The 576716-nt window shown below is 38.1% G+C and overlaps 1 protein-coding gene and 1 long non-coding RNA gene across 2 annotated transcripts; both read right to left on the bottom strand.

Moving 5' to 3' along the window:
• Positions 1–42079: 42079 nt before the first annotated feature.
• On the bottom strand, positions 42080–45071 carry LOC135732599 (uncharacterized). The gene is made up of 5 exons (XR_010526781.2): positions 43978–45071; positions 43557–43654; positions 43331–43416; positions 43136–43250; positions 42080–42998 (listed from the first exon to the last, which is right to left on the bottom strand). It is a non-coding gene; the product is annotated as an uncharacterized lncRNA (long non-coding RNA).
• Positions 45072–285259: 240188 nt separating this feature from the next.
• On the bottom strand, positions 285260–568424 carry LOC135732597 (transmembrane protein 132C). The gene is made up of 9 exons (XM_065250807.1): positions 567791–568424; positions 481339–482227; positions 418354–418494; positions 357111–357294; positions 324125–324268; positions 303286–303491; positions 296437–296710; positions 291984–292175; positions 285260–287819 (listed from the first exon to the last, which is right to left on the bottom strand). Exons 1-9 carry the CDS (start codon positions 567888–567890, stop codon positions 286635–286637), a joined length of 3315 nt encoding a protein of 1104 aa, XP_065106879.1. The 5' UTR covers positions 567891–568424; the 3' UTR covers positions 285260–286634.
• Between the last annotated feature and the right edge of the window lie 8292 nt (positions 568425–576716).

Raw genomic sequence — 576716 nt, 5'->3', positions numbered from 1 at the left:
ATATTTTGCCACTCGCCAATTTTGCCACTATCATATTTTGCCACAAATATGCACATATTTTGCCATTCTCAAATTTTGCTACTTGGATTTTTTGCTACTCGCATATTTTGCTACTTTTGCCACTCGCATATTTTGCCATTCACAAATTTTCCGCCACTCGCCAATTTTGCAACTCGCATATTTTGCTAAAAATATGCACATATTTTGCTCATATTTTGTCATTTGCAAATTTTGCCACTTGCATATTTTGCCACTCGCATATTTTTACATTCGCAAATTTCCCCTACTCACAAATTTTGCCACTCGCAAATTTTGCTACTCGCATATTTTTCCATTTGCATATTTTGCCACTCGCATATTTTGCTTCACGCATATTTTGCCATTCGCAAATTTTCCCCCACTCGCAAATTTTGCCACTCGCAAATTTTTCTACTCACATATTTTGCCAATTTTGCCACTCCCATATTTTTCCACTCGCAAATTTCCCCCACTCGCCTATTTTGCCAGTCGCAAATTTTGCCATTCTCAAATTTTGCCAATCACAAATTTTGCCGAGTGGTGACCAAATTCGAGTGTCGACCGAATTCGAGTGGTGAACGAGTATCGATATAGACCCAAAAATGGTTCTGAGGTTGTTTCTTGGTCATTCTTTGATCAATTGAAATGAAACGTGGTACCCTTCATGTTGACCATGAACTAGGGGTCCAGGACAAATTTGAGGACAGTGCCACCATGGGTCATGAGATATGATAAAAGGCTACTTTTGCCCATAACTACTAATGATCTTGGTGTCTATGGATTCCTTGGCTCATGCCGAATCTGTCTATGTTTTATGCCGGGTTTGACCAAACCGCCTGTCCGCCATTTTGAAATGTGTCATAAATTGCTATACGTTTTGAAGTATTGGACATATTGGTGCAAAAATCAGTAGGGAGCTTCAACATGATGTCCTGAAGGTACCTGGGAAGTCTGAGTACAGTGCCACCTAGGGGTTATAACTGCTTATAACTTCTGAATACTTTGTCTGATATTCATTTTCTTTGTGAAATTGTATTCAACTTGTTTGTCATTTTTCAACATTCTGTTTATGAGCTCTGTTCATGCATTACAAATTTTCTCTATTTTATGCCAGGTTCTGCTCTTATAGGGGTGGTTTCGCGGACAGGGATTAGCTGTAGCCAGGACTAGGCCTTAGTTTAATTAGGAAATATAACTAGTTTTAACAAACATGCCTTAGTAAAAACATTACTTGTGTGCATTTTGAGGCAAAACAAAGGGCACTGATGTATTTTAAAATAAATGTATGAGCTGTCCAAACTGAAAACAAGTTGTCATTAAAGTTATCTGATTTTCAAATACATTGCAACTCTGTTATTTCTGCTCTGTCATTTCTGCACCTTCTGTGATTGGCATATGTCGATTCTGAGGTCTCAGGTTCGATTCCCGTGTAAGGAGCGTTTTTCTGGGTTTGCTTTCCATCTGGTACAACTTTAGATGACTGTGCAGTGTTCTGTAATTTGGAGTTAATTCCTGCAGTTATACCTTTAACAACTCAAACAGATATCTGTGTACAAGTGGCATGCTGTATTCAAATGGCTAAAGCTTTGAAGGTTTTCTAGTAATTCACTGTGTAGCAAGTGTTTAACTATAGGAATTGTGCAATGTTTAAAAAGTTGAAATTCAAATGTCAAAAATGGCCATAAGGGGCTTGGCCCCGGAATCGCTGCATGCAGCTATATTAATCAATATCCATTCCTATGGGGGGGGGGGGGGGGTCATGTAACAACAACAAAAAAACTGTCACTACATTATTTCTATCATCAGATGATCTTGAAATATAAAAACTACATTCTGAGAGCTTTCCAGTGAAATATAGTTTGTCATGTTTCAAACAGGGTATTAGTGCTATACATATGTAAAAACAAATTGGGTCCACCTTTGTCCGTGTGACATTTTAGAAATTGACTCTCACTACATAATAATTTTCCTAAAATGGCAATGCAATATGAAAACTATCCTCTTAGAACTTTCCAATGATATGTAGTTTGTCATGATTGATTAGGTTTGGAACAGGGTATTAGTGTTACAAATATATAATAACAAAGTGGGCCCACCTGTGGACCTGCAACATTTTAGATCAGGGCTATTCAAATCTTACCCTGGAGGGCCGGAGCACTGCATAGTTTAGCTCCAACCCTAATCAAACTTAACCACCTGTGATTGTCTAGTGATCATGAAGACCTTGATTATCTTGCTCAGGTGTGTTTGATTAGGGTTGGAGCTAAACTATGCAGTGCTCCGGCCCTCCAGGGTAAGATTTGAATAGCCCTGTTTTAGATAATGGCTCTCACTATGTCATATCTTTACCAAAATGGTGATGTTAAATGAAAACTAATGATATATAGTTTGTCATGATTGAATAAGAATCCCCAGAGTACATACGTAAAGTTCTAGCTCAAAAAAAATAAAAAAATAAAAATACTTTATTATAGCATGTTTAATTTTTGCCACTTTGTAGGTGCAAGCAAAAATTTGTCTTTTTGGGTGTGTCTTCTAAAATGCAAATGAGTTGATGAAATGCAAACACTGATCTCCATGATGGTGGTTATTATTATTATTATTATTATTATAAGATATACTTTTGATCAGAAAGGGAGCCAATTTTCGATGACCTATTTTTTACATGCTTGCAGAGAATGTTTTACCTAAACTAAGTTGCTTGGTTGATCTTTTGTCACGTTTTCTAGGCTGATGAAAGTACAGAGGACACAATTATAGCACTTAAACATGGAAAAAGTTTTCATGATATTTCCCCTTTAGATAAATTACATTTATGTATATATTAAATTTAATGAATGGTAGCATTCATTCACAGCAGTTTTTGTGACCCTGTTATAACTCCCAACTTTGTGACTGTCATTTGGATACAAAGCCAGTATTTGACAACACTCAAAGCTTTTTTTCTTTTTGGACATTGACACCTCTCAGTACTGTAACATGCTTTGAAACTTTGAAATGCAGACAAATACTTTACGAACTGGAATCAGATTTATTTGCTTCTATGGAGTTGGATAAATTATGAATGGGCAGGTGACATTTGGCCGTGTTGCCGGTAGCAGACACAGACAGTGGAGGTCAACGAGTGGTCCATCTGTCAGAGAGGAAGCCTCACGGGAGATCTCACCACAGAGGGGCTGTCGAGGGCTCAGTCTCTTACCATCTCAACTTGTCGACAGCTTTGATGGATATGACAGCTGTGCACTGTAGTGAAGCAAGAAAGGATTTAACCTAAATCTATTTCAACGCTCACAGTGAAATGAGTTTTAAATGTCATTTTTCAGACTCTTACTACAAAAGCATTTACCCTGAACTGAGAAACAGAAAACAGAACAATGGAATAATAGAAGCAGAACCATTAAAATCTATAGTGGCGTACTGATCTGAGAACTGTTTGGAGTTTCTTTCAAAGTTAAGAAACATAATGGGCTTTTCAAACTTTTCAAACTAAAATTGTTTAATTAAAGTCCCATTAGGGAAGTCGTGCCACTAGGTGGCCATGTTTGCAGCGCCTCTGGGCAGTTATTTCAGTCATGCAAGACTAAAGTCCTATAAACTTGAATAGGAAAAGACAGATATCTCCAAAATCATGTGCTAAAATCATAATTAAACAACATATTTCTGACCAACAACTAAACATAATATAAACTGTACCATAATTTTTGTTTCTTAAGCTTAAATTGTGCTAATAACAAATTGTTCCAGGTTGGTAAGCACCTCCCGTGAGTCTGTATAGAGCTCCTCCCCCAGAGAACAAAACTAAAAGGCGGGACTTCTGCTTCCTCCTACCTCAGTCATGAGATCGTTTTCCGACATCCCTTCATCACTCCAACTCCCAACTCTTATTCAGTCCTTCCAGAAAAACGATGAAATTGCGAGAACTTGCAAAAATTGCGGTAACTTTCAAAAACTGCTGAAATTTGCAAAAACTGTGAAAACAGCTTTTGAGGATGTTCACGTCACATAATCCCCTCACTTCATAACGTTCCCATGGCAACAGGTGACATGGCTGCTCTTGTGTGAAGTAAATGCAACATTTTTCAACTTTCTGCTAAGATATATGTGATTTTTGCTAAAAAATGCAAATGCGGGGATTATGAAATCATGCAAGCCCTGCATATTTTGTGCACGGAAATCTGCAATTTATGCTGTGAAAGTGCGGCGTATTTGAAAAAATGCGGCCCCAACATAAATATGTAGACTTTGGCTGATTATGCTTTGAATCATGCTATCGCATAATTGCATTTTTCTGGAGCTTATCTGGTTTTATCCTACTTTAGGGATGGGGGAGTTCTCCGGGTTCAGGCTATACCTTGGATTCGGAGTTCGGGCTCCACTCAGGAGCCTCCCCAGGACAGCACCAAAATATGTTTATTTTCGCTATCAAATTAGATTCAATGGCGAACTTGTGAATTTAGGCTTTAGTAAGTGTAGGAGCCATTTTGTTGATGTCCACTAGGTGGCACTTGGTGACCTATATAATTAAGCACAAGTCTAATGACTGTCAGTTGTGTAGTTGGGGAGGAAGCATACGGTTTTTTACCGTGACAACTGGTAGCGTGCGGGGAGATAAGTGACTTTGTTTGTCTTTGATGATATGGCGTTTTTGAAGATATGGATTATACATTGCTGTTCATGAAGAATGTTTTGGATGAAGCAATAAAGAGCTGTCTTTAATCTTATTCCCGACTGCATGGACCTTTTAATCACGCGTCAAAAGCCTTCTACATTCCCCAACGTTACAGCTTATTGGAAGCCGTAACATTAAGTAAAAAACCTGCTTTTCATGATTTGTGATCACGAAGACGCCACTTCATTGAAACGGAGCCTGGAACATTTTCAATGCTACGGATTTATTGCAAACAAGTCAGCTGTTCGTGGATACGTGATTGTGTGCAACATTATGGATAAAGTTGGCTGTTCCCTTTGGATTCAAGCCACATCGGGTAGATCGCTACAACAGAGGGACAGTCGATTTGCGTTGGATTAAAAGGTACCTAAATTGTTGCAACATAATGACAATGTACATGGTCTGCACACAAAATATATGCGTAATTCCAATGCATTGGTAGCAAATTGACTTTTCATATTTCTTGTTATGAACGTTTTGTGTACTTTGTTACGATGGATGAACAGTGTTCGAACGCGGTGGAATCTGCTTTAACAAACAAGTGTTCTAATGAAAACGAGCCAGGAAGATGCACAAGGTTTAAATGCATATTCATTATTTCTACGTGCATGTTGCAACATTATTGATGATGTCTCATATATGCAAGAGCTAAACATGCCAAGCAACATGAGAACTGTGGTTATGAAACTACCTTTCAAATTGAGAGAACGATGGAGAGAAAGAGCATGTGAAATAATGGAATTGAAGAACTGCAGGGCCAAATTCTCTGATATTGTAGAGTTTACTGAACGTCAGGTAAAAATGGTGTCTGATCCTATATTTGGATGCATTCAGGATAAACATCAGTCTGTAGTGAAGACACCTGCTACTAAGACACCAAGGGGAAACAGCTTTGCTGCAAATGTTGTTGCTCAAATTCCAACAAAAAATGTACAGCAACAGGGAAATCAATTTGTACCTAAGACGAATGCTAAGAGAACTTGCTTGTTCTGTCTGGGAAATCATGTCCTTGAAAGGTGTTATGCTTTAAAGAAGAAGTCACAACGAGAAAGGATTGAATTCTTGAAAGCAAAAGGCATTTGTTTTGGTTGTTTGATGTTAGGACACGTAAGTAAAGAATGTAAAACCCGCCTTGTTTGTGAAGTGTGTGAGCAAATGCATCCTACAGTTTTACACATACATCAAAATGCACCAGCTGTAAATCCATCTAAAGAAGATGCTGAAAGGAGAAGCAACCAAGTTTCTGCTCAAACTTGTGGACAAACAGGGGCCGGTAACGATAAATGCTTAATGCCAATCGTCCCAGTTCAAGTGAAATCAGTCAAAGGTGACAAATTGATACAAACGTATGCATTCTTGGACCCAGGGAGTTCAGCCACATTCTGTTCTGAGAAGCTGATGAATGACCTGAACATCAGAGGAAAAAAGGTTAAAATTTTTCTGCGCACTATGGGTCAAGAGCAATCTGTGTCTTGTAATGCTGTGACAAACTTGGAGATAAGTGGTATAGGCAGTAATAATTTCTTTGCCCTTCCTGAAGTATACACACAAAGGGACATGCCTGTCAATTCTGACAATATTGTTACTCAAAAGGAGTTATCCAATTGGCCATATCTGGACAGAGTGAAAATTCCACACATTGAAGCTGATGTTGATTTACTGATTGGAGCTAATGCATCTCAAGTAATGGAACCTTGGGAAATAATTAATAGCCATGGTAATGGACCATATGCTTTTAGAACCCTAGTAGGATGGGTAGTCAGTGGACTTTCTGAAAGGAGTAATGACTGTGGGGATGAAATTGGTTCACCTTCTGTTACAGTCAACAGGATTTCAATCGGAAAGCTTGAGCACTTGCTTCACAATCAGTATAACCAGGACTTCAGTGAAAATCTTGTGGATAAGAATGAGATGTCTAGAGAAGATCTACAGTTTATGAAAATAATGAAGGACTCTGTCAAATTACAGCATGGTCACTATAGTTTGAAGCTACCATTTCGTAATGATGTCAAGTTACCTGACAATTTGTGTGTTGCCAAACAGCGCTGTAGTGGTTTGAAGAGGAAGTTGGAAAGGAATGAAAAACTTCATGAAGAATACACAAAGTTCATTGCTGATGTTCTGGAGAAAGGTTATGCAGAAATGGTGCCACCAGACCAGTTGAAGCGTGATGATGGAAAAGTCTGGTATGTTCCTCACCATGGAGTATTCCATTCAAAGAAAGGAACCCTAAGAGTGGTATTTGATTGTGGGGCAACATTCAAAGGAACATCATTGAACAATCAACTATTGCAAGGTCCCAACTTTACAAATTCACTTCTAGGAGTTTTGCTACGATTTAGACAGGAGCCCATAGCCTTGATGGCTGACATTCAAGCTATGTTTCACCAGGTCAGGGTGGCAGAAGAGGATGTAGATTTCCTTCGATTTCTGTGGTGGTCTGACGGAAACCTGAATCAAGAACTCACTACTTGCAGGATGATAGTTCATCCATTTGGAGCTGTGTCTTCTCCAAGCTGTGCTTGTTTTGCATTAAGGCGAACTGCTGAAGATAATCAATCATTTTTTCCATCTCAAGTAGTTGAAACAGTCTTTGATTGTTTCTATGTGGATGATTGTTTAAAGAGCATCTCTTCTGAGGGTGAAGCTATTGTTTTGATAAAGGATCTTATTGCCTTATGTCAGAAGGGTGGTTTCTGCCTGACTAAATGGATCAGTAATGATCGTAAAGTGTTGCAATCTATTCCAGAAGAACACCGAAGCAAAGACATTCGGTGCTTGGATCTTGACCGAGACAAATTACCAGTGGAAAGAACTTTGGGTCTTCAGTGGGATGCAGAAAATGATACATTTCAATTCAGGATGCAGTTGAAATCCCAACAATGTACAAGAAGGGGAATCTTGTCAGTTGTGAGCTCAGTATATGATCCTATGGGATTTATCGCTCCTTTAACATTGCCTGCCAAACTACTTCTACAGGAGATGTGTAGGCAGAGGTTGAGTTGGGATGAACAAATACCTCCGGGACTTCAGAGTCAGTGGACCCATTGGATTTCTGAATTGAACAAGATGGCACACTTTCAAGTAAATCGATGTTTCAAGCCTCCAGATTTTGGAGAGATAACTGATGCCTGCTTACATCATTTTTCAGATGCCTGTGAGAAGGGATATGGCACAGTTACTTACCTCAAAATGAAGAACAGAGATAAAGTGCATGTGTCATTTCTTCTTGGTAAAGCCAGGGTAGCACCCCTCAAGCAAGTGACCATTCCCCGTCTGGAATTAACAGCTGCTGTGCTTGCTGTTAAGGTAGATGAAATGTTGAAGAAGGAGTTAAAGATTCAGTTAGACAACTCTGTCTTTTGGACCGATAGCATGACTGTGCTAAAGTACATCAAGAATGAGGATAAACGTTTTAAGACTTTTGTTGCTAATAGAGTGTCATATGTAAGAGAGAGAACACTGCTTCAGCAATGGAGATATGTTTCCACAAAGGAAAATCCTGCAGATGATGCTTCCCGTGGAATGCAGATCAACACCTTTATACACAGCAAAAGATGGATTGAGGGTCCCAGTTTCCTTTGGAGAACAGACGACTATCAGATGTCTCCAATAGAGGAAAGCATAATTCCATCAGATGATCCAGAAGTCAAACAAGATATTAAGGTAAATGCTGTCATCCTGCAGGACAAACAAAATGCCACTAGCCAGTTCATCTCTTATTTTTCAGATTGGAAGAGACTTAAAGTTGCAATTGCTTGGATTCTTAAGTTGAAGAAGCTATTAAGGAAGTTATGTCTCAAAAGGAAGGAGTTATTGACTACAAATGGCACTGCACTTGGCACTTCTAAATCCTCCATGGATGCACAAATGAACATGTTCAAAACAACTCTGGATAAACAGTCATTGTCATTGGAAAATCTCTTAGAAGCTGAAATGGCTATTGTTTGTTTTAGTCAACAACAAAAATTCCAAGAAGAGATTGAAGCATTAAAATGTGGATCAAGTGGAGTCAGAAAAGGGAGCAGTCTATATAGGTTAGACCCTGTCCTGGATAATGACATCCTACGAGTTGGAGGGAGACTCCGTAAGGCAGCTATGCCTGTTCAAACTAAACATCCCATCATACTACACAAAGATCAGCACATTTCACGTCTTCTACTTCGTCATATTCATGAACAACTAGGTCATTGTGGGAGAAATCATATGCTGTCTAAACTGAGACAAAACTACTGGATTACAAATGCTAATGCGGCTGCTAGAAAGGTAATTTCTAAATGTGTAGTCTGCAAGCGTTTCAGAGGAATGGCAAGTGAGCAAAAGATGGCTGATCTTCCCCTTGAACGAATAACTCCTGATCATCCACCATTCACAAATGTTGGAGTAGATTATTTTGGCCCCATCGAAGTCAAAAGAGGTCGTACTAATGTAAAACGCTATGGAGTCATCTTTACATGTATGGCAAGTAGAGCAGTGCACCTCGAGGTGGCTTATTCACTAGACACTGATGGATGTATAAATGCTTTAAGGAGATTCATTTCTCGAAGAGGTCAAGTTGTACACATCAGATCAGACAATGGGACTAATTTTATTGGTGCCAACAGAGAACTAAAGGAAGCTATCTCTGCATGGAATATTCACCGAATTGAAAGGGAATTACTTCAAGCAGGAGTTCAGTGGAATTTTAATCCACCATCAGGTTCCCATTTTGGAGGCGCATGGGAGCGCATTATTCGTATGGTCAGGAATATTCTATGTTCTGTACTTCGCCAGCAGACTTTGGATGATGAATCCTTCCATACTATTCTGTGTGAAGTGGAATCTATTTTAAATGACCGTCCTATTACAAAGTTATCTGACGACCCCAACGATCTTGAAGCTTTAACTCCGAACCATCTTCTACTCATGAAAGGCAAGCCTGCTTTACCACCTGGTCTGTTTGAAAAGGCAGACATGTACGTAAAAAGAAGATGGAAGCAGGTACAATATATAGCTGATCTTTTTTGGAAAAGATGGCTGCGTGAGTATCTACCTCTTCTACAAGGGCGTCAAAAGTGGACAAAGGAAAGACCAAGTCTTAAGCCTGGGGACATTGTACTTTTACTGGACCAAGCTGCCCCACGTGGTTCATGGCCACTTGGCAGAGTACTGGAAACTTTTCCAGACGAAAAGGGACTTGTGCGTACAGTTAAGATTAAAACCAAGAGCAGTGTTCTAGAAAGGCCTATAAGAAAACTGTGTCTTCTTTTAGATTCTAATGACTGATTTGAATGGTGTGTAGCCATATACTGTTTTTGTAAAAGGTCATGAATTTGAAAGTAATTCATAATTAAAATGTCTCCTTTATGTGAGTTTGTAATTATTATGTTATGCTTCCATAATTAATTAAGGGGCCGGTGTGTAGGAGCCATTTTGTTGATGTCCACTAGGTGGCACTTGGTGACCTATATAATTAAGCACAAGTCTAATGACTGACAGGTGTGTAGTTGGGGAGGAAGCATACGGTTTTTTACCGTGACAACTGGTAGCGTGCGGGGAGATAAGTGACTTTGTTTGTCTTTGATGATATGGCGTTTTTGAAGATATGGATTATACATTGCTGTTCATGAAGAATGTTTTGGATGAAGCAATAAAGAGCTGTCTTTAATCTTATTCCCGACTGCATGGACCTTTTAATCACGCGTCAAAAGCCTTCTACATTCCCCAACGTTACAGCTTATTGGAAGCCGTAACAGTAAGTAAGCAATTTCTCTGAGATTTAATTGCACAGAATTTATGATGAACTAAGTATTTGGAAAAAAAAAACATAAAACTGGGGCCCCCCTGGCACCATTTCATGCCACACAAGGGGGCCCTACCCCTAGTTTGAAGACCACTGGGTTAAATGCAGTTGTCACATTTTGATTATAGGTTAATTATCATACTGGCCACCATTTTCAATTTTTTAAAAGCAGGCCCAGATTGGCTAATCGGGAGCACCGGGAGAATTCCCAGTTACCATGTTGTGACATTTGAGAATTTCCGGTGGAAATTCTTTTTTTTGGCCTCGAGGGCTGGTGATGTCGTGCTACCAGGTTGAAGGTTGCTGTCCCTAGGCTGCCCAGCTGTTGTCCCAGCATCCCCACTCGCCTAATTTGTGGGTGGGAGATGTCCCCACCGCTTTATGCCCAAGTTGGTTGTGTCCTGTTGTGCAAGCTTGAAAATATTATGACACCCCATTCTATTTGAGACGTGGCTGATTATTTGAATTGGCTACTTGTAGAGCAGGAAAATTAGGATGGAAGTTTGAATGATAGCTATTTTGGGAAGAGGTGTTATGTAGGTTTTCTCTCTAATAATTTACCCTTTAAATTATTGCACGCACATTTTAAATAAACTTGAGCACGACTTGATGCGAATGGCCTCTAACTCTGGGATAGTTTTACCTGCCTCTGTTATAGAGGACAACAGAGCCACATGATGGCAGTCAATCTTTACCTTTCAATGTGGATTTGTATGCCCTCTATATTTTCCGTGCCTCGAGAGAGCTGTAAGAACAGGACAATCCTATTGCTCTCAAGGTTGAAGCTTGGACAGAAGCAACCTCTGTGTGTCAGGTCTGGCTTTAATACAATATAAATCCTGGTGCTGAAAAGGCTTAGAGTAAAATATATTAACAGTGTCCCTCAGACTGCCACACACAACGACACTGTGGCCTCTGGCCTCGTCGTCCTTCTTAATGTGAAGAGCTGTCGCTTTCTAGAGATGCTACAGAGGATTATAAATAATACAGTAATACTGTAAACATGTTTATTATTCATTATGAATATAATGCTGACCTACAAGTTACATTACAAGTGCCACTAATCCTATTAGTATTGCCAAATATATGCATTAGGCTATGGTTCTCTGGTCTGGTCTTACTTATCTACGTGTTATTAAAGTGGCATCTGCAAACAAATAATGCTTAGACCAGATAGATCTCAAATAAATAAAAGATTGTGTCCACACATGATTAAATTCAACACAATTCATAATTTAGGATTGGTTAAAATTTCCAAATATTGGAGTAGCTGTATATTTATTACATTTACAATTTGTTTCTCATTACTGTTATATAAATCTAGTTGTCTTGTGTTGTAGTCAAAACCACCTAAACCAAAACCAAGACCACAGTTTATCAAGACCAAGATTTAAAGGGGTTAAGACCAAGACTTTGAGTGGTTAAGATCAAGACTCTTGATGGGTTAATACCAAGACAAGACTAAAACTCTGAGGGGTTGAGACCAAGACTCTGAGGGGTTGAGACCAAGACTCTGAGGGTTTGAGACGAAGACAAGACCAAGACTCTGAGGGTTTGAGACCAAGACTTTGAGGGGTTGAGACCAAGACCAAGACTTTAAGGGGTTAAGACAAAGACTTTGAGGGGTAAAGACAAAGACTCTGAGGGGTTGAGACCAAGAAAAGACAAAGCCTTTGAGGGGTTGAGACCAAGACTCGGGGGGGTTGAGACCAAGAAAAGACAAAGCCTTTGAGGGGTTGAGACCAAGACTCTGGGGGGTTGAGATTCAGACTCTGAGGGGTTGAGACCAAGACTCTGAGGGTTTGAGACGAAGATAAGACCAAGACTCTGAGGGGTTGAGACCAAGAGCAAGACTTTGAGGGGTTGAGAGCAAGACCAAGACTTTAAGGGGTTAAGACCAAGACTTTGAGGGGTAAAGACCAAGACTCTGAGGGGTTGAGACCAAGAAAAGACAAAGCCTTTGAGGGGTTGAGACCAAGACTCTGAGGGGTTTAGACCCAGACTCTGAGGGGTTGAGACCAAGACTCTGAGGGGTTGAGACCAAGACTCTGAGGGGTTGAGACCAAGACTCTGAGGGGTTGAGACCAAGACTCTGAGGGGTTGAGACCAAGACTCTGAGGGGTTGAGACAAAGACTTTGAGGGGTTAAGACCAAGACTCTGAGGGGTGGACACCAAGACTCTGAGGGGTTGAGACGAAGACAAGACCAAGACTCTGAGAAGTTCAGACCAAGACTTTAAGGGATTGAGACCTAGACCAAGACTTTGAGGGGTAAAGACCAAGGCTCTGAGTGGTTAAGACCAAGACAAGACCAAGACTTTGAGGGGTTGAGACCAAGACACTGAGGGGTTGAGAGCAAGACTTTAAGGGTTTGAGACCAAGACCAAGACTTTGAGGGGTTAAAACTAAGACTCTGAGGTGTTGAGATCAAGACAAGATCAAGACTTTAAGGGGGTTAAGAACATGACACGACCAAGACTCTGAGGGGTTGAGACCAAAACCAAGACTTTGAGGGGTTGAGACCAAGACTTTGAGGGGTTGAGACCAAGACCAAGACTTTGAGAGGTTGAGACCAAGACCAAGACTTTGAGGGGTTAAGATCAAGACAAGAAAAAGGCTTTGAGGGGTTGAGCAAATACAAGACCAAGACTCTGAGGGGTTGAGACCAAGACAAGACCAAGACTTTGACTTCATCTTATTCAGTACCTACTGTAACAGTTTGCGATTTTGAATGCCAGGTAAGTCCACCTACATTCTGCAGAATGTCATTATTGTTAAATCACAACACTGTTATAATAATCGCCAGGGTCGGTAAACTCCTGACATGCTACCTGTCTAATTTAGGCATCAAAGTGTGACCATACCAATTGTATGTGTCCAAATAAATCACTTGAAATAGTACAACTGCCAAGCTAATACACAGTCCCACTTTCATCAACCCTATACTGATCTCACAACAGTCTCCTCAATAATTTTGTATTTGTCCATAACCATATGCATGATGAAGTCACAGCGGCTGCTAGAATTTTATACTTTTCCCCTTTCACATGCTGATTGTAATTATATGGTTTATCATTTTTGCAATCATAAATAATACCTGAATAACACTTTACTGAAAGAAAGAGCATGTGACTGCTGGTTTGGGAGGAAATCAACTGTTGTTTACCAGCTGTCCACCTCAGACAGAGTTTTTCTGTTAGATTCACATTTAAGTATTTGGTAGACACTTTAATCCAAAGTGACTATTGCAATACATTTTTTATCTGTATGGGTGTTCCCTGGGATCAAACCTATAATCTTTTGCGTTGCTAACCGAATACTCTACCACAGAGCTATACAGGAACAGGCAGATTCTGTATATTCTGTACTAATATGAAATCTTTTAGGTGCAAAGTTGTACTTTTTTTAAAGGTACCACCCCAGTGACAGCTAGATAACTTTTTTGACTATTTTTTCTGACAGTGTGCATTGCAGAAAATATGTCGGGGAGTCTTACCAGTTTGTGTGCAATAACGCAGAATGTGGGCGGTTCATAACCTGAAGCATCTACATTGCACCCTAGTTTCCTGTTGTGGGGAAACTGTTATCCGGAATTTAAAGGGCTGTCAGCACATATCCAAAATGTCTATATCTGTAATCTGGATTTATAAAAGTGCGTATGGGCACCTGTCCAAAACTTCAGTCTCACAGCATGGCGGTTGATAAGCTCTTGGATCTGAGGGACAGACAGGGGGAAGGTGGGAGGATGCATTTTGACAAAGTAACTAGCAGTCAATCAAAAGACTGTTGGACAATTAATCCAAACACAGTCATCTGCCTGTAAGAGGAGCCAGACTGATCACATCCAAAAACAAATGGCATTCTCAAGACGAATCAAACAAACAAATGTTATTAAATTCTTACTTTAACAGATTTGTATATCTAACCCACATATGAGTTCAGACATTGAAAAACTTGGAAGCACAAATCTCACTCATAGACACAACAAACTCCTTAGGCCCATCTGGAGACTGTCTCAAAGCAAAGAAGAAAAAAGAAAGAAATACTTAGGGTGTTTTGGATTGAGTCTGTGGAGAAATCTTTATAAAACCAAGTAAGTCAGTCTTGTTTATTAAGTATTATATACACTGTAAAAAATGCAGTATTTTTGTCAAATCAAAATATATTTTTTAAGGAAAACACCACAGTTTTTCAGTTGTTTACTATGTTCTTACCACAACTTGATGAATTACTACATACCTATCTTTTTTCAATGCATACACTTAATCTTCGTACAGCGCATCGTAGATGTGTTAGCATTTAGCCTAGCCCCATTCATTCCTTAGGATCCAAACGATAGTTTCATGTGTGCACGCTATAGTTTCAAGTGCGCACGCAAAACTAAACTTTTTTTTCATGTCCCCTTATGGGCTCCATACTAGAGTACCAGATAGTGGAAAATGTTTTGACTTTATAACACAAAAGCGTTTGTAGATATGATTCTTATGAATTTTTATGAAAACTATTTATTCAAGCAAAAAAGGCATTTATTTTCAAAGCAACCCAGTACTGGGTAAGAGGAATTTAGCAATTATGTGTGTTTGGTAATAAAAATGACAACAAGCAGCAACCATAGCTAACCAGAAGAGAAGTCTATTACACTGCAACCAGGGGCGTAACTATCGGTAAGCAGGGTAAGCGTTGCTTATGGGCCCGGACCAATCAGGGGCCCGCCCGATCTGGAGGAATTTGATTGACAATCGGCGGGCCCTATCACATATTCGTTGCTATCCACTGTTCCCAGGCTTTCTCACGGGTTTTAAACGGGGCCGTCCGGGGCTAAGCCCCGGCACGTAGGCTGAAGGTCTCGCTCTGCTCTTGTCAGTGTACGAGCTGCGCTTGTGCGCGTGCACTCGCTGCGCTGGTGCGTGTGTACTAAAGTGATCGAAGGGAATAATGCGTTTCCATTCATTATAGGGCATACTCTCACCAACGCAAGTTTAACGATTTGCGCGAACAGATTACATACAAAGTCAATGCAAAGACGCAACCAGGTGTGTTCTCACAGGGCGATGCAAATGACGCGAATTGGGCGGCGCAATTGCTGCGAAAACAGTCGCTTTCCCCTTTAATCGCGTCTTCGCGCAAGTTATGCAACTCAAGCGAAAAAACTCAACTGCAAGAACGCGCTCTCACACAGGATCATTTGACATTGTACAGGAGAGAGAGAGCGAGCGAGAGAGGTAAGAATGGTGCCCACGTCGAGAAAACTTAATAGAAGACTAGAAACGTGAAAAGAATTAAAGTATTTGTCACTCATTTAATTACAGTATGTTAACTGGATAACACTAGATATAACTCATGGTATAGGCATAGTTTAATAAAATAATGTATTTTGATTACACAAATCAAACCTAACTATATGATTGTTTTAGCTGCTGACCAGCATAGGGAATCTCTATGGCTAATTTATAAGACATGTAAGAGTCGTTTTGGGTATCTTATAGAATTATTCAAGGAGGTTAATTCTTTTAACTTCCTTTAAAGTTTGATCAATTGTGCATAATGACATGTGGAACAAATAGATATAGGGTGTCAAACTCATAGATTTGCATCATTTAAAATTCAGATGCTCTTTTTAAAATATTTGGGGTCAACCTCTGGCACAGCTTTATAGCTGAAACTTATCAAATCCTATCAGAGGTCCAGAATGTCACTGAAACACACCAGTGGCTTTGCTGTCATCAGTATTAAACATGTTACCCATCGAAGTACCCCTCCCCGCAGAGCCCCCCCACATAACAAATCCCAATTTAACCCCTGAATGTAAGTGAGCATCTTTTTTATGTATTTAGACCTAGGTGTATGTGTGTGTGTAGTCATAGCAGTGAGTAACAAAATGTTATAGTGTGCTGTCACCAGCAGTGTTGTTTGGTGCGCTGTCACCGATGTTATGTTTTTGTTGTGGTGTGCGTAGGCTATTTCTGATTTTGTCAGTCATCTCATGTCTCTATGATCCTGTCCTGTCCCATTCATTGTAGCCTGCTTGTGGACATTGCGTCATCACGTGCTGTAGTAAAGGGCCCGCCTTGATAATCCTGCTTAGGGGCCCGGTGTTGGATCGTTACGCTACTGACTGCAACCTTCAGTATGGTGTCATAACAGGAAAAGACTGACAGTAAAATCCAAATACATTTGAAAATCCTTCGTATTCATATTGATTTTTAGTGGGAAATAATACAGTGGGGATGATGCAAGAAACCAAACGATCTGATGTGTTCAGATGGAAGAGGCTGATCATTTCAGTCTCTACCAATTTAATTATTTGCGTTTATTTTGCAACTTTATATTCTTCAGATTCACAACAGTGAAATATATCCATGCAACACAATCTTATAAAGATTGAAAATTGAAAAGTCAAAAACTGTCCACCTCAAGTAATGTTAAGGGCCATTCACACTAACCATAACCATAACGTTAAAGTCGCCATGCAACTATTGTCTTATTTTCCTCATGGTGACGTATATCCAAGTGAAACGGCTTCTGGGCGGGATTTGTATTTGTTCAACAGAATTTATTGGTTTGATGGAAGTTGGCTCATGTTGCAAATTGCTAATCGCTGAAATCTTTTCTCGACCCCACCCACCTGGCATACCATATGACCAGAAGTAAAGAGAGATCGTTTCGAGGAGGGGAGGACAATTGCGTTTTTGATTAAAGATTATAAGAGCACATGATTTTTTTAAAAATTATGAAACTCACAGATATATCATTTGTAAAAAAACACAATATTCCAAAATAATTAGAGTTTTTTTTTTATTTAATTGTGACTTTAACATTAATAACAATCAAATTTAACTGTCACAACACAGGAACAAAAATGATAACCTTATCTTAATTCTTTTGCATACCATAGTACTTAAAAATGGTCTACCTTTAAATGTGGGGTGTGTGATTTAAAAAAAAAGATTGCGTACGTGTGGGGTGGGTCTATCAAATGTAGGTCCAGATTCTATTGGGGTAGGGGCATGTTTGTTTAGGTGATTTAAAATGTCAACATTGGCTTTCAGAGATCACACACCCTGCCTTTAATGGGATTACTAATATTGCTTCATTTAATAAAAACTTTTGCAACTTTTAACATGTCAATATGCTGTTCTTGTTGCATTTGCAGTATCTATAACCAGCAGATGTTTTCAGCACGCTGTGTTCGTGTATCTATAAATAGTGAAGTTGTGTAATATATCATCTTATCTCTTGGTTTAGTCAATTTAGTAGAGTAGTCAATTTCACTGCAACTGCAACAGCACTGTATACCTGAGGTGATATTATGTTATGGATCTCTGCAATGTGCTTTTCCACAGTGCCATCTGCCATTTCAAATAGCCTATACAAGCACTTTTAAAAAAAATAGATTTGATTGGCTGTCAATTGTTTATTGTTCATTGGCAAAACATCACTTGTATGTTTATCATCATAGATGTGGTGTGAACTTTGTTATTGTCTATAAATCAAAAAGATTTATAAAACTATTTAAAAAAAAGATTTGATGACATCAGCAATGACTTCAGATGCTCCTGGCTCTTGTAGATTGTGACACCACTTTGAATGCTTGTTTTTGAGCAACATTTATGGAGCTATGGAGGAAAATTTTCTTAGTGAAAATTCTTTACATGATATTACTAAATGGCCTCAGAAGACTTGGAATATATTGTGCAAATTTGATTTGGTTTGTTTTATGGTGATTTTGTTTGATTATTGGACAGTGTCAGTGGCAGTATCAAAATATGCATAATGACATATGTCATTAAAGTTTGATTATATCTCCCACAAATGTAACAGTTTGGTATTTCATGATAAAATAAGAGCCACATTTCTAATTTTTACAGTATTCTTTTTTGAGAGCTCAAAGTGGGCACGATTACCCTGTTTCACCCACATCCCATGAGTCAGGCGTACTATTTTTATCACCTTTTGGCTGCACATACCTTAAACTAGTTAATCTGTCATTTTATTCCTAATCAGACATGCGATACCTTCACCAGCCCGAGCACACACCATCTCTAACATATTTGCCTGTCCCGTCCCTCCTCCATTCCCATCATGCACAATTCCCTGCTCTCCTGCTATTTGCATTCTGGAATGTTGAGAAATCATTCACACACTCACATGGACTGAATCATAATTAAATCCATCAGTCTCTGCTCCGTTGAATGTTAAGTGTGTTCGGCGTGAGGAACATGGAAAACGCAAAAACACGGTTCGGGTACATCGTTTTTGTTGATCCCGAATCAAACTGCTACAGCATCTGTGGGATAAGGTCAAGACCTTCAGCAGTGAAAGAGATTTATAGTGCCGGCATTATAAAAAGACAAAAAACTACTGTTTATGTTGTGATGCAATGGAAAGCAGTTCACAGTAAATCACTGACTCTGCCATAGGCTCCCTTAGATGTGTCTTCTTATATAAAAAGACTTTTACCGGAGGCACCTTCATAATAAGTTCAACCCCGTGAAGTAGAGCTTTGATACGGATTGCTTTAAAGGCGGTGAAAGTGGAAAGAAGGAAGTGCAACAAGGTTTTATATGTTTTTTCTTGCTCTTCAGGAGCCATAAGCCCATTGTATTCACAATGCATTACAGGATAAGTCAAGCTGACTTTAAGTGGGATTTACAAACATGGGCGTAGATTTAGGGTGGGACGCTAGGGACATGTCCCTACCAATATTCAGGGAAGACTGAATTGTCCCTAGCAATAATTTCGACCAAGCAATTAATCTGTATTTATATATAACCACTGATGTCCGTCTTATTCTTGTGTTTTGTATTTTTTACTTATTATATTTTTCTTCATGAATCATTTAAATGAGATTAGAAATCTTTTGCAATCCCATTCTGTAAAAATAGCGCTCTATGTGGTACACAAACGGTTAACAGCTTTCGTTCTCTGCAATGCCCGCCTCCGTAACTCACATCGCTAATATGATTGGATTTGCATTTCTTTAGTCCCGCCTCTCTAAATCACATTGCTAATATGATTGGATTAGCATTTCTTGAGTCCCGCCTCTCTAACGCACATCACTTTATGCTGGGCTTGTATTTACTTGCTACGTGTGATAGGATGGTTTCACTTTGTACAACGCGCCAAAGTTCACTCAAGACGCGCGTGATTATTCGGGCGACAGGTAAGTGAGGAAGAAAGTATTATTATACCCACTGTAACTGTTTCATGCACAAAAAAAGTGGTGTCACATAATGATTTAAGGACAGTGTTTTCACCAATACACGACAATCCCATGTTAACCTGAGGAGTTGTAAACTTGTGTCAACCTTTTATAAATGGGGTGGCAAGGTTATTTAGGGTGTCCCTAATCCATGAAAGAAAATAACCCCAACATGGTAAAAACATGAATTCATGTCATGATTGCTGAATATTTTACATTACTGCACTGTGGTCATTACTTGCACAGATGTAGACATAATGCAAGGTTGCATTTTATACTTAAACTATTTCTTTCACACTGATTAACTGTCTGTAAATGAAAAGAAGATTGAACTACAGAAACGTTAATAAACGTTGTTCAGGAAACAGCATGATAGACATACCTACTTCAACACTGGGTTTTTTCTGGCAAAATTAAATTAAGAATTTAATATTAATTGCATATTCTTCAATGTTATAAAGTAAATATGGATTCATATATGTTACAATGTGATTTTATTTTTTTTTACAAAGACTTAAACAGTTACTGTTTATTAGGCTCTAGTTTTTGCAATGCGACCATTTTATTTATGTCCCCACCAATGCCAGAATCAAACCTACGCCCTTGTTTACAAACATAGCAAACTAAAAAGAAGTGTGTGTGTGTTGTTCAGTTTAAGACCAGGTTGTGGGAACTTAAATACAGAGATAGTAAATCCTGATATCAACCTGCATATATTACCATTTTCATCTGCCCTTTTTTCGATCGCGCTCTTATGCTAATTTGCTCCATTTAGTAAATCTGTCCCTTAATATCTTGGGTCATTTTGATTATCAAGTAAATGAGTTTTGCTTTTAGATTTTTTTTATTTAAGCCAGAAATCATTTTTTGAAGTGCATAAGCCAGTTGAAGGTTCTCACCATGATATAAAAGAAAAAAATAAACATACATAAAAATACAGCTTCTCATGTTTGCACATCTTGAAATTTAAACAGTAGACAAGGTGAACCATACCATTGCACTGGTATGTACCTCCTTCAAGAGCGCTAGAATAAACTTCATCAGCCAATATACTGAGCAAACTCACAATCCCTGGCATTATAACCGTCTTCCAAAATTTGTCCCAACCTGCCATATAGGAAAGAAAGAGAGAGAGAGAGTGAGATAGAAAGCAATCGAGAAAGAGGTAAGAACAGAAGAAAGAGGAATTGTGAGTGTGTCAGAGTATTCAAATGCAATCATTTTAAATTATACCCTCTGCTGGGCCGCTGCGGCTTTCTGATGAACGCTCAGACTGCACGACCGACAACAAACAAACAGACCCGTGCACATCCGCACGAGTAATCAGAGTGTGAGGAAAATGTCGTGTACTACACCATATTCATTTTGCTCTGCCTTGTCTGTTAAAAAAACACTGGCTGCAGGGCGCTGATCTGACAGCAGTCAGACTGGATCAGATCTTTTATACATCACATACAGACGGCAAGAAGAAACCACACTAGCTCTTTATTTCTTCCCAAGGTTCATATTTAATCTCAGAAATCGTCTGTTTTAGTGGAAGAATAATTTGAACCCTGCAGTTTTGTTTCGATTACCTCTGATGCAAGAAGGTATGAGGTTGTGCTAAACTGTGGATATAGTCAAAGTCCCTTAAGGGAAGTCGAGCCACTTGGCATCCATGTTTGTGAAAGTCTTTATGCAGTTATTTCAGTCATGCAAGACTAAAGTCCTATATTTACTTGAATGGAAATAGAATGATATATCTAATATCTTATGCTACTATCACAAAGAAACAAAATATCAACTGTTCCATAACTTTAGTTTTTTAAGATCAAATTACCCTTATAAACAATTTGAACTGAGGGTGCTTACTGCGTATCCGCACAGGTTGACAAGTGCCTGAAAAATTTCTGCATAGATCCCCCTCAGTCTTTATCGATTAATGATTGGGTCCTTTAAAGAGCATCTATTTCATTGCTAAAAACAACGTTATTTTGTGTATTTGGCATAATAGAATGCGTTTGTGTAGTTTATGGTTAAAAATCACATTCTTTTCCACATACCGTACATTTTTGTAGCTCCAGATTTTACTCTCTTCCTGAAACGCACGGATTTGAAAAGCTCTGTGTCTCTGATTGGCCAGCTAATCTGTACGCTGTGATTGGCCTGAATACCTCTGACGTCAGTCGGAAATGTGACGCTCCTTACCATGTTTGAAAGATTTGGTTGCTAATAGCAGTGTTGTTTTTGGCAGCCCTTTTAGTTGTAGTCTTAGTCTTTTGGACGAAAATGCTTTTATTTTTTATTCACATTTAAGTCACTTATAAAATTGTTAGTTTTAGTCAAGTTTTAGTCGACGAAAACACAAAAACGTTTTAGTCAAGTTTTAGTCAATGAAAATGCAAAAAGGTTTTAGTCAAGTTTAAGTGTGGTCTATTTAATACTATTAAAATTTGCATTAAGATTGTCCCTGAGGTCTTGCCATTGTTTTAGTCGGTGTGCTCGAAAGCGTCTCGTCATGTTTTCATCACCTTAGAGACATTTTTAGCTAGTCATCGTCGCGTTAGCGTCATAAAAAATAGGTGTGTCAACGAAATCATTTCGTTATCGTCATTGTTGATGAAAACAACACTGGCTAAAAGGAGTTAACTTACAGGCTGTGAGTCCGAAGCGGGAGGAATTATGATAATGTCGGTCTTGTCTACATCACCAATCCCAGAGAGTAAACTGTTGCCTACAATCCGTGTTGTAGTCCAAGAAAATAGATTTTTCGTTGGAGACGATAACTCGCGTCATCGTTTACTTTGTGGTATGTACCTTTTGAATATCGTTATCCCTATTCATAGTAATAGCAGGGGCCAATCTTGTTAAATCTATATTCTATTATCTCTCTATATAGAACACAGATTTACCGTCTGTTGGTGTGATAGATAGATAGATAGATAGATAGATAGATAGATAGATAGATAGATAGATAGATAGATAGATAGATAGATAGATAGATAGATAGATAGATAGATAGATAGATAGATACGTCTGGTTTGTCTCTCTATATCACTCTCTGGTAAAGGGACAAGGTGACCTAACTCAATCAGGGCTGTTAGCTTGCTAATCTGAGAGGGGGGATTCTCCACCGTATGGACCCCTGTTACTCCTCTCTCATTACACAATACCCACAGGAGATCTTCAGCTGTCACTTTCACACCTAGCAATGAAAACATCCCATCTTTGGCATTCTAATCCCTGATTTGATGCCAGTGCCTTGAAATTACACCACAATGTGTTAAAGGGGATTTTTTAGACCACTGACCTGAAAACGGCAATAGAGGTTTGTCTCGTCTCGCTCAGTCAATGCCCTTGAGAAGAATGTTTATATAGTAATGCTTATTTGTACTTAAAACGGTACATCAATACTGCATCCTTTTTTCAAACTTAAGTCATGTTTAAAGCTAGGAACAAACCAAGCTGACGATCTGCCATCGGGCACGTTTTGAGCATAGGCAGAGAATGGATGTGCTATTTGACCGTCGGGTGTTGACCGTCAACTTGGCGTGAACCCAGACGCAGCCAACACACAGCCAGTTTGGGCTGACGTCTGCTTTCATTGGTGCAGCTTTGTTGGTGTTGGTGTGGTGTGTCCCCCCTATGCGTGTTCAACAATTTGCGCAAGTAGATTACATACAAAGTCAATGCAAAGACGCGATCAGACGCGAAAACACACTTATTCGCCTCAAACGTGTCTTCGCCCAAGTTGAAAATATTCAACGCGAAAAAGGCGCATGACCTGAAGTTAAATCCTGCGAGTGATCTAGTGCGAGTAATGCTACGTACACACCAAACGCGGGGCATCGTGTTACTCACTCTAGATTACTCTGGGGGGATTTAACTTTGTGTCATGCAAATTTTTCGCTTGAGTTGAATGTTTTCAACTAGGGCGAAGACGGGTTTAAGGCGAATAACGCTTGTTTTCGCAGCAAACGAGCCGCCCATATCGCATCATTTGCATCGCCCTGCACGAGGACCAATCTGATTGCATGTTTGCATTGACTTTGTATGTTATCTACTCGAACAAATCGTTGAACTCGCGATTGTTGTGTGTATGCCCCATAACGTGATGCCCGTAGCATAAGGGTAAGTTAACACAACAACAACGTACTAAAAATGAAAAGTTTTTCCATTGCATTTTTGCATACAGATGACAAACTTGTCAAGATGATCCCTGTTCACACGGATCTGGGTAAACGACTAAAATGCTATGCATTTCAGCCCAGTATTTGGTGATGTCACACAATACCGGAACCCATAATTTGCATAAGGATGATGTCGCTGTTTTCACCAACTAGCATAATGGTTCAAAAAGTTAGCATTTTCAGGCCCCCAAAAGGTTGATGTTGTGTTAATGAATGGCCAAAATAAACAAAATGTCTGTTTTAAGTTGAAAATTGTGTCATGTAAAAGAAGAGTAAAAGAGTAAAACCCACACCATAGCGTACAAAAAAGTCTACATTGCCATGCACAGTATAAGCATGATATATCTTGTTTCGGTGAGTACTTGATAACACCTTAAGCACTAATTTTAGTTGTGATTGACAGTCCAAACACGTGACGTTACACACTAACAAATTATTTAAGATGATGAGACTGTATACTAGAATAGTGTGGGCCATATGTCACAATAAGGCCAAAGTTGTGCACAAGCAGTTTGGGTTTATGGGTAAGAGCATATGTTAGAGAAGCAGCATGATAATTTATCTCATCCTGATGCATTGTTAAGCTGTAGTGTTTGCCTCGTATAAATAATTACTGGCTTGTTTAAAATCCATTGCCACATGATGAATAATGTATGAGAGGGGTGGGAAAGGGCGGATACCAGTAAAGAAGATCAATTGATTGACAGTGGGAGACACAGTGACCAGTGTGACCTCTCGGTCTGATGGATTTATCTGTCTTTTTTCTCTTCATCCTTAAACAATCCTGTCAACTTTTTAACTTGAGGCATCACTTAATAGCTGGAGAAACAACAAAACTACTTCTAAAGGTGTTCAAATACTTTTTATATTCCAGCTTTTTATGCTGTAAGACAACTATTGAGCTGCTTTAAAGGATATACTGTATCACTGCTTTAAGTAATATGAAACAAAATGACTTTAGACCCCGCATGAATATACACTCTAGGCAACAGGATGTGACATCAGTTGGGCTGCCAACCAATAATCAACAAAAGACAGATATATTATTATTTCCCCCAAAAATTTGAAGTGCTGGTCCTTGCACACTTTGTGGGACTGTTGGAAAAAATGGTCCCTAACTGTCACAGAGGCAGTTCTCTTAAAAAAGTACACTTTGGTTCTCAAAAAGGACATAGAAATTTTCGCCATTTTGATAGGGTTTTGATCGTGTTATTTTATTCAGGCAGCAGACGCTGCAGACGCAACCTCACAGTTGCCATCAGCATCTGAGCGCGGTCACAAGGTCCTTCCTTCTGCATTTTTGAAGAATTAAAATGTCGTCAGAACATTTCAAAACCTCAGTACGGTAATGTGTAGTTCACTTCTGTAGAAAATCAGTGTTCGAATTGGGGGGGGGGGACTGGGGTGGTCCCGGACTTCTTATAAGCATTGAGAGACCTCCTACATGTATATAGCACAAAAATATAAATTAGGGGGGTTCCCTATTTTTTATTAAAATACATGAATTTAAAATTCTCATGATGTGCTGTCACAAAGCAATTCTGTCTGTATTTGTCCCAATTTCGCAATAAACTTATCCAAAAGATTTTTGTCTGAAATAAATGTAAACTCTCAAGTGCGTCTCAAAAATATTGAGAGATTGTTAGATTTAGTATTGGGTTATGGGTTTAAAAAAATTCTAATTCTAATTTGAGGGCAAATATTTTTTTGGGGGGGTTTGAGTTAAGGGTAAAAGGTAAAATGTTGTGCAAAAATGCCATCCAATTTTATATAAACACATTTTTTAAAAATCATTATCAAACATTAAAATCAATCAATGCATATGAATTTTTTTAAAAACCTTATATATTTAAAATTACATTAATTTTATACACTGAAAAAAATTATTCATTCAATTTACTAATTTTTCTTTAAGGTAAGAGGTCACAATCAATTTATTTAAACTACATTTAAACCAAAAAAAAAAAAAAAAAAAAATTAGAAATACAAAACAAAACTTTTGTATAAATGTAGCTTTAAAAAATTGATTGCAACCACTTATCTTAAAATATTGAGTAAATTGAATGAATATTTTTTTCAGTCTAGCATATTGCAGTTGTTGCGTATGCACACATTTAATTAAACAGAATAAAAATAAAAAAATACCATTTCAGTTGTAAATATGATGCCAATATGTCATTATTCTTATGGAATTAATTGATATTAGTATTTGATATAAAAGTTAGTCATCACATTTATTTTGGTGTTTTTACATTAAGGCAGAGGGGCTCAGACTGATAGAAATGTAAGTGGGAGTACTATGGAAAAGCTCTATTATATTTCTGTAATGTGCACACTGTGCCCTCTTAAAAAATATTGGTGCATGACACCCCTGAGAAGATGAATTGGGATGCAGCAAATGTGTTAGGTCATCACGTTACCGATGCCAGTAGACAATGGACAAACGTCACAACAGTTATTATGTATCACAAATGTCAGCTTTTATTTTTGAAGTGGAAACTTTAGCTCGCACTCTCCAGAGATCCTTGTGATCATTCAGCACGGATGAAGGCCACAGTACCACAGATCGAAAGCATCACATTACAGTATAAAGTGTCCTCTATACACTCAACAACATCAACAAACTCAACAAAACAAAACAACAGGAGAGAGGCTAACAATGGACTGTAAAAACAGAGAATTGAACACGAGAACCGAACATTGCAGTATAGCCAGTTTTAACATTTCTCTTCTTCCATCTTTTACCACAAACTTCACTCTGCAAAGTTGTCAACTTCAGGCCTACTTGTCACCCGATACGCCCTAAACTCTTGAGCCCTTAAGACATGCTGGATTTAACATGCACTGCTTTCAGCATTTGTTTATTGCTTATTTGTTAACTCTCCGCATGAGCGGTTGTCTCTCCACACCCCGAAAGACAAATGAAAAGCACCAGGTGTGGTAAAAATTCCTTCTCTGCTTTTTGACCTCCTTTATCCATCTCTGTCGCTCTCTCCCATCCCTACACTTGAACTTCGTTCATGCTCGGAGAAGCGACTGTAACCTCTGGTGAAACACATAAGCTAGGAGAGGTAAATCATTCAGACTGCATCTGGGCTCAGACTCAGCCTGCGTTGTTTTCGCTCGGGTCTGGCCTGAAAACTAATAGCAATGTTTTAAAACCATAAAGCCGCAAACCGCTTTCCGATTACATTCTCTGATTGCTCCGCTGCTTTATTTTCTGAGCCGTGTACATTCAAAGTTTTCTTTTTAGATTGAGATGATTGTTTACCTGTGTGTGACTGATGGATGTATTACACGTGCTGCAAGTCAAAATTTCAATAAAAACTTTGTTAGTGTACAAATACCTAAGCGAAGAATTACGCTTCTCTGAGATTACATTTTATTCGTATACCGCCGCACAAGGTTCCTCTGTATTTTTATGCTAATACAACATGCCTGAAGCAGATTTAGTTTGTTGAAGGCTTTCTGATTTCATAAAAAATCTTTGGTCAGAATAAAGAAGTGCAGTCGATAGCATCCCATCAGCCTCTGTGCAAGCAGACAGAACCATAATATTGTATTATTATTCAAATGTCTTTGTGGCAGGGATGTCAGAACCATTTCAATGTTAAAAATACAAAACAGGATGATGGCAAGTTATTCTTTCACAGATCAACACATTGTGAATGGGTTCAATATATAAGGAATAAAATCACTTTCTGTTTACGTAAAATATTTTGCAGGGGTTTTCACTTTCACTTCAGCAACAAAGTGACCAAAAGTCAAGGATTGAAGAGTTGTTGATTTTAACTCATTCCCCGCTAGACTTTTTTTGAAAAGTTGCCTGCCAGCTTTTTTGTGATACGTGTGACATACATATTTATAAAAAGAACAGACCCAAACAAACAATAAACAAACAAACAAACAAAACAGGAAAAACGTTTCATCCATATCTTTATTTTTTTCTCTGTTTATATACTCTTAAATATGATATTTTTCTTTAAAAATATATTTTTTTGCATTTTTGTAAAGGAATTTTGTTAGAGATCATATTCAGATAACGATTATTAAAACATACACGGAGTGTAAAATTAATAAATAATTTTTTGCTTCAGTTTTTTTTAATTGGGTAAGTGTGCCAACTAGTGGATAATTGCGGTATTATAGATTACCATAAAAACTCATCAGGAACACGTTTTTTCATGCAAATGTTTTCTCTTAATTGACGAGATAACTCGTCAGTGGCGGGGGAATTAGTTAAAAGATACAGTGTAAGTGAAAATACGATGGAGATTGAATCTGTGGGGAATAAAAACAATACAAATTCATAACAAATACCATTTCAAAGGTGCATTGTGTAACTTTTAGAAAAATCTCTTAACATAAATGTAATATAATATACATAACTATATTATCAGTGGTGTATAAAGACCTTACCAAACGAACTGTACTGTTTTTATTATCTTAGAAAGAGCCGTTTTTGTCTACACCAATGGTCACCTTACACGTAAGTCGCCATTTTGGGCCTCCATGTTTCTACAGTAGCCCTAAATGGACAAACTGCTCTACAGAGCGTATTTTGTCACTATGTTGTCTCAGACGATGACCTTTTTGTCCTGTGGTGGCGGCCATAGCCTCTCTATGCATTTCAAAAAGGAGGGGTGAGCTGTGGACTGAACTATTGGTCGCAGTTCACAATCTCACCACTAGATTTCGCAAAAAATCTACACAGTGGACCTTTAATGCAGGGTTCACACCAGACGCGGTAGAGGCGGCAAGCGCGAGTGATTTACATGTTAAGTCAATGCAAAGATGCGATTAGGCATCCTGCAGCACGGTAAGCGCTGCGCGAATGGCGCGTTCCGTGCGGAAGGCGTGCCGCGGATGGCCAGTTCCGCGCGAATTGAGCGTTGCCACGGGAAAGGTGCGAGTTGAAAAATCTAAACTTCTGCGGATTTCCGCTTCGCGTTAACCAATCAGGACCTTGCTGTAGTAGTGACGTGATTACAGGAAGTGGGCGGAGTCTCAGTGGAGTCGCAGAAGCCCCTCCCATGACGCAAATTTCCACATCTCGAATGACTAGAATTTCATTCGCGAATGAAGCGAGTGAACTCAAATGTTCAAGCGTTCAACTACGCGTGAATAGCGCGTTTTTGCCGCCTCTATTGCGGTTGGTGGGAATGCACCATAAGACATCAGCTGTTTGCCTTAAATTCTTGTAAACAGGAACCTTATTGTGACATATTTCCGAGTGACACGGTATATAACATGAGGAAAATAACGGGCGTGGCGTGTGTCTTCCACTGTGAATTGTTTGGATATAGAAAAGTAGGCGTTCATTCACTAGCAGATTGCCAGTTGGATGGGGGAGAAGTTAACATGTGCTCCGCCCATGCAGTCAAGCTGACGTCATCAGAGAAGGATCGCCACAAGAGGGAGAAATTAAAGTTTCAGATTTCGATGAAGTTTATGAGGGCACATGAATAAATAAAAGCCACATGAATAAATTGTTTATAATGAACATTGCAATATTCCATAAAAAAATAAGAAATTTCTGTTTTGATTTCATCAGGACAGAAAAGTCCTATATGCAGTGTTATTCCAGTAGCATTTAATGGTGTCTTATTGGTTCCCATCCTCCAGAAGAACCCAACACATTACCAATAGAGACACACACAGTTCATTATAGATCCTATTAAAACCAATACAATTCATATTATAACCATTAAATTCATTAGAATTGCTGTTATTGGTTTTTACTGTTTTTTTATTGGGCGGATGTTTCAACAGGGAAGCAGAAATGTCTAGTTGGTGGTCCAGATTTAAAATGTGATCAGTATGAAATAAACACTGTTATAATGACAACCAGGACAAAAAACGTTAACTTAATAGGACATAAGCAAGATTTCTCTGTCAAGCATTAGACTCCTTGTCAAACACCTTGCTACGAGCGAGTTATCTACTGTACCCGAGCAAGCTTTGCTGTTTGCCATTAAGAAATGGACAGATGAACAGGTGACAACAGCAGTGCTCGTATCTCTGGCAGCTCAATACTCAAAGTAAATTACCCAGAGTGCATTGCACATGTGAACATGAGAGTGGCCTCTTACAGTTCCGCTGTTTGCTAATAGCAGAATAAAAGCTTTCCCGGGTCTCAAGGACAGCGGAGACGGGCATTCGTATTCGCACGCTCCAACTCACAGCTGTGCTGCGACACCAAACGAAAAATCAATGAAACAAGTTTTCTGTAATTGAATGTGAGATTCTCCTCTGGCTCAGATGCTCCAGAGGAAATATGAGTGTAATCAACGTAAGTGCCGTCATACAAAACCATTTAGGTGTCAATTTAAGGCACAGTGCCAACGAGCTCTGCGTTGGGCAGGAGATCTGACCCCCCGAGGTCGGATGGTCCCCTGACTTAAAGGTACAATTTGTAAGATATTTGCAGTAAAATATCAAAAAACCACTAGTCCGATGTTATATATTTGTTCCAGCTGATTACTAACAATATCTATAATGTTTTCAACTACTTGTAAATTATGAGAAAATAGCTGCCCTAAACAGTGACACGGGGCAATGCAGTCGCCTGAAAATTACGTTAATATCTATGTAACCCTTTGTTACCGCCTTTACTGACATAAAAACCACATGACAACAGTGTCGTGGACAGGTAATAGCGTCTGTCGGGCCACTCGCTTTTTATGGTAAGTTTGTTCAACACTTAAAAATGTCATCAAACACAACATTTATAAAACTTGATTACTTTACCTCATGTGTAACATGATTTTTCATTCCCGTCTGATTGATGGACATCAGCGTTTGAGTTAAAGACAACAAATCCCATCAGTCCACGCTGCTTCAGAGCATCATTAATCTACGTCATTGTTATTGATTTGATCTGGCGCCCTCTAGCGGCGCGGATTATACAAATTGCATCTTTAAGTTCCCTGTGAGTTGAACTGAAAACATCCTGGAATTTTACAAAATAAAATAAAGAATTACAGCAACATTTTAGCATACAGTACTCTGATCTGTAGCGACATTGATTTGTTGGTGCTATAAAAATATTCTTTACCAATTAAAATGTAACTGTTGTAGAAATAATTTAGCCAAATATGATAGACTTTGGCAACTCCTACCATTAAAGTTTGTAGTGATCAATGCTGTCTGTTAGCATATTAACATAATAAATGTATTGATGTTTCTTTAGCTCCATGGGTGGAGTATTGTGATAGCAGAGCAAAAGACACATACTCATATAAAATGTATACTTTGAATGCACTGTAAGTCACTCTGAATTAAGGTATCTGCCATTTAAAATGTAAAATTTGACACTTTACAGCACGAAGAATGTGCTATATAATTTCATCTTTTGTTGAACCTTTCCTGTAATCCTAAAGTCAGTAGAAAATGACATATTGGTGTTACCTGATATTGATCGAGTTACACTGCTGTTACCTGCTCTTAAAAGTAAAGGTGCTAAGATAAGTTCTGTATGGTGCTAAGGTGCCAAGGCATTTTGTTTTCCAAAATGAATTTTTATTGGTAACACTTTAAACTCTTTCCCCGCCAGCACTTTTCATGATTTTCACAAAAGTTTCATGCATCCCAGAAAATGCTCTTCTTTAAATATATAAACATACAAAATATTAAATGAAAGAACAGACCCTCTGCTTTCAAACAACAACACAAAAACTTTCATCCTAGTTCTGTTTTTATCACCTCTCAAATAGGATTCTTCAAAAACACCTAATTTTGAGCAAGATAATTGCATTTTTGTGAAGGACTTTTGATAGATATCAAATGCAGAGCGATCCTCAAAACTTAGACAGACATACAGCTGTTTGCCTATTGGGCAATACTACCGGGTTTTATACGTTGTGGTACAGCAAGGTCCTGTTTGGTTAACGCGGTGCGAAATTCTGTCGAAGTTCAGATTTTTCAACTTGCGCGTTTCCCGCAGCAACACTCAATTCGATTACATGCGGATTATTATTGTCGTGTCAAATTGACATATTTTTGTGTTCTATTTTGTCTGGAAACACTTCCAAGACGCTTGCGTGTGGCGTGAAAAATAGACGTCGGTCCTACTCCTAGCATGCACGCTGAGATGTGCTTGTCATGCAGGCGGTGTACACGGTCAAACCTGCTAACATGGGAGCCTACATAAAAACGGACACGTCACGCAGATGCCATGTGACAGATACGCAACAAACACGCCACACATTCAGTGTGAAACGGCCCTTAACATGTAAATCACCTGTGCTTGCCGCCTCTACCGCGGCTGGTGTAAACGCAGCATCACGCTATAACCTATAAGTAACACTGTTTACATTTTTTGTAGACATTACAGTATTACTGGCAGCTGTTTGCCAGTAACTTATTTCAATTTATGTTATTTACTGGCAACAGTTTGTTCAAAGTTAAAAGAAAATTAAACATTAACAAGAGTCTTTATCTTTAAAGAATAAAACTAAAATAACAGCATCATGCAAAGCATTCTGGGAACAAAAATCTGAAGTGATAAGCACTTGTAACAATAACACTGTAAAGTGTAACCATTTTTTTTTCTTTTTGTTGTCTGTAGTACATTTATCCAGTACAAAAAGCTTTTGTGAACTGAAAGGTTCTGTGAATGTTAAAAGTTATTTATGGGAACATACAGGCTGACCTTCTACCTTTTTTAAGGGTATCCACAATAACACATTTAATTAGATCCAATGTTGTTTGCTTATTGGTGTGGATTTATAAAATATAAACAAGAAGGTATTAGGAGAGATTATCTTTATATAGCACAAAACGAATAATGATGTGAAAGAAAACAATCAATAACTCAGTCAAAGACTTTTATAAGTATTTTGCAAGCATGTTTCAGAGCTGTGTGGGTATTTGTTTTTGTGGTTACACAACAGAGCATGAAAGGTCACAGTGGGAAATGAGCAAAAACTGCAAAGGAGATTAGAGCGAAATCAGATGCGCTTCACTGGAGCCTGTGTTTGTTCTGCACTGATGTGTGACTGTTAAAGGTTTGTTTCAACACAAGAATAATCCTGTGATAAAATGTGAGGTCCCGGCAAAAATAAATACAGCCACTGCCCCGAGCCAAACATTTGGATTTAATGAGAACAGTCTTTCAGCAAAATAAAACCGAAACAAACGTGTGTCTATTAAACGAGGAGCCCGTAAAATAACTAATTTTGAAGCGCCAATACATGACTACGACACTAGAGGGCGCACCATAGCCACAAAACTACAGTTACGGTGGTTATTATTATCAAAAGAATTTACTTGGTGCTGTCCACAGCAAGGCTTTCAGTCGAAAAGTTCTTTAGCATAAATTTGTCCAAAGCTTTACACATTCACAAAAGTGTTTTTTAAAACATTTTCATCTCGACTTTTTTATGTTCTGTTCACACAAACTCAAACCAATCGATGTACCAAAAAAGAGACCTCATATCAACCCACATGAAAAATACTTTAGTATACTTTAGTATTTACTATAGTAAGGTAATGTTGAAACCTAGGAAAATATTTCTGAGAAAAGGTAAAACTTCGTAGACATTTAATTAACCGACATGAAATATAAAGCAAAAATGCACTTTGCCAATATAAAAAAATCAAAGTTTGTATAAAAATGTGTGCAAGTCAATGTTAATGTTAAGCAGTGACTATTGTATCTATTGATCACTTTATATTGTAGACATAAGCACAAAATTGAAGGCAAACTGTACCGTAAAGGAAAGTTTATATCATTGCAAATAACACAGATAGATACATACATGTTGCAGTCATGTTTAGGGTCACATATTGATTAACAAAGCAGTCAAAATGTAAATATGCATCCCAAATTGCGACCACGGTTGTAAAAAACGGATCATAATAGTCCCTAGCTGTCACTGAGGCGGTACCCTTTTAAACAGAGCTCTTTAACCTTTTCAGGGCATACGAGCCCTTAATGGATAGAGACGAGGAGCAAGGACACCCAGTATATGTATTAAATTAAGACTGGATTTATGATGGTTACATTATAAAGTAACTAAAAAAATCATTTTTGGTATACACAATCACATATTGCTAACATACTATGTAACAATTTACATTTGCTGAATAGACTTTTGATTCAAAATTTTATTTTCATATGTACCTTGATACAAATTCTTGCTTATCTCATGAGAACAGAAGAGCAACATACATTAAATTACAATAAAAAGTAAAGAAAAAAGTAAAATGAGGCAATAGAAAGTATAAAAATGAAGGAAGTTTTGCAATAAAATGTAAGAAGTACAATAAAAAGTAGAAATACTCAATGTTATAAAACAATTTATAACATTAGAGAACCCATAACCTGTATTCAGTAATGTGTGAACCTTCATTTTAACCAAGTTTACATTTATTTTATTAGCATATGATGTATTTTTGTTTGATGCCTTATTTCATTTTTTTTACAAAACAATTATTTTGAATATAAACAATATTTGGAGGACCCGCAGTAATATTACCAGGGACCCCCTGTTGAACACCTATTCATTTAAAAATTACACCTTTGCAAAAAGAGTTCATAAGAGGTACATAGTGGTACCAAAGAATGCATATAAGTACCTCAAAGGTATATACTGGTACCAAACGTACACTTAAAGGACCTTTTTAAAAGGTACTGCCCCGTGACAGCTTGGGACTTTTTTCTGATAGTGTATAGGTACTATTCACTGCAAAAAATCACTTTCTTAATTACTATATTTTTGTTTTGTTTTCAGTAGAAATATCTAAAAATTCTTAAATTAGGATGCATTTTCTTGATGAGCAAGATGATCTAAAAATATCTAATTTTTTGACAAAAAATCAAATGTAAGTAAATTTGTGCTTAAAACAAGCAGATAAAGCTGCTAATGGGCTAAGATTTTTTTTCTTTTACATTTAGTTTAAGAACAATTTTTCTCCCCATTGGCAGATATTTTTGCTCATTTCAAGTACAAATTGACTTAAATTGTATATTTTTTGGCTGAGACTAGATTTTTTTTCTTGGGTCATTTGGCTTATCAAGAAAATACATTTTGATTTAAGGATTTTTAGTTATTTCTACTTAAAATAAGACAAAAATACTAACTAAGAAGTCTTTTTTTTTGCAGTGCAGTGTGTGTCATTTTGTAGTATAATAAAAAAGAAAAAAGAAAAAAAAGAAACTGCACTAAATACTTGGATGATGCACACATTCAACCAAATAAATGAAATGTGGACATTTCATGCACTCATCAGAGAGGAGGGGATATCAGATGCCATTAAAGCACACTATTTAAAATTGGCTCACCACTTCCCCCTGTGGTTAAAAAGTGCAATTGCCTGTTATAAGTGTTGTTGTATAGACCAATTTAGAGTAGACGTCACAGTTACGTCAACTGCAAGCTGCGCGCGCAATGCGGTTGCAGAAAAACAGTGGAAATGAATTAGACACGAGTGAAAAGAGCAAGATAACTCACTGGAAAATCTCCGGTTGTGCTGTTAAGTGTCAGAATAAGAATGCCAAAAAAGATGGCTTTCATTTTTATAGAATACCATCGTCAAAGACATCATTTGAAGATAAACGTAGGTGTTTATGATTACAATAAGCCCTTAAACGGACAGAATGGAGCAAGGAAATCATCTGGAAATCTTTTAATAATTAGAATAGAAAATAAGTAGAGAAGATGTCCGGTGTTCTGTCGAAGTCTGTTCCCTCCATGTGTTTCTTATAGCGCTTTTATCATGTTACAATTATAATTTATTAAGGAAGAAATAATAAAAAACAGGAAAATTATGAAATATTTAATAAACGCTATTATATATAATACATGATAGTATTGCTCTTATATGTACTTTAGCGATTCAGACTGTAAAAATATTTGATTTAGCAAAAAAGAACAATACATATACATTACATACATGCATATCAGTAGCCAAACCATTTAAACTTTTTATCTATCTAAAAAAATAAACGTAATGTGATTAAAACGCTATAAGAAACATTGCACTAAAGGGAAACATAAAGGAATCAGACTTCGACAGAACACCGGATCCATAAAAATCACGGTTTAATGCTAAAACACTTCACAACCCTACTGCGGAGCAGTCACTTTCTGCAACCAGTTTGGCTCCACCCACAAAAAACATCATCTCTGTTTGCAAACACGAAATTGGTCTATAGCCTCAGCGTGGGCAGGGCAATACACGTGAATTTGTTGACAGAATCGGTGAATGCAGAAATCAATTTGGAAACCAAGTCAACCGACCAGTGAAAGTAGCTGCTGGGCTGCTCGGGTTGCAGTAAAATTTGTCCAGTTAAAAGTCGTTCTTCTACTAAAATAATTTTAGAGACATTATTTTAAAGTCGAAAAACTACAAGGTGTTGCTTTAAAGGAAAGTTCACCTGCAGAGACAATGACACTTCAAGGGATAGTTCACCCAAACTAAGATAATTCTGTCATCATTTACTCACCCTCATTTTGTTACAAACTTGTATATATTTCTTTGTTCTGATAAACACAAAAGAAGATATTTTGAGGAATACGGGTAACCAGAACAGTCAGAAGCCTACCGAGCCCCTAAGCCTAAGGTAACATTGGAGTAAAAAAATCTAAAGTTTAGTTACGCGTGGTCACGTGAAACTATCGCCCACCCATATGAAACTTTCACGTGCTCGCGCGAAAGCTTCATGTGAGCACGCAAAACTAAACTTTAAAAAAATTCTGCACATGAAGGTTTCGCGTGAGAAAATGAAAGTTTCACGTGAGCACATAAAACTAAACTTTATTTAATTTTTGCTCCGTGTCCCCTTAGGGGCTCCATAGAAGCCCCATTGAATTCCATAATACTTTTTTTTCCTACTATTGCTTGGTCAGTGACAAATGAGACTCTTGCCAAATAGTTTTAATCAGGTTTATTTCAATGCACATATTGTATTTATGTTGATTTTATGCAATAAAAAAATTACATTTGCACCATTTTTATAAAAGTTAAGACTGAATGGACCTAAAAATGTCAAATGGTGTAACCGGCAATTGTGGTAAAGAATGAGAAATATGAAATATTTTACCCACCTTGATGGGATGTAAGCGTAATCATAAAAAATAATAATTTTAAAATATAATTTTATTAGTAATTTCTAAATATAAAGTTTAATGCGTTTTTGTAATATTTATCCTGACATATGCTGGAAAAAAATATGTAAAAAATCATATTACACTAAACTGGATGATTATATTTTATTCCACATTTTTTATGAAAATAAACTTTCACCACATTGACATTTTTGCAGTTTTCCACCAAATGTTCTTTCAAAATGAAATAAAACCAAAAATTTTAGACTTGGTCCTCAAAATAGAGAATGTTTGCAAGTAATCTGCAAATGTAATAATTTTTACCCTTTTACATTTAACCATACGTACAAAAAATATTAACGTCACATTATTGACATGCTGCCAATGGGGCTTCTGATCGGTGACATTAAAGGACAAGTTCGGTATTTTACACTTAAAGCCCTGTTTTCAGATTGTTTATGATGAAATAGAACGGTTTTGACTGAATGTGGCTGGCCCCAGAATTTTCGGCTGTTTCATCACCTCCCACCTCTATAATGGCTATATAGGTGCACTGGAACAATCCTTCCTAAAATGCATTAAACTTTCGTTTACAAAGACGTGAAACTCACCGAGTGGTCAGGGGTGTTCACTGATATGCTCACACAAAAATCGCTGCAAAAGATGCTTTCCAACAGGTGTTTTAGCATTCGTTGTAAACTTGTGGACCTATTTTTCCAAACGCCTCACACCCGTATATTTTTCCGTTGAGAGCTTGAATAATAAACACTCCAGCCCAGTTGGTGCCGATAATCCGTCTTTGCCAATTGCAGGAATACAAACAAAGTTCCCGGCGCGGAGTAACCTCACAGGACATCTAATACAAGTCAATGGAGTTGGACAAAAACTACGATAAAACCTGCTGGAATGCATCTTTTGCAGCGATTTTTGTGTGAGCATATCAGTGAACACCCCTGACCACTCGGTGAGTTTCACGTCTTTGTAAACGAAAGTTTAATGCATTTTAGGAAGGATTGTTCCAGTGCACCTATAGAGCCTAGAGGTGGGAGGTGATACAAGAAACACCCGAAAATTCTCAGAGCAGCCGCATATGTCGAAATTTCAGTCAAAACCGTTCTATTTCATCATAAACAATCTGAAAACAGGGCTTTAAGTCTAAAATACCGAACTTGTCCTTTAAAAGAACAATGTACAAATAGATTTTCACATGTACTATGCGCTTGACTTCATTGGCCCTTGTCTGGGAAAGTGATTATACTCAGTGGCGCCTCGTGACTGCTCATCCAAGGGGCGCTTATTTAAGTGTTCGGAGTTTCGTGTGTTGCTTGCGTTTTCAAAATATGTGTTTGTTGCATCATGTGAACTTCGCATCGAGCACCTCAAAAAGAAGTCGTCACCGGCCACCACTGATTTTACTTCAGATTAGTAAAAAACATTCAGCATTCCATTTAGGAGCATAGTTATTTCATTTGGGACAACTATGGCTATAATTTAATTTTCATTCAAGTCATAGCTAAAATGTATTACAGTACATACTGACATTGCAAATGTACACAAGACTTCAAGTTCAACAAAGAAGATTTTTGGAACTTTTATCTTTATGAGTGTGGGTGTCATCTGTAGATCAACTTACCAGCAGTGGAAAAATCTAAACTCATTTCAGTTTGCCCTGTCTGTATGATTTCAGAGAAAGAGTCTTGGAACTGGATAGAAAATATGAGCTACTTTCACAGTCATCACTTGTACATTTGCAGTAATTGTGTGGGAAAACGTTCAGGAAAGTGAATTGGGTGTCTGCCTTGTTCTAATTTAGACTTTAAATTGTTCTGTAGGGTTTGTGATTTGGCTGGTGTTATTTTTGGTGGACCACCAGAATTCAAGATAAAAACGGAGCGATAAAGCCTTCAGAGGTTTGTTAATATCCACCACATTAAACTTATGCTTTTCATCATGCGATTTCACGAGCGAGATTATACCGAATGCAGTCATAAAGGCGTTTAATCTATTAGCCCCCTGCTGCTTTGTCATCTCGCAGCTAGAAACGGGCCAAACGTTTTCCATTACACATTCTAACTGAGTGTTTGATGCTAATAATTTGTTTAAGGACCATTCAGGAAAATGTTTGATAAATGGTTATGCTAAAATGAGTCTCTGGCACCTTTACAGCTGGTATTAACATCTATCTTGGCTGATCTGATCAGATGGGGTCAGTGTTAAATTAAATCACTAAAACCGCATATGGAAGCAGGGAAAAATGCATGCGACCAAGTTGTTGTTATGGCATCAATGTTACCTTTCCTGATGGGTCCTGGGCAGAGGTGGAAAGTAACGAATTACGTTTACCCGCGTTAGTGTAATTGAGTCATTTTTTGTATTCTTCTACTTTTTGAAGTAGTTTTTAAAATCTGTTTTACTGAAATCTGTTTTGTGTTGTACTTCATTACAACCTAAATCATATACGTTACTGAGTCAAATATATACCGGTATATAAAAAAATAATGCAAGGTGATAAAGGAGTGCCACGGATACTGATTGATTGATGGCCGGGCTAAACTCAATTCTTATGCAAGATACTCCTTTATGAAAGAAGTGACTACTTTGACTAAAACTGCAAGAAAGGTAATAGCTTTATTATGCATTGTAGCTCAAAAACTCAACATCAAACCGACACTATCCTGCCCCCTTAGATCACTATTAATGTTGAATGCGATTTTAATGTTAAAATGTGCTATTTAAAAATCACATTTGCCTAGTGTATTGTCTTCCTAGAGTGAATAATAAGCTAAGATAATAAAATTTTACCACAACTTCTCATCTTGCACCACTTGCACCAGCACAACCTCACGTAATGTGTCATCACGTCAAAAGGTCACGGATGACGTATGCGAAACTACCGCCCCAAATATTTGCAATTTATTTAAATACATTCTATGATTTAGATTACCATGTTTCAGTGCCAAGATAAAAGATATATATTTTGGTCCACCTACCTTTCATTAGTGTCCAGAGTTAAGTGGAGGCACACCGACTGGTTGAATGTAACACACATTTTTAAAACGTTGCTGTGAACTAAAAACACCTCCAGGTTGTAAGCTCAAAATATCAAACGCTTCTGGTGGTTATTTTTACGTATTTATTTAGTGAAAACATACTACAACCATGCAACGAGGATTGGATATTGCATGAGACGCATTGTAAAAATCCCGCGCGGGCAGAAACAGATTTTATGCCTTTCGACGCGCGTGCCCGTGAATATATATATATATTTATATATATATATATATATATATATATATTCCAGGTCTGTCGATGGCATACCAGTTCCATATCACTATGCCAAGTTGAACGAAAATAACGAATTTATTTAATTTCAACAAATAAGGCATAAATACAGTATTTTTGTGGTAGCAAAAGAAATAATTTAAAAAGAGGGAATGAAATAATAAAAAAGAAAAAAATACAGTAAATGAATACAGTAAATACTGTAAACACAATGATTGCCTGCTCGTTTAGTCTTGTTTTTGTTTTATTCCTGATCATATAAAACTAAGTAAGGAATAATTGACGACATGCCATTGAATTATTTGAAAATAAGGAACACCAGGTAATGCAGCGCATGACCCGAAGCGGAGTGCCGTTACACCGCGGGTGTGTGCATTATTTTCAAATAATTCAAAGGACTGGAGTCAATTATTCCGCTTATACCACGGTTACCACAAACATTGTTCTGGTGTCTTTTTTTAAGACATTTGACAGACTAGGTGTGTGGTTTACAGAAAAATAATCAACACCCATGGAACATTTCTCAGCCAATCAGAATGCAGCATTCAACAGCCCATAGTATAAAACAAATTAATACATAAATACTGAAGAAAAAAATGTATAAATATTGATAGGCCAACTTGTTTACATTGTTCTCTGTTGCCAATTATTCCTTACATAATAAGCCCTTAGAAAGCTCTTTGTTTGCATTAGAAAGAGTCCATACACAGTTTGTCTAAAACAGTGCAAAATTGACTCAACAGGCCGTTTTGTGGTTCATAAATGACTTGCTCTCTTCACAGTTTGATTAATTTTCGAATAAAAAGCTGAAAGGGTGTTGAATGTGCTTTGTTTGAAATCGAGCTTTGTGCTAATTTGTCTTGGGTCGTAAGGCTGTGACATAGACTAGGATCTCAGCTGACACAGATTTTACATGAAGGGGGCACAGTGTGAACACTCCATACTGTAATCGTAATTGTTAACGTCCATTAATAGAATACATAAAAAAATACTATTTTTTATTCTGATTAGTGATAAGTTGCTGTAACTTGAAAAATAAAGTTGAATTTGCTTAACTCAAATTATTTTTATAAGTCACAGCAACTTCACTACCTTGTAAAAAGTGAAAGTTGGATTAACTTAAAAAAAAAACATTTTTTTTTGTTTTTTAGGTATTAGTACACTCTAAAAATGGCTGGGTTATTTTGACACATGTTGGGTAAATATTGGACAAAACACATGCTGGGTTAAAAATGACCCAATGTTGCGTGGTTGTTATGCAATCCTTGATCAAGTTTCTTTATTACCTCTGTTGGGAGAACATTTTGAATTAGTTTTTTTACAGTGCAGTCTACGTCACAATCTTATGAACTACGCTAATAAAGACAAATGATCACACAGCCTTATTTCAAACAAGGCACATTCAACACTCTCTCACCTTTTTATGAGAAAATTAATCAAACTGTGAAGAGAGCAAGTCATTCATTAACCTCAAAACTACCTGTTTAATGAGGGACGTCAACTTCGGGAAAGTGTCATCAACCACACATCAGGTTGTCATCACCTGGCCAACATTTTAACAAGCTCTACGATTATCCTAATATAACCAGATCACCAAACCTCACACATCTGATCACCCATAAATTCACCTCATACATTTTTATGGCATCTCTCCTTCTCTCTCTCTCTCTCGCTCTCTTTCTCTCTCCTACTTTAGTAATGGGCTACATCAATCCTGTGCTCTTTTCTTGCCCTCGAATAGAAATGTAAATCTCTGTCTGCCTATTAATTTCTGTTAACCCAGTAGGCGTTGGGCTCATTAATCGTGACCAGGGGCAGGGCAGCACCTCCATAACAGGGACTGATGAAACACCCAGTGTGTGCTGAGATGGGGGGTCCAGATAACTGAATGCTACACAGCAAAATCACTGGTGTTAAAATAACACCCAGGGTGTCAAATTTAACACTTGAAAAGTGTGTATATGTGTCCACACTACACTGTGTTAATTTAGTCAAAAGTGTAGTGTTAATTTAACAACACTCATTATATGTTAATTTAACACTCAATATTGTTAAATTTTACACTTTGTTCAACACTATTCATTGTTGTTTCCACACTACACTGGTGTTGGCACAGAAATACAGTGTTAAAAATTAACACTACTAATTTAAGGTCAACACCAGTGTAATGTGAATTCAACAATGTTAAGTGTTAAAATACTGATTAATAGCCACTTTTGTTGCTAATGGGTTGTTTCTATAAAAGACAAATGACAAGAAATATTGCAAAACCTCTTTTTATTAAAGTACATCACATTTAATATTTACATTGATACACACAACACTTTGCATTTAATACTGCTTATTTAAATACCTCAGCTACAATTAGAATACAGAATACAGTATGGAATAATGAAAGTTATCTTATACCACAGCGCAGTGACATGAAAACCACTTATTATAAGGTCTTTAATATATCAAATGAGAGTTTAAAAAAAATTAGCCACCCTACTCAAAACTTGAACATTAAAATACACTGCAATTACCTTACTGGCAGGCAGAAATGCTTATCCTTCACAATACTAAAGATTTTTCCATAACAAAACAGACATTTCAATTCAAAAGACGTTTCATTTTTCTTAAATACGTTCCAACCTGGTATTTAGTTCTGTAGTTGTTTTACTCATGATGTAGTGGAAGGCTGCATCAGTGGTCTTCATCATGGAGGGAATGGCGTTTTGGTCCAGAATGATGCAAAAATTCTGGATGCAACTTCTGTTCCCAACGCAGTGCAGGCAGGGCTGTGCTGATTCATCCCCCTCAAAGCATGGATTGATGCTCATCACCTAAGTGTTTTAAAAGAGTGTATTTGATGAATGTATTTGATGTGTATTTATGAACTTGTATGCATTTACATGGGGTGAACAATGCAAGCAAACTAACTGCTGAATAAATAACTAGAACAAAATACTAAAAAACTTACATAGCACAATCAGTAGCTTCAGTTGCACATTGACCCTCTTTCTTCTTTCTTCCTTTCACAAATGAAGGCAAGAGGTGAATGAGCCAGAGAAGAGCTGCCACATAACTGTCCCGTCCTTGCAAAACAGAATTTAAACACCATGAGTATACAGTTAAACTTTAAAACCGTAAAAGTAGCAAACCCATGTACACTTACCATATTTAAACTCCTGTTGACCAGACAGAGGGTCATCCATATTGTTGTATGTTGGCTATTTTGCAATACATCACCTCAGCATATTTCTGCAGATTTTCAAAGACAAAAAGAGTCAAGAAAATACCAAAAAGGGTGCAGTTTTAACCGTTATTTGAATCAAAATCATCTCAGTATAATAAATCATGTTAGAGACAGTGTACAGTACAAATGTACTGTGTGTACTCACATAACTAGTTGGTAAGCTCTTATCCTCCAAACTGGGTTAAGGAATAACAGTTCCAGAATTCATGGGTATGCCGTATTCAAATATAGTCTGGTAGGGTCCTATCATAAAAAATGACAATAAAGACTCTGTAAACTCAACATTCTTTTTATATTAAAAACAGCACTCAAGGCAATATGAATCTTCATTTATACATTTTCAAAATAGTAATCAATTTGATTGCTATTTAATATGACATCAATAGCAAAACGATGTATGAGAAGATAATATATTTTTATTAAAGTTTGCAGCAGGTCATGTGAGTTTCTTTCCAGATAAATAATAATAATAATAATATGTACAAAACTACATATACTAAAAAGATTGGTTAACTGTTCAGTTATGTCAAATAAAATGATTTATATGTATAAATATATAAACTTACCTTCTGTAATGAATTTATATAAGTATTAGCAGTTGTTTCTCATTGGAAGTCATCCATGTCAGGTCTTCTTTAATAAACTGCCCTAAAAACAGCATCTCTTCTGAATGATTTGAAGCACTTAGTGTGTACTTTCACCAAACTAGCATCTATAATGACAGAAAAACAAATGTTCGCCATACACGTTTTACACTTTCGTATGTATTTGCCATTTGCATCTGTCTGACATCTAGCGCCACGAAAACCTTACAACACACAATGCATCCAATCTGTGCATACAAATGATGATATATTGTGAGGTTTTGGTCAAATTAATTGTTGGTTTGGCGATATTTCCCCTGTTTGCATACATCTTAGAAAAACACATGACGTTGCGGTTGCGGTTTTCTCCGTGTTTTTTAGTAATTTGAATAATTAACCGATATCCGTGCACTCACGTGCATGTAAACGACCTCGTTAACTCACGGTATCTAGCCTATATGATTACCTCATAAAGAGCATCATATGGTGAATAAACGAGCTTTCATTTAACTTAATTTCATACCTTCAATTTGTAGTGCATGTCGCGTTTTATCATGGTTCAATTCTTTCGTTCATATCTCCTCTTAATATTATCCTTCTTGGTTTTAAACTTTTAGCTAGCAGTTTAACTTTATACTAAACTAACAAGGGAACAACGTAACACAAGGTAGCTCTGATTAAACTGAACCAAATAACGAACAAAGGGGAAATAAAATGGGAAAAATATCTTATTTAGGTTTTTTGGCATATGGCTGCGTAGAGTCAGACAGAGAAATAACAGTTTAATTTAGCTAAACCATGTGAATATTATGAGACTGATTTACCTGATCTCTTCAGTCCTCCTGTGAAAGAAAATGGCGGTAAAATCCCTGACAGGATATGTTTAGTGGAGGCGTGGCTTGATTTACACCGCTCAGAGTGAAATCTGATAACACCCTTGTTTAACACTGACACTGTTGTGAATATAACACTGGCCTAGCAATGGCAGTGTTATTTTATTACCAGATAGTGTTAAAACAGCATCAACACTGTGTATTTAACACCATCCCTGAAAATTTAACACTGGTGATTTTGCTGTGTACACATGTACAGATGACAGGGTGGTTCAACATTAAGAACCACTGTCAACAGTTTTAGCAGCGGGAGAAACGACGTGGAGCTTTTAAAGTTTCAAGAAGCATGGAGAACAAGGCTTAAAAATGTTGCTTATATTTAAGTCAAATATCAGTAGTTGTGATATATATTAACTTAAAGTTAATGACAGGGTACTACACAAATCCTTCCTACACCAGTAGTTCCTAAACTGGGAAATGCAAGTTTAAAAAAGAAAGACTACACTTTAAGAAAAAAGTAAAAACTGTACCTATTCTGTCACTGGGGTGGTACCCTCAAAGGTTCCTTTGTGTAACTTTATGTGTATACAGCAGTAGTTGTAGTGGACCGGCATTCGTCAAACTTTTATGACCCCCTCCCCCACCCGGTGACAGTTGCTGTCTGACAGGTCGTTTTTATGACCCCTTGACAGATGGCATTTTATGACCCCTTGACAGATGGTGTTTTATGACCCCATGACAGATGGTGTTTTGACAGGTTGTGTTTTATGACCCTTAACAGATGGTTTTATGACAGTTTGTGTTTTATGACTCCTTAACAGATGGTGTTTTGACAGTTTGTGTTTTTATGACCCTTTGACAGGGGGGCGGGACCATCAATCAAAATCTGTACAAGTTGTCAACTTTAGACAGAAAGTATTTAATGGTTTTATTGCCGGTCATTTAGAGTGATTGTTTTTCCTGAGTGTGTTTTATGTCAAGCGTATGGTGTCATGTTTAATGACGGCTCGTGTTTCGACATTTTGCTGTTTATTGACATTTGATGTCAGATCTCAACCATCCTCCCTCCTTTGCTCGCCCCGTGCGCTTCTCAATACAGACTTTCACACCGCGGGTGTGTTGTTGAATCTAAAGTTTTGCAACAGCATAAGTTTATTTAAAGGCAATCACTAATCATATATATATATATATATATATATATTAGATGTACCTGGCTATGCTTAAAGCCGATGTTTTCTATCGAGCTATAGTTTCTGATCAGACACAAAGTCTGAACTAAATAAAATTTTAAACGGTTCACGAAGTCCGGGAATCTTTTCATGACCTGGTCTACAGTTTAACGCGTATTAAAGATCCGGCGGTGTCTGACAAAGCGCCGGGTGAGCGTTCATATCTGCCATTTTAAAATAATGTTAATAAATGTAATTCTGTCCACTATGGCAAAATAGGCTTTTATTTTAGATTTAGGGGAATCTTTAACCAAGTCTCTGATTAAGACATGTGTATACGTGCACAGATGGTGACAGAGAAACTTATATATGTCGTTAATAAACTTTTAAATGTTTTTAAGACGTATTCACCCCATTTTGTAGTTTTATTTTTAATTAAAGGCTTCTTAAAACATGTGTGAATATGTGTATATTATACAAAGAGTCTTATATTGTCTGCTCTGACAAAAATAAAGTATTTTTTAGATTTAGGGGAATTGACTGCGTGTGTCTTATAAATACAAATTGATAATACGTTTGTTTTGTAAAGAGACTTCTTTAAAGTCACGCAAGAATAAAATATTTTAGTTGTAACTGGTTAAACTTAAATCTGTTATTATCTATTTAACTATAAGCTGTATTTTTCTGATAAGACACAAAGTTTTTGATGATGAACTTATGACCGTGTGTGATAGATATTTCACAGCAGGGTCGGTTTGTAATCTAGGTAGAGTCTTTTAAAACTCTAATGGTAAAATGTAATATGGACACTCTGTCAAAAATAAAGCATTTGTTTGTAACAAATTATTTAATGAAATATTCAGCAGTGGTATAGCGATGAACAGTGCCAAAACCACCGGGGACACCAATAACACATTCTTTAGACTAAAGGTTATTTATTTTAAACTAAATAAAAGTTTAATCTTTTCAGACATAGTATTCTGATCACAACATTAGATCGCGCTCCGGCGTTTACAAACATACGCGGATGAGTGTTCATATACACCGTTAAGAAACTTTTTTTAAACGATTAAAAACACTTTCATATCATTTTCTGAGTTTGTTTTAAATTAATGACATCTTAAAATCAACTGTGAATATGTGTTTATTACACAATAAATTGTAATTCTGTCCGCTCCGGTATAATAGGGGTTTTATTTTAGATTTGGGACTTTCTTTAACCAAGTCTCTGATTAAAACATGTGAATGCGTGCACCAAAGTTGTCAGATAACGTAGACTGATGCGCACATATATCTGGTGTTAAGAGCCTTTTAAACGTTTTAAGACATTTCACACCCTATTTTGAGTTTAATTCATTAATGTCATCTAATATCGAAGTGTGTACATGTCTATTTACGATAAATGTAACACGGTAAACATTGTCAAAATAAAAGGGTTCTTGAACATGTTATTCCAGTGGGTGTTTCTTGTTTTGCGAGTGTTCGACATATTTATTGATGTGGAAAAAGTTTGTTGTTTGGACGAACAGTTTCAGTCTCTCTCTCTCTCTCTCTCTCTCTCTCTCTCTCTCTCTCTCTCTCTCTCTCTCTCTCTCTCTCTCTCTCTCTCTCTCTCTCTCTCTCTCTCTCTCTCTCTCTCTCTCTCACCAGTCCGCTATCAACCAGCAGACAACCCCCCAGATGTCTGGACAGAGGGAGTGTTGGTAAAATAAAAGAAACTCAGCCCCCATTGACAAAAAGTAATAGGTTTATTTAGATTTCAGGCTTCATTACTCAGATACAGATTAAAGCATGTTATTTCTTATTCGTAATTTAAAGAAACTTAGAAGTTTTAAGACATTTCATCACACATCCTATGATGACATAAACCCTTGTGTTAGCCCTTAGAGGACAACAAAACGGGTGCAAATATTATTTATCAACGTTTGATGTTGTTATAAACCAGGTTGTCACATACGTGACAACAATCATTGCTTTAAAGACAAAACATTTAACAAATTTGACATTTTGTTAAACATGGTTGTGTGCGTCCATAAACAACAACAGTTAGGACATGGTTCTACATAATATTAAAATCACGGGCTTACGTTAAATAGGTAAAACTTAATTTTTACTAAATAAAATAAAAATAAACTATTTGAACATATTATCTGATATTAGGTTAGGTTTAAGATCGTAACATCGTAAAACCCCCAGCGGATATTGTGTGTGCGTGTGTGTGTGTGTGTGTGTGTGTGTGTGTGTGTGTGTGTGTGTGTGTAATGGCTGTTATCACGTGGTGCGGACCAAACGACCAACGCTGCGGGGGTTGTGAAGCGAAGAATGTTCTGTATAGATGAGAAGTTTTTCCTTCTGAACACAGAATCTTTACCAAAAACGTAACCCCGGATTAACACATCACAGAACAATTTGAACAACCGTGTCGGATTCGTACACACCAGAGGTCTGTTTTATGTTTTGCAGAAACTGTGGAAACTTTTGATGCTCAAACGCAATGCGGCGGAAACAGTGGACACGAGCCTTTTGTTGCTGAGAAGGCGATTGAACTCAGAAACAAACAAGCAAGCAAAGTTGTCTACGAAACTACAGATTCTTGAAAAAGATGGCACAAAGATCATTCGAACGACTACGCAATGGCCAGATGGGGGTATGTGTACGGGACCGACCTTTTTAAAGATATGCTTAAAAAGAACTACAAGCGCGAGATGTCCAATCTACTATGTACTGTGATATACAAAGAGGCCAATGTGTGCATGCCTCCAAACTATTGCGAAGCTAACGCCGAGTGTGTAACCAGACTCAAGGAAAAACAGATGTTGTGAAAAGTATAAATGATACGCTGAATAGCATGGTGCAGACGGTGGTACAGGCCCAAGAGGAACCCAGTGTGATTATTAGAAAGGCCCTAGAGATATTTTATGAATGTGACGAGGTCGAGTTTTACGTTGTCAATATCATAATAATGATAGCATTTGTAATTGATGTATGCATTGATATGCTTGTAAAGAAACGAGAAATTAATGTGTGGGAAATCATAGAAAATGCCGTAGATTTCATGTTTTGAAAAGGGTCTTGGTTCATGCATGCACGTTCTATGGTATCTAGACAATATCATAACGTTTAATAATGATGATGCCTAAAAACCAATCGTGTGAGCCAGTGGCATATCTTACGCAAGTTTTTACAGTTGTTTTTTAGTTTTACCAAAAGTTTTAATCTGATTTTATTTTTTACTCAACATTATGATGGCAAGCCATGTCCGTCAACAAATGTATACTTTAACAAAAACTACGTTCTAGTAGTTTCAATGTATGGTAACTGTTGTTTTTTCATCATTGATTTTGTATACTGCTTATGTTTTTGTATGTTTTGCTGTACCGGTTTCATAAAAACAAAATATACAAGGATTTATGGTCTTAATGTCTGTGTTGTTACCATTAGAACATTTAGACATCTTGTTCAGACAACGTGTGACATTGCTCATTCTTCATATGTTTTTGCAACACCACACAGAGAAACGTGAAAGATTAATAGAAATTACATGTGACTACATCACATGTCTTTCAGAGGCGTAAAATAAAGTCACCAATGTTAGTATGGGATGCTAAAACAGCACAGGCACAAGCTGATCCTAATTTTGATACCTGCCGTCTGTCACATAGTCAAAGCTCATATACTTCATGTCTCTACGAATCCTGACAGAGTTTTAGTTTCATATACACAACACATCAAATGTAAACCACGGTAAACTAAATACATTTGACAGCAAAGAACTCTAATTTTCTGACAACCCCAAAAAAGATGACGGGGTCATCATCAAACATCGCTCACTTTTAAGGTACCGAAAGGTTTTTGTTTATTTTAGTATAACTCGACACTGAAATTTTTGTTAAGCACACAGAAATGCACAGATTTTACGTTTTCAGTATACATGTGTACATCACATTGTGATCTCAGTCTCAACTAGATCGATGATCTATCAATATTAGCCACAAATGTTAGCTCTGATTTCACAAAACATCCATTTACATTCCAAACCTTTTGGATTCAACGCCTTAAAGTCATCAATTTTATTTCGTTCACATCAAACGCACCAAAAATTTTGAATGTGCAAACTGTTGTACTTCGTTTTAAACATGTTTGTGCGTTTTCGGTCTAGATTTTTATAGAAAACTTCAGAACATGACACCGTTTTAACATTTACAAAATGATGAAATATTTTACTTTTAAATGGCTCCCATGAGTATGTGTTGCTGTGACAAATACTTTTGATTGTTTGGAAATTATATGAATGCAGAGAAACAACGCAAAAGTTTTGAACTTTAACATAATTTTATATGGGTCCTGATTTTTAAAAACAGTAAGCTGTAATGTTTCTTACACACAAATCTAAACACATCACAAGTCTGAATGTTTATTAGTATGCAAAGGGTTGTTGGCGTATTTTTAGACACAAGCTGTTTATTTTCATCTTTAAACAAATGTGTATGACAAAAGTTGTCCTGCCTGAACTGACACTAAGGATCGATGCCGAAATGTTAAATCTAAGTATTTGCAAAACAACATTCACCGCCATATAGATGTTTTCAATCTAATGGTACCGGTTTTAAATGTGACCAGACTATTTCAAACATTACCAAGTTGTAGTTGGTTGCGTTTTACTTTACAAGGTTTTAACACACATTACTGTTTGTCACGGTGTGTTTCATCGCATTGCTGTTGTATGCAACAGACTCTCAAGTTTTATGTTAAAAGGATTACTAAAAATAAAAACCTAAGCATTCTGTATTATGTTGGTGCTGATGATTTTACAAGTTTACAGTTTCAAACATTTTTTGCTATATTCGCTGTGAAAGATTTAGTAAATAAATCTAAAACATAAACAGTGTTGAAGAGTTACCGCAATCTTCTAGCAACAATTTTCAAGAGATTACCAACATGTATGATGTACTAACTGTCAGGGGATCTGTGATATTATTTTCTGAAGTAATTAGCTATCTAATGGCTACTGCACAATAACTTAAGCGATAAAGAGTTTGACAAATGTTACATAAACTATAGAAACGAAACAAGATAAATTACAAAGTCACTGGCATGAGGTTTACACTTAAATAAATCACGCAGATGTTTAAAGTGCAGTTGTTACGCCCAGAGAGGAATGTCCCTAACTCCAGGACTCCTATCTCCACCTATCCGTTACAGTCATTAAATCGGCGCCAGTATGATTCATTCAAACACAATTGCCTAACAAGTTTCAAGAAACTATGGACTCCTACTGCTACACCAACACATTCGCGCTACCCCCACCCCAGAGCAATTATGAGAGAACCTACAGTTGGACCTGTGCACTCAATAAGTCCACCACAGTATCTGATGGCGGACCATCAACCTACAACAACAACACAACCCTTTGTAAGGCTCAAGTAATGTCTGATGATGTTCCAATGGACCTGTGTCCCCAAGAAGGATACGACAATGCCTGATGAATCAATACACATTGCGTGTATCGATTCCACAGACTGTTTGGTTTCAAGATCATGAAACAGGCTTCGTGATACATCTGTTACAAACTTGATGACAAAAAGCTAATGGCGATCTATAGAATATTTAGAGACTATTACCTGTGTGGTTTGTGTGTATTTACAATATCAAATAATAATCAAATTGCTGTTTGTGAAATGAACCGGTCGTGAAAAACGTTGTGATATTTCTACACTACAATGATAACATATGATGTATTTCTTTTACTTGATAAGAAATAAAACACATGTACCACTTTAAACATCTGCGTGATTTATTTAAGTGTAAACCTTATGCCAGTGACTTTGTAATTTATCTTGTTTCGTTTCTATAGTTTATGTAACATTTGTCAAACTCTTTATCGCTTAAGTTATTGTGCAGTAGCCATTAGATAGCTAATTACTTCAGAAAATAATATCACAGATCCCCTGACAGTTAGTACATCATACATGTTGGTAATCTCTTGAAAATTGTTGCTAGAAGATTGCGGTAACTCTTCAACACTGTTTATGTTTTAGATTTATTTACTAAATCTTTCACAGCGAATATAGCAAAAAATGTTTGAAACTGTAAACTTGTAAAATCATCAGCACCAACATAATACAGAATGCTTAGGTTTTTATTTTTAGTAATCCTTTTAACATAAAACTTGAGAGTCTGTTGCATACAACAGCAATGCGATGAAACACACCGTGACAAACAGTAATGTGTGTTAAAACCTTGTAAAGTAAAACGCAACCAACTACAACTTGGTAATGTTTGAAATAGTCTGGTCACATTTAAAACCGGTACCATTAGATTGAAAACATCTATATGGCGGTGAATGTTGTTTTGCAAATACTTAGATTTAACATTTCGGCATCGATCCTTAGTGTCAGTTCAGGCAGGACAACTTTTGTCATACACATTTGTTTAAAGATGAAAATAAACAGCTTGTGTCTAAAAATACGCCAACAACCCTTTGCATACTAATAAACATTCAGACTTGTGATGTGTTTAGATTTGTGTGTAAGAAACATTACAGCTTACTGTTTTTAAAAATCAGGACCCATATAAAATTATGTTAAAGTTCAAAACTTTTGCGTTGTTTCTCTGCATTCATATAATTTCCAAACAATCAAAAGTATTTGTCACAGCAACACATACTCATGGGAGCCATTTAAAAGTAAAATATTTCATCATTTTGTAAATGTTAAAACGGTGTCATGTTCTGAAGTTTTCTATAAAAATCTAGACCGAAAACGCACAAACATGTTTAAAACGAAGTACAACAGTTTGCACATTCAAAATTTTTGGTGCGTTTGATGTGAACGAAATAAAATTGATGACTTTAAGGCGTTGAATCCAAAAGGTTTGGAATGTAAATGGATGTTTTGTGAAATCAGAGCTAACATTTGTGGCTAATATTGATAGATCATCGATCTAGTTGAGACTGAGATCACAATGTGATGTACACATGTATACTGAAAACGTAAAATCTGTGCATTTCTGTGTGCTTAACAAAAATTTCAGTGTCGAGTTATACTAAAATAAACAAAAACCTTTCGGTACCTTAAAAGTGAGCGATGTTTGATGATGACCCCGTCATCTTTTTTGGGGTTGTCAGAAAATTAGAGTTCTTTGCTGTCAAATGTATTTAGTTTACCGTGGTTTACATTTGATGTGTTGTGTATATGAAACTAAAACTCTGTCAGGATTCGTAGAGACATGAAGTATATGAGCTTTGACTATGTGACAGACGGCAGGTATCAAAATTAGGATCAGCTTGTGCCTGTGCTGTTTTAGCATCCCATACTAACATTGGTGACTTTATTTTACGCCTCTGAAAGACATGTGATGTAGTCACATGTAATTTCTATTAATCTTTCACGTTTCTCTGTGTGGTGTTGCAAAAACATATGAAGAATGAGCAATGTCACACGTTGTCTGAACAAGATGTCTAAATGTTCTAATGGTAACAACACAGACATTAAGACCATAAATCCTTGTATATTTTGTTTTTATGAAACCGGTACAGCAAAACATACAAAAACATAAGCAGTATACAAAATCAATGATGAAAAAACAACAGTTACCATACATTGAAACTACTAGAACGTAGTTTTTGTTAAAGTATACATTTGTTGACGGACATGGCTTGCCATCATAATGTTGAGTAAAAAATAAAATCAGATTAAAACTTTTGGTAAAACTAAAAAACAACTGTAAAAACTTGCGTAAGATATGCCACTGGCTCACACGATTGGTTTTTAGGCATCATCATTATTAAACGTTATGATATTGTCTAGATACCATAGAACGTGCATGCATGAACCAAGACCCTTTTCAAAACATGAAATCTACGGCATTTTCTATGATTTCCCACACATTAATTTCTCGTTTCTTTACAAGCATATCAATGCATACATCAATTACAAATGCTATCATTATTATGATATTGACAACGTAAAACTCGACCTCGTCACATTCATAAAATATCTCTAGGGCCTTTCTAATAATCACACTGGGTTCCTCTTGGGCCTGTACCACCGTCTGCACCATGCTATTCAGCGTATCATTTATACTTTTCACAACATCTGTTTTTCCTTGAGTCTGGTTACACACTCGGCGTTAGCTTCGCAATAGTTTGGAGGCATGCACACATTGGCCTCTTTGTATATCACAGTACATAGTAGATTGGACATCTCGCGCTTGTAGTTCTTTTTAAGCATATCTTTAAAAAGGTCGGTCCCGTACACATACCCCCATCTGGCCATTGCGTAGTCGTTCGAATGATCTTTGTGCCATCTTTTTCAAGAATCTGTAGTTTCGTAGACAACTTTGCTTGCTTGTTTGTTTCTGAGTTCAATCGCCTTCTCAGCAACAAAAGGCTCGTGTCCACTGTTTCCGCCGCATTGCGTTTGATAGTTTGTTTGCGAATTCGGACACCTTTGCAGCATCAAAAGTTTCCACAGTTTCTGCAAAACATAAAACAGACCTCTGGTGTGTACGAATCCGACACGGTTGTTCAAATTGTTCTGTGATGTGTTAATCCGGGGTTACGTTTTTGGTAAAGATTCTGTGTTCAGAAGGAAAAACTTCTCATCTATACAGAACATTCTTCGCTTCACAACCCCCGCAGCGTTGGTCGTTTGGTCCGCACCACGTGATAACAGCCATTACACACACACACACACACACACACACACACACACACACACACACACACACGCACACACAATATCCGCTGGGGGTTTTACGATGTTACGATCTTAAACCTAACCTAATATCAGATAATATGTTCAAATAGTTTATTTTTATTTTATTTAGTAAAAATTAAGTTTTACCTATTTAACGTAAGCCCGTGATTTTAATATTATGTAGAACCATGTCCTAACTGTTGTTGTTTATGGACGCACACAACCATGTTTAACAAAATGTCAAATTTGTTAAATGTTTTGTCTTTAAAGCAATGATTGTTGTCACGTATGTGACAACCTGGTTTATAACAACATCAAACGTTGATAAATAATATTTGCACCCGTTTTGTTGTCCTCTAAGGGCTAACACAAGGGTTTATGTCATCATAGGATGTGTGATGAAATGTCTTAAAACTTCTAAGTTTCTTTAAATTACGAATAAGAAATAACATGCTTTAATCTGTATCTGAGTAATGAAGCCTGAAATCTAAATAAACCTATTACTTTTTGTCAATGGGGGCTGAGTTTCTTTTATTTTACCAACACTCCCTCTGTCCAGACATCTGGGGGGTTGTCTGCTGGTTGATAGCGGACTGGTGAGAGAGAGAGAGAGAGAGAGAGAGAGAGAGAGAGAGAGAGAGAGAGAGAGAGAGAGAGAGAGAGAGAGAGAGAGAGAGAGAGAGAGAGAGAGAGAGAGAGAGAGAGAGAGAGACTGAAACTGTTCGTCCAAACAACAAACTTTTTCCACATCAATAAATATGTCGAACACTCGCAAAACAAGAAACACCCACTGGAATAACATGTTCAAGAACCCTTTTATTTTGACAATGTTTACCGTGTTACATTTATCGTAAATAGACATGTACACACTTCGATATTAGATGACATTAATGAATTAAACTCAAAATAGGGTGTGAAATGTCTTAAAACGTTTAAAAGGCTCTTAACACCAGATATATGTGCGCATCAGTCTACGTTATCTGACAACTTTGGTGCACGCATTCACATGTTTTAATCAGAGACTTGGTTAAAGAAAGTCCCAAATCTAAAATAAAACCCCTATTATACCGGAGCGGACAGAATTACAATTTATTGTGTAATAAACACATATTCACAGTTGATTTTAAGATGTCATTAATTTAAAACAAACTCAGAAAATGATATGAAAGTGTTTTTAATCGTTTAAAAAAAGTTTCTTAACGGTGTATATGAACACTCATCCGCGTATGTTTGTAAACGCCGGAGCGCGATCTAATGTTGTGATCAGAATACTATGTCTGAAAAGATTAAACTTTTATTTAGTTTAAAATAAATAACCTTTAGTCTAAAGAATGTGTTATTGGTGTCCCCGGTGGTTTTGGCACTGTTCATCGCTATACCACTGCTGAATATTTCATTAAATAATTTGTTACAAACAAATGCTTTATTTTTGACAGAGTGTCCATATTACATTTTACCATTAGAGTTTTAAAAGACTCTACCTAGATTACAAACCGACCCTGCTGTGAAATATCTATCACACACGGTCATAAGTTCATCATCAAAAACTTTGTGTCTTATCAGAAAAATACAGCTTATAGTTAAATAGATAATAACAGATTTAAGTTTAACCAGTTACAACTAAAATATTTTATTCTTGCGTGACTTTAAAGAAGTCTCTTTACAAAACAAACGTATTATCAATTTGTATTTATAAGACACACGCAGTCAATTCCCCTAAATCTAAAAAATACTTTATTTTTGTCAGAGCAGACAATATAAGACTCTTTGTATAATATACACATATTCACACATGTTTTAAGAAGCCTTTAATTAAAAATAAAACTACAAAATGGGGTGAATACGTCTTAAAAACATTTAAAAGTTTATTAACGACATATATAAGTTTCTCTGTCACCATCTGTGCACGTATACACATGTCTTAATCAGAGACTTGGTTAAAGATTCCCCTAAATCTAAAATAAAAGCCTATTTTGCCATAGTGGACAGAATTACATTTATTAACATTATTTTAAAATGGCAGATATGAACGCTCACCCGGCGCTTTGTCAGACACCGCCGGATCTTTAATACGCGTTAAACTGTAGACCAGGTCATGAAAAGATTCCCGGACTTCGTGAACCGTTTAAAATTTTATTTAGTTCAGACTTTGTGTCTGATCAGAAACTATAGCTCGATAGAAAACATCGGCTTTAAGCATAGCCAGGTACATCTAATATATATATATATATATATATATATGATTAGTGATTGCCTTTAAATAAACTTATGCTGTTGCAAAACTTTAGATTCAACAACACACCCGCGGTGTGAAAGTCTGTATTGAGAAGCGCACGGGGCGAGCAAAGGAGGGAGGATGGTTGAGATCTGACATCAAATGTCAATAAACAGCAAAATGTCGAAACACGAGCCGTCATTAAACATGACACCATACGCTTGACATAAAACACACTCAGGAAAAACAATCACTCTAAATGACCGGCAATAAAACCATTAAATACTTTCTGTCTAAAGTTGACAACTTGTACAGATTTTGATTGATGGTCCCGCCCCCCTGTCAAAGGGTCATAAAAACACAAACTGTCAAAACACCATCTGTTAAGGAGTCATAAAACACAAACTGTCATAAAACCATCTGTTAAGGGTCATAAAACACAACCTGTCAAAACACCATCTGTCATGGGGTCATAAAACACCATCTGTCAAGGGGTCATAAAATGCCATCTGTCAAGGGGTCATAAAAACGACCTGTCAGACAGCAACTGTCACCGGGTGGGGGAGGGGGTCATAAAAGTTTGACGAATGCCGGTCCACTACAACTACTTACAGCACATGAAATGTTGTACATTTTTGGATACAATATTATTCCGTTAGGATCTATTGTGTACCAGTAAACATTAGGGGTACAAAACATTTAACTGTAGCTTTAAAAGTACACAATAGGTCCCCAAGGACCTAATGTACCCCAAAATGTAAAACATTGTAAAGGTATAAAATGGACCTTGTGAAATGAAAACACTGGCTTACTGCTCAGAAACACATTAGTGGGAAAAAAGAAATAAAATAAATCCTGGTTGCCTTAAACATTTAAAGTTGCATTGTGGAACTTTTAAAAGAATCTCTTGACAGAAATGCAACATAATATACATAACTAACTTTTTTAGGGGTGTATAAAGACCTTACATAATGAACTGTATTGTTTTTATTACCGTATGGCGCTTTTCAATTGCATAGTGCCCCACGTTTTGGTTTGTGTTAGATCATGAGTTTCTGTACAAACTCCCTTGGAGTAAATTGACAAGTGTTCCTGATTCTCAAGCTGTGAATGTTTTTCATCACCAAAGGGGAGTTTGGGAACTTATAGCAGAGCACCAATGACAGCATGTTAGCTCGAGACAGCACAAGGTAGCATGCAAGCTAATCCTTTAAAGCGATGACACTGGTAGTGACGATTCTCTCTGACCAAGGAGTGATTTACAGTGTTTTGGCGTCACGTTTTGATATCAGCTTGGTATCGGGTACTACATAATCGGGTACTTCATACTGCACCCAGTGGAAAATCCCCCAAAAGTAGAATAAGACATTTTTATAATACACTGCGGGTCCCCTTACATGGAAATCGCCATTGCACGCCATCATGTTTTTACAGTAGCTGTAAATGAATAAATTCTCTATAGAGTGGGTTTTGTCACTACGTTGTCTCAGGCTATGTCCACATGAAGCCGGTGCATTCCCTATCCGATCATTTTTTTTCCTTGCTCTAAAAAAATAATCCGTAAACACAAAACCACTGAAACCGACTGAAAGCGGTGTAGTATGTATGCAGGACCAGTATGGGGCGCTGTAATTCTGCCACAGATATACACTATACACGGAGAAGAAGACTTTGAGCATGCGCATAACCAACGTATGGTGTTGTCCATTATCGCTTGTTGGTCACCACAATTGCATAGAAGCAATAGATTTTGCTGTAATAAAGCTAGTAGGCTTTAGTAGCTTCTGTAGCACGAACACAATCACGTAGTCCACCGTTATTGTTGTTGGTGTTACGTGTGACGCTTCCGACACGTGATGTGATGACGTTTTCGCTTCACAAAATATACGGATTGGCTGTACAGACGAAACCGCAAGGGTGTCGGTTTCAGATTTATCCACTTTAGGACCCGGTTTCAAAAAATAGCGGATTCAGTCTCCCAAAACGCCGGATCCGTGTGCATGAAACGCCAATACGATAACAAATATATACGTATACAGTAATATGCGTCTCCGTGTGGACAGCCCCTCAGACAATGACATGTTTATCCTGTGGCGGCTACTATAGCTTCTCTATACGCTTTGAAAGAAAGGGGTGAGCTGTGGTCTGAGCTGCTGGTTGCAATTCACGCTTTGCAGTTTTACTGCTAGATGGCGCTAAATATCTACCACAACAACATTAACTTGGATTTACAAGTCATTTAAACTTACTATTTTTATCCTGATTACTAGTGATACGTTGCTGTAACTTGAAAAATAAAGTTGAATTTGCTTACCTCAAATTAATTTTATAAGTCACAGCAACTTCACTACCTTGTAAAAACTAAAAGTTGGATTAATCTAAAAAAAAAATGTTTTTGTTTTTTAGGTATTACTCTAAAAATGGCTGGGTTGTTTTGACCCATTTTGGGTAAATATTGGACAAAACACATGCTGGGTTAAAAATGACCCAATGTTGCGTGGTTGTTATGCAACCATGGGTTATAATAATAACCTAGCAGTTGGGTTAAAACAACCCAGTATTGAGTCAATTTTAACACAGCGGTGTGTTCAGTCCAATAGTTACCCATTATGGGTCAAAAATGACACAGCCATTTTTAGAGTGTAATTGAAGTATTTTTAATTTGTAATTGAAGAAAATTGTCCTTAAAATCAACCATTAAAACCATACTCGTATTATTATTATTAATATGTGATATGATAAAGATGTATTAATGTATCTTGATTTTTGATGGTTTTATAAATAAAACATATAAAACATCTGTTATATAAAACAAATATTTACGTATGTAGGCCTACTGTATGTTCATCTTATTTTCTTATGAACCAAGTCCTGTTTACTTTGTGTGGTTTTCTTCATGCTTTTCAAGGATGAGGGAATGTGAAGCAACCTGTCCATAATGGCATCAGCCAGCATCTACAAAGTAATATATTAATTGTGCCAAAATACTGCAGAATTTGGAAGAACAACTTTAGACAGCAACAACAAAGGTAGTGTTTTCCCCCCTTTTTAAAGCTGATATACTTACTTATTTACTATTTTAACTATTTACTGCAGTTATATAGTAGCATTTAGTTGCTTTCATTTTACCGTCTGTCTGTAACCCTGTTCTAACAGACCATCAACCCTTTTTTGAAGCTTGTTCTCCTCCAAAAACGACTACGAATCCATACAGTAGATTATTTCATAATTGTACAAACAGAATATTACAATTTACAGTTTTCAAAGCTAAGCCCCCTTTAGCTGGTGTAAAAAACGACAGTAGCTGTTTCTCATTTCGATGGCTGTATCCGCATATGTTGACAGCAGTTTTTATTTAGATCTTATTTCAAATGTTACATTTCAAAGAAAGAATTAAACAGTAATTATATCAAATGAGACACATCAAGTGCCGGGAAATGACAAATGACCAATACTGTCATGGAGGATTATATTCAATTTCTGGTTGTGAACCACTAAATTATAAATAACATAAAATAAGCTTTTTTTGGTTCTCCGAGCTGCCTCTCCAAGCTAAAAACATCCGCTTTCAAAGAAAGCACATTGAAAGTTAAAGATACGTTTGGAGAGAAAATGCCTGTTCAGCTGGAATTTAATGGAAGATTAATTAATTGGGTCTTTGCTGTTAATTGATGTAACGGACGTGTGGCCGCTTTCCAAAACTACAGTACACGCATCTCATCACAATCATCAGAGAAAGGAGGAAAGTAATCACCATAGTGTCTAAACCAATGAGATACTTCCTGCATATATTTCTCCTTTCCTGTCAGTCCTATCAGAACAGAGCCAGTAGTTTTTCTTTCTAAAAATCTGAAAGCAAAGTGACATTCTGCTCAACCTGCCAAGCTATTAATGCTTGTTTTATACAATTCGGGCACATTTTTTAAATTTTTATTTAATTTTTAATGTGCCTGGAAACCATGAGCCCAGCTGGAGAACTTAATTATATTGCTCCATGTAGCCTTTCCACGACAATTATGGGACAATAATAATTGGGCAAAGGTTTAATGCACCATTTACATATCAGTGTCATTCATTGGTGAGGAAAAACTTTTAATGCTCGACTTGTCAAATGCCTTTTTACATTCATTATTCTCAGTACCAACAAGTCCATATTTAAAAATAAACTTCATTTTTATTTCATGTTACTATTGTAAGTTTGTCGTTGTATGAATATCAACACAGTTGCTATTACAGGTACTGTAGATATGTAGAAAGAGACACATGGGTTGATAATTAATTATTCCCCCCCAAAATGCATAATCTGTAAAATATTTCTAGATAATTGGATTTTTGTAAAGGACTTTTGTTAGAGATCACACTGTAAAAATAAACGAGGCTAAATAGCACTAAAAGTGATTCTTGGCTCGTAATCATAGAGGAACCATTTTAAGTGCCATATAGCACCAGTGTAGCACCTGTGTAGAAACATAGTGCTATGTAGAACCATATGTGGTGTTATAGTGGTGCAAAATGACCCCCATATTGTTCTTCATAGGTGCTATATAGCACTTAAAATGGTTCCTCTATGATTACGAGCCAAGAACCACTTTTCTATAGAGCACTGTTTGTTTTTAGAGTGCAGATTTAGAACATAGTTCTGTCTCATAAAATGTGTCATCAAAGCCGACCAATCATGTGGTGACCCTTTCCTTACGCATTTAAGGGACATTTTTTTTAAAAAAAGCTCATTTTTCAGCTCCTCTAGAGTTAAACGTGAGATTTTTACAGTTTTAGAATCCATTCAGCTGATCTCCGGGGTATGGCAGTACCACTTTTAGCATAGCTTAGCACAAACTATTGAATCTGATTAGACCATTAGCATTGCACAAAAAAATAACCAAAGAGTTTCAATATTTTTCCTATTTAAAACTTGACTCTTCTGTAGTTGCATCGTGTACTAAGACAGACAGAAAATTTAAAGTTGTGATTTTCTAGGCCGATATGGCTAGGAACTATACTCTCATTCCGGCGTAATAATCAAGGACATTGCTTCTGTAACATGGCTGCAGGAGGCGCAATGATATTACACAGTGCCCGAAAATAGTCCCCTTGGTAAATTTCAATAGCAGGGGACTGAGCAAAATTAGCACATTTTCCCCACAAAAAAATGGAGTGTCCCTTTAAGGTTTGTTATCTTTAGGTTCAGTGATAAAATGCGAACCTAAAGTATGAATGCTAAGTTCACAAGGACTTAATAATTTTTTTTTTTATTGGGGTCCGGACCAAAAGAACCAAACTACAAGTATGAACATGCCCTTCATTTTCTTAAAAAGGGTACAAGAACATAAAAATGTGTTGGTTTTTCATAAAGTACACTTTTGTACCTGAAATGGTGCATATTGTACCTCAAGATGTACCTAAAGTAGTACATATTACATCCTTTTTAAAAGGAACCATCTCCGTGTACCTTTATTTCTGAGAGTGCACAAAATAATTAATGTTAATTAATATAATATAATATATATAATTTTCTTAATTCACACAGGAGCAAATAGTAAATGTTTTACATGCATCAATCATTTACTTTATAAATTTATGAAACAAGTATCTCAGCATTATTGTGCAGTTATAGAAAGTGCAGTAAACTCTCACAGACCTTTTTCTCTTCGTATGCATTGAGTCGTCTTCGCTTCTTTAGACGCAGAACAATGGCAAGTGCGTAACTCTGGATGGCAAGTCTTATCTCTTCCGCGTCAGAACTCCATTTCAGCTCACTACGCTGAATATTCGGACCAACTCATTACCATTCAGAGCACTGAAATAATGGAAATGCTTAATTGCAAAGATGCCATCGGTTTAATTGAATTACCAGCCAACAAAGCAATAATACAATTCCTAATGACACACAGAGGAAGGCTGTGCAGATAAGTCTTAACTTTGTAGATGAGGACAGGAGAGAGATGTCTGACATGGACCATTTTGTCAGCTTTACAAAGTCATTTGTATAGAGCCCTTCTCATCTCGTCTATAGACTTACAAAGCAGAAAATCCTCAGAAATGATTCGGCCAAGAGCCCCGGGTCATCCTTTATTGAGGGTCAAGTGAAATGTATCCTCTATTCCAGGTAAATTAATGTGAATATGAAGTAATACAGAGGTCTGTTCTGACTGACTGATATTGTATTACAGTATTAGCTGGTTGTCCTACAGTAAACTGTTTCTCAGTATGCCTCAAAACTTGTAGTTCTGTCAAAACCAACTTTCAGTCTCACAAACTTTGCTCTGCAGAAAAAATGGAAAGACATTTTTGTGGCCTTGATTGTTGATTGCCCACGGAGCTGCAGATTGGTTGTTTTGAAGGATGAGTAGCATTTTCTTAGCCTGATCAATTTGTCCTGTCAACCATTATATAAAAGCAGCTTTCTACAGTATATGTTTAGTGACAATTTCTCTTGCCAGTATATAGTATGGGGGAAACACCCAGCAAGCAATTTTGGTAAAAACAAGGCAAAATTTGGGCTGTCAGTAAAAGTCTAATAGAAGTAAAGCCCTAGAACAGACGATGCGTTGTTTAGAATATAAGAAATGAAAGCAAACACCTTTAACACTTGTTGACTTTGCGTACTTTTCCAAGTTAAACAGCATGTTACCAAATTCAAGGTTATTTAGGGTAGAAGTGTGTTACTCATAGCTGAACTATATTGGGTCTATAGTTATCCGTCTTGGTTTTTGCTTGACAGGCAGTCATTGTCGTCTGTTGTTGTAACTTTGATAAAGTTGGTGACTTTTTGTTTTTCAATAGCTTTTAAAAGCACATGCTAAATAAATGCAATGGTGCGTCGTGTACGAAAAACAGGTGGCGTATTATTTTTGAGCACAGTGTATAAATTATCCAGGGATTTTCAGGGGTGTTTACTTTACTTTTTAAGATATTTCTGCAGAAAATGTTGGCAGCTGTTTAGGTTTATCTTTCATTCAACTCCTCTTGTCTTTTGCTACCAACTTAACAAACAAAGCCTACTTTTAAAAACTCATTTTTTGTTTTTGTATTAAAATCATCCTACATAATGTAAAAAACATTGTGTGAAAAATAACCTCTATATCTTTAATATTGACTTAAATACAAAATACAAGTGGAAAATTATTTGGGTAACACTTCATAATATGGGTCCATGAATAATGATGAACTAATACCTAAATTAATCTTTAATTAAATGTGAACTAATGCTGAGTTAAGGCATGTACTAAACATATTGAAGAGTCATTATTAACTAAAACATGACTCATGACTCATGACTCAACATACAAATTTATTGTTAAAGGCGGGGTGCATGATCTCTGAAAACCAATGTTGACATTTGAAATCACCTAAGAAACACCCCCCTACCCCAATGAAATCTGGACCTTCTTTTGATAGACCTGCCCCACACAAACGCTACCCAGGCAACAATGTCGGTTAGCAGACATGCCCCTTACTGCTGATTACCTACAAGTGTGTTTTGAAACTCGGCCCGACTCCCTTTACCAAAGTATCTTTAAAAAATCATGCACCCCACCATGCCAGTTCCCCTAGAGTTAAACATTTGATTTTTACCGTTTTGGAACCATTCATCTGATCTCCGGGTCTGGTGCTACCACTTTCAGCATAGCTTAGCACAATTCATTGAATCTAATGGTCTATTCAGATTTAATGGATTATGCTTAGCAATGTTAAGAGTGGTACCACCAGACCCAGCGATCGGCTGAATGCTTCCAAAACTGTAAAAATCAAATGTTTAACTCTAGGGGAGCTGGAAAAGGAGCATATTTTCAAAAAAGTGGAGTGTCCCTTTAACTAACAAAAACAAACAAACAAAAAAAAACATGTCATGTTGTACTTATTGATGACTCTTCATTAGTCTATGTTTAGTACCTGCCTTAACTCAGCATTCAAGTTTAAGGAAAAATACATTTATGTGTTAGTTCATTATGAATCATGGACCCTTATTATAAAGTGTAAACAATATAGCAAGATCCTGTCTGACAATAGTCTTAATTTTAAATTGCTCAGGCACACGAAAATGTTTTAAACCTCCGATAAACTTTGACTTCCTGTAAAATGAATGAGATCCCCCTATAACTCCTTCATAATTCATAACCTGTTTGAGAACACGAAACTTTATAACTTCTTTCTAAAAACGAATGTAATGTTGGCAACCGTGTTTTGTTTTTGATTAAATTGAAATAATCAATACAGTGAAATAGGAAAAACAACGAGAGTGATTTACCTTTGCATTTTACATTCAAATTTATTTTCTCTGAAGACACTTTTTTTTAACAAAGCAAACATAGCAAGTATACATTTACCTAGAACATTCATTGATTTCGAGGTTCTGCCATTGCTCATTGTCTAAAATTCAACAAGCAGAATTACATTTGTCATTATCTGGCCTGTTAGAGTTCCCTGGAGAAGCAACCATGAAATTCTGTATCGCCTCGCTATTTAGAAACAAGCAAAGCAGCATTGTTTGTAAAATATTGCTTACTGGTTTGGCAAGTAACTGTAGATACTCTACAGTTTGACAATGGAGGTTAAAGAAAACCTGTAATGAAGACACTTGGGTATGCCGTTTCTGGTTTATGTTCAAGAACCAGGCCAAGTTTTGAGTTTTAATTATCAGATCCTGTGCAGGGTCTGAAGAAAGATATTTCACTAGAGTTCCTCCAGTTTTTTCATCCTGTACCACAATATCTCTCTCCCTGGGGACAGTGCAATGGCATGAGGGTTTGGTGACCTGCTACAAAGCTGCTGTGCTACTCTGCTCATCTGAGGCCAATAAGAAGTGATTAATTATTATGTAGTATGATTTTAATCAACAGCTATTACATGTGCCATTGAATTGTATGTAAGCAATAAGGTATGAGGGGCTGTACAGTTCAAGCCTTGAGCAGTGGGGGCTGGTAACTTCTTTTCCTAGAACGCATGATATGAAGCTCATCAAAACATGTATGTAGCCCGTCATTTAAAAATATGTGTTTGATGCGTCATGTAAACTTATATTCATTACGTGTGATGTAAAAATACGAGCCTGCTACAGACGTGTCTAAAGGGTTTATGATAAAAGAGATGCTCGCGTTTGCCAGACACTCCCTTAATCTAAGAGTTTAGGGTTAAGTTAGTGTCTTGAGAGTATTTTGTGAACACGAGTGTCTCTTTTATCTCATTTGTCATCTATTTACTCTGTTTTTGTTTGAAAGACTAAGGGCCCTATTTTTAACGATCTGAAGTGCGAAGTGACTTTGTGGGCGGATCTTGGGCGCTGTTGCTATTTTCCCGGTGAGAGAAATAACTCTTGCGCCAGGCGCAAATCAGTAAGGGATTGGTCTGAAGTAGGTTCATTATTCATAGGTGTGGTTTGGGCGTAACGTTAAATAAACCAATCAGAACGTCATCCAACCTTCCCTTTAAACGCAAGTGCGCAAGTTCCATGGCGGGTTGCTATTATTATGCCAGATTTACCAGGCGCACGCCAGGAGCGGTTCACAGCCGAAGAGACCGACGTTCTTGTAAGAGCAGTCAAAGACAGAGAAGTTGTTTTGTATGGGGATGGGAGAAACCCGCCCAAATCAGCGTAGGTTAAACAGGCGTGGGAGGAAATAGCCACAATTGTCTCATCAGCTGGCATCCTCAGGACGTTTCGCCGCAAGCGCTACAATGATGTCAGGAGACGGGGGAATCCCAAGCTTGCCAGCATAAATCGGGCACGCCGTGTAACGGGAGGTGGATCTGCCTCTACACAGACGCCAGCAGAGGACATCGCTGCGTCCACCCTCACCGCTGAAAGGATTTGGGGGCTTTGAGATCGGACCCAAGAAACGCAAGCAGTCCAACCCCAAAGTACACTTACAAATCCAGTTCACATACATTAAGGTTTCTTATGAAAACATTTTAATGATTATTTACATGAAATAAACGTAATACAGCCACACAACAAACTTATGAAAATATTTTAATCGTTATTTGCATGATAATAATTTAACGCAGCCACACAAAATAAATAAAAATCACTACAATGCTCACTACAATGATTTCCCTTATCTCATGTGTTAATTTTTTTTATTTTAACAATTTATGATTTGCAAAAATAACTGTTGCATCTGTGTAGATTAGATGAGCAAAGTGTATGCGTGTTGTGCACGCTATACATTATGGTCAATCATGCGCCCTTAAATGAACAACGCGCAACGCGCCACTGACTTTAGACTAGTTTTTTCTGGTCAGTGGCGCAATTGTTTTTTGAAACTGGAAAATAGCATCAGGGATGGTTTGCGCCGGAACACGCCTCCTTTTTTGCGCTGAACCGCCCAAGGAGCGCAAGTTAATTCCCTAGTTTGCCGACGTGCGTCTGTGGAGGGAAAAACCCGCTGTGTGCCGGTGCAAAATACGAATGATACATGCGTCACTGACAAAGTCAATTGCGCTGGGTGCAAGATAGGTCCCTATATAATTTACTTCCATGGGGATGAACTACACCTGTGGTTACTCTGCAGGACACCTGTGTACACCTGCGGTAATCTGGGATACAATCATTGTAAAAAAATATGCAGCACGAAGTTAAAACTTGGTTTTGCCTACCCAGTCTCATGTAGATGCGTATAAATAGCACGAAGTGTGAAAATCGTGAAATACATATGCCAAATTCCAATTTGGCGTACATATGATACGCCAGTCCGCCCCATTCACTTAAACGGTGCATCTTTTTTTGTCGTTTTATTTATTGGTTTCTCAATTTTTTAAACCATTTTCGGTTGGGTTTAGGGTTAGATTTGAGATTTGCTTAAGGAGGTTATTTAATATACAGGTATATGTTTTTGTCTATTTTTAAGCCATGTTCGCTTTGAGTGTTAGAGTTGGGGTTTGGGTTAGGATGTCATTTTTATGTAACAAACAGTTGTTCTAACCCTAAACCCAAGCGATAATGGTAAAAAAAGCAAAAAAAAAAAAAAAAAGAGAATATTTGTGCCGTTTTTGTGAATGGGGAGGACTGGCATATCATATGCACATATTGCACAATTTTCATACTTCTTGCTATTTATATGCAACTTCGTGAGACTGGGTTCAGTTTTGCAAGTCAGTTTAACCTACTTTATTAAGTTTTGGCTTAAAAAAGTTGACATAACTTATAAATTGAAGTTGAAATTGTTTTAACTTCTAGTTAAAGTAACATAAAAATATGTGTCGATTTGACAGACAGTGATGCTGAACAACACAAAAACCCTGTGGTTTATTTGTGTTTAAAACAACCGTAGCTTAACTGTAAGTACAACATTGCGATAACAGCGTAAGGTTCATGGGTTTGAACCACAGACATAATAATCTAACGTACCTTGAATGCACTGTAAGTCACTTTGGAAAAAAGAATCTGCGAAAATTGCATTAATGTAAATAAAACTGCGAAAATGCTTCGAAGACAAATGTCTGACATCGATAGCATGTGTTCCTGTAGCTTATCTTGTAGCATGCAAGTCCCAGGGAGCATGCAAGCTGATTTAAAAATATATATCTTGAATAAGGTAAGCTGCTATAAATTGGTTAAAATTGTTTTGGATGGATGTGTTATTTATTTTGATATTGGGTGATAAATGCAAGGACAAAGTGTGACTCACATCTAGTTTTTGAGTGCACCATATAAGGTATACATCTTCTAGATAATATGTCATAGTGCACAGGCAAACATCACAGATAGAGGGTCACGGACCGGTGGGCCTAACCTTTATGGAGGACATTTCTTTTGCATTTGATAGAGCACAGCATCGTTTTCACATACACACGCTCAAACATGTACACAACAACACACTGCGATTAACACAACCAGACGCCATAGGAAGCCAACAGAAAACCACTTGTCGTTCTCCACATGCCACAGGCACTGAGACTGCCTATCAATCAATGAACGGTTTTCCCTTTCTCACCCTCTTCTCCCCGATCCGCCCATCCTCTCCGGTCCAGTGTGTGCAGGGGAAGACGGCAGAGACAAATAGGGTCGTATTTAGGGAAACAGAATATCAATAAACAGCAAAGGAGAAACGCATCTACATCTCGCCACAGAGAAAAGCCACAGGTCTTAAACAACAGAACTGAAAAATGAGCCACCAAGAGACCAGGAGACCGATTAATCAAACACTTGTCTGTCTGACATACACACACAGACACACACACAAAATAATACCGCAGTGGATGCCGCGCAATAAAGTAGGAACATAAAACTTGGTCCTTGTAAAGTCAATTTTCATAAAACTGCTTCAAAGTGAAATGAGAAAAACTCAGATGAGTCAAACGTTTGTGTATGATAGAAATAATGGTCGTGGGCCTGGCACTGGGGAGCACGGATGTTAAACGCTCGCAACAGTCATGCTTTTTAAGTGCCACGGCATAAAAGCAGTGAACGCTCCCAATCTGCATTGCTAATTCACTGTGTGTTTACGTAACACGCCTTGGCATTCGTGCTCTCTCATCCCCCGTGTCTCAATGTGAAATCAGAACAGGTATGAATTATAATGAGCGTTGTTTACTAACCTGTCAACGGAGTCGATTGCAGAGGGCCATTTGATCTTACACCATTGATTTTATTCCGATCTGTTTCATTACTTTGTATCCAACCCTACCTCCATGTTACAGCTTGCTTTTTTAAGTTGGACTGATGTTTTCGGTAACTTCAGTGTTAAGATATATTCCCAAAAACTAATTCTGGTGATATCATTCATGAGCAGTAATCGAACAGGGTTATTTTAGTAAATAACATTTATTAAAGGGATACTTCACCAAATAATTTTATGATGTCATTTTGTCTTTTCTTCTGTGGAAAACCCTAGAGAAGTTTTAAAAATTTTTGAAGAACGTTCACGCTCTCTTTTTCATACAGTGAAAGCGGAAAGGCACAAAAATAAAATCATAATAGTAGTCCACATGAAACATGCACTTTAAGTCTTTCAAGGAAGTCATTACTAAGGAAAAACTAGCTGTGCTCAAATTGATTCTTGGTGTAAAATAAATGTTTTGTGACATAAATTGTCAATAACATCAATAATGGCAAGTAGAAAAGGAAACATTAAGAAAAAAACATGCGAGGTTAACTCAAATTCACTACCATTTTGGGTTGTTTGTGGACAAAAAAAGACACTAAATTAAACGGCTGTAAAAGTGTATTGGATTAATATTTCTTTCAGTTTTTTTGCATAAATCTGTTAATCAACCTCAGTAATGATCAAATCTACCAAATGTTTAAAAAAAAAAGTCATGATTTTAACTCTTTAATTGCCAAGTGATGTCACTGATTTGGGAAAAACCAAGCGTGCCAAAACGTCTCGACCGCCCCCCAGTGACTGGTCCCTGTATTGGTAATAAACCCCGTCTCCCCATGTTATTCAATGGGACTTGAGACCAACTAAACTATTTAATTACACTTCAATTATTTTTTTTCCTAAGCTGGTTTCTGTCATTTACTGTAGTTTTTATCACGCTGATGTAAATTCAAATGTTTGTTTTTAAAATAAGTTTGTTTTTAGTTAGTAATTTAATGATATAAAAACAGTGGTGTCACGTCATGATGAAGCTGTGTTATCGTGTGATTCTGCAAGACCGAGGGCAGGGTCTTGATTTTGCGGCTTTACTTCCTGCTCACTACTGCGCAGGACTGGTCCCGAAATCGCTACTGCGCAGACTCAAGACCCAAGATGTCATATTGGGACACTGCCGGCTTCACTTTTCACCAATGGAAGAGAGCAAACAGGCGTCGTCCATCTTTTTAACAGTCTATGGAAAAAACACACAAAATGACAGATTTTCAATATGAAAAGGGATTGTGGACTGGATTTATTTTAAATCTTTTTCACAGTCTTGGGCATGTCAAAGATTAGTAAAAAGATTGGCTTTGATGCATTTTTAGTTTTTTGAGCAGCATCAGATTTTATTCTGCCTCATGTGTTGTTCGTTTTGCCCCATTGACTTCCATTATAATGACATTTTTTGATTGCAAAGCCATGACATCATATAATCATGTATTCTTGATTATTGGTGTTTTTTCCTTTTCCAAAGACGTCATTTTTACTGTTGATCACCATGTGGCATCATTAACCCTTTAGTATTTTTCCCATGGTATATTGTTGAGTTTTTGAAAAATATGTGAATTTTCTCAAAATATGTGTCAAAAAATTATTCAATTAAGACAAAAAAAGTCCCCAAAAACCAATAAGGTTTAAGAAAATTTCTCATTGGATTGTACTGTAAAGAAATGTCTGGACGTATTTTCCTACTCTGACTAAAATGCTGTCTCAGTCAAATCCAGGAAGGATTTGGATTTTCTGACATTTCGTGTGGGTTTCCGCTAATGGTTTAGCACAGCTAAAGTGATTTTAAGTCTTTAAGGTCTTGAAGGGGTTGGCAGTCTTACATTATAGTTTCAACAGACATGACATATCTTTGTTTGATGGCTTTACCTGACAAGTCCTGCTGCTTATAGACGGGTTCAGCAGTAACAACATAAACAAACGTAACTTCAACAAAGAATCAATAACAACAGAGTCTTTTAGAATATTTTTTTTCTGAGTACAAGCTAAATAAATACCAAGTACATTATAGTACAAATTATAGCTAAAGCATATCAAAAACTACACTGAGCTAACGTTGCTGTGTAAAATATGTACTAATGTATACAATATTAACTACAGATCGGCTGCCTAATCTCCCTTCACACAATCCATTATTCCCTTCTTTCTTCGTTTTTAGGAAACCAAAACATTGGTTATTTTCAACAAGGTTTTTGTTCCAGAGTTTAGTTTAGCCAGTAGCCAGAGAATTAAACAAACAGAGACCGAAAGTTAAGTTCCCTCCAGATGGGTAACTGCGACAACGCATGAGCGTCCGATGAAACTGCCTTTAGGCAGAGTTTTATTGTCATGGACTTTTCTATGCATTTTTTTCTATAAATAGTTTTTCGTGTTCGTGGCACGACTTTCTTTTTCGTGTCATTTTATGTATTTTTTTCTCATTGTTTTTCTATTTTTAAATAATAGTCGCTTGGGGGTTACATTTGGGGTTTGAGTTAGGATGCAAATACTTAGTCATTCAAATAATATACAATGATCCTCTCAAAAAAGGTCAACTGTATGGTTCAGTATTGTATGTTATAAATGCTGATCTATAAATTACTGGAGAAAACAAAACCAAAGTTAAAGTAAACTTTGTTTATCTGTACAACCATTATGATGAGCTCACTAAAATCCAAAACATGCAGTAGTCTAGACCAGGTAGATAAGGTACCGCCCCAGTGACAGCTAAGGACCATTTTTCTGACAGTGATTGTTTGTTGTTAATGTTGGAAGAATGTGGGAAGTTTGTAAAGTAAGGTATTTTTAACCATATAATAAAAACCACAAGCTGCCAACATTTCTATAGATTTCATGCCACCATTTGTATCTACTTAAAAAACCTGATTTGCTGCTTGTTTAGTTTTTTTAATTAAATGTGCAGATTTCTTAAACATTTTGTCACAACTTAATTTTAGGGCATGCAATTTATTTAAATTTGTAAAACTAATTTGTAAAAGTCTATTTAAACTAATTTATCTTCTTTGGGACTACATGAATAATTACTATTGGCATAATGTATCATTGCTGCAATAAGGTTGGGGATTTCTTTGTATTAGGAGAATAAATGTTGAAATGAAGTTTGTAATGTGTTTTTCAGTAAGATAAAATGACACAAGAAAACTTGTTCAAGTGTAATTTATGTTGGGATTTAAATGAGATGGTATGCCTATAATGTGATAAATTAAATATTAGTAAAACAACTTCTATGTTCCTCCAAAACCTGGTATCATATAAGACAATAAATGCTATATTCAACATAACTGATAACTTATTATTAACAGCAATAGATTTTGTTGGGTTAGACTGATGTTTAATATTGTGTTGTTTCAACTCATGGTTGGCTCTAACCCAACAGCTTGTTTAGATTAACCTAGAAAATCCTATTAATTTAACCCAGAGGTTGGGTTCCCAATCCTGATCTCACAAGAATCTGTACGTATTTTACAAGTTGGCTAATTTTTATGAATTTGCACAAAGTGAATCGTACAAAAACATTCAGTGTAATAAAACAACTATAACAAAACACGACCCCTAACCCTGCCCCAACATCACAGGGGGAAAGCAAATCGTACAAGAATGTACGAATGTGGTCGTACTAACTACTACGAACTATAGCCAGTAGCCACCCTTGAAAAATACATAAAAAATTACCATGAGATAGCGTCGGTTTGTCCATATGTAACCCAACCATGGATCAAAACAAACAACAGGCCCCGATTAACACAGTGAAGTGCCCCAGGGTGACCAAATTTCAAGTGCCCCGACCACAAAAATTGGCCAGCAGAAAATTTAGGGCACACATTAAATCAGCCTGCAATGCAATTTTTAAATTTTCCCAAAATAACTACATTACTAAAAAAACTAAATAGACTTAACTCTATGTAGTTGCTGCACATGTCATCATTCACAATTGATGAAACTTTCAGAATAGGAAGTTATGAACCAAGGAATCATACAACCCCCTTAACTAATTCTAGGCATAAGATACATACAGTATACATATACAATAAGTTATATCCAGATAGTATACTGTAATGAGTGGCAGGGCAAAATACATACTTGTATCCTTAACACGTTTCTCATCTTTTATCCAGTTTTCCTTAACTGAGGACTGATGTAGACCTTTATTCTCATCTATAATGTTGTTGGTGTTAATGCAGGCTAGAAGTTCTCCCGTTCTCTTTATCTCTCAACTTTGCAATGTTTAATTTTAAATCTGCGCTGGCGCATCTCCTCACGGTTCTGAGTGAGATGTGTTGACTTTACCCGGGCTGTGTAGACCCATCGGTACAATCAACTGAGCGCATGGTGACATAAAACGATACGCGTCATGCAAATGAGCGGTTAAAACCCGATGGCACATTCCGTAGTTTGTCACGGGTGCCTGCACATGCGCGAGTACTTTCCCGCAGCCTGGAGCCCTTGGTGCCCCCCTATCGCCTGGTGCCCCAGCGCACTCGCCCAATCCCGTCTATGGATAATCCGACCCTGACAAACAAGTATTTTTTTGTTTAGCCACACAAGGTATTTAAGTTTACAGTTATATATTGTTAAAGGCGGGGTGATTGACATTTGAAATCACCTAAACAAACACGCCCCTACCCCAATAAAATATGGACTTTCTTTTGATAGACCCGCCCCACACATACGCCACTCAGGCAATAATGACGTTTATTAGAAACACCCCTTACTGCTGTGTGTTTTGGTAGTCAGCCCGACTCCCTTTTCCAAAGCGTTTTCAAAAATTATGCACCCTGCCTTAAATATCACCATGTGTATAACAACTGTACACAATTGAATTAAGTTCAGCCAAATAATCTTTGTGTGGATAATCTGCTTTCAGATATTACTTTTTAATTTCTAATGGGATAAGTACTTTAGTGTATTATACCATTATCTAGAGTATCATCATAGCCTTTACCAACAAATAAAACTCATTTAGTATAACTTCCTTTTTGTTTCAACAGTACCTTTTGGCAGAAATGATGAAATATGTTGCTGAATGTGGTCCATTATGTTTGAAGATCTCCATTTTACACCCGAATTCCTCCAGTCGAACTCATTAATATCGTAATAGGGTGCTGAGTTCAGTTAATACCCTAAACTGGCTCGTTAGACTTACTTCATTATAATGATATGAATTTAAATGAATGATCTCAGCTCAGCATTATCCGTAAAGCTTGTCAGAAGTCTGTGTTCCAGATGAACAGGATACCAGGCGTAGTGTTAATCACTGGAAGTAGCTCATTGCCACAAAACTGTGCTGTGCATTTAACATGAGCTCAACGTAATGCAACATCATTGGTTTTTGTTCGTGAAAGAAATGATGGATCATTCAGAGACAGCTTAACATGCATTTCATTAAAACTTCACCCATTGTTCTTAATCTCATGCCACACATGCAAATTTAATTAGAAAAGAGCATCCTAGGAATTCATTCTTGGGAATCTCAGCATCTTTATTGTGTTGGTTAAATGCGCAGCCGGGGACTTTTCAAACTGGATGCTTGTGGTTTTGGCTTTGATGTCTTAATACCTCGACCCCTCCCAAAATGACACACATGAAGCAGGCTCTAACAGTGGGACATGTTATAATCAGAACGCTATCACTCGAGATGGGAAATTTAATAAGCAACTACAATAAAAAATCCTGAGGGATGATGTAAAGAAGCAAAACACTACACTCTAAAAATGGCTGGGTTATTTTTGACCCATGGGTAAATATTGAACACGTGCTGAGTAAAAAATTTACCCAATGCTGGGTTATTTTAACCCAACTGCTGGGTTATTATACCCCATGGTTGCATAACAATAACCCAACATTGGGTCATTTTTGACCCAGCATGAGGTAATTTTTAACCCAGCACGTGTTCTGTCGAATATTTACCCATTATGGGTCAAAAATAACCCAGCCATTTTTAGAGTGTAAAAAATAGAAAGGTGCCTAAAAACATACAAAATAATAAACCTATGGCATGAAGCATAAAAGCATGTGTATTCATGGTGTTTGAACCCATGACCATTGCGCTAATGCAATGCTTGCCCAGTTGAGCTACAGGAACACTGAATGCACTAGAACTTGCCTTGGAGCAAGCTGACAAAAGTAAAAGTTTAAAGACAACATGTGACCTTTTAGTCTAGAAATACTGTACGATTTTACAGCGACAGATACAAACCTATACTGTGTAAAAAAGTGAGATTTTCTTCTCACTATGTCTTAATTGTTGTCTAATTGCTGTTTAGTCACCTAATTAAGTTCCTCATCAATCAAATTTCACACTCATTACTTACAGTGGATCTTCAGTTCTGCTCAAGAAATTCAAGCTTTGAAAATCTGAGAAGGGTACAACTGCACCCGAGAAGTTCCAAAACGGGGTAGGAGCTTCACAAGTGGCCGTGGCCGGTTCTCATTGACAAACGGGTAGGACAGACCCATTTAAAGGCCGTGAATCTCCAGTCTACAGTTATATCTTTGGGAAAAAAATTATTTTATATTGCGAAGATAACACGATAATGCTGAATAATTCACCTTTATGTTTAGTGATGGCAGCTGATTTACATCAACAAAGACATTCAAATGAAACAGGTAATTAAACAAGTAACAGTTGATTAAAGAGGTGAATAAATATGAATTAAGGGAAAGAATGATGTCAAGACAGTGAGATTTAAATGATCAAATGAAAACTCAGTTTAATAACACTATGTGGAGTAGAGGTCTTCACGGGTCCACTTCTGTAGATCCAAAACCAGAGGTCTGACCCAAGACTTGAGGGGGTTCGCATCTTAAGTTTTACATGTGCCTTGGACATGGGTAAGGTATAATAATAGTGGCATCGGGTCTCAGGTAATTTAAAATGAATGTGTTTTTGGTAAATGGATCCTAGACATGACCCCGAACTATCTTGCGTGTGTGCATCGATGTGGAGTAGAGGTCTTTACGGCTCTACTTAATGTAGGATCCAAAACCCGAGGTACAACCCGAGACCCGAGCGGGTTCGGGTCTAAAAGTTTCACGTGTGCCTCAGACACGGGTCAAGTATAATAATAGTGGCATCGGGTTTCAGGTAATTTAAAATGAATGTGTTTTTGGCGAATGGCCCCAAGATGACCCCAAACTATCTTGCGTGTGTGCATCGATGTGGAGTTGAGGTCTTCATGGGTCCACTTACTATAGATCCAAAAACCAGAGGTTCAATCCGAGCAGGTTCGGGTCTAAAAGTTTCACGTGTGCCTTGGACACTGGTCAGGTATAATAATAGTGACATCGGGTCTCAGGTAATTTAAAATGAATGTGTTTTTGGCGAACGGCTCCAAGATGACCCCAAACTATCTTGTGTGTGTGCATCAATGTGGAGTTGAGGTCTTTACGGCTCTACTTAATGTAGATCGAAAACCTGAGGTCCGACCTGAGACCCGAATGGGTTTGGGTTTAAAAGTTTAACGTGTGCCTTGGACACGGTTCAGGTATAATAATAGTGGCATCGGGTCTCAGGTAATTTAAAATGAATGTGTTTTTGGCGAACGGCCCCAAGATAACCCCAAACTATCTTGCGTGTGTGCATCGATGTGGAGTAGAGGTCTTTACGGCTCTACTTAATGTGGATCCAAAACCCGAGGTCCAACCCGAGAGGGTTCGGGTCTAAAAGTTTCACGTGTGCCTCAGACACGGGTCAGGTATAATAATAGTGGCATCGGGTCTCAGGTAATTTAAAATGAATGTGTTTTTGGTAAATGGACCCTAGAGATGACCCCGAACTATCTTGCATGTGTGCATCGATGTGGAGTAGAGGTCTTCACGGGTCCACTTGTAGATCCAAAATACTGAGGTCAGACCTTGGACCCAAGCGGCTTCGGGTCTAAAAGATTCACGTGTGCCTCAGACACAGGTCAGTTATAATAATAGTGGCATCTAGTCTCGGGTAATTTAAAATGAATGTGTTTTTGGTGATTGGACCCAAGACGACCCCAAACTATCATTCGTGTCTGCTTCGATGTGGAATAGAGGTGTTTACGGGTCCACTTATTGTAGATCTAAAAACACGAGGTTCGACCGGAGACATAAGTGGGTTTGGGTCTAAAAGTTTCACGTGTGCCTCAGACTAGGGCTGCACGATTCAAGCTAAAATGTGAATCCCGATTTTTTCCATGGGAATTGAGATCCCGATTCTCTCACCCGATTCTCTTTATTTTAACAAAAACATTTATTATGCACTTAACTAAAAAATGTGCTACAGGACTTTCAGTTATAATAACGTTTCTTAAAAGTCTCTTTTTCTTATTTTAGACCCCTTAAAATTTAGAATAATTTAAAATTTGTTAGCTGTTAAATTGCACCTGTGCTTTTTGTACTATCAAACTGGCCAACCTTAAAACTTTAAAAACACTAACGTTAAACCTTTAAAAGACTAAAAGATCAACATTTTGAGGCATCAGAGAGAAACGCAGACATGTAACAATGTTCCCCTCGTGCGAAAAACCCTTTCTAATGGGGAACGCAAAGAGGCCGTTTCTCAATGTGAAGGCTGCAGCCTCTCTGGAGGTCGCATTTCTAAACTGCGCATCATAAAGACTGTCTAATTTCAGAATATTAACAATTAACGTTATAAAGATGACTAATATTTTTAGTTAATAATAAATTGTTGAAGTATGTTAATGACTTGTGAATGTAATGCTCCGTTGACTCAAATGAACCAGGCTTGATGACGTATACAGCCTGCATGCGACCTCCTGAGGTTGCAGCCTTCCGATTTAGAAACGTCCGGAGCCTGAGGTAAATAATTTCCTTGCCTTTTTTCGAAACCAATGTTGTTGCATCTTCACTTTCTCCGTCGCCACCAGGATTTTCCACAGTGACACTCGTTTATCCTCTCTTTTTTGTGAAAATTGCCGCTCCAGATCCACCAAGTAAACAACTGTGTTTAGGTCTGCCGCCTTGTTATACGTCACGCGAGTGACAGCGGAACGCCGCAAATGAGATGAGAGAGAGGAGAGAAACGATCGGGTCTGATTGGTGAATGAATAGGGTTTGGTTTTACCCTGTATGAGTGTGTGTTAGCAAGTTTGACTGATATTCTTGGGTTGTTGTAATGTAAATACGTGAACACTTGAACGCAGAAACTGAATACAGGGAAATACTGTAAATGCAAGTGAATCGCCGTCATTTAAAATGAAGATCGCCTATATGTATGAATCGAGATCGTGATTCTTTTTCGATTAATCGTGCAGCCCTACCTCAGACACATTTCAGGTGTAATAGTGACATCGGGTCTCGGGTAATTTAAAATGAATGTGTTTTTGGCGAATGGACCCCAGACGACCCAAACTATCTTGCGTGTGTGGATCGATGTGGAGTAGAGGTCTTCATGGGTCCACTTACTATAGATCCAAAAACCAGAGGTTCAACCCGAGCGGGTTTGGGTCTAAAAGTTTCACGTGTGCCTTGGACACGGGTCAGGTATAATAATAGTGGCATCGGGTCTCAGGTAATTTAAAATGAATGTGTTTTTGGCGAACGGCCCCAAGATGACCCCAAACTATCTTGCGTGTGTGCATCAATGTGGAGTAGAGGTCTTTACGGCTCTACTTAATGTAGATCCAAAACCCGAGGTCCAACCCGAGACCCGAGCTGGTTAGGGTCTAAAAGTTTCACGTGTGCCTCAGACACGGGTCAGGTATAATAATAGTGGCATCGGGTCTTAGGTAATTTAAAATTAATGTGTTTTTGGCCAACAGCCCCAAGATAACCCCAAACTATCTTGCGTGTGTGCATCGATATGGAGTTGAGGTCTTTACGGCTCTACTTAATGTAATGGAGGTCCGACCCGAGACCCAAGTGGGTTAGGGTCTAAAAGTTTCACGTGTGCCTCAGACACGGGTCAGGTTTAATAATCAGGGTAGGTGCTAATAAGCTTAAGCTTCTACCTACCCCTTTTGAGCATCATTTTATTTTTCTCCTTTTTTTTCTTCTTTTTATTTTCCTTACTTGTATTGTAATGAAATTTGTTATTATGTTGATTTTTATGTAATTAGATGCTCAAATAAAAAAATGATGAATGAAAATGAATAATAGTGGCATCGGGTCTTGGGTAATTTAAAATGAATGTGTTTTTGGCAAACGGACCCGAGACACCCCCAAACGTTTCCCCCCTCTGTTTTCCAAGAGCGATTGCGACAAAGCGTGGCTGGCGGTAGGTTAATTTTCGTTGAGTCAATTTTGAATGCACATTTTAGCGATTACCTTGGTGTCATCGTCAGATAACAAAGGAAAATAAATAGAGCCATGTGGCCAGGACACCGGAGTGTTGCGAGGACACCGTTGTTTCTTTCTGTCTGACTGGTGCGTGCGGGGATGCAGACTGCACACACATCATTGTTGTTTACATTCGGGTTCAAAAAAATTGCCGCTGGTTCGGTTTAGACTCTGGTCAAATTTTCTAAGGTTTGTTTCGGGTCGGGTTTACTTTATAAAAAAATTTATGCACATCGGGTTTGGGTAAAAAGTGATTCAGGTCATTTCGAGTCGGGTACATTTCTTTGGACCCGAGAAGACTTCTAAACAATCAGATTTCCTGGAAAACTCGTAACTTCTGGTAAACTCAGCTAAGAATAAATAACAACAAAGTCGTTTTACAATAGTTTATTTATATAACAAGCAAAATAAACAACACGTAGATTACCTAGGAAACCAGAACATTTGTTATTTTCAACGAAGAAGAGTTCAGTTTAGCAACTAGTCAGAGCATTAAAAGAAACAGAAACCGACAAAGTTCCGACCAGACAAGTAATTGCGTCACCGCACGTGCATCCAATGAAACCGTCTATACCTGAGTGAAACAGCTCCTGAAAAGGTGGGGGTGGGAAATGATTTCCTCCAACTAGAACAAACTGGATCATTGTAAGTTGGGTCATATTGCTAATTGCTGCAATCTTTTGGTACCATTTGTTGTGACAGGAAGTAACGAGAGATTGTTTCGAGGAGGGGAGGAGATCTGCGTTTTTTGATGAAAGATTATAGGGGCACATGAATTTTTAAAAATAATGAAGCTCACAGATAATTCATTTATAACAAAATATACTTTTAAAGGTTTTTTAAAAATAAAGGTTTTCTAATACCAATTTTATGACGACTTAAAGTAAAATTACTTCAAACGGTCATTTCTGCAAACCTGACAGCTTAAATTATTAATCATCATTACTAACTTACAATTCATAAGCTTATATTGTTGTTAGGAGATGATTTTCAACATTGATGTTTTATGTACTTATTCAATATATGCTTTTTGTTTAGTTTAAACCAAGAATTATGGATTATGGCTTTAACACAGAAAACCCATTTAAGTATAAAACGTTTGTATTTACAGAATGAACCAACATGAAGCGTGTCTCGCTGTGCAGATATATAGTTTAATGTTTTCAACCTTCCCTTCAAACACATTTAACTGTGTTCTCAAACAACAATCTTTTCTTTCTCTCTATCCCATATGTGACAACTCTCTGTCTCATTTGATTGGTCGGGCATCCTTCCCACTGGTGGACCAGCGAATAAATCTGCTTCCGCTCCAGTCCTTTATGGAGATGGAGTGTCCTTGGTTAGAGTTTGCGGCCCATCTTTTATCTTTTACACAGGGTTATTTGTTAAAGACTATGCCCTCTCATTCCCTCCATCTCTCTGGATGTCTTACAAGACCAGAGGCTGGTTTTCTATTAGACACAGCATGAATTATGAAATGCTGGCGGTCGGGAGGCGACAGACAGTGAGTCATAATGCGCGTACAGCACGAGTGGGGTCGCTCTGTAGCTGTTTTATTATGTCAAGCATGGCTGAAGGCAACCCCAGATCGTGGAAAAAGCTTCTTACAAAATAAGAGTATCAGATCACGCACCACGACCTTAATTCAGTCAAACTAGTGCATGTTCGGAGAAAATATGATTTTACAGAGAATGCAATCATTTCTGCACTCCCTCTCGAGTTAATTGCCACTAACACGATACAGACATTTTCTTGTAGCCCGACCTGGTACAAAAGTGTTATCAAAAAAGACACTTAAAATGTAACATACTGTGAAGTGTGACAAATATATTTTTGACTGAAAATTGTATAGTATATAACAGGATCTATTTTTGTAAGAAAATTGTAAATCTACAAAGGAATTCATAAAAAGCAGTGGAGTGAGGAAGTGGAGTAATTACAGATGAAAAACTTTCTCTTATTTGTCTAGTTGAGTGTTTTGAAGCAAAAAGCCACTTGAGGTTGTTGACTTCGGCAAGAGTAAGGGCTTGTGTTGTTGTTGGTACCAGCAGACTGATTAACCTTCTTCAATGCTTAAGAAACCTAAAAATAAAAACACTGAGTAGACTACTTATCGTGTTTAGTATCTTTTTTTTGACTTTGAAAGAGCCATTCCCCTTACAAATTTTAAACCAGGTACTGGTAGCTTTGGCACTGTGTGCAGGTGCCAAGTCCTGTTGGAAAATGAAATCTGCAGCTCCATGAAGTAGTCTAAAACTTCCTGGTATACGGCTGCTTTGGATTTCTTTTCCTTGGTTGTTCTCCTAGTTCAGTATGTTAACCAAGGAATCTGATGTTTGTTAGTGAATGTTTTCTCTGCCATCACACTGCGTTCAATCCAATACATCTCCGCGAGGGGGAGGGTGGATCTGTGGCATGTGCAGGAACTGTGATTGACAGGCAGATTTTACACAGCCCTGTGCTGATTGGACCAGATGAACTGGCCTGCACTGATTGGACCAGATGAACCGGAAGCGGTGGATTTTTGCCAAACCAATAACAGGCTCTAGGTGGAGGTAGAAGCGCTACTTTTTTCTTAAACAGTCTAATTTATGTTGTTCTATCGGAGCACTGTGTCGGTTTCAATGAATATAATCAAAAAAATCTTGCCTACTGCAGCTTTAAAAATAAAGGTGTTACCTGATGCCATAGAAGAACCATTTTCATCATGGCTCTATGGTTCCATGAAGAACCTTTAACAGCCAAAGAAACTTTCTGTTTAATGAACAGGAAGTCACGATCAACTTTACTTCCGTGTTGTGACGTATTTCTGAGTGAAACTGAATAACACACGAGGAAAATAGTGGGTTTGGCTTGTGTTTTCCCACTGTGCTTTGATTGAATACAGAAGAGTAGGCCTTTTATTCAGAAATGGAACTGGCAGCAGACTGACAGTTGAGGGGGTGGAGTTTACGAATGCTCAAGTTTATGACGGCATATGAATTTTTAAAAATATAATAATTTAGAAGGATAAATTGTGAATAAAAAACACTGCAATATTACATGCATATAAGAATTGTCTTTTTTGTAGTGGAAAATATTCTTTAAACTATAAAAAGGTAGGAATGAAATGATTTTTTAAAGAGCCATTTTCTCAGTTATCTCGTCAATTAAGAGAAAACATTTGCATAAAAAAAGTGTTCCTCTGTTAATCTGAAATACAGCGATTATCCCACTTACCAATTTATGAAAAAACTGAAGCCAAAATGTTATTTACTAATTTTAAACTCTTTGTATGTTTTGATAGTCATTTTGAATCTGATCTCTAACAAAATTCCTTCACAAAAATACAATTATTCCAGCTTTTTGCTAAAATGTTTTTTAAGAAAAATAACCCATATTTCCCATATTTTTTAAGCCATATAGGATGAAAAGTTTTTTTCTTGTTTTCTTTGTTTGAAAGAAGAGGGTCTGTTCTTTCATTTGATATATTTGTATGTTTATTAGGGGTGGCACGGTCCATGAAAAAAATCCGAACCGTTCGGTTCGCTTGTCTCGGTTCGGAGCGCGTGTGTACCGCACGGTTCAACGGTCCATGGCATGCGCAATGTAGTCTCATGCCCTGTATGTGACCTCAGATAGCGTGTTTCCCTTTCGCGCGAAAGAAGAGGTGACTGGTTTGGAGTATAAGTACTGCGGGTTATGTTACGTGTAGAAATGGCAAGTGGGAGAGAAAAGGAAGTCTGCCCGCAGTTGGAGGATGCGCCAGCGTCGTAGAAGTTTGGTGTGTGAAAACATTTTTATTTCATGTTACCTATGATGACAGCGGAAATAAAACAATAGATAGAACTGCAGTCTATGGGTTGAATATGCTCCAACAGCCACAGGAGATCGCCTTCTTAACTTCTTAACATAACAACAAGAACCGTACTGAACCGTGAACCGTGACCATAGAACCGTGATACGAACCGAGGGTTTTGTGAACCGTGCCACCCCTAATGTTTATATATATTTTTATTTTTTAATGGGCACACCATGGAACTTTTTGGCCACTAGGGGGTACTAGACATGTATTTTTCACATCTAGCGCCCCCAGAGGCCACAAGTGCCACAGCACTGTCGCAAAGGAAAAGAAGACAACTCTTTAGGTCACAAAGTGTGCCTTCCAGCATGTCATATGTCATATAATATAATCATTTTTATGGGTTTTATTATTTTCAAATGCCAAAAGATTGCGTAGCTCACGTTTACAAGCCAGCCAAGCGACGGTGGTCACTTGGTTAAAGTTTATATAAAAAAAATATTGCTTAAAGGGGAATCGAACCTGGCTCGCCCATAGGTCCATGACGCCACCACGGCGCCACAATGTCACGTGATGCCTCTCTCCAACTCTCCAAGTTGCCTCCAGTAAAATTCACAAAAAAAATTGTGTTCGGGCACCAGACAGGACTTATATAAGCAAGCAATATAACATTACTTACTAGTACAAAAGCATGAGGGCCAAGTCAGCATCGGTCAGAAACCTGTCCTCCTTCTTTAGTTCACGCCAGCGAGCGAACGCTGGCCCAATATAATTGATCCTCGTCCTTCTTTTTATTCTGTCACTCTCACGTTTTCTCTTTCTGGTCTCTTCCGACAAAACCTTGGGTTTCTTTTTCTTAGTTGCTGCTTCGGCCATGACAAAAACATCAGGAAAATAAATCACGTCCGAATTTGAGGAAGCGACATATGCCGTAAAACAGATTTTTGTAGTTTTTGTTTTGTGTTCGGGTTACTACCCGAAACCCCAAGTTTAAAAGTAAGAGTAAAAGCAATACAGACCCTGTCAGGCTATGGTAGACATTAGGGCTGTCACTTTTCGTTCGAAAATCGATTGCACAATCGATCGGACCAACCAAAAAAAGTTTCAACAACGAAAATAGGCAATCGATTTTAACCAAATATGTACACTATTAATTTTAAAAGAATTAAATAGTTAAAAATATAGATGTAACAAAACTCACAAACAAGCAGAAAAAGAAAATAAAGAATTCCGAAAGTGCAGTAGGTGTGCGAAAGCTAGACAGAAAATACCCAGCAATTTTACGCACCTATAGTTTCACGCTTTCAATCGCTGCATCTAGTGTTTTGCAAAGAAAATGGAGGACAACGTCAATAAACCTGTGCAACACGAGAGAGCGTCGAAATTGTGACGTTACAGGAGATGAAGGAGTTATGACAAGGAGCCACCCTTGCGAGCTGACAGTGACCCGCTTTTGTGATGGAAGATTGGCAGTACGAAATACGCAGCTGGCAACGAAGTACCCGAGTTTCCCTGGGACATCAGTGCGGTCGGAGTGCGTCTTCTCAACAGATGGACATATAGTGAATGAAAAGCGCTCTGCTCTTGACCCCTAAAAGGTTGAACGACTTGTTTTCCTGACCAATAATTTGTAATGGCCCTATTCTTTTTGCGCATTTCATTATGCCTGCCTAGTGCCGCCTAAGTGTCGGTTACGTTTAATAAAAAAATACACAGCATGTTCTCAACTTCAAGTAAGTCTATTTAAAGTTTCATTTTCGAACAGTTGTTTGAAATGGATCGAATCATTATTTAAAATAATTTTTGAATTGCCTAAATCATAAAAGCAGCCGGTTGAAGCCCGCAGTAATGTTTTTAATTTATGGCAGCAGTCCACTCTGCATATTTTTTTAGAGAATGTTGCACTACTGTTGCTGTTTTTTATTCTGCACGAAACTTAATGACAATGAATAAGAAATATTGCTGACTTGTGCGTTTCAGGCGCTCTCTTTACATTTGTCTGTTATTTGGCGTTGAAAATGGAAACGTCTTTTTTAGACATGGAAAATCGATTTTACAATCGATTCAATGAACACTTATATATTAAAAATCGAAAATGATTTTTTTCACAAAAGTGACAGCCCTAGTAGACATGTCATTCAACCTATTTTAAGTCGACGTACCATCACAAGGGTCTTGAAAATATATTATGAAGGTTGAAAAACTACAAAGTGTCACTTTAAGAAAATGTAGAAAAATCACAAAAAATGCTGGTGGGCAATTTTTCAAAAAATGGCTGGCGGGGAATGAGTTAATAATCTATAAATAAGAGTATGTATAGAAGAAAGTGTAGAGAGTGAGGACGTTGGTAGCAAAAAACACAAAAGTCATGTCCTGAACAGGTCACAACGACAATCTGTCCTGTGTGAAAAACTGCAAGTCAGATAAGGTGAAATAAAAAAAGTGTATAGGCTGTGAAAGGATGATGATGAGAGAGAGAGAGAGAGAGAGAGAGAGAGAGAGAGAGAGAGAGAGAGAGAGAGAGAGAGAGAGAGAGAGAGAGAGAGAGAGAGAGAGAGAGACTAAGGCAAATAAAGGGATGTTTCGTTCTCCATGGCTCTTTTATATTCTCTCTCTCTCTCTCTCTCTGGAGTATTGACCTGAAGAGCTGAGCGAGCGATGCTATTGGACAGAGAGAGAAAGCACATTATTCACCACTGAGCATCCTCGTGCAAAGAATCATCACTTCACACTCCTTCCTCCCAATTAGCAGTAGAGATATAGGTCAATAGATGCCTGCATGCCTTTAGAGATAAATGAACAGAAAACAAGCGGCTATGGGCGAAAGCCGAACAGATGTTTCTATAGCAGAGGATGAGCAAAAACAAGCTCCAAACACAGAAAAAGCCTTTTTTATAAGTATTGAGAAAATATCATATTTTTTATCTATTTACCTTTCCTGTAGTCTCATTGTAAAGCATAAACTGAAGTTTTTAAACGTTCACCGTGTGTTGCCTCTGGCTCTGCAAAACGTTAAGATTGAGGTGGGATTTACCCTGAGCTCAAGGTAAACGTCCTGGGGTCTAATCCAGGTTACCTCAGCCTTGTGTAAAATCTGTCTGGAAGGCCAAATGGATTCACACCCAGGGGCCAAAGCCAAGCTCCCTATCCAGACAAATCTCGCCTCTACCTCATTATTGTTTGCAGTTCACTAGCTGGAACACTTAAAAATAGGGTGATACAAATTCTAAATCGAGAGAAAGGGAGAGCCAAGAGGGAGATAGCCCGCAGAGACAAGCAGCAATATAGCCCTGTCAGCATGGCTGAAATGATAAAGTGCTCACTGAGATAAGAAGATGGAGGGAAGGGAGAAAAAATCAAAAGTGAGAGAGAAGGAATGAGAATAAAAGAAAGCGAGATGTACGGAGAATCTCTTCATTACCGTCACCAGCTTATCAAGGTGGGAGTTGTAACTCAGGACCATTATCCCCGACAGGGTATGGCAGCCAGGCGATATGGAGAGTCCAGAGGGCAATTCTCCAAACCGGAGGAGCGTAAAGATGTGAGAATCAGTTTTAGAGCAGGGTCAGTATTCATTGTGTTTTAAAAGCGTGTAGTTACCGGCTGTATTAAGAGTCAAGTGCTGCGGTCAGAAACGCAGATGGACTGAAAGATGTTTTTTAAAAGAGTTTGCCCTGACTAAATGGCATAAAAGTATAATATGTTTGAATAGGAAAACCAAATAAAAGACCAGTGGAGACCAGTCCAATTGAAGATCTTTAAGTTTCCACTTCTGAGCATCGTGAACAGGGCCGACAGCATTGTGAATGTGCATGTCTTTGGTGAATCAGAGATGTAATTAAGATTGGCATTTGTTTGGCTGAATAGAAGCGTGCCATTGCCAGGAGCACAGAAAACAGGCCTTCTTTAATTAGGACAAGCCTCCGTGATGTAGCACCTTCTGTGTTTGTGTGTGTGTGTGTGTGTGTGTTAGTAGACGGAGTGCTTTGCAGAATAATGGCGCTGTGATTTTTTATTTTTACCAGCATGCGTATATGCGCGTTGCGTCTCTCCTGTGCTCACCGCACCTGATCCAAAATGACAAAAGCGCCCGGTGGTTTCTTAATTAACATTGTGACCTTTTTGCATGCTTTTATTTAGCCTTGGTGATTAATATACAGACAGAGAAAGAGAACGGAAGAGAGAGACACGGATTAGGGCCTGATTTAAAATAGGAAGGAAATAATTAGGTGTAACTGTGAGAAGGCGAAATAATGAAACATGAATCTAAAGCTGCTATGAGGAAAACATGCAACGGTACGTCAGCAAGTTTTCAGCCCCGCTGTGTGAAACCAGGCTTCAAGCTCCTATTCGTTTATTAGAGAAGATATCACAAACTATTAAAACTTTAGTAACCTCACTGGGATGGTACCTTTTAAAAAGGTCCTAATATGGACCATTTAGGTACAGAGATGTACCTTTGATGTACCAGTGTAAGGGTTTCCACACCTCAGTTAACTTCAAATTCAAGGACATTTCAAGGACTTTCCAGGTCCAATACCCTCAAATTCAAGGACTTAATGTGGGGACACATTTCAAGTGAGAGCAAGGTTACCTTTAAAGATACACTGTCACAGTTCCCTTTCGAGGGAACTCGCGCTGCGTCACTGCGGTGACACTTTGGGAACGCCTTCAAGGGTAAGTGTGTCTGAATATGTATATCAAATTGAACCAATATTAAGGCTTAACGACAAAGACAGGGTAACACGGGAGCCAGGAGGTATATCGCTATCTAAAATATTGCCAAAGATGGCATTACAGGGACGCAGGCAGTATGGCAAGGGAGACGCAGCGTCTTGTTCCTTTCTCATGGAACAACAGTTACATACGTAACTCGAGACGTTTTCATGTGTCAAACACAACTATGCAAAAAACATTTTGGTATAAATCAACATTCGCATACAGAAGATATAAGCATTTAAAGCGAACAGTTTAGCACGTGTGCTTAACTCTTTCCCCGCCATTGACAAGATATCTCGTCAATTAAGAGAAAACGCTTCCCCGCCAATGACGAGATTTTCCGTCTTTCCGCAATACCGCTATTATCCAACAGCTGGCGCTCTTCCACAACTTTTTAAACCCGGAAGTATTGCCCTATGGCAAGCGGCTGCATGTCCGTGTCTGTTTTAAAGATCGCTCTGAATGGGATCTCCATGAAAAGTCCGTCACAAAAATTGAATTATCTCTGCTTTTTGCTCAAAATGTGGTGTTCTGCAGAAACCTACCCATATTCAAAAGCTGATTACAAAAGAACCACTAAAGGTAGGATGAAACGGTTTTTTTTGTTTGAAAGCAGAGATCTGTTCTTTCATTTGGTATATTGTATGTTTATATATTTAAAGAAGAAAATTTTCTGGAAGGCATTAAACTTTGGTGAAAATCATGAAAAACGCAGGCGCTGGCTGGCAACTTTTTTAAAAAATGCTGGCGGTGAAAGAGTTAAAAAGTCTATAAATTTTATGATATTACACTACACAGGAAATAATATGGATTGTTTTCAAGAAAACTTCTTGCATAAAATAGATTCAAGCACTTTCAATGACCTGTATCTATGCATGTATATTTTCCAAAACTTCCCAGGGCCTTGAATTTTTTTACCCAAATTCACTCTCTTTCAAGGATTTCAAGGACCCGTGGGAACCCTGCAATATGTACCAATATGTACCCCACAGGTACCAGGTGTACTTTTCTAAAGGGGACATTCACAAGACTTTTTTTAAGATGTCAAATAAGTCTTTAGTGTCCCCAGAGTGCAGGGGCGGCGTTTGCGTATGGCAGGGTATGGCAGTTGCCATACCCTAGCAGTCAGACAAAACACCAGAAATCAACAGGTTAATGAAGCTCATTAAAAATAATATTAAATATTTTCAGTTGAACATATCTGAACATTGGTACATCACGTATATGGATAATTTACGCGTGTGCTCGACTTCATGCTATAATACAGGAACCGACATGTGGATGACATCAACGTGCCGCGAGAGCGGTTTGAAAGCAAACTCTTCCCATGATTTCTCACCTCACCCTCGCGGTACTTTGATGTCATCAGCCTGTCATTCTTGCAGCGCAGCTTGAATTGTGCAGGAGGTTTCATGATTACCGCTGTTGTTATAATCTTTATTTTCGCAAGTAAATTTATTTTCGTTTTTTGTTTTAACATTCAAACCGACTCACGGTTCTCCCCCACACTCGCGCAATCCATATTGCATACATTATTCCAGACGTAATATGATTTGTTCTCTGTGGATAAATAAACATGTTCTTACACTGGGAAATTGTAGCCCAGTCGAAGTGTATTAATTATTTGCGCGCGTTTTTGAATATGGCGACTTGTGGAATAAAAACTGCACGACGACAAAAGGTAAGACTTGTTTTTGCATTTAGCCCTGTTTTACTAAGAGTTTTATTTAGTGTTTTAGTCTTTGGTTAGCTGGCTGGGTTAACTACGTGTGCTCTATCACATCATTAAAAGTCTTTATTGTGTTTTTATAAGTGTTTATTGGCGGCTGTCATGACAAGATTTGTGAAGGGATGTTACAGTATGTTTTGATATTATCTTGTTTAAGTTTATCTGTTGCTGGAGTTGCACTTAGTTAATGACAACATTTGAAAAGCATTTTAAACAACCATGATTTCTATTTTGGTTTTTCATTTGTATTGCAAATACTTCCGTATTGTTGTCAGTAGTGTACATCCGTGCAAATATAATATGATTTTATACAGGTTGGTGGAGTATGTACACATATGGATATAATGGTTTCATAGATTCGTTATTTAAATGGCCTTCTTGTACGAAGAATTTTTGCCATACCCTAGGTTTTCTTGAAACGCCGCCACTGCCAGAGTGCCTAGGTGAAGTTTTGCTCAAAACACCATATAGATAATATATTATAGCATGCTTAAATTGCCACTTTGTATGTGTGAGGTGTGACATTTTTAGGTGTGTCCTTTAAAATACAAATGAGCAGATCTCTGCACTAAATGGCAGTGCTGTGGTTGGATAGTGCAGATTAAGATGATATTATCCCCTTCTGACATCACAGGGGAAGCCACATTTCAAAGACCTATTTTTTCACATGCTTGAAGAGAATGATTTACCAAAACTAAGTTACTGGGTTGATCTTTTTTACATTTTCTAGGTTGATAGAAGCATTGGGGACCCAAATATAGCACTTAAACATGAAAAAAGTCAGATTTTCGTGATATGTCCCCTTTAAAGGGTACTACCCCAGTAACAGCTTTTGTAACTTTATTTCTAAGAGTGTACATGAAATTGACGATAGCAAAGAATATATTGTAAAATACCTAAACATGTTTGTAGTTAAAGCGAATTATGTCTTGTAGACATTCATACACATTATGACCCTTGCCTTTAATGTCTTATGATAAAAGTTTGAAAATGATGAAGGAAATCATCCGACTTTAACCTATGCCATCTGAACAAGCACCACTAAGCAATGTGTCGCACATGCGCTACTGTAGTCTCCAACAGAAAGCTACATTTTAAACCCGTCAAGGGAGACGGAAGTTTCTATATTACAGCCAAGCAAGATGCTACATGCATTTTAAAAAAACATCACCCCTACTGACACAATCATGTGAACCAGTGAACAGAAAAATAAAACAAGATATCCATCTTACAGAGGAGTGATAACTACTGAATATGTGTGCACAGATCATTCGCACTGTGGGCCCAAAAAGGGGTATTACAACACATGGAATGGAAAAAGCCACATAGTACGAATGCATCAATGTCATTGCATTAGATACAAGTAAACAACCAAAATGTAACCATGTAGCATCTGCAGGCATATAATGCTTTTATAGGCCTGATCCTTACACCGAGCTATCATTATGTTATAGTCATATTCACATCCGTTTTTTTCTTTATATTTATTTAAATAAATGCATTTTTAACAGTGGCTGAAGTATCCAAAAGACGATTGACCAGCACGTTTTCCTTTGATTCTTGCGTTTAGAGCTTTGCGCTGTCTAGTAATAGAAATTCTTCTAGGAAAACTCTCCAAGGGAGATGACTGGAAGCAGCTTGGCATTTTGCCACACACAAATGCAAAACTGCCTTGGTATACACACCCCAGCAATTACACGGCACAGAACGCAGTTCAGTTTGTCGGTTAGATTTTCTAGCTCTCACATTAGAAGTGTCCTCTAATTATCTGCCATTTTTGCATCACCAGAGATAAGACAAGAAAAGTGGAGTTGATGTTTCCACAGAGACTGTTAGAAAGGCGAAGAGAGAAATAAAGAAGGACAGTAAAGCAAAGAAAGAAAACAGAGAGGAAATAAAGAGTGAGAGCAACATGGGCGATACGGTCTATTCTTCCTGGCAGCAGTCAAAACACTGCGTTTACTGTCTGTTGCAGAGATATGACAGTCTGCACATGCCTGAAGCTGTCTCACTTAGACCTCCTGCAACCACTATAATAACATTTCTGCTTACTCACATTTTCTTCTGTTTCTCGATCCAGACCCCCCAGATGAAAGCTGTGCCCGAGTTACCATGACCTGCAAGTGTGTCCCTGAAGGAGTCTTTTAAAGAAGACGAAAGAAAGTAAGACATGAAGATATTCTAGTGAGTCTGAAAAATACAAGATTTAGAGAATAAAATGTAATACCATCATTCATGATTCTTGCGTGTAAAAGATTACAAATAAGGTCTATTTAACATCTCAAAATTATTTGCATAAAAAAATGCATGAACTATCACCAAATGCAAATATAAAATACTTTAGAATACTTTAGTAAACTATATTAAATTGTATTATACTGTAGTGTTTTATAGTAATTACTAGATTTGTGCGATATGAGTGGCATCATTTGTTTTGGTAATGGTGTGGGGGGGGATTGTAGGGGTAAAGGGCCTAGATTCAAGAGTCACGGTTTGCTAGTATCTATTATCTACAATGTCTAGTCAATTACTATTCAATCTTGTTTGAAAGAAAAGGACTTGCGAAGGCCATGTAATTCATCTTTATTGAATATGCTTAATAAATGTGGCATGATTCACGGTGTATAGTTCCATTGTGAAATCGTTTCATTTTTTTTTAAAGTGACAGGCCCTGAAATTCAGCAGCGAGTCTGTCATTTAAAGTCTGATTTAGATTTCAGCCTGCAGACATCTCGGACGGGTCTGTGTCCTACTGTGGAAAGCAACATGCGGGTGGACATTAGGGTGGCTTCAGCCGTTGTCTCTGTGTATTTTGTCTATTGTGCTTTATTCACATTGAAGCGTTTAATATTGAAAAAATGTTGCCCAAATTTTTTTTTTTTTTAATTCAAACATATTGATGGGGTGAGAGCATGAACTTTTAAAAGTTGAAACATGAGGACCACCCTAGTGGAAATCTATGGTAATTAACCAATATGCAAGGCTGTGCTATACATGGATATCAGCTGACGTCCAGGGGCGCCGTAAAGGGGGGAAAAGTTAGGACGATTCTAAGGGCCCATGAACTTTTGAGGGCCCCAGCCAAGGACTGTGCCGCACACGCAACCCCCTTAAGCTGAGCCCTCTTCGCTCCGCCCCGTCTTTACTCTGCGTTTTAGCGCCGTCTTCAATCCACGGTCTCACAGTGCGCGTGAACTTCAGAAGAGAACAAGGTGTGTGTATTTACTGCTATTTCCTATGATATCTGCATATGTGCACTTCCTTACTATAAATGCAGTTTACACAATGTGACGCTGGAGCAATACAATGCAGTTTTCTTTCCACTGTAAAGTCTTCGCTCTGTTCACCCCAGTTTAAAAAAACACAAGGGGATTTACGTTCCCTGTTTTGTGTTATGATTCTAACGCGAAGTCAGCCCTTATAAGCTGTTTAAATTAACGTAGCCCGTATAAGCTAATTAACATAAACTAGAAATGTGATCGGTTACACACTGTTTTGTTTTGTAACGCAATATGCAAAGAAAGGATTTTTATGCAGTCTTAAATCGAGTTGGTTGTGATAAAACTGAAATGCAACTAAGGCTAAACTAGTCAAATTATGTATATTAAAGCTTCTCAACTTGCAACAGGGTTAAGAAATCAATGGAAATCTATGTCGTAATCTGCTATAGTTGTCATTCATTTCATTTTAGAGCCCCGTTGATTAAAAAACAGTCTCATTTAATAACAGTATAGCTGTTTTCTTAAATAATAACTCAACCCTAAACCAACTTTTTTTAGTTAATGATCTGTAAGAATGGGGTTTTATTAGTGCTGTTCATTGATTTTAGTAAGTTTTTTGACATTTGGATATAGTGTTTCAATACTGGTGTAAAAACGTCTGAGTGCTGCCATCTTCAGGTTGAACGGTGGCTACTGCAGTTGAATTTTCTTATTGAATGTTGGGTCCAAAAAATGCCTCGTAATGTAAGCAGATTCAAGCTCAGCACGTCGCTTTGGTCAAGCATTGTTGACCCAGTCTTATTTCAGGCAGAATGTACATAGAAAAGATGCATTGTTGTTGTTCGTCATTTTTAAATGTTACAATGTCTCGTGTGTAACAGCTCAAGTATACAGTATGTCACTGAGACTGTCTCTGAAAATCAGACTAAAGCCTCAAATCTTATTGTGAGATAAAAAGCATCACAGTTTAATTTCAAGCATTAATTTCACTATGATTTCAATCGCTGATATGACATTACTCAGTCAATATTAAAGATATCAAGTTTATATTTTCACAAATGTTCTTTACATTATATAGGATGATTTTATGTGGAAAACAGTAAATCACAAAGAAATACTTCAGCTGGGTTTTCACAGGCATGGTCACATTTATCTTTAATCTTTAAGAATGTTGCATTTTCTCTGAATATTTGATTTAATGTACTGTATTTTTCAATTAAATTTGCATTGCACAATAAATTATCTTAGCTGCAGACATTTTAGGTATCTATAAATACTGATAACTGTGGTCAAAACAATAGCAAAATAAATAGTTCTGTATTATTAAATTACAGACAAAGATTTTGAATAGCTACAGTAGGTTGGATTGTATGTTTGGTACGAAATGGGTATGGGGGGGCCTGACCCCCTATTTTTTCATAGGGCCCAAAATTGCTAGCGGCGCCCCTGCTGACGTCACTCACTTGTCTTCCGCCATTTTAAGGACTTTAAGTGGTCGCAAAAGAACTAGAAGCTGCCTTCAATATGCTGTGAGCATCAAAATCGCTATTTTAACAACACTAAGAAGGCTCAACACAACATGATATTTTGCTCGAAGTATCGCCTATGTCTCTACACGTGAACTCGAGCATTGAGAACATTCATTGTGAACAGAGAGTTAACTAAAAAGAAGGTTTTGAACAACTGACTTTGGATGATTTGGCGTCCGCTCGCCGCCTTCTTCCCAGTCAAGATGTATCGATCTCCAATTGCGACGTAAGGAGGGAGGATTGTAAAGATTGATATCTCCTAAAGCACAATTCCATAAAAATGCACGGATAAGTCGTTGTTTTGTCGCAAGTGAAAAACAATATTGACCTTCTAGTTGAAAAAGGAGCCTCATATGAGATTCATTCATTCCCTTTCGGAAATCGATTATTTACGTCTGGCAGAGATGACAAGCGGACACCATAACAGCCAAAGTCAGTTGTACAAAACCTTTCTTTTTAGTAAACTCTGTGTACACAAACAATGTTCTCAATGCTCGCGTTCATGTGTAGAGATCCAGGTGATACTTCGAGCAAAGTTTCATGTTGTGTCGCGCCTTCTTATGTTGTAAAATAGTGGTAGTTCGGTAGCAGCGGATAGCGGCTGGAAGAACGCATCAGGGATCGAGAAGGCATCACACCCTAACCAAGATATATTTTTTTAAAGTAGCGTTTATTTTCATGACACTCGAGATCCGACATGTTGTCTTTCGTAGCCCTTTACTGTATCCGTAAGAATCATAGACAGTAAAAGATAAGAGATCCGTAAATCGTAGCAAGGTAGCCAATGCTTGTCAATAGCCTACTGGTACTTGGTAGGTCCTTAAGATGGCGGCATGATGTAAAAGGTCACGTGACTGAAATCCATCTATATTGTTAATAATGTCAAAAAGTTCACATGCATGGTCTCCAGTGCCTCATTGCTTGAATGGAATGGAAACCCCATAATGAATGTACAGTATGCATACATTTCTATTAAATAATATTTTTAAGCATTAAGCACTGATTATTTTTCAGTAATATTCATTGCTGGACAATACTGTAGTCCCTTACATGTGCACTAACAGCCAAAAGTACTGGTTCTTCAAGGGTAACTAATGAAATACTCGTTTTATAACTATACATGTTGACATGTGTCCCCTCCTTTAATGAAATCTGTGATGTACAGAAAGTCTGATCTGCTTTCATTAACCAGGCCGATAGGGGTGCACACTCACGATGTTATCATACCTGCAGGAACCCTGAACATGTTCCCTCGTGTAACTTCACCTGTCACGTACACGGTCCATCAAACACATTCATCTCACATTCTCATTAACGCGACCCTGTTCTGTTCTCTGTTCCCGTGTTAGGAAGATTCTGGGATACAAAGAAGTGTCTCATTTGTGATATCAGATCAAGTGATGACTTTGTCTATGTTAATCTAATATTACTTGCTTTAACATCTACACTCCCCTGAACAGCTATATTTGTGCAAGCAGCTTGCTTATTTTGGTTTTGCAGGAAAGTGGAGAGAGAGAGAGCAAGAGAGAGCAAGAGAGCGCGAGAGAGAGAGAGCAAGAGAGAGCAAGAGAGAGCAAGAGAGAGCGAGAGCGAGAGAGAGAGAGAGAGAGAGAGAGAGAGAGAGAGAGAGAGAGAGAGAGAGAGAGAGAGAGAGAGAGAGAGAGAGAGAGAGAGAGAGAGAGAGAGAGAGAGAGAGAGAGAAAATAGAGTGGATAGAGTCTTTATCTTGATCTGTGTACTCTAATAAAGCTCAGATTGAGCTGTCAACATCCTGTTTACAAAGACATTAAGCCAAATGCTTCTTTTCCCCTTTACACTACTGCATCTGAATGGCTTTTTATGCATCATGGCCTTTTTTTTCCACAATACCTCACTTCTCATTGTGATATTCGGGTATGTGTTTGCACAGCAAATTTGTAAATTTTACAGTCTAATCAAATTCTTACATTTACATTTAGTCATTTAGCAGACGCTTTTGTCCAAAGCGACTTGAGGTAAACAATATAGCAATTATGGCAACACAAGAACAGCAATACATAAGTGCACTGGAAATAGTCTCATCAAGTCCAACACAATATACATAGCCAAGGGTATGTTAGTAATTTGTTTTTATATAGATAAAGAGGAGAAGGGTAACTAAAGAAAAATAGTAAATCTGTAATTAGGAAGTGAGGTAAATTCTTGTTTCTATAATTATCTTATATTATGTGTATTATTAACACACCTAAAAATACCGATTTGTTTCAAACCATGGTTAATTTTACTTAGAAAATGTACCTAACCATGATTTAAAACAATCCAGTATTTTTTTGGAAATTTTGCAAACCAGATGTGTTCAACTTAAAAAGGTAAGTTACCTGGTGGCCATTAAATTTCATTAAATAATAATAAAAAAATTAGTTGACACAGCAATTTTTAGTAACTTTTTTTAGTTAACTAATATTTTTAAGTTGTATAAAATTTTAAGTGAACCTCATAACAACCAGGTACATTTTTTACTTTTATGGTGTAGTAAAATTAAAAAACCTATGTGAAAGTTAAAACATAGTTAAAACTAAATATACTTTTTATTATCCGTGTGAACTTGCTTTAAAAAAAAACCTAGATGAGCATTTATTTTTGTGTATTGTGTGTGGACAAGTGACCTTACCATAAATCACTGCGTCAGCTCTGACTTTATTATCTATAATCTGAAAAAAAAAACAATATTCAGATTCAGAAACAAATATAATAATCATCTTACTCAACCTTCAACTACATTAACTTTGTGATCTCATATCTAAAACAACAATTCTTCAGTTTTACTGCTAACTTAAAGACACAGATCAGCCAAAAATTCAAGTAGTCACCCTTATGTGATACACTGTCAGAATTAATGGTCAAAAAATGGTCCCTAGCTGTCACTTGGGCAGTACCCTTTCATAAAGTACACATTTGCACTTAAAAAGTTCATAACAGGTATATTGGTACAAATTGGTACAAAAAGTGCATATTAGTACCTCAAAGGTATCAATTTTTGAACTATCTGATTCTGTATTATATTTACATTATTTTTTTTTTAAAGGGTAGTGCCTCAGAAACAGCTAGTGACCTTTGCCAGTGTACAATAAAAAAGTAAATGGTGACTGCAGAAGAGAGTCAGGAACAACACGAGTACTAAATGATGAAATTTTGTTTGGGGTGTGTATTTTCCCTTTAAAACCAAATTTTTCTTCTCGTTCTGTGATTTCAAATACTTTTTCTCATCTTTAATCCCCCACAGCAGCAGACTAATCTGCATAGCTCAACATCAATGTAATGAGTGTTGATGTACTACACCATGTTCTACATTGTATGTTTGACCGTGATTAAACCGTGTCTGGCCCGCCGGGCAGTCAACCCTTTCCCAGCATTCTCTACCCAGCCACTTCAATTTAAAGAAGTGTCCTTGCCTTTCAATAAAATATAAATGACACACTCGAAAATGCAAAAGGAACCAATTTCACCGAGCTGGTCGTACCGAGGATTCAGTTTGCTTTTTATCTGAGACCAGATTAGACACTTGACCCTGACGCACCCGACAAGATTAAGTTACTCCAGCTGGACTGAAGACCCTCAGGGTAAAAGAACACACACATAGAAATGTGCGAAGAGATAGACTGAGTGTGAGAAATAAATAAATAAATACAGAAAGAAAGAAAGAAAGAAAGAAAGAAAGAAAGAAAGAAAGAAAGAAAGAAAGAAAGAAAGAAAGGAGAAAGAAAGAAAGAAAGACAATTAACTTGATATATGTTATTGTTGGCTGCTTATACAAAATGCTAAATGCCTCCTCATTTGTCTCTTTCACAAGTCGCTTTTCTATGAAAGTGTCTACTAAATGAATAAATGTAAATGTAAACTAAGGGTTGACAAAAGACCCAATTATTTGCAGCTAAAACCCCATTCACACAGACCTTTGGTCTCAGAAAATACCCGTAAAATTGCCAGACAAGCGTCTGTGTGAACACATACTCCTCCCGTTAATCTTCTGGGATTGTTGCCGGAAAGAGGACCTAGTCAGATACACGGATAACCCTCTGTGTGAACAAAAAGCCGAACGAATGCCATAATGGGCGTGTCGTAGTGAAGATGCGCGCGTCATCACAACAAAAGTTATGGTTCAGCTCCTTAAAACGAGAGATAACATGCATATAAACATTCACCACGAGAAATGTTGCAAACTAGATTGAGACAGTTATCAGGAAATGATAAATGAGACGCATAAACAATGACGCACATGCCGCAGTGAGGATGCGCGTGACATGGCAACATAAGGTTGGTTCAACTCTTTAAAATGAGGGATTTACAACATTCACCACGAGAAATGTCAGCAAACTGGACTGAAGCAGATATCAGGTAAGTAAGCTCGTCACTTACGGCGTTGAAACGGAGATCATTCAGCAGCATAAAAGAATATCGCATCACGTGCTCATTTGAGCTATAATAAACGAAAATACCCGCGCATCATCCCAACAAGATATATCGTTCAGCTCCTCAAAATGCGGGTTTTAAATGCATATAAACAATCATGATGAGAAATGTCTGAAACTGTATTAAAGCAGAGATCAGGGAGCTCGTCAAATATCCACTCAGAAGCTGAGATCATTCACCAGCATTAGAACTGTGCATTCACGCGCTCCTTTATAGTCTTATCATAAACAAAAATGCATGCGAGTGGTTTCTGGAGAGAGAAATAATAAATAATATCCAAACTTCAGACGCTGCGTAGAAGAGAGGGCGGGACTTTCAACAGGTCAAGCGCGTTTCCGGGACCATCAGATGCCGGGTAATCATGGCAGTGTAAATGAATAAAAAATCAAACGGTCCCGGAAAATTCCAGGATGCCTTACCCGTGTATTTTACGGAATGGCTGTGTGAAAAGGGCTTAAGTTACATAACTACTTTTCCATTTATGCTAATTGTACCACTGAAATCTAGTTGTGTTATATGTGCAACTGTTTGGCCAATCAGATGCTTTTCTTTAGAGACATAAATGCAACAGAATAAAAACCCTAGGACTTCACAATATTAACATTAGATTTTTTTTTACTAAAAAAACACCCACACAGTTCTTATAGAATGAGATGTTGAAAGAACCACCACAAAGCTATGACTAAAGAAGTCTGTTTGCATGTGCGTATATATGGGCAATGAATAATTATTAGAAGTGGAAAATAAACAGAAAAACACTTTTTTGAAAGCTGAGTATTTTTTTTTACAAAAGCAGCACTTTGATCATTGTGTTGTTAGTGCTTAAGGCAAGAAGAATATATTGTAGACAACTTCTCAAAGAGAATTTTATGCTTAAAACCTCTTTCTAGATGTTGCATTTTTCATCCACTTTAAAGCACAGCCACTTAAAAAGTCTCTTAAAATAGAAAGAACTCAATTAACTATAGTCAACTCAACTATTAGTTGACTAATCAACCATCCTGGCCCGCATCTTGAGCCTCATTTATAAAGCGTGCGTACGCACAGATCTGATCGTATGTGTGCGTATGCAAAAATCCATATTTATAAAACTGTCTTTGACGAGTGCTTATAGAGACAGAGCGCCGATATGCAAATTTGAAAACCACGCCCACCGGGGGGGAAAACAATCCAACCGTCTCCATTGACTTTGTATTGCGAGAGGCTGCCTCCTTGTCATTTCTGGCTTATAACAAAAAACAGAATAATGCCTAAAAGCTGCTGTGTGACAATATGTACAGCTAACAAGCCAAAGAACCCAGAAATAAGTTTTTATAAGCTGTCGAGCCGTAAAACCCAGCTTTTAAGGAGAATAAAGTGGATCGCCGACTACGTTTCCCCCTAGTGGATGCAGTTCTACTAATAGAAGTACTATGAAAAGTTGCCTGTTTCCACTTTTGTTTCTTTAAACGCTCGTTTTATGAGGTCGACAGCTTAAAAAAAACTTATTTCTGGGTTTTTTGGCTTTTTAGCTGTACACCTTGTCACACAGCAGCTTTTATGTATTATTCTGTTTTTAATTTTAATCTGTAAATAAGTTTTTATACGCTGTCGACCCCAAAAACGAGCGTTTTAAAGACACAAAACTGGAAACAGGCAACTTTTCATAGTAATACTATTAGTAGAACTGCGTCCAATAGGGGGAAACGTAGTCGGCGATCCACTTTATTCTCCTTAAAGACAGGGTTTTACGGCTCGACAGCTTATAAAAACTTATTTCTGGGTTCTTTGGCTTGTTAGCTGTACATATTGTCACACAGCAGCTTTTAGGCATTATTCTGTTTTTTGTTATAAGCCAGAAATGACAAGGAGGCAGCCTCTCGCAATACAAAGTCAATGGAGACGGTTGGATTGTTTTCCCCCCCGGTGGGCGTGGTTTTCAGGTTATGACGCGCGGCGCTCTGTCTCTATAGCGCCACGTCAGGGTCCAAGCAGACCTACGCACTTTTGCTTGTCCAACTGCTGCAGGTTTTTGGAAAATAAGCAATTCTTGCTGCTCGAAAAGGGTTTAAACATTGACAGACGCTCTTTTTTATGTCTATGACATTATTAAGCGTTTAAAGGCGGAGATCTGAAACTGCTCAGCTGCGCACAAGTTCAAGACCATTTGCGATTTATAAATTTCACATCTGAAAGAAAGGGGTACGTGCGTTTTCTGTGCGTACGCTCGTTTTATGAATCACATGTACGCATTTTTGATAAATGATCGTAAGATCAAATGTAGGATGGTTTCTACACAGCATTTTATAAATGACGACCATTTTAAGATGATGACGAAACCCAAAGAACTTTCCTGTTTTCTGTTTTTTTGTAAAAGATCACACTAGCTGGTCTGTGTAACACTTAAGTGCATTTTTTAAATGTCGACAAAAACTATTGCGAAATGACTGCGTTTTCATTAACTAACGTTGTGTAACTAAAACGTAATTTTGTTTCATGGTAATTTTGGTCGTTTCAAAAACCATGGTGACGGGTGTGTTCGTTTTCATATGACATGCAGATGACACCAAAATATTGCAAGAGGGACTTGACATACTGAGCAGTCAACTCCCAAATCGCTCTTGCTGTATTTTAATGTCATGCGCTTGTGAAGCCACATTAAAGGGGACAGAGAATGAAAATACGTTTTTACATTGTCTTAGTTGAATCACGGTAGTCTACCCGCATTCACGAACATGTGAAAAGTGCTAGACATTCTGAACATCTTCGTTTCATAGAGATTCCTCCTTTAGAAATGTCAGCCAGAAAGTGGCCCAATCTGAACAACGGATACATGTTACGTAAAATCCATCTCATGCCCTGTTCCAAATGGCACACTCCGGACTTGTGGTCCTCCTCAGAGTCCACACTTTGATGACATCATGTAGTGCATACTTTAGGGACCCTTGATGCAAGTCCACGTGGGTGCACTGGAGACGTATTTTGGGACAGACTCAAGCGTCACACCGGAAATAGGTAGAGAAGTTGCCCGTCAGTGTGAACTCCTCCCTTTCGTCGTCTGATTGGTCTGATAGCTCTTTCGCAAGGACTTCTGTGTTGGTAACGTGCATGAAGCCTGCTGCAGCGCGCATCAAGGGGGCAAAGGAGGCGCTGATGAGCACAAAAAAAACTGTTTTCATAGCAGTTTTGTGATATATATTCTTTCTCAAATTGCCTGAAAAACCACCCCACCCGAGCCTAAAAACGTATTTGTGAAATATGGGAGTTTATGCTAAATTGCTGTATTTCCATTGGGCGCATTTTCGATTGACTAAATAAATTTGTGCAATTTGAAGGGTAATAAAAACGCAGCTGATGTTTCTGTTATTGGCGAACTGAAGATGAGATCAAAATTCCCAATTAAAAATTCCCAAGCACTTAACTGCATGCCAACATCCAGACCTGACATTCATTTCTACTTCCTGTTCCTGACAGATCCATCCGTAAGTTCTGTGTTGATTGGCCATTATGGCCCATTAAACATCAGACAGGCCGGCTTCTTAAAGTCTCATCCAGGACTGTCTCCCATAACACTGCCTAGTGTCATCTTAGGGATCATCACCTCTCAGTACGCTTCACTTGAGAGAGCAGCATTTTGTGAATGCCCTTTTCCCTTCTGCGAGTGGATCATGTTCTCTGTAATTAAATGGGCTTGCGGTTCTGTGTCTGAGTCCATACTGCTCTATTCAGAGTTCTGCCCTGGGGCTTCAACACTCAAATTAACCTTTCACTATTATAATCACCTTGGAGACTCTCTCTTTCTCCCTCTTTTTCTATTTCACCATCTGAACTGAAATATTGAAGCAGCTCAAAGCAGTAGGATTGTACACAGCCCCGACAAATGAAATGAGAAGGATTTTCTCCAGCTTGAAATGACGTAAGCGAATGCAAGCATGGATTTCTAACATTGAAATTGAAATAAAAACTGCTTCGTCTGTGTCCTGCATTTGCATAAATGTAATTTACCACAGCTGAAACTGACAGCGCAAACAACATTTTTGGTTTTGAAATGCATTTATACATAAAAATATTTAAATTATAATATAAAAATATAACTTTTTGCAGCTTTAAAAGTATAATAAAGGAAACACTTTACAAAAAGTTGTATTTAAGGTCCCATATTGTCAAATCTAAAACTTCATGGCTTTTTTCATGATAACTGAGGTCTAGAGGCTATGTAACTATATAAGTTTTAAAACTGTAATTTCACAGTCAAAATCACACAGCCTGCTTGAAGTAGCAGTGGTATTCCTGTTTGACTTCTGTAAAAACGGAATACCACTCACCACTTTCAGCCACCACCCCAAGCACTGTCACTATCCACCACCCCACTAAATCATTGCACAGGCTTCCGTAAAACATTAATATACGAGATCAATGGATATAGTTCATATGGATATTCCACAACAATCAGTTCAACCGTAGCCATCTGTTCTAAACATTTCACAAGTTACTTCTTCGCCAATGTGGCACAGTTCTGTGTCGGTTTCTCCAAAAATCTACTCGTCAAAGATCGCTTAGGTTACTCACGTAACCCCGGTTCCCTGAAATAACGGGAACGAAGCATTGCGTCAGTTTGCTGACGCTATGGGGGAAACTCCTGTTTACTCCGTGATTGAAGCCTATTGGTTAACGTCTGTAGAAAATACAGACCAATGACGTTTGAGCCCGCGCGGGGGCGTGGCACACGTCCCTATATAAGCCGGTGAAATACGTCAAGAGCTCATTATTATTCGACTGAAGCGCGCAGCCGAATAACACTCGCTGCGTAGACGTTTGTAGCACGGCCAGCGACGCAATGCTTCGTTCCCGTTATTTCAGGGAACCGGGGTTACGTGAGTAACCTAAGCGTTCCCTTTCAATACGGTTCACTTCGCATTGCGTCAGTTTGCTGACGCTATGGGGGAACGTAATCCCATCCCGCCGTGCATACACAACGGACTGAGGTGCCCTTACCGGAGAGACACTGCATGTGGCCCTAACCCAGCATATACATAGCTCTAGCGAGCGCAAGTGTAAGCACCATATATGAGACAGTAATACGCATACAGTGAAGTTTCTAAACGCACCATGATGCATATACAATAGAGCACAAGACGGCGGGTTCTCTGAGCGCGCCGCGAGCTGTGCATGAATTATTAATAGGTAGCCATGACGGTGAGCTAACAACGCACCGTGAAGGCATACAGAAACGCAGTCGCGTGAATCATTAAGCCGATAAGACCTGTGCTTGTAAGGCAGGGACATCCAGGCTATAAAATCTGACAAACGTAGACGGCGAGGACCAGCCGGCCGCGTTACAAATGTCAACGATAGAAATCCCCGTAGACCAAGCCCAAGATGAAGCCATACCCCTCGTGGAGTGAGCTTTTAAACCAACTGGACAATGTTCATTCAGGGAGGCGTAAGCCAAAGCAATGGCTTCGACGATCCATTTAGATAGCCTCTGTTTAGTGAGCGGCATACCTAAGGAATGTTGCGCGAAGCTTACGAACAGCTGATCTGACTTGCGGTATGAGGCAGAACGGTCCGTGTATATTCTTAACGCTCTGACGGGGCAGAGCGTGTTCGGGGTTTGTTCGCGAGAAGTGAAACCACCTGAACTCTAAATGGCGTGGTCAAAACTTTAGGAATGTATCCCGCTCTCGGTCTAAGGATCACTTTGCTATCGTTAGGACCGAATTCCAGACACGACGGGTCAATTGAAAACGCGTGTAAATCGCCCACTCGTTTAACCGATGCCAACGCCAGGAGGAGAGCGGTTTTAAACGAGAGAGCGCGCAGGTCAGCCTGTTCGAGGGGCTCGAAAGGGGGACCGCGCAGCGCTTTCAGGACCGTGGACAGATCCCAAGACGGGACCGTGTTAGGTCGCGGTGGGTTTAGTCTGCGAGCGCCTCTGAGGAATTTAATGATGAGATCATGTTTTCCCACGGTGCGACCGGCGATAAGGGCGTGATTCGCCGTTATCGCCGCCACATACACTTTAAGCGTCGAGGTCGCGCGACCGCTGTCCAGCATTTCCTGCAGAAAGGAGAGAATATGCTCCACTTCACAGGTGTTTGGGTTTAAGTCTTTCGTCGTGCACCAGTCAGAAAAAATAGACCACTTTTGAGCGTAAAGGCGCCTGGTAGATGGGGCCCTAGCTTCAGTTAGAGTATTTAACACTCGTCCTGAAAGGCGTGATGGTTGCCGTTCAGAGACCAAACGTGTAGATTCCATAGCTCCGGCTGTGGATGCCATATCGTCCCTCTCGCCTGAGATAGGAGGTCTTTCCTCAGCGGTACTGGCCATGGTGCTGATGTTTTCAGCTGCCATAGGTCGGGGAGCCACGGTTGATTGTGCCAAAACGGGGCGACCAGAATTATCGCGCATTTCGTCTCTCTTATCCTCTGAAGGACCTGTGGTAACAGAGCCACCGGAGGAAAAGCATACAGAAGACACGCCGGCCATGCTTGCGACAGGGCATCGTGATGTCTCGAGAAGAAGATCGGGCAATGCGCGTTCTCGTCTGATGCAAACAGATCGATCTCCGCCCGGCCGAAGACGGTCCATATTCTCTCGACCGTCTGAGGATGCAGTCTCCATTCTCCCGGCGGCGGACCGTTGCGCGAGAGAATGTCTGCACCCGTATTGGCTACACCCGGTACGTGAGTCGCCTTTAACGAACGTACGTTCGCGTGAGCCCATAATAAAAGCCGTTTCGCCAGCCTGGATAGGGAGCGAGATCTCAGCCCTCCTTGGTGGTTTATGAACGAAACCACCGTCATACTGTCCGACCGCACTAGAACGTGTTGATGTTGGAGTTTCGGTCGAAAGTGTCGTAGCGCCAAGATAACCGCCCACATCTCGAGGTGGTTGATATGTAGCTGAGACAACTGGTTGTTCCACGCACCGAAGGCGAGCTCGCCGTCGCAGTGAGCGCCCCAACCCGTCGCAGACGCATCCGTAGTCACCACTTTCCTCCTGCTCACGGAGCCGAGCTCCGTGCCCGAGAGGAAAAGGTGAGGGGATGTCCATATCGAAAGCGCTTTCACGCAGCTGTACGTGATTTTGATTAATAAGCGGCCCGACAACCAAGCACGGGGCGGAACTTTCGCTTTCAACCAAAACTGAAGCGGCCTCATGAACAGCATTCCCAACGGTATTAGTGGGGATGCTGCTGCCATCAGACCCAGCATTTTTTGGAATCGTTTGAGAGGGAGATGTGAACCCGCTTTGAACGATGCCGCCTCGCGTCTGACCGTGAGCGCGCGTTCCTGTGTAAGCCATGCCCGCATCTTTAATGAGTCGAGCGTCGTGCCTAAGAACGCGATTCGCTGCGTGGGGGTGAGCAAACTCTTCTGGAGGTTGATTTTGAACCCCAAATTCTCCAAATGCTGGAGTACAACGGTCTTGTGCGCAGTAATTTCCCTCTCTGACTGTGCTAGAATAAGCCAATCGTCGAGGTAATTCAATATGCGGATGCCGCTCTGTCTGAGAGGGGCGAGAGCCGCATCCGCACATTTGGTAAATGTGCGTGGTGCCAGAGATAATCCGAAGGGCAGGACTTTGTACTGGTATGCTGTCCCGTCGAACGCGAATCTTAGGAACGGCCTGTGACGTGGCGCTATCGGAATGTGAAAGTAAGCGTCTTTCAGATCCACTGATATGAACCAATCGCCCGGTCGAATTAACGCCATGATTCGTCTGGCTGTAAGCATTTTGAACGGCCGTTTGGCAAGAGCGCGATTCAAAACGCGTAGATCCAATATCGGTCTGAGGCCGCCGTCTTTCTTTGGAACGAGAAAATAACGACTGTAAAAGCCTGATTCGCTTTGATCCGCCGGGACCGTCTCTATCGCGTCTTTTAGTAATAAAGAACGCACCTCTTCCCTGAGGATCTGTACACGATCGTCTGGGACAGTGGTGTAGAGAACGCCGCGAAACCGGGGTGGTCTCCGGGCGAATTGAAGTGAATAACCGTGTTGGATTACGTTTAGAATCCAGCCCGGCATACCGGGGGTGGATTGCCAAACGTGAAATTTGACGGCGAGCGTCGATATGCTTATGGACGTTAAGCCGTGTGTGTGTGTTTGTGTGTACAGAGGAGGAAATTTGCTCTTTTTGTGAAAAGGTAAAAATTTTTGTTTCGCTGTTACAGCGAGGGTGTGTCCAGCGCCCGAGGGGACTGAAACACGCAGAACTTTCGAGGGCGGGCCGGCCGAAGCGGGACCAGAGCCTCTTTTCCTCCTCAGACTCTCTTCAGGGAGGCGGCGCCGGCGTCGGGTCCAGCGTAATCCGAGGACGGGGACCGCGGCGTCGAGGCGGGCCAGCCGGTCGTGCAGGACGCTGGCGCTTGACCTCCGGTTCAGCTCTCTGCTGGGGCTGAGCTGGTGCTGGCTTAGGGCGTTGAGCTGGCGGCGGTTTTGGGCGGCCGGTCTCAGACGCTGAGGCAGATCGTTTTGGTAGAAAATGCCGCATAGCCTGCGACGATTTCTGTGCCTCAGTGAAGCGCTGGGTGAACCCCTCCACAGCGGAGCCGAAGAGCCCCGACGGTGACACGGGCGAGTCAAGAAGGGCAACCCGATCCGTGTCCTTTATCTCCGTCAAGTTCAGCCACAGATGTCTCTCCAGAACAACCAGGCTGGCCATGGCTCTTCCTACAGCCTGAGTGGCGACTTTAGTGGCGCGAAGGGCCAGATCAGTCGCGCTGCGCAGGTTCTGAAAGGTCGACGGGTCCGGACCTGCCTCGTCCATGTCACGGAGGAGTTTTGCCTGGTATACCTGCAGCACCGCCATCGTATGGAGAGCGGATGCAGCGTGGCCGTCGGCGGCGTAGGATTTCGACGCCAGGGTCGATGTCAGGCGACAGGGCTTTGATGGGTGGTTCAACTTCGCCCTCCATCCGCCGGCTGAAGACGGGCAGAGATGGGCGGCGACAGTTTCCTCGAGCGGCGGCATCTTGGAGTAGCCGTGTTCGTCGGCGCCGTCCACTACGGAGAGGACGTGGGAGACGGCGCTCTGAGCTCGGGTGGAGTGGGGAGCACGCCAAGATTTGGTGAGCTCCTGGTGAACCTCAGGGAAAAACGGCGCCTGCCGTTGGCGGGACGATTGACGGCGCCCGGGCTGCAGAAACCATTCGTCCAACCGGCTGAGTTGAGGCTCTGACGGCGGCGACCACTTAATGTTGAGCTCCGCCGTAGCTTGCGTCAAGATGCGGATGAGCTCAGAGTCGTGAGGACGCGACTCGGTAGGTTCATCAGCGGCGGCTGCGTGGGCGTCGTCATCCGAAGCCGCCCAATCCTCTAACTCCTCAGAGGATGACATCACTTCCAAGTTGTCACCGGACCCAAAGGAAACCATGCCGCTAGCACTCGGCAGGGGGCGTAGGTCCTCATGGGCGAAGGTGACAGGGTGACGGCGGGGAGACAGAGCACGCGGGGGATGAGCCGGCGTGGACTCGGTCTCAGGGCGTCTTCCAGCTTCACGGCTCCGCTGCTGTTTAGGCGGGAGAGCACGGGAAGCCTTCCGTTTAAAGATCTCGAGGCGGGAGCGCAGCACCGCGATAGGAAGGAGCTCGCAGTGGGCGCAGCCCGCCTCAGCGAGTACGGCCTCGGCGTGGGCAGGACCCAGACAGATGACGCACTCCTTGTGGAAATCCTCCACAGGCAAAGGGGCTCGGCAGGAGCCGCAATGCCGAAGCGACATTATCTCAACGCGCTTCTGCTCTTTTAGATAACTCTTTTTAGTCTCACCGGAAAGCGGCAGGGGAACACGCTGGTGTGTTGTAGTCCGCTGCAGTGCTTGGATCGACGGCGAGTAAGGGCTTCTTCTTCGGAGCAGCGAGAAGGTTCGCGCTGAAGGAGAAAAGTAATGAGCTCTTGACGTATTTCACCGGCTTATATAGGGACGTGTGCCACGCCCCCGCGCGGGCTCAAACGTCATTGGTCTGTATTTTCTACAGACGTTAACCAATAGGCTTCAATCACGGAGTAAACAGGAGTTTCCCCCATAGCGTCAGCAAACTGAACCGTATTGAAAGGGAACTTGCAGTCCCTAAGTTACTTTGTTGGGCCCGACCTCAAATCGACAACCCACAGGCTTGGGAGGGTTCCTTAAAAAATGTATTCCGTTACATTTACAAATTACTTCATAAAAACGTAACGTAATTTAGTAACTTAATTCAAGTAAATGCATGATGTAACAATGATCAAAATTTTTAAACATTTCACATTTTTGTTAATGTTAGTTAATGTCAATACAATTGTCCATGTTAGTTTATTGTGCATTAACTCATGTTAACAGTCCTAATAAAAATAGATGTAAAAGTATTGCTCAATGTTTGTTCAAGTTAGCTAAAGCATTAACTAATGTTAACAAATACAAAATAAATCTTCTATTGACTTTTTATGGCGGATATCCATCTATTCTTCATTGTGTAATCTCCTTTATACCACGCGCCTGTTGAATGCTTTATTCTGATTGGCTGAGAAATGTTCCATGGGTGTTGATTATTTTTTTGTAAATCACACGCCTAACCTATCAAATGTCTTAAAAATAGGCACCGGAGCAACGTTTGTGGTAACCGTGGTATAAGCGGAATAATAGACTCCAGTCCTTTGAATTATAAAAAAAAATTATGCAAACCCGTGGTGTAACGGCGCGACGCGGGTGTGCATTATTTTCTTATAATTCAATGACCTGTTGTCAATTATTCCTTACTTAAACAGCAACAGTCACACAACACAGGCTGTTAGGGATCCCCTATCAATGTGATGTCATATTGATTACGCCCCAACCATAACCACTCACAGACTCCGCCTCATGAGCACGTAGTTCAACCTTCTGCCAGCGACACATGTTTTGATGTAGTCCAAAGCTACAAGTAGAGGTTAACTTTGCATACAGAGAGGGGAACAGAACTTTCTTGGCATTTAAAGAAACACACACACACACAAACAGCAAATTTTTCATAGCGACCACAAATGGCCATGTTCAACATCTTATAATGAAAGATCTGTGGTGTATTTTGAGCTGAAATTTTACAGACACATTCTTGGTATACCAGAGTCTATTTTATATTGCTGAAAACAGCTAGGTTAGTGGCCCTTTAACTTATTAACCTTAACTTATTATCTTGAACTAAAGGAATGTAAATCATACAAGGAGCTCAGACGCAAAAGCCACTAAATGCCATCTCTGTCAAGAATAAGATAATGATATAAACCGAATGTTTTCAGCACGTTTTACATGTTTATCAAATACTTTCACTTTAAATTTGCTTCATCCCGGCCTCAGATCATTCAGAAAAAAAATGCTATATTGGCAGAGTCTGATTAAAAAAATGCTAATTTACAAGAAAACATGTCAGATGCACTTAAGAGGGTTTTGCATTTGAGCTCTTCATATGTTGTCATGAATCATTGATCACATCGTTTATTACAGTGCATGAATCTCTCAGTAATGGCTTTAGAAGTAATATTAAACCTACAGAAGACCTACTGGACTGAAAAAGTGTCCATTGCAGTACTTCAGCAAATTTCTCTGTACCTTTTCCCTGTTTCTCATCTACAGATCCTGACAAATGTAATAAATACAGACCACCCTTGAGGGGTAATGTAATACATCCAAACTCACGGAGGCGTTGCGAGCGATCCGCTCAAGAAGATTCAGCCTGAAACTTTGACCCCTTCATCTTTAAGTTCCAAGATTGAGAGGGGAGTGAGAGAAGAGCCAAAATGACACAAGCCCCTATGAATACAAACACTGCAGGTGAAAGTTCAGAAGCAGCGGAGAAGAGATAGCACACAGCATGCAACCTGCATGGCACGAAGATCCCGCAGTCATCCAGAGGTAAACATTCTGCTGCCACATATCCTAAGATAGGCTGAAATTGATGTCAGGTCTCGTGGTACTGCTGAACCAACAAAATAGAATGGGATTTTTCATGGTAGAAAAAAAAACAAGCATGTTGTTTTAAGTTACCTCCCTAGATATAGTGCAATGATATATTTAACAGTGTGAATATTTTAAGCCTAGTAGTTTTGTGATTTATGATTCCATTTTACAGCTTCCGCAAACTACAAGATAATCAGGTTGCATTTAGGCCGATTTCCCCCCTTATCCTAAGTAATGTCCAGATTGTCTTGGCGGCTGTACCAATTATTTTATCAGATTTTTTTGACCTGAGGCCTGAAGCAAATTTTTAGTGAAATTATTTAATGAACGTAATACGTGGTGAGAGCATTCAGTTAATATCTTTATCTCATTTTTGATGCAGGTGGCGTATGTATCTGAGCTCCTTATATGATAGTGCCATTTCTTCATCTCTGTTTTTCCTCTATGTTTGTTTACTGGGAAGCATGACCGTAGCCAGGGTTTGAAAATTAGTGAGGTCCAGGGGTGTTAACCCTTGTGTGTTGTTGGGGACATTTTTGTTTTTTTTCACACGCACTCTCTCCCGCTCTCTCTTATGCTGTTAATCTGCATATAACTCAATGTACAAACCAGAAATTAAGCTCTGTGTTTTTTGCACAGGCCTACTAAAGGGTTAATTGTGCCATATGGTGATCAACAGTAAAAATGACAAGTTTTACCTCTTTGCAAAAAGAAAAACCACCAACAGTCTAGAATGGATGATAATGTCTCATAGCTCTGCAATTATAAAGCAATGTTATAATGGGAGTCAATGGGGCAAAAACGGCCATAAACCATAAATTAAAACTAAAAGTGCACCAAAGCCAATGTTTTTACTAACCTTTGATTTGCACAAAGGTGAAAAAATCCAGTCCACAATTACTTTTTATAGCGATCATCAAGTCATTCTGTATATTTCCCCAAATCAGTGACATCACTTATAACCTGGCAATTAAAGAGTTAAAATCATGGATTTTTGTAAACTGGTAGTTTTGATCAGAACTGAGGATGATTAAAAGATTCATGCAAAAAAAATTGAAAAAAAATCCTCTTATATATTTTTACAGCCGTTTAATTTAGTGGCATTTTATATAAGGCTACACTTAGATATATAAATTGCTCACAGGACCACCACTGCACGCTCGCCAACCAGGTTAACTAACACACCTGTACACCATTTGAGAGCCTTTTTTATAGCCCTAGCTCCTCCCACAGCTGAACCACAGTTAACAAACATTTGTAGTCTGGAGCAGCATATAAACATTAAACACAAAATACACACATCCCAAGCCATAATATAAAATATAATTCAACCATAAATATATACAAAAATAACCAAATAAATATATAATAATGATAAAACATTTCCGTGATTCACCTTTAAAACATAAAATGGAGTAGTCGGCTTTCAGCTGCTTTGCGCATGCGTCAGATTACACCGGCACTATTTAGCCAGGCCGCTGGGTTGCGCTCGAGTTTGGCCGGCCGATGGAGAGACACCGAATACCTACTGGACAGAAGCCAACAAACACAAGACAAACCGTGTGTCTCAATTCGTTCCCTAGCTCCCGAGGTCGTGAATCAGTATATCGTGTACACAGGTTCGGGCACTGGTAAGGACCCTAGCTCACTTCACATTGGGACAATGTTCACTTATTTTTCTGTCACGTGGCTGCTTAAGCGCGTTGTGATTATTCACAGCTGTTACTCATCAACAACCGGCAAAACCAACATCTCTCTGACTTAATTTTAAAAAACACATTGTGGAAAATGCTGTCATTATTCTCTTACATATCTGTGCATAAAATTGGAGGCATATAATTACATTTTAAATGTAATAAATATATTTACAATTTTAAATAAATATTATTATTTTAAATATTGAGTAGATTGTGGTCCCTTACTGTGTAGCAATGTGTGTTTATATTTACAACTAAAACAAACGTTTGTCTTTATAAAAGTTCTGTTACATTTCATAAAGTTTATTGAGTTGGATCACGTGATGTTCGGGTGGCGAGCGTCAGAAAAGGTCACGTGATTTCCGGTTAGGGAACATAGGGAACATCGATGCTCACTGGTTTTTGCGTTGCATTGTGGGAATTTTTAGGGAACGAACGTTCCAGTGCACTGAACGGATTTTGCGATTGAGACAGCCCTTAAAATGGCCGACTCCCTGATCAGTGCCCTGACTACTGAACAAGGGAGCTGATTGAGACACACGGAAAGTAAGTTTAAACAACACGTAAAACCCAACGAGACAAGCAAAAGGAAAATACAAAAGTAAACCCAAGGGTGTATGTGGTGTAGTGATGGGAGAAACGAAGTTTTTCGAAGTTTAACCAATTGCTTCGAAAATTGATTCAATTTTTCAAAGCGTTCCAAACTGCATACACGCTGGCGACACCTGCTGGTTAAAAAAGTGTAAAAGCAGCAAGAACTTTCCAAACATTTGACATTTTTTTTTACAAAATAATAGTAAGATTGTTCTAAAAATATTTAAAAGAAAAATAAATAATTAAATTTATTTAAGACATAAGTGTATTTTGTTTTATTTATGGCAAATACATCAGTAAAACGAACTCCCTTTTTAATAATGTACATTTTTTCATTAAATTTGTCTATAAACAAAAAGTAGACAAAATGGTAGGGTTATTAGTCAGAATGATTAATGTTTTATGAACTTTTATAATAAAACTGACCAGAGTTCACATACGCTGGTCATTTCTGATCAACTCCCCCCTAGTGGTGAATCGTTGGATTTTTTTTTTTGTTTTTTTTTTTTTATCTGATTTATTTATTTATTTTTATTGTACTAATTCATCTTTCTGTTATTGTGTTATTGTATTTTATTTGTGAAACTTTACATATATAATTTGTTAATTTTTCATTCCTGTAGAGGTTTATGTGTATTCTGTATGTTTTGTGTATTGTTAAATGTTTTAAAGCATTAATAAAAAAAAAAAAAAAAAAAAAAAAACGTCAAAAAAAAAAAAAAAAAATTGTTGGATTTTCGAAACGTTTCGAAACAGTTATGACGTAATGAAGCCTCGTTTGCTAAAATCATGTGACATTGGCCTACCAATGATTCAAAACAAAAGATTCATAAATGTTTCGAAGCCTCATAAAGCGTGCTTCGAAATCGCCCATCACTAAAGTGGTGGTTTTTGCCTATGGGTAACGCGGATTATTGTCTGGGGATGGATACTGGCCCTGTCCCAAATGGCGCACTTCATGTGGACTTTCGGTCTTGTGGCCTTAAATTGCGCGTTCTCGCTTAGTCTACGAGTCCGTAGGGTGTCCCATCTGTCATTTTTACGCTTTGAAGTGTGCTCATCAGCGCCTCCTTTGCCCCCTTGATGCGGTCTTCAGCGAAGCCCGCACTGCAGCAGGCTTCGCGCACTTTGCCAACCCAGAAGTCCTTGCGAAAGGGCAATCAGACCAATCAGGCGACGGAAGGGAGGAGTTCACACTGACGGGCAACCTCTCTTCCTATTTCCGGGGTGATGCTCGAGTCTGTCCCAAAATACGACTCCGGTGCACCCACGTGGACTCACATCAAGGGTCCCTAAAGTCTGGACTACGTGATGTCATCAAAGTGTGGACTCTGAGGAGGACCACAAGTCCGGAGTGTGCCATTTGGGACAGGGCCAATGACGTGGATGTGTGTGCGTGTTTGCCGTGTGCATTTGCACTGCCTCAGCGGGGTAAAATTGGGGGATATTACGTCACAATATTTAATTATTGTATACTTTTCAGGTGGATTGAAGTTTTACTCGAGTAGAACTATATACTTTTCATTAGTATATTTGTAGTGCATAACTTTTACATTCCCTTTCAATACGGTTCACTTCGCATTGCGTCAGTTAGCTGACGCTATGGGGGAAACTCCTGTTTACTCCGTGACTGAAGCCTATTGGTTAACGTCTGTACAAAGTACAGACCAATGACGTTTGAACCCGCGCGCGGGAAGAACGCGTCCTTATATAAGCGCGGTTCAATCGTCAGGAGCTCATTATTTTCTCCTTCAGCGCGAACCTCTCGCTGCTCCGAAGAAAAAGAAGAAGCCTTACCTCGCCGTTGACAAAAGCCCTGCAGCGGAGTCCAGGCCTAGCGTCTTCCCCTGCCGTTTTCCGGCTGAGAACCGAAGATAGCAGAGTCCAGGTCTAGCGTCTTCCCCTGCCGCTTTCCGGCCGAGAACCGAAGATAGCCTTCGCCTGCCGTGGTTCGAGCCCTGTGCAGCGGACACACGCCTGACGAGGTCTCCCCTGCGGCCGCCCGGTAAGATCAATATTTTTAATATAAAGCTATAAGCTAAAAGAGCAGGCGCTGTTGTAATAGCGTCCAGCACAGCGGCTCGGTGAGCCTCTCTGCTATGAATTTCCTCCGAGCGCGTTACCGGTCTGGCACCTCCCACGCCGGGACCGCGCTTATGCTTTGGTTGTCTTATCCATGTTTCGTGCTCCCCCTGCTGTTCCTCTCTCGCCGGGATGAACACACGGCGAGCCATGAGACTAGATGGATGCATAGACAAGCACACACGGACTAACCCCCCCTGTGTTCTGTCACACCGCAACCGTTCATGCTTACAGAGTCCCTTCGCTCCTCTCACATTCAGTGGCGAGATCTCTGGCACATATATTAATCCCCCGAGTGCATCGGGTGATACCGTCACGACGCATGGCTGTTCTGTCTGTGTTGCTGCTCCCCTCTGCCGTTCCTCTCTTGTTGAGATGAACAAGCGGGGAACCGTAGACCTGGATAGATGCATACGACAAGCAAACACGGGCGGTCTGCCCCTGTCTCTGTCATAGCACAGCCACTCGTGCTCCACGCTCGCGGAGTCCCTCGCTCCTTTCCCCACAGTGGTGAGGTCTCTTAACGGCTTAGCTAGCACGCGGTATTACGGCTCGCTGCCTCTAAATGCAGCTGTCCAGTGTTCAACGATTACAGAGCTTCATGCCCCTCCCCTCCTGGAGCGGCGCGATCTCATTCGTCTGCTCGATAGGGCCGATTCGCCGCTATTGGAGCACCAAGAACACTCATTATAAGAGAGCTTCATGCCCCTCCCCTCCTGGAGCGGCACGATCTCATTCGTCTGCTCGATTAGGCGGACACGCCTCTATTGGAGCGCTAAAACACTTATTATAGAGCTTTACTGGCCTGAGCCGATCTCACTTCAGATAGCTCATTTTTCGTCTGCCTGGTAATTTCTCTCTGGTTTAGACGGAATCAGAGGCAGAACGAATTTGTTTATAATATACTGAGGCCCGAATACCTCCCTTTATTCAGTCCCGTCCTATATCAGTGCGCTGAATATTGGTACATTCTTATATATATATTCCCGGTTTTTCTGCCCTTTTAATAAACGGCAAAACCGCGGGCCTCGCGGCAGACTTCCTCTCTGCGATGGGTTCAGTCTGACATTAAACTACCTAGACATACTACCCTGCTCCGTGAGCCGTTCGGTCACCGTCACTACTGAGGCTTGTGCACCTGAACGGCTGAGCTCTGGTCTCCGCAGCATAGCTGCATTAACAGAGAACGAAACTGTCTGGGAAAAAGGGGTTATGTCGCGCCTCGGCTGGACTGCCCTGAAATGTTTTCTGTGTTCTGTTTATCCAAACATACTGTGTAATACTGTCGGCTATGCGACCTCACTATAGTGGCGAACGGTATTTAATTCCTCTAAAAAGAGTAATTTCCGTGCTTACTATACTGTGTATTGACACCCACGGTTGTACGGTGTCTCTAAACACTTTATCGCCTTACTGACAAGCAATCAGTAATACGCACACACGGCCCGCTGTCCATAATTCTATCGACGCTAGCCGAAAAAACCCCGGTTTGGCCATATACTGTGTATTGACACCCCACGACTGTACGGTGTCTCTAACACCTTTCTGCCAAATTCGCTCGCAGCCCACCTCAGTTTCTCCGCTACGATGCTGATGGCGCAAACGAGCACGGTCTTACGGCTGTTATTCTCTCTTCCTAGAGGAAGGAAAGCCTCAGACTTTTGCATGGCTCCAAGCGTTTGAATCGCGCCCTCTCCGGACGGCCACTCAAAGGCTTACAGCCAAGCGGTTTATGACGTTTTTCGGCCATATAGCTGATTTATATTAGCGGATCCGAAGACGCTCACACCTCCGCTCCAATACTCGGAGATATTAAGGGTAATATCAACCTCAAGTGAGCTTGCTACCTGCCACAATAAGTTTCAAAGCTTAAAGCGCGCGCACAGTCAGACGCGCGCGGCATCTCGTTTAAGACGGGCGCACGTACCCCTCTAACGAGCCTCAGAAAGCTGAATATCGTGGCATTGTTCATAAGTCCACTTCAGTTTGACTAAGCAAAGGTCCCGCCCCGAGCTGACGGCCGGGAAGCTTGCTTAAGTTACACACTGCTGCATGAAGTGCTGTCATTACGAGCTAGCCCAGCATTTGCTGTGGGTTGAACACGCTTTACGACGGCAATCAGCCTTCGGCGCGTGGAACGCCGTTTGTCTCATATAAATCACCTTGTACTGTGAATACGGTACATTAAGAGGATGATTTAGCACTGCAGCACTCTCGACCGTGTTATTGTGATAATGCGGTCGGGCAATCTACGGTGGTTTCATTATTTACCGAACCAGACTGAGATCTCGCCCCCTGAACAAGCTGACGAGTCATCTCCTTTATAAACTCATTGCATCGCTTTATAAGCTATGTTCAATCAGAGTGATACGCATCTCATGCTTAAACTACCAATATTAACCCATTACGATGGGCGTGCGGAGATGGCATCCGTGGGACACGACCTACATTACGTGCCTTATGACACAATGACACAAGCTGCTAGGACCCCTTTCACGAGGCGTCCTTATGCAAAGTCTGATCCATTCTGTCTAGTGACATTTGAAAGTCAATACCCCCCGCGAATCGTGGGTGGAACACTTTTCTCCTCACTACAGAGGCACGGCGGCTCTCTCCCCTACCTATATCTATGTGGCCGTGATAACAGCGAACCACGCTTTTAAGACCGACCATTCATTTAATTCACAAGCCTGTCATCTCTCAGATGCGGACGGCGGCGGTAACAGCGAACCATGCTTTTACGGCTGGCCATTCACTTTATTCATAAGCCTGCCATTTCTCGGATGCGGACGGTGCCCGAGGCACAGCGCTCTGGAACTGTCCAAGGTCCTGGATGACACATACGTCTGACGTACATCAGACGATCAGCTGTTCATCTGCGTCACAGATCACTCACTAGAGAGCACCTGTCAATACAGGCTATTTATGGATCGTTGACGTTATCACCTCCCGTGACAATTATGCTCACTTGTCTTAGAGCATGGGCATGGTCTTAGAGGTTTCTCATTTGACAATTGTGACACGGCCGGCTGGTCCCCGCCGTCCACGTTGTCAGTTTACAGCTTCGACATCCCTGCTTCGCACTACTGAGGTTTGTTGCATTAAAGGTGCACCCATTAGCTCACCTGTATGCACGATATGGTTTTTAATTATATGCGTCCACCGTGCGCTTAGAGAAGCTCACATGTACACGCTATAACATTTTGGTATACAATAAGATGCGCTTGGGAAAGCTCACCTGTATACACAGCTGTGTTATGATTTGTGACACATACATTGTTGTTCATCTGTGTACGTTCACGGTGCGTTGGCTGCCCACCGTTACGTTCATCAATCATATTTGTACACATTCACGGCGCGTTCTGTGCACTGATTTATCTATACGCATTCACGGTGCACTGAAGAGTTCACCCGTGTGCGCACAATTTATTATCAGAACACATGACGGCGCGCTCGAGAATCTTGCCGGCCTGTGCATTATAACACTCTGATTCATCTATATGCATTCACGATGTATTCAAGTGTTCACCTGTGCCCGTGCAATTTATAGTCAATACACATTTACGGCGCGCTTGGAAAGCTCACCGATCTGTGCACTATAATACTACCTACATGCATCCCGATGCGCTCGAGGGTGCACCTGGGTTCACACTATTGTGGTATCTGTATAATCCCACGCTACGAACCGTTCTGCCGCATATTATAGTCAGATCGGCCGTTCGTGAGCTTCGCAGATCACTCACTACGTATGTCTGTTGCTAACAGTGGTTATTTAGATGGATCGTTGAAACCATCGCACTGGCTCACGCCCCTCTATGAGCTATGTCCTATATAGAGCCCACTCTCTGCGAGTTTGGCTTCTTCATGAACTTGGTCTACAGGGGTATCTATATCTATATTTGATATCTGCTACGCGGCCGGCTGGTCTTCGCCGTCTACGTTGTCAGATTGTACAGCTTAGACGTCCCTGCCCTACGAGCGCAGGTTCTCTCGGCTCAATCATGCACGCTCATGCGTTTTATGTGTACACCACGGTGCGCTCAGCGAGCTCACCAACGTGACTCTGAATTTACTTATCTCGCACAGCCGCGGCGCGCTCGGTACCTCGCCGTCTTGTGCTATGTTATGTGCCCCCGGTGCGTTTAAAACCCCACCGTGTGCGCGTCAACAATTATATGGTGCTTACACATTTGCTTTTTAAGCTGTGAATATGCCGGGTATAGGGCCACACGCAGTGTCTCTCCGGTCAGGCACTTCAGTACGTTGTGTATGCACGGCGTGATGGGATTACGTTCCCCCATAGCGTCAGCTAACTGACGCAATGCGAAGTGAACCGTATTGAAAGGGAACGCTTAGGTTACTCACGTAACCCCGGTTCCCTGAAATAACGGGAACGAAGCATTGCGTCTCTTGCCGTGCTACAAACGTCTACGCAGCGAGTGTTATTCGGCTGCGCGCTTCAGTCGAATATAATGAGCTCCTGACGATTGAACCGCGCTTATATAAGGACGCGTTCTTCCCGCGCGCGGGTTCAAACGTCATTGGTCTGTACTTTGTACAGACGTTAACCAATAGGCTTCAGTCACGGAGTAAACAGGAGTTTCCCCCATAGCGTCAGCTAACTGACGCAATGCTTCGTTCCCGTTATTTCAGGGAACCGGGGTTACGTGAGTAACCTAAGCGAAATCTTTTTTGCCATATTAACACTTTGGATACACACTTTGTCTATTTTTGGGGATGGACATTGTTATGTCTCCTATATATTAGATCACAATTGGTTAATACTGCAGTTTGGATAATTTATTTATTTTCATGCAACAGTGCTTATTACATCATTATATTTATCATTTTAAAAAACAATATTAAGCTATATAAACTTTGTTTAGTGCTCTTATGAATGTTTTCAGCATGATTTTCTTAAAAGCTTACATGGTATTTGGCATATTTAAATTTTTCTAAATCTTTACTTGTGTTATTTTCTATTGATTTTCATTGTTGAAAGCATTTCTTACATGATTATTGCGCGTGTCTTACCGAAAGTAGTAAATAACCTGCCCACGCTGAATGATGTGCCATTTGATTATTGTTTAGGTGCCGTCCAACCCGTGTTGGCAGATATTAGTATGAAAACCAATAAAATAGGCCATAAGGAAAAAAATAAGTTTAGACTTTGTCTTTTAGAAATAAATTGCTAACACTAACCTGCACATTCTCCCTTTATAAATTTCCCAACGTGTCACATTAATTGCTAAAACACTACATCTAAAGAGGATTTTTCACAATTGGATCTGGCAACACTTCGAATGCTGCACTACAGCCGCCAGCGTCTCACTGCTGCTTGAGTCATTTTCCGTCATTTTACACTAAACTATATAAACTCTTCAAACATATTTATATAGGCGGATACCAATGTAAGCCGTTTTTAACTACCAATTAGTCATTCAGAAAACTTCAAGTTTTATATTTAATAAGAAAAAAAAAACGCTACACCCATGCTTGGAGGTCACGTTTGACTGCAAAGACTTGTTTGTGAGGGATTGTTTGTGAAGGAAATCTGTTGGTGTTGGTCAGCTGCCATGATCTCATTTAACACATAAGGAACAAACTTGTTAAATCATCGATTTTTGTGATCCCTCGCATTTTGAAAATCTAAGATTTAAAAAAACTTTAAGTGTGGCCCAGCCTTTAGCAGTCACACAAGTCTGGTCTAAGCTGAAAGCTGAAATACTTGTGAAGATATAATTTAAATCCAATGAGAGGCAATAAAGCATGATAGGATCAAAATAACAATTCCATCAAAATCCTACTATTCTATGTTAAGTCTTTTTTATGTTTTCCAAGCAGAGATTAAAATTAATATTTAATCTTAAACATCAAAATTACAATTTATGTTACTGCCAAAGATGTTTAATATCAGTGCGTGTGCAATGCTCATAACATGCAGCTTCTTTCTTTAGTATTCATCCTCCATCTGTTTTTTCATCACCATGTCTTTGATTTTTCAGGTGAATGCTTTATGTTCATTTTCAAACGGTGCCTTTGATTTAAATCGACACAAGGGCATGTATATAATGAAAGAGCTTTCATTTTTGTGTCAACCTTTTCCTTTAAACTTTCTGTGTACACACTACTTTTAAATTCCAAGTAAAACTCGGATGAACTTTTTTGCCTAATGATAGGGCTAAGTTTATTCCCAAACTCTTTATCTTTCTCGCCATGCTGTCACTTTTAAACTCTAAGTCTCCTGCAAACATCTTTTCCTTGCCTCCGATGATACATGACACTGGACTGCTGCACATTAGCCATGGATCAGCTGGCTGGGTGCAAATGAAATTGAAGCCACTAACTAGCTTATAACAACCGTGTAGACGAAGGACCTATTAATCAAAGACGTGGTCTGTAGTTGGATGTTTACTAAGAGCTCCATGCAGATTATGCCTTTGCTAAACACATGCATCACTTTTAGCATTAATGAAAATGCAGAAAATACATTAAAACTGCAGTATAGAGGAGCTTAGGGAATTAATAAGTTATTTCTTGTTCTGATAAACAGATATTCTAAGTTTTGATTGGACGGCAAGAGAGTTTAGTGCCACCTTGCAAAAAACAAAACAAAAAACTTATTAAACACTTCACAGCAAAATAAGCGAATAAATAAAATGATCTGCAAAACTAATTATCGAAAAATAACAACAATACTCTACAATGTTAAAAAAAAAATTTAACTGACTTTTTATGGATGTTTGTTACGCGAACACAACAGAATCAGTGGGGTTTTAACAGTGCAATTCAATAATCATGACCTATGTAAGATTTTTTGAGAAGCTCTTTTGAAGTCGTCAAGACCAAAACACAAAGCATCAGGAAAGGCACACACTGCATTTCCAGAGACATACCATCAAACTCTTTAGAAACTAAATCTTTACACATCTATATCTCTACAAAGAGAGGTTTTCATTTCCAGGGTTTTGTAAAGGAGACTATATTAAGAATAAATAAATTAGGCCTTACTAAAAGGTTATCCATCTTAAAAGCATATCCAGTCATTTTTGTATTGTGTAGATAAACGCTGTGCTCTGTTGTGCCTTCTGCTGGAACAGAAAAAAATGATACGTTTGAAAGTAAAAATGTTATTTTTATTCTGCCTGCATTATGGTCTTTTGCATGTAATTTGTAGAAATATCCAGCTGGAACTGTTTCTTGTGAAAATATTCAATGTCACTTAAAGAATAAGTCTGCCCACTCGTATCCCTTCATCAGTATCAAAATTAATAAGAGTATTGATTGATTACCGTAAATAATTTACACCATGTTACTGCAAGACTTGTTGGACTGATAATTATAAGCCAGTGCTTCAGAAAATGTCAACAAGCAGGGCCAAAACATTGATGTGTTTACTTTATTAATAAGGATTTGTGCATATTTAAAAGCACAGTCAAAGTCGGCTTTATTTTCAATTCCTCTATTCAGGAAACACAGAGGACATTATGTTTCCCTCAGACCCATGGTGTGAGACACAACATAACAAGACAAGACAAGCAGTGGCGTGTTTACCATTTTGGGGGCCCTAAGCAAAGTCCAAGAACCGGGGCCCCCCATGCCCCAGCATTGCCCAAGGTTTTTTATTTGAATTGCACAACCATAATATTCAGTATATATGATACATGATTCTGACTGATCTAACAAACTGAACTAACAAACACAAGCAAACAACAATGTAAGTTGGTTATTGCTTGAATTTATGGATTGGAATCACATAACTCTCATGTTTATATTGCAAAAACAAACTTACTGTGAGATACAACAAGCATATATGAGATTTTAATGACAATGATGAGATACAGAATATGATTTATGTATTTTCGATGTGATTAAAACCCCTGCGTGTCTTTATCACGTTTATACCTCTAGGAACGTGAAACAAAAGATGCATGTCACTGATCAAACCAAACCACCAATCACAGGTGTGAAGCCCAAAGTCTTTAAAGTAAACTTGACCATTGATTGAATGTTGTGCAGTTACGAGAGCATAGAGAGAGTCGAGCAAGCGCTCATTCCAGCACTTGTGTGGCTGGATTTGTGCACGCTAAGCAGAGGTGCGCTTTCCCGTAGAGTTTTGCTCATGAAGTAGCCTATATGTGCCCTCGCAAGGATGTGCGCAAATATTTTACTGCGTACATACTCGCAAATCTCGCTTGCGCGTGCTTTATCCGTACCTTAGATTTGGGTCTGAATAAACATAACATACTTTCGCACACCTTGTGGCTAGTAGGGGCCCCCAAGCCCGCGGGGCCCCATGCAATTGCGTGGTTTGCGTGGTGGGTAAACACGCCACTGAAGACAAGTATTGAAGTATTAGAAGCTAAAAAAAAAATAAGAATAAAATAATAAAAGTGCAAAGAATATAAATATATAGTTATAACATGAAAATACAATGTGCAATTTTAGACATTTAAGTCACATGGGATTATGGAATATTTACATTATAGTGATGGATCCATAGGCACATTACTATAAAACAATGGCAAGAGGACACTTTTATCTGAATGTCTTATGTACATTATTAATTATTAACTGAATTACTGTATACAGCAAATGATTTGCTTTAATTCAGTATCCCTATATTTATAATCTGCAAATGTAAGTAAGAATAGTGCAACTCTCCTCTAAACATAAGCAAGTACATAGACTATGTTGTGAACTCACATAAACATAGTGTGTGTTTGATTTTACATTACATCTCACACCTGAATTATAATTTAATGAAAGTGTCATACAGTATTGTGGTTTAATCTCTGCGCCGTTCCAGACAGGCTAACTATTGCGGCATAAGTATATTACCCAGATGAGTTTTGTGAATGCTTTTTTCCGGACAAGCTTACTATTGCGGGATAAGTACATTTACTTGACAAATTGTGTAAATGCTTTGTTAAAGAAAATTGTCTTTAGTTTAGACTTAAATTGATGGACTGTGTCAGTTTCTCGAACATTTTTGGTAAATCATTCCAGAGCTTAGGGGCCAAGTACGAAAAGGATAGACCACCTCTAGACATTTTTGATATTCAAGGAATAGTTAAGTGACCATAATTTTGTGACCGTAGTGAGATGGGGACGAGACGCCTATGCCGAGTCAAGACCGAGTCTTTGAAGGGTCGAGACAGAGTCCGTTGGTTTTCAAATAGAGTGGAGTCCGAGTCAAGACGGAGTCTGAGGAAGCAAGTCCGAGTCGAGACAGAGTAATTTAGGAGTAGAGACCGAGTTGAGACCAAGACCATAAAAACATGTCAGTTTTCATATTCATGATTTAATATCACTCCAGTTAATAATCAACTGTTAGGCCTACAGACTAAGCTAGATTGGAAATTGTTTAGAGGAGCAGTCTTCGCCGTGGTACTCTGCATGGATGAATCTGATCATCATATCAGAGCGGATCTGTCATTATACATTATACACATTATACAATTACTACTAAATACTACTAATTACTACTGCATCTAAGTTACAGACTGCAGCTTTAAAGGAGGTTTGTTTATTGTCTTTTTCCCATCTAGTTTTACCTCCTGTAGGAGGTGGTCATGAATTCACCCAGTAGCTAATTTCTAATTGGTTATATTAATGGCCCCATTTTAAAACACCCTCTGGTCGTACTCTTTGAAATATTATAACACGTCCAACACTTTCCCATTTTTAAACACCTCTCATACTGTAAGTAGAATTATTAAGGTCTTTGTTTCTTTTTAAGACCTGTATTAAAATGCACATTAAAGTTACAGTACAGAAAGTTTATTAGGCTGGATCTTTAGGCTGGACCGAGTTAATATATTGTATCTCTCAGCACTAATTTTATTGTCCAAATCTACTGTCCTCAAAGGGGATGCTTTAAAGTCTTCCTTTTAATATCATATTTCAAATGCCTTACAATAAGCCTAAGTTTTTAAGCACAGTTTGAGATATTGCTGAGATATTTTCATCATATCTGAGATCACTGGGGTTTTTCTTGGGATACAAATCTGGCATGCAAGATGCTTACATTTACATTAATTCATTTGGCACTTTTATCCAAAATGACTTCTAGTGCATTCAAGATATACAATTTTATATGTGAATCGAACCCACAACCTTTTGTCCTGCATGCTCATGCAAAGCTCTAACACTTCAGCTACAGGAGACGTAACCAGAAGTCTCCAACTGCGCCCAATATGATCTTATCATTGTCTAGTTAAACGATTGAAATCTAAAAGCGATCTCCCTTGCGATTTTTCATTCCTATGGGAAGACACAAACCATGAGAAACAGTGAATACTTCTGATTCAAGTTCCATTTTTCAATTTAGTTCAAGCAAGAACATTCAAAGCTGTCTCGAAATTGGCCTGACATTGGCAATGCTGGCAAACCATCAGCTAAACACTGGCTCTGATCCATACTTTTAACAAGCGTCCCACTAGCAGAAAGCACTGTGTATCTCTGGCATTAAGGTGACATTCTATATGGAGATTAATGCAGCCTGACAGGAATATTGATCAGACTGTGCACATTTCACACCAGAGGTTTCTGTGTTCTGCAGACGACTGCTACGGGACCTTTATCTGTCTAATCATTCTTTAAGCTTCTCTAAGTGCAATATGTCTTGAAGCCATTATGATTTGTTTACCATTCTCTTTATTTTAATTGAGCAATTTTACCTTTGTATTTTCAATTTCAACGAACATGTTTCAATGAACATGTATTTTTAATTGTTATAAAATAGCCTTTATTTCAATGTTATTCTTAAATTGGCTTTTTAAACTACAGGTAGGATCCTGCACAATAATTTTTGGATTCTTATGACAATTCTAAACTATTTTACGAGGTGGCTAGTTTGTATGAATTCCTACTATACAGTCCTTCCTTTTGTGATTGTTGCGGGAAAAATCCTTGATCTTGTGGCACGTTTTCTTAAAAAGTGCAATGGAATATGTGGGATATTTATGCAATTTTATGCGATGAAATTGCGGGAACTTGCAAAAAGTGCGGGGACATGCAAAAACTGTTTGCAGCTTTTGCAGCTTTTCAATTGTTCACGTCACTTGATAACGTTCCCATGACAACAGGAGACATGGCTGCGCTTGTGTGAGGTAAATGCAATTTTTTTTAACTTCACTTAACTGATGTGATTTTTGCTACGAAAATGCGGGGATTATGAAATCATACGCGGAAATCTGCAATTTTTGCTGGGAAAGTGCGGACGTTGGCTGATTATGCGTAAAACCATGCGATTGCATAATCTCGTGTTTCTGGAGGGAATTAATCAGAGGTGGAAAAAGTAATAAAATCTTGTACTCAAGTAAAAGTAAAGTTACTTTTATAATATTTTACTTAAGTAAAAGTAAAGTTACTGGTCTAAAAATCTACTCAAGTAAAAGTAAAAAGTAAATCATTTTAACTTTACTCAGAGTAAAAGTTACTTTTTTTAAAGCGGGGAGAGGTGGAGGATTCTAGTATAGTTCAAAAACGACAAGGGAATATAAATCTCAAACTAGTTGTTTTTAATTGTAGGAACATCTTTACAATTAAAGTGCAATAACAAAAAGTTAATAAAATAAAAAGCTTTTTTAAACTAAGAAACATTTATGGAATTGTTTAATGATTTTTACATTTGAGTTATGCACTTTTGGAGGTGGTCAGCAGCTAGTAAATACAATCACTATAGTAAGGTTGTAATTGATGTATTGCTGGTAACATACATTATTTTATTAAACTATATATAGTTTAAACGAGCTTATAATGAGATGAGTGCCATGGCTATATACTTTTGACACGTTTATTGTCTTCTAGCTTCCCTGACCTGGGTACCTGATGTCAGACCTTTATTCTTCTCTCTCTATATATCTGTTTCTCTCTCTCTCTCTCTCTCTCTCTCTATCTCTATCTCTGCAATGTCTAATGACCTGCGCATTCTGAAGTTGTGTTTGACTTGACGCGAAGCTGTTAGACCTCGGAAGATAATGCGCATGGTATTAAAAATGCGTCGTGCAAATGAGCGGTATAAACCCGATCGTTTCGTACTCAAGAGCATGAATCCTACCTTTCATATGAAGGAAACACTCGCTTCGCGTCAGTGGCAAGTGGTCGCTTAAATATGGCCATGGCCAGGGGTTTCTTTCATAAGATTTGAACTGAGGCAGGTCTGCATTTGCACGCGCCTGTCTCGTCCGTCTCCATGGTTCTTTTTGCGCGTTCCTCCGCCCATCAATCATCCGTTGCGCGTCTTTATCACCTTGCTTTTTCAAATATTTTTTACTCAGTAACGGATATGATTTAAAATGTAGCGAAGTACAATACTTTAAACAAAACATACTTAAGTAAAAGTAAAAGTACAGATTTTAAAAACTACTCAAAAAAGTAAAAGTACACAATAAACTACTCAATTACAGTAACGTGAGTAAATGTAATTCGTTACTTTCCACCTCTGGAATTAATCTATCATTTGTTGAACACTGTAAAAGATTTGCAGCATTTTTGTCAAATCAACATATATTTTTATGTTACTTTAACTTTAAAATTAAGTTAAACAATCTCAACTTGATTTTATAAGTTATGTCAACTTTTTACAAGACAAAACTTAAAATAGTTTGTTGAATTGACTTGCAAAAGTTGTTTTAACTTCATACTGCAGTATTTACAGTATGTGTAACATAACATTACATTATGTGGTAGATAATACCAAATAGTACTAAAATTTATAAAGTACTGTGCAAAAGTCTTAGGCCACCACCACCAGACTTGTTTTAGAAGTTTTAATGTCCATCCATATTTATTTTTCAATCAATTTTATTTAAGATACAAACAGAAAATATGTACAAAAAAATGTAAAATTAAATTTTTAGGAGTAAATGTCTTCTTTAGGCATAGTCTGTGTTTAGACGTCTCTTGGCTTAAAAGACTATTTATTTAGTTTTAAGAGATCTTGCAGTTTTCTGCTATTGTGCAAATGGAATGTGAGTTTACATTAAATACTTGACATACATCAGTTTACATCTTTAATACTATATACACATTTCCTGTATTTTCTGGATGAATTCTAGGATGAGACTGAGAAACAATTATATATGATCACTATAACATTGCAAAAACAACAAATCTAATTTGGCATGGTGGCCAAAGACTTTTGCACAGTATTGTATATTTTAGTACTATTTAGTACTATCTTCCACGTAACATTATTCCTTTTTTCTAATAAAAACTTACAGTGCATTCCTCTACCCTATATGTAGGAACACTACATGGGTAGGTGAGGCGATGTTGGGTAAAGTAAAAAAACAAACAAAACAAAAAAATGAAAATGCTAAAGTGTACTGTATGCACATGAGCAAACCTCCATTAACATGAAAAGGTCTATAATCACTTTCTTCATTATGTAGACCTCTGTGGTGCAGAGTTTATTTCTAATCTTTGCTCAAATCCACACATTTAAAGTCATTTGATAATCCAATACACATTGTGCACACACACACACATCTTGCATCAAGAGAGTGGGTGGCTGGCATCCTGCTGTTTTGAGGTTACACAGCGGTGCTAAAATTGCCCCCCTCCTGTGGCCGTCTCCCTCTCTCCGTAATGGAGCTCCCTGCAGTGGTAGACCCCAAGAGATCCCAGCCTCCTCTTTCAGCCTGACACCCTATCCATTCCCCTCCACCCTCTCATCACCCGCAGCCAAACTACACCGCACCACAACGCAATAAAACAAGATGAAAGCCTGGCGTGGAAAGTCAATACGAATCTTTCAATAGCTCGTCTCTCTCCGGGGACCGAGAGGGAATGGGATCATAAATACAAGCCTCTCTCTATTTCTATTTCTCTCTCTCTCTCTCTTCTTTAGGAAGATCCTGGGAGTGTATTGATCAGACCGTGGCTCTAAGAGGCTTTAATTGGCCATCTCTTATTAGTGAGAGTAAAAGGTAAGGACGAGAGAGAAAAAAAGAAATAGCTAGAGAGGCAGTGTCCGTTTTACTCCAAATAATTCCTCATCAGCTTATTTGGTGCAGGGAGCAAGTCAAGATCAAGTGTAAATGGACTCCAAGATGCCTATGAGAGAGATAGCAATCTGACCACTAAAACCTAAATGCCTTTGGTGGTTTGAACCACATCTTTACAAACCAAAGGTCTTACACTACATCAAACCTCTGAATGAATAGATAGTTTAACACAAATTCATTTCACAGCAGCATTGTTTACCTTTTGCATTTTTGTAAGAAGACCAAGAGTCCAGAATGTTGGGCTGAAACATTCAGAAGATGGACACTGAAGTACTGTATGCTAGTCTATATTTTAAAGGTTCAACCCTAACAGCAAAAAATAAAATTCTCTGGCCAAAAATATATTTTAAATACATTTTGTATAAAGTAATGCTTAATTAAATATATTTTTACATTTGGAAATTAGAATCAAGGGCAAGCAAATACATTTCTAATTTTACATCGCATATAACAAAAATGTATTTTTTGCCAAAATATATTTTAAAGCAACACTATGTAGTTTCCATGTAAAAATGACTTACAGCTCCCCCATGTGGTTGAAAAGCGCAACAGTGCCTGGTATCAGACACTCTTCTGCAGGCAGGGGGAGGGGCGGGGCTGTGTTTCCTACCCTCCACCGCCACTTTCAGAGTGGGCTTGTAGCAGCTAGGAGGCTGCTCAGGTTGCAGCAACAGTACAATTTGTCCAGTTACAAGTTGTTCTATCACTGAAATAATTTTAGAGACATTATTTAAAGGTTAAAAAACTACATAGTGTTGCTTTAAATATATGCTAAATAAAAATAAGTTTTATAAAGTATATTTTTAAAGTTGAAAATATATTTAATTTTAATCTTAATCTTTATGTTTACAGGTTTGTAACATAAACAAAGTTTTTCTTTCAATGTGACATGAATATTTTCCTTGGATTGAAATAAATGAGGGGCTAATTATATTTTTGAAAGCTTTTTAAATTTACACAAAAAAATATTTTTGTAAACAATCCAAAATATATTTTAGCAAATATATTTTTGGCCATTTTTTGTATATTTTAAAATATATAAAAAATTATATTATAAAATATATTTTTGGCCGTATGGGAAAAGAGAAAGCACAGCTACATTTATTCATTCCAGAGAAATTCAGGAGCTGTTCACACGACAACGATTTCAACCGTAAATGGGAATGTCTCTATGTGGTTTGGCCGTACATTTATACGACGATAATGTTTTCGGGTCCTGAAAATGTAAAGTGCAAGTTTTTGATAACAATGCTTTGACGCTATAGGTGACGCTATGCGCATGTGTTAATTCATATACTAGTATTTAGCCCATCATGTGTGTGGCTCGTCATGTCAAAATATGTGTTTACACATGTAAACTTGTGTGCATCAGGCATGATGTCAAAATACAAGTCTGCTGCAGGTTTATGATAAAAGAGATGCTTCAACCAAAAGCACACAAAATGAAGCACACACTCAAAAGCTTGAAGCACAATCTAACTTTTGAATATATTACCCAATTTCATCAATAGCAACAACAACTATTAAATAAATATTCTGCTTAATTCCTAATTGTCATGCAGACAGATAAGTCAGGGCTCCTGCAATTAAAATCAGAAATGAAACTGCAGGGTGAATTTAGACTAGAAACAAAAAACAATCATGAAATAAACCATCTATCGCATCCGAGAAAGTCAGAGGTATGCACATCAAAAGCATTATAAGCATTACAGTAAAGACTGCAGGATTCGGTAATCTGAGGGACAATTACAAGAAATGTAATTTAGATACACTAGCCTCCAGGCCAGTGGATTTTCTTCATGCTGACAGCAGTAAAAGCTTTGAAGTACAGGTGAAGTGCAGTTATAATTACTGTCCTCTCTTCACTCTCCACCTTTTCATCTCTCCACCGTTCTTCCTGCCACAATGCTACTGTACATTTTAAATGTGAACATGGTAATGCACTTGTTCTCCCAAAACAAGTCTTTTGAATCAGTCAAACGTTCCTCTTTTACAGCTTCGGGCTGCTGAACAAAGTAGGGTGCACCAGTCTAAATTTCCGTGGCTTGTTGTAGCCCCTGTGGTCATGTTGTCACAGCTTCTCATTCGGTAGAAGAAAGACGACTGATAAGTCATGGCATGGTCTGCGCCTTTAGGCCCAAAGGAATGTTTAATAAAGCAATGTATACTGTTCAATAGTGCTTTCATTCGTAAAGGTCGGGGTACCGTTGGTGACATCACAATACTGTAAAATGATCAGTAACAAACAACTTCAACTCTATTTGTGGTAGCATCAATATAGATGGCTTGTACTGTAAATAAGATGATGTTTGTCATGTTAAAGGAGTCATTGCCTTTAGACTCTTAAATGATGTCTGTAAATAAGTAAGATCTGTAAAGTTGGAGATATTTTTTGTAAATAAGCTAATTTTTCAGCTCCCCTGGAGTTAAACATTTGATTTTTACAGTTTTAGAATCCATTCAGCCGATCTCCAGGTCTGGCGCTTGCACTTTTAGCATAGCTTAGCACAATCCATTAAATCTGATTAGACCATTAGCATCGCACTCAAAAATGACCAAAGACTTTTGATATTTTTGCTATTTAAAACTTGATTCTTCTGTAGTTATATTGTGTACTAAGACCGACAGAAAATTAAAAGTTGCGATTTTCTAGGCCGATATGACTAGGAACTACACTTTATTCTGGCATAATAATCAAGGACTTTGCAGTTGTACCATGACTGCAGCAAGCAATGATATTACGCAGCGCCTGAAAGTAGTCCCCTTGGTAACTTTCAATAGCAGGGGACTATGTTTGGGCACTGCATAATATCATTGCACCTCCTGCAGCCATGGTACGGAAGCAAAGTCCTTGATGATTACGCCCGAATGAGAGTATAGTTCCTAGCCATATCTGCATAGTAAATCACAACTTTTAATTTTCCATCGGTAAACGATGTAATCACAGAAAATATTGAAAATCTTTGGTTATTTTTGAGCACAATGCCAATGGTCTAATCAGATTTAATAGATTATGCTAAGCTATGCTAAAAGTGGTACCGCCAGACCCGGATATCGGCTGAATGGACTCAAAAACGGTAAAAAATCAAATGTTTAACTCTACGGGAGCTGGGAAATGAGCACATTTTGGATAAAGTAGCATAAGCATAAGCGGAGTGTCCCTTTGAGGTTTCAAACCCAAAGAGATCTTCTTTTAAAAGTGAAGCCTCGTCCACAGCTTCCTAAAACGGCCTGCAGTTGGACGTCATACTGCAGGAAACATTTGCATAACATTGGCCTAATGCATACAGAAAGATAGAGGGTGTAACTTTCATTCGCATTGTACTGTAGTATTGTTGTTGCTCATGCCATGTTGTGGAGACAATGTGTTTTTCCTTGCGAAAGGCAAACTACATTGTTTGGCCTTCCAATAGAGGAAACAATAAGAAATCAATGGTTAAGTTTTATTTACAACACTGTTCCAGAACAGTGCTGCACATGTACTTCTTTCCTGAACATGGGAGAATAAACTGGATGTGCAAAAAAGTGGAGTACACTCTGGCTCTTCTTTTAATTAATTATAATTGGGTCCCAAGCTGTCACTTGGACAGTACCCCTTCTGATTCATAAATCACCTATAAGTCGCCTATGTTTTCAGATTAAAAAAATTTCATACTGATTATTTAAATGTTGGCTTTGAGCAGTGTAGAGTAGTGCTTGTTGTTTTTCATTCCTTCGATCACAAATTCAGACATGGTTTTATGCTTTAGTATCCTTACCTTACAGATCTTTTAAGTTCTGCTGAAGTCGCGCTGGCAAAGTTGAGCTTAGTCATCTGTGTTTTCAGGGTCAGATTCAGGTTCGCCTCAAGGCAGTAAGACGATATTAACTCCTGGGTTCACTATTGCTTTTGGAGCTGATCTTTCAAACATGGTAAGAAGAGCGTCGGATTTCCGTTTATGCACAGGTACAGTATTCGACCAATCACAACACACTTGATATAGCTGGCCAATCGGATCATAATACACTTTCTCAGAACGATGAGCTTTATACAAATCAATGGGTTTCAGAAAGGCGGGGCATAGAGGAGCAACAATAATGTACGGTATGTGGGAAATAATCAGTTTTTAACCATAAACCACGTGAATACATTGATTACACTAAATAGACAAAGTAATGTGCTTTTTAGCAACTGAATATTGGTCCTTTAAACGTATATTTAAATTTATTGTATAGCAACAAATGAAAATTAGTTTCAAAATTAGTCCCAAACTGTCACTGGACAGTACCCTTTAAAAAATAATCCCATATGTACCATTTAGGTACAGATATGTATACATCTGGTACCAATACGTACCTCTGAGGTACAAATGTGCACTCTTTTGCACCAATTTGTATATTTTAGGTACTAAAATAAACTCTTTAGGTGCAAAGATGTACTTTTTGAAAGGGTAGCACCCCAGTGACCATTTTTGACAATTTTTCAAATCCAGATTTTTCAGGGGGGTGGGTGGTCTACAGTTTTTTTTAAGTACAATAAGAGTCTTGAAAGTAAATTTAGTATAATACAGATGTAGTGTGTATTTTTTTGCAAAAAAGACTTTCCAAAAGCTCATGTGTCAATTAAAAGTCACATTTAAAACCTGTTAAATTGTCAATTTTGAGACAACTCTCAGTATTCATTGAAATTGATTGATCAATGTTTTCATGGACATTTATGTTGCTAATATTGAACTTCTTATATTTTTCTTCAAACAATGACAAATAATGCAAATCCTTTAATGACCCAATAAACTCTGAATGATGTCTTTGAAAGCCCACATGACTTTCTTTGCATCCCTCTCTGCCCTATTTAACAAGTCTGAGCTGAAGATGCTGAAGCCATTGACTGATAATATTTGGCACCGTCTCTTTAAATGCAATCTGACAGATAAATGATCCTTCACTGCCCAAATCATCCAAGCCAGCGGTGACTACCTCTGCAGTTGGACAATAACCCTCTATTTATCGCCTAAATGGTTTTGGCATTGACAAAACACATTACGCCGATTAAATGCCCGCTCCGCTCTTCAAATAGACTGGAGCCTTGCTGTCAATCAAAGATGGGCATTGTGCGATGACAGCATCAACAGATCATTACGCACCAAACTCAACGACCATAACGCCACTAAATCAAAGCTGCTGCCCTCAACCCACTGTGATATACAAGCTGCATCATATTTTAATACTATGACACAGTATGGCAGAAATCATTTTAATCCAGTGCTTAGCACGGTATAAGCGGTAGGCCGTTAACATGGCAGGTTACAAGCCTCTTGGCTGTTTGTACCTATTGATCGGTGGGTCCCAGTTAACTGTAATGGTCTTCGTACTATTGGGAACTCTGGAATGTTTGACATGGAGAGAAAGCCTTTGGTGGGAAAGACTGTACATGTGAATGTAATTGAAACATGGATTTATTGGTTCCTTTATCACAACAAACACAAGTCTAAAACTACTGCTGTCGTTGTCACCAGTAAATCATCTTTTATACCGTTTATGCTGGTCTAGGAATGCAGTAAATCACCATAACAAAACAGTCAATCACCTACTTAATAATTTTATTCTAATCTAAACTGTTTATATTCAACTTTGGAGAACAAATATAGATTATATATCGATATATTGCCATAATATTACAATACTGATTGTGGAAAAATGTCCTCTTACCTTTAATAGCATGCCAGTCAGCACAAATGAAAAAGCCTGTTTTTAAAAAGCTTCTTATGGACTTAAAAACTCGTTTTGCAGTTGTTTGCACTACTGCTGCAGGTTTACCGTTGAACATTTATTACTATTACAGGAGCCTGATCGAATTGCATCGTAATCAAAAAAAAAAAAAACGCCAGGACATCTATCAAAACAGGTACAAATAAAATGTCCTGTTGTGTAAGGTCACCAAAAAAAAATTAGCCAAATAAATGATTGTCCCAGGTTTGGCCCTGGCTATTTGTTTCTTGCGGATGATGAAAGCGACAGCATATTTGGGGAGACAGAGGAGGATGTTGGGTAGAAGAGGGCCGTGGTTTGTTCAGGTGCCCAGGGGACGAGGGCAATTTCTCATCAGAGACTAAGACCCTGAGACCCATTCGCTCTCAGCGATGAGAGTTGAGTGAGATGAAGAGGAGGATCGAGAGCTGGTTAATGCCACTCTATGCTGGCAAACAGCCAGGCTTTGCTCAGCAAAAGCAGTCAGAGAAACAAGAGACTTTAGGAGGATGAAGAAAATGCAACTACTGGCTGGTTATTGATTGCCTTATTTGTGATAGGATCAATTCATTTTTGAAGTAAGAGAATTTCAACAGTGCCACTTTGATTTATTCAGCACACTTAAAGTGTTTTTTTGGATAAATGACTTTTATCTGTGATTATAAACAAAGACTTAACACAACTGGAAAACACTAGGCATGATCAGTCGTTACTGTATGATCAAATTACATTCACAATCTGTGCGAAAAATCACTAGATGTGTCCCCAGCTTAACCCTCATAAGCCCCGATTTTCCTGTTTACATTAAAGGTGCAGTGTGTAAATTTGTGCGGCATCTAGTGGTGAGGTTGCGAATTGCAACCAATGGCTCAGTCCACCCCTCACCCCTCACCTTTTGAAACGCATAGAGAAGCTACGGTAGCTGCCACCAGACAAGCATGTCATCTTCGTAGTCAGCTTAGTGAAAAAAGTTTGTCTGTTTAGGGCTTTTGTAGAAAGATGGTGGCACAAAATGGCAACTTCCATGTAAGGGGACCATCAGTATGTAGATAAAAATGTCTCATTCTAAGGTAATAAAAACAAAGAAAGGTCTTTAAACACCTCTGATAATATAGTTTTGTATTTTATTATGCATTTCTGTTAGGAGATCCTTCTAAAAACTACATACTGCACCTTTAATGGTCCTTGGGGTCTAAATGACCCCATAAATTGATAGTGACAACAAAAAATATATAAATTTTTAATGATACAAATCTTTTTTTTTTTTTACTTCCCATCTATGCATTAATGATGTGTTTTGGGAGATATGAAGTACTTTTGTACCTGTTTACCTCTAAGTTCCTCAACCATTACATTATTAGCTTGCATGTAAAATTTATAAAAAACATTACATATTACGATCCAAATTTGATTTAAATTGTTTTTAGATGTTGATCTAGAATGTTATGTTGAATTCGGCCATCTGCTGTTTGAAAAGAATTACATTAAAAAATTACAGTTTAGGATATAAATCATTTTGACCAGAAGAGGGCTTTTTGAGACCCATTCATTTTACTGGATGTGGCCAACTGCTCAACATCACTACTTTAGTGATATATTTTGTGAATTTATGTATATATAAATATATGAAAGGACATTAAAAATAAATATGATTTCAAATAGTATAATTTTTGTAGTTTTTGATGCATTTTGAAATGTCTGTTTTACAAGATGCCATAGAAATTTGAAGTGTGTGTGCGCGAGCGTGTGTGCGCACGTGTGCTTTGTGTGTGACTTTGTCTTTATGTGTGTGTAAGTGTTACTGTTTGTGTGTTTGTGTGATTATGTCTTTTCTGTATTGCAGTTGTGCTCTATTACGTTTCTTTGTTGAAATTTTCAGATTTATTCTGGATGCATTGAATTTTTTGACAAATAATAATAAAAATGATTTTTTTTTGCATTTCCTATTCATTTTCAATTGGGGTCCTTTTGACGCATAAGGGCCTCTTTTGTAAAAAAAAGTACACATCTTCAAAACGGCCGAATCAAGCCCAGTTTTTTTTTATATAAAAAATATTTATTATTACTTTACATGGATTTTAATAAGTATGTGACTTATTATTTCACATTGATTTTAATCATTGACATGGTCTTGTCAATATTAAACCGTGAGCATACGAGCAAAAAATCAAGGTGATATTTTCATTTTGTATTATGTAGGTCGATTGAAAGAGTAAATCAAAAAATTATGACCTAAACTGTGTTTTTAAGACAAGTTCACATTCAATATATTTCAACGCTTCCATCCTGTACCCCTGATATTTTTGGACCAATGCATGAGATGGAGGGACAGTGTGTTTCTTTCAAGCCATTTCTCATCTTATTTGTATGCGGTACACAGAATCCATTCACTTCTCTATCCACTATGAACACAGAAATCATCCTCTCTCCTTCACAGATTGAGAAAAAAACAAATGTGAAGTGCAGTGTGGCGTAAGCGGGGACACGCCATTTAAAGATGCCTGATGCAAGTCTATGAAGCGGATGGGAATAACTGAATGTTTTCCCCTATAACAACAATGCTCGTAGAGGTCACTTTACATTTTGAGACACAAAGTTCAGCCATTTATTTTGTCCCTGTAATACTGTGTGCTTGTATGCTCACGTGCATGTGACCGAGTCTGTGCATGTGTCTTATTGGGCATCCATGCAGATGACCGGTTTCAAGCATGCATATAAAGGTCTCGAACTACAAGGAAAAACTGAGGTTTCAGAAAAAATAATTTTTTAAAATTTAAAAGTTACGGAAACTAATTTAGACAATTTAAGATTGTGCACTATATCAAGGTCATTGAATAAATGTGACCCTGTTTATGAAATTCTAGCTAAAAATCTATCTATGGGAAGAAGCAACAAAAATTTTTAATAGAGTATAATACTGAAATTTATCATGTCAAATAATATGGCTAATGCACTTTTAGAAAAAAAGGTAGGAAAGTTGTCACTGTTACGATACTTTTTAAAAAGGTCATAATGCGTTTTGGTACAATGTAGACTTTTGACTAATTTGGGTAAAAACGCATTTTCTATACCAAGAAAGTGACAAGATGAAAACCACTATTTTCTGTTACAAACTTTAGAATCTTTAGATTATAATAACATTAAAAATTCAAATCCATAATTTGATTTTCAAAGATTTATTATAAAAGCTGATTATTTATTCCGCAAAATACAATAAATCCATGATACATTTTTTTTTCAAAATGCTATAAATTAAATCATTATAAAAGTTATTTTTAAGTAACAAAGTAAGTTGATCGACATATGACAGCCTATGAACTTGGTTAATACTAATACCATATACTACAAGCACAGTTCAACAGGTCATCTTGTTAGCACTATAAATTAATTACAACAACAAAAAAAGAAATTATGAACAATAACATGAACAACATCACATTAGATCACAGAATGTCCAAAATGACATTTCCCTTACATTCAACTTCCAAATATGCATTTATCTTTGCCCTGTTATATTCATTTAGTTGACTAGTGGTATACACTGGTTAAAAAATAAACATTAATGGCATTAATCAAAACACTTACTTTAATAACGCTTTCATTGCTGTTGTCATACTTGGGACATTGCCGCTTTGACTTTTTTGTAAAATGTTTTGGTCCTGTTCAATTTTCGTTGACTTTGCGTAAAATAATGTAAAGTTTTTCATAAGATCCCCTGGGGTCAATGTGTTAGCATGACAGAAGCTTGATGCTGTCGTGTGAGAACAAGCAACAGACAACATTTTTCCTTCGCCCGAGTGCCTCTCACATAAATTATTAGATTTTGATGGCTTACGTTTCTTCCCTGCCAGAGAAAACCACCACAGGTTTATCAATGCCATAAAAATTATTATTTTGTTTTTGTTTGTGTGTTAATTACAAAGTACAAAGTAGATGAGGAAAATTAGGATTCCATGTGTGAATGCGTGTAATGGTGCGCTCTGATTGGTTGAGCAGACGTATTGCATTTTGCAGAGAAGGAAAAATTGTTGCGGTTTGGGAAAAAGGTGACAGAATAACCAGGCGGATATTGGATTTTGCCTAAAATGAAGAATTTACTTTTTAATACTGACCTGATACAATATTGATTTTGGCGGTAACTCATTTTAATTTAAATGGCGATTATCGCGTTTTGGAACGAAACTCTTCAGATATGTACCTTGGAGGTATATGCACCTTTTATTTACAAAAGTATACTTTTCAAAAGGTTTCAACTTGACACCAGTGACACTTTTGTACCATTTTGTACATTTATTTTTCTAAGTCTAAGTTTTATATGTTATAGTATTATGCACAAAGTAATGGAAGTTGGCTACCTAAAAATGTATTTCAATAGTTGACATGACCTTAGTCAGACAATATTACATTTGTATAAAAGATATCCAGGTTATATTTACATTGTGTATAATGATTTTATGTAAAAAAAATTGTAAATCACTAAACAATATTTTTAGCTGACATTTCACAGACTGGGCAAAATTTGTCAACAGATTTACACAAACATGAACCAAACAAATACAAAAAAAGAGAAATGCTAAAATGCAAAACAGAAGCAGTTACATAAATGATCTCAGACTTTGAAGTCCCACTGTCATCTGTCTGCAGGTTTGTCTGTTCTGATATATATGAAGGTATAATAACGCTATAGAGGTCACTGGTGACAGATGTTTGAGCAGGTGTCTGGTCTGAGATTCATCTACTGGATCTCTTCCAGTAAACCCCCAACAGATCTGCCGTTAATTACCCATAACCCCCTGCAACAGCCAGGGCTCATGGGCCGCTATTAATATCACATCTGTTGGAAATGCCTGACTTTAAAGCTTTTCTATTAGGGAAACGTATGAACTTGATTCTGTAATATGCACAAAAACGATCAATTATGTTAAAAATCCATCCATATGGGTTTTTGCATGAGACACACATTTTATAGGACATTAATTTAAAGGTTAAGCCTATAAACATTTCATTCCCATTTGTGTCATATTCTCAAATAAAAAATTAACATACTGTAAAATCGGTTTGCATCGCATCAAAACTGTGCAAGTACAATTCTTACCAAACATACGCAAAGTGTGTCATGCAAATTGATAGGCACAAATCCTCGGCATATCTCCATTTATTCTTGATTTCCCTTCTTTAAGAAGTCTAAATCTGCCTTGATGTGAAAAACAAAGACACATAGGAAAAAAACTTGAGAGGGAGGAGACACAGCAGGTGGCCCTAGAACTAACAGAGATCTGCTTTTCCCACAAGATGCTGGAAGAAAGTTGCTTTCGTACTTTTATTTGACAATGACACAAACTTTAGCTTTGATTAAAAGCCTCGTCTTATCCAACACAGACTTCTACAGACATACGCCAATGCATTGATTCGCACGTCACCACACAGTTTGTACTGGGTCAATGCGCCCTAGTAAAATATAATCGCAGAAATTACCAAAAATGCCACAGTATGAATTCTGCCTAAGCGTCTTTTGTTATGTAAGGTAAGGGTGCTTTTAAAATGTTCAGGACACAAGTCAACAGCATTATTGCCGTGGTTATATACCAGCAGCAACACGCTGGGTACATGTGATGTTTGTATCAAAGTATAAGACGCAAAAGCTTCATTTCCTGTGATTGAAAGTAGTAAGACTGATGCAGTATTGCTAATATGTTATGCGCCCCTTTATATTGCAGGACATTACATTTTTATTTAGCAGAAGCTTTTATATAAAGTGACTTACAAACGTGGGAGCATTCATTATTTTGCCTTAGTAGATTACAATAACACAGTTTCTATCGACTTACTGGGTCAATGAAAGGTGGATTTTTGTTTGGAAAAATATTTTGCCATTACAGTAAACAGATTTTTAAAGACTAAACTTGTGAAATCCAGTTACATTCATGTATTGAAATGAATATGAAAATGCTCCACAAGACCACACGTGAATGATTTGATAATGTATACCAATAACAAAACCCAAATATAACCCCGCCCCTAAACCCAATGTCACAGGGGAAAAGCAAATCGTATACAAAAATTGATGAATACGGTCCTATAAATTTGCTAATACGAATTAACCATCTCTTAAAATACGTACAAATTGCCATGATATAGCGTTGCAATCCCTTAGAAAAATGGTACGAATAAAGAGTAATTTTTTACAGTTATTTTTGGGGGCATTTTTGCCTTTTTTGGCAGACAACAGCGAGAGGACAGGAAAGTACAGGGAATGCTGAGACCGAGGGTATGCTGGGAGCCTGGGATTGAACTTGGACCGAAAGCCAAGTTCACCATTGGATCTGGTACACTTTTTTACTTGATATTGCAGACTGGAACACAAGACATTTGGCAGATGCTTTTTTCCCTACAAGGCATCCAAGCGCTAAATTTTTTATAAACGTGTGTTTCCTGGGATTTAAAAGCATAACCTTTGTAATGCTAAGTCCCTTTAAATAAAAGCGTCTGCCAAATGCATAAATGTAAATAAATGCGTACAAAACCAATTCGGTATATTCTTGTTAATTTTAGCTTGTTTGTGTTGAACTTACGTTAATAGCAATACGCAAAGTTAAAGGAATAGTCTACTCATTTTCAATATTAAACTATGTTATTTAGGGATGCACCGATAGGATTTTTTGGGCTTATACCGATACCGATTTAAACAGACAACTTCTGGCCGATACCGATGCCGATACCGATGTTAAACACTTGTATACAATACTATACAGTTGGTCTATTAGCTAGTTTATTTCTGCCCCGAATTATTTTTACTGAACATGGATTTTATCTAATTAACATTCAACTGACCAACATAATAAGAGAGGCACAAATTAAGCTAAAACAAATATAATAAGATAGCATGACAACCTTCAAAGGTGGTTTTTGCTATTCAGCATTTATTTTATTAACAACATTAAATAATTTTTTACATATAATGGATTTCTTTATGCAGTTAATTAATAAACAATCGGTATCGGCCTTTCTCGTGCTATTGCCGATATGCCGATGGTTTCAAATTCATCAAAAATCGGCCGATAAATATCGGCGGCCGATACATCGGTGCATCACTAATGTTATTACCTTAACTAAGAATTTTTGATACATCCCTCTATCATCTTAGTGCGTGCACGTAAGAGCTGGGGCGCGCTGCGACACTTCGATAGCATTTAGCTTAGCCCCATTCATTCAATGGTACCACTCAGAGATAAAGTTAGAAGTGACCAAACACATCAACGTTTTTCCTATTTAAGACGAGTAGTTATACGAGCAAGTATGGTGGCACAAAATAAAACGTAGCGCTTTTCTAAACAGATTTAAAAGGGTAACTATATTGTATGGCGGAATAGGACTTTTGGGAGTACTATGACTCGGCGCAGTAACACAGTAAAACAAGGGGAGCGGATTTTTCAGGCGAGTCGAAGTACTCCCAAAAGTGCTATTCCACCATAAAATATAGTTCCTCTTTTAAATCTGCTTAGAAAAGCTCTACTCGTCTTAAATAGAAAAAACGTTGATGTGTTTGGTCACTTCTAACTTTATCTCTGAGTGGTACCATTGAATGAATGGGGCTAAGCTAAATGCTATCGAAGTGTCGCAGCGCGATAGAGGGATGTATCAACTCTTTTTAGTTAAGGTAATAACATAGTTTAATATGGAAAATGGATAGACTTTTCCTTTTAATCACATCCCAAAGCATTGGTCTGCAGTATATTGCTCTGGTACTATGTTTCAGATTCAGCCAGCACACCCCAGTGAGATCCATACTCCCCATGAAAGGCAAACATGTCACGGGTTACCGTGTAATGCAACGGCCGCACAGCAGTATCGAGTGCCATCTGAAGTGATTGCTCCATCATGTCGACCAATGTCAAACACATTTTCTCTGTGATCGTCGGCTCAGGCTGCAGCGTACCTGACGGTATTGAATGCGGGAAAGTTCCTCCCAACCCCCCCTCCCCAAAAGTCGACTCAGATCTACTGTCTGGCGCTGTTTATCAATACGTGTGCTCTTTTATCACTCTGAGAAAGATTGAAGAAGATTGCCTGAGAGTTTCTTTCAGGAAGAATGTGTGTGTATGAAGGCGTTTGTATTGGCGTCTGGATATATTAGGTGCTACAGGAGAAATCTATATTGTTGAGTCTGAGTCTCCTATGGGAACAGATAGATAAGAAGTAGCTCTGTAGTTTATCGAGCTTTTGAAAGTGCATTTATAAAATTGTTTTGGCCTGTTCTAGACACTGCGTGCATGTGTTTTTCTTTAATATTCTTGGATTTGTACTCATTTGTAAATATTTATAGTTTTGCATATAAAATATGTGTGACTATAGAGATATTTCGGAATAAAATTTTCATTTTCCTAGTGTTTTAAGACTTTTACATTGGTTTTATGAGTGGATAATAGCATAGTTTTTAGGGTGTGCGAATACTTTAAGGCTGCAATGAGTCAGGGAATTCATACATGTGCCGTACTGTACTGTATGTGCAATGGTGTACTGTTAACCAGTTTTCATATCACTGTTCCTTCACATACAGTATCTGAGGTTATGGCTCTGTAGTCAATTTCTGAGTGCCCTAAAATTGCTTCTGTAGAAGAGTCATCAAAATCCGGCCTTGAAATTGCCTTGTGGAAATGTTTACAGTATGCTAAAATGCTGTGAACATCCACAGTCTGTGAATAAACAGACCAGAAACATATGTTCATCCCCATCTTTCATACAGAAAAGAAGACTGAAGTAATACTTAGTTTAGTTTTTTGTATACTTAATGACAATTGAACTCCAATTTTAATTTTAATAAATAAGACACAAATAGACTATTTGTATCAAAAGATGCGACCTAAAGCTAGAAATATAGTTCAGTTTTAAGGCGGTTTCATCGGACCCACGTGCGGTCACACGATTGCACATCTGGTCAGAACTTTACTTCCAGTTTCTGTTTGTTTATTGGTCTGACTAGTTGCTAAACTGAACTCTTAAACAAATACCTCGTCGAAAATAACAAATGTTTTGGTTTCCTAGGTAATCTACGTCCTAGGTAAAAGGAATAGTCTACCCTTTTGCCATATTAAACTATGTTAGCTAAATGCTAACACGTTCACAACACGCTGTACAGTGCACGTATTGAAAAAAGATAGGTATGTATTAATTTGTCTAGGTTGAGGTAATAACATAGTTTAATATGGCAAAAGGGTAGACTATTCCTTTAACTCCCTACCAGGGCTGGACTGGGACAAATTTTTGTATATATATTTCCCTTTCATCCCTTTTTTTGTGACCCTGCTGCCCCAATCAGGATTTCTTGTCTAATGGTCACACCTCAGTTTTGCAATTTCTATAGCATGGTGTCTTTCTTATGGACATTAAATAATGCATTTTTCCGTTTTCTGTTAAACCTTTTTTGGGCCATTTTCCCTGAAAAAAAATGTGCCTAATAATTTTGCACATATGAATATAAGGTGTTTTTTTCCTCCAGCCATCATTTGCAATAGTATATTACTTATAAATGCTTATTTACAAAATCAATGGTAGTTATTAAGATTAATTTGGTTTGGAAAAGGTGTTTGAAAAAAAAACTGTGATCAACATTTTTACGTAGCTATCTAATAAATATGCCCACACTGTATTTATTGCAGTGTTATCACCATCATTTTGCAAATCTTTGGTCTTTCACTTGTGTTGTTGACTGAGTTTTATCAAGGGGATATCTAACCAAAGTGTTTTTAAAGCAGTTCTGCTTACCACAGGTACACTCGCTTCTTCATCGCACACTGACGCATGCTCACAAACATTTCTTTAAGATGTAATTCGGTTAGCCAAATGTCAAATAAAAAAGAACCAATGGGCTGCTAATTAGGTGTCTCATGGGCCCGTCTGTCTGGAAAAAACCTCTTTCGCTAACTTTTTTGAAAAATGCATTACACCGCCATCGCGCCTTGCAGTGCCATCAATAAATTACGCAAAAACAAAAACAAAAAGTGAAAGAAATTGTCATCGATGCACGATGTACGAGTGTCATGGGCTGGTCAGACAAAAATAGTATGAGATGTATCGGCATAAAAAGTACATCGGCCCACCAACAAATTGCCCGGTCTGCCAGATGGCCAGTCCGCCCCTGCTCCCTACAAATAAAGGGCACAAAACACACTTTAATTTAGAAGTTTTTTTCTTTCTTTTCAAAGCTGTAAACTTGAGCCATTCATCCTGAATTTATTTTTGCCATTTCTCATGTATTTTCCAATACATTGCATAACCTTTGAGACTCTTGGCACCTCTTTGCATTCATCCACAATTTAAAAGCAAACATATTTATGGTTAAATAAAATTGCCTTCCTAAATAATACAATTTGGGGTAACACTTTACTTAAAGGGGTGTTTATAAGACTCACATGACACCTTCATAATCATGACATGATACGTGTTATGAACATGAAGGGAGATTTTATGCACATTTATGACAACTGTCATTAAAGGAACAGTATGTAAGAAATGTATATCAATTAATCATAAAATGACCCTGATATGTCACTAGACATTAAGAAATCATTTTCATTTCAAATACTTATATCACTGACAACAGTGGTCTGGCCAGGATATTGTCATTTAAAATTGGAGTTGCAGCCCTCAACTGATGTTTATGTTGTCATGTTGTGTATTGGCCACCAGTTGGGTGATTGCAGTACCAGTTTTAGCCACAAGTTTTGTTATTGCAATACCAGTTTTGGCCACAAGCCTACATACTGTTCCTTTAAGTGTCATTTAATTGTCATTTTTTAATCCAAAGATGACATTGTTTGAAATTTATCCAACTTGACATAAACAAATACATTATAACTTGTTATAAATCTGTCATAAACATGACACAGCAGAATAATTATTAAACCTAAGAAACTACCTAGCTTTATGGGTTAACATTACATTAAACTGTTGTTACTATAGTTACTGTAATACTATCACTTATGACAATTTTAAATACCTTAACAAAATGCAACAGACACATCGAAAGATTATACTTAACTTTATGTATGTGCACAATACATAAAAAACTGACAACTATACCAGAATTGGTTCTTCCTTACACAAAGGGTTCTGAATTTTCTGACATATAAGAAAAAATATTAATTTACATTTAATGTAACTAACTGTTCTTCCAGAGATATGGATCCAATGGCTTAACCCATTATTGTTATTTTAGGTGTTTTGGTCTCCAAATGCAATAAAATATAATTTTAATTATTATTATTTTTTTTGTTAAACACATGGAGGAAACTTAAAAAATAACATTATGAACTGAAGAATATTCATGACGCATAAAACTATTTCACAGAGTATTAACACTTAATGACATTTTAATGACAAATTATATTTGTATCACTGTAGTTGAGGTCAAGAAAAATATTCATGTCGCTGTTATAAAACTATTTAACAGAGTATTAAGACTTAATGACATTATAATGACAAATTCAATTTGTATCACTGGTAAAAAAAAGTGGTCAGTTATGTTGTCTTGGTAATGTCAAGTTGTCACGACAAGTTATGATGTATTGGTTTATGTCAAGTTGTCATAACAAAGACATCTAAAACAATAGCATCTTTGCATTTAAAATGACAAATAAATTACACTTAAAGACTATGAAGTTGTTATAAACGTGCATAAAATCTCCTTCATGTTCATGGCACATGTCATGTCATAATTATGAAGGTGTCATGTCAGTCTTATTAACACCCCTTCAAATCAAGTGTTACCAATATGGTGCCAGTTTAAGCCAAATGCACAAAGCAAGATTGTTTTTCTATCAAAGATTTCCTTTTTTTGTAAATGTTAAAAAAACACAGCCTTACAAACCTTGAATGGTGCTAACAACAGCAAGATCGTGTGCTGAACTACAAAGGTGGCACCGATTAAGAAAATGTATATACCTGTACTGCCCTGCAGTTCCTTAAAGCAACTTGCATATGCATCAAAATGATTGTTTATTACGGTTTTAAAGTTGCATTTGTCTGGCCAAAGACGACGTGAAAGAGTTACAGTCTAAAGTCCTGTGGCTAAACCTAATAAAAAACATGGTGGTGTTTCTCAGACTCGCTGTGTGGTCATTAACTTCATTGACAGGAGGCAGGATGACACAGTACAGGGTCCTTAGCCAGCTAACAAGTCCCCCTCACTGCTCCCAGATGGTGCTCTATTGTTTAAAGGAGCCTGGTGTCCTCGTTAGACTCAGAGAGCCAATGTAAAGCCTAGCTGAGTCACACCAGCTGTCCACTCGAGAGACGTCTCACAGCAGGACAGGTAGAGAGGACACCTGACCGTTAGGCTGTTTCATTACGGTTAAGAATTCATCAGGCTACTGCATCGAATTTGACACGCATGTCATTTTGACTCGGTCATTGAAGCATTATACAACTCGCTTTGTTTTACAGATTTTATACTGTATACTTTGTTCATTAAAGACACTTTTGACTTTTATGACATCCATATCACAGATGTCAACAGTCTGTCTCTACAGGAACAAGCTGGACTGTCCATTTTGCTCTAAATGAAGAATGCATTATATATTGCATAAAACTGAAACATGAACTATTACTAGGGATGCACCGATAGGATTTTTTTGGGCTTATACCGATACCGATTTAAACAGACAACTTCTGGCCGATACCGATGTTAAACACTTGTATCCAATACTATACAGTTGGTCTATTAGCTAGTTTATTTCTGCCCCAAATTATTTTTACTGAACATGGATTTTATCTAATTAACATTCAACTGGCCAACCTAATAAGAGAGGCACAAATTAAGCTAAAACAAATATAAGAAGACAGCATGACAACCTTCAAAGGTGGTTTTTGCTATTCAGCATTTATTTTATTAACAACATTAACTAATTTTTTTACATATAATGGATTTCTTTATGCAGTTAATTAATTAACAATCGGTATCGGCCTTTCTCGTGCTATTGCCGATATGCCGATGGTTTCAAATTCATCAAAAATCGGCCGATAAATATCGGCGGCCGATACATCGGTGCATCACTAACTATTACATTTATTTACATTATATTAAACTTCGTGAAGTTAATCGTGCAAACACGTACAATTCTCATGAAATAACAACAACGAAATCAAACCCCTAACCCCGCCCATAACCCCAACTTCATAGGGGTCAAAGCAAATCGTACCAAAACTTACGAACGTGGTCCTATGAATTAATTCAAATTAGCCAGCTCGTATGAATTCTCGTGAAATAGCATTAGATTAATATATGGCACAAAATACTATTTACTTTTTGCATAAATCCAGTATGAATATATTTATAAAAGTTAATATATTGTTTTCATTTCACTTTACAGTACTGAGAATAATTTTGCAGTATTATTAAACTACACTATGTGCAATATTGGAAGGGTATGGCTATAGTCTAAATAAAGTTTAATAATCGCATGCATTTCGTGAGCAAAAACTAAATCCCACTGGCTCAGGGACACAGATGCAAATTGTATTTTCAGCTATTGTTTTTGTATCCCCATTTTTCTCCGAGGTAAAGCTTTGGAGTCAGCAGAATTTTCTCCCAACAGTAGGTAGACAGAGATATAGAGAGAAATAAACAAAGAGAGTGAGACAATTATCTGTCTGGCCTTGGTCTGGGTTGACCCCACCTTGTAATGTATTCATAACAAAGATACCTGCTGCACATTCTGCCTATAGCAATATGCTTACCTTGCAACATTTTAGATTTCCTATACATAATTGATGTAAATACCACCGGGGGACCCCATCGAAAATGAATCGTGCACAGTGATTTTGCACAAGCTTTCAGTTGCCGTTGTGTTGTTTAAGCATCCTGTTCACAATTACAGTTATGCAAAATGGAGCAAAAACTTTGCATTGAACTATTCTAGATCTTGATCGTAAAGTTGTGATTGATGCAGCAAACAATATGACGTCTCTGGCTTAGACAGTATGGCATCATTTAGAGTCTGCAATCCATTTGAATACATGCATATATGAAACATCATTTACATTACATTTATGCATTTGGCAGATGCTTCCCTCCAAAGAGACTTAAAGTTATTTGAAGATACAGTATACATTTTCTTAGCAGTATGTGCGACTGCACTCATGGCCTTTTTTATTGCTAAAGCAATCCTCTACCAACTGAGCTACAGGAACACTGTACAGGAACATAATACAAAAGTACTTAACTTGTAAGCGATATTTAGTCATGCAATGTCTGTCGAAAGCAAACCTTTGCCCTGAATCTCAGATTCAAACATTAAAGCACATTATAATACAGTGACAAATAGCTCTAGGATTCCTGTTTCATAAAAAAATCTGAATATGAACTTCTGCATGCATTTAATACGGGCCATTTGGTTTTGTGTCCCAACCGTCAAGAGTTATTGTGCTTCCCTCAGGTCTAAAGCAACAGTAGCCAATTCAAAAGAAATGCCTATTCATCTAAAACATAGTTCAAGCAGCATAACATTATTTTTACTGTCACTCTGAATTAAGCGGCCAATCAACAACAACTTTCCCATTTCCCAAGAATTTGATGAATTGCCACATTTGGTCCAAATTCGGTCTGTTCCATGATGCCAAACAGAAACATAGAATCTCTTTCATTGTGTTTTGATCAAGTGGGCTCTTAAATCAAAGCGCAATCAGACAGCATTGATTTTTTTAGCCTTTGTGTTTTTACAAGGCAAAAATTAGCTGAGCTTACAATTAATGTAGGAGATCTGCAATCTCTCTTTCCCCACCATCTCGCTAAACAACAACAAAAAAGATTTTTAAAAGACATTTATTACAGATTTTAATCCAGGGTAATTGCCAAGACCTTTATCTCTTGCTCCCTTAAACACCCATCAGCCTCTTTCCTTGGTAGCATCAGAGGTCTGCACAGACCCCGATTATGGAAATAATTATATATGTAAAAAATGTGTTGGACGTTACTGCGAATATGGGCATGGAGCGCTTTGTCCACCTTTGCTTTTCAGTAGAGAAAAAGGTCATGCCGTGACGTACTGGTTTTCTATTGGTCACATGTTTCCACGTGATGCAAATTTGCAGGTCAGAGTTCAACCGGACTTAAACTTTGGCATGCCGTGAAATGCAAAATATCTTAGCACAGGCTTGAGTTTCTGGTTTGATGGATTTACATGCGTATGAATGGAAGTCAACTGAAAAGTGTAGTGGGACTGCCCCTACAGACCCGATATAGGGACCTTTTTAAACGATCTAAGCGCATTGTCTAAAGCGCACAGCGCAATGTCTGAATGGACGTGTTCGAATCCACTTTTGCTAATTTAACGACGGGAAAAATGGTTTGTGCGCCAAGCGCATGGTCGAAAAGGGTTAGTCCTATTTTTTTAATGAGTAATGGGAGTATTGATGACCTAAACTAGGCAAGTGTTTATACAATCGTCACTTATTTAAGTAGATTTTTAATGCACTTGTGAAACTGTGATATCAGTTCTTGCCATTCTGTTTTAATAACGTAAAAATGGATTGGTGGCTAAACCAAAGAGGAGTCAAAAGAAAAGATCAAGCGTCAACTGAAAGCAGCTAAAATCCACATATCTATTAGTTTTGTTATGTACTAGTTTTTGTTTCATGTGTAAAATTCCTGTAATTTCAGTGATTTTGGACATTAAGGGGAAAAAAAATGTTCAGCATTTTATTGTTACCATAGTTAAAACCATAGACTTCATATTCCCACCACCTCAGTTTTAAATTAATGGCTCTTTGGAATGACATTAAGTGGAACCTAGGCTGTTACAGTATGTTTAATTGCAGTTTTTTTCACATGTGCAGTTTGTTGTTCATATTAAGCTGCAACTCATTTCACATTTACTTTTTCAAATGAAATAAAATTCATATCATTTCTGAACATGGCATTGCATTTGTGTTTAAAAAATTTGTTTTTGACTTAAAACAGTTGCATATTAAACTTAAATTTAGCTTATCCTTCCTATTTTGTTGTTTTTTGGGGGCGTGTTAGAGTGAGATTTTGTTAGGTGGTCCTCAGAAAAAAATTGGAAGATAAAGTGGTCCTTGGGCTGAAAAAGTTTGAGAAACACTGCTCTACACGATACAGCAAAACTGCTCTGAATGCCAAATTCCCCAGAAACCAGTTGTCTATGCATTTGATAACAATGTCATTGTTTACAGTTTATTTTCTTTGTCTGCTTCTATAGAGTTAAAAGTAAAAACTTTTAGCCAGTAACACATCACCATCAGTAAAGGCAACAAGTATTTCATTGTTTTGTGACCCTGAATGCCTTTTAGGTTCACCTTATGTCTCCGAGAGGTCCAGCCTTCCATCGAAACCCTAGTACTCAGCTGTGCAGTAATGAATGCATTAATATTCTGTTCAATATTTATGTAGCCGCTATCTCCGACCTCAAAATCAGATCTATATGGAGAGGAGCAGGCAACAGGATTCCTTTTGGGATATAAATAAATCAATTTTGCTAATGAATAGCTGGACGACGTGTTCATGTTTTTCTCTGCTGTTCAGCAAATGGTAGGCAGAGTCTTTAGATAATGGCTCAGAAAACATGTAAGAGCAGGCTTCCATCTCTGACCGCTGGAGGACAGATACTGTACATTACTCTCAATTATAATTGATCACCCTTTTTTATGTCTGGAACAAGTACACCATGGTAAACATGTGCATACCAGATACTTTGAACATTATGAGCCTTCAAAGCTTTTAAAATCATTACTGAAGACTCAGTATGCATACATTTTGCTGAGTAGTGAACAGTCAACAGAACACAGGGGCGTCGGACTGGGGGTAAAACCAGTACTGATTACTAGGGCCCCAAAAAAGAGAGGGCCCTTGAAAAGTCTGGAATATATTATGGGGGTGGGGCATGGGGGCCCATCAGGACTGCCTATGCATAGGGCCCGAAATCTTGTGCAACGCCCCTGACAGTACAATACATGTTTGTGTTCTTAATACCAAAATATTTATATTAAAACTTAACACTGCAGTTCAACTTTTGCCCTTATTTTTAACAAGTTAATTTAATTTAAATGTATTAACAGTGATTCTTGGGAATTTGGAGGAAACAGGATTAAATTTTGAAAAAAAAAGTTAATTAAATTACAAAATCTGAAGGTATATCATTATAGACCAAGGTCTTGGCTGTTCATAAATTTACTGGTGCAACCTCCCCTGTTCGTATTTTTTTCATAAAATAGGCGTTTTTCCAGTTATTACTCATACAACATTTACTTTAACCCTAAATAGAAAAAGTAATGATTTTTTATTTAATAAACAAATGTTGTATTAATAGAAACTATTAATTTAATAACCCAACAGCACTGAAGAAACATATTGTAAGCATATTCATTTAAAACAAATAAAACTCCGTCTGACGGTGGTGACATTGGCCTCTCATTATTCCAAAATGTATACCACTCAAGTCAATGGCTTCTTTCTTAAACTTTATGTAAATATTTGGTCCAAAAAATAACAATCCTGAGCACTGTGATGAACAAATATCAAATCATAACTTCCTAAAATACATAAAACCTGACAGAAAATACAGAAAACCTTACGGTGGTGACATCTGACGGTGGTGACAAAAACCTAATATAGATTAAAAAAATAGATGAGTTGTTCACATTAGCCATCTTGTTTCCTCTCTGTTGCTAGCTACTTCAGACCTCTTCTTAAAAATTATGCATTTATTTCATAATCTAATCTAATATTTTTTTTTTACAAAGATGATGGTGTTGACATGTAATGGTTGTCACAGTAGCTGTGTCCCAAAATATGAAGAAGTTTAAGAGAAAATAGCAAACATAGAGGAGCTTGAGTGATCTTGAAGCATGCAGTAGAGCTGAAGGTTTGAAAATGGGGTCCTCAGGAATGCAGTTGACCCTGTAGTTGTCTGATTTTATTGCTTTTTATAAATATCTGATGGTGGTGACGAATATGTGGGACACATTTTGAGCAATCACAAAATAATAGTAAATATTGTTCAAAACTCACTGTTTGTAGTTTTTAATACATATTACAAATGTACTCTTTCATGTGGTAAATATATTATTCAATTCAATTATTATTTTGGCTTTTTTTAATCAAGTTGAAATGATTATTTCTTAACCGAGGACAGCTGATTTTGTTGGCAATGGGCCAGCATATAATCATTAAATTAATAAAAATAAAAATAATAAACCTATAAAAGAACCTTACATATGTGCAAAGGACCCCTGATTATTCTTCATGAAAATGTTATTAATTTCCAACAGAATTAGCACTTTTCTTAGTGGGACATGTTTTTGCCAAAGTTTCAAGAATCAGTGTTAAGTTACTTTAGGTGTATTGAAATTTCCAATTAAATTGAACGCAACATCATAATTTCAACTATTATTATAAGCTTATTATAAGCACATTCTCCAAATCCTCGATTCGATTACATTTTCAATTCTAAGGTCATGGTTCGATTCTCGATTTTTACTTTTTTTTTTTTTAAAGCACAAAACAATGCTATGCCATTTTTAGACTAGACTTTTATGAAATATAACATCTGACCTTGAACCTGGAGATAAATATGGTACACGCACATACCTGAGAAATTAAACTTCCTGTCAGATCAACATTCCTGTCAGTACTTTGCACCTTAAAAATGCGCTTTTATTACCGTAAGACAAGATTGTGAGAATATACCCCAAAAGGTCTTGTACATACATTTAGCTCATATAATATTGTAGCACAGTTTTTGCTGAATGCAGTGTTATGAGACACTTGCCATTAATATGCTTAAAGCAACTGAAAAAAGACCAAATGTAAGAGCATGTCAGACCCTCTGCCAGTGTCCCAAAATGGTCCGACCCCAGAGGGCTAAATGCTGTTTTCATAACTCTTAAGCAACTGAAACAAGTTGTTGTGAAACTTAAACAGATCTCAGTTCAGAGAAACGACCGGTCCTGTCCCGCTTTTAGGCGGGAGGTGCATGCACCGTAAAACATTTCTGTAGAAATTACAGTATTACTTGGAATTACTGGCAAATAGCTTCCAGTAACTTACTGTAGATTAACATTTATGTTATTTACTGGCAACAGTTTGTTCAAAGTTAAATGAACATAAAAAATGTTCAGTCTTTATCTTCTACAGTAAGTTACTGGCAACCAGCTGCATAATTACAGCTAATTTTTTACAGTGTGTTTTTTCCCATGTAAAGAGCAGCTCACGTGATGTCTCCTGCATCTGCCATGCTGTCTTTTTAACTGGCTGTAGTTAGCGTTAGAGAAGGTTGACTCGCAGCACTCAACGCGTGTTTTTTCCCACTTGGCAAGCCGACTGGACGTGACATAGGGGCGTAGCAGCATCGACGATTCCATTTTTTAGTTCGAAGTTCAAGGTTGTGACTTAATTTCGATCAATTTCGATTTAAAATCTAAATCGTGACACCCTTAGTTTGTTTATATATACAAAATAATTACACACAGTACACACACATATATTTTGCAAAAATAAACGTTTATTTTGTATGTGATTTATCGCAATTAATCTTTGGACAGTCCTACTAGGCCTGAATAAGACAGTTAAACAAATATAATGAATAAGAAACAAGCTCGGCTCTGAACAAGAGGGACATATATTCTTTCTCTTACTTTTAAACAGTCAATCTGTTATCTGTTATCTTTTCTCATTTATTATGTCCACTACAGTATCCTGCATTTCACTGTAAACGCCAATCAATAAGCAACCGATCCACCTTCGCTTTGAGAGGCCATTTGTCAGCCTGAGTTGTCTTTCACCAGCTCAAGTAATCACATTTCTCATCCTTTTTGTGTTTTTCTCATTTGTTTTTTCCTCAGCAGGGCTGAAGTGGTTGTGAAGTGGGCATGTTTCAGCCGCAGTTAACGTCAAGCTTAGTCTGCAGTCCTACGCAAACAGATCGCAGGACTCCTGCAGGTATATCTACCACCATATCACTTACAGTACACATCCTCTATACAGATTCAGCACTTTCCTTCCTCTAAGGCTCAATCTAGACTCATTATCTTAGATGCTTGAGCTAAACAGAAGTTGGTAGTTTTAACATCCAGGATAGGGTATGTTTACGGCAGTAGGGACCTGTCTGTGGGAATATCATTTACGATCGCTCTCTCTCGATATCTGCTGATTCCCTCAACCAGACTGCTGGTGTGAGTCACGGTGGTGCTATGTTACAATATGATGCATAGCACCTTTCCTTCTTAATCAAACTCCAGCTGTGTAGCAGTCATAATAAACATAGTGCGGGGCAGTAAAAACATCCAAAGTGAGGTCTCCAGAGTGCCAGATTGAGAGCAAAGCTTTGATCAGTAACTGGGTTACTGTTTTGCTTCATATTCGGGTAATCTTGTTCTGTATTTGATGTAATTCTATATTGCACTCGACCCCCGTGATGCTGATACTTTTCCGCTCCCTTTCAGAGCTCCGTGATTCCTGTATTTTGCAGTAATTCTAGTGCACACAGGCAGATAATGGTTAAATAACTATTTAAACAGTATTTTAACTTTTGGTAGTTATACATTCAAAAAAAAAAAAAAAAAATGCTGGGTTATTTTCAACCAAGTGTTGGGTAAAAAGGGACGAGCTTATTAATGTTGGGTTGTACAGTAATGTAACCTATGCTGGGTTGTTTTAACCCATTGGTAGGTAAAATATTAAAAATTTCTGGGTAATTTAACCCAATGGCTGGACTTTTTGACCCAGCGCTGGTTGAAAACAACCCAGCATTTTTAGAGTTAATAATCAAATTTTACCAAATGTGCTTGGGTAAGCAAGTGACATGATAAAATCCACATTCAAATACATGAAATTTTCATTTAAGACCAGTTGTAAGCTGGTCTTAGCTGGTTTTTCAGCCTGGTTTGTTTACTGGTTTTGAGTACCTGTCTGTTATGGCTGAGAGACCGGCAAACCAGATGGTTTTGTTTTTTACTGCAGGGAGTAAAATAAAATAAATAAATAAAATTAAATTATAGTTGTATGTGAGCCAAATATATTTTGGTTTGAAATCACCCTACTGAAAAATGACATCAAACCAGCATGGACCAGCATGGTTAAACCAGCATTATGCTGGTCTATGCTGGTTTAGCTGGTGGTCACCAGCAACCAGCACCAAAACACAATATATGCTGGTCTTGCTGGTATGCTGTTTTTTCAGCAGGGCAACATGTATGAATCAGGTTACACCGATAAAAGTACATTCAATTAAAATCTTTATAAACTAACAGCAAATACCTCTTTGCACACAAAATGTGTAAAACCATACAATGTCCTTACATCCATAAATTGGCTTCAATGCGATTCGAAACTGGTTTATTTACTGATAAAATGTGTTTAATTCTTGGCAATTGTTGAGTGCCATTTGTTTCAAACCAAACAGTCGTCCAAGACAAAAGGAAACTTTTGTTGTGGTACCTACGAACCATCTGTCAGCCACAAAAACATTTATTTTCAAAGGATAAGACAATATTTTAATTACTCTCAAGGGTCCATTTCAAAGACAAGTAGGTTTAAACCAAAACCTGGTGTAAAACAGAGAGCAGGTGGTGAGAATGAGTCTTAGTCTTGGATTGTAGAGCTAGTGAAACTGTATTTATAGATGTGCAGTTAAGGCAGCCAAGCATTTATAATAATATTTTTAGAGATATGTCTGTGGACCTTGTTAAAACAATGCAAAATGACAACAATGAAATGTGTGAGCATTTATATAAATATAAAAGATTATGGGAATGTTTCCCAGAAAGTCTGGGATTTATTATGTAATAAAAGGGAATAATAAATAAATATACATATTAGTGCTTTTGGGGTTTGCATGTTAAATAGTTTAACTACATTGAAAGTCTTATCTGTATGTGGATCATATACATTTTATATTCTCACTAAATGGTGTCAGTAAATCTACTGTAAGGCACAACTTGCATATTCATACTGAAATATATTCAAAACCAATGTGACATCTCTCTTAGTTGCTTTCAGAGACCTTCAAGACATCATTAGACCATCAGTAGGCTTCTGTGGAAATCAGTTGAAAGGCTGCAATCGTTAACATTTAAGAAATTAAACTTCTTTGCAAGCAGTCAGGCATCAAAAGATCATTTAGTTGCAGCTTTCAGTCTTTGTGAATTGCTGGTTAATTTGCATTTATTTCACATACAAACTGAATATAATTACTCACTGCTAACACCATTTCAAAGGTTTCATTTTTTCCAGAAACCAATTTTTTTTAATGTCAATAAGGAATGATATTAAATACTCTGAACCTCCAAAAAAAAAATCAACCACTAAACACGGATTACTCACGAGTGAATGAGCAAGTGAAGTGTTTCATTAAATGTGTTTCTAAACATTTGTTCTTTTCTCTCCAAGGAACACACCGTTTTTTTCTTTGGTAACCTGTGGCTTAGTAGGGCAGTCAAGGTTGTCAAGGAAAACTTTACAAAAAAGCACATTACATAAAGGTTATCATGCTGTTAAAGTGCCAAAAATACTTTGAAAATACATAATGATGAGAATAATGTGGTTCTGTGATTACTACCGTGACTTTAACCCCAGCTTTTAAAGTCTTGTTAAAGAGCACCTATTTCATCGCTACAGTAAAAAACAACGTTATGTGTATTTAGTATAATACGAATTGCGTTGTTCATGGTTCAAAAAACACATTGTTTTTCACATACCGTACATTTTTGCAGCTCCAGATTTCCCTCTCTTCCTGAAACATACTGATTTATGTAAAAACTCATCGATTTGAAAAGCGCTGTGTCCCTGATTGGCCAGCCAATACCTGAAATGTGACGCTCCTTACCATGTTTGAAAGATTCTGTCCCAATGCAATGCTAACAGGAAGTCCGAAGCGGGAGGAATTATGATAATGTCGGTCTTTACTAAATCACCAATCCCAGGAAATAAACTCTTGCCTACAATCAGTGTGTTTGTTGTAGTCCAAAAAAAGAGATTTACGTTGGAGACATTAACTTGCGTCATCGTTTACTTTGAGTTTTGTACCCTAAGCATATCGGTAACATGTACTAATACACACTTACACACCAAAGGAAATATAAAATTGTGAATCAAATAATTGGCGCCCATTAAGAAATTTGTGTGTAATGAAACTGTGCTGCCTTAATGGGTAAACGGGAAGTATACAGTTCATAAAGGTTAAATATAAGAGGAAAGCACAAGGCAAACACTGCTTAGCACAAGCTGCGTCCCTAATGGTGCACTTCATGTGGACTATTGGTCTTGTGGACCTTAAAATGGCCGCCAGCCTTAGTTCACAAGCACTTGTCATTTTTTGTTTCACAAGGGTGCTCATTGCCCCCCATCTTTTCAATAGATTTGTGCCCTTGATGTGCACTTTTCCTGAGTCAGCACTTTTGCAAGCTTTACAGCAGACTTTTTCCTACTGCATATATCAAAATGTTACATCACTGCAGACTTGTAGTACAATTGGAGTGTTTAGGGTGCCAGTTGGGACAGGGCCACGAAATACAAAATGAAGCCATCACCTGTGCCATGTAACTGATCATTGTGGAAACGCGAGATAATGATGTCATGACCAACTGATGACACCACAAAAATGTGCATAATCCGAAGACCATCACAAGACACGTGCATAAGAAATAATAATGATAGTAAAATGTTATGCTGTTAAGCCCTCCAAAACAAGTCAGACAGTGCTAAAAGATCTACTTTAATGTAATGAAATATTTGCAATCTACTGCCAAAGCGTGCTTAATTTAGTTACTAGTTTTGTTTTATTAAACTGAAATGAGTAACTTCACTTTCTGTTCTGGAAGTTCACCATTCCAACTAAGCATGAACAAAAGGGAATTAGATAAGGGCGAAGGAATGAAAATGTAAGGACTTGCAGATATGAGAACATCAAAGGATTCACCACCCTTGTTCTTACCTTGTTTTTCTTTTTTTCTCTCTCCTCACCGTCACACGTTGGTATCCACAGGCCACAAAAAAAAACAATGAGGCTGCAATAATTGTTACTAAAAAGACCAGAGAATATTCAAATAAAACCATCTCTCAGACTCTTTATCTCCACTGTTGCCATAACGCAGCGAGGCTTCACTCCATAAAGAACCCAGAACGACAGCCCTGTACCGACCTCAATGGGAGAAAGTTACAACATCCCAAAATTTCACTTCATGTTCAGCATCATCAATTAAATCAAATCTCTTTCATTCATATGTGTTTGGCATATCCAAGTAAGGAAATTATCAGTGTTGGACTGAAGTCAGGTCAAAAACTGGAGTCTGCATCAAAGGGCGAAAGCATCGATTGGGTGTACTAACAGATGTTAAGGGTTTATTAGATGGATTCTGCTTGCCTACCAAATCAAATCTCTTCACTAAAAGCAACAGACAAAGTGGAAACTAACCAGTTTGGCCTAGTAGTTAAACATCTGGGCTGGTAAGTTTGACAAAAGCAAGGTACGATCTTCAAATTAATAACTGAGCCAAGGGGTTCAAGTTGGATTTTGGAGGGTGGAGAATTCAAATTTTTGGGGATACTGGTGCACAAGTTAAACCAAGTAGATAAGTACACTTTAAAAAACGCTGGAACGAACACAACCCAGGATAGTAATTTAACCTTTGCTAAGGTTGTTTTGGTCTGTGTTGGCTCGTGACTGCTTTTCTGAGGGGCACAAATTCAAAATATGTGTTTGTGTGTTGCCCACGTTTTCAAAATATGTGTTTGTTGCATCATATGAACCATGTGCATCACGTTTTATCAAAATAAGTACCTGCTGCACACGCGTCAAAACAGTTTATGATAAAAGAGACGCTCACGTTCACAAAATACACGTAAGACACTCCCTTACCAGTAAACTCTGATTATGCGTGAGATTATACGAGTATCTGGCAAACGCAAGCGTATCTTTAATAATAAACCCTTTAGACGCATCTGCAGCAGGCACTTATTTTGACAAGACACGCGATGCACATAGGATCCCCGACACGCAGAACACATATTTTGAAATTACGAACCACACACACGACGGGCTAAATACATGTTGTGATGAACTTTGCATCATGTGCCCTCGAAAAAGTCGTCACCGGCCACTAATGGTTTCAGTGCTGGGTTATTTGAACCCATTGTTGGGTCAAAAATAAAAATGTTCTGGGTTGATTTAACCCACTGTCTGGGTTTGCCCCTTTTTGACCCAACACTGGATTGAAAATAATGTGTCTATGTGCACTAGATGACAATGCAACTTCAAATGAATAATATCACATCTTCCAGGGTCCAACTTTGTCCCACGAATTAAATTTGTGTCACCATTTACTCTCTTGCGGTTCCAAATCCATACATGTGTGATATTCTATTTCCAAAAGAAAATATTAGGCATACTGTTATAAGGTCTCACAGCATCAGTAACCAATCACTTTCATTGTATGGGAAAAGATGCAGTCCCTAACATATCGTCTTTTGTGTTCCATTGAAAAAAGAAAATGACACAGAAGTAACACATTCAAACATTTTTTGAAGAACTTAATCTGAATTCATTTTAAAGTTCACTTAAAGGCCTGATTTCAAAGGACTTAGCCTTAGTTAAATAAGACTCTTGTAAACATGCCTTAGAAAAAGATGTTACTTTTGTGTATCTTGAGACAAATCAATAGTCCCTTTCACACATACAGTCTTTACTGGTAATTTACTGGTAAATTGCAGTTAACATGTCATGTGTGAACAGAACATTTCCGGTAAATCAGTGTTCCCAATTTACCAGTAAGACAGGTTGTAAGATTACCAGTAATTTACCGGTAAGCGCTATGTGTGAGCGAAAAATATAGGATTACCGGCATTTAGAACGGATGACGTCAGACCGCGCTGACAGATCGGGCCAATCTGAATGTTTCTAAACAGATGACGCGTTTACCACCGCACTGTTTACGTTAGTTTCCACACTCATGCTGCTTTAAAGTCGAGCACAACTGAAGTTAACATCCACATTTCTTCAAAGTTGTTTAAAACAGCTTACCATATATTTGCCAAATTGCCGACGTCCTTAGCACACCCTCGGTGAAGCCTAATGTGCAAACTAGGGCTGTCCTTGACTAAGGATTTACATATTCGAATCAGAATTGTCGAATCTTTTCATAGTCGACCGATAGTCGAATCGTGTGTGCGTGCATGGGTTGGGAGGGGGTCAGACCAGGTACAAATTGATAACTTTTATTTTCTTTCACAAGCAGCACACATAAACAACTTTCTGATAAAGTGACCAAAAACTGTCTTTCAAGTGATAAACGAAGACAAAACTGACGATGCATTTATATATTTTTAAGGTAAAATGTAAGGCAACATTTGTTTAATTATTCCTCATGACATTTTAAAGCGACGATCTACAGAACATCACACAAAAACATTTTGATAACTAAACCTAAAAATATAACAAAGGTGATCCTGCCTTGAAACCTCGGCTAATTCAGTGTTTTTATTTTATTTGGAGATTAAGCGCGTCAAAGCAGTCATGACCAAAAAAAAAAGACAAATGACAAATAATTTGTGATTGTTACTGCAAATTATAAAAAGTAAGCTTTATATACAATTCATAAAAACACTGAAATTAATTATTTTATAGACACTACGCGTTATTATTTAGCATCATCTCCATTCACTTTAGATACAGAAACAACTGATGATATTATTTATTTCAGAAATCTCTTTTCTATCATTTGAAAGTGAACACCATAATATTAAATCACAAGAAAGACAGTCGTGTCAGACATAGGTTCGGTGCAGATATTTTCCGTTTCATCACGGAAATTTAAAGAAATGGCTTTAACTTTTGACAAGATAACCACTATGTTTTAAATACATTTTTAAAACTTATACCCGTCGAAAACATGCATTTTTTAATGTTTAGTTTGATGAACTTCTAAACATGAGACGCAGAGAACCTAGCACGTTCGGCTAAATTGCATGCGCAAACATGGCCAGCACAATAGTGCAAAATCTATACAATGAAAAGCAATCCAAAATGTACAGACTTAAATTAGATCAGAATTTACGTTTATAATAAATAATTTTTTTTAATAAAATAAGGTCAGAAGTAACAAAGTGCAGAACAAATGTGCAAAATGCCTCAAGTGCACGAAAACAAAACACAAGCCAAATAGATACACCAGATAACCCAGAGTGATTTATAAATAAAATAAAATAAAATAAAATGAAGAAATTATTAAAAGAATGAAATTATAGCCAGAATTTCCAGCTTTTTCTTTTAAATGTAGAAACAAAGAGGCAATGGTTTATTAACATAGGAACCTCTTATGGACGTGTAGCTCGGTCACAGGGGTTGCTGGATTTATTAACGCATTTTAAAAATATTTATTGAAAGCTGATAATTCACAAATTATTTGCAGAATTATAATAATATGCTGTATATTAATATATTGGGAGAAAGCTGTTATATGTGAAATCAGAGTTGTGCACAGTGCACCCATATACGGCCAAAATTAAAGGATCCTCATTTCATAACACATCTGCGACGATTCGACTGTGAGATTGGTAGTCGAATCAGGCTTCTCCTATCGATGCATCGAATCTTCGACTATTCGGGGTCACCCCTAGTGCAAACACAGGTTCCGTTTGACGCCGCCTAACGCAATGTTGTTTGGTCACGAGCAACTTCGCGACCGTTTGCCACAGATGTGAAAACAACAAAATACGGACCGACGATATTAAGTCATAACCCGCCATTGTGTACAAATATGACACGGAGCTCGCGGCCGCGCGCCACAGGTAACTTCCGCTTTCTCTCCGAGTTTACCGGTATTTTGATACTAATGTGTGAATGATGTCTTACTGGTAAAAAGACGGAACGTCACTGCATGTGTGAACAGCACATTTTTGTATTTACTGGTAAATTCATTCTGGTAAATTCATGGTAATTTACTAGAATTACTGTGTGAAAGAGGCTAATGACACTGGCATATTTTAAGATCTGTCAGTGCAAATTATTATCAGCTGAGACATGTGTTTTAGTCTTGGACTATAGCCTTAAGCCTTGTCTGTGAAAACAGGGGAAAGATCGCTAAAGTGGGCTTTTGACAGCAGTGGCGGCTGGTGACTTCTTTTGTTGAGGGCGCTTGATGCGAAGTTCATCACAAAGTGAATGTAGCCCGTCATGTGTGTGGTTCTTTTTCTTAAAAATGTGTGTTCAGTCAAAAGATCCTGTGTCTTGTCAAAATAAGTGCCTGCTGCAGATGTGTCTAAAGGGTTTATGATAAAAGAGACGCTTGCGTTTGTTAGTTACTTGCATAATCTCATGCGTAATCAAAATTCATTGTTAAGGGAGTGTCTTGCGTGTATTTTGTGAACGTGAGCGTCTCTTTTATCATAAACGGTTTTGACGCGTGTGCAGCAGGCACTTATTTTGACAAAACACATGATGCACACAGGATCTCTTGATGCGCAGAACACATATTTTGAATTAACCCCCCTCGGATGAGCAGTCACAAGCTGCCACTGAGCTACAGATTGGATGGATTGATGAACCAATTGGAATTTTTTTCAGGGTTGACTAAAAGGTGTAGGAATGCACTTCCCCATCATTATACTGCAATAATAAGGCATTAGGGAAGTTTCACTGAACTGCTCAACAGGGACTCTAAGACAATTAAGTCACTACAGAATGATTTCAAAGCTCATTTGAAACAATGTGTATTGTTAAAAACACTTTACAGATAATGTAAGCAGTATACAAATTCAGTCATTCTAATCTCGAGCAGGGCACTTAACCCTACAGTAGGCTGCTCCAAGGGAAAGTTCCTTTTTTTTAAAAGCATCTTAGTTTAAATCATTTTTTCTGTCTATTTTGAGTCTTATTTGAGAAGGCAACAAATGCACTACTGAAATACATTTGTATTGAATCTAATTTAAAATGAATGTGAAAGTAAACGGATCACACATATCAGCTCTTTGATTTATTTGGCCACTGTGATACTGTCAGTAACTACAGTAAACACCCCAGGTATCACTCAATTCTTCTCACTTGATAGCGATGAGGTGTTGGTGATTTCTAGGGGTGTCCTCGACTAAGGATTTACATATTCGAGTCAGAATTGTCGAATCTTTCCATAGTCGACCAATAGTCGAATCATCTATGTTTGTGTGCATGGGTTGGGAGGGGGCCAGACCAGGTACAAATTGGTAACTTTTATTTTCTTTCACAAGCAGCACACATAAACAACTTTCTGATAAAGTGACCAAAACTGTCTTTCAAGTAATAAACGAAGACAAAACTGACGATGCATTTATATTTTTTAAGGTAAAATGTAAGGCAACATTTGTTTAATTATTCCTCATAACATTTTAAAGCCACGATCTACAGAACATCACACAAAAATACATTTTGATAACTAAACCTAAAAAAATAACAAAGGTGATCCTGCCTTGGAAACTCTGGCTACAATTCAGTGTTTTTATTTAATTTGGAGATAGCGCGTCAAAGCAGTCATGACCAAAAAAACCCGACAAATGAGAAATGACAAATAATTAATGATTGTGACTGTAAATGATAAAAACTAATCTTTATATACAATTCATTAAACGTTAATTTATAACAAGAAAAACACTGAAATTAATGATTTTATAGACACTATGCGTTATTATTTAGCACAGAAATACCTGCTTGCTTGCTTTGACTTTGATCATCTCTGATGATTCACTTTAGATACAGAAAGACCGGATGATATTATTTATTTCAGGAATCTCTTTGCTATCATTTGAAAGTGAACACCGCCCGACCATAATATTAAATCACAAGAAAGACATTCGTGTCAGGCAGAAATAGGTTCGGTGCAGATACTAGTTTCCGTTTCATCACCGAAATAAAAAAACGGCTTACCTGTTTTGTAGTTTAACTTTTGAAAAGATAACACCTCTGTTTTAAATACATTTTAAAAACTTATACTCGTCGAAAAATCCGTTTTTTAATGTTTAGTTTGATGAACTCCTAAATATGAGACGCAGAGCACCTTACCCGTTCGGCTAAATTACATGCGCAAGCATATCCAGCACGCAATAGCGCAACATCCATACAACAAAAAGCTATCCAAAATTTACATACTTAAATTAGATCAGAATTTACGTTTATAATAAATACAATTTTTTTAATAAAATAAGGTCAGAAGTAACAAAGTGCAGAACAAATATGCAAAATTCCTCAAGTGCACGGAAACAAAACACAAGCCAAATTGTTAAATCAGATAACCCAAAGTGATTTATAAATAAAATAAAATATAGAAATTATTAAAAGAACGAAAGGCATAATATAATTTGCCAGCTTTGTCTTTTAAATGTAGAAACAAAGAGGAAATGGTTTATTAACATAGAAACCTCTTATGTACGTGTAGCCCGGTCACAGGGGTTGTTGGATTTATAAACGCATTTTAAAAATATTTATTGAAAGCTGCTACTTCACATATTATTTGCAGCATTATCATAATATGCAGTATATTAATATATTGTGAGAAAGCTGTTATATGTGAAATCAGATAATGTGTGCACCCACGGCCAAAATTGAATGATCCTCATTTCATAACACATCTGCGACGATTCGACTGTGAGATTGGTAGTCGAATCAGGCTTCTCCTATCGATGCATCGAATCTTCGACTATTCGGGGTCACCCCTAGTGATTTCCCAACATGAGCGAAGAGCGCAGACCCGGTGCCAAACACAAATTCACGGACGGGCATTTCATTTTTTCAGGGGGGGGGCACAAATGAGAACCTCGCTGCAATGCATCATATCATTAATTATGAATTAAATGGACAAAAAAGCGAGGAAGAACTAACATACCTCTCCATTAACGCAATACAACGGAGTCGTCGTAAAGATTGGACCTAGACAACTAAACAAATAAAAACACGTCGCATGGCTCGACATCAACGCTTGTCCGCTTAATATCAGAGACGAGTGGATTTTTCCAAGTGAAAGAGAATTTTACTTGCTCGACCGGACAAGTAGCCTAGTCTGATTAAAAACGCCAATAACAATCACCAAAACATGATAATGATTCTGCATCCTTTAGTCTCAATGGTGACCGAAAGTGCATAATGTAATAACGCTAAGTTAAACAAATAAGCGCAGCAAACACAAAGTCAAGTGAGTTAACAGTGTGTTAACAAAGTGTGTTAAACATACTGCGGTAAAAATTTGGAGTTTTTAATAACCTGATACTAGTTAAGCAGCATCACATCACGGTTGAAAATGTGTCAGATTTCATGACAGTTCACTAAACAAGTAATTAATATTAAGCCACTTACATTTTAGACGCAATGTTGACTGTTTTTGTTGTTTCAGCAGCGAAAATAGTTTAAAGAGAACAGCAGAACCATAACGTGTCAGTCTCACTGCAGCACTCAATTATGTCTTAACGTAAGCGGTGGCGCGCTTAGCAAACAACCAAACATTTCCATGCTCACTATCGACAAACCAATCAAATACATTTAAAATATATCTTTTTTTTTTTAAATCAGACCAAACACATTTTTATTTTTATTCAGGAGTTATATATATACAAAAATAACTTTTAATAACAGTAGCTGATAAAAAAAGGTGTAAACAAGCAAGGGATTGTTGGTGGGACATGGAGCTGGTGAACTTGTGAAGGGAGACCGCAGGCTCGTCCAGGGCGGGCACTAGCGACTCACAGGGCGGGCCCGGCCCCCTAAAGCCCGCCCATGGCGCCGGGACTGGAAGAAACATACGGATTTTCAAATGTTGTTGGATTCGTTTTTGCTCCAGTTTTTTATAAATTAGTTACTATCGCCATCTAGTGGATAATAGCGGAATTACAGATTACCGTAAAAACTTAGCAGTAAAATGTTTTCTCTTAATTGACGATATAACTTGTCAATGGCGGGAAAAGAGTTAAGTTAAAAATGCACTAAAACACCTTTCTTTGAGGTCGCTTCAGCTACTGCATATGTGCAAAGGTTGGCAATCGTCTCATGTGACTCTGTTTATAGCCCCTCCCCCAAAGAATTGCCAGTCTTTATCGATTAATGATTGGTTCTTTTAACTGAGAGGCGGGACTTCCGTCACCACAGCGACCCTATTGAGTGTTTTTTGGCACCCTTTTCATAGTAATAGCAGTGCTCAATCTTGTTATAGCCAACATCTTTTCCCAAGTCCCCTAAAACAATTTCACAAATAATATTTCAGAGAGGAAACACAAAAGCCATTTTAAAGATAAAGATGATAAAAAATTGTCAAATTCATTCAAAATTTTGAAACGTTGTTTACGTTAAAGCTGTGCTAGCCGAGTACGATTACCTGATTACAGGTAGTCTAAAATAGAAAATGGTAGATTTGCAGATGCATGGCAAATATTGTTTATTGGACACCTCTGGGTAGGAGAATGACATTTTAAGACCAGATGCGTCCTTGTGTTTCCTCCTATAGTATGTCACTCTCCCTGCCAACGGACACAAATCTCAGTCTAACGTTTGATATAAACGCACTCTGGCATTTCCAAGGCTTTCGGCTGAGTGTTCACAAGAGTAAACTACAGAGGGATGAAACGAGACTTAATGAGATTTCGAGTGTTCGGATCGCGCTAACCCTCTTGCCATCTGCTTCCTCTGATGCAGGCCTGCCGAAGCAGTTCGGCAGTGCTGGACAAATAGAATGCTAATACTCTTTTAATGAGTTGTGCCATGTGAACACACATGCTGACTGTAAACAATTGTAATCGGAGTGTGGGGTGTGTGAAGCTAAGGGCTTTGCGAGTCTGAAAATGTGGGCCTACAAACGCGAGCATAAAAAGGTATCAAATCATCGATTTGCATACATTAACTTCTCGTGAACTCTCATAGCATATTCACGTAATGCATTTAAATTTCAATTACCGGGTTCAGCTCTGGGTTTATATATTTTCTGTCTCAGATTGCTCGCCTACGGCCCACCCACAGAAACTTTACTGACCGTCTGATGAATACTGCACAAAAAGAAAATAACATGATGGAGCTGAGCTGCGTGGATGGTGCTTCAGACATATAGCTCAACAATGTTTTGGGTGACGTGAGTTTGTGTCATGCTCTGTCAAAAAATGGTCAAAAAAGGTCCTCCTAATATGTACAAAATGTATAAGGTACAAATATACTGTATGTACTTTTTAAAGGGTAACACCCACTGATCTATATAAAGGACTGGATTGCGCATGACGTCACACTTTTGAAGCCACCACGCCCCCATGTTGGTATACCCAAACGTTCTATTAAATCAATGGACGTTATCAGATTTTAATGAGAAAACATCACTTTACTAGTCTTCGTTTTTATATCTGAAGTTACCCTGTACATTATTACAACACAAACGTCCTAAGCATGTACATAGTTATTTACTGAAAGTTGTACATTTTGCTTTTTAATCGGTTATTATACATTCATCGTCATTACAGTATCATCAGCGGCCGACCGCAGCATATTTAATATGCATGAAAAACGTGCTCAATCTGAAATTTAAATAAATAATCATGCTTTGTACCATGATATGTGCATGCAATAATTTGTGGTTTTGTAATTATGTTATCTAAACTTACAAGTTACCTAAACTTATTTAGAGAAATAACGCGTAGCTGAATGTCAAAAAAACTTTATTTATACCCGTGTCATTAAAGGTCGAATACGTAGAATTTTTACCACTAGATCGCGCCAAAACACAATAAGATCAATAACGTTGTTTGATGACGCTCTGAAACAGCGTGGAATTATGGGATTTGTAGTCTTTAACTCGACCGCTGATGGCCACCAATCAGACGCGAACGAGAAATCACGTTGACGGATAAGGTAATCAAGTCTTATAAATGTTGCGTTTGATGACATCGTTTATTTCATGATGTAAGTTTATATGTGATGTTCAAAACGAAATTGTTAGTCATAGATATTACAGTATTAGTCCAAATTCGATGGTTAACACAGCACAGAATTAAGTTTTCAACTTACAATCTACAATGATTTTTCACATAATGTATTGACAGTACAAATCTTATATTGAAGTGTCTTAAAATGACCATTTTTGCTGTACAATACCTCTTGATGTGCATATCGTCCGCGGGAAGACGCGCTGATTACAATCTATACACTAATGTTGTGATCAATATAATGGCATACGTTTTTTGAAGGGTTACGAATCAAAACTCACCCATCGCGTAAAACACAAGCAGGATCAGAATCTTTGTCTAGTTAAATGTTGTCGCGAAGCTCTCTCATCCAGATAATGCAACACCAAATTGATCCTCATTCTTTCTCTCGTTTTGTTCCAAACTCTTCTTAGGTAGTTTGGTTGGCCCGTACGCTTTTGGGACCTTTGCTGACACAACCAGCGGCAGACGGTAAAAAGTAATCCATAAGTCCATAAGCTAGCGCGTAGCCCGACAGGCGCTACGCATAGTTCCGCATTTGTCCACGACACTGGCTGCGTCCAAAAGACTTGTTGCCTCGCTGCCTCATGAGGCCATGACTTCGGAGACATGAAGGCAGCGAAGGCATGAAGGCAGCGTATTTGAAATATAAACAGAGAGCGCCTTTGTGATAACTAATCACATATTTGAAAACTACAATACTAATTTCTCACTAAATTATCCTCCTGAGTGCCTCAGACCCTATTTTAAAAACTAATTTCTCGCTAGAAATGCAATTAAAATGTGTAAAAAGTAAAAATATACGTTTATTTACACTAAATTTGTGCTCCAGTCACTTCCTTGGCCGCCATTTTATTTTTTTGAACTCGACCACTGTTGTCATGTGGTTTTTACGTCAGTAAAGGCGGTGACAAAGGGTCACGTGGATATTAACGTCATTGATAGGAGACTGCACTGCCCCGTGTCAATGTTTTGAATGGCAATTTTCTCACGATTTACAAGTAGTTGAAAACATTACAGATATTGATAGTAATCAGCTGGACAAAATATATAACACTGGCGCAGTGGTTTTTGGACATTTTACTGCAAATATTTTACAAATTGCACCTTTAACAGAATGCAGCAGACACACTCACCTTAACTGTTTTTTATAAATCCATTATTCTGCCTGAATAAAACATAAACATTGCAAATAACACCAGAATTAACAATTAATTTACGTACACATATCCTAAAAATAACCTCGTGTGACTGATACGCTGTAAAGCGGGTGACATTAGATCATGATTTTGAAAGTCAATGACGCTCTCTGCCGGTTGGGTATACCAAGATGGCCGCCTGAACTCTGCGCTGGCTTCATCTCACGCTGTTATGTTAAGTGTCTATGCGCAATCCAGTCATTCATATAGATCAGTGGTACTACCCCAGTGACAGCTAAGACCGTTTTGGACAAATTTTTCTGAGTGTGGCTTTTTGTTCTTTTCCAGTCCTACTGCCATCCTTGCAAAAATAATGAGAAGAAAGGAAAGAGCTTTCTCAAAATTGCAAGCTTCAATATGATTGGCTGACAACCTGATTGCACCTTTCTGGTAGTCAGGTTGCAAAAGGTCATAATACATTTTCTGGGAAGTAAAGTCATATTTTTTGGTCTGCAACACTCCTAGCAAGGATAGTGAGGCACTTAACTAATTCTCGCCAGCCTTTTTTTTAAATGCCTTCCAGGAAACTTTTCTTCTAAAAAATATAAACATACAAATATATCAAATCAAACAAACAGACAGGGAAAAAGTTTCATCCTATCTATACTTTTTCTTTGCTTATAAATTCTTAAATATGGATATTTTTTTAATAAATAAATTCTTAAATATAATTTTTTTTAGCAAAAAGCTGAAATAATTGCATTTTTGTAAAGGATTCAGATTCAGAACGATTATGAAAACATACACAGAGTTTAAAATTAGTACGTAATGTTTTGGCTTCAGTTTTTTTATAAATTGGGTAAGTAATTTGATAATAATTTTTTATGTTTTCTTTTAATTGACGAGATAACTTGGAAAGAGGAAAGAGATAAAGGAATATGTTAACCTAAAATTATAATTCTATCATCTATCACCCTAGTGTTCAGTGGAAGACCAAAGGGCAAACGTTTATTTTTTTCGCGCAATTACAATGCAAGTGGTTCACAAATGTTTTCATTGGTTGGCTTGACACAATTTTTGCGGTTATAAGTTTAAAGCTGTGATTAAAAGTCTGCAACAAAAAAAAAACATAAAGCACTATGTTTGCAAAAAGGTGTGAGGTTTACAGCATTAAATCTTGGCCACAAAAGATATCCAAGAACGAAGACACCTTGAAGCAGTTACACTAAATACAGTTTTTGAACAAACACACACATGCTTTTTATGTGACAACATATTCTCAAGAGATCTTGCAATCAGCACTTTCCCACTAACCACATGCTCACCATTTTGCAACAAAAGGTTGATTTTACTGAATAAAAATAAGTCCAATTCCATCTTATTTAGTGCTACCAATTATGCACATATTAACACAATCATTGTTAATCTTTCATCATATCAGGACCTTAATAAAGGATTGGGGTCTTCAGGACCCCTTTTCTACCCTGACCACAATTCATCACATTACACAAAAATTAGCAGACCCCTCTGCTAATTTCTTCAACTCTGACCAGTCTCCATGAGCCGTTTGTGCATTTGAGACAACCAGTTGCAGAGTTTGACGTGAAGCAAACCTGGCAGTAAATGATTTCTCCCCCTCAAGTAATTCAGATTCATCCAATCACCAGATGACATATTGATAAGGACTAAAAATCTCCAAATCCATCCAGTTTCATTCTGACACCAGCTGCTGGGAAGGCCTATGCGATACGGAGTTATTGGATATGGAAATTAATAAGGACTAGTTGGCCATAACAGATCAGAAATTTACCATCTGACCAATTAAAGGCGAATCAGTTTGACACACTCTACCTCCTTATTAACAGAAGAGGAAATCACATTAGTGGCAAATCTGTAGAAAGCGATTCGGCACAGCTGTAGTCTGTAAAAGAAAAAAAAGAAATATGGTAAATTTGGTATAAGGCTTTAATGGAAGAGGAGAAAATGACAAGAGAGGTGGTCAGGAGGGAGTTGGGTGTGTTGGTTTTGGGGAACTGTGGGTGTGCAGGATAGGGTGAGGATTGGAGATCCTGGTTTAATGCATTTGTTTGTGGGAGGTGTCTTAACATGGTGAGAAGTGAAAATCAGGTATGGGATGTTTTGATAAGTTGACAAATGTATTACAGATTTTCCCCAAAGCTAACTTCTCTTTATTGACTGCCTTATGTTGTTTTTAGGCCATGATATAAGGGGGAATGTGATATAAAAATTTGAAATATAATTTTAATTAGGGCTGTCAAAAGATTAATCATGATTAATCGCATACAAAATAAAAGTTTATGTTTGCATAATATATTTGTGTGTGTATTGTGTGTAATTATTATGAGTATATAAACACACACTTGAATAAAAAAAAATGTAATTAAATTTTTTTATGTTATTATATATTTATGTATATACGTTTAAAATATATAAATATAAAAATCATAATATATATATATATATATATATATATATATAATTAATATTTTATATATTTTAATATATATATTAAAATATATAAAATATTAATATATATGTATATATTATATATTAAAATATGTTTCTTAAATACATACATGCATGTGTGTGCATTTATATACACAAAATAATTACACACAGTGCACACATATATTATGCAAAACAAACTTTTATTTTGTATGCAAATAATCTTTTGGCAGCCCTTATTTTAATGTTTTGTTTTACTGTTGTGGCAAAAGCTCAATGCTTGTAAATGGAAGGTTGATCCTTGCAAAGAGTCTGAGGCACTTAAAGGAATAGTTTACCCAAAAAACACATTTCTGTCAACAGTAACTCATCCTCATGTTGTTCCAAACCCAGATAACTTTTTCCTGGATAACACAAAATAAAATATAAATATATATATATAAAAAAAAAAATTTCCCCATGCAATTACACAAACTGCACTACTTTTTTCACTTTTGGAGCATTCCCTAAAATAAGTCACTCTGGATACCAGCCCTGCGTTCCAGTTCGTTTTTTTATGACCTTCCCTCGCTGACTTCCCTCAGTCTCGTTCACTCGGATGTACGTCATTGCTTACGTTGTACGAGTGCCCACTACTGCTGAAACACTTGAAGTAGGTTCAAATGGAACGCCCTAAGCCCTTGATCACATGGAAAGTGGAGACCGCTCCCTCCATGTGCAAAGCACGAGTTGCTGAAGTGACATCACAATCGTGATGCATTGTGGAATACTGAAGTGTACATATGAAGTAGACTCGCTCCCTCGGTCAAAATCGAGGGAGCGAGTCTCTGTCCATACAAACTTCCCTCGTCCACTTGACAAAGTGGAACGCACTTCAAAATGGCGACAGGGATTCCCCCGAGGGTAGTTTAGGGAAGTTCGCGAGTGCGTGTCTAAAACTGGAGTGGAACGCACCCCATGTCTTTATAGATGGTTTCATCGGACGCTGTTAGGCACCTGAACCAAAGTGAACTTCTTGAAAATAATCTACTCTAACAGTGCTTCTCAAACTTTTTCAACATGCACCCAGCCCCCCGGCACCGGCCCCCAGTTTGATACCACTGCTCTAGAAGGACGCTGTTGTTATTCATTCTTTGCAGAGCGTCTACCGGAAGTGAGATTTGGGGCACAAAATACGTTTTTTATGCTACTGCTGAAACCGTCTATATGTTTTTGATATGATGAAAAGCCTCCCTCGTCTTCGTGTTTTTGATATTGTTGCATAATTTTAACACTGTTTCTATTTAAGCAAATTGTTTTTCTCTTCATTTCCATGTGTGTATGTGTGTTTGCGCATACGTGTTACAGCTGGACCCATACTGCTTCAGGACCATTATCCAGAGAAAATGAAACACCTCGAGATCGCCTGAGACCACGAAGACTGTGAGTGAGAGAGAGAACACGGGGGAGAGAGAAAGACATTTTTTCCACTGAAATATAAAGAAAACCCAAACAGAAAAACTGGCTTATATCAAAACCAAAAGAGACTTCTGAACACAGTAAGCCTATAGTTCTAGTGTCATGCCTCGTTCAGACCACCACAAACACCAAAAAGAACAACCTTATATGTCGCACCTTATTATGACATAAAGTGAAGTATTAAAGGATTAGTGTCCTCTAGCGGCAGTAGTTTATACAACCTGTTGTTAGATTTTAAGGTTTTGCCTTAGATTAGACAAATTTTATTTAATGAATTTGTAAATGTAGAAACGGTTTCATAAAAATGTATTGTTTTAAAGATATTTTGGAGCATCTAAACCCAACCCTCACCCTAAACCCAACCACTTCTCAACCATATAAAACAGAACACGCAAGTAAAAGCACAGTCAGGTTTTTATTGCATAAAACAGTAGTATTACAAACCATTCGCGTTGCAAACCTTGCGAACTGAAGCCATACAATTACTTTATATGAGGAACTCTGTGATCAAAAATCACAGTCAGATCTCATTCAAACATAAACCAGCATGACGTAGTCGGTCACAAGAGCCAATAGCTCTTCACATTCTTAGCTAACATAATGATGAAATCGGTCATGAGACACATGAGAGCCAATGCCTTTATACAATCATAGATGACGTATCATCGCTTCTTCTGGCGGACGTTTTTGAATCAGTTTACACCGGATCTGATATTTACACTGGATTGTCATCACTTTTGCATCTTTTATTTAAATAAAAATTGATCGTTTGACCTCGGCACACTTGGAATATTATAAGTACTTTTTTTTTTAAAGTTGTGACTGTTTTGTATGCTGTGTTTATATCATATAATAAATAAATGGGTGTTATTTGCCCTAAATGCCTGAATAGTGTAATATGTAATAAAATACAATTAATCCTGGTGGTTTAAATTGAAAATCTTATCCCAGTTCATGTCATCATAGTAAAATAATACCCCAAAATATCATTCTATACCTTAAAGGTATTGTGGAGGATTTTCTTTTTCCGGGTGGATCATCAAGACTATTGGTCCTCCGAGCTGTCAATCAGGAGTGGTGCGCAATTGCATTTTTTTAAAAAGCTGAGAAGGCGGTTCTTTTCTAAAATTCAAGAAAATCCTCCGCTACACCTTTAATATATTAAGTTTACCTGCTGCTGGTAGAGGCGCTAATTTAGTAAACGCATCTATTGGTTGTATTTGGTGAAATGGACACAACGACCAAAGCAATCGTATGGGTTGGAGAATAGGTTGTTCTCGCTGTGTGTTGCCCGTCTCCTTCGACAAGACGTCTCTAAATCTGGTTGTCATAAACAAATGATTACCGTCCACTCCAGTAACTGACGAGAGAATGATGCTTTGCTCCCATTGGTAGTCCCTTCTGAAAATCTCTCAACATGTGCATGAAGCTAAACGTTTCTTAACTTTCTCACGCGACTGGACACACCTATCCAGTTGGCAACTATCACTTTCGCTCGTGTCGCCGGAAGTTGCCAAGCTTCCCTTAAAATCAATGAGATTGTGCCGCTCTGCTACTGCTAGTCGCTGGAGCATCACACCGAACATTTATGGGCCACTATTGCGTACTACACAAACTGACAAGGTCCATACAATTTCTGCAAAACAGTGTGCAGGGGTTTGTAATTTGTCTACCAAGTATCATCATGTTTAAAAGGTACCAGGCTACTGAATATATCTGAGGTAGATTGCTGATTTGCCTACAGTAAGTTTGCCAGCTACTGGCATAAAATCTATTAAAGATATACAGAATTTTGCTTAATGCACTCAGTAGCACACAAACAGAGTCCCTTCAAGCAAAACTGTAAATTCCTCTTTGATTGTTTGGTTATCGGCTGTGGAAGTTTATTCTGCAGTGTTACCGCGCCCGCTCACGGAGACTGTTTAACTATTATATGAATGAATTGTTTTATTGCTGTTCTGCCCATCGATTTCACTTTTTCTAGCCCCTAAAGGGAGTGTAAAATGAACAAACTGGGGCTGGTCAGACATTCTTCCTATGGTAAGTGAAATAGCAACGAAATGGGCCAGACTTTATGCTAAATACAAATCAGACTAGCTCTAGTAATTCACACTGTAATCCTTGAATATTCAGAATCAGATTATAGTTTTAAAACTATACCTGTTTGTTTACCGTCTCACTTTGTTGACATGGGCACACTTTGTAAATGCCATTCAGAGATAAAACCACTTCAGATGTCAATGCCAATAGATAAGCAAATAGCACACCTATCTAATGCACTTATCAACTATGCGTATTTAATCTACATCAAACCTGCATTAAATGCCAAATATTGCATTATACACATGAGGACATGAAAGGATGTCAGATCATTGTGATTTAACCTTTAAAGTGTACAGTATGAATGTTCATAAATGCATTTGAGGATCTATAGTTATTTATCAAAGACTATTCTGCTATCGTCATGCAATTACAGACCAGTCTGTCCAGAAAGGGGACATTTCACAAGGTTTTTGTAAGATGTCAAATAAATCTTTGGTGTCCCCAGAGTACATAACATGTGAAGATTTAGCTTAAAAAAAACACAGATAATTTACTATATCATGTTAAAATTGCCACTTTGCAGGTTTGAGCAAAATTGTGCCGTTTCGGGTGTGTCCTTTAAAATGCAAATGAGCTGATCTCTGCACTAAATGGTAGTGTTGTGGTTGGATAGTGCAGATTAGGGGGCGGTATTATCTCCTTCTGAGATCAATTTCAATGACCTATTTTTCACTTGCTTGCATAGAATGGTTTACCAATACTAAGTTACTGGGTTGACCTTTTATATTTTATAGGTTGATAGAAGCACTGGGGACCCAATTATAGCACTTAAACATGGACAAAGTCAGATTTTTCATGATATCTCCTCTTTAACATGCAACAAACTTACAAGCATTGCAAACCGCTAAAGCTGAAATGAAGATGAGTGTAAAGCCAAACTGTATTATACTGTATATTTACAACCATATTAATAACAAAGATTTCATATACCCGGCCTGCAAAATAAACAGATTGATTGAGACCAACGAGACGCCTGAATCGCAGGAAGCCTTTTATCATTTTAAAGCGGACTAATAAATGAATATTCCAGCGTTTCTCGAGCAGACGTTTCATCTGATGCCATTTGAATGCCATTTCCTGGCAGCTCTGATGACTTTGGCAGGCCAGACAGATGCGCGCATGTGGGCGCTCGGGTCCCCACCGGATGCGTTTATCAGATTCTCACAAAGGCCTCTGGGGCAGGCTGCCACGCTGCCGATGCTGACATGTGGATGCGTACTCGCTAAGTGAGATGGATGGGATCGGCACACGCTCAAACAAAAATCTCACTCTCTCGCGCACACCCGCGCACATGGACGCGCACCTCCCAAACTGTCACACACACTTCACCATGTCATCTATCTCGTGCTTATCCGGCCTCGACACACACGCGTAGAGACGCTGTTGGCCTTGTGTCCTGGTCAGAAAATTTCAAATGACTTCGGCTTTTTTTCCATTTTTGTTCTGTGATTCTTTTATTTTTTCAATGTCCGTGCAGGCAGGCCTGTCACTTAACCTTTATTTCTCTATATATATTTCTTTTATAAGAATTATAAAGAGAAAGTGGAAATGCCATATTTCTACTATGAGAAACCTGTATTTCTACTCTTTAACTTCATTAGATATTAACTTCGTCTCAGATGTTTCTTTCTTGAAATAGAAATAAATCCTGTCATCTCATTTGATAATCTCATTGCTATCTAGGAGAAACCTTTGAAATATTGACGTCTCAGTTGTGATCTCTCTCTCTCTCTCTCTCTCTCTCTCTCTCTCTCTCTCTCTGACACAAAGACAGACAGTTATAAACGATTGCAGTACGGCACTGGGTCAGATAAAACAGAAATTTTTCTGTAATGCAAGAAAAGGCAATTTATTGTAAAGCAGCACCTGTAGGTCAAAACTAATTTTTCAGGTCTTTGTAAAGGTGCAGCTGATGGCTCAGGTATGTCAGGTTTTCCAAGGATGACATTTTTCTGAACACTATTGTGTGCATCAGTATGTCAGGGATCTGTAAGTCTCCGATAACATTATTCCACATATGAAGTCAATGCTATAAAGTATATATATAAAATATAAGTAGTGCTTACTCGTGCAAAACTCACTGCCATGATGCCTGAGTGTTCTGGGTGGTTGCCAGATCATCTGTTGGCGGCTGCTACAGTATGTAGATGGTTGCTTGAAAGTCAAAAGATGTCGACTATAAACCATGGCAAATAATTGAATAAAAACAGAAAATGAGCAAAGAAATGTAAATGTATTTGTTTGCAATCTTTCTCATGGTTTTGAATTGCTTAGTTTCTGTTGGTTAAAACAAGCGCTTAACTTAACAATTCGATGTGGAGAAGTCATCATTATTAATGATGTTGTTACAACACTGTAGCCAGAAGTAATAGACTCATACATTTTCTACTAATTTAGGAGGTTTTGGAAGGAGAAAAATGATTTTAACAAAGAAAGACTCATTACATAAATCGTGAACTTAATGAACCGCTACTAGATTCAATTGAAAAGAGGACTTTCTGGGAATTGTATGGAAAAATATTTGAAGGAAATCTATTAACCGTGTGATAATCAGAGGAAATCACTGAGTGAGAGATTTGTGCACTAGAGGCAAAGATAAATGATGATATTTACATATGGCTTGTATGGTATGTTAATGCTAAGCTCTAATTTAGATTTTAATTACATTTGATGACTCGCGTTATTAACTTTATTATAGTAAAATACTACCCACGCACGAATAGAAACAGTATTGTAAGAAATGTAATATCTTTGCAATTGAATCCTATGGTGATCAAGACAACATAGTTCAAAGGTGGATTCTCATCGCAATTTCTAATAGCATAAAGTTGCTTGCTGATATATTACTATACTGTATATGGTGCTTTAATATAATTTCTAAAGCTTCAGTGCTAGAAGTAAATTCTTGCATCGCTAATGAAAAAAGGTCATAGGGTTCTGCTTTAAATGTAAATGTTGAAAATGCCTGGGTTTATTTTAGACATACAATATTTAGCTATTCAACATTCAACATATATTATAGGCCTATATTAAAATACAAAATACAAAAATGTGCTTAACATGGCACTGCAACAATAACTCATTGCTGATTTAATATAAAATGTTATTGAGGACTGAAAAAATGCTGGGTTACTGAAACTGGGTTGTGTTCTGTACAATTGGGTTGTGTTCTTAAAAATAACCCAGCATTTTTTTTTTGTAAATAAACATGAATTGTTCATTACTCTCCTACTTTATACGTTAAGTTGTCAGGTCAGATATAAACATGTATATAGCAAGTATAAACACATAAGTATCTTCTTTAAGCAAGTTAAAATCTGTCACAAAATGTATAGATTGCAGCTTGAAAATAATGAAAATATTGTGTACTAAAACTATTATTCTCCTTCAAAGAGAAATAAACTTTCCCAGCAAACCATCCCGGCAACAATGTTACCGTTTTAAATAGATTTGGTGTCTGCATTATTTTTTGCACACCACTGTGGAATTCAATTTTAGCAGTAACGTTCCCATGGCAGTTGTTCTCCGTACAAGTCTGTGTGGTGTCCTTTCACAGGATCCCAATTATGTTTATATTTTAGCTTAGCTATATACTGCGTGTCTAGAATCACAGTGTGTTGACCAGCTAATGCCAAGTTTATTTATACTTAAGGCCCAGAATAGATGAGTTTAGCTAAGCAGTTAATAAAACCATTAAGACAAAATCTGATACACCAGCCTGGTCTCACTGTTAATACGTAGTATTTACACGTAACTTTAGAAAACAATAAACATATTTTTTAATGCTAAAACGTACAATGAAGACGTATTTACAACATTAAACGTAGCATTTTTACGTTTTTACAGCTAAAAAAAACTTAAAGGGCCCTATTTTAACGATCTAAGCGCATTGTCTAAAGCGCAAAGTGCAACGTCTAAACGGGCCTGTTCGAATCCACTTTTGCAAGTTTAATGACGGGAAAAATGGTTTGTGAGCCGAGCGCATGGTTGAAAAGGGTAGGTCCTTTTTTTTAATGAGTAATGGGAGTATTTCGGGCGTAACGTGCAATAAACCAATGAGAGTCTCAGCTCTCATCCCCTTTAAAAGCCAGTTGCGCTGGAGCTATGTCTAATCCCTATTTAGATGACGGACTTTGTTAACTGAAAAACTAAGTGGAGGAAGAAGATCCCCAGTTTAAGATTAATGTTAAATAATTGTGTTGTTTTTCACTTGTATTTAAATTTTTATGTTTTTATTAAAACCTTTAAAACCCGTTTTCTTTTAGTCGTGAAAGTAAAAAAGCAGGCTTTTAATTGCTTTAAATGTATGGCTATTCAATATCATCAAAAAATAATTTACAAGTATGTAAGAAAAAGTTTGTATTATAAAAATACTTTATTTGTAACAAACAGGAGATTAAGAATTTACAAACGGCTCTCCGCACGTTTCAGCACTTGGACAGGGTCCGTTTTTTTAAGCATTATAAAAATGTTTCTCATCTCACTATATCCACAGGTACAGAGTCATCATATACAATCCGCGAGGTACAGTAGCATTAAAAAAAAAAACATTTAAAAACAGATGCATTTGTCTAAACCAAAGCATTTATGTACTTACCAGGCTGCAGGTGAAGCAGTTCTTTGTGCCATTTAATGTCTCATAATTAGTCCTCATTTATGTCCAAGACTCAATAATAATCTTTTACATTCAATCCTTTAATCTTTCATATTTAAAAACGTTTTTGTACTGGTGCAAATTTATGTATGTGATAAGCAAACCCGCGTTGTCGTTCCATTTATAGGCGCATATTACTAACGCGCTCTTTAAATAACAAAAAACACTATTGCGCCATTGACTGTAGACTTTAGACCAGGTTTTTGTTGGTCAATGGCATAGTCTATTTTAGTTGTCTCAAAATAGCAACGTGCCAACAATGCGCCTGAACACACCTCGTTTTTACATCAGAACGCCCATGGGCGCAAAAATGGGCGCAAATGCATTTGCTATTTAAACAACGTGGTGCTTAACGTGAAAATGATCATTGCGCAGGGTGGAAACTAGCAAAAGACACTTGCGTCGGGCTTTGCACTGCATTGCGCCGGGTGTAACATCCCAAAACATTTACGTATCTTTCACTCCATAAAGATTGCTGTATAATTTCCCTTTAACCATTTTAGCAATATGTTACCACCTTAACCCTACCCCAAACCTTACCCTAAACCCAAACCCTTTTTATCAAATGTTTAAATACGTAATTTATTCTTTTTATATTATGCAACATAACGGACAAATTATGTTTAGGAACATTGTAGTAACAATATAGCATTCAAAAGATATTTTAAGCCACCACAGTCCTAGGCAAAACAGTTTATTAAAATCATTTACCGTTACTGTTACAAAAAGCATACCAGTAGGTTGCTAACTCCGCTGTCGCGGCTGACTTTTTGGTTCCGCTCAACGAAACTCAAGATTTCCTCAGGCGGCGCGCGGTGTTGTGTAAAATAATTATTCTGTTGTTTTTTTGTTGGTGAAATTACTGCGTTTTTATTGTAAACACCAACGGAAGAACCATAGGTACTTTCTCGTTTTCAGTCACCACCTTTCATGTTTAACTACTGGCCATGCGAGCTTTCCAAAGTCTGTTGTTTGTAAAATCGTCATTGTTTTTGCTTAAGTTGAGAAAATACATTTTTGAAATTGTAAGAGACATTTAGATTAATTGCTAAACTACATGTAAACTAAATTTTAATACATTTAAACGACGACCACGGGAGTTTTACCACCCCCAAAATCTGCTTGAATGGACAAAGAATGTGATAGCATGTAGTAGATGTCTGTATAGAGTCTGTGTGAAATTTAATGTTAATGTAAAACAATAAAATAGTTAAATAGTTTTTAATCTAAAACTTGTAAAGGAGATACGAAAACCCACAGACAAGTGTAATTACGACAACTTATTTATTGCAAATATTAAAATCAGTAGCAAAAGTAGTTAAAATGACGATGTGCTGCAGCCGCGGTCCTCTCTGGAGTATATGAAGTAAAGAGAAGTATTAAAGTTATAAATCCAAGAGAACATTGATCCAGCTTCCCTCTGTCACGGCGCAGTTTTTTTTTTTATTTCAAACGTACACCAACGGAAAGACCCAAATATGTCACATGGCACACAAAGAGCCAATGAGCTTTTGCTATCACTGCCGTAAAGCAATGTGTTGTAAAGCTTTTTAAAGCGCGATATTTGAATTTATAATGAACGCACGATCTGACTTTACGGTTGCTAATGAGAACTCGTATCAAGATCGCTGGATAATGGGCTGAATTTGGATATTTTCCTCGCAATGGTATGAATTTTAAATATGTGGATTACATCAAATGAATAAAAGTAGCATATTTTGTGAATTTATGTTGGAATTTGGTGTAATTATTGCTTAATAGTAATAATAACAACGTATTGCATAGAAGACAGCATAGGAGAAAAGACGTTTTTGTGTGTCATGGCAAACAAACTTAATATAAAAAAATTGTTAAATAAATACAGATATGTTATTAATTTTAAAGTTGTAAAATGTTCAATTTTGTAAAATTCTCTGAATATCATAATCATTTTATTAGGTAAATGGGTTAACTATCTTGAATAAATAAGTTAGAAAATATGACTGATAACATGTCATTAATATAATATTTATGAATAGGAATAACTTGCGTACAAATAACGTGTAAATAATTTACGTATTAGTCCTGTCAAAACGTCGATATTATACATTTCAGTGTGTTTTAAAATGTAAGTAAATGTATGTATTGTACAACCACACTGAAACGTAAAAATACACACGTATTTTCATAAGATCACGTTGGATACACCCTAGTTTAAGCAGTTTGTGTTTTAGGTGGAAATTACCAGAATTAAACCAATTAAAAAGAAATGAATTAATGATTACATGTGACCTAAATGATCAAAGCAAATGGCATGTTGCCTTTTTCTACACTTATATTAAACCCAGTGTTGGGTCGAAAAGAGATGAACCCAGCCAGTTGGGTTGAAATTTAACCTATGCATGATTATTTTATCCCAAAAACTGGGTTATTTTAAGCATTTAGTTTAATTTATCCAGCAGCTGGGTTGAAAATAACCCAGCATTTAGTTTATGTTATACAGTACATAGATGTACACTATTCATTTTGTACAAGACCTAGGTTCAATCAAATTGTTAAACTTTACAGTACAATGATATGTCCCCAGACCCAGTTTACGTTGAACGTGCCTCTCGAGTTGAAAGACAACAGGCACAAACAGCTTAAATTTCTCACAGAGCTATGAGATGTAGTTTTCTCAATTCCACCAATTTCACTACGAAATAAACCGTTTACTGCACGTACAAAACTGTATCACCTTTCTGTACAGCCTTGGATACGAGTTGGAAAGAAGCTGAGGGAAGCTTCATCCTTCAACGTGGCCCAATAAAGCCTGTATACCACGGCCATAAAATAACCTATTTCCAAGGCATCAGCTATAAAAAAGAGGTCATAACAAATCCATCCATCAAATTCACAGTCAGTCATGAATCTCATGAATTTGCTGAAGTATAAAATATTTATTCATGTCAGCTTAATAACTTTACATATTTTACCTAAAGATGAAACACCATATTGATAGACCCTAAACAGTGTTTTACAGTACATTCTCTATCTCAATCGTATAATGTTGTGATGTTAAACTCTACATATATTGCCACTCACCCGCTATTTCCGGTTTTATGAAAGAATATACAGTACTGTGCAAAAGTCTTAGGCCACCATCACCAGCTTTGTTGTTTTAGCAAAGTTTTAATGTCCATCCATATTTACTTTTCACTCTTTTTTAAGATACAAACAGAAAATATAAGAAATATATACACAAAATTAAAAACAAAACAAAACACAAAATTAAAAATCTTCTTCGGGCATCAGTCAGTATTTAGTGTGACCTCTCTTGGCACGAAACACATCTTGAGTCATTCGATTCGAATTAGAAATTAGGATTTAATTTCATTTAGGTTTAAGAGATCCTGCTATTGCTCAAGTGGAAGGGGAGTTTAGCCTAAATACTTAACACTTCAGCTTATACTTTTATATATGATCACTATACAATTGCAAAAACAACAAATCTAATGGTAGCATGGTGGCCTTAGACTTTTGCACATTACTATATATTTCTGTTCAGTCTCTCTAATATGTAAAACTGAGCCATAGAGTCTTCATTAATACATTTATGTTGTATTTACCTGATGAATTCAAGCATCACTTTGAATTTGTACCAGTGGCATCTGAGCCCCTTTTGAACTGTGCGTCATGACAGTTGAAAGGAAACACGTTATCAAAGGACTTCTGGATCCAGCGAACGGTATTTAGCGGTGCAGAGTGACAGTAAATCCCGACAGATGGCTCTAATTATTTATTGCTCCGAGCTCAAGCCGAGATCCATAATTGATAAAAAGATCCTACCGTTGGTCCAAACCTTTCTGTCAAAGGGGAAAAACATAAGCATACACACATCTAGGCCATTCTATCTAACATAGTCTTGGATAAAAATATGCTGCACGGCCCCGGTTGATATTTGGGCTCATAACTATACGATTCCACATGGAGATTTTAAATGAATACTAAACTTTTGTGGCACCCCAGATGCATTTAAAATGCCTGAGCAGGGGGTTTAACTTGGAAAAATAGGAAAAATTACAAATAAAATGTTCTTGAGATCCTGGTAGTTTCTCCTTGATAGCTATAAGAATAACGTGGATGAATGAATGAATGCACGCTGATATCCTGTTTACCAGAAGTAATTTTTTATTTTGATTATTTAGATGGGTGAGCCTTACTTTAAAAATGGTGAATGGGAGAAAGGTTTCTTTATTACAGTATTCGAATCATCTTTGTCGCCTTGTCTTGTCGTTAAAGTAAAGTACATATTGTGTTTTAAATAACTTTTTAGCAACTAATACATATTTTAGGTGGCTAATTCATATTAATTTGTATGACTATATTCGTAAATTTTTGTACGATTTGCTTTTCACCCAGACTGATCTCACAGAAAGTCATGTTATATTCACGCAAAATTTGATTAATTTATTCATATCCATGGCATGAAATTCAGCTTATTTCGGACAAATTTCTATAAATAGTTTTTCGTGTCCATTGCACAACTTTCTGTCATTGTATGTATTGTTTTCTCATTGTTTTTTCCTATTTTCTTACCATTGTTGCTTGAGGTTTTTAGACATCCTAACCATAACCCCAACGCCATGCGATACTAAAAGCAGAAGAAAAACATGTAGTAACCAATACATAAAAGTACATCCTAACCCAAACCCCAAATCTAACCGCATCGCCAAGTGACAATGATTTAAAAATAAAAAAATTAGAAAACAATACATAAAATTACACGAAAAAGAAAGTCGTGCCACGAAAAACTATTTATAGAAATTGTGCGGGTGACAGGACATTCGTGCTCAATGCACGAAAAAGCGGAATTTCGTGCCATGGACACGAATAAATTACATTTCGCATAACTATAACACGATTTTCCGTGAGATCATGTTGTTTTCACCCATGTGACGTTGGGGTTAGGGGTGGGGTTTTGTTATTGTATTATTTTAATGATAATCAAATCTTAAAAATAAAGGTACTTTTTTGGTTCCTCAAAGAACCATTTAATCGAAGGTTCTTGAAAAAAATATTCTTTTCTTTTATTAGTATGTCTAGGAATTTGGAATTAACCTTTAACCATTTGTATTGCTTAGTGTCTTTTCATTTGTCAAAAATTTTTTCTATTAAATTTTTCTAATCACCTGGGCTGTGCCTTGCATGTTATAGTTTAATTTATAGATTTATAGACGGTTTCTTTGGACGCAAGTACGTTGCCGCTGTTACGGGTCTGGTCGGAACTTTACTTCCAGTTTCTGTTTGTTCAACACAATCTCACGGAAAGTCGTGTTATAGCCACAAAATATTTGATTAATTTATTCGTGTTCATAGACACGATTTTCCGCTTTTTTCGTGCCATTGAGCACGAATGGTTTTTTTTCCGTGTCAGTCAATTTCTATAATATTGTAGTTTTGTGGCACGACTTTCTTTTACGTGTAATTTTATGTATAGTTTTCCTCATTGTTTTTCCTATTTTTAAATAAATTAATAAATATCTATTTTTTAAATAAATATTTTTAAATCACTTGGGGTTGGGGTTAGATTTGGGGTTCGGATTAAGATTTAATTTCATGTATTGGTTTCTACATGTTTTTCTTCCGATTTTAAAACTATTTTAGCTTGAGGTTGGGGTTAGAGTTGGGGTTTGGGTTAGGATGTCTGAAATGTAACAAAAATCATTCTAACCCCAACCCCAAGCGACAATTGTAAAAAAATAGGAAAAAAACTATGAAAAAACAATACATAAAATGACACGAAAAAGAAAGTCGTGCCACGAACACGAAAAACTATTTATAGAAATTTGTGCGAGTGACACAAAAAAGACATTCGTGCTCAAGGCATGAAAAAAGCGGAAAGTCATGACCATGAACACGAATAAAAACCGTCTGTATTCTTGCTGAAAGTAAACAATTGTTTAAAGCAAGTAACATCTAAGTCAAAGTTGATGAAATAACGAGGAACTCCATTTTCTCCTGAGAGCTATGAACGAGTAACCTCAAAGCAATAAAACGTTTCTCTTGTGAACGGTAAAGTAATGCAATGCAGTTCCACGGCTTCCGGCTTCATTGCCCTCATAGTGAATTTGCAGGAAATTTTTCTGAGCTCTTAAGGATTAATGAGGTTATCTTTAAGGTCAGTCTTGGATCTGGCAGCAGGAGTGTGCAGTGATAGTCCAGGCAACGGGCTGTCAGCTTAGTGCCGTCAGTGTTCGTCTGATAGCATCGTTAGCTTCCCCACCTGCTGCTCGGATGCAGGAACGCACTGGCAACAGGTTGTTACCGCAAAGAGCTGGGCTTTAAATCGGCACAGGGTGAACCAAAGCAGAATGGTAATTTGTTAGGGTTTGCCTGTGGAGCACAGAGGCCTGGAATACCCTGCACAAAAAGGGCAAGGCAAATAAAGTCATTTGAATTTATAGCGGTGATATCTTTGATAAATTTCAGGGTTCAGAGTCTTGGCTTAAGGAGTCAGAGCATGAAAGCAGAGGCTTTGGCCTTTGATTTCAGTTTAAAGCAGTGTAGCTTTTTCATCGCTGAGAGGTATGACTCCAACGATCCAGTTGTGAGCAACGGGTGCACTAAAACAGTGAGATCTGGTTTTAATTGCATTTTGATGATGACTTATGAACATGGGCGGACCCAGGTGTCCCAGTAGGAGAAGCCTGAATGACCGGGCAACAGCAATTTGTTTGGATGCGGTTAGATTTGAGGATCAGATCTTAGAGGTCAAGTCAATGAAGAAAATTTGATTTTCCTATTAAACCACAGTGGCATTACACGTATTGACTGACTAATGATACACACAAATCACTCTTATTATTTATTCATTCTGTTTACAAAGAACATCAACATAACTTGTTGAGCAAATGTATGATCAATTACAATTTTGTTATAAAACATAAATGATATATAAAGAAACTTATAATAATATACATTATTCATTAAGTTTTAAAAACAGAATAATGGAGTCAGCTAATTTGCATAGCCACAATTCAGTATGTAGGGGAGAGTGGGGCACAACCTAATGCTTTTGTTTTGATCGAGTTTGATTAATTATATTTTTACACAAGCAACACACACATCTCTGCTACAAATGAAAATTTGAAGTTTATTTCTAGTACTTACCCTTCTTGGACAATTACACCAAACATGACAGAAGTGCAAACGTTACAACTACCCCATAGGTGGGGTTAATTGTAACAGGCAGGGGGTTAGTTGTAACACTTGCTAAAAATTAAGTTTGCAGGCAAATATTTCAATACTATTTTGTCTATATACTTAAAGTGGATATTGTTTATATATCTGTCTATAATAGACAGGTATCCACACTGTATTCATTCATCGCGCCCTTTTCTAACAATAGTTCAATTATAAATGGATACAAATGTCCAAATATGTGAGGAAAAGCAGCACAATTATGACAAAAAATTTGTTTATATGTGACCCAGTCTGTAATCATACTACAGATTCAAAATCAAATTCTGAGATAATGAGCATCAAAGTCTGATTTTAGCATCAAAGTCTGATTCAATTCATTATGATTTCAATCTTTGACGTGACCGTTATTCAATCAATATTAAATATATGAACAAAAATACATTTGACACACGATTTTTGATAAGACAGGCACATTTATTTTGTTGGCAGCCAGCAATCATTCGTGTGTAGCCTATTTAAAATATCGGCAAGAATTACGCTAACGCTAGCGGTTTTCATATCGTAGTGCTGAGGGGTTAGTTGTATCACAGCGTTACAATTAACCCCGCTGGGTCAAAATATTTTTAAGCCCACCAAAAAAGTTGCTAAGAGCTGCAGACATATTTCAAAATGATGCTATGTTTTAGTCAACAAGACACTGATTAATATGACATAGCGTTGGATTTGGTATCTTACACACCCAACTTAGAAACCGAAAAAAACATATGATGAAAAAATTTACTTACATGACACCAAAACACTTGTTCATCAATAACTCTCTGGAAAACCATTATACATTTCCAATAATTTGCGGGAGATCGTCTTTTGCCAGTGTGAAAAAAATACCAGAAAAATGTTCAACAATGTAAACATTCCGTGTTACAACTAACCCCGTGTTAGTTTTTGCCCCGCGCAACCCTACAGTATGTTTTGCTCATATAAACTCTTTAAAACCGTGTAAAACATAACGTTTAACAAAATTGTGCTCGTAAATTAGATTTACTTCATTTTTCCTGTGCATAAACTTGCAGAATGGCACTCGCAGAAGCAAAATTAATGACGTGAGCATGTTCAAAAAGACGTCTGTTTCGTTTCATCTCCTAACAGCGTCAAGCAGGTGCGCATGAACCCACAAGCCCTCGGCAATTTCTCAACCAAATCTAATTTACTTCTTTTTCCTCCCTTTCTCGCTCTTACAAACATGAAAGAGTACCTGAGCTTGCAAGGTGCTTCTGGAAAGGCCAGGATGTTAATTAAGTCTCTATCGGAAACTTTTGTTAATTTTAATAGTTTTAGGAATGCGGCCGGCGAGGAAGCGGCGGCAGGTGTAATTTCACGGATTAGCTGCAGTGTAAAGGCTGCCTCTCTCCGACCCTGTGGCGTTCCCCACTCAGCTTTGAAGATAACTTTACCCATTATCACAACAATGGCACACGGATGCGACGTAATTCATGCAGAGCCAGCGAACATGAGGATACCACCACTTACACTTCTGGGGAATTCAGAAAGAGAGAGAGAATGATTATTTTTTTTGCGGCAGACCTCTGAAGCATAGACACACAACCCTATGTACTTTTGCTTCCCGGGTGGTGCAGACCATCCGCATGTGCATCACTCGGATACGCTTTATTGGTCAGCCTTCCTCTCAGCATCTCACTTGCTCGTGCACAGTAATGACAGGCCTTTCAGATTGCAGGAAACGGTTTTCCTTTGAAGTGGAATTGGAGCCTGTGGAACTGTCTGGAGTCTTGATTAATATGAGAAGAAGCTAAGAGATTGGTGGAGAAGATGACCCTCTATATTGGGAGTCCTGTTTGGTGAATAAAAATTGAGGAGGAAAGAGGAGCAGTTTTTTAGAACCTCGTGGAAATAAGAAAAACAATGTATGGTCAAATTACTATAAGGTAAAATATCCATACCACAGAACGCAACAGGGTGACCAAAGGGCCTTGATGAAAAACATCAGGACAAGTGGGATTCATCTGTTTATCACAAGTGCTGTCACATGTCTGATTTGTAGTTTTTGCTGTTGTGTGTTGTTGAATGCAAACACACATTAAAAGTGTTCCGGTTGTGCAGTTGGTACAGCATTGTGATAGGATGGGAAATGTTGTGGGTTTGATTCCCACAAAAAAATGTCTACCCCTGAATTCCTCCAAGATATTTAAGAATCTTCTATAAACATGCCTTAGAGAAGAACAGTGGCGGCCGGTGACTTCTTTTTTTCGAGGGCGCTCAATGCGAAGTTCGTCACAACATGTATGTAGCCCGTCATGTGTGTGGTTTGTCATTTCAAAATATGTGTTCTGCGCGTCGAGTGATCCTATGTGCATCACATGTCTTGTCAAAATAAGTGCTTGCTGCATACGCGTCGAAAGGGTATATGATTAAAAAAGATGCTCGCGTTTGCCAGATACTTGCATAATCTCATGCTCATTTTGCATCTCTTATAATAAACGTTTTTGACGCATGTGCAGCAGGCACATTTTTTGACAAAACACGTGATGCACATGGTTCACATGACGCAACAAACACATATTTTGAAAACACAAGCGATACTCCGAACACATACAACCCCAAATCAGAAAAAGTTGAAACACTGCAGAAATTGTGAGTAAAAAAGGAATGGATTAATTAACTAATCTCATAAACTTATATTTTATTTACAATTGAATATAAATAACATATCAAATGTTGAAATGTTGAAAGTGAGATATTTTGAAATGTCATGCCAAATATTGGCTCATTTTGGATTTCATGAGAGCTACACATTCCAAAAAAGTTGGGACAGGTAGCAATAAGAGGCCAGAAAATTTAAATGTACATATAAGGAACAGCTTAAGGACTAATTTGCAACTTATTAGATCAATTGGCAACATGATTGGGTATAAAAAAGCCTGTCAGAGTGGCAGTGTCTCTAAGAAGTCAAGATGGGCAGAGAATCACCAATTTCCCCAATGCTGCGGCGAAAAATAGTTTTCTGAGTTTCTCAGAGAAAAATTGCAAAGAGTTTGAAGTTATCATCATCTACAGTGCATAATATCATCCAAAGATTCAGAGAATCTGGAACAATCTCTGTGCGTAAGGGTTAAGGCTGGAAAACCATATCTGATGCCCGTGATCTTCGGGCCCTTAGACGGCACTGCATCACATACAGGAATGCTACTGTAATGGAAATCATAACATGGGCTCTGGAATACTTCCAGAAAACATTGTCGGTGAACACAATCCACCGTGTCATTCGCCGTTGCCAGCTAAAACTCTATAGGTCAAATAAGAAGCCATATCTAAACATTTTCTCTGGACCAAGGCTCATTTAAAATGGACTTTGGCAAAGTGGAAAGCTGTTCTGTGGTCAGACGAATCAAAATTTGAAGTTCTTTTTGGAAAACGGGGACGCCATTTCATCCGGACTAAAGAGGACAATGACAACCCAAGTTGTTATTAGCGCTCATTTCAGAAACCTGCATCTCTGATGGTTTGGGGTTGCATGAGTGTGTGTGGCATGGTCAGCTTATACATCTGGAAAGGTACCATCAATGCTGAAAGGTTCATCCAAGTTTTAGAGCAACATATGCCCTCATTCAGACGTCGTCTCTTTCAGGGAAGACCTTGCATTTTCCAACATGACAATGCCAGACCATATACTGCATCAATTATAACGTCAAGACTGCGTAGAAGAAGGATCGGAGTACTGAAGTGGCAGCCTGCAGTCCAGATCTTTCACCCACAGAAAATATAGAAGACCTAAGACAGTTGAGCAACTAGAAGCCTGTTTTAGACAAGAATGGGACAACATTCCCATTCCTAAACATTGGTCCTCCTCCAGCTGTTCCTTATATGTACATTTAACTTTTCCGGCCTCTTATTGCTACCTGTCCCAACTTTTTTTGGAATGTGTAGCTCTCATGAAATCCGAAATGAGCCAATATTTAGCATGACATTTCAAAATGTTTCACTTTCTACATTTGATATGTTATCTATATTCTATTGTGAATAAATTATAAGTTTATAAGATTAGTAAATTATTCCATTCCTTTTTTACTCACAATTTCTACAGTGTCCCAACTTTTTCTGATTTGGGGTTGTATTTTGAATTTGCGCCCTTCGGAAGAGCAGTCACGAGCCGCCACTGGAAAAGGACAAATCAATGGCACTGGCATATTTAAAAGGTGCCAAAGAATGGATTGAAATAATCTGTCTGTTAAATTGTTCTCTTATATCTACATAGAAGGTTTGTGGCTTTATTAAGTGCAAAAATGACCCAGAGACGGTTTTACATATACACTTACAACCCTCAGATTAGCCTTTAGAATGAAATGGTCTATTATTACCTTATTTGAAAGGGTCATGAATAATAATGTTCAGCTCTGCTCTGATTGGCTGTTTCTCATTGCAGCTCTTTTTGGTAGTTCTGTGTGTGTGTGTAAACAGACCTTATGTTTGAACCTGTATCAGATGAAGATGTCTCTAAAACCTGGGGATAATCTTTTACACTAAACTACATTTTTCCAAATGCAGGGTACAATGCACATGCAACAAAGCACATTGCCAGAAAAGGTACAACATTTCTCACTGGGGCTGTACCTTTTCAAAAAGTACACTTTTGTACCTAAAGGGTGCATATTGGTACCTCATAGGTGCATATGTGTACCAAAATGTTATATATAAGGACATTTTAAAAGGTACCGTCCCAGTGACAACTTTTGTATACCTTTATTGCTGAGAGAGCCGACCTATTTAATTGCTTTAGGCATGTAAGTAAAATCTCTCTTCCCCTCGCCTATATACAATATAGTATGTATATATAACCATAAGCATGTATGGCTTTGTGTGTGTGTTATTTTGATCAAAGGAGGCAGTGGGTGAGATTCTGAAATATTTATGCTTTCCTTTTACAAAGGTGAAGATGATATAAGGGAAAAGAGGAAGAAGACGATGTGTTAGAAAGACGGAAACAGGTAGACGGTCCAATTAGCGTTAAGCGCTGTCACCTTATCACAGATACAATAGTGCAACACACACACACACACACACACACACACACACACACACACACACACACACACACACACACACACACACACACACACACACACACACACACGCACACAAACACACACACACACACACACACGCACACACACAATGTAAACAAGTAAAAACAGAGCTGTGTACTGCTATGTGTGTCTACACAGATACACACCCACGTCTTTCACGTCAACCTACCCTGAACGCTGAAGCAAAGTAAGACACACAAATTAAATGTTATAGTACAGGGAGATGCAGTTTACTCTAGTCACTATACAAACATTTCAGAGAAACAAAAGAAAGTTGATTAGTGTGTCATGCATATGGTACAAAATTACACTTTAAAAAATTGCTGGATTATTTTTAAATGCCCGACTTTACAGCAGAAAAAAATTACAGTCTGATACAAAAAGTGGTTTAGGTCGATATAGCTAATTTAGCCTTTTGTGACAACTGTGAGGCGGTACATTTTGCTGTAAGTCACCCGTTTTAATTATATTAAGCCTTAAATTAAGGGTGTGGCCACTTGAGTGACAGGTGGGTTTCAACAACCAGGCACCTCAGCTCCACCCACATTCTGCCTCTTTGCCATTTTTGGTAATCTACACTTTAAAATCTGCTGTGTTATTTTTAACCCAATGCTAAGAAAATATTGGACAGAGCACATTTTGGGTTAACAAATGAACCTATGCTGGATTGTTTCAATGCAATGCTTTTATTTGTAACCCAACATGTGTTCTGTCCAATATTTACCCAGTATTGGGTTAAAAATATCCCAACAGAATTTAAAGTGCAGGAGTACCAAGACAGCTCGGTCCACTTTAAGCTTCAAAAATGTATCTCTGAAACCTATGGGTGACGTCACGGACACTACGTCCATTTCTTATACAGTCTATGGTTTATCATTATAAAGAGAGTTCACCAAAATGAAAAATGTTGTCAACTTTATGTCTGGAGTTACTTTCTTCTGTAGATTTAGACATTTTGAGAATATTGACAATCCTACATCAAAAAATACATCAAACTTTTTCTGTTTTTTGCTTCAGATTTTGTTTCCCAGAATGTTTTGCTTGATGCTGTTTTTTTAGTTTTACCCTGTTAAGACAAAGACTTGTAAATGTTTAATATTCATTTAACTTTAAACAAAATGTTGCCAGTAATAACATAAATTTAAATCTACGGTAAATTACCGGCAACCCAGCTGCAAATTTCTACGGATTTTTTTTTACAGTGAACAGGCGTTGGAACAATATGAGGGTGAATAAATGATGACAGAGTTTTTATTTTTGTCATGACTTTTGACACTGGTGATGTTCAAAACTTTGCTAAACATCTAAACAGAAATAAGAATCCATACTTTATTGTGCATTGATGTTGGGCCATCCAAGAAATTGCTTTAAAGATGACTACGTTGAATGGATGGCAGTCACCATAACCTACTATCAAGAAAAAAAAAATATATATAGCCTATGTCAGGACAAATAAATAAATTTTGCTTTGTAAGATTAAAGGTGCTCTAAGCGAATTGAAGCGTTTTAGACCATAAAACATTTTTTGTTACATACCGGAAACATCTCCTCACTATCTGCTTGCTGCCTGTCCGCTGATCAAACTGTAAAAAAACGCGATCTCTGTAGACAGCCCAGGCTTCACAAACGGCAATATCAACAAATGGCCAAACCTAGCATCACAAAACTAAACAAAGTATTCCAGCCAATAAACGACAAGAAGGATTTGGGGGTGGGGGTTGGGCTCGTTCATGAAAGCACGGAAGGGAGGGGGAGGGGGAGGAGTTAGCTACGCTCTGTCTGTTTGAAAACAGTTCAAACATCAACAGGAAGTGACGTCGCACATTATTCGCTTAGAGTGCCTTTAAGAAACATTTCAGGTTCAATTGAAGTTAAACTCAATGCACAATATTATTGCATTACACACAAACATTATTTTTATTCAAATCTTCTATATTAAAATGAGTTTACAGAATGGTGTTTATAAATGAATTGATAGCCACAAGAGAACATTATATGCATGAACATGATTTTGATGTGAAAAAATCCCTTATTAATTTGTGTGAACTTGTATCCAATAGTATAACTTTGTTTCCATAAAGACATAACACTGGTGGTTATGATAGATATAACTTTTTCAATATTTTTCTTCATCCGATTTTTTTAGGACCAAACCGCAGACTATATCTGATGTTTTTCTGCTTATAATGCATTCATTATAGCATTCACATGTGTGTTGTAAACTTGCGTTGGTTTACCATCTATGAAACTGTTGCAATGGATATTTTGTCACTAATGTGCTACATGAGCACAGTTAACAGTAAAGTAAAAAGAAAAAACTACAGAAAGCACATGCAATGTGTGCTGGTGCTGTCACTGCAAGTGTCACAGAGAGATTGCTGGTGGGAACGTGTCATATTTAGGACTTTTCAAGAGGACAGCTGAATTTTGCTGTCGCAACACCTGACATAATCCAATCCAAGACCATTCAGATTTAGATACAATAGCCAAAATCGAATTTGAGGGGTTACTTGGATTGTGCTTACAAATCAGATGTCATGTGGTTTCTGTTAAACTCATTTACCGCAGCAATTTTTTTGAAAAGCTCTCGCAAGCATTTTTTGTTTCACAAAATGTCTTCTAAAAATATATAAACATACAAACATATCAAATGAAAGAACAGACCCTCTGCTTTCAAACAAACAAATAAAAAAGGAAAAAAATGTTTCATCCTTTTAATATTTTTTCTCTGCTTATAAGCTCTTAAATTGTATATTTTAGCAAAAAGCTGAAATAATTGCATTTTTGTGAAGGAATTTTGTTAGAGATCAGATTCAGAAAAATTATCAAAACATACATACTGTAGAGTTTAAAATGAGTAAATAAAGTTTTAGCTTCAGTTTTTCTTAAATTGGGTAAGTGCGCCATCTGAATTATCCCCAGTGGATAATCGCGGTATTGCAGATTAACATGAAAATTCTTCAGACACAATTTTCATGCAAATGTTTTCTCTTAATTGAGATAACTCGTCAATGGCGGGGAAAGAGTTAAACTGAATTAAATAGATTAAAAGTGAACTAACAAAAAATCAGCATGAACATGGCATAAGCGTGTTCCCCTGCCGATCATATTATCGTACGAGTCACAGAGATTTTGACAATGATCACCTGGGTGTGATGAATGGGATGCACCTCTGTGATCTGCTGTATCCTATGGAGAATATGCATAAGGGTGGAGGACATGCTACCAATGCCAGAATCAATGACCTGCCCATTTATCAAACTGTGTTTCAATGGAGGTGAAAAAGACTCTTCTATCAGCTGGGGAATGCGAATTCACCAAGGCAACTTTTATAAAAGTGTGTAGTTCCAACTCTCTCACTGTTTAAAGATAAATGCTTCTACAAATTTGCAAGAAATTTGCGACTCATATTTGAGTTCTGCTCCTGCCATGAAAGATGCAGATACGAGGGCGTAAAACTTCTTTTTCGCTCACCGCGGCCACGTTTTTCTTCTGAAGCTGATAAACGTGAAAGGCACAATGGGGGAGAAGAACGCTGAGCGGGGGCACGGCTAGAGAAAAAACAACCTTATCTTTTTCCTTTCTTCCGTTCATGCGCTTCCGAGGACGCGGCTCTCACCTTAAAGTAGACAAAAGAGGGCAGGGCTGTTATCGTCATGGAAACAGGTGCCTTCTACCAAATGGAGTAACGGATACCTACCTGTACCTCTACAAAACATGCACACAAGCTTACTTCTTCACGGCGAATCTGATAAGAACAATGAAGGACTCACATGTATGCGAGTAAGATATGGAAATATAGGTCAGGATAATCTGTATATACATGTTGTACCCGGTGATTTGACAGAACAAAACATCCTTGTATAGTGGTAGATTGTTATCGCGTTCTGCATAAATCTTTGTGCTTACATGTGGAGCAAAACACGGGTTTTCTGGTTACAATGGAAGTGGAAGGTGACCGAGTCAATCATCATCCAATCCCTAACCAGAAAACCTCAAGGGAACCAAAAGTAAATAACTCCACCTGACTTTTGTCATATATTTTACTTTCTTGTTGTGGATATCACTGTTGTTCCACATTATTTTAAAGTAAACCTAAAACAGTTCAGTCGCAAAGGATGTGCACCGAAAGAGAGGCACAGGTCAAGACTTTAATCAAATAATGGATTATATTTGAGTTTGTTTTTCACCAAAGCCTCTTGCATGCCTTTAGGACACCTAAAATATACAGAGAGAAAGATGACTCGGGGCTACGTTCATTCAGCAAAACATGTTTGGCTAAGCCCCAGGATATAAACTCAATTACACCAAATCAAATTATTGAAAGCTGAAAGAAAACCACAGTTAAGACATTGGACCAAAAATACAGCGAAAGAACAAATTGCACCGCTATCCAGCCAACACAGAATGCAAAACAATGGAGTACTGTAAACTGTTGAACTATCTCCAACAAAATAATGGAGCACTGACAGACCAAACTGGTTATGAAAAGAGAACAAACACAATAATAATGCACTACACACAAAACAAAGTATGCTAATGCAACAATTAAAACAATTTATTTCAAATTATATTTCTATTTCTGTTCAATAAATTGTTTTAGTCTGTCGCAAATACAGTCTGCATTCGATCTCAGTGCCGAGCCGCCACGCTCTCCAGTACCAGTATCGTAACCGGTCACTGTAAAATCCTTATCGGTCAAACACTATTACCAAGACCTTGCTTTGCCGTTCGCTTCAATTTAGTGTCAGACATAAGACAGATCAAGACCTCACAAGTTGGCTTCGGGGCTTTCTTTTTGAGACCTTCATCTTGTCTGGCATAGACCTGAAAGTGTTCAACTGACAAATCATTTTCTGCAAATTCTCAGTATAGGAAATTTGCTTCCCCTTCAAAACTTCTTCCATCTAAATGTAAATGCTGAAATCATCATAATAGCATTTCAGAAGCATCTTGCAACCTTCTCTCGACTGAAAAGCGAAAGTTGCAGTTTGTATAAAGAGGGAAAACCGAGTGTTTATGAATGTGACGGGTGTGTGGTGAGGTGACAGATTTGTTAAACGCACGCTGTATGGGGGCCTTTGTGAAGCAATAACATTTCACACAATTAACGTAATTGCGTTAATTCGCAATATCATTACAGAGTTTTCATGCACAAACCGTATTCATTTTTTGGAGGTGATAATGAATGCACACTTGTGCAAACGATTATGCATACACAAACACAAACATTATGCACACCCGCACACACAAACACACACATTATGCACAATGGCACACAGAGGATATCTGTAGTAATCTTATTCAAAGTCATAATGACATCAGGTATTTGGGTGATTCTCGCCAAATTAGACTTGCGAGGTGTCATGAAACATTTTGATAATAAAAGTAAATGCTATCAAAATAAGAAGCATACAGTTACAAACATCTTTTCATGTACTATTTTGCAGATGATTTCAAATGACATCATAAAAAACTATTTTGTTGATTTTTCCAAATTTAAGGGGAAAATTTTCATTACCGCAACGTGTCCATGACTGGATTTGGGTTCTTTGACATGGACATTTATAATTAAAAAATGCATGTTATAATATAAACATTTACAGTAAAGAACATGTGGTATTTGGTGATCATTGGTAAATGTAGAGACAATAATAAGGAATATAAATGTGTCCAAGACCAATTTTCTCATCCTCCGCAACAAATTTCAATCATTGTTTAATCCCTCAAGGAGCTAACATTTTAAAAAAAATTGTTTGAAGGGACATAATTGACTGTGACACACAAGATGGCTACCAGGTAAGCAGTTCTTATTTTTTCTCTCCAGATAAAAGTTAAAATTTTGTTTGTCATAGTACCTAGACAACTTTTTAGTTCTCATTACCGAAACATGAGTTAGTAAATGTATATATTTAATGTAATATCATGTTGCGGTAATGATACTTTTCTAAATCTAAAAAATGTATATAATTCTATAGGAAATACTTTTTAAATCCTCTAAACATGATTATAGTAAGTTCATAAGAAGAAATCTTATATGTGCAAAAAAAATGGCTTCAAGGGCTTTTTGAAAATTCTGATACTGGACAACTTATAAATCTGGATATCGTGAGAATCACCTATTTGGGCTAAATACTGTACATGTCCATCACAGATGAAAAATCACAGATGAGACCTCTTTAAAATTACAGATATTTCTTCTAGATTTCATTGAGATAAAATGAAGAGTAAATGGAAATATTTGCTTAAGTTTTCAAAATATTTTTCACCTGAAAAAGACAAACTGAGCTCAGATTTGCCAAGTCTGAAAACAAAGTTGATATTATTGAAGATTTCAATATTAACTTAGGGGCGCACTCACACTATCTCGCCGCGGCCGGGTTGCAGAGGTGGGCCGGAGCGCGGTTCACTTGGGCTCAGGCGCGGAAGGCTGTGGTGTGAGCGCAATCGCGCCTGAGCGCGATTCAAAAGGTGAAGACGTCAGTTGCGTGACCACTCACGTTCATCTGCCTCCGTAAAAACCTTTTGATGCGAGCAGCGGGGTTACGTGAATGTCCGAGCTGCACACGTGACAGATCAACTAAGCAATATGATGACATGTGAGAGGGCTGTCTTTAATCGCGCACCAAATGACTCCGAATAAAAAACACAGACTTATCATTACGGTGGGTTCCAGTGTTAAAGGAATAGTCTACTCATTTTCAATATTAAAATATGTTATTACCTTAACTAAGAACTGTTGAATCATCCCTCTATCATCTGTGTGTGTGCACGTAAGCGCTGGAGCGTGCTGCGACGCTACGATAGCATTTAGCTTAGCCCCATTCATTCAATGCTGCCATTTAGAGATAAAGTTAGAAGTGACCAAACACATCAACGTTTTTCCTATTTAAGACGAGTAGTTATACGAGCAAGTTTGGTGGTACAAAATAAAACGTAGCGCTTTTCTAAGCGGATTTAAAAGAGGAACTATATTTTATGGCGTAATAGCACTTTTGGGAGTACTTCGACTGGCCTGAAAAGTCCGCTCCCCTTCTCACTCTCATAATGGGAGAGGGAGGGTGTTACTGCGCCAAGTCGAAGTACTCCCAAAAGTGCTATTACACCATAAAATATAGTTACTCTTTTAAATCCGCTTAGAAAAGCGCTGTTTTATTTTGTACCACCAAACTTGCTCATATAACTTCTCGTCTTAAATAGGAAAAATGTTGATGTGTTTGGTCACTTCTAACTTTATCTCTGAGTGGTACCATTGAATGAATGGGGCTAAGCTAAATGCTATCGTAGCGTCGCAGCGTGCTCCAGCGCTTACGTGCACACACACAGATGATAGAGGGATGATTCAACAGTTCTTAGTTAAGGTAATAACATATTTTAATATTGAAAATGAGTAGACTATTCCTTTAAGAGAGAGCTTTACTTCCTGCTTTTTTTTTCAAAACAATCGCATCTTAATGACGAAAGCGCGCCCGGACTCGGATCGATAAAAAGTACAATGTGAGTGCGTGCATCATTAAACATCTCTCATCAAATTTATCCAAATAATTCAGATTATTTCACAATCTATATACATTTTACAGCTACATACTCTTAAAATATTTCAACAATGGTCTTATTTTTTTCTATTTTTATTTCTCATAAGCGATTTTTGGAAAAACATCTAAAACGTCAATTAAGAGAAAAAAGTGTTCCTGATCAGTTTTTATGGTAATCTGTAATACCGTGATTATCCACTAGATGCAGTTCTTAACCACTTTATAAAAAACTGAAGCACAAAATAATTTATTAATTTTATGCTCCGTGTATGTTTTGATAATCTTTCTGAATCTGATCTCTCACAACATTTCTTTACAAAAATACAATAATTTTTAGCTTTTTGCTCAATATTTTTATTTTTAAAGAAAAATACCCATATTTAAGAGTTTATAAACAGAGAAAAAAATAAAGATAGGAAGAAACTTTTTAACCATTTTGCTTATTTGTTTATTGTTTGTTTGAAAGCAGTGGTTCTTTCATTTTATATATTTGTATGTTTATATATTTTTAGAAGGAAAGTTTCTTGAATGGCATTTTGTGAAACTTTCGTGAAAATCAAAAAATGTTGAGGGGCAACTTTTCAAAAAAAGGCTGGCGGGAAATGAGTTAAAGGGGTGATAAACCAGCTGTTTTTAAAGGTTTGATTGTGTTTATGGGGTGCACTGTGTTCGTGCTTCATTTAAAAAAAACTAAGTAACTGCCAAGCAGAGCCAAACAGCTTGTTGTTTACATCCTTGCTACAACATAAAATGCAGCCCAACATGGCCTTTCCTTTGTTGTGTGTCCCCTAGGGGGAAAGATTGTGTAAATTGTGGGATTCGTAATGTCACAAACCCAAGTAGAAGATCAGTTGTAGGCATTCCAACCATTTGCTATAGTTTTTTTAGAAGCGATTTCTGTTAAACAAATATCTCCCGTTGCATTGAACTTTGAGCATTGTAACTTTGAAGATGTTGTTTATGCTCAAACAGCAAAGTGACCCGCGGCCAAGATGGAGATGACTGGCTCTGCCAACTATTGGCTTCAAAAAGCTCTTCACAACCCATGGGTGACATCACGGACACTACGTCTATATTTTTTAGTCTAGGATATTCCTGGCAGGCCATCTTTTGTCCCTTATTTCAGAATGAAAAAGTTGCCAACACTAACTGAAGTTAAAAAAGTGAAATCATAATAAATGAAACACAACTGAGAACTCTAATACATCTCTTGAGCTATGAAAGAGTAACATCTAATAAGCAATAACATTTTTCCTCTGGGTGGTGAAGTCAAATTCGACCACTTATCCAGCTTCTATGCACCAATACACATTGGTCAGCTCATACCAATAAATGTACATTCACAGTTTCTTGACAATCTCCACCCAGAAAGCCAAGTAATTAGAAAAACAAAGCATTCATAAAAAAGACAGCTGGAATTGGTTCTGTGCTGAGCTCCATAAAACTTTGCCTTTTATTGACAATCCAGATTCTCTTTGTTCAGCAAAGTCTGTTTCGCCTAGAACAAACCTGTTTTAAAGATATGGTGTTCAAAACAAACCCAATGCCAGAAACTTCAGGAGGTACAGAAAGGTTCTTCTACTTAAAAGACTTTGCACTTTGCACTTCTGCTAAACACCTGAAGTTATACTTTTTTAACAACACATAGAAACACCCCGATCCATCATGCTCATTTAAAATGTATCAATCCTATATCACGAATTTATGTACCTAAAGTCACATAAATTTGTGAGTCTTAAGCGTGACACTGACACGGTTTTCCGCCTTTTTTCGCGAACATGTTACGCATCTCTGTTTAAAGTACGTGTCACTGTCACTTATTTGATACTGAACTGTTTTGTCCTATTTTCAAACCATTGACCCTTCGGTTTAGGGTTAGATTTGGATTAGGATGTCACTTTAAGTATTGGTTTATATCTTTTTTCATAATTTATTTTTATATTTTATGATTTTTAAACCATTGTTGCCTGACATTAGGGTTAGAGTTGGGTTTGGGTTATGCTGAGTTCAGACTGCCCTGATTTTGAGAGAGCAACATACAGGACAGCTGGAAGTTCGGGGAGGAGTCTCTCCAAACATTTCCTCCTTCATAATCTTTATTTCTTCTTCTTTCTGCTGCAAATGAGCGCACATGCAATTTGTATGGTACGCTTCTTGCATGCTAGCATTTTTAATAATAATTCCAGTCTCACGTGAGAACTCCGGTCTTGCACGTGTGACCTCGCGTTGTTTCCTTCGCGTCAATTCTAGCGTGCGTTTGATTGTGAGGCATAGTTTGCGAACTGGGACAAAGTTGTCGGCGATCGATTCTTCCTACGGTAAAGTCATGCAGTGGGAAACCCCTGGTCGCTAGGGTGACCATACGTGGCATTCTTCCCGGACGCATCCCGTCCAGGATTTCGGTGCGTCTTCCGGAAGTCGTATTTGTTGACCGCATACGCCATTCAGTTAAAAACATAAGATATACGATCGTAGTTTCATTCTTATCTTAAAATGTAACGGTTGCTTTTCTGTAATAATAATAATAATCCTCTATGACGTATGCGGTCGACAAATACGACTTCCGGAAGACGAACTCAAAATCCTGGACGGGATGCGTCCGGGAAGAATGGCACGTATGGTCACCCTACTGGTCGCCAATCCATGATGCAGTCTGAAACAGCAGCGACTGAACGCTACCCCAGATAGTCACGCAGTGTGAAAACATCTGTGACCCGATTAGTTTGAAAATCATGCAGTCTGAACTTGGCATAAGGATGTCATTATGTAAATCTAAACCGAAGCAACAATGATAAGAAAATAGGAAAAAACAGTTGAGTAACAAATACATGACAGTGACATGTAAACAGATATGCGTGACATATTCACGCAAAAAGACGGAAAACTGTGTCAGTGTCACGCTTAAAGTTCACAAATTTACGTGACTTTAGGTACGTAATTTCGTAATACTGGGTTGAATGTATACATGAAATGAGTGAACAATTAATTTAATAGAAATGTTCATTTCTGGATGAAATATTTCTGTGAAAAAATACTGACCACATCACAATACAGTACGTGTATCTGTGCAAACCCACCTAAAATCATTGTTTTGTGATTTATTGTTTTCTACATGCAATCATCCTACATCCTAAAGAACATTCTCTGAAGGCCATATCAAAAAATGTCATTCAAAATAATGATGCTCTCAACATTAGATTATAAAACATTTATTTTCATAATGCAATTTTAAAAATAATATTGATGGGAATTTTCAGTCACGTCTGATACATCAACCTGGCCACTGCTGACACGGGTCACTGTATCGTGACACATCTTACGTCATAATCCCACAATGAATAAGCAGTCTCCATCAAATTCACCTCACACAGAATCAATACCTCGCAAAGATTTACTTGTGTAAGGTGTTGCGTCTTAACAAGGCTTCGAGAAAGGTAAAAAAGGTCAGAACGCTAACAAAGGCACGTGATCAGTTGCCAATACTGCAAGACTTTCTGTACTGTAAATGGGTCTCAATTAATGCACAGTGAGCCTGATACATCTTACATCACTTACTCACTCGCTGGCAGAAGGCCTATCTCATTCCCTACCGTTTATGCTGAAACATAGACGCTCTGATGAATGACCTCCTCGCGCGGTCCGCCAAATTGTACTAAAATCCCTTTTTAGATGGCAGGCAAGGGGAGGAAAAGCAAGGCTGAGCTCCCTCCACCTCCCTTTCCCCTTTGCCAAATCTAAAAATCAATAAACTGTTTCTTTCTCCACACGACTCGCTGAATCCATAAAAAAGAGTGAGTGACTCTTGTATAAAATGACTAGGAAAATTCAGATGCCCTCTTCTTCACTTATACAGCCTGTTCAACACGGAGAAACAGAGGAGGGTTTGGAAGTGATCGTGTGGTGGACGGTGTGCAGATTTTCAGATCCAATTTAGATGATGCACTTTAGATATACAGCTCAGTCAGGACACTCACCGGACTACCAGCGTGTGGTGGGGAAATTTTTTACCCTGCTGGTCAGGTCTACACAACATAGTGTACCAACACACACACACACACACATACATGTGCTGTATATACATTGAGGTTTGCTACTGTATTTCTGCTCTAACCAATTTACTTTTTTCATTAACTTTCTGAGGGGGAGCAGAAGAGATCTGCAAAGTCAGATCAATATGATTATGATGAAAGGATGAAACTGGAGGGAAGGAAATATGAAGAGCGGAAAAAGAGAAGCGGAGACGGTGCTTTTGATGCGAGTGAGTATAATCTTTCAAAAGTCACTGCCCCTTTATGGATATTTGTGCGATCAAACCCTAAGAGTATTAGGACAAGACCTACATTATCATTGTAAGCCGCATGTAGGATTTTTTCCCACTCCGCTAAGACATTGTTTTAGACAGATATATTTTGCTGTAGTCAATAACTCACAAGTGTGGTCTATCAATACCAGGTGAAATTTGAACACATTTTGGATAACGACTTCAGTATAATTTCATTTTAAACATAAGTAGTGCATTGCTACTTTTGACCCTGTCAGCTGGGACGAAAGTAACACACAGGTGGGTCAAAAGTAACACAACAAAACAAGAAACAAGTGTTACTTTTGTCCCGTCAGGAACTCCTGACATCTAAACCCGATTTACTTTTATTTTGAAAAACTCTGAAAAGTCAACTTCAGGATGTGTTATGCTGGGTACACACCAAAAGATTTTTTACATCTTATAAGATTTTCAAAATGTGATAGATCACAAACATGAGGATAAAAAATCCTAGATTTAACCGTTTTGCTATAGTGTGTGGTGTGCCATAATTTGTCAAAGACAGCACACCACATACAAACAGATTTTCAACCAGAGTCTCGACTGTGAACACAGGAAATCTCACAAAATCTTGCGAGACTTCAGAATAAGCATGGCAGACGAAATGCAGGAAAAAATTTCAGTGATAGATTTTGGAATGATTTTCACAGAAAATTCAAGGGAAACAAAGAAAGGGTTTGTGTGAAGTCATGGAGACAGCGGGAACATGGTCCGTACAAGTTCACTTTGCATCAACTTCACTTTGTACTGCTACCATCTTCCATCAGCTCGCTTTCGGATTGGACATTGTTTAGTTTCACATGATAATCTCAAGAGCGTGCAGGCGTTTGTCCTTGTGGTTCTCCCCACACATCAATATTTCTTTTTGTAAATATTAAACATGTTTGATATTTACGATTCGCAATCGGGCGGCTCCGACATTCATCCGATCAGGTTCGGACACTCTTAACACACCTCACACCAAGGGAAAATCTTTAAAGATAATCTGTAGGTCCAAAATCAGCCTGATTATCTTTTGGTGTGTACCAAGCATTAGAGCACTAAATAACCTGTAGATTGATCAGTACTTTAACACATGAAATGAGAAACAAAATGCGTTATAAGAAAAAAATGACTGCTTTAGGAATTTACTTATCATGGTTGAAAACAGCTTTCCGTACCTAGACGCACAAAATGGTAAGGAAATAATGGAATTTTTGTCAGCTCTGTCAAGGGATGCGTGCTAAAGATTAGTGATGGGGACGAGACCGCCTATGCCGAGTCTGAGTCAAGACCGAGTCTTTGAAGGGTCGAGACCGAGTCAAGACCCAGTCCGTTGGTTTTCAAATAGAGTCGAGTCCCAGTCAAGACCGAGTCTTGAGGAAGTCCGAGTCGAGACAGAGTCCTTTAGGAGTCGAGACCAATTAATGATTTAATATCACCCCAGTTTATAATCAACAGTCAGGCTTACAGACTAAGCTAGATTGGGAATTGTTTAGAGGAGCAGTCTTAACGTCTTAATAACTATACTTTTACTATCATTAAAAAAATCCCTACTACATGCATCATCTTCTGCCTATGTCTCTAGAGATAAATAAACGGCTCTGATGGCAGTACACTGTAAAAAAATTCCGTAGAAATTGCAGCTGGGTTGCCGGTAATTTACCGTAGATTTACATTTATGTTATTTACTGGCAAGAGTTTGTTCAAAGTTAAATGAACATTAAACATTTACAAGTCTTTGTCTTTACAGAGTAAAACTAAAAAAACCGCATCAAGCAAAACATTCTGGGAAACAAAATCTGAAGCAAAAAACAGAAAAAGGTTGATGATGATTTCTGGTTCCCAGAATGCTTTGCATGAGGCTGTAATTGTATAGTTTTATTCTGTAAAGATAAAGACTTGTTAATATTTAAAATGTATTTAACTTTGAACAAACTCTTGCCAGAAAATTACATAAATGTAAATCTACGGTAAATTACCGGCAACCCAGCTGCAATAACATTGTAATTTCTACGGAATTTTTTTACAGTGTATCTTTGCACTGCACCATGGGGTGTCATTTTCAAATAATGCCCGTCAACTTTGCATTTTATTATTATTGTTATGTGTTTGAACATATAAAAATGTGCTGGTCTCTCGACTGAAATTACGAGTCCTCCTCCTCTCACTGTGGCCAGAGACCGAGTCAAGGCCAAGTCTTTGAAAGAACAAGTCCGAGACGAGTCCGAGAAAGCAAAAATCGGTCTCAAGACCGGTCTCGAGTCCGAGACCAGACTCGAGTACTACATCACTACTAAAGATGTCATAGTTTGAAATGCAAATGTTATCAGGGCTCGGAGAAAATCACTTTGTTACTTTCATCATGCTTTACTTTCGTCTTGGTTCTCCCCTAATATATTTGCTATAGTCTTCCATATACCTGAAGTTTACCCTGCTGTAGTTTACATTCGTATTCCGAATCTGGAAATGTGAACAGGGTCTATTGTTCTTCACACAGAGGAACATTGACCTTTCCGAAGCTGGACAAGAGATATACCAGATGCTACCAACAGATAATTAACCTGCTACATCTGAGGGACCCATATTTCATACCATACCATACAGTCTTCCATTAGTAACTCTTTCTATCCTATTTGAAGCATATGTTTAAGTGAAAGTATTTTAAATTAATTTATTGACTAGTTCTTGTGTGACTCACAACTATTTGTCATTTGCGTGTTTTGTCACAAGTACTTTATATAGGAATTAATGCAAAGTTAATTTTCATTTTGTGTAAAAGTTTACATTTGTGTTTTACATTTCAGGTTCAGTTTTACATTTGTGTTGTGAACAGTTGGTTTCAGTGATGAAATAAGAACAAGGTTTTCCGGTGCTTAATTGACCGATTTCCCCAAGGCAATGCATTTTTACTATTTGCAGCTGTGCACTTTATTATTGGCATGTAGGCTACCTGAAACTTTTGCTAAAATGGTCAGCAGACAGATAGAGGGAAATGTGTGATACTGCACATATATTCTGTAGCCAATTATACTTAGTAGAAAATGATTGTACTTCTTGTAAAGAGCAATGAAATATTCTGATAATAAACTGCAGCTCCACCATTTTTATTAAAACAATTTGATCTTTAGCTCATAGGCTTTTAATTTTCCTCTTTGGATCTTTGACTAACAAATTAACCAGAAGTAGAGCGGTTATCTTTTCTTACACACAGAGGTGAGGTCGCATCTCTTCCTGTGTTTTAGAAGAAAATATTCATTTTCGTTTCTTGTGATGTTTGGTGGCGGTTTGTAGACAGCCTCTCACTGCCACATATAGAGTGGGAGGGTAAAGGTAAAACTTCTACAGTACTATTCGGAAGGCATTAGTTTTACATAGAGAGGTAAAGCAATTTTTATTAGAGCTTCTAAATGATTTTAGTCCCGTCCGAATGCTACATGTCAGTATTCATTACGGACAACGCCTGTAAAGATTATGGGAATTTTACTTTCTGTAAAAAGGTTCGGAGAAATTACATCAGATAATACTAATCCAGTGCGAATAGACCAGCTGTAAATAAACACATACATTTCATCATTTCCTGTAATTTTGCATGGTTTTCTTTCAAATATAGAAGTAGCTGAAACGACTTTCATGACATTGTTTTAGCACAATTTGGGCTTAAGAAACAAAAGTTATGCTACAGTCAAGGTCAGGTTTAATTGTTGGTTGGAAATATGTTGCTAAATTGTGATTATAGCACGGGATTTTAGACAAATCTGTCTTTCCTTATTCAAGTACAGTAGACAGGACTATAGTCTTGCATGACTGAAATAGCTGCCCTAATGCATTGCAAAAATGGCCGCTTAGTGATTTGACGTCCCTAAAGATACTTTAGTTTATTTTAATGAAATACCTCTGTTTAAAACGTAAAACTGCAGGTAAATGTATGTACTTATTTATTTTTAACCAAAAAGTGGTGGATTGGATTTTTGTTCAGCTTTAATTTTACTCGTACCATATTTTACGGACTGTAAGTCGCTCCGGATTGTAAGTGGCATAAGTCAAAAATGCGTTTTGAAGAGGAAAAAAACATATATAAGCAGAGGCGCGGGAAGATATTTTCGGTAGGGGGTGCGGGGTGCGGGGTTATAGAATAGAGTTATAGAATTCTAATGTTGTTCACAAGCTCTGTATTCTGCAGACCACTCTACCTATGTCTTCTTTTAAAAAAATCACTCGCCCCTCCCATCCATAAAGTAGCCTACAGCTGAGCTGACGGGGCATACAAACTATATAGCCTATTGCAACATAGTAGAGATTCTCTGCCCAGGACGTTATTTTCCGCTACTATCCTCGGGCCGGGCCGATATAAGCATATTTTGAATCATTACTTTATTAGCCCAATTGGGGAGAAAGCTATGCCATAATCAGAAATATTATGACTATATTTAGGCCAAAGTAACAAATGTCTCCAAAAAGTTACACAAAGTACAAATTACAAAATGATTGTAAAAGTTACAAAATGCAACGCGAGTCAGGTGCGGAGTCTCCTCTGGCACGCATCACGCACCGGGCATGCTGTGCGGTATCGTGGAGCTTAAGTGCAACATGGAGTTTGAAGATGTAAAGAAAAAAGAAAAACAGGAGAATTAACTTTGACCAAGTTTGGAGGAAAGTCGGAGGTATGGAACCAGTTTATGTACACATATGTATTCTCACTGGTCCCAGTAGTACGCCTTTTTGTTGTCCTTTGGTTAAGTTTTTAATATTTCTAAACTCTAACATAATAACTTTATTGACATTACTCGAGTTAAGGCGATTATAAAGGTCCTTTCAATTCACGGGTTTCATTTAATTCTATTTTACACGTAAATGTAATATTTGTGTCTTTACATTTTGTTTCACTTTGCCATGCCTCCTGCGGTGTAAAAATAAGATATTTTTCGACTTTGAAATTCCAAAATCATGTCCTAAATTGTCGGAATATATTCCAAATGGATTCATTTGAATTTATAGACGTTTAACATTAAAATCGATGCATGGGAATAATTTATATAATTTTTTTGAAATACCTTTTAAATGTCGCATGCATGTTCCTTATTGTACATATATAATTTAGTTCCTTTTACGTCGTTTTAATAATTTAATTCAACCGTTTATACTTTCATTCAATAAAGCACATGTTCTGTAACATTTACAAGTGCGTTAAACACCGCAAAACAATTTGGCTATATTTTTAAATATTTTTAAAAAGATGACGAACTAGAAAATCGTTTACTGAACCTAGCTTAGCTTGGACGCATTTTTCCATCGGAATATGTTTAAAATATCAAAATGGGCCAACATATTTTGATTAAAATATATTCTAAAACCATGCTAAATTATTTTAAGAGTAGTAGACCTTCTAATATGGGCCAACCACACTCCACAGTTCATTCTTGTTCGTTTTATATGTGTTTCATTGTTGCATGCACTTTTTACGCATGCAAACTAAAATGCTATTTATATAGTGCGACCATTGTAAATCAATGCGAATCATTGTAAAAATGTATTAGCAATACATACCTTAATAACTAGTCCTCGGGAATTTTGCGTTGTGTGATTGAAAAAAATCCAAAATTCTCTTTTGAGACATTGCGAAGCTGATAGATAAACTCATTCGGCGTTCAGTATGTCACTGTGAGTGTGCGTGCTTGTGTGTTATGCTTATGCCTATTACAGCATATCGGCTGAATGCAATCACGTCGTCAAGACAGAATCTGATAGAATCTGGCTAATACACACTGAAATAAATGTAATCATTTTAAAATTACTAAAATTATCCCTCTCTTCATCACACACCCAACATGGCATACAAAATGTCTTTGTACAGAAACAAACCAAAATCAAGAGATATTTATGAGATATAATTTTACTGTCATCGCAGTTTTAAATCTCTGCCACCAGGGGGTGCTGCAGCACCCCCAGCACCCCCACTTCCTGCGCTCCTGTATATAAGTCGCACTGGACTATACGTTGTGTTTATTTAGAAAATGATTTCACAAAATCCAAGCTGAAGAACAGACATTTAATCTGAAAAGGCAATTTATTGCACTAAACAATAGCACAGAACAGCAGGCTGAATAGGTGTCTGTACATGTTAAAGTAACATAAACAGTTATTTACACAATAGCATACAAAACATACCTGGGAGGGTTAAATTAACACGACAAGCCAAATCAAGTTCAAAAAAGTACCCAAAGTCATTCCGCATCACTAAATGCATTGAATTACATAAATACAGGAGCAGCATAGAGCGGACTCTCACGGCTGTAAATGGTAATGGTTTGGTTTCATATGAAATAATTTCGATGTATACTTCGCACCTGACTAGAAGTTCCAGGACCAGTCAAACTATGAAAAAAGTGCAACTTATAGTCCGGAAAATACAATAACATATTTGACTGTTTTTACTTATCTGTACCCTCCTAAGAATTTCACTCACGACTAGGGATGCTCCGATCGATCCGCCGTAGATCGGTATCGATCAATCATCGCTTTAAATGACTCGATCGGTACTTGCATAATTTGCCGATCTCATGAACCAATGTTTCAATTTACTTTTGTCATCATAGGGCTCCTGAATGTGGCAGCAATTTGAGACCACTTTCAGAGATATGTGTATTTTCTATGAGGATGCGCTCCGGTCCTAACAGGCAGCTAGACGCGTCTTTACATCCCCATCAAACAGTGTATACAACACATATCTATCGCAGACATTGCATCTTCGTGCAAAAAGTTTATTATTTGCATGCGTTTTGGTTTAAACTTTAATTTTACTCGCAGCTGCTCTTGTCTGCGTACACCTGACGCATGCACACAGAGGGCCTGTCATTTAGCACAGAGCAAATATCTTTCTCTAATCTTAAAGCTACGGTAATCTAATTCATCTGTCAATAATAAAGAGAAAAGCACTCTCTGCTTTTGACTGAAGAACTGCTGTACTTTATAAAAACAGTGTATATTTAATTCAAACAGCGAAAATTGTGAAGTGTTTAATTTTCATTACTTTTAACTGGCATAAGCCTTTTTAAAGGCATATTCAATTACGAGATCATATTCAATCATGATATCGGCAATTCATTTTACCTAATTACTGCAACTAATATAACAAAGGCACATCTGTGGTATAACTTTATATACTAAAAGGTTAAAAGATACAGTCATATCTGTAGAGCTAAAATATCAGCTTGAATAATCAGTATCAGGCATTGGTATCGGCGGATTGGTACTCGGCATCGGCTGCAAAAATCCTGATTGGAGCATACCATTCGGCTGGTGATGATGTGACAATAAACATAATTTGATTTATATTGTTTATATTGTTTAGATCATGCAACAAACAAGCTTAATGATTAGTTTTTTTCTATTATTACTTGAATAAAAACAGTATACACATTTAACCCAAAATGCATACTCTTTTTTTTTTACTTATTCTGACAATGTCATCCTATCACGCATTATGTTAACCTGTTCGTCAAAACAATTTGCCTGTATGTGGATACAGCAGCACTCCAGTGACTGTATTTGACAGTCAACACACCTCTCTCTCTCTCTCTCTCTCTCTCTCTCTCTCTCTCTCTCTCTCTCTCTCTCTCTCTCTCTCTCTCTCTCTCTCTCTCTCTCTCTCTCTCTCTCTCTCTCTCTCTCTCTCTCTGATATGAGTTTCATTACAGTGGCTGTCACACTCAGCAGGAGACTAACTCGTAGTCTTAAAAATGAAAGCTCTTGATATGCTCATTTAAACAGCAAAGTTAAGCACACTAAAAATTCATTTGAAAGAAAATACAAAAAGAATAAAAGTATTTAAGGACCCTTAGGAAAAAAACAGCAGGGTTTGTCAAGTTGGTTTAATGTTTTGCATTTAGTTAAAGGAGCATTTCACCCGTAGAAACATTCATCTTTATTGAAAGTGTGTTATATTTGTAGGTGAAATTTAACATACATTTAGAATTTGGTGCCTATTTGACAGAGAAAATGTGTTTGTAGTCTCACTCCCTCAACAAAGATATTGGACTTCCTTCTTTCAATGATGCAAAATGATGATTTTTACATCATTGAAAGAAGGAAGTGCAACACTGAAATCTGTATTTCTCCTGTCTCAGCGGCAACTGAGAAAATTATGCATGACCATTCAAAAACATGTCTGGGGTTCTAACAAAGCTTAATGCAAATGAATGAAGTGTCCCTTTAAGCAGCAATATTTCTTAAAGGGCCATGCAACCTGAAGAAGACTACTTAAAGGATAATTCTGATATGATCAAACAAATGCTAGATAGATATAATAAAAGCTGAGAGTGGCTGATATGCAAAGCGAACAACCACAGTTTGTTTTATTACGCAACATGGGGTTTTGGTTAACCTAAAATTATAGCACAATAACAGAGCAGCATTAAAAATGTAATTCAAGGGATGCTACTGCTATACCTTTCACCAAAAATTTGTATGCGCTGTGCAAAAGTACATTACCTTTAAAATGTATGCATTTGCCGATGTTTTTATCCAGTGTGCATTAAAAGTACACATTTTATTAGTGTGTGTGTGTGTGTTACCTGGGTTTAAACCCACAACCGTTTGTGCTGCTTTATCATAAACAAAACTTTAAACATCTTTCAAAAATTTGATTTCACGTTCCTGGCGAATGCTTATAAATCCATTGATTATTTCATCTTCAAAAGTTAGATTCGATCTTATCACACACTTTTCAGTTTTATGTGCATTTATGCATCAGTCATCCACTGAATGGACTGTTTGCAGTCGGTGGGTGTGCTGTTGAGTACAGACTAGGTTGGTGAGGACTTTAAAATGTCAAAATATATGCATTGCTGGCATCGATCTTAAGTACACACACACACGCACGCACGAACATACTTTTTCCCCTTTTCAGCTCTACTGATTCCTCTGACAGTATGCATAACTACCCGAATTCATTGCATTTCTTGACGAATGTGCCATTAAAACGCTTACGGTTGGAGCGTGGAGGAAGAGAAAAAGTGACAGAGCTCCCCAGCATCTCCGTAGCGATAAGAGGCTTTCTAAAATTCTAATGGGGCCATTACTGCCACGACCACTCCACCCGCTGTCTGGTGCTATAACATAGGCGGTTCAGCGAATCAGCGTTTAATTACAGCCGCGACACCACTGTCTCCTGTCACACAACAGGGATGCTGGGAATATAGGTAAAGACGAGCCTTAAATTGGATTTTTGTGAATCTTGAGGGCAATCAGTGACAAGAACTTGGGGATAAGCAATAAAACTGTTTGGAAAACAAGGGATTTAAATTCGAGAGACCTGCTATTGAGAGCGAGGCGACCAGAGAGAGAACGGAGAAGAAGTATTCAGTTTGTCACTTTGTGTTATTCTAATGATGTCGGTAGGTGGGGGTTCATGATAAAGCGCTTCCCTGACTCCGGAAAAACAAACACAAACAATCTGTGTATCTATTTGTCCCAGGCTATTATGGGAACGCATTGCAGCACAGCGCTTGAACATGCACCGCTTGAACAAACTCAGAGATACGCCAGCTTCTAAGCTCGGAGGAAATAACTGGACGGGAAACGCTTGACTGTCGATGAACAGAACTTACAGTCCTGCCAAGAGTCAATCGTCGTTAAATGCATTCAGTGCTGTATTGTACCGCGGGGTCACACAGCTATAAGGGAAGATATGATGCATACTTGCCTAAGTTGTATAGCGTTTTCTGAATCTCATGATTGTAAAATAGTAATGCAGTAAAAGTAAAGCGAGCAGTTTCTAGACGACTTCCAAAGCCACTTTTCCCATAAGAACTTGTAGGGAGTTGCAAGGTTTTTAGCAAAACTCAATAATAATAATCAAATAAACACTTCTGAAATTTCAGGCAGAGAATGTCACATAATGCTCGGCAAGAATGTGAATGAGGTTAAAATGCTATTTAAAAAACAAAAAATGTACATAATAAATATTTGGTATTAATATTGTATGTTGTTTATTGTATATTCCCACAAAATGTAAATCTTCCACATGAATAATATCACACAAAACATCTATTGTGCCAGAATGGATGCATTTAGACTGAGTAGGCCAGTCTCATATTTCTCTTCACTGGGCAAAATATCAGTTTCTTTCACATGCTATATTGGTTTACGGTGCCTATTTTTAGTTTTTGCTTTGAGTCCAGATAGTTTAGAAACAACACTAAGAGGTATTGTCACCTTCGTCTGCTCAAAGCTGAGAGTTTTAGCTCTAGTATTAAAGGGGTCATTTTACAAGACGTTTTAAAGATGTAAAATAAATATTTGATGTCTCCAGATGTGAAATTCTAGCTCAAAATACATATAGATAATTTATTATATTGTGTTCAACTTTCCACTTTGTAGGTGTGAACAAAAATGTGCTGTTTTGGGGTGTGTCCTTTAAAATGCAAATGAGTTGATCTCTGCACAAAATGGCAGAGTCGTGGTTGAATAGTCCAGATTAAGGTGCGTTATTATCCCCTTCTGACATCACAGGGGGAGCCAAATTTCAATGACCTATTTTTTCACATGCTTGCAGAGAATGGTTTACCAAAACTAAGTTACTAGGTTGATCTTTTTCACATTCTCTAGGTTAATAGAAGCACTGGGGACCCAATTATAGCACTTAAACATGAAAAAAGTCAGATTTTCATGATATGTAACCTATGCATGCATACAGGCCTATAAAACATACATTTAAAAAGGTTAAGATGAAAAATGCATGCTTGTTGCTATACAATCTCCTTAAAAATATATCAAATAAAAATCCAAAGATAAAGTGAAAACATGATCGCTTGAAAGAAAGTCTTTTTAGAATTACAAGTTAATTACACAAAGCACAAACAATAAGCATAAGTGGAGTGCAGTAGATGCCAGCATGAAGCCATTTTTGATTACTTGATTTTAAATACAGACTTTGACATATAACAAACGTGTAGTTAATGCTATTTCAAAATCTTTAATTATTCAACTTGGTCCTGTAGGTGCCTTAAATTATATGAGACTATAATTAGCACATAAAATTACAATTACAAACCTAAAACCATTAACATGAATATTAGTATTCATATAAGAAGTGAAGTGGAAATTATGAGTGATGACTAAATCATTTACATGTACGTATTTAGAAAATGCTATTGCAAAGTAACTTCACAATGCATGTTCTTTTTAAATGTTACCTAGATTAAGTTCCCTACCTATCTAGCAATGTGTGTTCATGATCACGTTGATATAATATTTCAGTGATTCTTGGGAATTTGGATAAAACAGGTTTAAATTTTGGAAAAAAAAAGTTAGTTAAATTACAAAATCTGAAGGTATATCATTATAGACCAAGGTCTTGGCTGTCCAGCAATTTACTGGTGCAACCTCCCCGTTCGTATTTTTTCATAAAATAGGCGTTTTCCCAGTTATTACTCATACAACATTTACTTTAACCCTAAATAGAAAAAGTAATTATTTTTTTATTTATTAAACATATTTTTGTATTAATAGAGACTATTAATTTAATAACTCAACAGCATTGAAGAAACATATTGTAAGCATATTCATTTAAAACAAATAAAACTCCGTCTGACGGTGGTGACATTGGCCTCTCATTATTCCAAAATGTACACCACTTAAGTCAATGGCTTCTTACTTAAACTTTATGTAAATATTTGGTCCAAAAAATAACAATCCTGAGCACTGTGATGAACAAATATCAAATCATAAATTCCTAAAATACATAAACCTGAAAGAAAAGACAAAAAACCTGACGGTGGTGACAAAAACCTTATATAGATAAAAAAATTGATGAGTTGTTCACATTAGCCATCTTGTTTCCCCTCTGTTGCTAGCATAGACAGTAAATGAAATGGACACAGCGACCCCGTTGGATTCAACGGAGACAAGTGAAGCCAATTAGAAGCTCACACTTCCGGGGGGTCGAGCGTACTGCGCAGACTCAAACTGAGCTTGGTGACGTGAGCAACCTGTCCAGTTTTTTATTAAACTACCCACTATAGCTTAACAAACTTCCCACTGGAAGGGTTTCAGGACAAGCACGGCGGATACAACTCAAGCCATTTTGATTTTTTATTTCACATACACTCATGTGACAATCACTTATTGCTAGGAGCTAGGAGCTAGGTTGTAAACCTAAAACAAAACACAAAACAAAAACCACAATAAACTAATGCAATTACACAATCATTAGATATTAACTTTTTAACGTTAATTATTAGTAATGCCAATTTACAGACACTCACCGGCAAGCGTACCAGTCCTGACTAAAACCAAAACGAAACTGAAACTAACGGTGCGCCTGCGCATTAACTAATTATGCAAATACAGGTACATAATTATCACACATACCTGTAACCTAGTAAAGTTATATATTAAATATAACATAAATGTTCCCACATTCAAATTAGAATAGTAAAAATACTTATTTCTTAAAATGCACAAGAACATAAAATAACATCTTCCACTTATAATATACAGTAAAAATACAAACAGTAGTAACACCTGGTGGAAAGCTCTACACCTCCCACTTGGTCTACTGATTTTAAATCCAAGTAGGCCACCATAACTAAACAATTCACTTTTAGATATGAATTTCTTTCATAAACATGCAAATAACTTTGTATACTTAAACATGAACATATTGAGGTAGTTTTAATGTCCAAGACAACACACACTGACCTCCTTTACCGAAACACACTACCAGCCTCAGGGAGGATAGCAGTGGGGAAAGTCTTGATCCTTTACCGAAACACACCATGGTGGGGATCCTTTACCGAAACACACCATGGTGGGGATCCTCTACTGTTCCTCAGATGGAAGTAGAACCACCAACCTCCTAACATCCCTGTGGAGAATGGTGGAGGGATAGTTATCCTCATCTCGGTTCTTCTTGGACTGCCCGCTCGAAATCGGACAACTCCGACATGTTGACACTCTCACATCTCGTACTACACCCCTCGCATCAGGACACACCTCCACGACTCGACCCAGCCTGAACTGACCCCTCAGTGCGTTCTGATCAGCTAACCATACCAGATCACCCACTGCAACATTTCTAGCAGGCGCGTGCCACTTCTGGCTGATGTAGAGGTTCGGACCTGCCAGCTGGCTCCACCGCTTCCAGAATTTATCTACCTCAATCTGGATCGTTCTCAGACGCACAACGGGGTAAGTCGGATATTCAAACCCTCGGGAGTCCCCATTGGGTCCTGCACGACCTAGCAGAAGTGAGTTGGGAGTGATTACTTCCACGGTCTCATCTTGTACCTGAGCTCTGGCGCCAATAGGTCTCTCATTTGACAGATTAGCAGCCAGGTACAGAAGGGTCTGAAACTCCAGTGCTGTCAGATTACACTCCTTGCCAACACTACTTAACGCCCTCTTGAGTACACGAACTGCTGCTTCCGCTGCCCCATTCCGATGGGGAGAATCCGCTGGATGAAACACCCACGTCCAGTCGGTTCCTTTAACGGCAGCTTTCTTCTGGACCTGATCTTTATCAATACTACTCAGGAACTCGTAAAGCTCCTGTAATACTGGTCTGGCACCCACAAAATTGGTCCCTTGGTCTGACCAGAGTTTTCTTGGGTGACCCCTGAGAGCTGTGAAGCGCTGGTATGTTTTCAGGAATCCTTCCGTAGACAGATCTTCTACAATGTCCGCATGTACTGCTCTTGAAGCCATACAGCTGAACACCACACCCCAGACCTTCATCCCCACTCTTCGTCTAACATTATCTTTAACAACATAGGGACCGAAAAGGTCCAACGTTGTAAACTCGAACGGTGCGGCTGGTTTAGTCCGCTCAAGGGGAAGTTCACCCATCACCTGCTTACACATTCTCGCTTTGATCTTTCGACAATGCATACACGAATCAACGACATTCTTGGCAATCCTTGTACCTCTCACCACCCATGCTTTAGATCTCACCCGGAGGTATGTGCCAGCAACCCCTTCATGGTTAGCTTCATGGGCCTCTCTTGTGAGAAGAGTGCTGATCCACGCCTTGTAAGGAACTAAAGGTACACCAATCTCTTCCTGGGTCAAATCTTGGACTCTACCATGACACCTCAGGAGCCCCGAAGCATCATCTCTGCTGACAACGAGCCTGTTTAACGTCGTCATAGGAAATGTAATTCCATCCTGAGCAGCTAAGCACAGGTCTTGGAAAGCAGCTTCGCATTCCTTTACTGTCAATACCGCCTCCCACTTTGCTGGCTTGGAGGTCCTGCCTACACGAGCCAACCACTTCTTCACAGCTCTGCGAACATAGCCAACTATTCCACAAAGTTTAGTGAGAGAACTGCACCTTGTAGGATCCACTTGGTCTATGAGCGCGGCTCCCCACAAAAACTTCTCTTCCTTAATATCATTCAAGGTCGATATCATCCCCTTTTCCAAGGACACTGAAGCCCTGCTAACTCCATCCGTGACTTTTGGACCTTCACCACCAGGACTGCCAGGATTCATCAATTTCTTGGCTTGAATTCTGGTAAGGACGGCTGAAAAGGCCTTTCTCTGGAGTCTACTCACTACCTCTCTAGCATCAGCTGCCACTTCTGAGGCGGACTTTATGGGCCAATCCTCAACTGGACTAGACAAAAACTCAGGACCTTTCTGCCACACAGAATCCTCACCCAGCAGTTCAGGAGAGCACCCTCTCGTGACTAGATCCGCGACATTGACTTCGCCTGGTATCCACCACCAGTCAGTTACAGCTCCAGCCTTCTGAATCTCCCCGATTCGGTTCGCAAAGAATGTCTGGAAACCGTAGCTCTCCCTCTGAATGGCTCCAAGCACCGTCTGACTGTCAATGAAATGGTACCACTTCTCCACGTCCAAACGTCCATGCTTCAACACATATCCTTTCAGACGTGTGGCAAAGACAGCTCCACATACCTCGGCCTTGACAGCATCACCTTTCTGGTTGAGAGGAGTTAACTTAGCCTTAGACTCTACCAGCCGAGTGACAACACCATCTGATGTCTCCCATCGCAAGTACAGTACTGCACCATAGGACTCACAGCTCCCATCAGAAAACGTGATTCCCCAGGGTCTTCCCATCCAACCAGAAGGCGTAAGGCTTCTGTAGAACTTAATGCTACTCAGACGAGCATACTCTTTGAACAGCTCAATTGCCTTCCCTCTGAGCTCATCAGATAGAGGTTCATCCCAGGTATCCTTAGTAAGCTTGCCAGCTTCCTGGAAGGCTCTCCTCACAAGGATTACCCCTTTCTGTTTCACAGGGGTTACTAAACCGATCGGGTCATACAGACCAGCAATTTGGCTCAGTAGAACACGACGAGTTAGTGGGTTTGGTGTTTTTACCTCTACTTCTCCCTCTGTGAGGTCAATCTCAGTTCTCATCTTCTTCTTCCTACTGGAGAAGTTGATAGAGACCATCACAAAGAGTCTGTCCTCTTGCACAAGGTAACCAACCCCCAAGGCTTTGTTATCTTCCTCCCTTAACTGGTTGGGCAACGTCAAAGTTACTGGCTTGGACTCCGTCCCTTCTCTCCTCCCACTTTGACCAGACCGGATCCAAGGCTTTAGAAAGAAACCTCCTGCTTTCAGTATCCTTTCCACTCCCTCTTGAATATTGTCTAGATGGTGGGGGTCATTGTGGGATGTGAGAAGATCATCGACGTAGGAGTCTTCCTCGATCACCCTTCTTTCCTCCTTCATCTCAGAGAATTGGGGTAACTTTGCAGTCTCCCGCATGGCAACCTGCGCGATACACCCCGCAGGTTTGTCCCCCATGTTCACCCTCACGACAGCATAATCCTCAATCTCATTCTCAGGTGAGTCTCTCCATAAGAATCGATGCACATGGACTTCCTGTTCCTCCAACCAGACCGAATTATACATCTTGGTGATGTCTCCGATGGCCGCATGTTCTCCCTCCCGAAACCTGAGAAGCACCGCTCCAATGGGATTTAAGACGTCTGGACCTTTGAGTAGAATGCTATTCATACTAACCCCTCCAAACTCCTGGCTACTATTCCAGACGAGTCGTACTGGCGTAGTCACTGAATGAGGGTTTGGGGCGGTTAGGTGACTCACCCACCACACAGCACCTTTCCAGCTGTCCATAACATCCTTAGTGAGTTTAACAGCAGCTCCCCTCTCTACCATCTCATGGACTTGCTTCATGTAAGCTTCTTTCCACAGAGGGTCTTTCATGAGCCGCCTCTCAGTTCTCAGGAATGTTGCTTCCACAGCTTTACGGTTGTTAGGAAGAGAAACTGGGTTTTCCTTCCAGGGATACTTCGCATCCCAGTGGGGCTGGTCGCTGTGAGCATCTCTCTCTCTGTAGGTTAGACCTGCCTTTATTATCTCCAGCTCTTTCTCATCAGCCAGGGACATCTCCTTTCCACCCGGCGAGCACTTTCCACAGCGACATCCTCCACAGATAGGATTACAAGCAGCGCCGATGCTGTCCCACTTTAGCCATTCAAGGACTTCTTTACTGCACGCTGCTGTCGTTCGAGCTTCCACTCTGTTCTCTTTCTCCAAATAACATCCTGGCCTTCCCACAAAGTGTTCCTCAACTTTGACGGCTACAGTCCTCATTGAATGAGCAAAGTGTGTCTTCGATCGCCATGCAGCCACCTCCACGTCTTCAAAGAGGTCTGGATGTACACCACTCACGATCTTGCCCAGAGGACCATCCCACAATACTAGATCGCCGACCCTTTGCAGTCTTTGCGGAGCTAATCGACCTTCACGAGTACTGATTAATAGATCGACCCTTTTGGGGCGGGCCAGTTCTCCCGGCTCCACTTCAGGGAAGAACTGCTCTAGCCGCTCTGATTTCACCACACGATCCACTTTGGCGATGTCTTCCATCCCATAGCAAATCATCTCGTGAAGTTTCAGGGTTCCTCGAGAGGTCCATACTTTTATTTTCACAAGATACCTCTTTGTATCAACTTTCACCTTCATTGTTCCGACACCATACACGACAAGGGAAACTGGTTCACCGTTCAGTCCGAGCCTTTCCGCAGCTTGGTGTGTAATGTAATTCGTGTCAGAAGCGAGATCGACCAAAGCTCCAAGGCTGTCTCCTCTTTTTGTGGTGACGGGTACGAGCATCATAAGGACTGGATGTTCTTTCAAGCCACTCTGTTCTATAAGACTGTTACCAGGACACACTGTCGACGTTGTCTTGTTAGTACAGGCTCTGCGGACAGCCTCCAACTGGTGGGGAGTCAATCCTAACTCTGCGAACACAGCCTCTTGCTCCTCTGTCGGACCTCGAGCTCCTCTCTTTTCCTCTGCTTTATTTTCTCTTCTAGCAGTGTCCTTCTTTGTCGATGCCTTAGGGCAAAGGAAATAGTGGTGGTCCGCTAGAGTGTCACCTTTCTTACACTCTTCCTTTCGACAGAGAAACTTCGAAGTGCAGTCACTCTCAACTCCATGAACATCCAAGCACTTTGTACATGCTTTTACCTTTTTCACTTGAGCTTTCTTCTCTGACAGATTGGCTTTTCTGAAAGTTTTACAACGAAACAGTTTACCCCCGTGATCTCCATCACCACACACAGCACAGGGTAACTGCTTGGAGTCTCTCTTGACTTCACTTGCTGTAGTCTTAGTGAACGACTTCTTCTCTTTCCATCTGTCACCTGGTTTCTCTCTGTGGCTTGATCTCTCAGGAGCATTAGCAGGCCATGGTTTGCTGGGCAGCAACTGCTCCAACCTCACGAGCAATGATTTTTGGTCTTCCAGGAACATTAAGAGCCTGTCAAAGCGGTTTCCAGGATGGACATCGTTCGCAGGATTTCCCACACACATGAGCCACTCTCTTTTCATAACATCAGGGAGTTTGCTCTCCAAAGACCGAATCACCAGTTGATTCCGTACAGCGTCTTCGCACCCCAGGTCTGAGAGGTCCATTACTGCCCTCTCCACTGCTAGGATCAACTCTAATGTTTCTCGTGGTTGATAGTTCTTAACAGCAGGTCGTGATTGAAGCTCCAACACGATCTCTTCGGCCGTTTGTGCCTTGTCACCATAAAGGTTCTCCAATTCCCTGAAGATATCGTTCGCATCTCTGCAGCGAAACAGCCTGAGTTCATTTTTCACAGACTCACTTATACTTTCCAGTAAGTGAAGTTTCTTGCATTCCCTTGACCCTGTAGGTTCCGCTTGCGCCTGGATACTTTCCCATTCAGCCTTCCAACGCCAATAACCTCTCCTGTCCCCGGAGAACTTAGGTAAGCTTATGGGTGTGAGCTTTATTCTCGGTCGGGCCCACTGAGAGCTGTTATCCCCACCAGCGTAAGAACCAGGGCTGCTGTATGGTATGTTCCTGCTTTGTTCCATGCTGAGATCGACAGGCGGAGTAGCACGATCGTTCAACAATTGTGGAGTGCTGGCAAGAGTTGGGGGTAGGGCGAAACTAACACCAAGTCCACTATCAGACCTTCTTGACTGCAGAATAGGCAGGGGGGCTTTGTGTGTGGTAGCTGTGTCATACCTGCTCTCAGATTGACTAGTGACTGTATAACCTTGGGTAGCACAGGTAGAGATGCTTGCTATGTCCGTGGACATGAATGAAGGAGGGCTTGTAACATATACAGTTCCCTGCCCTTCAGCGGGCAGATTCACAACAGCAGGATTACTGTTCACAGGTGGAGTAGTAATAGCAAGGGTTGCTGGTTGAGTAAAGGTGATGCTATCTGCAGTTCTAAGGCCGTCGGTATCTGCTACGACATGCCCATCGACCGTGTTATCCCCTTCCTCATTTTCATCCTCTGCCTCCTCACTGCTGTCACCGTCACCATCGCCTTTTAGTTTTGTACTGTCCCTCTTCATAACCTCATCCTCATGGCTGTATGTCCACCCATCCATAAGTTGCTCTTTATCCTCTCTCAATGATAAAAAGAGCATCCATTTTTCTCTTCCATGTGGACGATAATCTCTCCAAGTGTACACAGCCTCCCTGAGTTCATGGAGTTTCCTATCCAGCTTGCCACTTTCGACCCTTTGCTGCATCCATGGCACTTTACTTGTGCCAAGCGCCTCAGCTCGATTAAAAGCAGATTTAAACTGTGTTACAAGAGCGTCTATGTCTGGCTCTGCATACTTAGACCACAGCATTTCCATAATCTTGCTCTCCATTTTAAGGAATTTTTGCTCAAAGGCGTCTCTTTTCTCCAGAGCATCCTGCAACTCCTTATCTTCACATGTAGCATCTATTTGGCTTTGTGCATCAATATACTCATTACTGACATCAAGGAGTTTGTCATAATCATCCTTCAATTTCGTTAACTCACTTGACAACTCAATTTCACGTAAACGTCCAGCACTAACTTCAAGGCGGTTTATTCTTGTTGTAAAGATACGTTGTGCATTTGAGCGTTTCTGCTTTAAAGTCTCCAAATATGGTTTGTCATCTGCCATGTCTGCCTCTTTTCCCGGTGATCAGATTCACTAAAATCACTTTTAAGTAAATGAATCGTTCAAATGAATCGTTTAGAGGAATCGACTCAAATGACTTGTTCAGAAAGCATCGCTACAAAAGATTCGACTCCGCTGTTACGGCTGATATCCGCGCTGATTTCGGTTATTATTATGCACACAGTCTTACTCACGGTTGTAGAAGTTATTCACCTCTTTAACGGCCCCGTTAGCTCTTAGCATCGGCTCCTCCGTTGCAGTGGTTTGTTAATGACCGCTTTTACCTCAGAACACGGGTCTCCGTTCCCGCGTCGGACGTCAACGATGGCTTTATCCCGCTCGGTGTCCGTGAATATATTCAGCACGGCTCCGACGGCGGTTTACAACTGTCCAGTTTTTTATTAAACTACCCACTATAGCTTAACAAACTTCCCACTGGAAGGGTTTCAGGACAAGCACGGCGGATACAACTCAAGCCATTTTGATTTTTTATTTCACATACACTCATGTGACAATCACTTATTGCTAGGAGCTAGGAGCTAGGTTGTAAACCTAAAACAAAACACAAAACAAAAACCACAATAAACTAATGCAATTACACAATCATTAGATATTAACTTTTTAACGTTAATTATTAGTAATGCCAATTTACAGACACTCACCGGCAAGCGTACCAGTCCTGACTAAAACCAAAACGAAACTGAAACTAACGGTGCGCCTGCGCATTAACTAATTATGCAAATACAGGTACATAATTATCACACATACCTGTAACCTAGTAAAGTTATATATTAAATATAACATAAATGTTCCCACATTCAAATTAGAATAGTAAAAATACTTATTTCTTAAAATGCACAAGAACATAAAATAACATCTTCCACTTATAATATACAGTAAAAATACAAACAGTAGTAACACCTGGTGGAAAGCTCTACACAACCTGTGTGACAATTGTAAGTCTTCTAATAGTTGTGCCAAGAGAAATCTGAATCACCCACCGAATCTTGCAGAAACGGCGAGCGTGAACAGGAGTACATTTTGTATTAAGTATACTTAGTATTCTGATTAATTACTTTGTCATTTTGCATAGTATTTATTTATTTTAAAGTTTAACGCCAGTACGCCATATTCTACATGCGCTTCTCCTCCAGTCCATACGGTAATTTCTCTACTGTGCGACAGAGAGTCGCGTGGTTATGACGCAATCGTTAGCATAGTTTTACTAAAACTGCTTCTACTGGGCCATAACGTAAGATAGAAGGTAATGGAGCCTTTTATACATTTTCGTGTTTCTTAAGAAATAATTGATGCACAAATTGAGTCTTTAAACGCCTCAGATGTAAAGTTATTCACTGTCAAAGTGACGCCAAAATGAATGGGAGTCAATGGAATGCTAAGAGCAGGTGGGGGTCCGCTAGCTAATGGCGGTGCCCAGGGCTGCTTCAATAAAATATGAAACCCTGCCGCCCTGGTTGCTAGCTACTTCAGACCTCTTCTTAAAAATGAGACATTTATTTCATAATCTAATCTAATATTGTTTTTTACAAAGATGACGGTGTTGACATGTTATGGTTGTCACGGTAGCAGTGTTCCAAAATATGAACAAGTTTAAGAGGAAATAGCAAACATACAGGAGCTTGAGTGATCTTGAAGCATGCAGTAAAGCTGAAGGTTTGAAAATGGGGTCCTCAGGAATGCAGTTGACCCTGTAGTTGTCTGATTTTATTGCTTTTTATAAATATCTGACGGTGGTGACGAATATGTGGGACACATTTTGAGCAATCACAAAATAATAGTAAATATTGTTCAAAACTCACGGTTTGTAGTTTTTAATACATATTACAATGTACCCTTTCATGTGGTAAATATATTATTCAATTCAATTATTACTTTTGGCTTTTTTAATCAAGATGAAATGATTATCTCTTAACCAAGGACAGCTGATTTTGTAGGCAATGGGCCAGTATATAATCATTAAATTAATAAAAAATAAAAAATAAACCTATAAAAGAACCTTACATATGTGCAAAGGACCCCCTGATTATAACATTGATGCCATTTCATGCCATTAATGTTTATTTTTAATCAGTGTATACCACTAGTCAATTAAATCAATATAACATGGTTATGATGATACATAGCATAGATTTATAGCATTTTGAAAAAAAACTTGTCATGGATTTATTGCATTTTGCAGAAAAACATTATACGTTTTTATAATAAATCTTTGAAAATCAAATTATAATTTGTTATGTTATTATAACCTAAAGGTGTTATGTGAACATAACAGAAAATAGTGGTTTTCATCTTGTCACTTTCTTGGTATAGAAAACACATTCACTTGCATAGAAGGAAAAAAAATACTATGGAAGTGACTGGGGCTCACGTTCGGTTTGTTTACAAACATTCATCAAAATAGGTTTCTTCGTGTTCATCAGAACAAAGAAATTTATACAGGTTTGTAACAACATAAGCGTGAGTAAATGGTACCCGAATTTAGATTTTTGGGGGAACTATCCCTTTAAGACTCACCCACAGTACAGTAAGTGAGAACAGACAGCAGGAAAGAAGTCAAACAAATACTACAGAGAATGCAAACACGTTTTGTCATCATGAATATGCTAATTAGTGTATGACGTCATCTGACATAATTTCAAAAGGTTTTAAAGCTACTTTCCATTATAAATAGGTGGCAACACTGGATTCTGTTTTTGCCTCACACCAAGCTAATGGTAAGTGGCACGCTGCACTAATGCTAATCTAGTAACCAGTGCAGAGATGTGAATAATTCGGTCTTAATGAGAATATAACACAGTGTCCTCTGGCAGGTTGATTCGTTTATCCATTACTTTAAGACTTAGTTACTTCCCCCAGCAGCTGTTTGGACTTGAAACGATGGCTGGAATTTCTCTCCACCCACAGACATTATCTCCTCCACCTGTCTCCACAGCTCAAATTAACATGCTGCCTCCTTTGGGACATTCATGAAAACACGCCTGTATGTCTGTTTAAATGAGTGTGTGTTTTTCGGTAACGTTCAGGGTATTTCAAAATAGGATGACACACGGCAAAATAACCAGCTGGTATATATACAGCAAGGGTACAACCAGACCCATATAAACAGCAGCAGTGTACATTTAACACTGTGATTATGCTATGGATATTGCATGAGACTACAAGGAGATTTGGTGATGGAGATGTTAGTACCATTTCACATACTGTAATGTAGATATACATGTATTATATTTGCAACTACTGTAAAATAGTCAACAAAAGAGTATACTTTTTTTCACTGCATTATATTTTCTGCTTTGGTTGTGAGAAAATGGTCAGATTAGATACCAAAAACATAATGTAAGTACAATAAAAAAAAATACTGGACTGTTTTTTACCCATGGTTGTGTCCAATCCAATAGTTTAAACATAAATTAACCTGTGTTGTTTTAACGCAAAATGCTGTGTTATTTTAACCCATATTTAAGGTAATTAAAATCAGTGGCTGGGTTTGTCAAAATTTAACCTTTCAGAAAAATTGGAAGAAAAGGTCCCATGCTTTTATTATGGCATTACCCTTTAAAAGGTCCTTATATGTACCATTTAGTTACAGGTATACATTTGGGAGCAATACAGGTACTAATGCTGGGTGCACACCAGTGTTTCCCATACATAGGCTCTACTTGGGCGCTGCGCCCAGGTAAATTGCAACCCGCCCAGGTAAAAAAAATCACTTTACGAATTTCCGTATTTTCTGAACTCGACTGGATGACCCGTGTTTTTGAGAGAGAGAGAGAGAGAGAGAGCGCGCGCGCGAAAGCGAGAGCGCGAGAGAGAGGTGGGGGTCGGGTGACCGTGAAGATGATGCATGCGTCATAAACTCATCATCCAGCGCGGCAACTGGATCAACTGCAGCAGCACATACGGAGCAGCCAGGGAACACACTGCGACCAAAATGGTCGCATATGCTTATGTGCATATGTGTTTATAGCATCTAAGTTGGCTTCATTTTGCGTGCAAGCACGTTGTGTCTCTCCGGTTGAGTGTCCGTTCACGTGCTCTCTGTTTCTCAATGAATTGGGCGCGACGCGAAGCAACCTCAGTGTCACATAGTATCCTTTCATGTTTCTGAACTTGAGCAGAGTTTTACCATTAGAGGTCTTTCTTCACTGAGGACGCGGGACCCGTACGGTTCCGTGTTTATATTTTAAATGGTCAGATGGGTCCGGGTCGGTCCTAGTTCATTACTTCGGGTCCCAAGTCTGATTAATATTGTGTGTAAAACCCGAGTCGATCGGAGAACGGCCGTGAGCGCTACCGCGCTAAAGCTCGAGTGCTGTTTTAGCGTGCCTCCGGTTTCTATGGCGATAGCAACTGGCTCTTGTCACGACCACGCGCCGCTTCATTTTCTTTATCCCATTTTTTTATAATCATACTATTAATAGACAATATCTTTACTAAAATCTAAACAGTTTGCAAAGAGATTGTAGCAAAAAGCAGTGCTAATACTGAATGAGCAAAGCTCTAGCTGACTCAGGATATAAAAAACGCAAAGCTGTAATATAAAGTCTGTCATCGGGACAGCAAGTAGACTTTTAAATCTGAAATAATTAGTGGATTAAGCTTTTTTTAATCGGCAAAAGAGAAATAGAAAGCAGAAGCAGTAAAAGTGAAAATCTAATAGAAATTATTACCATTATAACATCAGTCACATTTATAATCTATAGACCTGCACTGTCTATATAGGCTATAGTATACATAGTATTGTATATAATTGAGTTTGATAAAAGGGGTCATCAAATTGCTTCATATATCAGTGCAAAAACATAAAGTGTTTTCGTGGTGCTTTGACATACAGTGTCAGCTTTGTTTATGGCAAAAAAAAGTTTGGGGTGGTTAGATTAATGAACTATAATGTGAAATTAATATGAATGTTTTATAAATCAAAGTATTGTGTTGTGTCACACATTATTAGTTCTTTGTTACATGTATAGTAGACCATTTTTTGTCGGTGGATAATAATGATTGCCCTTTTCACCAGCTACCACCACAAGTAAATTTCAGATCTGTGGGAAACACTGTGCACACCATTTTGAACATCTTATAAGATGTAAAAAAATACCCATAATATGAATGCTTTAGGTGCAGAGTTATAGTTTTTGAAAGGATACTGACACAGTGACAGCTAGGGACAATTTTTGACCATCTTCTTGACACTGTGGGTTAAAAACAACCCAGCACTTTTAGAATGGACTGAAATATCATGCTTTTATTATTTTTTATATGGTACATGGTAATACCATGTTTTTGGATGTTTTTTATCTTTACATTTTGATTATCAAATAGGGGAAGACCAGGTAACACATTTTTCTTCAACACCTAAAACAACCTTTTTTTAGCTACATGTCTGAAACTTTTAGACAAAGTACCCACATTTGTCTACTACAAATGGCAACAATTTAAATTTCTCCAACTATATTAGAGACTTTTTGAGATGATGACAAATACAAGGTGGTCCTTTGTTACAACCTACCCCACTACTGGGGTAGGTTGTAACACATACTGGGGTAAGTTGTAACAGGTAGACAAAATGCACCAAATCAACAGTTTTATTTTAAATGAATAGCTTCAGTGATAAAATGTGTGTGAATATGGGGAGTGTACGTGGATATTGTGTGTGTTTGTGCATGTTACAACCTACCCCATCATTGTCACCCATTGTTTAGCTAGCTGTAATAGCAGGAGGTTGATACACCATTCTTTACTAGATCAACTGAAGTTTGACCTGATATAACTCATACAACATTACCTACAACAGTAGATGTACTAACAAAATATTATCGTGTTATTTTTTTCATTTCTAAACTCAGAATTAGATTTTCTGCTGTAGCTTTTGGAGAGATGGCAACACAGATGGCAACACCTCCATGTAGGATCATTAAGAAAGTCTGAAAAAACTGAAACTGTCACATGACTCCTATCTTACCCATGATTTGTGGAATTGGTAGTGTTATAACTCTCCCCATGTTACAACTATACCCGGTCTCCCTATTATATATGTATATAGGTCCTACTCATCCCCTCCCACCATGAGTGAGAATTATACCAATGATCAGACTGGCATCAGTATTCAGTGTCATAGATTATTTATTAAAATCAGAAAACAAATTTGAAATATGCGGGGGAGTTTTTTAAATATAATGAATATTGGAATTTCCGTACTGTTGATCACATTTCATACTTCTTTAATATCTCTGTACTTCCTCCTGACTTACTGCATCTTCATAATAAATTCTGGTCTCTGCAGGATGTTGAAGTTTCAGACGGTTTGTTAACTTGTCTTTCCCCATCGGACTCTGTGATTAAAGGAGCATTTGACTGAGAAAACAACAATTTCAGGAATACAATTCAAGTCTACTGTGACAAATGAAAATCCCAGGGAACTTTCCGACAGGCCTAATCAAAGATTTAAGTTCAACACGATGATTTTGATCAATCTAGATAGCAGTTAAAGCATTCACATAAAAGATTTGTTTTTGCAGAGCCTTGGTGCACAAAAAAATATACAATATTGACAAAAGCAGAAGCTCGCCACAGTTAAGGAAAATATCCTAATGTATAATTATCTAATAAAATGTATATTTCTGTCAGAAGAGTGAACAAATGTAGGACTCAAGAAAACTTGTTTATGCTGGTTATTCCCATAAGTATTTTAAATAATTTCCTGGCTTTAAATTGCATTGAGATGGTGAAAGAGTTAGTTGAGATTTGTGTAGAAGAGAGGATCAAATAAATGCCCAGTGAGAGTTTCAAAAAAAAAAACAATGGATTGAAATTGGATTTGTGTAAATTACAAAAAAAACCTGTACATTATGTCTGCATTTAGAAATGAATAGGCATGTGGGGCAAATTATTTTAAAATAAATCTTTGGTGTCCCCAGGGTACATATGTGAAGTTATAGATCAAAATACCATATAGATAATTTATTATAACATGTTAAAATTGACACTTTGTAGGTGCGAATAAAAATGTGGCATTTTGGGTGTGTCCTTTAAAATGCAAATGAGCTGATGAAATTCAAACACTGATGGTGGTTTGTTGCAATTGAAAATCAATTGTGCTGAGAAATTATTTTCTCTCGCTTTCTCTCTGCACTAAATGGCTGTGCGGTGGTTGGATAGTGCGGATTAAGGGTCGGTATTATTATAATAAGATCTCCTTATGACATCATAAGGAGAGCCAAATTTCAATGACCTATTTTTTCACATGCTTGCACAGAATGGTTTACCAAAACTAAGTTGCTGGGTTGATCTTTTTCACATGTTCTAGGTTGACAGAAGAACTTGGAGCCCAATTATAGCACTTAAACATGGAAAGAGTCAGATTTTTATGCCATGGCCCCTTTAAAGTTTTTCTGCATTTTTGCAAGTCACTGTACAGTAAGTCGTCATTATTTTCAGTGCAAAATGCCTCATTTCTACAGTATGTAAATTAGCCTTAATATACAATTTTAAAAATAAAGGTATTAAAACTGTGGTAGTCTACAGCAGTTTCATTTACAATGGTCGTTTTAACACTGACACTATCTATCACAAAACAAGAGGTTTTATCAGTAAGTTGACAAAGACTTCTAGGTTGAGTGATGGAAAACAGATTGAGTAGCCCATGTAGTTCCTACTAAATATATGTGAATGTGTTTGTGTACTTCAACACCCGTATACATCTGTCCGCTTCAATCAGTGCCAAAATATTTTATTCCCAGTGACAGATCGACCACAGTTTTTCTTATTTATTAAAAGACCACGACAACATACACATACAGCGTATGTCTGTCCACAGCTGCTGCATACCCTCAAAACCCAACAGGCTTTGAAACATGCATGCTAAGCTATTATTTCAGATTTACATTCCCAACCAATTTCTAACGCTCGTCTCTTACCAAGAGTACACCCATGGGAAACATTGAACATAACGTTTCTACCAGAAATGTCAACATGCCTTTCTGAAACATAATAGGCAGTAGCAACATCCATCTCTTTGACCTCAACACCATGCTCGAGAGCAGTTAGACTTGTTCAAATCTGACAATGGAAGTCTGAACAAGAGCTGATGGGAATCTGCAGTAAACCCAAAATAGAGAACAGACTGAGGTGAGATAAATCAATAAAGCGAAAAGAAGACTCATCTCCAGAGCATCAGGAAAAAAAACATCCTTCTTGCCTTTCTTTAAACATCCAAACACATTCAGCACCTTCAACTACACAGTCTGTGACATCTATGTGCCCTCTCTGACCTGGGCCGTGGCACACAGAGCCATAATCATCCAAACTGGCAGAAATGACCGGCATGAGACGATTGGGCCATTGCCCTGCAAACTGGCAAAAGGGGACACTAAAGCTTTGCCCATTTCAGTGATCAAAGACTTACTACACACTGCTTCTATGCTGTAAGCCAAGACTAATATCTCTAGACAACTCCATCTTCTTCCAGCATCTGTTTTTTGTCATCACCATAGCCAATTTAAATCCCTGCAAAAGGCACATTAAATCTCAACTGAACTTAAAAAATAAAAAATAAGTATGTCTTTGTGACATTTGTTCATAGGTCTACTCATAATATTGCAGACATATCCTGAACTACAAAAGCGAAAAAATTATTTTTTATTAAGAAAACTGTAAGATTACTGTATAACAGAAAGAACAACAGCCAGAAATTACAAACTTTTGTGTCTAAAATGGTAAAGCACAATTATAACAAAACCATATGAACGCATTTTTGCATCCATTTTTTTTTTTTTAAGTATTACATAGCCTGGCTAACACCAGACCAGTCTCACAGAGAATGAGACGTGGTCTGGGAAACATATGCTAATTTTCTCGTATTTGAGGTGTGGTTTACGAATGCCCAGAGCCGTTTATTGGGAGCTATGAATTTCTATCAAATGTGTCTGTACTTAGCTCATAACCAATCCTTTCAAAGTCCTGTCTGGCACCATATATAACTTACTAAGTATAAGAGAATTATATCATGTGACACTGTGGTGTCGCAGTAGCGTCATGGACATGCGATCCGGGTTCGATTCCACTTTAAGGTAATTATTTTAATATAGACTTTAACCAAGCGACCACCGTTACAACTGGCTTAAAAACGTGAGCTACGCGATCTTTTGGCGTTTAAAATAAAATAAAACCCATGAAATTATATTCATATGACATGCTGGTAGGCACACTTTGTGACCTAAAGAGTTGTCTTCTTTTCCTTTGCAACACTGCTGCGGCGCTTGTGGCCTCTAGGGGCACTAGACGTGAAAAATAGATGTCTAGCACCCCTTAGTGGCCAAAAAGTTCTGCGGTGTGCCTTTAAGTTTCCTACCAAAAATAAGAGTTAAGGAAAGTGCTGAATCGATCACACTCATTTGTAGAGGTGACCCAAGCAAACCTTTCACGCTCTTCAAGACACGTACTTTCAAGACAAAACGAGAAGGTGCGTGCCAGCGCAAAGTTTTTCTGAAACCATGACAGTGTCAGAGCCTTGATTCAGATAGAGAGAGATGGAGAATCAAAGCCTTTTTAAACAAAGCCTCCTGCTGGCAGATTTTAAAGTGATAAACTTCTGTTCCGCTCTGTTCTACAGGGAACAACACAAAGAGTTACGACAGATGGAGCTCCAGAGGGGTCATTCAGAGGCGAAACACAGCGGAGAGGAGATTGGGCCGAAGGGGGCAGAATTATTAGGAACGAAGATTGACACACATTGATTATTATTTGCCTGCTACACTGAATGTTATTGATATAAGCCTTAATAAGTCTGATGTTTGTGGAATACTCACAGTTTGAAACTTATCATAGCATCATACTGTGGGAGCCTGCTGCTTGTGGATTACATGTCTTTATGTTAAGTGCAAATATACTTGATTAATAGATTTTAGTAAGTTTAGTGTAAGCTTAGATTTAGTTGAATCAAAATTTCAGCAGGCTTTATTGTGTTAATTATTTTATGTTATTTTTAAGTAACCATTCCATCTTTTGTCTGTTACTGAAATAGTAATTGTAATTTGCACTCAGTGGCAATATGATAATACATTTTGATATAACAGCAAGCTACCTGCATAATAAAACGCTGAGTTTAATGGCACAGCACTTTAAAATTATGTCACTATCAGGAATGGAAAGTCATTAATATTCTGCATCCTTTCATACAAATGAAACACTAGTGAAACCAGCAACGTAAGGTTTACTTTAAACTGAAAAATGCAGAAGCTGAAAACACCATAGAGAATATGTCAACCCTGGTTTGGGTCAGAAAGGGACGAATCTTAAAGGCGTTCTAAAGGGGATCGCACACCGGCCGCGCAGCTCAGCGTCGCGCAGCGCCGTGTCGCGACGCGCCTAGCAGAACTCGGAGGTATTGTAAACCGGAAGTGCACATTAAATAGCGTGAGCTTCGTCAGATAGCGTCTACTTCAAAATGCAAAATATACGTTAGCAGCCAATGTTAATCCTTAATGATTTGGGGCAAATATGATGTTTTTTAATGTTAAGCTACAGTATGTGAGTGGCGCTGTGTGGCGCGACAGGGATTTGAACAACTTCCTGAGTCACAGCTGGGCGGCGTGGACAGGCGCCACCTGGCGGCGCGGTGTGCGTACACTCATAGAAAACAATGTGTTCAGTTGGTTTAGAACGGCGCTGCGCGGCGCTGAGCTGCGCGGCCGGTGTGCGATCCCCTTAAGCGAATCGGTGTGTTGATTTTTGAAATGTGTTTTCAAATAAACTGAGCGTAGTTAACTCCTCCCCCTCCCTTCCGTGCTTTCATGAACGCGCCCAAACCCAACCCCCAAATCCTTCTTGGCGTTTATTGGCTGGAACACTTTGTTTTGTTTTGTGGTGCAGGTTTGGCCACTGTGTTTATATTGAAGTTTGTAGAGTCCGGGCTGTCTACAGAGATCGCATTTTTTTACAGTTTGATCAGCGGACAGGCAGCAAGCAGATAGTGAGGAGATGTGTGCTGTATGTAACAAAAAAATGTTATGGTCTAAAACACGTGAATTGGCTTAGAGAGCCTTTAACTATTTGGGTTGTAATTTAACCTATGCTGGGTTGTTTCAGCCCAAATTTTGGGATATTTTAACCTACACTGTATAAAAGTTGGTTCAACTTAAAAAAGAAAGTAACCTGGTTGCCTTAAAATTTGAGTTACTTAAAAATATTAGTTAACTGAAACAATTTGTAATTTTTTTTATGTTAAATTACCCTCAACATTTTAAGGTAACCAGCTAACTTACTTTTTTAAGTTGAACCAACAAATCTTTATTTAAATACTTTTGGATACTGGGTTGTTTAAGTATATGCACTTGCTACTAAGATATAGCACACTTTATATTCAATATATATATAAAAAAATTGTCTATTACAGTACTACAGTTCAATTTTAATTAAAATTCATGAAAGGGCATCTGAATTCAATTCAAAGCACATCTCTGCTTGCCTAGATCTAACTTGGCTCCCTGCAAAATATAAATCAATCTTGTTAGTGCCACTGATAGACAAGACATTAAACTGCCTATATTAAACGTTTCTGCTATTCTCTGAAAGTTCACCCAAAAATTCCCTCACTCTCATGTTGTTACAAACCCATATACATTTCTTTGTTCTGATAAACACAAAGGAAAATATTCTCAGAAATGTTTGTAACAAAACCGAAAAAATAATACTATGGAAGTTAATGGGGTACACAAACGGTTTGATGACAAACATTTCCCAAATATCTTCCTTTGTGTTGATCAGAACAAAGACATTTATATAGGTTGGTAACAATATGAGAGTGAGTAAATGAGGACACAATTTTCATTTTTGGGTGAACTATCCCTTTAAGTCAAAACACATTTACCCACCTGTTTAGTTGTTAACGCAGACAGATAGATACTGTAAATGTATTTTATTATGCTTTACATTGCATGAATAGTTGAAAGGTTGCTATTTAATTTCTGATGCGCTGTAATAATTTAATTGTGTTTAATTTAATATGCTCATCATGACTACTACAGTATATGCTTATTAGCTTCACTAACAAAGTACTGCAAGAAGAGATTTCCATTAAAGTAACATAATAACAAACTAAATGAAGATGAATACTGTTCATGCGAGTTTGTTTTGGTAAGAACTCACATGCACTCAGGTTGCAGAGCGAGCGGGGAGCACGGAGAGCTTCGAAAATGAAATTTTATGCGATGGCCCTCTGTGGTAGGCGGGCCAGGAGAAATTGACTGCATAGCAACAGTACAGCAGGGACCCTTCTGCTCAAAGCTGCTCTGTAGACCCGATTACGTGAGAGAGGAAGCCAAATATACATTTTTAGCTTAGTCAAGCAATGAAGTGGCATGAAATGCTGAGATGATGAATGTTACTGCTCACTTTTTGCTCCCCCACATTGAAGATCACCCCAGAGTACCGAAAAAGCACGGGTAATTAAGACTACGCAAGGTGACTTGAAGGAAAACGTGTTGGATTTATGTCTCCGTATAAGTACAAATGTGGCATTTCTCGGAACGCGCTGACTTTTCGTGGGTTAAACCCAAAGCTCTAATGAAGACGTTCTATGCTGATATGTAACCAAGTCCCCTAATCTGCTTTCATTGGGGGTTTCTGAATTATGCATTTAGTTTAGACAGGCTGAGCGCGACGTCTCCGAACGCTTAGTTTCAAATCCCCATATTAACAAATTAAAACTAAAGGATGGAGAAATCTTCTGCGTGCCTCACTTTCATTAGGTTTGTTTCACACATACCCAGGCTTTCCCGTGTCCCCTTCGGCTTTTATTTTCACTCTTTATTTCTGTTGGTTCAGTCACAGAAGAGGTGCACAAATGGTGGCGTGCCGCTACGATGTTGCGCTTTCCTTGGCAGCGGAGCTTAGTGTTGACAGCAGCATAATAGTGAAGAGAGCCGGGGTGCCGGAGAAAGCTGGAGTCCCATTTTCTGCTTGTTAAAGAGCAGCTCGGTTGATCACAGGCCTGTTTCATTTACTTTAAGAAAGCAGATTAGGGTCTGTATTTAAATTTAGTGAATTATCACGCATTGTAACTCACTATGGAAAATACTTAAATTTGACTGGCTGTAAAGTATAGCGTGATGCTCCCCAGCAAACCTCAGTGTACCTCCACATATGCCTTATTTATTTTCATGAAACACAGCAGGCCACCTTCACATTCGCCAAGTATATTGATTGAAAGAGAGAAGATTGAAATACTGGATTTACACATTTGAATGTCCATTCGTATCATAGCATGACATGCCTTTAAAGCTGTGTTGAATCCTACTGCTATCAAATGCATATTTTAGCAAGAATTATAAGCTTTGAATCTGTTGGTACGTGTTATGTAATAAACACATTTTTTGATATTTATTTAAAATCATGGCCATGGTCCAACATTTAATTATAGATATGTAGTTCAGTGGCCTATTTAATTTGTTTTCTAAATTAAAATACAAACTATTAGCATGTGTTATATGTTTCATAAAACTGCATATAAAACACAGACATGCACAAGAAAATGTCAAATTACAGTATATCACCTGTCAGTTTGAACCTTGACAGGTTAAAAGGTTTTTTTTGTGTTTTTTTTTGCAGTTGTTGGATCTGATTGGACAATAATTTTATAATGCATGATGATTTTGAGCAAATAATGCAAGCAAATGCAAGTCACAATTTTTTGCAGTGGCGGCCGGTGACTTCTGTTATCGAAGGCGATTGATGCGAAGTTTGTCACAACATTTATGTAGCCCATCATGTGTGTGGTTCCTTTTTTCAAAATATGATTTTGGCGCGTCGAGTGAACCTACGTGTTGTCAAAATAAGCGCCTGCTGCAGACGCGTCTTAACTCTTTCACCGCCAGCGTTTTTTAAAAAGAGTTGCCAGCCAGCGCCAGCGTTTTTCATGATTTTCCCCAAAGTTTAATGCCTTCCAGAAAATGTTCTTCTTTCAATATATAAACATACAATATACCAAATGAAAGAACAGACCCTCTGCTTTCAAAAAAAAAAAAAAATACTTTCATCCTACCTTCAGTGGTTCTTTTATAATCAGCTTTTGAATATGGGTAGATAATTCCATTTTTGTGACAAACTCATAGAAATCCCATTCAAAGCGATCTTTAAAACAGACACGGACATGCAGCGGCTTGCCATAGGGCAATACTTCCGGGTTTAAAAAGTTGCAGAAGGGCACCACCTGGTGGATAATAGCGGTATTGCGGAAAGACGGAAAATCTCATCATTGGCAGGGAAGCATTTTCTCTTGATTGACGAGATATCTCTTCAATGGCGGCTAAAGAGGTAAGGGTTTATGATAAAAGAGCGCTCCTGTTTGCCAGATACTCGTATAATCTCATGCGTAATCAAAGTTTACTGTTAAGGAAGTGTCTTGCGTGTATTTTGTGAATGTGAGCATCTCTTTTATCATAAATGGTTTTGACGCGTGTGCAGCGCGCAGGCACTTATTTTGACAAAACACGTGATGCACATGGTTCACACGATGCAACAAACACATACATTGAAAACGGAAGCAACACATGACACTCCGAAACACTTATTTTGAATTTGCGCCCCTCGGATGAGCAGTCACGAGCCGCCACAGATTTTTTTGTGTACAGAGGTCAAAAGATTGATTTGTATGAGGAAAAGAACCAAAAGCGATCACAATCTGCTGTAATATGTGGTTTACGAGGACATGGATGGTGTATAATGTTTATTATGCTATACTGAACACTTAAAGAGACACAAGGCAGCATTTTTATGTTAATAAATCATCTGCGTAAGTCGGTATATGGTAAAATGACTCATTACCGGACGAATGAAGACTCTCTCGCCAGCCCCTACCGTCTGTAGGAAGAATACCCCACTTGCAAGTTCGCTGTATCCGACCAGGTGTCCTTTAGTCTCTGAAAGTCTCAGATATCGCGAGAAGCAGGATCACTTTACGGCAAACAACACAGAGGCAGGCGAGCTAAACATGGCTAGCGATTGTTGCAAATGGCAGAGCCGGGGAAGAAGCAACAAAAACCCTTGAGGGAAGATTCCAAGAAAAGAAAAAGAGCTTCAGACCTAATATATATATTATCCAGACGCGGATTTTAGGTGCGTCTTCCAGAAGTCATATTTGTCGACTGCATACGTCATAGAGGATTATTATTATTATTATTATTACAGAAAAGCAACAGTTACATTTTAAGGTAAGAATGAAACTACGATTGCATGTCTTATGTTTTTAACTGAATGGCTTTAACTGTTATTTATTTATAATTATATTATTCTCATGCCCACTCTCCCAATAAAAAACAAAACACGAAAGCAGTAGTTTGCCTCGTTCATATCGGTTGTTCACTGTAAAAATACTATTATGCATGACAACACAACAAAAATAAAAAATCAGTTGTAAAGGAAATATTACCTAACTTAGATGTACATAACTGAATTGGAAAAAAGCTGATAAACTGTTACTGGTTACAAGGGGGAGGGACAACAGTTCATTTTTACGACAGTGTGTTTGAAAGCATTTACTTCCACACACCAGGGGGAGCTCGTAGAGCAGTGGTTCTCAAACTGGGGTCCGGGGCCGCGAGCTGGTGCCAGGGGGCCCCAGTTATATGACATTTTATAAAATACATTAATTTATCATGAATTCTGTGTAATCAAACCTTAAAAAATAAGGCTACTAACCAACAGCACTACTTTGTATAATTTAATATGTTTTGTTTAATTAAAATGTTACCTTTTAGAACAAATTTGTCGTAAATTTTCTTTGGGGGGGCCGCGAAGGAATGACTGTACAATAGATGGGCCGCACACTGAAAAAGTTTGAGAACCACTGTCGTAGAGAATTAATACTCAGAGTTTCCCTTTAAAAACCAACTAAATTGTACTTTTTCAGAGATTAAAGACTGCCAATAGGTTGAGTGTTGAATTAATTCATTCAAATCGCTCCTGCAAACATTGATACCAGAAAAGCAAATCTCGAATAACAGTCATGAGCCAAAATAACCAAAGCGCTCAGCCAAAATTAGAGACCAGATCAAACAACCTTCAATGAACCATTCAAACAACCTTGAGTGTTCTCTACACAGAAAATAACCCCATTTTTTTGAAAGACAAAAGCCATCTAATGGTCCATGACCCAGTAATGTCAGCTTTACTCAAGGTTTTAGTTCGTAAGGCCATTTTTTCAAACTAATGTGACTGTACAGCTAAATCTATATCTAATACACTATACAGTACATACTACTGTATGATGCATACTTAAATATGCAATATGTTATGAATGCCCAGAAACATTATATTAAAAATCTGCTTTCTTAAACATAATATGCAAACCTTTTGAAATTCCACTAATATTTCTGACATTGTTGTGGTTGCAATCTGGATGTAGTCACTGCAAATAAATGGCAAGTGTGCAACTAATTCAAAGATTTCAATTACTATTTTTGTTTTAATAAACATCAAAAACAAAATGTGTATGAAGCAAGAGGTCTTTGGACAAAATTGTCTTATATGTTGTGCCTTTTTGGCCAACGATTTATAATACCTAAAATATGAATGTAGGGAGGCGGAGAAAAATTTTGTAACCATTGCTGCTTTTTAATATCCAAATATTTTTTTTAAATTTAAAAATCTATAATTCTGAAATATTGTTGGCTATTGCTACAAATATACCCATACGACTTAATGGTTTTGTGGTCCAGTGTCACAAACAGGTTGGTTTTCCGGGATATTAGGTTGGTACAATACATCAGACATATACTGAGATTGGATTACAGTATTTATGATATTATCATGTGCAGTATTACATATCTATATTTCATTTTTTAAATATCATGCTTATTGTCAATACCAGCATACTGCGACACCTGTAGTTGCACAATAGCTTACGCTAATGGTTCATTTAGTTAATGCCGCAATCAATATCTGTTGTCAAATGTATTGACTCTGACTGCACATGCTTTAATCTTGCTTTAAAATGTAAATGTTGATATTTTAGCAGATCCCCATTCCTAATCCTCTTACAGTCCCTATGATCAGTCAATAATAAATGATCATTCATTTAAAGGCACAAGCATCAGATCTTTAAGGGTAGTCAAATGAAACAATCGATTGAAAGGCTTGATTTGTTAAGGAAACTCATTGTGGTTCTGATAGTGGAAAGAGAGATTGAAAGTAACAGAGATAAAGCTTGTGTATTTTTAAGTTTAATTGGCTACAACACAGGTAACAAGCACTAACAGCACAGTGCAGTGTCTGTGTGCTCATCAACACTGTTTAAGCGTCAGCTGTGTGTCAGTCAGAGACAATGCAACGTGAAAAATATAAGTCAAATAGAAAGAAAGAGAGAAAGCGAGTGATTGATTGTGAGAGCTTGTTAGTCAGGTCAATCCAGCCGTTCACTTGTTTACCTAAGCAACAACTCTCAGAATAGACAAGAAAATAAACACAGATAACAATGAACACTCAAAAAAAATGAACTTTCACTTTTGACAATTTTACTTAATCCTTTCATGATGAGATTACTTAAAAAAAAATCAATGAAACAATGTAAACTTCATTTAATTTATTCAACAAAACTAAAAATTCTTTGTTTAGCCAACATAACATTGTTGCATAAAATTAACAGATTAATAAAACCAATATGGACTGGCATCTTATTGGCTGATGATGTTGCAGTGTATTATGGGTAATTTTTGTTCCGGTACCCTCTTCATGATGTGTAGTACCATTAAATAGGTACGTGAGAAATAAGTGGCTAAGTGTGATTCCATGAACTTCTGATAGATTTTTAGAACAAAAACAAACAAATTGATTATTTAAACTCTAACATTTCATTTTAAATATGTTTGTGATGTATTTGATAAGCTGTAATTAAAAAGTCTATTTGATTGATCGATTCAATCAATTGGCCATTGAGAGGACTTGGAGAATTCCTGGTGGGCCGGTCTGTTTTTTTTTACCATGAGGGCCAGTGTTGTCATGCCAGGGTTGAAGGTTGCTGTCCCTATGGCTGCCAGCACTCACAATATTATCCAGCCCCACTCGAGTAATTTGCAGGTGGGAGATGTCCCCACCGCTTTATGTCCAAGCTGATTGTGTCCCGACTCTGAGTCCAAACCACTTACTGGAAGAATTGTTGCATTAGGGTCCATTAACAGTTTTCTTCTGCTTTTCAAAGCGCTCGCCTGTAAACACGAGTTTTGTTTCAAACGTGCCTATTTTTGAGTGCGCTCGCTTTGAGTCTTAAAATACACTTGAGCACACTTTGATACAAACGGCCTTTAAGAGGAAAAGGATCTACAAATCATCATAGCTGTAACAATGAACTGTCTATGAATATCTAGTTATTATTCATCGTCTGTTGCAATAGTAACAAAAATATATTTGATGCAAAACTCATCAGTTTATTGGAAAAAAATAAAAGTTTTATATAAATATGATTTTTATTTTCTCAAGTAAAAGTAAATTTCAAAAGATAATTCAAAATAAATGGTAATGTGCATCAGACCTTTGGCAGCTTAACTCTTTCCTCGCCATTGATGAGTAATCTCGTCAATTAAGAAAAAACACTTCCCTGGCAATGACGAGAATTTCCGGCATTCCGCAGTACCGCTATTATCGCTCTTACCCATCTTATAAAATCCGGAAGCATATAGGGTAAACAGATCCATTTATATTTTTTGAGGATTTTTTTAGACTTTTGAAAATATGTTTTGAGGATCGCTCTGAATCTGATCTCTATCAAAAGTCCTTAATAAAAACGCAATTATCTCAGCTTTTAGCTCAAAAATTGGTATTACAAACCTACAAATAAAGAGAACAAATAAAGGTAGAATAAAAAGTTTTTTTGTGAGGGTCTGTTTTTTCACTTGATAAATTGTATTTTTATATATTTAAATATTTTCTGGAAGGCATTCAACTTCTGTGAAAATCATAAAAAATGCTGGTGCCGGCTGGCAACTTAAAAAAAAAAAATGCTGGCAGGAAAAGAGGTAAAAATATTTTTTACATTTTTGCACCCTCAGGCCTACTCCACACGTACACGGGTATTTTAATAAATGCTTTTTTGAAAACAATCTCCATGTCCACACTAACATACAAAAATCCGGTATAAACACTGTCAATAGCATGCCAAATTAACAGATGGCGATATATCACAACGAATACATCCCGGAAGTAACACCTCACAAGAAAGAACTCCATGTATGTTTGAAAGATCGCTCTGCATCTGATCTCATTCAAAAGTCCTTTGCAAAAATGGAATTATTTCAGCTTTTTGCTCAAAATTTTGTGTTTTTAAAGAAACCTACCCATATCTGAGAGGTGATAAAAACAGAACTAATAAAGGTAGGATGAAACTTGAAAGCAGATGGTCTGTTCTTTCATTTTATATATTGTATGTTTATATATTTAAAGAAGAACATTTTCTGGAAGGCATTAAACTTTTGTGAAAATCACGAAAAATGCTGGCGCTGGCTGGCAACTTTAAAAAAAAAACCCGCTATACGAAATTAGTCTTAACAGCACATTGACTGTGATATTTATTTCATTTATTGTATGGAGAAGCAAAAATAACAAATAAAACATGTTTTAATACCAGCTGTGAAGAAGAGATCACAGCTGGCTAACAGATAACAGCTGTAGGATCTTGCAGCATCTGCAAAATAAATAAAGTGATTTCAAAGCTGGTAAATGCATGAAGAGTTTATATTACTCTCAATTCCCTGTGCCAAGACAAATATAATACTGATGTGGAAACAAAAATCAATACTGCCTCTGTTTCAACGGTTTAAAATCAGATAACAAAATGGTGACTTGTATATGAGCAAAACATCTTTGTGTTTGCATGTGTGGGAGTTCCTCTAGTATTATATATTCATAAAGATCTCTGTCCTTATTTTAAGAGTTTGAGATCTAAGACGGCTCACCTCCAAAGAGGAAGTCTTTGATTAGAGGCATATCATCACAGGTGACGCTGTGAACCAGCTGCTGTCGTCTCAGCTGACACGCTGTCAGAGAACAGCAACACACAGATTCTAATGAACCACAGGCCTACCTGCTTCAAATATACCACATATCGTATGACTTCTGTGTTTCAAGAGGACCAATAATATCTCTAAAAAACTCAAATTCATGCAGATCTGTTAGTGTTAAGATTGTATATATACACAACGTGATGAGAATGTGTGTGTATTTTTACACGCACATTTACTTTTTACGTTTTAAAGCAGACATATCATGCTTTTAAATCTGTCCTTTTTACATATAAATCATCTATTTGTGGTCTATATAAAGCGAAACTGCAATGCTTGGGTCTGAATTCCTCATTATTATAGCCCCACAGGCCCCCTTTCTACCCCTTTTCTGATGTGCATCTGAGAGCAACTCGTTTTGGTACTGTCTTTTTAAATGCACGTCATACCCTGCCCCCTCTCCAGGTGACACTCGGTTAAACTCCACCCCGTTATGCCATTTTTGTAGTTTTATAGCAGAGATACGAACCTGCAGAACAACGTTTTCATATGGAGGTATCGCAATGGTGTGTTAATGCCGGCTGTCTTATTTCCGAATATTAACAATTATAAAGTTGACTATTATTCTTAGTTAATTGTAAGTTGTTGTAATATGCTAAAACTTAATCCCGGGTTGATGACCACATGCGACATCCACAGGCTGCAGCCTTCGGATTGAGAAACAGCACTGCTAAACCATGACAACCGTGTACTTTACTGTTTTTAAAGTTATTTACAGCTTACCGATGTGCTCTGCTTGTCGTCTCCAAAGATAGAAGTAATTGACCCCTCAATCAGACGAAGTCTATCGGCAAATCCTACTTTATACTGGTGGAGGTTGGTGAAATAGTTATCCTTGAAGTGCTTCGGGCACACAAAAATGACTTTACCCACAGATGTGTGTACATTTCTTACTCTCTCGTAACTTCTGCATCCTTGAGCTTGGACTACAATATCGCAGCGAGAAATTGAAAATGGCAGATTGCTCGTAGTGTTGGGCTGGAAGTCGATGTCCTTATTTAGCAGTTCCGCTGCAAATACTGTGACGTAATTGTTCAAAAAACGTAATAGATAATAGAAAAATCAGAACCTGTTGGAAAATAAGACCAAAACAGAATATAAAGATATCAACAAAGCACCTGAAGAGACTAATTTCAACTTTTATGTACTTCTAAATTTAGCAATTTTAGATTTAGCATGATATGTCTGCTTTAAAACACACTGAAACGTATAGGACTAATATGTTAATTTCAGCCCAGTCTCACGAAATTTCGTTATTTAGTCACGTATTTTTTTGATTCTTTTTTCGTGCTATTATCACGAAATTTCGTGTTTTTTGTGATCGTATAACGAATTCCTGTTTTCGTGTGATTATCACGTATTGGTTACTAAACTGTGAAGCAACAATGGTTTAAAAATAGGAAAAAGCAGTTGAGTAACCAATACGTGATAATCACACGAAAACAGGAATTCGTTATAAGATCACGAAAAAACACGAAATTTCGTGATAATAGCACGAAAATAGAATAAAAAAATACGTGACTATATCACAAAACTTTGTGAGACTGGGTAGGTTAATTTACGTATTAACAGCTTTAGGGGCCAGTCACACCAATAGCGTTTATGGCAGTTGCAGGCGCCTTTTTTGAATGATATTCTATGGGCAGGGCGCGTTTGCGCGCTGTTTATGCGCGCCGAGCGCCTTGCGGTTTTTTGCCGCCTGCCGCGCACGCGTTTTTGAAGGAGCGCTGAGAGCGGAGAAGCGCCCGACGTCATTCGTGTCTTTCCATTGTCCAATCGAATGAGGGGAGAGGCGGGCCTTACGTTGTGGGGAGGGAAGTTTACAGTTGCTTTGAAGAACCGGACTCCACTCGCTCACTCTCTCCTGCGTGTTTGTGAACCTCTCATCCTCAAACAAGGTCAGAGCAAGCGTCCTCTTTTTAAAGTTTCTGCTGATATGACAGTTAACAGCAAAAGAGCGCTCACGCTTCAATATTTGATTGACAAGACAGCTGACTCGGTGGTTGCTTAGCAATATGAAAAGCCGCGTCGCACTGCTCTTTTTTTAAAAAAGGCAGTGCGTCGCGCCTTGCGTTTGCAAGCGTTTAAAGCGCTTTTGGTGTGACTGAAGCCTTACAGTGGCATTTATAACTTATATTAATTACATGTTTTCATTTATATTTTCTGACTTATTTATTTATGACAGTATCATTAACCTAATAAAATGTTTATTTATATCAAATATAAAACAAGACTACACTTTAAACCTTAATACAGTGCAAAAAAAATGACTTTCTTACTTAGTATTTTTTCCAGTAGAAATATATAAATTTTTTTAAATCAAGATGTATTTTCTTGATGAGGAAAATGACCTAAGAAAAAAAGTCTAGTTTTTACACAACCAATATATAATTTAAGCAAATTTGCACTTTAAACAAGCAAATATATCTGGTGTGAGGAAAAAATTCTTGAAATAAGTTAACTTTTTTCTTAAACAATCAATTAAAAATTTTTTTGCCCATTTTAAACACAAATTCACATTTTTTTGTGTGTAAAAGCTAGAATAATTTTAATCTTAAGTCATTTTGCTTATCAAGAAAATACATCTTTATTTAAGAATTTTTAGATATTTCTTTTGAAAACAAGACAAAAAAATAAGTAAGAAAGTCATTTTTTGCCGTGTAACATCTCTAATCATTTAACCATTTTAAAATATTTAGTTTGTTTACAATGACACACAAAAACACATTTTCTCCTATGCTGTCTGCTCCTATGCAATAACAATTACACAAAAATGCAACATAAATGAACAAAAGATGTTAATTTTATTCATTCTTCATCTTTAAAACGTATACCATTGCGAGGTACAGATCCAAATTCAGACCTTTATGCAGTGTTCTTGATCCAAGTTCTCATCAGTGACCGATCAGCGACCACTGCTTTACGGCACTGATATCAAGCGGTCATTGGCTCTTGCGTGCTACATCACAGATTTGGGACATTTCCATCAGTCAATGTACTGTATTTAAATATATATATATATAGGGTTTGGGTTTAGGGTAAGGGTGGTAATATTATCGATTAAAATGGTTAAAGGTAAATTATAGCAATCTTTATAGTATAAAAGATTTGTAAATGTTTATATTTTGTAGCTGTAAAAACGTAATAATGCTTTGATTTAATGTTGCAAATACATTTACATAGATGCTGAAGCGTACAATTTAAACATACAAAAAAGTATGTTTCCTGTTTTTGAAAGTTACAGTATGTGTTAATACTACGTGAGACCACCCTGATATAATTATGCATGGGCGTAGATTTAGGGTGGGACGCTAGGGACATGTCCCTAGCAATATTCAGGGAAGACTGAATTGTCCCTAGCAATAATTTCGACCAAACAATTAATCTGTATTTATATATAACCACTAATGTCCTTCTTATTCTTGTGTTTTCTATTTTTTACTTATTATATTTTTTTTCAGGAATCATTTAAATGAGACTAGAAATCTTTTGCAATCCCGTTCTGTAAAAATGACGCTCTATGTGGTACACAAACGGTTAACAACTTTCGTTCTCTGCAATGCCCGCCTCCGTAACTCACATCGCTAATATGATTGGCTTTGCATTTCTTGAGTCCCGCCTCTCTAATCTTATTGCTGCTAATATGATTGGATTAGCATTTCTTGAGTCCCGCCTCTCTAATTCACATCCCTTTATGGGCTTGTCTTTACTCGCTACGTGTGATAGGATGGTTTCACTTTGTACAACGCGCCAAAGTTCACTCAAGACGCGCGTGATTATTCGGGCTACAGGTAAGTGAGGAAGAAAGTATTATTATACCCACTGTAACTGTTTCATTCACAAAATACGGAACAAGTTGTGTCACATAATGATTCAAGGAAAGTATTTTCACCAATACACGACAATCCCATGTTAACCTGAGGAGTTGCAAACTTTTGTCAACCTTTTATAAATGGGGTAGCAAGGTTATTTAGGGGGTCCCTAATCCCTGAAACATCCCCAACATGGTAAAAACATGAATTCATGTCATGATTGCTGAATACTTTCATTACTGCACTGTGGTCATTACTTGCACAGATGTAGACATAATGTAAGGTTGCATTTTAAACTTAAAATTATTTTTTTTCACACTGATTAACTGTCTGTTAATGAAAAGAAGATTTAATGTGAACTACAGAAACGTTAATAAACGTTGTTCAGGAAACAGCATGATATACATACCATCTTCAACACTGGGACTTTTTTGGCAAATTTAAATTAAGAATTAAATATTAATTGCATATTCTTCAATGTTATAAAGTAAATATGGTTATATCTTACAATGTGATTTTCTTTTTTTTTTTTGACAAAGACTTAAACAGTTACTGTTTATTAGGCTCTAGGACATAACGAATTGTTTATTATAAATTTGGGATGGCCGGGGGTGGCGAGTCAGATGTTACTGAGTAAAGTGCATACTGAGTTGTCTGTTGTTTGTGTCAAGTAAACGGTGATAAACAGTTTTTGCAATGCAACCATTTTATTTATGTCCCCACCAATGCCAGAATCAAACCTACGCCCTTGTAATTATGACTATGAATGCCATACATATATATATATATATATATAAACACATGATCTCGCGGAAAGTCGTGTTATAGTCACGAAAAATTTGATACATTTATTTGTGTCCATAGCATGAAATTCAGCTTTTTTTCGTGCCTTGAGCACAATTGTCTTTTTCGTGTCACCCTCACGAAATAAATAGTTTTACGTGTCCGTTGCACGACTTTCTTTTTCGTGTCATTTTATGTATTGTTTTCTCATGTTTTTCTTCTGCTTTTAAAACTATTCTCATTAGGAGTTGGGGTTTGGGTTAGGATGTCTAAAAATTTAACAGAAAGTGATTCTAACCCTAACCCCAAGCGACAATGCTAGGAAAATAGGAAAAAACTATGAGAAAACAATACATAAAATGACACAAAAAATATTTTTTTTATAGAAAAAAACTATTTTTTTATTTGTTCGAGTAACACTAAAAAGAAATTCGTGCTCAAGGCACGGAAAAAACTGAATTTCGTGCCATGGACCCAAATAAATTAATCACATTTTTTGTGACTATGACACGACTTTCTGTGAGATCAATCTGGAAAAATCATACTCTTGGCATTTTATCAAGCAGCTTCTTGAGGTCTCACCTTGAAACCTTTTGAAACAACCTGATCTCATGGGTATTCTTATGTATTTTTCAAATTGGCTAATTCGTATGAATTCTTATGAAGTGAATTATTAAATGTACAATTATTAGAAAATGTACAATGATTAGAAAAAACAAAAAAACAATAATGTTAGCCCACCCCTAACCCTGCCCCTAAATGCAAGTCACGGGGCAAAAAGTAAATCATACAAAAATGTACAAATTTGCTAATTCATACAAGTTCGCTCCATAAAATACAAACAGATTAAAAGAATTTCCACCTATTTTGGAATTTTATTGACTGGTTTACCTTCTTAATTTGATCCAAGTCATCATTTCAAACTTATTTTTTTAAAGGAATAAATCTGTATGAATTTCTTTTTTCTGATGAACACAAAAGAAGATATTTTGAGAAATGATGGTAAACACACAGCAGTAAGTGACCATTGACTTCCATAGTAGGAAAAAAATATTTTGGAAGTATTGTAATAAATGATTAAGAAAATATTTTGTTAAATGATGGGAAGCACACAGTTGACGGTACCCATTAAATTCCATCATATTTTTTTATTCCTACTATTGAAGTCTATGGTCACTTACTGCTGTGTGTTTGTTTCCCATCATTTCTCAAATCTTTTGTGTTCATCAGAAAAAAGAAATTCATTTAGAACATGATGGTGAGTAAGTGATGACTGAATTTTCATTTTAAAGTGAACTATCCCTTTAACACTTTAGTTTTTACTAATAGAAGAAAGTGTCTTGGGACGATAGTATTTTTGAGCATCTACAAATATCATTTTATACATTTAAATATACAAAGATTTAAGATAATGAGAAACACTCCAGGCAAGCTTAAACGTTTGACAGCTTAAATGGTTGTGTATGCAGTTGTGTAAAAATTGATAATATATCATACACTACAAGTTATTGTCCAATCAAATGCACAAATGCAATGTAAAAAATGGGGACGAGCCCTACCATAAAATCCTCTAAACTGTGTCAAAGCACTGCCTTGAAAATCAAATCTTGAAGATATTAAAATTTTTGGGACATCTCAGTGTAGACAATATTGTGGGCGGACTGTAGGAAAGGCTTCGCATAAACTTTCAAAGATATAGAGTTACACTTTCTCCGGCGGTTAGACAATGTTTTGACACTATTCCTAATGAGAGCGGTTACGTTGTGAAATTTCAAAGAGGACTTCTCCTATCCTCTGGCAAACCCAAACTCTCAAGCTCCCTGGTTTCTTTCTGATCATGGGCCACCAACACTCCGTCAGATCAGCCGGGAAATTGCAGCAATTCACCCGGAATGAAAACAGGATCAAACAGAAAAATAGGCTCAGCCGGAGAGAGACAGCGGAGACCTCGAGCATATATAGTCAACCTTTTTCACGTCTCATCACAAAGCAAAAATAATAGTGATGAAAAGAGTTGTGACAAATCTGAAATTATAACATCATGCTATATAGGTCATGACTGGCAACGGCTAAGCTCTTTTTTTACCTCAAATGTTTTGAATTTAAATCCAGAGTTTTCAGTTTCACAATCCAAATGTGGCTCCAAGCATCCCTACCGAGCAGCAAAACCTTGTGCTGTATGGGGGAAGCTAATTATCTTTTCTAACGTACAACCGGAGATACTGGCGACACCGTTCCCGAGTACAGGTTTCACGTCTAACCTGGCGTAAAATCATGGGTGACAGAAAATGCAAATTAAGGAAAATATGTTTTATAATTAATAACGGAGGAATAATTGGCACTGTTATGAAATTCGAGGCCAGCAAGTGAAGCATGATGACTTCTGATTACCCCAGACATCATATATCACATTTCCTCAGCACTCCACTAATAAACTGATTAAGTTTAGTTGGCCCAGCTGTCCCTGATAGACTATAAACACGCCGCACGATCACAGGGAGATTATTTACTACCAGCCCAGCAGAAATACCTTAGTCCTAAGAGAGGATATTACACACGCCGGCTCCAGAGTAACAGAGATGCGCTGAGATTAACAATCATAAAATAATAATAAGAAACGCCACAAAGTCTCTCATTATGCTCGGCTTGCAGATTGTGCTAATGGCTCCGTGAGGGATGGCGGCACCCCTGCTGCAAACAGCTAAGCATGCAGGCATTTTAAACAGGGCACTTATGCAGAGGAAATCACAGTAAAGAATTGTGTACATGCAAATGCAAGTAATGTGTAACTTACACTATTAAAAATAAAGGTGAAACACAATGCCATAGAAGACTGTCTGTAGGTTCACAAAAGGTTCTCTGTAATGGAATAGTATACGACGAGCAGTTCAAACCATAACAAACAAAGCATAGAGTTTTATCAGATTTTAAGACTTTACCGCATAAACTTTATTCACACACGTGAGGAATATCTTCATTTATGTCTGGACATTGAGGAAGAGAAGCGTTTATCTTTAACGTTACCTAAGAAGAACAATGGAAGACGCAATGGAGGAGGATATATTTCTGAAGTAGGTAACTTATTTATCCTCATTTATATTTGCTATCACGTAATATGCTTATGGCTTGTGCAGTTCAACCTACATAAGCGACCTCAGCAGACTGCACGCTTCGGATTGAAAAACTTTTGCATTGTTTACAAACAAGGACGCGTGAAGTCATGGTCGCCATATGCAATGTGTTTTTAAAGATTACACGCGCTTACAGAAACTAGAGCCTGACCCATATATCGGCAGGCCGATATTAGACATTTTCCAAACTATCAGTATCGGCATTCATAATGGCCGATAAATGAATATTTAATATTAAAAAAAACGGATGAAACAGCCTTCATTAGATTTCCTCACTTTTGGTGTTTTTGACAGAGCGCTCTGAACCAGTAGCTGCTGGTGGGGTCCAGATTTAGGCGTCTAGCCACTGCCTGAGTCAAGTGATTAGCAATTTATATTTTGCTGTTGTTGTTATTTATCAAAACTTAACAGAATTTGTCTCCAGTCATATTCAAAGTTATATTTATGAACCAAGTCTTTTAAAACTGGTAACCGATTTGGTTGTTGTTGGTTTTGTGTTTTTGTTCAAAGGCCTTTACGTTTCACATCTTAAGTTTGTATTTTTATACATTTTATTTATTATTTATTAGAACTTTAATATATTTTGATGTTCCTCTGTTCTGTTGTGACAATAAAAGAAACAAGTTTCTTTTAAGATGCATTATCATATTATTTTAGTAATAACTACAAATAACTAATATTAGGGAAATCTGTTAGTGTTTTGTTGCGCGTTTCTGGGAAAAAAAATCGGCCGATGTATCGGAATATCGGATTTTAAAAGCAACAAACATTTGTATCGTGTCGGCCTTTAAAATCCTTTATCGGTCGGGCTCTAACAGAAACGCATTAAAAACAGAAACTAGACGATCAGTCGATGGGCATTTGAAACAGCTTTTTATAAAACTAATCACTGCAGATGTTTATCTGAGATGTTATGAATTTAGTTTATGTACATGATACTTTATCTGAATGTAAGGGCTATCAGTGATATTTACCCATCAGTTATGCATGTAAGGGTATTTCTGTTGACAATTTATGCTAAACAGCTGTTTATAACTCTCTTACAGGTCTGCATTCCTCTCATCAGTACAAAACTATGAAGTGGAAAAACATATTCACACTTTTTGGACATACGTATGGGTTTTGTGGACTTATATCAGTGACTTAAAAATTTAGCTTTTTTAAAAACCACGCATAAACATTTTTCTCTCAAAAATACAAACATGTACATACATGTAGCTCATACAATATTGTAGCCCAGTTTGTGCTGAACGCAGTGTTATGAGACACTTGCCATTATTATATTTTAAAGCAACTGAAAAAATACCAAATGTAAGAGCATGTCACAACCTTTGCCAGTGTCCTAAAATGGTCGGACCCCAGAGGGTTAAAGGGTACATATTTAGATTTTTTTTTTACAGTATTCAGTACTTGATTATGTGCCATACTTGATCGATGTAAAACTACATTAAGAAACTATGTTAAACATTTATCAAATGTATTTATTATAAACTACCTTAAGCAGATGTATATACAGCACTTATGTAGGTTTTTAATGCAGTTTACAATTTTGAATACAGCAGCTGCTTGGGTTTTGGGCACAGCTTGTGTATAATCTTAGTGACTCTGTCCAAATCTGTATTAATTAGGTGTTCCATCCGGTTTATCACCTCTTCTATTTTTAGAGATTTTAAAGTGAATGTGATGGAAAAGCATCAAAGCAGACACTTTCAGGCTTGCCACAGGTGATAATGAACGTCTTAACGAATTAGTAAAGCTGTTCTCACCTTTAGCTGTTCTCAATCCACCAACCCCACTTTACACCACATCCCCCCAAAATCACATACCTGTGCCAACCTGGCCTGTCAAAGTACCTCTCCCATTATAAATGGCGGATAATCAGATAATTGATGGCCATTTTGACATCATTAAACAACATTGATATAATAGTCTCAGTGAGCCCACGGCACACGCGTCCAGCCCGTGACCTTCCCTGCTCATATCGCTCACACATCGTTGACTCGGCCCTCTTTCACCATACGGCTTGTAAAGATTAAGTGTTTTCTGCCTCTCTGCTAGATGATTTCTAAAACATTAAGATAGATGGAGGTTGAGGATGAGGTTGGGCTGTTTATCAAGGCACGACATACCTGGAGATCTGCAGTGAAGGGATACCACCCATGCACAGCTTCATACCAAGGCTTCTGTTTTTATCATTTATAAACTGATTTATTGTGAAATATATTGTGCTAAAGGTCTTTTAAGCTACACACCTATTAATCAATGGAAATGCATCCCGCCCGTTTTATTTCAACTCTTTCCTCATTTTATAAATGTGAGGAGCGATATCTTTTCTTTTGGTGGAACATTGATCAATTGATTTCTTTGGGAAACCCGCTTGGTTGGTAGATGACAGCAGGGAAAGATAACAGATGTCTTTTTTTTCCACAGAGAATCGCACCAACCCAGAGGGAAGAAGTAGGTGTATCTGCTTGTTTCAAGTAGACGTCATTTTTTGTCTGTTATGCCCACTGCTTTTAGCCTTAAAAGCTTTAAAGACAATCAAGCTAACATTTCATATGATCAACTAGGGATCACAATAATGACGTAATGATCACACTATGTGGTTCTAAACCCATATGACTTTGTTTCTTGTTACCAGGGCTGGAAATGGCAGAAATTCACTGGAGGGACTCTACACTCAAAAAAAAAAATAATAATAATTGCTTGTTGGTTTAACTTAAAAAAATTTGTACACCTATTTGTATTGATTTATCTGAACATAAGCCAGCAGATTATACTTACAAGTAAAAATTTTAGTTCACTCAACTTAATTTGTTAAAATTCATGTTGAAAATTCAATTTATTTAAAACCAATTAACTTTACTAGGACAATCTTTAAAAATACAAATTTATTTGTTTTATACATTATTTTACTGTATAGGGAAGAGCAGGGCACAAACTTACACTTTTTGATTTTGGCTCAATCATTCAAAACATACACTGAAAAAAATATTTGAATTTAATATTTTTTTAAGGTAAGTGGTTGCAATCAATTTATTTAAGCTTCATTTAAACAAAAAATATTAGTAAAGTAAAATAAAAAATTTTTGTTTAAATGTAGTTTAAATAAATTGATTGCAACCACTTACCTTAAGCAAATTGATTAAATTCATTTTTTTCAGTGTATTTGAGTTTGATTAATTATATTTATACACAAACAACACACACATCTCTGCTACAAATGAACATTTGAAGTTTGTTTCATGTACTTACTATTCTTGGAAAATTACACCAAACGTGACAGAAGTGCAAACGTTACAACTTACCCCATAGGTGGAAGACGACTGGTTAGTTGTAACACTTGCTAAAAATTTAGTTCGCAGGCAAATATTTCAATACTATTATATACTTGAAGTGGATATTGTTTATATATATATAATAGGCCGATATCTACACTGTTCATCCCTCATCTAACCGTAGTTCAATTATAAATGGATACAAATGTCTAAATAAGACAACGCAGCACAATTATGACAAAAAAATTTTTTTATATTTGTGACCCAGTCTGTAAAAACCACACTAAAGTCTCAAAATCAAATTCTGAGATAATGAGCATCAAAGTCTGATTTTAGCCATTCATTTCATTATGATTTTAACCTTTGACGTGACCTTATTCAATCAATATTAAAGATATGAACAAAAATTAATTTGACACACGATTTTTGATAAGATAGGCACATTTATTTTGTTGACAGCCAGCAATCATTATTGTGTAGCCTATTGAAAACAAACGGCAAGAATTATGCTAAAGTTAGCGGTTTTCATATCGTAAGTACTGGGTCAAAATATTTTCAAGCTTCCCAAAAAAGTTGCTAAGAGCTGCTGTTTTAGTCAACAAGACACTGATTAATATGACATAGCATTGGATTTGGTATCTTACACACCCAACTCAGAAACCGAAAAAAATATGACAAAATTTACTTGCATGCCACCAAAACACTCGTACATCAATAACTCTTTGGAAAAACATTGTACCTATACATAAATTTGTGTGAGATGGTCTTTTGGCAGCGTGAAAACAATACTGGAAAAACAACTCGCTCTTCCCTGTGCAACATTGTAAACGGTCCGTGTTACAACTAACCCCGCTTTAGTTTTTCCCCCGTGCACCCCTATGAAATGAATAGTGCTGACAGCAAACCATGAGTAAGTTTACTGTATGCGTATTTGTACATGATTACTCAATGAGTAAAGCTGCATACATGCCAGAATGATATGAACATGCTCGTCCCGAACCTAAGTAATATAACTATATTAACCCCCAAAATCTTACATACATAACAGAAACCTTCTGAATTTCAACATTACAGAGCAACAAACAATTACATGTCCTCATAACTTTCATATTGCTTAAACACAGTTTAGAACTGAATTTTAACATTTGTGGCCAGATTTACTAACAGCTTGCACCAGCGCAAACCATTATTTTGGTGTTAAATAACGGCTGTCTGGATTTACTACAGACACGCAGTGGATCATTTGCACTGAAAAGGTGTGGTCTAGTTCTTTTTGTGACTGATCTTATTGCATATGCATTTCTAGAAGGAAAGTATGGGGAGGAGAGTAATTTTTGGGAGGAGATTATTTAAAGATTCACGCAGCACGATTTACTAATGTTTGCACGTGTGTTATGACTGGTATTTGCGCCATTATTTAACGCCAAAAAAAGCATGTCTTAAATTGCTTTGCGCCTCAAATGGCTGCAATTATTGCTAAAAATGAGGCATTGCAGAGAGCACGTGATTGTTTTAACATGTAACAGTTTATTTGGAATGCCAGAGGAACATATTATTCAAAAATATTGTTTGCCAAGCCATGTTATTTTTTATTTGCTGAAGGAAATAAAATAGGAGTAAATAGGAGAAGTCACACAATACCAGACATTTCAAAAGTTCTTGTAAACCTTTATTTTTTTTGTCCTACAATTCTTTTCAGTGTACTATGGCTTCGTTTGCTGGGATTACACACCCTGAAATTTCCCGCTGTGCTGTCCGTGGTGCTGAACTCAAGATCAAGATCATCTCTGCTTATTTGCGACCCTAAACTAATTTGCGCTGCACTTAGTGGATTGCGTTGGTCATTACGGAAATCAGATGTTGCGCCTCTGTTATTTAGGCCCAATTCTACCCCTTACCCTTTGTTTTGCGCGTTCACACGAAGGGGTAGGGGTGTCTCAATTCTCTTTTGGCTATGGGGGAAGGGGCCAGATAACCCTTTAAATTAAGATTTCTTTGGTACCACACTTCAGACAAAGAGGTATAATACATTTCCAATATCCAATAAAAAGTATTTTAATAAAAAATAATCACTTGTTTTATGTTGCCTTTAATCTTGTGTTCATGTATATGGTTATGTTCTCCGAAAAAGATGGGGAAAAATCGCAAAATGGAAAAAGTTTGCTAATGTTATTGACTTTGTGATAGTTCCACAACATATTTTTTAATTTTTTATTGCAATGTTATATTTTATTGTATTTTTACATTGACGCATCTATGTACAATGATGTTTAATCGGATAGTTTGGCCAAAAATGATATTAAACCCATGATTTACTCACCCCCAAGCTGTCCGAGTTGCATATGTCCATTGTTTTTCAGACAAACACATTTTCGGATATTTTAGAAAATGTTTTAAATCTTTCAGTTGATTAAATGTAATGTTACGGGGTCCACCCATAGTCCACGACCTTCAAGTCCAAAAAAAGTGCGTCCATCCTTCGCAAAATAAATCCAACCGGCTCCAGGATGATAAACAAAGGTCTTCTGAGGGTAATCCACGCGGTGTTGTTGTAGAAATATCCACATTTAAAACTTTACTAACGAAAATAAATACCTTCCGGTAGCGCCGCCATCTTAGACTCCTCTGTATTCAGGAGAGAGTATTAGCGTAGTGTACGCACTTTTATTAGTGACGTATGACAAATTCGGAGGGCGGGGGCACAGAGCAGCAGCAGAGTAGCCTCCGTAGGCTGCGTAAGCTCTCAACCTGAATGCGGACGCGACTAAGATGGCGGCGCTACCGGAAGGTAGTTAATTACGTTAATAAAGTTTTAAATATGGATATTTCTACAACAACACCGCACAGATTACCCTCAGAAGACCTTTGTTTATCATCCTGGAGCCGTTTGGATTTATTTTGTGAAGGATGGATGCACTTTTTTTGGACTTGAAGGTCGTGGACCCCGTAACATTACATTTAATCAACTGAAAGATCTAAAACATTTTCTAAAATATCCGAAAATGTGTTTGTCTGAAAAACGATGGACATATGCAACTCGGACAGCTTGGGGGTGAGTAAATCATGGGTTTAATATAATTTTTGGCTGAACTATCCCTTTAATAGGGCATTCACACCAGCCGCGGTAGGGGCGGACATAATGCGCTAACCGCACGTAGTTGGACACTTGAACATCTGAGTTTACAGATTTTCAACTTGCACGTCAACTTGCACATTGTCTCAACACAAACTGAATAAGTAAACTCTTCCTAATTAAGTAAACTGAGCAAGCCGTTAATGTTCTTAACTGAGTTGAGTATTTTCAAAAAGAAAAGATTAAGTTAAAAGTTACCTATTTATATGAGTATTATGCATTGCAATTGTATTTGGACAAAAAAAATCAAGTTTTAATTTTGGGGTATAAACTATTCATCAAAGTCTTCATATATTTTTGGGCCTACTGATCACAAATTCCTTTTGGGGTTAGGCTAAATCCACCACAACAACCTTATTTTCATTTACTGTTTGTTTAGAAGACAATGTCTTGCCGGTGATGCATTACACCGACTATCTATGTCTAGTTTTTACAATACAAGACAGCAGCACAATCCAGAAAAAGGCATTTTGTGTGCCAAAGTACAGAGAAAGTGCATTAGAAATAGATGAAGACAGAAAAAGAGATTAATAGACAAGATGGTGATTTTGATTATCCGCTGTAAATCTGCACAGTTCATATAAGAAGGAAAAAAGGCAGAAAAGCACAAGCGGGTGAGATTTAATAAGGAAAAGATACAGGAAGTGCACAAGGGGAAAGAGATGAAGCAGATAATGGATGAACGCCAAAAAATATGAGAGAGATGGAGCGAAGGGCAGAGGCTGGTGGGGGTGCGGGATCTCTCTTGTGCGTCTGGCAGGCCAATAAACATATCATACTTCTATAAGGTGGAGCAGAAGATGGAGTGAAGAGAGAGCCGGGCTAATCTTTAAATCCTCCAACAGCCTGTCTAACACTGACTCTCCAAGGTCACATTATTAATGAACAAACAGAGAGATATCGCAGCAGAGAGTGTGGGAAAACCACAAGACTTCACATAAACATTTATGCACATGGAATATTCAGCATTAGGCTTTAATCAAGATTCCCAGGATCTCCTTCCTTTAACCTTGAATTAACAAGCTGGATAGACTCTGAGGACGTAATGCAACATGCAACAATAATGGGTGGGTGTGCAATCAGTTAAGGAGATGAATACCATTACTGTACACTAGCTGTCACAGGGGCAGCACTCTTTAAAAAGGTCCCAATATACCATTTAGGCATTAAGTACCAATACGTAGCTCTGTGTTGCAAACGTGTACCTTTTGAAAGGGTACCGCCCTAGTGACAGATACAGTAGAGACCATGTTTTTACCCTTTTCCCACAGTCTTCAGTGATGTTATTTGGGAAATCATATAATGTAAAGTATATTTCATAAACAAATTTACAGGTTACTTTCCTTTTTAATCATACTGGAGATTTCTTCCTAAAAACTAGAGGCCAAATTTACTAACAGCTCGCGCCAGTGCAAATCATCAATTTGGCATTCAAAAATGTCTGTTGGGATTTACTAAATATGCGCAGTGGATATTTAACGCTGAAAAGGTGTGGTCTAGTTATTTTTGCGACTGACCTTATTGAATATGCATGTATGCAAAATTTAGTGGAGGAGAATATTTAAAGACGTTTCAAAACTTTTTATAAACCCACATTTTTTGTCAGTGGCTTTTCAGCATGGCTTTGTGGGATCTCACACCCCAAATTTTACGCTGCAAAGTCCGTGGTGCTGAACTCAAGCACAAATCCCCCGCACCTCATCAGCTCTGCTTATTTGCGACCCTGAACTAATTTGCGCTGCTTTTTGTAGATTGTGTTGCGCCTGCATTATTTAATTTGTGCCTTTTCAGTAAATAACCCACAAATACTTTTACTCTCATTGGCACTTTTTTGGAATTGCGCTATTGTGCTAATTTACCTAGTTTAGTAAATCTGTCCCTATACCAGCAATGGGGAAAAAGAGGAAAAGTAAACTCATATTTTTCTGCTATAGAGTTTAAAAATAGCCTCTTTTACACACAGTAATTTCATTAAATTATCATTAAATTACCAGAATTGTTTTACCACTACAAGCTAGAGATGCACCAATATAAAATTCTTCCACCAATGCCGATAATTCAGACTGATATCATCCGATACAGATAGTTTGGTGGTTTTATTAACTTGCATTAACTAAATTCTAAAGATTACATTTTCTGAATTTCATTCATTCATATAATGACCATTAATACTGAACATTAGTGATGTTTCTTTATATTTTCTATACACAGAGCTCAAATTCATTGTATTTTCCTGTTCTCTTTTGATTGACAGAATTTATCTGCCATGACTTTCGGCTGTTTTTAAACCATCAGCCGGTAATCGAAATTTATTTTATGCATGTCAGTAGTTCAGTTTTTAATTAAGAGCAGCTTTTCTAATAATTAACTTTTCTCCAACTAGCTGTACAGTATGACAAAAGCTTTTGTGTTGCATTGTGCGATGTTAACAAAAACAACAACAACTATTATTATTATTATTATTATTATTATTATTATTATTATTATTATTATGACAGTAATAGTAGTAATAATAAGCTAAGCAAATAAGTAAATAATAATAATAGCTAGGGCTGTAACGATTAATCGTGCAAATGCGCATTTTCTCAATGAATTAATTTTAATGAATTACGGTGAAATCTCGGCACATCCCAAAGCCAGGGGGCCCTCTCGTGCAGAAACTCCCTTTGTGCCACAGAAGAAGTAGCATTACAAACGCTATTCCAGGAAATGTCTACAGGAATACTTGTATCGCTGTTCTTCAAATTGTTTCAGGTATTTTCGTGATAATAAAGAATATTTTGAATGATTTTGTTTAACGAGTGTTGCTTTTAAAATGCACATTATAATCGACTCCAACTCATAATGATTTTAGATTAATAAGGACTTCCTACTGACCAAATGCCGTAGTACACACACAAGCTGTGCATGAAACACAGAATCGTAGCCTTGCGATTCAGAATCGATTTCAAACAGGCATTTTTATGGGACACACGATAAATCGTTACAGCCTTAATAATAGCTAATAATAGTGATCATAACAATAACAATAATAATAATAATAATAATAATAAATAATTATATAAAATAATATAAAGTATTTAACTTTGGATGTATTATATAGTTTGTTAATTAATATTTTTGGTATTTATTTTAAAAGCCTTATTTTTCCGCTCATTTTAAACTGCTTTTACCTCATTTTAAATTGCTTTTATCAACCGTTGCCAATAATTGGCCATAATGTGCTGTTCACACAAGCCAGTAAGATATAATTCAGACATCAGTACCAAAATACCGGTAAACTCTGAAAGTTTCCCCTAAACTGCTGCATGGTGAGGCTGAGTCTTGTATGTATTGTATATACTGTACCACTTTACCTTTACATTTTAACCTAAAATACTGATGTTCCTTAAAAAAAGCTCATGGACATTATGATTCAACTTTATACTGTACACTAACATTTTTATTTCTCTTGAACATTTAAGGAAAATCATCTAAGGTAATGTTTAGATACTTGCGTTAAACAATTGAGAACTTAAACATTTAGTCTCTTGAGCTATGAAAGAGCAATCTCTGAGCAATTAAATCTTCCTCGATAAAACCTCCTGTATTAAGCTGGCCTGTCAGCAAAGTTAGTTTTGGGTGAGAGTGTGGGTGTATTTAGAAGTTGTAATGAGCTTTACTAAAGGGACACATTATAAAGAAGAATATTACAGGGTGGATTTTCCTGAGGGATTTAGTTCTATTCTAGATCATGACATTTAGTTCAAGGTGGGTGGGTTTCTTGAGGTGTCGGGTCACTTTCTGTCTTAAGAGTCTCGTGTAGAGAAGTGTAAGCCTGGGGCTCAAGAAGCAAAAGAGGAAACAGTAGAGATCCCATTATAAAGGCCTTCCTGCTCCAGGAAAATGACTAAATATTAATCAAACATTGATTAAAGTGTTAAATCCTACTCTCATTATTCACATGATATACCAGGTCTCTCATTCTCCAAGTTTTTTATAGTCTGTATTCATGGTGTGAAATGGTAAAAGAAAATAAACCCACAAAGGTCACAAAAACTTTCTTACTGCAAAAAAAAAAATAGGAAGATTGATGGATGGATATATGGATAGGTATATGGAAGAGATATGGGACACTATTGACTTTGACGGATGAAAGTTTTAGTGGTGAAATGAATTTTTACTGTGGCAGTGAATGCAGCCTGCAGGCTTATTCTGAACTAACAACATTTGCAATGGTCAATTTTCTGTAAAAAGTACATTGGTGCAGAAACGAAACTGCTAGAAAGGCATTTAATGTTTTTATCATTTGTGCTTTTAAATCCTCACCATCACTTTTCTCATTTTCAAAAGTGTTATGGGGTGAATTTGCTCTACAGAAATTGGACATTTTCTCCACAGTTTAAAATGAGAGGAAAAAATAAGGCTTTAAAATAATTACCAAATATATTGATTGACAAACAATATAATACATCCAAAGTTGAATACTTTATATTATCTTATAAATAAGTTATATTATTATAATTATTATTACAATAGCTTTTATTGCTTTAATAGCTTTAAATTTATTATTATTATTATTATTATTATATTATTATTATTATTATTATTATTATTATTATTATTACAATAGCTGTTATTCTTTTTATATTAAAAACTTTATATTATCTTATAAATAAGTAATAGTATGACTTAATATTATCATTATTAGTATTACAATAGATATTATTATTATTATTATTATTATTATTGTTATCATCATCATCATCATCATCATCATCATTATCATTATTACAATAGCTGTTATTATTGTTATATTATTATCATTATTGTTATAATAATGATAATGATAAAGATAATGATAATGATAATAATATAATAATAATAATAAACATAATAACATCCAAAGTTAAAAACTTTATATTAAATTAGTAATAGTAGGACTTATTATTATCATTATTAGTATTACAATAGCTATTATTATTATTATTATTATCATCATCATCATCATCAGTATTACAATAGCTGTTATTATTATTATATTATTATCATTATTGTTATAATAATATAATAATAATAATAACATAATAACATCCAAAGTTAAAAACTTTATATTATCTTATAAATAAGTAATAGTAGGACTTAATATTATCATTATTAGTATTACAATAGCTATTATTATTATTATTATTATTATCATCATCAGTATTACAGTAGCTGTTATTATTATACTATTATCATTATTGTTATAATAATAATAATAATAATAATAATAATAATAATAACATAATAACATCCAAAGTTAAAAACTTTATATTATCTTATAAATAAGTAATAGTAGGACTTAATATTATCATTATTAGTATTACAATAGCTATTATTATTATTATCATCATCATCATCATCAGTATTACAATAGCTGTTATTATTATATTATTATCATTATTGTTATAATAATAATAATAATAATAATAATAACATCCAAAGTTAAAAACTTTATATTATCTTATAAATAATTAATAATAATTACTATTATTATTATCATTAATATTATAATTGCTAACATCATCATCATCGCACAATGCAAAACGAAAGCTTTTGTCATACTGCTCCTAATAAAAAAACTGAACTACTGACATGCATTGCTATTTTAGTTACTTCGCAACCTTCATGTAAAGTATTTACACTTGATACAAATAACATTCTGTTAGACAAACACATGCAGATTTAGCACATGGCATTATTCTAACAAAAATCACCCACCCCTATAGATTGTCCCACTGGTGCCTTATACATTTTACTATATTGTTTTATTGTATTATTATTATATTGTATATGGTTTTCATTTCATTTCATCTTTGCAACAGCCCAAGAACACATCTGTACATTCACGGGCTTCACTGCGTTTTAAAATCGAATATCTGTCTTTGTTTTTCAAAGGACTTCCAAAAGGATAAAACTCTTAACAAAGGTTTTATTTCCCCCACTTTTATATAGCTTTATCTATCCTGCCTTAATTAGTTTAAGCAAAAAAGCTTTCCGCTGAAGCTATTATGGAGCAGTAAAGAAGCCATTTACGAGTTTATCAATAAGTCATGTTTAGGTTTCCCTATTAAAGAAGAGAAGAAAAGAAAAATGCAAAACAAAAGGCCAGTGAACGTAAGACAGAGAGTTTCTGCTGAGGTAACCCATTCACAAAGTTAATTCAATCACACAGTATAAGCTAACGGTCCTTTATTTCATCAAATCTGCTTCGAATTTGACTCAGTGCTGCTGAACACACACTTGTCCTTCAGGATATGATATCTATTCAATCCCAGACTTAAAATCCAAACATTTCCTATGACAAGTCAATGTGTTTGAGATAAAATGGGTCTGGGAAGCAGCAGTGCTTTGCATGAGAAACCGTTTTAAAGTGTTGGTTTTCCCCAAACACTACAAAAACAAAAAATAAAAAGCTTCACTCGCATGAGCATTCAGCAAGGCATGGAAAAGTCATTTCCACACTGACTGCGCAGCCTGGGAGGATGGGGCCTGTTAATCTGTTTCAGATCCTTTACAGGGCAACATCTTAGATGTAGTGTTTTTCCTCGCTTACTCTCCCTAGCACTGCGAGTAATCTGTGCTTGAAACAAGCTATACATCACACAGATGGGAAGGCAAGGGAGAAAAACTGTGGAAAGAGCGGCAGGCAGAACTAACGGTTTCTTATTTCATTGGGGATGGATATCAACAAACTACCCAGTGTTTTTTGCATACTTTTTGCATATTTTTGGAGAAATAAAGGTACAAAAGTTGTCACTGGGACAGTACCCTTTAAAAAAGGTACACCTTTGTACCCAAAGAGTCCATACAGTATTAGTACTTCAAAGGTACGTATTGGCAGTTCAAAGATACTTGTACCTTAATAGTAGATATTAGGACCTTTTTTTAACCCTGGAGAACCCAATAACCCTTTTATTAGCAGCAATTAACATTGGCCAAATTTGACCCATGGGTTCTCCAAGGGTACTGCCCCAGTGACAGCTTTGTACCTTTATTTTTGACAGTGTACACTATACCCAGTGGTTTGTGCCATTTCATTGGGATCATTTAAAAAAAAATGTGTTTAGACCATATTAAGACAAAAGGAGAAAATTTGCAAAGCTTTTATGGCACCATCTATCCAACTCATCACCTTTGCTTTGCCAGCACAATGCACTGCCTCTAAAAACATGTAGGTGGTATTATGGTGTCCTGCCCCCCCCCCCATGTGGGACACAATCTATCTTTCTTGCTCTGTATCATTATGTATGTGTGATAACAGTATTTGTGCTATTAATAATGGCAATGTGACATTTCGTGTCATAACCCCGTTGAGAATTTATAAGTAAAGCAACTGTTTTCAGTTCACTATAGACTTCCTTGATTTCAAATGCACTATATGCATGCTAGATCTAAAGTATCACTGAAGTAACTCAAATTGGCTTTAAAGCTCTCCTCTGAATTGGGAAAACATATAAGGAAAGGTGGTTAAGTTAAAAGTAAATTGTTACAGCTACTAGTTAACTGTTAGTACATTGTAAAAATTCTCTCAGCTGCATTCAATTTTTATGTCAAAATTACTGTGCAAGTCATTTTAAAGGAATATTCCATTTTCTTAAAAGAAAAATCCAGATAATTTACTCACCACAATGTCATCCAAAATGTTGATGTCTTTCTTTGTTCAGTCGAGATGAAATTATGTTTTTTGAGGAAAACATTGCAGGATTTTTCTCATTTTAATGGACTTTAATAGACACCAACAATTAACACTTAATTCAACACTTAACATTTTTTTTCAACGGAGTTTCAAAGGACTAAAAACTATCCCAAACGAGGCAAAAGGGTCTTATCTAGCAAAACGATTGTCATTTTTGACAAGAAAAATAACAAATATACACTTTTAAAGCACAACTTTTCGTTTAGGTCCGGTCCAGCGCGACCTAACGTAAATGCGTAGTTACAAATATAAAACTCACGTTTGCTGACTATTTTAAACAATAAACTGACACAAAGACATTAATTAGTATCAGTTGACATACAACAACGTAGGAACGCTCCTCTTTCACCACATTTGTAAACACTGGGGCGGAGTTTCGCGATCGTCCTCTGTGACCTCTTGACGTGATGACGTATTGCGTCGGGTCACGCTTGCGCATGACGACCGGATTTAAACGAGAAGTTGTGCTTTAAAAGTGGATATTTGTTATTTTTATTGTCAAAAATGAAAATCGTTTTGCTAGATAAGACCCTTATGCCTCGTTTGGGATCGTTTAGAGACCTTTGAAACTCCGTTGAAAAAAAATGTTAAGTGTTGAGTTAAGTGTTAAGTGGTGGTGTCCATTAAAGTCCATTAAAATGAGAAAAATCCTGCAATGTTTTCCTCAAAAAACATAATTTCTTCTCGACTGATCAAAGAAAGACATCAACATTTTGGATGACATGGTGGTGAGTAAATTATCTGGATTTTTCTTTTAAGAAAATGGAATATTCCTTTAACGTACTGTTTAAATTTGTGTCTACACTTAAACGTATTAGATTAAGCCAGTGGTTCTCAAATCCTACCTTGTGTAGGGTGCATCCCTTTTGCAGCATCTCCAAAGAAAAGTCATGACATAAAACAACTTAAACCTAGTCTCTGAATTAAACAAAACATATTAAATTATACAATGTAGTGCTGTTGGTAGCCTTGTAAGTAGCCTTATTTTTCTAAAGTTTTATTATACAAATTTTATAATAAATTCTTGTATTTTATAAAATGTCATAAAACTGGGGCCCCCTTTGCATCATCTCAAGGGCTCATTATAGTTGTGCGTATAGGTCCTACAGCGTAGCGGTTTTCATTTATATTTTTGCATCGTTGTCCGCGTCAATGTGTAAACACAAATGCAGACCGCTGATAGGCAGTATCCAAACGTGTTACTACGATCCGCGTGGTAAAAAATTTGGTGAGGTGCACGTCAGGCTACGGATAACTGCAGGACTACAAATTGGACTTTCAGCTTGTGGATCAAGCTTAGCAATTTTAAATTACTTTCATGAGATTCTGTAACTAATAAAAATATTATTTTTAAACAGTTTTTCTGGAGTCTGTGACATGACATGCATTGTATTTGCAATCATGCACTATGTGTATTTTATCAACAGCTTCTTAAGTTTGCTTATTAACCGCAACTTCTCTCGAGAGAAACCACACGCGGTCATTTATTTTATGATTTGATCATAGACTAGCTACTAGCACATGACATTGCTATTCTATTCAGCTGGCAATTGATCTCAGCTTTAGCGTGAATGTCAGCATTTAAAACCTCTTGTCAAAGAAACTTTACGCACGTCCTTACTATGACAGACCCCTTATGGCATTGTTTCTGCCTTTTGTTCACATGTTAATATGTAAATGCAATATTAACTATTTCCCTTTTAAGGGAACTATTCCAGTTACAGGATGTGTTTGCGTTTACACAAAAGGCACGCTTGCAATTTTATGAAACTTTTCTGGGATCGACGTGCTGTGTAAATGAGGTTACGCAGTTACAGTCTTTAATAGCATGTCCTAACCAGGTGCAAGTTTTCTAGCGTCAGGTATTTTGCTCGCCCACGATGAATGCAAAAATGCACCATAACAGCTTCTCAGAGCAGTTTTGTTGTTCAATATACAGCTAAGTGGTTTGGAGTTTTGACTAATGGGATATTAGTGTGGATGGGGCTATTTGCTGCAAAGGAAAGATTGTCTTTGCTTGTTGGAGCTGATTAGGAAACATTTACACACAAAAAAACACAATATTGGTTGACACGTCATAATGTTTGCAGTGCTGCCACAAATAAAGTGTTCACAAAATAGTAAACTTAGAATAACTAACACATATTTACTAATGTTAAATTAACAAGAGTATAAACACTAAATCAAATGTGCTGAACTACTGCCAAACACTTAGGCTTTCTTTAGGTTTGTTTTAAATACATATAGGACTGGTTTCCCAGACAGGGATTAGCTTAAACCAGGACTAGGCCTTAGTTTAATAAGGACATATAATTTGTTTTAACAAACATGTCTTACTATTACTTGTGTGCATTTTGAGGCAAAACAAAGGTCACTGATGTATTTTGAGATATGTCAGTGCAAGTTGTTTTCAGTTTGGACAGCTCTTACTCTACATTTATTTTGGGCTAGGACTTTCTAATACCTGTTTGGGAAACCGCCCTATATAGTTTTAAGTCGTTCCCTTACTGTTTGAGACCTCTCTCAATTTATTTCATTAAAATACATAAATACATTCAGAAAAGCCTTATTTCCAATAAACAAATTATTTTAAGCATAAAATTCCGATTCTCAAATCCTGAAGGGCACACCATCCAAAAGATAACGTTTAAATCCTGTTATACAAAAAACATCAACCTTTGCTCCACTAAAATCAAATATACACCTTTATGTTATAGACTACCATTGAAGCACAACTCAAATCTATGGGTCATGCATCACTATAATATTACAGAGAAAGAGAGTGTGTGTGAGTGAGTGAAAGTGAGAGAGAAATATATAAGAAATCGCCAACAACTGGTTTCGATTAATGCACATAACATTAAGAAGCATCTAAATGGGCTGGAGTTTAATCTTCTCTAAATCAAACTCAGCATGCGACACATCAACGCTGGATTATTAGCACAGTGCCCGAGAAGGGTGTGGATATATTAGCATCCTAATAACTCAATCATAATGTCTCTGAATAGGACTAAGTGCTACTGGAGGAGAGAGAAACATTTACTGGACCTTTACATTCATAAACTGATAACTCACATGTCTCAGCCTCTCTTATTTCTACCCTCATCATGAGTTCTGGCTCTGCTTCCCAAGCCGTGGGTCTATATATAAATACACCTTTAGGGCAGAAGGAAAGATTGGCAATGAACAGGTTTGATAAAATTTTAAAAAAGCCAAACATCAGACACTGTAAAACTTGACACATTCAGAGTACTCAAACTTGTGTTGAAACCGATTACATCAAAATGTTTAAGTAAACCAACAATTTTAAATCACAAATTTGAAGACTATAAATTACAATTAATCCAGACTTAAAAGTTTACGTTTAATTTCGTTTCATTTTTAAGTACACTGCAATAAAATCTTTTTCTTACTTAGTATTTTTGTCTCGTTTTCAGTAGAAATATCTACAAATCTTAAATCAAGATGTATTTTCTTGATGAGCAAAATGACCTTAGAAAATAAGTGTAATGTTTAGACAAAAAATATACAATTTAAGTACATTTGTGCTTAAAACAAGCTAAAACGTTTCTGCCAATGGGGTGAGAAATTTTTGCTTTAAGTGTTTAAGAATAAGGAAAACTTATTTTTTTATTTTTTTTTACCACCCCATTAGCAGATATTTTTGCTTGTTTTATGTTTATGTTTACTTAAATTGTATGTTTTTTTGTCTATAAACTAGACTTATTTTGCTGATCAAGATAAAGCTTCTTAATTTAATTTAATACTAAGTAAGAAAGTCATTTTTTGCAGTGTAAAAAAGTGTTATTTTTGTCCCGACAGGAACTCCTGACATTCAAACCTGGTTTTCTTTCCTATGAAAAAACTCTAGGAAGTCAAACTTCATGTGAGTACTAACCTGTAGATTGATCAGTATTGTAACACATGAAATGAGAAACACAACATGTTATTAGAAAAAAGTACCGCTTTAGAAATTGACTTTCATGGTTGAAAACAGCTTTCCGGACCTACATGCGGGAAACGATGATGAAAAAAATTATATTTTCAGCTCTTTCAAGGGTTCCCTTTCAATACGGTTCACTTCGCATTGCGTCAGTTTGCTGACGCTATGGGGGAAACTCCTGTTTACTCCGTGATTGAAGCCTATTGGTTAACGTCTGTAGAAAATACAGACCAATGACGTTTGAGCCCGCGCGGGGGCGTGGCACACGTCCCTATATAAGCCGGTGAAATACGTCAAGAGCTCATTACTTTTCTCCTTCAGCGCGAACCTTCTCGCTGCTCCGAAGAAGAAGCCCTTACTCGCCGTCGATCCAAGCACTGCAGCGGACTACAACACACCAGCGTGTTCCCCTGCCGCTTTCCGGTGAGACTAAAAAGAGTTATCTAAAAGAGCAGAAGCGCGTTGAGATAATGTCGCTTCGGCATTGCGGCTCCTGCCGAGCCCCTTTGCCTGTGGAGGATTTCCACAAGGAGTGCGTCATCTGTCTGGGTCCTGCCCACGCCGAGGCCGTACTCGCTGAGGCGGGCTGCGCCCACTGCGAGCTCCTTCCTATCGCGGTGCTGCGCTCCCGCCTCGAGATCTTTAAACGGAAGGCTTCCCGTGCTCTCCCGCCTAAACAGCAGCGGAGCCGTGAAGCTGGAAGACGCCCTGAGACCGAGTCCACGCCGGCTCATCCCCCGCGTGCTCTGTCTCCCCGCCGTCACCCTGTCACCTTCGCCCATGAGGACCTACGCCCCCTGCCGAGTGCTAGCGGCATGGTTTCCTTTGGGTCCGGTGACAACTTGGAAGTGATGTCATCCTCTGAGGAGTTAGAGGATTGGGCGGCTTCGGATGACGACGCCCACGCAGCCGCCGCTGATGAACCTACCGAGTCGCGTCCTCACGACTCTGAGCTCATCCGCATCTTGACGCAAGCTACGGCGGAGCTCAACATTAAGTGGTCGCCGCCGTCAGAGCCTCAACTCAGCCGGTTGGACGAATGGTTTCTGCAGCCCGGGCGCCGTCAATCGTCCCGCCAACGGCAGGCGCCGTTTTTCCCTGAGGTTCACCAGGAGCTCACCAAATCTTGGCATGCTCCCCACTCCACCCGAGCTCAGAGCGCCGTCTCCCACGTCCTCTCCGTAGTGGACGGCGCCGACGAACACGGCTACTCCAAGATGCCGCCGCTCGAGGAAACTGTCGCCGCCCATCTCTGCCCGTCTTCAGCCGGCGGATGGAGGGCGAAGTTGAACCACCCTGGCACCGAAATCCTACGCCGCCGACGGCCACGCTGCATCCGCTCTCCATACGATGGCGGTGCTGCAGGTATACCAGGCAAAACTCCTCCGTGACATGGACGAGGCAGGTCCGGACCCGTCGACCTTTCAGAACCTGCGCAGCGCGACTGATCTGGCCCTTCGCGCCACTAAAGTCGCCACTCAGGCTGTAGGAAGAGCCATGGCCAGCCTGGTTGTTCTGGAGAGACATCTGTGGCTGAACTTGACGGAGATAAAGGACACGGATCGGGTTGCCCTTCTCGACTCGCCCGTGTCACCGTCGGGGCTCTTCGGCTCCGCTGTGGAGGGGTTCACCCAGCGCTTCACTGAGGCACAGAAATCGTCGCAGGCTATGCGGCATTTTCTACCAAAACGATCTGCCTCGGCGTCTGAGACCGGCCGCCCAAAACCGCCGCCAGCTCAACGCCCTAAGCCAGCACCAGCTCAGCCCCAGCAGAGAGCTGAACCGGAGGTCAAGCGCCAGCGTCCTGCACGACCGGCTGGCCCGCCTCGACGGCGGATGGAGGGCGAAGTTGAACCACCCATCAAAGCCCTGTCGCCTGACATCGACCCTGGCGTCGAAATCCTACGCCGCCGACGGCCACGCTGCATCCGCTCTCCATACGATGGCGGTGCTGCAGGTATACCAGGCAAAACTCCTCCGTGACATGGACGAGGCAGGTCCGGACCCGTCGACCTTTCAGAACCTGCGCAGCGCGACTGATCTGGCCCTTCGCGCCACTAAAGTCGCCACTCAGGCTGTAGGAAGAGCCATGGCCAGCCTGGTTGTTCTGGAGAGACATCTGTGGCTGAACTTGACGGAGATAAAGGACACGGATCGGGTTGCCCTTCTCGACTCGCCCGTGTCACCGTCGGGGCTCTTCGGCTCCGCTGTGGAGGGGTTCACCCAGCGCTTCACTGAGGCACAGAAATCGTCGCAGGCTATGCGGCATTTTCTACCAAAACGATCTGCCTCAGCGTCTGAGACCGGCCGCCCAAAACCGCCGCCAGCTCAACGCCCTAAGCCAGCACCAGCTCACCCCCAGCAGAGAGCTGAACCGGAGGTCAAGCGCCAGCGTCCTGCACGACCGGCTGGCCCGCCTCGACGCCGCGGTCCCCGTCCTCGGATTACGCTGGACCCGACGCCGGCGCCGCCTCCCTGAAGAGAGTCTGAGGAGGAAAAGAGGCTCTGGTCCCGCTTCGGCCGGCCCGCCCTCGAAAGTTCTGCGTGTTTCAGTCCCCTCGGGCGCTGGACACACCCTCGCTGTAACAGCGAAACAAAAATTTTTACCTTTTCACAAAAAGAGCAAATTTCCTCCTCTGTACACACAAACACACACACACGGCTTAACGTCCATAAGCATATCGACGCTCGCCGTCAAATTTCACGTTTGGCAATCCACCCCCGGTATGCCGGGCTGGATTCTAAACGTAATCCAACACGGTTATTCACTTCAATTCGCCCGGAGACCACCCCGGTTTCGCGGCGTTCTCTACACCACTGTCCCAGACGATCGTGTACAGATCCTCAGGGAAGAGGTGCGTTCTTTATTAATAAAAGACGCGATAGAGACGGTCCCGGCGGATCAAAGCGAATCAGGCTTTTACAGTAGTTATTTTCTCGTTCCAAAGAAAGACGGCGGCCTCAGACCGATATTGGATCTACGCGTTTTGAATCGCGCTCTTGCCAAACGGCCGTTCAAAATGCTTACAGCCAGACGAATCATGGCGTTAATTCGACCGGGCGATTGGTTCATATCAGTGGATCTGAAAGACGCTTACTTTCACATTCCGATAGCGCCACGTCACAGGCCGTTCCTAAGATTCGCGTTCGACGGGACAGCATACCAGTACAAAGTCCTGCCCTTCGGATTATCTCTGGCACCACGCACATTTACCAAATGTGCGGATGCGGCTCTCGCCCCTCTCAGACAGAGCGGCATCCGCATATTGAATTACCTCGACGATTGGCTTATTCTAGCACAGTCAGAGAGGGAAATTACTGCGCACAAGACCGTTGTACTCCAGCATTTGGAGAATTTGGGGTTCAAAATCAACCTCCAGAAGAGTTTGCTCACCCCCACGCAGCGAATCGCGTTCTTAGGCACGACGCTCGACTCATTAAAGATGCGGGCATGGCTTACACAGGAACGCGCGCTCACGGTCAGACGCGAGGCGGCATCGTTCAAAGCGGGTTCACATTTCCCTCTCAAACGATTCCAAAAAATGCTGGGTCTGATGGCAGCAGCATCCCCACTAATACCGTTGGGAATGCTGTTCATGAGGCCGCTTCAGTTTTGGTTGAAAGCGAAAGTTCCGCCCCGTGCTTGGTTGTCGGGCCGCTTATTAATCAAAATCACGTACAGCTGCGTGAAAGCGCTTTCGATATGGACATCCCCTCACCTTTTCCTCTCGGGCACGGAGCTCGGCTCCGTGAGCAGGAGGAAAGTGGTGACTACGGATGCGTCTGCGACGGGTTGGGGCGCTCACTGCGACGGCGAGCTCGCCTTCGGTGCGTGGAACAACCAGTTGTCTCAGCTACATATCAACCACCTCGAGATGTGGGCGGTTATCTTGGCGCTACGACACTTTCGACCGAAACTCCAACATCAACACGTTCTAGTGCGGTCGGACAGTATGACGGTGGTTTCGTTCATAAACCACCAAGGAGGGCTGAGATCTCGCTCCCTATCCAGGCTGGCGAAACGGCTTTTATTATGGGCTCACGCGAACGTACGTTCGTTAAAGGCGACTCACGTACCGGGTGTAGCCAATACGGGTGCAGACATTCTCTCGCGCAACGGTCCGCCGCCGGGAGAATGGAGACTGCATCCTCAGACGGTCGAGAGAATATGGACCGTCTTCGGCCGGGCGGAGATCGATCTGTTTGCATCAGACGAGAACGCGCATTGCCCGATCTTCTTCTCGAGACATCACGATGCCCTGTCGCAAGCATGGCCGGCGTGTCTTCTGTATGCTTTTCCTCCGGTGGCTCTGTTACCACAGGTCCTTCAGAGGATAAGAGAGACGAAATGCGCGATAATTCTGGTCGCCCCGTTTTGGCACAATCAACCGTGGCTCCCCGACCTATGGCAGCTGAAAACATCAGCACCATGGCCAGTACCGCTGAGGAAAGACCTCCTATCTCAGGCGAGAGGGACGATATGGCATCCACAGCCGGAGCTATGGAATCTACACGTTTGGTCTCTGAACGGCAACCATCACGCCTTTCAGGACGAGTGTTAAATACTCTAACTGAAGCTAGGGCCCCATCTACCAGGCGCCTTTACGCTCAAAAGTGGTCTATTTTTTCTGACTGGTGCACGACGAAAGACTTAAACCCAAACACCTGTGAAGTGGAGCATATTCTCTCCTTTCTGCAGGAAATGCTGGACAGCGGTCGCGCGCCCTCGACGCTTAAAGTGTATGTGGCGGCGATAACGGCGAATCACGCCCTTATCGCCGGTCGCACCGTGGGAAAACATGATCTCATCATTAAATTCCTCAGAGGCGCTCGCAGACTAAACCCACCGCGACCTAACACGGTCCCGTCTTGGGATCTGTCCACGGTCCTGAAAGCGCTGCGCGGTCCCCCTTTCGAGCCCCTCGAACAGGCTGACCTGTGCGCTCTCTCGTTTAAAACCGCTCTCCTCCTGGCGTTGGCATCGGTTAAACGAGTGGGCGATTTACACGCGTTTTCAATTGACCCGTCGTGTCTGGAATTCGGTCCTAACGATAGCAAAGTGATCCTTAGACCGAGAGCGGGATACATTCCTAAAGTTTTGACTTTCATGGTTGAAAACAGCTTTCCGGACCTACATGCGGGAAACGATGATGAAAAAAATTATATTTTCAGCTCTTTCAAGGGTTTTGTGCAAAGATGTTGTCATGGTTTGGACTGCAAATGCAGGGTTCTGAGAAAATCGCTTTTTTACTTTCGCCCCGCCTCAATTCTCCCCTGAATTTGCAGTGCAAGACTCTTTCTTAGGTTACCTGGCAAATTTTGTCGAATCCCATAAACCTCATCACAACCACCAAAAAGTTTGCAATTATGTGCAGTGTTTGTTTAAGGCTGTGGTATTGCTTGCATTACTTACAGTAAAGAGTAACTAAACCCTAAACCAACTTTTTTTAGTTAATGATCTGTAAAAATGATGCTTTGTTAGTGCTGTTCATTGATTTTAGTAAGTTTTTTGACATTTGGATATAAAGTGTTTCAATACTGGTGTAAAAACGTCTAAGTGCTGCCCTCTTCAGGTTGAACGGTGGCTTCTGCAGTTGAATTTTCCTATTGGATGTTGGGTCCAAAAAATGACTCGTGACGTAAGCAGGTTCAAGCTCACCACGCTCTTGTTACGATCTCACCACACACTTGGTACGAGCTTAGTTCGTCCCCTCTATCTCCGTTGGGATCTGCCCACTTTTCTTGCATTTTTCAAATATTGCCAGTGGGTGGAGTCAGGCTCTGACCAGGGGTTAAGTTACGCTTTAAAATGTTTCTCATCTCACCATATCCACAGGTACAGTGTCATCATGTACAATAAATCCGTAAGATAGCATTTAAAAACATTTAAAAGATGCATTTGTTTAAAGCAAAGCATTTATTTACTTACCAGGCTGCAGGTGAAGCAGCTCTTTGTGCCTTCTAACGTCTCATAATCGGTCCTCATTTATGTCCAAGAGACTCAATAATAATCTTTTACATTCAATCCTTTAATCTTTCATATTTAAAAGCATTTTTGTGCTGCTACACATTCATGTATGTGATAAGCAAACCCTCGTTCTCGTCCCGTTTGTAGGCACATATTACTAATGCGCTCTTTAAATAACAAAAAACATATTGCGCCATTGACTTTAGACCAGGTTTTTGTTGGTCAATGGCGTAGTCTATTTTAGTTGCCTCAAAATAGCAACACGCCAACAATGTGCCTGAGTTTTTAGACTAGAACGCCCATGGGCGCAAAAGGGGGCGCAAATGCATTTGACATTTAAACAACGTGGCGCTAAACGTGAAAATTATAATTGCGCAGGGTGGAAACTAGCAAAAGACTCTTGCGTCGCGCATTGCGCCGGGTGTAAGATAGAGCCCCAAATCAGTAACTGGAAAAGACAGGAGTAGGGCTGCAACGACTAATCGAATAGTGTTCAACGAATGTCAATGTCCCCCCGGTTATAAAGTCAGGCACATCTGCCCCAAATATTTACATTTATGCATCTGGCAGACGTTTTTATCCAAAGTGACTTACAGTGAATTACAAGGCATACATTTTTATCAGCATGTGTGTTCCTTGGGTTTGAACCCATTACCTTTTCCCCTGTTTGGTTGCGTTTAACACTCTTTTCATTATCGATTATTATTGAGTATCTGATAATAATAAGAGGCACAGTCTACTAAACAAAACATAATTTAACATTTCCTTTACAATCCACCCATCCTCATGTTGCCTGTAATCTTAGTTGTTCTCTCTTTGTGATTTTATTATCTTTGTAACAAAAAAACACACTTTCATTGTTAATCTAACCTCACTTCCTAAAACACTTAACCCTTACAAGTTACCCATGCAGGCGCAGTTCTGTCGGGCTTGTGAAGAACAAAATGGGAATTTAATTGAGCTCTTTTCCGAACCACTGTCAGTGTTAATACACCATTGCAGACAAACTCTCATCTCATACTCGATTGTTGTACCGATTGAATTAGCAAGGCTGCTCTCCACTTAATGTCACATTAGATCTCCACACACACACACCGTACACACTTGAGTCACTGTCTATATTAGAAAAGGGACTGAGCGAACAGAGCTCTCAGCGTTTAGCCCACAGTGGAGGTAATGGAGCGTGAGGAACGGTGAGACAGATAGAAAGAGAGAGAGAGAGCATGAGCCGGTGCACTTTATGATGTGAAAGTAAGTGGACCCGAAATCTCAGTTTTATAGTCTGCTCTTTCGTTCGTTTAAACACAATGAGCGAAATATGACCCACGTCTGCGGTGAGTTATGAATTTGAAAAGGGTCATTTACCAGGGCTAGATTCATACAGGGCCGGATTCATACTTTGAGTTTTGTCAAGCAAACAAAACATTGAAAATGATTTACTACAAATGTATCCTGAACGTTAAATGAAACGTCATACTCAAGGACAAACATCTGACTCATTCCTAATGTTAGGTTTCAAAAAAGGTCAAAGGTTTTTCAAACACATTTCATGGTTCAATAAACACTCTTTGGGGATGCAGAACTGGATATCATTTACACTTTAATCCAAAGTGAGTATTTAAGCTATACATACTTGTGCATGCGTTCCTAGAAAAAAAGCTGGCAAAAATTGACTCATAATACGTTTCCCGAAGGTAAAGGGTTTTGTCAGATTTAACTAAATTTTCTAGACCACACATACACAAAAAATAAACTGTCGACCACAAAGGTCTATTTTATGGGCCTTAAATCAAACACATTTAAGAAAAAAATGTGAAGGCCTTGCCCTAGGCATTTTCATTTCTCTCATGAAGATGCATTGCTTTAATATTCTGTGAAAAACCATATAGGCAGGAAAGCCAGTGCAAGCACTCACAGGAGGTATGGTACAGTACCTTAACTTTGAACAGCTAGGTGCTCACACATACACATTCGCGATAAAGCAACGCTCGCACTGACACAACTTAAAGCACCCCAGTCACAGCATCCCATAATGAACGTGAAATGAAAACGAAAATGTCATCTAAAGACACAGGCCACTTCCCATTGGCTTCCCCAAACACAGCCATTTTTCTTCTTAATGTAGCATGTCGAATTTGTAAGGCGACGTTGTGAAAATGAAAGGTTGCATGTCTCACTTGGTTGGCAATATGTATTTGATACCAGCAGTAAATCAATGCCCTGTGCAGAAACACATGTTAATGGAAGACACTAAATTGAAATAAAATTTCTTTAGGGAGGAAGAAAAAATACAGAGTGGATGAGAGTGCAAGAAAACTCGACCATCTGTTTTATGCCACTGGAAAATGAGACGATTTAAAAGAAAAAAGAAGTGCGAAAAGGTCAATTTCCATTTTAGATCTTGTAAAGGTTATTAAATAACAGGATAGTCCAACAGTTTAATAAGGATGATACATTATATTGTATATTAATACATTAACAAGTGCAAAATTAATTTTACTACTCTTTAATACATCATTAAAGGGGTCATATTATGAATTTTTTTTTAAGATGTCAAATAAGTCTTTGATGTCCCCAGAGTGCGTATGTTAAGTTTTAACTCAAAATACCCCACAGATCATTTATTATAGCATGTTAAAATTGTCACTTTGTAGGCCTGCATGAGCAAAAATGTTTTTGGGTGTGTCCTATAAAATTCAAACGAGCTAATAACATGCAAACACTGATCACAATAAAGGTGGTTTGTTGAAATTGAAACTCAATTGTGCTGTCAATTATCTTCTATCTGTCTCTTTCTCTCTGCACTAAATGGCAGTGCCGTGGTTGGACAGTGCAGATTACAGGGCGGTATTATTGTAATTGGACTTGCTACCTATGTCACAAAACAGGTGAAATCTGTACGACATAATTTTTCACATGTTTGTAGAGAATGGTTTACGAAAACTAAGTTACTGGGTTGATCTTTTTCACTTTTTCTAGGTTGATAGAAGCACTGACAACCCAGTTATAGCAGACATGGAAAAAGTCAGATTTTAACGCTATGACCCCTTTAAATATTTGATTGGACTTCACAGTTGTACTGTAAACATTAGTTATTCAGAAACCACTCAGTTTGTTTGCTAACTGCCTTATGCATATTGCACGCAAAAAGGAGAAAATGTCTTGGAATAGTTAAAGCTACTTTGGCTGACTTAGGGACAGATTTACCAACAGCTTGTACCAGGGCAAACTCCCATATAAAAACTACTGTCAGGAATTAATAAAAATTAGTGCTGAAATGATGTAGACACAATTATTTTTGTGACTGACATTATTGCATATGCATTTGTTGGAGTTTTCCTTTCAGACGTAAAATTTATGGGGTAGAGTATTCTTAATGAAACATGCATTGCAATTTACTAAACTTTGTCCTCACCAATTTACTGGTATTTGTGCCATTATTTACCACCCCAAAAAAGCATGTTTTCTGCCTTTTCTGTCTTTTTTAACGCCTTGACAGTTATATGCAGAAATGTCCACTCTTATCGGCGCGTTTTTGGAATTGTGTTCTCATGCTAATTTGCCATGTTAAGTTAATAGCCCTAATGTCCATATTCAATTATATAATCTATGGTTGTTGTTTGACTTTAACCATGCTCCTAAAAATATGTAAAACACCACGAAGTGTGATTGATTGCTTTACGTGGCAGACTAATGGTGTACAGTACTTGGCAAAATTAGTTCTTGCCAACTTTAAGGCATAAAATGTTGGTTGCGCAAGACAGTAGTTACCTATTATTTATTATATTAAGCATTTATATTAACAATATAATGTACATTTGCTAAAACATTTCGATATGCTGTATGTGTTTACATTATTGAATGAGTTGTAAAAAGATAACTTTACAAGCAGACATTGATTAATAAATGACTTACAAACTTTTATACTTTTACAAAAAAATTATGTAAATATTCAACATCAACATCATACGGAGCCCCTAATGGGACATGGAGCAAAAATTAAATAAAGTTTAGTTTCATGTGCTCACACGAAACCTTCATGTGCAGAATTTTTTTTTTTTAAGTTTAGTTTCGCGTGCTCGCGTGAAGCTATCGCGCGAAAACGTGAAACTATCGCGTGCTCACCCGAAACTATCGCGCACACGTGAAAGCGAAAGTTTCACGTGCGCGCGCGATAGTTTCACGCAAGCACGCGAAACTAAACTTAAAAAAAAATTCTGCACATGAAAGTTTCACGTGAGCACATGAAAGTTTCACGTGAGCACATGAAACTAAACTATAGATTTTTTTTACTCCAATGTCACCTTAGGGGCTCGGTAACATCAACATTATTAAATACATTATAATAATAGCCTAGTATTTGATTATAGTGTACGTGTAGTATAAGTTGGTATTGAATTTTTGTCGTGCATTTAGTATGAACGTTTTTGTTGAATGATGATTTGTTCATAAAACCTCCTGCGTACACTTGGTTATTTTTACTTCATGGCTGTGTAAATATTGAACAGAACAAATGTTGAGTTATACTGTAAATAAACCTATGTTGGATTGTTGTTACCCAACCATGGGTTGGAATAACCTAGCATAGGTTTATTTATAACCCAACATGAGTTCTGTCCAATAAATATTTACCTAGCATTGGGATAAAAACAACCCAACATTTTTTAGAGTGTACCTAAAAACTGTAGATTTAATATTTTTTTGCCTCCGTATTTTACAAACAATTTTAATTTTACATGCCTGGTAATAGCAGAAAAGAAATACTTTTTGTTTTGTACCACAAAATAATTTCATATTCCTTGAAAGCCCCCTTGACTATAACTAAATGAATGACATCTATTTGCTAAAACAATGATAATGCAGCCCCTTACCTTTTCTCATCACCCAAGAAAGAGCCATGTAATGTCAGTACAATCTTTGCTGAGAGGGGAAAAATGGCTCCATATTATAAAAAAATGACTTTGAAGTCCAAGTGGAAAATAGTGAGGTTCATTACAGAGCATTTTTGTGCCATCTTTTGTTGAAACACTCCAAATGGAATGTGTACATTTCAGTGTCTCACACAGACTTTACCTGTTTGTACTCTGGGTTGATGTACTGTAATACAGGGGCTAATAGTGTGTCTGCTGTGCACCATCCAGTACTTTAGTCATTGCCATACATCAAAGCTGCCCTACATGCACTGAAACATAAAAGACATGGAAATTACAGTATATAAACACAAAAATATGTGAAATTGGCTCCTGATTTTTCCTGGAAACTAATTTTATATGAATGACATAAAAGACAACACTAACTAAATTACATAATAAATACACTTATAGCTCAAACAAAAACGAAAGGACAAAAGAGTTACAGAAGCTTCATTGAAACAAACTAAGGGAAACAACAACTTAATGACATGTACAGAATGAAGGTATTAATACCAGTGACAATAACAAATGTCAGTTCTTGAGTTAAGTCATTCGTTCGGTCTTTAAACCTATATTTGTGCCGTTTTAAATTGACCTTGTTTGGGGAAGCCAATGGGAAGTGTCCTGTGTCTTTAGATGACATTTTCATTTCACATTCATTTTGGGATGCTCTAACTCGTATGCTTTGTGTTGAGTCAGTGTGAACGTTGCTTTAAAGGCAGGTTGCGTGATCTCTGAAAGCCAATGTTGACATTTGAAATCACGCCCCTTTACCAACAGAATCTGGACCTTCATTTGATAAACTCCCCATACATATGCAACCCAGGCAACGATGTCAATAGTACACACGACCCTAACTTCTGATTGGCTACAAGTGTGTTTTGGTCAGGGCTGGACTAGTAATCTGGCATACTGGGCAAATGCCCGGTGGGCCGACGCACTTGGGGGCCGGTGGATAGCCTATAATATGATTTTTTTAAATTGGCCAACGACTGGCCCAAAAAGCAGCGACAGCGGCCCATTGGTTCATTTTCCATACTGACACTGGGCTGGCCCAATCATCTCTTAACAGGCTCCGCCCCTCCCCTTCTGTTTCTTGTGTCAGATGCAGTCCACGAGGAGGAGTATCATTCACATGACATATCATACATCTCAAACTATTTTGTCTGACCAGCCCATAACACTCGTACATCGCGCAACGTAGGCCGTTGCTTTCTTTGTTTGTTTCTGTTTTCACGTAACTCATTAATGGCGCTAAAAGGCGCGGTGGCTATGTACTGCATTTTCCCAAAAAGTTAGAGTAAGATTTTTTTTTCCGGACAGACCATCCCAGGAGACACCTAATCCGCAGCCCACTGGTTCTTTTTTATTTGACATTTGGCTAGCCCAAATTAATCACAACTTTTCAGGCTTATTTATGAAGCATGCAACGTCAGTGTGCGTCTGAGAAGCGAGTTGACGTGCGGTAAGCAGAACTGCTTTTAAAACACTGTTGTTAGATATCCTCGCAGTCAAAAACACAAGTGATAAACCAATGGCTGCTTGCAAAATGACAGTGATTACACTGCAATGAAATACAGTGTGTGCAGAATTATTAGGAAGCTACATCAAACTTTTGATCACAGTTTTTATCAAACATATTAACTAATTCCAAACCAAATTAATCTTAATAACTACCATTAATTATGTAAATAAAGCATTTATAAGTAAGACATTATTGTAAATGATGACTGGCTGGAGAAAAAAGCACCTTAACGAAGATGGGCAGAATTATTTGTTTTTATAATAAAAAATGGACAAACAAAATAGTTTAACAAACATGCTGGAAATTCATTATATGATGTCCATAAGAAAGATGCCATGCATGGAAATTGCAAAATTGAGGTTTGACTATTAGACAAGAAATCCTGATTCGGGCAGCAAGCTCATTATATAGGGTGAACAGGAAAAATATACACAAAATTGAATGTTAGTTATTAAAATTACTGTTGTTTAAATTGGTAAAAGGTGTTCAGAAAAAAAGTGATGAAAATATTCAGCACACACTGTAATGAGACTTGTGGATCTGCCGTGAGACTGCGACTTCATTGTAACTTTATCAGGTCTCAGTGTTATCATAAGTTATCATAAGCTTTTTACCCCGCTTACATTTTTGTAATGTCACGTGTCAGCTCTTATACTTTTCTACTTAATCATTGTATGGAGTTGGTAGTCAAGATTGCACAAAGATTTGTGATCCTATGTAGTGGGCCGGCCTGGGCAAAAATGCCAGGGCCAATTTTTTGTCCCAGTCCAGCCCTGGTTTTGGTAGTTCGCCAGAAGTGTTTTCAAAAACAAGTGTTTTCAGCCTTTAACCAAGCTGTATATTTCTATAAAAATACAGATTTGTATACATGGACACTCAGCAGATTTATCAGTATATTCATACAAAATATATTTTTAGGAAAACAGAGATTCATATAGAGTGACTTATTCCTTATAAAATGCGGTTCAAAAAGGATTTAAAAATAGATTAAAGGGGTCATGGCATGAAAAAATGTTTAAGTGCTAAAATTGGGTTCCCAGTGCTTCTATCAACCTAGAAAATGTGAAAAACATCAACCCAGTAACTTAGTTTTGGTAAACCATTCTCTGCAAGCACGTAAAAAATAGTTCATTGAAATTTGGTGCTACTTGTGATGTCATAAGGAGATCTTATTATAATAATACCGCCCCTTAATCTGCACTTTCCAACCACGGCACTGCCATTTAGTGCAGAAAGAGAGAGAGAAAATAATTCACAGCACAATTGAGTTTTAATTGCAACAAACCACCATTATTGCGATCAGTGTTTGCATTTCATCAGCTCATTTGCATTTTAAAGCACACACCCAAAACACCAAATTTTTGCTCGCACCTACAATGTGTCAATTTTAACATGTTATAATAAATTATTCATATGGTATTTTGAGCTAAAACTTCACATTGGGAACTCTAGGGACACCAAAGATTTATTTTACATCTTAAAAAAGTCTTGTGACATGGCCCCTTTAACTTAAAACATTTCGGAAGTACATAAACTGTCAGAAAAATTGTCACTGGGGTGGCACCCTTTCAAAAAATAAACCTTTGCACATATTAGTTCCTCAGAGGTACATATTGGTTCCAAATCTATACATATCTGTACCTAAATGGTACACATCGGGACCTTTTTAAAGGATATTGCCCCAGTGACAGCTAGGAACCATTTATTTACCATTTTTCTGACAGCGTATAAAATAAGAGTTCATATTTTTCAATCACCAGACACTGACACTGAATTGAAGGCCTCACGTGTATGGTGAATCATCTTAAAGAAACACTTTATTGTTACAGACCAGTTTATTATCATCTGGTTGAGGTGTCAGCGATGGCCTTGACATATGAGCTTAACATCTCTCTCTCTCTCTTTCATGTTCTATTATATGGTTACTTGACAAGCAACGTAATAAGAAAAAGCAGTCACTTTGCTGTACTGAGAATCAAGCACAGAACAGAATAAAACCTTACACTGTAAAGGTCAAACCGATCCCATGAAAAACACGATTTCATATCATGTTGTATTGAGATCAGGTGAATAAGTGTATTTAAAAAAAGTAATAGATTCAAAACACCTCCAAGTCAAACTCCTTTAGTGCCTTTACCGCAACTGCTAAAATCCAGACGCATGTCAGTGCAGCCTTCGTAGCGCATAATTTTTATCCAACCGATGGACTCACACGTTGCTTTTGACACATCAGAGCGATTCTGAGCACCTTTAGTGTAGCTTTGAGTATTCAAACACCTTTGAAATGAACAGGAATAATAAATCAAAGGAAAAGAGTAAATCTCATATAAATGTAAAATGTGCAAGCCCTGACAAAACCCATGACATGGCTTAATATATCAAAGTGTATCGTTTTTATTCTCCCAGGGGAAATCAAACCTTAACACAGAATGTGAAACACTAAATTCGTCCCACGACTCGTAACGCGTCGAAAGTGAAAATGTACTCGCGTAGGCGTCTTGTAGTGTCCACAAGAAATTTTGAATCATTTTATTTACATCCTATCTCATGTTACACTTACAAATAAATATTGCATTCTTACAATCTACATTTCATCTTTTCTATCACGTCTCGTCTGTGAGCATATATTCACCTGAGCATTCAAAGAGAAGGTCTTATTTGTGTCCTCCTCTACAACTCTTCGATAATATAAACAACAAGGATTCAGAAGATGGGGTCGATGAAGCAGAAATTGAAAGTTGCTTTAAAACCTAGGACATGTAAAAAACACAGGGAAGTGTAAAAAGAGGTAAATGATACATTTCGTCTCAATAAAAAGAGAAACATTCATACAATTACCATGAGTAATAGACCATTTCTAATCTGTATATTAATCTATCACAGCAATCATATGGTTTTATAACAAACACAAATCATTATGTGGGCTTCCATGTCTGTATGATTCATCGTCGCAATCTATGCCGGGGCCAGACTGATTCAAAATAAAATAAGTCTGGGTCAGGCGCTGTACGTACTGTTCGGACGGGCTCAGCCCTGGCCACTTCATGAACAGATTTCTGACATGTATTGTGCAAATGAACAACCTCCAAATGGAGCTTAAAAGAAGTCTTTCCACATTCACTTCAAACGCAAAGTATTTTCGGTTCTTATGTTGCTTTTCATCATTGTTGTGTTGGGTGGTTTCCTTCCTAAGGAGAAATGGGGCTTATTGAGGTTTTGATTGACGATACAGCTGGCATCCCAGCTTCGGGATTTCCATGTGGCCAACCCGGAGGACAGGCGGTACAAAATGAGTGTTCAAAAACAAACTTACACCTGGGTCTGGAGCGGGCCGAGTCTGCGGTGGCCTGTTCTGGTCTACTTACATACTAATCGGATCTGAAAAAAGCCAGGAATTCTCTTAAAAAATAAGATTGGTCCATATGTGAACTTTTTATCTAAATAAACCAGATAATAAATTACATTAGTGATAACTTTTGTGGACTGTAAGTTTCTGTACATCTGTCAGATTGGTTTCCTATCTCTCTGGTCTTGTTTATACTTGTTCATTCAGGGTGTCTGTAACTGGCGTTCTAGCCAGTTGGCAGCTGCTTTCTTTGCGCCACCTGGACTGCTTGTCAGAGCCAGTAGGAACGTGCCAGTCTGTTTTCACCCATTTCCCCTTTTTGTGAAATTCCTACTTAGCTCCAGATTCCCGGTGAATATTATTCCTTCAGACGTACTTTTATTTATTTAAAAACTTTAAATTCTCTATTAGCAATCTCTTACTTACTCCCATCTCTGACTCTCATACTCATTTCTCCTATCCTCCCTCAGTGCAAAGGCATTTCTGGTGAGTTTTTGTGTGTCCATCCTCTTTCTCCCTTTCTCTTTTCTCTTATCCCACCTTTCACAGATTGTCTTGCAGTCTCTCCATGTAGCTTCTGAGCTCGGCAGACTGTCCCAAATCCATATCTTGACAGACCCACTTAATGTCATCTTCATGCCCAATAAGTATGGAGTTGGTGTATGGCCCCCCTTCATCGGGTAGCACGGTGGCAAAAGAGGTAAACTTGACTCTCTTCCGCTTGGCCGCGCTGGGCGAGTTGTTGAGAGGTTCTACCTTACCAGCGGGATCGTTTCCAGAACAAGGCCGTGAATCGGAGTGCACGTGGGGTATGCCGCGCCCGTGCAAGGAGCTGCTTTTCTGAACGCCGCTCCCATTGAGCAGGTACTTACTTTCCTCGCACCCCTCGTTGCGATCTATCGCGGTTGTGCATTCGTCGCTGTGTGGCAAAGGGCCGTGGTCACCATGGTGATCCATTAGGTCTGCTTCGTTGCCAAGCCACACCCAATCGTGGGCGTGGTTCATGTTGCCCTGTTCCAGAACAGGAAGCTGTTTGTGACGGTAACGGAAAGCGAAACTCACACAGTTGATAAGGAAGACTAGGATAGCGAGACAAAAGACTCCCAGCAGGGCGTACATGCCGATCTCTAGGTCGGACAAACCTCTTGGACTCTGGGTCAAGTCACTTTCAGCCCCGCTGGGTAGGTCCACCTGTCCAGGGTAACTGGTGTAGTCCACAGGGTTGTTGGTCTGTCCCCCGCTCTGTTTATTGCCTCCGGAGCGACTGTTCAGCGTAGTCCTTGCTGTGGTGCTAAGTTTCTTTAGGGAACCCTCCTCTCTGTCCACCGCTGTGTTTGTGTTTTTCCATCCGTCTCCTCCGCTAGCTTTATCCGCTTCTACAACCTTATGTCTCTGTTCATTTGTGCTGTTCTCCTCTTCCGTTCCACTCCTCTGCTCCAGATCATTCTGACCGAACTTCACCTGTACACTTCCTATTCCCATTGCCAAAATGCTCTTCCTCTTCGACTTCTGGCAGGTTTCAGAGATCATCATCTCGACCCGCAACAGCGCCCCCTGGCCCTCGCCCTCCGCCACTACAACTGGCCAGCGCTGGACATTCTCCTGATAGGCGGACACCACCGTCTCATCCAAAGATGTGATTGTTAGGGTAAAATCTTTGGGGTCGTAGATATCGAGAGGGGTTACTGAGCCATCGCTGTACTGGATCCATGCACTGATGACAGCTTCCTGTTAAATAGACCAGATAGGTAAATGCAGGTATAGGTAGATACATTCTCATTTATATACAGTATATACTGCATATCTGTCCTTGATGAATCCTACATGTGAATATCAAAGCAGAGACGTCCTGTGATTTCATTTGAACTGACGTCAAAGCACACGTCAAGGTTTTTCTTGATAAATGTATACAATACTTCCCAAATGCCTATGATGACCCAAGTTTTATTATCAAAAGAGTCTCGTTTTAGTCATTCACTATTTTAGAGTTAATGCATGTCTAAGAAAAACTCTTGAAAAGCATTATCTATAAAGAATGGGGCTGCTAAACCCAGCATGCCTTTATTGTATGCATTTAAGTAATACTGTTTCACGTATGCACTTACATTTTTAATCATCTTAGTAAATTAACTACATGGAAACAGAACTCAACAGTGTAATCAAGGGTGCCACAGATATCCTGAAGGGTGAAGCCAAAACATTTTGATGCCCCCTGGCTGCAGTATAGGTCATAAACCCCCGCCAAACGTAAAAATTAAATTACACTTCAAAATAAAATGGTTTCTGTTTCTTTAGTTTTTATATTATGCTGATGTACTTTCAAGTGTTTGTTTTTCTAATAAGTTTGGTTTAAGTTAGTTATTAGATGGTATTTAAAAGGGGAAATGGGCCTTGATATAGCGACTCCACCTTAGGATCATTACTACGCAGACTCCAAACGACTTCATTGGTGCAAGATGTCAGCATACATTTTTTTTTTTTAGATATTTTGGCTTCATTTTTTAAAATGGAAGTCTATGGAGATGCGTCATCCAAATTTTTTGATGGTCTATGTGTGTAATGACTTAGAAAATAATTGCTTAAAAAGAACAGTTCACCCAAAAATATGAAAAATACTGCCATCAATTTTGCTTCCAGAAACTTTCCAAATGTAGGTGTTTGTTGTATGGTAAGGAGTAGTATGAAAATAATTTAAAAGAAAGTTATATGATTTGGGACGTCACCTCAGAAGCATGTTATAAGAAATGTTGTCATCGTTCACGTGACATTCTAACCGTCTAAACATAAAAACTCTTCTAAACCTTAAAAGGATGACTTATGGAGGCTTTTGCGATAACTATTGCTTTAAAGCGGTTCCAACAAATCACAGAGCACCATTCCACACGTTGTAAACAATACTGGCGGTGCTTTGAATACAATCCAGTTTTCCTCATCTACTTTGTACTTCGTGATCAACAAACAAACAAAACCAAAATAGTAATTTTAATGCCACTGATAAACCTGTGGTGTTTTCTTTGTGGCGTGGAAGAAACGTAAGCCATCAAATTCAAATAATTTACATGAGAGGCACCCGGGCGAAGGAAAAATGTTGGCTATTGCTTGTTTTCACACGACAGCATCAAGCTTCTGTCATGCTAACACATTGACCTCAGGGGATATTATGAAAAACTTTCCATTATTTTACTACAAGTCAATGAAAATCGAGCAGGACCAAAACATTTTACAGCTAATCGATTTGTCAAAAAATTTCAGCGATGACGTCCCAAGGATGACAGCAGTAATGACAGTGTTCTTAATATGACAAGAGTTTTGATTAATGACAATTATGTTTTTTTTTTCAATCAGTGTATACCACTAGTCAACTAAATGAATATAACATGGCAAAGATGAATGCACATTTATATATTGATTCAATAGATTTATAGCAACTTGAAAAAAACAAAAAAATTATCAGTATTTATAATAAACATTTAAAAATCAAAATATGGATTTTAATTTTTAATGTTATTATAACCTAAAGATGCTGTGTGAAAGTTTGTGACAAAAAATTGTGGTTTTCATCTTGTCACTTTCTTAGTATAAAAAACACGTTTTTACCCAAATTAGTCCAAATGGATTCATTGCATTTTGGAACCAAACTCTTCATATATACATACAGCAGCACTTGCATAATTAAAGAGTTAAATTAGGTATCTTTTAGGGCTGGGATAAACGATTATTTTTTTAACGATTAATCTAGCGATTATTTTTTCGATGCATCGATTAATCTAACGATTCATTTTGTCAGTCCGATTCGACTTCGATTCGATTCGATTCTCGATTATCTCCCCATTAATTAACTAATAGCAAGTTATACATGTTGATTTACATATCTGAATGTAAACATTTCAATATATCTTTATTGCTCTTAAAATTTCAAAATAAAAAAAGACTATACAAATGCAAAATAATGCATTCTTAGACAGAGGTAGCATTCAATAAAGCATTTGCAGTGCATACTGTGCAGTTAAGTAACCGTATAAAAATCTCAAGTTCAAATTACTTTATTTTACATGCATTTATGAGCAAAACCTCTTCAATGTGCCTTTTGATGGTCTGTGTAATTTTTATAACTAGATTTGTTTAATCCACATTGTTTTCATGCTGTTCTAGTCCATTTAATGACAGATATAAACTTAAAGGTGCAGTGTGTAATTTTTAGAAGGATCTCTTGACAGAAATGCAAAATAATATATAAAACTATATTATTAGGGGTGTATAAAGACCTTTCATAATGAAACGTTAGGTGTTTATTGCCTTAGAACGAGACCTTTTTATCTACATACAAAGAGGGTCCCCTTACATGGAAGTCGCCATTTTGTGCCGCCATTTTTCTACAGAAGCCCTTAATGGACAATTTTTTTTACTAAGTTTTCTCCGACGATGACATGTTTGTACGGTGACAGCTAACGTAGCTTCTCTATGTGTTTCAAAAGCAAGGGGTGAGCAGTAGACTACGCCGTTGGTTGCAATTTCGCAGCCTCACCACTAGATGCCGCTAAAATTTACACACTGCACCTTTAAGATAGACTTAAGATAGACTTATTATAGACTTAAGAAGCACATATATTATTAAATCTCTTTCTCTTAAGTTTGTTAAGATAGATGAGGACTCATTTACTGCTGGACAGAGAGTGAATGAAAGCGCAGTCTTCTGGCAACAGTGACATATTTCATTGCTTTCTGTTAAATTGCTCAAATGACTGTTTAAAACACACTTGGCATCACATTCATGATTTTATGGTAAAATGACACTTTTTCGCGTAAATCCACGAGCATTTAAACCATAAACAAAGCACTTTCACTTTAATTGAGCGTGAGAAGCGCAGCAGAACCACGCAGAAACGATTGCAGCACTGTTGCTACAGAGCCGCCCAAGTATTTGCAGCTGGCTCCGACCTCCGTTTATATCCGTTTCGAGCCGCGAGCTCGCGCTGCTCATGCGGCAGGGTGCATGCTTGTTTTACATGGGCGCTGAAAAAACCATGCGCCGCACGGCCGCAGGCACTGCTCACCCTTGCTGTGTGAAACTGGCGTGGACTGAAGCCACTCGCGTTGCTACTACTGCGCCGCCTTTTTGGGTCTGACGAATCGACGCGCATATTTTGCGTCTACGTATTTTTTGCGTCGACGTCGTCGATTACGTCGACGCGTTGTCCCAGCCCTAGTATCTTTTGCATTTGGCAGATGATTTAATTTAAAGTGACTTACAGTGCATACATTTTATTAGCTAAACATTTATATATTTCATGGTTATACATTTTATTACTATGTGTGAATCAAAACCAGGCTCTCTTCGTTGCTAATTAAAGCACATACATTGCACAGAATGGATTGTAGAGGGAGTTGTGTTGAATCATGATTTCAAATTCTGAAAAAAAAATTGCAGATCAACTACAGATCACTCAGTGTGGATATATGGCGAATGTTTTTCTTAATATCCGTAATTGCCAACAACTCTAAATGAGACTCTTGCAGTGTTTTCCCACCCACTCTCATTCACTCATAGTTAACCTTGGGCCCTGTGCGTGGGAAAATGTTGGCAGAAGGCAAGGCAAGTGTTTCGATTTTTAGCAGTGCTGCTATTTTTGATCCTTTAATCAGATGATTCCAAACAGCACTGTAGGGAGATGAAGAATATTAGAGATATTTACATCTCAGCTATAACAACACCTGCCAAAATGAACCTCTAGCGAGGGGCCGTGGGCTAATGGAGAACACAAAAACCAGAGCTTAAGGAACGTCTTTGCATACCATACTGGATTATTTCTCCAATTCCTGTTGATATTAAAGGTATTTTTCACATGCTTATTCTTGCCACTGTGAATGTGAATGAATTAATCTGATGCTCACCTGTTTTGGTGTGTGCAGCAGGTCTTGAGCGGTGGTTGTGATGTAGATGGCTCTGTTGTTGGTGGAACTGGGCTGCAAAGATAGACTCAGTGAGCCCACCAGCTGAACTCCCAGATCAGTGATAGTCACTTTATCATCCAGCACTGTGATCGTCTTTTCAGCCAGAATAGAGTCAGACAGAGGGGATATCACCTGGGAAATACAGAGAAATGCCCTCAGGATGCACAGTGATCTAATCTTCACATACCTTCGATACTGACTTATAGAGTTTGAATTTTTCACTGAAGACATGATGATGACAAATTTTCCATTATGCTGACTTTACATATCTAATACATCTAAACATTACACATCATAGGTATCTGTCCGTCTCTGTCTGTATGTCTGTCTATCCACCTGTCCACCCATCTGTCTATCTGTCCATCTATCCACCTGTTCACCTGTCCGCCCGCCCGTCTGTCTGCCTATTTATTTATAAATCCACCTGTTTACCAGTCCCCTCCTCTGTCTGTTTGTCTGTCTGTCTGTCTGTCTATCTATCCACCTGTTTACCAGTCCCCTCCTCTGTCTGTCTGTCTGTCTGTCTATCTATCTATCTATCCACCTGTTTACCAGTCCCCTCCTCTGTCTGTTTGTCTGTCTGTCTGTCTGTCTGTCTGTCCACCTGTTTACCAGTCCCCTCCTCTGTCTGTCTGTCTGTCTGTCTGTCTGTCCACCTGTTTACCATTCCACCCTTCTGTCTGTCCGTCCGTCCACCAGTCCATCCACCATCCGTCTATCAACCCATCTGTCTGCTAATCCACCAGTGTACCAGTCAACCCGTCTGTCTATCTATCATCCACCTACTTACAAGTCCACTGGTCTGTCTGTCTGTCTGTCTATCCACCCGTTTCCCATTCCATTCTTTTCTCTGTCTGTCTGTCCACCAGTCACTCCGCCCGTCCATCCATCCACCCATCTGTCTGCTAATCCACCCGTTTACCACGCAACCCGTCTGTCTGTCTACCTATCCACTTGTTTACAAGTCCACCTGTCTGTCTATCTATCCACCTGTTCACCAGTCCACCCGTCTGTCTGTCTGTCTGTTTATCTATCTATCCACGTGTTTACCAGTGAACCCATTTGTCTGTCTGTCTATCTATCCACCTGTTTACCAGTCCACCCATCTCTCTGCTAAATCCACCTGTTTACCAGACAACCAATCTGTCTGTCTATCTATCTATCCACCTGTTTACCAGTCCCCTCCTCTGTCTGTCTGTCTGTCTGTCTGTCTGTCTGTCTGTCTGTCTGTCTGTCTGTCTGTCTATCTATCTATCTATCTATCCACCTGTTTACCAGTCCCCTCCTTTGTCTGTTTGTCTGTCTATCTGTCTATCTATCCACCTGTTTACCAGTCCCTCCTCTGTCTGTCTGTCTGTCTGTCTGTCCACCTGTTTACCATTCCACCCTTCTGTCTGTCCATCCGTCCACCAGTCCATCCACCGTCCGTCTATCAACCCATCTGTCTGCTAATCCACCAGTGTACCAGTCAACCCGTCTGTCTATCTATCATCCACCTACTTACAAGTCCACCGGTCTGTCTGTCTGTCTGTCTATCCACCCGTTTCCCATTCCATTCTTTTCTCTGTCTGTCTGTCCACCAGTCACTCCGCCCGTCCATCCATCCACCCATCTGTCTGCTAATCCACCCGTTTACCACGCAACCCGTCTGTCTGTCTACCTATCCACTTGTTTACAAGTCCACCTGTCTGTCTATCTATCCACCTGTTCACCAGTCCACCCGTCTGTCTGTCTGTCTGTCTATCTATCTATCCACGTGTTTACCAGTGAACCCATTTGTCTGTCTGTCTGTCTATCCACCTGTTTACCAGTCCACCCATCTGTCTGTCTATCTATCCACCCGTTTCCCATTCCACCCTTCTGTCTGTCCACCAGTCCGTCCGCCCGTCTGTCTGTCCACCCACCAATCTGTCTGCTAATCCACCTGTTTACAAGTCCACCCGATTGTCTTTCCACCTGTTCACCATTCCATCCTTCTGTCTTTCAGTCTGTCTGTCCACCGGTTCGTCCGTCTGTCCACCCATCTCTCTGCTAAATCCACCTGTTTACCAGTCAACCAATATGTCTGTCTATCTATCTATCCACCTGTTCTACCCCGTCTGTCTGTCTATCTATCCACCTGTTTACCAGTCCACCCATCTGTCTGTCTATCTATCCACCCGTTTCCCATTCCACCCTTCTGTCTGTCCACCAGTCCGTCCGCCCGTCTGTCTGTCCACCCACCAATCTGTCTGCTAATCCACCTGTTTACAAGTCCACCCGATTGTCTGTCCACCTGTTCACCATTCCATCCTTCTGTCTTTCAGTCTGTCTGTCCACCGGTCCGTCCGTCTGTCCACCCATCTCTCTGCTAAATCCACCTGTTTACCAGTCAACCAATATGTCTGTCTATCTATCTATCCACCTGTTCTACCCCGTCTGTCTGTCTATCTATCCACCTGTTACCAGTCCACCCGTCTGTCTGTCTGTACCTCCATCTGTCTGTCTGTCTGTCCACCTACCTGTTCACCTTTCCACCTATCTGTCTGTCTGTCCGTCCATCCGTCCATCTGTTTACAAGTCCACCCGCCTGTTTGTCTGTCCACCTGTCTGTTTGTCTGTCTATCTATCCACCTGTTTCGCCCGTCTGTGTGTGTCTGTCTGTCTATCTGTCCACCCACTCGTCTGTCTATCTCTCCACCTGTTCACAAGTCCACCCGTCTATCTATCTGTCCGTCCATCCATCTGTTTACAAGTCCACCTGTCTGTCTGTCCGTCCACCTGTCTGTCTGTCTATCTATCCACCTGTTTCACCCCGCCTGTCTGTCTGTCTATCCACCTGTTTACCAGTCCACCTGCCTGTCTGTCTATCCATCCGTCCACCCGTCCGTCCATCTGTCTATCCACCTGTCTAGCCATCTGTCTGCCTGTCTATCTTTCCACCTGTTCACGAGTCCACCCGCCTATCTATTTATCTGTCTGTCCATTCATCTGTTTACAAGTCCACCCGTCTGTTTGTCTGTCCACCCGTCTGTCTGTCTGTCTGTCTATCCACCTGTCTGTATGTCTGTCTGTCTATCTATCCACCTGTTTCATCCGGTCTGTCTGTCTGTCAATCCACCTGTTTACCAGTCCACCCGTCTGTATGTCTATTCATCTGTCCGTCTGTCTGTCTATCCACCTGTCCAGCATCTGTCTGCCTGTCTATCTTTCCACCTGTTCACGAGTCCACCTGTCTATCTATCTATCTGTCTGTCTATTTATCTGTCTAACTGTCTAACAGTCCATCCATCAAGCAATCCATCCATTCATCCAATATGTATTATGTAACATTTAATTATTTAAAAATCTTCTCATTTCATCTTTCCATTATATAATAGCCTCCAAAAAAACGCCTAGGAAAGGAGATCCAAGCTGACACATTGCAACATTGCTTGGCTATGACAGACAGACAGCATGACAGGCGTACAGAGAGCTCTCGGAATCCACATGTCATCGTCATCATAACTCCTGTTACCATGGACAAAAACTGTTGACTGACACCATGAGGATTCCCGTGCTGAGGGAAATAAAGCAAGAAACTAAAATGACAGGAAATCAAAGGGGTGGTGATAGCAAATACGACATGGGGAAAACACAACCTCTCTTCCAAGATGATTCATTAATAATAGTTCAGTCCGACTAATAATCACATGTATGGTCTTACATAAACACCACACATTTATAGCAAGATGAAACATATCAGGTTGAAATAAAGACTAACAGATACTGTACGTGAGCACATATGTATCCTAAAGGAAATATACATAAACACACAGGGGTCAACAAAACACTTCACACAGAGCTGAGCATTTATCACCTCAGAGATTTCAACACCTGTAGGCAAACAAGCTTGTTATCACTCACACACAATGGCACTGGAAAGATTTCCGCTGTGTTTAACAAGGGAGGTGTTACTATCTCACAGGTTCTTTATTTATTTGTCAAAGGTGTGTCGTCTAAATAAAGTGTGCTCACTTTATTTACAAACTGAACTGCTCTCCTATCAGAGTCTGTTATATCGACACTGAAATCTCTTCAGGGTAAAATATCAGTCTATACAAATCGTGCACCATATTTCAAGGTAGATGTGTGTGAAAACTGACTGAAATGTAAGATTTTAATCTAAAAACTAACAGCTCACTGGAGAGGATGTTGACAAGTAAATAACACTAAATGTTGGTCTCTTCTTCACATTATGCTATCACGTGGCTTTAGTAGTGCATACTGTATAGTCAAAAAATATATATATTTGTGACAAAAAAACAGACTAACTTCATTTTTAGTGATATACTGATTTCTACATAAATCATCCTACATAATGTAAAGCACATTCAGACAGATGCACGGACGAAGAGATAAAGATCAATAATACCTGTATAGTAGTGATGCCCAGGTCTCGTCCCATCAGTACCCTCCCATCAATCAGTCGAGCAATACGTGTGTCCTCCACTTTCAGGAAGTCAAGAACCATCTCTGTGATATCAGCTGACCAATCAGAACCCAGCATGTGCACGAGCTCCCCACCAGGGTCAGCTGGTTCTGCTACAAAGTGTGTGAGAACTCGCACCAAAGCATACTGATACTGCAGGGCACAGCCTTTGCCCTTCCTCTCATCATCCTCATCATCCTCGCTGTCACGCGTCGGCCTGGCAAGGCGGGCAACAAGAAAAGAAGGCAAAAAAGTAATAAGCAACTCTAAGTGAACTTGACTGACTCCAATTTACTATAATTGTCTCTTTGGCATCATCTTTTGTGTAGCATAGGTAGAGCTCAGTTGCTTCGATCAGGATTTTTGGAGCCGATACTGAGTACCGATTTGTTATCTTCGTAATCGGCTGATCCCAATGCAGATACCGATTTTCAAGCTGGTATGCAAAATCTTTGATGATTGTAACTGTTAACATTTTTTCTAGATAAAATAATACCACGGATATTGCCTTTGTTATATTACTTGCAGTAATTAGGTAGCCTATATCATGAGTTTTCAAACTTTTTGTGTGTGTGGACCACTATTTGTAATCAAGAATTTTCGCGGACCATTATAATAAAATATGTCTATACAAAGTCCTGAATTTATCTGCACCTCTAAATAGGCTTACTAGCACTAAAACTATAACTGGTCATCACATCAGTACAACATATTCTTAAAACATATTCTTAAAAAAATATATTTTTCTTAAAAAATATATTATTTTATATTTTATTTTGCCTTTACATGTACCACCTGCAGTACCCTCACTGACCACTAGTGGTCTGCGGACCACAGTTTGAAAATGGCCGGCCTATATCATTGTTTTAACAGGGAAAAAAATTTATAAGCACAACAAATATTTCTTATGCAAAGAGAAATGTAATATGGCTTTAAAAAGGCTATTGTCTGTTAAAAGTAATGAAAATAAAACACTTTACAGTCTTTGAATTAAATATACACGCATTTGTATGAAGTAGTTTGTAGCTTTTAAATAGAAGAAAAAAATATTTATGTAAAGAGATATTTTTAAAAAGTGCACATTTCTTCTTAAGTGGAATAAAGCTACTTTTTCCCCTTATGTACAACCCAGAGTCGTATAATAACAGAGTTACGAAACGCTTTGATCTCGCCGCCGCGCGGTCACGTGATTCATGTAACGTTCTACAGTTCCAAACCAAGCAGGGCTGTCAATCTGTTTGCATAGGTTTTCAGCTATTTTAGGTAAATATTAGCTTGTAATGGGAATTGATCACTATACTTACTATGTTTATAACGTTTTTTTACTAGGGAGTGATGGAAATACAGTAAATCAGTTAATAAAGATAAACAGTTAATTGTGACCCAAAGATAACTGTGGTTGTCAGGAAACGGGGAACACAAAACACGAACCCAGATGCGGACGTAACAAAAAAGGAATTTATTACAAAAACAGGGGGAAAAACAGGAAAACAAAACCCACGAGGGGGCAAAACAAGACAAGGGCAACAGCACTACATGAAACTGACACTAAACTAACAATACTAACATTAAACTTTTCCAACACAAAACAGATCAAGACTTAAATATACATAACTTACTGGAACCGACAGGGCAAAAAACAAGCATGGGACAAGGCATGAAAACAAGACGAACGTGCCCTAGACAACAAACACAAGGACTCTTAAATAGGGAGAAAGTAAATTACATACAGCTGAAAATAATCACGAGTAAGGGATCGGGGAAAAAGTGACGAGACCCGGGAAATGCGTGGTCGAAATAAACCAATACTACAACCACACACTTCCCACATAGAACATATGTACTGTCAGAACCCTGCCATGCTAAACTAGACTAAAATACCAACAGGATCCGGCAGGATTCTGACAGTACGCCCCCCTCCAAAAGGCGGCTACTAGACGCCTTCGAAGGGGGAACACTAAACACGGGACAAGACGGACTGCATACATGACATGAACCATGAAAACATAACAAATAACATTAGGGGCAAACAAGACATAACAATGACTGGATTGGGATGGGACAATAAAAATAATAAACAAGGGAGGGGGGGGTGGGGGAACACAAAAGTTCATAGGGGGTGGTCCAGGGTGGGAGGGTGGGGAAAGAGTCTGGGTGGACTTCGGGAGAGTCCCGGGATGACCATGGCCAAAAATGGCAAAGTCTGGCTGGGGTGGCGCTGACTGCGCCCACGGCTGGGGTTGCGCTGGCTGCGCACACGGCTGGGGTTGCGCTGGCTGCGCACAAGGCTGCGCACAAGGCTGGGGTTGCGCTGGCGGCGCACATGGCTGGGGCTGCGCTGGCGGCGCACATGGCTGGGGCTGCGCTGGCGTCTGCGTCGAAGCCTCTGGGCGCTCTGGACGCTCTGGCGGCTGCGTCGACGGCTCTGGGCGCTCTAGACGCTCTGGCGGCTGCGTCGACGGCTCTGGGCGCTCTAGACGCTCTGGCGGCTGCGTCGACGGCTCTGGGCGCTCTGGACGCTCTGGCGGCTGCGTCGACGGCTCTGGGCGCTCTAGACGCTCTGGCGGCTGCGTCGACGGCTCTAGGCGCTCTGGACGCTCTGGCGGCTGCGTCGACGGCTCTAGGCGCTCTGGACGCTCTGGCGGCTGCGTCGACGGCTCTGGGCGCTCTGGACGCTCTGGCGGCTGCGTCGATGGCTCTAGGCGCTCTGGACGCTCTGGCGGCTGCGTCGACGGCTCTGGGCGCTCTGGACGCTCTGGCGGCTGCGTCGACGGCTCTGGGCGCTCAAGACGCTCTGGCGGCTGGGAAAGATCCCCCTTCCTCCTGTTCTTCTTCCTCCGGTTCCTGAGTACGGGAAGTGTAGCAGGAAGAACAGGGGTAGGTGTGGGTAAGACAGGTGTGTGTGAGCCCCTCGGAGTCGGAGAGGCGGGGACCGAACTCCCCAGTCTAATTGATCCCGTGATGAAACCCCTCGGAACCGATGGCGGTGGACCGGCTGCCGGCTCCTCCTCCCGGGGTCTTTGCTGTGGTTCGAGACGGTCCACCATCTCCCAAAATGGTAAGGAGATGAGACCCGCTCGTTCCGAAATAGGAGGAGGGTTATCGAGGCCGGCCAGGAGGTATCGGTTGACCATCCGATCCGGAAAGCACGCCCTTCTGTCCAGGACCTTCTGGGCATAGCTATGCAGGCCGAGTCCCTTTTGTGGTGGAAAAAACCCAAACCCGGAACGTGACTCTGCGGTAAGGGCATTCCACCAAATTGGATCCTCGGCCATAGTCCGCTGGGTTCTTTATTGGCACGTTCGTTCTGTCAGGAAACGGGGAACACAAAACACGAACCCAGATGCGGACGTAACAAAAAAGGAATTTATTACAAAAACAGGGGGAAAAACAGGAAAACAAAACCCACGAGGGGGCAAAACAAGACAAGGGCAACAGCACTACACGAAACTGACACTAAACTAACAATACTAACATTAAACTTTTCCAACACAAAACAGATCAAGACTTAAATATACATAACTTACTGGAACCGACAGGGCAAAAAACAAGCATGGGACAAGGCATGAAAACAAGACGAACGTGCCCTAGACAACAAACACAAGGACTCTTAAATAGGGAGAAAGTAAATTACATACAGCTGAAAATAATCACGAGTAAGGGATCGGGGAAAAAGTGACGAGACCCGGGAAATGCGTGGTCGAAATAAACCAATACTACAACCACACACTTCCCACATAGAACATATGTACTGTCAGAACCCTGCCATGCTAAACTAGACTAAAATACCAACAGGATCCGGCAGGATTCTGACAGTGGTTATCTATAGACGGTTTCATCGGACGCACGTGATTCACGTCTGGATCCGAACTTTACTTCCGGTTTTGTTTTTTTAATGGTCTGACTATTTGCTAAACTGATCTCTTGAACAAATGCCTCATCTAAAATAAAAAAAAATTTGGTTTCCTAGGTAATCAATGTGTTTTTTTTTTTGCTTGTTATATAAATAAACTACGTTTAAAGTACTTTGTTGTTATTTATTATTAGCGGAGTTTACCGGAAGTTACGTGCGGACCGCGACAGCCGCTTGTTTATGTTGTTATTGCTGAAACCGTCTATACCAACTACAGCAACACAGTTTATCTTTTATTTTTGTAGCAAAATATGGCTATATAAATGGCTATCAATCTGCTAAAAACATAGTTCCTACACTTTTACTATATTAAAATATATTTATAGTACACATTAAATGTTAATATGATTATACATGATTTTCGAGGATACATCACTCGTATTACTTACCAAACACAATGAAACACATATATCAGCATTGTGAAGCAATGTGACTTTCTTATAAGGCATATAGCTTGTCGCTGTTGCCCCCTAGTGTTACTCGTAATATATAAAAAAGATAAGTATAAAGTAGATGGCCACCAGTAATAACATTTTAAACCATTAAATCTATATTATTCACACATTATACACAACTCATAAAAAAATTTACTAGTTATTATTAACGATAATCATTACCTACAGCAGAGTTCATAAAATATCACTGTTGACTATATTAATGAAATGTCCGAAAATGTAAAGAGAAACGGTAATTTCATCGATTTACCAGCAGGTGCCATTGAAATGAATGGGCTTCAGTGCTGCGTTTGGAACTATGCGTCACTACCGGTCACTACATGAAACGCTGTTACTTCCGCATTCCATTCTTACAACGGACGTCTATGTGAGTGTCGTAACTCTATTATTATACGACTCTGGTACAACCTATTGGAAAGAGTCATTAGTTGGTTAAGTAAAATAACAAAATTATAGCTTTTAAGTATTTATGTAAAGATATATATTAAAATAAAAAGTGCACAACCTTCTTAAGCGGAAGTAATAAAGTAAAATAACAAATAATAATTATATAATAACGAACGAAGAATTAAAATACCTCCCCGCCCAACCCTATCGTATACGTTGTTTGATGGGGATGAAAAGACGCATCGCGCTGTTAGGACCGGAGCACGTCCTATAGAAAATAAACATATCTCTGTAAAGGCAAAGAAAGATATCCGCACATGAGCAATGGGTTTTAAAAATGCTGGCATTGCGTAAAAATGGTCTCTAATTGCAGCCCCATTCAGGAGCCCTATGATGACAAAAGTAAACACAAAGATCGGCTCATGAGATCGGCAAATTTACCGATTGATGGCCGATCGATCAGGGCATCCCTAATGCATACATTAAAAAAATTAAAATAAAAAGCTTGTAACGCATTGAATGTCACATAAATGATGTATCTTTAGGTTAACAATCCATTTCACTTTTTTACTACCCACGCAGTATTTTAACACTAGCAACAGAAATAGTTACAGATCTTTTTTTACTGCTCAGCCTTTAAGGCATACGATGCAAACTGTTTGTTTATTTCAATTAACTTTCTCTTTTTTTCTTCTTTACTTTCTTTTTTCTTGTTCACTCTTTTATTTCTCCATCTGAGGCTGTGATTACCTTCACATTTCCTGTTCACCTGCGGAAAGCACTGCGTGTGGTGTAAGTGTGTGTGTGTTTCCTGGTGGTAACAGTGGTTTTGTTGTTAGAGACAGAGATAGAAATTGGCCGAATTGAAAAATGGGCCCAGCAGAAAGACTGAAGGCCAACAAACAGAATTGGCTGGTGAAAAAAAGAGACACATATCCACACACACAAACAAACATCAAACATGACAGACTATTCTCTTAAACATAAAGAAAGTGATGCCATAGAAGAACCATTTTAGTTCCCCAAAGAACCTTTAAATTTGAGGTCATTTGCTATGAGGATAAACACGATTTTTGTATTTTGTATGGTAAATTAATAAGCTGTTTAGTAGATCCTGTAAATAAACATTTAAAGGGATAGTTTAACCAAAAATAAAAAATATGTCATAATTTACTCATTCTCATGTATACATTTCTTTGTTCTGATGAACACGAAGATAGATATTTTGATAAATGTTTGTAACCAAACCGTTCATGAGCCCTATTCACTTCCATAGTAGGAAAATGAATACTATGGAAGTGAATAGGGCTCACAAACAATTTGGTTACCTACATTCCTTAAAAAAATATCTTCCATTGTGTTCACCAGAAAAAAATGACTTTATACAGGTTTGTAACAGCATGAGACTGTAAACGATGACAGAATTGTCATTTTTGGGTAAACTGTCCATTTAAAGGGACACTCCACTTTTTAAAAAATATGCTCATTTTCCAACTCCCCTAAAGTTAAACATTTGATTTTTACCTTTTTGGACTCCATTCAGCCGATCTCTGGGTCTGACGGTACCACTTTTAGCATAGCTTAGCATAATTCATTGAATCTGATTAGACCATTAGGATTGTGCTAAAAAATAACCAAAGATATTTTTTCTATTTAAAACTTGACTCTTCTGTAGTTACATTGTGTACTAAGACTGACAGAAAATTAAAAGTTGTGATTTTCTAGGCAGATCTCTTGAGTTATTTTTTTGCACGATGCTAATGGTCTAATCAGATTCAATGGATTGTGCTAAGCTATGCTAAAAGTGGTTGCGCCAGACCCTTTAAGGGGCTGTTTACACTTGGTCTAAAGATGCGTTTTCATCGATGGAAAGTGGATGAGAGAAACACATCATGTTTTGAATACCATTTACACCTGGCATTAGCTTCGTCCACGATTCGATCGATGAAAAAGCTAGTTAATGCCAAGTGTAAACAGCCTCAAATAATCACTGGGTAAGACAGATACAAATGCACAAGCAAATGCACAAACACACACCTCCTATTGGTGATTATTGGTACCCTCCATCCTTTCACTTGGCTGAGTTCTGCATCTGAAACATCAATCTGGAGCGGTAACCGTGGTACCCAGACAGTGAGCTCTAATTGGCTGGTCAAATAGAGGTAGGTAAAGTTCACTTGAAGCGAGACACGCCCCCTCATTTCTTTTCCATTCAACAACACTTCATCACAGCCAAGAGACACCTGCAGAAAAGGAAGAGAAACCCAAAATAACAAAAGTAATGTCAGATGGAACCGCAGTGATTGTTTTGTTGGGTTTGTAATGGTTGTGGTGGTAATAATGTTTTTTTCTTTACATTTCCCTGCACTGACTTCAACTTCAAATAAGTGCACCTTTTTACATAATTATAGAGTGGGATAACAGACTTGGAGATGCCTTTTTTTCTTTCTATAAACAATTCGCTTGTTTGTCATTCTTAGGTTTGTCCTCTCCTTCTCTCTATGTAGTTATTAATGGTGCTCTGTATTTACTGAATGCGTTTTTGACACCGTGATGGGTTGCATCCGTGTGACATTGTCGCTTGAAACGGACGGCTATCATTTTGCCAGCAGCAAATCACGCACACAAGAGAGATCAGGCAGCGTGAAGCAGTCACATCCTGCTATTAAAGCTCAGGGTCACTGCGGGGCTACGCTCAAGTTTGAAATGAATGTGTGCGTGCGTGTGTTCACGGATCGTATGTGGTTCAAACTGTGAAGCCTTCATGGTTTGTTGTGTTGGTTTTGTCAGGGCTGTCATTTTATGAACATGTCTCCTCTCGCACTTCCTATTAACAGCCAGCTACACACTACAGCTGAATACAGTTGTCACTCCTCTTTTAATCCCATTCTGTACACACAGAGTTTGGTTATTCATTGGAGTGACAAGTGCATTCCCACCCGATTTGTTGCATGGTGTGCACAGAATGTAACCTAACGAAGAGTTGGTAATGCAGTGATGTAACTCTTTTCGACAGTGACACTTGTCTGAGCTGCAGTGTCTGAAAAACAAAGACATTTTGCAATATCAACTCAAGGGCCATTCACATTATAACGATAATGATATAATAAAACATATAGTTTTAAATATCTTTTTATATCACAGATAATAGTGGAGTTCTCACCAGAACTATAACGATAAAGATACAATGAACGATATCGTTGGGATCATTTTCTGAGCAATTTTTCCCACCTGATGAACAATAAACCATTGACAGCCAATCTATTTGAACTTTAAGTGCACGTGCACTTAAAATGACAGTGGAGAAGCTCATTGCTGAGGTCTATAACATAAAATTATCTCAGGTATCCAGCGCTGATGTAGTTGCTGTGAAATTCACTACATAATCCTTTTTTCCTACCACACTGACTACGCCAAAAAGTACGATATTTGATTACACAAACTACCACAAAATGCAGGGTGTTGAGGACATCTGTTGGTTACCTGCTGTGTAAATGCAACAAGAACATACATATTCAGTCACATGTAAAATATTGCAAAAGTTTTTATTACAAGAAATATGCAATATTAGTTAATGCCATCAAAGGCAAGTGATTTGCGCAAGTGGGAGAATTACAGAGAGAATTAGCATAAAAGTTATCGTTATCGTCCGGTGGTGTGGATGCTAATGTAGTTATCGTTATAGTTAAAGGTTTAGTCCATTTTCTTAAAAAAATCCAGATAATTTACTCTCCACCATGTCAACCAGAATGTTGATGTCTTTCTTTGTTCAGTGGAGAGGCAATTATGTTTTTCTGAGGAAAACATTCCAGGATTTTTCTCATTTTAATGGACCCCAACACTTAACCGTTTTAATGCAGTTTAAAATTGCAGTTTCAAAGGACTCTTAACGATCCCAAACGAGGCATAAGGGTCTCATTTTTGGCAAAAGAAATAAAAATATGCACTTTTAAACCACAAATTCTCGTCTTCCTCCAGTCGTGTGACAAGCAGCACGACCTCATGTTAAGAGGTTACGGATGAAGTATGCGAAACTACGCTCCAGTGTTTACAAGTCTGGAGAAAGAGGACCGTTCCGACGTTGTTGTATGTGGAATGATAATAATTAATGTCTTTGTGTCAGTTTATTGTTTAAAATGGTATGCAAATGTGCGTATCAAATGCAACACGTGACCTTTCCACGTCATTACGCAATTACGCGAGGTCACGCTTGCGCGTCACACAGCCGGATGAAGAAGAGAAGTTGTGGTTTAAAAGTGCCTATTTTTTATTTTTCTTGCCAAAAATGACTAGATAAGATAAGATAAGATGCTAGATAAGACCCTTATGCCTTGTTTGGGATCATTTAGAGTTCTTTGAAACTGCAATTTTAAACTGCATTAAAACTGTTAAGTGTTGGGGTCCATTGAAGTTCATTAAAATGAGAAAAATCCTGGAATGTTTTTCTCAAAAAACAATTTCTTTTCAACTGAACAAAGAAAGACATAAACATTTTGCATGACATGGTTGTGAGTAAATTATCTGGATTTTTTTTAAGAAAAATTGACTAATCCTTTAATATTATAGTTATATCATAATAATGTGAATGGCCCTTTACAGTCAGGGTTGCCAAGTCTGCAGTTTTCAGCAGAATTGGGCTACTTTAACATGTTTACGGGTTGATGTGACTCCAATAATGTGATATTCAGCCTCTGTAATGCATATTTTAGCAGATAACCCAAGCCAAAAATGCAGATTTTACACATTGAATGCGTTTAGTCTAGTTTTGAGTAGCAATAATGCTTGTTTTGCGGTGAACCTGGCAACCCTGCTTACAGTTTTAAAGAGTAATGGGGCGGCTTCCCGGACAGGGATTAGACTAGTCATATACTAAAATAAATGTAAGAGCTGTCCAAACTGAAAACAACTTGCATTGACATATCTTAAAATAAATAATTTTGCCTTAAAATGCACATAAGTAATGTTTTTATTAAGGCATGTTTTTTAAAACTAGTTATATTTTCTAATTAAACTAAGGCCTAGTCTTGGCTTAAGCTAATCCCTGTCCGGGAAACCAGCCCAAAATGTCTTATCAGTATGTGTTCCCTGGGATCGAACCCATGACCTTTGAGTTGCCAATGCAATGCTCGACACTTGTACAATTGTGAACAGTATTTTGATGTACTTTCAGTTCTTTAATACATTGACATGTATTGTTTAGCAGACGCTTTTATCCAAATTAAAGAGCTTACTGTATAAAATTTTGTGTGCTACACTGAAATATGTTCATCATTTAGAAGAAAATGCAGCGAGATCCAGCAGCAGTTATACAATAGGGATTTCACAAAAGACGGATCTAATTGCCTAAACAATTAAACAAAGACTGTTTTAAATGCAAATCTAAATAAAATGCAATGTGAATCATTTATTTCTAGCAATCGGGGTGGTAATATGACACAAAGAAGTAAAATTTCATTGAAGTCAATGTCCTCGGTGTTACACAGATACTATCAAGGACCCTCAGAACAGAATATAATGGAACTCATGCTGCGGATGCACTGATACGTAATGTACAGGATATAATGTCCTGCCACAGCAACACACATGGTGATGGTTGATAAAAGGCACCCTTCTGCAAGCCCTGCAAGCCCTCAAGTCTTTATGTGTGCGTGTTTGACTCTGAGATAGCAATTACGCACAATTCCCTTCAAGGATGACACGCTCAATTTCTCTACCTTTGCCTCCATATCTCTGCTCTGGCAATTTGCACCTTTTTCCACATATCTTTCTGATCATCACCAGTGTTGTTCTAAGAGCCTCCACCCCCGTCATCCTCTACGACAGAAATGACTGTCAGCACTGAGAACCGCAAAGCTAATGGAACAGGAAAATAGCAGCCAAAGTGGCATGTGGCCACATCAGAAATATAACATGAGCAAAATATATTATTACTGTATCTGGTCTGGTGTGTCATAACTTTCTGAGCTTGATAGTTTTATAGCATTGGTTAACCAGAATACGTAACTCGGTTCACACTTCAAGAATAAAAAGAGGGCTTCAGACAGCAACAAAGAATGCTAAAGCTGCAATCTGTAACTATTTTAGTTACGAATAAAAAAAAAACATAAGCATATATCTCCTTACCCCGATTCACAACGGTAAGCTTATAATAATGATTTATAAGCTGTCAGGTGTGATTTCGTGGGAAAGGTCAGTGTGATGGCAATTACTTCAACCCATTTAAATATAAGTAACCTGCAATTTAATGTTTCAAACAGAGATGGCGATATAGAGACAAAAGTTAAAGCTTGGGAAAGATGAAATTTAAAGTCCCCCTCTAGTCGATAATTTATCACTTAAAACTAATCTTTGAGCAAAGGTAAAAACAACAAGAGGACTTTAAAGTTCAGTGGGGCAGTACCCTTTAAAAGTGTCCCAATATGTACCACTCATGGTCAAGACAATCTGGTCAAGACAATCTCCTGAACTCCAAACTGAATGTCAGAATGGGAAAGAAAGGTGATTTAAGCAATTTTGAGCATGGCATGGTTGTTGGTGCGAGACGAGCTGGTCTGAGTATTTCACAATCTGCTCAGTTACTGGGATTTTCACGCACAATCATTTCTAGGGTTTACAAAGAATGGTGTGAAAAGGGAAAAACATCCAGAATGCGGCAGTCCTGTGGGCGAAAATGCCTTTGTTGATGCTAGAAGTCAGAGGAGTTTGGGCCGACTGATTCAAGCTGATAGAAGAGCAACTTTGACTGAAATAACCACTGGTTACAATTGAGGTATGCAGCAAAGCATTTGTGAAGCCACAACACGCACAACCTTGAGGCGGATGGGCTACAACAGCAGAAGACCCCACCAAGTACCACTCATCTCCACTACAAATAGGAAAAAGAGGCTACAATTTGCACAAGCTCACCAAAATTGGACCTCTGAAGACTGGAAAAATGTTGCCTGGTCTGATGAGTCTAAATTTTTGTTGAGACATTCAGATGGTAGAGTCAGAATTTGGCGTAAACAGAATGAGAACATGGATCCAACATGCCTTGATACCACTGTGCAGGCTGCTGGTGGTGGTGTAATGGTGTGGGGGATGTTTTCTTGGCAGACTTTAGGCCCCTTAGTGCCAATTGGGCATCGTTTAAATGCCACGGCCTACCTGAGCATTGTTTCTGACCATATCCATCCCTTTTTGACCACTATGTACCCATCCTCTGATGGCTACTTCCAGCAGGATAATGCACCATGTCACAAAGTTCGAATTATTTCAAATTGGTTTCTTGAACATGACAATGAGTTAACTGTCTCAACCCAATAGAGCGGGATGTGGTGGAACGGGAGCTTCGTGCCCTGGATGTGCATCCCACAAATCTCCATCAACTACAAGATCCTATCCTATCAATATGGGCCAACATTTCTAAAGAATGCTTTCAGCACCTTATTGAATCAATGCCATGTAGAATTAAGGCAGTTCTGAAGGCGAAAGGGGGTCAAACACACTATTAGTAGGGTGTTCCTAATAATCCTTTAGGTGAGTGTATGGCTATAATATGTTCTTCTAAGGCATTGTTTTCCAATCCTGGTCCTCAAGTACCCCGTTCCAGAAAGTTATAGATGTTTCCTTATCTAACACACCTGATTTTACTCAACAGCTTGTTAGGGAGACATGTTATCTATTCTGGAAGGAGACTGATTAGTGGTGTTTTAAATGAGGAGACATCTAAAACTTTCTGGAAGGGGGTACTCGAGGAGCAGGATTGGGAAACACTGTTTTAAGGAAAATATATATGCAATTTTTAGTACAAGTATGCACTTCCAGTGTACTAATATGAACCCTTTAGGTGCAAAGGGGTACTTTTTAAAAGGGTACCACCCCAGTGACAGCTAGGAATCATTTTTTGACCATTGTTCTGACAGGGTACTCCGTGTAAAGGAAAACTGCTTTAATTGTCACAACAGAAACAGAATACAAATCACAAGCCATATAAAGGAACAAAGTGCGTGCAAGAAAAAAAGACCAATTGAAATTCAGTATGCAAATTAAATCAAAAAGTTAAGAAAATCAATTGCAATTTACAAAGCAATTTGCCTAAATTTCTTTTAAAGCATACAATAATCAAAACAGAAAGCTCCCCTAAGACTTTGCAATGGCACAATAAATACAACATTTATATAAACTGACTATCTTTGCACAAGATGCGATGCCGATTTATGACTCTGGCCTCTGGTTCACTCTTGTATAGCCTACATTTCACGTTATCCAGTGTGCTGTTTCGCAGCTGATGGTAGGCAATATTATTTTGTGACTTCGACAGAGATCAGTATAAACACTTCCCTTCATCAAACCCAAAGAGCTGAGCCATGGAGTTGATGACACTGAAAAATCGATTTAATCTCTGTCTCTATTTTAAAGAGACAGTAAGAGGATACTGGGCAATGAGATAGAGAAAGAGAGATGAAGGCCAGGCTTTCTTTGCAAAAAAGCACAAAAGAAAATTTTGTCTCAACAAGAAAGGCCAAACAACCCCACAAAAAACTATGCATGCAAGGTCAGGTTGTGTTTGGCACCATATGGACCTTTAAGACAAATAGAGTATAGAGAAACCTCTTCAGAAACTGTGGACCTAAAGAGGATTCACATAAATATTCTTTCAACAACAACAGATTGAATGCACATTTATAAAGAAAAATTAATACATAAATGCTTGTGTCCATATAAAAAAATTGGCTAAATGGATCTAAGCAATTTTCTTTATTTTACTTTTTCTTATGAGCTTAGCAGAATCTCGTCACATGGTGAGTTTACCGGAAGTTCTTAAAACTTAAAAAAATCTTAATTCCAATAATGTTAACACAATTTAAAGTTTAATTATGTAATAGAAGTTGTTTACTTAATACTTGTTAAAATTCTTATACTGTATACTGAGATTCAACATTTATTACATTATTTTGTAAAAATGCTTTAACATATGAAACTGTATATAAAAATATAATTCTTATAAAAACGTGCTGTGCAGGTATAATGTATCCGGTGGTAACAGTATGTTACACAGTCAGAAAAAAATGTCAAAATATGTACCCCAGTAGTCCCAGGGGCAGTACCCATTCAAAAAGTACAGCTTTGGACCTAAAGAGTTCATAAATGTATACATATCTGTACCTTACATATTAGGAACTTTTTAAACAGATTGTTGTCTCTGTGTATTTTCTAATCTCCATTTATATCCATCCTGGTCTTTGCGTTCTGTGTCTACATGTACTCTTCACTCACCTCTGGAGTGATAAATCACAGATTATTTGGCTGACAATGCAAAACACTGGCAGGTGCCGCAATCCACCAATCCCATCACCCGCCTAGATCGCAAATTATGTGGAAGGATTGGCACTTGCCTCACTGCCACGATCATGACAGATAGCGAAAGCGAAAGAAAGAGATAGAAACAGACTCAGTGGACACAAGTCCACTATAGGGACGGGCAGACACAGTAAAACATGCCTGCAGTTTCTAACAAAATGCACAAATTGGGACAATTTTCTACCAAAAAATAAACAGCATAAACATGACATTTAAAAGTCTATCAAACAAAAAGAAACTGATCTTTCTGTTAGGAGAACACAAGGACAGCAGTTTTTGCACTATTTGTAGCAGCCCGGCTGCAAATGCATTGGCAATACAAATGTAGTTTTTGTCATGCCAATAAAGCATATTAACCGTAAATTAAGACTGAGAGAGAGAACAAAACTGTGGGCATCAGCTGGAAAACGTAGAATCAATTTGCTGTACAGGCAACAACAGATTTGGTCCACTGGTTGCCGGGCAATGGTCAGATAGAAGAAGAGATTTTTAAAACTGCCTGATAATATTACAAAAGCATCATCTTTTACAGCATGATGATGGAGATTTCTTAAGAAGTCTCATCTGATAAAGCTGGCACTATTTGTTACGGTTTTGATATAGTTATGTCTGCTGTTGTGTATAAAGTGCTTTTTCATTACAACAATTTAATTACATAATTTTCATAAAAAAGTATAAAGATATATAAAGAGTTCGGATGCAAAACCCTCTAAGTGCATCTGACATGTTTTCTTGTAACTTAGCATTTTTTATCAGGCTTGTATGTTCAGTTTCATTAATTTCACTTAAAAGGCAGGGTACATGATCTCTGAAAGCCAATGTTCACCTTTAAAATCACTTAATCAAACACGCCCCCACTCCATTAGAATCTGGACCTTCTTTTGATAGACTTGCCCCACACATACTGTATGCAACCCAGGCAACAATGTCGGTTAGTAGACACACCCCTTACTGCTGTTTGGCTACAAGTGTGTTTTGGTACTCTGCCCGACTCTCTTTTCCAAAGCGTTTTTCAAAAATTGTGCAGCCCGCCTTTAACTCTTTCCCCGCCAGCGTTTTTTAAAAAAAAGTTGCCAGCCAGCACCAGCGTTTTTCATGATTTTCACAAAAGTTTAATGTCTTCCAGAAAATGTTCTTCTTCAAGTATATAAACATACAATATACCAAATGAAAGAACAGACCCTCTGCTTTCAAAAAAAAAAAAAAAAAACGTTTCATCCTACCTTCAGTAGTTCTTTTGTAATCAGCTTTTGAATATGGGTAGGTTTCTGCAAAAACACCACATTTTGAGCAAAAAGCAGAGATAATTCCATTTTTGTGACGGACTTTTCATAGAGATCCCATTCAGAGTGATCTTTAAAACAGACACGGAATGCAGCAGCTTGCCATAGGACAATACTTCCGGGTTTAAAAAGTTGCGGAAGGGGATAATAGCGGTATTGCGGAAAGACGGAAAAACTCGTCATTGGCGGGGAAGCGTTTTCTCTTGATTGACCAGATATCTCGTCAATGGCGGGGAAAGAGTTAATGCCAATAAAATATTATCAGTCAGTAATTGAAATGTCTTATTTTCACAAATGAGAAAGGTGTCAAAACCCTTTAATTGCATCCAAGTGATTGCCGTATTCTTATATGCCTAAACATAAAAACACCAGGTTCCGAAACAAAGGCTCAGGTCTAAAAAAGATGATACGTGTACAATGTCGACATGCCATTTAACGGATTCTGCCAACAACGCTGTATTTTTGAATGGAATTAAGCCGATTTAAAGTGAAAATATTTTATGTATTTGATGTGTGAAAGAATGGGCCTAAATCCCTCCTGAGCAATGCAGACGACTGGTCTATCCATACATGAGGCGTCTAGAAGCTGTAATCACTAACAAAGGCTTTCCTACAAAGTATTCAATAAAGTGTGTCCAATACTTATTCCCTGTATCATTCACTTTATTTATTATGACTCAACTTGTATACTTAAATGTTCTGATTTGGCTTGATACTTCATCTGGTGGAAATTTTGTGTCAATATCCCATTTTAAAAATCTACTTACTGATAAAAATGCTGATGTGTCAAATACTTATTTTCCCCGCTGTATAAAACATGCTGAGAACATTCAATCAATATCATCACATTTTTGACAAAAGTGGCATTAAGCAGCTTTTCCATCTGAGCTCTTCATCTATTATTATGACATTTGTGATAGTTTAATAATAACCAACCTCTATGGTGAATGTTTGTACTTTTTCATCCAAAGGCAAACATGAATTTAAATTTAAAGTATTACTATTGCAACAGTCAATAAATTCAGATTCCAGGCTCTAAATATGACACCGCCTGAGGTTAGAAACTCTCATGGGCCTTGAGGCGGTGTTACACGTACATTATCAGTTTAAAATTTCATCTGTCAATCTTTCCTTTTATGTGATTTCTTGAAATGCACAGAGTAAGGTTTCTGATATTACACCCACATGGTATAAACCCCTCTCTCTCTCTCTCTCTTCCTATTCTCCAAGTACTTAGCTTAGCAAAATGTGATTTGTTGTGATTGATCATTGAGCTCATTATTGCCTGTCACTGTGCATTCATAACACGAGACTTGAAAGCCCAGGAAATGATCAAGAAGAAACACAGGAGAAAGATTAATGATCAAAGTAACAGAGAAGGGAATTAGAGTTCAAAAGTGTGGTTTTAACCTCAAGTCTTTTAAATCAATCCAAGTATCCATTCATTTACACCCTTCTCTGAAAATGGTTTCAGCTACCTCCAAATATCCCCAAATGCTTTCTTCTTACCCTAAAAACTGCTGTTATCAGACCATGAAATACTTGCAGTCTCACAACCAAAGACATGTCGCATGGCAGATGCATCTATCCGGTGTGATTTAGGATACACTAAAAGCAAAGGTGATCGAACCGTGATAGGAGATCTTAAAAGCTCTCTGGTTCATGGTTCACAACCTGGCATCAAACTAGCAATCATTTTGTTACTAACCCAGATCCCTAAAGGAATAGTTCACAAAAGAATAAAGATTCAGTCGTGTTGTGCTATTATTTATTCTGCAGTACATGAAAAGAGATGTTTACCACAATTACTGCTATTTTGAAACGAAAGTGAATACACCATAAAAGTAAACATTTCATGCACTATATAACATGGACAAAATATTACAGTCAGTATTTTGATGAGAATCTTCCCCTAAGCTTTAAAAGTCTACAAGGAGAGGGCCGGTTTATCCTAGAACGGGAAGTCTTTACAAACTTTAAATTGATATGCAGGATATTTACATATTATTTGCATAGGAATATAAGTCATGTGCGTCCTCAATATGTCTGATATTATTATTAGTGGTCTAAACCATCAACATATCCTCTTAGGAAGATGAACTAAAAACAAAACCCTTCATTGAGACAACTGTCAAAAGACACACATACACCCTAAGGTCTTTAGAAAATGGGGCAATTTGGTTCAGATTTCCAGCCAATTCCATATTCAAACATTCACAAGCTTGCAGAAAGTTTAGTAAACGCTGACAGCCAACTTTGGACAATTGTCTTCTCAGATATCCCATCATCTCAGCTACAATCTGGCACGGTTTCCTATAAACACCTTAAAGCGACGCTTCCATCTGTGTAAGCGTGTGTATCTGGTAACATTACACAGTATGCCATCATATCGTTTGGAGTGAAACTATCATCGTATATTTGATTAGAAAATACTGCTATTACAGCATAACACCAGCAGCTATGTCAGGCCCATTTTCTGTGGCTTCTGTCTAAGTATTGTTTATCTACACACACACACAGATGGAAGCTTTGTTGGATGGTGTTTATGGGAAATACATGTTGTTGAATAATTCAAGAGACAGGGCCCTTTTAACACGACAGAAAGTTTCCATATGTTTGTCAGTCTATTGCATGTCAGATAACTCACAGAGTGAGGGAATCTGACAGCATTCTGCCAGGGTGATAATATAACACAAAACCGTAAACACTGCAAGCTTTGTCACTTTATTGCTGATGGACAAAACTGCACAACCTAAACCCACAAAAACCTGACCAAACCCTCCTGTCGTGCGTTAAAATTCTATTGGCTTTCATGGAGCCCTTTGTAAAATATATTTAACAGCCCCTGTTGGAGAGATGAAAGTTTGGGGAGGAAGGTTAACCACCTGATCTCTCATGTGGGTTAGTAGAAAGAAGAAGGTCAGGTCAAAGGCCGAGCTGTACCAGTACCAGGGCAGGACAGAGCCCTTTTGGGATTTATTAGTTGTGAATTACGAGTCTACTGGAAAGTCACAGTGGCATTATGGGTGTATAGTTGGAGCCCCTGTACTTCCTAAGAGAATGAAGAAGCTATCTATTTGGCTTTAAAAGGGCTTCAAGGTAATTGATTAGAGGCTGTGATGTTTATGGGGTCATTAGCAGTTTATGTCCATATTATATTGAACATCTTCTGATGAATTACAACATCCTGCCAAAATTACTTGACTGAAACCAAAGTGATGCTTAGAACAGTTTTAGGGATTCTGAAACAGCCATGCACAGTCAGCCCCGCCGCTCCCATAACGCGCATCACGCGCTGTGCGTAGGGCATCACTTGCTGAGGGGGCACCAAAGATAATAGCCTAATGAAAAAAAAATTATAATGCTGAATTATTTCATTAGTCTATAGAAATATTATTAGGCCCTTTATATCCATGTATATGTTACAAAAAAGGGGAACGAGATAATTTAATGTCTAGAAAGTATGCCCCAGCCTTTGATGGTCCGTGCCGGTTGATCGCGAGGGCGCCTGACGAAGTTTGACAGAGGCCGTTTCTCAATCCGAAGGCTGCAGCCTCCAGAGGTCGCATTTACAGGCTGCATACGTCATCAAAACGTTCTTATTTCGTAATATTAACGATTATAAAGTGAACTATTATTCTTAGTTAATCGTAAATTGTTGTAATATGCTTATGACTTGCTAATGTAATGTTCAGTTAACTGAAATAAACCAGGCTTGATGACGTATGCAGCGTGCATATGCGACCTTGCGCAGGCTGCAGCCTTCGGATTGAGAAACGGCCAGTCAGTAGGCAACTTTTGGAAAGGGTCCCGAAAAGACAGCAGGAGTCAGGATCGGAAAAAAAGAAAAAGGAAGAAACTGCGGGATGATGCCCGTGCATCAATTGCAGGTAAGTCCATCATGTTTAATCACTCTTAAATAAGGGAAATGCGCATGGGCTGCAGCTGCTGCTAATCGTAATGCGCCTCGAACTTGCTGTGCTGATATTAATGTTTAGCAAACTATGTTGTTATAATTTATAACTTCAGTGCAAGCTAAATTGAGAAACATTAGCCTACTGTAAAACATTACCTATGCATATGCATTTTACAAATAACTGACGCAGCTGTTACTTTCTTTACTACGTTTCTTTAGATATTGAGCAGCAGTTTATTTTGTGGTTTATTTTGACGTGACGGTGGTTAAAAATTTCTCAGTAAAAGTTAACGTTAGCAGTCAGTGCACATGTTACAATTCATCACTTTAAATATATATAAATATAAAACGTCATGATATGAAGCAAACATTACTGTGGCACTTAGTTCTCTGAATCTTTGTTTTATTTAAGAATATTGAGTATTCTTGTTTACTTATTGATGTTTATTTAATGTAATTTATTTAAAGTGACATTGTACTTGGGAAAACCATGTCTGGATTATTTTGATAATTTAAGTTTGGTAATTTTTTCTGTTTTGCTATTCTATAAAAGTTTGCACTTTCAAATGTGTAGTGTGTGTTGGCTAAAGCTGTGAAGATTTTACTTTCTGCTATTAAGTTATATGTTTGGCAATAAAAAATTAAACTGGCAAAAACAAACGTTGTATTTCTCAGGGTCGGGGTGGGGGGCATTATAAAGGAATTATGCTTAGGGCACCAAAATGGCTAGCAGCGGCACTGTGCACAGTGGAAAACAAAAAGTTAACATCAGCAGTACAAAAGCAGTCACTGGGAAAGTATCCATTAAAACAGTGGTTCCCAAACTTTTTCAGCGTGCGGCCCCCCTTGTGTACAGTGCATTTTTTCGAACGAAAATTTATGACAAAAACAGTTTTAAAATGTAATATTTTAATTAAACAAAACATATAAAATTATACCTAGTAGTGCTGTTGGGTAGTTGGCTTATTTTATTTAGGTTTAATTACACAGAATTCATGATAAATTAATGTATTTTATAAAATGTCATAAAACTGGGGCCCCCCTTGCACCATCTCGCGGACCCCCAGTTTGAAAACCACTGCATTAAAACAGGGGTTCTAAAAGTGGGGTGCAAGGACCCCTGGTGGTCCTCAGTGCATAGCTGGAGGTCTGGGAAATAATTTGTTATAAATAATACAATTGTGTTGTATTATTAAAAACCGTGTCAGTCTTGTTACTGTTAATTTTATGAAAGCCTTTAAGATCCTTTAAGAAAGTATAACCGTTGATCCCAAATGTAATTTTTAATGGGCACCTATTTTCATTGCTAAAAAACCTTATTTTGTGTATTTGGTATAATAGTTCGTGTGGTTTATGGTTAAAAAAACACATTATTTTTCACATACCGTACATTTTTGTCAACCTGATCTCACACATTTCCGTGGTATAGTCATGGAATATTTTGCTCATTTATCCGTGTAATTGTCATGGATCTCCGAAATGTTCTGTGTCCGTACCACGGACCTTCTTTTCCATGTCAGTTTCACATATTGGTTACTCAATTGTTTTTCCTATTTTAAAATCAATTTCGCTTTGGTTTGGGGTTTGGTTAGGATTCACTTTAACTATTGGTTTATAAAAAAAAAATTCCGGATTTTTAAACAATTGTTAAACCATAATTCGTAAGATCAGGCTGTTTTTGTAGCTCCAGGCCCAGGAAGTAAACTGTTGAATACAATCTGTGTGTTTGTTGAAGTCCAAGAAAAGAGATTTAGGTTGGAGACGATAACTCGCGTCGTCGGAAATGTAAAATAGGGAATCGGACGATAGGTGCTCTTTTATTAAACAACCCTCTTAAAAACACATAAGTTAAATTAAAGGGGACATATCATAAAAATCTGACTTTTTCCATGTTTAAGTGCTATAATTGGTCCCCAGTGCTTTTATCAACCTAGAAAATGTGAAAAAGATCAACCCAGTAACTTAGTTTTGGTAATCTATTCTCCACAAGCATGTGAAAAAATAGGTCATTGAAATTTGGCTCCCCCTGTGATGTCAGAAGTGGATAATACTGCCCCTTAATCTGCATAATCCAACCACGCCACTGCCATTTAGTACAGAGGTCAGCTCATTTGCATGTTAACTCTTTCGCCGCTATTGACGAGATATCTCGTCAATCAAGAGAAAACGCTTCCCTGCCAATAACGAGTATTTCCGGCTTTCCGCAATACCGCTATTATCCACCAAGTGGCGCCCTTCCACAACTTTTTAAACCCGGAAGTATTGCCCTATGGCAAGCGGCTGCATGACCGTGTCTGTTTTAAAGATCGCTCTGAATGGGATCTCTATGAAAAGTCCGTCACAAAAATTTAATCATCTCGGCTTTTTGCTCAAAATGTGGTGTTTTTGCAGAAACCTTCCCATATTCAAAAGCTGATTACAAAAGAACTACTGAAGGTAGGCTGAAACAGGTTTTTTTGTTTAAAGCACAGGGTCTGTTCTTTCATTTGGTATATTGTATGTTTATATATTTAAAGAAGAACATTTTCTGGAAGGCATTAAACTTTTGTGAAAATCATGAAAAACGCTGGCGCTGGCTGGCAACTTTTTTTTAAACGCTGGCGGCGAAAAATGACACACCCAAAACGGCACACACCAAGTGACAATTTTGACATGCTATAAAAAATTATCTATATGGTATATTGAGCTAAAACATCACACATGTACTTTGGGGACACCAAAGATTTATTTTACATCTTAAAAAGTCTTGTGAAATGTCCCCTTAAACATGATTCAGAAGAGAATGTGTTTTTCTATAAGTGTAAAAATATTCATTAAGCCAAGAATATGCTTAGTAACTATTCAAATTTAAAGGAGGTTTTTGGATTTTTTTGCCTTAAACCACTGCTTTAAAAAGGTCCTATGTACTATTTATGTATCAGTACATACAGCACCTATATGAGGTACTAATATGCACCCTTTAGGAACAAAGGTGTACTTTGACAGCTTTTGTACCTTAATTTACTATAAAGTGTACGATAATATTTTTGAGAACGCCTGCCTTAAAAGAACAATGTTTAATTCTCCAAAGAACATTTCAGTCAAGGATTTTTAAAAGAACATTTATCATCAAACAAATTTCACTACAGACAGATTTCTGGGTGTTGTAACACTTTATCAATCATAAAAATTAAATAGAAATTCTGGATTCCCCATACGTCTAGAACAATGACTTTATAAGCTATTAAAAGATCGATCATTGCTAATTAATGAGATCTGTTCGGAAGTCACTGTCACTGCCTCTCTGTGTCTCTCTTAACAAATATATCTCATGTGTTTCCCCGCTCAGCTGAACCTGAGAATAGAAGCGGCCTGCAGCTCTTAACCTGATCAGAGTTTTACACGATTACAGGCTCGCCGGATATCTGCCCGCCTGTCACCGCAAAGTGAATGAGTTATTAAACGGATTAGCACTGTACACCTATCCACACTGCTCTCTCGCTCTCTTACAGGGGACACACACAATGTCTCAAATAGCCGAGATGTATTAAAACCCAATATTTTATAATATGTTCCAAGAGAGAGAGAAAAAAAATGGAAAAAGACAAAAGTCTTGGTGAAAGAATGATTTATAATTCTCCTTGATTTGTGTCTGAGAGCGTACGAAAGAAACGAACGCACTCACACGCTTACACACACCCCTTGTGCCACGTCCTGTCCTTCTTGTTCTATGTCAAATTCAATTACGGCGCACATAACTGAGGGAGTCTTCACAAGAAGCAATTAAGGCCACGGCCTTCTTCTTACTGACGCTGGTTAAGCAGTGAGATTTGATCACGAAAGCCTATGGGATCTCTTTAGTCGTCTCCTTTATTTATTTGATCAGCCGTCATTATGAGAGCCCTTCAACCTGCACAAATGCGGAACTGATTAACCACAGCATGCGACAATAAAGATAAGATGGCATTCAACACCTGAACCGGCAAAGTGGCGATGTGACAAGGTGACATCCATTAAAAAGGACATTATACTGAATTAATTAGAGTTATTGAAATATAACATAGTGAAACTATGTTCATAAGAGCTGGGTGCCATCAAATCGAGGATATATTTTCTATTGTGACAATATAAAGAAACTCTAGCCCAGGGGGAACCCTATAGAGAACCTAAATGTATCTTAAATATTCTATGTATGTATATATCTTAATATCTTGATATTTTAAAAGTTGTAAAGTCTCTGCTTTACAATGATGTTACTGGTTTAAAGGTGACATAGAATGATTGAACAGGGTATTTATCCTTGTTCTGTGATGTGACATGTAGACAACATTTTTTTGTTTTGGTCTGTAATGCCTTAAAAGCTTCCTAAAAACCTCTCTCAGATAGCTCTATTAGGGTGGGGGGTTTTAAACAAGTGGTTTTGCACCTATTTGGCTCCCCCTACTGGCTTAACTTGCAATCTCATTACTGATTGGCTGACTTTGCTGCCACTCAAAAAATGTAGCCAATTATTTTAAAGTGGAGGGGCAGTGAGATGCCTGTGATGTCATAAGCATCAGTTTTTCAGATTGGGCCGTTTTCTGGCTGACATTTCTAAAAGAGGAATTTCTATGAGACTGAGATGTTTAGCATGTCTAGCACTTTTTGTATGTTTGTGAATGCGGGTAGACTTCCATTATTCAACAAAGACGGTACAAATGGTTTTTCATTCTCTGTCCCCTTTAACGTTCCTTCACAAATTCAAAGGGAACCTATAGTGTGACTCACCGTGACACTAGAGTATAGTCTGATTTTTTATTTTTTTTATCGAACGCACAGCCCTGCAAAGCATAGTTTATTTGACTCGTGCATGCAATGCATCTCCTGGGCTACATACAAAGAACGTGCTAGGGATGGGCATGGGTAATCGATTGCTCGAGTACTCGAAACGTGGCATTGACGATCGATCACGAAAACGATGACCGTGTGGGTTTATTTTTATTTTTTTGTGGTTATGGCATTTGGATATCTGGTTAGCTTTACAAGCGCCTGTGGTAGTAAAGACTGGGTGCGTGTTTGACGTCGACGTAAGCTGCGCAGACCGGCGTATGACATCAGTCACTTGTGTTTTGACTGGATGTGTTAAAAGAGCGCAGGTTATGGTGAACATAAACAACGGAAGATAAAGTTTCTGTCCAGTACATAACTTGGTTTTAGTCTTGCATTTTGTGTAGATATGCATGTTGTATAATACATTTATGTTGTATCAAGGCTTATGTAGAGTGCGCCATATAGAAAGTGCTTCAGTTTGTGTTTATTAACCCTTTAGTTGCACTTCATCACACATCTTTTCCTGTTAGAGATTTCTGTTAAAAACATTTAATTTATTAATAATCTAGTATGTGTTCATTTTTTTGTCACAGTTTCTGCAAAATTAAGTTTTATTTGAGTTTTTTGTTTATATAAAATATTTTATTTTAACCATGAGGCCCCTTTCATTGCCCCGCCCCCAGTTAATCAAGTACTCGTATTTCAGACCAATGGATTAATCGAAATGAAAAAATGACATACATGCATATCCCTAGTGCGCGCGGTTACAAAAATCAGACGGTGCGCGTAATACATGCAGACCCTCTCAAAGGTGTAAAAATGAGACTAGTACAGTAGCTATATACATCGTATCCAATTGTAATCTACTTGTTAAAATCTGCCTCAAGGTCTTACCACTCAGCAAAAATAATATGCAATACAAAATGTAATATAATATTTATATTACATTCACCCTTTTTATTTACATTATAAATATATCATGCTCATAATCGTACATCTATGAAGCACATTTGTTTTCTTATGTCTCACTGTGTATTTACACGTTTTAAAGGGGACAGAGAATGAAAAACTATTTTTACCTTGTCTTTGTTGAATAATGGTAGTCTACCGGCATTCACAAACATACAAAAAGTGCTAGACATGCTAAACATCTCAGTCTCATAGAAATTCCTCTTTTAGAAATGTCAGCCAGAAAACGGCCCAATCTGAAAAACTGATGCTTATGACATCAGAGGCATCTCACTGCCCCTCCACTTTAAAATAATTGGCTACATTTTTTGAGTGGCAGCAAAGTCAGCCAATCAGTAATGAGATTGCAAGTTAAGCCAGTAGGGGGAGCCAAATAGGTGCAAAACCACTTGTTTAAAATCCCCCACCCTAATAGAGCTATCTGAGAGAGGTTTTTAGGAAGCTTCCAAGGCATTACAGACCCAAACAAAAACTTTTTTGTCTACATGTCACATCACAGAACAAGGATAAATACCCAGTTCAATCATTCTATGTCACCTTTAATACATAAAAATAACCTTCTATCTGTCTGTATCAAGCGTGCCGCACAAGCCCTGAAAAGTGAAGCCAAAACGTCTCGATTACCCCCCAGTGACTGAACCTAGTATAGGTCATAAACCCCGCCTCCCCCATGTTATTCAATGGGACTTGAGACCAACTAAACAATTTAATTACACTTCAATTATCTTTTTTCCGAAGCTGGTTTCTGTCATTTACTGTAGTTTTTATCACGCTGATGTAAATTCAAATGTTTGTTTTTAAAATAAGTTTATTTTAGTTAGTTATTAAATGCCATAAAAACATTGGTGTGACGTCATGATTGACAGCTGTGATATGCGCATTCTGCAAGAGTGAGGACAGGCCTTGATTTCGCGGCTTTGCTTCCTGCTCACTACTGTGCAGGACTGCCCCGAAATCGCTACTGCGCCGACTCAAGACCCACGAGTCAGTGCCGTATCGGGACACTGGCGGCTTCACCAATAGAAAAGAGCGAATGGGCGTCGTCCATCTTTTTTTTACAGTCTATGGTCCGTATTATCAATGTTTTTATTTTCTGTGCACTGGAAGACAAAATCTGGCAACCAATCTTATTGCACTTTTTCTCTATCACTTTTTTATTCTGACTACATTTTCTCTCTTTTTTTAAAAAATGTTCCTAGTAAAGTTTTTTATCGACTGTGCACTTTTGTATCTCATCCGCAGTGCAACGCTGTCATGTTTGCTGTTTACACCTGTCACGCATATCACCCGGAGGTCAAATGCACCTTCTTTACGACACCACAAGCAGACAGGTACAGCTGCCTCAATTTCTCCACCACATGTTTCTGTCATGAAACACATTCTGTTCCTCAACTGATGCTCTTTTTAATTCTGCACAACATACAAAAAAATGGAGGCTTCTTTAATTTCCTTAACACGCTCCGTTGTCCAACTTTGCATTAAAGGCCCGGAATGAGTTTTTCATTGTTACCGGGTATTGATTGTATTTAGACTACATATTGCTGCTTGTAAATGGAAATTGCCTCGGCACAGGGGACGGTCTGATCTCAGGTATTAGCTCAGAGCTCAGGAGAGCATGACGATGCAGATCTAATGATACTTTCCAATCACCCCCAGGGGTAAACTTGATCACCGCCCCAAAAAACAAGTGATTAATTTTAACAATGACACTGGTTCCTGTGTTAGATATTTTATGTAATAGCAAAGTGCCACGAAGACAAAAAGCCCTCAGGTCATGATAATATTTTTTATTTATATTTAAGTGTTTAATGGTGCTGTTCAGATCTTAATAATAAAAATCTGTAAAACTTCTTATTGGTTTTTACAACGCTGAATTTTTATTTATAAATAAGTAATATTTTTCCTAATAAACATTGAATTGAAAAATTTATTAGTATTAACTATGATATAATTGAATGCCCTACCATGTCCCTTTCCTTCATGAAGATCAAATATATTACAGGTCCAACTAGCACATTTTATCTTATTCAAGTATAATGACACTTCAACAGTAGTTATATAAATAATCTGATATAGGTATGCATGGTTTGCTTTTTGTCTATAAGCTGTTACACCCCGTTACATCACAATTTTATCCTTATGGTTCCATCATTCTTTGTTCTATTCTCTTATCTTTTCTGTGTCTCAATTTGCATCAGCTCTGTTGTTTCATCTTGACAGGTTTTGTATGTGACTTTGAGACAATTACAAACTTCAAAAACTGTCTTTTCGTGTGCGTTTGTGAGTGTGAATACCTCCCGAATTCCTCTGAATCCTAAACCTACTAAAGGAAAAGCTTGTGCAGGAAAAAACAGGCTTTCACAGGCACCTGCTGTTCGATTTGTCTGTTCATCTCGTCTCTTCCTCCACCCCTGGGCTTTCCAGAGTCGCACTACAACCTGTCGCTTTGACTTTTTACAAAATATAATCTACAGACAACGCAAAGCTTCATTCCTGTCCTATATTTTGATGAACAGTGGGGGGCAGATGATAAATAAGGCACCATGCGATGAGGAGGAGACCGCAGGTGAGCTCTCACCTTGAGGACGTCCTCATCCGTGGATATGCAGGTCACGGAGTCGTCCACCTCTCTCACCGTCCCATCCTGTTCCACCGTAACAACTTTTACTGGCATGGCAACACGCCGTCCCGTCAGAATGGCAGTGTTTAGGATTTCAGTGTCCTGTGTGAGACAAGAAAAAGCAGAGAGACTGATACATAAATCTAAAAACATGAAAAATAATATCTGAATAAATATCCGACAATGTCCTTTAAGTTAAATAAAACCTGTAACCACATGAACTTTCCAGATTAATATTTTCTCCAGGATTTTTTTATGAAATACGTAAACAAAGTAATCCACAACAACAAACTGATTTAAAAATAACAATATGATGGAAATAGAGGTGACGGGAGAGCAATCGCCATTATAATATAAAGCTTATGGCGGTTAGCACAATAATGCAAGATATCTCACAACTTCTTGGCTTTGACAGAGCGAGCAATTATCATATTGTCAAGTATACAACAATTTCATCACATTCAGGGTTAATGGGTCTTCATGTGTGGTCTAGGCTCTCTTGAATTCATCTCCTCAAGTATTTACTGCATAAATATTTAATATGAAAAGGCTTTCCTCTGGGGAGAAAACACTCCTTTTATCAAAAGCGAATGAAAGCGGAGAGAATCTAAGAGGCCATAATTGACATTTTAACTTTATGAAAAGGCTGGTAATTACAGAGAAGAGGGGTCAGTTGTCACATTTATTTTAGCACTAGCTGAGAGAGAGAGAGAGAGAGACCAAAAAAACTCTACGTTATAAGAACAGGGTTCCCACATCTTAGTTAACTTCAAATTCAAGGACCTTTCGAGGACTTGCCAGGTCCAATACCCTCAAATTCAAAGACTAAATGGGGGGACACATTTCAAGTGAGAGCAAGGTAACATCGTGTTACCCTTTAAGATACATTGTTACAGTTCCCTTTTGAGGGAACTCATGCTGCATCACTGTGGTGACACTTTGGGGACACCTTCAGGGGAAAATGCGTCTGAATATGTATATCAAATTCAACCAATGGTGAGGCCTAATGACAAAGACAGGGTGACGCAGGAGCTAAGAAGTATATCGCTTTCTGAAATATTGCCAAAGACGGCGTTACAGGGACGCAAGAAGTATGACAAAGGAGACACAGCGTCTCGTTCCCTTCTCAGGGAACAACAGTTACATAAGCCGAGACGTTTTCATGTGTGAAACACAACTATGCAAAAAAGCATTTTTGTATGAATCAACATTCGAATAAAGAAGATATAAGCATTTAAAGTGAACAGTTTAACACGTGTGCTTAAAAAGTCTAGAATTTTAGGATATTATCCTACACTACACAGGGAATAATATAGATTTTTTTCCCAGAAAACTTCTTTCAGAAAATAGATTCAATCACTTTCAATGACCTGTATCTATGTATGTTCCCAGGGCCTTGAATTTTTTTTCCCCAGATTCACAAACTTTCAAGGATTTTAAGGACCTGTGGGAACCCTGAAAGAAATATTAGGTCTAGTGTTTCTGTCTGTCTGTACATCTCATAGTAAACATGGACTACCTGTCCTTACTTTGGTGCCTACTATTTTTAAAATGTACATATCTCTGTAACTCAAATAGCTTACATATACGCAAATTAGCTTTAGTTTTTGTATTATGTTTGCCTTTTCCATTGACTTACTATTGTTTGTACACACTCAGAAAGTACAAAACTGCACCTTTCGGTCACTGGGTGGTACCCTCAACGGCAGTGGCGGCTCGTGACTGCTCTTCCTAAGGGCGCAAATTCAAAATATGTGTTCGGAGTGTCATGTTTGTTGCTCGTGTTTTCAAAATATATGTTTGTTATGTCATGTGAACCATGTGCATCATGTGTTTTGTCAAAATGAGTGCCTGCTGCACACGCGTCAAAACCGTTTATGATAAAAGAGACGCTCACGTTCACAAAATACATGCAAGACACCCCCTTAACAGAAAACTCATGATTACGCATGAGATTATGTGAGTATCTGGCAAACGCGAGCATATCTAATAAACCCTTTAGACGCGTCTGCAGCAGGCACTTATTTTGAGACACGTGATGCACTTAGGTCCACTTAATGCGCAGAACACATATTTTGAAATTATGAACCACACACATGACGGGCTACATACATGTTGTGACGAACTTCGCATTGTGCGCCCTCGAAAAAAGAAGTCACCGGCTGCCACTGTTCAAAGGTTCCTTTTTGTACCTTTATGGGTACACAACACATAGAAATGTTGTACCTTTTTGAGTACAATATTATACCTATTGTGTACCAGTTGAATGTTAGGTAAACAAAACATTTAACTGAACCTTTAAAGGGACACAATAGGTCATTAAGGTACAGTTATGTACCCAAAAAGTAGAACTTTGTATTATGTTTTATATACCTGTAAAGGTACAAAACGAAACCTAGAAATTGTTCAGTTTTGTACTTTTCTTTCTGACAGCATATGATGAGATATTTTATATCCCCTAAACCCTCACTCAAACCTTTCTACACTTTTACATTTTCATTAAGCCAATTTTTATTATGTTTATTAAATCAGTGTTCTCATGGGGATTGGTGGCTGGTCCACACAATGTAGCTGACGCAGTGAATGAAGTACACCTCCATCCTACAGTCTCTCTCACTTGCCTGCTACACTTAATAGCTATAGCTCATGAATTCTTAATAAAGGTTTGTGAAGAATTGTTAATGTAAGAATTTTCTTAACAGTCAATGAACTTAATGAATTTTAAATGAATGCAGAATATTACCATATATATACTGTATGTGATTACAGGGCACTCTCTTGCATGTTGTTTGTAAATACTGAGCCCCATAAGGGTGGTTTCCTGGACAGGGTTTAGATTAATCCAAGACTAGGCCTTAGTTATAGGACATTCAAGGAGTTTTTACAAACATACCTTACAAAAATATTATTGGTGACAAAGCAATGGCACTGATATTCTGTATGTTACGATATGTCAGGGCAAAATGTTTTAAAAAAAAATAATGCAACTCAAACATGCATTTTAGTTTGGGAATAGCCGCTATGGGATGGTTACCCAGACAGGTATTAGACTAGTCCTAGACTAAAATAAATGTAAGAGCTGGCCAAACTGAAAACAATCTTAAAATACAACAGTGCCCTAATCTTTTGCCTCAAAATGCACACAGGTAATGTTTTTAGTAAGGCATTTTTGTTAAAGGGGACATTTCACAAGACTTTTTTAAGATGTCAAATAAATCGTTGGTGTCCCCAGATATGTATGTGAAGTTTTAGCTCAAAATACCATATAGATCTTTTATTATAGCATGTTAAAATTGCCACTTTGTAGGTGTGAGCAGAAATGTGCCGTGTGTCTTTTAAAATGAAAATGAGTTGATCTCTGCACTAAATGGCAGTGCCGTGGTTGGATAGTGCAGAATGAGGGACAGCATTATCCCCTTCTGACATCACAAGGGGAGCCAAATTTCAGTGAGCTATTGTTTCGCTTGCAGAGAATGGTTTACCAAAACTTAGGGTTTTGGTATTTCTCTTGAAAGAGAGGGGTAAACGTTAACGTAGGAATATCTCAGGAGAGCCGACATCAAGACATTCTATTGATGAACGTCGAACTGTCAAGGAGTCGCACAAATGAAAGTAACGTTATTTTCTGTAGTTTAATTGAGATTATATTATGACACTCATGTTTAATGATACTTTTAATAAAATGTTCAAGCGGTTTTAATTGTAATGTTTTTGTTTTGAATCGCTAGTTAAGGCGCTAGCTAGCAGCTAAGTTATGCGCTATTTGTTGTGCTCCGCTCAGGCAATCGATACCCCAACCTGAGACAACGGCATCTTCTATGTTTGTCAACGCTTGTCTGTTTACGTAGCAGCCAGTTAGCGGCAAGGGAAGGTGACGCAAACGGTACTTGAGTGGTGTCTCATTTTTTAGACGAACGATCTGTTTTACCCCTTTACTCGGTTTCGAGGGGCAAGGGGAAGACGAAGTCAAAGGGGAAGGGGTAAGACAGAGAAATGAGATTGGCCCTAAGTTATTGGGTTGATCTTTTTCACATTTTCTAAACTGATACAAGCACTGGGGACCCAAAAAGTCAGATTTTCATGATATGATTTCCTAACTAAACTAAGGCCTAGTCCTGGTTTAAGATAATCCCTTTCCGGGAAACCACCCCATTATGTCTTAAATATTTAATCCAGAATAAAATCAGGTAGGCAGAAACCTCACAGACTCTTGAGAAATGCCAAAATAACAGCAACCTACAGAGAGAAATAATGATAAAGCGGCATCATGTGTTTGTGTGTATACACGTATTGAGGATATGGAAGAGAGAAAGGGAAAGAAATAGAGAAAAATGAAAGAAAGGTAATCTAATACCAAAGAGGAGGGAAAATCTTCTACCTTGCTGCGGTTTTTCATCTGGAGTCCTGACATATAAACATGATGGATGAATGAGAACAAAAGGTTCATATCTGTAGCCTGCCTTCTGAGAGGTCCTATCTATGGTACTTTAAACCACTTAGCTGTTATAGAAAGCAAAAATATTACTAAAAATATGTCCTCTGACATGCCAGTTTAATTTCAGAACACTACAGACGTACCCACCAGTCAAATGACCACACATTTTCGTAAAAAAAGAAAAGCGAATAAATTGAAATATTGAAATGTGGGACCAATTTTCTATAAAGCCTCAAAAATCAGGAAATAGTACTGCCTCTGCATGAATGAGCATTTGCCGCGTGAAAAGACGCACATGCACACACAAACACAAACACGGCATACAAACACACACACTTCACATTCAAGACATCCAGCTGCAGAACGCTCACACAACCAGACTGAATAAATCATAATTGATATCCATTACGTCACGTTCCTAATCTCTTTATAACCATTCAGCTAATGAATTTCACGCTCCTCGACTGGAGATAAAAACGATGCTGTAATAGCACAAAGAGGCTCGTACCTCATGGGTGTCGCTGTGACATTGTAAATCATCTGTCTGTTAGGCATCGCAGCATCTTCTTGTTAGCTGGGTCAGACAAAATAAGGACGGATAACGCTCTCTGAACTATCACCTGTCTGGGCCGAATATGTTTTATGCATGATGAGTGACTGAATCCGTGTGATAGGAAAATGTCTTTTACACCCTCCTGTCTGGAGGTTAGTTTAGCTACTATAAATGAGTAACGGTGATGCCCTGTTATTGACTCTAACAGCAGGAAAAAATCCATCTATTTAGTTTCATTAACCACTGACTGGGTTATTGGGTCTAATAAAACATTTTAGATCCTTTGCTTAGACAATCAATACTCAGATGTGCTTTTCTTTATTTACCCCACGCACTTAAATAGGGACAGAGTTCATTAGATAGCATTCATAATGAAGCACATCGTGAGGCTTTACAAATCCTCAAGTATCAATAAATCTAAAAAAATTGCCTCTTTGTAGAATGAAAAATATATGGGAATAAATGCAAGGCAGCGGTAATGCGGGATGATGTCTAACCGCAGGGACATCTGTCAGAGCGTGTACTTCTCCCTGTCTATTGCATAACCTGGCATATGTGATGATAGTTGTTTTGTCAGTTGGCTTGGTATGTGCGAGTGGGTTGCAACAGAGGGTCTATAGCAACTGAAACTGGGGGATTTTATTTCCAAATTTGCCAAACCCTGTAGGCTAGCAATTCTACAGCTCGTTTTTCCTTTCGCTAGCGGGGTTTTAGAGGAATAACTGTGGCGGATTCGGCTCTGTGTTTACACCTCTGTACGGAGGCATGCTGTCATAACTGGCTGTCTCGCGCTTTTAAACAGGAAGTTATACAGCAAACTGGGCACGCGGATGACAAGTCATTTAAACTCAAATTATAGATTCCTGCAGTAATTTTGGCAGAACTGAGGCTCATGTTCTCAAACTAATTAGCATCATGTCAGTTTCCAGAAAATGTTTCGGTGATTCATTTATGTTATTTCTAAATCTGCATCATAACATCTAATTGGGGGGGGGGGTAATTTTCTATCTTCGTGTCAAAAAACTTTTTAAAAAGTTAAGGAGAACTCTTGAAAAAGAACGTTTACAACCTCATAAAAAACGATACATGAAAAGCAGTATTGTTTTCATCAACGTTGACGCACCTATTTTTTGTGACGCTAACGCGACGATGACTAGCTAAAAATGTCTCAACGGTGACGAAAACATGACGAGACGATTTAGAGTTTTCGTTGAAGAGACGGAACGAAAATGATTATAAGTCTGACGTTCATATTTCTGCCTATGTTGCGTGAAATCTGTCTGTTTTTAGCTAAAAAGTATCAGCAATGCTGTCGCTACCTATCCTTGTTTTGGGTGAACACAGTCTCACTCACACCCACTACCCGACTGCCGCCATGCCGCACACGTGCACCAGATTTGACACAACAACACACCTGTGGCTGTAGCGAGTTCGAAGGACCGTGGCGGTGATGCCAATAAACGGAAATGACGAGATGATTTATGGACGAGATGATTTATGGACATACGAGATGATTTATGGACATACTTTCAGTATAATCCATCAGAAAGAAAAACGGAATGCATATTGGGAGACGACGGTAAATGTGGCCACAAACTAGGTGGGAAGAATACCACCAACCTGAAGGCTCATATTTTTATAAAAAAAATTTAAAGGTAACTAACAAGTCACGCTGTTAACATATCATATACATTCAATTTTACTCGACATTCTGCTTGTGACACATTTCGTGGTAAGCTTAAGGTTTTACATCTATCTACTTCTCAAACCTAAGCCCATTTCCAATACTTTTTGTGAAATAACAAGGTAAGGCACGTGTTTCTCAACTTTATAAGCAAGGTCTCAGGGTAACACACAAACTCAACATGAGGGTTTATCAGGCTTAACTTTTTTGTTATCACATGCGCAGAAGGCACACTGACTAAAACAACGGCAAGGCCTCAGGGACAACCTTAATGCACATTTAAATAGTATTAAATACACCACACTTTTTAACCTAAATTAATTTGTTAAAGAATACTTATTTTTTACTTAAAATTGACTTAAACTTGACTAAAACCTTTTTGCGTTTTCATTAACAAAAACTTGACTGAAACTATCAAGATTATAAGAGTTTAAAGTGTGACTAAAACTAAAAAAGCATTTTCGCCCCAAAAGACTAAGACTAAGACTAAAACTAAAAGGGCTGCCAAAAACTAGCCTGGTTAGCCAGACCTACATCAAGATGTAAGGTCTGGCAACTCTTCACACAAACGGCTCAATGCAAGGGGCGGGATATAAGGTTGTCCCTCAAAATGCCTCTGCACGCAATAGGATAGCGCTATGACGGATCACAGCAACGAAGAAGGTGACGTAGTTACCGTAACCAGTCGGCAAAACTCCAAACACATCTTTCTTGCTTAAAAAGGACTTCAGTAGGGTTTATTTGCTCTTCTCTCAAAGAAAAACATAAGTCTAAGTCCTCCAGAGTCGCGGCCAAAGCCGCTTCAAAAGATAGCTGTTCGCCAGCAGCAGCAGCCATTCTCTGTTTTCAAGTAGGAACCGTTGCAGCTCTGTCGTCATCATGTTAAGCCCGCCCCACAGACGCTACACACGATGTGATTGGCCTGACCAAATTTTGGTTTTTGGACCGGTTAAGTGTATTGTGAGTGCCTAGACTAAACCCTGGCAGCAAATATATTTTGCGGCCGCTAGGGTGCGTCTAGATTTCTAGGCTAGCCAAAAACAACACTGATGAAAAACAAAAAAATATCAAGTCAATTGCTCTACGTAATTTTTGAAGTTTAAGTTCTATCAAAATTAGAGATAGACGCTTCCTTATGCACCTCAATACATTTTTGGCAGAATCTGTTTGAAATTTGGTCTGTTCACTTGGTATCTACCCGTCTTTCTTATCAAAAAAGCAAAATAAAAAATTTCACTGTAGTTACATATGACAATAGAGACCTTAAACTGTTTTGGGATATTTCACCCAAAAATGAAAATTCTGTCATTATTTACTTAGCCTCAAGTTGTTTTAAACCCGTTTCAATTTCTTTGTTTGGCTGAACACACAGGAAGATATTTGTAATTAAAGGCAGGATAGGCCGGAATTATCTAAAAAAACTTTTTTACAAATTTGTTTAAACTGTCTTTATATACCAATACATAAGTAAAATGTAAGTACTCTGAAAAAGAGAGTATAAAAATCGAGTGTCTGTAAACCTCTCACCACTGTTTTAAACACAGCTCATTTTTCCATTCACTCCACCCCCTCCCTTCTGGGTTTCTTCTAAAGCAACGCCCCCAAAACACATGAACGCGCGACGCTGACCCGGCTCTGCTGGGAGCGCGGTGCATGTAGTAACATCATGTCACAATCGCATGTAATAATACACCTAACTTTATTACTATGAATATAAACAAATAGGATGGCTTTTAGTACTCACTATTAAGCCAGTGTTTTGCATGGAAGAGTTTCCGTGATGAAAGCATTGTTGACTCTGATGAGGACTACACTCCGGAGACAATACCACTACCACATCGTCGACTCGCGGAAAAGCCACGTGATATTTACTCTCGTTTGATTGCTTCGTTTATTCCTTTGATTGCCTTCGCTGACTGGATATGCAGGTACTGTGTGAGTTCTGAATGCTCTTTCTCTGCCATACTTTTGCTCTTCCTAGAGTGCCTCGTGCACATTCAAATCAATCGGGTTTGCGCATGTGTGGGACGATTACCATAGCAACAGGGGTGTGCCATGGTCGCGTGAGAGAGTGATAGTCGCGCAAGCCAATCATTTGTTTCGTCCCGAATGGAAAAGAGGTCTAAAGACACTCGAGGTTTATACTCTCTTTTTCAGAGTACTTACATTTTAATTATGTATTGGTATATAAAGACAGTTTAAACAAATTTGTAAAAAAGTTTTTTAGATAATTTCTGCCTATCCTGCCTTTAAGGAGGAAACCATTGAATTCCATAGTAGGAAAGAAAAATATTATGGAAGTCAATGGTGCCCAAAAACGATTTGCCTACAACCATTGCTCAAAATATCTTCGTGTTCAGCTGAACAAAGAAATGTATACAGGTTTGAAACAACATGAGGGTGACTAAATGATAAAATCTTCTTGACTTTGGAGTTTTGGGAAGCAATCATATTTTGTACCTAACCGGACCGAACCGTTCCTGAGTAAATTGTCCCCATTTCCCCAGAATCATACACTCACACTGTACTTTTATTGATCAATGCCCGAGTATGCTTTTCATAATTAGGATGCAATGTTTTTGTTAAAAAAAAATAGGAAGTAAGCGCTCTGAGATGTTTGGGAGACAATGACACAGCCCTTTCATCATGCCTCTTATATGGCTTAGTTAATCCATCGCTTATGCCACTCAGACGTTCACAAAAAAAACGTGCTGCGCACATCAGAAGGTTTTTATGAAAGCAGAGGAAGTTGAATGAATCACGCAACAGTAGGCACGGTAGGCCCAGGCACGGTACAGATCAATCACACTAAATGAATCAGGCTTTGGGGGTAAAATATGCTTGGGCACAGTATGGATAGCATGAGGTACCCTCTTACAGCTCTGGTCGCTATAAATTACAATGTAAAACACCCATGGGAATTACTCCTTTAAATCACCAGCAACTTAAAATATAATATACCTTTAGGGATCCACAGATATGGTATCAGCAAATAAAAGCATTTTTTTTAATCGGCCAATTGTTTAAAAACAGACAATGATCAGGGCAGATTATATTCTGGCAATCAAAAGTGGTGGGAAAAGCATCAGTGCTTATGCTGTTTGCTTATTTTGAGTTGGGTCACAATGACAACAGAAATGCTCTGCACTTCTAGGCTTTCACAACATAATACTTTAACCGAGGGGCAACATTCCGATCTCTCTGACGAAGCCAATTTGGAAGTGACTTAAACTGCAAGTCATTGACCGGCCATTGAGGATGACCAAAAGGTAGTCAATTCCCATAGACCCCCATGTTAAAATGGCCAACTTTACAGTAGAGAATATGTTTACAGCCTGGTACAATTTTTTTATCTGAATAGCTAAGTTTGCCCTTCATGACAACTGTGAGGGGTGTGAATTTTTTTGTAACTCTGTTTAAATTATATTAAGCTATAAAATTCTGCATAATTAAGGGCGTGGTCACTTGAGTGAGGGGTGAACAGCCACTGCGGTCACTAGAATCGAGCTAGGCGGGCATAGTTTCACCAACCAGACACCTCAGCTTCACCCACGTCCTGCCTCTTTACCCATTTTCGGATATTCGCGAGTGATGCGCGATGACGAGCGGCCAAGATGACGACAGCAGGCAACGGCTACTTTAAGTTTTAAAAACGATCTTCAGAAACCAATGGGTGACCTCACGGACACTACGTCCATCTTTTTTTACAGTCTATGACTTTAACACCGTGGTCTCCAACATGGTGGCCGCACAGAGTCTGTGAGTTGCCTGCCAAAGCACATTCTATTAATAGCCTCGATTTTAATATTTATTACGTTTTTTATATTAGCTTGGCTTAACTTATGCATGTTAACATTTATAAAACATATCAACAATTATAAAACATATTAACAAGTAAAATAAAATGTAATAAAATAAAATGAACAAGTCGAACAAAAATGTTTTGAGTAGAATATATCAAAAAAGTTGCCCCCCCCAGATTGTTTTATCCATTGTGGAAGCCCTTGCTCACAAAAAGGTTTGAGACCCCTGCTTTTAAGAGCACCAATTATCCGATTCACGATTTTAAATTGTAAATGATAAAAAGTAAATGATGATGCGAGTTATCATCTCCAATGTAAATCTCTTTTTTTGGACTACAACAAACAAACGGATTGTAGGCAACAGTTTACTTCCTGGGATTGGTGATCTAGACAAGACCGACATTATCATAATTCCTACCGCTTTGGACTCACAGCCTGTAAGTTAACTGCTGTTAGCATTGCATTGTGAGAGAATCTTTCAAACATGGTAAGAAGCGTCACATTTCCGGCTGACGTCAGAGGTAATCATGCGAATCACAACGTACAGATTAGCTGGCCAATCAGGGACACAGTGCTTTTCAAATCAATGAGTTTTTTCTACAAAATCAGTGCGTTTCAGGAAAAAAGGAAAATCTGTAGCTACAAAAATGTACGGTATGTGGAAAATAATATTTTTAACCATAAACCATGCAAACACATTATATTACAGCAAATACACAAATAATGTTGTTTTTGCAACAAAATAGGTGACCTTTAACATAAGGAGTAAAAAGCAAAACTATCGGTATCTTTCTGTATTTATCGGTATCGGTAAATCTCAATATAAATATTGAAAACTGATACATAAAAAAAATATATTTCTGTGCATCTCTATATAACTTTCAAGTCATTTATTTAATGACTTTTTATAAAAAAGCAAGCAAAAAAATGGCTATTGGCTATAAAGATATAGCCTGAGCTGTAGTCTTTGGGCACAATGTAATGTATTTGAATACGTTGTTCTTTTTTGCCTGAACGCAATAAGCAAAAATAAATGCAAGGCTGAACTTCCTGTGTCTCAACACCTTGTCTTCCACCTCCCTGTCTGTTGGGGAAAAGGTGTCGTTTAAAGGACCAGTGTACAAGCAACTGCCAGTTAAGGATTGATGAGAAACGTGGGGTGTGAAGCAGAGGGGTGCAATAATTATATGCAGCTGTCATGTCAGGCCAATATCAGGAGCCTACTGTGCGTCTTATGCTAATTTCAGCTCTCCTGCCCCCAAGGCCAATCGCATTTCGATCCTTAAGCCCATTTCCTGTTTTCCCCTTTGCCTTGATATCCAATTTTCCGTGAGCCCCTCCTGGCATAACGGCCGCTATAGCGTATGGCTCCAAATATATCACAAAGCGTTAAGAGAAGAGAGGTGTCCATGGGCATAGCAGTGATTTATGGGTCGCGTTTCCTTTCCTAAATAGAGGCTGGATGGAGGATTGGATCAGATGGGCAATGGGCAACAAACGCAAAGCTATAAAACGGAGAATGCCTGTGTACAGAGGCTGAAGTTTCTCCACAGTAAATAACAAACCATCAATCAGACGCCTTCAGCAGTGAGACGTGTGATATTGGGTGGGGGATAGTGAGTTTTGTTTTAATTTGTTTCAGTAAAGCGAGAAAGTTGTGATCTGAGATGAATCGCTGTGAAGTGTGAATGAATTGTCGGTCAAATTACGATTAGAGATCGACCGATATATCTGTTTTCCGATATTTTCCCCGATATTTGAGCATTTTCCGATGATCGGATATCGGTTTTGTAATATCGGATTGACCGATAAACAAGAAAATTGATAATTGCGCGCTGGACGCATCTGAGGAGAGGAGCTCACAGCAGCAGCAACGTGCACAGCAAATATGATGGCGGAGTGACGCGACTTCATTAAAAGGTCTTTGAGTATACTTACTTTGCATATGAGGCATTTATAACACATCTCATCTGTGCATTAATGTATGTTATGTTAAATAAGTTGATATATTAAAAGCAATGTATGCAGCTTGTCCAAGAATAGAGACGAACTCACGAGTCACGCTGATCCATAAAATCCGGTCCCAATAACGACGTAGCTTTGCATTAATAAAACAACCATGAGTTAATGCTTTGTGAAATTAAAAATGCTAAATTAAATTTGTTTTTCTTTTATTTATGCTTATCATTAGCATCGTAAAATCACGTTCATATTGCTGTTCACTTAAGTTACCGGGGTTGAAGGCTGAAGCACCACCACATGTAGCTAACTTTTAACAAGATTAACCATATTAACATTTGCCAGATAAACATTATTTTGCTAAAATATCTAAATAAATGTCTGTGGATATTAATTAATTATTTATTACCTCCGCAAGCGGTCACAGTTTGATACAGTTAATGCGCGAGTAAATGCATAGATAAACAGCGCTGTCAACAGCCATTTCATAAGCTATAACAACAAAATATTCATTATTCTGACATCAAATAACATTACCAGTTAAGAAATTTAATGATATATAAGCCGTTTTGATTGTTACTTTCCTGAATGTAGTATTCCAGTCAGTGATAATATTTGTAAAATCTCTTGGCCAACTATTGGTTGGATTGCTGAAGGCTACAGGTTGGTGGTCAAGACAAAGATATTATATCTCAAAAAAGGCACTTAATCCATCTGTTTTACTCTATAAACTATGTAGAATATGCAGCCAACTCCGCTATGCTGTTCTCTCCCGCTCCGTCAAAACCGCAGGGCGAACTTTGGATCAGTCCATTTCTGACGAAATGATAGGGGTGTTTGGAATGGTCCATGTATTGGGAATATAGTTTCTACATTATTCATTAAATTAATATTATTCTTCACTCTTTCAGACCCCTCTATTTATTACTTTGTATGCAAAGAGGGAGTGATTGTGATGATGATTATTATTATAAGGGTTTGTTCAGTTCAGTAGTGTTGTAGTAATTATGTCAAAATCAGAAGTATAACAGTAAATAAAAATCGGTTCAGTATATCGGTTATCGGGCACATAAGCATCCAAATATTTGTTATCGGCATCGGTTTAAAAAAATGAGTATCGGTCGATCTCTAATTACGATCCTAATCGAGGATACGGCTTCAATGGCTTTGGCTCCGAAAGTAATTTTTCTGATCATGTCTATTCATTCTCTTTAGTAGTGACCAAACAGTAAAAAGATCAAAATCACTTCATAAACTTTTAATTGAAGCAAAAAATACTAATAAACAACAATGTCAGAATTTTAATTTACAATCATTGATTGTAGGTGTAACGTGCCATATATTGGGGGTTAATTGCTAAATATTGCAATAATTAGAGATGCACCGATATAAAAAATTACAAGGATAGCCAATTATTCAGACTGATACCGATGCCAATACCATTGTGGTTATATTAAACTATTTTAATGTTATTCATTCATATAATGACAATTAATATTAAACATTAAACTGGTGAAGTTTCTTTGCATTTTCTATACACAGAACTCAATGTCATTGTATTTTCCTGTTCTCTTTTGACTGACTGACATTTCGGCCACGACTCTCCGCTGTTTTTAAAACAATCGTCCGATTGGCTGATGTATCGGTACATATCTAGCAATAATATATATCTATATCTAGAAAAGGTTTGTTTAAACGGCAAGAAGAGGAGAGTAAGGCTTCAGTCACACCAAAAGCGCTTTAAACGCTTGCAAACGCAAGGCGCGACGCACTGCCTTTTTTCTTTTAAAAAAAAGAGCAGTGCGACGCGGCTTTTCATATTGCTAAGCAACCACCGAGTCAGCTGTCTTGTCAATCAAATATTGAAGCGTGAGCGCTCTTTTGCTGTTAACTGTCATATCAGCAGAAACTTTACAAAGAGGATGCTTGCTCTGACCTTGTTTGAGGGTGAGAGGTGCACAAACACACAGGAGAGAGTGAGCGAGTGGTGTCCGGTTCTTCAAAGCAACTGTAAACTTCCCTCACCACAACGTAAGGCCCGCCTCTCCCCTCATTCGATTGGACAATGGAAAGACACGAATGACGTCGGGCGCTTCTCCGCTCTCAGCGCTCCTTCAAAAACGCGTGCGCGGCAGGCGGCAAAAAAACGCAAGGCGCTCGGCGCGCACAAACAGCGCGCAAACGCGCCCTGCCCATAGAATATCATTCAAAAAAGGCGCCTGCAACTGCCATAAACGCTATTGGTGTGACTGGCCCCTTAGTGCTGATCCTGAGATAAAGTTAAATAAAAATGTACTCAAGATTACATAATGTACAAAATGTATTGATGACTAAAAATATAATTGTAAAAAATGAACCGGCAGATTTGATTGGGGATGTGGTGTCTACCGTACAAACCTCTGTGCTCTGTCGTATTACTTATACAACCACAAATGACCTCACCACACAGAGTGCGGTTTAGAGCGCACTGAGTCTCAAAGAACAAGATCCATCACGGCAGTCCAGAGAGCACAGCTCTCACATGCTGACCAAAGCCTGAACCAATAAAGCATCAGAAGGACCATAAGCCAGCATCATTCAGCTAATCCTTGCAGATTCCCTTCTGCAGCGCTATCTCTGTAGTACACCAAGTACAGAGCATGTACAGAAAACACTGACGAATCTGACTGGGAATCTGTCAAACTCAGGCAGAATTTATAATCAGGATTTCTACCACAATTTTGAATCAGGCACAGGAAGTTCAGATCTTAGCTTTTGGTGTGAACAGAAATGAAGAATGAATTATCTTTTAAAAATATTGTCCAAGCAAAGTTAGTATGTAATTTTTTACAAGCCTGATCTCACAAGAATTCGCAACTCTAAAAATGTCTTGGTTATTTTTGACCCATAATGGGTAAATGCTGGACAGAATACACCACTGGGTTAAAAAGGACCCAATGTTGGGTTGTTGTTATGCAACCATGGGGTATAATCAGTCCCTTCCAGAAAAACGCGATTATGCGATCGCATGATTCAACGCATAATCAGCCAAGGTCTGCAAATTTATGCGGGGGGCACATATTTTCTAATGCCCCACGTTCACAGTATAAATTGCAGATTTCCGTGCGCAAAATATGCGGGGCTTGCATGATTTCATAATCCCAGCATTATCATGGAAAAAAAATCACATATCTTAGCAGAAAGTTGAAAAATGTTGCATTTACTTCACACAAGCGCAGCTATGTCCCATGTTGCCATGGGAACGTTATGAAGTGACGTGAACATCATTGAAAAGCTGCAAAAGCTGCAAACAGTTTTTTCAAGTTCCCACAGTTTTTGCAAGTTCCTGCAATTTCATCGCAGAAAACTGCATAAATATCCCAAATATTCCATCGCATTTTTTTAAGAAAACGTGCCGCAAGATCAAGGATTTTTGTGCGTAACAATAAAAAACCTGTGTTTTTCTGGAAGGACTGTATTATAACCCAACAGCATTGGGTCAATTTTAACCCAGCGGTGTGTTCTGTCCAGTATTTACCTATTATGGGTCAAAAACAACCCAGCCATTTTTAGAGTGTACAATATTATTCATACAAAAACAGATGATTATTAGAAAAAGCAAGAATGGAGCAACACACTCAACTTAAACCCTACATCCAAAATTACTGGGGCGAAAGCAGAAAAACATCCGAATGAGATCAAACAAATTCGTATTGGCTTAAATTATTTTATGGTATTGTATCGTATTGGGGGTGGGGATGGCGAAGTGGGTAAGTCACTCCTTTGGTGTGAGAGACCCGTGTTCGAATCCACTGTGACACATCGTTGTGTCCCTGAGCAAGACACTTAACCCCTAGTTGCTCCAGAGGCGTGTGACCTCTGACATATATAGCAATTGTAAGTCGCTTAGGATAAAAGCGTCAGCTAAATAAAAATAAATAACTCTAAGCCAACTTTATGTACACAATAATAATCTTCTACATTGTAATGCTTTTATTTTTAATATTTGGCATGTTTGTGTGCCCTGTGTGTACAATAGGTAGATTGTATGTGCACTTGCCTATAGGTACACTACTAACGCGCCCTTTAACTAAAAAAAATAAATAAATACTGCTATCGTTTTCAGTTGCCTTCAAATAGTAACACGTCAACAATGCGCCTGAACACACCTCTTTTTCAGACCAGCACGGCCATGGGTGAAAAGATGGGCGTAATTGCATTTATAACTACTTAAACAACATGGCACTAGACATGAAAATGATAACAGCGTCAGGCTCAAACTAGCAAGAAACACTTGGTCATGCCTGCCATTGCATTGTGCTGGGTGTAAGATAGGGCTCACATTGCTATAAGATTGTGCTGTTTTTACACCTATTTTGTTATTTGCCAGATAAAAGTTTGAGCAAATTAGTAATATTAAGTAATAGTAGGGATGAGCGGGGCACAGTGGGAAAAAAAATTATTAATTCAATTTACCCCATTTTTTAAGGAAAGTGGTGGCAATCAATTTATTAAAAAAATAAAAAAATAAAAATAAAAATAAATAAAAGACTTTTGTTTAAATGTAAACAAAAAATAAATAAATTGATTGCAACCACTTGCTTTAAAGAGTAAATTGAATGAATCATTTTTTTTCAGTGCACAAACTACGCAGGGTTAATTGTAACGCAGCTACTTTACATATTTGTACAGGGCCGAGCAATCTGTACTTTTGGTCTTTTTCTCTTACTGTCAGAAGAGGATCTCCTGTGAATTTGTGAAAAGTTTTGATGAGTTTTGGTTAAGATATTGAACAAAGAGTGTTTTGGAGGTATAATTTCTTCATCTTATGTTTTTTTTTTTTCTAAGTTGGGTGTGTACATCACCAAATCCAACCTTATATTAATTTACTGTAATCACTGTCTTGTTTCCTAAAACATAACACCATTTTGAAACATGTCAGCAACTCCTAGTAACTGATAGCTGGGATTGAAAACATTTTTACACAGCGGAGTTGTTACACAGTGTTACAGTTAAGCCTCGGGTATACAATGATAATAAAATGAAAACAATGTAAATACTATTCATCAAAATGATAACTGTTAATACAGTATAAGTAAGGGATAATGTAGAGGCAGCCGGTAGTTATCGGGAAATAAGCCCCGACAGTGTGATCAGGACCCGACGCGAAGCGGAGGGTCTTGTATCACACTGAAGGGGCTTATTTCCCGATAACTACCGGCTGACTCTACATTATCCCGCTTATTACACGGCTACTTGTCACATAAGAAAAAAAAATGGACATGAATATGAATTTGAAAAATTTTATTGGCATATTTGTTTTAAATTAACATTTTTATCCTTCCGCGAAACTTTGCACAGATGCATAAAATGATCGTAATACCTTATTAAGATCCTCTGCTTCATACTTGTCTGTCTCCATTTTTTTCTCTTTTAGCCAGTCTTTGAGAAGTTTTAATGCCCATTCTGTATTTTTTTGTGTTTTGGCTTCGTAGCTGTCATGCTCTATTTTGTCAAGTTCAGTCTCAGTAAGCTCTCTGTGTCTTGTCGTGGTTGTCCAGTGTTTGTCACAAGATGGCGCCAAACAAACAGTAATCTTTATTGGCGCGGAGCGATCTTACTCGTAAAAGTAGTCCGGCTATGCGTTATTATTTTGGAGCGGTTATTATTCGAAAAGAACGAACCTGCAAATGTCTCAACTGACCAATCAGAATCAAGCATTCCAGAGAGCCGTGTAATAAGTAGAAATAACTCACAATTATCCTTTTTTTGTCTTAATTGTGCAGCCCTTTCATAAAAATCTATTTATATGCATTGATGCAGAATACAAGGATGGTTAGTTGAAGGATCATGGATGGACGAATGTGTGGATATCTATTTAATATAAGCAGATATAGAAACAATATCCACCTTTAGTATATAGACAGAATTGTATTGAATTATTTGTGTTTAAACCAGATTTTCTAGCTGGTGTTACAACAAACCCTCTGTTTGTTACAATTAACCCCACCTACAGGGTAAGTTGTAACGTTTGCACACCTGTCACTTTCGGTGTAATTGTACGATAATGGTAGGTCCCACAAACAAATTTTAAGTGTTCATTTGTAGCAGAGATTTGTGTGTTGATTGTGTAAAAAAATGATTTATCTAACTTTAATATTTTTTAATGATATAGCCAAAGTCACAAAGCGTTAGGTTGTGCCCCGCTCTCCCCTATATCCCTAATTAAAGAAACAAGGCTAATGTTATATAAATGGCTTTGTCAATATGGTTTTAACAGGAAACAGTGGAAAGTGGTCTATTTTTCATTTATTCAGCGTAACAGCAGTGGATGGAGAATATGCACACTAAAACAAAGCCCAATTAAAGCACTTTAACACTTTTAGGATCTATCAATACGTGGCTCTAATTATTTTACAGCGTGATGTTTGAGTGATTCCAATGCCAGACAATTCGATCCAGAGCAATTTTGGGGGTTACTGACCTTCAGAGTAATAGAACAAAGGGTGCGAATGCTGCTCTAGAAAGGCAGGTCGGCACAAAAGGAGGTCACGGTAAATGCCAGCGTAATTACAATGACGAGTCATTTTGTTGCTTTCTAAAAGAAACTATCCAATTATTTGCAACTTCAAACACAGGAAAATAAAATTATAATCAAAACGTAAACAGGAGAACGGCCGTCAACTGATCCCCCACAATGCAAAGCGCTGTGTCCGAGTCATCGCTGGCTGTCATTATCAACGGAAAGCACCTGCTACGAATGCAATGCCTTTTATCTCGTATTTAATACAAAGTTAAACAGCCATAAAATCGGTGAGGTCACAAACATCTAGCTGCACAGTTCAGCTTCAAGGCTCCTGTGGCAGCTCATAACAGCCGGTAATTAAGCTTTGAAATACAAGCTTGTAAAGGTGACAGGTGCTGGTGAAACATATAGGTCCATGCAGGACTGCACACTTATTTCTTAAAGAAACAGTACAAAATAACAACAATCAATTCAACAAAGCATGAGCCAGTGAAACAAACAGGAAAAACAGTCAGTCTTTTGACATGAAACATCAAAAAAAAGACTAACAATTCTACTGTTGATATCAGCAAAAAACTAAACATTCGTCTGACGGCTGTGTGCACACTTCAAGTTAGCCTCTAATTAGCAGATTCATTACATTTCTCTTCCCCATCATCACACAGCTCACTTGAACATGTCAACATCCAATTAGGAGATGCCTTTCATAGCCATTGTGTGTGTTCCAGTTTCCCGTTTCATGTTTGAAAGCTCAATGTTGATTAGCAAAGCCAAACATCTTTAAAGTTACACATTTCAGCCTGTGAATGTTGGAAATAGTTACATCATTGTACAACTCCTAAAAAAATACTTTGGCAGCTGACTGGGCTCACAGTATATTTTTGGTTTGTCTCACTACACCAGGGGTTTCAAACCCTGCTCCTGGTGAGCTACCATCCCGCAGATTTTAGCTCCAACCCCAGGCAAACACAGCTGAAGCAGCTAATCAAGGTATTTAGGGTTGATTGATAATTACAGACAGGTGCGTTGGAGCAGGATTGGAACTGAGGACGGAAGCTCACCAGGAGCAGGGTTGGAGACACCTGCCCTACACTGTATACCAGGGTTTCCCAAATCTTAACCTGGAGGGCCGGAGCACTGCAGAGTTTAGCTCCAACCCTGATCAAACACACCTGAGCAAGCAAATCAAGGTCTTCATGATCACTAGAAAATCACAGGTGGGTAAGTTTGATTAGGGTTTGACCTAAACTCTGTAGTGCTCTGGCCCTCCAGGGTAAGATTTGGGGAACCCTGCTGTATACCCAAATGTTGTTTTTACTTTAACAACCAACTGAACATCACTTCATTTTTTATTCTGGACCAATACTTAAAAAACGTAGTTCTTTTAACTTTTTTACCTCTTTCCCCGCCAGCGTTTTCTTTTAAAAAGTTGACAGCCAGCGGCAGCATTTTTTATGATTTTCACAAAAGTTTAATGCCTTCCAGAAAATGTTCTTCTTTAAATATATAAAAATATATCAAATGAAAGAAAATATTGTCTGTTTTGTTTGTTCTCTTTTTATCACCTCTCAAATATGGGTAGGTTTCTTCAAAAATAAAAAAAATTGAGCAAAAAGCTGACATAAGTGCATTTTTGTAAAAAAACGTTTGATAAAGATCAGATTTAGAGCGATGATCAAAACATACACACAATTAAGTGGTTGCTTCAGGGTTTTATAAGTTGGGTAAGAGTGCCACCTGGTGCATATTAGCGAAAACATGGATTGCCGGAAACACACGTCATTGGCAGGGAACCGTTTTTCTCAATTGCAGAGTTAACTCATCAATGGCAGGGAAAGTGTTAACGTACAAAATTCAGATGTAATGAACTTAAAATTAACAGAACAAAATGTTTTGAGGAATACTCATAATACTTTGCGCTTGAGCACTTACCATAAACAAGCGCATAGCCCGACATACGCTATACTAATGCATACTTCCACATTTGCCAACGACACTGTTGTCATGTGGTTTCTACGTCAGTAAAGGCGTAACGATATTAACGTCAATGATAGGTGACTGCACTGCCCAGTGTCACTGTTTAGAATGCCAATTTTCTCATAATTGACAAGTAGTTGAAAACATCAGAGATATTGTTAGTAATCAGCTCGACAAATTTTATAACACTGGCCTAGTGGTTTTGGGATATTTAACTGCAAATATCTTACAAATTGTACCTTTACCTAGTTAATAAAATGTCATAGAGGTTTAAGCTCCTAGTATTATTGATGTTGTTTTATTGTAAATGATCATTTTTGTAAAATCATAATTCAAGTGATAGTGTTCGCTTACATGGACCCTCTTCAGCACATTGGACATTATTTCTCTTCACAATAATGAAAATACATGTTAAAAATGCATTTCTTTGTGTGTTTTTTTAGGAGAATTAATTGGATCTGCCTAAAAATTACTAAATTAGCTTTATCAACCTACATTTTTGACTTTAAGAAAAATAAGTTTATTTAGGTGTTACCAATTAAATTAATTTTTAAAGTTAAGCCAACTTTCACATTTTACAGTTATGAATTTTTTTTAAAAAGTACACTATATGAAAACCGAAGTAAAATGAATTAATTTAAAAGAAAAACTCAAGTGGAGAACTTGGACAAAGCAATTGATATTACAAATAAATGCAAGTTAACCTCCTAAGACCCGAGCTTTGGTTTGTCGTTTTTGATTTCTTCCAGCTATTTGGGGTTAGGAAGAACCAATAAATATAATAACCAAATATTTTTCTTTGAACTTAAAGCAGAGTAATTATCCACGTGTGTGTACAACAGGTTCCAGTTACACAGAATTAAGTATTATGGTGCAAACAGCAAAAAATTTGATGTCCACGTATGTGAACACACGAGGTCTTACATTCAAAGAAAGGCTGTGTTCATTTTAACACATTGTTTTGTGTTACCCCCAATTTCCACCGACTGCGGAACGGCTGCGGATCCGCTGCAGAACAGCGGCGGAGTCAATCGGTTTCCATTCAAGTCAATGTGTGTTTTCCACTGACAGCGCTCCGAATCCGTCACAGCTCCGGCCATCCGCAGCCCTCCGGCACAAATACGCAGAGCTTCTATTTTTGATGGATGCCGGACAGCTCCGCAGGGCGGAGCCATGACTTTATCGCGTGATCATACCTGATTTCGCGAGAACTCGTGTTTTTTTTTATTAAATCTTTGCAATACAAACGTTACAAACACACACAAATAAAGTAATTAATACAGAAACAACAAATAATAGACAAGAACAGAGCCAGGGGGAGTTTCAAATAAATACATTAAAGATAGAGCATAAATAAATGTTTTAGCAGCCTTCTTATTTTTTGAATTTTGGATGGATTTGATGTACTGCTCTGTCTACGCAAGATCTCGTGTTGTGATCTGGGCTGGTTTGTAAAAACGTCATAATTCAAGTCATAATTGGCGGAGACAGAACTAGGTATCGTGCGATCATCACGTGAATTTGCGAGACCTTATGGGTCCTCGTCACTTCAGCACGCAGCCGCTCTGTAACAAATACAAAACTGGTGGGTATTAGTGGACGGCGGAGTGCGGAGCCGATCTGCAGCCGCTCCGCAGTTGGTGGAAATCCGGCGTTATCCTATTTAACACATTGCATGTCATTTCGTGTTGATTTTCTGTTCAAATAAATAAAAGGGACAAGATGTGTTAAAACCACACAAAGTGTGTTTTTTCAAAAATAACACAGGCATGCGTAAAGGACAAAACAGTCTTAACTATACACAAGATGTGTTATTTTAACACATTCGTTTAAGGAGTGTAGGAGGTTAAACTTGGACTAAAGTGCAGTGAACATCATCAAAGTTACTGAAATTTTAGTTTGATTTTAACTTGTCTGAGTTAATAGTGAATGCAATGACTACTGTATATCTGTGTTACTGTAGCTAACTTGATAGAGCACTGTGTTATCCCACGAACAAACTTACTGATAAAACAATCACTCTTGCTTTAAACAAAATGAATGTTTTTGGAGTTGAAACATTTTCAATTTACCTTAATACACTGTAATGATTTAAGTTGAGCTGCTTATAGTGTTACAATGGGGGCGCTGGGGGCCGCCCCCCAAAGTTGGCCAGAGAGGAAAGCTACTTTCACATGTTACCAAAAAGTTAAATATATATTGCAAATTAATACAAAATATATTAATACAATGCAGTAATGATACATAATATGTATTCGTATGCCTTACAAACCAGAAAAAAAACATAAGCAACGTACTCAAGGAATTTCAATAAAAAATTTCAAATGATTACGTTACTGCATCTTAAAAACCCCAAAGGTGCCTGGAGAATCTTTTTGCAGTGTTAGAGAGGCTGATGCTGCTAAAATCATTTGAAAGTTTAACAGAGGACACAGCAGGGAGACACTCAGCATCAATATTTCACACATTGTGTTTTTATCTTTTTAACAAGTGGGGACCCTTGACAAACACACACACACACACACACACCAATCAAAAAATGCCTATGCTATTCTCTTTCTCTCTCCCCTTTAAGCGTATAGCCTTGCTGATTAAATGTGAATTACTTCTATATACAAACATTTAAAAGATAATTAACCTCTAAAACCCCATCCAAAAACATTCTCTGCTCAATTTTCTGTTATTTGCTATTCTTGCTTGTTTCCAATTGATAAGCTGCGAGGGGTAAATTGGTGAAGGCACTTAGTGGCGATTTACTGCAAACCCATTAAACACGCGATGAGTGTTAGGAGAGCGAATGCTTGGGTCCCTGCCGAGCACCACGCCTCAAACGCATTCCACTTTAAATGCTTTTATGTACCTTTCATTTGTTCCAGCGGTCCCACGAGCCCGGCGATAGTCAAAGAGCAATAAGTGAACTTAAAAGGAAATTAAGAGAGAGGAAACACACAACATTAACATTAGCAGGAGACATAGTGGCCGGGATTTGGGTTACGATAGCTTTCTTCATGACCTACTTTTGTTGTCCTGCCTTATCAACCAAAACATTGAAGAACTATGCCCTAGCTGTATGGATTTGTGCGGGGGAATACAAATACAGATGGGTACAAAATCTAGCGAATCATTTTCTCAGAGTTTCTCTCTTACGGACACGCACACAATTCCATTTCACCAAGGCAAATTGCTGTGCAATGGTACTGCTTTGAAGGAGAATGCTCGGAAAGCTCGAGAGGAAACGGTGGGAGAGCAATGGAAGGGGATATGGGGAGAGAGAGAGAGAGCGCAAGAAACAAGAAGCACATTAGACGGCTCCTGGCAGGTCTTGGCAGATCTGCTGAGAGACTGATAGATCAGATGTAATTGACAATTAGCTTCACGACTTTTGAATTACAGGCCCTCTAATGGGGTCAGAGACACAAGAAAACTTCCTCTAAAACTCTGTTTTAGTGGTGTGTGTGACGTAGAGGTCTTCACGGGTCCACTTAGATCTGAAAACCCGAGGTCTGATCCGAGACCCGAGAGGGTTTCAGGTCTGAAAGTTTCACGTGTGCCTCGGACATGGGTCAGGTATTATATTAGCGCCATCGGGTCTCGGGTAATTTAAAATGAATGTGTTTTTGCCAAACAGACCCGAGACGACCCAAACTATCTTGCGTATGTTCGTCAATACTAGGCAGTTGAAACATGTGTTTTCTTTACCTATATCTAAAAACATCTTAAGAACAACTTTCTCTAACTCTGTTTTGACTTTAATCCAGAGATAAAGCCTGAACTTGACGAGAGATGCTGTCGACAGCGAGGAGTTGCCAAGTCCTCTGCTGTTTAAACAGTTTCTACCAGTTTTTTTTTTTTTGGCGGGTTAAAGATGAAAGTATTTCGTTCATTAGTTACTGGTATTTGGGATGTGAATAGAAATTGGGATGCTTTTGGGCTAGTTTTGAATGTCCATTTAGGATGGTTCTGATGCGCAAAACTGGCAACCCTGGCTGTTCGCTTGCGCAGACATACGGTACAGATGTTAACGAACATTTTAATCAGATTGCAATCTTTAGGGTGCATGTATCGTCGTAACCTTCAATCGTATTAAATTCAATTGGATTGACACAATTTTGTGCATGTAAACATAGCCATTGCGTGGCTTGCGGTAGGTTAATTTTCATTGAGACACAATGTCAGTCAACTTTAAATGTATAGTTTTTGGAGTTACCTTGGTGTCATTGTCAGATAACAAAGTGAAACAAATAAAGCAGCAGGCCACGTTGGTTGCAAGGCCAACAGGGTTTCATTCTGTCTGACTGGTGCATGTGGAGCTGCAGACTGCACACACGTCTGTGCCATTTACATTGGGGTCCGGTCGGGTTAAAATAATTGCCACTGGTTTGGATTTGGGTCTAATTTTCTCTGGTTTTCTTCTCGGGTCGGGTCTTTCTTTAAAAAAAATATTTATGCACGTCGGGTTCGGGTAAAAAGTGATTCGGGTCATTTTGTGTCGGGTACATTTCTTTGGACCCGAGAAGACTTTTGCTATGAAGCCCTGTGACACACCTGTGGCATGTAGTGAGTCAGCATGCATGTTTGCTCTCCCTTTTAGCGACACCTTCAGCCTGTGCTCTTTTCTCTACTGTGTGACTTTTGGCTCAATGACTGCTTTTTGAAAAATTACCCTGTGAAAGCTTATGAAACCTATAAACGTGTGTCTGTGCCCAGTGTATTAATCTACTTGTGCAACCTGATCCTGATACAATCTGGACTGCCGGACGACCTTTGGGAAAGCTGTGAGTCATGTCATACAACCTACTATGCTCATTGAGCTTTATTTCAATGTAATGCTTAATAAGTGACATTTTACATGACTTCACTGTAACTTACAAAACAATACTTTATAACAAACTTTAATGTGCAATTACACTGAAAAAATATTAATTCAATTTACTAAATTGTTTAAGGTAATTGGTTGCAATCGATTTATTTAAGCTACATTTAAACAAAAGATTTTTATTTTATTTTTAATTTTTTGTTTAAATGTAGCTTAAATAAATTGATTGCAACCACTTACCTTAAAAAAAAAAATGGAGAAAATTGAATGAATCATATTTTTCAGTGTAATAACGGCTATGTCTGTTTCTCTTAAATCATGTAAATGAACGATGAATTCTTGAGATTGAAGGGACATCCTCAAATAACAGTTATTATCATTATTGACATTTACATTTATGTATTTGGCAGATGCTTTTATCCAAAGCGACTTACAGTGCATTCAATTTATACCTTTTTTCAGTATATGTGTTTTCTAGGATTGAAGGTGTGTCCATGACATTTGCTTTGCAATTGCAATGCTCTACCAATTTAATGATCACCTCTCAATAAAACATTAACATTTATGCAATTGTCAGACACTGTTTTCCTCCCATGACATTTTGTGCTGCTAACGTAATGCTTTACCACTGAGCTATACAGAAGTATTATCTTTAATACAGGGTTAACCAGTTGTGAAAGATCAAGTCTGCATTCCTGATAATCCGGTGCTACATTTCTGACATGCTTAAAGGGACACTCCACTTTTTTTGAAAATGGACTCATTTCCAGGTCCCCTAGATTTTTATTTTTTTTCGTTTTTGAATCCATTCAGCTGATCTCTGGGTATGGCGGTACCACTTTTAGCATAGCTTAGCATAATCAATTGAATCTGATTAGACCATTAGCATCACGCTCAAAAATGTTTCGATAAGAAAGAGTTTCGATATTTTTCATATTTAAAACTTTGGTAAAAACTCTTCTGTAGTTACATCGTGTACTAAGACTGGCGGAAAATGAAAAGTTGCAATTTTCCTGGCCAATTTGGCTAGGAACTATGATACCAACAATGATATTATACAGTGCCCGAAAATATTCCCCAGCTAATGAAAGTTACCATGGGGACTATTTTTGGCCGCTGCATAATATCATTGCGCCTGCTGCAGCCATATTACGGCAGCAAAGTCCTTGATTATTCCGCCAAAATGAAAGTATAGTTCCTAGCCATATCTGCCTAGAAAATCCCACAACTTTTAATTTTCCGTCAGTCTAAGTACATGATATAACTACAGAAGAGTAAAGTTTTAAATAGGAAAATTATTGAAACTCTTTGGTTATTTTTGAGCGCAATGCTAATGGTCTAATGGATTGTACTAAGCTATGCTAAAAGTGGTAACACCAGACCGGGAGTTTGGCTGAATGGACTCCAAACTGTAAAACTCAAATGTTTAACTCTAGGGGAGCTGGAAAATAAGTGTATTTAAAAAAAAGTGGTGGGTCCCTTTTAATCTCTCCCTTCCAAAAAAACCTGCTCCCTATTTCGTAATTTTACTACTTTATTTTCTCTACATCATAGACTTCTTGAAGGGGTTTATTTTATTTTGTATTTACATTGTTGATTCTATCTACGGGGTAAAACTGAGCTTGAAATAGGAGTGATAAATCTAAGTTGGCAGGGCAACAATGAGTAGAACAGTGATCAAAGCCTCTCGGCGAATCACGTGTCTCTGTTAGGCCTGTTTGGAGCTTGGGTCCCCGGAGCCAGACTTCCAGGCCCTTAGAATACAATGCTCTGTCTTATTCAAAAACACAAAGAGTCGTACTATTAACTGCTCCGGAAAAAATGCAAAACATCGCCATTTACGCTCTCGTTTTAATTTTTTTTTTCAATGCCACCGTTTCTTCCACTATTTCTTTGACCTGTGGGAAACATCCATTCATCATACTGTATTATTAAAACTAGGCATGGCAGGTCCATGTACCGCCTGTGATAAATATAGACAAGATTGCTCTCTCTCCCCCGACTCTTTCCTTCTTCCGTTTCTCTTCTCAACTTTCCTCCACATTCACACAGTGAGCTAATGAGGAAGAAGAACAAGGAAGATAGACACCAAGATGTTGTGTGTGAAAGAGAGAGAGGCTTATATAAGGTGGCATATGAAGGTTCAGCTGAGAAATGGTAAAGGTAATGGCCCAAATGAAATGCTATGGGCAGAAAATCCTTTCTTTAATTGCATTGAGATGAATGTCTAGTAGAGCATAAGGAGGGTAACAATGAAATAAAAAATTAAAGGCTGCAATTGGCTGACTATCAGATCATGTTCAACTAAATGCTTAGGTTTAAAAAATATTTTCTAGTTTTAATAAATAAGTTAGTGTGTCGGTTGTATGGTATGTAAATGCCGTTTCATTTGCCTTTAAACTTTTAAGATTAAACTTCAAGATGAATTGGAACACAAAATGTAAAAAACCACACAAACTAAAAAAGTATGCCATTTCATTTTTCGAAATCCAATGCATGCCTCTACTGTTTCCCTAATTCCTCATGAAACACATCAATCTCCCTCTTTTTTCTCTTTTTTTAACACTGTGATTGTCTTCACATCTTCCCATACATCTACGCTGTAACCCATTTATCATTCACACAACATGAAACAGTAATCGAAATACACCACAATACTGCATAAGCAATTCACTCGTGAATCTCTTTTTTCCATTTCTCCGTAGCGACGGCTCACTGCTGTGCAAATCGGTAATTTCAAACACGGCCGCTATTAAGCATCTGTATTTCCGTCTATTTTACTCTAGCTATCTTCCTCCTGACGTAAACAAACAGGGGCAGACCTCCTTCAAAAAAAAAACGCCCCTCTCGTAGCTGCATGGCCCTCGGGGTATTTCAGGAACTCATTGGAATCTTCAAACAACAAAGATAAACAAATGTTCCAATTAAGAATTAATTACCATTCAGGCACTCAAGCGCTCCTGTGCACTCCGCCGGGAACGACTCTAAAAGCGAGACAATGCAGACACATAGAGGAAGGAAGCGGGAAAGAGGGGTCAACAGCGAGGTGGGAAATACAGCACACATCGCAGAAAGGTGAAAAAGAAGGTACAAGAGAGATGGAAAAAGCTAAGGCAATGGCCTGGAGGCATTACAGTGCTAGGCTTAAAACGCTCTAACAAGCCCAAAGCAGAATTACAGCAGATGCAAGGAAACAGCCGAACTGATCCAATTTATAACCGGCTTTCAACACCAAAGAGATGAGAGAGGGAAACAGGCTTCTGCGGTAAACACTCATTTTGGGTGAAATAGTGTCTACACAGCAAGGCAAATTACTGCTAATAGGTCATATCTCTACTGGAACTCACTAGTATTAGAAGCTACCCTGAGCACAAATATATCTTGTTAAGTGTTTATTGTGGGCCAAATTATACAGGATAGATTTAAGGACATTTTAATAACAGCTAACGGACTTAATCTTCGACCAAACTATCCTTTTAGTTTCTACTCTTACTTTTAATCTTTCGTTGATGGTGGGACTGTCCCTAGAGTAAGTGCAGCTTTTGTGGATTTTTCTTTAATCATCAGTATTGGGCCATTTCCACAAGAAGTCCAGGACAGGACTCCAGCATGGGCCACCTTTCATCTTCTGACCTTTTCTGACTTGAAGTCTCTTGTGTTATGTGTCTACGTCTTTCTTCTCTGACAGGTACTTTGGGACTCTAACAAGCTGTAACTTTAAGAGGTTTGGACTGAATGTCACTGTGGATGAGTGCGAAGTAGAAAGACGGAGACAGACTTAGACCGAAAGACAGACGAAAAGAAAGTAAGAAAGAAAGAAACATGGAAAACAGAAAGAAAGGACTGGAAAAATGAAAGAAAAAATGGTGAGAGAAAGAAAGAAAAATGAAAGAGAAAAGAAAGAAAGAAAAGAGAGGTGAAGGGAAAGAAAGAAAAAGAGAGGAGAAGGGACCAAAACAGAAAGAATGGAAAGAAGAAAAGGGAGGGCGAAAAGAAGGGGGGAGCAAGGAACAAAAAAGGCAGAAGGGAAGGAAAGAAAGAAAGAAAGAAAGAAAGAAAGAAAGAAAGAAAGAAAGAAAGAAAGAAAGAAAGAAAGAAAGAAATGATAAGAAAAAGGAATGAAAACATGGTAAACAGGGAGGAATAAGAAAAAGAATAAAAGAAGTGAAGCAGGAAATATGGAAAGGAAGGATGGAAAGATGACTGGAAGGATAAGAGGAAGAAAGAAAGAAAGATAGAAAGAAAGAAAGAAAGAAAGAAAGAAAGAAAGAAAGAAAGAAAGAAAGAAAGAAAGAAAGAAAGAAAGAAAGGTGGAGAGCAGGAAGAAAGGAAATAAATAAGGAAAGGCAACAGGGGGGAAGAAGGAATGAAGGAATGAAGGATAAAAAGAAAGAAAGGATGTAGGGAAGGAAGAAAAAAAGAACGTAATGAAGGAAGAAAGGAGGGAGGGAGGCAAGCAAAATAGGGAACAAGTGAAAAAATAAAGGAAGAAAAAATGAGGAAAGAAAGAAAGAAGAAAAGAAAAAGAAAAAGAGAGGAGAAGGGAACAAAACAGAAAGAATGGACAGAAGAAAAGGAAGGGTGACAAGAAGAGGGGATGAAGAAACAAAAAGAAGAAACGCAGGAAAGAAAGAAAGAAAGAAAGAAAAGAAAGAAAAGAAAGAAAAGAAAGAATAGGAAAAAGGTAGGGAAACATGGTAATACAGGGGGGAAGAAGAAAAGAAAGAAGAAAAAAAGTGAAGCAGGAAATATGGAAAGGAAGGATGGAAAGATGACTGGAAAGATAATAGGAAGAAAGAAAGAAAGAAAGAAAGAAAGAAAGAAAGAAAGAAAGAAAGAAAGAAAGGTGGAGTACAGGAAGAAATGAAAGAAATAAGGAAGGGTAACAGGGAGAAGAAGGAAGGAAGAAATAAAGGATACAAAGAAAGAAATGAGTTAGGGAAGAAAGAAAGAAAGAAAGAAAGAAAGAAAGAAAGAAAGAAAGAAAGAAATGAAGGAAGAAAGAAGGGAGGGAGGCAAGGGAAGAAGGGAAAGAAGAAAGGAAGAAAAAAACGAGGAAAGAAAGCAAGAAGAAAAGAAAGAATAAAAGAGAGGAGAAGGGAACAAAACAGGAAGAATGAACAGAAGAAAAGGAAGGGTGACAAGAAGAGGGGAGGAAGAAACAAAAAAAGAAGAAACGCATGAAAGAAAGAAAGAAAGAAAGAAAGAAAGAAAGAAAGAAAGAAAGAAAGAAAGAAAGAAAGAAAGAAAGAAAGAAAGAAAGAAAGAAAGAAAGAAAGAAAGATAAGAAAGAATAGGAAAATGGTAGGGAAACATGGTAATACAGGGGGGAAGAAGAAAAGAAAAAAGAAAAAAAGTGAAGCAGGAAATATGGAAAGGAAGGATGGAAAAATGACTGGAAAGATAAAGAGGAAGAAAGAAAGAAAGAAACAAAGAAAGAAAAGTGGAGAACAGGAAGAAAGGAAAGAAATAAGGAAAGGCAACAGGGAAAAGAAGGAAGGAAGGAATGAAGGATACAAAGAAAGGATGGAGGGAGGCAAGGAAAGAAGGAAGGAGGGAAAGAAGGAAGGAACAAAAACGAGGAAAGAAAGAAAGAAGAAAAAAGAAAGAAAAAGAGAGGAGAAGGGAACAAAACAGGAAGAATGGACAGAAGGGTGACAAGAAGGGGGGAGGAAGAAACAAAAAAGAAGAAATGCAGGAAAGAAAGAAAGAAAGAAGGGAGGGAAGAAAGGAAGGAAGGAAGGAAAAGATAAAAAAATTAAGAAAGAAATTAAGAAAGAAAGAAAGAAAGAAAGAAAGAAAGAAAGAAAGAAAGAAAGAAAGAAAGAAAGAAAGAAAGAAAGGAAAAGAGAAAAAATAAAGAAAGAAAGGAAGGAAAGAAAGAAGGGAGGAAAGAAGGCAAGAAACAACAAAAAGGAAAGAGATCAATGGAGAGAGTAATACTCTAGTCTGTAATCCTCTTAATATCACAATTTAGTGCTTTTACTCGTGTTTAAATAGGTAATAAAATTGGAGTGACTCTTAAATGATGCTCTGCTTTCAAAATAGATGACCCATCTTCATGACTTCAGTCTCTACATTTCAACAACCCCTCCCCCCCCCCCACACACACACACACGCACACACACTCCCACACTGGAAACAGGTTTTCAGCATTACACAAGGCTTCATGGAGAGAGAGTGCTGATAGGAGCATGCTGGAGTCATGTAGCCCAGCAGGGCAACCCGGTCTGGGGCCGTGACAGTCATCTCTCCCCCCTGCTGTGGGCACATGTATCATGCTCCAAACAGCGGGGCATAAACACATGACCTGACCTATCAGAACGCCAAAACATTTGGGAGATTATAACAGCCAATGGTGTCTGAGCCATGGCCAGACATGTCGATCTGAAGCAGGTTTAAATTCAGTCGGCTGATGTTTATCCTTCTCCTTCATAAGTAGGAAAATGGTGAAAAAATATGAATAAATTACACTATTAAAGACCCAAAACAAAAAAGTCCACAAATGTTTGTGACACAAACTCCACAGCAGTTTAAACTTCAGGCCAAACTTCCACATAAACACAATCTCTCATATCTTTGGTACTGACTGCTCATGCTGTGTTTTAGAAAGTGCCGAAATGCTACTGTCTATTTGCAAAAAGAGCGCACTGTGTTTTTCTGATATGATATGACAGAGTACTGCTGTGATAGTACACATAACCACAGGAAGCTGCTTGTCTGAGAGACTCCGTTAAGTACCTGCATTGAAACATAGTTGTATACTGGTATATGTTTTTAAATGGTATGCAAAGAGCCAAAGGTTACTGAAAGCAGCGTCTTCCCATCTTCATAATTTCTTTCAGACACGCCAACCAATCTAAATTCGTTTTTGTGTAACAAAACAGCCAAAAGGTAAGTAGCACCAGACTCTGGGTTTAAATGTAATTGAAAGAACACACGAGAATAGGAAAGGAAAAGAAAAAGATGAGAGGAGAACAGAAGAGCACAGGAGAGAGCCATATAGGAGTAGAGGAGAAAAAAAGAAAAGTGAAAATTTAAATTTGGACCTTGAATTTGTCCGCATTCACTGATGTCGAAAATCAATGCTATGCACTGAATTGCAAAGTTTCAAGGCAATTTGATATGACTTCCACACATACTGTAAGTTAGATCAGCCTGAACATAGGGCCAACAAAAGCAAACATTTTGGGATGCGTGATGGATCCTCACCTCAGCGAGGGGTACAATACCCTGTATGTCTCTCTGGCTGATATAGACGGTGGTGATCACTTCTGCTGATGCACCGGTAGAAGGATACTCGATCTGCCAGCGGACAGACTGAGATGACTGCAGGTTGATGAAATTGTCGATTTCAAAGTCCACCCACATGATCTCATAGAAGGAACCATCAGATCTACGGAAGAAAGAAGAAAGACGAATGTTAGGTGAGAGCAGGGACGAGTGAGAAACACTCACATCAAGGCAGAATAAGGGCTTTAGAGAAGTACAACTACTGCCCTTGTGCCACGAGTCAGACTTTATCTTGTTGTTTGATGTGTACAAGTCTCTGATCCCCAGGCAGCATTTTGTGTATAAAGAAAAGTGCTTTTAAACTGGATAAAGGCACAATATCACGTCTAATGATTTAAAAACAAATTTGAGTTTAAGACAATCAAAACAAAGATTTAGTGAGTACAGTGAATAAAAATGGAAGACTATTGAAAGGAAAACACCACTGTTTTTCAATATATGTTTCCTACCCCAACAAAATAATACATACCTATCTTTTTTCAATGCGTGGACTTAATCTTTGGTCAGCGCGTCATGAATGTGTTCGCATTTAGCCTAGCCCCATTCATTCCTTACGATCCAAACACGGATGAATTTAGAAGCCACCAAACACTTCCAGGTTTTCCCTATTTAAAGACTATAACATGTAAGTAGTTACAAGTAAGTATGGTAGCACAATGTTACTGCGCATCGAGGTCGAAGTGCTGCAAACTAAGTGCTCTTCCGCCATACAATATAGTTCGCATTTTCGATCTGCCTAAAAAAATTGCACATTTTATTTTGTGCCACCATACTTACTTGTGTAACTACTCATACTTACTTGTGTAACTACTGTCTTTAAATAGGGAAAACATGAAAGTGTTTAAATTTAAGTGCTAAATTCATCCCTGTTTGGATCCTAAGGAATGAATGGGGCTAGGCTAAATGCTAACACATTCACGACGCACTGTGCAAAGATTAGGTGCATGCATTGATAAAAGATAGGTATGTATCAATTGGTCTAATTTAAGGTAAGAACATAGTAAAATATTGAAAAAAGGTGGTGTTTTCCTTTTAATCTATTCATTTAATTAGAACACTCCTTCCCCTGCAATTTTAATTTAATTTAATTTAATTGATTTACAACCCCCAAATTGTATGCAAAGGCAATGAGTGACACGTCTTTAAATTTGGCCCACAATTTTGGATGGAATATGAAACCATAGATTGCTTTACCGTTTTTAAGAGTACTGTAAATTACAGCAATGGAAATAAAAAACTGTGATAGTGAAATTGAATACAACAGAAGGAAACATCAACATGTTTTTCATAAACATGCAAGTCATATCAATAAAAAACTCAATTTCGATATAACAAATTGTGAATAGAACCACAGTTATTGCTTAGATTACAAATTACACCAAAGACTAGTACGTGTTTAAATTTCAGTTGAATGTCTCATGTCACACACACATAATATATCTCAAGAGATGTTTACAACATGAAAATGTTCCTCACAGTAATCACATCTGCAAAGCACATATGAGGAAATAAAAGCAATAGAAACCCATCAGAAAAGTTATTTTTGAAAAACATACAGCGCCAACGCAATGCATCTCAATAATGTTAAAGGGATAGTTTACCCAAAAAGAAAAATTGTGTCATCATTTACTCATTTACACAGTTGTTGGTACCTATTGACTTCCAAGGTAAGAAAAACAATACTATGAGTACCGTCAACTGTGTGCTTACCATTATTGATTATTATGTGTTCACCATAACACAGAAACTCATACAGGTTTAGAAAAAAAACGAGGGTGAGTAAATAATGACATCATTTTCATTTTTGGGTGAACTATCTCTTTAATGAATAAACTCTAGAAAAGAGACCTATAGGCTATAAACAAAAGTAACTAAAGCTTACTATTAGGCAGCTTGCCCACAGGCGACTGTAATGGGGCATACACACCAAACGCGAGTACAATGATTTGCGCGAGTAGTTTACATACAAAGTCAATGCAAAGGCACGATCAGACGCGTCCATGCCAAATGGGTAGCGCATTTGCTGCGAAAACACGCGATATTCGCCTTAAACACGTCTTTGCCCAAGTTTAAAATATTCAACTTGAGCGAAAAATTAGCATGACACAAAGTTAAATCCCGCGAGCAATATACTGTAGAGCGAGTAGCGCGATGCCCCGCTTTTGTGTGTACGTAGCATAAGTGATGTTCACTGACCAGCTGATCCACACAAAAATAGGTTAAAACAGCACAATTTTATTCTGTAGAAAAATTCAGATAATTTTTTTTGAGTTTGTGAGTCTACACTTTAAAAATCTTGGGTTGTTTAACCCAGTGGTTTTCCAACTGGGGGCCGCAGTTTTATGACATTTTATAAAATACGTTCAATTACCATGAATTCTGTGTAATTAAACCTAAAAAATAATAAGTCAACTAACCGAAGGCACTACTGGGTATAATTTAATATGTTTTGTTTAATTAAAATATTACATTTTAGAACTGTTTTTGTCATAAATTTTCTTTCGGGGGGGCCGCGAAAGCATGCACTGTACAGGACACAAGGGGGGCCGCACGCTGAAAAAGTTTGAGAACCACTAGTTTAACCCATTTTTGGGTGAAATATAAACAATTTAATGGTTAATTTATCCCAACTGTTAGGTTCGTCCCTGTTTGACCCCAACCTTTCAAAATAACTCTGCATTTTTTAGAGTGTAGACAAATTTTTCTGTTCATGTCTTTGCTATTGTACATTCTGCTTAGCAATTTATAAAGACATAGCCAACATTTTATTAGGCTATTATAATGACCCTAAATGGCATGTAAAATGAATCAAACAGCTTTGCATGACAGTTGGCCGAATTATGCAAACACAAAGCTACTAGAATGATTTGAAACAGCACAGACATTTCCCTAAATCATTCTGATTCCTTCCTCCTCTTTTTCTCTCCAAAGAGCACACACGGTTAGATCCCGACCACATTAAATGCTCTGGCTCCACCTTTGATCTCTCACCACCAGGGGCCAAATAACATACTCCCCCTTCTCCATCTGCACTATGACACCCAGGAAAATGATTTCAATTACGCTCGGCCAATCGGCCGCTTGATGGATGGTACGCCAACTGACCCCTTCCTCCTTCAAAAGAACTGTTCTGGAAGCAGTAAATGAATCAATAAGGCAACAGACAATACTGTATTGCAGAGATGACATATGTCCGCAGGGAGAGGCCAGTCGGAGAATGAGAAATAAATAATGTTATGGAATACGAGAGCACGGGAAAACGAATCAGTCACAGCTTCCCTTTGTCTCTCGTGGAAGCGCAATGTCATTTCTCTGAATAACATTGGCGTTTATCATTATTCACTCAGGCTTTGAGACAGACAGTGATCTTGCCCAAACACTCGGTTACCCTGAACAATGAGCCACAGACACACAAACCCCACACGCACACCGGCTCACGCAATTATACATAAAAGCGCAGAAGAGGACGTTCAATGCGTTAAGAGGATTAGTTATGTAGAAGCAGATAAAGAGCGGGGAAGACAGGAAAGTTATTTTGTATTCAAGGAAAGTTGTTAAGCATAAAAAATAAGCAGGGCAATAAGAAGGAGAGCATTATGCAATTAAGATTTGTATTCGAAGGAATACTTTACGGTTAACTTGAATTTGGTTTTGTTAAAAAACAATATATATATATATACACCTGGGTGCGAACCATATGGATGTAGTGTCTGTGATGTCACCCATAGGTTTGTGAAGAGCATTTTTAAGCCAAAGTAGGCGGTGCCTGCCATCACCATCTTGGCAGCGGGTCACTCGCGGATAACCGAAAATCAGCAAATAGGCGCGACGTGGGTGGGCCTTAGGTGAACTAGCTCGACGGTAGTGACAGAAGTGGTCACACCCCGTTATGCAGAATTTAAAGCCTTAATATAATTTAAAATGATGAGTTACAAAAAAATTCACGCCCTCATAGTTGTCATGAAGGGCGAGATTTTTTGTACCAGGCTGTAAACATTTATTTCTGCTTTAAATTTTGGCATTTTAACATGGTTGGTCTATGGAATTGAAAAATCACTTTTGGCCAGTCGATGAGTCACTTCCATGTTGGCTTCACAACAGAAACCGGAATGTTGCCCCTTGGTTCGAACTATGGCAGTGTTTCCCATACATAGGCTCTACTTGGGCGCTGCGCCCAGGTAAATTGCAACCCGCCCAGGTAAAAAAAATCACTTTACGAATTTCCGTATTTTCTGAACTCGACTGGATGACCCGTGTTTTGGAGAGAGAGAGAGAGAGAGCGCGCGAAAGAGAGAGCGCGAGAGAGAGGTGGGGGTCGGGTGACCGTGAAGATGATGCACGCGTCATAAACTCATCATCCAGCGCGGCAACTGGATCAACTGCAGCAGCACATACGGAGCAGCCAGGGAACACACTGCGACCAAAATGGTCGCATATGCTTATGTGCATATGTGTTTATAGCATCTAAGTTGGCTTCATTTTGCGTGCAAGCACGTTGTGTCTCTCCGGTTGAGTGTCCGTTCACGTGCTCTCTGTTTCTCAATGAATTGGGCGCGACGCGAAGCAACCTCAGTGTCACATTGTATCCTTTCATGTTTCTGAACTTGAGCAGAGTTTTACCATTAGAGGTCTTTCTTCACTGAGGACGCGGGACCCGTACGGTTCCGGGTTTATATTTTAAATGGTCAGATGGGTCCGGGTCGGTCCTAGTTCATTACTTCGGGTCCCAAGTCTGATTAATATTGTGTGTAAAACCCGAGTCGATCGGAGAACGGCCGTGAGCGCTACCGCGCTAAAGCTCGAGTGCTGTTTTAGCGTGCCTCCGGTTTCTATGGCGATAGCAACTGGCTCTTGTCACGACCACGCGCCGCTTCATTTTCTTTATCCCATTTTTTTATAATCATACTATTAATAGACAATATCTTTACTAAAATCTAAACAGTTTGCACAGAGATTGTAGCAAAAAGCAGTGCTAATACTGAATGAGCAAAGCTCTAGCTGACTCAGGATATAAAAAACGCAAAGCTGTAATGTAAAGTCTGTCATCGGGACAGCAAGTAGACTTTTAAATCTGAAATAATTAGTGGATTAAGCTTTTTTTAATCGGCAAAAGAGAAATAGAAAGCAGAAGCAGTAAAAGTGCCTATCTAATAGAAATTATTACCATTATAACATCAGTCACATTTATAATCTATAGACCTGCACTGTCTATATAGGCTATAGTATACATAGTATTGTATATAATTGAGTTTGATAAAAGGGGTCATCAAATTGCTTCATATATCAGTGCAAAAACATAAAGTGTTTTCGTGGTGCTTTGACAAACAGTGTCAGCTTTGTTTATGGCAAAAAAAGTTTGGGGTGGTTAGATTAATGAACTATAATGTGAAATTAATATGAATGTTTTATAAATCAAAGTATTGTGTTGTGTCACACATTATTAGTTCTTTGTTACATGTATAGTAGACCATTTTTTGTCGGTGGATAATAATGATTGCCCTTTTCACCAGCTACCACCACAAGTAAATTTCAGATCTGTGGGAAACACTGTATGGTCTTGTCGGATACATTTCTTTGGACCCAAAAAGACCTCAAAATGACCCAAATCACTCTTTACCCGAACCTGCATAAGTCATTTTCTTAAAAAGAAGAACCCATCCGAGACAAACATGAGAAAATTAGACCCGAGTCTGACCCGACCCAGTGAATTTTTTTTTACCCGCCTGGACCCCGAATGTAAACACCACCAACGTGTTTGCAGTCTGCAGCCCCGCAACACCAAGGTAACTGCTAAAATGTGCATTTAAAATTGATTGACATGTCTGTCAATAAAAATTAACCTACAGCGTCAGCACACAATGTCGTAAGCTCTTTTTGCAAACAGAGCGAGGGTCGGAAAAGGACTCATGCGAAACACATTAGTCCAAAACACATTAATTTTAAATAACCCAAGACCCTAGGCCGCTATAACCTGACCCGTGTCAGAGGCACACATGAAACTTTTAGACCGGACAACGCTCAAATCTTAGGTCGGACCTCTGGTTTTCGCATCTACTGTAATGTCGCTTTTCTATTGCATAGTACCCCACGGTTTGGGTCGGGTCAGCTTACTTTTGGGGGCTTTTCCACTGGGTGCAGTACGCAGTACCCGATACTTTTTTTAGTACAACCTTGGTTGGGGTTCCAAGCGACCCGAGCTGATACAAAATTATGATGCAAAAACACTGTAGATAACTGATTGGTCTGAGAGAATCGTCACTACCAGCGTCATCGCTATAATATAAAAGATTAGTTTTACCTTCATGCTAGCTTGTGCTGTCTTGAGTCAGTTATCATCTGTGCTTTTCTGTAAGTTCCCAAACTCCTTTTTAACAATGAAAAACATCCACAGCTTGAGAATCAGTAACACCCTACCAGTTTTTTTCCAGACTTGCAGTTTGTGGCAGCACATTCACGATGCACACGTCTGCATATATGCTTAAATGCAACTTAAATGAGGCTCAGCGGAGCACGTCGACTGATGCCACGGTGTTTGTACAGAAACTGTCATGTGAGACAGAGGTACTGATAAACGCAATGTGCAAACATTTATTTGTGGCGGTCCATTTTGATTTTGTGGCGGACTGAGAAATAAATGAATGTAAGGGGATATATAGCATTCCAACAACGCTCTCACTTGTATGATGTCACAACAGTAGGCATAATCTTTCCCACTCTGAAGTGATCCTAAACTCGATGGAAAAGCTAACCAAGCCAAAGTGAGGTGAGCTGACCTGACCTAAACCGCGGGGTACTATGCAATGGAAAAGCGCCATAAGTGGACCCATTAAAACCTTTAGTTGAACCCATGGCCTTTTGAGCTGTTAAAGCAAAGCTTTAGCACTGAGCAATGCCGGAGCACAAACAACATAAGTAAATACTGACAGATTACATTTTTTGGTTGAACTGTGCTAACTAAACTATAATAAAATGTGTAAAATGTCGAACTCTGTCCGGTACGTCACATCTTTGACAACATAAAAAAAAACATAAAAAACACGTCAACACTTAACTAGATCATGTTAATAGCCCTGCCTAAAAAAAACAATAATACTAATCTTCTGTCTGTATCTATTTAAGTTTTTAATGATTGTGAAAACTTGTAAGCTGTAAGCGACTTTATACGCCACTTCTCATGTTATTGCGTTGGTTACATCGCTTTGGATAAAAGCATCTGCTAAATATTTAAATGTAAATTTAAAGGGTGACGACAGACTTTAGAAAGAAATTTCGTATAATCAGCATACGTAAATACAGTATTTCAATTATCTCTTAATTTTTTTCATCCCCTCTGAAACTTTAATGCAATTGAGCAATTATCTTTACTTCAAAAAAGTTAATAGAAAAAAAGGAATCAGGGGATCACAAATCTACAATTCACATGTACTAGTTCACTTTAGTTCACTTGCTCTTTCTCTCTCAGACATAATGAATTAAAGTGAATGAGAGAGGAAAGGAGTGGCCAGTCTCATTGTTCTCAGCTGTATTAATTAGCCATCATTGATTAGTTCATGGTTTGTGGCCGCTACACTCACAGATGAGGCCGGAGAGAAACCGATACCGGCTAAGAGGAAGAGTTGCCACTATACATCACTCGCCTGTTGTTTAACCTCCTGTTTTAGAGTGCTGAAGAGACACAGAAGCGAAGGAAAGAAGTTCAGTCAGCCAGATTAAAGAAAGCATTTGTCAACCGTGACGTGTTCACTTAGGTAAACGTGTATTTTCAGGACATAGCTCCACTGCAGGTGTCCGCATAAAGAGAGAGCCAAGAGCATTCAGTCACCCACATCGTCATTTTTTGTCAGCGGATTTTCCGTAGAATTTTCGGGGCTCATGCATGACATTTTTAAATGCACTCTGTTGGAAGAGATTACACTGTAACTTTGTTGCCAATATATTGACTACCTGATAATATTTTATATATCATGAAGTAGTCAATATATTGACAACAAAGTTAATTAGATTTTCACATTTTCTAAAGAAACTGTAAGTGACTCTTACACTATTGTTGGAGGACTAGATTAGAGACCATCATGACAGAGACCCAATGTAAATGTTCCCATATGTTGACCTCCTCCCATGAGGCATTGAGGTAGAATTCAAAACGTCTTTGTTTTGGCGGAAGCTCAAGTTCAACCCTGCACAGGAACAATGGCTACTTAGAGGTTTGGTGAACTAATTATAATGCCAGACATTGACCCAATTGCTATTTTGCTATGCACAAGCAAGGCAGGTTAGAGAGTCAGCATTCAAAAGTGAGCATGTGTGTGTGTGTGAGAGAGAGAGAGAGAGAGAGAGAGAGAGAGAGAGAGAGAGAGAGAGAGAGAGAGAGAGAGAGAGAGACAGACAATGTCATATCCTCATTACTGACCGCTGGCTCCCAGCCAAGACTAAAGATGCCACAAGACAAATGAAAAAGAGAGAGAGGGGCAGGGGAGTGTGTCAAGAAACTCGTGGTTGCCATGGCGTTCCAGTAGGTAGCAGACGGTAACCGCAGTGACAGACGGGTGGAGCACAGCGACCTAATGGTAATGCGCGAAGTCCATGCGACTTATGCATACACACGCTTGTATGCTATTGTGTGCTGTGTATGTGTGTGTTGGTGTGTATGGCCAAGATAGCCCACAAGAGACAGGAAATGTCATGCTACCTTTCTTTCCTGTCCTCTCCTTCATCTTCACTCTCATTCTATCTTTTTCTGCCCGGTCGTGAACACAATGCCTCTTGCCACTGTCATTTCCCCACTGAGAATCTCTGCGGTATTTAGGTCATTGTGAATTTTTAATGCAGCCTCATAAAGCATATTCACTCAACAATAACCCCACTGAGTGCTCAAGAGGGTTCATATGCAGGTCTGTTCAAAAACAGCAGAAGTTTCATTAAATTAAAATCAAGGAAATATGAACTGATGTCATGACAATGAAAGTGTATTTTAACAGGAAATGTTTTCTTGCTGAAAGCACAATGTTTCAGCACTGGACAGCTCCACCAATCACAAAGCAGCATTGTACAGACAGAAAGGCCACAGTAGCACTGTAAAAAAAAGTTTTTTGCAGCTTTAAAAGTCCAAATGAAACGGAAGTAGCAAGTCTCATTCCCTCTGTCGGGATATCTGAGTGAAACGCCTTCTGAAAATTAAAGAATTGATTAAATCGTTGGAAGTTGGGTCATGTTGCTATTTGCTAACTGCTGCGATATTTTCACGAGCCCTCCCTCCCGCCATTCCTAAAAAAAATTATTTCAATTTTATAAGTTCAATCAAATTGGTTTCTGAAGTTAAATGTTTTACATTTTATTAATGTTGAGTTCATGTATCTTATATATAAAAAACTTCTAAAAATTATATATAAATACTTTGAAATAGCTATAAAGGGATAGTTTCATTCTTTCATCATTTTCTCGCCATCAAGTTGTTTTAAACCTGTATGAATTTATTTTTTTCTGATGAACACAAAATAAGATATTTTGATATATGAGGGTAAGCACACAGCTGGTTGTAACCATTGACTTCCATAGTAGGAAAACAAATATTATTGAAGTATTGTGATAAATGATGAAGAAAATATTTCGATAAATGTTAAAAATATCTTCTTTTGTGTTCATCAGAAAAGAAATTCACACAGATTTAGATGTACATGAGGATGAGAAAATGATGACAGAATGTTCATTTTTGGGTGAACTATCACTTTAACTTGCTTTTTAAAGAGCAATTTAAAAACATTTAAACTGTAAGCTAAAATGAAGTGTAAAGCCAATTTAACTGTACTGAAGATTGTAAGCCAGCTAAATGTTTACAGTGTGCAAGACTAACACTCCAGTTAAACCTTTAAAGCTCACGTAACACATGCTGTTTCTGCATTTCTGATGTTAATCTGGAGTACGTATAGAGTAGTATGACATCCTTTATATCTCCGAAGAGTCTTTAGTTTAATCCGATTTATAAAATAAATATTAGCTTAACCGAATCTTTCCGATAACGTATGAAAAATGAAGAAGAAGGAGTTACTACCGCGGGAGGAGCGAGTCATGCAACACTATACAACACTGTTTAACTTATGATTCACTACATGTTCGTGTCATTTATATAATATGCACACGCCTATTTCCAACATAAGATAGAAGTCTTCTTTACCGCATGCAACTCGTGACCCGTTTTGGGAAAATCCAGCGCATCAAACACACACGCAAAACTCTGCTGCTACCCTGGATAATAAACTATATCCATTGTTTCCATAAGGCTGGCTTTCTTCTCCTTACCAGGGACGTGCACAGACATTTTGAGGGGCAGGGGCTCAAGTGAAATAAAGGGCACTTCTCATAATTATGTATATTTTTTCTTTTTTTAAACAAAGGGTATATATATATATATTAACGCAATTCTGACTTCCTTTTTTAAAAAAATATTTAAAAAGTTAATTAATTTTTTCTTCCTCAAACTCACGCAATTGTTTAATTTTCAAAAGATGTCTACAAAATAATCAGTTCACACAGACACCATGGTCTCCTTAGTAGTCTAGGTTTATAGAGCACCAAAGGAAGCCATTACACAATGTGCATGTTTTGAAATCTTTAAATTACACATTAATTACAAATTTGTTAAAATGCTAAAAACAAAGTTGTGACTGCTGAGTTAGCACTACATGCCAATAAATGCTATATCATATGCTAGCGTTTAGCTGATTAGTTGTTAGTTGTTACTCAAAATGTATTTTTGTCTGATAAGGGCTCAAAATATAAGGTCTGTTTACTAATGTGAGCTTCTGGCATGAGTCTCAGAGCAGAGCTCAACATTATTATTCATGACCCTTTCAAATAGGGCAAAAATAGACCATTTCATTCAAATGACAAATTCTAGGGTTGTAAATAGACATGTAAAAACGTTTCTGGATAATTTTTGCACTTAATAAAGCAACATACCTTCTATGTAATTGTCAAAGAACAATTTAACATATTATGACAACACATCCTATGGCACCTTTAATCTTATTTCATATTTATTAGGGTTACACATGTCAGAAACAACAAATATAGATTAGGCCTATTTTATTTGTATTTTATATTGTACTTTTTTGTGATGTCAGTGAAAATTCAGACTGGGCAAGTAAAATACTGAACCATCAGATTTCTTCCCAATCTACTCCAGCACTCCACTATATAACACATTATACTTATTTAACAGCCATTACAAAAAACGCAAAAAAAAAGCTTACTACTGTAGTTAGCAATTATTTTATTGTTTGTGCTTTATTATTTTATGAGCAGTCTGTTTAAACTACATAAACTACACTTACACGTTTGCAACTCTTCAGGTTAATATGGGATTGCCATGGAAAACAATGTCCCTGAATAAATATGTGTAACAACGTGTCCCATATTTTGTGCATAAATCTGTTAATATAAGAATGCTTTCTTCCTCACACACTTACCGGTAGCCTGCCTGCAAAATCATGCACATGATCGCGTCTAGGTCGGGCTGAGCTTTGGCGCTTGAAGCCCGAATGATGCAGCACGAGTGTAGAGAAACCAATCATAAAGCGAAGTAAGTTAGAGAGGCAGGACTAAGGAAAGGTAAAGCCAATCATATTAGCGATGTGAATTTTGGAGGCGGGACTCATCTGTTAACCGTTTGTGTGCCACAAATAGCGTTATTTTCTTTATATAAGAGTTTAAATCTCATTTAAATGATTCCTGAATAAATTCATGTTAAATTAAATAAGCAACAAGTAAAAAACACAAGAAACAGACAGACATCAGTTGTTATATGAATAAAGATCATATTATTATAATTTTTTTTAAAAGGCACCCAGAAAAAAAGGGCACTTTCTCTCCAGGAATAAAAAGGGCAGGTGCTCAAGCCCCCTTTGATGTCTATATGTGCACGTGCCTGCTCCTTACATCCAAAAACACACTTCTTCATTCGTGCCATTGTTGAGTTTTGAAATTAAACAAAGCTGTGTCGCGTGATAAGATGTTTGCAAGTTCTAGCGTCTCCCGCTGATTGACGGGTGGGCGGGGTTTTCAGGGGGAAGTGCCCATATAAAGAAGTGATACGTATAGAAAACCCCTATAATCGAAAAAAACACTTTTCGAAACTTGTACGAATCCTGGCGAAGTGCATTCGGCACAGAAATACTATGTAACATGCCCAACTGCCCTTTTGACACTTTTCCTACGTTTAGCATGAGGAAAAAACTCTATAACTGTGTTAATAAGTCAGAATGCTTGAAATACCATTGACCCCCCTTTAATAAATCAACAAATTCCAGCAAATTGAGGCACTTAAAGGAACATCAAAGCACATATTTCTGAAGAGCTTATTGTTTTTTTAAAGTCGCCATGAAAATTAAATGAAAAACTGTAATTTGTTTTGGAATATTGTGGTATATTGTGAGCTTCATTATTTAAAAAAAAAAATAATGTGCCCCTCATAATCTTGAATCAAATATACATCACCACGTGGAAAATTAGGCAATCGCTACTTCCATTTCATGGCGACTTTAACAATCGTTTCAAATTGACCAAAGATCACTGCACAGAGAATTCTAGCAAAAAACTGGCTGGATTCAAACCTGTGTCACTCAGATGAGCACTTTTTGAAAACATCTTTGTTGGTCCTGAAATAACATTCCCATCAATCAGACTGTAGGGTTGAGGTTGGAACAAGATGTGTCAATCAAAATTTTCTTAGATTGTTTTTAGGCTAGGATTGGAAGTTAAATATAGAGATCTAAAACTGAAAAATAAGGATAACACATAATTAATGTTATAATATACAGTAGATTGCTATAAATTGTAGACTGTAAAAAAAAACTTTGCTGCCTTAAAATTTTTTGTTGAATCAACTCAGATTTACAAGTCATTTCAACTTACTATTATTTATCTTGACTAGAGATGAGTTGTTATAACTACAGGTGAGTTGTTATAACTAATAATTTTAAGTTGACTTTTCTCAACTATATTTTATAAGTTGTGACAACTAATTTTTGTTGACATGACTCGTAAAACTGAGTTGATTTAAAAAAAATTTTTAAGGCAGCAACGTTTTTTTTACAGTACTCTTACAACTTATTTTTTGACAGTAATACAAGCACTTTTGTGCCCTACAATATATTTTACGTGAGATGTTGTGTTGGTTTTTTCGCTGTCTGTATAATTCATGGGGCAGACAAGTACATGCGTTCAATCTATTTGAGAATAAGTAATGCTGTTTATCCATCAACCACAATTCAAGATCTATCATGTCTAGCAAAAAAATGCACAATATTTCTATTTTGTGTTTGAGTTACTATATGTCACACATTGTACCCACTGTGTGTGCACGAATTTGAAACAAACATGAATTGAACATGCTTTTGTATGACTTTCTGTTATAGGATATGTAAAAGTCAATTTTTCTTTTTATATCTCAGTCATATTTCTTTTTTTACACATCTTTGCATAAATCAGGTCAAGAAAGCGGGTGCTACATCCTTAATGATTAAGGACTACATTTGACATCCATGTTGCTCCAGCACCAAAAAAAGATGTTGATCAGGAGCACCTGCGCTAACTGCTACACAACGGCACCAACAGATACAAAAAGAACTTAGAAACAGCAAACAGTGTTAGCAAGTCAGTGATGTACAGCCATTTAAAGAAAAGTACCACTTTGTCCAGCAAAGTGTTTAAATGGTGTGCTGATGTCCAGCATGCATGGCTGCAAAAGTGTATTACGGTGAAATTGCCTGAGGCTTTGGAAACTCACCAAGGCCAGTATGTCAGCACTGAGCTCTCTTTAGTACAGAAAGGTCTACTGTAAAAGCGTCCTGTATCGGTGAGAGCTTTAAATCAGATGTCCTCTTCCTCTATGTGTGTCGCCCACTTCCAGCTAATGGCTCTGAAACTCAGCCAAGGTTTGGTCTGGATCGTTTCTTTAATAACATACACAAATGCACGTTCGGGTGCACGTATATAGACACTAGAGGGTGGAAATTTGTTACAAAAGTTTGACAGGTGTAGTATTACGTGCCTTTAAGGAAAAGCGAACCCAGTACAGTTCTTTCTTTCTTCTTGAAGGGTAAACACAGATTTTAGAAATGCACACACTCAGGTGAGTAAAGCATTCGGCAGGCATCAAACAATCAGCGGCGCGGTGCGACAGGCCGGGTCGGATCAAAGGCGGTCGAGCATGAAGAAGAAACGGACCTGTCACAGGTTCACTGTCATTTTCTCTCTTCTAACACACACACACACACACACTGTCATGTTGACCTGCCTTGTCAGCAAAAACATCCCACGATGCACTGCACCCTCCTCTCTCCAACACCTTCCTGGTTGCCTTCGATATGACATGTCAGTCACAGGGATGCAAACTCATCAGGGGTGAAAAAAGTGACAAAGATATATGTGTGAGAGCATAACGGGTGCATGACGGATCCATACTGCGCAGTGAGAATATGAGAAACAGGTATTGGGTTTAATTTCCATTCTAATTGAGCCAGGAATCCTCCTTGAGTCATGCACTCTTTGTGGGTTAGGATTGGTTAAATGATAATCTTGAATCTGACTGGCAAGAGTACGACCACCTACATAGGAGACCTTAAATACACACACAAATCCAAGGCAGGCAATTCACACATTCACATTCCATGATAAACCTAACATTTTTATACACAGTTTTACATCTGTGAATTGTATTTAGGGTTTGTTAAACATATTTTATGAGAGTATAATTTTATTTTATGCTTTTGGATAGTTCTTTGTGAATTAATATATATATACTTTGTGCACGTGAATTAGGTTGTATGTGAAACTGGCTACGCATGTGTGCATCATGTCTTATGCATGAATAATTAATGAGACTAAAATCCCTCCATAGATCAGCAGCTCTGTTCTGTCCAGATGTGCGCTTCAGCGTGTCACATCCGATCCGGTACAGTCATTTACTCACAGATTTCACAATGACCTTTTACACTAGAAATTAGTTTTGGAGTTGCTTTCTAAGTTATAAAAGAATCTCTTATGTAAGCAATTATAAGCATGAAATGTCTGTGACACCAGGGTTGTCCAAATAATAATGTTTAATAAACAGGGGGTCCCAAAGGGTATTTGGCCAATTCAGTCACATTTAAAATGTATGAATTTTTATTGTATTAGATAATAAAATATCCATCTGAAAGAAAAAAAACAAATGGTGCCTTCCTCAGAATTTATTTAGTGTTTTTTTTTGTTATGCAGTCCCTTCAGACACACAAATATAAAAATAGATATATCCATCATAATGCCTTGTCTATTATCATATAATCATATCATAATTCAAACAATAAACAAATAAATTATAGCTCAGTGGTAGAGCATTGCATTAATAATGCAAAAGACAATGGCTTCGAACCCAGGGACCACACATACTGATAAAAAATTTGTATCTGTAATGCACTGTACTGTAAGTCGCTTTGGATAAAAGCGTCTGCCAATTGCATAAATGTAAATGCAGTGAGGATCACGCTGTCCTCTCTGAACTGCTCTTAACCACTCTGGACCTTTGTGCTAGTTCCCATCTCCCATGATTTGGGCCAGACTAGTGTATTTCCTTCTCTATTTTATGTTCATTCTCATCTGCATTTATCATTGTGATGTGATGGGTGACCGATGACTTTCAAAATGACTTACTTCACAGAAAACACCTTACCATCTCACTTTACACACACACGCGCCCGCACGTATGCACTCTGTCACTCTGTGATATCAAATGGGTGCCATACTTGTTTACACACCACCGCATAAAACAAGAGCATCACAACAAAGACAAACAAACATCTGACAAGCAAGCAAACAAACAAACAAGCTAAACCAAAGCACAGGCAGGGTCGAAAAACACCAATGCCCATTCAGAGATTGTCAAAAACAAATTGTATATTGAGGCATTGATTTAAAACCTTAAAATAAAAAATCTGTAACTAGAGTCAATGTCTAACTCTTAGTATGGAAAAAAGTTTTGTTTGGAAAAAAACAGAGCTTTTATAGGTTTGTAAATAAAAAATATAAAAAATTCCTAAATGATTAAAACAACAATGTCAACATTGTCCATGGGCAAGAAGGCTTTTTAGAGCTTCAGCCAGGAGCTTATACTGAGATTAATTCAGACCAGGCTCATAGGTTGTGGTCCACATTTTATCCAAATAGCCCAAATCTTAAAGTTATTGTTCTTTACTGTACCATTAGTCTTGCTTTTGCAATTATGCTTTGTACAATGAAACTGTCAAATCTTTTTGCTTTAAAAGAATGGGCCACATACAACCTAATAACATCTGTGACATGCTGTGGAAAATGTGTCTACATTCATGTATTCACATCAATGAGTGATCACACAAAATGTCATAAAGTGTAACATTTATCTCTGTGCTAAGTTCTATTTAAACAAATGTTAGCATGAGACTGCATGGTGAGATAAAATCACTCACCAACCTGTCTGTGCAAAATTAACCACAAATTTCATCCACGTTTTCCCATCAATAAGACAACTTTAAAAACTAAATTATAGACAATTTTAATAAGTTCTTAATTTAAGGGAAAACATAATGATTAGTGAAAATGATCACCACAAACTGTGGTGTCCTACATTACACTTGCCCCACGGTCTTCTATTACAAGTGTATGCTGTACATGTTCACATTTTGTTTTTACAACATGAGGTACAAGAAAAAAAATGTATCGACAATGTGACACACAACCTGTCAATAGAGCTTAACAATGTTTCTTTAAACATTCAAGCAACGGCAACTGTGACCGACAGTATCAAGGTCTCCTAAAGTGAAAGTTCTTATGGTAAAGCCTCTAATCTTTCAAGTCCCCTTAGAGACAGCACAGAAAACATGCACACGCACCCACTCATACATTGGGGCTGTCCTGAGGAGTGCCTGAGACAAAATGAATGGCAAAGTGGATCTAAAAGGTAAAGCATATCATATAAGCATATTTTATGTTACTTTTACTTAACAAATTAAGTTAAACAATTTCAACTTGTTTTTTTTAAGTTATGTCAACAAGTCAAAACTTTAAAAAGTAAAGGTTGAATTGACTTAATTATTGACATAATTAAGTGTTTAAACTTCATGCTGCGTTTTTTTTTTACAGTGCAGTAAATAAAAGTCACAGGTGAGTCTTGCACACAAATACACAAAGTCTCACTTAACCAGACACACATAAATGCAAAGAAATGTGGGTTTATTTTTCACTAGATATGACATTTAGGATGAGTCGGCTTTACAAGTTCAAAGTAATAAAAAGAGAATGAGAAAAGTAGAGAGATAAATGCCAAACAATGTTAAAATCTCTATTAGCAGCACAATACTGCTATTACTTAACTTTTTGATGACCTAATTACATAATTCATTTTATCATAATTCATCTTATTTGCAATTTGTTCTTGTGTTTTCTTCGACTTAATTTGCATATATGTGTGCAACTGTTTGGCATCATGAATGTAGAGTAATAATTGTGACAATAATATTCATTATGATGAATTCTGATTCTGAATTTTGTTTTGTGTTTTCTAAAAAACACCTTTATTAAACAAAGAAATGCTTTTATGTTAAATATCTTCCAAAACAGATCAAATAGTAAGATCTTTAGCTAGGGGAGAGAAGAGGCAAAATTACAATTTTTCAGAAAAACCTAATTCAAAAAAAAAAAAAAATGTTTTAGACAGAAATATATTTTGCTGTGAACTCAAAAGTAACACAAAACAAGATTTTTGTGTTACATTTGTTTTTAGTAAATAAATATGACTGCGACCTTGTTTATATTTAACTGCAAACATATTTTGTCATTTATTTTTGCAAAAAATTATGAAAATAGATTTTTATTTAAAATTTCACTTTTATCAAATGTTTCAAAAGCAACCTCACAGTACAAACTTGAATTGTTAAAATAAAAAATTTAAAAAGTTTAAACACTATAAAATTAAATTAAATCAAATTAGAATAATATACATTTTTAGCATAAAGCAACAGTATTAGCAACAGGACAAAAGTAACAAGGGTTACTTTCATCCCGACAGGAATTTCTGACATTTAAACCCAATTTACTTTTATTTTGAAAAAAACTCTAAGAAGTCAAGCTTCAGGATGTGTTAGAGCATTAAAAAACCTGTAGATTGATGCTGTCATAGATTGAAATGCAAATGTTATCAGGGATCGGAGAAAATTGCTTTGTTACTTTCGTCCCGCGTTACTTTCGCCCCGGTTCTGCTCTACTAAAACTCAAAGTGACTTACATTATGGCTTGGCCGTAACTTTCTTTTACCTCAACTTTAAATTTAAATAAACACACAAACTGCAATTGATCATGTAAGTAGAAGTGTGATATTGGTTTTGATGTACTCTGATAACCCTGACTGAATCCTCATTTCTGCTCAAAGAAAGAGTAATAGACACAGGCTTTCAAGTAAGAGGAAAATGCATTTTTGGCACAAGATGGAGTCAAGCTGTGACTTGTGAAGGCAGACTATAAAAGAGGGATGCAAACTTATCTCCTGTGTGAAGGTAGTGTCCAATCTGCAGTACTCTCCACACCCCGACAGCTCTTGCTTTAACAGAACATCAGAAAATACATCTTCGACCCAACGCGATCCCTCTCTCCCTCTTTCTATCTTTCTTTATAATAATATATAGATTTTCTGGGAGGAGGAGCTACAGCTCTCCCCTCACATATTTTACGAGAGCGGTTACAGAAGAATGGCTCATGGTACAAGGTGAACTTGTACGTGAGGGAAAGTTTGCTTTATCTTTCATTTAGTTTCTTTTTGGAATTCCTTCTGTGGATTGATTATGACGCTGGCACGTACAGTCCGGAAGGATTAAATCAATGCAAAGAATTGATTTATCGTTCTCATTAGTTTCGCAATGCTGATAACCACTGGCTGGGACCAGATGAAATCTGGGGACTTTTATAGCATTTTCTTTTAAGGGAATATTTGCAGAATACTGCAGAATGAATTTATAAAACCGAGATGAGTGTCCATACTAAGAAAATAATCAAATGAGTCATATTTAAAGCTCCACTGTGTAGGATCTACTCCCATCTAGCGGTGAAAGTCTATATGACAAGCAACTGAATATTACTTTCTAGCCCCCCCCCCCCATTCGGAACGCGTTTTAACGCGTATGGTGGCCCGGCCGTGTCATGCCAAGGTTAACATGGCATCCAGTAGCTACAAAGCAAAAGCAATGAAAAAAACAATTTGCAATGTCTTTTGCCTGTGATCCATCAAAGCACACAGACTTATGTTTAACATGGAAAAAGTCTGATTGTCATGATATGTCCGCTTCACACATACAAATCACATACAAAAAGCAACCATGACGGGTTTAAATGGACGCGAACTAATATTATGTCAGAGTACAATGCTTATGTTTTAAGTAAACGTTACATGTCCGTGTATATGTAAGAGCTTTCTCTCATATTGGTGAAAAAAGATCGCGCAACTTTCACACGCTTGTAAAATGAAACGAAAGACGCGCAGATCAGACGCTTTTATCAGAGTATTATGTCAGACATGTCGTCAGAGTACAATGCTCATGTTTTAAGTAAACGTTACATGTCCGTGTATATGTAAGAGCTTTCTCTCATATTGGTGAAAAAAGATCGTGCAACTTTCACACGCTTGTAAAATGAAACGAAAGACGCGCAGATCAGACGCTTTTATCAATGAAAGGCTAAAAATAGGGCTGTCACCGTGTGTTTGTGCTAGAGGTCAGAAAAGATGAAAAACATTTATCTCAGTACCTCAGATTACATAAATGGGCGGAGAGACTTCGTGTGGCTGTTCGAACACATTAAACCACATGCATGTTTACACTAACAAGTGTTATGCATAATAGAGAAGATATAAAGTGCAACTTCAGTGTCCCTTGAGCCCCATCTTGGAAAACTAACTCCAATAGTGACTTTGGTCTTGATGTTTTTCCTGTCACGTTGTCGTTTAAAATCCCAGTTTCGCTTCCTTGGTGATTTGTTTTAATGTCCTCGAGAATATGTCTTCAACAGGCTTTCAAATCAAAGCATTAGATCGCAGGTTCATCACGGTTTGCAGCTGTCGCTGCCGAAGGATTCAGCTACGCAGGTCACAGGCTGGATCCGTCATCAAGCCTGGTTTATTTAAATCAACTGAGCATTACATTCGCAAGTCATAAGCATATTACATCAATTTACAATTAACTAAGAATAATTGTCAGCTTTATAATTGTTAATATTCTGAAATAAGACTGTCTTGATGACGTATACCGCCTACACATGCAACCCTTCGGAGGCTTCAGCTATAGGCCAGCGTGAGTGTAGAGTGAAAGCGCGAAAGGCGGAGCTTGAATTTCAGGAATGTCCCTCATCGGCGAATGTATTTCAAAGATGGAGGCACAACATGGATTCAGCCAGAGAGCGCTTCGACGGTATGCATTTTAAATAGCAGATTCTACACTTACGAGAATACTTTGATAAGTGGGGTGGAAGTAATTACACATGAATGAGCACATACTTTTGAAAGAAAACATGGGTTTTTGCTAAGAATTAACTCAATAAAGTACACAGTGGGGCTTTAAGAAACAGAGACATCCAACAATCCACTAGAATGCACTACAATACAAGAGATTCACTTTAAAACATGTTTTTTTTTAAGTTACAAAAATCGGTAAACCCAATGGTTACGATATACTTTAAATCCTGAGCTGTCACTGGGGCATGCAGCAGCCTTTTAAAAAGCACACCTCTGCCCCTAAAGAGCATATATTAGTACCTAAAAGGTAATGTATACATATCTGTACTTACATGCAAGGACCATGCTTGTCCCAGTGACAGCATGAGACCATATTCTATATAACCCTATTACTAAATAACTTTTGTAACATCATATATTCTGGAATATCAATTACACTCGCTAAAAAAAATGAAGTTGCACTGCAAAAAAAAAACATAAGCATAACATTTGTGGAGTAACATACTCAAGTACAAGTTTATATACACACAATAAGGCAGGCGCATTACTGCATAATGGTACTTATGGCTTCAAAAACTAGATCATAAAAAGAAACAAACAATACATTTAAAAAAAAAAAATTGGTTTGGTTTCATGCAAATCTACATATAAAGATTCAACCTGTTTTTAAAAAATCTGAGAGTTTTGCCATTTCAAAGCTTTATATAGCTATATATATTTATCTCTTCCTTCAAATGTTGGAGGCTTGTGTCAGAAAGGATGTCATGGGTTGCAATGTGAGACAGAAAGCCAATCCAAACCTGATTTGGACCTTCAAACAGACCCTTCCACTGGGACTGCTGTTCTCATGTGGATGGTAAAAATACCACACATTTCTAACTCCAGCAACCATGCTGTTATAAAGCAGGATACATTTTAAATATTAAATAATGTATCTGAAAGAAAGCTTATTAGAAACACTATTACTGAAATTTTGGTTGCATGTAAACATAAAAAATAGAAACATGGGAGATTTAAAAAATAAACAGTCTCTAATGTCTACTGCACATAATGAAACATAATGAAGTGCAGGAAAAATCACATTGCAATAACTCCAATAACATACAATATATGGCACCTTTATTTGGGAAATGTCATAAATATATATAATGAGTTTGGTTCCAAAATGCAATAAATCCATTTTGACTAATTTGGGTAAAAATTTGTTTTATATACCAAGAAAGGTACAAGATGAAAGCCACTGTTTTCTGTTACAAACTTTCACATAGCATCTTTAGGTTATAATAACTTAATTTGATTTTCAAAGATTTATTATAAAAAATGACAATTTTTTCTGCAAAAAAATCCATGTTTTTTTTTCTCAAAATGCTATAAATCTATTAAATCAATATATAAATGTGCATTTATGTTTGCCATGTTATATTCATTTAGTTGACTAGTGGTATAAACTGATGAAAATGATATTAAGAACACTGTCATTGCTGCTGTTATCCTTGGGACGTCGACTTGTTGCTGAACTTTTTTGACAGCGATCAGCTATCAAATGTTTTGGTCCTGTTCGATTTTCGTTGACTTAGAGTAAAATAATGGAAAGTTTTTCATAAGATCCCCTGGGGTCAACGTGTTAGCATGACAGAAGCTTGATGCCGTCGTGTGAGTACAAGCAACAGCCAACATTTTTCCTTTGCCATAGGGCCTCTCACGTAAATGATTAGATTTTGATGGCTTACGTTTATTCCCCGCCACAGAACAACACCACAGGTTTATCAATGCCATCAATAGTATTATTTTGTTTTTGTTTGTTTGTTGATCATGAAGTACAAAGTAGATGAGGAAAACTAGGATTCTGTGTGAATTCAAAGTACCACCATTGTTGTTTAGAATGAGTGGAATGGTGTGCTGTGATTGGTTGAGCTGATTTTTTGGACTGGCATTTATTGCATTTTAGAAAAAAGGAATAATTTACTTGAATAATTTACTTTTTAATACCGACCAAATACAATACAGATGTTGGCAGTAACTGTTTTTTTTAATGCTGTTTATCGCATTTTGGAACCAAACTCTTCATATGCATAACCATTATGCACTTAATCAACGTTTTTTCCATTACATTACATTTTATCGATGTGCATTTTAATACTGCTAAAAAAACAAGATCTTTGGGTACTAAAATGCTAAGTGACCTATGGCTTGGCAGAAAACACATTTTCTTTCACCTCAGCTTTTAATTTAAATAATCGCACTAACTGCAATTGATCAGGTAAGTAGAAGTGTGCTTTGGGGTTGATGTCCTTTGCTAACCAAGCCTGAATCCATATCAACATACAGTAGTAAGATGCTTACATTAAAATCGATCTAAAATCGGTTGTGAGTCGAGTCAGCTTCATGTGAGCAGTGCTGTTTGTGTGGTGTACAGAGATGCTGCCTACGTAGTGTTCCTAATCAGTCACTTAAAATGTTTCATGTTTGTTCAGATGCTGTCTAAAAACACAAGCCAACAAACTTGATTTAGTTACAGATGCACACTCCAACCAAGACAATGTTGGTTAATAAGTTATATTTAAACATGTCTGAAAATTCCATCTTTGGCTCTCGAGTCCCCTAGGAATTCAGATGTTTGATCTTTCCAGCAGCCACTCCGAAAGGTCGGAAAATATGTGGGGAGGGGCCGAGGGTCAGTAAGGATGCAGCTCTGGAAAAATCAGGCTGGATATTTAAGGAGTAATGCATGCAAGTGCTCCTATCAAAGTGACTGAATTAGGCCAGGTATCTGGTCGCCTGTCATCGACTACACACACACACCAACCCACAAGATATACACACTCAACCCTCTAATGACTGGCCATCTCATGCCTGTCCTGCTCCATCACACACAGGCATTCTGACCACTCTGTACCCACAGCACACAAACCTGCCAAAACCGACACTTCTCATACTTTAGACTGTGTCTCTGGTCAGTGCTGAGTTTAATGCTTATGTGGGTGTATGTATGTTAGGCCAGAAGAAAATATTGCATAGAGATGGCTCTTTTAAAGCTCAGGGAGCTTTATAGTGATCTTACTATTGTTTAATTCAAAAATAGTCTCTTTAATAATTCCTTAAAACACAGACAATTGGTAGTATACAGTAAACACATAGAAAAGTAAAATTCATGTAGATAAAGTAGCTTGTATAATTTGGTTATGGGTGACTTTGTTCAAAAATATTGGTCTTACGTTAATTTGTCAATGGCGGCGAAAGGGTTATCTCGTCAATCAAGAGAAAACGCTTAACTACCAATGATGAGTATTTTCCAAGCATGCCGCACAAGCCCTGAAAAGTGAAGCCAAAACGTCTCGATCACCCCCCAGTGACTGGTCCTAGTATAGGTAATAAACCCCCGCCTCCCCCATGTTATTCAATGGGACTTCAGACCAACTAAACAATTTAATTACACTTCATTTATCTTTTTTCTGAAGCTGGTTTCATTTACTGTAGTTTTTATCACGCTGGTGTAAAATCAAGTGTTTGTTTTTAAAATAAGTTTGTTTTAGTTAGTTATTTAATGATATAAAAACGGTGGTGTGACGTCATGATTGACAGGTGTGATATGCACATTCTGCAAGGGCGGGCCCTGATTGCGTGACTTTACTTCCTGCTCACTACTGCGCAGGACTGGTCCCGAAATTGCTATTGCGCAGACTCAAGACCCAAGATGTCAGCGCGGTATCGGGACACTGGCGGCTTCACGAATGGAAGAGAGTGAACGGGTATCGTCCATCTTTTTTTACAATCTGGTATTTCCGGCTTTCTGCTGCACCGCTATTGTCCACCAGGTGGCGCTCATACACAACTTATAAAACCCGGAATTGTCACTGGGGTGGTACTCTTTCAAAAAGTACAGCTTTGGATCTAAAGAGTTCATATTAGTATCTCAGAGATACCTATCGGTATCTCAGAGGTACATTGCTGCCATAGAGGTACATATCGGTACCAAGTGTATACATATTAGGACCTTTTTAACTCTTTCCCTGCCATTGATGAGTTATCTTGTCAATTAAGAGAAAAACATTTGCATAAAAAACGTGTTTCTGATGAGTTTTTATGGTTATCTGTAATACCGTGATTATCCACTACATAGCCCACTTAAACAAATTATAAAAAAACTGAAGCATAAAATTAATTAATAATTTTACACTCCGTGTATGTTTTGATAATCGTTCTAAATCTGATCTCTAACTATATTCCTTCACAAAATGCAATTATTTCAGCTTTTTGCTAAAGAATTTGTATTTTTTTTTAGAAAAATATGCATATTTAAGAGTTTATAAACAGAAAAAAATACTGATAGGATTAAACTGTTTTTCCTGATTTGTTTGTTTGTTTATTGTTTGTCTGAAAGCAGAGGGTCTGTTCTTTCATTTGATATATTTGTATGTTTATATATTTTTAAAAGAAAATTTTCCTGGAAGGCATTTTGTGAAACTTTTCTGAAAATCACAAAAAATGCAAACTTTTTAAAAAAGGCTGTCAGGGAATCATTTAAAGGGTACTTCTCTAGTAACAGGGGTACGTATTTTTCTGACAGTGTATTGTAGAGATCTCCTAAAACTGGAGAGGAGAAACATTATAAAAATCAGAAATCAAAAGTCTCCATTTACTTTCTATATAATCTCACTCTCCTGGAGAAACACAGAGATATAAAAAAAATCATCATAATTTTTTATTTCAGTGGGGTCCAGTGAATCTGAAAAGAAAATGAACAAATAGTGGCAAAAAATGTGACATGGGGGAATAAAAGTCCCAAAAAAGATGCATGAGCATCTTATTCAATTCAATTCAATTCAATTCAATTTTATTTATATAGCGCTTTTCACAAAAGTCAATTGTTTCAAAGCAGCTTTACATAAATAGAAGCAGTGAAAAGCACAGAAAACGACAGATAGCACAACAGAATACATGATAGCATGAGCAGTTAAATTTGCTGCGGCTATGACTCAATATTATAATTGCACGTATTACTAAAGCAACGTATAGAAGAGGAAGCTAGGTAAAGCCCAAAAAGGCTGCCTCCCCGGGGTGAAAAACCCCCTAGGAGAAAAAACCCCCAGGCCTCTTCGAGGACAAATGGTCCACAAGAATTGGATTAGTCTATCCGGGTGCTTTTAGTGTAAGTGCTGTGTTTAGACAGACATGTAGCAAATAAAAACCCATTTTTAATCTCTTATAAAGACTTAGAATTCCTAGCCATCCACATAGAAGCCACTTACTCAATTCACCTGTACGTAAACCACACCCAAGCATCTAGGGAACAGAATAGAGAGGTGGAATCAGGTTAAGGACGGCTGACAGCTGTATATCTTGAAATCAGTTGATTGGGCCCGTTGCATTTAAGCACAAACTGAAACACAGTTTAATTGGGGTCAGCAAGGATGGTAAAGTTTGGCTTGGGTTAAAAGCACACATTTCTGCAGATGCTTCTGGGAATGAATAGTGGACTAAAGGCTTGATCTTTTTGAGCATTTGGGGACTGGAGGAGCATTTGATGTTGGGACATGATACAAGTGTGACATCAGAGAAAAGTATTAATGCATCTCAAGTGGGACAGCCAATCAAATGCATTTTAAGTGTATTTAGCCAAAAGTGTATAGGAAGAAGAACCATTTTGGCTATATGGTAGATGTACTTTCACTAAAAAAGAGATTACCCAAAAATGTATTGTGTTGTGAACAGCGTATGCTTTTACTTTATTATGTAGTGCACAATATCATACAAAGTTATGTGTGTTTGTATTGGTGGGTGGGGGGCAAAATTTATGCTGATGTATATTAAGCAAGAGGGGAACACGAAAACATTCAATTTCCCATAATGCCCCTAAAGGGACAAGGTTGGCTCATATTCCTCTGTGAGAACACAAAACCCTCTCGCTGGGTAAATGGGTATCGATTAAACCTGGAGTTACTCTGAGGCCAGCGCATTTAATATAAAAGAATGGGGAAAAAATTGACCTGATCCTCAGCCTGCCATGAGCAGTCCATGCCAAACCATGATTGTAGAGAGCACATTACTCCAACCACAATCCTATTCATCTGCTTCCAAATAGACCGCAGGGCACTAATATCTATTTGCTGAACGCTTTGGGTTTTTAGGCGAATTCACTGCTATTGAGCATTTTGAAAAATCAACAGACACACATTTTTCTGCACCTCATACGAAGCTAAGCGTATTGCGTATAAGGAGAAGACATTAGAAACAACCTAGTTTCAAAATTGTGGAAATAAAGTGTTAAATAATTTGAAAATGAAATGCTCACAAGCATACAAAACATGTTTAAACACAAGTAAACTAAATAAATTGGCATGCTGAAGTATCTGTGTGTGTGGGAGTATCAATTAGTGCCCATTATTGTTTGACTCACTTGGTACATGTAAACTAAAGTAAATAAACATTTAGTTAGTGTCCTAAATGGTTGTTTGTAGTTTACAGTAAGTGAGACTCTTAGTAGGACAACCCAGAGTCGTATAATAATAGAGTTACGACACTCACATAGACGTCCGTTGTAAGAATGGAATGCGGAAGTAACAGCGTTTCATGTAGTGACCGGTAGTGACGCATAGTTCCAAACGCAGCACTGAAGCCCATTCATTTCAATGGCACCTGCTGGTAAATCGATGAAATTACCGTTTCTTCTTACATTTTCGGACATTTCATTAATATAGTCAACAGTGATATTTTATGAACTCTGCTGTAGGTAATGATTATCGTTAATAATAACTAGTAAAATTTTTATATTTTAATGAGTGGTGTATAATGTGTGAATAATATAGATTTAATGGTTTAATATTTTATTACTGGTGGCCATCTACTTTATACTTAACTTTTTTATATATTACGAGTAACACTAGGGGGCAACAGCGACAAGCTAAATGCCTTATAAGAAAGTCACACTGCTTCACAATGCTGCTATATGTGTTTCATTGTGTTTGGTAAGTAATACGAGTGATGTATCCTCGAAAATCATGTATGATTATATTAACATTTAATGTGAATTTAAAATATGAATTTAGTGTGTTTCTGTTATGCTTCACTGTTACAAATAAATAACCGCGTTGGCTATCTTTTTTGTGATTTTAATATAGTAAGTGTAGGAATTATGTTTTTAGCAGATTGATAGCCATTTATATAGCCATATTTTGCTACAAAAATAAAAGATAAACTGCGTTTCTGTAGTTGGTATAGATAACCACAGTTATCTTTGGGTCACAACTGTTTATCTTTATTAACTGATTTACTGTATTTCCATCACTCCCTAGTAAAAAAACGTTATAAACATAGTAAGTATAGTGATCAATTCCCATTACAAGCTAATATTTACCTAAAATAGCTGAAAACCTATGCAAACAGATTGACAGCCCTGCTTGGTTTGGAACTGTAGAACGTTACATGAATCACGTGACCGCGCGGCGGCGAGATCAAAGCGTTTCGTAACTCTGTTATTATACGACTCTGGGACAACCTAGCTCTATCACTGAAAAAATGATTCATTCAATTTACTCAATTTTTGTAAGGTAAGTGGTTGCAATTAATTTATTTAAGCTACATTTAAAAAAAAATATTAGTAAAGTAAAAAAATAAAAAACTTTTGTTTAAATGTAGCTTAATTAAATTGATTGCAACCACTTATAAGTACCTTAAAAAAATATAATACCTTAAAAAACCACACCAGTCACACCAGAAATTAAAGTGCCACAACATACATGTCTTCAAATTGAAATTTTCTTCAGTGAAAAATGTACTAACAAAGTTTACATACAGTGCAAGTGTAATGTAGCCTGGTATAACCAGACTCTCGTACATTCATTTCATTTGTACAGAGAGTCTGGCCACGCTCCATAGCAAAGCATTACTTCCGTTAAGGAGGGTCCATTGTTGAAGTTTAAAACTATTGGATATGCCCAGAGTCACTCAGGATCTGCCAAAGCCAATCGCTAACATGTGGTCGTGACGTATATCATGCACCGAAACCGTCTGGAAACAACAAGTCAGAATAATCAAACAAACAAAAGTTAGCAAACCTGGTTCTTGCTCCGGCTTTAACTTGTGTATATTCGGCAGTTTTGCAACAACGGACCGAATAGCTTTTCTCACGTCTTTCTCCGCTGCCATTACTGAACTACAACTCAAACTGACGCACGACCTCAACGTCATTGTTCTTAGCCACCCCCATCTGTTCGCTGATTGGTCCTGCAGATTTTTGCAGGAGAAAACGAAACTCTATAGAGAAATCCCAGACGTACTGCTGAAGCGAAATGAAAAATAAGCGGAAGCACGTAGGAGGGCGGAGCCAGGCTAAGTGTAATGCATGTGTAAACCATGTCTTTTTCACAGTTTTTGTAACCAGATTTTTACATTTTTACATACAATCACTCTTACAGTAAATAGAAAATAAAGTTGCTTGAGAGGTGCTTCACAGCAATGCCATAGAAGAACCTTTTTGGTTCTTCAAAGAACCAGTTCTTTATACATTTTATAATCTAAAGAATCTTTTTTTACCTTAAATAACCTTTTTCTGAAACAGAAGGGTTATTCAGATGTTAAACAGCAGTGTGTGCTTTAAAGCAGTAATTCTAACCATCTGGTGGGCTGCGTAGGCAGTGGTAGACTACTGACAAATTATTTGTATAAATCTTGTTATATTCTCATCAGATTTTTTTTATAAATTTAAATTTATATGAATTAAATTACTTATTCAAGAGGCATGATCTTAAAGGGACACTCCACTTGTTTTGAAAATATGCTAATTTTCCAGCTCCCTTAGAGATAAACATTTGATTGTCACAGTTTTGGAATCCATTCAGCCGATCTCTGGGTCTGGCGCTAGCACTTTTAGCATAGCTTAGCATAATCCATTGAATCTGATTAGACCATTAGCATTGCGCTAAAAATAACCAAAGAGTTTCGCTATTTTTCCTATTTAAAACTTGACTCTTCTGTAGTTACATCGTGTACTAAGATTAAGGGCCCTATTTTAACGATCTGAAATGCAAGCGCAAAGGTTCATTATTCATAGGTGTGGTTTGGGCGTAACGTCCAATAAACCAATCAGAACGTCATCCAACATTCCCTTTAAACGCAAGTGCGCAAGTTCCATGGCGGGTTGCTATTATTATGACGGATTTACCAGGCGCACGCCAGGAGCGGTTCACAGCCGAGGAGACAGACGTTCTTGTAAGAACAGTCAAAGACAGAAAAGTTGTTTTGTATGGGGATAGGAGAAATCCGCCCAAATCAGCGTTGGTTAAACAGGCGTGGGAGGAAATAGCCACAATTGTCTCATCAGCTGGCATCCCCAGGACGTTTTGCCTCTATACAGGACCTGACGCCAGCAAAGGACATCGCTGCGTCCACCCTCACCGCTGAAAGCCAAGAAACGCAAGCAGTCCAACCCCAAAGTACACTTACAAATCAAGTTTGCGCCGGAACACGCCTCCTTTTTTGCGCTGAACCGTCCAGGGAGCGCAAGTTCATTCCCTAGTTTGCCGACGTGCGTCTGTGGAGGGAAAAACCCGCTGTGCGCTGGTGCAAAATACGAATGATACATGCGTCACTGACAAAGTTAATTGCGCTGGGTGCAAGATAGGGCCCTAAAAGTTGCGATTTTCTAGGAAGAAATAAAGGTGAACTTTTAGGCTTAGACTTTATTACTGTATATCAACTACCAAAACATTTCTGCCAAATGCATTTATTTACTAAAAATTGAAATAGGAAAAAAACTATTTTGAATAAGCTTACTGCAAAGAAAACACGTTCAAATTCATTTTAACAACACATTACACTTATTTTAGGAACATTTCAAAAGTGAATTTTTGATGAAATACCTGTTGTGTTGGGGTGACTATGCTCAAAATGACACATATGTGGTTTGGTTTTTCCATTGCATTCCAGCAATGACACTCCTTGCTCATCTTCAGGGTACCACCAGGTGTACCATTAGTGACTTTAGTGAGGCAAAAGGCATGTCACAATGCACCATATTTCTGTTTTTCTGCGTTGATACTATCATGTTTAAAAAGGTGGTCATCATAATGTTTTAAACAATTGGTGACCTTTTTTTTCTATGGCATCATGAAGCACCTTTATTTTTAAGAGTCGTGGCCTGTTTAATCACTTCCATGCACAAAAACATGTACACAATAAATGTGAAAAAATATTAAAACAAAAATAATACAATATCTATAACAATATAATGATAAATAATCGAATGATGCATATTTGATCAAATATATAAAATGTAGAAATCATAAAAATTATGTATGTGACATGAGCATAAAAATTATTATTTTAAGTCCAAAATTAACATATAATTTCTCATAGAATGTATTTTACCAATATATTGAACCGTCTGTTTACTGTATATTTTCCTAAACCCCTGAGTCCAGACATTAGAAAAATATTAGTCTATACTCATGTTTTCTATTTTAGAAAAGAGAAATATATGTGCTATAGAAGTGACAAAAAGGAAAGTTTTTGGGGGACAACATAATAATAATACCCAAAAAATGAAGAAGAGAAGGCTCTTCAAAGAATAAATAATATTTAACTTATTTTAATTTTCATGTTCACAATAATAAGGACGAAACAACTTTGTTAGATGTGACATTTCTCTGTTATGAATTTGACAATTCTAATAGCTGCACTTACCCAACTATGCAAAATAATTAGAATTTTTTTAATGTTATTTAAAGAGACCTCGCATTGGTATTTAAAACATTAAATATTGGCATCTGAGATATGGGTATGGTTAAAACATTTGGTAAAAACTACAGTAGACATATAGACAAATAGGCTATGTAGACAGTCAGCCGACAGGATGGTGTGTATGGAAAAGGCAAAGAGTTGAGAGAAGGAAGAGAGCATTTGCAGAGAGAAAGTAAAGCGAGGAGAGTGTCAAACTCAATCACATTAGATATGCGGCCTCCTCTTCCACAGCTGAGGCATTTTTAACTACACAAACACGTCAGGCTGAACACTCACCCCGGGGCCAAACAAATTACGATTCATCAAGCCACAGATCAACGCGAAGACTGATATTTCAAGAGTCCATCAGAATACTAGCAGTAGGAACCAGCCAACCTCACACATGTGTGCAGATATACCCATGAGCAAAGAAGAGAATAGTTTGTATGTTTGTGCTGGTATATTAATCAATAATAATTATTATCTTTAGATATGGGAATGTATCAGTATGGATAAAGACAGATCTACCATAAAGTCTGAGGTTAAGCAAAGTAATAATTTATGCTTATGCACAGTTTTTCTCAATATTCAAAGGAGACAGTCAAATCAATACTGCCATCAAACAATTCCAAACTTAGCTAAAAACTTCAATGTTATTTCATCACAAGACAAAGCATTCTTTTTTAACTAACGGAATAAAAAAAACACATGCTGAGATGCAAACTACACCAGTGTGCTTTATTAATTTTAAATTAGCTATAGACTTCTGTACTTTTAATCTGTACTACTTAAAATAAAACTGGTTGTTTAATCATAACGTTTATCAATGAAGAGCTTTCTTCCATATCTCTATAAAATAATTAAATTTACTATACATTTAATAACATGGATATTATGTCACTTAAGAATATGCCATATGCAGTTAAGAATGTAGCTTAACTCTTTCACCGCCAGCGTTTTTAAAAAAAGTTGCCAGCCAGCGCCAGCGTTTTTCATGATTTTCACCAAAGTTTAATGCCTTCCAGAAAATGTTCTTCTTTAAATATATAAACATACAATATACCAAATGAAAGAACAGACCATCTGCTTTCAAACCAAAAAAAACGTTTCATCCTACCTTTAGTGGTTCTTTTGCAATCAGCTTTTGAATATGGGTAGGTTTTTGCAAAAACACCATATTTTGAGCAAAAAGCAGAGATAATTCCATTTTTGTGACGGACTTTTCATAAAGATCCCATTCAGAGCGATCTTTAAAACAGACACGGACATGCAGCAGCTTGCCATAGGGCAATACTTCCGGGTTTAAAAAGTTGCGGAAAGACGGAAAATCTCGTCATTGGCGGGGAAGCGTTGTCTCTTAATTGACGAGATATCTCGTCAATGACGGGGAAAGAGTTAAAATGTCCACTGTTTAGATTTTGTAGATTGTGAATTGCAACCAACGGCTCAGTCCACAGCTCACCCCTCCATTTCGAAACGCATAGAGAAGCTACGGTAGCTGCTACAGGACAAACACGTCACCGTCTGAGACAACGTAATGACTAAATATGCTTTATTGAGCAATTTGTCCATTTGGGGCTACTGTAAAAACATGGCATCACAAAAAGGTGACTTCCATGTAAGAGGTGAATGTAGATAAAAATGGCTCAGGTAATAAGGTAAAAACAATACAGTTTATTTTGTTAGGTCTTTTCAATATAGTTATGTATATAATACAGTCCTTCCAGGAATATGCTATTTTTTGTGATTGTTGTGGGAAAAAATCCTTGATCTTGCGGCACGTTTTCTTAAAAAATGCGATGGAATATGCATGATTTTTATGCAATGAAATTGCGGGAACTTGCAAAAAATGCGGTTGGATGAAAAACCCTGTTCTCACTAGGCTAAATGTAAAGAGTCATTTCTTATTACTTCCTATGATAAGCAAGCATACTACATCACAGAAGGTGCCGGGAATATTTAAGTTCTCATCTTGTTTTATTTCATCGGCATCGCAGATTTGCAGGTTTTCATTGATGTTCACTTTGCGTAATTACGTCACTTCATTACGTTCCCATGGCAACAGGGGACATGGCTGAGCTTGTGTGATGTTAATGCAAAATGTTTAACTTGCTGCTAAGATATATCTGACTTTTTGCTACGAAAATGCAAGATCATGCAAGCCCGGCATGTTTTGCACACGGAAATCTGCAATTTATGCAGCGAAAGTGTGGCGTATTTGAAAAATGTGGCCCCTGTATAAATATGCAGACTTTAATTATGCATTGAATCATGCAATCCTATAATCACGTTTTTCTGGAGAGACTGATTATATTGCATTTCTGTCAAGAGATACTTTTAAAAAAGTTACACAATGCACCTTTAATGTTAATATAAAGACCGTTTTTATTGAAGAAATTTGTCAAATCTACTTTGAAAAATACTAATATATCAATCTTGTGAATAATACACTACCAAAAAGAGAGCTCTGCCAATCAGAAAAGTTGCTGTTACTATGGAAACGGATTTGCGCATCAACAGCGATGGACACACTGCACTTATAATACAGCATAAAAATATATTTTACGGCCCAGTGTAAATACCCCATTGACTACACACAAACACACATAATGAAGTACCACAAAATTAGCTCCGAAAGCCCTGTACACATTTAACCTTGTGTTTACGATAAGTTCACGGCCAGACGAAGATCCAGCAGACAAAAGCTCTTCACACAGAAGTATTGCACAACTGCCCAACACATTTTTCAGCAGTAGTAAACCCACAGCCATATGATGGCAATGGGCGTGCATTTATATTGCAAAAACTGCCCAGATAAACAAACTAAACAGAATTCAAATGAATCGGGTACAACAGTGTGCTTACACAGAAATCCGACATTTATAAGCATTTTAAATGTCATGTTAAAAAGGATATTAAGGATGTACATCCAGATTAACATACCTGCTTTCTTTTGCGCGTTTTTAGAACTTGAGTTGAGCCTTTCTTAAATTGCACATATTTCACTGCTAAAAAAACAACATTATTTTGTGTATTTGGTATAATACAATGTATTGCATGGTTTATGGTTAAAAAAAAAATCACATTATTTTCCGCATACCGTACATTTTTGTAGCTCCAGATTTCACTCTCTTCCTGAAGCACACGGATTTGAAAAGCGCTGTGTCCCTGATTGGCCAGCTAATCGGTAAGTTGTGATTGGCCTGAATACCTCTGACGTCAGCCGGAAATGTGACGCTCATTACCATGTTTGAAAGATTTGCTCACAATGCAATGCTAACAGGAGTTATCTTACAGGCTGAAGCGTGAGGAATTAAGATAATGTCGATATTTACTACATCACCAATCCCCGGAAATAAACAGTTGCCTACAATCCGTGTGTTTGTTGTAGACCGAAAAAAAGAGATTTATATTGGAAACAATAACTCGCGTCATTGTTTACTTTGGGTAATGTCCCATTAGCATATCGTTAACATGTACTAATACACACTTACACACCAAAGAAAATCTAAAAACGTGAATCGGACAATTGGTGCTCTTATCCTTAATCATTTGGGTGATTCTCGCGAAATTAGACTTATGGGGAGTCGTGAAACATTTCGATAAAAAAGTAAATGCTATCAAAATAAGAAGCATGCAGTTACAAACTCTTCACATACTATTTTGCACATCATTTCAAATGACATCATACAAACCAATTTTGATGTTTTTCCCACATTTAAGGGGAATATTTTCATTACCACAACGTGTCCATGACTGGATGGGTTCTTTGACATGAAAATATTTATAATTAAAAAATCTTAAAAATAAAAAGCTTCAGTGCATGTTATACTATAAACATTTACAGTAAAGAAACATGTGGTATTTGGTGATCATTGGTAAATGTAAAGACAATAATTAGGAATATAAATGTGTCCAAGACCAATTTTCTCATCCTCCGCAACAATTTTCAATCATTGTTTAAGCCCTCAAGGAAGTAACATTTTCCAAAAAAAAATTGTTGTAAGGGACATAATTGACTGTGACACTCAAGATGGCTACCAGGTAAGCAGTTCAAATTTTTTCTCCCCAAATAAAAGTTGAAATTTTGTTGGTCATAGTACCTAGACAACTTTTTAGTTCTCATTACCGAAACATGAGTTTGTAAATGCATATATTTAATGTAATATCATGTTGCGGTAATGATAATTTTTGATAATGATAATCTAAAAAATGTAAATAATTCTATAGGAATTTTATTTATATTTTCTAAAAATTATGTTATAGTAAGTTCAGACCTTAATCTTATGTGAAAAAAATTGGCTTCAAGGGCTTTTTAAAAATTCTGATGCTGGACACCTTCTAAATCTGGATTTCGTGAGAATCACCCATTTGAATTACAGTACTGTATATCAGACGTAGGACGCCCACAAGTAACTTCTACATTTGTAATGCCAGAATTTCTTTGCATTCATCTCATCACACATCATTCAGAGCAAGTGCACTTATCTTATTGATAATGCATGTTTTCCCTGCACAATATATAATCAACCACAATGCACATTAAATATGATTATGCACCAGGACAATTCCACTTATGCTTTTAATTCATGTAAAAAGTTCCCATTAGGATTAGATTTTATGACATTTACAGCCAAAATAATTCAGTGGCCAGAATTTGATAGCATTTCTATCTCACCCCTCCCCTCACTTTGGCCTAGATTTGTACAAACCATCAGTAAATTTCTCTGTGTCAAACACAAATACCATCTCTTCTAAACTTACTAGTATAGGGGTCAATTGACCTTGTTAAATATCTGGCACAGCTCTCCAGCTAACAGTACTCCCAATGTTCCACCTGCTGCTTTTCAAGCCATTACGAACCGACGTGTACTGACCCTGAGATTAATCATTTTAGGGCAGTGCTAATGTGCGCCACTGGCCGTGTAAATATGTATGTGGTGAAATGCATGCAGGGTGTCTCTTTAACTCTAATCAATAGTTTGGTTTTGTCTGTGCAGCGATTGGTTCTCTTATGCATTAAACGACACTTATGGGTGTAGCGGCCTGCTTTTGCCATTAGTGATTAGCAAACAGCCGCTAGGTCCATGCAGTTAAGTGGGCCTAATGCGTTCTACATTACCAGTAACATCTGTGGGTCACAGACAGATTACCAAACAGGCTTTTGTGGGGCATGTGCCCAGGGTATTAAACCATTACATACAAATAATAAAGACAAAGTTCACAGCTTCACAAGTTTTATTTTTGTGATTGGGAAGGCCATGGACTATCACTTAACTATGAGAAGCTACTGTAGTGCAGTGGCGACTTCTCTCATATTTTTCTATTAATGATATATTATGAATTTGCCTGTAAGTGGTAAAGCTAATTTCTAATGTTTCCTGATGAGTAAGACTGCCACCACTGAGACTAATGCTTAACGCTGCCTGATGACAGGGGCTGCTAACACCGAGGCTAATTTCATGCATGAAGACCCATCCGCATCTTATCTGCTCTGCTGGCACACTGATGCTAATTACAGCCCAAAACTGCCATTCCTGCCATCATCCGGAATCGTTCTGCTATATTTTACCCATGCGAAACCATCTAAGACACGCTGTCTGGCCTGAATGGAGAAGTGGGTTTTAGCCTTGGAAACGACACTCATGCAAGTGAGCTTGCAACTATATCATGCTAAGATTAGACTCCTGGTGCAAGACTGTACCAATGAAAATGGGTGGGTCACTGTGCCTTTATGTATGTGTCAAGAGTTACGTACAACATTTCTTAAACAGTGCATTGATAATGTTGTTACGTTCCTCCTTGCAAACGGTCATCAGAGAGAGGCTTTCTGTAGCCAGATGGTGCTATTGTGACATCTAACTGCAGGGGCTCACCTGGCCACTCTATCCATTCGAACCCTAACCCCTTCATTGCTCCCAGCACATATTTAAACCTGGATCCATTATCTTTTTTGATAACATTTTCTGTATAGTATTACAGAAAATATTCCAGAAATATCATGCATGTTTAGTTTAACACTTGCAACACACACACAAATATATTTATTAATGTTTTCTACTCACTCCATTCCAATTTCTCTCTCTATACTGTAGGTTGTGTAACTAAGCCTTTATCTTAAAAGGGACATACCATGAAAATTCACTTTTTTCATGTTTAAGTGCTACAATTGAGTCCCCAGTGATTCTATCAACCTAGAAAATGTGAAAAACAACAACCCAGTAACTTAGTTTTGGTAAACCATTCTCTGCAAACATGTGAAAAAATAGGTCACTGATCCCCTGGTGATGTCAGAAGGGGTAATACCACCCCTTAAACTGCACTATCCAACCACGGCACAGCCATTTAGTGCAGAGATCAGCTCATTTGCATGTCAAATGACACACCCAAAATGGCACATTTTTGCACACACCTACAGAGTGACAATTTTAACTTGATATAATATATGATCTATATGATATTTTGAGCTAAAGCTTCACATAAATGTACTCTGAGGACACCAAAGATTTATTTGACATCTTAAAAAAGTCTAGTGAAGTGTCCCCTTTAAAGAAACAAGCACATGATTGTTTGTGTACTTCCTGCCCAGGTAAATATCGGCCTGCGCTCTTGGGTGATAATTAGCCCAATATTCATGATGTAAAACAAATAGCCGTCATTGAGTATACCAGGCTTGTAATGTCGAGTGTTTGTGCATGTCCAGGTCCATTATCGGTTCATGCGTCTATGGGTGTGCGACAGTGCGTGATGGAGCAACAGGCATGAGGAAATTGGCCTTTGCATGTAAGCGATAATAGTACACAAGCTAATAAGACAAGTGAATTATGCAGGCAGTCAAAGGGCTGATGGACAGACAAGAGCACAAAAACAGAGGCAGAGGGAACTCTAGATCATTAAACATAATGGCAGGTCTGAAAGTAATTGATGATTGGTTTGTGGAGAGGAACATTAGATGTATGAGTTATAGAAGAAAGTTGCACACCTGGCGAGAAATCTAATATTATATTTTCTGTGAATGTACACACATGGGTGGCGTCTGTCCGCTGTGACTCTGGACGTTGCTCAAATACCTGCCTCGCCACAGAGCGGCACTTAAATAGTTAAGCATTTAATAACATCATATTTGTCCAATATCGTAAACGATTAAGATAGGCTGCTAATGTTGCATCTGGAAGTAGATTTTGTCTGACTAAGCTCACGCTATTTGATACCTGCGAGCTAACCTACCAGTGCAAAGATTGTGGGTTTGAAACATCACACATACAATACTGTACTGACACAAATGTACCTTGAATGCACTGTAAAGGAGATGTTGACTTAAAAGTTTCTTGCTGCCTTATAAGAAAAATCTGTGTCTCCACTAGAGTTTCAGGTAAGAACTGTGTCTCATGCTGGGCTCAGATTTGCCAAGTCTGCAAATAAAAGTTACTTTGAGCCCTGCAATGTTACATAAATGAAAAATGAGGCAGAAACCTACAAATGCATAAATAACAGTAGAATCTCGATCCATCAAAAAAAAGTATATTTCGCGTTTTACAATGGCTGCGTCCGAAAACTCTAAAATGCTGTCTTCGGAGGCAGCACTCCCATGCAAGGCACATCTAAATCCAATGTTTGTTTTACTTCCTGTCTCCTGAAATACCTTTATCGTCCTGTCCCACAATTCTATGCGTGGGGAATGTGATTGGTCGAGCCTGGTTGAGTAAAAAAATGTAATGGCGGCAAAAAAGTGTCTGGAGCACAAATTTAGTGAAAAAAAGTTTTATTTTTTAAACATGGTTTTAAAGAAGTTTAAATTAAAATTATATCAATTTAGCATATAAATTATACAGACATGCATACACTAAATTATATTTTAAATAGGTTGTGACAAAAAAGGGCACTTTTTTTCTTTTAGTTGTTTTGTGTATTTGGCGCAATACAATGTATTTGCATGGCTTATGATTCAAAAAACACATTATTTTTTACATACCGTCCATTTTTGTTGCTGATTTGTTACAAAGCTCATCGATCTGAAAAGCATCGTGTCACTGATTGGCCAGCTTACCAGTACGTTGTGATTGGCCTGAATATCTCTGACGTCAGCCGGAAATGTGACACTCCTTACCATGTTTTTAAGATTAGCTCACAATTAAATGCTGACAGGAGTTAATATCGTCTATACTACCTTATACGAGCCGAATCTGATCCGAAAAATTTAAATGACCAAGCTGATCGATCAAATTGGCAGCCCGGCTTGAGTAGGACGTAACAGATTGGTAAGGTGGTAAGATTACTAAAACATTAAAACCATGTCTGCAATTGTGATCGTAGAAACGACAAAAGGCTAAAAGCTTTGGTGTGCACGCCCCCTTACAGGTTGTATTTCAGAAGCGGGCGGATTTATGATAATGACCGCCAACCATCCCAGGAAGTAAACTGTTGCCTACAATCCGTGTGTTTGTTGTTGTCCAAGAAAAGAGATTTATGTTGGAGATGATAACTCGCGTCATCGTTTACTTTAGGATTTTTATCTTTTGCATATCGTTAACATGTACTAACACACACTTACAAACTAAAGGAAATGTAAAATCGTGAATTGTATAATAGTTGTTCTTTAATCATGATTAATTGCATGCTTATCATGAAAACATAAAATTATTTTGGTCAAGTTTTACAATCAGAGCCGGCTAACAGGGGGGCACTCGGCTTCCAAGGGGGGGCACGCAATAGCAACAATAACTTGCAAAAACAAGACATTAAAACAACAAATACAGCAAGCACACACTCATACAACTGGTACAGACTGTCAGCTCATTTCCCGTATAAAGTGCAAAAGACCACAAACTATGCGCAAAACTATTGAACTTCGACCGCGGCGTGAGCGCAAGCTGAGCTCGGCGCAACAACTTACTCGACGCAACAACAAACCGCCCTCGCGCGGCGCAAGACATTGAAATGAATGGGTTTCATAGCGCAGCGCACACCGCGTCCTAAAGCCGCTTTACCATAATCACGTCGTAATGCTGTTAACGGTCTATAGCCACACTTCACATTACGTAATTTAAAACAAGGCTAACTTACCTTTGAAATAGCTGAAGACGGCGTGTAAGAACATTAAACTTCCTTAAAACAGTGTCCTGTAGATTTGTAAATTCCACCTCGACCTCTAATCTCTGAGTTTGAGCCAGTCTGTGTTTGCATGAAGATGAAGCAGGCAGTGCTGGTTCGTTCTAAATGTTCTAATATCCATATTTTACACGATCCATAAAATGCCGCGAAAAAACATGTTGCTAGTATCAAGTCACAAATATGCTAGACGGGTGAGACGCGGCAATACATCCAATCAGAGAAACTGGTCTATTTTAATTAAAGAAAACATATATCAACTATATTTTCCTCATTTGATTATATTATAAGTCATGAAACATTCAATTTTTAATTTATTTTAATTATTCTTGATATATATTAAAGTAATAAAAAACTTTGTAGGGGGGAACAACAACCTGTTCGGGGGGGCACTGCCCGCGAATGCCCCCCCTTGACGCCGGCCCTGTTTACAATATGCCACGAAGTAAACCATCAGACTGAACAAATTCAGCATTTAAAGGAAGAAAGACATCTGCATTTTAAACAAAGACAGGATATTAGTATTTGAACATTTTTTATGCAGGCAATCATGTCATGAATATAAATAAACTGGAATACAACCTGTTAGGTAACTGTTAGATCTGTAGCATTCAGCCCAATCGTGAAGAGATATTTCATTAATGAGACAGAGAACATTAGGCATGAAAAGTCGAAATGATCATTTGGAAAGAATCGGCCAACGGATATGCGAGCGCACCTGTTCAATCAGACTGAATTTCCTCAATGTTCCGGTTAGAAAAGCACAAAGGGACGTCAGAACAATGAGGCTTATAAAGATGCCAATTAAAACGCCTGTCGGTATGAAAAATGCAAACCGTAATTTAGCCATAATGGCACCAGACCAACCAGGTTGATTTATATGATTAGTCAGAAACCGGTATGATTTACTTGCCTGAAAAAATCTAAAAGACAGTGAATGTCTTCTAAATTAGCTTGGATTTTTCAGTGAAAATAAGTTGCAAAACCTGTCTCAGGGTTTACATTCAATGGTATTTACATTTAGAAGATACAGTAGGATGTGCAATGCTTGAACCATTAATGATGCAAGTTAATATTCAAATTTTGGAGAGTGCTATTAATCTTTGCCCTTGTAAATGTTCACTTTTTATTCAGAAGCTGGCAAATAAAACGTACTAACTCAAAGAGTTGCAAGAGGATGTGTGTTGTCTGTTCCCCTGTGTAATGCCAGTCCTGAGAGATGTGTGGAAGCACAATCAGTGGACAAGGTCATGTTTGATTCATATGATGGAGGATATTTTTAATAAAACAGAAGAGCTTCTCTTATTTCCTTTGGTTACAGATGATGTGAAACAAAAAGGCAGTTATTTTAGAAAGAAAAAGGTAAGAGACAATACACAGTATATGAACAACTGCTATGCAGTGTTTCCCATGGAATTTATAAGATGATGCACTGGTTGACTTCACAACCTAATTAGCATATTCATGACATCATTACCCCTGAACTGTAACATGCACTACTGTATATTTATTCAGAATAAAGCCATTCTTATTTAAACATTTGTTTCTGTTCAACACTGGCTATGTTTACATGCACAAAATTTTGTCAATCCGACTTAATTTAATCAGATTGCAGGTTACAACAATACAGGTTACTTGTACCCTAAACATTGCAATCTGATTAAAATGTTTGTTTACATGTGCATTCTATATAATCCGAACCAAACTTCGGTGCACAGCCAGGGTTGCCAGATTCATGTATCGAAACCAGCCCAACTGACATTCAAAACTAGCCCAAAATCATCCCAAAGACTATGCAGAGCCCAGGGTTTCCCGCAGCACTTTGCAGTTCGGGCGGCCCGCCTAAGCTTGGAAACTCTTCGGCCTTAACTAGGTTGTCCAAAATATATATATATATATATATATATATATATATATATATATATATATATATATATATATATATATATATATATATATATATATATATATATATATATATATATATATATATATTTCGCTGCACAAAATGCTGTCAAGTGCATCTCGGAGAATAGCGCGGACACACTTCACACCGCAAGCGGGCACCACAAAAGAGAAAGAAGTGGTCCGTCACTGTCTGGAGGATAGCCAGTTGATAAAACGCGTGTCCGTGAAAACTAAGTGGACTTATGTTTTTGTATTAGTCTACAGTTCTTGCAAATTTAAAGTAAGTTAGCTGGTGATTTTGTTGTTTTAGCAACCTGCTAGCTAGGTTGCACGTGCCTGTTGATTCTAAGTTATTGTTGAGTGCTCTTGCTCGCGTTATTTATGTGCATTGTTTACATGCTACAGAAGTTACACTCCTTAAAGATAATGTAATTAATAGTGGGAAATATTCTGTTTTTTACAATCTTCATGCTACCTATCATCTTTCATTAAACCTTTAGTTTCACTTCATCACGCAGCTATTACCGTATCTGTTAAAAACATTTAATTCATTAATAATCTAGTATATGTTCATTTTCTATCATAGTTCTGACAAAATTAAGTTTTATTTGAGTGTTTTTAATACATATATTTTAATTTTCATCATGCCGCGTACACCCCGCCCCTTTGATTGCCACGCCCCCCTGGACCTGAAGACCCGCCCTACCCTACCACCTTAACTAACAAATTCTCTGCGGGAAACCCTACAGAGCCCAAATACCAATAACTAATCAACAAAATCCTTCTATCTTTAACCTGCAGGAAAAAAATAATCTAGCGGAAAACAGTTTAAAAGTAGCCCAAATCTGAAATTTGATTCGTTGAGTTCACTCTTGATCTCTGGATAAATGTACAAAGTCAAAGTTGAGTTGGAGAAAGTTGTTCTCAAAAAGTTTTTCAGATATAGGCAAAGAAACACACTTTTCGAAAGGCACGACGCTATTTTATTGCATTATGTAATGCCATGAGAGTAGAGTACACATGAACGCTGCAGAATAAACACACAAGACTCTATTACCATAATAAACAAGAATCATGTGATGCGTAAATAAGAGATAAATATAGGATGTGAACTTAAGCACAATTCTTCTGCGCATGTGCACAAGGTATTTTTGCATTCATATTTTGCATGAGAAAATACTAGGATCCACGTGTTTACATGCATATTTTTCTCCTGATGATTGGATCACAGATCAGACTATACCACCCCTTTCAACAGAATCGAAATTTGCACCCGATCAACCTCAATCATATTTATTAAGGTGTTTTCATGAAAGCTTTTCAATCCGATTGAGCCATCAATACAGATTATTTGATAGCATGTAAACGAAGCTAACCCAAGCAGGAGCGTGTGTGCATATGTAAGTACATACAGTATGTTTCTGTGTGCTATGCTCGCATTGCGCATAAGCTGAACGAGGATGACAATTGACTAAACACTGGCACAAAACACAATAACAATAAATAAAAGTATAAAAAAGTCAGTTTGTTTTGAAACACTACGATAGAAAAAGGAAGCTAGATCAGCACAGAGAGGTCAAAAGTACTTCATAAATTTTGTTATTATTTATTCATTATGTGCCTCTTAGTTTAAAATGAAAATATTGAAGAATCCTCACAAAAATACTTTTTATACAATGACTGTTTCTATTGAGTACTGCAGTGGCCTATGGAGCACCTGATCTGGATTTGCGGTCTCATGGCCTTCTCCTTTTGTGCTAAATAAAACAAATATAACAACACAGAGGTTCAAAATGACTTGATGGTGAAATGTTACTAAAACTGAGCTTGTCTGGTGGGTCGGGTTCAAGTACACACGAGTATAAAGAATAGAAACAGCAGCTTAATCACACGCACACAGAGATGTCTCTAGGAGACAGAAAAAATGAGAGAAGGAGAAAGATCCCATTTCTGTGGTTATTTTTAGCTTTATGCACTAGAAAAACAAGACTCACCTGAGTCCATATGTGTGATTCCTTGTCTAACAAGAGAGGAAAAACTCTCAAGCTGGCAGATGGAGACTATCTCTCTCGCTTCCCCTTTGAGATAAAAGGAGCCATTTATAATACTAATGAGCTCTAATAACTGTATCATGAGTGCACGAGTAACATCTTTTAACTGAACTGCTCCATTAAACCAATTCAACAACAATAACCACAGTTCGTGACAGTTTAAATTTTTTATGGTAATGCTTTTCCAGTTGCAACACGGTTTCGGTGGGACATATCAGCTTTTCTCCAGAGTGACTTACAATGCTTCAAGGTATACATTTTTCACTAGTATGTGAGTGTTCATCACTTTTGTGTTACTAAAATAACGCTCTACTAACTGAGCTACAGAAACACAAGTTGCAAGAAAGCTTAGTGCCTTCACTTCAATTGTAATGTGGCTACATGTTTTCCTGAATTGTAAACAAATATGCTTCTGCATCTGACACTATTTACACCTGTATTTAATACTGCTAGATAAGATCACAAGTTGAATGTTATTACAAGATGTTAATAGGGCCTTACAAACTGATCTTTTTGTAGACACCAACTAGGGTTGCAAAGGGGCGGAAAGTTACCTCTAAATATCCAGAAACTTTCCAGCAAGCAATTTTGGCTAAAACAAGTCTATATTTGGGCCTTCAGTGAAAGTCTAATACCGGTAGACGTCTAACATAGCGCAATAATAGACATATAGATATACATACATTTAGAACAAATGAAAGCAAACACCTTGAACACACTTGAAAATGGCATGTAACCAAATTTAAAGTTATTTAGGGTAGAAGTGGGTTATAGTCTCGTGTAGCGAGACCTTCAATACTGAAGGTCTGTTGCTTTTTCTGGACAAAGCCCGCCCACGAGCTGTTTTACCGACATGTCAAACAACCAATCACAGTTTGTTTAGTCTAGCGTCACGTTTCGGACTCCCCACAATAACGAGCCGGCTGGCAACAAGTCAGTTATTGAAAAAACCAGCCGCAACCGAATAGCAATAAACAACATTACTCACCATAGAACAACGTTGTGCAGTTCATCAACATCCACACCAATGAGACGCTTCCGTTAAACATCTGTTTGAAGCATATCTCTTTACTTTTTAACATCTACAAGCAATTCAGGAGAACCAAACTTTTTGACCCCACTAACTGCCTCAAGCAAAACTCTTGGACGTCTATGCCGCGAACTTTGCATATTTTTGAAAAACCAATGTTTAGCTGATCATGATAACCGGTCATTATTATCGACGTGAACACGACTGATTCTCTTCCTCAATGGAACGTCAGAGCTTGGTTTCCAGGGACCGAAACTAATCGCAACACTTGCGTCTCCTAAAAATCCGGTTTATTTCAACCAATCAAAGACGACTTTGACATTCCCACGGGGTTTCCAGAAAAGTGTACGGTAAACATCAGACGTTTAGCCAACAATCTGTGGGCGTGACGTCTGAGGCTGAGACTAGATTACTCATAACTGGACTATATTGGGTGTATAGTTAGCCATCATTTCAACGTCTTAGTTTTTGCTTGCTGGGTTTCCATGGGAAATTAATTTTGGAAATATTCCCAATTGAAAAATTTATGAGAATTAATGGGAATTTACGGGAGTTATTTGGAAATTAATGGAAATTTTATAAACTATGTCATATACAAACATAAATAAACATTTTGTTTTTCATAAGCAGACATGCATGCAAGACAATACAAATTTTGATACTTACGCTCATCAAGCCTGGATTGATTAAATCAAAAATTCTTTAGAAATCCTTCTAATATGAATAAATTCTGAAGGATTTTTGATCAGATAAATGCAGGCTTTATAAGCGTAAGAGACATTGGGTGGTTTTTGGGTACTTTTTTTCAATTATCTTACCTAAATGTTTTCTCGGTCAGTGTATTTGTCTTTACAATGGTATAATGTTGTTGCACACTAGCTTACACACAGCACAAGGAAGTTTTAAACAAATGTATGTAATTCACGTGAATACAAGCAATAATTGACATTTTAACATTATTTTGTGTGCAGGAGTCAAGAAATTATCTCTGAATGTTTTGGAAGAATTAGAGTTTATGCAGGGGGTGTGGCTTCAATGCCCCTTCGGTAAGCAGTGGGCATGTGACCGAGGAATGTGCAGGGTAGATACTCAACTGAAATTGCATTAAATCTTGTTGTTTAAAACAAAATTAAGTACATTAAAGTTCCCTGTTATAGACAACTCTGCAATTTTTTCAAATTCCCAGTTTATTAATTCCCCTATATTCCCATTTATTCCCATATATTCCCTTGAATTCCCCTGGAAAGTTTCCAGCCTTGAAAATTCCCAGAATTTTGCGACACTAATACCAACAGATGCCAGTCAAAGGCTACCACACAGACAGGTTAGCCACATCAAACAGAAATCATATTTTTTTTTTCTTGAAAATGCTGAAGGATTCTTGCACAAATGCAGTTTTAATTTATTTTTACATATATTACACTTACTCTCTAACCCTTTGATGCAAAATATTTTGTGCATCTGACTGTACCTTTAAGAGTTCTATATGCAAATCGTCCCTATAATAAGTAACTAATCTCACTGGGTGAAATGCAGTTTCAAAGACAGTTACTCACCCATGTCTTACCCAGTAAGTGATCTCTCAGAGTGGGAGTTTGCAATATATAAAATGTATTATTTGACCAGTGGGCCATTTCTAAAACCAGCATGTATCTCCTGGTCTGACAAATCCTGCTCAGTTTAGCCAGCTTAAGCCTGGGACAAATCTTCTGGGGAGATTGAAATTGTGTGCCCAAGCTTGAGACAGAGTCATGAACAAACTCTCAGGCATAATTCCTAAAATGACTATTTCCGCCTTATATATGTATCCTGCTCATCCTGTTTAAAGCTAAGAGGTCTTACTCAGAGACCTCTTCTAGCACTTCAGTAAAGAAATTTGAACTTTATCATATAAGATAATTGATAAGTTATATACAAAATCTGTGCGTTTCAGGAAGAGGGTGAAATCTGGAGCTACAAAAATGTACAGTATGTGATAAATAATGGTGTTTTTTAACCATAAACCATAACACATTGTGTTATACCAAATACACAAAATAACGTAGTTTTTGTCAATGAAATAGGTGCACTAAAAACCAGTGGGGAACCTTCAGGGCCTTCTACGCCTTCAGAGAACGCCTTAAAAATTTAATAAAAAGATTTTTTATAAATAAATAATAAATAATATAGTATTCAATAAAAATATGTTTTTACATTTTTTTAATTTCTATTTAATTCAATTTAATACAATACATGTAATATATTTTCTCTCATCTATGTTCTAACGTTAAGCTTACTGTCAGGTTCATGTCATGAAAACATCTAATCCAATCAGAATCGTCTGTCTCTATTAAGGCCCGGTTATCTGGCTCATTCATTGGTTAGGACTTCATGAATCCCCGGGAAGGCCAAGCTATGTGTTTTGGTGTGGAGAGTGACGGGCAAATTGACCAATCACGTTTTGATTTCAAGTGGGCGGGTAAAAAACTAAACATTGTAAGCCTTCATGAAGTCCTAAGCATGCAACAAACTGGATGCGAGCTGCCGTAAAACACCAAAGACGAAGATCATAGACCGTTAATATTAATACAGTCTAATGGCCCGAATTTCTGCGGTGAGAGTGTTTGAGGTAAATGGCGGAAAACGTGATTGACGTTGTGGCTAGCTTGATAGGGCTGAGGTAAAAACGAAATTACTTATGCGCGTACTCGTGAAGAGCACAGCTGTGAGAAGCGCGTGCAGAGGAGCCTGTTCATATGACGCGAACACGAGAAAAATAATGGGTTTAATTATACTTTTACTTCCTGACAGTTTCACTTGTTACGTGAGGAAAGTAATGACTGACAGACGACGCCAAATTACATACAATATAATTTCCTAACTAAATCTGAGAGAATGCGAAAACATTCAAATATTTTTTTCCTCGCTATACCCGATGGGCAGGGCGGAGATACATTTTGGTAGCCCGACAAGAATTCGTAATAGCCCCAGGACCTCGGGGCTCGGGCTAGCGATTTTGCGAGCCCTGGATATCTTATAAAAACAGTTATAAGCCACAAGGAGGTGCACTGAGAACGCAGGGTGCTATATTTCCCCTTATTAAAAAGACAAACAAGGTATCCTACAGCTAAATATATATTTCCAAAAAATAAAAAATAAATTAAAGAACATAATTTAAGCTTGTTAAATGCAAATTTACATAGCCCCTGTCATTACAGAGCAGCAGAGTCTGTATTTGTGTTTATCAGTTAGATTAAAGTAATTTAAACTTTAAAACTGCATTTAAAGGCAGACAATGCCCATTCTGTTTAACTTTGCGTGCTCAGAATTTTTACACGTTCACTGTATGATTTAACGAAATACGAATAGCCTAGTATTATGGATGGAGAGGCATTTGCACTTCATTGCATATTTTGAAGGCCCAGCTGAAGTACCCACGGTTCGCCACTGCTAAAAACTAATTTTATAGCCCTAAATTTATTAATCAGATAAACACGTACTAAGTTATTTAAGAGTTGTTACTTAATCTTTTTACCATCTATAGATCAGCAATAACCCAAATGAAGAGTGATGCTAAAGGCTCAAACGGTTTGTGTAATCTATTAAAAGTTTATCTTTCATTATTTACAACAAAAATTAGTCACGTATGAAGAAAACGCAGCAGTCTCAGAGGCATGAAAGAAATTAGCTGTTTACTTAAGTTCACCTGAAAGTAACTGTAGGGAAACATTAGTAAAGTGAGGTGATGCGTTTCAGAAGTAATTGTGTGTGTTGCTACTGTAGGACGTGAGATAGTGCTGGAAGGAGGCTCAGAGGCATGTTCTCTGTCCTAAAATAAGTGAAATTTAAAAATACACACCTGTGTTTCACATGAGCCCCCTAAGCAAACACATAATCAAAAAAAGTACACAAATAGACACACAGGCCCCTCAGCGACTTAAGGGTGAAGACACATCTGTGGCCGTGCTCCTTCAGGGACTTTCACACTATTGCACATCCACTGCCTGAGAATATTTTTGCCTGTAACCACTCCAGACACAAACACAAGTTAGATTTGAGAGATAAAACTTCCTACAGTCCGCTGTGCTAATAAAGATGTAGGCTGCACCCAATTTGCATATTTCTACTATAAAGTATTTTGATGCTGATGATAAAGAGTGAAATTAAATTCAGTTCCAAAAAATCCATTATTACTACATTATAATTTACTACGTAGGAGATGTACAGTGTACAGTAATGTAAAAGTTAACCGGACATAACCATAAAATAAACTCTGGCATGCTGATACATTTTACTGTGCATTATTCTGCTTCTTTTAAGTATGGCTACTTACCAAATAAAGTAACTTACTGACATACTGACTTGATGCCTTGACTATATTAAGCAATATAAAAGTTATGCAGTAATTATACAAAAAAAAATGTTTACCACTGAAAGGGATAGGTTACCTAAAGATGAAAACTTTGTCATCATTTACTCACCCTCATGTTGTTACAAACCTGTATACGTACATTTCTTTGTTCTGATGAACACAAAAGAAGATAGTTTGAGAAATGTTTGTAACCAAACCGTTCACGAGCACCAGTCACTTCCATAGTATTCTTTATCGTACAATGGAAGTGAATGGGGCTTGTGTTCAGTTTGGTTACAAACATTTCTTAAAATATCTATCAGAACAAAGAAATATATACAGGTATACAGGACAGTGAGAAAATGATGACAGAATTTTCATGTTTGGGTGAATTATGCCTTGAATTATTTTAAAACTACATCTTAAACCTTGCATGTTTGTAAATGTGAAAAATTTATTTTGTAGTTGAAGCAATATTACCACAGGCTTCAATTTTCAATAAAGTAAAAATTTCACTAATCCTAATTTTGCATAGTATATAATTTGCATTTACGCAAACTTGGCACTTTTATCTAAAGTATACAAGATATACTTTTTATCATGCTTGTGCCCAGGTTTCGGACCCATGACCTTAGAGCTGCTAACATAATGTTTTAACACTGAGCTATACAGGAGCATACATACAGTAAAATACAAATTGGGATATGGCCACATGGTTTGTGCATACAATTATATATATTGTATGTGTTTATACATATCTGAATGTGCTCTAGGCTGTAACCACCATTGGCATAGAAATTGACAAATCTATTCTGTAATACATAGTTGCACCCTAGGCACTTGGCCTTTAAATGCATATACATCTGAGAATAAGATTATTCATCCTTTCATTGTGTCTATAAGCCTGGATGTGCCATGCTCTCAAAGGAGCTATTTTGTAGTAAAACATTAAACGGAACACAGATCACAAACACACACACAAATACACACACACCCCTAGTATAAGCTATAAGTCATTGTAAGTACTCCCCGGATCTTTACACACATTTCATCTCTCTCCTACTCACAAACACAAATCTAGCAGGACAATCTGTGATTTAACCCTAGAGAACTGTAACATGCAGCAGAGAGCAATTTACGATCAGAGAAACACCATGAATAGATTTATAAACTCGCAGTAGAGTTGCTGTTGGTCTAGGATCACTTATGGAGTGGAAGTTGGTGATAATCAAATTACCTGAAGGGGCACAAAAAAAACATTTTACTGGCAGGCTGTTGCCCATGGTACAGTGATGAATAAGAGGTTTATCTGGCTAAGCCTCTTTACAACAAGCCTAAAGTAACAGTACTTAAGTGACATTAAGTGATGTACACACAGAGACCCGGGGGGAGCAAAAACCTATTTGTAAGGGGGTATGTTTAAAAGTGTAGCTCCCACTAGTGGTAAGGGTGGATTTTGCACTGCACACTCTTTGCTCTTTTAATACACGCATATATACAAAAACTACACGCTCAAAATATCAGCCTGGAGACAAAAACGTAAACATTTTTCAGAAGATGAATTCAAACTTCACCAGAAGATCGACTCTGCAAGGCTTTGTGTTTTTGAAACATTTATCTTTATATAAAATTGTTAAATGTGCCAAAGACCGTTTAGTGGCCTTTAGTGGTTAAAAAGCTTAATTTCCAAATGACATTGAACTTGATTTTGCATCCCATGACCTTGTGTAATCGACCATCATTTCTATTCCTAATTCACAGTCAATGTACAATAACAAAAGCACAAAAGTGAAAAGAAAAAATCTTTTTGAGAAAACAATCTATTAGTTTGTAAGATATTACACGTTTTTGTGATGCCATTAGGTGCCACTAGTGTGCAGAAACTACTCGTAGGACCTTTAACAGTAAATATTCAAACCATGAGACTTCAAAAGAGTATAAATAATTCCTCTCAGAATATGAGAAGCTTTGGATTTGCAGACTTGTGTCTAAAAGCATTTGGTTAGTGTTCATTGAGACATAGACCTGCTGTAAACTCTTGCAGGGTCAGGGGTTACCGTATTACAGCAGTATGCTTCAGTGAATGCTTCAGTATGCTCTCTCTCTCTCTCTCTCTCTCTCTCTCTCTCTCTCTCTCTCTCTCTCTCTCTCTCTCTCTCTCTCTCTCTCTCTCTCTCTCTCTCTCTCTCTCTCTCAGCATATAAATACACTTGTTAAAACCGCAATACATTAGTCATACGGTGTGTGGCAGAGATTGATCACCTTATGTCTGCTGACAGTGATCAGACAAACACTCTCCTGTGGTTAAGCTGATAACAAAGTTATACCAGCACCTGCCGTAAATCTGCATTTAACTAAGAAAGTAAATGACAGCATTCTCATTTCCCCTTGCTCCCTGTTCCCTGCCACTTCTCTACTAAATCAATCAAATAAAGTACCACAAATCAACAACACAGTTTAGTGTAATTTGCAACAAGATAAATTTATATTTGAAGTTATGGTATTTAAAATTACATTAGAGTGTAGTTCACCCCTCCCATAAAAAACCTTCATCCTCTACGGTACTGTGCAAAAGTCTTAAGCCATCATGCTAGAATTAGATTTGTTGTTTTTGCAATGTTATAGTGATCATATATGAATTGTTTCTCAGTCTCTTTAATAGAATACATCCAAAAATACAGGAAATGTGTATGTCATATCAAAAACTGTATAAAAATGTAGGGTAAACTCCCCTTCCACTTGAGCAATAGGAGTAAACTGCAGAATCTCTTAAACCTAAATAAAATTAAATGCGAACTTTTAATTTTAAAGAAAATTGATTCTGCTCAGAAACGCTCAAGATGTGTTCAGTGCCAAGAGAGGTCACACTAAACACAGACCTAGCCTAATGAAGACCTTTTTGACCCGTCACGGAAACCAGTGACACAAGTCGGCAGAACAAGTTTCGAGAAAATGAGAAACAAAGTTTTTTTTTCAAAATTTATGATTTTCTCCATGTTTGAGATAGCAGTTTATGTATATTTAAAAGCGTACATTTTGTGGTTGAAATTGGCGGAAGATTTTTCGGAGATTCTAGCATGCAGCGGGGGGCGTCATTGTCTGTGTGTATATTTACACACTGTATAAGCTTGTGTTTTCGCCTCCGCCCCCAAAGGGAACAGCGTGACTACTGAATAAGGATAGTTCGCCCAAAAATAATGTGATTAATGACTTACCCATATGTCGTTCTAAATTTGGAAGACCTCCGTTCATCTTCGGAACACAGTTTAAGATGTTTTAACGTTAGATTTAGTTCGAGAGCTTTCTGTCCCCTTAATGGAAAATCTATCTACGGTTTCCATGTCCAGAAAGGTAATAAAAACATCATCAAAGTAGTCCATGTGACATCAGTGGTTCAGTAAGAATGTGTTGAAGCATCGAAAATACAGTTTGGTCCAAAAATAGCAAGAATTACGACTTTATTCAGCATTGTCTTCTCTTCCGGTTCGAGCGTGAAGTCACGTGACTGTTGTGACGCGGCTGCCCTGTTCCTCAGACATTTTTGCGAAGTTGTTGTTTTGTTTTTCAAACTTATAGCGTGCGTCTCCACAGACTGTAAATGAAGCTCGGGCGCACAAAACAAAAGAAAAATAAAAGAAGCTGGGGCAGAAGAAATTACAGTCAGCCGCATTGTACGTCAGCCGCGTCACTGAATTTATGCGGCGCCGCAGTCAGATGACGTCAAAGTACCGCGGTACTTTGATGTCATCTCTCTGTCAGTTCTTGCAGCGCAGCATGAAGTCAAACACATATAAGTTGCACAGAGATCGTTGAACTCTTTATATAATTGGCTACATGTTTTGTCTATCAATATTTTCCATGAAGTCATTGGCTGATGGAGGAACGAGCGAGCGATTGGTAACATCTCTTAAGGACGTCACGTTTTCAACGGCGCTGTTTGGAATATCTATTATACTACCTCCCTATTTTAAATACAAACTTTGAAGGCGGGTTCATGTGTTTAACGGAATGTAAATTACCAGAGTGTAATCTCATATACCCTTACATGTTACGATGTAAATAGTCCTCAGATTGTATATTATATTCTATTACCAGACGGTCATGCGAAATCCGATGTAAACAATAGACTATATATCTATATTTCATGGATTATACGCAGTTGTGGACAAAAATGGTCATTGGAATATTCACACATTTGAAACAGACTGGATTCGACTTGTGATCCCCACAAAGGTAAAAAGTTCTGTTTATTTTTCATCCGAACTTCTGTCATAAAATACTACATATGATGCTAGAACATCTGTAACTCAAAACGGCTTTACAGGGGGTATTAGCTAAATGAGATGTAAATGAGCCCTATTGTCTCTCCAGCCAGGGAAAAGTGCTAACTCTTCTTTCCTTAAATTTCTCGGCATTCTATTTCTTGAATGTTATATTCAAATGGCCACAACTTCTCCAAATCTTTTCAGATTTCCATGTGTTACACATCGTTGGAAAGCTTAGAAACTGCACGTTCAGAATCTGCAAATAACTCAAAATGCCCCAGATCCGACTTGTGTCACTACTTTCCGTGACTGGTCACATTTAATCCTGAACATTTTTTTTTTGTACATATTTCCTGTATTTTCTGTTTGTATCTTAATAAAATAGATAAATATATATTTATATATAATAAATATGAATGGACATTAAGGACGGTTTCACATTTGGTGCGATTACCTGGTCCAAACCAGAGTTCGATTGCTCCCCCCTCCCCATTCCCCCCATCGACTGTGTTCACATATTACTTTTGCATCCGAACCGCGGTACGCTTGCATCATCAAGCTGCAGCCGGCGCGTTCTCATGTTGCTTGGTAACCGCTGTAAACGAGAAGACGACAAGAGATGGGCTGCGTCCCAAACCGCATACTTCCATACTATATAGTAGGCGAAAAGCACTACTTCTCGTACTCTTTGCCTACTATATAGTATGGAAGTAGGCGATTTGGGACGCAGCGATGATTTCTGAATGCCTCCGCAAAAATTGACGTCGGCGGACAGCCCGTTGTCATCGAAACGACTTTAGTATGTTTGGGGCAGACAGACGAAAGTGCGTTTCTGTATTATTTCTTTGAAAACAAAACCAAAGGTTTAAAAAAACAAGAACAAAACTCAAGCAAGGATTCTATGCATTTTGTTGTCAAGGTAAGTGCACGCACACAAACACACACGTCTGTTTTGGTGGGATATTCCATATAATACGTAATAAACAGTGGTTCACTTCCGCGATTTGGTACGATTGCGCTCACATTAGCAGCGAACCGATCTGGAGTTCACATGAAACGAACCCCAGACCACCCTTTTTAAGCGGACTTGAGTACGTTTCGCGGGTGCGCACCCGAGTTCGGAAGACAGCGTTCACATCATCCAAATGTACCGAACTCTGATGTCAATCGAACCCGGGTGCGCACCAAAAGTGCTAATGTGAAAACGCCCTAAAACTCCCAAAACAACTAGTCTGGTGGTGGTGGCCTTAGACTTTTGCACAGTACTGTAGCTGTCATTTAGGGATGGACCAAAAGGAAAATTCTTTGGCCGAATAAAATGAAACAAAGCCGAAGGCCGAATACCGAAAAAAAAATTTATTTTGCCAATTATATTTGCCACTTCTCTGATTGGAAAGCCGATTTGTTAAAACTGTCCCAATTACATTTGGTCACATAAATAAGTCTTGGCTAAACAGATATTAATCCAATCTTCTATTTTCCTCTACAAAATGCAATAACATATTTATTACTCCAACTTAAGAAACTTGTAATAACGCTTAAGTCAGGAGTATAGTCTATTTTTTAAGTGTACACAAACCGTTGTGCACGATTGAACACAAGCCTTTACTTCTACTGTAGCTTTTTCAGTTAGGGTCAAGAGGGACAGACGGTGAGAGATTGGCAGGAGCCTGACAGAGGAAAAAGCGCTCAACAAATCGCTTTGATCTAACAAAATGGTTTTGTTAATAAACATTTTATTTCTCGTTTAATATAAGCGTGTTTATCATTGTAGGACTTTACTGGTTCTAGGAAGTTTTATTAAATAATGCTGATGCTCTTCGTCGTTCCTCTTCTAATCTATAATGAGTCTCTCGCTCTCCCTGCTTCTGTATTTTGCAGAGTACCCAGGATCATAATCGCAGACGTGTCTTTCTTACGATGTTCAGGATGTTTTGATTTTTAATGATAAATGAAACTTGTAATGCTGCTGCATTTATGAAGCATGTGCACCGCTCACTGTGCGTTGGTTGCTTTTTGATTGCGTCATCAAAGTCGTCATTGTATAATCAAATTAATTTAGGTATTTTCACTTGTTCAGCCAACCACCGAAAAATAGTTTTTTGCTATTTTCGGTTGCAGAACATTCGGTGCATTCCTACGGTCACTGGTGCAGTACACCTTTGTACCTGAAGGGTGGATATAAGTACCTCAAAAGTAAATATTTGGTACCCCAAATGTACACATGTGTAATGGTACATATTAGATCCTTTTCAAAGGATACCATTTCAGTGACAGCTTTTGTACAGTACCTTTTTATTTGACAGCGTATCTAGCATCCCCTTTCTGCATTCAGTAGAAGAAAGTCACATGGGTTTAGAACAGCATCAGATTAGGTGATTGAGTGAACTATTCATTTAAGTAAGTGAGAAAGTATTGAAGTTTCCATTATCACATTTACTCATAAATTTACACCCAGGCCAAACCCCATTTACACATATACCATATTCTGTAGTTTACACTCTCTCTCGGCTCTCAATGACCCATAGACTCCTCTAATTGTATTTCCCCATATTTTCATTAGCTATGGCTGCACAACCAGGGAAAATACATTCTGCCTGCTTGTGTGTGGCAGTAAATCAATACGATGAGCGTTAGTCCTCTCTTCTCCTGACATCCCTCACCATCTCCCTCTCTTTAGATTTCTCTGGGTTATAACAGTCAGACTGATAAGGTGTGACCTAAAGGTCACCTGCCGAAAACATCCAAAGGTATTTTAGCAATCTGAAGAACGGTTGCCAACGATAAAGGCCGGGATAAGTTTCTCATGGATGTGTGGGACAGAGCTTCTATTAGCATCACTCTAGATGGTAGGGGTGCACCAATAAATCGTCCGATGATGCTTGCTATGCTTCTCAATGAATTACGGTGAAATGCCGCTTCATCCAAAATCCAGATGGGGCTCTTGTGCAGAAATTCAATATGCGCTGCAGACGAAGAACTATACACACGCAGCTCCAGGAAATGGCTTAAGCATATTTATATCACTGTTCTTCAAACCTTTATTTGGTATTTTCATGATAATATAGAATAGGTATAATGATTATGTTTGCTTGTTAAACGACTTTAACAGTGATATCAGATTGATAAGGACTTACTGATCAAAAGCAGTATTACATGAAATAGCTGTGAATAAAATTGGCTCACAATAGTTATCGGACAGGTATTATTAGTGTACCGGTATATTGGATTTATCGTCGCATCCCTACTAGATAGCGAAGCTGCGTTGACTTATTGGCACTGTCATTAAATAGGAAAAGCTGTCTGAATAGGAAAAGCTTTTAAATGTTTTACAGACATTAGGAAAATAATGGCAACACGGGGAACAGATAATACAAGGCAAAAGTAAACGTTTGGTCACTGTGCATATACAGGATTTCCTCTCACTGTACGATTATTGCATTCAGTGTTCATTTATAGTGGATGATAAATCATTGACAAATTTAAATGTAGCAAACAGAAAAAAACGCAATGACTGGTAATGATTATAAAATTATTATTATTATTATTATTACATTATTATTATTATTATTATTATTATGAACTCTTTCCCCGCTAGTTATCCTGTCAATTAAGAGGAAACATTTGCATAAAAAACATGTTCTTGATGAGTTTGTATGGTTATCTGTAATACCTCAATTATCCACTAGATGGCGAACTTACCCAATTTCTAAAAAACTGAAGCAATATATTATTTATTTATTTATTAGTTTTTGCTTGATAATCGTCCTAAATTTGATCTCTAACTAAATTAAAAATTTCTAATGAAAAATACCAATATTTAAGAGAAAAAATATTGATGAAACTTTTTTTCCCCGTTTTGTTTGTTTGTTTATTGTTTGTTTCAAAGAGGAGGGTCTGTTATTTCATTTTATATATTTGTATGTTTATATATTTTTAGAAGAAAAATTTCCCTGAAAGGCATTTTGTGAAACTTTTGTGAAAATCACCAAAAAAATGCTGGCGGGCAACTTTTCAAAAATAAAAGCCGGGGGGAATGAGTTTATGTTTTTTTTATAATTTGACAGTAACCTCAAAACATCAGCTCCAAACAATATTGATTAATATTGTTAAAAGGTTCCAGATTGTACAAATATTCCCTTTAAATAGCGCACTTCAAATAAAAGTGTGGCTTGCAACACTGCAAAAAATGACTTTACTTGGGGTTTTTGTCTTGTTTTCAATAGAAAAATCAAAAAATTCTTAAAATAAGATTATTTTTCTTGAAGAGCAAAATGACCTAAGAAAATAAGTCTAGTTTTATACAAAAAATACACAATTTAAGTGAATTAGTGCTTAAAACAAGCAAAAGTATTTGCCAATGGGGTAAGAAAAATTTGCTTAAATTAAGTGTTTAAGAAAAAAGAAAACTTATTTTTATTTTATTTTTTCTCACCCCATTGGCAGATATTTTTGCTTGTTTTAAGCACAAATTCACTTAAATTGTATATATTTTGTTTATAAACTAGACTTATTTTCTTAGGTTATTTTGCTCATCAAGAAAAACCATCTTAATTTAAGAATTTTTAGATATTTCTACTGAAAACCAGACAAAAATACCAAGTAAGAAAGTCATATTTTGCAGCCACCAACATGCAATAGGGAACATTAATTCAACATTAATGCGTTCATAGGAACATTTGGCAATAGTAAAGCAGACATTAAGCTCACTGTACAGGTTAATTGTTTCAAGCGAAAGAAATGAACCAGACTGCAAGTACAAATTGGCAAAAAATTGTCTTCACATATTCTAACTTTTATTGCGAACAGCAGCGAACTGTAGCATTGTAAAATCCTATACAGTAGGTGCTGTATTTATGCGACAGCTGAACCTGCGATTGGAAAAACTAATAAAAGCAACTCTTTTTTTTCACTCATTACTCATCTTCTCTTGGTCTATCTCTTCTGTCAGCGTGTGACTCACAACAACTGAATCAGAGAAGCGTTTAAGTGCAGGAACCAATTTTCCCCACCGTATAAAAACCACACGAGCACGAAAGCTGAGCAATTACCGGCGACGATGACAGCTTTAGGGTGAAGCACGGGTCGTAAATTTTCCCCTCCGTGTGCCGTTGGGAGATTTCTACATGCTTTGTATATCAGGACAGACTCCCATAAATTGCAGAAATGTCTATTAGAATTCCCATTCGGCATTCCTCTCTCCTAACGCCGCCCGGGGAGCTAACCTAGAGCGGCGCTAACGGCGAAGCCGTCGTCAGGGTGATTGCTACAGGGAGACGAGAGGCGCAGAGAGAAGCTAATTTGCACGAGAGGACAAGGCAGGCGAGGAGATGCTGAGGAAACACTAAAGGGTCGAGAATGCGGAGTAGATGTCGGAAACGCAGCAAATGCACTGGAAAATCTAGGGAGGACTCCCGGGGCCTAATCAATCAAAGAGCGCGGTGATTAAAAGGCACTCAGGTGGAATTTGTTACAATGAAGAGGAGACTCTTCTCATAGGAAGAAACAGAGACGTGATTGGCACAAAACGAAATAGGAGTTCAGATTAAGAAGAATCTGAGCTAATGGTTCCTTCAAAGTGCCAAAGGCAGAAAAACTTGGGGCGGTTTAACGGACAAGGCTTATCCTAGTCCCAGACTAAAATGAATGTTTGAGCCTTAATTTAAAAATATCTTGCCCTGACATTTCTTAAAGGTCCCGTTTTCAAAGCTATGATTGGGTTTATGGTGCGCAATATAACCTTTTTTTCACACAATGTACTTATTTCTATACCACTGTTTTCACTGTCCTAAAACATGGCTGATGTCTTCCTTGTTCAATAAAGGCCCTTTTTTCAGAAATATGTAAACAGTTCTGATTTAGTGCACGTTGTCTGGAAAGGTCACTCCAGATTGAGGAAGCTGTCCTCAGCAAAGGCCAAACAAAAGGGATTTGGCGGAGCATAGTCAAAAATTCAGAATATTGTCATCATCTAACTGGTAAGTAGAGGGCTGTAGTAAAAACCAGCCGTTCTTTGTAGTCCTTGAAAAGTGAATTCTGTTAAAGGAAAACACCACTGTTTTTCAATATTTTACTGTTTTTACCTCAACTTAAACAAATTAATACATACCCATCTTTTTTCAATGCGTGCACTTTCAATCTTTGTACAGCGCCTCGTGAATGTGTAAGCATTTAGCCTAGCGCCATTCATTCCTTAGGATCCAAACGGGGATGAATATAGAAGCCACCAAACACTTCCATGTTTTCCCTATTTAAAGACTGTTACATGAGTAGTTACACAAGTAAGTATGGGGGCACAAAATAAAACTTTTTTTATAGCCATAGGAATGAATGGGGCTAGGCTAAATGCTGACATACTCAAGAAGCGCTGTACAAAGATTAAAAGGTAAAAAAGGTATGTATTAATTCAAATATTGAAAAACGGTGGTGTTTTCCTTTAAAGAAAATATATTGCTTGGCATTGAACTTGGTATTATGCTCTAACAGGACCATTACACAATAAATAAAGTTTAAAAAATGGGATCACGAAAAATGGCCTCATTAACATATAGCAGTGTAATTGTTTGTCTCAAGATGCACACCAGTATTGTTTTTGTAAGGTTTGTTTAAAGGGATAGTTCACCCAAAAATGAAAATTCTGTTATCATTTACTCACTTTCATGTTATTACAAACCTGCATAAATTATTTTATTCTGATGAACACCAAGAAAGATATTTTGAGAAATGTTTGTAACCAAACCGTTCGTGGACCCCATTCACTTCTATAGTAGGAAAAAAGAATACTATGGAAGTAAATGGGGTCCACAAACGGTTTGGTTACAAACATTTCTCAAAATATCTTTCTTGGTGTTCATCAGAATAAAGAAATGTATACAGGTTTGTAACAACATGAGAGTGAGTAAATGATGACAGAATTTTCATTTTTGGGTGAACTATCCCTTTAAATGTCCTAATATAACTAAGGCCTAGTCCTGGATTAATCTAAACCCTGTCCGGGAAACTGCCCCATAATAATTTAACTGACACGTCAATTATTTTCACATTACAGTCAAGGGGAAAAACAAGGGGTTTCTTAATTGGTATAAAAAATTCTCACAATGCTAAGCTGCTGAAATATGACTTGAATATGATCTGAAATTTCATGTAATTTTATTACACTGGAAATAACAAAGCATCACTGATTCTCAGAATAAAGTATTTTTCGGTTTTACATGAACATAGACAGTGGGTTATCATATCTGTACTTACTTCTCATTGATGGAGCTGGCCTTTCTCTGGCAGAACATGGAGAGGGAGGAGGAGCCGGGAACGACTTCTTGTTTGATTTCCCATGCTGCCAAATTACTGGGCTTCACCACCATGAAATTAATGCCTTCCCCATACTGGACTCTAAGGAAATTAAGAACAGAGTATTTCAACACCCTGAACAACACAACCTTAATTTAAGCTTAATGTACTTAATATTAGCTTTACACAAATTATGCTCAAACTCACATTTTCAATTTGAAATGTATACCATCCTTTTAATGATAACCTATTGTAACTGTTTAATAATTGACCAGATAGTAGTCATTATAAAATCCTTTGCAAATGACACTCATTAATATTTAGTACTAATTCAACAATGTAGGAAAGCAACCACAGGGGGGTGCAGGTCCCCCTTTTCCTGGTGTCCCCTAAGGACTGCTATTAAAGCAGGGTAATGTCACTATCAAGCATGCGTGCTTACACTTGCATCTCTTTTATATGCAAGTTGCAATACTTTGTGTTGCAATCAAGTAAAATTCAATTAAAAAAGGCACAATATCAGATCTTCTTGGAGTTCAGAAGATTGGTCCCTGAAACTTGTATATTTAAATAAACAGTAGTATGCTCAAAAATAAACTCATACACACTGTAAAAAATAAAGGCTGGATTTATTTAAAAATATAGTGCATCATTTTTTGCATCTATTTTTTTAAGGGGACATATCATGAAATCTGACTTTTCCATATTAAAAATCTGCTATAATTGAGTCGACAGGGCTTCTATTAACCTATAAAATGTAAAAAGGTCAACCCAGTTACTTAGTTTTGGTAAACCATTCTCTGCAAGCATGTGAAATAATAGGTCATTGAAATTTGGCTCCCCTTGTGATGTCAGAAGGGGATAATACCGCCCCTTAATCTGCACTATCCAACCATGTAACTGCCATTTAGTGCAGAGATCAGCTCATTTGCATTTTAAAGGACACCTACAAAATGCTATAATAAATGATCTATATGATATTTTGAGTTAAAACTTCACAAACATACACAGACGACAGCAATGATTTTTTGACATCTTAAAAAAAGTCTTGTAAATGTCCCCTTTAAGTAAGTTTCACATGAAATTTTAAACAATTTATGTAATTTGATGCAAAAATGATGCACTATATTTTTAAGTAAATCCATTGTATTATTTTTACAGTGCATACTGATGGCAAAAATGGCAATAAAATTACAACAAATGGCACAAAAAAAATATTGGTCAAAAATGCCCCAGTAGTGACTCATATGTGACACAGTCTGTGAAAATTCAGCTAAAGTAATTTTTGTGTTTTACGGTTTCAATGTTAAATTCATGTTCTGTATAAATGATAACCTTGATATCTTTTATATTGACTGAGTAGGTCAAGTCAAAGAGTAAAATCAATGTGAAATCTATGAATGAAATCTAATTAATACATAAGCTTTAAGTATATACAGTAAATAAGTTCAGCGTTACACTAATCTAGTATTGCTTTCAATACAAAATCATTTCTGTGACAGATTAGTAAGTAGACATAGCAGTGTATATTTAAAATTAAGTTTGTCTGTGTTCTATAGACACATCCTTGTCTATCTGACTGTTGACAAAGGTATTTGTCACCTTCATACTGTAACTGTGTATTCAGACCGCCACCGGCGAGAGCGTCAAAGTGGCCGGAAGTAATTCATTTTCAATGAGAGCCGGCGGCGAGCTCCGGCGAGCAGCGGGGCGGCGAGCTTTGGACGGTTTGAGCGTCTCGGAGAGTTGAAATCAGCTCAACTTTATGGTAATGAGATATGACGCGGTTCGGCGGCAACCAATCGGAAGGCGGAAATGTTCACCGGCAACCAATCGGAAGGCGGAAACCTCCACCTGAGAGGAGTTCAGAGAATGCATTCGAGCGTCAGAGCGTCCACTACAACTTTTCTTTAGCGTCGTTGTCAGGGCAGCCAGAGCTTTTATTGACGCTCTCGCCGGTGGCGGTCTGAATGCACAGTAAGACACTACAGACTTTATTAACACACATCACTATTACTGCCTCTCAATGACATTATAAACACCAGAGGTGAAATTCCCTAACAAAGTATCTCTCATCTGTGGATCTCTCTCACTTCATTCTGAGGGTTATGCTTTAATTTCTGGTTCATGATTTATGATGACTGTTAAGAGTTGTTTTTATTCACCGATGTTACTTTTAATTCTGCCCTGTTAAAATAATATGTATGTAGATAAGTGTATAATGTAGATCAAATAAACGCAGCTTCTAAAAAGCAAAAAAAAAATCTCTTCAGGCACAAGATGCCACAGATGATGTCACACTAAAGAGCTGAGGAAAGCTGACTGTTAGCATTTCCTTTCATCTCAATAGCAGGCGATCGCCTAGTGCATGACCACTCAAATATAAGTGACCTGCTTCGTGCCACCAATGTTATTGGACACAAACAACTTTTGGGCCAGTAACCTGAGCCATGAATGGGATGCGACTAATCGTTTTAGAGACACAGTAAAATGTCATCATGACAAAACTGATTGCACCACAGGATGATGCACAGTGCCAAGCCCTTCACTGGCTACTATCCTGAGCTGTGATATATGGGAGAAAATTAAATTGAATATATTTCCAAATTCTTTTTTCCACACGTCACGCACCGCTTACGTTGCTAAGCAACGGTAGACGCTACAGGAGCGGGCGCTGGAGCACCTTGGAAAGAAGGAGGAAAGCGGTGCATTTGAACTTCCTGCATGGTTTTAGATGCGAAATGTGAATTTTCGCTTATTCAGCTTATTCATCAAAGCTTTGTAGATATTACAGCTTGACAGATCAACCAATCAGAGAGGCTCCCAAAGTTAATTGAGCACATCAGGCATTTTTACATACAGTCTTGTTCAAAATAATAGCAGTACAATGTGACTAACCAGAATAATCAAGGTTTTTAGTATATTTTTTTATTGCTACGTGGCAAACAAGTTACCAGTAGGTTCAGTAGATTCTCAGAAAACAAATGAGACCCAGCATTCATGATATGCACGCTCTTAAGGCTGTGCAATTGGGCAATTAGTTGAATTAGTTGAAAGGGGTGTGTTCAAAAAAATAGCAGTGTGGCATTCAATCACAGAGGTCATCAATTTTGTGAAGAAACAGGTGTGAATCAGGTGGCCCCTATTTAAGGATGAAGCCAACACTTGTTGAACATGCATTTGAAAGCTGAGGAAAATGGGTCGTTCAAGACATTGTTCAGAAGAACGTCTCGGTTACGGATGTAACCCTCGTTCCCTGAAGGAGGGAACGGAGACGTCACGTCGTGACCGACGAATTGGGAACTCGCTTAGAGAGACCAATCTGCTTCGTATACTACTAAAACGCCAATGAACTTGGCATTGAGATATTTGCATAATGCTGGCGCCGCCCCGCCAGGTGCCTTTATAAGCAGCAGGTGCAAATAGGAAAATTAGCTTCTTTTCGCTGAGAAAGCCGGGAAAATGAGACCGGCCGATAAACAGCAGGTGGCAGCACCTGTGGCGACGGGACGTGACGTCTCCGTTCCCTCCTTCAGGGAACGAGGGTTACATCCGTAACCGAGACGTTCCCTTTCAGTCGGTCACTACGACGTCACGTCGTGACCGACGAATTGGGAATCCCTATCAAAACGCCACTAGGGGCTGACCTCTTCCAGTGTCTGCGTAAAGCCCTCCGGTTCCACTTAAGGAGGAGGAGAATTAGGTTTTAAGGCAGAAGGCCGGGCACTAGATGTTCCTTTAACCCCACAGAAGTGCCAGCGACTGGGAAGCGCCCTACCTGAGCGGGATAGGAACGCTGCGGAAGCCACCACCCGTCTTAAGGGTTAATGGTGGGCGAAAGTCAACCGTAGTTGAGGTAAAAATGACAGCCGTGGCTGTGTAAGCAAAGCAGTGCTCTGCTAAGGGAAACGTGGGCTAGTAGGATTAACCCCACGGAAAAATACTCACAAAGGAACCCGGTGGGACACAATGTGGAGCCCGAGCCAACACGTAGGTTCGCGAGGATGCAGCTAGTGAAGGCTGACAGCCAATGCTCCGCAACAAAGGCTGCCAAGGCAGCGGAGGAAGAACAATTCAAACCATTACGCATTTTTGTTCTGAAGGCCTTCCATACTGACACAGTTATGAAGCATCAGATGGAGGCTGCAAGCCGACCTGTGAGACTGTTCTCCGTGCTCCCCCTGGTGAGGAAAGAACACGAGAGGATACAGGCTCAATACGAACACTGTAAAATCTAATGAACGTATTAGGTGTCGCCCAACCAGCAGCTCTACAGATGTCTGTTAGCGAGGAACCACGAGCTAGAGCCCAAGATGAGGCAACGCTCCGTGTGGAGTGCGCTCTCAAATTAAAGGGGCAAGGAATACCCTGAAGATTATAAGCCAGGGCGATAGTATCAACTATCCAATGAGACATCCTCTGCTTAGTGACAGCTTTCCCTTTCTGCTGGCCACCATAACATACAAAGAGCTGGTCTGAGGTCCTGAGGCTTTGCGTGCGAACCACGTAGAGTCGCAGTGCGCGTACGGGGCACAACAAAAGCCATGGTTGGGTCTGCGTCCTCCGGGGGCAGCGCTTGCAAGCTCACCACCTTATCTCTGAAGGGAGTGGTGGGAACTTTGGGCACGTAGCCTGGTCTGGGTCTCAGTGAGACAGCAGGACCAAACTAAAAGCACGAATCGTCAACAGAGAATGCATGTAAATCCCCTACTCTTTTCATGGAGGCCAATGCTATCAGGGTCAGAGTTTTCATTGATAAAAACATCAGACTCGTAGACTGCAAAGGCTCAAAAGGGAGACCTGAAGGCTTCAGCACCATGGACAGGTCTCAGGCGAAAGAGGGAGGGCGCGAGGGGTTTAGCCTGCGAGCGCCTCCTAAAATGTAATAATTAAATCATGCTGGCCAACTGATCTGCCGTTGATAAGTGAGTGATAAGCAGAAATAGCGGCGATATCAACTTTAATGGTGGAGGGACAGCCTACCATCTAACCTATGTTAAAGATATAAAAGCACAATGTTAATGGGCATTCTCTGGGGTCCTCGCGTTTGCGAAGAGCACCGGGTGACGAAAAAGGTTTCATTAAGCGCGTAAGCCCGTCTTGTGGACGGTGCTCGAACCGCGTCGATGGTGTTAGATACCGCTTGCGATAAATCACCTAAACCTTGCGCGCGCTCAACGACCATACATGGAATCCCACAGGTCGGGGCGCGGGTGCCATAATGTGCCCCTTCCTTGAGAAAGAAAGTCTTTCCTCAGGGGAAATCGTCAGGGAGGGGCTGTCGCGAGGAGCATTAACTCTGAAACCCAATTCCTGGTAGTCCAGTACGGGCGACTAATAAAAGGCTCTCCTCGTCCTGCCTGACTTTGCACAGTGTCTGCGCAATAAAGCTCACTGGAAGGAATGCGTATTTACGCGCCCCCCGCGGCCAGCTGTGTGCCAACGCATCCACGCCGAGGCTGCCCTCGGTTAGTGAATAAAATAGGCGACAGTGGGTATCGTCCGGCGACGCAAACAGATCTATCTACGCACAACCGAACTTCTTCCAAATTAGCTGGACCGTCTGGAGGTGGAGTCGCCATTCGCCGGGGGCGCAGCTCGGGAAGCGCGTCTGCCGCTGTATTGAGCGAACCCGGGATGTAAATGGCACGAAGGGATCTCAGATGCTTCTGACTCCAAAGGAGGAGATGACGAGCGAGATGCGACAGGTGACGAGAGCGCAAAACCGCCTTAACGGTAAATAACGCAACAGTCGCAATGTTATTGGTGTCGGCTAATACATCCTTCCCTCGCATCTCCATAGCGGAGCGTACAAGTCCCAGATATACAGCGCACCGCTCGCGGCAGTTGGGGTGCTATGCACACCCCTGAGACTGCAAGCCCGTCATACGTGGCTGATCATCCCGTGCTGAGGGCATTGCAATATACAGAATGCCAGGAGACCCCTCAGGGCATATCTTCTATCGGAAATGCCGGGTCTACCACAGGGAAAAATTTAAATGACACGCAGGTGCAATGTTTACACGGTGTATGTCGGTGTGCCACGCTCTCCTCGAGACTCGATCGTAAGCCAATGCTGAAGCGGTCTCATATGAAGCAGCTAGGGCGGCGTCACAGCCGCAGCATGCTGTCATATGTCCAGGAGCTTCTGAAATTGTTTCAGAGGGACCGCGTACTTCCCTCGAATTAAACCGAGGCAAGTCAGAACTGACTAGGTTGCGCGCTCTTATAAAACACGCCAATTAGTCGATCGAGTCTTATTTCCATACTGAGAAAAAGGATCCTCTGCACGGGGCAAAGTTGCTCTTTCCCAGTCGACCTGAAGACTTAAACGAGCGAGATGCCAAAGCATTAACTCTCTGTGTTCGCGCACGTCTGCCAAGAACGGGCTATTATAAGTCGACGTAGAAAAAAGCAGAATGCGAACAACGCTCTCTCTCTGACATTTAAATGCCGTGACTAGCACATGGAGACACGGAGAGAGAGAGAGACAGCTCGAATGGTGTACTTCGTATTAATATGCCCACCCCACGACGCAGAGCGAAAAACGGTCTAAAGCGAGGGGAGATGGACACATAAAGTACACGTCTACAGGTCTAAGGCTGCAAACCGATCTGAATATTGAAATACGAGCCTCGGCGTTATCATCCAAAAAGAACACCTTCGTAGAGCCGGTGCGTAAATCAAATCGATCGTAACCCGCCGCGTATTTTGGGTACTATGAGATAAAGGCTGGAAAAACCCTATCATCATCATCATCTCGGTAAGAGGGACCGGCTCGAACATCCTTCGCCAACAGGATATCGACTTTTGCACGCAGTACATGTGCATCGGACGCTTTCACTACAGTGAAACGAAAGCCCGAAATTTTGGGGTGTGCCGGATTCGTAACCGAGGCGGATCGTGCGTAAAACCCAACGAAACGGGCTGGGAACTGAAGCCAAGCACCCAGGCACCGTACGAGGAGAAATAACGACACTACCGAAGTACCCGCGGTGGGGCAGCGAAGCGAGACAGGTGGGACTGCCGGTGCGTCTGCTGTGACAGCATAAACATCTACAGTATGTGTGTGTGACACTGACCTGAGCCCGCTGAGGGTGACGGTCGTCTGGTCTCCTCTGCGGAGAGCGCAGACTCCGATAAGGGTGCTGGTGGTCCGGTCTCCTCAGCGGAGAGCTCGGACTCCTCAGGTCACCCGCTGGCGATAGAGGAGAGGTAGGGTGAGCTGGTGTGTGCCCGCTCACGGCTCTCTCGATCCTCTGGAGACCTGGAGAGGGAAGAGGAATGCACTCTATGTGTGGTTAGTGGGTACCGGCTAAACAGCCGGTGGAACATATGCAAACCAAGGATTTTCCACCCGACCCTCTATCGGGGGAAGGAGCTCTATCTCCTGAAGAGTGATCCTCTGCCAATCCGGGTCGCCCTTCACTGGCCACTTAAACTCCCGATTTTCACGGGAAGCGGCTAAGCGGGCGGGGCGAGCTGCTGACGACCGGTTCCCCTGCGCTGCCGAGATGGGGTCCGAGGAGGGGAACGGAGGTGGTCGCCGCAGGACGCCGACGGCGAGAGGCAGACTGAGGAGCCGGCGTGGTGGACCAAGGGCAGCTCTGTTCCGCCGGGGCATGACCTAGGAGATCGCCTCAGTCTGTGCAGCGGAGCTGTACGACTCCCCTGGCTCGCCGAAGAGGCCGGTCTGTGAGACAGGAGCATTCAAGTTGTTCTCGTCTGCGTCCGTCATGTCAGCCAGACACAGCCAAAGGTGGCGATCTTGAACCACTGAGGTGGACATCGCACGACTGAAGGTCGCGGCCTCCCTGGTAAATCCTTTGTGAGCCTGCAGCAACGTTATTACGTGCAGGGCTGAAGCCGCCTCTCCGGCATGCCTGATGGGCAGCGTCCGTAACCGGACGACTGTCTACAAACACGGGAGGGAAGGGTTGGGTGGTCCCTCCAGGAACACATCCCGCTCCACTGAAGGGGTCCCCGCCTTTAGCGGCTCCGTTGGTGAGGGAGGTGAGGGGTGAAAGCTGAACGGCCGGATGGCCGCAAATCACGTCAGCTCTTCGTGCCGTCGGGAAAGAAAGGCACAGGAGGAGAGGACCGAGAGGCCCGCAGCTCCGAAGTACCAATCCTGTGGGCGGGAGGGTTCGGGCGGAGAGGGGTTAACCTTTCCAACTCTACTGTCTCCGCCGCTCGAGCGGGCACGGCCGCCATCTCCGGAACGACTCTGCCTCGGAGGAAAAATGGACACCCCTCTGATGCTGCAGAAGTGACGGGACCAGAAGGAGGTCCAATGGATTCGGCAGACATCGTAGAACACGACTCTGCAGTCTCCACCGGAGCCTCAACCGGCTGAGGATGAGAAGGCCGGTAGGTGGAGGACGCATCCTCCGTCCTACTCAGCGTAGTGACGCGAAGGGCGCCCTGCGAGCGCTTGACAGCCGCACCATGGCGGCGTCAGCACTGCAAAGGCGCAGACAGCGTTCCCGTAGAAACGACAGTCGTCTCCGCAATCCAAGAGGGTTATGCTCTCACAGAGAGAACAGAAACTCTCCACGAACGCAGCCCCGGAGTGCTCGATGCCTGAGCACGAAGACAGCGCTCGTGACCGTCACTGGAACCCTTATACTTCTCGCATCCAAGATCGCACGGGCGAAAAGCTATCCTGAAAAGGACGCTGATCCCCGCATATACGAGAGAGTGGCTGCCTTTAACAAGGCACAAAGCTCTCTCGTATCACTCTTTTAGGGAAATTCACTCAGATGCTTAGTTGATGAGCGCACAGGAAGGCAACGCACACGCTAAACTCAAAACAATAAACAGATGTAGAGCCGTGGAATAAGCGAAGCGTCCGCTGTGATACTGCTAGTTCAACCAACTTCAGCAATCAAATCCCAACAGAGTAAAGTAGCTTCTCAGTAGCAGATAAAGCCGGCTTTCGAAGCGAAAAAGCTAATTTTCCTATTTGCACCTGCTTATAAAGGCACCTGGCGGGGCGGCGCCAGCATTATGCAAATATCTCAATGCCAAGTTCATTGGCGTTTTAGTAGTATACGAAGCAGATTGGTCTCTCTAAGCGAGTTCCCAATTCGTCGGTCACGACGTGACGTCGTAGTGACCGACTGAAAGGGAACAGCGTACTTTGATTAAAAAGTTGATTGGAGAGGGGAAAACCTATAAAGAGGTGCAAAAAATGATAGGCTGTTCAGCTAAAATGATCTCCAATGCCTTAAAATGGAGAGCAAAACCAGAGAGATGTGGAAGAAAACGGAAGACAACCATCAAAATGGATAAAAGAATAACCAGAATGGCAAAGGCTCAGCCAATGATCATCTCCAGGATGATCAAAGACAGTCTGGAGTTACCTGTAAGTACTGTGACAGTTAGAAGACGTCTGTATGAATGCTAATCTATTTTCAAGAATCCCCCGCAAAGTCCCTCTGTTAAAAAAAAGGCATGTGCAGAAGAGGTTACAATTTGCCAAAGAACACATCAACTGGCCTAAAGAGAAATGGAGGAACATTTTGTGGACTGATGAGAGTAAAATTGTTCTTTTTGGGTCCAAGGGCCACAGGCAGTTTGTGAGACGACCCCCAAACTCTGAAATCAAGCCACAGTACACAGTGAAGACAGTGAAGCATGGAGCATGATATGGGCATGTTTCTCCTACTATGGTGTTGGGCCTATTTATCGCATACCAGGGATCATGGATCAGTTTGCATATGTTAAAATACTTGAAGAGGTCATGTTGCCCTATGCTGAAGAGGACATGCCCTTGAAATGGTTGTTTCAACAAGACAATGACCCAAAACACACTACACTGTAAAAAACAACCTATAGAATTTACTCAAAAAAATTGTTGTAACAATTTGCACTCACTTTGTTTGAGTAAATTATATCCTATATATTTGATTAAAAAGTACCTAAATTTAATTACTATGATAAAGTAAAAAAAATTAGGTAAGGTCTACCTATTTTTTCATAACTAATTACTTATAAAAAAATGAATAACATTAACCCTATTGGTATTAAGGCACAGATCTATTAAATTATTATTAATAATGATAAGCCATTAAGAAACATTACATATTACTTATTCAGAGAGGGTTGAATAAGAAAATAGTCATGCACAAGATTGCATAAATTGCTTGCTTTATTGACCAAATAACATTCTGTAAACATTTAAAACTAATTATTGGACGTATAATAACCCCAATACATTTCAAGTGAAATACAACATATCATAGTTTTACATAAAGCTTCTTGAACATATTATTTCATAAAACAAAATAAACCAAGGCTTCATGAGATGTTAAAAAACCATTAAAAGCAAGATTCCTAAATACTGTTCTTCACGTTATCATTAGAAAATTAAAGAAGACAATAATATGAGAGGAAAAACTGATCTCATTTACCTCAGTAGACTAGCATGCTATATCGATACAAACAAACATTTCAACTTCATTTAAAACTTATTAAGTGCAAAAATACAACTTCATATTATGCTATAACTCACAGTACACGTGCATAAAACATTGAACACTAACAAGAAGTACTTACATTCAATTTTAAGTGATTCAACTTCATATACAAGTCTCATATATAACATATGAACTCCGAAATACTTTTTTGAACAGACATTAAAAAGCGAAAGGCAACGTTAAGTATATATCCGTAAATGATAATAATAATAATAAAATGGCTTCATAAATGGATCCCTTCTAAAACAAAACTCAATATATTAACAGATAAATGCAAGAAAACTTTTACAGTAATTATCTAGCATCGACAGCTTTACCGTTGTTTGTTTGTCTGCTCGACGCCCTCCCGTCTGTATCGTACATCAACCGTCCGCTGCTCTCTCTCGTCACGTGGCTTGCTCAAGTTCAACCACTCATATTGAGCAGCTCCGCTGTTCACGAGATTCAGACATGTAAATAATAATAATGGAAGTTAATATTTTAATCATAAATATGGATATTTATTCGTATTCACAGGTGCAAGAACTGGGCGATGTTTCATTCAAAGCTAACCTGACTGACATATTCTAACCTATCAATCTGTCAACAACAGAGACAGAGAAGCACGCAAATGACTAAACTTCTGGTAGATTTTACAGTTAACCAACTTAACATTTCCATTCATGATGATATCAACAAGTTAAATAAAAACTTACCTGTCAACAAACCGCAGTTCTCCCGCCGATATGATATGAAAAAATGGTGACTCGAGTCCCGCCTGGATGTTGATTCATGCGCACTTTGCGGTGCTAAGGCCAATATTTTGGGGTATATGTTACTTATTTTTTTAGTATTGCAGTTATTACTGTTAAAAATTGGATAGTGAAGGTAGAATATACCCATTATTTTTTATTTTACTTGCTAGCTTATTTACTTAATTAAATTATAACTAATTTTCATGGGTTAAATTTAACACCCTCCAGAGTAATTTTTTACAGTGTAGTAAACGGGCAAAGTCTTGGTTCCAAACCAACAAAATTAATGTTATGGAGTGGCCAGCCCAATCTCCAGACCTTAATCCAATTGAGAACTTGTGGGGTGATATCAAAAATGCTGTTTCTGAAGCAAAACCAAGAAATGTGAATGAATTGTGGAATGTTGTTAAAGAATCATGGAGTGGAATAACAGCTGAGAGGTGCCACAAGTTGGTTGACTCCATGCCACACAGATGTCAAGCAGTTTAAAAAAACTATGGTCATACAACTAAATATTAGTTTAGTGATTCACAGGATTGCTAAATCCCGGAAAAAAAAATGTTTGTACAAAATAGTTTTGTGTTTGTACAGTCAAAGGTAGACACTGCTATTTTTTTGAACACACCCCTTTCAACTAATACCCCAATTGCACAGCCTTAAGAGCGTGCATATCATGAATGCTGGGTCTTGTTTGTTTTCTGAGAATCTACTAAACCTACTGGAAACTTGTTTGCCACGTAGCAATAAAAAATATACTAAAAACCTTGATTATTCTGGTTAGTCACATTGTACTGCTATTATTTTGAACAATACTGTAGGTGCTCTGCAATTTCGGTGGGTGGCCGAGCACTCACTGGATCAACACCTAGGCATTTCAATATCACATTTTAAAAAACCCAGTTTTTTTAAGAGTTACAAACCTCAAATCCAGAGGCAGCATGTGACTTCTTTTTTCGAGGGCGCTCAATGCGAAGCTCATCACAACATTTTAAAAAAATGTGTTCTGCACATCAAGTGAATGTGCATCACATGTCTTGTCAAAATAAGTGTCTGCTGGACACCCGCCTAAAGGGTTTATAATAAAAGAGACGCTTGCATTTACCAGACACTCGCTTAACCTCATGCATTATCAGAGTGAGTGTCTTGCGTGTATTTTGTGAACATGAGCGTCTTCTTTATCATAAACGGTTTTGATGTGTGTGCAGCAGGCACATATTTTGACAAAACACGTGATGCACATGGTTCACATGACGCAACACACATGACACTCCGAACACATGTTTTGAATATGCACCCCTTGGAAGAGCAGTCACCAGTCGCCACTGCTTAAAACCCACAACAACATCATAAAATATAATACAATTCTCACTGGAAAAAGATGCTTTTTGCCCCCATAATATTGTAGTTACGGCATAACGGCAGGGGCGCATGAAAGAGCCAAATCCTAGCATCTTGAATAACATAGTGTGTGAATGTATTAAACATGTATATCTCTTTTTTGTCTTACACCAAGATACAGTTTGTAAAGCAGATTTATGGTGCCATGCTGCCTCATATTTGTGAGCAACAACCAGGTGATATAAATAGGTTACTGAGGTAAAAGAACATGACCTTTAGTGGCCAGAGACAGAGAGATTCATTAAGTGTAAACATACAACTCTGCTCTTTTCACTGTGTAATTAATAACATTGCTCTATCCATGAAATAAAGAAAGTAAGGAACACAGAAATGTATTTATTCTTAATGCTAAAAACTGGAATACAATCAGGCAAGGTGGAATTATAAAATTAAAGTAAATTTTATTTTTATTTATAATGGCTATAATTCTTCTGTTTTTTTATGTTTTGTATATTTAGTATGTTTACCCAATAAATTGTGCTAAAAAGCCTATAAACAGAAATCAATCGCCGACTATAGACCCGATATATGTGACACAGGACCAAAAAACCAATCATAATGGTAAATTTTTTGCAATTGAGATTTATACATCATCTGGAAGGTGGCATAAAATAAATACGCATTCTATAGATGTATGGTTGGTTAGGATTTGACAATATTAGGCCGAGATACAACTTTTTCAAAATCTGAAATCAGAGGGTGCAAAACAATCTAAATATTGAGAAACAGCCTTTATAGTTGTGTATAACAAATTCCTTAACAGAGCACATATTACTAATGATATACATTTTTGATATATTTACAGTAACGCACAAAATATCATATCAAAAATTTTGGCAAAAAAACTTTCATTTTGACTTGCATTTTAGGGTCAGATAAGCCCTTTTCACACAGACATTCCCTAAAATACATGGAAAATGCTTCCTGGGTTTTTCCGGGATCCTTCGATTTTTTGTTCATTCACACTGCCATGATTAGCCGGCATCTGATGGTGGCGGAAAGACACGTGACCCGTTGAAAGTCCCGCCCTCTCTTCTACGCAGCGTCTGAAGTTTGCATATTGTTTATTATTTCTCTCTCCAGAAACCACTTGCATGCATTTTTGTTTATGATAAGACTATGAAGGAGCGCATGACGCGCCGTTCTAATGTTGGTAAATGATCTCAGCTTCTGAGTGGATATTTGACGAGCTCCCTGATCTCTGCTCAAATACAGTTTTCAGACATTTCTCATCGTGATTGTTTATATGATTTTAAAACCCCAGTTTTGAGGAGCTGAACGATATATCTTGTTGGGATGACGCGCAGGCATTTTCTTTTATTATAGCTCAAATGAGCACGTGATGCAATATTCTTTTATGCTGCTGAATGATCTCTGTTTCAACGCAGTGACAAGTGACAAGCTAACTTACCTGATATCTGCTGACATTTCTCGTCGTGAATGTCGTAAATCCCTCATTTTAAAGAAGATTGAACTTCATGTTGCCATGACACGCGTGTCCTCACTACGGCACGTGCGTCATTGTTTATGCGTCTCATTTATCATTTCCTGATAACTGCGTCAATCTAGTTTGCAACATTTCTCATGGTGAATGTTTATATGCATGTTATCTCTCGTTTTAAGGAGCTGAACCATAACTTTTGTTGTGATGACGCGCGTGTCCTCACTACGACACGCCCATTAAGGCATTGTTTCGGATTCCTGTTCACACGGAGGGTTTTCCGTGTATCTGACTAGGTCCTCTTTCCGGCAACGATCCCATAAGATTAACGGGACGAGTTTGTGTTTACACAGACGCTTGTCTGGCAATTTTATGGGTATTTTATGGGACCAAAGGTCTGTGTGAATGGGTTTACAGTACATAGTCTGGCTATAAGTAATCCTCTTCTAGCCAGAATTTGGTTACATGTCAATTTTGCCAAAATAACTTTTAAAGGGGACATTTCACAAGACTTTTTTAAGATGTCAAATAAGTCTTTGGTGTCCCCAGAGTACATATGTGAATTTTTAGCTCAAAATATCATATCGATAATTTATTATAGCATGTTAAAATTGCAACTTTGTAGGTGTGAGCAAAATCTGCCGTTTTGAGTGTGTCCTTTAAAATGCAAATGAGTTGATCTCTGCACTAAATGGCAGTGGTGTGTTTGGAATAGTGCAGATTTTTAAGGGGCGGTATTTTCCCCTTCTGACATCACAAGGGGAGCCAAATTTCAATGACTTTTTTTCACATGCTTGTGGAAAACTAAGTTACTTAGTTGGAGAACCAAAACTAAGTTACTGGGTTGATCTTATTCACATTTTCTAGGTTAATGGAAGCACTTGGGACCCAATATAGCATCTAAACATGGAAAAAGTCAGATTTTCATTGTATGTCCCCTTTAAAATATATAATATTCCATCATTTAAGTCAGCAATAAAAGTCAGCAATGATTACAAGGTGTTTGGTTTTAGTCATTCATTATTTATTTACAATGTATTACTTGTTATATTCTAAATGTCTGGCCTGTGTTTGGATGGCTATTAGACGTCTTTCAAATGCAAAACTGCTTGCTGGGACGAATGTTTTAACCAGAAATCTTTAAATATTGTTTTGTAGATATGACTATGAGATATAAACCACCCCTTCAATGGAGTTAAAAGTGTGACAACTAGCCCCATTTTCCCTCATGAGTTACGCTTTCAGAATAAGGATTATGATATAATAGACAGATTATGTGTTCTCTCCTGGCTGTACAATTTTTTGAGAACAGGAACATCTGGGTAAAATAGCCTGCTTCCATAGTCCCGACACAGCTGCTCTTCACCTCTTATGTAACATCTCTACTATTGTGTAACACAGCTAAAACAGCTTTTGTTTATTTAGCACGTCTGTATGCATATATAACAGATGACATAACATACTGTATGTAATAAACATAATCAGATTCTAAATATTCATATCATTTTAGTGGTGCTGTGGCCTATGGATAAAGACATCAGATGGTAACTAAAGGGGATACGTTTGAATCTCAAAAGGGGCTACAGTACCACCATTGTACCCATGAGAAAGGCACCAGGTTGCCCAAGAGGGCGTCTGCCAAATGAATAAATGTTAATGTTATGAATCTCAGGTCGGTGATCACATGGTTTCTAATATAAAAGTCACATGGCACATTCTACCAGAGTCCTATTATCAGTGTAATTAGTGTCTATGGAAATCTGCATTATTAAAGAAGATAAATCAATTGTCGCAGCATCGTCCAATCATTCTTCACAAAACACACACACGAGCATAAATAAGGAGATTCTGCCAATTGATGTTCCAGTTTCAAAGCCCTCCCAGACACAATGGGAAAGACTTTGGATCTGTAAATGAGCACAACAGCGAAAAAGGTCACAATCATACGAGTGGACACAGCACAGGAAGCATTTGGGTCTACAGGCCAATCCAATTGGCATTTAATTAACTGGGGACTCCGATCGGGGAGTTTACCCTTCTAAATCAATTCCCTATCCTTAGACTAAACGCTCGCACGCGTATAAACACACACGGTGGATTACACAGGTGGATTAGCGGGGTCCGTCTGGCCATGCGTCGGTTGGAGATGAGTCCACAGATTGTGGGGTAAAGGGCGAGGCAACCTCAGAGCCGAAACAAAGAGCCGTATCATTGGCAGCGTGCGCGACAGACCATGTGTGTTATCAGCTTGCCATAATTCACAAACACAGCAGTGGAAAGCAATCAAACGCACTACGGTAAAGCACACAAGCACACGCTAAGCATCTGAGTTTGTTTACGTGAGTCGATAGCTGCATAATATCAGTGGTATTCGTGGGTCCCATAACGCAGCTGATGGGACAGTGTTTGTACTGTTTTCATTGTGTGTATGCACTCACTTTGATATGTATGGATTTATATCTGAGGGCTATGCGTTGGGCCTCGGGCTGACAGGAACAGTCTGGTGTAAAAGAGTCCCTACGACTCAAACCCCTGTCTGGTTTTGTATTTGAGTGACGGGAGCAGGACAGGCGCAATGAGAGGCGCCTTGGCAACCTTCATGGTCCCCGTGGCAACCTTCTATTTTGGAGGATTCTCATTGGCTGGCTGTGACAGTTTCAAATGCCACTGGGGCCAGTCTGTCATGCCAGGTCTTTATCGCTCGCCCTTCAGGGAGAGAGAGCGAGAGAAGGAGAGAGGAAAGTAAAAGACACACAAGTCTTTTCTCTTTGTATATATATTGTGTAATTTATCTAGACATATTTTTATTGCTATACAGGCGTGGATAGTTGTTATTGGATTGATCCTGTCTCTTTCAATTGGGGGGCGGACTCTTGGTATCTTTTTATGAATTTGATCATTTTGACAAAAGCACATACAGACGTCCTGCATTCATTATGTCGCTAAATTATGCATGGCCATCTCTTCTGCTCTGACAAACTCACAGCATTATACTCTTTTAATAGAGGCTAATTCAACCAATCACAGATAAGCTTTCAAAACAAGATGTGCTTTACGTCACTGTAATCACACCCTGTTCCACATTTCATAGATTAGTTTGTCCAAAAGTTAATTTGGTCATCATTTACTTACTCACTTACCATAAACACTTCCATTTTTTTTTAAGTTACATGTAGGGATGCATAACAATTAATCGCAATTAATCTATAGCAGAATAAAAGTTTTTGTTTACATCATATATGTGTGTGAAGTGTGTATAATAACTTGCATTAAATACTACACATGCAAATATATATTTAAGAAATGTTAACATGTGTATATACATTTTTATATGTGTGTGCAATATTTATTATATATAAATGTAAATATATATAAATATATTTTTTTAAAATTAAACATGCATGTATGCATATTTATATTTACATAATTATTATACACACTTCACACACATATACAGTCTTGTTCAAAATAATAGCAGTGCAATGTGACTAACCAGAATAATCAAGGTTTTTAGTATATTTTTTATTGCTACGTGGCAAACAAGTTACCAGTAGGTTCAGTAGATTCTCAGAAAACAAACAAGACCCAGCATTCATGATATGCACGCTCTTAAGGCTGTGCAATTGGGGTATTAGTTGAAAGGGGTGTGTTCAAAAAAATAGCAGTGTCTACCTTTGACTGTACAAACTCAAAACTATTTTGTACAAACATTTTTTTTTTCTGGGATTTAGCAATCCTGTGATTCACTAAACTAATATTTAGTTGTATGACCACAGTTTTTAAAAACTGCTTGACATCTGTGTGGCATGGAGTCAACCAACTTGTGGCACCTCTCAGCTGTTATTCCACTCCATGATTCTTTAACAACATTCCACAATTCATTCACATTTCTTGGTTTTGCTTCAGAAACAGCATTTTTGATATCACCCCACAAGTTCTCAATTGGATTAAGGTCTGGAGATTGGGCTGGCCACTCCATAACATTAATTTTGTTGGTTTGGAACCAAGACTTTGCCCATTTACTAGTGTGTTTTGTAGGGCTGCACGATTAATCGTTTTTGAACCGAAATCGCGATGTGAATGGATGCGATTTTCGAATCGCAAGAGCTGCGATTTTTTCGATTCAAAACTATCAAATATAACAATCATCTAGTACGCAGTTTTTGACAGTTCGCTTCATGCGCATTTTACGTTTGATGCAGTTTAAACCAATAGAGTGCATTAACATTGAGGCGCTGACTACACGTCAGATAACACCATTAGGAAAACATGAGCGAGCAGCAGTTCAACTCCTCAACAAAGTGTACGGCCATATGATTTCCGCGATGCGGAAAACACCAACAGAATCGCGAAATGCATACTAATGGAATTAACTGCACAACGCGGAATGTCATGAAGTTGGCAGGTTTTGGATTCAGTCATTTTAAAAACCCATTATAACTCATTAACCGGCAAATGAAAGGACAGAAATGCGCGAAAACATTTCCCTTTTGTGTAATGTTGGACTTAAAGAAAGGTATATACGTCCGTTTCTCGTCATGCATCGCAAACAATGACAAGCGCCTCATCAGACTATAAGCAGGTTTATAGCCCGGAACACAGCAGACGAAAGAGGTACATTATACTTTCTTGCACCCGCACATCTGCACCACTTAGAATATTTACAGGCACGAGGGTTCATGAAGCGCGCACACAGAGAGCAGTCAGCACACGCGTGATCACTAAACTTAAGTTTTCTTTCTTGTCTAAGTGAACATAAACAGCTGGATGTTTATCAGTATATTGAAGCAGAGCAGTTTTAAAGCTGTCTTGTGTCTTAAAGTGACAGACAGTAACCTGGTGCTTTCTGTGTCAGAAATGTTTATTACACACCAAAAATTAAAATCACTCCTTAATCTTAACTTTACAAGCTTCTGCAGCTCCACATTTAAAATCGTACAGTGAGGACTGTGCAGTGTTTTATTTGTATTTTTTGCTTATGTTAAATCATAGATTCTAATAACTAATATATTTACATTTATTACAGATGCCTGAAAAGTAAAACAAGATGAGTATAGTCTTATGATTAAAAGAAAAAACTAAACATTTGCTTGTCAGAAGCATTGTTGTAGTGACAGCCAAAATACATTGGCCTATATGTTATTTTAAATAAAACTTTCAATAAATTTTTGTTAAATTGTATTTTAATGTTCTTAGATAAAAAAAGTTTGTCTGCAGAAGAGCAAAGTCCTGCAGACAACTTGGTACAATGTTTAAGAGGTTTTAAATAAACAGTAGCACAGCATCTTTCTTTGGTGCTATTAAAACCACCACAACAAGCCTGGATGTAGCTCTTTTATTATATACTAATGAATCGCACTTTAAATCGCGAATCGCAATTTTTATCAGAAAAATCGCAATTAGATTTTTTCTCCGAATCGTGCAGCCCTAGTGTTTTGGGTCATTGTCTTGTTGAAACAACCATTTCAAGGGCATGTCCTCTTCAGCATAGGGCAACATGACCTCTTCAAGTATTTTAACATATGCAAACTGATCCATGATCCCTGGTATGCGATAAATAGGCCCAACACCATAGTAGGAGAAACATGCCCATATCATGATGCTTGCACCTCCATGCTTCACTGTCTTCACTGTGTACTGTGGCTTGAATTCAGAGTTTGGGGGTCGTCTCACAAACTGCCTGTGGCCCTTGGACCCAAAAAGAACAATTTTACTCTCATCAGTCCACAAAATGTTCCTCCATTTCTCTTTAGGCCAGTTGATGTGTTCTTTGGCAAATTGTAACCTCTTCTGCACATGCCTTTTTTTTAACAGAGGGACTTTGCGGGGGATTCCTGAAAATAGATTAGCTTCACACAGACGTCTTCTAACTGTCACAGTACTTACAGGTAACTCCAGACTGTCTTTGATCATCCTGGAGGTGATCATTGGCTGAGCCTTTGCCATTCTGGTTATTCTTCTATCCATTTTGATGGTTGTCTTCCGTTTTCTTCCACGTCTCTCTGGTTTTGCTCTCCATTTTAAGGCATTGGAGATAATTTTAGCTGAACAGCCTATCATTTTTGCACCTCTTTATAGGTTTTCCCCTCTCCAATCAACTTTTTAATCACAATATGCTGTTCTTCTGAACAATGTCTTGAACGACCCATTTTCCTCAGCTTTCAAATGCATGTTCAACAAGTGTTGGCTTCATCCTTAAATAGGGGCCACCTGATTCACACCTGTTTCTTCACAAAATTGATGACCTCAGTGATTGAATGCCACACTGCTATTTTTTTGAACACACCCCTTTCAACTAATTCAACTAATTGCCCAATTGCACAGCCTTAAGAGCGTGCATATCATGAATGCTGGGTCTCATTTGTTTTCTGAGAATCTACTGAACCTACTGGTAACTTGTTTGCCACGTAGCAATAAAAAAAATATACTAAAAACCTTGATTATTCTGGTTAGTCACATTGTACTGCTATTATTTTGAACAAGACTGTATGATTAAAAACTTTTATTCTGCGATTTATCGTTATGCATCCCTATGGGTTTCTCTATTTCTCTCTCAGTTTTCTATTTGTTTAAATCTACACAAAGCAATCTTTACAAACATTTTATTAACAGAGGCGAGAGGAGAGAAGACAGAGAAAGCAGGAAAATGGGACCAGGATATGACACAAAACCAGACTCAAATCCACTGCATTTTTAAAGCTTAAAATGTTCAATGTAAAGCATCAGGATTTTATAGTACCAGGATGCCCAATACTGTACATACTTTTAACCAAAATCACTTCATGAAAGACTAAATTGATTCAGAAGTGTTCTGCTTCAGACTAGGTAATATAAATATGTGTTGGAAAAAAACCTAAGAAATTAAGATGACGTACCCTAATACCACTCTATGTTAACACACAAACTGTAAAAACATAAAAAAAATCAGCAAGAGAAAGTAAGGAGCCACATAGACATGAACTGAAGATTAGTTTTAATTATTCTGCTTCAGGAGTCTAATGTTTTCCCCGACAGGGTGTTTTCTTTGTGCGTTTGTTTCATCTGTGAACTGGCGTACTGCTAAATTAATGTTTTCTGAAAAAAGAAAAATGAGCCGTATTAACCTTTTTGCCACTCATGTGAAAACCGAATCTAAAAACCTGTGAGCATGAATTAACAACAGTCCACACGAAGCCTATTTCTTCATGTGTGTTTGGCTGCATGTGTGATTTTCATTCTCTTTAATTGTGTGTTTGTGTTGAGTAAAGAGTTGTTTGTGTGTCTAACCGTCTCAATCAAACATCTCCGTATGAAACATCCATTAGCAGTAATATTACAATATCCCAGCTAAATGGTGTATGAATAAATGTTTAATTTTAGGGTTGGTACAGACAAAACACTGTGGATGATCTAATGGCTGCTCACTGGTGCTCAGGTCTTCTTGTCTGTTCATCGAGTATTCACAGCCTCTGAATTAAGGCAGATCTACATCAAAACATAGGTAATTATTGCATCTTGTGGGCAGGTGACCATGTGAAGAAACAAACAAAGGAAAAAAGAAAGGAAAAAGAGAAAGAAACAAAGGTGTAGAACAGGAAGAAATAATAGAAATAAAGGAAGGCCAACAGGGGGAGGAAGGAAAGAAAGAAAGAAAGAAAGAAAGAAAGAAAGAAAGAAAGAAAGAAAGAAAGAAAGAAAGAAAGAAAGAAAGAAAGAAAGAAAGAAAGAAAGAAAGAAAGAAAGAAAGAAAGAAAGAAAGAAAGAAAGAAAGAAAGAAAGGTACAGTAGAGAACGGGAAGGAAGGATAGAAATAAAGGAAGTGCAACGGGGGAAGGCGACAGAAAGAAAGAAAGAAAGAAAGAAAGAAAGAAAGAAAGAAAGGAAGAAAGAAAGGAAGAAAGAAAGAAACTGATTTAAAGAAAGGATAGATAGAAATAAAGGAAGGGCAACATGGGGAAGAAGGAAGGAAGGAAGGAAGGAAGGAAGAAAGAAAGATAAGAAGAAAGAAAGATAAAAAGAAAGAAAGAAAGAAGGGTACAGTAGAGAACGAGAAGGAAGGATAGAAATAAAGAAAGTGCAACGGGGGAAGGCGACAGAAAGAAAGAAAGAAAGAAAGAAAGAAAGAAAGAAAGAAAGAAAGGAAGAAAGAAAGAAACTGATTTAAAGAAAGGATAGATAGAAATAAAGGAAGGGCAACATGGGGAAGAAGGAAGGAAGGAAGGAAGGAAGGAAGGAAGAAAGAAAGATAAGAAGAAAGAAAGATAAAAAGAAAGAAAGAAAGAAAGGTACAGTAGAGAACGGGAAGGAAGGATAGAAATAAAGGAAGTGCAACGGGGGAAGGCGACAGAAAGAAAGAAAGAAAGAAAGAAAGAAAGAAAGAAAGAAAGAAAGAAAGAAAGAAAGAAAGAAAGAAAGGAAGAAAGAAACTGATTTAAAGAAAGGATAGATAGAAATAAAGGAAGGGCAACATGGGGAAGAAGGAAGGAAGGAAGGAAGGAAGGAAGAAAGAAAGATAAGAAGAAAGAAAGATAAAAAGAAAGAAAGAAAGAAGGGTACAGTAGAGAACGAGAAGGAAGGATAGAAATAAAGAAAGTGCAACGGGGGAAGGCGACAGAAAGAAAGAAAGAAAGAAAGAAAGAAAGAAAGAAAGAAAGAAAGAAAGAAAGAAAAAAAAACTGATGTAAAGAAAGGATAGATAGAAATAAAGGAAGGGCAACATGGGGAAGAAGGAAGGAAGGAAGGAAGAAAGGAAGGAAGGAAGGAAGGAAGGAAGGAAGAAAGGATGGAAGGAAGGAAGGAAGGAAGGCAGGAAGGAAGAAAGAAAGAAAGAAAGAAAACAGGAAAAATTATAGAAATAAAGGAAGGGCAACAGGGGGAAGAAGACAGAAAAGAGGAAGAAAGAAAGAAAAAAAGAAAAAAAGAAACAATGAGAGAAAAAAGAAAGAAAGAAAGGTAGAGAACAGGAAGGAAGGATAGAAATAAAGGAAGTGCAACAGGGGGAAGACAGAAAAGAGGAAGAAAGAAAGAAAAAAAGAAAAAAAGAAACAATGAGAGAAAAAAGAAAGAAAGAAAGGTAGAGAACAGGAAGGAAGGACAGAAATAAAAGAAGTACAACAGCGGGAAGAAGAAAGAAAGAAAGAAAAAAAAGAAAGAAAGAAAAGAAAGGACAGATGTAAAGAAAGGGAGAAGAGAAAGAAATCAAGAAAAAAGAAAGGAATAAGAGAAGGAAAGAAATAAGAGAAAGAAATTAAGAAGAAAAATAAAGGCAGAAAATATAGAAATGACAGGAAAAAGGAAAGAACAAAGGAAGAGAATGAATAAAGAAAGAAAGGTGGAAAACAGGAAGGAATGATAGAAATAAAGAAAGGGCAACCGAAAGGATAGATGAAAAGAAAGAAAGAAATGAAAAAAGAGAAAGAAAGAAAGAAAGAAAGAAAGAAAGAAAGAAAGAAAGAAAGAAAGAAAGAAAGAAAGAAAGAAAGAAAGAAAGAAAGAAAGAAAGAAAAAAAGAAAGGTGGAGAATAGGAAGAAAGGACAGATGTAAAGAAAGGAAGAATAGAAAGAAATGAAGAAAAAAGGAAGAAGAGAAAGAAAGAAATAAGAGAAAGAAATGAAAAGAAAAAAGGAAGAAGAGAAAGAAAGAAAGAAAGATTTAATGGGACATATCATGAAAATCAGACTTTTTTCATATTTAAGTGCTATGGGTCCCCAGTCCTTTTATCAACCTAGAAAATGTGAAAAAGAACAAGCCATTAACTTAGTTTTGGTAAACCATTCTCTGCAAGCATGTGAAAAAATATGTTGTGGAAATTTGGCTCCCCTTGTGGTGTCAGAAAAAGATAATACCACCCATTCATCTGCACTATCCAACCACAGCACTGCCATTTAGTGCAGAGATCAGCTCATTTGCATTTAAAAGGACACACCCAAAAACAGCAAATTTTTGCTCACAACTACAAAGTGGCAATTTTAAAATAAATAAATTATCTATATGGTATTTTGAGATAAAACTTTACATACGTACATTTATTCGACATCTTAAAGTCTTGTGAAATGTCCCCTTTAAACATGATTAAAAAAACAAACAAAAATCTGTGTATTATTCCTCCATATATAACCATATAAAACTGTTGAGCAGTCGACCCAATCGAAATGTTTAGTTAGCAATTTTTAGACAAGGATTAGTCGATGATGAAACGCAACAGCATTTCAAAGAGAGCTGCATTAATGATGGCGCTAACAAGGAGATGTAGAGAGCGGCGCTCAGAGCAGGACGATTAGCCCTTAGAGGCAGAGCACTGGCATAATTATACATTCTATTATGCAAAATGTAGTTACAGGGGACTTTAACACCAATTAGGGAATCATTGTTGCCGAGTGGATGGCTCCCATCTGAGGATAAACTGAAGTGCTAGAGGAAGAAAGACTAAAACAGGCAGGGAAAGGAGAAAGTTGGTTTTTGTTTTTATTTACCCTCCGGTTCAGCGCTGCACCAAACAGACAGTCCTCTGGTCAAAAAGAACTGCAAATGAGACACGTGTCTGTGCGTATGCATAAGCAGGTGTGCGTGTATGCGCATGCATTATGTGCAGTGTGAAAACGCGGGCTTTCAAAAATATAGCCAGAAGTATTGACAGAAACTTAAAAAGGGCTGAAAGGCAAAACAGGGAGGGAGTAGAAATGAGGCACAGGGCCACACGCGCATTGCTACAGTGAATGTCATCCAAAGCTTTGACCTTTTTGAATATCATGACACACAAACAAATAAACTCATGAGAATTTGCATGACAGCGGATGAAGCGTCTGATGTAAAGCTGGGGAACTTGTTAGGGAGCCAGGTGGTTTCTTTACTTTGACACATACCCACACATCTGTCCAATATGGTGCTGACAAAAAAAACTGCATGCTCACTTCAATCACTTGTCTCTGTATTTTCTTGAGTGGTCTTCTCATATACAGTAACTCTTTTGTTACAGGTAGTTACTGTATATCACCTACTAACACGCACATCCTTTTGAGTTAAATAAAAAATGCAGAAAAGCAAGCAAAGCTGGTCAGTAAGAATTGAACTGTTAATGGGCATAGCTAAACAAAAGATGTTAGCCTTGCAATTTCTCATTTTGTTTTATTTATATAAATAAATGTTTACATGTAGTATATTGAAAGCATGTTTTTTAGGTAGCTGACTCTAAACCACATATAAGTGTACAGTATGTGATATCTTCATTTTAGCATACAGTAGGGGTGCATGGGGCAAAAACTAAAGCAGGGTTAGTTGTAACACGGACTGTTTACATCGTTGCACAAGGTTGAGCATTTTGTTTTTACAGTATTTTTTCACGCTGCCAAAAGACGATCTTCAGCAAATTACTGTAAATGTATAATGTTTTTCCAGAGAGTTATTGATGAACGAGTGTTTTGGTGGCATGCAAGTAAATTTTTTCATGTTTTTTTCAGTTTCTAAGTTGGTTGTTTAAGATACCAAATCCAATGCTATGTCATATTACTCAGTCTTGTTGACTAAAACATAGCATTGTTTTGAAATATGACTGCAGCTCTTACCAACTTTTATGGTGGGGTTGAAAATATTTTGACCCTGCGGGGTTAATTGTAACGCTGTGTTACAACTAACCCCTCAGCACTTAAGATATGAAAACTGCTAATGTTAGCGTAAGTATTGCCGTTGTTTTAAAAAGGCTACGCACAAATGATTGATGGCTGCCAACAAAATAAATGTGCTGGTCTTATCAAAAATCGTGTGTCAAATTTATTTTTGTTCATAGCTTTAATATTGATTGAATAAGGTCACGTCAAAGATTGAAATCATAATGAAATTAATTGCTAAAATCAGACTTTGATGCTCATTATCTCAGAATTAGATTTTTGAAACTGTATTATGGTTATTACAAACTGGGTCACATAAAAAAAAAAATGTTTTGTCATAATTGTGCTGCTTTTTCTCACATATTTAGACATTTGTATCCATTTATAATTGAACTATTGTTAGAAAAGGGCTGGATGAATGAATACAGTGTGGATACCTGTCTATTATAGACAGATATATAAACAATATCCACTTCAAGTATATAATCAAAATAGTATTGAAATATTTGCCTGCAAACTTAATTTTTAGCAAGTGTTACAACTAACCCCCTGCCTGTTACAATTAACCCCACCTATGGGGTAAGTTGTAACGTTTGCACTTCTGTCACGTTTGGTGTAATTGTCCAAGAATAGTAAGTACTAGAAACAAACTTCAAATGGTCAATTGTAGCAGAGATGTGTGTTTTCCCTGTGTAAAAATATAATAAATCAAACTCAAATATTTTTTTGAATGATTGAGCCAAAACCAAAAAGCATTATATGCATTCAGAATCTCAACGCACTAATCTCTCTGCCTCTATTTCTCTTGGGGTCTCCACAGCTGCTGTCTCCATATAATGGCATTGTCCTGTATTTACTGTAAGATTAGAATTATTCCACTTAAATCATATTGTGGAGAAAATGGTAGGCCTCTGCAAAAGGATGGTATATTTTACCAGTGGATTTTGTTCCCAAGTATTTGTCTGTGCTTGCTTTTTTAGGCTTAACTTGAGCACAACCAATAAGGTGGTGAAGAGAATTTCTATGTCAGCATCTTCAGGAATACAGTGAGAAATGTGAGGAAGAACCTTACGGAAAATGGGGTCTCTATACGTCATAAAGAGTGTTTTCCTATCACTAGCAACGTAAATATTTGTAGTGTGAAAATTAAAAGGTAACTTCTGTCCCCATGAAATCAAAACTGACAATTATTTTTTGCTAACCACAATTCTGGCCATATGGTATGGCAGGTGGGTGGAGTCTTACACAACCCAACTTCAAACAAACCAATCAGATCTCGATGAACGAATTCAAATCCAGCCCTGCCTTATTTCATTTCAAAAGCCGGTTTTACTAGGATATAAGTCACCATGGGGAAATAACACTCTCTCTACTTCCTTTTTATGGCGACTGTATGGTTAATCTTTGAAAAAGCATCATAGACATGCATGTATCCGTCCATTCCTCTACCGCCCCCACCCTCTTCGAGTTAGCAGCACCACACAGCACACGTTTGACGAGTTTGTGACAGCGGGATTCCGTCTCCTCTTCGTGATAATTCCTCTCTCGCAGTCTGCATCTTGGCATCAATGTACCATCAATCCACAGCACTGACGTGCACACACACCGCAGCTGTCCATCAACTGCCAGTCACAGATGTGCTCCCGCCCACACACCCTCCAGGACACGCCCCCCATCAAGCAGCCAGTGTGTGGATGCTAGTCAAGTACATATGTGCGTTTTCCTTTTGGTGTGTGTGTGTGTGTGTGTGTGTGTGTGTGTGTGTGTTTATGCACTGTGTGACAGCCCTGCTGGATCTGAGCTATCTTGCCGAGTTCAGAAAGACACCAACTCCATCTCATTCTACCAGCACGCTTGGGAGTCCTGAGTTTAGAGAATCTTTTTCGACAAGCCATTTCCCCAAAAACTTTACCTGTATTTTCCTGGCATTGACAGAATTTATAGTGCCAGGCCTCCCAGGTCCTTTGTCAAATACTGGAAATTGTGTGTGTGTCTATGTTTAGAATAGCTTGCTAGTATTTACTCATATTCTTGCTGTACTTTTACCTGTCCCCTCTGAACAGAATATGGGCCATATCCTCGATACATATTAATAACCAAATGTCTGAAGAAGAACAAATATAGCATTCAGATGGATAAATGCTAGTCCTGATTAGACCACATTGTGACCAAAAGCATGTTAAATGCAAGATGGGTTAAAAATGTCAAGTGCGTAGTAAGGCCAAAACCCCTTCAGAGTTATATACTAAAAAGATTGCCCATATTATGCAAAATCCACTTTTACAAGGTGTTTGGACATAATTGTGTCTAAATGTGTAAACACAACCCCCCTTTAATGAAAAATCCACCTACTCCTCCTTTTTAAATCCCCATTAAACCAGAGCAGTCTCATTAGACATGCTATTTTGGTTTTCTTGTTAATGTGATGTCACACTAACAAAGCACCACCCACAGCCACTACCTGATTGCGTGCAGCACTAATTGTAGCACTAATGCGGCTAAAGAAACTATTTTCCCAGATTGTATTCACAGAAATCAGATCTATTTTTAACCAAATTCATTAGATTATTTGCATTTAAAGGTACACTCATGAAAACAGCACTTGTTGCTCCCAAAATAGGGACATTTTGGACATGCTATAACAAATGAATGAAGAACGCAGACATGATGAACTGGCACAACACTGCAGTAATTGCTAAACTGCAAATCAAAAATAAAGAAAAATCAACTGAGTTTAGTTATCTAGAACAACTAAACACAGAAGTTAGATCAAAATACAAATAGACTTACTTTTTAATGCTATATGGGTAATATTACTTTCAAATAAAGCATTAGCTGAATTAAGGGGAAACTGAAGTGTACTTACAGTGTCTTTCAATACCTTCCAAGCTCTTTTTACAACACCAGACCACATCCCCATAATGAATGACATTGATACACTGAAGCACCAAAGACAATTAATGCCCAAGCAACAGGATCCTACTGTGTCCACTCCAGCTGGCACATCCGAAATGGATCACTGCCGTCAACACTGACTGCAGACACAGTCTGGAAGAAGAAGCGTATGGGATTGCAGGTCTACGTGTCAGCTAGAACGTCAATTTGAAAAGTTGATGGAAGTATTAAAAACAGAACAACCATTTCCAAAAGCCAGATAGGACTTTGGAAATTGGCACGTACGCTACTACAAACCTCCTACAGATCACATTAAATTATTTGTGCGTAACCCATTTATATTTATGAGCTAAACCGCTGCCATGTTGTGATGTCACAACCACCACACACTGCTCCCAACATTTTAAAACAAACAAAGTGACACCTGTGCTAACATGACACTTAAGACACTTAAGACGTAGTGAAAGAGATACCACTTGGCATTAAGATGTTTGCTTTTTAGTTCACATCAACTTAATTCAACCTCTGATTAATTTATTGTGTCCTTGGCTCAGCTCTCCTGCTGGCTCAACACATAACTAAAGTCATTCAGGAAGTTGTTCTGGGTCACAGATCTTGTCATCCCTCTATTTGCCTTTTTTGTTTCACTGCGGTGTCACGTGTTGCGCTTGGGTTTATCAAGCTAACGTTTCATTGTAATCTCTCTTTATTGTCTGGGCTGAAAGAGTTTGATAGTTGTTTGGTTGACAGCCTTGTTTGGAAAATGTGACGTTTTTCTTTATTTCTTCTCAGAGGCAATTTTCTTATCCCATCTGAACCTTTTTAAGTGTTTTCTTTCTTGTTTAAAAATGCTGGCGCAGTCATGACATGCAGAAGCTGAGCACGAGGGGAGGTAGAGACCGAATTGAGGAAAACAAGATCAAAAAGAGATCAAACAAAAGATAAGGCTTACAACCTGTCAAAGAGCTTGGACTTCTTTTAAAGAGAACAGATAAGAACAGATAAGAACAGATGAGTGTAGTGGATGTGTGGTGCTGCTTTTTAAACCCGGTTTTGTTTTTTATCTGACAGAATCCTGATCTTGACAGAAAGACATTGAGAGAGATGTAGAGAGTAAGGTATAAGATCTACAGTATATCCATGTTTTCCGTAAGGAGATTAAGTTTAACCAGCCGGGAAAAAGATTATCCCATGTACATAAACAAACACTATGATTTAATTATTTGCGCTATCAGGCATTTAATCTAACCCTTACAAAAACAAGCTTTGATCCTGATTAAACATTTTTTATAAGAAGCCACCTGTTATAAATATCCTAATCAAAATGTAACTGCTATAATACAAACAGATAAGACTAGACTTTCCCGAGAACTTCTCAAAGCAAGCAAGGAGGCTGAAATATGAAAATGTTAATCTCAAAACTCTGAAACACTTCAGATCATTGACTACTTCGACACCTCATTAACCCCCATAAAGTACCATACAGTGCATATTTGCATACAGTACAGTTGCAATGACCTACAGTTGCAAAGACTTGTAAACGAACATTTCTTTTTTAAGAAATAAAGATACAAAAGCTGGGACGGTACCCTTTCAAAAAGTAGGGTTTACACCTTTGTACCTCATGGGTGCATTAATATGGACTTCAAAAATACATATTGTTGCTTAAAGATAAATACTGGTACCTCATAGGTGGATATCTATTAAGGGTGTCACGATTTCGATTTTAAGTCACACCCTCGAACTTTGAATTAAAAAAAATTGATCGTCGATGCTGCCACAACCCCATGTCACGTCCTCTCGGCTTGCCAAGCAGGGAAAAAAACTGTCCGAGATTTATATTTTAAACATGAGGGATGTATTGCTACAACTCCTTGAAATGCATATCATAAACAGGATTACTTCCTAGTGATCTGACTGAGCGCAGCTCTCTGCACATGGGCGAGAGTGAGAGAGGCGCCAAGATGCAGCGGGTTATATTTTAAACAAAAGGAAAAGTTTGTCTCAGCTCGCATGAAACAGAACAAATACATAAGGATTACTACTTTAGTTCATGTTTAGACTTCGGACAGATGGGAGAGCACGTGCACGTGAGACAGAGAGAAGCGCAGCTGCTTATGACGCGCTGGATTTATTTCAGATTAAGTCAATGTGCGTGCAAGAAGGAATCCTACAAGCTTTCTTGCGTAAAGTGAAGCCCACAACCCCCCATGCAAGGAAAAGCACGCAATTTGCATTATAATGTGAAACTATAAAAATAATAAATAATAATGGCATAGCATTTTTATCTTACAAAAAAAGTAAAAAAAACGAGAATCGAATCGTGACCTTAGAATCGAAAATGTAATTGAATCGAGGATTTGGAGGATCGTGACACCCCTAATATCTATACCTAAATGGTACATATTAGGTCCCTTTTAACTCTTTCACCGCCATTGACGAGATATCTCGTCAATTAAAAGAAAATGCTTCCCCGCCAATGACGAGATTTTCCGTCTTTCCGCAATACCGCTATTATCCACCAGGTGCCTTCCGCAACTTTTTAAACCTGGAAGTATTGCCCTATGGCAAGCAGCTGCATATCCGTGTCTGTTTTAAAGATCGCTCTGAATGGGATCTCTATGAAAAGTCCGTCACAAAAATGGAATTATCTCTGCTTTCTGCTCAAAATGTGGTGTTTTTGCAGAAACCTACCCATATTCAAAAGCTGATTACAAAAGAACCACTGAAGGTAGGATGAAATTTTTTTTTTTTTTTTAAAGCAGAGGGTCTGTTCTTTCATTTGGTATATTGTATGTTTATATATTTAAAGAAGAACATTTTCTGGAAGGCATTAAACTTTGGTGAAAATCATGAAAAACGCTGGTGCTGGCTGGCAACTTTTTTTTAAAAACGCTGGCGGTGAAAGAGTTAAAGGTCCAGTGTGTAGAATTTTAGCTGCATCTAGTGGTGAGACTGTGAATTGCAACCAGTGGCTCAGTCCATAGCTCATCCCTCCTTTTGAAAAAACGCATACACTGTAAAAAATAAATTGTTGGCTCAATGAATTATTTTTTAGTAACTAGTTCCACAGAAATTTTACGTTCACTCAATTTCTGACTCCAAAGTGTTACCTGGATTGATGTTTTTTAGTTGGCCCAATTTTGACTCAAATATAAAAAAGTATGTTTGCTCAACTAGCTTTATAGTTCATTCAACTAAAATGTTTTAATCAGTTGAATCTTTAAAAACTTACAGCAAAGACTCTGTCAATTAAATTTTAAGTATTTACTCAATGTTTTATGTGTTACTTCAATTAATATTTATTATTTGGGAATACTTAATAAACTTTTTAAAATTATTTATCAAATAATTTATGCTGGTGTTGTTAACAAAATAATTAACTTCAGTCACATAAAAACAAAAGCTTTATTCACTTATCATACAGACTGAACATACAGAATTAAGTCTTCTCTAAATAGAGGGCATAAAACAGTCCAAAAGCACTCCATAGTCAGTCAGAACATCTGCAGGGCCATTTAGGAGAACTTCTTTCACCATGTATCCCTCTCTGCCTCTCTCCACATCATCACCGCTCTGGTTTGATAAACAGAGGAATATAAATACATACATAAATACATGTTTAATATAATAAAGCTTGACGGTGAAAGACTTTATACCCTAAAATTGCCAAATTTCCCTCAGACATCACACGTAATTGAATTAAACACTATTGGGCGGTTTTCTCGAACAGGACTTATCACTGACTAAAATACTGACATCTCTTAACATATGAGTGCTATTCTTTTGTCTCAAAATGCACGCCAGTATTGTATTTTATAAGGTTTGTTTGTAAAAATGTCCCAATTATAATTAAGATGGAGTAATAAACCCTGTCCGGTAATCTTAACTAAAATAGCTCCACTTTAACTCGGACACATAACATAACACACCTTTATATAACTTATATCTTTACAAAAACGTCGAGTATTTGCGTCTTTGCCAATTAATAGAGTCTAAAATTAACATTTATTTACAAACACTTACCTGACGTGAACTTGAGGAAACGGCTGTTGACTTGTGTCATGTGAATCAGTAAGTGATTCAGGCTGTTAGGTGCGGATTGATCTCAGATGAAATGACCTGTGATCCAGTCCAGATCCTTCCGAGTTAAGACATTTTAAATTAAAAACTCACGCACATACTGTACATACATACACACGCGCGCGCGAGCGGGTCGCGCGTACGCGTGCGCGCACACGGGTACACACACGGGTATATTTAGAAGTTTTATTTAAGATTGTTATGATATTGGGACTATTTCTCCACCCGCTCCTTCAGCTCTGAAGTTCAAATTCGCATGCAGTCCGGTTATAACGAATGTAAAAGATATGAAACATCACTCAACAGCCATATCAATTAAGTGCAATCCTAAAATATGATTTAAAACATAACCCTTTCATTGTTAAGTATGGGAAATTAAAATGAATTAAATCACGTTTAAACGCCACAGAGATATCAGAGCCAGCAGTCGATTTCTGATGCGCTTGCCGAGGCGAGGCTGCGCTGGGCGGGGTGTGAGCACTTAAGCGCCGATGATTTTCTGGAGCTCATATTGAGCTCATATGGAGCTCCGTCCGAAAGTGTCCGAGCACATTTTTAAATAGACGCTATCTTTATTAACCGACCGCATATTTAAACTTTAAGCACATACATTCACGCCTGAACAACTCTTACAATTACATTTTGTGACCAAATAACAGTAATATTAGGAGCATTTTGTTGTCAGGAAACAAAGCTGCAAAGTCCACATATTTACCTGATTTGTCTTAATTAGTTCAGTCAACATTAGCCATTCTGAATGTTGACTGGAATTGAAAATAACCATTCATTTAATGTTTTAAACACAGATTTATCTAGACTTAAAATAATATGTCTTCTCAACTAGCTCAAACAAAAAAATTGGTTTAACTTATATATTTTTGCCCGTCCAACATTTCATTAATTGGATTTTTTACAGTGTAGTAAAGATATGGTTGTCACCTGAATGCGCTCCATAGAACAGTTTGTCTGTTTAGGGCTACTGTAGAAACATGGCGGCACAAAATGGCAATTTCCATGTAAGTGGACCCACGGTGTGTCAACAAAAACAACTCGTTCTAAGGTAATACAAATAATAAAGTTCATTTTGTAAGGTCTTTATACACCACAGAAAATATAGATTATGTATATCATATTGAATTTCTGTCAAGAGATGCTTTTAAAAGTTACCCAATGCACCTTTAAATGAATAGCTTACTTAAAATTGTACATAAATAGGTACCAAAATGGCAAAGCCCCAAAAAGCACAAACTTCCATTATAAAAGTTTTTCAAATGACTTCAGTGGGTTAACAAATGTCTTCTTAAGTAAAAATGATGGGTTTATGTAATAAAAAATAGAAAACAGAAGCTTATTTACTATAATTGAAACCAAAACAAGCCTATCAAAGCACTAAATATAAATATGGCGACATATTGATAACTTTAAAGTTGGTGTGTGTATATTTTAAAGGCATCTAGTGGTGAGATTGCAAACTGCAACCAAGAGTTCACCCCTCAATTTCAAAACGCATACGGTAGCCGCCAAAGGTCAAACATGTCATCGTCTTAGACAACGTAGGGACGAAACGCGTTCTGTAGAACAATTTGTCCGTTTAGGGCTCCTGTAGAAACATGATGGCGACTTCCATGTAAGGGGACCCGTAGTGTATGTAGATATAACGGCTACTTTTAACGTAATAAAAACAATATAGTTCATTATGTAAAGTCTTTATACACCAATAATGATATAGTTATGTATATTATATAGCATTTCTGTCAAGAGACCCTTCTATAAAAGTAACTGATATCAGGAGACATTGGTCGTTTCTCAAATGGAAAGCTGCATCCTTCGGACGTCACATAAGTAGGCTGTATAAGTCATCAAGCCTGGTTTATTTCAGTTAACTGAGCTTACATTTGCAAGTCATAAGCATATTACAACAATTGTGACCCGATCTGGCGAAATGAGTCGGAAGTCGCAACGTTCTATTTTAAGATATGAGCCGATAATGTGGAAAAACAATGAAATTATCAAAAAAAATATTTTTAGCTAATTTCAAAGAACAGACATTAAAACATAATCTCCCAAAGTTTCGTAGTCCAAATAATTGAGTAAAGGTGTTTAAATGACTATTAAAGTTGAAACAGTTTTACTTAATCCGCTGGAAATTGCTTTTCTCAAATACTCTCGTCACCTCCGAGCATTCCGGGGATCCCCTGAAACGTCACTATCTCTCCAAATATGGTGTTACACGTTGTTTTAGAGCCAATCAGAAATCTTCATAAACGCTGATCGTTTGTCAATGGGAAACCCCGGGGCACCTGATTGGTCCAGCCATCCTCTTGTCAGTCTCGCAGCACACTACTCTCCTATTTAACTCCTTTTTGAATTGTTTACACTGTTATTGTTAACTAGCCTACAGAAAGATATGATTGCATAGGCAAGCATTATTTGTTTTCTTTTTGCTTGTCTCTCTGTCTCTCTCATTTTCTCTCACACGCGCGCGCACACGCGAACACGCAGGCGCACACACGCGCGCCCCCGCGCGCACACACACGCGAACACACACACACGCACACACACACACACACACACACACACACACACACACACACACACACACACACACACACACTCTGGTTTCCATGTTCTATTCCCTTCCCCTAACTCAAACCCCAACCATCACAGAAACCTTTCTGTTACACATTTTCAATAAACATCATTCTGTTTGATTTATAAGCTTGTTTCTTGGTTTACTGAAATAGCATTTATATTAATGTCTTTGGTCAAATTAAGCTGTAAAATAAATTGTTTATCCCTTTAAAAATGCAATGGATTTTGAAAGATATCTACAAAAAAGGGGCAAAAAACTTTAAAGGCGTTTTTCTCAGGTTTTCAGTTGGAAAAAGAAGACAGACAACCTTAATTCAAATGTCTATATCTTTAAAACCATTCAAGGTATGACTTTGACTAGGATATCATTTGAAAGCTTATTATCTCCTCTTTCCACTGATACCAAAATCTCAATTTTGAAATTTGGGTCACTGTGACTCATTTTGCTGGATCAGGTCACAATTTATGATTAACTAAATATAATAGTAAACTTTATAATTGATAATATTCCGTAATAAGACAAATGCAGTCTACAAATGCAATCTCCAAAGAATGCAGCTTTTTGTTTGAGAAACGGCCAGCATTTCACCTTCACGAGAAATCTTGTGACATAATTAATCTTGCAATCAGGGCTTTAAACCAGATTTTTTTTCCCAATTGGTTCGTTCTGAACAGAAACAATATTCTAACATTTCCGGTTTTCGGTTCAACCCTAAAATTGGCGTCCCCAAACCAGTTAGAACAAAAAAATCCTGAACCGGTTAATCACGTTCCATGTCAGATAAGTAGGCTGATCATTAGGACATTAAACTTAAATTATTAGTCTACAAAATTTTCCTGAAGTCTCTACCTTGTCATCGAACATTAAAAAAGGCTACATTATGTAAGCGACATAACTGTAGCGCACACACACAGATGGAGGACGAATTCCAAACGGCGCTTCGGGAAGAAGATGCGGCATAAACAGTCGCTCCACATAAAGTAAAAATTACGTTGTTTTTCAATGCTTTATTGCCAAATGTATTTTAATGGACTACAGTATGAGACACAGTAGCGCAATCTTTGATCTTTGAAGGGCATAGGGAGAATCACGTTTGATTGGAGTTGGACCGGACACATTTAACCACATGTTCTGTGTTTACAGAAAATTGCTCACTTTAGTGCCTTTTTGTGGTTAAATTGTTTAAAATCACTTAAGTGTTAACATTTGCAAGCCTTTGAAACAAACTTAGTATTTGAGAAACTTGGTAGCCTACAATATTTCCCTCTTATGATTGAGCATTAAAGACTTGAGCTTGAGTAGGCTACTTGCTGGCGGCAGGCTTTTAATTTCTTATGATGAGTCAATGACGACCGGAGGTAAACTTCACCGAGTATTGCACAGAAATCTTGTCGAAGAACGAAAAAAAGAATGGTATTAACCGGTTAACATTATTTTAAATAAACAATTCTGTTACGTAACATATATTTTCTGGTTCCATTTCTGATCCTAGGAAAACATCAAAAGTTTCTGGTTTTCCCTTTCGTTCCGTGAACCGGTTCAAAGCCTTGCTTGCAAAACATATTTAGTCACAGTGAAGACAACGTAAAAAATGCAGAAATTCACAAAAACTTGTTTAGCAATCCGTAAGGATGAGCTAATGCTGTGCCACTTTCCCGTATCTCTCTTTCTCAACCTCCATTATTCAGAAACAAGAGAAGAAATTACAACAGTTCTCCATTTAAAACAGCCCATAATAGAATTTGGATGCTGTCAGGCAAAAAGTCACATTTTATGTAAGTACTCTACTTGACAGCTCTCTGTTCTGAACAAAACACACACACACAACATCCACCCACACAGGCTATACCATTGGTTTGATTTAACACACTATTGTGTGTATGAAACCAAGAGAGAGGTTTTTTTTACTTGTTGTGTATGTGTGTGTTCACCACTAAATGACATAACCTCTACAAAATAACATTTAAGTGCTGCAACAAAACCCCTTCACACACAAACACACGCACATTACTGCGCATCTTAATTGTTGCCTGTTTGAGTGATGGCAGCATTTAACATTTAAGAAAAACAAGTCAAGTCTGCTGTCTGCAGGGAAAATACTTTTTTCTCTTCTGTTTTTTCTCTTCTGTTCATTTTTTACTCTTTCACACACACACACACACACACACAAACTTCTTGAACTCTTTTTTTCATCAGCATAAATTCAAAAGCCAATAGCAGACACTACCAAACAATCTACCCTTACCATATACTTCTACTGAATATTGTAACCTATTGTACTGAAAGATTGTAACTTCAGTTTTATATTAAATACGGACTAATCTCAACCCTAAAGAAAAACCTTTATCAAAGAGAGCATCCTGGAACATTGCTTGCTGAATGGACTTTGTGAAGTAATCCCAGAAGGTCTTCAGTAGGGTTTCGATCTCTTTAGGAAAATAGTCCAAGGCACTTTTCTGGCCTTTATTCACATTATGGCTAATCACAGAAGGATGCATTTCAGTGATCAGCCCCTCTGAGGAAGGCTAATGGCCAAAATGCATCAATGTGCAGTCTTCAATATTTTTAATGTCCTACTGTGATTAGCCATAATGTGAATAATGGCGTTTTAACTTCTTGCACCAGAAGAAGTGCCTTGCACTCTTTTCTAAAGTATAAGAAAACGTATCAAGGTTGTGCCCAGGGGGTATTAATAAGATTTAGCAGATTTCCGGTGACCATATTGTCCCCCGCACTATATATCTCCACCCACACTGAAAAGAACATCACTTCATGTGTGTGTGACAGCAGATGTACAGAGCACTGGACCTACAGAGGATGATTAGATTTCAGTGCTTTGAAAGCATCTACTGTACCGTGAGACTCCACAACACACTCACACAAACAACTGTCTTGTTTTTTGTGTGCTCTTCCTTTCCGGTTTCAAATAATGCAAATAATGCTTTTACATGCATATTCATGAGCGCAGAGAAGCATGCTGGGATACCGGACAAGAGGATAGAGGAAAACTAGAGAACAGAAGGAGCTGTCAAAGCAAAACAAAAAGAAAGAAAGTGAGTGGACACTTGCTGGTCCGGGTGACAGTCACTCATTTGTTCTGAAAATACTAGTTGCTGTCCTCTAATAGAACACACACACACATACACACACACACACAGACAAAGCATTTAAACTTGGAACAATTACAATGCAGCACTTACAAAGTACAAGTGAATATTTTTGCAATGGAAATGGATTGGAATTCTAGCTGTTTTTTAGCTGAATATTTAAAAATGAGCAACAAAGAGTGCGTATTTTTAGGAATGAAGAAATGTAGTTTTAGTTTAGTTGATTTTTATGTAGCTAGTTTTAATAATTTTAAACGATTTACATTTAATCATGGAGCCTACTTTTATCAAAAACAATTTACAAATGAGCTTAAAGAGCAACTATGGTCCGATTCGCGGTTTTACATTTCCTGTGGTGTGTATTAGTACATGTTAATGATATGTAAAAGGTACAAACTTCAAAGTAAACGATGACCTGAGTTATCATTTCCAACGTAAATCTCTTTTCTACAACAAACACACGGATTGTAGACAACAGTTTACTTCCTGGGCCTGTTGACGTGGACACAACCATTATTATAATTCCTCCCGCATTGACTCACAGCCTGTAAGTTAACTCCTCTAAGCATTGCATTGTGAGCGAATCTTTCAAACATGATAAGGAGCGTCACATTTCCGGCTGACGTCAGAGGTAAACACGTTGTTTTAGCAATGAAATAGGTACTCTTTAACGTTTCACAAGTTTTACTTAAAGGCCCACTGTAGATTGTTAGCAGTGTCTAGCAGTAAGATTGTGAATTGCAACCAACGGCTCAGTCTACAACTCACCCTTCCTTTCGAAATGTATAGAAAGGCTGCGATAGCCGGCAAAGGACAACATGTCATCGTCTCAGACAGCATAGTTACAAAACACGCCCTATAGAGCTGTTTGTCCATTAAGGGCTACTGAAACATGGCAGCGCGAAATGGCGACTTCCATGTAAGGGGACCCACGGTCTATTCTAATGTAATTAAAACAATACAGTTTATTTTGTGAGGTCTTTATACACCACTTATAATGTAGTTACATATATTTTACATTTACATTTCTGTCAAGAGATGCTTCCAAAAGCTGCCTTATTTCATTTCAGAGGCCAGTTTTACTCGGATACACGTCACCACGGGGAAAATTAGGCAATTGATACTTCCGTTTCATAGCGACTTTAAGAGTTATAAGCAGAGAAAAAATATAGATAGGATGAAACGTTTGTTCCAGTTTTGTTTGTTTGTTTATTGTTTATTTGAAAGAGGGTCTGTTCTTTCATTTGATATATTTGTATGTTTATATATTTTTAGAAGAACATTTTCCTGGAAGGCAATTTTGAAACTTTTGTGAAAATCACAAAAAATGCTGGCGGGCAACTTTTCAAAAAATGGCTGGCGGCGAATGAGTTCATTTTTTTACAGTGTGTAATATGTTTAATTCTGTCAATCCTTTGAATTGTGAAGTATATTAGCCTAACAGTTGCAGAGATATCTTTGGGCAATTGTTTTGCATTATCTTACTTTGGTGTGAGTTTTGGAGACAACCTTTAAAAACGGTAGTCTACTCCCAAACTCACAGCACTGAGCCAGTGTTTGTATAGAAATTGCTTACAGTCACTGCACTTTAAGTCAGGAGAAAGACTGGGAAAGATTAAGCATTACAACTGACATACTGTACACTTCCAATTGTATTTAAGTTGTATATTCCAAACTCTTTAATCATGACTGCAGGTGTCATTGAACATGTATGCAGTTTATTTTCTATTGGAGCAAACTCAAGCTTTGCTCTTTAACGGCATCCAGACAAACGATAAGGGAATTTGTACATCCTGTACAGACCTCACACAGTATTGGAAGTGCTGATTCGTGGGATCAGAGGACAAATGGATCTGAACTGCTTGACTCCGGGTTCACCCACCAAAAGTGGGAAGATAGTGAGATCTTTATGAGATCACAGTGCAGCAGACTGCAGCCAGTTATGGTCTCATTCGCTTTCAAGTGAAAACCCATCACTCCAACAGCTAAACTGCCAAAGTGCCTATTATCATGAAAAGTAAACAAGCGGGAAATAAACAGAGTAACTGTATCTGATGGTGCTGCAAGGACTGGAAAGAGTAAAGAACATGTGCACGAAAATGCCTTCCTTCGAATGTTGGAACAAAAATGTAATCTATATGAACATTGAGTTTCTGACATGTGATTTTAAAGGAAGGGAATAAGAATTAAAAATAAAATAATAATAATAATAATAATAATTATTAGTATAATCGTAATAATAATAATAATAATAATAATAATAATAATAATAATAATAATAGTAATAATAATAATAATAATAATAATAATAATAATAATAATAATAATAATATAGTAATAGTAATAGTAATAATAGTAATAATAGTAATAATAATAATACTACATTTATTAGATCTTTATTTCACAAAATAATTAATAATAATAATAATAATAATTATTATTATTATTATTATTAATACTTTTGGGAAATAAAGAAAGATCTAAAAAATGTATGATAGAGAAAACTGAAGAAAAAGAGAGAGAGATACTCTGAATAGCAAGAATCTTTATGCAGTGTACGTATCAAGCACAAATCAATATTCTAGGTATTTGAATACATTTTAGACATTCGATTCAAATAAAAAACATCTGTTTCCATCTAAGGAAAAGCTTTGTTCTAACATGAATGCTTTTGTAACAAAGCCTTTTCTATTGAAAATCAAACACATTTAAAGACTATGAATAAACACAATCACGAAAGTCTTTTTAGAGAACTTTGGGGAATTCAGCACTGATGGTATAAATGTGGAATTAATGCGTTTGTGTTTCATCTTATTCACAGAAATTGTTTAACTAAAGTATTCCTGAAGTTGAATACAAAAGGCCTAAATCCTTCTTCACAGACCAGTTCATGAAGCTCAAAATGGACATGTCACACTTGAGTAATATTATACAATAAGAGTCACTGGCAATGGTTCTTTCGTCACTATGGTGAAGGACACTGCCTGTTCAGAGAGCTTCAGCACAGAGGAATCTGAAAGGTCAAACAAACCACGTCCACACATCCAGGGTGTATGTTAAATACAAACAGTAAAAATCCAGGCTTGATAACTTACTTTTTTAAGTTGAACCAACAAATTTTTTTTTTTTACAGTGCAGTACAGTAACATTCACACAAAGTTTGGTTATTTACAAAAGTGAAAATCACATTCTATTACCGAATTGACTCACAAGTGCATTATTATGTATTCACAGAAATTTGTATTAGCCGTCTGGCTTTTTCAGCTGAACATACTGTATACCTAGTCTCTATGCTGACTTTTTTGTTGTATTAGTAGGAAGAAAAGAAAGGAAACAATTACTGTGGTGTGAAAAAGAGTTGGCCTCCTTCCTGATTTTTTGTTTTTGCATGTTGTCACACTTTAATGTTTCAGATCATGAAACAAATTTAAATATAAAATCAAAGATAATTCAAGTAAACAGAAAATGCAGTTTTTAAATGAAGGTTTTAATATGAAGGCAAAACAAAATCCAAACCCACAAGACCCTGTTTGAGAAAAGCATATGCCATGTTCAAAATGATGCCTCTCAAAACTCTACACAATCCAGCTCTGTGCCATAATATATACAGCTAATACCACCGCCAGTCTTACCAATTTTTATTGTAGAGATTCAATTAAAAAGATAGCTCACCCAAAAATGAAACATTTACTCACTCTCATGTTGTTACATTTCTTTTACCTTGTTTTGATGAACACGAAGATATTTTTCAGAATGTTTGTAATCAAACCGTTAATGAGCCCAATTTACTTAAATTGGACATATCATGAAAATCTGACTCTTCCATGTTTAAATTCTATAACTGGGTCCCCAGTGCTTCTTTCAACCTAGAAAATGTGAAGAAGATGAACCCAGTAACTTTGTTTTGGTAAACCATTCTCTGCAAGCATGTGAAAAAATAGGTAATTGAAATTTGCCTCCGCTTGTGACGTCAGAAGGGAATAACACCGCCCCTTAATCTGTGCAGATTTACATTTAGTGCAGAGATCAGCTCATTTGCATTTAAAAGGACACCCAAAAATGGCACATTTTTGCTCACATTTACAAAGTGGCAATTTTAACATGTTATAACAAATTATCTATACGATATTTCGAGCTAAAACTTCACATACGTACTCAGGGGACACCAAAGATTTATTTAACATTTTAAAAAAAGTCTTGTGAAATAAGTATTCTTTAAATAGTATTCTTTATTCCTACTATACAAGTGAATAGGGCTCACAGAAGTGAATCTCCTCAAAATATCTTCTTCGTGTTCATCAGAAAAAAGACATGCATACAGGTTTGTAACAACATGAGAGTAAGTAAATAATAACAGAATTTTAGGACCTTTAAGGTCTGTTTCTAAGACAATGACAAGAATGCATGCATTCCTGTAGCTCACTTGGTAAAGCATCGTGTTAGCAACACAAAGGTCATGGGTTTGAACACAAATACAAATTGATTGAATGCACTATACAGTAAGTTGCTCTCGATAAAAGCATCTGCCAAATGTATAAACACACACACACACACACACACACACAGCTGTTTGCAGGAGTACCGTACAATCACACATGACTGACTAATAACAGGCAAGCAAAATCCTTCAGAATGACAAGTGTTTGAAAATAATATCAAAATTCATCACTCTGATGAACAAAGGAAGTCACTCTCTCTCACTCACACACACACACACGTTTGTATTGCTGTCATAAATCCTATTGTTTATGTACTGAGCTAATGATAGTTTCTTTCCCTTGTCTCAAAACCCTTACACAAACCATTCTGCATGTTCTGCATTTTAAGTAAGGCATTATTTGTTTTCCGTGTAAGTTCTGTCTGCCTCCAACACACACACACACACACACACACACACACACACACACACACACACACACACACACACACACACACACATATGTGTCAACCTGATCTCACAAAGTTCCGTGGGATAGTAACAGAATTTTTTCTGTGGCATTCTCACAGATCTCTGCATTTTTCCGTGGCCCTGCTACAAACTGTTTTTTTCTGTGACATTCTCACGGATTGGTTACTCAACTCCTTTTTCCTATTTTCAAACTATTTTCGCTTCGGTTTGGGGTTAGATTTGGTGTTTGCATTAGTATGTCACTTTAACTATTAGTTTATACTATTTTTTCTGATTTATTCTTTTATATTTTCTAAACTTTAAACAATTGTCACCTGGCGTTGGGGTTAGACTTGGGTTTGGGTAAGGATGTCATTTCATGTAAATCTAACCCTAAACCGAAGCGAAAATGGTAAGAAAATAGGACAAAACAGTTTAGTAACCAATCCGTGAGAATGCCACGGATAAAGACAGTACGTAGCAGGGCCACGGAAAAATGCTGAGATCCATGAGAATGCTACGGAAAAATTATCAAAAAATTCTGTGACTATCCCACGGAAATTCGTGAGATCAGGCTGATATATGTACTGTATAGTAGTGATGGGGACGAGACCGCCTATTCCGAGTCAAGACCGAGTCTTTGAAGGGTCGAGACCGAATCCGTCGGTTTTCAAATACAGTCGAGTCCGAGTCAAGACCGAGTCTTTAGAGGGTCGAGACCTGCTTTGAGGAAGCAAGACTGAGTCTTTGAGGAAGCAAGTCCTTTAGAAGTCGAGACCAACTCAAGACCAAGAGCATAAAAACATGTCAGTTTTCATTTTCATGATTTAATATCACCCCAGTTAATAATCAACAGTTAGGCCTACAGACTAAGCTAGATTGGGAATTGTTAAGAGGTGCAGTCTTAACGTCTTAATATGAACTATACTTTTAGTATCATAAAAAAATCCCTACCACATGCATCATCTTCTGCCCATAGAGATAAATGATAGGGATGCTCCGATTGATTGGCCAATAATGCTTGCTATGTTTCTCAATGAATTACGGTGAAATGCCGCTATATCCAAAAGCCAGGGGGCGCTCTCGTGCAGAAACTCAAAATGCGCTGTAGACGAAGAACAATACACACCCAGCTGTGATGACACGCAGCTCCATGAAATGGCTGAAGGATATATTTATATTGCTGTTCTTTAAAACTTTTCAGGTATTTTCATGATAATAAAGAATATGTTTAATAATTATGTTTGACGAGTGTTGCTTTTTCAAATGCATGTTATAAACGACTCAAACTAACAGTGATTTTATCTCTATAAGGAATTACTGATCAAAAGTACAACTTAATATGTACTAAACACATGGTCAGTTCTGATAGAGCTTATGGATTATGTTATGACTCATCCATATGTGGTTTAACATCTGAATTAAATTTCTGCTGTCTTTCTTTACATTATTTAGATTTATCTAACACAACTTAAAGTGCAGTACATTTTGGGTCTGCATGTGTGCTCCCTTGGAATTGAACTTGAGGCCTTTGAGCTGCTAATGCAATGCTCTACCAACTGAGTTACAGGAACGGTAATTATGAAATAAAATATAACTGCACAGTAACCCTCAACATGTTGTCCATTTGTCAATTCAATTGCATCTGTTAATGTGATCCTGTATATGTCAACAAAAATACACCACTTTTCTGAGGGGGAGGTTAATTTGGGATGTTGATCCAGACAATTTATTACAATTTTGACAGCAAAACAGCACCATTTAAATATCACATCCCTTTCCACCTCACAAATGTCAAAACAAATGTACATACAGACTTCAGTGAACTTACAAAATAACACCATCCCACCATCAGACTGTCATCACATCGTGTCAGCACGTTTAAGTAGGTAAACTCTTCTGGGGCAGAGTGCGTGTGACATTACAAAAAAGTCTTCAGACAGAAAACTTGCCATACAGAATGTGTGACTTCATGCAAGGTATAGTAGGTATAAAAAAACAGTAGGGTGCGTGGGGTTAGTTGTACAAGGTTGAGCGTTTTGTTTTTCCGGTATTTTTTACACTGCCAAAAGACGATCTCCTGCAAATTATTGGAAATGTATAATGTTATTCCTGAGAGTTATTGATGAACGAGTGTTTTGGTGGCATGTAAGTAAATTTTTTCATCATATGTTTTGGTTTCTAAGTTGGGTGTGTAAGATACCAAATCCAACGCTATGTCATATTAATCAGTGTCTTGTTGACTAAAACATGTCACCGTTTTGAAATATGTCTGCAGCTCTTAGCAACTTTTTTGGTGGGCTTGAAAATATTTTGACCCAGCGGGGTTAATTGTAACGCTGTGTTAAAACAAACCCCTCAGCACTTATGATATGAAAACAGCTTACGTTAGCGTAATTCTTGCCGTTGTTTTAAAAAGGCTACGCACAAATGATTGCATGCTGCCAACAAAATAAATGTGTCTGTCTTATCAAAAATCGTGTGTCAAATTTATTTTGTTCATATCTTTAATATTGATTGAATAAGGTCACGTCAAAGATTGAAATCATAATGAAATTAATGGCTAAAATCAGACTTTGATGCTCATTATCTCAGAATTTAATTTTGAAACTGTAGTATGGTTATTACAGACTGGGTCACGTAAAAAAAAATGTTTTGTCATAATTGTGCTGCTTTTTCCTCACATATTTAGACAATTGTATCTATTTATAATTGAACTATTGTTAGAAAAGTGCTGGATGAATGAATTACAGTGTGGATACCTGCCTATTATAAACAGGTATATATCCCCTTCAAATATATGGACAAAATTGTATTAAAATATTTGCCTGCAAACTAAATTTTTAGCAGGTGTTACAACTAACCCCCTGCCTGTTACAATTAACCCCACCTTTGGGGTAAGTTGTAACGTTTGCACTTCTGTCACGTTTGGTGTAATTGTCCAAGAATGGTAAGTACTAGAAACAAACTTCAAATGTTCATTTGTAGCAGAGATGTGTGTGTTGCTTGTGTAAAAATATAATTAATCAAACTCAAATATTTTTTGAATGATTAAGCCAAATCCAAAAAGCGTTAGGTTTTCCCCCGCTCTCCCATACAACAAATATATCTTGAACTTACAGCAAGATAACACTCGCACACACTGTGCTATCACACTTAAAAGCGGGGTAAAATTTCATTGTAACGAGCAACATAGCGCAAGAAGATTGATCAGAACAGATTTGTTTCCTCTCCACACACAACATCAGCCCAAGAGCTTACAGGGGTAAACCAAGGTGAGGAGTAAACCGACGACACATTACACAGTCCTGCTTAAGAACAAGTTATATCTTAAAGGCGGGGTGTATGATTTTTGAGAAACGCTTTGGAAAAGGGAGTCAGGCAGAGTACCAAAACACACTTGTAGCCAATCAGCAGTAAGGTGCGTGTCTACTAAACATCATCGCTGCCGGGGTTGCGTATGTGTGGGGCAGATCTATCAAAAAAACTGGTTAGACCATACTTAAACTGATGAGCCAAATGTCAGATTTAAAGCATGAGGAGGCAGATGTCAATCAGTGTTGCACCAAGGCTAGAAAAGCAAAGGTTAAGGAATCTATACTATTCTAATGTCAAAGTAGAGCTAGACTTAAATGGATCTTAAAGAAGAGCAAGAATTAAAGGTCAACGCAGAGCTGAAGTCTAACGAAATTACGTCTTTGGAAAAGACCCTACAGGCTTCACAAGATTTTCAATGAAGACTATTTAAGGATCTCTGTCAGGTGGTGGATTGGTCAAACAAGGGAATCTCTGCTGTCATCTCACTGTTGGATAAACAAGAAGAGCGACAGGAGCAATGAAACGTGTCTCGTATGAACCGACTGCTTCTCTCCAGACTCTGATAATCTGACTGATAGATGTGATGTCACTGTCTCTCTATATTAAGAGACCTGCCACAGACCCAAATCTGCTAACCAGTAAGATATGTACAACAGTAAGACAGATAGACAGATTCATTTTTGTTCAGTATAATAGCCATGTAAAGGAAGAAACTGTAATTAAACTGTAATGCATCAGTGCCAGAAAAGCAGCAATGTTTCTATTCATCGAGACAGTGAGAGACTCTGACATCATCTGTTCTTTTCTGAGTAAACAATAAAATCCTGCATATAAATCATTTAGCTTTCTCCTGTGTAGTTATCTGACAAGCATATCCGGAGATGTGAGAAAAGTAAAATAACTTGAGTGTCTGTGTTACACAGCTACACACACACACACACACACACACACACACAGGTTTGTTACTTACACTGTATGTAGCTATGACATCTCATTGAGATCTCATTGACTTCCATAAATATATATATATATAGAATCAGTACATATGTTTTTGTGTGCAAAATTACTAGATACTTTTATGAAAAGTGTCACTTTATTGTATAAAATCTATACAGTTTAAATACATTTTCTGTATTTTTATCATTAATATTAATTTATGTTTTGGTATCTGAAACTTGTAAAATGGCAGGCGGGACAACTGTAAGTACAAATTAGCGGTTGAAGACAACTGTTATGATATAAAAACTTGGTCTTTTATTTAGAAGTTAACAAGGCAGGCAATGAAAAAGTCTAACCGTGGGTTCACATCAGCTGTGTTTGAGGCGTCAAATTCGCGTCTAATTCGCTTGAACATTTTGAGTTTACTTGCTTCATTCATACATTAACGTGAAATTCTAGTCATCGAGACATTCACATGGAAATTCGCGTCATGGGAGGGGCTTCTGCGACTCCGCTCGCATCCTGTAATCACGTCAATGCTAGAGCAAGCTCCTGATTGGTTAACATGGCGCGTTCTTCCGACAAAGTCCACATTTTTCAACTCGCGCGCTTGCCGTTGCAACACTCAATTTCACGCAAACTAGATGCGCAAATGAGGCAGAAACGCGTCTACCACGCCGTGCTAAACGCCTCATTCAGGCCGCGAGACCTCCAGACACGCGTCAACCACTGATCTATATAAATGAATGGATTGCGCATAGAACGCTTGACGTAAATGTGTGAGGTGAAGCCAGCGCAGAGTTCGAGCGGCCATCTTGGTTGCCCAACCAGCAGAGAGCGTCATTGACTTCCATTCAAAATCATGATCAAAATGTACCCCCTTTACAGCGTATCAGTTACACAAGATAATTTTTTAGGATATGTGTACGTAAATTATTTGTTAATTCTGGTGTTATTTGCAATGTTTTAATCGGGCAGGATAATGGATTTATAAAAAAACGTTAAGGTGAGTGTGTCTGCTGCATTTGTTGATGACACGGGTATAAAACGTTTTTTTTGACATTCAGCTACACGGTAACGGTCAGCGTTATTTCTCTAAATAAGTTTAGGTAACTTGTAAGTTTAGATAACATATTTACAAAACTAGCAAATTATTGCATGCACATACGGTACAAAGCATGATTATTTATTTAGATTTCAGAATGAGCACGTTTATTGTCATTAACACTAAATAGGCTGCGGTCTGTCTGCTGATCTGATACTGTAATAAAGATGAATGTATAATAACTGATTAAAACGCAAAATGTACAACTTTCAGTAAATAACTATTTACATGCTTAGGACGTTTGTGTTGTAATAATGTTTTATCATTAAAATCTGATAACGTCCATTGATTTAATAGAACGTTTGGGTATACCAACATGGCGGCGCGGTGGCTTCACAAGTGTGACATCATGTGCAATCCAGTCATTTATATAGATCAGTGGCGTCAACGCATCTTCACATTGACTTAACATTGAAATCACTCGTGGTTGACGCCTCTACCGTGGCTGGTGTGAATGCAGCATAAGGGTCCTATTTTAACATGGTTTAAAGCACGCAGTCTAAACGGGTGTGTCTGAATCTACTTTTGCTAATTTAACGATGGGAAAAATGGTTTGTGCGCCAAGCTCACAGTCTAAAAGGGTTGTTCATATTCTCGTAATGAGTAATGGGTGTGTTTTGGGGGTAAGGTGCAATAAACAAATGAGAGTCTCATCTCCCATACTCTTTAAAAGCCAGTTGCGCTCGTGCCATGCCGATTTCTTATTTAGATGGCGGAATTTGTAAGCTGAAAAACTAAGTGGAGAAAGAAGACCACCAGTTTAAGATTGATGTTGCGTCGTTTTTATTTGTTTTGAAATTATTATTTGTGTATTAAAACGAAACCAAAGGTTTTAATAAGTCGTTTTCTTTCAGTCACGGAAGTAAAATTAGCTCGCTTTTAATTGCTGTAAATGTACGGAGAGCATACATTATCAATGTAATCTAAAAAAATTATTTACAAATATTTAGGAAAAGGTGTGTACTCTAAAAAAACAGGAGATAAAAAAAATCTATAAACGTGTGGAGAGCCGAATCGTTTCAGTACTCGGACAGCCCCGTGAGTGTTTTGTAAAGCATTACTTAAAAAGGTTCTTATCTCACCATATCCACAGGTACAAAGTCATCATTTACAATAAATCCGTGGGGTAGCATTTAAAAAAAAAACATTTAAATAAATGCAATATTTGCAACATTCAATTATTTAACAAAGCTACAGGTGAAGCAGCTCTATACGCCATCTAACGTCTCGTAACCGGTCCTCATTTATGTCCGAAAGACTCAATAATAATCTTTTACATTTTAATACTTTAATTTTCATATTTAAAAACGTCTGTGTGCTGCTGCGCATCCATGTGTGTAATAAGCAAATGCGCGCTATTGTCTCATTTATAGGCGCATTTTACTAACGCGCTCTTTAAATAACAAAAACAGTATTGCGTATTGACTTTAGAGCAGGTTTTAGTTGGTCAATGGCGTAGTCTATTTTCGTTGCCAACAATGCGTCTGAACACGCCTCGTTTTCAGACCAGCACGCCCATGTGCGCACAAATGGACGCAAATGCATTTGCTATTTACAACGTGATGCTGGACGTGACAAAGGCAACTGCGCCAGGCTTAAACTAGCAAAAAAAAAACACTTGTGTCGCGTATTGCGCCGGGTGTATGATATGGCCCTGAAAGTCTAATCCTCCCCTGACTAATAACCTTTTATTGCCATTAAAGTGAAATAACTGAACCTACACATAATAAAAATTCTAATAATATACATTTATTTATTTACAAAGCTAATTCAAATTAATAACTTACTAAAAATCCTAACAGAAAACTTGCAGTTTTAAAAATGTAATAGCACGTCCCTGAATGTCCCCAAAAGGAGGTTTAGTCAGATTTGGAAATGTCCCTTTTTTTGGGAAATTTTTTGCCCCCAAGCTATACAGTAGTTAACTACACGCACACAGATTTTCAATAAGGGTTGACTGTAGCTCTCTTAACAACTACTGTGTTTGTGTTATCCTCTCTGTATCTCTGCTGCCAACCAGCGTGGCCTAATGTTCAAGCAACCAGCACTGTACATCTATAAATCTCTATATCCTGTTCCCTCTCTCTTTCTCCACAAAAAGCGTGTCTTCTCTCTCATCCTCATTAGCCAACTCTAAAATATTCATTCTAACAGGCACTGAGCATTATTAGTTCCTGTTCGAAGACATGAAATATAAGGAAAGAAGAAAAAGACACAGTCCCACAGGATCTCAGGGGAATTGGTCCTAATGAAAATGAAATCCTACTCTGGGTTTTTACTTCATTCAGCTCAGCCATACACAAACAATTTTGTTAATGGTTCCTGTGTTTGTGTGGTCGGCATGACCCGTTCATTCATTTAGAACTGTTGTACAGAAAGCGTTGCCGTCTTGTCATCTTTCTCGAAATGTGCATATCTGTATGGTTAAGCTGGGTCATTGATGTGTTAAGTGCAGGACACCGCTGTGCAATTATGTTCAACAGGAGAGGTGATAGGAAGTTAAATGTGTGTGTATGTGCATGATTACATTAAGCTGCGATTAAGATGGAGGGTCAGGAACACTTGTGGCATCTTACCTGTGTTGAAGCTTGTCTTATTACCCGCCTGCTCTCATTTTGTATCGTTCTAATCTCGAAAGCACTTAGCGTGGCGCTTGAAAACACAGAGGGCAAGACCTGCAGAGAGGGAACGTCTCTAACAATCTATCCGGCAACTTTATTCTTTTTTTCCTACCGGTTGCGCTTTATCTCTCCCCACAGACCGCCATAAACACTCACACACACATCTAACACCCAAAGCAGCTTGGAGCTGTTTTCTGATCTACATGTATCTGACTTTTGATGGCAGCATTGAGTGCATTAAGTATAAATATATAGGAAAGAAGCCCCTGGAGACCTATATAGCATTCACGCAAGTGCCCATTTAATTTCGTTCCCCGAAGCAGTACAGTATCTAAATCGCAGAGCACACAAAAGGAATGGGTCATGATAACGTGAATGTTTTTTAAAAGCTCTGCAAGCACAATTTAATCTTAATGCTATGTTGCCCTAAAAAGTCTTGATAGCACAAAGGTTTTAGCCTCCATTGCGATAAAAAACACACTGTGCTGTGCAATTAAACAGCGCTTTGTGTAAACACACATCTATGCTTACAATTAATATTTAATTATACAACAGTAAGGTCAGGTTCTATAAATCTGATTGGCTGAGAACTCTAGGAATGCTGCTATTTTGGATAACAGATTTGTGTGTGTCTGTGTGTGTTTCAGGATCAAATCAAATACCCTGCCTTTAACTTCCTATTACAGTATTATCTGTGTTGCCAAAAGGCTTTTTTATGCGTTTCAGATTGAATCTGCCTATTCACTTTACAAGCTTTTGGAAAGTTTTATTTGAATTCTGGTCCAGCTGACCTTTCAGGGGTAAGCTATGCGTATCACTTCTTTTTATGGGCACTTCTCCTGGAAAACCACGCCCACACGTCAATCAGCAGAAGAGCGAGAACCGAGGACGCCAAGTTACAGGCATCACTTCTAGGGCCCTATAAAATCCGTTTTATTTTTTTCCAAATTCCGTTTTATTTTTTCCCAAATTCCGTTTTCTCAGTTTTAATTTTTGCAAATTCCGTTTTATCGGTTTTAATTTTTGGCAATTATATTTTTTACCCTTTACTGTTATTTTAGTCATAAAAAAGAGTGTGCCTTTAATGTTAATGATTAAAATGTAAATGATTTGGGGGAAAACTGGATAACAGGATTATTTAACGACTATAAAAGATGCATTTACACACGCACATACACACGCGCGCGCGCGCACACGCGCGCGCGCGCACACACACACACAACTCAATTTAATGCATTGTTTAGTGTTGTTGCTGGAGGCTACAACAAGGTGTCAAAGCAGTGGTGCCTTCAGAAGTGCCTTAAACACATCAATCCAGCGGAACGCGATCCATATTTTATACACAATCGCTTAAAATGCATATAACTTTACAAACATACACAGGATAGTGATCTGACTTATGACAGCATGAGCACGCAGCTCTTTGCACGTGCGAGCGAAAGAGAGACAGAGAGCGGCGCCATAATGCAGATGATTATATTTTAAATGTGAGGGATATTTAGTTTGCCTCAGGTCGCTTGAAATGCATAAAACTGAACAAATACATGAGGATTTGTGTTCGCACTTCGGACAGATGCGTAAGCGCATGCACGCGTGAGAGGTGCAGTGAGACAGACGTGGATGAGGGAGTGCATGTATCTTTGCGCTCACCGTGAACAGAGTGTTGACAAAACTTACAACATAACAGTTCTCCGGTCACATAAAAGTCATGTGAGACCTGCTCGGAACTAAGTGCTTAGCGTTGAATTTCTTAATTTTTTCGCTGACGAAAGCAGAGTCGTGGAGAGCCGCTTTGCCATTGTTTTGGAGGGGGTCTGAAACGACGGGAGAGGGCGTGTGTCGCCCAGATTTACTTCCCCCGGTCTGCATTTCCCCCAGACATACGTTCGTCTCCCACACAAAAACATAATTTTATTCAAAATATTTAAAATTTCGCGAAATTCCGCGTTAATACTAGATTCCGTGTTAATTAGCCAATTATAGAAATTATAGAGTTCTACACTTAATGTGATGCTTTGTTAAGACTCAACAATGGCACGAAAGAAGAAGTGTGTTTTTGGAGAAGAAAGCCAGAAAACAATGGATATAGTTTGTTTATCAGGGGTAGCAGTGGAGTTTTGCGTATGTTTTTGTTTAACGCTGGATTTCATTGAAAAGTCCCAACCGGGTCATGAGTTGAATGCGGTAAGTAAGTAGGTAAGTAGGTGTTATGTTGGAAATATGCACATAAGTGCATATTATATAAACTATACAAACATAGTGAATCATAAGTTTTGCAGTCAGTGTTGTATGTTGCATGACTCGTGACTCGCTCCTCCCGCAGTTCGTAACTCCTACTTTCAAATTTTTTGTACGTTATCGGAAAGAATCTGTAAAGCTAATCTTTCTGTTAGAAATCTGATAAAGACTCTTCGGAGATATGAAGGATGTTATACTACTCGACAGGTACTCCAGATTAACATCAGATACACAGAAACAGCATGTGTTAAATTAATCCAACAAATTTTTGTACTTCAATTGATAAAGAGAGCTGAAGGAAAAAAATACAACATTGAATCAATATAGGCTACACAAAAAAAAATATGTAATGAAACTGACAGCAAACACACACACACACACACACACACACACACACACACTTTTAGAAATACACATCAGTGAATGATAAAGCAATCTTCTGCAATACAAGTACTTCTAAAGTCAAACATCTCCTTTTGCAGGTGCTTCCACTCCAAAGGAGGCCTACAGGAACATCTTGACCCTTAAAAAAATCTTGTCAGACAAGAGCCTTACCAGACCTCAACAAAAAAGACAAAAATAATGGTACCTCAACAAAAAAAAGAAAACCGGCTGTGCTTTCACTGCACATAAACAAAAAGAATATAGGAAGAACTCAAAGAAACTCCAACTGTCCAATGACTGCATGAAACTTCAGAAAGTACAAATCTAGCTGTAAGGCAAGCAGGGTCACAGCATGAGAGACTTTACTAGAGGAACACAAATGGAAGTAAAATAGATGGACATTGTCTCTCTGTCTCTCTCTCTCTTAGCTACAAATAAACTAACAAATAATATCTCAACAACAATGTATACAATTGGAGAGGTTTTGGTTAGGGGTAAGGACAATATAAGAGAAAAGAGACCGACCAATCATATAGTAGCAGTATGCGTTGGTGTGCCCGTTTCGACTTCTTTTTGGCTAATGCACAGCTTTGTGAGGACGCATACAATTTATAGCTTTGTGGAATTAGCATTGTAAGACTAGCACTGTAATTGTCTTTGGCTCGTAACACAGACAAAAGCTGATTTTAGTTTTATAATTGAAGCTTACATTACAGTAAATCCTAAACCTTACCAACTTTAATTGTTTTGGAACAGTGATCTGCAGCTCTCTGCAAATATCTTAACAACTGACATCTTTCAAATTTGGAAGCACAAAAACAATTAAATGTGATGACTGTAAGTATCTATGCAAAAAATAAGAAATTCATACATTTGGTTACAAGTCGGGGTATTTTACTGAGCCACACTAATCCACCGAATTTACTTACAATTGGGATATAATTACAAACTGTAGGCAGTACTGATTATTAAACCAATCATAACACCTCAAATATTTCTCAAATTTAGTTTTCTTGTTTTTAATTAGATTTTTTTAAATCAAAAAATGAATAGGCAGATTAAATCTGAAACACATTTAAAAAAGTATTTTGCAGATGATACTGTAATAGGAAGTTAAAGGCAGGGTATCTTATTTGATCCAGAAACATTTTTAGATATGGTGGTTTAAAATCTCCTCAAATCCTGATGGCAATCACTATGTTAAGTTGTCTAAATGTATTTGTATAAATATATGTCATCTTTGAAAGGCGTAAGAGCAAAAACATTCATTGAACAAGTCATTGAACTCAGACCGAATGCCACAATTGAACGCATACACTTTTTGCTGCCCTTCTGTAAACGTGTTTTGCATGCCACTGTGCACCTTGTTCACGTAAACATCATACGTCATCAATGCATAAACTTACCACAAAATATAGTTGAAAGATTCAACTTAATTTTTTAAGTTGTAGTAACTCATCTCTTGTCAAGATAAATAACAGTAAGTTAAAATGACTTGTAAATCTAAGTTGTTTAAACATAAAAGAAAAAGGCTACAGTTGTGTGCAGAACTCGCTCTTAAAGTGACAGTAGCCCCTATTTTTCTAGTCGAAAAAATAATCCAATCTGTAACTGCAAAAACATTGTATGAACTAAACTGTGAGTTTTGTGACCCATTGAACAACAGGAACAGTTGGCTTGTATGGAAATCCTGAATTTTTTGTTTGTTAAAAAAACAACAGCATCAAAAAAAAACAACAAGAATGGCAGATTAAACATGGTTGTTAGAGGCCCTATAGGCTTCGTATTGGCAAAATGTGGCCCGTGGTGAAAACGAATTGAGGAACCCTGTGTTATGCCCACAACGTCGAGTGGCATTTTCTTATCTGTTACTTTTAGTTCAGTTAGAAGCAAATATTTGTATTGTTGATTGTAATTGAATTATTTTATGTATTATTGGTGTTTTGATATTTTTTTTGTCTCAATCTACACTAAAAGTATGTCTTTTTATTTGAGCTACTTGCATACATTTTAGACTATCAAAAACTCAAGAGTGCCGCCCCCGAAGGGCTACCAGGGATTTTGAAATTTTGCGAGCCCTGCATATGTATTTTTAATGTATTGCAATGTATCGCATTGTAGTAATATATATACACACATTTATACTTTTTAATCTTTATATTATATATAAAAATCTGTGTCTTGTTCCGCAATGACTTCCTGTTTCAGTTGAAATTACATCACATCAAACAATGCCACACATTTCAAGGTACTTCAATAAATACTGTGTTCTATCTTTCCCTTCCCTTCTCTTTCTTTCTCGCTCTCAGTATGAGTGTACTGTCATCCTATGTCACATTTTTCTCAAATTTCCTTTAAAAACATCCCAAAATTTCTACAATAAAGACTGCACTAGATTATTGACGATAGTCAGACATATGGCCGATAGTTGGCGATAGTTATTATTATTATCATCAAAGTTTCATATTAGCATGCCCATTGCGTGCTTTTCCTTGCATGAGAGAATTTGTGGGCTTCAATTTCCGGGAAATAGCTCGTAACGTGCGCGGACTCTTTTGTGCACGTATCTGGACTTGTAATGCGCGTGTCTTGGACTATTGCTCGTACCTAAACACTTGCGGCATGGATGACTCCTAACACCTGAATTTGTAATGCGCATGACTCAAACTCTTCCATGTATCTAGGCTCTGTCATTTCCTTGCACTAGAGAGGTTGTTAGGCACAAGGGTTTAAAACCAGCGAGTGTGTTGTTCCCGCTCCCTGGCACACAGGAAATTTCAGAGCGCCTGGGCTTTAATGATGCGCTCAGATTAATGGCATCAGTTTTAAAAAGGTTGCGGTCATGACAGTGTTGCCCTTAGGGCGCACTCACATTATCCAAACCAAACCGCGCTTGGGCGCGTTTGACCCCCAAAGCCTGGTTTGTATGACTAGTGTGATCGCTTCGTTCCGCGCCCGGGCGCGGATTGTTTAATCGCACCGCGGCCGGGTTGCAGAGGTGGGCCGGAGCGCGGTTCACTTGGGCTCAGGCGCGGAAGGCTGTGGTGTGAGCGCAATCGCGCCTGAGCGCGATTCAAAAGGTGAAGACGTCAGTTGCGCGACCACTCACCTTCATCTGCCTCCGTAAAAACCTTTTGATGCGCGCAGCGGGGTTACGTGAATGTCCGAGCTGCGCACGTGACAGATCAACTAAGCAATATGATGACATGTGAGAGGGCTGTCTGTAATCGCGCACCAAACGACTCCGAATAAAAAACACAGACTTATCATTACGGTGGGTTCCAGTGTTAAGAGAGCGCTTTACTTCCTGCTTTTTCAAAACAATCGCATCTTAATGACGAAAGCGCGCCCGGACTCGGATCGATAAGAAGTACAGTGTGAGTGCGTGCACCTGGGGGAGTAGGGAGGGGTGGCAATCGCGCCCAGGCATGGTTTGGTTTGGTTGGGATAATGTGAGTGCGCCCTTAGAGTAAATCAGCTTCTTATTTGTCCACCGATCAAGTACATAAATTAGGTAAAAATGTATAAATAAATAAGTAAACTATTGCCTCGCCCCCGATATTATCGTGTATCGGCAATCTCACAGGCTGACGATAGGACGATCTCACAATGGGAGAATTTAGTCAGTATTTACAACACTGACTACAATAAAATGCAAAACTACAATATTGTTTGAAGTTCTCAAATTAAAAGGGCCTAGCCTTGGAAACTGTGTAAAAACAGTAAAATATTTTAACTAGCCAGATATGCAAAACAGTTTAGACAGCTGTGCTGCTTACTGATTTGAAAACAAGTACTAAAATTGAAGAAATGTGGCAAATCATTTGAGAAAACTGTACATGATTTGTTCAACAAGCATCACATTACGACATGTAAATGCCTCTTCTCTAGAAACCTCTCTTGACAGCTGCAAAGAATAAACAGATGATGGAGCAGGACAGACAGAGGAGTCCAAAACAGTGATCAAAGTAGATGCTTCATGCATTTGATGCATAAAAACCCATACATTTCCCATCTGCCCATCTGACTATTGTGTCAAAGTCAATTTATCTAGCATCTTGTCATAATACAAAGAGACTGACGTCCAAAAAACAAGTGAGTATTTTTGTTTACATATAAAGTAAATTACAGCTCAAGTAAAGGTAGCAAGGTAAAGATCACATCTGCCTCGGTGCAGAATAAGAACGGCTGTATAACTGTCCATCTATCCATTGATAACAATGTAAACATGTAAAAGAAATGCTGTAAAATGTTTGTTAGGGCTTAAAATGAAACAAAATAAATGTGCCTATCTTATCAGAAATCGTGTGTCAAATTTATTTTTGTTCATATCTTTAATATTGATTGAATAAGGTCACATCAAAGACTGAAATCATAATGAAATGAATTGCTTAAATCAGACTTTGATGCTCATTATCTCAGAATAAGATTTTTGAAACTGCATTATGGTTATTACAGACTGGGCCACATATAAAAAATGTTTTGTCATAATTGTGCTGCTTTTTCACACATATTTAGACATTTGTATCCATTTATAATTGAACTATTGTTAGAAAAGGGCTGTCTATTATAGACAGATATATAAACAATATCCACTTCAAGTATATAGACAAAATAGTATTCAAATATTTGCCTGCAAACTTAAATTTTTAGAAAGTGTTACAACTAACCCCCTGCCTGTTACAATTAACCCCACCTATGGGGTAAGTTGTAACGTTTGCACTTCTGTCACATTTGGTGTAATTGTCCAAGAATGGTAAGTACTAGAAACAAACTTCAAATGTTCATTTTTAGCAGAGATGTGTGTGTTGCTTGTGTAAAAATATAATTAATCAAACAATTTTTTTAAATGATTAAGCCAAAACCAAAAAGCATTAGGTTGTGCCCCGCTCTCCCCTAATTATAGTAATCTGATTTACCTAAAAAACAATGAGATAAATAACAGTGAATTATAGCTTCATAAGAATGCAAAAATCTTGAATTCTGTTCATGTTATTGAAGTTTTTTCTAGGCTGCTGATCTATACTCAAAAAACTTCACACATTGTGACAAAAGTACAAAACAAAAATATGAAAAGATTTCATCTTTTGTTACCACGATTCTGTCTGTGGAGGTGCAATTTCAAAGGCCCGTGCCTCTTCACGTGTATGCCGCACAAGCAAGCGAATCACAAACTATACAATCTTGCTTTTGATTTTTGGAGGAACAAACGCGCCTATTTTTAGCTATTTTACTCCCCTCCTCGCAACAATGAGGGCAGAAATTTCTGCCTTTCTAGACAAACAAACAACGGCTGGCAGATTTTCCCCATCATGGGTAGGAGGAAAAACATTTTGATTTCCTCTATCTAAACAGATAGCAGGTGGCGAAATGAAAGACATCACACACCAAACGACACCAGCAGGAGAATCTTTGATGTTCCACCATCGTTCAACGAGCAGAGACAATAGCATCTCCCTCTGCCAGCGTGTATCTGTCTCTCTGCTGACGGAAGTTAATTGAGATGGGAGAGAAGTTTTCCACAGCGATTATCCTGCAGATATTCGTAATCCCAGACACAGACGCACCGTGATGGCATCGCTCAGACTTAGAAAAAAGAAATTTTACATGTAGTAGTTAACTATGTATTTTAATAGGTCTACCTGACCTGTTAAAGTGAAATGCCATCCTAAATCAAATGCAATTATAACTTTGTGGGTGTAAACATGCAGCTAAAACCGCTGACCAAGCGAAAATTTGCATTTTGAGAACCAACCTCAGCGCTTCGCTTCATCCATTTTAATGATTCTCATGAGCTGATGGCTGAGACTAATTATTGCCCATTATAAAACTCAACAGTAGTGATGGAGGGGAGAGGAGCTGGAACGTGTACAGCAGTAGTCTGAAGCTTGGCTTATCGGTGCTACTTATGAATAAGTCTAATCTATCATATGTCCGGGAAAGCCCTAAGGCCTTTGGTCTGGAATGCTGCCAGTGATCCGGAGTGCGAACGCTATACATATGTGAACTGTGACTTGTGTCCATATGTATTAAAGTTAGCACTGGATGGTGATGGTGGTTGTGATAGTTTTTTGTGCAATGGTTCAATAAGACAGGGCTCGACATTAAGGCTTGTCCGCTTGTCCGGGACAAGTGAATTTTTTGTAGGACAAGTATAAGAGAAAATTAGTTGTCCGACTGGACAAGTTAAAATTCAAACAATGTTTCTTTACGTTATGTGCCGTTAACGAGAGAGCAGAACGCGCAGCGCAAACACAGAGCAGAATATTGAACAGAGAGCGCGCCGAGCCGACACACACACACGTTTACATGTTAACTGTTTATTGTTGTTACTAAACAAGCTGCGCGCGCATGAAACCTGATCGACGAACACAAAGGGGCGGGAGTCGCGGGACAGCATGGAGTGGAGTGGAGAGTGATGTTTCTTCCGGCTCCGGCGTGAATATAAATGACAGACACTTCAACCGCGTTTTCATCACTGCGTTTTCTCTTCTAAAGTTCGGTAAAAACACATAATGGGCTTAAAATCTTGTTTAAGAATCTGTTTTATGAGGAGAATCTCTCTTTCAGCACGCCTACGTGTGTTTGCTCCGCACGACAGCCGATTTAAATATGACAGAGTTCGTCACTGTACATTAAAAACCCACACGAACATTACAGCATAAATGCTAGGTTAAGATTGATTTTATATATAACAGATAATCTGGATACATTTACCCTAATAAGTTTTTTAAAACATGGTAATGTTTTAATGTTTTGCTTTAGTGTTTTAATGTCAATCATTGAAATGTGGGAAAAATGAAGAGAAAGGCAGCAGATATAGCATCCTTCTTCAGAAAGAGTAGCATGATGCAGCCAAATGAATCTTAGTAAAATACATTAAAGTAGCCTTCAAAATTCACATGCTTTTCTGGTCTCTATAGTTTTTTCAGCTTTTTATAAATTGTATGTTAATCTCAATTCATTTTAATACAAATTAAAGTATTGTAGCAATTGTATGTTATACATTATTCTGATTAACACACCTATAATACTTAAAAGTATTTTAAGGTTGGATGATAGAGATTTTATATGCCACCCCAGAGTAACTGCTGGCCCCTGCCTGGCCACCCATGAAAATCCCTTGCTTATTAGCAAAACACAAAAAATACATTATATTAAAAATCTTTACCCGGACAAGTGACTTTTGTGCATGGACAAGTAAAACACAAATTTACTTGTCCAAAGGACAAGTTCCTCAAAAAGTTAATGTCAAGCCCTGAATAAGATTACGCTTATTGACGAAAATATGTTATTCATCGCTGAATCTGAATTTGGACTCCATTTGGTTCCATTTGACCCGTTCAACATATTTTGCCAAATAGTGGATTTTCTTTTAACTCCGTGAGGGTGGGTAGTAGCGCAATATTTGTATGTCTAAATTACCATACACGCGCAACATATGACATTTGACCCATCACGTCACCACCAATGCAACAGTGGGCGACCTTTGTTGATGTTTCCCGTAGCCTAGTTGGAGCGAGCGTTGCAGGAGTTGCATAAAGTTTTGGCGTTAATGGCCACAAGCTGGGAACATCTCTTAAAAAGCATTTTGAGACGCGACTTAGGAGCACAGCAGGGGTTGTGTAGGTAGGTTGTATTTTTTCTTGTTCATTTTTCATTAATCGGTCTATTTGTGTATAGTTATCAGGTTCCATAGCCTATTTAAGGTGCCGGTGGTAAGCTACTTGAACGGTGCAAAACAAAGCGCACTTTAGCCTGTTTCATTAACCCATTCATGACACTGTTGTGAAGTTGAGAGAGGTATGAGATTAAAATAAAGCACTTAAATTGGAATGATTTTAGCGTGTGTGATTTATGCATGTGCGGGTACTGGTCGGGTAACGGGCCAAATATTAATGGGTCTGAGCGGGTGCAGATTTTATTTTTATATCATCACGGGTGACGGGTCGGATCTAGTGCTGAACTTTGCAGGTACGGGCGGGAGCGGGTCTCCAAAAATGGACCCGTGCAGGACTCCCCACCAGCCTTTAATTTTTAAAATTGCCCGCCAGCATTTTTTGTAATTTTTACAAAAGTTACACAAAACGCCTTGTAAAGTTAATTTTCTTCTAAAAATCTATAAAAATATCAAATGAAAGAACAGACCTTATGCTTTCAAACAAACAATAAAAACAGGGGGGGAAAAAAACTTTTCATCCTATCTATAGTTTTATCTCTGCTTATAAACTCTTAAATATGGCCATTTTTATTTAAAAAAAATACAATTTTTTAACAAAAAGCTGACATAATTGCATTTTTGTGAAGGAATTTTGTTAGAGATCAGATTCAGAACAATTATCAAAACATACACGGAGTTTAAAATTGGTAAATAATTTTTTTGTTTCATTTTTTTATAAATTGGGTAGGTGCGCCAATGCCAATAGTCTCGGTATTACAGATTACCATATAAATTCATCAGAAATACGTTTTTCCATGCACATTTTTCTCTATATTGACGAGATAATTCGTAAATAGCGAGGAAAGAGTTAAACATTAAAATTAAGCTGTTGAAAGGATTGTGTATTATTATAATTAAATTCCAGTAATAATACATTTTGTGATCACATTTTCGTTGTCAGAACAGTGCACTATGAATAGGGCTGGGTAAAAAAAATATTTTGGGATTCATTTTTTTATGTGGCTGATTCAATATTGATTCGCCCAAAAATAGTCCCTTGGTAACTATAATAGCTGGGGACTATTTTTGGGCACTGCGTAATATTATTGCACCTGCTGCACCCATTGTACGGCAGCAAAGTCCTTGATTATCATTCCGGAATGAGAGTACAGTTTCTAGCCATATCGGCCTAAAAAAAAATTGCATTTTTAATTATCCGTCTGTCTTAGTACACAATGTAACTACAGAAAAGTCAAGTTTTAAATAGGAAAAATATTACTAAGAACGAAAATCTGAATGGCAAGTGGCTCTTTAATTTCTTTTTACTAATTTATAAGCTGAAATTCCCCGTTTTTATAAGAATTGTATTAAGTATTGAATCGAAACAAGAATCAAATCCAGCTCTGACACTGAGGCATTTCACACCCCTTGCAGGTAATGTATGCATGCATATGACAAAGGTGTGCACGTCATCTTACCTGAGTGTAAACTGCTCAGTGGTGGCCGCAGAACTCATTAGTACTTGAAATCCCACAGTCTGTCCCTGTTTAACTGGGTTGGGCGGCACCATAATCTCTATGTCACCATCCAGTCTAAGTCTGTTTTTGGGCTCTTTGCTCTCTCCAGTGGCAAGACTCACTGTCCCAATCCTCTGCATATTCCCGTCCTGAACGACAACCTTGCCTTGCACCCTGCCTGCCACACACTCTTTTCTGAGGCCCTCTGGAGGAACAATGGTGTAATGCAGCTCCACTGTGACTGGAACTGGCTCTTGTGTTCGCCTGCGTGGCGGAGGGGGAGGGTTAAACCAGCTTGTAGGGATGGCAAGCTGGGCTACACAGATTCCCAGATTTCCTTCCAAACGGCAGGCGGTTGATACAGAACTTTCCCCCGGCTCGCGGATCCCGACGACACGGACGCATGGCAAGAGTTCTGCGGGAGTATCCGTGTCTTCCCACCTGCGGCCCGCCAGGTAAAACAACACTTGGATCTGAGGACGATCCACCCCTATCCTCCTGGTCACCAGGTGTGCTCTTACCTTTCGGCCCAGTGTCAAGTGTGCGGAGGAGCGGAAAGAGCGTGGCAGCGCCCCCTGGAGGAGATCAGGTGGTACGGGCGTCTCCACAGTTAGGTTGCCATAGCTACAGTTGACCGATACGAGGGGATTAGGGCCGGCATCTGGCAAGTGGAGAAAAAGAGGCTCGCTGCGTGTTTGCAAGCTCCCGTTTCGCATCACCTCCTGCGTGGCCTCTCGGAGAAAGAAAGATGACTCTGCACCCTGCAGCTGGCAGGATACGGGGAGGTACGTGGGCAGAGAGGAGGAAAACCTGGGCGCGAGATCACTACCTCCACTCCTGCACTCACACTCTGCGGAGAGAGAAAGAGATAATCAGTGTGTTTATTTAGTTTCACAGGCACATTTCAGATGTGATTACAAGGCAAAATGGCATTTAGTTCTGATTTAAAGTGTCCCCTGGTTTTGGTTTTCTTTTATGCAATGAGAGCTTTTATTTACAGAGATTCTAGAGGCACAAATGAAATTAGGGCCAAGGGTCTTTGGAAGGATAATTATCTTTGTGTGTGCTTGTGTGCTTCTGTGTGTGAACAGTAAGTCAATGTTTTGAGTGGAACAGATGGTACAGTCAGAATAAAGAGACAGGAAAAGAGTTTTAAAAGGAGAGCGATAGAATGAGAGCATGTTAAAATAACAAAATAAACAAAACATCTACATACGCAGCAGATGCTCTAATCTAGACAATCTTGACAGCTACCTCGCTGTATTTTCGGGTCCAAACCGTACATTAATGTCATCAATATGCATGAGTACAACTGTGAGTACTACCAGATGTTTACTAGGTAAAAACTCAGGAAGATAAAACCGACTTTGGTGCAGACTAAAAGTGAGGACCTTGCACAGATGACCCAAACCAAAGACAAGGGCACATTCCCACCCATGCATGTAGCATTTTTTAACACTGAGGATAAAGCTGTTTAACTATACTGGGCACAAAAACTAATTTTTGGGAAAATTAATCAAAAATTTATATTAAAGGGACAATCCATTTTTTTGAAAATATTCTCATTTTACAGCTCCCCTAAAGTTAAACATTTGATATTTACCGTTTTGGAACCCATTCAGCCGATCTCTGGGTCTGGCTGTACCACTTTAGCATAGCTTAGCATAATCCATTGAATCTGATTAGACCATTAGCATCGCGCTAAAAAAATAACCAAAGAGTTTCGATATTTTTCCAATTTAAAACTTGACTCTTCTGTAGTTACATCGTGTACTAAGACCGACAGAAAATTAAAAGTTGCGATTTTCTAGGCAGATATGGCTAGGAACTATACTCTCATACTGGCGTAATAATCAAGGACTTTGCCTCTGTAACATGGCTGCAGCAGGCGTATTGATATTACGCACTGCCCGAAAATAGTCCCCTTGGTTACAGCTGGAAAATTAGCATATTTTCAAAAAAAAGTGGAATGTCCCTTTAACAAGAACAAAACTACTCATTTGTATAATGTCAGCTTTACTGAAGCATTACCAACTTTATTTATTTCTACAAGCTTTGATAAATGTAAAGTACAGTTTTACAATTAGGAAAATTACTATTTTAATGATCATCTCACCAGGGAAAACAAAAATGCCAAATAAACTGAAACGCTGACAGCATAAAGTCAGAATTAACATAGTACAAGAAAAATTATTCATTGGAAAGCAAATCCACTTTTAACACATAATAAATTTCCTTGTACCTGTCCTTGTTCTCAGTATTGATGTAAGCAATTGCAAACTTCATTGCGGAAATGAAACAAGTTGCTCTGTGAAAGCCATGTCATAAATGCAGTTTTATCTAAAAAACATGACGGCCAAAGCTGTGCTGCAGCCCATAATTAAAAAATGCTTTGGGAGAGCACTGTTAGTTGGCAACTAACCAGTCTGAAACATAGACTGTAAAAAAAGATGGACGACGCCTGTTCGCTCTCTTCCATTGGTGAAAAGTGAAGCCGCCAGTGTCCTGATATGGCGCTGACATCTTGGGTCTTGAGTCTGCGCAATAGCGATTTCGGGACCAGTCATGCGCAGTAGTGAGCAGGAAGGGAAGCCGCGAAGTCAAAACCCCGCCCTCGCTCTCGTATGCGCATATCACACGATATCACAGCTGTCAATCATGACGTGACACCACCGTTTTTATATAATTAAATAACTAACTAAACACAAACCTATTTTAAAAACAAACATTTGAATGTACATCAGCGTGATAAAAACTACATTAAATAACAGAAACCAGCTTCGAAAAAAAGATAATTGAAGTGTAATTAATTTTTTTAGTTGGTCTCAAGTCCCATTGAATAACATGGGGAGGCGGGGTTTATGACCTATACTGGGACCAGTCACTGGGGGGCGATCGAGACGTTTTGGCTTCACTTTTCAGGGCTTGTGCGGCACGCTTGGTCTGAAATATCACAAAACAATCACATAATACTTGAAATTTGCTTTGGATAAAAGTATGTGTTTACTAAATAACTCAAATTAATTGGCCAAGGGAGCAGTTGCTCGGGGCACTACAGGTACACCTCTCTATGCACATCCCGCTCTCCAGAAAAGCAACCTGCTACACACATATATAATACATTTAAAATATAGGAATCTACAATGTTAAAGAGCACCAATTATCCGGTTCACGATTTTATATTTCCTTTGGTGTGTAAGTGTGTATTAGGACATGTTACCGATAAGCAAAAGGTACAAATCCCAGAGTAAACAATGACGCAAGTTCTCTAATGTAAATCTCTTTTCTTGGACTACAACAAACACACAGATTGTAGGCAACAGTTTAGTTCCTGGGACAATTGACGTTGACACAACGGTCATTATCATAATTCTGCCTGCTTCTGAAATACAGCCTGTAAGTAGGTGCTCTTTAATGCAATTTCATAAGAAAATACTTGTGATGTATCGATATGCAATACTTGAGCAATGTAAGTAAATGCATACATGTGTGTGTATGCCTTCGGGCCAGCTTCTCTCAAAACACGCTATGTAAAGTCAACAAGGCATCACAGAACTTGAAATCTGTCATTTAGTGGACATTTTCAACCAAAGCAAAGGTCCCTCAGGAGCAACTCCAGGCTAAGTGCTCTGCTCAAGGGCAAAATGGTACTACAGCAGGACTGTATTCTCATTAAGCCTCCAGACTCACTTTCAACCTAACCAACTGTTGGAAAAGAAACTAAACTGCTCAACTCAAAAGACCTCAATTTAACTCTTTCACCGCCAGCGTTTTTTAAAAAAGTTGGCAGCCAGCGCCAGCGTTTTTCATGATTTTCACCAAAGTTTAATGCCTTCCAGAAAATGTTCTTCTTTAAATATATTAACATACAATATACCAAATGAAAGAACAGACCCTTTGCTTTCAAACAAAAAACCCGTTTCATCCTACCTTCAGTGGTTCTTTTGCAATCAGCTTTTGAATATGGGTAGGTTTCTGCAAAAACACCACATTTTGAGCAAAAAGCAGAGATAATTCCATTTTTGTGACGGACTTTTCATAGCGTTCCCATTCAGAGCGATCTTTAAAACAGACACGGACATGCAGCCGCTTGCCATAGGGCAATACTTCCGGGTTTAAAAAGTTGCGGAAGGGCGCCACCTGGTGGAAAATAGCGGTATTGCGGAAAGACGGAAAATCTCGTCATTGGCGGGGAAGCGTTTTCTCTTAATTGACGAGATATCTCGTCAATGGCGGGGAAAGAGTTAACACAACCACCATCAGGGTAACGCAGCATACGCAGGGCTGTACAGTGTGACATATGTGTGCACGTGCTATGAATAAACTGGTGCGATGTGCGATGAATAAATTTTCCATTGTAGCACGCGCGCAAACAAACAGTTTTGCATGTTCATAACAGCCGCTTAATAGTGTGTGAAGTGATTTCCTTGTGCTTCTTTGTGTGTCTATTGTGCGATTAAAACTTGCATCCCTGCTGCAGTCATTTTATACAACTCCATTTCCCACAATTCCTAAGTAACGCGCCCACAATTTCTCCACAATTGCTTGTTAAGTGTGTTGATGGAAAAAATGAAGAGGTATTTTCAAGTCATCCAGAACCATAAACAAGCCTGCGAGGAAGAAAAGAAGAAACGGGGGGGTTGCACACTGGGTGAGGAGCGCCACGTCGCGTGTAGGACAACTTGCAGGTACCGGACATGCACATTAAACAGCACAAGATTTGTTGGACAGTTTCTACTTAAAAAAGCTAAATATGCGTTAGCAACCTTTGTTAATCGGTAACGATTTGGGACAAATGTGTTAAAATATGTTTGTGGTGCTCTCTGGTGCGGCAGGGATTTGAACAGCGCCCAGGTCCAGAGTCACAGTGGACAGCCGCCATGTGTGTACATTCATAGAACATAATGTGTTCAATTTTTAAATACATGTGTGGTGTGCGACCCCCTTCAGGGAGAAACAAAAAAGGTTTCATGGTATTGGTTTGGTTGCTAGTTTGCAAATGTATTATTTTATTAAGAGTTTTTATTTAGTGATCTTTTCTACTTTTAAGTGTAGTGTTGGGGTTTAGAGGTATTGTTTTTGCACCCTTCAATTATTAGCAAATAAAGAAAAAACTTTGTCTAAAAACAATTTTGTAATAGTTTGTATTTTTGTGCTCTGCATGGAAACTTAATGTAAGTGATGAACTTCACTACTTGTTTTTGTAATGTTTTTGTGTTTGTTTACAGACATGATAATAACTTAATGGTTATGATGAAGTTTTATGTTTGTTCTACAACAGTTTGGCCTGTGCTACAAAACTTCCAACCTCTGTAGCACCAGTGCTATGTGCAAAAAAAGTTAAAGTTCAGCCCTGATACGTATAAAAATATGGCACATTTTGCAAATGTCATTACCTGACTCAAAATATGATGCGCTGGCCTCTTGCAAATAACTAAGGTATAAATGTATGTCCATTGTTTCTTCAAAATCCTCGAATACATATATTATAGAAACCCATTAAGTTCATATTCTTCTTCTGTATGAGTCCTAGACTTCTCTGCCAATCAAACGTAAGACAGTCTGCCAAACAGACTGTATGTGCCAAATAGGGATGCACCGAATCCAGATTTTTTAGGTTCGGCCGAATCCCGAATCCACCGTTTAAGATTCGGCCGAATCCGAAACCGAATACCGAATCCTACTCGCATCCTTATTCCATTAACACAGTAAAACACATTAATGAATTATACAACGTCCACAGCATGTATTTTTCATTTTATTTAATTTTAACTGTACATTATGCCAGGATGACAAGTTGGAAAACTATTTTGACAATTACCATAAGCCTATGCATAATGAAAGCGATGCATTGCGACACGCTCGTTTTTCCAATAAGCAAGCAGCTCCGCGCTGAAAACATTATTTAACTTTGAGTGAGAAGCTCCGCTCGTCAATGTCAGTTTTCACACGGCTGTCCAATTATAATGGAGGAGGGGCGGGACATTACCACAGCAACCAACCGGCTCACAGCTGAAGCATCACAGCTACCAAGCGCTCGGCTGAAAAACAGCTGGCATTTGGTGTCCTCAAGGCGTTTTCAGCTGTGTTTAAAAGTTTTGGTGTGTCCAGCCCCTAAAGCTCACCGAAAGAAAAAGCTCATCTCCACGTCAGCACCCGATGTGTGTAATCAACGGCCGCGTGACGTCGACCAGCGTAGCGCAAGCCTAGGATTCGGTTCGGTGGAAAAAAAATCTAGGATTCGGCCGAACCCGAACCCCGTCAAAAAGCCCAGTATTCGGCCGAATCCGAATCCGAATCCTGGATTCGGTGCATCCCTAGTGCCAAATGCTTCAATGCATCAGACTGTAAATCTACTTTTTTGTCGTTTTATTTTTATATTTGTACTAATAAAAGCAAAGCAAAATTATGCTCTACCAGACAAGTAACTTATACAGACACGTATAAGTTCATAATAATTTGTGTTTCCTTAAAGGGACAGTAAGTAGAATTTTAAGTGTTTTATTAATTAAAATCAATGTATATATTCATAAATATGTCCTCATTGGTGTCAAATGACCTCTGCCAATGATCTGACATTTTCTTTGTAAGCTTAGAATTTCTTGTCTTTATTTACATTGAACAGGTAAGGCCAAGGAGGCTTCCATGTCTTTCCGCCATACCGATAAACTATAATAGCAGAGAGGGACAAAAAGCACTAGCCTACCAACACGCTTCCACAACGCGTTTTCATTCAGAACACGTGAACCAGCTGAAACGGACAAGGAGATCAGTGAGTACATAACGGCTCCTGTAGTTGCAACACGCATTTGGAAAAGCGAGGCGCTAGAGAGCAATATTCTTTGAATGCAAAATACAATTTAACCACTAGATGGGGGTAAATTCTACTTATTGTCCCTTTAAGGAAATATCAGTGCTTGCAAAACAAAAAATAAATAAAGCTAAGTTTTAGGTACGTTTTGATTATGCGAATATTTCAAGATATATTGTAGATAGAGAAACAGGACGAAATAAGACAAATCTAAAAATTTTATGGAAATATTGCAATGCCATTGTTGCACCAATATTATATTTTAACTCTTTCACCGCCAGCGTTTTTAAAAAAAGTTGCCAGCGCCAGCATTTTTCATGATTTTCACCAAAGTTTAATGCCTTTCAGAAAATGTTCTTCTTTAAATATATAAACATACAATATACCAAATGAAAGAACAGACCCTCTTTCATCCTACCTTCAGCGATTCTTTTATAATCAGCTTTTGAATATGGGTAGGTTTCTGCAAAAACACCACATTTTGAGCAAAAAGCAGAGATAATTCCATTTTTGTGACGGACTTTTCATAGAGATCCCATTCAGAGCGATCTTTAAAACAGACACGGACATGCAGCCGCTTGCCATAGGGCAATACTTCCGGGTTTAAAAAGTTGCGGTATTGCGGAAAGACGGAAAATCTCGTCATTGGCAGGGAAGCGTTTTCTCTTGATTGACGAGATATCTTGTCAATGGGGGCGAAAGAGTTAAAGAGCACCTATTGTCCGATTCACGTTTTTAGATTTCCTTTGGTGTTTAAGTGTGTATTAGTACATGCTAACGATATGCCAAAGGTACAAACCCCAAAGTAAACAATGACGCAACTTAAATCTCTTTTCTTGGACTACAACAAACACACAGATTGTAGGCAACAAATTACTTCCTGGGATTGGTGATGTAGACAAGACCGACTTTATCATAATTCCTCCCGCTTCAGATTAACAGCCTGTAATTTAACTCCTGATAGCAACCAAATCTACCAAACATGGTAAGGAGCGTCACATTTCTGGCTGACGTCAGAGGTATTCAGGACAATCACAACATACAGATTAGCTGGCCAATCAGGGACACAGAGCTTTTCAAATTCGTGTGTTTCAGGAAGAGAGTGAAATCTGGAGCTACTAAAATGTACGGTATGTGGAAAATAATGTTTTTTAATAACGTTGTTATTTAGTAATAAAATACGTGCTCTTTAAAAGCAAACATTTAACAAAACAGCAAATCAAGCGGAAGTACCCGTATTATAGGTTATTTTTTAATGGGGTCTGTCCATAAGATTAAATTAATTGCGAAATAAAAAGAGAAAAACAATAAAAGAGAAATTTCAATAAAGCAGTGTTTTACAGGCACAGTAATGAATATCTTCTTATGTGTTTCTATTTTGCTTTATATACTTATGATACATCAAAGACGTGCATTGAACAACATCACACATTTTACACAGCAAGAGCTTGAACCTCGACTCATTATAAGCCAATAAAGCTGATACAGTGCAATATAGCACCTCAGTTCCTCGATATGTTTTTTCTCTTTATTTTGCTGTGAAAAACTGATGGATTTCCTGCTGATTCAGAGAGTATTATTTGCATGTTTTAAGACAGCTACAGAACAGAAAGTAACCCAGCACCCTGCAACAGAGCCGGAGGTTCATTACTTTAGTTCATATCAATGTCTCTCCTCAGGTAGCGCGGGTACAGCATGGTAGAGGTGTGAAAATATAATGAAGATTTGGTATGACGCTGCGTCTCACAACAAGACCTTAAACACATAATAATCCCTTCAGAGAGAGACATGTACACCTTCAGTGATTTATTTCAACAATCAACACTTAAAGTGAGACCGTGTGGACCAAGCATCTTGAGGAGGAAGAGGCAGAAAACTGGAGAAGATTAAATGAACCCTTCCAGGTTCATCAACAGCATTTGTGCAACTAGTTAACCCATGCATAAAAATTGCATAATAACGTGTAAAGAAATGTCCTGGGTCAATAACGTTGCTGCCTGTCCACGTCTCTCATACTACGAACAAAACCCTTTCGCCACTTCCACGTCGCCCCCATTGATCGTGACATAATCGCAGCACCCTGTGCCCCAGAGGACAGCCAAAGAAAGAATTATAAAGTGAAATGTTTTGTGGCGGCCCTGGGGAGCAGCGATACGGTGGTCGTGCGCTATAAAGCACGCAGCTTCGGCAGATGGGGTAACAGCGTCGGCAGTGCAGAATCTCTCCGTGTCACATGCCCGTTCTTTATGGGGCTCTCAGGGCTACAAAGCAGACTATAATTCTGACTCCAAACACCTCTGCTCTGATTTGTTTCAAGGCTGACGACGCTCGGCACATTGCTAACCTTTCGCTTTCATTCTTTCTTTCGCAAGCCACTTTTCAAATGTCAAATGTTTCTCGCAAAGCTGAGGAATTTACTGCATCCCCTTGGATGGCATCAAGCTGGTCCTAATGTTAAACTCGCATAAGTTCAAAATCCATTTAAATTTAACCTCACATCCAATCAAGCAGATAAAGCAACAAACAATAGAGTTATTATCAGAACTATTATCAGAAATCACATTAGGTACATTTACATGCAACCAAATAATTAGAGCCCGACCGATATGCGTTTTTTCGGGCCGATGCCGATACAGATATTAGGGAGTAAAAAAAGACCGATAACGATATATCGGCCGATATTCTTTATGTGTATATTATAGTTCAGTATATACTACTATTATACTAAAGTACTGTACATAGAATACACTATATACTTTAACATAATATACTGTATATGAATAAATACAATGCAATGCAATGATCACTCACATATGTGGTGATCACTCACAAATGTGGTGATCCAACACTTATATTGATGTGACAAAGATATGTACTATAGGCAAGAAGTTAACAATAAACTTTATTATCCAAAATTAGTTGGATATCAGTGCACTAAACAGTAAACTTGACTTATTATAAATAACTTTAAAACACAAAGAGAACAAAATACATAAAACTTGCATCATTTGCAGTTTTGACGAGAATAGCGTTATAAAGAGAAACTTATGAAGTCATTGATTAATATTAGCTTTACAGTAAGTTGTGTTCTTCACAAATTAGTTAGCCACTCACAGTTACGAAGACAATGCTTGACGGAGCACATACTAATGTACGCTATGTTTAATGTTGTGCACAACGTTTTTATAACACAAACCCAGGGTTCCGTGCAAACTTTAGACTTTTATAAAAATAAAGCGTCTTCGCTCCGCCTCTTTTATTTAGCAAGGGTGTAGAGTTCCGCGAGCTTATTGAATCAATTGCTAACTAACAACACAAGCAGCAGTAATCTTATATAGTGATATATAAGTGCACGGCTGCGCGTAGTTTAAACGTGTCATTTCTCCGTCTCGCGTCATTTCTCCTGCTTGCGTTTTAACTCGCAAGTCGACAAAGAGACGGATTAAAAACACCAAATGTAAGCGGGAATGCGTCTCTCTTGTCCATTTATAATCCAATCGACCAAAGCGCGTCTTAATACCAGGTGTAAAAATGTTGTGAAGAAGACACTGCGTGACTGCTTCAATGCCACCTGAACTGAGAGACTGACTGAACTGAAGTGAAAGGGGTGGGGGATTGGCTGGTGTCACTACAGTGAGTGATCTGGGTCGCCATTAGCAACCAGTATGGCGCACTCTGCTGGACAAACAAGTACTTACATCTTTCAAATGCATTTAATGTGTTCTGTAACAAACGTTCATATCGGCGCATATCTGCGGCTTATACGCCGATACAGATATATCTGCGACATGCTCATATCGGCCGATAAAATCGGCAAAACGATAAATCGGTCGGGCTCTACAAATAATCATATTATTTGGTTATATTTACCTCATATTTACATAAATCTCGTCACAGAAACATGCAATAGCAAGGCAATAGCCACGTGTATTATTAAGGTAATATTCGGTCAAGTGCTGTGAAATCTACAGCATTCATGTGTACTTTCATAACATTAGGCTACATGTAAGGGATAATGTAGAGGCAGCCGGTAGTTATCGGGAAATAAGCCCCGACAGTGTGATCAAGACCCGATCGACGCGAAGCGGAGGGTCTTGTATCACACTGAAGGGGCTTATTTCCCGATAACTACCGGCTGCCTCTACATTATCCTGCTTATTACACGGCTACTTGCCACATAAGAAAAAAAACTGGACATGAATATGAATTTGAAACGTTTTATTGGCATATTTGTTTTAAAATAACATTTTTATCCTTCCGCGAAATTTTGCACAGATGCATAAAATGATCGTAATACCTTATTAAGATCCTCTGCTTCATACTTGTCTGTCTCCATTTTTTTCTCTTTTAGCCAGTCTTTGAGAAGTTTTAATGCCCATCCTGTATTTTTTTGTGTGTTGGCTTCGTAGCTGTCATGCTCTATTTTGTCTCAGTAAGCTCTCTGTGTCTTGTCGTTGTTCGTTCTTCTATCCACTGTTTAAATGTTTAGTTTTTTCCCGTACATGTTAAAATTTATGTCAAAATATTCCATTCTCAATGGTGGTTGTCCAGTGTTTGTCACAAGATGGCGCCAAAACAGTAATCTTTATTAGCGCGGAGCGATTTTAATCGTACAAGTAGTACCGGCTATGCGTTATTACTTTGGAGCGGTTATTATTTGAAAAGAACGAACCTGCAAATGTCTCAACTGACCAATCAGAATCAAGCATTCCAGAGAGCGGTGTAATAAAAAGCAATAACATAGCGTTGTGTCTTTTGAAAATTGTGTTTTCATTGCCTATATCTGAACAACTTTCTCCAACTCAGCTTTGTACATTTATCAAAAGATAAAGCGTGAACTCAACGAGAGATGCTGTGCGCTGGATGTTGTTGCCAAGTCCTCTGCTTTTTTCGAGTTCAGATTTGGTTGTTTTTTCCTGCAAGTTAAAGATGAAAGGATTTTATTCATTAGTTATTGTTATTTGGACTGTGAATAGTCATTGGGATGCTTTTGGGCTAGTTTTGAATATCCATTGGGATGGTTTTGATACGCGAACCTGGCAACCCTGCTTCTGTTCTCAAGATACAATCAACACAACAGGTAGTATTAGTGTCCTTTTTAGATGCTTTTTAGCTTTTTCATGGATGCTAAGGGGTTAAAAAACATTAGCATGATGAAATATTGCATAAAATGTGTACTGATCTAAAAAAAAAATCTACATAAACAAAGCAAAACAAAACTAATCACTGTACCAAAACTTTAACAAATGCAGTGATTATTTTATAAGCCTTAAAGGATTAGTCCATTTTCAAAAAAAAAAATCCAGATAATTTACTTACCACCATGTCATCCAAAATGTTGATGTCTTAATTTCTTCTCGACTGAACAAAGAATGTTTTTTGAGGAAAACATTCCAGGATTTTACTCATTTTAATGGCCTTTAATGGACCCCAACATTTAACACTTATCTCAACACTTAACAGTTTTTTTTCAAATTTAGAGTTTCAAAGGACTCTAAACGATCCCAAAAAAAGGCATTAAGGGTCTTATCTAGTGAAACGATTGTCATTTTTGACAAGAAAAATAAAAAATATGCACTTTTAAACTTCTCGTCTATCTCCGGTCCTCTGACTCGCCAACGCGACCTCACGTAATTGCGTAGTGACGTAGAGAGGTCACGTGTTACATATATGAAACGCAAATTTGTGGACCATTTTAAACAATAAACTGACACATAGACATTAATTAGTATCAGTTGACATACAACAACGTCAGAACAGTCCTCTTTCTCCACACTTGTAAACACTGAGGCGTAGTTTCGCATATGTCATCCGTGACCTCTTGACGTGATGACGTATTGCATGAGGTCGCGCTGGTGCATCACAGGACCGGAGATAGACAAGAAGTTGTGGTTTAAAAGTGCATATTTTTAATTTTTATAAAAAAAGACCCTTATGCCTCGTTTGGGATCGTTTAGAGTCCTTTGAAACTCTGTTGAAAAAATATTTTAGTGTTGAGTTAAGTATTAAGTGTTGGGGTCCATTAAAGTCCATTAAAATGAGAAAAATCCTGGAATGTTTTCCTCAAAAAACATAATTTCTTCTCGACTGAACAAAGAAAGACTTTTTGGATTGTCATGGTGGTTAGTAAATTATCTACATTTTTTTTAGAAAATGGACTAATCATTTAAATTGCTTCCTGTATGAATTGTCAACCTTTTCTTAACCCGAAGAGCTCCAGGAACACTTGAAGGCTGAAAATTGCTTGACGTAGAAACCTTTGTGTGTTTCTTGAGTCCACTGAACATAACAGAGCTTCAGCCACATATCTTTAAAATCTTCTTTACATGGACTGTTCAAGCCACAAACAAACCATGATGTGAGATTCAAGTTACTAGGTAGTTGTATCAACTTTTAGTCATCTGGCCCCTCATTACCCTTCACCATTATTACGTCAAAGACTAAAGCAAACAATCCCTAAACTAAGCACCAATCCCAAAGAAAATGAAAGAGTCCTGAGATGAGATAAAGGCAGTAAGCATAGTGCCATGTTCAAGGGGCCTCAGAGCATCCTAACAGAGAGTCTGAGAATTTCAAATATGTGTTTGTTGATATTGTTGGGACAGTAATGGAGTTGATGCATCATGTGGTATTTTATGCCTGGATTCAAGAATTCTCCTCTGGCGTTTGTCCTTTGGCCCCACATGGCAAGAGCAGCTGTTTCGTTGTACTTCCAAAAACGGCAACCTTGCGGCTAGCGTACAGTCGCGCACACTCACAAACGCTCTCTAATTCCAGACCTTCCTGACATCTCACACACACCCTTAAAGTCTGACTCCAAAGCCAGACACAACCATCACCGAGATCAGTACAGACATACAACATTCACAGGAGTAAAAATTAATGATTTATAGCCTGGTTCATGACATCATTTGAAACACAGCCCTTCAAACACACACACATTGCGATGCCTAACCCAGCTGGATGCTCTTCAGGTTAATCGGCTTCCTGCCTCCTACAGAGCACTGAAACTATTCGACACAGGCATGCCCCAATAACCTTTGACCTTTTCATAATACATATAATGCCAAGACGATCCATCAAAACCTCTCGCTTTCTGTCTCCATCTTTCTATCCATCCATCCATCTGCTGTATTGTTCTTTATGTCACCTTCATCTGGTGCATATGTGCTTTTTTCATCATTACTGACGCAAGTACGCCAGTGTTTCTGTGCCGCACAGAACAAAGGGACAACAAAAGTAAAAGAAATGAAGATGTATGACATTGTCAACAGCGTTAATCAGAAAGAATACAGAGGATGAGTGCAATACTGAACAAATAACTACAATGTACCTTTAAATAAATGACTTTAGGTTCTTGGGCGAGTGTTGAGTTTGGGTTACATCATTATTCCAAAACTTTCTAATATATTAAGGCCTATTTATACTTTGTGTTTTTCAAAGTTGTATATAAAAACAAATAAAAATGAAAAAAATTACTGTTAGTACCACAGTATTTGGATCAAAATAATGCCAAGTTTTCGAAGAAGTACATTTTATGTACATGCAAATACCATATGATAATAATTCAGTACAATGGTACATATAGTAGTTGTCATAATACCATGGTATTGACACCTTTGAAAACATGTATGTATGCTATTCAGTTGACATTATATTTTTTTTAAAATAAGTATTTTAAAGCTATAATTACCATCTGGCATTTCAACTGTCAAGGACAAAGTTAAATCAACATTGAATTACCTTCTGATTTTGCTATTTGAATAAACTTTGTTCAGACGTCTCATTTTTAACATTGACGAATTACGGTAATGTCTTTGCGTCTATGGCAAATTAACATTGAAATATGCATTGATTTTGCAAATTGAATCAACATTGATATCGCGTTTAGCGTTAACTGTTGTTTCAACGTTATATCAATGTTGAACAAACAACTGACATTATTTCAACCAAATTTCAACGTTGATTTTTAAGAGGGGGTTCAACGGTATTTCATGCATTCTGACTTATTAACACAGTTTAAGAGTTGGTTTGCTCATGCTAAACAAATGCAAAGTGTCAAAAAGCAGTTGGATGTGTTAAAAAGTATTTCTGTGCTGAATGGACTTCGCCAGAGTTTTGGAAAGTTTTTTTTCTATTACGGGTCCAGCTGACATTTCAGGGGTAACCTTTACGTATCACTTCTTTTTATGGGCACTTCCCCAGAAAACCACGGCCACATGTCAATCAGCGGGAGAGCGAGAACGGCAAGTTACAGGCATCACTTCACGCGACAGCTTTGTTTTATTTTAAGACTAAACAATGGCTCGTAAAGTTTGTTTATCCAGGGTAGCAGCGGAGTTTTACGTGTGTGTTTGTTTAATGCTTGATTTCATTGAAAAGTCCCAACCGGGTCATGAGTTGCATGCAGTACTGTGTTACGTTGGAAATAGGCGCGTATGTGATTATTATATAAACAACATGAACATGTAGTGAATCATAAGTTATCCAGTCAGTGTTGTAAAGTCTTGACTCGTGACTCGCTCCTCCCGCAGTTTGTAACTCTTCCTTTTCATACGTTATCGGAAAGAATTGGTAAAGCTGATCTGTCTTTTATAAATCTGATAAAACTCAAGACTCTTCTGAGATATGAAGGATGCAATACTACTCTAGTACTCCAGATTAACATCAGATCGGCAGAAACAACGTGTGTTATGGACGCTTTATGCATTTTATTAACCTCTTGCAAATGTTTAGCATTAACTTGTTTTAACGTTGAACAAACAAACAACTGACATTATTTCAACCTAAATTCAAACACTGATCACAATGATCGTGGTTTTTTGCAATTAAAACTCAGTTCTGCTTTTCTCTGCACTAAATGGCAGTGCTGTGGTTGAATAATGCAGGGTAAGGGGTTGTTTATTATAATAAGAGCTCCTTATGACATCATAAGGAGAACCAAATTTCAACAACCTTTTTTTCATGTGCTTGTAGAGAATGGTTTACCAAAACTAAATTATTGGGTTGATCTTTTTCACATTTTCTGGGTTGATAGAAGCACTGGAGACCCAATCATAGCACTTAAACATGGAAAAAAGTCAGATTTTCATGCCATGGCCCCTTTAAGTGCAACTTCTTAAAAATACAATACTCAAGCATTATAATGATATAAAAAACATCCCTTGTCAGATTTAATAAGCTTTATATCTGGGAAGTTTACAACATTGAAATTAGGGGTGGGCGATAAACCGGTAAACAAAATTAACCGGTAGAAATTTGTCAACCGGTAGAGATTTTGGACTATCGTTTCTATCGAGGTTACGTGCCCACGTCACGCTCCTGTGCGTGTGGTCGCGAAAACGTAACGTTTGTACACGTATTTAAGCACTGCAGTTTTAAAACAAGTTATTTTAAGCCATTGAAACACAGACAACAGATCTGTATGCGTGCGTTCTTTCTGTGTGTCAGGAGCGGACAAGTCGCGCAACCGCTGCTCTTTCTGTCTGTGAGGAGCACGCAAGTCGCGCGACCTCTGCTTATTAAGCTCGTGAGCATTTTTCCCGCTTTATTGGCCTTAAATACACATATGCGTCAAAATTCCCGTCTTTGCAAGCATCATCATAAACACGACCAGTAAGGTCTTAAGAGAAAGTAAACAGCTAAAAGAGAAAGCGCATGTGTAACAGTGTATTGGATCCGGACTTTGGTCTTAAAGGGGAAGTTACCTAATTTTGCTCCTGTCTGTCACTCGTGTTAATCAAACAGCATTGAGAAAAAAATCTCTCACTGCTCCTGATTAAATCACTTTTCTACCTTAAATAAAAATATATATAGGCCTATACATACATGCATAATTATTTATTATCATTCTTATTGACTGTGTATCTTCAGAGAGCTTGAGTTTTGTTTGTTTTTATCTTCTTTCTATGCTTGTATATGTTTTTTGTGAGAATTATGAACATTTCTATGGTATTAAAGATTTAAACCTTATTAAAACATAAAAAACTCTACCGTGATACATATCGTTATCATGATATAAAATTAATCCTATCGTGATAGAAGATTTTGGTCATATCGCCCACCCCTAATTGAAATGGACTGACTGGTCAGACAAAACAAGAAACCTGTTGCCAGTTACAACAAACTACTGCAAAACAAAATTAAACCTGTTATTCGGTCCTGAAATGACATTTCACTATTTGTTTTCTATCCTGTCATCCTTCTTTATATGTTGTCCTAGCTGTCATTTACAAATTGTCAGTTTGGACATCACAAGGGAGTGTGCCGGTTTTTCTTTGTGTGAAAAACCTTAGCAACAGTGCAAAACTGCCACACTGCCTTCTGATGTCCAAACCAACTATTTATAAATGACAGCAAAGACAAAAAAATCAAAAGGACAAAATTAAAGCTAGAAAAGATGGAAAATGTATAAAGCAAAACGCGAAGTGAATAGGATGTTGAATTTGTGTTTGTAGTCAAGAGAGGTAGAGGTGTGAGGTGTGTGCTGACTTTGATCGTCACCACCTTGTGCAAATTGATTTGGCCCTAATTGAACATTTTAAGAATCGATTAAAATGTGCTGTGCAAACACACTTAGAGAGATCCATCAGATTCTGAGCTGGCTCAAGCAAAAATTTACACTCAGTACTGGAGCTAAAGCCAACACTGGCACGCTCCTGCCATCTGTATTGTGAAGTCTTTTAGAGAATGTTACAGAAAGAAAGGGGGCAAATCTGAACCCGTATCGTAAATAAAACAAACTGATGAGGCAGTTTATTTATGTGGGAATCACCCGGTGTACAGGGGCGGATCACAGTCTACCCACTTTTTGTCCATTTAACGGAAGTCAGCTGATATGGAAGTATGTGCTGTTGGTTTGCATTAAAGGGGTAGTTTACCCAAAAAATACAAATTCTGTAATCTTTACACACCCTTAAAGCAACACTATGTAGTTTCCATGAAAAATTGACTTAAAGCTCCCCCATGTGGTAAAAAAGCGCAACAGTTCCTGCTATCAGACACTCTTCTGCAGGCAGGGGGAGGGGCGGGGCTTTGGGCTCTACCCTCCACCGCCATTTTCAGAGTGTGCTTGTAGCAGCTAGGAGGTTGCTCAGGTTGCAGCAACCGTACAATTTGTCCAGTTAAAAGTTGTTCTATCACTGAAATAATTTTAGAGACATTATTTAAAGGTAAAAAAACTACATAGTGTTGCTTTAAGTTGTTACAAACCTGTATGAGTTTCTTTATTCAGCTGAACATAAAGGAAGATACTTCGAGCAATGTTTATAACCAAACCATTTTCAGCCCCATTTTCAGCCCCATTGTAGTATTTTTCTTTCCTACTATGGAAGTCAATAGTGCTCTGCTGATTACAAATCTTTCTTTGTGTTCAGCAAAACAAAGACTTTTTTTACAGGTTTGTAACAACATGAGGATGAGTAAATAATGACAAAACTTACATTTTTGGGTGAACTTTCCCTTTATAAGTACACAGTTTTAGTAACTCTATTGCATAGCTGTGTTATCGAATCAACAACATATTTCAGCTACAATGTGTAAATCTACAAATTTTGGTTAAGGTTTCACTGTAACTCTCAGGCAACAGGGAATCGAATGGACCCATACAGAGTAAGAAACTGTAAAAAGTCTGAGTAATTTAGCTGAGGATTTATTACACAGTTCTCTCATGGGTCCCTCACACTGTGCGCATGTAAACCTAAACCCTGTTCCCACCAAAGGTGTGAAAAGCAATTTAAAATGGCCGATGCCCACTGGTATGGAACGCGGCACCGGAGTGGCGCTTAAACCAAACGCACAGCCGGGGGTGAGATGGAAAAAATGCCCACCAGACGTTTCTTGTGCCAATCAAATTCCCTAATTGTACATTCAGACTTCCACTCCGACTCCCAATACGTATGCTGCCTCCGCCATGGAAAATGCATTTCGATGGTTTATTTTGCTCATGTTTTTATTGCATAGCATCCTGCTGTGCGTTTAAAGTCACTTGGGGGTCTATGAGCTACACTACCTAAAATATATAAACCAGTGACTGGCTATAAATTACAGTAGCACCCAAATTTACACTGCACATAGATTTTACAAAAGTAATAAAATTTAAAAAAAAATATTAATATTATGAAGTGAACTAGTACTAATACTCTCTGTTTGTTTGTTTTAAGTAACAAATCTTTAATGTAGGCTACTCTGGGACATGATGAGGGCATATCAACCTGTCCATGTTGGCATCTGCCTTATTTGGCAGTTAATATTAAGTGTCAGACAAATCTGTGCCCAAATACCCCAGAGGTGGACACACAGCCTTCAACATCAACAACAAAAGCTCCTGGCACTTAAAACTTGATAAGCCAAGTTTGCTGTCTTAACTAGAGTTATGCACAGTTATATAGTTAAGCTTTTTTAATTGCAATCAGTCTTGTTTTCGGTTTATGAACAGACCTACAATCTCTTTAAGGCTTCACACATCAGTTGAGAAGCACTGGTTTAAATGCTTAGCATTGCCCCTTTTCATTTACACACAAACATAAAATGACTGAATAAATATCACATTCACTCTTTTCATATCTTGTCAACAGTATGGTGGCTTGTTTGTAAGTGTGATAACTGTTGTCCCGTCATGCAGCCCAAAGCATTTAATTCATATACAATCATAACAGACTAAATCTAAATCAAACAGCTTTGGGACTTTGTCCTTTAGAGGATCAGTGAAGTGATAAACGCAAAAAAGATATGCTGCCAATAAATAGAATGCTGTTATAATTTTTACAATGATTAAACGACAATGCAATCTGGGCATAATGAATATGACTGGCATGTACGGTACTGTGTAGGTTGTCTCTCGAGAGCCAATTGTGGGCCAGGGAAAGGAAACTGAAATTGACCATAGTACCATTGACTGTCTACACATGCTTGTCCTATTATCAGTGTATTGAAGAGATCATTTAGAGAGACATCGCCTACTTATAACTGTTTTCTTGACTTATTATGGGTCATGAAAGCGCCTAGACACACTGGGTTTCTCATAATGCTTTCCAAACTGTACTCTGTTGATTCAAAATCTAAACGCAGTAACACCCATCATAAGCTGCCAAATAGCATTTTAAACTTCTTGAATGGGTGTCTCTTCCTTTTTGCATACACGCAAGAGGGGAGAATGTGTTCTCAAATGTCACCGAAACCTGGAATCACAGTAAAGTGATAAGGATTTAAAAAAACTCAATATCTCTCATAAAATCTCAAAATATATTATGAATTTTTAATATATTGCCCAGCACCAGCTGGAATTCACATATGACCAAAATATTTAAATCCCAAACTCTCCAAACAACACGCTGTGTGCAGAATTCCCAAAGAAGTCCCAACACTCTTACAGGAGCTGTAATTCACGAGGGAAAATCTCTAAGCAAAACCTGTTGGCTGCCACACAGATAAGGCTGTCATGACAGAGACAGTGGGTCTCATTCACTAATAATGGCGTACGTTTTTCATATTTATACGCATACTTGAACTTCTCACGAAAACTTTTTTACAACATGTGCGTACGCACATTAATTTGTTCTTATACTTATTCTTACGTTAGTGAATTTGGAGTGTCCTACATGACCGGCCGCGTTCCCGAGGTTGGTAATTTGCATAAAACATGCCCAAACCAGCTCCATATAAGGGTTTTCCGCAGCGCAGCACTGGTCTACAGAAAATTTTAGAGCAGTTTGTCATAGAAGCAAAAGAGCTTGAAAAGAAATCCATGACCATAATGTATTATCTGTAAAGTTCTGTTTTCCTTTGCTTTTTTATTTGGGAGGTTTTGCTGTCGCTGAAGGAAGCCAGTGGTGTCCACCAACCGAAGTAACATTAAATAAGTATTGGATGCGTGAACAAATGACATTTAATTAATATGACAGAGACGCGCATCTGTATCTAAAATAAAAAAAGACAGGAGGACAAGTAATTGATATTTGGACTTCTCATTACGTTAACATGATGTTTACATTAGGCGCTTTCATATAGAGACTTAAAAAGGTGAGGAAGGAAAGCGGAAAAATTTGTCATTACGTGTCGTGCATCTTCTTTATATGTGTAGAAAAAATAAGTAGGCTATAATAATGTAAAATATAATGTATGTAATAATATAGATCATATATAGTAATATATTATACTGAAAATATTATAATATAAAATATAATGATGTAAATTTTTATGTACATTTAGAAGAATATTTGATATGAACGTTTTGGTTGAATCACAATTTATTTGTGAAAACATCCATATGCACATCTCACGCACAAATTTGTGCGTACGCATGCTTAGTGAATGAGACCCAATGTGTGTATGTGTGTGTGTCCCTGGTAATTATCATGTTATGGGGACCAAATGTCCCCCCAAAGATAGGAATACCATACCACTATTTTTTTACCTCGTGAGGACATTTTGAGGTCCCCATGAGGAAACAAGCTTATAAATCAAACATAATGATGTTTCTTGAAAATGTGAAGTAGGAGAAAGTTTTCAGTAATGGTTGGGGTTTTGATTAGGGAACGGGAATAGAATGTATTATTTGTACAGTATAAAAACCATTACGTCTATGGAATGTCCCCACAAAACGTGGAAAACAGAATGCATGTGTGTTTGTGTTTTTGTGTGCGCACATGCATATGTGTCAAGACAAAAAGAGACTGATGGACAGACAGCAGCAGCTGTTCATTGAGTTTAGTGAAGGCTCTAGGATAGATTTCTATAAAAGTTGTCTAGTTTACATCATACAAGGAAGAACAAGTGGACATTGTCTGTCAGCACAGTTTAGTTAAGAGTAGAAACCACATGTAATTTGACGTTAATGAGAGCAAGGCGTAGAAGCATGGAGGTACAGTCTGTACTTTAGTCTTTCACTTCATTTTGGTTTGTATCAAATGAAATGTGACATGTATTTTGACAATTCTATTAAGAGACTGCTGGGTGCATTTCAATTTGTGTTTGAAGTAGGCATGCCCAAATTAATAGATCCCAACCAAGGGTCTCTAATCCTGTATAGTACCTGTAGTGCCCCGTCCAGCAGAGTACGGTTTTCTCATCTAATCAATGTCTTCAGGATTAGCTGAAAATTACAGATAGGTGTGTTTGATTAAGGTTGGAGCTTAAGGGGCTAATCACACCAACCGCACTTTAAACGCTTGGAAACGCAAGGCGCGACGCACTGCCTTTTTAAAAAAAAACAGCAGTAGTAACCTGAGCACTAGAAAAAAAGAACTACAAAAATCTGCTTTACGGCATATGTCACTTCCTCCACTTCCTCAAATTCGGACGTGAGAGCGCAACTACTTATTTTCCTGATGTTTTTGTCATGGCCGAAGCAGCAACTAAGAAAAAGAAACCCAAGGCTTTGCTTTTGCACTACTAAGTAATGTTATATTGCTTGCATATAAGTCCTGTCTGGCGGCCCAATACTATTTTAAGTGAATTTTACTGGAGGCTACTTGGAAAGTGTAGAGACACTTATCTCACATGACACTGTGGTAGCGTTATGGACCTACGACACGGGCGATCCAGGTTCGATTCCCCTTTACGGCAATGTTTTTATTTTAAAAACTTTAACCAAGCGACCACCGTTACAACTGGCTTGTAAACGTGAGCTATGCGATCTTTTGGCGTTTGAAAAAAATAAAACCCATAAAATGATATTCATATGACATGCTGGAAGGCACACTTTGTGACCTAAAGAGTTGTCTTCTTTTACTTTGCGACAGTGCTGCGGCGCTTGTGGCCTCTAGGGGCGCTAGACTTGAAAAATACATGTCTAGCCCCCCCCCCCCCTAGTGGCCAAAAAGGTCTGCGGTGTGCCTTTAAGGATTAATGCATTCAAAAATTATATAAAGTACATTTTATTCATTTTATATACAAGATCAGCTTAATTTGAATGCATGTAATATACTACATAGACAGACCTGTTAAAAGCAAGTCCCTTGACCATAAGTGCCTTTTAAAAAATTTAAATACTGCTAACAAAATGGTATGATTTCTTGGTCTCTAGATTGAATATCTCTGCTAGGATATGATCAGGTGATGAAAAATGGCCCAAATTCACTGCAGAAAAGATTTTGGGGTCTAATAATGATGCATGCCTTTATACGAACCAAAAACGTCGTCCTACACTTGGTCCAAAAGTTATATCACAGCATCTTTTAATAAAAATGAAAATATTGTTTAAAAAAATAAAATATGGATTATTGATAGGTAAAAAAGTAGTGCAGACTAGCAGAATGTGGTTAATTGAAATCATAAGGAATGGATGTACTACACTGATTCTAAATAAAGTAGGCACACTACAAGTAATCATAGAAACCCTCTGCTGCAATAAAAGATCATGTTTAAAATAATCATATTTTTAAAATAAACTTTTTTTTTAAGGGTGGTTACCTATTACAGTCATTTCAACAAGATTTTACCACACACTGAAGGGGACGTCTAAAATGTAGGTTTACTGAATTTCATTTAAGGTAATGATAGGTTATATTGCCATGTAAAATGAAATGCTCTACCCATAATAGCTCTGCAAGCAAAAACGTCATACCTGAGTGCTCAACATTAGAGGGCGGAGCCGTTCACAAACTGTAATTTAGTGCTGTTACTCCATCTTCCTGTTGTCAAGGGCGACCATAACCACTCAAAACCCACTCCATCTTCCCTTCACTTTGAGAGTATAAGCTTACTTCTATACTTACTCTTTTCATTTCAATTACACAAACCCACATCCACACATAATCACTGGAATCACTCATGTCACCTTGCACCTCGACCTGCTGGTGTGTCACCTGCTGCGGCCCATGCTGTCACTTTCAGTTTGTCCATATTTGGGATTGCCCAAACACACACACAGACACACTTTAAGCAGCCCTTTGCAACTTTATTACACAGATTTCATGTTTCACAAAGTAGAAGTGATGCCCATGAAAATCAGTTGCTTAACCTGATACACTTGCATATACAGAAGGTGGCCTGCTTGAAATAGCGTACACAATGTTATTCTGTTTGTTCGAACTGTGTTTTTGTTTATCGACCTTTGAATGACACTGCCTGGATAGAGGAAAGTATTACATTGCAAATTTAACACACTTCACCTTTAGGGGTGGGCGATATGACCAAAATCTTCTATCACGATAGGATTAATTTTATATCATGATAACGATATGTATCACGGTAGAGTTTTTTATGTTTTAATAAGGTTTAAATCTTTAATACCATAGAAATGTTCATAATTCTCACAAAAAACATATACAAGCATAGAAAGAAGATAAAAACAAACAAAACTCAAGCTCTCTGAAGATACACAGTCAATAAGAATGATAATAAATAATTATGCATGTATGTATAGGCCTATATATATTTTTATTTAAGGTAGAAAAGTGATTTAATCAGGAGCAGTGAGAGATTTTTTTCTCAATGCTGTTTGATTAACACGAGTGACAGACAGGAGCAAAATTAGGTAACTTCCCCTTTAAGACCAAAGTCCGGATCCAATACACTGTTACACATGCGCTTTCTCTTTTAGCTGTTTACTTTCTCTTAAGACCTTACTGGTCGTGTTTATGATGATGCTTGCAAAGACGGGAATTTTGACGCATATGTGTATTTAAGGCCAATAAAGCGGGAAAAATGCTCACGAGCTTAATAAGCAGAGGTCGCGCGACTTGCGCGCTCCTCACAGACAGAAAGAGCAGCGGTTGCGCGACTTGTCCGCTCCTGACACACAGAAAGAACGCACGCATACAGATCTGTTGTCTGTGTTTCAATGGCTTAAAATAACTTGTTTTAAAACTGCAGTGCTTAAATACGTGTACAAACGTTACGTTTTCGCGACCACACGCACAGGAGCGTGACGTGGGAACGTAACCTCGATAGAAACGATAGTCCAAAATCTCTACCGGTTGACAAATTTCTACCGGTTAATTTTGTCTACCGGTTTATCGCCCACCCCTATTCACCTTTAATATGCATGGTTTTATAGCAACTGGAGGGGATTTTGAGGTCACAAGTCTCATTGTGGAAACTCATCTTTGGTTTGAGCTGCAGATGGGAGGAGATCGGAGGCAGAGAGAAGAAGAGATACAAGCAGGGAATAAACGACACGACTCCACCTCAGTTTAGCATCTGCACTCAAAAAAATGAACTTGGTTGGAGTCAGTTTTACTAAATAATTTCTTGTTCACTTTACTTAACAAACACAAGTAACGGCATATGATTAATTTAACTTAGTAATTTCAACAAAAGACTGTGTCTTGTCAGCTTTACTCCAAAATTATTTGTTCAGCCAATAAAGCATTGTTGCGTAAAAGTAACAGATTAATAAAACCAATACAGACTTGCATCTCATTGGCTGATGATGCTGCAGTGTATTATGGGTAAATTGTTGTTCTGGCAGAATTGTTGTACCCTCTTGCAAAAGTGTAGCATGATTAGATAGGTACCTGAGTAATAAGTGGCCAAGTATTAGTTAATTAACTTGTTCTGATATATTTTAGAACAAAACAAACCAACAAACGGTTTGAAATGTTACATTGCATTTCAAATATGTTTGTGATATGTTTGATAAACTATAATTAAATAAAGGTTGTATTGAGCAGCTGCACTCTGATTGATTGATTCGTTGTTATGGAGTTATTAAATCATAATTTTTTTTCATCAATTAAATGTTTCATAATAGTGACTTTACTAGGATTTCTTTAGTCCATGTAACATTTAAATTGTCAATTTTACACAAACTTTTTTAGTAAATACAACTTAAATTTTATTTGTTGACATTACTAACAAAGCTATGTGGAACCCACTTGACGAAGGTTTTTTAAGTAAATCCAACTTTTTATTTTTTTGAGTGTGTGCGTGAGCACCGTCTGATAGACATCTGGCATGTGTGTTTCAGAGTGTATGGGTATTGATTTAATGTCTGTCTCGCTCTCTCTGATAGATGACATTGGATGTGATTAATGTCCACTCTACAACACTTGTGAAATATGAAATATGGAAACCGCATACACACACATTTTCTCTTGCTCTCTTTTTCCCTTCACCACTTCATCGGTCTCCTACTTAGGACATATACAAATCAGAGGCACATGTTTGACAAATGTCTTCTGACACTTCCTCTTATAAATATTGCCTGGTTAAACTACATTTTCGGTGATTAGTAGCGATAAGAATGATTCGACTGATGTTTCCTGATGAAGTACAGCATGCAAAAGTGACAACTAGTTGAATGCAGTTTATAAACACAACTACAAAATGTTAAAGTGCACCTATTTCGCTGCTAAAAAACAACGTTATTTTGTGTATTTGGTATAATACAATGTGTTCGCGTGGTTTATGGTTAAAAAAACACAGCTCCAGATTTCACACTCTTCCTGAAATGCACGGATTTGAAAAGATCTGTGTCCCTGGTTGGCCATCTAATCTGGCGTCAGTCAGAAATGTAATGTCCCTTATCATGTTTGAAAGATTCGGTTGCTGGCATGAGTTAAAGGTATAGCAAAATATTTTCTTTTTCCGGGTGGATCATCTACACTATTGGTCATCCCATTTGTCAATCATTCTGATGGTATGTTTACGTTAGGCCGTCGTACATGCTCGTCCCTAGGTTCGCTTTCTGCGCATGTGCACTTTTAGGTGTATGTTTGGTTGGCCACGGTTTCAGCTATTCATTGAGGCTCGCATTCTCACTGTGACATTCAAAATGTCGCAAAAGAAAAAGTGTTTTCAAATTGTATGACAATAAGAGAAAGGCCTCTGAAGAAAGAAACAAGGCCAGAATGTTTTTGAGAGACTATTTCACATAGGTTGGGTCGCGAAGTTTCTACTTAACAGGTAAATTTTGGCATGCTATTTGGAGAAATCCATTAAAATCACTGCTAGTAAAAGTTGATGTAAGCTATGATTAGCGATGATAGCCCTGGCACAAGTCACAAACCGCACAGACACGGTAAACATCTTACTTATTAATTTAGCTGACGCTTTTATTCAAAGCGACTTACAATTTCTATATATAATGTCAGAGGTCGCACGCCTCTGGAGCAACTAGGGGTTAAGTGTCTTGCTCAGGGACACAATGGTGTGTCACAGTGGATTCGAACCCGGGTCTCTCACACCAAAGGCGTTTGTCTTATCCACTGTGCCATCACCACCCCAACAACATCTCAATGTATGAGCCATGCCGGCAGCAACTTGTACACAGAGCGAAGAGAATAGGCGCGTGAGTCCAAAGTGGGAAGAATTATCCTAATGTCGATTGTGTTTTTTGTAGTCTAGTCTCAGCCACAGACGTCACGCCCAAAGAATGTTGGCTAAACGTCTGATGTTTATCGTTTTTTTTTTTTTGGAAACCCTGTGGGAATGTCAAAGTCATCTTTGATTGGTTGAAATAAACCAGATTTCCAGGTCCCTGGAAAACAAAGCTCTGACGTTCCATTTAGGAAGAGAATTCCTAATTCGTGTCTTGTTTACAAGAAGCTAAACATTGGATTCTCAAAAATAGGCAAAGTTCGTGGCATAGACTCTCTTAAAGACGTCGAGGAGTTTTGTTTAAGGCAGTTAGTGGAGTCAAAAATCCGGTTCTCCTGAATTGCTTGTAGGTGTTAAAAAGTGAAGAGATATGCTTCAAACAGATGTTTAACGGGAGCGTCTCATTGGTGTGGCTGTTAATGAGTGGACAACGTTTTTCTATGGCGAGTAATGTTGTTTATTTACACTGTAAAAAATCCAACTTTAAAATGTTCATTCAACAAAGAACATTAAGTAACTTGAACAAAGATTTCTTTGTTGAAGGGCGTCAACTGATTATTTTGTGTTCACTGAATGAAAAGAGCATAATCATTCAGCTAACAAATATTATTTTGTTGACTGGACTTAGATGTATACGTTTTTGTCCAATTCGTTCACCCAACTTGCCAAACTGAGTAATCTGAACAAGCAATTTAAAAAAAAACAATGGTCGGAATGGTTCCCAGCATGCATTGCGACATGTTCACTTCTTTGGTTAATATTTACTAAATAAGATGACTGTTTTTTTTAATGTTTGCTGGATTTATTAATGTTGTTATGTTGTTAATGTTAGTTATATGTTGTATTTAGAGTAATTTTTAAAGAATTATGTTTGTTCATTGTTACCATGATTGAGAAGTGTGTGTTCAGTGTAGAGGGCAGCACAGTGAGTTAGCGCGCAACATTGTTGCCTCACAGCAAAAAGGTCTCTGGTTTAAGTCAGACAAAGACTTTAGTGATGGGATTTATGGCTCTTTCAGGGGATCCGGATCTTGGCGATCCATTCCTTTCAAAGAGCCGTTCAAAAGAACGGCTCATTTGGCTCTTTTTAAATATTTAGTCAGTTTTAAGAAGCCAGCTTGGGGGCATCTCAGTTTATCCTGTAAAACTGTAAATAATCACTGGGAGGAATGATGAGGTTAGATTTGTAGTCAAATCATTAAAACTCAGATATCACACACCAATATCTGAGTTTGAATTATTCTGAAATATTGATCATTACCTCATTTGTCGTGTGTAGACTATATTGCATAGGGTTTCACAACATTAGACAGTGACATCACTATTTTGGATTTATCTTTAGTACAAAGTGTAAAGCTACGTTGTCTTATGTTATTCATACAATACCTGCTCACAAATAAATATCAAAACAAAGCCTGCTGCAATGAATTTCTGTGCAAAATAGCTTTTACTACAAACACTTCCACAATTTAGAATAAATAAAATGTAAAGTCTACATACAGTCCAATATTACTACTATTACTAATGTAAACTTTGCAAATAGGACATCAGCCCCTTCAAGTCTTAAATGAACAACCCCTCCGCTGGGTGCGCCCCTCCCCCTATAACTGTTCTGTCTCGCGGAGGAGCTAATTTGTGTGCATCTGTGTGAAACACGCATAGGAAAAAAGAACGACAGAAAGAACGGCTCCCCTCCAGCCGCGACTCGGCTCCCATCGTTCATGTTTGTGAGCCGTTCAAAAGAATCGGTTCGTTCGCGAACGTCACAACTCTAAAAGACTTTGTTTATGAGACCTTTCTGTGTACACTCCCACAGTCCAAAACATGTAGATTAGTTATATTTGGATATACTAAATTACCCTTTACCCAACATAGTCACTAGTTGAGTAAACATAGAAATTTGCTAATTACCTAATCAGTTAAAGTTGGTTCAACTTTTTGGTGTAAGTTGACATTACTCAGTAAATTGAGTTAGGTGAACAACATCATCCAAGAGTTGAGTAAACTCAAAAAACCTGTGCAGCAAGTTGCCTTGAAAATTTAAGTCAACTTTTTATTTTTTACAGTGTAGATGCTATTCGGTTGCGGCTGGTTATATCAATAACTGACTTGTTGCCAGCCGGCTCGTTATTGTTGGGAGTCCGAAACGTGACGCTTGACGAAACAAACTGTGATTGGTTGTTTGACATGTCGGTCAAACAGCTTCGTGGGTGGGCTTTGTCCAGAAAAAGCAGCAAAAAACACCAGACCTTCAGTATTTAGTCCAAGAAAAGAGAATTACGTTAAAGACCTTTTGCATATTGTTAACATGTACTAATACACACTTACACACCAAATTAAATGTAAAAATGTGAATTGGAATAGGCAATAGGTGCTCTTAAATTTTTCATGCCCAAAGCAAAAATATCCATGTGACTTTATTTAATGATATTGACCTTTGGGTAATGAAATGAAGTGATGCAGAAACACAGAGCAAAAACAAAACTTTTGCCCATTTAACACAGAATACTACTGTAAATAACTACTGTGAACTTTTTATAAAGCCATCAAGTTTTGATGTGTCGGGGGTAAAACTATGGTACAGGACTACAACACCAACATTATGCAGGTAGATTCATGCATATGGTGTTAGCAATTCAGACCTTTACATTTACGCATTTCGCAGATGCTTTTATCCAAACCGACTGCTGGTGTATTCAAATGATACATTCTATCAGTATGTGTATTTCCAGCAAATCGAACCCCTGACATTTGCGTTGTTAATGTAATGCTCTACCAACTGCTTTTGTGGGGATGCAGATTCGAGTCTGGATTGCAACATGCCGATTCCCATCCAAAAATCACAAAAAGACTTAAGGCTCCCCTTAGTCTCTAATAATAGGCAAAATAAAATAAATGTTGTTTTCAAGTCCAACTTTAAGCTACAGAATGCCATCTATTTTTTGCTGTGTACAAATCTGACAGCCGATTCGATAGAAAAATAGCTAGACATAGACATTTTTCATCAAAATGCTGCAGATAAAATGTTGACAAGTGAAAACAAAATCTGTACACTCAGAATTCCTTTGTATATCTTGTTAAAATTGGAAAAGCATTGCTTTTCACGTTTTGTTTGTGTGTATGATTAATGATTCATTTAATGGGCTTTTTCTGAATGTGAAGTTATAGACTTTTGCAGGGCAAACTTCCATGATAAAATTCCCTGGAGCTTTCCAGCCACTGACCCTCTTAAAAGCACTAACTGGATACTCAAACCATTGATATACACTCTAATGAGCGATGAATATAACCCAGAGAGAACGAGAGCAAGCAGAAGAAGAGTCTCTAACAGAAATAGACCCCTGAAAGATGATAAGGACTGTCATTTACACATAACAAATTGCCAAGGACTTTTTCAAAGAGAAAAGCAATTAATCAAAAACTAAAAGTTTAATGATACTGTATTAAATGCATTGCATAAACTATTTACTTTTGGAAGCTTCATCTTTGGTGGGTTTTGCTGCCATCTCTGTAATATGCCTTTTTTATGCACCTCAGCACAACATATGCCAGCTGTCTATTTAAAGCCCCACGTTATATTACTTTGTATCATTTTATTTTCATTCCCAGAGGTCCACTTATAACATTACTCATCAAAATTGTCTTACATTATTTTTACACTGCCTTTTCCCATCTCTCTAACAGAATAAGAAAAGTTGGATCTGCTATTGCACCTTTAAGACCTCAAATTTAAATGTTTTATACTATGATTGGCTAACGTCTGCATAACACATGAATGTGTGTTTAAATCCAGCTCCAATCTTTACATATACTTCTAGATGGCAACCAACTTTATTTAAGTTACCTATAGTACAAAAAGACAAGAACAATCAGCAGTCTTAGCTGAAAAGGTTTCATGTACTTGTAAAAATATACCCGTACTGAGCTTTTTATGTTTTATCCAGATAGATACCCAACGGTACAATCCTCCTCTTAGCCTTCGCTATCATCATAGTCTTTGTTTTGTTATTCAACACAGCCAAAAACCATCTACGGTTTCTCACTATGGGTTTGAATGTATTAGATCACAAACACACTTGATCGTGGGTAGATTTCAAGACTGATAACTACAGACAGTCTATGATGGTTTTTCAGTGGTGACAAGCTTCAAACAAAAACAAGAGAAAATGAGAAGAGGACAGGGAGGACTTATGCCAAAGTGGCAGCTGAGCACAGGAAGTCAGTTCGGGTCACGATGACATGTCCAAATTTAGAGTGCATCTTATCTAACAAACTGAGCTTATCTGATTTGCTTTTTATCCACACAGGTCGAAAGAAAATCTTGTACAAAACAAGAAGAGGGCTTGTACTTATTCATGCATTATTAAAGAAAGAAAGGAAAAAAGTTTTGCAAGTCAATAGCCAGAAACTGATCAAACCTAGCCTGGCTAACACCAGACCAGTCTCATAGAGAATGAGAACCACATGCTCATTTTCTCGTATTTGAGGCGTGGTTTACTGTACGAATGCCCAGAGCCGTTTATTGGGCGCTACGAATGTCTATAAAATCCGTCTGTACATAGCTCATAGCCAATTGTTTCAATTATGCCAGATGACGTATGTAGAGTAGGGATGCACAGATACCGATACTGGTATCGGGTATCGGCCTCGATACCACATTTTCTAAAGTACTCGTACTCGTTAAAAGTCCCCCGATACCAGGGATCGATACCACGGTCTGAGAAATGTCTTTGTTTGAGCAGCGTGTAAGGGGTTAATGCCTCTTGTGTTGTCCAAAGAGGCAGAGTTTACAACAAACTGGAAAACTAGTCCCTTGTTTTTTTGTTAAATTATATGACTAAAGCTGTTACCTGTAAATTTAAATCATGTTTTTTATTAAGTACTCGGTATCGGTATCGGCAAGTACTGAAATTCAAGTACTCGTATTCCAAAAAAGTGGTATCGGTGCATCCCTAATGTAGAGCGATATAAATTCAAGCGTCAACAACTTTTATCGGGCACACAGCTGAAAGCTATGCAACTAAACCGTTACCTGTATATTGATATTGAAAAGCAGCACAACTTAGTAGCACTGTGAAAACCACAGTAGGTAGGCTAAAGGCATGATGACAATATGATATTAATAAATACCACTTACAATTTATAAGTTAAATGGACTCAACAATGATGCCTAGCAGGTTGGTCCTATAAAACTCTGTGGTTAACATGTCTTGCCATTTCCAAACATCCTTCTTGAATATGAAATTGTTTAATGCCAAAAGTGTTTTTTATAAACTTAAATTCAAAACTACTTAGAACACTATCTGCATCGAAAAGTAACTTTGCATCTGCTGCTGTGTTGGATAAACAAAACTGCTTCGGTGTTTCGCATAGACATCATCATCGTCTTGCTGCCCCCTTCCCAGTTCTGTGATTGGTTCCCTATTTGAGGCGAAAAATTGGTCCATGGTTTCCATGCTAGACTTGCAGCATGAATAAATTTGCGCGCAAGGCAGCATGGGGAAACCCAGGCTAGATCAAACCCATGTTTACTTACTAATTTAAAATCCTGAAAGAAAAGAGTGCACCCAAATTATTATTCTATCATTATTTTCTCTCAGTACATACTCAAATGACAATCTTGTCCTCTGTAAAAACAAGGTCAATTTCAAGAAAATATATTAGAGCTACTTAAATGCTTCTAAAATGATATAAAGGCTACATAAATATAGCTTATTAGTCTTATTTTCAATGTCTTCTGAAGCCATAGAGCTTTGTGTAAAAAAAATAAACTTTTATATGAACCGTTTCTGTATTTTTCTACACTGAACACCTGTGCGACAATCCCTAAGGGTGAGCTATAACTTCACAAAGATTTACACAACCATTATTTACATTTACACTATAATACAATGAAAATGCATTCAGCCACATTGATCTCCGCTCTCGGCAGTACTCCTGGCAGGTCGGGCCTTTGGGAAATTGAAAATACCCACTTGTGTTGTATAAATAAGATTTTCCATTGCCCCCTTTTATTTTTGATAATAAAAAAATGAAGGAAAGTATTTTTTTCAGCCAAAGGGTTCGTCAACAGTTCCTAAATCACCAACAAGGCTACTCAAAATGTTTATTACCAGCATCTGTCGTACCAGAAAAACTAGGCTGTGGAGAGGGGGTGTTGTTCACTCATAATGATAAAACAGCACAAATGGTGACAACTAAAATGCATTAATCTTTTGCAGATCAGACAGTTTCTATTGCTGGTAAACAAACCATTATCAGCAATTTAATGTTAGAAATGCTATATTTATGAGTGCTCACACGCCATGAATGTAAGATGAACTGAAATGAATGTATCTGATATTGTTTGCGAAGACAGTAATGAATATTATTGTTACCCACACTGAAAGCTAACCCCAAGTATGAAGACTACGTTTCACACAGACAATAAAAAAATCCAATAGACCAGAGTTTTTAACCAATCATTGGAGGGTCTGTAAAATTTAAATACTGTAGATGTCACAATTTGTGGATTTGTCCACATTATTGATTGTTACATTTTAAGTGAATCGTCGTAATGACACCCATAATGATATCCAGTATAATCTCATTTAAAAACACATTCTGGCTTGTGTTGATGGAGGTACGCAAAACATCAAATACTTTTTTTAAGCAACACCCCAGCAAACACATAGCTAGACATCTAACAAATGTAAGAAATATAAACAAATCTAGTTATTAGAATTACAATTAATGCCAACAAAAAAGTGCCTTTGCCTTAAAGGGATAGTTCAGCCAAAAATGATTTACACACCCTAAAGCCATTCTCAGTGTATATGATCATCTTTTTTCAAACAAACAGAATCGGACTTATATTACAAAATGTCCTGGTTGTTCCAAGCTTTATAATGGTTGTAAATGGTGCTTCTGATTTGAAGTCCAAAAAAGTCCATCCATCCTTCACAGAAGTATAATGTAGGACGTAGCGTAGGATCAGTGGCGGCTCGTGTTCAAAATAATTGTTCGGAGTGTCATGTGTGTTGCTTGCGTTTTCAAAATATGTGTTTGCTGCGTCATGTGAACCCTGTGCATCACGTGTTTTGTCAAAATGAGTGCCTGCTGCACACGCGTCAAAACAGTTTATGATAAAAGAGACGCTCACGTTCACAAAATACACGCAAGACACTTTTTAACAGTAAACTCTGATTACGCGTGAGATTATTTGAGTATCTGGCAAACACGAGTGTCTCTTTTATCATAAACCCTTTAGACGCATCTGCAGCAGGCACTTATTTTGACAAGACACGTGATGCACACAGGATCTCTCGATGCGCAGAACACATATTTTGAAAAAGGAACCACACACATGATGGGCTACATACATGTTGTGACAAACTTCGCATCGAGCGCCCTCGAAAAAAGAAGTCACCGGCCGCCACTGCGTAGGATACATAGTGGAGGTGAGACGAGAGAGCAAGGTACTACGTCCTACGCTAAACATGCAATGGTTGTTACCGGAAGCTAGTTATTTTAGTTTTAAATAGTTTTTTTAACAAAACCACATCGACTGCACGTAGAATGCTTTTATTAACCTACTGGAGCTGTGCTGGTTACTTCTGTGAAGGATGGATGGACTTTATTTTAGCTTGGAATCAGAAGCACCATTTACTACCATTATAAATCTTGGAACGGCCAGGACATTTTATAATTCCGATTGTGTTCTTCTGAAAAAAGATAATCATATATATCAAGGAGGGCTTGAGGGTAAGTAAATCATGGGGTAATTTTCATTCTTGGCTAAGTGTTTGTTGCTGGGTAATGAACATAGTGAGGGAGAGAGACAATCTGGCCTTGTTTTATAATGCTCCACTTAGGACCACTTTATAAAAACAAGATACAAAATCCTAGACCTGTCGTCTTCTCTTTCATGCATTCTCCATTTCTGCATGTCTTACTCTCGATCCTTTCATTTCCTCAGCTCCGCCCAGCCCCGTTTGCAGCCCCTCACACACAGTAGAGTGATTGTGATGGGGTAAAAGGCGGCCAGTAAAGTGGTGTTAAGACGTGGATGTGTGCTGGGCCCGTGCCAGGCCTTTCAAGCACTTCTCCTCCCGAACCACTGAAGCACAATCCCAACGCATTTCTGCTGTAATTAACACACAAAGACAGCAAGACAGCACAAAGGTGATGAAGAAAGAGCCAGTGAGAAAGACAGATAGCTCAGTAGGGCCTCAGCCAGTCGTTTTAAAAGACAGTCTGCTTGGCTGAGTTTCCATGGTGAAAGAATCCGTCATCCCTGTATGGGATCCAGAATCCTTGTTGCTGTGGCGAGACAAACCCGAAATTACAAGGAAGCGAATGAAAAGAAAACAAGGACGACAAAGGAGACCCCTCAGGCCACTTCAAACATCAGAGTTTATGAACACATTAACAAAGTTAACCACTACATCCGGCCTTGGCTGGGTTGAAACCTTGACTACAAACTGGACTTTGTGCATACTTGCACACATACATAGAAATAATCAACCCCTGCGCCCTACCCTCCTCTTGGCTGTCCTCTATGCTAATCCAAACAGCAGGGATGGATGCCTCAGTCCGACCACCACGGTCACGGTATGTGTGTGTGTGTGTCTGTATTTGGACCCTAAATACACTGTGGAAGCCCTTCAACTGGACTATTGCAATGCCAACACAAACAGTGGCACTTCCAAAATGCTAGGGAGAAGCACACTGGAGGTCAGACTTGACATCAAAGGCCACAGCATGGCAATGGGAAGCAGAGACTCTAGTTTACAGATTATGTCACATTTCAAGGAGAGTCAATGTCACCACCTCCACTACAGTATTCAGACCCATAAAAAATACAGAGGTGTCATTTTATTTACTAAAATGTGTATTCCAGTTTAACACTTTCTGCACCAGGAGGCGCTAATGGCACAATTAGCATTAAAATTCACCATCATTATAACACACCTTTCTAAAAATGTGTGATCGGTAACATCCCTAAAGGACTTCACGTTTTCGACTGTGCTGTTTTTGGATTATCTATTATACTACGTCCCTATTTTAAATACAAAATTTTAAGGTGGGTTCATGTGTTTGACGGAATGTAAATACAGGAGTGTAATCTGATATACCCTTTAGGGCTGCACGATTAATTGTATTTTTATCATGATAACGATATGCGTGCCTCACGATTAATTAATGCCAATCGTCGCGATTAATGCGCAAAGACCAAGCACAAAGCAGACGGTCTAGAATCAAGCAATGTGTTTGTTATGGGCAGAGTCAGAGTAAACAGAGTGTTTCTTTGCAAGCGCAGTCTGTGTTATGGTAGAAATACGTTAGCATCACAAGATTTACAGTCATTTTTTAACAAACATAATGGCAGAGCAACAAGAAGAAAGTGCAGAAATATGTATGTTTAATTCCCAAAAAGAGTCATATAGGCCTACTCCATTGTTTGGATATTTCGGATTTGAGGAAAGTAATGCTGATCGGGTAAGTTACGAGTCTTGTGCAAACTGTGCTCCTGTTCCGTTCAAACGTGAAATATCAAGAGTTTCAAAAGCTGAAGACACAAGCCGCAAGCATAAAAAAATCCACGACACAAACAACAACGGATTGCGTATCATTTTATACAAATTATTGCCACATAAAAGGCATATCATAGGCATTTATTATTCAAAAATGTTTTGTTTTTATTTCAGTTTAATTCTAATTTGATATAAATATATATTAGAGCCCTGCATTTCAGCCTTTTTACGCCCCTCGGGTCGGGTTTCGGACCAATTTTAACATCACAGGCCTCTGGTTTTTTAGGCTTCTTTACCTTTTTATATTTTCATTTAATTAAAACAAACGTTAAGACATTTATAAATTGTAAAAGAAAGACATTTAACCTATCGCACGAGTCCACTACACACATTCACAATGCACCTGTTGCAACAGTGTTTAGCGTCTACGCCAGAAGCAGGACATTCAGCGCATCGGGGAATATGGAGAACTAAATTAAAACTTTAAATACTGCGCATAATCTATATAAAAGACTAATGCATAGCGAATGTGTAAGGTAAGGCAACCTGCATGTTTATTTCGTTTCATGTTTATTTTGTTTTGTTTTTATTCATTATTTTTCATTATTTTTCTGCACCTCGTTGCGAATGCGAGCAACAGAGCAGCCTCTCTCCGCTTTTTTAAAAATAGTGTGTTGACAATAAACATTTAGACTAACATTGTTATATGCTGAAAATATATATTTTATATAGATGTTATTGTAGGCAAGTGAAGTGTTGATTTGAGAGGCTCATTTGATCAAACAAGTCGTCAACATGACGTTAGCTGTCTGACACCGCTTGGCCATTATCAAAAACCTTAATTTAACAAACAAAAAAGGCTCTAAAATAAATAAAAGATATTTTAAAATTTTGACAGTTAAAACTGAACTGCTTTAATTGCTGCAATAGTAGTACAGCTGTAAGGAATCTGTGTAAGGAGTTATTTTTGTTATTTCTGCGGATTTCTTTTGCAAAATCTATGCAGAATTTTGCGGAATTATTTTAAATGTTTTAAAAAGATCTAAGAGAATCGGAGCTGTGGATATTACAAAACAATAAAATATTTTATAATATAGGCCTATAAAATGTATATAATATTTTATACATGGCTGTAAAGTGTAATAAAAATACTGAAGTAAATAAAAGTTCTTCACTAAAAGAATGATCGTATTTTTAATCGTGATCAAAAGTTTGAGCAAAACAATCGTGATCATCATTTTTCCTGTAATCGTGCAGCCCTAATACCCTTACATGTTACGATGTAAATAGTCCTCAGATTGTATATTATATTGTATTACCAGAAGTTCATGCGAAATCTGATGTAAACAATAGACTATATATCTATATTTCACGGATTATGCACATTTGTGGACAAAAATCATTGGATGATTCACACATCTGAAACAGACTGGATTCTACTTGTGATCCCCACAAAGGTAAAAGTCCTGTTTATTTTTGCATGTTGTTCATTCGGACTTCTGTAATAAAATACTACATATGATGCTAGAACATCTGTATCTCAAAATGGCTTTACAGGGGGTATGGCTTAACTAAATGAGATGTAAGTGAGCCCCATTGTCTCTCCAGACAGGGAAAAGGGAAAGTGTTAACTTTTTTCTTTCTCAAATTTCTCAGCATTCTCTTTCTTGAATGTGTTACATTCAAATGGCCACAACTTCTCCAAATCTTATCAGATTTCCATGTGTTACACATTGTTAGAAAGCTTAGAAACTGCACTTTCAGAATCTACGAATAACTCAAAATGCCCCAGATCCGACTTGTGTCCCTACTTTCCATGACTGGTCACAAATATTAAGATTAATTAGGAATAGTAATAGGACTAAAATGTACTACTGTACTTTGACGTAATCTCTATGTCAGTTCTTGCAGCTCAGCATGAGTCCAAACACATAAGTTACAGAGAGAATTCGTTATATAATACGATGTAAATAGTCCTCAGATTGTATATTATATTGTATTACCAGACGTTCATGCGAAATCTGATGTAAACAATAGACTATATATCTATATTTCACGGATTATATGCATTTGTGGACAAAAATGGTCATTGGATTATTCAAACATCTGAAACAGACTGGATTCGACTTGTGATCCCTACAAAGGTAAAAAGTTATGTTTATTTTTGCATGTTGTCATTCGGATTTCTGTCATAAAATACTACATATGATGCTAGAACATCTGTATCTCAAAACGGCTTTACAGGGGGTATGGCTTAGCTAAATGAGATGTAAATGAGCCCTATTGTCTCCCCCAGCTGGAAAGAAGAGTTTTTCTGAGTTCCTATATTCCAATGGCCACAACTTCTCCAAATCTTATCAGATTTCCATGTGTTACACATCGTTGGAAAGCTTAGAAACTGCACTTTCAGAATCTGTGAATAACTCAAAATGGCCCAGATCCGACTTGTGTCACTACTTTCCGTGACTGGTCACATTTAAATGTGACTTCTGCGTCACTTTCACAAAGAGAGTTTTAAACAGGCTATATATCAACAAACAGACTGCCAATGTCACATGCCTGAATCAACACACAAGATTGTAAACAGTAATAAAAAAAGAACAAGGGTTACATTAACCCTGAAAAGTTAGATTCAGAAGTTTTGGGTTATGGTTGAACAAGAACTTAATGCTATCTTATCCATTAATATTGGCTACGACCCAAAACACATGTTGCTTGGAATATACGAGGACATGTTTGCAGACAAACATAAAAAGACACTTTGCAAGTTCCTAACATTCTGTGCAAGAAAATGTATTCTTTTGAACTGGTTAGTCGATAAGGCCCCTTCTAGGTCATTATGGCACAGGGTTATATTAGAATATGTTTCATTAGATTATCTAACCTGTGCGTCCAATAATAAAGATGTCATATTTTATAGAAGGTGGGACCCATTTCTGGTATATATGGGCTTAGATATATCCTCTATTCTAATTAGAGGGTTTGTTTAATGAGGGTTAAATATGTGGAGCAAAATATGTAAGATACATGGTTTATATGATTAGGTCATTTTCTATTTCATCTATTTCTTAAATTGATTTACTGAGGTGGCAAGCCATATGTATGTTTGTTAATTTATAATTTATTTGTTTTTCTTGTTCTTTTGTTTGATTTAAATTTTGTAATGTTAAAAAGTCAATAAATATATTTCACAAAAAAAAACCCCCTGAAAAGTTCATTTTTGTACAACCAAGCACTTTAGGTTTTAACAGTCCCGAATAGGTTAAATAAAATTACAGACCCCATGGGGTGGGGTTGATGCTTTTGAACCCAGCAATTTCTGTGTATTTTTTAATGGTACAATTTGAAACAAAAAAACCCACCAATTAACCAACTTAAAAAAAAATAGTTTCACATCGACATGATCTGACCCCCAAACACTTATTAAGCAGCATTATCAGACTGCATAATCCTCTCCAAAACACCTTTTCTTTGAACCCTATGATCTTTGGATAATTTGACGGGTGGTACAAGATGAACATGCTCTCCTTTCTCTGCATCATTGTGCATCCATATGAGAACTACAAAGAGTATGTGCGTGTTTCAGCTCTGAATAAATGGCTGTGCTAGTCAAGAGGTTCTTGATAAGTCACCACATGTTCATGTGAAAATACGGGCTTGAATATGGCCCGCATTGTACAGGTCTCTTCACTACAATTACAAAGCCAAACCTTATATGTGCTGTAAACTCAAGATAACAAAACCTGTTCATATTTAAAATTGGAAATACTGTAGAATGCAGTAAAAGGCAAGCACGATTCACTGTTTATGCATGTACTGGGCATTGTCTTTCTAATTCATTTCTACAGCATTCTCTCTCCCACTCTCTTTCTTACTTTATGTGCCAACAAATTAGGATGTACAAGTTAGCCACCATATGTGGTCTGTTGCCTTATTTAATCTGACCCATAAAGCACTTAATACATGGAATGAGGCCAAAGATAACCTGTGGTTCATTAATACCATTTCTAAATGTTGCTTTTATAGCTTACGCATTACAATGACAGTGGATCATTCCCTTATTGGGATGTAAAATAAATGGTCCGAAAAAGATTCTCTCAATCACCATGTCATCCCTGCATCTAAATGTCAACAATACCAGACTCATTCTGACTGTCTCTAGAGATACAGCTGGCTCTAGCACACGTCTGGGCAACCTTGAGACAGTATGGGGAAACTTTTAAAAAGGGCAATGGGAAGGGTAGAGATTTTGTTTGGAATTAATACAAGAAAACATTCAGGTCAATCCCAGGGAAGTGATATGACATACCACATAGTATGTGCCCTATTGAAGACACCCTAATGTGACAGGTTGACTTTGGGTAACAAAGATGACACATACAGTGGCCTCAGAATGCACTTACAGGACACTTAAGGGGGTCGCACACCGAACGGGAAGCGCAGTGTCGTATCGCGCCATGAATCTATAAACAGAACCCATTATTTTCTAAGAATATACGCACACCAGCGGTGCCTGGCGGTGTCTGTATGCTGTGACTCAGGATGCTGCTCAATCCTTGTCACGCCACAGAGCGCCACATAGTTTAACATTAAATAACATCATATTTGTCTCAAATCGTTATCGATTAACATAGGCTGCTAACGTATATTTTGCATTTTGAAGTATCTGACTAAGCTGGCGCTATTCAATGTGCACTTCCAGTGTGTGATACCTGTGAGTTGTACTACACGCGATGCAGCGCTTTTCGTCCGGTGTGCAACCCCCTTTACAGTGTGTTTGTCTTAACTCTTTCCCCGCCATTGACGAGATATCTCGTCAATTAAGAGAAAACGCTTCCCCGCCAATGACGAGATTTTCCGTCTTTCCGCAATACCGCTATTATCCACCAGGTGGCGCCCTTCCGCAACTTTTTAAAACCGGAAGTATTGCCCTATGGCAAGCTGCTGCATGTCCGTGTCTGTTTTAAAGATCGCTCTGAATGGGATCTCTATGAAAAGTCAGTCACAAAAATTGAATTATTTTTGCTTTTTGCTCAAAATATGGTGTTTTTGCAAAAACCTACCCATATTCAAAAGCTGATTGCAAAAGAACCACTAAAGGTAGGATGAAACGTTTTTTTTTTGTTTGAAAGCAGAGGGTCTGTTCTTTCATTTGGTATATTGTATGTTTATTTATTTAAAGAAGAACATTTTCTGGAAGGCATTAAACTTTGGTGAAAATCATGAAAAACGCTGGCGCTGGCGGGCAACTTTTTTTAAAAACGCTGGCGGTGAAAGAGTTAAGGGCTCATTATAGTTTTGCACACGTCCTACAGCGTAGCCGGATAACCTACGGCGTAGCTACGGCATAGACCTTACGCATGACTATAAATTGGACTTTAGGTTTTACGTAAAAAATACATAAAATTCATAACATTAAGTAGGTCTCATATGTCCAAAAACTTACTGGTATTCACAGTATGGTAAATCTCCCTTTCAGATTGTTAGACAGTAACATTTATTAAAACCAACTTTCAGGTAAACTACAGGCCCTAAGGTGTGAGGACACCCTCTTCTAACTACATAGCTAGTCGAAGGCATTCCCAAAACGATGGAATGTAGGGGACGAAATTCCTAAAATCAGTGTTCTGAAAATACATACTCAAGCAGAAATGGGTGCCTTTATTAGTATTCACAAACATTAGGACAAATGTGCATGCATGAATGTAAATCTTACGGTAAACTTAAAAAAAAAATAGATTGAATAGATGAAAAACATTGAGCCTGACAAACCCAGTCTACCACCTGCCTAAACAGTGCCAGAGCTTTCTCAAATAATATCACCATCACCCTCCACTTTTGTGACAATGTGAGAAACCCGTGACCCACAGACACTGCTAGTCTGTGTGAGAGGGTAGAAATGTGCTTGCAGACAGTAGTGTATGTGTTGGCTTGTTTTGATGTGACCTGCAAGACACTCATCTTGGTGTTTATCATACTGACATCAGGAGAAAAATCCTCAGTTGGTTTTTCTTCCATAATGCTGCTTTACTAAAAAGCTCCTGAGTTGTAGAGAGGGAAAATAAGCATACTCGATCTCTATCACACACATACAGTAAACAAACACTAACACAGTGATGTTCCCTGAGGCACACTGTGAGAGGTTAGACCTCCTAAGCGCAGTGAGGGAACTCATCTCTTATCTCATCCTCTTCACTCAAGCGAAAGCGCAGCACACATATCTCTTATGTGTGAGATCATAGACTTATATGAATAGGAATGTTCATGTTGACCGTGATTAATTTTATCAGTTAAACGAAAAAAAAATATTACCGCGTGACACGTGCCCACAGACATTTCTCCACTTTTCTATCCTTAATTTGTAAAATGTCCTGTAAATTGTGCAAATTATTGCTGCCCTGGCGGTCAGGCAAAGCAATTATTTGTACTGTATGAGAAATCATTTGTACTGCATGTGTGTCCATCCTTGGGTATGGTTTGGAAGATGCACTGAGACGCGCGTATGTGCGCAAAATGATGTGGTCCGTCTCAATCTCAAGCGTCCGGACGAACCTTTGCTGATCGCCTCAGTCCTAGACCCTGACCATAAACATCTCTCTTTTTGCACAAACAGAGAAAGAGGCAGCAAGAAGCAATTTTTTTTAAATGTGTCCTGCTTTTGAAATGGCCACTGTGGTAGATGAAAAAGAGACAATCCGCCCTTTCTAGATATTTATACTATGGACTGATCGCGTGGTCTTTGATAATGTAATGTTGTGTGAAAATATGATAATGCATAGCAAGATTATAGCACCACTTACACTGTTAGACATTTTCAAGGATTTTTACAGTAGCTTACTGGCTACACTGTAATAAATACAGTATCATACAGCAATTTTTATAAGTAAATTACTGTATACAATGCTAATTACAGTCACTTACTGTATAAATAGTTTACAGTATTATACTGGGTGATATACTCTAAATGACTGTAAAAATTACAAAAACGTCTAACAGTGTACGGTTCTACATTAGTGCTGCAACGGATCGCAGTTGATTAGGGATGCTCATATCAGTTAATTTCCCCGACCGACAACCGTAGCTTCTAAACCGAACATTAACCGTTAACTTATAAGATTTTAATATGAAATTGTCATTGAGTAAAAATACAGTTGACGGTTGTCTGTGAACTAGTAAAAACAAAACATTTAACAGCAGCGACAGATCAACAACAGCACCAGGATTCATACATCAGATCAGATTGAATTGATCATATCAGATATTCACGCAACATTACCTTATTAAAAAGCACGCGATCGGTCCAGAGGATTAATATCCAAAAAGGGCAGATTGTCTCTGTTGCATCTACCACAGTGGTCATTTCTAAAGCAAGACACTTTTCAGAAAGTTTTGCTTTTGCGTCGTCTTTCTCAGTTTGTGCAAAAAGAGAGATGTTTTTGGTCAGGGTCAGAGGCCATCAGCGAACGTCTGTCCGGATGTGCGTGAGACGGACCGCGTCATCTTGCGCGGACATGCGCGCGTCTCCGTTCAGCCTCCAAACACGCATACAAATGATTTCTCATAAAAATTATTACTTTATCAGACCGTCAGGGCAGCAATAATTTGTGTCATTTACAGGACATTCACAAATTACAGATAGAAAAGTGGCGAAATGTCTGTCGGCTCATGACAACACGCACCATGTATTAACAAATATTTTTTTATTTTAACTGATAATGTTAATCGGTCATTCTTACCTTCTGTTAACGGTTAAACGGTCAATGTGAACATCCCTACAGTTGATCCATGATCCGTATGGATCACGACCCACGGTTCGGCTCGCATGTGATTTGCGGATAAATACGCAATTTTAAATAGGGAAAGTTTATCATTTGCACGTACTTCAAAGTTTTGCAAATGTTAACATTCAAGTGATTTAAAAAATTTAACCGCAAAAAGACGCTAAAGTGAGTGGTTTACGCACGTGGGGTTGAATGTGTCCGGTCCAGCTCGAGTCAGACATGATAATCCTTCAAAAGATCAGCAGATTCAGAACTCTTGATATGTAAACTTTAGAGTTGCGTCATACTGTAGTGTATTAAGATACATTTGGCTAATAGAGCAATGAAAAACAACATAACATTTTTATGTTTATGCTGCAACGTTTGTAATTCGCTTAATACGAGTTTCAAAAAGCAAGCAAACATAAATTCTTTCTGTTCTTGATAGGGCACAGTATTCTTTTTCCTAAAAACATTTATTTATGTCTAAAGTGTGTGTATAGAGTAGAAGCAAAAACAAGTCTGTGCTTATTTGATCTTAAAGAGACAGTAACCTCAATTGACCTACTTAAGTCTGTGTCATTAATGTTAATCAAACAACCCAAGATAAAGAGAAACTCACTTCTGAAGCTCAAAAAAATAATAATTACATTTAATTAATACAATACAGTGTTATTATTAGTTTGATTTGATTTCTGTACCTAATGCTAATTTTAGACCTTACTTAATGTGCAACTTTGTTCTTTTTTATAAATGTTTGTAATTTCTTGAATTGTTCTTAGATTTTTCCCATCTTATTTTTTCCTAAGCCTCAAAAACCGTAATGTGATCCAAACCGTGAGTTTTGTGATCTGTTGCACCCCTATTCTACATAGATGCACTTCATGGTTCCCTTATGATCATGAGCATGGTCGCATATTTAATTTATTAGTGGGGGGACAATAAACATAACATTTCTCCAGAGCAATTTTTGAAGGGGTGTGTAGACAGAGGAAAGCCTAATATTCTTCTTCAAAACCATTTATTTACTGCAATGTTTTCTAAGTTGTTTACAAAAAAGACACCAATGAAATTTGAACTTAATTTTAAACATAATGGGGCGATTTCCCGGACAGGGATTAGACTAGTACAAATAAATGTAAGAGCTTTCCAAACTGAAAACGACATATCTTAAAATACATCAGTGCCCTTGTTTTGCCTCAAAATGCACACAAGTAACGTTTTAGTAAGGCTTACTAAGGCCTAGTCCTAGCATAATTTTCAGTCATGAATAATTTAATAATGACTGTTATGATCTGTATTCATTTTGTCTGATGGAGTGAATCAAAATAGCTTTGACAGCCGAATTTCATTCTTTCTCACCGGACTTGTAAGATGGAGCACAACCCTCAGACCCCCCAAAACCTCCACATCCACCCATTTAATTTAATAGCCAGTAGACCACTTTTATTGCCATTTAGCATCCTTTTTAGAGTGTATATTTTTCTCCACATTTCATACTATTAGTAAACTCTTGTGTTATTCTGTTATATATTTTTTTTCATTGTTATCTTCAAATGTAATTACTGAACTTATGCTAAGACTGCACCCGTCAGCCATTTAATAGGGTTTTTAACCATGGCGCTATTCTGTGCCAAAGTTGAGTGAAACTTGTGTAAAAAATTCAGCAAGTCCTCGTAGTGTGGTAACAGATAAACAGATTCTACAGATTCAAGTCAAGAGAAAACCACCTCACAGAAGGTAATTAGACAACTGTCTAGCAGATGAAATGCAATAATTAAACTCACAAAGCACCAGATTTATCAATGAAAGATAAACAGACAGACAAACAAATAGATGTACTTTAGTGTTGCCCAAGGGATAATGCATTAAACTACCATTATACAACACAAAGGTGGAAAAATTAACGCTAGCATTCTAACAGGAAACAACATCTGCGGTACTGCTCTTTTGTTAATAAATGAGGCCGATGAAATGAAATGTTTATATCAGCTATTACAACATAAGCCGCTTTCCGACAGGGTATTAATGCTATCAGACTATTCTGCCTGGATTAAAACACAGAATCTGCCATCACCATTTCACTAATCTGTAAATCCAATCGTGCTATGATGCTAATCTCTGCCTAATCTGATGGGAAACGCTCTATCGCTGCTCACGGCAAATTAGTTTGTGCTTCCGTGGAACCATTCATAGCTTTAACTTCTAAGAAAGACTTTATATTGAGATCCTGATCATCAGAGATGTCTTGGGACGAAAAAAAAAACACAGTATGACTAGCATACAACAATACATTTGTGCGATAAAAAGGGTATAAAGCGCAACCCAAAAGCCTTATCTTTTACTTCAAGTCATTAAAAAGGCTAAATATTTGAGTTCATTCTCTTCTAATAGTATCATCATCATTACATAATGTTCTGGAAAAGCTGTTTCATTCTCTTGTTCGTTTTGATTCTCCCTCTACAAAAAACTGCTTTAATCTTTCGTTTCTCCCTGATCATGTCTGGCATTTCCTCACAGGAGGTCCTTCTTAAGGAAATCCTGCTTTGAGGAAGCTTTGGATGAATTGAAAATAAACTGAAAATCCTCTATAACCTTTGTTGTTGTATCGTTCTTAAAGTCCCATTGAAATCAAAACTGACAATTCTTATTTTTTAAAGGGGACATGTCACAAAAATCTGACTTTTTCCATGTTTATGTGCTACAATTGGGTCCCCAGTGCTTCTATCAAAATGAGAAAAAGATCAACCCAGTAACTCAGTTTTGGTAAACTATTCTCTGAAAAAAGGGCATTGAAATTTGGCTCCCCCTGTGATGTCAGAAGGGGATAATACCACCCCTTAATCTGCACATTCCAACCACGGCACTGACATTTAGTACAAAGATCAACTCATTTGCATTAACAGGACACACCCAAAATGGCACATTTTTGCTCACACCTAAAACTTCACATACGCACTCTGGGGACACCAAAGATTTATTTGACATCTTACCAAAGTCTATCCAAACAACCCACGCCCACTATTTTCTCGCTTGACATTCTGGGCCCTATTGTAACGATCTAAGCGCATTGTCTAAAGCGCACAGCGCAACGTCTAAATGGGCGTGTCCGAATCCACTTTTGCCAATTTAACGGCGGGAAAAATGGTTTGTGCGCCAAGCGCATGGTCGAAAAGGGTTGGTCCTTTTTTTATGAGTAATGGGAGTATTTTGGGTGTAATGTGCAATAAACCAATGAGAGTCTTAGCTCTCATCCCCTTTAAAAGCCAGTTGCGCTGCCGCTATGTCTAATCCCTATTTAGATGATGGACTTTGTAAACTGAAAAACTAAGTGGAGGAAAAAGATCCCCAGTTTAAGATTAATGTTAAATAATTGTGTTGTTTTTCACTTGTATTGAATTTTTTTTTTTTTTATTAAAACCTTTAAAACCAGTTTTCGTTTAGTAATGGAGGTAAAAAAGCAGGCTTAATTGCTTTAAATGTATGGCTATCCAATATCATAAAAAATAATTTACAAGTATGTAAGAAAAGGTTTGTACTCTAAAAATACTTTATTTGTAACAAACAAGAGATAAAGAATTTAAAAATGGCTCTCTGCACGTTTCAGCACTTGGACAGCGTCCGTTTTTTTTAAACATTACTTAAAAATGTTTCTCATCTCACCATATCTACAGGTGCAGAGTCATCATTTACAAAAAATCTGTGGGGTAGCATTTTAAAAAAAACATTTAAAAACAGAGGCATTTGTTTAAAGCAAAGCATTTATTGACTTACCAGGCTACAGGTGAAGCAGCTCTTTTTGTCTTCTAACGTCTCATAATTAGTCCTCATTTATGTCCAAGAAACTCAATAATAATCTTTTACATTCAATCCTATAATCTTTCATATTCAAAAGCGTTTTTGTGCTGCTGCGCATTCATGTATATGATAAGCAAACCCGCATTGTAGTCCCATTTATAGGCGCATATTACTAATGCACTCTTTAAATAACAAAAAACATATTACGCCATTGACTTTAGACTAGGTTTTTGTTGGTCAATGGCGTAGTCTATTTTAGTTGCCTCAAAATACCAACGCGCCAATAATGCGCCTGAACACACCTCGTTTTCAGACCCGAACGCCCACGGGCCCCAAAGGGGGCGCAAATGCATTTGCTATTTAAACAACGTGGCGCTAAACGTGAAAATGATAATTGCGCGTGGAAACTAGCAAAAGACACTTGTGTCGCGCATTGCGCTGCATTGCGCCGGTTGTAAGATAGAGCCCTCTGTTTCACTTGGAAATTCACCACAACATAGAAGTAAAGTCGACTGCGACTTCTGGTTCAGGGGGACTTTAATTATAGTACTTGTACGAAAACAAAGTTATTTAAGTTTAGAGATTAGTGTAAACATTTTATAAGCCAACCATGATATTAAGCACTTTTAGACCTGGAGTTGCACCACCAATTTTAGGCCATCTCTGTAGACTAGCTAATTTGGGTGCTAAAATTTGTCCCCTTAATGTTGTAGCATTTGTTCTTATCATGAATTGCTAAATAATAGTCACTCAGTCCCAATCTTATGATGATTTAAAATCACATACCTTTCAATATGGCATATTTTTATCTAAGCACCTCAATTTTATCTAAGCACTGATGTCTTCCTGGCAGCATTCTGTCGGGCCATTCATTTGCTTGCTTGACTCATCGTTAAAAAAGCATGCTGTGCCTTTTTGGCAGTGGAGCTCTAGACCGTGTGCAAAAACATCCACTGATGCAATTCAAGACAGCTGGATTCCTCCGAGCGCTGTCCAATGTAGTCCTTATGACTGATGAAGTTTTGATTGATAACGGTGTGCACGTTTCGGACATGTCTACATCTCAAAGCAGAAATTCGCCCAAAATAAAGAGCTAAAGTTTCACAAATATGTAAATCCAACATAATTTATGACCACCCAAATATATATAATCTGTCCCTGTAAACTTTTCCATGTCTTCAGCCTAAGCCTCAGAAGGCACAGAAGGCAATAAATCAGAATGAGATCTGCATGTGTTATTCATAAGATCACACTGCACTAGAAAATTTATTAAAGTCCGCCCCCCAGAACCTACCTTTAGAGTGAATTTGCCGCAGAAAGACACATGAATAGATTTAAATTCATTGGTTGAGGAAAATACCTTTAGTGTATAAGAATGATGACGACTGGTTCCTCTGGGGCTAACTTGGAAGTCGTCTGTACTATAGTGACTGTTTTACAGCCTTAACTATAATCTTCATTGGCTGTATTTATATATTTCACACATTCTTTGAAAAAGCTCTTTAGAAAAAGTTTAAAGGGCAACTGCCGAAGGTCACAGCGAACAACCAAAGGGTTTTCTCACCCTAAATGGAGGAAAAGTACCATTAGCAGCTTGCGCTGGCATGAAAGGGCAGTCATGCTAAAAATAGGGCCTATTGAGGGAATAGAGAAGTCTCTTTGGACAGTGATCTCCCATTAAGACTGAATGACTGTTTCATTAGATGGATCAACTGGGGGAACTAACTCACTAATCATCAGATTCACGCACTAATGCGAGAGATCTGGAGTCTGTAAGGGAAGAGGATTGCATTCATAAATCTCTCTCAGTGACAATTTGATCACTGGCATGTTAAAGTGTGTGCGAGTAAAGTGACTGTTTTTGTTCGAGACACACACTACGCTGTGATATCTGCTCATGTTTCCCTGAGGTGCTGAGACACCTTCACAATTTTAATATATTTCCGAAATAGTCCATTCGAGGTCAACCTGCACTGACAACTATATACAATGGGACGTTAGTGGATACATGAAATGTCAGAGACCTTCAGAATCTGACATTTTGTTTGGACCCTTTACTTCTCTCTCTCATGTCTCAGTGATAAAGTTTTCAAACCACTCTGTCCTTGCTTACAGTTTTTCGTGCATCCCGCCCCGCAATCTCTGCCTTGCATTCATCCTTCTAACCACTTCTGAAGAACTCTCATTTTGTAGACCGACCCGCTGAACTCAGCATTTGTGTCACATGCTTCGTTACACGAAACAAAATGGTGGAATATATTAATTGGGTGCATTCTTCGCTATAGGCCCTTGCAGAAGAGAAATTCATTGCTCAGGAGTGTCTTTTTCATAGCCCAGAAGATAGCGATGCTCAACTTTGTTCTTGACAGCGTTTGATTAGAAATGTTCCTAGTCATATTTTTTTATTGCCGAATGCTGGCTGGATATGATTCGATTTACCTTCTTTATGTGGGAGAAAATGCAACATTCTTCAAACTGAAAAAAACCAAAGTTATACAGGTTTGGAACAACATGATAATGTAAAATGACAACAAATTATTTTTGATTTCCAAAAGATACTATTAGCTCTCCATACAGTATAACATTATCATAGGAGAAACACATGTTACATTAAAGAGATCTTGGTTTTATATACACATTTTAAATTGCTAGTGAAATGTTATTAGTCATTTCTCTGTATGTTAATCTTGATAAATATGATTAATAATAACTAAGTATAGACACAGAAGTTTAAAAACTAATGCGGGTTAGTTGTAACACTGACTGTTTACTGGAAATGTTTTTCCAAAGAGTTATTGATGAACGAGTGTTTTGGTGGCATGTAAGTAAATTTTTTCATCATATGTTTTTTTCGGTTCCTAAGTTGGGTGTGTAAGATACCAGATCCAATGCTTTGTCATATTAATCAGTGTCTTGTTGACTAAAACATATGAAATATGTCTGCGGCTCTTAGCATCTTTTTGGTGGGCTTTAAAATATTTTGACCCAGGGGTTAATTGTAACGCTGTGTTACAACTAACCCCTCAGCCCTTACAATATGAAAACAGCTAACATTTGTCTAATTCTTGCCGTTGTTTTAAATAGGCTACACACGAATGATTGCTGGCTGCCAACAAAATAAATGTGCCTGTCTTATCAAAAATCGTGTCAAATTTATTTTTGTTCATATCATTGATTGAATAACGGTCACGTCAAGATTGAAATCATAATAAAATGAATGGCTAAATCAGACTTTGATGCTCATTATCTCAGAATTTGATTTTGAAACTGTAGTATGGTTACTACAGACTGGGTCAAATATAAAAAATGTTTTGTCATAATTGTGCTGCTTTTTCCTCACATATTTAGACATTTGTATCTATTTATAATTGAACTATTGTTAGAAAAGGGCTGGATGAATGAATACAGTGATACCTGTCTATTATAGACTGATATATAAACAATATCCACTTCAAGTATATAATCAAAATAGTATTGAAATATTTGCCTGCAAACTAATTTTTAGCAAGTGTTACAACTAACCCCCTGCCTGTAACATTAAACCCACCTATGGTGTAAGTTGTAAAGTTTGCACTTCTGTAACATTTGGTGTAATTGTCCAAGAATGGTAAGCACTAGAAACAAACTTCAATTGTTCATTTGTAGCTCGTGTAAAAATATAATTAATCAAACTCAAATATTTTTTGAATGATTTTTTGAATGATCTCCCCTACTGCACTTAAAATAATGGTTGCCACTTTGTGTATACATCTGTAATTTATTTACTTCACGTCGTGACAGATAAAAAACAAACAGATACAGAAACGGGTTGGAAAAGATACTCCCATAACTCTATGCATGGGAAACACTAGCATGGGAGGACACTCAAGTGATACAGTACTGTTCACCTTTTTTGGCAGAATGAAAGAGGACATTTACCATCTGTTTGATCATAATGAAGAGCTTTTAATAAAAACGGGGCTAACGGAGCAGGTCAAAGCAAATAGCAGAGCAATGTACAAAAGAGATACGCAAAACAGCGTATTAACATACTGTCTTAGCCACTATTTTGAAAACCTACTTTAATAAAAGCATTACAGCAAACACAATATTTATATACAAAGGCAACACCTGTGAAGGCACCAGAAAAACAGTACTAGCAGTAGCATGTTTGCTTTTACAAGAAGAACAAGCATGTTTTGGATCATGAGGTCAAGGTTTGGCTGGTTAGCATGGTCCTGTTAGTCCCTGCTGTTATATGTCGTAACTACACCATCTGGTTAGAAAATGCATTTTTCTCCATTCACGGCCAATTAAAACTAGCTGTATATTCTGACGTAATGCAATTTCTGCAAGCAACATATGTTGTTAATACTTCATTTGCAGTAGTATTTTTCAAGAGATTATTTTAAAGAGGGCTATGACAAGCGTAAAACAAACCTTAAGACTACAACAGATTTCTCCAAGACCAATATAAGATGTTTATCCAAAAAACACTTTTATCTTATCTTGTTATTGCGACCAATTTGGTGAATCAATTCTATTTTTTTTAAATAATAAATAATTATTTTAATACCTACAGATATTTATTTAGATGTTTTAGCAAAATACTGTTCATCTTGTAAATGTTAATATAACTTAAGGTTAATCTTGTTAAAAGTTAGCTACATGCGGTGGCTGTGCATCAGCCTTTAACCCGGTGAGTGAACAGCAATATGAATGTGATTTTACAAGGCTACTAATAAGCATAAATAAAAAAATAATAATAATTTAATCCAACATTTTATTTCCCACACGCATTCATTCATGGCCGTTTCATTCATGTAAAGCTATGTCGTTATTTGGACAGGATTTGATGGATCAGTCTACGTGACTACGTGAATTTGTCTCTCTATTTTTTACCCAAGCTGCATACATCAGACGCTGTGATGAAATGGCAGTCCAGCACACAATTCTCAAAACGGCCACAAGACGGTGGCGTTTATCGGTCAATCTGATGATACAAAACCGATACCCGATAATGGGAAAATGTTTAAATATTGGGTAAAATATTGTGAAACAGATATATCGGTCAATCTCTAATCAACTACCTGACTGCTGGAACTTTTCTACTGTGCAGGAAAAATGCAAACACAGCATTTCAGGTGAACCATAGGTCTTTACAAAACTGTGAAAAAGTTTGATCTACAACCCCAAATCAGAAAAAGTTGGGACACTGTAGAAATTGTGAGTAATAAAGGAATGGAATAATTTACAAATCTCAAACTTATATTTTATTCACAACAGAATATAGATCACAAATCAAATGTTGAAAGTGATTCATTTTGAAATGTCATGCCAAATATTGGCTCATTTTGGATTTCATGAGAGCTACACATTCCAAAAAAAGTTGGGAAAAGTAGCAATATGAGGCCGGAAAAGTTAAATGTACATATAAGGAACAGCTGGAGGAAAACCAATGTTTAGGAATAGGAATGTTGTCCCATTCTTATCTAAAACAGGCTTCTAGTTGCTCAACTGTCTTAGGTCTTCTTTGTTGCATCTTCCTCTTTATGATGCACCAAATGTTTTCTATGGGTGAAAGATCAGGGGCCGTATTCACAAAGAATTTTAAGGCTAAAAGTAGCTCCTAACTGGCGAATTTAGAAGCAACTCCTAAAAATAATAGGCGTGTCACTCCTAAATTTAGGACTCCTAATTTTTTTCACTAAGAGTAATTCACAAAGCATTTTAGCCCTAAAAGTAGCACCTAAGTCTGGGACAGCTTAAAAGAAGTCGAGAGGACTCCTAACTCACTAAGACCTATTCACAAAGGATCTTAAAATGTCTTAGGTGCTGATCCTCCTTAACATGGACAGTTTCACCAACTCAAAAGCATTGCACATACTTAAAAGCACACTTTAATGTAAGCATATTGTTTATGACATTTGTTTCATAATTCATTACATTCATGACAAGCAGGAAGTTTTTTAGAATTACATGAAACAATAATGATATTAAATATTTAATATTATAGGCATACCTGTTGCCATGCTAGTCTGTTTAAAGGCTGCAATCTCAACCCTCTACTGCGATTGTAATGCATATACCACCGCCTCTCGCATTCGTCCGGGGTCCGCGACATAAGCGGGAATGTTGCATTGATCTGCAACAAATCCTCTCCCCAGTGATGCGCGGGTTGATCGGAAATGAGCGGATGCATGTGGTCACCCGCGGTCACGAGTCATCCAAAAATATTTTTTATGATATTCGGGTCGCGTTCGGTCGGGTCGTTTGAAATAAAGATGGCAATTAACTATTAAACAATTACTACTTAAAAAAAATGCTGGCCAGGGAGCGGGTCGGGTACACTATTTATTTTTTATTTTTTGCGGTCCGAGTTGCGGGCGGGTTAGTTGAAAACGTTGGTCGGGTGCCAGTTGTTTTGTACATTGACCCGCGCATCACTTTCTCGCATGTCTCACGCTTAGTTTTGCTTGATATCTCAGTGCCGAATTTCCCTTTTATTACGTTTCTTTTTTCCAGCACCAACTGGGCCAGCAGCAGTAACTGATCCTGCATCCATTTGGGCTTTCTTTTGGCGAGTTCCACCATCATTTATTTATTACATTAGGCAGGCTTCTTTAATATGGGCAACATTTCCTTGCTTTAAGTAGTCTATTTAGGCTAATAGGATGTACATTAATCAAGCAAGTAATGCAAAGTCGTTTTATTATTAGGCAATTGGCGGTTTTCATTTGTATTAGGCTTGATTTAATTTAATTTAATTCACAACTTTTCTTTAATATATGCATTTTGATGGCATTACTATTATTATTTTGTATAGGACACAGACATATTTCGATATTGTAATTCCATGATTTGGTGCGTCTGTGTTATGTTACGCATGACAGCCCTGTCATCTAACAACCAATCACCGTGGTCATTGCGAGGCAGCTCGTGCATGAGAATTGACGTCATCCGTAGCAACGAAGACTCACTCTTAGTTTTGGAGTTATCATTTTTCCTTACTAAAAGTAGGTCTGAAAGGCGTTGTGAATAACTTTTAAGAGAAAACTCCTAGCTAAAATCTTTTAGTGCGATTTAGGAGTACTCTTAGTGATAAGATAAAATGCTTTGTGAATACGGCCCCTGGACTGCAGGCTGGCCATTTCAGTACTCAGATCCTTCTTCTACGCAGCCATGATGTTGTAATTGATGCAGTATGTGGTCTGGCATGTCATGTCGGAAAATGCAAGGTCTTCCCTGAAAGAGACGACGTCTGAATGGGATCATATGTATCTAGAACTTGGATAAACCTTTCAGCATTGATGGTGCCTTTCCAGATTTGTAAGCTGCCCATGCCACACGCACTCATGCAACCCCAAACCATCAGAGATGCAGGTTTCTGAAATGAGCGCTAAAAACAACTTGGGTTTAGGGCTGTTCCGAATACCATTTTTTGAGCTTCGAAGCTCTAGTAGAAATAAAATCGAATATTCGAAGCTTCGGAAGGAGGGGCTGAACATATTTTTTCTCTTTAATAAAGGCAGGAATCTGTGTGTGTGTATGTGTGTGTCTGTCTATCCACAGTTTTATTATGTGGCGGATGTGTTGCTGGGAACTCAAGGGAGTGTAGTGCATTTTTTTCGTGCAATATGGACATTTGACACTTCTAGAATTAATAAACTTTAAAAATACTACAGAACAGCACAAGCCGGAAGCGGCGTGCCTGTCATGCGTCATGCGAGAACAGCATTAGTGAAACAAAACACAAGAAAGACCAATACTTTTAATAAGGTAGCCTATTTTCTAACAACATTTGTCCAACAAACAAACATTCCCGTATCAGAAATTAGCAGCACAGTAATTACTGACAACGTAGGGTAGGCTATTTAAATAAAACAACGAAAATAAATAAACGAAGTTCAACAAACTGTAATAAAACTTTAGCATACTTTCAAAATCAAGTTTATTTATTATAACACTTACACCATCCAATATGTTTTTTTCATCAAAACAATAATGAAGATATTTTGCAGAAACCCCAGTGCTCCGTCATGCAAGTCAACCAATCCGCACACTTTAAGAGCTAAAGCATATATATCCAATACAAAAGTAATCCCCCATATCTCCGTGTGACATATTGACGTCTTGTGAAGCAAATCAATCAGTTTTTGCAAGAAACTGAACGTTATTTACAACACTATTAGCGTGAATGCCAAAGCAGGAAGCGCGCTTTCCGTTCGAGGCGATCTCTTCTTCTACTGGTGGAGTTTGATGGCTGTTGGCTATGGATGTTGGTCTCTCTGCGCCACCTACAGAGCGGGAGTGTGAAGCGCACTTCCTGCTTGGCAAAAGCTCTGCATTAACGCTGAAAAATATTTATATATATATTCGAATCTCAAAACTGAAAATCGAATGTCAACCCACCGAACGAATATTCGAATATTCAAATTTTCTGGTCCAGCCCTACTTGGGTTGTCATTGTACTCTTTAGTCCTGATGAAATGGTGTCCCAGTTTTCCAAAAAGAACTTCAAATTTTGATTCGTTGGACCACAGAACAGTTTTTCACTTTGCCAAAGTCCATTTTAAGTGAGCCTTGGCCCAGAGAAAACGCCTGCGCATCTAGGTCATGTTTAGATATGGCTTCTTTTTTGACCTATAGAGTTTTAGCTGGCAGCGGTGAATGGCACGGTGGCTTGTGTTCACTGACAATGTTTTCTAAAAGTATTCCAGACCCCATGTTATGATTTCCATTACAGTAGCATTCCTGTATGTGATGAAGTGCCATCTAAGGGCCCGAAGATCACGGGCATCAAGTATGGTTTTCCAACCTTGACCCTTACGCACAGAGATTGTTCCAGATTCTCTCAATCTTTGGATGATATTATGCACTGTAGATGATGATAACGTCAAACTCTTTGCAATTTTTCTCTGAGAAACTCAGAAAACTATTTTTCGCTGCAGCATTGGGGGAATTGGTGATTCTCTGCCCATCTTGACTTCTGACAGACACTGCCACTCTGAGAGGCTCTTTTTATAACCAATCATGTTGCCAATTGACCAAATAAGTTGCAAATTGGTCCTAGGACTGTTCCTTATATGTACATTTAATATTTCTGGCCTCTTATTGCTACCTGTCCCAACTTTTTTTGGGATGTGTAGCTCTCATGAAATCCAAAATGGGCCAATATTTGGCATGACATTTCAAAATATCTTACTTTCAACATTTGACATGTTATCTATATTCTATTGTAAATACAATATAAGTTTATGAGATTTGTAAATTATTCCATTACTTTTTTACTCACAATTTCTACAGTGTCCCAACTTTTTCTGATTTGGGGTTGTAGTACTAATGACAAATGCTTTGAACATATTATAGATTTAGTCACCACTCTGTATCATTTTCCAATAGATTTTTCATGCAATGTATACGGTTTGCTCAACAGACAGGAAGACAAGATCAAGAGACACAAAGACACCACGCGTTTGTTCTCAGTTCCTTACACATGTAACTTTGCAAAAGTCAAGCTTTGTGATATACACGTTTACAAATGCATTGATTAAGCCTCCCAAATCAAAGCATGCTGGGGATGGCAGAACGATCTAACGGTCTGTTTGTTGTGCATCTTCCCCCTCCTGTCCAAACGAGTTTATTTTTGAAAAATGAAAAGACTCTTTTATTCTCCGCTGGATGGAGCAGCGAGAAGAGAGATTTGTAGCGAGCTCACACACTTGGTGGGTTGTGTAGAGAATACACCCCCACACATGCAAAAAGGCAAACACAGAGACGGATTGAGAGCAAGATGAAGGAAATAAAAAATATGAAAGACACAGGTAAAGAAAAGGGAAGAGATGGGTGGGAGATGGTAGAGATGTGAAGAAAGATTAAATAATAGAAAAAGATTGACCGTTAAGAGGCTAAAGATGAGGTAGATGGCCAGTTTAACATCTTTGCTCAAAGAATGAACAATTTAAATCTTCACGTTTCAACCTGGCTTTTTTAGAGGTTATCCGAGCATTATCCATGAAGGGGAGGTCAATAGGAACAAAACTGTCCAACTCAAACCTCAAAAGACACTTCATTGGCCAGCAATGTAAGAGCCATGAAGCAGACAGTAAGTGAATGACTGACTGAGATCCAACAGAGGCTCATGGGTCCAAAACACCACTGGACATTGGCCATTTTATTTCATCCTTCATCTTGCTCTCAAGGGACTTGTCCAAAAAAACAGAATCTGAGAGCCACGCTGGTCTAGCCAACCGTAACGCCTGCCAAGCGGCCCGTTCTGCACAACATGTACCAAGAAGATGAGAAATGGTAAAAGAGAGGGAGCATTACTCACAGGGCAATGTACAACAACTGTCGGTTGGAGAAAATTTCTCTTTGAACAGTGCTTATGGAGCAATTTAAAATGTACATTGGGTCAGACTTTTGCGTAGGATAAACCCATCAGTATGTTATTTACTGCCAAGGAGTGCAGCAACAGAGATCCTCTCTACTTATTAACACCCCCACACCATGATGGGCCTGTTTCTTGTTCATTTGGAGCCATGAGACCCTTGCTAGGAAACTGTCACACTACAGCTGTTTTGGACATCAAACTTAAAGTCAGTCATGTGGATACTACTGTATGAATAGATACATTTTAGCTTTCTTATCTAGTCATGCAAGCTATAATTATTTTTAGTTACATTTTTCACAAATATTTGAGGAAAATCAAATTGACTGCTATTTAAAACGCATACACACAAAACTATTTCTTAATGACATTGCTGTAGCTCTCTTGTTAGAGCATTGCACCCGCAGCACAAAAGGTTATGGGTTCAATTCCTATTAAAAACACACATCCCATGTAATGCACTATAAGTTGTATTTGATAAAAGCATTTGCAAAATGCATAAATGCAATGTATTGTTATGAACAAACAAATTCCAAACTCAGAGGAAGGTAAGAATACAATTGTGCAAAATACTTGCAGATGAATGTAGATGCAAATGAGTAAAAAAAGCCATATCACACGTTTTTAAATAGCGACACATTACTAGACAAGGTTTGTAATACCAAATTGTGACCCAGATTTGGATATAGGGGTGCACCGATTTATCGGCCGATGACACTTGCTATGCTTCCCAATGAATTACAGTGAAATGCCGCTACATCCAAAAGGCAGAGGGTGCTATCGTGCAGAAACTCAATGTGTGCTGCAGACAAGGAAACCATACACACAGCTCCAGGAAATGGCTTAAGCATATATTTATATTGCTGTTCTTCAAACCTTTTCAGGTATTTTATAAGAATAAGTATAATGATTATGTTTGACAAGTGTTGCTTTTTCAAATACCTGTGAATAATATCAGCTGTGCGATTCAGAATAGTTATTGGCCACGTATTATTAGTGTATATCTGCATTTATCTAAGCACCCCTATTTGGATATAATATGGTTTTGCTAGGTCCCTGTTGACTTCCACACCTAGTTTGGGCTGACAATACAGGAGTCTTTGAAAAAAAACTTTTAAAGGTTTAGTTGCAAAAATGTTTATTATTAAATGTCTATTATTTTCACTCATACTTAGTTTTTAACCTGCACAGTTCTAATTAGAGGTCCGATATAATGTCCAGTGGCCGATTTATCACCCGATATTTTGACTCTTTTTATTGTTAGCCTCAGCTGTTTGGCTGATAGATTCTCCGGTTGGGTCACGTTAGCATTAGCATACACTCACGCCCATGCAGTGACCCACAGACCTGTTGGCGCATGACACCAAAGCACTGTGAGAGCAACCTGAGAGCAAACTGCTTCATATGCTTTAATCACTCCCGCAGGAGCCCTGTGCTACACGCCGACCGGCTCAAGTCGAACACACAGCCAGCGTCTAAAGACGGTGAGATAACTATTCATCACTCCCTTCTTAACATGAAATGTTGTTGTGTGTAACACTCGAGTCAGGCAAGCAACAAAGTGTCACTCAAACAGTTCTGTGAGGTGTCACATCTGTAGCCCAGCGGAAACTACAACAGGCGACAACAAACTGACACGAATTAGCACACACACAAACAGTGACAAATCACGCGACCGGCTTTTCCTTAGACATGTGCATTGCTGTCAGTAACTTATAAATAAGACGCTGTTTCCGCAGCACTCAATAAGCAGTGTCAATCGATGCCCAGCAAGAGAGCTGTGCGTATGTGTGTGTCTGTCTCTGTGTGTGTGTGTGTGTGTCTGTCTCTGTGTGTGTGTGTGTGTGTGTGTGTGTGTGTGTGTGTGTGTGTGTGTGTGTGTGTGTGTGTGTGTGTGTGTGTGTGTAGGACAAGACATCTTCTGTTTTGATGCTACATGCCTCCATCCAAGAAAATATATAACTTAGACCAGTGGTTCTCAAAATTGGGGCCGCGAGATGGTGCCGGGGGGGGCACAGTCTTATGAAATTTTGTAAAATACATGAATTTGTCATGAATTCTGTGTAATTAAACCAAAAAAATATGGCTACTAACCAACAGCACTACTTTTTATAATTTAATATGTTTTGTTTAATTAAAATCAGGGTTTCCCACAGCATATTTCAGTTAAGGCAGCTTTAACTAGGCCTTCAAAAAAAAAAACACATCGCTGCACAAAAGGCCGTCAACTGCATCTCAGAGAATTAGGGCTGGGTACCGAACGTCGATACTTTTATGGTATCGAATGAAAAACTTTTATACTTTGGGTATCGAAAAATTATTCATCTTTCGATGCCAAATTTCAATTCCAAAAGCGGCTGTGTCTGTGAGCCTGTACTTGCGTGTAAGGACCTAAAGCGTCGGCGATTGGCTGTCCACCACCACGTGACGGGGAGGATTTCTGAAAATACTCGCAGTCCACCTCGCAGTCACCCAACACAAGTGTAGAAAGGATACAATATAAGAAGAAAGTCTTTGTGACAGTCTTACCAATAGAGTTAGCGCAAGCATGGCCGTGTTGTCTCCGTGAAAGGCATGTCAACCTAAACGGCGCTTCTCCTAAAGTGACGAGGGGTTTCAATTTAAAGCACGCGCACAGCCTGTGTCTCTGCTTGATTTACTCATGCCTGGTTCCGCATGGCAAGGCTTTGCGCGCGCGTCTCCCACAACAGTCTCGACAAGGTGTTTAAACTTGACCCACGCGCGCAGCTTGTGTCTCTCAATGCTTATGAAATACTCGCGCCTGTCTCTCCGCATCGCAAAGCCTTCATGCCCTCGTCTCGCAAAATGGACGATGCGTTTAAACCTATTTTTTACAGTCTATGGTTTAAACTTGACGCACACGCGCAGCCCAAAGCCTGGCTCGTTATTTAAAACAAACTAAAGTTGAATTTAACTGGTTTGCTAATTTCACTTGAATGAAATGACATTGAACGAATTTTCTACTCATTTTAAAAATCCCAAATGTATTTAATATTTTGATAATTATGAAGTTGAGTATTGTTTACAAAAAACAAACATGCATACAAATCTTCCCAGTAAAACCCAGTCACCCATTTAAATATTTTAACTTTTTGTCAAAGTTGCAGCTATAATAAACCCACAAATACTGTTAATCCAAGCTAAATACCATTTTACATTTCATAAAATAAAGCAGTGTTAATTATATTCTTAATTTCTTTATTTTTGTTTCCTTATTTTCATAAAAACAACTGATAAGTGGGTCTGCTGGCGCACCACTATCCAAATAGCACAACCAGTTTTATTAATGTTACCCTGAGTGAGAAGTGTTACCAGAATTTGTTTTAATTAAAGTGAAAAAATAAAAGTTGTGTGTTTAATGTATTTTTGTTAATGTTTCAATGGATTTTAAAACATGGTATCGAAAAAAGTATCGTTAGGAACCGGCATCGAAACGGAGGTATCGAAAATGGCACCGGATCGAAAGATTTTAAACAATACTCAGCCCTACGGAGAATAGCGCGTACGTGCATCACACCGCGAGCGGGGACGCACGCCACACGCCCGAAATAAGAAAGACGTGGTCCGGACCGTCACTGTCTGGAGGATAACTAGCCAGTTGATAAAACATCTCGAAGAATAGCGCGGACGCGCTTCACACCGCGAGCGTGCACGCACACGGCCGAAATGAGATAAGACGTGGTCCGTCTTTTGCTTACTTTATTTATGTGCATTATTTTCATGCTACAGTAGTTATACCTTTATATCCTTTAAGATAATGTAATTAATAGTGGAAAATAATCAGTTTTTAAAATTTTTGCGCTATCTATCATCGTTCGCCAGAAGTTTTACAACATCTGCTTTAGTTTGCGCAGCTATTCCAGTTAGAGGTAAAAACATTTAATTCATTAATAATCTAGTATGTGTTCATTTTCTGTCAAAATTAAGTTTTATTTGAGCGTTTTAAATAAAAATATTTTAATTTTCATCATGACGCATACGCCCCGCCCCTTTGATTGCTCTATTTCCCTATTTTACACCTTAACTAACAAATTTTCTGCGGGAAACCCTGAAAATGTTACATTTTAGAACAAATTTGTCATAAAATTTATTTGGGGGGGCGGTGAAGGAATGACCGTACACAAGGGGGGCCGGACGCTGAAAAAGTTTGAAAACCACTGACTTAGGCTGTGTAATTGTCATGTTTTTGTATTGTTTTTTAAGACATCAAAACAGAAGAACAGCAAGAAATATTTTTTTAGTCTAATAATATATTTTAACTTTAATTTAAAAAAAGTGAAACAATCTCTTACTGAGTAAAGTAACATAATGCAATTAATTTGTTAATATTAAAGGAATTAAATACTGTTTTTGTCATTAATTATACATTTTAACTTAATCTATAAGCAGTAATTATTTAACCTCATTATAATTTTTACCTCATTAAAAGTTTTTTAAATTAAGAGAATATAGCATAAATGTGCAAAATAAATGTTTATTTAGTTTCACTAATTGTTTGTATGTTTCTATCTACAATGATATATTTTATATATCAGCCTTATATCAGCCACATTGCTTTCTTCATATCGGCATCAGCCATCAAAAAACCCATATAGGTCGACCACAAGTTCTAATTTAAATTGAACTGTCTAAAATTCGTAAAAAAGCAAACTAAATGCTATTTTACATTTTTGGTGATGGGAGCAGCATTCGTGCGCTCATCGTGATAAATTTATCATGGATGCCAACTATGGTACGCCCTTCTGCAGCTCATGAGAGCATTACATTATTACAGCTGACTCTCACACATAAATACATAAAAATCCTCTTACAAAAGCATTCGAGATGTTTACTTCACACTTCATTGGTCAGAAGCGAGATGTTTACAATGTGTGATGAAATTTAAAGCCCAATTAAAGTGGGTCAAGGCATGGGGTTTCAACACACAACGAACAAAAATAAATATTTACATAAATATTATGTCTCATTTAAGGAGGTAAGTTTATGTTGTGTTATGTTCATTAAAATAAATCTGTAAAGTTGCAAAAACACCCTTTATAAGGGTGAAATATTATGTAAACAATATAATGTAATGTCAATGTAAACTAAAACCAACATAACAAGTGCACTGCAGAGGAAAAATGTGATGAAAGTGTGAATCGTGGTCACTAATAACTCAAGACATAAGCACACAGAATCAAACAAGCATACTAACAGGAGAATGTCTGAACACACACACAAACTCACATTTGTTACGTAGACCGGCCTGTTTTTCCCTAGGGGCCCAGAGACCAGATGTAGTTCACTCACAATACTACTAAAAATACAGCTCTGACTAACAGAAGAGATTAATTAAAATGAACATGGTTCACAGACTGCCCCTCCCTCTCTGTTTGTCTTTCTCTTCCTCTCATTCTCATGTGTGTGTCCCCTCCTGTTAAACTCCTTTTTTTGTGCTTTCCGTCCTTCTTGGTGTCTCCGCTGGGATTTCACGGAGTCAAATTCAATCAAGGTTAACGTTCGTCTGCATTCGACTCTCTTCTCAGAATACCCGAGCTTCAAACGAGGACAGCGTCTCTCACCTGGGATGTGAGAGAATACGTCAGGACTCGCAGGTAGGGATTTGACGCGCACGAAATTCGTGGCTGTGTGTAACAGACCAAAGCAGTTCCACCGACTGAGCAGATTTTCACACCGAAAGATTTTCCAGACTTTGTTGGAGTGCTTTTAACCCCTACTACAACAGCTTTACAAAAATACCTCAGGCAGCGAGCTGTCACACGAGAGGATGAGGATTCAGCTCTCTGTAAACTCACGATATGACAGATCAACCAGATGTTGTGGCCTATTAGCTGCTACAGATAGAAAGGGAGGTCAAAAGGTGCTAAGAACAACCCATCCGACAGACTTTGGCCTCCCTAAGGATGATTAAAAGTGCAGTATATGAGAATGGCTGGATGGTTCTCTGGATGTAATGGGTTCATGGTCACATTAGGTCTGCTGATGCTTTGCCGCAACAGGAAAGTGGGAAACGACTGCGGCATCCAAGTCACATATTAATCCAAAACATAATTTAATAGTTCACCTGCGATTCCGGTCTTAAAGGGGCATTTCACCCGTAGAAACATTGATCTTTATTGAAAGTGTGTCATATTTGTAGTCAAAATGTAACATACATTTAGAATTTGGTGCCTATTTGACCGAGAAAAGGGGTGTTTGTAGTCTCACCCCCTCAACAAAGATAATAGCACTTCCTTCTTTCAATGATGCAAAATGATGATTTTTACATCATTGAAAGAAGGAAGTGCAACACTGAAATCTGTATTTCTCCTGTCTCAGTGGCAACTGAGGAAATGATGCACGACCATTCAAAAACATGACTGGGGTTCTAACTATACAAAGCTTAATGCAAATGGGTGAAGTGTCCCTTTAATGATTAATAGTAAACGAATTTGGCTTCCTGTCCTTGAAGGGAGCTTTGAACCTTCAGAGAGAGCAAACCTGAGGCCGGGACTCAATCCCAAGTTTTTAACTCCGCCATTGATGTTTGCTTGTGATAACTCGTCAATTAAGAAAAACGCTTCCCTACCAATGACGAGAAATTCCGGCTTTCCGCAATGCCGCCATTATCCACCAGGTGACACACTGCCGCAACTTATACAACCCGGAAGTAGCGCCTCACATAAAAGAGAAATAACTCTTTGCATGTTTTAAAGATCAATCTGCATCTGATCTCTATGAGGTTTTTGAAGAAACCTACCCATATTTGAGAGGTGATAAAAAGAGAACTAATGAAGGTAGGATGAAATTTTTTTTTTATTAAAGCAGAGGGTCTGTTCTTTCATTTGATATATTGTTTGTTTATATATTTAAAAAAGAACATTTTCTGGAAGGCATTAAACTTTTGTGAAAATCATGAAAAATGCTGGCGCTGGCTGGCAACTTTTTTTAAAAACGCTGGCGGGAAAAGAGTTAAGAGAAAACATTTGCATAAAAAACTTGTTCTTGATGAATATTTATGATAATATGCAATACCACACTTACCAAATTTATTAACTCTTTCACCGCCATTGACGAGATATCTCGTCAATTAAGAAAAAGCTTCCCCGCCAATGACGAGATTTTCTGTCTTTCCGCAATACCGCTATTATCCACCAGGTGGTGCCCTTCCGCAACTTTTTAAACCCAGAAGTATTGCCCTATGGCAAGCGGCTGCATGTCCGTGTCTGTTTTAAAGATCGCTCTGAATGGGATCTCTATGAAAAGTCCGTCACAAAAATGGAATTATCTCTGCTTTTTGCTCAAAATGTGGTGTTTTTGCAGAAACCTACCCATATTCAAAAGCTGATTACAAAAGAACCACTGAAGGTAGGATGAAACTTTTTTTTTTTTTGAAAGAAGAGGGTCTGTTGTTTCATTTGGTATATTGTATGTTTATATATTTAAAGAAGAAAATTTTCTGGAAGGCATTAAACTTTGGTGAAAATCATGAAAAACGCTGGCGCTGGCTGGCAACTTAAAAAAAAAAACGCTGGCGGTGAAAGAGTTAAAAAAACTGAAGCAAAACATTATTTACTAATTTTAAACTCTGTGTATGTTTTGATAATCGTTCTGAATCTGATCTCTAACAAATTTCCTTCACAAAAATGCAATTATTTCAGTTTTTTGCTAAAATTTTTGTATTTTTAAAGAAAAATACCCATAAAAAATATAGATACAATTAAAAAAAAAATCCCGTTTTGTTTGTTTGTTCATTGTTTGTTTGAAAGCAGAGGGTCTGTTTTTTCATTTGATATATTTGTATGTTCATATATTTTTATAAGAAAATTTTCCTGGAAGGCGATTTTGTGAAACTTTGGTGAAAATCACAAAAAATGCTGGCGGGCAACTTTTCAAAAAATGGCTGACGTGGAATGAGTTAAGAAAATCCCCACCTGAGACAAACACAAGAAAATTAGACCAGAGTCCGACGCAGTAATTTTCTTTGACCTGAGTGGACCTGCACGCAACAAAAATAAACCTACCGCCAGCGACACGATTTTGCAAGCGCTCTTGGCAAACAGAGGGGGGTTGGAAAAGCATGTGATGCACATCTGCAAGATAGTTTGCATCTTCTCGCATCCGTTCTGTAAAAATACATTCATTTTAAAGGTGGTGTCTGTAAAATCTAGCGACATCTAGTGGGTAGATTGCAAATTGCAACCAACAGCTCATCCCTGAATTTCAAAACGCATATGGTAGCCGCCACAGGACAAACATGTCGTCTGATACAACTTAGGGACGAAACTCGCTCTATAGATTAGTTTGTCCATTAAGAGATCCTTTTAAAAGTTACACAATGCACCTTTAAATTACCCGAGACCCGATGCGGCTAATATTATACTCGATCTGTGTCCAGGGCACACATGAAACTTTAAGACCTAAATCCGCTCGATCGGACCTCAGGTTTTCGGATCTACTGTAAGTGGAACCAAGAAGACGTCTAAAGCAAACATCTATTCTTCTTATAAAAGATAATCCTGATCATTAGGAAACACTGGATTAAAGCGTGACAAAGATATAATTCAAACAAAAGGACAATTATGCCATTATTTATTTCCCCTGTGTCATTTCAAACCTGTATGATGAAAGTTAAGTTGGGTACAGTGTACTAGATTCCCTTCCATATAAAAAAAATGTATTTACATTAATTTACATTGAACCTTTTAATAATAAACTGTACTGATTTCTGTGGCTGTATATTGTATACATAAACAGACACACACACACAGATACAGACACACGGGCAAAAAAGAAAAAAGATCTATAAAAATGCATTCAACTAAATGGGCACTCATCAGGGTCCTCGCTGGTTAAGCTCCAAATCTAGAAAACGTGCTTACTCATTCAGCCTGAACTGCACTACCCAGAATTCTCTGATGTGTTTTTAATTTGATTGCTGCTCCAAATATCTGAGGCACCACATTATGCAAGAACGAAAATAAAAGAGCCACAAACATGAAAAGAATTAGATAGACAGAGAGGCACATTAGCTCAGCGACTCCTCATCACAGCACAGTTAGCTTTGGGAGAACGGGAACGACTGAATTTGGGATTTTCTGTGTTTTTTTTTACTGCTGAAATGCTTGCCTCCCTCTGTCGCCTCCAAAGCCATTATGCCGATATCCGTGCTATTTATTCCCCTGCCTGGTAACAGCTCTCAGAGGAGCCATGTTTGTCTTCATACAATCGAAGTGCTTTTGTCTGTTTGTTGGCTGTTGAAATAAAAACTCAAATTCAAAGTGTGCCACTGACACATAATCTTAACCGACTGATTTTCGCTACCAAACACACGCACATTGGAGACACAACCAGTCCGGCCCTGAAATACACTTTGGCAAATGTGCAAACGCAAAAAGGTGCACATGCTCTCACGCAAATCTGAAATAATACAAATGTAGTGGTGATGATTTTTGACCTTTGATAACGAACGTAATTTTCATTTTTATCCCACAGACCTTCTGTAAGCACCCCTGAGTGCCTAAGCTTGATATATGCATCTCTTTTTTTTACATACACTGACTTTTACAAACAGAGCTTCCGATAACATGAGGGACTGATGTTCAAAAAGGACACAGCCTCTCATTTTTGATCTCTGGTCCTGTAGCATAAGATGGGTGTGCAGGCAGATGAGATATGAGATATGAAGAAACTGTTTCTGTGCCCTATAAGATTGCAGACAATTTAAAGACCAACAGTATATCGCGGACCCTGACATTTTAACAACTTGGCTTGGCACAATGACAACACTTAAACACGAGATATGATACTGTGGGCCCTAGATATAGCTAAGTTCAGGACTAAAGTCTATGGCAGGGGTTTTCAACTAAACTTTTTCTTATTTGTAGTGGAGATGAGTGGTACCCGGTGAGGTATTCTGCTGTTGTAGCCCATCCACCTCAAGGTTGTGCGTGTTGTGGCTTCACAAATGCTTTGCTGCATACCTCGGTTATAACGAGTGGTTATTTCAGTCAAAGTTGCTCTTCTATCAGCTTGAATCAGTCGGCCCATTCTCCTTTGACCTCTAGCATCAACAAGGCATTTTCACCCACAGGACTGCCGCATACTGGATGTTTTTCCCTTTTCACACCATTCGCCAACAACCATGCCTCGCTCAAAATTGCTTAAATCACCTTTCTTTCCCATTCTGACATTCAGTTTGGAGTTCAGAAGATTGTTTTGACCAGGACCACACCCCTAAATGCATTGAAGCAACTGCCATGTGATTGGTTGATTAGATAATTGCATTAATGAGAAATTAAACAGGTGTTCCTAATAATCCTTTAGGTGAGTGTATATGACTGTAAACATGTACAATGTCCTCTTATTAACTAAATAAAAGTAGGGCTGCATTTCAAAATAACAGAAAATACATAAAGTGTGAAAATTCTGTTCAAATAAAGTTCTTAATTTCAGAAAAATTAAATAAAGTGAGGAAAAGCTTGAATTTTCCCTTTTCTGTTTCACTCATATTTTTTCACAACTTTCACCATCTGTTTCTCTCCATTTCTCCCTTCAACTCTGCTAAACCACTATCGTAAAAATTACTAAAGCTGCACCATTAAAACAGTCTTGCTCCATCAGGTTTTAAATCATAACCTTCTGTTTTGGCTGCAAGGGGTGGCTTCTGGGTCCAGACCTGGACAGCGGTCCGCCTGTTAGTGACCTATGGTCTATGGGATTTTTCAACTTTTATCATCAACCAGGCAAAAATTGAAGAGCTTATAATTTTAAAAAGTAAAAATATACCTTGGTACAACAAAACACATGCATTTGAATCATTATTTATCTCAACAGTGTGGGTATATGCAAAAACTTTAACTTAAACCTAACTATAGCAGCAATGATAGCATTAGCAGCCAACACTAATTATTAAACTTGTTTCAGTTGAGGGAAACATGAAGTTGTTGAGGAGGAAATTGATGCCCACCTTCCTTTCACTCTAGCTCTGTAAACAGAGATGCTTGCCATGCCAGACTAGCTCTATCTTCAGTATCCGATTGGCATAAAGGCTAATTACTCAAACACACATCTATCCCTTTTTGCAGAATTCAGAGGTCAAGTACAGAAAGAACCTACAGAGGAAGCTGGCAGAAAGATGAACAGATGGAGGAGGTGATTGAGGTCCTCTAACTTCTTGTTAGTCACTAATTTTCTTTAGGTTAAGTCTGTTTCTCCACTGTGAAGATATAGTTGGAAGTTTGGGAACGCATATAGACTAAATAGCCATTTCTTAATATTACCGTTTCTTGGTTACAAAGTGTAGTTTTAAGATTAGTTCAGTCGAGAATATATGTATAATATTCAAATCTGCAGTTGATTAGTAAAGATAGCGCCTATTTTGAACATTTGCTTAGAAAGATTTGGACGCGAGATCCAGACACAGCAGCCTGATCTGGGCTGCATCTCTGACAGGAATTCCCTTGCTCTGATGTAGGCCTATCTGTGTTTGATGGTCAAAAGCGAGATCAAAAACGAAAATTACTACTTGTTTTTTAATTCATATATAGTGTATTTTGTGTTGTTATTGTTTTGAGGTAAAAGTTAATAAAGCTATATTTATATACTATTGCTTTTCCATTTAATCTTAACACGGAACAGCACTTGCTTTATAAATGAACTTTGTTCTTGTCAGTACTACATACAATATAAAACACTTAATTATTCAGTTTTAACAAGTTTTTTATAAGTCAGAGAGATGTTTCTGCATGCTGATTATAAACATCATTGGTGATATTTCACAACGTGTTTTAATAGTCATGTCACGCGAAAATAAATTATCAAGTGTCCCAATCTAAGACCCAGTATCCTTACCTGCTGTTTTCACATCCTTTTAATGGGAGGAAAGATATTGCTCCAGAGAAAATTATTGTTTTCATTGCTTTATTCCAAGTTTATATTAATCGTCCACACGATGTGACATTATTTATAAATCCCCAAAAGTTTACATCCAAAAGCGCTGATCCAGTCACAGATGTGTGATGTGAGCGAATGACTCACATGTTTAAAGAAGCCTCTTGGGTCTAAAATGACCAGTAGGTGGCGGCAGAATGATACAAACGTTTAAGCGGTTGGGTGCTTCTCACGAAACCATTGAAACACCACGGCACTAATGATTTTAGCTATAAAATGTGTAATATAGTAATATCAAAAAGCATCAGAATTAACACAATACTGTGTTCTACCTTTCACAATGTGTGATTTCAACATAAGAATTTATAATTTGTCAATTTTATCTCATTTTCCGCTGAAATTCTCATTACTGCAATGTGTCCGGCTGTGTTTGAACATGCGTTATGTTGTAATTTAATCAAATTAACACAAAAATATTTAGAAAAAAAATAAATGGATGTTTTGCTAGAGTACTTTAGATGACAGAAAAAATATTTACTGAATATTCATGTATAATAATAATGAAGAAAAATTAGGAAAATGATGTGTCCATGCCTGATGTTCTCATCCTCCGCAACACTTTTTGAGAACAGTTTAAGCACACATACAGAATTTTAATAAAGTTTGATTTTGAGTGACCAAGCACATGGACCAGTTACTTCAAGATGGCTACCAGGTAAGATCATTTGTTTACAGTTAATTTGAAATATTGTCTTGTAAGAATGCTTACACGACATTTTTATTATCATTACCGCAACAGATGCTTATTAAATGTTAATTTAATTAATAGAAGCATAATACTTGGATTTTAAATGCATGTGCAGAATCTCCAAATTATGTTCTTTCAGGTTTGTCATGTCATTTTGAAATTATGTCAGTGTTGATGTTTTCTGACTGTTGCGGTAATGAGATTTTTTAGGACTAATTTTTTTAATTATGTTACAAAAAGTGTTAAATAAAAAGTAAAAGTGTTTAAATTAATGTTCCCATTTACTCCAGACTTTGTTTTTCAATGTCTGGTGGGAAAAAAGTAAATTTAAGCAATTTTTACATTTTCATGCTTGACATTTTTAAAACCAAGTTTTCGTGAGAATCACCCGGTTACTGTTATATTATGAGTACAATATTACACGCCTGGGAAGAGCTCTTAGCCAATCGGATTCGAGAACCAGAAAGAACAGTTGTATAATTATACACAGTGACTTACAGTGCATTACAAGGTATACAGTATAGGTTTTAGCAGAATTTGTGTTCAATGGGTTCGAACCCATGACCTTTTGTGCTGTAAACCCAATTCTCTACCATTGAGCTACACAGGATACAATCGGTCCTGATCCTCTGCAGTTTTTAAATAATTAGCCAATGTCCTGTAGTGGGAAAAAAAGCTTTCTGTCAATACTGATTACCAGTCAATATTAGGGCTGCATAACAATTAATCACTAGTAATTGTTATGCAGCCTTAGTCAATATATTGGTGCATCCTTAGAGGAGATACATGCAACCTGCAATACATCTTTCACACACTTTCCTACCTCAACATACAAAAATACAAACATACAAAAGCACCTGGAAGAAAACAAGCTGTAATCACACTGTTAGAGAGCCCGTTTCGCACAGGTTTGTGTTCTTTCAAAGTAACTTGTTTCTGTTTAAATCTGCGACACACATGAAGCAGAGCTGTTTCATCAATGATGAGAGAAATGCGAAAGAATCAACTTTATGTGCAAGTTTTCAGAGAAAAGAGAAAAAGAAAAGTTTACACTGTAAAAGATTTTGCCTCTCATCTACAAAGTGAATGAGTCCTGAACAATGATTTGCTCATGTTTCCGTCTCTCAAGAGAGAGAGCCACACAGACAGATCTTCTATCTTCAATCTTCTATCAGCTTGTAGGGATACTTTTGGGTTAAGCCCTAGGCTAAACTCAACACTTCCACACCGTTCTGGATATCTTTTCCGCTGTAACATAAGGGAACAGGTTTAACAGAGAGGCAGAGATGAGAGACGGTGAGGAAGACAGGGAGTAATATTGAGAGTGAATGCATGTGGAAGAACTGTATGACAGAAAAATGACAGCTAGATAGGGAGATGGAGGCAGGTGGAAAAAGAAAAGAAAGGAGGAGAGACAAACCGAGCGTTCAGGTTTGAGCAGAACGCAGAGGTAATAAAACCGTCTCCCTTTCCCAGCGTTTACTAGCTCACTTCTTTGTACCATCCTTAATTACCTCTCGCAGGAATGGCAAACGAGTAAACAGCACTTAAACAGTCAGCTGGGAGAAATAGAAAGAGAGACAGAGACTGGGAGCAGTTTAACACCTCGTGGATTGAGAAACAGAGTCGGTAAGCATATGCCGAGACGCAACTGGCCAATAATGCTACAGCAGCGCAACAATAAGCCCAAATTTCTAAAGTGGTCAACTGTGGTTTTAATACTGCCCATGTATACGTTTACAATATATGATGCAAATGTATTGCAGAAAAAGAATAGATACATCAAATGTATGCAATTAAATTAACACTAATTTTACATAATTTTACACATAACACACATAAGCACAGTTATAATCTAAAAATAGATCAAATAAATTAAAAACATATAAAATGAATATAATATCAAATTATAGGCACAAATATCTTTCTATAGGCACGTTTCATTTATTTTACATTATAATAATACCTCTAGCTCAGTGTCGTTTTCTTTTTGTTGTTAATATGAACATCTGATGGCAGATGCCATCTTCATCACTTTCAATTATTCTATGCATTTTTTATTCAAGTTATTAATAAATAATTTATTGCATTTAATTTAATTAACCAGTAAAAGCCAAAAATACTCCACATGTTTTTATGCACAAATATGAACAATGTACTGCCACCACGTTTAATAGCCTGTCTTTCCGTTTAAACAATAACGAAATTAACCATTTAAAGGCTCTTCATGGTTTGTTATGTGCTGCTACTATTTAACCGTAACTCCTCAACCATTTGCGCCATCAAAAAAGTTCCTAAAAGTAGACAAACTGCACCTTTGGTTTATTACGGTAATTTCTAGATTTCCGTCCATCAATCGCTGCTGTTTTGTGGAGAGCTGAAGGGGGGAGCGCGTTAGTTTACTGTGCAGCAGGGAGCAGATTAAAGTGAAGGTAGTAAAGACGCATGAGTAATGAGGTAAAGAAAAGCCTCCTAAATAAAAACTGTGCACCAGTAAACACTAAAGTTGACTCACTGCTGGTGGCTGAACAGCCTGACTGTTTAAGTTGATTTTCAATAAAGCAGTGTAGATTTTTTGCTTCTGGGTCCTCTATAGGGATGGGTATCGTTAAGGTTTTAACGGTATTACTACTCTTACCGGTACTGCTTAACGGTCCGGTGCTTTAACGGTATTCTTATCGGTACTTTGGCCAATGTGAACATTTGATCACGAACCTATGCTCACATGATTAAGTTAATTATGTGTCTGCATTTCATTATGACAAATTAATTTCTGGATATCATTTCTAAATATTATACATATATTTATTAATGCACCAGCGTGAAAGCTGCAGAAAAAATACTCTAAATAGGATATTTAGGCTAAATAAATTTTTACATGCTGATTTTTCTTTATTTGGGATTTTAAAAAGAAGTAGAAAATATGTTGAATGCATAACGTTCAGCATTTCTCCCAAAAGAAATCAACAGAATTTCAACGTAAGGTAAGCAAACCAATTAGGGAGATTGTACATTTATTTTAAATGACGTGAACAATGTTGATTCAACATGATTTTAGCATACATGCCTGACGTTGATGCGGCAACCACCAGAGATGATGGTTGAATTTTGCAGGCTGCGACCCATAAGGACGTATTTTAAGACCGATTGCGTCACAGCAGCGCGACTTGAGGCTGTGACTTGTGTTAATATTATTCTGTTTATGTTGCGTATTTCTAAGGTTGATTAATTTTATATACTGTTGAATAGTTTAATCTACATCAACGTGTCATATTTTCTAAAATAAATGAATATTTTTCTGATTCCATATTTATTTAAATAAGTCAGAAATGTCTCCGCTGTGTCCTGCTGACAGGCGCGGTGGGCGCGTGCAACAGGTGACGCAAATTATAGGTCCTCCGAGGGTTAGACCAGTGATTCCCAACCGGGGGTACGCGTACCCCAGGGGGTACGTGAAGAGTTTCCAGGGGGTACGCGAAAAGATTAACATTTTGCTTTGATCTCATTTACTTTTAATAAAAATGTCTTTCGTTTGTCCAGTCATTTACCTAAGATTGATTTTTGTGAGGAAAGCATTGTAAAAAGGACAACTTTGTAATTTTAATCTTATCATTAATATAATTAGCTGTCAAGAGTAATGCGCTGCATGATCCAAAACGCAATAGCGAAGTCCAACTTAAGAGCGATCTGACTATTTTCAATGAACCTGAATAGTTTCTAAAGACACAACGTTTATTAACTATAAATAATCTTCAAATAATGTTATAATATTCATTCCCGTTGCCATTGCATTTTCAAATGATGCAAAAAAAAAAACTTTTGCATTGTTTTTGGCTAACATATTTTGTCCCGTATGATGTATTTTGTATTTATAGAGAATGTCTTAACGCATTTTGTTTCTCTTTATATTTGAACAGAATAATTTTACTTATTTGCACACTTTAATTATCAGTAACTTAAATTGAGATTTTAGTAAATTTAGGGCATTTACTAAAAAGGACGTGAGAGCTCAATTCCAAATAAGCACCGGAGTGGAAAATTTGCGTGTGATTTACTACAAAGGCGCAAATAAAATACACAGGCACAATAATGACATATACACATTTCTATAATGACCATTGCAATTTACTAAGAGCAGCGCAAATTAGTACAGGGTCGCAAATAAGAGACCTCGGCAGGACATCGCAATGAAAATGCGGACTGCGGACTGTGAAATTCCAGCTAAGTAAAAGTAAACTAAGAACCGGAGGACGAAAGATGAAGGGTAAAAGAAGTTTTAAAACACCTGATTTGACTTCTCCTCGTGACTTTACCTCCTCTTTTCTCCAGCAAATTAAACATAGCATGGCTTGGCAAACTATATATATTTTTTTAAAGTATGTTCCTCTGGCAAAATGTAATACTCTCATGGCATTAATGTTGCTTCTAAAAGGAAAACTTCCACAAATGCATATGCAATAAGGTCGCAAAAATAACACCTTTTCAGAGCTAAATATCTACTGCGTGTCTTTAGTAAGTTCAGTCGTTATTTAACGCCAAAATGATGGTTTGCGCATAATGCGCAAGCTGTTAGTAAATCTGACCCTTAAAGGGGTCATATGATGAAATTTTTTAATTTGTAAAATAAGTCGTTGGCGTTCCCAGAGTCCATATGTGAAGTTTTATCTCAAAACACCCTACAGATAATTAATTATAGCATGTCAAAATTGCCATTTTGTAGGCCTGAGCAAAATGTGCCATTTTTGGGTGTGTCTTTTAAAATGCAAATGAGCTGATAAAATGCAAACAATGATAGTGGTTTGTTGAAAAATAACCATGCTTCATCAGTCAGTGCTTTTTACTTTAATGTTTAAAATTAATTTATAATTAATTAATTAATACTAATTATTTGTCTGTAAAACACAACTTTGGTTTAGTTTCGATGAAGGGGTACTTGAGACTTACTGATAGGGCTGTGGGGGTACTTAGGGCTAAAAAGGTTGGGAACCACTGGGTTAGACCGTCTCATTTCAGTTCTCTTCGCGGACTTCTGAGGCTGCCACCTTGAAAGACAGAGTGCTCCCCTTTTAAGGTTGTATGCTTAGAAGGTCGCAGCCCTTGAATTGGGACACAGCTTCTTTCTGCACGTAATACACTTTTGAAAGATGCTTTGACAGATTGCTTGTGTTTCCGCCCTTACATGCAAACATCTTGTTGCACTTACCTGTATGACAACGAGCGTTGTCTGCATCAACTCTAGTGAAGTATAACCACACTTTTGAATGTTTTGCTCTATCCGCCATCGTCACTCTTTGTATTAAGCGGTAGTTTTCGTGCTGTTATGCGTGTGCGTGCGCCGCGCTCGTTGTTGTGGTTGTGTTTGACAGACAGCCAGCCTCCGCGGTGCGCATGAGAGATCTCGCAGATCTCACAGACAAACGTCTTAATCGCAAATTAGAAATGTTTGGTGAGATAAAATGTGCACGAAAACATTATTAAGCAAGAATACATAGTACATTTATTTTTATTTTTTTCTCCAGGACCGAAAGCAGAACCGATAGCGTCAGATCTTACTGATACTACGGTCTTTCATAATTTAGCCCCGGGGCCAGTTTAATACCGGGTTTCGGTACCCATCCCTAGTCCTCTATGTCTCAGTACCTGGCAATGTTAGGAAGCCACGGGCGTTTAGTTGAGTTAAATCAGGGTTCCAACACCTTAGCTAATAGGGATGCTCATATCAGTTAATTTTCCCGACCGACAACCGTAGCTTCTAAACCGAACATTAACCGTTAACTGATAAGATTTTAATATGAAATTGTCATTGAGTAAAAATACAGTTGACGGTTGTCTGTGAACTAGTAAAAACAAAACATTTAATTTGAACGTGCAAACAGCAGCCACAGATCAAAAACAGAACCAGGATTCATACATTATCAGATATTCACGCAACATACCTTGTTAAAAAGCACGCGATCGGTCCAGTGGATTAATATCCAAATGGCAGATTGTCTCTGTTTCATCTACCACAGTGGTCATTTCTAAAGCAGGACGCTTTTCAGAAAGTTTTGGTTTTGCGTCGTCTTTCTCCGTTTGTCCAAAAAGAGCTAGATGTTTATGGTTAGGGTCAGAGGCCATCAGCGAACGTCTGTCCGGATGTGCGCAGACGGACCGCGTCATCTTGCGCGGACACGCGCGCGTCTCCGTTCAGCTTCCAAACACGCATACAAATGATTTCTCATACAAATGATTACTTTATCAGACCGTCAGGGCAGCAATCATTTGTGTCATTTACAGGACATTCACAAATTAAAGATAGAAAAGTGGCGAAATGTCTGTCGGCTCATGACGACACACACCATGTATTAACAAATATTTTTTATTTTAACTGATAATGTTAATCGGTCATAATTTCTTACCTTCGGTTAACGGTTAAACGGTCAATGTGAACATCCCTATTAGCTAACTTCAAATTCGAGGACCTTTCAAGAAAGGTAAGTGCATCTGAATGTGTATTACAAATTCAACCAATGGTGAGGCTTAACGACAAAGACAGGGTGACGCGGGAGTCAGGAAGTATATTGCTATCTAAAATATTGCCAAAGACCTCGTTACAGGGACGCAGGAAGTATGGAAAGGGAGACGCAGCATCTCTTTCCCTTCTCAGGGAAGAACAGTTACATACGTAACCTGAGACGTTTTCATGTGTCAAACACAACTATGCAAAAAAGCATTTTGGTATGAATCAACATTCGCATACAGAAGATATAAGCATTTAAAGCAAACAGTTTAGCATGCGTGTTTAAAAGGCTAGACATTTTATGATATTATCCTACACTACACAGGAAATTATATGGATGTTTTCCAGAAAACTTCTTGAATGAAATAGATTAAAGCACTTTCAATGGCCTGTATGTATGTACATTTTCAAAAACTTCCTAGGCCTTGAATTATTTCCCCTACATTCACAAACTTTCAGGGATTTTAAGGACCCTGATAAATTAACCCAGAAAAGATTTTTGCTTTTAGAAAAAAAAAGTTTAAACTAAGTTTGTTTCTTGTCAAACCCACAGAATACAGTCAGATCACAACACCTGAAATATATCTTATGACACGATTTGCGTAGATTATAATTGCCTACATGTGTATCCTTTTTAAAATAATAATAATAATAATAATAATAATAATAATAATAATAATAATAAACTGGATTGAAGTGCGATCAGTACTTTTCTTTTTATGTCCAGATTTTTTGAGGCCTGCCCAACATACACTTTCTGCCTCCGCCAATGATTACTTCTACAGCGTTTTAAATTACTATCTTATACAACCCTATTCGGGAAGGAACGGAACAAGACATTTAAAACTTGGGTAAATTATATTTAAGACCTGGGATGGGAGCGGTTTTAAGACTTTTTAAGGCCTTAAAATTTAACTTTCTAAATGCAAGTCTTTTTGAAGACTTTTCAAGACCCAGCAGGAACCCTGTTTGTAAAAAAAGAATAAGAAAAAGAAAATTAGTTGTTCCACAAGGTAAATAATTAATGTAAGATTTGCTGTTTGATCAATTATCTTGGCTACATATCAAAAGCACTGCTTACAACATCACTTTACACAAACGACACTTTAAAGAGGTAAAATTTATAAAAGTAATGGCAGAATTCTGTGTGGAAGCAAATATCATAGGTCTCTCCTACTGCATTTCCTAAAAATCACAGCACTCTCTCGCCCTAAAGCAAAGTTTGAAGAGGAGAGAGAGGAAGAGGAGAGGGAAAGGTAAGTGGTGTAGGTTTGTCTTATCAGGGGAAACCAGGCAGGGATATCTCTGAGGCTTCGGAGAAGAGGGAAAAACGCTCCTGCCATTTCACCCAAAGTAAAAGAGGAAGTGAGAGACAGAGAGAAGAGGGCAAAGAGACAGATGGGTTGTGGCGCACACAGGCAGCGCCCGCTGTACCCTCTCCAGTGCCCCTCTGCCATAATGAATAACATTATGGCTGCATAAAATGTCACCAGCCCTACCCCAACGCCTACCCTCATCTTCCCTTTCGTGACGAATGGAGCCTCAAAATGTCAGACGTGCATCAATATCATTGCGAGAATGTGTGTGATGCACTGACATACTGAAGGTGTTGAGGGGTATTATTAGGTACACAAACAAATACACAAGGATGTCACTTGTGATGTCAGGGGAGTAGAGTACAGTCAGTGAAAATGCCAACAGTTTAAGAAAAAATAAGGCACAGGACACATCCGCATATTTATTATCATTATTCACCCTCTGCAAACAAGCTGAAGCTGTATTGTAGGTCTATGCTGTAGTTCAGGGGTTTTCAAACTTTTTTTGTGTGTGGACCACTATTTGTAATCAAGAATTTTCGCGGACCACCTCATAATAAAATATTATTACTACACAAAGTCCTGAATTTATCTGCACCTCTAAATAGGCTTACTAGCACTAAAACTATAACTGGTCATCACATCAGTACAACAGATTCTTAAAACATATTCTTCAAAAAATATATTTTTCTTTAAAAAATATATAATTTTATATAATTTTTGCCTTTACACGGACCACCTGCAGTACCCTCACGGACCACTAGTGGTCCGCGGACCACAGTTTGGGAATGGCCGCTGTAGTTTACATTTTAGGTTGGTAGTCTTAGTTGGTACAGTAGTAAACTAGATTATATTCAACTTTATTTTCACTGGGCAAAGTACAAGTACATGGCCAATGAAATTCAGTTAGTATCTAACAAGATGTATTTTACTGAGCGTAAGGTTATGAGGTAGATAAGAAGAGCAAATGACTCAGTTAGTGTTCAATGTTAATGGTCTTTATATAAATTAGAGATTCATAACGATCAATCGCGATTAATCTATAGCAGAATACATTTTAGTTTACATCATATATGTGTGTGAACTATGTATAATTATGTATATATAAATATGCACACATGCATGTATAATTTAAAGAAAAAATATATATTTATATATTAAGTATTTATATTTATATATAATATAAATTATACATAAATATACAAATGTATATACTTTCTTAAATATATGCATGTGTGTGCATTTATCTATACAAAGTTATTATACACCGTTCACACACATATATGATAGGGATGCTAAACAATTAATCGCGATTAATTGTTAGCAGAATAAAAGTTTTTGTTTACATCACATATGTGTGTAAACTGTGTATAATAAATATGTATATATATAAATATGAACACATTCATGTATAATTTTAAGGAAAAAAAATGTATATATTAAGTATTTATATATAATATAAATTATACATAAATATACAAATGTATATACACATGTGTACATTTATTTATACAACTTTATTATACACAGTTCACACACATATATGATGTAAACAAAAACTGTTATTCTGCTAACGATTAATCGCGATTAACTCTTTCACCGCCAGCGTTTTTTTCTTTTAAAGTTGCCAGCCAGCGCCAGCGTTTTTCATGATTTTCACCAAAGTTTAATGCCTTCCAGAAAATGTTCTTCTTTAAAAATATAAACATACAATATACCAAATGAAAGAACAGACCCTCTGCTTTCAAACAAAAGAGATGAGATATGCCATTGACGAGATGAGATATCTCGTCAATGGCAGTAAAAGAGTTAATTGTTTAGCATCCCTAATATATGATGTAAACAAAAACTTTTATTCTGCTATAGATTAATCGTGATTAATCGTTATGCATCATGAATAACTTTCAGAAAATGTAATCTTCAGAATTTAGTTAATGAAGGGTAATATAACCACCAAACTATCGGTATCATATACCACAGGGGTCTCCAACGTGGTGTCAAAGCAGATTCTATTAATGGTCTCAATTGTAATATTTATTTATTACATATATTTAATATTAGCTTGGCTTGGTTTACGCATTTTAAACAATACTTAAACATATCAAGTAAAATAAAATTATATCAACAAGTAAACCAAAAACGTTTTGAGTAGATATCAAAAAGTAGCTCTCCAGATAATTTTATCCATTGTGGTAGCACTTGCTCACAAAAAGGTTGGAGACTCCTGGTATACCGTATATATAATCAGTATCGGTCAAAAAAATGTATCTCCACCATTTCTAATTTTTTTTTTTTTTACAAATAGATATCACCGTCTTTAAAAACATTTTGCTTTCTGTGTCTTTTTCCTTTGAATGATTTTAACTACTTTTCATTGCCCACAATTGCTACTGCATGCGGTACTGTGTATGTAATAAATAAGCATTGATTTGACCGTATCAAATCTGTTACTAGTGATTCATTCCTTATTACTTGAAGAAAATAGTTTATTTTCTTATTAGTGTAACTATTAAGCAGACAAAATACACCGGTTCGTTCATCTGGCCACCAGCAGAGAGAAACGGAAATTGAAATTCTCAGACATTGCAAAACATTTAGATCTGATTCCTGCGCCATGTGGGACACTAATTTGTTTATTTCTAGTTTCCTTTCCTAAGTTGTTTTGCAGAGGAGGCTTTTTTGTTGTGACCAGAAGCATTTTTTATCTATTACTGCATCACAGGCGTACAGAGAGCAGTAAGGTCACGCAAAGCAGACAGACCATATGACAGAACTTATGCCAGGCAAAGTGATGGAGTGATCTGATGCCAAGATCGGCCACACACAGCACTGTGTAGGCACCCCACCCAACTCTGAGCAAAGTCATTCGGGTCTCATCATCTGTGTGTGTGTACGTGTCACGGTGCCAAAACTCAGCCGGACAGGCAACATGTTGAGGACTAATCACTCTCCGAGGCCTGCAGTTAACGAAAGACTCGATTCATCACACACAAGTCGCAGTCCATTAGAGGTCAGCGGACATATACAACTCTGGATGTGCGCGCAAACACACACTCATAAATACATAAAATCCTATACCTGAACACATTTCACACAATCTCGACTTTTAGCACTCTAAGCCCCTCTGCAGACCGCTACAAAAGTGCTCTCTAGAGAAACAGTGAGAATACTGACACATCAAGTGTTCTTCACCATGGCACAATGACTTCACAGTGTCAGCTTTAACACTGCGTTTTTTACCCATAATGCTAAAGAGTTGTTTTTCTTTTGCAGCACAGTGCCCTGAAAGTCAGGCTCACCCACGTATCTCTCTACAGTAAAATAAATCTGGAAACATTTCATTTCCGTCTTCAAAATGGAGCGGCCTCTTTATTGCGGTCTGGGCTTATATTTAATTACACATTATAAATTTCATTCATCATCTCTCGTTTTTGTTATACAATTACTTGCACTCCTCTTCGCAGCTCTAAAAACGGATCGTGACTATTTCAATTTCCTCTCTCTCTCTCCAGATCACCCCATTATCCCGCTTTTCTTTAGTTGCTCTGCCTCTCTGTCATTTTCTCAATCTGAGGTCATCGGTACGGCATAGTTCAGGTAAACACTGACAGCATCGCACTTCCTCCCAATTTGCATAATGAGGCCTATTTGACTCTAATTATCCTAACAAGTAGCACCACCCCTAAGCCTCTCATCACCCTCTTAATGAGCGTTAATTATTCCATCTACACAAACAAGAAGCACCTCTAACATCTCCAGTATCCTCTCATTTTCATCTCCCTCCCTTTTCTTCATCACAGGAAAGAGAGAGCCCAGCCCAATCAATACAGAGAATAGTGAGAAGAAAGAAGGGAATGAAGGCCAAATAGTAACACAGAAGTGCAACTTTAATTTCAAGAGCCAATACCGTATGACTTCAATACATCCGAAAGAAAGTGCGAGCGTGTGTGGAGCTGACGATAATGCCAATAATTTCTCAGGCTTTGTGAGGGCATGTACCTGTTAAATGAACTGTAAGTCATTATGGATAGAGAAATACCTTCCAGCAGCCCAGCCTGTAAATATAGTGAAAGCTTTATATTAAAAGCATAGACTAATGTTAAACATTAGATTCATCACTTTTAATGCAGCGTTGTTTTATAATTTGTACTATAGTCAGCTTTAAATTGATCTCTCTGTCCTTCCTTAATACAGAAATCACCTTTACAGGTTACATCCTCTGAATGAGTGAATGAATAAAAGTAAAACGTATGTGCGCTTACGTTAAACACGCTACAGTATGCGGTCTATACATGGTAGGTCTATATGCATTTCAAAAGTTTCCCCGGTACAGCCACGCTCCAGTGATCTAATGATTTTTTTCTCTTCATTTATTCTTCCTGAATCCGACTGAAATCAATTTGCTGAGATGAAAGTTTTCAATTTTATTACGCTTGCAAAATGGGAACCTGCTAACTGGTCTTTCTGCAGTAATGGAAAATCATTTCCGTCTTCGCATACTTCTTTCACTTCGGCTCTGAAGGTTTGAAGTGACAAAATAACGTTTACAAACTTTGTACTGTATGGGAACACAACATAGTTTATTAAACTAAACATTTACCTTTAGACTCGCAAATAACAATGTTCCCGTGTTTCGAATTTTAGAGCCATCTTGGAAGCGCGGCTACTGTATATAAACTGGTGAATATTCCCAGTCATTTCTAGGAAACTGAAAGGGGTGAAATAAATGTCTAAAAGGGGTGAGACATAGAGAGAAAAAATAGAAACCTATCCTTCAGGAGTTTTATTATCTTCCTCTGGGTCATTATCTCAATTAAAAACATAGGAGATAATGATCACAGTCATTACTTTCACTCATCTGCAGCCCTCCTCTGCTCGCTCTCATTTTTTTCTCTCTGGATGCCAATCTGTGGGGAAATATATTCTTGATTACCCCTCTTTGAATATAGATTATTAAAAGCACACACATGCGTATGCGCCACACTCACACTTCTTCTAGCTGTGAGTTTCACTGGCTTAAATTTAATCTCATGAATATAAGAAACTCTATTTATATTGCTTTTTTAGAAAACTTGTCAGCAAGACAAACAACGAAAGGGTGTTTGTGCGTAAAGGCATGCCTGAATGCCGGCATGGCTGTGTGTGTGCGCCTGTGCGTAAACGGTATTGTGGAGAGCAAGATTTAGGCTTCACAGTCTCCCTAGAGCAAATCATCTCCCTTGTGTCAGCCAACCCTTCAACATATGGGTCCCCGGCTCGGCTCGCAAACATGGCCAGCGTGTCTTTGCCTGCATGTATGTGTGCATGCGGCAGGGCAACTGTGTTTGACAGCCTGATAGTCTGACAGTTTTAATCACACCTCTGGTTTTGTTACAACTGTTCAGACCTGCAGCAGAGCCCTGAAACACATAAGGATCTCAAGATACTGAAAGGAGTGATGGTGAAGATAAGAGAAGCGGAGATGTATGTTTTACAATCATACAGCTCAAACTGCCTCACTTGTAAGACTGTCCTTCTGTAAACATCCATCTGCTTTTGTCAATTAAGATCCTAAAATTCCCAGAAGCAACGAAAACCTTTCATTCCATGATTTATCGATGCCGTCACAGGGAGCAGGTGCGGATTCTGGCCTTCAGCAGACAAACAGCAAAATTGGTGTAATTCACTCACAGATCTGTCTCCACTACAATCGTCAAAATTTGGCTCACATGCACCCCACCCCGATACCACGTACACACACAGACAAACATTGTATAGTTGCATTTCTTTGTAGCGTTTGCTTCTATTCCTCATGCTACAGTATGCAATTCAAATAGTCACACCCACAACATGTCAGCAGGTCTGTAAACGTAAAAAAAAATCGAAATGGCACTTTTATAATAATACTAACAAATCTGCCAGGTGTTCATGTGGATGTAGTACGGCTCAGCAGACACAAATCCATGCATGTATACCACTTTCTGAACGTGCAAATTATGTACTTTTTACCTGCAGTTTATTACTCACGGTGGTCTGAGGCCACCTTAGCTGCGGAGGCTGAAGAACAGTAATGATGATGATGACAGTTTCGGTGCTTAGATCAGCAAGTGCTGTCTCTAGAGTCAACCTCTCTGATACTATCTAAACCCACACACAAACACACTCAGACAAACTTGACACCCCTCACGTTCTGCCTTTAACAAGATCTTCAACACACAGTTTCTAATTTTGCAGTCTCCTACACTCGTGACTTCTTCTCCATCTCTCTCTCTTTCTCACACACCCCTAATTGTTTGTTTGTATGACATGTCCAGTTCCAGACTTGCTGGGATAGTGCAAGTAAAAATAGATGTGAAGGCCACTGTGGGCTTCCTCAGGTGGACAGGATGAATAGAAACAGCACGCTGCTGGGACACGAGTCTGGACATTTTTATCACCGTCTCTGCATCTGCGAAGGGTGAAAATAAGGTGGCTCACCTTAACTACAGCAAAAATCGACCTATTTATTCAACCTCCTCTGGGATTTAAAAGCACTAATTGCATTACAGGTAAACTGTATTTTAAAAGCCTGGGAAAAACAAGAGTTAGCCACTTAACAAGGTAGATCATATGACTTCACAGACAAAAGCACAGTTAAGACTCCTGGTGGTAACAAGAAATAAATTAAGGTTTAATGAAAAGCATTAGTTTTATGCAACATCTGCTAATCTTGCTTTGACTGGTACTCAACAAACCATCTCATTTAACATGCTTAATTATAAATGAATAACAGGAGAAAATAGTGCGCAATGGGACGCTTCAGCCACACTTTTAGAATTTACTTTCATCTGCACATTACGATACCGTGTTGGGATTTTGACGAAAATAAAATGCTGTTTAATTGTATATTCTCGTTATGTGCATAATGAAAATTAAACATATTAATATAAAACAGCACGCTTTCTTTCTCAATGTAGGGTAGAAAATTAACTATGATACCCTGAAACTGTGCATCCTTTGGTTAAAAAGACTACATCTACATCTGTCTTGCTAGCAAACATACATAATTAATGAAACAGTGCAAAACAACAAGGTGAGAAACTAACATTTCTATTATTTACTATGCTTGGCAATACAAAACCACACAGCCGCTGTCATCGCGCACCACAGCTTTCCAAACACACACAGTCCACTTATCAAAGAAAAAAGTGTGTGCATTTCATTATAAATATTTTAAGGAGTATTAAAATGTCCAAATAGATCAAGTTAAACAGGAGACAGCTGAGAAACTCGTGAAATACCGTAACTTTGTCTTTTATGGTACGCATAAAGACATGAAAGCGCACTATCATTATTTGTAGTTTGGTTAGATAAATAGTGAGTGTTTTTCTATGGTTATGCATTGAGCAAAAGAGAGAGTTTATATAAGTAAACGAGCAGTTTTGCAACAAGTTCTGAATGTGCGTAACGTTAAATGGTTCTTACCTTGGTGGAGAGATGCGACGAGGAGCGCGTGCAGTAACGTCATCCTAACAGCGAGCATCTTTGGCTTTCTGGATAGTAGATTATTGTTCAAAAACAACATTATGAATAGTCTAGTTTGACAAGTTGTTGAATAAATAATATATTCCTCATTGGAGAAGGTAATTTGTCTAGAAGCAGATTCTTGCCGTTCGGGTCCCCCAAAATTCTTGTCTGTTAAATGTCACCAAAATTCCGTTAAAACGAGACTTGCGTGTCTCATTTAAGTGATAAAGCCGTATTAAAACACTGTAAAAGTCACTCTACTGCTCCTCTGAGGTGGATATTCCCTTCTACGTGAAGTTTATAAACACAAGTACAGATCTCCAGACCGGTGGCGGTGTAGCAGGAATCACGCGCCGCAGAAGTTGGCGTTCTCCGCGCGACAGCGAGCTCGCGGGGAGGAAAAGACGCGCGTCCTATGAATCCGTATCTTGGCGCAAAGGAGCGCAAAACCACCGTCGGTCGCCGCTAACTCTCTCTGAAATGTTCCCATCGCTCCGCTGAGGCAGGTTTTGCGTTGACATGTCTGAGTTTTATCTGCGCTTTACCTCAACGAACTTGGTCGCGTAGTTCTCCAGAGACAGAAAGGCCAACAGTCAAGCTGGTACCCCAGCGCAAGGAGAGGGAAGCGCGTGAAGAAGAGGAGGGAATGATTGACGTCTGAAGTAGCCAATGGAGTGCTCGGACAGAACAGGTGCACTGAGAGGCCAGCCAATCGCATGCAGGAAAAACTCTCAGCCTGCATACAGGGAGGCGAAAGATAAACCAAAAACTAAACAAAGAATACCTACGCAAAATTTTTACGCATGCTGTTTTAGTGTGTTTTTTTTTTTTTAATTATTAAAAACAATAAATATATTTAAGTGCCTTTATCACTGTAATAGAGTAACTAAAACGTTAACGTAAAATCAGGTTTAGCATTGCAATAACAAACAAGACAGTTAGTGTTGTTGTCTCTACAAAAATGACTTTGATTGATATGAACAGGTTTAGCTGAAAATAAATTTAGATTTTACGCTTGGCAGACTTTAATATGTTTTCTCGGTACGTGGTTTCCTTAAAAATCAAACCCACAACCCTGTTACTAGCTCCATGCTCCTCAACTGAGCTATAAAAACGAATTATTAAAAATGTCTGGATATATTTGAAGTTTGAGAGGAAATATATTTTGTATCCATGCTGCCCAGCGCGAGTAAGTGTGATGTGTAACTAGACATCTCTGTGCATGGTTTCTCCAATTGAGGAGTAATAGCGACCCCCAGTGAGTCCAACATAAATAGCTGTGTGGCTCAAGCAATGCATCGTTTGAGGGATGTCTCAGTTTCATCGTTTAAACCAAACCACAAGTCTATTATCTAAAAAAGAATATGCATAACAAAGACCTTGTGTTACATGATCTTGGTGATCTTGATTATATAGTTTCACCACTAGTTTCCCATATTGCATCTTAATCCACTACTTCCTTTTCGTTAAATGCAAATGTAATTAGTTTTAGAGGCCTGTTATCTAACCACTTTTAGCATTGTGGATGAGGTGTTTATTTCCAACATCCTCATTAAATTCTTCAGGAGGGCAAAATATTTCAAACTCTATTGTGAATGATCAATGCAGTGAGGGAATCTCATTTTGTTTCCTTTTGAGGCGAATTGCCATAATCAATGTTTTTGACCCACATTTTTGGGTGCACAGTGCATTTCGGAGAAAAATACAATTGACCCTTTTTTTGTATCTCTTTGTCTCCCTTTTTGTCTTCTTGCCCCTCCTCTCTTTTTGTGACATACATACACAAGCACTTCTTTTATATTATTTATATTACAGCTAAGATAAACATCTTAAAATGTCTTAAAACACTCCTGACATATAAACAATGTGTGTCATTGCAATGATAACAAGATCACAATCATTTTATACTTCAATCCTTTATAGTCATGTATATCAATAAAACCCCTCGTGCTTAATAGCAGACTGTGCGAACCATTCATTCATCCATCCATTCTTCAAAGCCGCTTGTCCTTTGGAGGGTCGCATGACCCCCAGCATTTCAGGACATAGACAAAGAAACATTCTGGATGGATAAGACTGTTTAAACCTTTACACTTTAGCATAGTTTAATAAATGAGTAGTTTGCAAAAAGAATAGCTTTTATTAGAGCTGTTTTGGGCGACAACAATGATGTCTTAAAATAATGATGGCACAAAATGGCCAGAACTTGAAGAACTTCAAAGAAGACAGGGGTCAGCAAAAACTACAATGATTTTCATTAGAATAACCACACACACACAATTGTCAGTGGTACACACACCCATGACACACTGAACATGAGACCCGGTGCAGAAAGGCAGCTTCGTGCTTGTTGAACCGTACTGCATACATTAGAATCTCATTAACAGTGGGTGAATTGCAGGGCTCAGAGGGCATGCTAGCAGGCACATCGCTGGGACGGACACTCCAGCAACAACGCAAATCTCTTAAGAAATACTGTTCATTAGTTTGCATAACAAAGCGTAAACACAAATGACACAAACATCCCAATTACACAGCCAATGTTCCAATTAAGAAGGGAAGGCAGCGTCAATTAAATTATTATATGATGTCACTTCGGCTGTGTATTATGTTTACCATCAAACTGATTCTATTCGTAATGCACAACACTTTTTGCTTTCCTGTATGACATAATACAGAAATACAGTAAAGCTGAATAATACAAGTTATGTCCATAACATTTTACTATGCAAATCTGCCAGCAAGTAAACAGTACGTCAATTAAAATGCAATACTTTCAACAAAGCACTTTGAAGAAGAAAGGTCTTTGAAATAGATGAAATAGATCCTTCTCTTTAGGTAGCAAAGAAATGAATGTTTTCCTGAACAGGCCTGCGGTCCTTTCAGGATCTCTTACACTGAGATCAATTACACTCTTGAAAAGCTGTTGTTTAAAAGCGCTCCTCCTCAGGAGATGCAATTTACCACTGAGTATAAATCAATGGTGACGAGAAGGGCTAATTCAAAGCCCTCATTTGATGTCAATTTGGCCCTGACCGTGGTCCGTTTATAATGACTAAATGTGTTGGGAGTATATTACCCGGAACAGAGCCACAAAGCGTGTGTAGTCATAACTTCCTTGCTTGGTGCTGCAGACATCAGGGGCATGTTTCCATATTGCGCCTGTCCGGCCTCATTTGTTTACAAGCCTCTTTAGATGAAATAAGAGCACCACGAGTCATCACTCTTCACGGGACCAGAGGTGTGAACGTTTCATCAAACTGGATAACGTATTCAGAGAGATACAAAACGCTCCGGCATGTCACAAGGGAACGTTCATCTGATAGTCTTTGGGAAGCACGGCCAAATTCGTTTTATGCCTATTTTCTGCGCCAATCTGTTATACCCAATCTTTTGAGAGCCATAATCATAAAAAGAGAGGGAAATGAGTTAAGAACCAGTTAAAAACCATTAAACTACCATGTGTGTGTTATCTAATACAGCACAGTTAGAGTTTTCCAGTTATATGGAATTGGTGCAAAGTGTTTTATAAGCATCTTGAAATTTTAAGGGTCCCTACATAAGCTGCAGTTTTTCTCTGACCCTGATACATTACAGCGTATCCGTCCCAATAAATCACAGAATTTGTGTGAGCAGAGGTGAAAGATCAAAGGTTAACGTGAAGGAGGTAAGATTTAAAAGAGGCCCTGACAATGGGTAATGCAATGTGGAAATACTGCCCCATAAAAAGATACGATTGCATTTAACATTAAATCTTTTTTAATTTGACAGTTATCTTTGGTGTAAAGCATTATTCATACCATGTCAGACTTACGACAAATTCTTACAAATATGGTTACGGTATTTGATGTTTACATCAAAACATTTTATAGATGGGGCTATCCAGAAAAAAACCCACAGTATCAGCAAAATGTTCTGATTTATATCACAGCATGGCTACATGTATGTGTTTAATCTACATTTAATATTCATTCAGTCGACCCTAAGTAACTTTAAGATATATTTTTTCAACATACTTATTTCCTGGTAATTGAACCGATAACTTTGCGCTACTAATGCAGTCTTCTACCAACTTAGCAACAGGAACACTTTGCATGTACCATAAGAGATTATTTGGTTAACATATAGTGTAAATTCAGGTAGATTGGGACACTTTGACAGTCAAAAAACTGTACCGGTGACTCAAAAACAGCATCAATCCACTTAAATTTACAAGTTTTACAAGTACACAGAAATCACAAATGTCTCACACAATGTATCACTGTATGTTCATGTATCATCAATGTACAGTATTATGTCTCAAAGCCAATTGTTGTATAAAGGCAAGTACCCATGCTATATTTCATGGGTGTCAAATTAAACTTATTTTAGTTTCTTCCATGAGTCACAGTTTCGTTTCCCAGTGATAATTAATCCGATATAATCAAAATTGAACGCCCTGTTGGGCTTTTGGTTCTAATTCAACAAAATAAAGTGAGCCGAACAATAAACACGACCCCTAATCCAAGTGCCAATCATCGCAATGAGGATAATGCGAATTACAAGCGAGAAATAATAACAATAATGACACATTTTCATGATTCTGCTGTTAGGGGGGAACGTCAGCGAAGCGTGATTCAAGCAAACATCTCACTTGCCAGCGTAGATTACCCCAGAGAAAGCGTGCCACCTGCAGAAAGGATGGGGAGATAGACGGATTTATTAGGAAGAGTGTAAATATTAATTTTGATCTCGTCTCGTGGTGTGCAAGGACTTAATTGCCCTCATTTGCATATAATTGTGTCCCGTGGGATGGCCCGCAATGCTTTATTCACAGAGCGAGACGTTGTTTTGGTCGCTGTTGCTCATCAGTTCGGTTAAACCTCGCAGCGCGACGAGACGTACGGGAGGCATCTGACTGAGCATGCTCAGTACACATAGACGAATTGAAATGGAAACCAGCCCGTTTACCTTCTGTCCCGTGGCAACTCCAGCGTGGCATGTGCTGATTAGCAAAGCGGTGGTAAGTTAGAGTGAATTATGTAAATACGGTGATTGTGAATACTAAAACTGGCTGGGCCATCTCGCAATCAAAATGACAATTTGCTGCTTTGGTTATTTACATGCATGCAGTCTCTGAATCACCGGTGTGTTCTTAAACTCTTCTGGGTGCATAAAACACCTTAGAATCATCATGTAAACCTTTGCTTATTAGTACCTTAGAGGCCCATATTGGTACCAAAGAGTGCATTAGTACATCAGAGCCCCATATTAGTATCAAAGGGTGCATATTAATACCTTAGAGCCCCATTGGTTGCAAAGGGTGCATATTTGTACATCAGATCCCCATATTTGTACCAAAAAGTGCATTACCTCAGAGCCCCATATTGGTTCCAAAGAGTGCATTAGTACCTTAGAGCCCCATATTGGAACCAAAGAGTGCATTAGTACCTTAGAGCCCCATATTGGTACCAAAGAGTGCATTAGTACCTTAGAGCCCCATATTGGTACCAATGAGTGCCTTACCTCAGAGCCCCATATTGGTACCAAAGAGTGCATTAGTACCTTAGAGCCCCATATTGGTACCAAAGAGTGCATTAGTACCTTAGAGCCCCATATTGGTACCAATGAGTGCCTTACCTCAGAGCCCCATATTGGTACCAAAGGGTGCATTAGTACCTCAGAGCCCTATACTGGTAGCGAAGGGTGCATGTTTATACCTCAGAGCCCCATATTGGTACCAAAGAATGCATTAGTAACTCAGAGGCCCATATTGGTACCAAAGAGTGCATTAGTACCTTAGAGCCCCATATTGGTACCAAAGAGTGCATTAGTACCTTAGAGCCCCATATTGGTACCAATGAGTGCCTTACCTCAGAGCCCCATATTGGTACCAAAGGGTGCATTAGTACCTCAGAGCCCTATACTGGTAGCGAAGGGTGAATGTTTATACCTCAGAGCCCCATATTGGTACCAAAGAATGCATTAGTAACTCAGAGGCCCATATTGGTACCAAAGAGTGCATTAGTACCTCAGATCCCCATATTGGTAGCAAAGGGTGCATTTGTGCATTAGAGCTCCATATTGGTACCAAAAAGGCATTAGTACATCAGAGCCCCATATTGGTACCAAAGAGTGCATTAGTACATTAGAACCCCATATTGGTAACAAAGAGTGCATTAGTACCTCAGAGACCGACATTTGTACCAAAGAGTGCATTAGTACCTCAGAGCCCCATATTGGTTGCAAAGGGTGCATATTAATACATCAGAGACCCATATTGGTACCAAAGAGTGCATTAGTACCTCAGAGCCCCATATTGGTACCAAAGAGTGCATTAGTACCTCAGAGACCGATATTTGTACCAAAGAGTGCATTAGTACCTCAGAGCTCCATAATGGTACCAAAGAGTGCATTAGTACATTAGAGCCCCATATTGGTACCAAAGAGTGCATTAGTATCCCATAGCCCCATATTGGTTCCAAAGAGTGCATTAGTACCTCAGAGCTCCATATTGGTACCAAAGAGTGAATTAGTATCCCAGAGCCCCATATTTGGTACCAAAGAGTGCATTTGTACCTTAGAGCCCCATATTGGTACCAAAGAGTGCATTAGTATCCCAGAGCCCCATATTTGGTACCAAAGAGTGCATTAGTACCTCAGAGCTCCATATTGGTACCAAAGAGTGCATTAGTATCCCAGAGCCCCATATTTGGTACAAAAGAGTGCATTAGTACCTCAGAGCCCCATATTGGTACCAAAGAGTGCATTAGTATCCCAGAGCCCCATATTTGGTACCAAAGAGTGCATTAGTACCTCAGAGCTCCATATTGGTACCAAAGAGTGCATTAGTATCCCAGAGCCCCATATTGGTACCATAGAGTGCATTAGTACCTCAGAGCTCCAGTATGTGAAGTCCTAGAGACCAATTATTCTGTAAAGGTAATAGTAATATCAAAATGAATCTCTTAATTTTCATTTTATTCTCATACTTTTAGCCTAATGAAATCTCATTAAAGGTGATCAAAACCCATTAGGCAGCTATTATTAAAGCTGTATCACTGTAATTTTGTGAAATGTAGTTTAGGGAGATATTTCCAATAAACTGCCTGTTTTTACAGTGCACACCAGAGAGCATCAAACTTTGAAAATGTATTTATATATAGATATATGTCTCTCTTAATATATGTATCATAAAATTTTTCATGCAGGACAGTTATTGAGTTTATAACGAGTTCTCACAATAGGAAAGGTTATGAAGAATGAACCCTTTATTTTAATGTTAAGTATATTTCTCAAGCTATTAAATTTCCTTTGAAATCCCAAACAATATTCGTATCTAGACAAGCCTTCATTCACCTGACACACACTCACTGTAACGCACAATAAAATCAATGATGCTCGGTCTGGAAAATGCCTCTCTCTCTTTCTGCCAACCGAATCCCATTCTGACAGTAGACAAAATGGATTTCAACGGAGCAGCGACATCCATGAAAACACCTTATTGACACGTGGACTTTGGCCAGTAGAGCCGTTTGATTAATAAGCCGAATTTAACACCCCGTAATACTGAAGAAAAAGCACATTGAGGCCTAATCCAGAAACAGCCTTCACACATTTATTCACAGCACACAAAGACCCATTAGTGGGTGCCAGGAATGTTATATGACTGTTTGATGACCAGAAGGAGTTGCGCTCACAATCGGAGGGAGAATAATTGTGCTAATGAACAAAAAGGAGGGATGAGACGCAGACCATAGTGTGACAGATGGCTGCGAGGAACTGCAATTACAGAATGAAGGACTGATGCTATGAAAGCTATAGATCGCTGTATTTGAACAGGTTCAGGCGGGCTTATCATAGAGATTAATGTATATGGGTGGACACATGCAATTATGCTCAAACTAGGTCTCGGCATGCAAAACATATATCTTATTTATGAGACAGTGTGTTATATGCAGAATATTACCAAAAATCCAAACCATGAATCTGCACTCATGGGAAAATTTTTGTAAATTCTCTTAGGGACAAGCCCAACCCTATCGGGGGGATTAATTTAATTTATGTTACATCCCAAAATCCTGGGTTGTATTAACCCATGGGTCAAATATTTCTATTTTTATCTTTTTTCTTTACTGTTAAAAAACATAGCTATGTATACTGTATAGGCTTGATGAGACTCTGGTTTTTTTCTGACGTATGTATTGCTGTTCTTGTGTTGTTTTAATTGCTTCTATTGTTTACCTCATTTGTAAGTCCCTTGGATAAAAGCATCTGCTAAATGACTAAATGTAAATGTATGCAAATATAAAAAAAATCTGGATTTTAACCCAAAGCTGGGTTTTTCCTTTTTTGATCCTACCCTGGGTTGAAAAAAAACATAATTTTTAGCTTGCACAGTACAGCCCACACAAGCCAAGATTAAAAATAGCTTAAGTTTACTCGTTTATAATGAGAAAAAGCTATTTTATTACCATAAAGGCAAAAAAAATGCTGAGTTGTTACAACTGGTAAGCTATACAATCTTAAATATGCTGGGCAATTTTCAACCCAGCAACCCAGCACTGTAAATATGGACAAACCCAACTGTTGGGTTATAAATAACCCTATCCTGTGTTGTTGTTACCCAACTATCAATAAAGATTTATAAATGCTGAAGTTTTTTTCATTGTTAGTTCATGTTAGCTAATGCATTACCTAATTCAAATACTGTAAAATGTTACCAAATGTGAACTTAAAGGGACACAAGGCAGCATTTTTATGTTAATAAATCATCTTCGTAAGTCGGTATATGGTTAAATGACTCATTACATGACGAATGAAGACTCTCTCGCTCGCCCCTACCGTCTGTAGGAAGAATACCCCACTTGCAAGTTCGCTGTATCCGACCCGGTGTCCTTCAGTC

The sequence above is a fragment of the Paramisgurnus dabryanus genome, chromosome 5 (genome assembly GCF_030506205.2).
Source record: "Paramisgurnus dabryanus chromosome 5, PD_genome_1.1, whole genome shotgun sequence".
NCBI classification, from domain to species: Eukaryota; Metazoa; Chordata; class Actinopteri; order Cypriniformes; family Cobitidae; genus Paramisgurnus; species Paramisgurnus dabryanus.
This window is presented reverse-complemented; position numbering and strand designations above follow the sequence as displayed.

Coding starts and splice junctions, on each gene's coding strand:
- LOC135732597 (XM_065250807.1), bottom strand. CDS start 567,890: ATGTTGTTTTTGAACAATAATCTACTATCCAGAAAGCCAAAGATGCTC. Junction 418,495..481,338: donor ACTGAGCAGTTTACACTCAG/GTAAGATGACGT, acceptor TAATTTCCTTAG/AGTCCAGTATGGGGAAGGCA. Junction 292,176..296,436: donor TGGGCATCACTACTATACAG/GTATTATTGATC, acceptor TGTATTTCCCAG/GTGATATCCCCTCTGTCTGA.